The sequence below is a fragment of the Aedes albopictus genome, chromosome 3 (assembly GCF_035046485.1).
Source record: "Aedes albopictus strain Foshan chromosome 3, AalbF5, whole genome shotgun sequence".
Classification (NCBI taxonomy): domain Eukaryota; kingdom Metazoa; phylum Arthropoda; class Insecta; order Diptera; family Culicidae; genus Aedes; species Aedes albopictus.
Window position 1 is genome coordinate 9,428,563 of NC_085138.1, and position 576,716 is coordinate 10,005,278.

At 39.1% G+C, this 576,716-nt stretch overlaps 5 protein-coding genes across 13 annotated transcripts in view; 2 read left to right on the top strand and 3 right to left on the bottom strand.

Moving 5' to 3' along the window:
- Positions 1 to 32,201: 32,201 nt before the first annotated feature.
- LOC109425466 (uncharacterized) lies at positions 32,202 to 427,803 on the bottom strand. 8 transcript variants are annotated; one of them, XM_062860046.1, is made up of 8 exons: positions 417,459 to 422,379; positions 231,449 to 232,099; positions 134,267 to 134,398; positions 110,441 to 110,574; positions 71,584 to 71,805; positions 70,993 to 71,508; positions 70,773 to 70,928; positions 32,202 to 44,984 (listed from the first exon to the last, which is right to left on the bottom strand). In XM_062860046.1, exons 2-8 carry the CDS (start codon positions 231,498 to 231,500, stop codon positions 44,577 to 44,579), a joined length of 1,620 nt encoding a protein of 539 aa, XP_062716030.1. In that variant the 5' UTR covers positions 231,501 to 232,099; positions 417,459 to 422,379; the 3' UTR covers positions 32,202 to 44,576. The 8 variants fall into 8 exon arrangements, with proteins under 8 accessions (XP_062716030.1, XP_062716029.1, XP_062716028.1 ...); XM_062860045.1 differs by lacking the exon at positions 417,459 to 422,379 and adding an exon at positions 427,781 to 427,803 and having other exon boundaries at positions 70,993 to 71,805; positions 231,449 to 231,758; XM_062860044.1 differs by lacking the exon at positions 417,459 to 422,379 and adding an exon at positions 427,768 to 427,786 and having other exon boundaries at positions 70,993 to 71,805; positions 231,449 to 231,758.
- Positions 427,804 to 440,746: 12,943 nt separating this feature from the next.
- Positions 440,747 to 442,626, bottom strand: LOC109421741 (apyrase). Its single transcript, XM_019696272.3, has one exon. The coding sequence runs from the start codon at positions 442,496 to 442,498 to the stop codon at positions 440,846 to 440,848; it is 1,653 nt and encodes a 550-aa protein (XP_019551817.3). The 5' UTR covers positions 442,499 to 442,626; the 3' UTR covers positions 440,747 to 440,845.
- A 66,314-nt stretch (positions 442,627 to 508,940) lies between these two features.
- Positions 508,941 to 511,479, top strand: LOC115254427 (pickpocket protein 28). The gene is made up of 5 exons (XM_029851917.2): positions 508,941 to 509,039; positions 509,109 to 509,217; positions 509,269 to 510,426; positions 510,485 to 510,752; positions 510,813 to 511,479. Exons 1-5 carry the CDS (start codon positions 508,964 to 508,966, stop codon positions 511,041 to 511,043), a joined length of 1,842 nt encoding a protein of 613 aa, XP_029707777.2. The 5' UTR covers positions 508,941 to 508,963; the 3' UTR covers positions 511,044 to 511,479.
- Positions 511,480 to 519,844: 8,365 nt separating this feature from the next.
- LOC109421742 (mitochondrial fission process protein 1) lies at positions 519,845 to 521,310 on the bottom strand. The gene is made up of 3 exons (XM_019696273.3): positions 521,109 to 521,310; positions 520,687 to 520,924; positions 519,845 to 520,629 (listed from the first exon to the last, which is right to left on the bottom strand). The coding sequence occupies exons 1-3, from the start codon at positions 521,158 to 521,160 to the stop codon at positions 520,461 to 520,463; spliced, it is 459 nt and encodes a 152-aa protein (XP_019551818.3). The 5' UTR covers positions 521,161 to 521,310; the 3' UTR covers positions 519,845 to 520,460.
- Positions 521,311 to 528,890: 7,580 nt separating this feature from the next.
- Positions 528,891 to 576,716, top strand: part of LOC109421743 (myotubularin-related protein 4) — a 105,130-nt gene continuing 57,304 nt past the window's right edge. The window contains exons 1-2 of one of the 2 annotated variants that reach the window (XM_062860037.1): positions 528,891 to 529,122; positions 550,020 to 550,998. The gene's annotated coding sequence lies outside the window, so the exon portion shown is untranslated. The remainder of the gene's footprint in view (positions 529,123 to 550,019; positions 550,999 to 576,716) is intronic. The other variant, XM_062860038.1, reaches the window with a different exon arrangement.

The window sequence follows — 576,716 nt, forward strand, 5'->3', positions numbered from 1 at the left end:
AAATTATGATATAATTTTGTTATGACATGGGCTGTTTCTTACTTTTTCAAACTAAATTAAAATAAAATATATTATTATCTTTTGTAACTGATTTTGTTATAAATATATCAAAACGAATTCTGTCATAACTTTGTTATTTCAACAACTAAACGAAATGATCAGTTGAAAAAATAACATAAATATATCAGAATATGAAATAATTTTCATTTTTAATTATATTACAAAAAATAAGGAATTTGATTATGTATTCGTTTTTTTTTAATTGCTTGTAGGGAAAAAGGTCGATGGATAGAAGGTAAAAGAACAAAAGATTTAATGGAAAAAAAGGTCGAATAGACAACAAGCGTATTATCACAACTTCAAATGCTGGTTTAGCCACTTCATGTGGCGTGTCTCGCTTATAAGGAAACAGCTTTATTCTGTGTCATTGAAGAATTTAAGAAAAAACTTTCAAGCGCTGTTGAGGGACCGCAGTTTAGCATTTTTTTATTGGTTATGCGAACAGAACGTTGGGTCGCGTGGTATTGAAAAGACATGGTCTCTCGGAAAACATGTTCCGTAATGATTAATTTGAAGTCAATAGTTGAATGCCCATTAGGCTGGGCAGATATGCTATTGTAGCTGGTCTATGAAAAATTCATTTCATCATATTGTATATTGTATGAAACCACGCGTATGGCAATTCGGGATTTCCATAACCCACGATGACTAGATCGGTTCCGTCGGATTTGTTCTAGATGGAAAAATAAATCTGGATTAAAAGGATATTGTCAAAATTGGAGAAAATTTATCGCAGATATAACTGTATATATATATATATGTAGTTTACCTTCTTTAGTTTATTGACTGCTGCTTCATATTATTAAGTAAAACATAAAGGCATTGCACCTTCTAAAAATTTTATCAGACTCTTTCGTATTTTTTTATTTTATTCAATGCTTCAATTTGAGTTTTTGGGTAAATATAGTATCATAGCTGCTGATATGTTTAATCTAAGTATTTCCTTCATTTAATATCCCAGTCCCGTTACGGTGTAAATCCCTATCACTTAGGGAACGTCCATAAATTACGACACGCAAAAATCGAGCATTTTCAACCCCCCGTCCCCCCTATGTCACACTTTTTGTATGGGACTGTTAGAATAATATAATTATAGCAGGCGTTCAGACCGAACGCCAATCGTGGTAGCCTAGATTTAAATTTAAATAAAATTTTCAATTCTGTTTCTACCACTGCACAGAGTAGTTCGTTTTACTGCCAACCTACTCCAATAGGTTATTGGCCCAAGTATTTTTTTTTTTTCAAAAGAAGATTCCAGAAGCAGTTTAGAAAATGTCTCTCGGAGCTGGTGACCACCGGGCGGAACGGGTTCCGCAAGCCCCGCAACAGATTCAGAACCTTTCAAGCCTTCCCCCCATCGAGGGGCTGAGCGGCCGCGAAACGGTGGAAACGGTGGTTTGCGGTGGAAACGTATCTGGAGCTGGAGGAGCTGTGGGAAGCAGTCAAGCCGATTCCCGACGCGGATGGGACGCTACCGGCGGTCGACGAGAGGAAATGCAGAAGAGCACGTGCGAAGATTATTCTCCTGTTGGATCCCATCAACTACGTGCACGTGAAGGACGCGAAAACGGCCCGTGGGGTTTGGGCGAAGCTTGAGGCAGCGTTCGAAGACACCGGCCTGATGGCTAGTTTCCACCTCGTACGTACTGTGCAAAAAGATAGGACAAGTAATGGTCAAGTAATGATTCCGCTTTAAAATTACTTGAGCAGTTCGCAGATGGTAAGTAAGGAAAAAAGTGTAACACTCATAACGCCTTCCGTGCGAATCAAATGGAGCTGTCACTTTTCCGTGCGGAAAAATAGTCCGTGCTATTATTCCGTAAGGAAAAGTAACGTTTCTCCCCATACTGGATCAGTTGTCAATATTACTTGCGGAAAAAGGTGGAATTTTACTTGAGCGCTTTACGTGGCAACAGGAAACTTAGCTTGACGCGCCGGGTGGCGTTACTCAGGAAGCTCATCACGACGACGCTTTCGGCGTGCGGCAACGTGGACACGTATGTAACGGAAATCATTTCCACCGCTCATAACCTTCGAGGCGTTGGTTTCGAAATTTCCGAGGAGTGGATTGGTTCCTTTCTACTGGCTGGCCTTCCGGAGGAGTACAAGCCAATGATAATGGCGCTGGAAAATTCCGGCACCCCCATCACCGGCGACAGCATCAAGACGAAGCTGCTCCAGGAAGTGCAATTTTCGTCGGACAAGATGGCGTTCGTTGGAAGAAAGCCCTTTTCAGCGAAACCGAAGCAAGGCGTACCCGAAACCCGGTCAGCTGCGCAGTCGAAAGGTCCGAAGTGCAAACGTTGCCTCAAGTACGGGCACATTGCGAGGGAATGCCAGGTAAGAAGCGAGACGAGGAAAGGATCGGCATTTTGCACGGTGCTGAACACAACTGGTCTGCCGTGTGCAGCATAGTTGTCCCATGTTAATAGGGATTCCCATAGAACATGGGACAACTATGCTGCACACGGCAGTGGTTACCATAGCAACGACGGTTGGGTTTTCGATTCGGGCGCGTCGGACCACTTCACCATGAATCGCAGTATGCTGGTCGACCCAAGGAAAGCGAGCGGCGTTGTCATGGCAGGGATAAAGGTGTGATGGAGATTGCTGCGACCGGCACCGTCAAGCTTTTTCCAAAATGTTGCCCGGAAAATCCACCGATAGACGTGCACAACGTCAAGTTCATCCCAACGATGTCCAATAATGTGCTGTCGGTGAGCCAAATTGTGCGACGAGGTCACGTGGTGCAATTTTACAATCGTGGCATGAAGGTAATCGACCCCGCTGGTGACGTCATCGCAACCGGTACCCACGATGTGACGAATGGCCTATTTCGTTTCGAAGAGTCCGAGGAGCAAACCGCTCTGTCGCTCGCAGCTAATTTGGACGTCTGGCATCGGAGAATGGGACACCTCAACGTCCGAAGTCTGAAGCTTCTGAAGAACGGTTTTGCATCCGGGATCGAATTCAAGGAGTCAGTGATGGAAAACTGCACGGTGTGCGCCATGGGTAAGCAAACTCGACTCCCATTTTCAAGCGGCGGTCATCGAGCCACCGGCGTATTGGAGCTTGTCCACACGGACATTTGCGGACCAATGGAAGAAACCTCGTTAGGTGGAAGCCGGTACTACGTGTCGTTTGAGGACGATTGGACGCGGCGCATATTCGTCTACTTCCTGGAGACGAAATCCGAAGCTAAGGTGCTGCACGCTTCGACCAGTTTCGCGCCCTAGCGGAAAAGCAGACCGGAGCCAAGCTGAAGGTCATCAGGAGCGATAACGGTAAGGAATATTGTAACAAATCGTTTCAGAAGCGCCTTGCCGAGGCCGGAATCATCCATCAAAAATCAACCGAGTACACACCGGAGCAAAATGGGTTGGCCGAGCGTGTCAATCGAACCGTCGTCGAGCGTGCAAGGTGCATGCTATTCGAGGCGAAGCTACCGAAGTCCTTCTGGGCGGAAGCGGTGGCAGCTGCGACGTACGTGATCAATCGGTCCCCCTCCAAAGGTCACGAATTGACACCAGAGGAAGCCTGGAGCGGAAGGAAGCCCGATCTTTCCCATGTGAGAGTTTTCGGTTCAAAGACGATGGCACACGTTCCCAAGCAAAAGCGGAAGAAGTGGGATGCGAAATCGAAGGAGTGCATCCTGGTCGGTTTCGACGAGCTGACCAAAGCCTACCGCCTTTACGACCCAGTGAAGAAGGATGTCTTCAAGAGCCGTGACGTAGTGTTCATGGACGAACTGTCTCAATCCGGGACGCGGGCGCAACCAGTCGCCATTGAGAGCAAGCCAACTCGAGTGCGAACCCACCAGCTGAACCACCGCGGCCTACAGATGAAGAAGTTCCCGATGACGAAGCATCTGGATCCGATGAAGATTTCTATTCGCAAGCAGAATCAAGCGCAGGCGAATATTCAGATGGTGCTGAGGGTGACGTGACAATTACGGCGCTCCCACCGCGACAATCTTCATATCCACCGGAGTCACAGGTGTTGAGGCGCAGCGGTCGGGAGCGCGCAATTCCAGGCAAGTACCGTAAAACGGGGTATCTTTGATAATGCGGGTAACTTTGATAGTGCGGCAGGAATTGTGTAATTTATCTTATAACTATGATTCCTTCAACCAGTTAAGAAAAAGGTAAACGTAATTCAATTCTATACATATGAAAGTTCGTCTTAGATGTATTTTCATTAAAATCTAGTTTACATACAACTTTTTGGACAAAAAATAAAAATTGTTGATATTTTTGTCATTTATCAACCCCCTCAAACAATCTGCTATACGACTTCGTTACAACTATTTTTTCAATGAATGGACGCTTATTCTCGAAAGATTCATCATAGTAGATTCCAAATTCCAAAGTGTGTTTTAATGAAATGGAAGCAATTTTGTAAATTGGGATATTAATCTCCATACATTGATAAACGCCTAAAAGTATGCAATGCCCTTGTAATTTCATGTAGATAAATATGTGCTGTTGAAAATTTGTTAATAAAACATTAAAAAACTACCCAAAAAAAAGAAAACTTACCATGAATAACATGTAATCATATGTTGATGTACCGTTTAGGATTTATTATTACAAAGATAATGATTTTTGATAGCTAAATTTATTGTGTTTTGCACTCAATACTTCACATGAGTTTTATATGTAGAATTTAGTAAAAATCAATGTTTTGATATAAACATTCTATCTAATATATTCCACAAGCCTTCTCTCATCATGTTCATTCTCCTAAGATTTCAATGTGTGATTATTTTTTGAGATTTGATGTATTTTTAGGGCATTATCAAAGTTACCCCAAAATGAAAATCTGATTTTCGGTTATATGAAAAATTGAAAGTTATTCAAAATATTTCAGATTCGAATCTTTTAATTGCAATTGATAACTGATACCCCAGTACTTGTTTAAAAAATATAAAACTCGGGGAAATACTGTTACATGTAAAAATATTGAGAAAATTCGCAGAAAAACTGTCAAAGTTACCCCATTTTACGGTACCACGATTATGTACAGGGGATGGCCAAAATGTTTGGGATAGGCAACTTTTTTTCTCCCACAAAAAAATTCAACATGCTGTAACTTTTCATAGATTGCATCAAAAAATCTCAAATTTTGACTGTTTGTCAACCTATTATATGTGCATCATTGGTACAAATTTGGGCTCGATTGATTAATTTTTCGCAAAGTTAGAACCGTTCGGGTAAAACACTATTATTTAGACAACTAATTTTTGAACAGTCATATCTCGGAAACCAGTGAACCGAATTAAATGAATTTTTTAACGTTTATCAACAATATATTGATACTTAATACGACGTTATAAAATGTAATATTTTCTCACGACGAATTAAGTTATACTGGGTTGAAATTTTTATCCATATAGAGGAAAATAAGTCAAATTTACAATACCACACAAAAATTACTAAATGTGTTCTTTCTTCAATCTAAATAGGCTCTAACATATCTGATTAGAGATAACTTGAGAACACAAGTGGAAAATCTTTGGATATCAAAATCCAAAAAGTGTCAATCCATGATAACTTTTTTCAAAGTTTAAAAAGTACCTATGTTTTAATAGTTTGTGAAGCATTTACATATTGTTAGTGTACGTTCAAAATTTCATTCAATTCGGTTTACTGGTTTCCGAGATATGACAGCTCAAAAATGAGTTTCCTAAAAAATAGTGTTTTACCCGAACGGTTCTAACTTTGCGAAATATTAATTAATTCAAGCCCAAATTTGTACCAATGATGCACATATAGTAGGTTGACAAACAGTCAAAATTTGAGATTTTTTGATGCGCTCTATGAAAAGTTATAGCATGTTGAACTTTTTTGTGAGAGAAAAAAAAAGTTGCCTATCCCAAACATTTTGGCCATCCCCTGTATCTCAGGACTCTCACCACTTAGAAAGTTGGTGTCTTCGGCAATGTTATTCAGTTAGTCAAGGGCTTACAGTTAATGATCCACTTGTTTCGAAATTTTGTCACTAGGCGGCGCTAGTTTCACATTTGCAAAATCATTCAAATTATTGATTTTTTCGTGAAGCAATCAACAAGCTGTAAATTTGTTTTCTTTGAACGTGTCTAAGACCAAGCCCACTCATGGGCTCAATCAAGCGTTAAGTTGAGCCCCGAACAAAGAAACGAACCGCACCGGTCGCTGCTAAGTAGGGCTCGAAAGCGAAAAGTTTACGTACGGTTCGTAGCAGGGCTTAGAATATAGAGACACGCAAAGTACGGTCTCTATCCGTAGGCTCGTGCGCTCTCTCGCGTTTAGCTCTCTGGGTAGCGTAAAGAGGAGACGAAAGAACATGAATATGTATTTGTTGCCCGGTATATAGTAACTAGAGAATGATTTTTTTGTTTTGTATAGGTAGAAATTTATTTTAGTTTGCATCAAATATTCAAAATTTTTATTTTTACTTGCTTTGAAATTTTCACCCGAATAATATAATAGATCGTTACACGAATAATACAACAAATTGTCTGACATACAATTGTGATAGAGTGACAATACAAACGCAGAAAAATAATAGGTTTAAATTGACAAGCTTTGCTTAAGTATGTTTTGAATAAAGTTTTCCCTTCTTCGCCAATTTTAGGATCATGCATTCGATATGCATGATCCTAAAATTGGCGAAGAAGGGAAAACTTTATTCAAAACATACTTAAATGTATTGATTTTCTCTTAAAATAGTTACGATTGTTCATAATCGCACTTTTAGTTTTTGATTCGGCCGATCGTTTCGAAACTTATATTTGAAATGTATAGTGATTCAGTGAGTTTTGCTTTTTTAACACGTACATGCTTGAGCCGGGGTTTCTACGCTGCAAGTAAAGTTTGGTTCGCACATTTAGAAAAATGTCCAAATAAATAACTCGCGAAGTTCGTTCCGACAAGTTCCAAAATTATCGTCATCCGTCGCAGATTCCGGTAAGAAGATGTGCGTATTTTCTAACCCGAAAAGATACCATTTGACGGTAATAAGTGACCACAAGGTTTTCTTTCTCCACTTTCCGGGCTGAAATCCCCCGTTTTGAAAGAGCTATGCCTCGCGTTTCGTTTTGACGTGTATATTTCGAAAAAAGCAAAGGAGTTTTGGTTTGATTGCTTTTTTTTTTTTTAAAAAGTGGTCGTCAGTGGGTGGTTTATTAAATATAAATTTGAAAATATAAATTAAATAAACGAAACATTAGGAAGAAAGTGTGCGAAATGAGTAACTTCACCCTTGTAGAAACAATAGGGGAAAGCAGAAAAAAATCTGCGACAACCCCATGTGAATAACACCGATCATACAGAATAGGAGGTTCGACATTATTTAGATCTATAAAAACAACCCAACAATAGGGGAGATTTTTCCAATATTACACTTTTTTATTCATAGCTCTATTATACACATTCTCATATATTTAAAACATATTCATCAACATGTAATCTGTATCGTTTGGTATACGCATCCTTCCTCCCATGTGAATTCGAGAAGTACCTTGCCGAAAGAAAATATTCTGTACTCCAAGTATTTCGAAGAACACTTTGCGCGTAAATACAACGCAATAGACCTGGCCGCTTTGATGTATGTGTCCTGATATGCTGCAAGCATCAATATTGAAAGTAACACGATTGCTTTCCAGGGTGATTCCGCGTACTGGCTGCGTATGTATAAGATTAGATTTGAGTAGTTATGATTGATTTTTCAAAGATGCTTTGACTGTACCTAACTCAATTCAGATATCATAAAAACACTACAGTCATTTTTTTTGTAAAAACAAACTTTAATCATACCGATAAAAATCTAAAAAACTGAAGTCGAGCTGCCAAGTTTCATCAATTAAAATGGGCGGTGTGTAGGATATTGTAGGTTCCTCGTTATAGAAAAAGCAAGTGTTGGATGTTAAAATACAACAAATGTTGTATGAAGTGCCAAAAAAAGAGTGGGCTCATTATGTACTTTCACAAATACGCAGTCTATTTCAAGCGCATAGAATCTGCTTCCAACAAAATATTCATACACCAGTATATAAAATATCGCAATATATATTAAGATTTCCGATTGATGCTTTGTAACTAAAAGGTTGTGACTGAGTATAGAATTAGCTAATGTTAAAATACACGTTTATGAAAAAAGGTTGCGCAAACTTATCGCAGACTGTTAGAAGACAGCTTCTACTATGACCAGGATTCAAGAATTTTGACCTACGCGAAGTTGTAAAGGAGACAACTACGTAATAAATGTGTTGGGAATGCAAGGGATGTAATTATTCAATAAACCTAATTATTAAAAAAGATGCTCAAAATCTCAAATTCAGATAAATTTCTTGCGAGAAAGGCAACATGGATATCGAAGAGATGGATATTATTTTAGATAAAAATTCAACCAACTAGTCATACAGTAAGCAACAAACATATAATTTAAAAAAGATTGCTTGAATTCCGGGATTATATACAATCATACATTATTGAGAAAATTATATCTTGAAACGCACCAAAACTGGTACAAATCTCCAATGGAATTATTTATTTGAGTTCAATTTTTACTAACAGTTTTCAGTCTTATCCAAAACCCCTTCTTTCAAAATATGAGCACAGATTATTATACTGAATAAGACCATAGAAATTAACAAAATATTGCGATGATTTACGGAAGTGCAAAAAACCGATGGTACGGATAGAATAGAGACCACCGGTGCGGAAAGGCGACCGATCATTATTTTACTCACATGGAAACGAACGACCGGTGCGAAAATGGGTGGATAACGAAATTAAAAATCGTTAACGACGTGCTGTTGCGTGTGTAGTGTTAAGCCCACGAGTGGGCTTGGTCTAAGTCAAGTCAAAGGTTTTTCAAAGAGCTATGCAATAGTCATAAATGTGCGACATTCCATTTCATTCGGTTCACTTAATCCAGAGATATAGCAATTTTACGAAGAACACTCAAATATGAATTACTTTACTAGAGTCGCTCCAACTTCATGTAAAGTTATCCAATCGAGCCCAAATTGGTACCGTTTATAGCTAACTAGTTGTGCAACTGGCAGGTAAAATTTGAGAATATTTGGTGTACAATTAGAAAAAGTTACAGCTTGCTGAATATCCCTTTCGTGACGAATGCATGTGTTTTCATCTGTTTGGACTTTGTTTTAAGTGATGTAAACTTGTTTTCATAATTCAGCCATTACTTATACTTGTATGTGTGTAAACAAACTTTTGTTTACGTTGCTTGTAGGATTTTTCACAACAAGTTAAACAAAAAAGGGACAAAAACCGTAAAACATGGAAAAGTTTTATCTGTCGCATATTTTTTATTTCCACTTTATCTAGGCAGTCGAAGCTAGAAATCGAAGGTGCTTCGATTTTTTTTTTCGCTTTCGGATTTCTACATAGTGTGACAGCGAAACGAGAGATCCGGCGTTCTTCAGTGTGTGGTGGCTCAGCAGCTCGAGAGCCAGAATCGCGCGCGTTTCGCTTTCGGTGCTTCGATTTTTTCCGCCTTCGGATTTGTACATAATAGTCCTGTTCAACGACGTAGGTTGAACTTGCTCGAACTTGCTGCATCCTGCTCTTACCCGTTTGTTGACAAATGGGTAAGAGCAGGATGCAGCAACTTCGAGCAAGTTCAACCTGCGTCGTTGAACAGGACTAATGTGACAGCAAGAGTTCCGACGTTTTTCAGTGTGGTGTGGCCAGGGTTCGTAATTTTTGTTTCAGCGATGCGAAATAAGCTATTCTCACGGCGGCGGGAGGGCTTATTTTCATTATTTTGCTTGAGAAATACTTTACCCCTCCAGCACTTCTTTCGATAGTAGCGATTAATGATAACTGAAAATCGCTTCAACCTGCAGATAATTTCTTTTCGTTCTTTTAAATTTTCACTCATTAAATTCTCACGAAAATCTTTTCAGAGCAGATTATCAAAAATTGTTTCCGCAACGGGATTCGAACCTGGAACATTACTAAAAACAACCGCGTCACGCGCACTCTACTGCCCATATTCGCATAAGTGACGTAAGCGCCACTGTAGTTTTCAACACACTTTTGACATTGGCGTAACTAGGATTTTTTCCTGGAGGGGGCCCAGGGGGGGCCTGACTTGAGATGAATTTTAAGCGGGATGGGCGCCCGATATGTAAATATGCAAATGAGTATTGTAGTTTTAAGTAATCAAAATGACTGTTTCAGATTTGTTCATAGTTTTGTACACTATATGAGTACGAACAATTCCTCCAATATTTTTTTCCATAGCTTAATTCAGTGATTCCATCTTGGCTTCTTCCAGAAATTCAATCAAAAATTCATCTAGGGATTCCACTAGACATTTTTTCGGGGATTTGTCCTGGGATATCTTTAGATGTTCCTCCAGTATTTGTTTCAGTTCTTTTTTCGAAGTTTCCTTCAGGAATTTCTCCAGAGATCCTTTAAGGTATTTCTGCTGGTATTCAGAGATTTCTACAGGGATATCTCCATATATGCCTTCCAAAATTCCACTATAGATTGCTCCAATAATTACATCTGGAAAGATTCGAAGTATTTCTGCAGGAATGTATTCCAGAAATTCTTTTAGAAAATTTTATTTAGAGATTCTTAAAAAACACTAAAAGAATTGCTTGAAAAATTTGTACAAAAAACCTTTAGGGATCTTAGTTTTTTGTTTTTTTTTTATGTGTATTAACGAGATTTTTAGCCCTAGGCTAGTTGATCTCGGGACCCACGCTTTATTTCCCTTCCGAAGGAAGAACTCACATTTTGCGAGTTTGTCGGGAGTGGGATTCGATCCCAGGTCCTCGGCGTGATAGTCAAGTGTTCTAACCATCCCACCAGGTCCGCTCCACTAGGGATCCTAGTATTCCTTCAACAATTACTGCAGATATTGATTTCTTCATTTTTTTTATCCAGGAATATTCCTACAAAAATTCTTCCAGGTATTTGCTAAGAAAGCTCTCCTGTGATTCCATAAAGAGTTCCTAATGGGGCTTGCTTCCGGGATTCCTCTTCGAGTTTCTTCAGAAATTACTTCAAGAGTTCCTCCAGGGATTCACCGGAAATTTCTTCTATTATTCTTACAAAAACGAATTCCGAGATTATTTTAAACATTTCTAGAAGAACTCATATTGGGATTCCTTCAGAAACTCCCGCAGGAATTAATCTAGGATTTCAGGATTTCCTCAGGAATTTCAGCGGTTTCTTCAGTATTTTTCTTGAGAATTCTTCAGAAAATCCTCCTGAAATTCCCTCAGAAATCGAACTTTGTATTTCATCAGGAATGAATCTTGAGATTCCTCCAGGAACTCCTTCTGAAATTCCTCCCGGATTTTTTTTTTCAAGAAGTATTCCAGGTATTCCTCCTGGCATGCCTCTAAGATTTCATTCAGGCATTTCTCCAGAGACTTCTGCAAGAGTTCTACCAAGAATTTCTCCAGGTATTACCCCAGGTATTTCCTCAGGAATTACTCCAGGAATTTATTAAAGTTTGGATCCAGGAATTCCTCCGAAAATTCTTCCAGGAATTTCTTCTCTAGGGTTTCCTCTGCACATTCCTCCAGGATTTATTTCATGGATCCCTCCAGGAATTCCACCGATGATTCCTGCAGTAATTCCTTCAGAAAATCCTCCTGGAACTCCACCAGAAATTCCTTTCTGAATTCCTCTAAAAATTTCTCCAGGAATTCCTTCAGAAATTTCTCCATGGATTCCTTCCGGAATTCCTCTAGAGATTCTTCCAGGAATTGATTCAGGGATTCTCAAGATATTCATTTAGGGATTCCTCCTGCAGTTCTTCCATGAATAGTTCCACGGATTTTCCCCAAGATTTCCTATAGAGATTTGTCCAGGAATTCCTCCTGAGGTTCTCCCAGAAATTGTTTCAGGGATTCCCCCAGGTTTTTTTTTTGCAAGAATTCAACCAGGGATTCTTCCAAGTAATTCTCTAGAAATTCCTCGAAGGATGCCTCCAGGAATTTCTCAAGAGGTTACTTAAGTATAACCCCAAGAATCCCTTCGAAAAGTCTTCCTGCAGGAACTCCCATAAAAATTCCTTCAGAAATTACTACCGCAATTCCTTCAGGAATTCCTTCTGGAATTCCTCCAAAAATTCCTCTGGGAATTCCTCTAGAAATTTCTCTTGGATTTTCTTCAGAAATTTCTCTTAGAGTTTCTTCAGAAATTTCTCTTGGAATTTCTTCAGAAATTTCTTTTGGAATTTCTTCAGAAATTCCTCCATTACCTGCTTCCAGAATTTCTCTCGAGATTCGTGCAGGAATTCAGTCAAGAATTTTTCCAGGGATAATTCCAAGGAATTTCCACAAAAATTCCTTTAAAGATTAATCCAGGAATTCTTCCTTGGATTCCGCAAGGAGTTCATCCAGAACTTCCTGCAGGAATTTGTCCAGAACTTTCCAGGCATTCCTCCTGAGGTTTCTCCAGAAATTGCTTCAAGGATTCCTCCAGGGATTTTTCAAAGAATTTTCCCAGGGATTCTTCCAAGAATTTCTCTAGAAATTTCTCTAAGGATTCCTCTAGGAATTTTTCAAGAGGTTTCTTTAGAAATTTCTCCTGGGAGTTTCTCCATGGACTCATCCCGGGATTTCTCCAGCAATTCATCTAGAGATTGCTTCGGGAGTTCTTCTAAAAACTCCAAACTCCACTAGATTGCTCCCAGAATGCTTCTGAAAACTCCACCAGGAACTCATCTAGAAATGTATCCAGAGATTACTCCAGGCATTAGTCCAGGAATTTCTCCAGGGATTTTTTAAGGAAATTCCCCAGGGTATCCTCCAGGGATTTCTTAAGGAATTTCTCGAGATTCCTCCAGGAATTGATACAGGCATGTCTCCAGGAATTTATCCGGGGGTTACTCCAGGCATTCCTCCAGAAGTTCCTTCAGAAGTTCCTCCAGAGGTTTCTATAGGGATTCCTCCAGGCATTAATCCAGGATTCCTTCAGAAATTACTACCACAATTTCTCCAAGAATTTGTCTAGAAAATCCTCCAGGGATTCATTTAGAAATTACCCCAAGAATTCCTCCCGGAGTTTATCCAAGAAATATTTCAATAATTCTTCCTGGGATTCCTGAATGATTTCCTCCTGAGATATCTCTAGGAATTTCTTCAAATATTTTTTCAGGAATCCTCCAGGAAATCCTCAAAGGATTCTTTTAAAAAGTTTCCCCACAAATTCTTTCTGGAATTTATTCAAGATTTATTCCAGGTATTCCTCCTTGCATTCTTCCAGGATTTCATCCAGGCATTCCTCCAGGGACTCCTCCAGGAGTTCTACCATGAATTTCACCAAAAATTACCCCAGGTATTTTATCAGTAATACTATCGGTAATTTATTCAGGAATGGATCCAGGAATTCCTCCAGGAATTTCTTCGGAAATTCGTACAGCAATTCCTTCAGGAATTGTTCCAGGAATTCCTCCAGAAATCCTTCCAGGGTTTCTCCCAAGAATTAATCCAGGAATTTCTTCTCCGAGGTTTCCTCTACAAATTCCTCCAGGAATTATTTCATGGATTCCTCCAGAAATTCCTCCGATGATTTCTCCAGTAATTCTTCCAGAAATTCCTTCTGAAGTTGCTCCTGTAAGTCCTCCAGAAATTCCTCTGGAAATTTCTCCTGGAACTCCATTAGAAATTCCTCTCAGGATTCCTCTAGGAATTTCTCTAGGAATTTCTTTAGGAATTTCTCTATGAATATATTCAGAAATTTCTCCATGGATTTCTTCCAGAATTCCTCTAGAGATTCTTCCAGGAATTTATTGAAGGATTCCTCAAAGAATTGATTAAGGGATTCCTCCTGGAATTCATCCATGAATAGTGCCATGAAATTTCCCCAAGATTTCCTATAAAGATTTGTCCAGAAATTCCTCCTGAAATTCCACCTGAAACTTGTCCGGAAGTTCCTCCAGGAATTTGTTTCAGGGATTTCTCCAGGGTTCTTTCCAAGAATATCTACAGGGATTCTTTCAAGAATTTTTGTAGAAATTTCTCTAAGAAATTTTGCGGGAATTCCTTATGAGGTGTCTTCAGAAATACTCCAGGAATTACTTCAGAAAGTCCTTCAGGAATTCATATAGGAATTCCTTCAGGAATTTCTCTGAGAATTCCTCAGAAATTACTACCGCAGTGTCTCCAGGGGCTCCTCAAGAAATTCCACCAAGATTTACCGTAGGTATTTCTTTAGAAATTCCTACAGGAATTTCTTCAGAAATTGATCCAGGAATTTCTGCAGGATATCCTTTTTGCTTCCGATATTCTTTCAGGAGATTCTTCAGGAAATTCTATAGGAATTTTTCCTCCGGAAATTCTTTCAGGTTTCCTCTAGGAATAAATCCATGAATTTTAACTCCAGGGATTCCTCTAGAAATCCGTCCAGGAGTTATTTCACGGGTTCTTCTAGAAATTCCACCAGGAATTCCTCCAAGAATATATCAGAAATTCCTGCAGGGATTCCTCTAAGGATTCTTCCGTGAGATTCCTCCAAGAATTCCTCCTGGAATTCCTCCAGAAATTCCTCTGGGAATTCTTCAAGAAATTTATCTTGGAATTTCATCAGAAATTTCACTAATGCTCCAGGCATTACTCCAGGAGCTACTCCAGGGATGCCTCCTTCAGAAATTTATCCATTAACTTTGGAGCCAAGGGCTGAAAGTCTCTTTAAAAAAGACAAATCAATCAATCAATCCATTAACTTTTCCAGGGAATCCGCCAGGAATTTGTCCAAAAAATTTTCTGGGATTTCCTTCAGAAATCCATCTTGGAATTGCTGAGAAAATTTGCTTATGATTTCACAAAAAATGTGCCTATGATGCTTCGTTCTATGATTTTTCAAAGTAGGTGGTGTCTGTGGAAAATGTTTGATTTTCACTGGAGTTTTCCGGAAAATTAGGCGACCCTGATTTTTTTCAATTTAGTTTTTCAAATATATATGATCCCTACCTAATTTCATTAACCTTCAGAAACTTCATACCAATTTGTACGATAATAAAAAAATCCCCTAATGCTCCAGGCATTAGTGCAGGAACTTTTCCAGAGATTCCGCATGGAATTTTTCCAGAAGGTTCTCCTCCAGAAATACATCTAGGAACTCCTCCTGTGATTTCTTGAAGAATTCCTCTATGGATCCCTCCAGGAATGCATCCAGAAATTCCTCCAAAGATTCATCTAAAAAATTTTCTAGTAATTTATACAGGGATTTCTGATGCGGATTCTTCAGATTTTTTTTCCTGAAATTCCTAGCATAATTGCTTTTCGGATTCCTCCAGGAATTCATCCAGGGATTCCTCCAGGTATACTTTCACAAATTACTCCAGGGATTCCTGCAGGTATTGCTCCGAGAATTCTTGTAATGATTTCTTCCGAAATTTCTTTCGGGATTTTTTTAAAAAAAATTTCAGCGGTTAGTTAAAAAATTACAGTATTCCGTTCATAATGTTTTTCAGAGATTCACCCCAGGGTTTTTTTTAGGATTACTTGTAGATTTTTTGAATAATTTGAAGGATTTCTAGAGGAATTCCTCCAGCGATTTGTATTGAAATTCTTTTAGATAATTTTAGAGGGACATAGAAGTCAAAAAAATTCTCCAAGAAGTCATCCAGGAATTCTTTCACAATTATCTCATGAATACCAAGTCTTTTATTTATTTATATCACCGTCTTCGACATACATCGTACAGACTGAACTTATATACTAAAACAATTAACTTATCTTAAGATCTAAACAATTCTTCTAAGTCGGGCTTTAAAAACAGATTTTGACATATTAAAATCGAACACATCACAAACATCATTAAACAAGCGAATGCAAGAGTCAAGTGGATTATTGTAACCGTAGTTTGTTCGGTGATAGGGGACAGCCAAAAGAGAAGAATGCCGGAACCGACGAGGTGGAATGTTGAGCGGAATCTGCTCAAGAAGCGAGGAGCAGTCAATTGCTCCCGTGATTATGTCGAAGACAAATAAACGTTGCGTGTTCTCTCGCCTGGACGATAGTGTTTCCAAACCTATCAGTTTGCATCTTTCCGAATAAGGAGGGAGATTAATTGGATCGTTCCACGGAAGTAGCCGCAGTGCAAAACGGAGAAACTTCTTCTGCACGCGCTCTACGCTAGTGATATGGAGCACATAGTGTGGAGACCAAACCTGTGATGCGTACTCTAGTATGTTCCGCACTAACGAACAGTACAGTGTTTTAAGGACATACACGTCGGTGAATTCTGAAGCATGCCGACGTATAAAACCTAACACAGAATACGCTTTTGCTGTTACAATTCCTACATGTTCATTGAAGCTGAGCTTTTCATCCACGACGACTCCAAGGTCGCAGATTGACGTTACACGTTCCAATTGTTCTCCATCCATATTGTAACGGTAGTGACGGGGATTGTGGGAGCGAGTAAACGATATGATTTTGCATTTTTTGTTATTTACACGCATGCCGTTATCACTGCACCAAACTAACACTGTGTTGATGTCCTCTTGGAGGTCGGCAGAGTCGAGGGGTGAACACACCACACGAAAGAATTTAAGGTCGTCAGCAAACGAAAGTTTAAAGGACGAAAGCAACAAACACAAGTCGTTAACAAAAATGTTGAAGATCAGTGGTCCAAGAACACTTCCCTGTGGGACTCCAGACGTAATGCAAAACATGCGAGATTGTGCCGAGTTAACCACTACATGCGCGGTACGGTCTGATAGGTAAGACATAACCCACTCGGTTATCCAATTTGGAAAGCCGATATGTTTGAGTTTTTCGACTGTTAAGAAGTGAGGTACGGTATCGAATGCTTTGGCAAAATCGACATACACTGCATCGACTTGCCGCCTCATTTCAATGTTCCGGGACAGCAGAGAAACGTAGCACATGAGATTAGTTGCTGTCGAACGGTGTTTCATGAACCCATGCTGACAATCAGATACTAACGGCGATGCGACAGAGTATAAGACGTTATGCATAAGTTTTTCGAAAACCTTGGCCACACTACACAGTATGGAGACACCGCGGTAATTTGTTACCCGGTTAACGTTGCCAGATTTATGGATGGGAACAATGGATGCAACTTTCCATGCTAACGGAAACGTTCTATCACGAAGCGAGCGGTTGAACAATTTTGAAACCGGGGTCGCGAGTTCAGCGGCGCATTCTTTTAGGAGGAGTGAAGGTATGCCGTCCGTTCCTGATGCCTTCTTAGTGTCGAGGTCTCTCATTGCTTCCAAAACTTCTTCAGCAGAAAATTGGATGACAGGAAGATTGATATCGTGCGTAGGAATATGAGAGAAGCAATCACGACGTACTACAGGCGACACTTTACTATATACACCCTCGAAGAACCGCGCGAAAAGGTTAGCGGCTTCCTCGTTTGAACCGGCTTGGACGTTGTCGTAGCTGATGTTGGAAGGGATACGAGCCGACGATTTCCGCTTCTTCACGAAATCCCAGAAACGCGAGGGATTCTGTTTGATATTCTCTTGGACCATCAACAAGTAGTTCTCGTAGGTCGATAGCATGACTGTTTTGTAGGTTGACTCTAACTCACGTAGGCTGACTCTATCGCTTTCAGATTTAGAGAGGAAATAGCGGCCTCGTGCTTTTCTGAGTAGGTTCCGGAGATGTCGAAGCTCAGAAGTCCACCACGGCTTGTTGAAGAGTGAACTGGAAGTTCGTCGTCTACGAGGCACGAAATCGTTGCAAACAGCATGTAGTCTTCCGTAGAATGCTGAGACAGTTCCGTCCACTGTTGCGTTGCGCAGCACTACATCCCAATCAGTTGCGGCAAATGCTGCTCGCAATTCGTTGAAGTCACACCGGTTGAAGTCGTAGTTGATGTTGTCGAAACTTTCATCTAGCCGAGTGGAGTTGTCGCTACCTACTTCCAAAAGCAGAACTAAGGGAGGGTGATGATCGTCTATCGGTAGCAACGGAACGGGGGGTTCTACCAGATCCAAGTGTTCCGGTAGATTGACAAACACGAGATCCAGAAGCCTACCGTTACCGTTCAAGAAGCCATTCACTTGTCTCAACCCGATGCAGAGCATGTTTTCGATGAGGTTTTTTTCCTGATCGGACGAAATGTTCGAGGGAATGTAGCCGTTTATCTCGTCGTCCAAATGCCATTGTAGATTTCGGAGGTTGAAGTCACCCAATGACAAGATAACATCATCTTCGCCGGCTCGATTTGTTACGTGCTGCACAGCGTCTGTGTGAACCAAATAGAGATCCGCTTGCGTGCTGGGAGGAAGGTAAATGGCAATGATGTATAGCGAACGAGACTGTAGTTTCACTCGAACTGCGATTTGCTCCAGTCGTTCACAGTTCGGTAATGAAATCACCTCACAGCAAAGGTTACGTTTTACAGCTATCAAAACGCCTCCGCCACGAGAATGCTGGCTGGTCATTGCGTTGCGGTCGCAACGGAAAATTGAGAAATCTGATGATATTTCCTCGTTTGCGATGTCATCATACAACCATGTTTCCGTGAGTACCAGCACATCGTAGTCGCAGCTCGACAACATCAAACGGAGTGGAACGATCTTGGTGCGCAGTCCTCTTACGTTCTGGTAGTAAATCGACAGATTCGATGACCGCGTGCTGGACCTCGGGCTGCTGGAAGTAGCGGACTTTACTGGGAGTGAGCTGTTCGCACTGAAATCATACTTGCCTGCTAGAACGGTTTGGAAGACCCCCTCTCCATACTCATACACGGGACCGGGATGACTGTTGGTCGCTGGCAGGAGGGGCTCGACCGTGATGAGAGGATTAGGGGCTTCCATGAGGCTTACAGGCGTGCATCCCGGTGAGTTGCTTGCTGTGGATAGGTTGTTTGAAGGCGGCGAGTGGGTCCGAGGGGAACGACGGCACAATCCGGACGGGCTGCTGGAAACGGCTAACTTGATTGGAAGTGAGTTGCTCATATTGCATTCGTACTTGCCTGTTGGAGCGGTTTGGAAGACCCCCTCTCCATACTCATACACGGGACCGGGATGGCTGTTGGTCGCTGGCAGGAGGGGCTCGACCGTGACGAGAGGATTGGGGGCTTCCATAAGGCTTACAGGCGTGCATCCCGGTGAGTTGTTTGCTGTGGATAGGTTGATTGAAGGCGGCGAGTGAGTCCGAGGAGAACGACGGCACAATCCGGAATTAGGATCGCTTGACGACGGGCTGCTAGAAACGGCTAACTTTATTGGAAGTGAGTTGCTCATATTGCATTCGTACTTGCCTGCTAGAACGGTTTGGAAGACCCCCTCTCCATACTCACACACGGGACCGGGATGACTGTTGGTCGCTGGCAGGAGGGGCTCGACCGTGATGAGAGGATTAGGGGCTTCCATGAGGCTTACAGGCGTGCATCCCGGTGATAAGACGGATGCTGAGGGTCTGCAGTAGCATCCCCTTAACTCAGATCCATCACTGGTGTATTTGCAGATGTCGGTGTTATTGGGTGTAGTAACGAAGTCGTTTGAATATTCGTCGTCAATGGCTGGCGAAATTTTGAAGCTCCATAGTCCTCAAATTCACGGAACAGCAAACCTTCCGGCCATGTTTCGGGGTCAAGAGCTTTGCCCTTTAGCGCCAGATCCAGTCCGATTTTGAAAGAAACGAAGGAAAGAGTTTCTATTGCTTTTCCCTTCGGCACGAGTTTTACGATGACAGGATCGTCGTTGATGTTGAGGTTCGCTTTTGCCATTGCGCAAACTGCTTCAACAGTGACGTCCGGGCGTATTTTGGAGAGATACAGCCAGAACTTTTTTTCCATCACTTGATTGCAGATAGGAACCGTCATGATGTCGTCATGAGGTTTCTTGCTGCCAACACGGCAATTATCCTGAGCGCGAGCGTTTGGCTCTATAACACGAGGACGCTTCGTACCTCTGCGCTGCTCCAATACAGGCCAGCGGGGGGTTACAGGTGACGGGTTTGCGATGGGCTTAGAGTGAAGCTGTTTTATTTCTGTGCGCAGTTCAGTAATTGCCGATGTAAGCGATGAGAGAGGTGAATTCTCATCAGCTTGATTCGAAATTGTGCGAAAATGAGAATTTTCAAATAATTCAGCACATTTATCGCACATCCAATACAGATTTTTCTTGTGCGATGTGAAATAGTTTTGCAACGCTCTTGTTACGCCCGAACATGTGTTAATATGGAAAGAAGCTCGGCAGTAGCCACGGCAAACTACAGAGTCGATGCCGGTTATTGCTTCCGAACACTTTCCACAGTTTTTCGTCATCGTAAAGCGCCTACACGTAGACTTCCGAGAGTGCTAGATATCGAATCGTGCCGATTAAGCCGAAAAAGCACAAATGATGCAAAGCTTCGCAGAATAGCTTCCTCCGATTTACAGCAGATGTCAACTTAAGATTTCACGAGAAAAACGCACGAAATACACGACCGAAAAATACTTGCATACATACATCAAGCAGTGATGCCAGATGGCCCCCCTGGCCCCCCCTCTAGTTACGCCAATGACTTTTGACATTTAAACAATGAATAATGGAAACTTTAAGATTTTTTTTTTTCACTTTGACATCTAGCTAGTGATTGGATCTTGTGCTCTATTGAATAAAACTGGTCACAATTATGCACATTTGATAGATATAAGCTTGTGAATGCTGACATTGTCAATGGTGGTTACGTTGACTATGCGATCATGAGCAGTTTATCCACATGACCACGCCAACCACACAGATGAAGTAGAAACATTACTGCATAAAACCAATCATCTTTGGCGTTAAATATAGAAATCGAGGAAAGAAAACATGATCGACCGACGAATGGCAAACGAAATTCTCGCCGCTTTGGAAGTGAGTGAAAAAATATCTTCACTCTCCTCTTTATGCGGGAGATTTCTCAACCCAGATTTTCGCTGAAAACTGGCGTGAGGGAGAATTCTATTTTCGTGAGAATGAGCGAAAATTCCGAACGCTGGGCTCAGCAGCTCGAGAGCCAGAATCGCGCGCTTTTCGCTTTCGGTGCTTCGATTTTTTTTCCGCCTTCGGATTTGTACATAGTGTGGCAGCGAGACGAGAGATCCGGTGATCTTCAGTGGCTCAGCAGCTCGAGACCCAGTGGCACACACAGAAAACCAGTTGAATAGGATTATCCGGTGAGTTCGTTCTTTTTTAATTCCTTTTATGTTCATTCTGTTTTCATTATTGTATAACTTTAGTATTCTAGCACATGTGATAACTTGCATCTAGTTTTTTTTTTTCATGAGTGTATGTTTACTTTTGAATTAGTTTTCATAGAATTTGTATAGTTCGTCACCGTGAGTGTCGACTTATTTTATTTTGTTATTATTACAATTGAGGATTGCAGGATAGTATCTTACGCGTATACTCGTAGGTTCTTTGTTGTTTTTGATGAGTAATATAGCATTCACCTGACTCGGGTGATCGATTGTTTGCTTCCCGTGTGAAGCGATCAAGAGTTTGTCAGTTTTTATGTTGTGTCGGGTCTTAAGTAGCAACACTGAATGATTACCTGACGTGGGTGATCAGTTGTTTGCTTCCCGCATGAAGTGAACAATAGTGCGTCAGCTTGCATGCTCGGTCATGTCATTTGAAGTATAATATTTGGCGACTAACTGCCGCGGGTCGATTGTAGTAAATATTTAGTGACCACCTGACGTGGGTGATCGATTGTTTGCTTTCCGAGTGAAGCGAATAATAGCGTGTTAGATTGCATATTTAGTCGCGTCGTTTGCAGTAAATATTAAGCGACCACCTAATCGACCGATTGTTTGCTTTCCGCGTAAAGCAAACAATAGCGCGGCAACCAGCATGGCACGGAGGTCATATTACTTATCAAAGTGAATCCAGACCCAACGATACCTTTCCTATTAACAAAGACTCCTTCCTGCAGCCTTTGGTGGAGTCGCAGCGGTAAACGCGGTCCTTCACTTAACAAAGGTTGTTACTAATATTCCTTCCCTCTTCCAACCTGACTGCAAGGACGTGGCCGGCGCCGTTATTGTTCCATTAAAGAGAGTCTCTGAAGCATGCACAGTGAGAATGTTGACCACTCCCAGTCAATTATTCAGTTGATTCATTGTGCAACTGTCATTGGTTCGGGTCAATCACGGAGTAGCAACCATAGATATTGTTGTGATCAAAGATCCTATCGAATATATATAAACCGATAATGTAGGCAGTCACCCTAAAGCGATATCTAGAACTAAGAGAGCGAGAGAATAGAAACAGTTGTAAAAGCATAAATAAACTATATAGGCAGAAGTCTATAGACCGTGCACAGCACACAACTATAGATAGTAGAGTAAACATAGATCCGCGGACACCGCTGACTAAAATGTTTCAAGCGTGTAAGTAGTAATTTTCAAGAGTGCGACGGTTGAATATGACGTCATGCGCTTCATTGATGTTGTCCAAATCGTGACGTCATGCTCGTTTGGATACAGATTTTGACAGTTCGTTTGGATACAACGGATTCATCAGCACGGATCTATGTTTACTCTACTATCTATACACACAACGTCTTTCTTAATCCCTCCGAAACCGAAATGAGACGGGTTGTAATAGTGGCTTCGAGGATGAAATCGTTTTTTTTTGTGTCGCGTGTGTCAATTCGGTAGTTTTGCAATTGTTTTGTGTTTGGTGCGGCTCAACAAGATGCATTTTATGCCGCGTTTTAATTTGTGTAGGCCATCTATTGCAGACCATTTTGTGTCATGAATTTGCTCGCATTTGTATTTCTTAGGCGTGTTTCTGTGGACAACGGGATACTGAAATTACGTTTCTTTTCCCTGGTCCAGCAGATTTTTTCCGTCCCTGTTTTAAGAGCAATCGTTTTTTTTTTGTGTCTGCAATTTTTGATATATTTTTTAGCTTTTTGTACGGTATTGATTTTTGTGTTCATGGCCGCCTGTTTTGCATTTTGCATTTTTTGTCCATTAATTTGACTGTGATGAGTTGTCCCACGAAGAAGAGAAGTTCTCCGTTGCATGGAGAGTAACCTCTACAGTTCGTTGAGAGCATACAGGGTACTCAATGGAACGGCTCACCGTAAGCGCGATGAGATAAGGGGAGTGAGCAGATTGAAAAACAGTGAGAAGAGCAGCAGTGAGCAACGTGATTTGCAGTGTACCGCCGCCTGAATTGGAGCAAATGATATGCTGCAAATGAGATGTCTTGCTGTATGTGGTTCATGGAGTTTGTTTGTCTTCAGACGCGCCAATTTTAGTACCTTGTAGCAACAGAGGAACTTGAGCGAAACTTGAGTGCATAGCTTGTATTTTTCGTATGGCATTAGGTAAATGGTGTTTTTCTGCTGTTGTGAGAGTGACTGCCAATTCAACCGTACTATGAATTTTTGAGAGTATATATTTGTATTGACTAGGGTAGTTACTCCTATTTTACTGCACATTTTTTTTGTCGTGTTTTTTTATCGATTGAGGCATTTTATTTACTAGGAAGGATCGTTTGTTTTTACACAAAACTTTAGCAAATCTATTACATTATAGGATTTTATGGAAGTGGTAGCTTCGGGTTTCATAATTGTACATTCCATGTTTTTTTCTCGGAGGGGGAAATGAGATGAAGATTTGGAAATTCATATTAAAACCAATTACATAAAACAAGACAAGTAACTTTCAACATTCGTTTAAGAAATGTGTTCAGATTGTAGTAGTATAAAAGAGATATTCAATGAATGAAAAACTTAAGGGAAAAGGAGTTGTTGTGATCAAAGATCCTATCGAATATATATATATATACCGATAATGTAGGCAGTCACCCTAAAGCGATATCTAGAACTAAGAGAGCGAGAGAATAGAAACAGTTGTAAAAGCATAAATAAACTATATAGGCAGAAGTCTATAGACCGTGCACAGCACACAACGTCTTTCTTAATTCGCCCCCAAAACGACGATTCGACCGCTTGGGAGTGTTGTCGTCGTCGTGATGATGCTTCCTGAAAGCAATGTCAAATTCGTTCGGGGTTTCAAAACATTGGAATGAAATTGATTATTTTTACAGTCAGATTGAGATTTACGAGTAAATGAGTGTGATCCGAAGGTATAACTGTTTATTTTGAGCATAACAGTATTTTTTACGGCAGTGAAAACTAATTAGAAGTACGATATTTCTGGGTCTGAAAATCATTCAGGCGAAGTGGATAGCAAATCCAACCTAGAATATCCTACAATTCTAACCTCAACTCCTCACTTGCACAAGCCGGATCTCATTTTTCACGGAAATGGTGGAACAAAATGCAAAACTAATGGACGTTCAGCCGAGGGAATTGAAAGTTCTACCATTCCCACTCAAAAAAATTGTCGGATGTGGGTTGTAAGTAGGAAAAATAAAATAATTCCCCCAACAGATTATGTTGATAGGTAAGGACTGTTCATTAAAGAAAGTGGACACCTGTTTTTCAATAGAAAATATGTATTTTCGAACAAATTCAAAGGTTCATGTTTTATAAATGACAATCAACATACATGTGGCCGAATTCACGTGAGTTTGAACATTTGCTTCGCTTTTCGGAAGAACGCTCGGACTTTCCTCTTGATACCTCCCATTATATTCTGCACAACTTTCTCTGTAGTTTTTCGTTGTGCCGCAGACCAATTTTTTTTGAACCAATCAACAGAACTTGCTTCTCTTCCATCTTTCTTGAGATGCCGCTTAATTATTGTCCAGTATCTTTCCACAGGACGCTGTTCAGAGTAGTTTTGTGGATTTTGCCATTTTTCGACAAAATCGACTTTATCCGTCTTGAGCATCTCTAGTGTAGAAGAAGCGTAATAAGCGGATGACAGATCCGCCTAAAACAAAAGAGGATCCGTATGTTTTCGGTAGATGGGTAGAAGTCGTTTTTGATGCATTCCTTTCTGTTATTTTTACCGTTGATTGTTCCCGTTGTGAAATACGAAGAACTCTTTAAGCCACATGAACAATTGGCTTGCCACACCAAAAACTTTTTCCCAATTTTTTCAGTTCTGATGTACCCTACATCATCTGGCACATCTGTCCCCTGCTTAGCGTTAAAAAATTGCGGTCCCGGAAGTGTATTAGTAAGCTAATTCTCGAAACGACAACTTTTTGGAACACCATTTGTGCAGAATTAATCTGCTATTCGCAAAGCTAATACGACCTATCGCTCGAAATTTCTTACATTTTCCGTTTTCTTTGAGTGTGTTGCCAAAGTGAACAATGTTTTTACACACTGAGAAAGAATTCACAATTTTTTGTTTAGTTTTAACTCTAAACTATTGGTAAACAGATGTCCACTTTCTTTAATGAACAGTCCTTATGTAATAAAAAGGTAAGTGTGAGAATCTTTCTCTGTAATGATTATTCAACAACTGTATTCATTATTTGTATGCACTTTATTACCGATACTTCAATATTACATACAATGATTCACACTCCAGACAACAATAACAACATCTCCACATATGACAGATACTCAATGTAAACATACACGCTAAACGTAATAGAGTAATACAATAATTTATTATGTGCATACCACAAGGTACCACATCTCGTTTTTTCTCCAGATCCGCAGCAAGGTCACTCCACGTTGTTTTCGCTTATAGTCTCCTCAGTTTATGAACGTCTCGCTTCAGTCTCACATCAGAATTAGTAGTACTGTCATCCATTTGGTCATCCATCTCTGCTCGGCATTTTGGTAAATTACTTGGGCGTTAGTAATGGTTGTACCTAAAAAGAAATATTATTTTGACCCAAGTATTTTCCCAAATCCCAAAATATTTTTAATACTGAGTGTCAAGCTAAATATTACCTTTGCTGATGAATTAATTGAATTGCTTTCCTCTTTTCAAATGTTTTCAATGACAGCTAGCATGCAAACATTGTATACTGCCCACTGATTTTTTTTTGACATGTCCTTTCATAGAAGAATCTCATACAAAAGGTATGTATATTCAGATTAATATCCAGACATTTTTTTTAACTAATATGTCGGAACACTGCACGAATGTTACAGTGGAAAAATTATCAATATCCATTAACTCGTTTTCGATCCACACATACAAACACTATTTCATTTTATGTTTTTTTAGTGAACTTCGCTGGAATTCGTTTCTTGTTCAGAATATATTCAGAAGTTGGGCTTTACAGATTTTGTTTTCTAAATATCGAAGGGATTGATACTTTTTTTAAATCAAATCACGATTTCGAAAAACGTCACTTGTCCAAAGCAATATTTGTAATACTAGTTTTAGCTAAATAGTAATTTGAAAACTTGAAAACAACCAGTTTTTGAATTATATTTAATACATATTGTTCACAAAACTCGCACCCGCACTAGCTGTTTGAAAGCATAGTAGAATATTAATGTTCATTCTTTGTTTTGTTTTTCATGTTGTAATCCTACAATTATCTCAAATTCTTAATACATAAATCATCGTCGCAGTACCAAATCGAAGTCACGCATTTAAGCACATGCAAAGTTGCAGTTGTGACGTAAATTTGAACCGGTTGCTGGTATTGCGCATCATTAAGCTACTTAAGAGCTGAAATTAGCACTAATCTAAATCGAGTTGCTATGTTTAAAAGTAGGTTAAACATCAATTTTCGCACCGCTACTCACTTCGGCTTCCAACCGAAAACGTAATGATAGTAGTCAATTATTATACCGCATTTAGTTCACCACTGGACTGCGAACTGCGACTTCTATAGTGCGAAAACGTAAATAAAAGTGCGCGATTGCATCAAATCAGGTTGATGTCTTCGGCGCACTAATTCTTCAATCTATGGTGAACAAGTGCTCTGAAGACACCGAGTTGATTTGATGGAATCGCGCACTTTTATTAGCGTTTTCGCACTCGTGAAAACTAGTGCGATAGTCCAGTGGTGAACTAAATGCGCTATACATACAAAGCAATTTTCTCCAGATAACAAAATAAATCTATCATCTTATTGGAGCACTTTTTTAAGGTTCACATATATAGGTGTCCACGTTTTTATGAATCATGTTTCCGATAATTTCGGAATTCTCATGATTTACCATTTACCTTTCAAACTGAATAAGTTTATTTTTACGGTTTGGTCGTCCAATAGGTTAGCTTTCTATGATGCATATTTTCCCGCATTAACTGGTGATTCGTGCTCAATCAAACCTATTTTATCATTACAAAACCAAAAATTTGTTCCTTTGATGTCGCTCTTTTGGGTTCTGAACTGTAGGACTTATTTTAATGGTGTACCTCCAAAATATTGCAAAAGCCCCTCAACATGTTAGGTATCTAATGAAGCTATTTCAGCAAGCCTTTTCTAAATTATTCGCTTTCAATGTACCGTCAAAATTTAAAACTTTTTATCTTTAAGTAACTCTGATTTTCTACATATGCTCATCATATTGATAATATTCTCAGTTCGTTGGATCGGACTAGAATATTCTGCATTATTGCAAAGCCCAATCATCTGTCTATTATATCACTTATTTCACATCTTTTCGATGAAATACATCCTCATTTTTTTTTTGTTAACGCCTAGGGGCTAGTGACTTTTTTATTCAAATTTACAGTGAACTTATTAACACAAATATCACTTATTCATGTACACACATTTTTATTGGTAAAAATCCATGAATTTGATATATAAATTTTATTTGTACACACATACTCGTTTTCCACGCTGGGTCACACATAAAATCGATGGACCTTATATAAACTATGTGTATCTACACATGAAAAGGGTTATCTATGACAAATTGCAAAAATCTATGTGTGCGACACATACATACAATATTTGCAGTTTTTTCAGTGTATGAAATCTAAAAATTCAAACAAGGTAACATGTTAGTAAATGGTACCTGTTTGCATTAATAAGCTCGACTGAAAAACAAACTTCATAATCCAGCTTTCATTAGATATATCTATTCCTTAGTTACCGAAATGATTATATTTTATTATAACAATATCTTGTGCTTTTGATATACTGTACGTTATTCTCCTCAATAATAGTTTCAATACTCTTTTACTCTTTCTTGATCAAAATTGTCTGTTCCTGTAAGGAAATTATTGTGCAGAATTTGTTGTTGTTTGAGCGTACTGCTGTACCTTGTTCTCTAACTTGTTCCACAGTTCTTGGCAAGATGGCCCACTCATTAGCAAAAATGGCACTATATCCAGTGTTAGGCAATCATAAGTCAAAATGCTCCTCCTGACTACACCCGATACATTTTATATTCCAAGACTTTAGAAGTGATTACTCAAGAACTCACTGTACTTGAATCGCATAAACATTTAGTGGCATTCATTAGGTTATAAAGCGCTCTTTACTCAGGTTTTTACTCGAATTCCTGAGACTTCTAGTTAAGCCGAAAAGTTTCATTTTTTTATTGTTCGATTTTTTTAAATATCCAATTCATCTAGCCATTTGACTAGCATGATACTTAACAGGTTAGTGGTTAGCAACTGCTCTGAATATGTCGTCTAGCTTCAACGAATGCTTTAACTGTCGTTTTGACTTCCTATCTTGCAAACTACCAAGACAGTTTAATTATTCTCACACATTGATGTTAATTTTCTTGAAGTTACATTTTTAGTTTTGTAAGAGAGGACAAAGCATTAGTTAAATCATGTCTTCATGTTAATTTGGTTTCGAGAGCCAACCCTTTTTACGTCTCGTAGACTTATTATACTATACTGAGAAATGATAACTTCAATATATATCACCTGAGGTTGGTCCACAACAATCTCAGTATCTGCTCAGTTATATTCGTTCCTGTTTTCCTAGTCACGCTCAGCCTAAAGCTTAGTTTTGTCTTTCGCCTTCTCAGCTGCCACTTAATTGGTGTGAAATTTCATTTTTAATGGTTCAATTTAACTATAAAGCCCAGATTGGAGTTCAAGAGAAATAGCTCAAGAAACTTCTATAAAACGATTCCTGGCAGAAACTTTCTACGGTGACTGCCATTTCTTCGCAACTGCGTACTGCGATCGAAGAAAAAACGGTTTCTTGAGCGATTCAGCCAAGGAATTTCCCATGCATCAAGATAGGCCGAGAAATTCCTTCTGATCTGCAAACAGCCCTTAAATCTGCGTTGGCTGGTAATCTGTTTCTTACGAAATTTACGACACTGTTGCTTTTAATTTTTAATAACACAATTCGCCTTATACGGCTCTACAAGGAATCGACTATATCTGCCTTGCAGGTCTTACCGCCTTCAACGGCATTTCCACCTTCAACGGCTTTTTCCGCCTTCAACGGCTTTTCACTCTCCGACGGATCTTTCCGCCATCGACAGTTTTTCGCCTTAGTCGGCTATTCTGCCTACAACATTTTTCCTGCCTTCGAAAAGTCTTTCCGCCTTCAACGGCTTTTCTATCTGTAATCCTTTCCGCCTTTTACGGCTATTTCAAGAATGTCGCCTTCATTAGCTTTTATCGCCTTCACTGGCTATTAACAGCAACGGCAAAATTTGATTTCAAAATATTGTTTCACCTCTACGCCTGCCTCGGCCATCCGGTTAACAAATCAATACTTCATTCATCATTCAGCATTTAAGTCTAGATTTAGGACAACAACTCCATTCAACGAGTATCAATATCACAATCAACAAAACTTAGATTTTCTTCACAGTTCTTTATTTCTTTATCTGACAATAGTGATTGCCATCGATTTGAACTAAACAATACCGATCACCATCAAAATCTCTCACAGGTTGATCATTGTCATTAGTCGAAGGTACAAATAGATTGTTTGATTCATATTGAACAGTTAGTACACAATATTTACCTTTTTGATTCCAATGTTGAAATTCAATCACAAGTCTGACCACTCTGCATGCACCACACACACCACTTATCTCTTTCTTTTTCCAAAGACAACACTTCCCGAACCGAAATTAAACTAATTTCACATGCACTGTTCACCGTTCTCGTCGCCAATGTGAGAATCTTTCTCTGTAATGATTATTCAACAACTGTATTCATTATTTGTATGCACTTTATTACCGATACTTCAATATTACATACAATGATTCACACTCCAGACAACAATAACAACATCTCCACATATGACAGATACTCAATGTAAACATACACGCTAAACGTAATAGAGTAATACAATAATTTATTATGTGCATACCACAAGGTACCACAGTAAGCATCATCAGTTCGGTACTTGCGCTACCGAAACAAAGATGGGTAACAGTATGTTTTGTTTTGCCCTTGAAAGCCAATCCCTCCGAAACCGAAATGACGGGTTGTAATAGATATGTGCAGTCAGTCTAAGCTAAGCTAAGCAGTCGAAGCTAGAAATCGAAAGATAAAGAGTAGTTCTTTCAAATGAGGAAAAATAATTGTTGTTGTGCTAAGAAATATAAGAGTTCTGGTGAGCCAAAGTTGAGCGATTTGTATGGAGGTTTCACTTTTTTGTACTCCGTCTCGAAAGGGTTATATTTGAAATAATAAATAAAAGTTTGCAACTAGCGCCGCCTACTGGCAGAACCTTGAACCAATCAGTTAACCGACTGAGAGGCCTTAACCAACCTAACAACATCACCGAAGACAAAAACTTTCTAAATGATCAGAGTCCTGACATATATGGAATATAAGATTTGTTTGCTCACTAGCGCCGCCTAGTGGTGGAATTTCGAATCAAACGGCCCATCAATAGCGGGCATTTAAACTGATTTTGTTTATTTGTAGTAAATGGTAATCGTTTATTTGCCATAAATACTGTAAAAACCTATGGATTTGGATTATAAATTCAATTCACGATAACTTTTGATTTCGTAGATAAAATGTTCTCAAATTTTCAGTCGGAATGCTTCAATATCATACGTTTTGAATGTTGAATTCCAAATTTATGAAAGACAGGTTGATGGCCACGATCGTGATACAACCACGATTGAGTATTAATAGTTCAAAGAGAATTTCATTGAAAATCTCCCTAAAACTTAAAATCGCTCAAAATATCAATTCCCTCGATGAAACATTTCCAAAATTTCAGAGATGATACCTGGATACTATATCTTTCGAATGGTGGGTACCGCTTAGATGGGTATTTTATTTTGTTAATAACGGTTCTAGACACACCGTGTATGTATTCCAGAAATTATAAGATACGTCCGATAATGGCGTAATGTAACGCTGTAGCCTACGTGGTAAGAGGTGGGAACCCCAAAAGTAAGTTATTTTTACCCAACAGGTGCAGCAAGTGATGATAGCCTTTCCCTTATCAATGGTGGTCGAATGGTGCAATTGCAACAAAGTTGCAATTCTTAATGAATCGTATGACGTAATCAAATCGGAATGAAAGCCCCTAATTAAGAAATAGCCTCATGCATTGAGTCAACACAAATCGAGGTGCGATTTGATAATTCTAGAAAGCGATAAATGTGCATCATGAATGGACCCATGTTATCGCTTTACTCAATGAATATGACTTGCGCAAAATGCGCACACATCTTGCAACGAGTCCCAACCATTGCACAATATCCCATTCCGGGTGATATGACAGCTGCCAGTTGCTCTTTTTCGGGGGGTATCATGAGGTCAAACGACTTGTATTTTTAATCTCCCAATGATTATTCGTTTTTTTTTGCTTAATTCCGTCTATCAGCAAGCGCCCCGAAAACCTACATGAGGGATTCTTCTTTGAACGTAGGGTGTTGAGTTGGTCGTAACCGGTGGCCAAATGTGCCAATTGCTAGAAAGTGGAAATAGGTCGACTTTTCGGGCGCCTACCCTGCTTCAATTATTCAGTACATGACATAGTTTGAAATCCTGGAAAACCAAGCGAATAGCGGTATTGCTGCAATTATTTTGCTGAAGCACCGCCGCCGGTACTCTACACGGTAGTCAGAACGAATCGTACGACCGTGTCGTCGCGTTGGGGTGTTTTGAATGGAATTGTAAAACATGCAGTAGCAGTGCAAGATTGTTGTTTTGAGGGTTCGGCTTTTGATTAGAACCAGACTGGGACCGAGACAGGTGTTGGGAAGTTTCCTGTCGGTGTCGTAGGATTATCGCTCTAGAACGCGACTCTATAGACTGTAAATGTGTATTTGGCTTTCGAAGAGGCATCGCCCGGATTCAATGCTACAGACGGTTGTCGCACTTTGAACTATGACCAGCGAGGTGGCGCGTCGTTGTCGGTTTCCTCCGGGCGATAGGGGGAAAAAATAATAGAGATTCTCGAACTGTTTGTTTTTTTTGCAACTGTTTTGAGTTTGTTTTATTCCTTCTACAAGATTTTCGGGATGTTTAGATTTTCGCTTTCACTGGTTTGTTTTCTGATTTTCTGTCTACTCAACTACTAGTATCTGCTAGCATTGCACGATTTTTGATTTGGTGATGATTTTTGTTCGAGTGAAAACAATGAAATGCATCATGTTGCTAGCAGATTTTGATTTTTCTTGCATGATTTCTAACAAAAAATAATGAGCAAATTTTAGGTGTGCTTACGATTTCGCTAACAGGACATCGCTGGACTGGGCTTATCTGCGTCTCCTACATTTTTCTTCCACATGAATTACTAATTTTCCCTTAAAAACGAATAAGTCGCTGAACTTGGACCAGCTTCTATATACCCGAGAGTTTGATTCATTTGTGATACCTATTCAAATTACCTAATAAAGACCCAGACATCGCAACGAACCTATCGTACCCATACTACAGGAAATAAATATATACGTCAAACAATTGCGTTGGAATCGCGCAACAATCGGTATAACTCATCATATGACGGTCGTTCGTTTGTAAATACACATATATAACTATCAAGTAGATATAAAGTCTTTCTGAGCACGCGAAACCCCCACGTGGATGGGGGTTCCGTAGCTATCCACTAATCCGCTACTAAAACATAATATATAATAAATAATCTTATACCGAACCTAACAGGGAGTCATCCACCCGGCAGGGGGTGCCAGCCGCGTGGCGGTGACTCAGTACCATTTTTTTAATCGTAAGTAGTATTTTGGCAGTTTGTTGTGTGCTAAATTTGACACAGCTTGATTCGTTCGTTCTCGGCCCTCTGCTCTGCACGGTTGATAACAATCTTTTCAGAAGTGAACTTTTGTTTTTCTTTTTCGATGCTATGGGTCAGCTTGAAGTTCTGTGTGAGTTGTTGATTGCTAGTGAAATTTGGATGATAGGTGTGCGTTACGATTATGTTTGCTAATTAGTTTATAATAATCTCTTTTAGGTTTTGTTTGTTACGTTGGATAAGTCCGTTTCGGGTTGATTTTCGCAGGCTTGAGTGATGAGTGATCTTTGAGAAAATTTACAAGAGGTAGACAAATTAATTCTGAAATATGGCATCCCCATTACGAAATTCTGCAAACACGCCTTGCCAGTGGTTTTTGAATTGAACGAAAAACAATGCATGGCCTTACCAAATGAACTCACAGTTCTTGAGCAATTTTGACTACCGTGGACCGCCTAAACTAATATTAGTATACCCAAATCAGTTGGTAACCGAAACTGCAAAATAAATAAATTCGGCTCCGTAAAGCTAAAAACTCGATTGAGCCCATTTGCAATAAAAAATACAAAAATGCATATGGAATGCAAATATGCATCAAATTTAGCGGTTTCATCATAAAACTCGAGAAAATCATATTTATGACCGCCCTCATATGCGGCTGGAACCAGTGTGCAACGTCTCCCCAATGCGCTAGATAGGGTGCGTTAACCAACTTCGCCACAGAACAGGTAACGGCTCTGAGGAGCCGATAGCCAACCTGAATTAGTTGATCTCCTCACGTCACACTCTTCTTCGATACTCTGTTAAAAAATTCTTGCTCTCACTGCTGTTCGTAGGCTCTCTTAAAGAGTAATGAATGTAGACATTTAAGAACCGAAGGAGATGTACAGGGGATAGACAAAATGATCGGGACAGGCAAAATTTTCACTTTTCAAAAAATGTTCAACTAGCTGTAACTTTTTGAAAAGTGCATCAACTATTCTCAATTTTTTACTGTCAGTTCATAAACTAGTTATGTATCAGTGGTCCAAATTTGGAAAAGATCGGGCCATTCTCCACGAAGTTATAAAGATTCTTGAAAAAGGTAAAATTATCCGATAGCCAACTTTGAGCTGTTATATCTCCGGATTCAATGAACCGATTGCAATGAAATTTTGACCATTCATGACTTATATAATGAACTCTAAAAAACATTTGATTTTACTTGAAATTTTTAATAAGAGAAAAAGTTATTGTGATTTTATTTTTTTCACGATTTTTTAGTAAATTGGTATATTTTTAATATGCATTCCATTGCTTTTTCAATTTATTGGCGGCTATGTTGTTACCTTCCTTCAAAACACATTTATATATAAGTCAATTAGAGGGAATTTAAATGAACTATAATTGAGGGGGTTAGAAGCAGAGGGGTGTAAGTGACAAAAACCCACTTTCGAGTAAATGAGGTTTAAAGTTTTTCACCATTTTTTCATCCCATACAAAATGTATGAAGTTTCAAAATCAACCCAATTTTCTCTGATTTATTGTAATTTTTCCATTCATCGTAGAAACAATCTTAAAAAAGTTTCTGAAAGCTTCAAATCTGAAAAATTTTATGATATGCTCAGCTCAAAATCGACAAAATGGTCACTTACACCCCTTTGATTCTGGGCCCCTCAATTCGTATCTTGAATTTTGAAACGACGTTGATGTTTTGGATAATTTGATGTTTTATTAGAAAAATAATCGAATCGTTATAATTTTCTTCCGTGTTAAGAATTTTTAGTTAAGTCAATGGTTTTTCATAGGTCACTATATAAGTCATAAATGGTCAACATTTCATTGCACTCGGTTCACTGAATCTTGAGATATAACCAGAGTTGATGTACACGTGCTGTAGTCCCATGTGCGGGAGCCACATTGCAAGCAAGCTCCCAGGAGCACAGTACATTTTGAGATTGAAAGTTGTGCGCCTCATTTTTCTCAAGATGTGTCTCATGAGCTGCGTCCATGATCGCATAGTTGACGTAACCACAATGTCAGCATTCACAAGATAATATCTAAATGTGCATAATTGTGACCAGTTTTATTCAATAGAACACAAGATCTAATCACTAGCTAGATATCAACGTGAAGAAAAATCATAAACTTTTTATTAATCATTGTTAAAATTTCAAAGGTGTGTTGAAAACTACAGTGGTGCTTACGTCAACTATGCGATTATGGGCAGCGAAGGCGATGTAGAGTTTTGAAGAAGAAGGTGTGAGGTGTGGTGCACATTGAATTCAGGTTGGCTTCCGGCTCCACAGGACCATTACTTGTTCTGTGGTGAAGTTGGGTAACGCACCCTGTCAAGCGTATTGGAGAGACGTGGGTTCAAATCCCACCAGAACTACGTGTATTTTTTCCTTTGCGATTTCATTGAACAATCATCTAAAAGCAAAAATGTCATTGATTCTTAAGGAACTCCAGTGATGCACCACCATGCAAAAAGAAGCTTAAGCACCTTTTTAGATTAGGACCAGGAGTTCTCCAACATGGCCTTACGGATCATGCGATAGGGGTATCCCAAAGCAGGAATCGGAATCTATTGAGATCATCATGCAAAACTTCCTCTCTCCTGCTACTGAACTCCTGAAAGCTCAACATCAAATAAAAGATGTCCAACAAACTGTTGGCATTCCAGTCCAGGCTACTAGAATGAGTCGAACTCTTGTCAAATTATTCGAAAAATCCTTGCGATCAGTACACAACAAGATTGAATTAAGGATACGGTGGTCAAAAAATTACTGCTACAGTAGCTACACCCCTTTACGGTACTTTCCAGGACCGGTAGTGAAAACTGATAACCAAAATAGTTATTTTATGGAACAAGTTAATGAAAATAGTGAACTAAGGAAGACATAAGGGAGCGAGGGCGAATGGGCAAACTAGGTGGTTATAAGGGGGGGGGGGGTGGTCTTAGGGAGGATTTTAAATGGGTATCGGGGAATTTGAGAGTGTTTCAGAGGGGTTTCTGGCGCTCCTCAGTGCGTTTAATTTTTTGAGAACCTTTAGAGAGCACCTCTGGGACTTTATAGGGCGTTTAGGGGATTTTACGGGGTTTTCATTGGCATTTCAAGGCTTTTCAGAGATTCTTAATTGGATCTCATGGGGTCTCAGGGACGTTTCAGAGGTGTATCAAGGTCGTTTCAGTATGATTCAGAGGGGAATTTCAAGGGGCCTTTGGAAATTTCAGGGGGTTTCCAAACAGCGGCCTCTGGGGGTTTCAGAGGCGTTTGAGGGGCCCGAGGCCCCAAGGGGATTTTTTCAGTTGCACTTCAGGTGGTCACAGGTGATTTCTAGGAGTTTTCTGAGACGTTTCAAGGGGATTAGGGAATGTTTCAGGGTATTTCAAGGGGATTTTAGATGAATTTTAGGGAGGCACAGAGGTGTTTCATAGGGTGTCATGGACAGTTCAAGAGGCGTGGGAGATTTGAGGAAGTTTTCAGGTTTCAGCAGTCTCAGAGATTTCAGGAGCGTGATTGCATAGGGTCTCAGAGAGTTTCAGGGATGTTTGGAAAGCCCATAAAAGTCACCGTGAAATCTTCTGAATCGTCTTTGAACCCCCTTGAAACGGCCTTGAAATCCACAAAAATCTCTTGATACTTGATGAAGCCTCATGATGCGCCTTTGGAACCTCATGAATGTCACCTGAAATACCTTTGAAGTCCTCTGAAAAGCTCTCTAATTATTTTGAAACGCCCTTAAAAAGAATCCTGGAATGCCATGAAACGCCCCTGAAATACCTTGAAACATTCATGAAGCTCCTCGGCATCCCTTTGAAATGCCCCTGAAACCCCTTGGAATGCCCTTAAAATGTTACTAAAATCCCCTGAAACCATCTGAATTACCCCTGAAATGCCTTCAAACGTCCCGAATACTGCCGTAATCCCATTGAAACGCCCTTTGGAGTGCCTTTAAACTTTTAGAAGGGATCATATATGGCTTCGGCGATGAAACCGATCATCACAAACGTGTTCGTGGCCAGCGAGGTATAAGCGGCGAAACAATCCAGCCCCAAAAAGTTGGGAGGCTACTGAAACCCCCTGGAACTCTCCTGATGCCCTCATGATACGCCCCTGAAACTACCGAAACGCCCGTAAAATGTCTGAAAGCGGTCCTGAAATCCCTGTAATCCCTTTGAAACGCCCTTGGAATAAACTACTTGGAAAATTCTTAAAAAGCTCGTCAGACTCCTCTGAAAATGTCCTGAAACGCTCACAAAATCCCATGATATGCCTTTTGAACATCCTGAATATCACTCCTGAAAGACATATGAAATCCCCTGAAGGGCTCATGAAACGCCTTGAAACGCCATTAAAAGATCACTGGAAACTCTTGAAATGCCTTGAAACACCCACGAAACTCCCCTGAATCTACTTTGAAGTCTCTCGAAAGCCTTTTTCAAAGACACTACACCGTCTTCAACCTTTCAGACTGAACGATCACCGACAGGAGACAACGGACAACACACGAAACACCCAATGGTCCGTTTGACGAAAAGTTTTCACCGACCGGGAACGGGAATCGAACCCACACTTCGAGGCCTACGGAACGGCCAAACAACTATCGCCCCTAGCCGCACGGCCACGAAGCCCACAGCTTCTAAAACCTCCTTCTAAACGCCCCTCAAGCCCCTTGGAACCGTCTTCTTTTGGGATCTCTGGTCATTTCCAACACGTCCCTTTGGCTTCATCTTGAACCTTCAGGAGCAAAACCTGTCCTTGTGAAATAAAGCTTCCATTGCTGGGGAACATTGGTAGGATTTCGGCAGAAATATTTGACAAAGTTATCAGAAAAATAAATTATGCGGACGTTCTTGAATATCTCTTGACGAAATCCTGGATTATTTGCAGAATTTCTGATGAAAATCTTAGCTATATTTTCGTAGTACTTTGTGGAGTGGATTTCTAAACATTTTTCTCTTTGGCGTAACGTCCCGTGGACATCTGAATATTTTTAAATTTCAGGATAAATATATAAGAAGCATATTGTGGATATTTCTCGACGATTTTGTTGAAAATATTTCTGTGGAAAACACTTAGAGTTTTGTTCACGAATCGTCTCTGGAGTATCTGCAGATTAACGTATTGGAATACTTTTTGGTAAAATTCATGAAGAAAATTTTGCAAACAACTACACAAAAATTGTTGTTTTGGATAATAAGGAAGTTGTTTTTTTGGCGAGTGTTTAAACATCCTGTGTTATTCGCTTTTTACACTTTGGTCATTTGTTCAACATGGAATGAGTAATCAGTGCCACCGTTGCCTTGTGTGTTTGACATAACGGCGATGTCAAAGCACATATGCCTACGTTAACGCCTTTTATTTGGTGCGGTGAACGCCAGAAAAGTTTGATTTATTCCCAAAACCATGTCAGGTAAAATTCTCATAAACATTTCTCAAACATTTTATTCTTGGACAACTCCCTGCGTAATGTTCCTCATATTTTATGGTGAAAGTTCTGAAAATTTGACCTTATTTGTTGAGCATTCGTGAAATATATTCCGATGTATTTTCTTGACAAGCTAGCTGAAGAATTCAGTAGAGAATATTGTAAGAATATATTCCGATTTTTTTGCGAATATCATACAGCAGAAATTCTGAATTTGTTTTGCAAGAAATGTTTTTTTCGAAATTTTCAGTAGGGTTTTTAGACGAACTTCTTCAAATGTATGGGATTAATATCAGATAAATTTCAGACGCAATTAGCTATGTATTTTTAAACAGAATATCTTAAACATTTGCGAAGTAACGAGAGTTTTTCACTTCAAGGCTGGAAAAATATTCTACAAATTTTAAATGAAGCCTACTGAACGTTTTTTAGAAGAAACTCTAGAAAATGTTTGGCGTATCAATTATTTTCTTGAGATAATCTTGGAGAAATATTGTGGCTTTTGAAAAAAAAAATGTTTAAATAACGTTGTTCAAACCTTTGGTTCGAAAGTTTAACAGAATCTTAAATGATCCCACAAGATCATTTATAAAAATTGTCCAAAAAAACTGCAGGAATAATTTCAGGGTCTCGTATTTTTTTTAAATAATATTTGCGGAAATCCATGAGATAGTATCAGAAGTTTTTCAAAAAGTATCAGTTACATTTAATGTTTTTTTCAGAAAAAAAACTCGGATTAAAAAAAAAACAAAAAAAAAGAAATTCTACAAAAATATTCCGTTGAAACCCTGTACGAAATTCTCGGAAGTTTTTAGCTAGAGTTCGAAGTTTCTTAAAAAAGTTCGTCAAAATTTCCTCTAAAAATACATAGGAATCTCCAGTATAAAATACACTACAATTTCTTGTGCATACTCTTTTTAGGCACGTTTCCAAGGGTATGAGCGAATATAGTCATATTTTCTGAGCTTTCTTCATATACTACTACATGAATCCAGTACACGATTTGTTTTGGATTTTAATTAGTAAAACACACTAACAATATGATCATACACTTTTCCATGAGAACTGTCTCCAGAATTCTCCCAAAATTTATCAGATATTCGACTAGAAATTTTTCGAATAATTTCTCTAGAAATTTCTTTAAAAATATAAATAAAAATTTAGAGAAAAAACCGGCGAAAAGTCTTCGTCAGAAGCTGTCAATACTTTGGAAGTAAGAGCAAATAATCTGTCAGAGATATTAGGAATTTCGCCAGAAACTTAGCCCATTTGTAAGGTAATTGGCCACTGAGTATTTTATTCTTGTTATTACTGAAGCTAGTATTCCATCCACAGTTCATTATGATTCTAGCCTCGAGCATCTCATTTAAGATTTAGATTCCAGATTTAGGATTCAAGAAACTCCAGCAGAAGTTCAAAGAACAAGACTCTAGCATAAATTTGGATAAAAAACAGACAAAAACTGCAGAAGCCTTCAGTACTTTTTCAAATTCACCCTTTTATTGTTTTTACCAAGATATTCTCTCTCTCTTCTTGGTGTAATGTCCTCATTGGGACAAAGCCTGCTTCTCAGCTTCTATGTGTTCTATGAGCACTTCCACAGTTATTAACTGAGAGCTTCCTCTGCCAATGACCATTTTGCATGCGTATATCGTGTGGCAGGCACAAAGATACTCTATGCTCAAGGAAGTCAAGGAAATTTCCTTTACGAAAAGATCCTGGACCGACCGGGAATCGAACCCGTCACCCTCAGCATGGTCATGCTGAATACCCGTGCGTTTACCGCCTCGGCTATATGGGCCCTTACCAAGATATTATTGAAGCTTTATTGATCTCAATCTTTTTGAAAAATTTTGACGAAGATTGTCGAGATTTTCTTGAAAGAGAAATAGTTATAAAAAAAATGAGGAAGTTGCTCATTTTCATAACAAACTAGAACACATGAAATGTAAACAGAATTTTGATCTCAGTTTCCGAATGTACTCATTTAAAATTGCAAAACGATTTTTGGATGGTTTGTTTTTTGACTTAAATTTTTTTTCACCAATAATGTATCCATCTGCACATATTTACGTTGAGTGTTTTGAAAAAAAAAAAACAAAATTGATTTATTGACACATTCCAAGCGTTACGTTTTGCGCGAGAATTAAACTTTTGCTTCTAAAAACTGTTATGTTGTTAAATACATGGTAACCAGCATATCAAACGATCAGATTTGAATAGAAGATTCATTTTATGCTTTCTTATTGGGAATTGGACCTTTGTAGTTCGAAAGAAATCAAGAAATACAGCGTAACGGGACACCATCGCAAAAAAAAATGACGAATTTTGACCGAACGACAAGAAATTTGCTACTTAATAGAAGCAGTTTTCAAAGTTTCAGGTACTATTAGAAGAATATAAGTAATTGTCTTCATTTCGGAGCAAAAAGAATCAAAATCGACAGCAAGAGCTCGGAAATATCGTTCAATGAAGTTCAAAAACAGCGGTGTAGAAGTGCGTGGAATGTGTCTATTCCGTTTTCTAGTTTTATGCTTAAATTTATCGTTTCTATCTTGTGAGTCATTAGGAACTTGTCAATGCAGCCTTCAGATGAAATGTTCATGACATCAAAATACTTAACTTTTGAAAATATGCCAATGCCAAGACCAAATCCGAACTTTGCAAGGTGTTTGTATTAGGAAAATTCAATATTTATTAAATTTTTTCGGCTGTAATTCTCAAATGGTTTTTATTCATCACAAATCTTCACTGCATCAACTAGAGTCACTTTGCCAAAAAGTGCATTGTAATAAATTAGTTTAATTTTTTACTCTCTCATTTGCCGTTTTTAAAAAAATATTTTCGAGATATAGTACTTTTCTATTTTGATATTAACTCTGATGAACGGTAATTAGGACAATAACATATTATTTTGGGTTTATGCAATGTTCAGCAAAGTTGATCTTGTTTGCCGTGGATATTTATGTTGGGATTGGATGCATTCCTCATTTTTTGTTTTTTTTTTATATTTTAAATAAATAATCGAGCAATATTTTCAAAATCATATTCCATGCATATCTTTTTATTTTTTTCCTAGTGGAAAATGATCTTCAGTTTTACAAACACCATTTTGTACGAAATTTGGAATACAATTGTTTTTATAAAACTGATAAATTTTGAAAATATTGAATCGTAATTTAATAATAAAAAAAAACAAAAAAAAATCAGAAAATACATCCAGTTTTGCCCATGATTTTTTTTTTGAGGCTTCAAAATTATTTATTTTAATTCATTCTCCTCCAGCCTTTCAATTGATATAACCGCTTTTCCCATTTTTATTTATTTTGGATTCCCATTTTTTTTATTTTGTTTTTTTTTTATCAAATAATGGTGAAATATTTTCAAAATCGAATATCATACATATGCAGATGAAGGATCAACGTATCTCCTGGATTTCTCTCCTGGTGGAAAATGTTTTTCGCTTTAAACAAAATTGAACAAAATGTTTTTGCAAAAATGAAAGATATTTTCTACTAGGAAAAACATTTAGGGAATACCTAGACATCCCTTAACAAGTGCATGAATACTGATTTTGAAAATATTTCTCCGATATTTATCAAAAAAAAATCGATAATCGAAATATGAGGAAATGCTTCCAGTTTCGTCTTAAGGCTTAGTTCAAGACCCAATTTTAGCCTAACACTTGCAAGTGAAATAAATCAAAATTTCGAAGTAAACTAGCTAAACCCCAAAAGTATTTTGCAAGTTTTGATGAGTACTTTCGGACAATGAGCTCTATATTTTGTTTGCATTCCATGGCTCACAAATATTGCACAGTGTAATGTTTCTTCTTAATCTGTGATGGTTTTGAAAATCTTCATAAGTTCCAGAAGAAAAAAGTTCGTCAAACTGTTGCCCACTTTCACCCCAACTGACGACGCTGTTATTCTTGTAGCACTAAATGCATACCTCCCAGGGGTTTTCACCATCTCTATTCACCGAAACTAGATTCAGCAGCTCCCACGAGTCCCCCTGCGAATGTTTCCACAATATATGACCAAGCATCTCTCAGCGTGCTCAGGAAACCTCTCGAAACGGACGTTATCAACGTTACTTTTCTTGTTACTGCTCTATGTATGCGCTGGCTAGCTGACTGCGTTGTTGAGAGTAGCTCAGTGTTGTTATCATTTTCCCTCAGTAACCCTCCTTCCTATATTTTTTCCTTCCTTCTTAACTTATTACTTGAGCAAAATCGTTCGCAAAGGGAAGGAGTTACAACAGCAAGCTTGATTCTATACTCTAGGCCCTAAGACAAAGTACATTCCGGAGTATAACAGTACTGGACAAAATATAGTATTTGGATGCGAAAATTTCAAAGTTGTCGGAATCTAAACTTCAAATAGTTGTCTTTCACTCAACCAACGAAAACCAAATATTGACAACATTGAAAGGTAAGGTAAGGTTAGAAATCTGGCATTTGTTGGCTGGATGTACAGGGGATAGACAAAATGATCGGGACAGGCAAAATTTTCACTTTTCAAAAAATGTTCAACTAGTTGTAACTTTTCGAAAAGTGCATCAAATATTCTCTTATTTTGACTGTAAGTTCATTAACTAGTTGTGTATCAGTGGTCCAAATTTGGGAGAGATCAGGCCATTATCCACGAAATTATGAAGATTTTTTGAAAAGGTAAAATTATCCAATAGCCAACTTTGAGCTGTTATATCTCCGGATTGGATGAACCGAATGCAATGAAATTTTGACCATTTATGACTTATATAATGAGCAATGAAAAACCGTTGATATAACTTAAAATTCGTAACACGGAAAAAAATTATATCGATTAGATTATTTTTCTAATAAAACACCAAATTATCCGAAATTTCAACCTCCTTTCAATATTCAAGATGCAAATTATAGTTCATTTAATTTCTTTCTAATTGGCTTATATATAAATGTGTTTTGAAGGAAAGTAACAACATAGTCGCCAACAAATTGAAAAATCAATGGAAAACATATTAAGAATAGACCAATTTGCTAAAAAATAAAACCGCTATAACTTTTTCTCTTGTTGAAAATTTCAAGTTAAGTCAAATGTTTTCGAGAGTTCATTATATAAGTCATGTATGGTCAAAATTTCATTGCAATCGGTTCATTGAATCCGGAGATATAATGGCTCAAAGTTGGCAATCGGATAATTCTACCTTTTTCAAGAATCTTTATGACTGCGTGGAAAATGGCCTGATCTTTCCCAAATTTGGACCACTGATACATAACTAGTTGATGCACTTTACAGTAAAAATTTGAGAATATTCGATGCACTTTTCGAAAAGTTACAGCTAGTTGAAAATTTTTTGAGAAGTGAAAATTTTGCCTGTCCCGATCATTTTGTCTATCCCCTGTAGATACCAGGATTTTGAAGACCGATATTTTTGAACATTGATGCAGAAACTGATGGAGAAATCCAATAATAGTAACAACAGAAGACCGTAAGTTTGACTTGCTATGCTGTGGAGAACTTCTTTTGAAAAGATTTAGTTACTAATGAAATCATAGCTTGACTGCTGTTCAACGCATGCCTTCTGATAAACCAAAGAGTTTCAACCCAGATGTTTGATACATACTGTACTATGTCCATTACTGTTGTAGTGGCAGCTTCGCATTCCTCATTGCTCCCAATTGGGAAAAGATGGAAATGCTTGTGCTCGTTTCATCGGTGCTACTGCTACTGTTGCTGGTACTCCTCCATTGCTCTTCCTGACGTTTTCTGCCCTTTTAATCAGCGTTAAATTAGATTTAGCATTTACCCTTTTTGTTTTTAAAAGATATGACTTTTTCATGTTCGTCAACCCCCCTATGTCCCCCATTGCTGTCTTAGTCCTCTAAATGAAGTTATTTTTTTTTAGGTATAGAAATAAGGCAAAGAATGTCACTCGTTGGCTTCCATTTTGGCGCGAGGGAGAGAGAAGTGGTGAGGGAATGATTGTTTACTCGTTTTCCTCCAGCGGTCGTATTTAAAATAAATAAATAATTCTCCAAGGCGGAGTCACTCAGCCTTTCTCACCAGTTCCCACCTTGGAACCCCCCGTCAAGCCCACAACTCGAGAGTGCCGAACCGAAGAGGGGAAAAACTCCAAAACCATTCATTCTTCTTACTTCTGTGAAATAATGCTAAAAAGCCCTAAACTAAATTAGTCTACGCCTTGGTGGTTGCGTTGTTGGCAGACGATTGTACCGTCGAGGTGGATTTTCCGCTGATTTCCACGGCGGATGACTTCGATGACCGGCTGCCCGCAACCGTCGCCGGCAATGCTGTGCTATTGGTACTCTGTTGTCCGGAGACGCTGTTCTTCAGCGCTTCCACGTCGACGCCGTCCACGTTCTGGGGGTTTTTGTAGTTGGACGAGAAGAACGAAAGGGCCTTCATCAGTTGGTAGCTCTTGGAAACTGGAAGGTTCGAGTCGTATAGGCCCTTGCTGTTCTTGCAGTCGACGTAGAACCACCAGTTGCACTTGAGGATGGTTTGGTCGAAGAGGGTGCTCTCCGGGCAGAGGAACGACTTCATGATGAGGCCGTCGTCGGTCAGGGCGCACACGTGGAAGACCTGGGAATGGGATGGAAGAAAAGTCAGATGATTTATATGGGTGGATGTGCAATGATTGATTTAATGTTATCACATTTGTTGTATTAACTCAGTTTACACAGCGCATCATTTTTTTTGTCTCAAGAGCAAACTTATGTGTCTCCGAAGGATTTTGGGCCGCTGAATCCGAATCCGGGCTCAGATTTGCTCCAACACGTCACAATTTTGAGCTATACCTCAATTTATAGGGCAAAATATGCGATTTTGGGCTTTTTTGACTGCAGGCCATTAAGCTTGGAAATATTTTTTTTAAGCAATCAAAAGGTTAATTGGTCAATCAACATCTAAATTAACGACTCATGCAAAATATTTTGTTTAACCTAATCAAATTTGATAGATTTAAGCATTTTATGTTAGTATGAATACTTGCATGCAACTTTTGGAGGGTGACTTGTATGGGAAATATGGTACCTAACATAAATCGCTTAAAACTATCAAATTCGATTTGGCAAAACGAAATATTTTGCATGAGTCGTTAATTCAGATGTTAATTAACCAATTAAACTTTTGATTGCTTAAAAAAATATTTCTTTGCTTAATGGCTTGCAATCAAAAAAGGCCAAAATCGCATATTTTGCTCTATAAATTGAGGTACAGCTCAAAATTGTGACGTGTTAGAGCAAATCATAGCCCGGATTCGGATTCAGCGGCCCAAAAACCTTCGGAGACACATAAGTTTGCTCTTGAGACAGATCAAAAGTTAATTTTTGTTACGCTGTGTTATTTACTACATCGTAAAGTTTTGTGTTCACGGAGCAGTTTCACAGTTACTAAAGGTTGTTGACAAGCTATTTGCACTCTTTTTAACCAGTGGATATATTTTTATATTTTCTAATAAAAAATGTTCAATAAACTACCGTGTGCAGCAGGCCCGTGCACAGAATTGGCGCCAAAGGAAGGGGTTTTTCCCAATTTCGGCAAAAGGCGGAAGGGTGCCTAATGTATGAAGCGACAGTAATGGAGGGGTTTACCACTTAATCTTGGAACGTGAGAACTTTGAATGAACCCGCACGTGTTGGGCTCCTGGCTCGTGAACTGCGGAATGTCGGCGTTAATGTGGCCGCTATCCAGGAGATACGCTGGCCCAAAACTGGAGAACGCGAATTCCGAGCGGTGGATCCCATCGCCAACACTTCATTCAAGTACCACATCTACTACAGCGGCGGCGATAAGGTAGAACGCGGAGTTGGCTTTATAGTGATCGGGAAGCAGATGAAGCGAGTTATTCGGTGAAAGCCGATAAGCGACCGAATCTGTGTGTTGAGGATGAAGGGCAAGTTCTTCAACTACAGCCTGATCAGCATCTATGCGCCAACGAACGACAAACCCGATGACATGAAGGATGAGTTCTATGAGAGCCTTGATAAGGCCTACGGAGAGTGCCCAAAACAAGATGTCAAAATAGTCATCGGAGATGCAAATGCGCAGATCGGCAGAGAAAGTTTCTTTCGGCCTGTCATTGGAACGGAAAGCCTTCATTCTGTTACCAACGATAATGGTCTGCGCCTTGTGACATTCGCTGCTGCTAGAGGGATGGCAATCAGCAGTACCTACTTCGCACGTAAGAATATCCGAAAACACACCTGGCGACACCCGAGTGGTGACACTTGCTCCCAGATAGACCACGTGCTGGTCGACGGGCGACATTTCTCGGACGTCATCGATGTGAGGTCCTACAGAGGCCCGAACATCGACTCGGATCATTATCTTGTAGCCGCTAAAATTCGGGCGCGATTATCCAGCGTCACGAGTTCAAGAAACAACAGGACGATGCGTTTCAATATCCAGCGCTTGTCAGCCGAAGGGGTTGCTGCACAGTACCATCAGAAGCTAGACGAGAGGATAGGAGAGACCAACGGATCTGGAGATGTCAACAGCTTGTGGGGAAGTATCCACGAAGCAGTGACAACAACAGCGCAAGAGGTGATTGGTACCGCTCAGCGACGCCAACGTAATGGTTGGTTTGACGAGGACTGCCAACGAGCGACGAACGAAAAGAATGCCGCCAGAAGTCGAATGCTAGTGGCCGGTACCCGGCAGAACAGAGAGCGGTACAGGGTTGCAAGAGCAGAAGAGAAACGAATCCACCGCAGGAAAAAACGGCAACACGAAGAGAGTGTTATTGCTGAAGCGCAGGAAAGTATGGACAGGAACGATATGCGGAGATTTTATGCAACTGTCAATGGCGCGCGGCACAAGACTGCGCCAGTGCCCGCCATGTGCAATGACCGGGAAGGAAATTTGCTGACAGACATAACAATGGTGGCAGCCAGGTGGAAGGAGCACTTCGAAGATTTGTTGAATGGTAGCAGCGAAGGAGCACCCAGGAACAGGATTAACATAATGGATGACAGTCAAGCAGGGGAACCACCAACACTGGATGAGGTTAAAAAGGCCCTTAAGGAGCTGCTGGGAAGGACGAGATCCCGGTCGAACTTCTTAAGAACGGAAGCGAGCAGCTACATCACTCAATCCACCAGATTATTATAAAGATTTGGGAGGATGATAAATTTCCCACCAGCTGGTTGGATGGCCTCATATGCCCAATCTACAAGAAAGGGCACAGACTGGAGTGTGCCAATTACAGAGGGATTACCCTTTTAAATTCGGCGTATAAGATACTGCGCGTGGCCTGTTCAACAGACTGCGACATCTTGAGGAGTCCTTCGTCGGCGAATACCAGGCTGGTTTTCGTGTGGACCGATCAACGACGGATCAAATGTTTATCCTGCGGATTATCCTAGATAAATTTTGGGAATATAACTTGCAGACTCACCATCTGTTCGTTGATTTTAAAGCAGCGTACGATTCAATGAAAAGAAATGAGCTTTGGCAGATTATGTCAGAACATGGTTTTCCGGCGAAACTAATTAGGTTGATACGCGCAACGATGGATGTATCAAAATCAAGTATTCGGATCGCGGACGAAGTGTCTACGTCATTTGTGACATTGGATGGATTGAAGCAGGGGGATGCTCTTTCAAATTTTTGTTCAACATTGCACTCGAAGGAGCGATTAGGAGGTCAGGTGCGCAGAGGAATGGCTCTATCATCACACGGTCGCACATGCTCCTCGTTTTTGCGGACGATATTGACTTCATCGGCATCAATCGTAGGGCAGTGGAGGAAGCTTATGCTGCTCTGAAGAGAGAGACAGCGAGGATAGGCTTGACGATAGTGATAGGGATGTTTTTGAAGTTGTTGAAGATTTTGTTTATCTTGGAACACTTGTGACATGTGACAATGACGTTTCCCGTGAAGTGAAAAGGCGTATTGCAGCTGCGAATAGGGCCATTTACGGATTGCGTAGCCAGCTTAGGTCCCGTAACTTGCAAACGCAAACAAAATTCGCTCTGTATAAGACGCTGATTCTTCCGGCTGCCCTCTACGGTCACGAAGCGTGGCCGTTAAAGGAGGTAGACCGAAAAGCTTTTGGAGTTTTTGAGCGCAAAGTGCTGCCGGCAATTCTCGGTGGAAAACAAGAAGTCTGGTGTCTGGAGTCTGGTGTGAATCACGAGTTGTACCAAGTGTACGAAGATGCGAATATTGTGAAACGTATAAAATACGGCAGACTTCAGTGGGCTGGACACGTAGTGCGAATGTCGGTAAAAGAATAGCAAAAACAATATTCAACAGAGAGCCCGGTAGAGGTAGGTGACTTCGTGAGCGGCCGCGAACTCGCTGGCTGCACGCGGTTGAAGAAGATCTACGATCCCTACACGTTCGGGGAAACTGGAGGAACATCGCCCAAGACCGACGAAGATGGTGCTCTACTATACGCTCGGCGTTGGAGTAAAGTTACTTTGTAGCCAACAAGATACCAAGGTAGGTAGTCACCTTAGATCATAAAAGCTGATATGTATAATCGATAGAATCGCACATAATCGGAAAGAATCGTGAAGAAAGCATACATTCTTAGTGTCAAGCTGCAAGTTTGCTAGCATCGTATATATGATTTCTTTGAATCGTGGAAATCGTCGCTTCACATCGTATATGAATCTGCTAAATTGAGCTTGCTACCTATAGGGATGATCAAAATCGATGAAATCGTATACAACTATAACCATGTTGGATATAGATCGTTTGCGCCATACTTGCGTCGTATACGAATCAAACAAAATCAAAGAAATCGTATATTCATTTTTACAGTCGCATATGATTGATACTTCACTTTTAGTAGAAGAATCTTGATCTCTGAAATCGTAAAGGACTTTGTTTACATCTTTGTGTGATGGAGGATAGAAAAAAAAATTGTATTCATCACAAATTTGTTTATTTTTTACATTGTTGTGTAATGAGCACATTGACGTCGTCGCCAAATTCGAACCATCTCTCATCAAATCCAGCTACAGAGTACTCAGAGAAAAGCATGAAGCTATTACTTCTCTGTTAGCTGCGCCATCTAATGTTATGAAGAGAACAGACTCTCGGAAAAAAAGAGTGGTCAGTTTAAGATTACCTATCTGGTGAATCAGATATTGTATTGATTTTGATGGAAGTTTCCGGGCAGAGTTCAAGTACTGACGATCAAAATGTTATATTGGTTTGTTTGAGATAAGAGGTAAAAGTACTGAAAATAATAGCAAAAATTTGTTCTTGAACCATCTAACCAATAGCAAAATATGATATTTGAAGATCAATCAAATAGCTCACTGCTATTGGTTAGATCTAATCAAGAGCTAAATGTGCTATGATGATGATGTTCCAGGAGTAAAATTGAGATATTATTTTCAGTACTTTTACCTCTTATCTCAAACAAACAAATATCACTTTTTGTTCTCCATATCAAAATATGCTATTATTGAGTTTTTTCCCTCTGCTCGGGTTACAATTAGAATAAAAATAAAAGTTCGTGATGAATTCAACATTAAATGCACGTTGCAGTTGTGATATGCCAACTATGATGCCAATGTGTAGGTTTTAACACTATTCCTACACTCAAAATGACATTTGTAGAATTAAACAATGATGTGAAAGCTGAGCCTCTTCCACGTCACCACTGTTGGTGCCACTCAATGCGCAACTATAACGCTCCCACCACCATATCATGCTAAATTTAATTCGTTTCAGTCCATTCGCTTTGAACCCTCTACTTTCAACTTGGCATTGTAGCCAATAGAAATAACGCGCAGTTCTCAATCAGAGGACCTAGGTTCGATTCCCATTGAACACTAATTGTTTTTTTTTAATTCCAAAATCTTGAGTTGTATGTCGCTGCGCATAATAGTAATAAGATTATGCATTATCGTATATTTAAACGGAGAAAATCGACAAAATCGTATTTTTTTTTTTCGAGAAATCGTAAATCATGTTGCATGGAATCGCTGCAATCGGTTTTATGTTTCTATATGACCTCCACTTTAGTATGTATATATCTGTTTTGTGCATTGAATACGATTTTTTCAGTGCTATATACAGGGGGTGGCCAAAATATTTGGGATATGCAACTTTTTTCTCTCTCACAAAAAAGTTCAACATGCTGTAACTTTTCATAAAGCGCATCAAAAATTCTCAAATTTTGACTGTTTGTCAGTCTATTATATGTGCATTATTGGTACAAATTTGAGCTCGATGGGTTAATCTTTCGCGAAGCTACAACCGTGCTCGTAAAACACTATTTTTTAGACATTTATTTTTTGAGCTATAATATCTCAGAGACCAGTGAACCGAATTGAATGAAATTTCGAACGTTTATCAACAATATATTAATGCTTGAAAATAATTCGCAAATGGCTAATCCATTTACAATTTCAATATAGCAACCAAATTGCTGGCTGGGATATTTTTTTTTGTTTTTTGATTTGCACCAAAGAATTTGAGAGAAATCCTCTGGGGTTTCCGCCATTGATTTAGTTATAAAATTTATAAAATTCACATTTTATAATTTGCACCAGTGGCGCTTGAATTCTGAACAAGTAAACCCAGAAGATTCACCATGAATCTTGCAGCGTCGGTGAAAAAACACTACCACTACTGAGTATATATCTTTTAATAAATTACACCGTTTCCTGATTTTTCTTCTCAGATTCCTCCTAGAGTTCTTTCTGCGATTCATTCAGGGGATTCTTCTGGAATTCCTCCAGGAGTACCTTCACAGTTTGATCTTAGAGTTCTTTGTTAGATTTCTTTCCTACTTAAATTACTCCAATAGTTTTTGTTTTGTGTTCCTCCAGGAACTATTTCTAGAAATCCTCAGGAAATTTCTTCGTGGTTTCGTCGTTCCTTTCAGGATTTCATTCATTGAAAATTCCTCTAGCGGTTCCTTCTGGGAATTCTTCAAAAGTTTTACTGTGTTTTTCGTTTTCTTTTTGCAGTAAAGTCCCCTATGGGACAACGCTTGCTTTTGAGCTTAATGTTGTATATATCGTGTGGCACTCACGAATATACTCTTGCTCGAGGAAGTCAAGGAAATTTTCTTTACGAAAAGTACCTGGACTGACCGGGAATTGAACCCGTCACCCTCAGCATGATCATGTCGAATACCCTCGTCTTTACAGCTGTGGCTATAGGGGCTCATTCACTCTCTAAAATAAAAACTCTCATTTTTGAGTAGCGCCCATGCCGCACAGGGACTGTGTTGGAAACACACATTTTTTTAAATTGCTCGTACGCTCACATTTTTGCAAAATATCAATATTTTTCGGTATTTGAAGGTGGTTTATAAACCCAGTGAGGTTGCCATGTCGAAATTATTGCAAAATATATGCTCATGTGAGCGTACGAGCAATTTCAAAAAAATGTGTGTTTCCAACACAGTCATGTGCGGCATGGATGTTTACTAAAAATGTGCAGGCCGAACACATTTTTGAGCGTTGCCGTTTTTGCGTGCAGTAAAGATACCCAGAGTAAATCTTTACCATACTTTAATCAGACACAAAATTGAATAGTAGCCCTAATGAGTAAATCGCCCAAATTTGTTATTTTACTGTTCCAGAACGTGACTGCAGGATACGCAATTTTCCGGATTTCGTGGCTCTCTAAACAAACACCGCCAAAACAGCATTACACAAAGGCAACATGAAATCATGAAATCCTACATTCCGTCAGCATCAGCCTCCTGTGCGTCGTGAAAGGGAGTAACGATTTGTACAAGTTCCGTGAACCACGTTTCATCGTTATCCCGATCTGAGTGAAATGGATGCTTACGCGGCGCTGAGGCGGCGTCCGTCGCGTCCGCATTTCATCCAGTTTGGTAGCTGGAAAGCTGTAAACATCAAAACTCCGCCAAAACGAACCTAAACCACATCACATCGGATCGGACGGAACAGCTTTCCACGCGTTGTTGTGCTGGGTGGTTAGATGGGGGAGCCAGAGCCGAAAACGAAATTCAATTCTAATAAAGCCAGCCGGCCCCTTCCCCCGCACTATGGGCCAGAAATCAAAATTTCGCGACAAAATTCAAAAAAGTTGTTTTTTATTTTAAGATTAATCAATTTTCATATATGTATGATTGTTTGGGCTATGTTTGATTGTATACCAACTGTTTTTTTTTGATTTGTAACAAAATTGTATCGTTTTTTGTATGGAGAAACTTCTTATAAGCGAATATTCTTTAAATTACAATTTTACAATGTGTACTCAAATTGTACAGTTTATTTGCCTATTTGTTCAAAAAGTAGAAGTATTCGACCGTATTCGACATGCGACCGATCTAGGAAGCTAGTTGAGACTCTTTTTTTCGGATGCTACCGGACTTTTTTACGAGAATTTGCGGGAAACCGAGATAGAATGATTTAAGCGCATGCGTTAATTTCACAATGTTTTACGTTGTGCTTTCATAACTATCCACTCTTAGATAGACTTTTGGCATTATGACGCAATCTCTTCATAGCTTGCGAAACAATACACATAGCAACATACTACTATTATTGTGGAATATTTCGTTTCAGGTAAGACTGTAATTGTAGACGTTTAAATCAATACCACACACTTACTCAAAGTGCAAAGTTTCGGTACATCAATTCGTGTGGTCAATTATGCTTTTTAATAATCTCAATTTATGTATAGATGTCATGTATGTATAGTTTTTGGTGAAAACATTCGGTGCTCAGGTGTTTCAGATGTCCGGCATTTGGCAGAATGCCACTTGGCCGAATTATGTTCAAAATAATTCAGAGACCTCTTTTCACATTCTAGCTGCCAATTTAATCATCATTAATTTTTCCTTCTTCCTTCCTCCAATCATTGACTATTCTTTCTTATTTTATAATTCAGTGATTAGTTGGCGTTAAAACTGTCAATATTTTATCAGAGATTTTTTTCTCCTTTTAATCAAAGGGGATTATTTTGAGTTATACTGACGTGGTGAACAGTGACACGATCAGCCTTCAGCCAAACGGCATTCAGCCAAATGACGTTCGGCCAAATGGCATTCGGCCAAGCGGCAATCAGCCAAATGATACTCGGCCAAATGACTTGGAGTCGGTATTTGAACAATAAATTGTGTTCGCTCTTCGATCATATGTACACGTGAGATGGATATATTTGCGATTAGGGAAAAGATTTGATTTTCCTTATAATAGGGTGCCGAGCCACTTGGGCGCGGCTTCTATTTTGGAACTTTTCCGCTACAACTCAGTAAACTTCGAACCAATTAACTTGAATTTTAAACAGGGCTAGGTACTACAACTATCTCACCGCGTTCCAAAAATTGTGTCAATTGGTTCACAATTGGCTGAGTTGTAGCAGAAAGAGCCCAAAATAGAGATGACTGCCCAAGTGGCTCGGTTGCCTATTTAAAATGCTGTGTCATTGGTAGGCTCGGTAGCTAAGTCGGTAAAGCACTTGTGTAGCATATAAGGGTCGTGAGTTCAAATCTCACTTGAGCTGTGGATTTGTTCCTAATTTCACTAATAATGTATCCATCTGTACATATGTATGTACGTTGAGTTTATTTAAAATTCTAATTTTGTTTGATATACCGATACTTTGCACATTGAGTAAGTCTGTGGGCTTGATTTAAAAGCTTATAATCACATTTATATTTGAAACAAAACCTTCCAGAATGAAAGTTATTTGTTGCTTTGTATATTTTTTCGCAAGCCATAAAGTCATAGCGTCGTAATGGCAAGAGTGGATGATTATTGAAGCACAGCGTGAAATATTGTAAAATTTAAGGAAGCACTAAAATCACTCTAACTTAGCTTCCCGCAAATACCCGCAAAAAAGTCCGGTAGCATTCGAAAAAGCCGAGTCTAAACTAGCATCCTAGACCGGTTGCATGTCGAATACGGTCGAATACTTCTACTTTTTGAACACATGGGCATATTTAACCGTAAAATTTGAGTAAATATTGTAAAATTTATTTTTAAACCTAAAAGCATCGCAATTTGTGCATCAAATATGCAAAATATACTAAATTTACTTTTAGGAAATGTATGCGTTATATTTTTTAATCATATTTTTCATCACAAATCACATTTTTCTTAATATTGGTTAAAATCGAGAATTTTCGCTCATAAGAAGTTTCTCCATACAAAAAACGATACAATTTTGTTACAAATCGAAAAAATCAGTCGGTATATAATCAAACATAGCCCAAACAGTCATAAAAATATGAAAATTGATTGATCTTAGAAAAACAACTTATTTGACTTTTGTCGCGAAATTTTGATTTCTGGCCCATAGTGCCCCGGCGAGCCTTTGATACGGATTGATATTGACGACGACAGAGCCTCCTAACCTCGAAAGCGTGATGACGATGGTAGAAGCAAGGATAATGCAAACGGCTTTGTTGTTGTACAAACATGTTGCTAACAACCAACCACCGAACGAACAAGCGAACGGATCACGCAGCAAAATGCGGCGGCAGGATTGGAGAATATTGCAACTGTGTAGCTATATCGGTGTATAGGGAGATCGGATTTGCCTGAGCTCCGTGTGCTCCGTGCGCGGGAAATGGATGTCCATATCATAGTGGATGGCAATACCGGGAGCCCATTCAATAGAAAAGCCACTCAGTTGTGAAAACATTGCATCCTGGAGTAGAGTGGAATCGATTGATTAGCTAAGCTATAGCGAGGAAGAGCGCTTACTGCCATGCACTGATCCGTGAATATTGGTATCCAATGAAATTTGTCGTTTCGCGGGGTGATTGGGTTTATTCTGTACGCAAGTTGAGCACAATAATTGAACTTGCATTTCTCAATTTTATGTTGGACAAGAAAACGGCAGAGTGTGTGGAGGCAAAAACAAGACAGTTTTTGCAGGATTCGATCATACGACGCAATGCAATCGCAGAAGCTTTGGGAAATGATTCGGGTATTTCTGTCAACATTTCTTAAAAAATCTTTTTGGAATACTTTTAGCAATTTCTTTAAAAACTTTAATGACCTTTGCTTTGTTAATTTCTTCAGTATTGCCTTTGAAATTTGTTCATCGATTCCTTTGGGGGACCTTTTTTCGTGAATAGGGGTTGTGTGCTAGTAGTGGACCCTGCGCCTATAGTGGACCCCCTTCAGAAAAACTCAAATATAAATGCCCAAATCAACTGTTTCCAGGCAACTTCCACCGGGGGAACATCAATTACATTGCTACACAGCAGTTCCTGGCAAATAAATGACCCAGTGGTCGCAACAATCGGTTATTTTAACTATTTAATGAATGTAAACACTCAAAAGGGTCCACTATACGCACACTCAGGGAGGGTCCACTATAGGCACCGTCGGCGGCGTGACAGCTAACATGGAAATCAAATGGGGGGTCCACTATAGGCGCCAATATATTTGTAAATAATCCTATAATGGACCCCGGTGGTGTCCATTATAGGCAACATCGATGCGTATTTTGAAATGCGTATTTCACTGGAATAATTTAATAAAGTTGTATGTTTGACGGTCTTAACATAAAGAGGGGACGTGAAACTTGTTTAAAAAATCCACTTTGGAACAATCCACTGCCTTAACATAGCTAAAAAGCCGCAGAAGTAAATTTCGATGGCTTAGGGGGTCCACTACTAGTACCCAAACCCTATAAGTATTTTTTAAAGCAATTTTCATAAATTCATCAATTTCTTTAGTATTGCTAGAACATCATTGAGAATTGATTGGGCAAGTTTTTCAGAACTTTTTTGATAGTTCAGCAATTTTGCAATTCCTCTGAAATTCTCTCGGTAATTTCTTAAGAAATTTATTCGCTTGCCTCATTGGTCATGCCTACGGAAATTCCGTAGAAAATTTCGTTTTTTTTCGCCATTTTATAGAAGAAAATTTTCTTTACAGTAATTACAATTTAACATCATTTACAATGCTGAGCTGAATTGGTGTATAGTGTATAGTATAGGTCCTCTTCTCTCCTTGGCGTAACGTCCTCACTGGGACAAAGCCTGCTTCTCAGCTTAGTGTTCATTGAGCACTTCCACAGTTTTTAACTGAGAGCTTCCTCTGCCAATGACCATTTTGCATGTGTATATCGTGTGGCAGGCACGAAGATACTCTATGCCCAAGGAAGTCAAGGAAATTTCCTTTACGAAAAGATCCTGGACCGACCGGGAATCGAACTCGTCACCCTCAGCATGGTAATGCTGAATACCCGTGCGTTTACCGCCTCGGCTATATGGGCCCTTGTATAGTATAGGTCTCTTTCTTATTTACTAACTTTTTGATTATGCTTCTCTTCTAGTTTGTTGACGATGTTGTAAGTTGCGAAGGGGATCGCGATCGGGTGGCATTGTTCGAAGGAAAAAAAGAATTTTTTTATGTCTTTATTTATGAGATTTTCAGCCCGAGGCTGGTTCATCTTAGGGAAAAAAGAAAAGTGACGCGTGTTTGTGGCATTTGCAAAGAAAATCTCGGTCGCGTTGCATTGTTCAAAGGGAAAAAAAAATGAAAAGTGACACGTGTTTGAGGCAGGAACACATTGTCCTTCCTCGTAAAGTGATGAAAATGCATGCACACTTGGTAGCAAACAGTATTGCAGTAAATTGAAGGAGTTAATGAGTGGTTGCGGTCATCCGACGACATCGAATTGGGTTAGATCATTCCGAGTTTTTTTTTCTTTACATACTAGAAAAAGTTGAGATAATTTCGCCAATGCTTTTTCATTGGGACTCCTGGAGTATGTAATATCTGCAAATTAATTTTGTGTTCTGGTGCAGGCCTAATATTGAAGCGATAAAAATGTTAGAAGAAAGTAATTGCAGTTTACAACAATCATTGAGCAAATGAGCATGAGCATGAGCATGAGCATAGATGACCGTACTATTCGTAGTTGCTACTCCGTGATTGACCAGAACAATCGAAGTTGCACAAGGAACCAACAGACGGAGCTTGGGAGTAGCTTACCGTCCTCAATGTGCATCTTCGAGAATTCCAAACTTTATTAGGTCAATAACGGCGCCGGCCACGTCCTTACGGTCATCGAGGAAGGAAAGGAATGTTATTATGACGTGCGTTGCTTACTAAAGACCGAGATCACCTCTGCGTCTCCACGTCTGTCATGGGAAGGACTTTTTGTTAGTGGGGAGGGGAAAGGGCGCATGATATGAGTTCACTTTGGTAAGTGGAGTGATTCATGCAACCCTATTAATATCAAACCACTTATTTTCATTTGGACTAAAACAAAACACATGCCGACATCAAAGATGACGAACCATTCAGATAGTTTTCGAAGTGCGAAAATTAACGAAAGAGAAAATAAAGTGATTTGAACCAACGTGGCTTTGGAACTTGGGCCGACACTTGACGTGACGAACATTTCAATGTCTGTTGACTAAAATCGCAAAAAGTGTTGTTTGTTGCATTTATCGTATCATAAATCGCCCCGTACGAAGATGAGCAGTCAAATAGACGACGACGACGACCGAATGAAAACGCGGCCTGTACACTTTGCCTCCAAAAACTCACTCTCGCAAAAATCTAGCAAAGCGACCGCGCGAAACTTTGCTGCTGCCGAACTACCGCACACTACTGACTGCTTGGCGTCCCGTCGTCGGAGCCCCGCAGAGAGAAGGGGAAAGAAAATCGCAAAAATCTAGTAAAGCGAGCGCGCGAAACTTTGCTGCTGCCGAAATACCGCACACTACTGACCGCTTGGCGTCCCGTCGTCGGAGCCCCGCAGAGGGAAGAGGAAAAAGAAAAAAATCGCAATAATCTAGCAAAGCGAGCGCGCGAAACTTTGCTGCTGCCGAACTACCGCACACTACTGACTGCTTGGCATCCCGTCGTCGGAGCCCCGCAGAGGGAAGAGGAAAAAAATCGCAAAAATCTAGTAAAGCGAGCACGCGAAACTTTGCTGCTGCCGAACTACCGCACACTACTGACTGCTTGGCATCCCGTCGTCGGAGCCCCGCAGAGGGAAGAGGAAAAAAATCGCAAAAATCTAGTAAAGCGAGCACGCGAAACTTTGCTGCTGCCGAACTACCGCACACTACTGACTGCTTGGCGTCCCGTCGTCGGAGCCCCGCAGAGAGAAAGGGAAAGAAAATCGCAAAAATCTAGTAAAGCGAGCGCGCGAAACTTTGCTGCTGCCGAACTACCGCACACTACTGACTGCTTGGCATCCCGTCGTCGGAGCCCCGCAGAGGGAAGAGGAAAAAAATCGCAAAAATCTAGCAAAGCGAGCACGCGAAACTTTGCTGCTGCCGAACTACCGCACACTACTGACTGCTTGGCATCCCGTCGTCGGAGCCCCGCAGAGGGAAGAGGAAAAAAATCGCAAAAATCTAGCAAAGCGAGCACGCGAAACTTTGCTGCTGCCGAATTACCGCACACTACTGACTGCTTGGCGTCCCGTCGTCGGAGCCCCGCAGAGGGAAGAGGAAAAAGAAAAAAATCGCAATAATCTAGCAAAGCGAGCGCGCGAAACTTTGCTGCTGCCGAACTACCGCACACTACTGACTGCTTGGCGTCCCGTCGTCGGAGCCCCGCAGAGAGAAAGGGAAAGAAAATCGCAAAAATCTAGTAAAGCGAGCGCGCGAAACTTTGCTGCTGCCGAACTACCGCACCCTACTCTTTACAACAATCATTGAGCAAATTAATAATAATTGGCTTAATTACCTCAACAACTGTCGATCACAGGTAACACATGGGACTACTCTTAGTAAAATACATAATTCGAAAATCTAAGCTTGAAAGTATATTCTCCGTATACTCTAAGTTCAATACTGTGGGAAACGCGCGACTATTTCCGTGAGTCGGTCGGTTTTCTTGGTAGGGAGATGGGGACGCGAATGTTGAATACGAAATCAGAAGCGCGTGATAACTTTCGTGGGAGAGTCGGTTTTCACGGTTGTGTTAACAATCAATGCGGTGACGTGTTTAATATAGAACGATCGTTGACGTATGTGCATTACCCTTACTATCGCGACCAAATAAATCATAATCGGCATGAAGACCGTGTCGGGTATTTTCATATAACTAGTGGATCATATCACCTACCAAAGGCGGCTTCAAGATCCACACCTTACCCTACCGTACTAACAAATACTCCTTCCCGAGACAACTGTGGGGATGCTGTGGATTCCACGGTTTCCAACGGTTGTCTAACTAACATTCCTTGCCTTTTCCCGATGACCGTGAGGACGTGGTCGGCGCCGTTATTGAGTTTAAAATATTAAACTCTCGAATTGTGCACATTGAGAGTGTGTAGCTAGTCCCAAGCACCATTCATTGTATCTCTGTGCAACTTCGATTGTTCTGGCCAATCACGGAGTAACAACTACGATGTGTACGGTTATCTTTGCTTTGCTTAGATATAACGAAGAGCATGTTGTGTTGTATGCTTATCCGGAGTCCGTTGGTATCACCATGGTCGTCATTAAATTGTATGGTTTCGTTGGAGCTTATGCTCAGAGGAGGACCACTATCAATCGACGATTTTGTCGGCCTAACGAAAAGTTATTGATTTATTTTATTGTTATCTTTTCCGAAATTCTTTTGTCCATTTCTTTGTAAGTTCCTGAGGAATTCGCAAATAATATACCGAAAAGGCTGCCCAAAAACAATCAATACTTGAAAAGTTAAGGTGCTCAGCCCTGAAGACATATATATTTGCCATTTTTTTGTGAAACATTTCGATTTTCTAAAAATTCATCTACATGCAGATCCTTTTTTTAAATTGCCATTTATTTTATAAAAATTCTCGAAAAAATATTTTTTTATTATATTTTTTCAACTTCTGAATTTTTTAACATTTAGGTATTCTTAAGGTGCATTTTTTATATTTCCATTAAAATTTGTACCTTTTTATAACACTAGTTTACAGCATTTTTGAACTCGGTAAGCTGATGATCGTTTTTGGTGTAGAATCATGCCCTGAGTTCGAAAACGCGAAGGTGAAAAAAATACAGAAGAGCGGAAATTTTTTCGACTTTCCATACAAGGTTGATGATTTGAAATCGATTTTTGTTCTATTTTTAAGTAAAGTCGCTCACTTCACACATCTCATTCTCCGTAATCAATGCTCCGATTGAGCTGAATTTTTTACTGCAACTCGCCTACATATGATATGATATGATATGAGAAAGAATTTTTAAATTGTTTTTTTCTTATTGAAAAAAAAATACATTTCTTCATATATTTTTGGAAATTTTTCTAAAATTTTAGGAGATCGTCCCCAAAACTCGCCAATATCTTGAATTTCATCAGCCTGACGCAAAACCTGCATTCAGATGATCGAATTGTATTATATTCAGCTTTTAATTTATGGAAAAAGATTTAAATTTGGTTAAACAAAACGCAAGATTTTTGAATTTTATTAAATTCCATATTTTAAAAAGTTGTAAAACTCGATATTGAGCTAAAACTCAAAACTGTTCTACTTTAAATTTTTTGAAGCACGGTTTCGAAATCATCGCTAAATTCTGCTTCAAAAATTTTGGTCTTTGACGGAAGTTCACGACTTTCGTTTTATTTTGTAAACTAGTGTAATTAACCAATGAAAAATTATCTGATGGTACTATTTAAATGCAAAATTTCTATAAAAAAAGATTTGAAATGTCTTGCCTGGGAAGATTTTACGCTTTTAGAGAATGAACAACACTTTAAAAGTTTCAGGGGGTGCAAGTGGTTTCAGGGAGGTATAAGGAGATCTCAGGTGCGTTTCAAGAAGATTTATATCAAACCAACTTACATTTCAAGCTGGAATTGAGCCAGCAAAAACTCATTTTTTTCCATTTTCCATCCGGATATCAATTGAATGGTCTCTTATCATTCAATTGAAACATACCCACAACCGGTACAAATAATGTAATTAAGCCTCAGTAAGCATGCATCACTTGTGGTGTCACAGAGTTTGTTCGTCATTGATGACATATAACCCGACATAAACCTATCATTGACCTGTTTCTATCTTGGTCACCAAATCTTACATTGACCCAGCAGTTATCTAATGTAGGTCCAATCGTGGACAACATCCGGTAAAATTTGATCTAACATTGATACGACATCTGATCATATTTAGGCTGGCGAAATTTTTCAGGGTTTTTCGTATATCGTGCCCAACTAGTCATTTCAGGCCAAACATGTCTAAAGGACCTATCTGCAGAAGAGAGGCTCTCATTGGTTTCCCTCTCTTTCGTTAATATCTCAGCTGTTTATTTGTTTTATGATTGTCTCCTTGCATTGAACGATGGTCAAAACAATCGTCTTTTGATTTGACCTGCAAAAGTAGTTGAAAAATGTACCATTACACAGAAAGTGAACAAAGAGAGCCTCTCAAATGCAGATAGGACCTATTGAAATGTTTGGCCTGATTTGAAAAGAGCTCTTAGGCTGACACAAATTTCGATTTTCTCTAATGTCACCCCTCCCTCGGAATTAGTTTGTAGGATTTCGACATTTTGAGGGGGGATACAAATAAATTATTCAAGAAATTTAAAAAAAGTGAAATTAGAGTCGTCGAAAAAATTTCTTAACAAATCCGATGAGTTTAACGATTTTGCCTAATTGTTTGGGTAATTTTTCATCAAATACATTTATTATTTATTATCCCCCCCCTTGACGAGTCAATGACCAAAGTGACAAAAGAAGAAAATAAGATTTGTTCCGGCCTTATTGAGTAAAATCGTTTTGAACACGACTAAGTGGCTCCTGGGGTTTTCAGGAGATCCCGGGGATGTTTCAAGGAGGTTTCAGGAGGCACCGGGAAGTCTCAGGGTCTCCAGGAGATCTCAGGGGGTTTCAGGGGGTCTTAGAGCCGTTTTCGAGGGTCTCAGCAGTGTTTCAGTGGGTCGCAGGGGCTTTCAGGGGATGCCTGGAGGTGCCTGCGGCATTTGAGGTTATCTCCAGAGATGGAAAATGATGAAGATTGCAGCTGAGCAGACACAAATCAAAACAAACCTACTCGTGAACAACAGGGGCCCGAGAATACTCGCACTTCTTTACTCGTGAATAAACAAAGCTGGTAAGCACTCGCATGTGATTGGCGAGGCTTCGCTGAGTTTTTTACATTTTGACGAAAAACGCTTTTTTAGGAGTGGCAGTGCTGCTTTTCAGGAACAATAAAGCATAAAGCATTAGTTTATGATGGATAATCACTGGATTTGCTATTATAATAGCATTGGGCAAGTTTGGCTGAGACATCGATTTTTGTGAAGTGATTCGAATCGGACAATTAGAATCGATTCACCGATTTAATCGAATGCTTTAAATCAATGTTATCACATCGATTCGATATTATAAAATGTTGCAAATCCATAAACTGATCAGTTTGCAACATGAAGTACAATGGAGAATTTGTCTAAATAAATTCAATATCACAAATTAAGATTTTTCATCGAACCGTTTTAGGAGGAATTCCTGGATGAATGCGTGGAGGAAATCCTAAAGAAATTCCTGGAGGTATTCCAGGAGAATTTCTTAGGGTACTCCCTGGAAGAATTCTTGGATGAACGCTTAGAGCATGTTTTGGAAGAAATCTCGAAGGAATTCATGGATGAACTCCTGGGGATTCCCTAGAGGAAATCTGAGAGGAATCTCTGGAGAAGAAACATTTTGAGGAATTCCTGGCGGAATCCTTAGATAAATTTCTGGAGAAATTCTTGGATGAAATTCTGGAGGACTTTTTGGAAAAATCGCTGGAGGAATCCCTGAAGCAATTTCTGGAGAAACCTGAGGAGGAATGCCTGGAGGATCTTCTAGACAAATTCCCGGCGGAATCTCAAGCGCACTCCTGGAGAAATACTTTGAAGTATTCTTGAAGAAATCCCCGAATCCCTTGAGGAATCTCTGAAGGAATTCTGGGAGGAATCCCCAGAGAAACTTCAGAAGAAATTCTTAGAGGAATTCCCCGAGAACTATTTCTGAAGGAATTCTTGGAGGATCGTCGAAGAAATTTCTGGAGGAATGTCTGGAAGAATTCTAAGAGGAATCCCTGGAGAAATTTCTGAAGAAATTCTGAAGGAGTTCCCAGGGGAATTCCTCCAGGAGGAAACCCTGGAAGAAATCCCGGATGAATCGCTGGAGAAATTCCTAGAGGAATTCCTGAATTGCTTCTAGAAAGAATTTCTGAATTCTGAGGAATTACTCTAGGAATTTCTGGAGGAATTCCTGGATCAATTCGTGGGGGAATTCTTGGAGGACTTCCTGAAGAAATACCTGGGATAATCCCTGGAGAAATTCTTGATGGAATGCCCGGAAAAGTCCCTGGAGAAATCCTGGAGGAATGCCTGAAGGAATGCCTGGTAGAATACCTGGGATAATTCCTGGATGAATTCCAGGAGAAATTCCTGGGGGAATTTTTAAGGGAATCCCTGGAGGATTCCTCAAGAAATCTTTTAAGTAATTCCTTGAAGAATCTCAGAAGGAATTCATGCAGGAATCGCTGGAAACATTCTTGGGATAATTCGTGGATAAACTCCGTGAGGAATTCCGGGGGAAATTTCTGAAGGAATCCATGAGGATTTTTTGGAGAAATTTCTGAAGAAATTGCCGTAGGTATTGTGAAGGTATTCCTTAAGGAATTCCTGGAAGCTTAGAGCAATCCCAAGAGGAATTCCTGAAGGAGTGCCTTGAGGAACCCCTGGAGAAATTCTTGGAGACATGCTTGTAGGAGTTCCTGGAGGAATCCCAAGAGAAATCCCTTGAGAAATCCCTGATTAGGCCTTTCCATTTTTTCAAAAATGTTCTCTGATTCTCAAGTCCACCCCCATATTTTGATTGGAATCCTAAAATAAGTAACTGGTCAAAATTTCAGCCAAATCCATTGAAGTTAAAAGGTGCATCAAATCGATATAGTGTTTTTCGACTATTTTAGAACTTCAAAAATCATAACTACACTAAAACTTGTCAAAAATTAATTCTTTCAGCTCAAATTGAACACATTAGATTGGAGTTCCTCCTAAAAGTGCTCCAGTAGTTCATCAAGGAAATCCTTCAGGGATTCACCATGCAATGTATAGTATGGTGAAGCTTTCAGGAAGAAATCCTGGAGGAATCTCTAGAGAAATTGATAGAGGAATTCCCGGACGAATCCTAAGATCTTTTAGAGGAATTCTTGCAGGAATTCCCAGAGGAATCCTGGAAGAATTTCTGGAGGAATCTCTTGTGGAATTCTTGGAGGAAACTCTTGTGGAATTCTTGGAGGAATCCAAGGACCAATTTCTGAGGGAATCCTAGGAGGAGTTTCTGAAGAAATCCCAAAAGGAAGTACTGAAGAAATCGCTGAAAGTCCAGAGGAAATCCTGAAGAAATCCTAAAAAGAGTAAGCAGAGAAACTTTTGGAGCAATCCCAGAAGAAATTTCTGAAGAAACCCCATGAGGAAGCTTTAAAGCAATCCCAAGAGGAATTCTTTAGGGAATCTCTGAACAGTTCCCCTAGGAATTCTTAGATTAATTCCTGGAGAAGTTTCTGGAAGAATTCCAGGAGGGATTCCTGAAGGAATCCGAAGAAAAGCTCTCGGAGGCAGTTTCAATAAAATCCTGGAAGTTGTTCGCGAAAGAATCACAGTAGGAATTCCCAGGTAAATCCCTGAAGGAATTTGTGAAGAAACCCCATGATGAATCCCGGAAGCAATCACATGAGGAATTCCTTAAGGAATCTCACGAGCACTTTCCTAGCGAATTCCTGGAAGAATTGCTGTAGGAATCACAGGTTTCAAATTTGACGAAATCCATGTCTTCAGGTATTTCTGGACGAATACTCAGATGGATTCCTAATGGAATTTTAAAGAAGTTCCTGGATTATTTTTTGTATAATCTCTAGTAAAATTTTCTGAAAGAATTTTTTGTAGATATTACTGCAGAAATACTTCGAATAATTCCAAATGGAATAATCGGAGCGGAATTCTGGAAGGAATATATGTAGAAATCCTTGAAGAAATCTCTGAAGGAATACCTACAGAAAAACCTTAAAGGATTTCTGGAGAAATTCTTGAAAGAAACCTCGAAACAGCTCTTAAACTGGAGGAACCTTTAAAGGTAGTCCAGGTCAAAATCCCAAAGAAATATCTGGTCGAATCCCTAGATGAATTCTTAAAGGAATCTCTGGAGGAATTCAAGATGGAATCACTGCAGCAAGCTATGGAAAAATTACTGGAGGAATTGCTTATACTAATATGGTTTGCAATCTTTCATGAGCTCTGCGAAAATAATTAGATATATATTTGATGAAAGGATAGATTAAACCTGGATTGAATTTCATAGTATTTTACTGGAACTGTAACTTTTAAGCCAACCTGTATCTACCCTATGCCGACATGCAGTATTAATATCCTGTCCTCATTGAGCATGGTGAATCGAAGGGTACAACTTTTCCCACCTGCTGCAATAACCGATGCAATACTGCCTTACATCGGTATCATGTAGTTTATATGGATTTCCACAGAAAGGTTGACGGTGTGGTGTGGTCCAATCAAAAAGCAATGCCGCTAGTTATTGCTTCGCAGAAACTTCAAGTACTTGTAGATGCTGGATTAGTTGGAAAACAACAATGAACACAGAAAATAGGTGTAATTGTTTTCTATAGTTTTTGGCCACATTTCAAGCACCTCTTACTTAACTATAGGCAGGCAATTATATGAAAATTCCCATTTACGCATGTGTTGTTGGCCAGTTTTAAAATTGTCTTAGACACATTCTACGGGCCCCGTATCATCAATACTCATTTTTCAAAGTTGAAATTTGGCATATTTCACATTTTTAAAACATTCTACTCTTGTCGTCCAAAAATACACTCAATATGATATTAATGTAGCAATAAATATTTATTGAACGACGGTTAAGATTAACAATAAAATCGTGATTTAAATACATTTAGCCATACTATTCATCAAAGCTGTCGTGTTTTAAACACCAGCGCACTGATTTTTCAAAAGTCTTCCATGATTTACAGATACATGTATGAAGACTTTTTAGCATACAAAAAGTTTTAATTGTAGTACTTTACAACTCTGAGGTATGGCTGGTCCAAGTTAAGGTTTTTTAAGCGTTGTAACGTCACGGAAAAGCAACCTTTATGAAATTTATTCAAATTCGGAACAAGTTTCAAATATGAAATTTTGTCTGGTCTTTGTACTCCAGAATATCTTTCAAATGAGAGTAAAAAAAGTAAATCGGTTCGCTGACGCCTGAGTTTCACCTGGTTGAAGTTTGCGTTGTAACGTCAAAAGTTCTGTGGAAAAGAGCAAATTTCTCTGGCTTGGATGGCTCCTGTAGTGGACAAAGGTAGTTCGATATTCAAAACTATTTCTTTCTCATTGTGTATGAGCCCTTTTCAAGGTGTCATTCATAAATTGTGTACCATTAGGGCCCGTTCATAAACTAAGTAGACTCTTGAGGGACGGGGGAGGTGATGTTTGGCCAAAATCTACGCTCTATACAAATTCCAAAAAATGTGTAAATTGTAATTGTACTGCGATCTTGTTAAAAAAATAAATCGTTATCAAATGCCACTCAAACCGATAATTTCTATGATATCAGAGCCAAACAGACGAAACACGACAAAATTACCATCTCATATATCTCAGAGTATTGGTAACTTCGAGAGTTGCTGTTTTCAGCAAAGTTGTTAGGTTTGTCATGACACAAAATTTCTCAAATGGAGGAGAACGTGCTTCTGGAGTAGGTCCTACTGATAGGTTGGTCAAAGACTTACAGTTGATGGATAGTTTGGTTTAAAGTTCCATCAAAAAGCGGCGCTAGAGAACTTACAAATTTTAAGTTTCATATATCTCATGACCCCGATTACTTAGAAAGATGGAAATTGTTTGGTAAGTCAAGGACTTGCAGTGGATTTAGCATTAGATGCGTTAGTTTCGCTAGTCTCCATTTTGCATAACCTGACAAATTATTATAATTTCTCAAAAAGTATTCTACAAGCTGGAACTTTTTTTACTTGGTTCCAAGATTTAAGATTTAATAGAACGACAGTCAAAAAAGATGTATTCTACTTCAAGCACTCCATCTTCATGTAGAACTAATCAACCAAGTCTAAATTTGTAGCAATTACAGATAATGAGCTGAGAAACTATCAGTCAAAATTTGAGAATTTTTGATATTTTTTTACAGAATTACGGCTTGTTGAATGTTTTCAAGATAATTTATAAAATTGGTATGCTGTTAAAAATTTCCAACTTGCGCCACGGTGCGGCAGAATTTAAAACCAAACGGCTATTCAACAGAAAGTTCTTGATCTACCAGGATCCTGAGGTTAACGATACTAAAAATGTGTATGCCCTCTAGCGCCTCCTAGTGGAAGGATTTGAAATCATACGGCCCATCAATTAAAAGTTCTTGACCAGCCAAACAACTTTGTCGAGGACACCAACTGTTTTAATAATAAGGATCTTGAAATATACAGGGATGGAAATTATGTCAGTGTTACGTCTATCTTTGATATCACAATAATCACTGACTCATATATATCAGGACCCTAAATACTTAGAAATCTCTTTCACTTTCAAGGATCTTCAGTTTAAAAGTCGTTTGGTTTAAGGTTCTATTTGCCTAGTGGTATTTAAAATTTAGAAAAATCATGCACATTATATTTATTCAAAGAAGAAAAGTTGTAACTTTTTAAAAATGCCCATTTTTTTTGTAGGAAACTTTTTGATAAATTCTAATCATTTGCAAACTATTAGAAACGTTTAATTAGCATCGCGAAATCTCCCGTCCAATGGTAAGTCAGCTGTAAGTCTTTGACTTACCAAACAATTTTGCCAAAGACACCAACTCTCTAAGTAATTAAGATTTTTTTATCACTGTTAGGTCTATTTGTCTCTGAGATCACAGAAGTTGATCTTAGGGTCCTAAGTGGTATGCAGATCCTCTGGTATGCCTTTGATTCAATAAATTCTCGCACACATCTTAAAGCGTTTTTACTTGAATTGATGACATAGCATAGATTATTTAAGAAATGATTATCTTGACGGCGTGATGAGTTCTATGCTAAAAAATCTGAATATCTGGCGGTGCGAAGTAATGGATCTCAGCGGTCTAGTTTTTGGGATAAAATGAGAAGAATATGTGTGGCACTAAGCCGAAGATCGGTGCCGGTGTCAATAACTTCCATGAAGGAATATTCATACTGCTGATAGCAATAACTTGGCCCTCCGAGCCATTTATCACAAAACGGATTTTCAATAGAATAAAGTTCCCCTTGAAGCAGTGAAGATAATGCAATAACATATTCATAAATTTGGGCAAATATGGCTGATTATTCTGATTCTAAGATGATGTGCATTTTCGTGACGTTACAACGCGGACATAGCCCTGTTTGAAACTGAACGTGCGTTGTAACGTCACGAAATGTAAAAGTCGATTATCCAAAAACAAATCCGAAATTTATATGTTTTATTTCATTGAATTGAAGAACGAAGCAATAAATTTCAATGGTAGTAAAAAAACTCAGAATAACATAAAAATCCCAGCAGATTTTTCAAGATGTTGGTAGCGCGGTAGAGAGGGTCGGATTCTAGCGTGTTGTAACGTCACGCTACAAATACGCATTTAAAACACGTTTTTATAATGAAAACTAAATGTTCAATAGGTCAGGTATATCAGACATTTTACAAGGAATTCGAATATGAAAAAATATTTTGAAGTTAACAATCCTTTTCATGAGTTATAGTGGAAAATCTGACTACGAATGCGTCAAAACGTTGTAACGTCACGGTAGAATGTGTCCTAATTGTATGCTTCAAAAGCCAATATGAGGGGTCATGCACAAATTACGTCACGCTTTTAGGGGGGAGGGGGGGTTTTGCAGAACGTGACGACCCAAACAAAAATATTCATGTCCCATACAAAAAGTGTGACATAAGGACTGTTCATTTTATAAAGAGGACAACTTTGCAAGGCTATAAAAAGAAAACGCGCAGTTCAAATTTGAGCAGCCTTGGTTAGTTGTTCAGTACATTATATTAGCAGATAATAAACATAAATAAATTGGGTTAAAATTATTGAACTTCATAGAAATGTGGCAAAGCGTTTCTAGAGATCAATTTTTCAATTCCCAAAAACTAAAGATAAACACAAAATTTCTGTAAAACATCGGTGTATCGTTTTTAATTGCATAAAAGTGTTTGCCATGCTGCAGCAGTTTGAGTGATACATATTCTGGCAAAATATAAACCTAATCGGAATAATGGTTGTTGAGATATTAAAGTTACAAGTTGGACTCGATTTTCAGAATAAAATTTATTTGTTTAACAAAAATGTATACAAATATTAAATTTTGAATGTTTTCTATGGATCTCGTCGAAAGTACTAATAATGCAATTTCAAATGCAGAAAACCGCTTCTTGATAGCATTGTTGGCTTGGTTACTGTGCTTCATGGCAGTTATCGGAGATAAAACCGCTTCGTTCTCTGAAGGTTCTTCTAAATAACGATGTACTCTATTGCAAATACAACTTAACAATGATGTTGAAAATAAAAATTAACATGTAGTTATTTTCAAATAAGGTATATAATCACATAGGGTCAGACCTTGCTGAAAATAAATAATAATAAGCTTCTCTAGAATCAAAAACTTGCATTTATGGAGCAAAAAGTATGCAATTTTTCATTATGGCCATCATTAAGTATTAAATTTATGAAGAAGAATGTACTTTAAAGCATATTTTTCTTCGGTATCATTTAGAATGCGATTCTCTTCTATACTGGACAAATTTTGAACTGATTCCGTAGTGTTATTGCATCACTGGACTTAAATAAGTATTTTTTATCAATTTCATTGATAACAAGGCAACTCACTATATCAAGCTGTATAATGCTTGGTGCATTATTACTGACCAACTATTACACTCTACCTTTAGAAGAATAGTATTAGATCCCAACACATTGAAAAGTTCATGAAAATTTTAAAGTTATGTATGTGGAAAGTTGTGTAGAATTTTGAGAAATGGGGGTTTATTGAGTTTTAAAGAAAACCGCTTCAGTTCCATAACTAAGGACAATTTGTAAAATGTTATATTTTTCCTACACTGTAGAATAGCTATGGAAATTTATGCATAAAACCGATAATGATTTTATTGAAAAATAAAAAAGATATCACACAAATAAGGTGTCCTCTTTATAAAATGAACAGTCCTTAGGGGGGAAGGGGGGGTTTAAAAAGGTCGATTTTTGCGTGACATAATTTGTGTATCACCCCTGAGGCCAATTCAAAATAAAGGAATCTCTCGACTATAGAAGTATGGAAAAAACCGTGATGGTATCTTTAATGACAGGGTCAGTTGGACCCTTCATGTTCACATACTAAAAATTAAACATGGCGATGCCACACCTTGGTGGTTGCAGTTTACAACCGTTGACGAGGCATGAAACGATTAGAAAAATGCTGAAAAAAGTAAACACACTATCGAACACTCACCATACAGCCCAGGTCTTCGTCTCCGTACAGTCCGGGGAAGTGCTTCTGCTCGCCACAGTTGAACGTCGTGTACGGCAGGTCGACCTTGGAGGTGAAGTTGTCGTCGAAGTTCTTGTCGTATCCAACCGGATAGTACTCTTTGGGTGCGTTCATGACCTGCAACAGAGATCAGTCGTTGAGAAGCGGTGACGACTCTTCGTTCATCGAATTGTTAACAAACCTTGTGACCGTTGTGCGTCGGATATCGTCGTGGTCGTGGGGTGGTGGTGGTTGTCGTCGTAGTCGTCGTGGATGTTGCGTGTTTTGCCGCGAGGATCTGCGCTTGTACGATGGCGGCTTGTTGTTTCTGGTACTGCTGCTGGGCAAGTAGTTCCTGCTTGCGTACGCGGATAGCTTCCTTGATGACTTCAACGCTGACGTTCGCAGCAGCGGCCAGTTCCTCAACGGTGTGACCCATTAGGTCGACTCCTTCAACGACGGTGGTTCCCTTGGTGACGTCGCTGCGCGAAGGCACGGTCACGATGGAGTTCTTTATGGTGGGTTCGGACAGTTTGTTGTCGACCTGGATCACTGGACCGGTGGAGATACGGGATACGGATTCGGGCATGGCGTGGAAAGCGGGGACTTTCTGGACGTGAACGGTGTTGTCTTTGTAGACAATATGCTGGTTAGGAGCTGCAGAAGAGGTAATTCGGGACGGACGGTGGAAGGAGGAAGTTTGATTCATGAGTTGATTCTGGAAGGAAAGATCAGGTATTTGAGGGTTTTTGAGGGAAAAGTTGCGCTGTGCTGCGACCGGATCGTATCTCACCGATTCGGCGTCACTCTTCGGAAGGGGTTTGAAGGCAGGAACGCCCAGGGGGAGGAATGTGGCTTTGGTCATTTGGGTTGTGGCTGGGGATACGTAGAGGGGAGTTCCAGTCGTGGGTCTCTGGGAACCGATGAAGGTGCTGGTGGGCGATGCCAATTTGAGCACTGGACGACTGGTTACCGCCTTGGGGAGACTCTGCTGGAACACCGGAGAATAGGATCCCTGAAAAGACAAAGAAAATAATTGATACAATTAGATATTGATTATTTATTCATTGACGTTTTTTTTAACTCAATTACACATCAACACCCCCTACTACATTCGCCCCGATAAAACTGACTAATGTGCATTGAATTGCATTATACAAGATAAGGACTGTTCATTAAAGAAAGTGGACACCTGTTTTTCAATGGAAAATGTGTATTTTCGAACAAATTCATAATTTTATTTTTTATAAATGACAATCAACATACATTACTCTTTGGCGAGCGTTCGTGCGAGACAGTCGCAAGGTTTAGTTCGTCCGGTTTTTCTCCCGATACTTTCCAGTTCGGTGGCTATTTTCAAAGTGCTAGTGTTTCCCAGTGATCAAGTTATTAAGTGACTGTCCCTAGTGGGACGAGTGCGGTTGGCTAGGCCAGATTTTTTGCCGCAAAAGTTCGTTTGATTTGAGTAAAGTTCACGTTTTCATTATATCACGTGGCGCATTGACCGACTATCGAGCACAGAAGTGCAGCACCCCCCGCACACCGCGCCGCTCGCGCGGCCGTGATCGGCTTCTTCCAGTGAGTACCCAAGCTCATCGTCGTCGACAGCAGCAGCCCACCGAGAGAAGAGCAGAGAGCGTTCAACCGCCGCACACCACGACGGGCGCTCAGCAGCAGCTCGCTTCCTCCCAGAGCGGGCGATCCGATCGCTTGGACCTGTCGTCGTCGAGCCTGTGGCTAAACAGAGTGCACAAAGATAAGTAAATAAAGTTACCCCTCGTTGTTCCCCCCTCTCCACTGACTCTTTGATTAGATTTAATTTGGTACATAAGCAGTTTTTTCTCACTTGTCCTGTAGCGTTAATTTTGTCCCTTGTTTTTTTGATTATTTCTCGTCCCCGTGATAGTGTTAGTTTTTGAGTGCCCCGTGGTGGTAGTTAGCTACCACAATGGGCGATGATGACGATGTCGGGGGTACGTCGTACCGCATCAACGAAGCTTTGTTATTGGCATCGGATTGCTCGAGCCAACAAGGCGATATAAATGCTAACCCCTTTGTCTCCCTTCACCCTGGTGCTTCTCCAATGGACACCAACAGTAAAACTGTTTCGACGACCCCCCGCCTCAAGGCCTACCCTCCCGACTTTGGCGGGCCATATGTTGTTTTCTTCCGACCCAAAGGCAAACGTTTGAACACCGTTCAAATCAGCAAGGATCTGACTAAGCGGTATTCTTCCGTTGTCTCCATTGACATGGTCGGTACAGCTAAGCTTCGGGTGACAGTAGGCGACCGAAAACACGCTAATGAGATTGTGGCCTGCGAGTTGTTTACTCTTGAGTATTTCGTTTACCTTCCGAGCGCGTCGATAGAGATTTCGGGGAAGGTCGCCGACGCATCTTTGACCTGCGAAACGATCATGGAAGGCTGTGGTCGTTTCCATAACCCTTCTCTACCTCCTGTCCAGATACTGGATTGCCGGCAACTGCATTCGGTATCCCAGGAGGGCGAGAAGAAGGTTTACACACCATCTGATGAATTTTGTGTGACCTTCTCCGGATCTGCATTACCAGATCTGCTGGCGATTGGCAAACTTCGGCTACCTGTGAGGCTGTATGTACCGAAGGTAATGAATTGCATCAATTGCAAGCAGCTGGGTCACACCGCCCAGTACTGCAGCAATAAACCTCGCTGTGCAACATGCGGGGAGAGACATGTGGACGGTGCGTGTAAAATGCCGCCCAAGTGTGTTTATTGTGGCAGCGACCGTCCACATGATCTGATTGATTGCCCAAGGTACATACAGCAGAAAAAACATCAAAAACGATCGTTGCAGCAGCGATCACGGCGAAGCTACGCCGAAATGCTGAAAAAAGCTGCCCCGACCGTTGAATCCCGTAACATCTACTCGTCTTTATCTCTCGATGATCAGGGCTCTGACTCTGAGGTCGGGGACGGGGTTCCCTTTGTTTTCAAGGGTGAAACGAGGAAACGGATGAGGCTCCAGAGACCCACCAAAAAACCTCGGAATCTGCCTAGCAGCGACACCCAACCCACCATGATAAATTTGAAGAGTGGTAAGAAAGTCACAAAACGTTCCCCTCCAGGATTCAAAATCCAGGACGAACGAGACTTTCCATCACTCCCGGGAACATCTAAAATCCCAGATGTCCCACGTTTTTCGAATTCTCAACCAGAAAGACAGCATGCGGAGCACCAGGAGCAACCTCAGGGTGCGCCATTGTTTACGCTCTCTGGCATTGTAGACATCATCCTCAGCTTCTTCAATGCTTCAGATTCCGTGAAGAACATTGTAAAAGGACTTCTTCCTTGTGTGACCCCTCTTTTGAAGCAGTTGGCTTCTAAAATGCCCCTCCTTGCGACAATCGTATCTTTCGATGGCTAATTTAACCACCGAGGTCGAAGATACGATTTCGGTTCTACACTGGAACTGTCGTAGTATTACACCGAAATTAGACGTTTTTAAATTTTTAGTTTACAATTTACAATGCGATGTTTTTGCACTATCCGAAACATGGCTGACACCTGATGTAACCTTACCTTTTCCCGATTATAATATCATTCGCCTTGATCGATCCGACCCGTACGGAGGGGTGCTTCTAGGGATCAAGAAGCAGCACCCATTTTACAGAGTCGATTTTTATCCGATGACAGGGATTGAAGCCGTCGCATGTGAGGTGACTATCCGAGGTAAAACCCTCAGTGTTGCCTCCATATATCTTCCTCCGAGAACTGCGATATCTCGCAGGGATCTCGCTCACATCTGCTCGGTTATGCCCGAGCCTCGGCTGCTCATGGGAGATTTCAACTCCCATGGTACAGGCTGGGGGGAACTGTACGATGACAGCCGTTCAACGTTGATATATGACCTCTGCGACGACTTCAACATGACAATTTTGAATACCGGAGAAGTTACACGAGTGGCACCTCCAGCTCAAGATGGCAGCCCCAGAAACAGCCGATTAGACCTCTCAATCTGTTCGAGCTCACTATCGCTGGAGTGTACATGGAAGGTTATCCAGGATCCCCATGGTAGTGATCATCTGCCGATTGTTGTTTCTATTTCCAACGGGTCGCATCAGTCTCCATCGATCGATATCACCTACGATCTCACCAAGCACATTGACTGGGAGAAGTACGCGGAAGAAATTATCGACGGTGAGCAATCGGTAGAAGTTCTTCCACCGCGGGAAGAGTATCGGTTTCTGTCGGAGCTGATCATCAGTAGCGCGCTTCAGGCACAACGTCGACCAGTGCCAGGTCCGTCGGTTCGCAGGAAACCCCTCAATCCGTGGTGGGATAGTGAGTGTACAGAAATCTATCGCGAGAAATCCGCGGCGTTCAAAGAGTTTCGAAAACGCGGTTCGGCCGAAAACTTCAAGCGGTTCGCTTCCCTTGAAAGCAAGTTCATGAACTTGATCAAGGCGAAGAAAAGCGGTTACTGGCGTCGGTTCGTCGAGGGTTTGTCGCGCGAGACTTCGATGAGAACTCTTTGGAACGTCGGTAGAAGAATGCGTAACGCGTCGTCGGTCAACGAGGATCGAGAAAGCTCTCCTCGGTGGATTCTCAAGTTCGCAAAAAAAGTTTGTCCAGATTCCGTACCCGTCGAGCGAATAATTCGTGATGTTTCTGAAGATAGGGACGACATGGATAGGCCTTTTTCAATGGTTGAATTCTCACTTGCTCTTCTTTCATGTAACAATTCCGCTCCAGGAATGGATCGAATCAAGTTCAACTTGCTTAAAAACCTCCCCGACGTCGCTAAGAGGCGCTTGTTGAACTTGTTCAATCAGTTCCTGGATAACAACATCGTACCGGATGATTGGAGACAAGTGAGGGTGATAGCTGTTCAAAAACCCGGGAAACCCGCGTCGGATCATAATTCGTACCGTCCAATCGCGATGTTGTCTTGTCTACGGAAGCTGTTGGAGAAGATGATTCTCTTTCGACTGGACAAATGGGTTGAATCGAATGGCATGTTGTCAGATACACAGTTTGGTTTCCGCAGAGGCAAAGGTACGAACGACTGTCTTGCGTTGCTTTCTTCAGAAATTCAACTTGCCTTTGCTCAAAAGCAGCAAATGGGCTCAGTGTTTTTGGATATTAAGGGGGCTTTTGATTCAGTTTGTGTCGATGTTCTTTCCGACAAACTACACGACAGTGGCCTTTCACCAATTCTGAACAACTTTTTGTATAATTTGCTGTTTGAGAAGCAGATGAGTTTCGCTCATGGCGACTTGACAGTTTCACGAATTAGCTACATGGGCCTCCCCCAGGGTTCATGTCTAAGCCCCCTTCTTTACAACTTTTATGTTAGAGACATAGATGATTGTCTCGTGGAAAATTGCACGTTAAGACAGCTTGCGGATGACTGTGTTGTTTCTGTATCGGGATCAATAGCAGTTGATCTGCAAGGACCACTACAAGATACTTTGGACAATTTGTCTACTTGGGCTCTCAAGCTGGGTATCGAGTTCTCTCCGGAGAAAACTGAGATGGTTGTCTTTTCTAAAAAACACAAACCGGCTAAGAACGAGCGGAAAGCTCGTTCTGATGGGTAAGACAATCACTCATAGCATGTCTTCTCAATATCTCGGCGTCTGGTTCGACTCCAAATGCACCTGGGGGAAGCACATTGTGTATCTGATACAGAAATGCCAAAAACGAATCAACTTTATGCGAACTATTACCGGAACATGGTGGGGAGCACACCCGGAAGATCTGATCAGGCTGTACCAAACAACCATTCTATCGGTTTTAGAATACGGTAGCTTCTGTTTTCAATCCGCGGCGAAAACACACTTGCTGAAGCTTCAACGGGTTCAGTACCGTTGCCTTCGGATCGCGTTAGGTTGCATGAACTCGACTCACACAATGAGTTTAGAGGTACTTGCTGGTGTACAGCCTCTGACAGACCGCTTTGCGGAGTTGTCGTTCCGGTTCCTCATCCGATGCGAGGTTCTGAATCCGTTAGTCATAGAAAACTTCGAAAAGCTGCTCGAACAGAATCCCCAAACTCGTTTTATGAGTGTGTACTACTGGTACATGACGCTGGAGGTAAGCCCATCTCCGGTTAACACCAATCGTGACAACTTCTCAGACTTCGACAGCTCCTTTGTGGATTTTGATCTCTCTATGAGGGATGAGATCACCGGTGTACCGGAATCTTTTCGTTCCATAGGTATTCCACAAATTTTTGCAAGTAAGTTCGGGCATGTTAGCGGGGCCAGACAGTTCTTCACAGATGGTTCCAAAACCGATGATTCGACTGGATTCGGTGTCTACAACGAATTTCACAGCGCCACCTTTATGCTTCAAAAGCCATGTTCGGTATATATTGCTGAGCTAGCGGCTATATACTACACCTTAGAGTACATTCGCACTCTCCCACCTGAGCACTACTTCATTTTTACCGACAGTCTAAGCTCTCTGGAGGCTGTTCGGTCAATGAAACCGATGAAGCACTCAGCGTACTTCCTGAAAGGAATACGCCAAGTCTTGAGTGCTTTGTCCAAACGCTCATACATCATCACCATAGCTTGGGTCCCTTCACATTGCTCAATTCCGGGCAATGAGAAAGCGGACTCTCTGGCTAAGGTGAGCGCTAGCGAAGGCGATATTTACGAGCGTCAAATCGCCTTCGATGAATTTTTTGCATTGGCCCGTCAGGAGACCTTGATCAGCTGGCAACACAAATGGAGAGATGGAGAGATGGGTAGATGGTTGCACTCCATCATTCCACAGGTGTCGAAGAAGCCATGGTTCAAAGGGTTGGATTTGAGTCGCGATTTCATTCGTGTAATGTGTCGGTTGATGTCCAACCACTATTTGTTGAACGCACATACCTTCCGTGTTGGGCTCTCAGAAAGCAATCTCTGTGTCTGTGGCGTGGCTTACCAGGATATCGAACATGTCGTGTGGGGATGCAATGAGTATCGTGAGGTCAGATCTGAGCTGCATGAAATTCTCCGGGTCCGAGGAAAACAACAGAAACCCGTTAGAGAAGTGTTGGCAGGACTTGATTTGGAATACATGAACCTGATTTATCAGTTTTTGAAACGTGTTGATGTCAGAGTTTGATGTAGTACATTCCTTGTTTTCGTTGTCCGCCTTTTGGTTTTGTTGTTCGCCCCTGTCTGTCGTCACCCCCTTCCGTTTGTCCTCTTCTTGTCGTTGTCTACCGATAAAGTCCTTTCTTCCATTACAGATATGGACAATTGTCCCATCAATGTTTTAGTATAAGTTAGCAAATAATTTAGTTTTAAACCCATTAATCCCTCCTTCCCAATATTATTTTATTTTATTTTTTTTTTTTCAATCCTTAACCTCGAAACAGCCGCGAGTACTTCGGCTTCCCAAACTAACATAGTCTTAAGGCAGTAATAAATTGTAAAATGTAAAACCATTGTAAAAACAAAAGATTTCGGCTCAGTTATGCCCATGTGGCGCCCGAGCCTTCCAAATAAACGAACAAGTAAAAAAAAAAAAAAAAAAAAAAATCAACATACATGTGGCCAAATTCACGTGAGTTTGAACATTTACTTCGCTTTTCGGGAAGAACGCTCGGACTTTCCTCTTGACACCTCCCATTAGATTCTGCACAACTTTCTCCGTAACTTTTCGTTGTGCCGCAGGCCAAATTTTTCTGCACCAATCAACAGAGCTTGCTTCTCTTCCATCTTTCTTAAGATGCCGCTTTATTATTGTCCAGTATCTTTCCATAGGACGCTGTTCAGAGAAGATTTGTGGATTTTGCCATTTTTCGACAAAATCGACTTTTTCCGTATTGAGCATCTCTAGTGTAGAAGAAGCGTAATAAGCGGATGCCAGATCCACCTAAAACAAAAGAGGATCCGTATGTTTTCGGTAGATAAGTAGAAGTCGTTTTTTGATGCATTCCTTTCTGTTATTTTCACCGTTGATTGTTCCCGTTGTGAAATACGAAGAACTCTTTAAGCCACATGAACAATTGGCTTGTCACACTAAAAACTTTTTCCCAAATTTTTCAGTTCTGATGTACCCTACATCGTCCGGCACAACTGTCCCCTGCTTAGCGTTAAAAAATTGCGGTCCCGGAAGTGTATTAGTAAGCCAATTCTCGAAACGAGAACTTTTTGGAACACCATTTGTGCAGAATTAATCTGCTAGTCGCAAAGCTAATACGACCTATCGCTTGAAATTTCTTACTTTTTCCGCTTTCTTTGAGTGTGTTGCCGAAGTGAACAATGTTTCACTGAGCAAAAATTCACAATTTTTTGTTTAGTTTTAACTCTAAACTATTGGTAAACAGATGTCCACTTTCTTTAATGAACAGTCTTTAAGTACTTTTCTATCTGATATTTTCTATTTTGAATGTCTAGTTACACCTCTACCCACCTGGTCAGTAGTATGGTAAGTGGGGGCAGGATGGGTCACCTAAGAAATGGATCCCTATAACTTTCTGAATATAAATCGCATTTCTCTGTATTCTACCACGACTCTCAGATACACTAGTCAGCTATGATATAAGAGTATAAAAAGGTAATAAAGTTTGAAACCTGCGTCTTGACAAACAATTTTCAAAACATGACCCATCTTGCCCCACCTCATTTTAACGGGGACAAGATGGGTCAGCTATAAGAAAACTCGATTTTCCTCCAACAAAAAATACTATATCTTCTAGTTTTTCTCTATACATCTAAGCTTCATAGACGTACAGATTACATGAAGAAAGTGTTGAAACATATCGGTAGATTATTCTCAGAACTAGAAGATTTTTGTTCGGGTAGCCATAAACGGACTTTGAAAACCTATATTTTTTGAAGGAAAATTTAAAAAATATGTTCTCAAATTTTCAGTGCTCTCATCGCTTTGATAATGTAGGTCACAGAATAGCCTTTCCATGAAAAATAAAACATTTTCAGAAACTATGCAAACATACCGAACAATTAGGGTGACCCATCTTGCTCCGTCTACACAATACACGTAGTTATATGGAATGTATAGCATAAGGAGTATAACGAAAAAATATTTTATTTTTTTCTGTGCGAGGAACGTATAGAATTTTCAAAACAATATACCACTTTTTTGTGTATCCCCGTCGTTCATCTGGGAAAATTATTGAAAGATTCAAAACTTATATTGTGCGATTGAAAACGGTACTGACCTATCTTACCCCCTGACCCATCTTGCCCCCACATACCATATAACAAAACCATGAAGCTGCTCGTAAAATTCTGATCGTAAATAGTTACTGATCAAAGTTCGTCACACTTTTTGTGGGAGTCTTCTTGTGATTACCTCAATGTATTTGGCTAAAATCTTATAATTATATTATGCTTTTGGTCGAAATACGATGTGACCGAACGTGCGAAAATTGATTTTTAACCTACTTAGAAATGTCGCAACTTAATTTGGATTAGTGCATATTGTTGCTCTTAATTAGCTTAATGATGCGCAACAGAAAAAATAGATTCAAATTTACTTCGCAGCTGCAACTTCGCATGTGCTTCTAGCGACGACTTCGATTTGGTGGTGCGACGATAATATTGGTTTTGATAGAGTTGCGAAGTTATCAAACTTTTAATTTACGATATTTCAAAAAAAAAAACACAAGAAAATAAATTGCTGCAAGTGAAATAATTTGAAACTACCTTCGGACAAACGACGTCAGCAGTTGATACCAGTAGTGGTTGCGGAGGAGAAAGTTAAATCTTCTACATTGCAATGGCACACAGTAGAAACTGGGAGAACTAACCGAGAGAATACTTTTGTATGTATGTACACAGGCGGAAGAGCTGCATCATGTTTATTCAATTGTTTGTCTTTAATTCATTTCCACTTCGGAGGAAATCGGTGCTCGTATTGTTTTACCGGTATCTTTTCCTGGCTGTTTTATTTGTTGGTATTTCAGTGGCTTATTTGCACTGTGAGAAGATACTTTCCAAGAGGAGGTATTTTCTGTTGAATGTGCTGGAATTTGTTGTTGTTCTCATTTTAGAATATAATCATGTAAAAACCAAATATTTCAAAACGTAGATTACTATTCATCAATTGCTGTGGGATTTTAATAAAACAATTATTCGAATAGCTTTTATGGTAACCAGTATGGCAGTTTTCGATATCAATACGAAACGGCAGGATAAGCGAAACTTCTGATGTTATTGGAAAAAAAGGCAGATGAAATTTTAAAATGCTCAATGAAATTTATTCCCGGTATTTTCTGAAAGCAAATGAAATAGTCGCGTAGGCTGTTTGATCATGTGAGCAGAGGGATCTTTTTTGTATTTGATCCTTAGTAGAATTTATACAGTCGAGACTCAGATAATTGACACTTGTCGGGGCGCAATAGGAATCCGCTTAACCCTTTATAAGGCCGAGAAAACCATATAGACTACATAATAACACATGTGGTATAATGAACAGAAACATTTTTCATAAAATCAATGATTAATTTTGTACCGTAATCCGGGGTCAAACTGATCACTTTAAAACAACTTTTGCGGATAACATCAGTGCCTGTTCAAATATTGCCAAAAAAAATTCTCCAAAACCAGTACAAAGTGGATCTCCATGGAACCATGTGACAGAATTTTGTTCAACAAATTTAAACTTTAAGTTAAATAACTCCAAATATCAAAATATTGGAAATGCCACTTTGGGGCGAAATTTATCAGTATATAATTAAGCATCGGTTGGAAAGGAAAATTTCCTTCACCGCTTAATTTTGCTCTTCTAAAACCGAATTTAATACTTTAAATGCAAAATTAAATTTTGAAATTTCCCCTTAAACGCCTACAGGTAGGCAATTTCATTTGAAATAAGTGATTTATATCACAATAAATGACTATTTCTTCATAAAACGAACTTTTTATAACTATTTCATGTTCTGATTAGCTGCATAACACCCCAACCAAGGCTCCACAAAAATGTTAAAACAGAGAATTCATTGAAAGTCCTATTAGCAATTGATTGTTTAGTAGCAATGAATTCAGCTAAATGAGAAATACATTGCAAATTCCTTGAAAAAATAAGGCAAAACTAACTTTTTTCTAGAAAATTAAAAGTCTACACTCATCTCTAGACACCTACGAATCAGATGACGTAAAAAGTTTAAAATCATTACGACGCTTAAGAGTTCCTAGTATGTAATTACAATGTAGTACCCGAGTGATCAATTTGACCCCGGTTTACGGTACGAAAAAAAAATGGTAAGAAGTCTCAGCTTTTCCGTAAGGTGCTAAAAATATCAATTTTTGTATTACGTATTAAATGGGTACAGCCTTATCGAATCTCTTCGAGATTTTTTTCTGTGTTTTCTTCCGGCATTTTCCGGGATCCTTTCAACGATATTCCCGGAATCCCTTTGCTTCATTGATCTTCCCCGTGATTTCCATAAGGAATTTCTCCCAGGATTTCTTCACCAGGGTTCTTCCTGGGCTCTCCACTTCAGGGATTTCTTCAGGGTTCTCTTCTAAGTTCCTTCTGGAACTCCTCACAGGATTACTTAATCGATGTTTTCGTATTTCATTTAGAAAATCATCCCTGGAGATTTCTCCTGAAATTCCTTCCAACATTTTTTCATTGATTCCTCCCAAGATTCCTTTAGAGATTTCTCTCGGAATTATTTTCGGCATTCTTACAATTATTCCGAGATTCCGACTCATTTAGGAATGCCTTGGGGCTCCTGGATTTTTCATGGATTTCTACGGAGATTTTTCGGGATTACTGTATTGATTTCTCACGGGAGTCTTTTTTAGATTTTCCCTAGGCTCCCATTTGGGATTCTCCTGGATTCTGTCAAGCATTCAAGTATTTCTTCGTTAGAAATGATTGCTTCAGGGATGCCTTTAGCGAATCTTCCCGAAATTCATTAATGAATATTTATCGATATTCTATCGGGGATTCCTCCAGGATTCTTCTTAGGTTTTCCCTCAGGATTCCTTCTGGGACCTCTTTTAGGACCATTTCATAGAATTTCCATAATTATTAATTATGATTGAATGTCTTTTTCATTAATTCTTTCATTGATGCATACATTGATTCCTCCCGGGATTCCTTTAGAGACTTCTTGCGGGAGTTCTTCCGGCATTTTTGCAGGTATTTTTTAAGCTTCCTCCAGAGATTTCTCCTGGATTTTTTTTCAGGGATTCTATCAAAGGTTTCTCTTGCGAATCCTTTATTGATTCTTCATGGATTTCCTTAAGTAATTTCTGCCATGATTTTTTGGAGACTTCTCTCGAGATTCTTTCAATGACTTCTCCTACAATCCTGTCGAAATTTCTTCAGAGATACTTACATGGATATCCTTTGGAATTCCGTGCTGAATATCTACTGCGATTCCTTCAAGGATTAGGGTAATTCGCCTATTGTTGTACTGTTTTTTTTTTTGGTTTTCATTTTCCGTGCATAACTCTACGTGAGTAGGAAGATATCCGGTTAACGACTAGATACAGTCATTTCTTATACTTCTAATTGAATTCAAATTTCTTTAATTACCATTTCCTAAGAGCAAACAGAACATTTGTATCGGAAGTTTGCAACCCAAATGTTGGAAAGTGTCTTAGACTATAGTTCATCCTAATGTTGACTGATTCTCGCTAATTGTGACTACCGTTCAAGTCGAAATTTCCAAAGTTGGTTAGATTTTCATTTTCTAGTTTCATGAGAGTTTTAGAAGGCTTCCGGAGGGTTCTGGAGAGGTTTCCGAGGAACTCAGGGGAGATTCAGGGGGCTTTCAAGAAAGTTTATGATGATTTTCAGAGGGTTTCAGGTAATATCAGGGGAACGCTCCTGAAATCCCCTGGAACACCCATGAAATGCCTGAAACTCCATGAGATCTTCTGGAATACTCATAGAACGACCCGGCATCGCCTGATATCACTTGAAGTCTTATGGAGCGCTCCTGAAAGCCCCTAGAACATCCCTGGAACGCCCCTGGGACCCACTGAAAGCCCCTGAAGCCCATTGAAAACCTCTGGAACACTCCAGAAACCCACTGAAACACCTCTGGAATGCCTTTGAAACCCTCTGAAACCCATGGAAAGCTGTAAGATGCCCTGGAATGCCTTTGGGACCCTATGAAACCCCTTGCAACTCCTTGGAACGCCCCTGCACCCTAAAACTCCTTAGGACTCCATGGAATAATCATGAAACCCCCTGGAACATCCCTGGAACGCTTGAAATCCCTTGGGACCTCGTGAAATCCCCTGAGACTCCCCTGAGACCCTTGAAACGCCTTTAAAACTCCATGAAACCTTTTAGAGATCCATGGAATGCACATGAAACCTCCAGAATTCCCTGAAACGCCTCTGAAACTCCCTGAAACCCCATGAAATTCATGGCCCCTGAAACCTTCTGGCACTCCTTGAAATCTATGTTACGCAAGCCCCCTGGAAACCTTGAAACCCCATGAACACCTCTGAAACACCTTTGAAACCTCCTGAAATCCCATGGAACGCTCATAGTGCCTCCCTGAGATCCCCTGAAATGCCCCTGGGACCTCCTGAAAATCCCTGGTACCGCAGGAGAAATCCTGAAACCCAGTTAAATCCCTGAAACGCTCATGAATCCCATTGAATTTCCATGGGACGCACATGAAACTCCCTGGAACCCCTTTAAACGCTGTTGAAATGCACGTTTAGATAAATTGGATAAAAAAATCTGGCAACCATTATAACAATTTGGGTTATGCCAAAGATATCCAATGTTCAACAATTGTACTTATCGTGGATGGATAAAGAAAATGTGATTAAAAATATAGTTTTAAACAATACAAAAGTGTAAAGGACTCTCAGTTCTTGTAAGGCCGATGCAAATGTTTAATTTGTTTTATGTCACCCCCCCCCCCCCCCCCTTTAAAAATCTCAAAATATTGAAGGGGCGAAAAAAACCAAGCGGCCAATGACTCTAATTTCAATAGATTTTTTAACTGAAAAAATATTTTTTAGTAGTGGTTAAAATTCTTAATTTTTCAATAGTTTTTTTTTCTTTTTTTTGTTACTTATTTTGTTTTGTCCCCTCCCCCCTCGTATCCGATGAGAGGTCTCGGGCATAAAAGAAAAATAATATTTGCATCGACCTAACTAGGATGTGAATTTGATTTTTGTGGTTGGTTTGCCAGCGAAGCTTTTTTTGTTACAGTAATTTCTTAAAATTAATTAAAAATGGTGCAGTGTTAGTGTTATCAGCAATAAAAAAATTCAACCAATTTTTCAATGTGCCTTGGTTTGGTGAGTCGCATGCATGGGTTTGTTGCATTTTCATATCTGACCCCTTTCTGGGGTACCGGTGTGGAAATACCTAAATGGCCATAACTCCGGAATGGCTGGACCGATCCGAACCATTTTCAATAGGAAACAATGGGGCCAGATTCCGTGTCGAATTAAAATCAGTTGAGATTTTCTGCCAAAAAGTGACGTGAGTTTGTTTCTACACATACACACATACATAGATACATACATACATACATACATACATACACATATACACACAGACATCACCTCAATTCGATGACCTGAGTTGCTTGGTATATGTGACTCGACTATCCGGGCTTTCTATCAAAAAATCATATGTCCTTTCCAGTACACTTAGTGTACGAGAAAGGAAAATATATTCAAATTTCATCTCTTTTGAATTCACTGAATTGCCCTTAATTTTGCAAGAAGGGAAATGTTTGGCAGCGTTTATTTTGAATCCTTATCAGACTGGTAGGGGGTCTCAGGACACTACAGAGATGACTCTAATGTGAGACAAATACGCCGAATGCGTTGATACTAAAATTTACTACCATTGTGCAGATTTTTAAGGATATGACCACGGAAAAATGGAGAAAAAGTATAAAAAATAAAATCATATATTTTTCTTCATATTTTTCTATGAAAGTACAATAAATAATCTTTGTTTTGAGGGCTTATCCTTTCCTGTTTGTTATTCCATCTCTGAGATATAAGTGACTTTCTCCGTCCGGATTCGAAATGGACAATGCATAAGTCAAATTTTCAGCGCTTTTGATTTACCTATTACAACATTTTCGGCGAAAAAGTTGCTGTACACTGAAACCTCCATTTAGGTAAATTCTATTTAGGTCCCTCCATTTAGGTAACGTTACCTAAACAGAATTTGTTTGTGTACAGAGCAGTTGGAGTACTCAGGATTACAAATAAAGTTGGTTTACTGGAAAAAGGCAGAATTCAGAGTTAAGGGACGGCTACGGAGTGTTTAAGGGTTAAAAGTTTAAGAATATCCGAGATCTCCTTGGAGTTTAGGCCATCTGATCTATAAGCGTAATCAGTGATCTATTGGAGCATTATGAATGGAATTTATGTTTACACAGTCTCATGTTGCTATGTGTTGTTACTCACACAGCCCCAGGCATATATGTTCTATCAAGTGGTGGGTTCTATGATTGAATAGGAATATCCGAGAACTCCCTGGAGTTAAGGCCATCTGATCTAAAACCCTCCTAAAAGCTCCTGAGACGTCCTGAAACGCATTGAAAACCCTTGAAACGTTTTGAAACGCTTAGAAACGCTCTGAAACGCCTTAAACCCCTTTAAAACCTCAATGAAATTCACCTGAGAGCCTCTAAAGCCCCCTGAAGCCCCTGTGAAATCATCTGAAACGCCCTGAAACGCGTTGAAACGCCTTGAAACGCTTTGAAACCCCCATGATACTTCCGTGAAATTCACCTGCGAGCGTTTTAAGCCCCCTCAAATTCATCGGAAACCTTCTGAAATGCCCTGAAACGCCCTGAAACGCATTGAAACGCTTTGAAACGCCTCTGAAACCCCCATGAAATCTCTGTGAAATTTACCTGCTAGCCTCTGATGCCCCCTTAAGCCCCCCGTTTTGAAACGCTTAGAAATGCTCTGAAACGACTCTAAAATCCCTATAAAATCTCGGTAAAATTACACTGAGAGTCTCTGAAGCCCCCTAAAACCCATATGAAACCTTCTGAAACGCCCTGAAACGCCTAGAAACGGTTTGAAATGCTTTGAAACGCTATTATAACCCCTATTAAACCTCCGTCAAATTCACCTGCGACCCTCTGGAGGCACCCTTAAACCTCCTGAAATCTCCTGAAAGGCCATGAAACGCAATGCAACACCTTGAAACGCTATTAAATGCCTCTGAAACCCCCATGAAACCACCGTGAAGCTCACCTGAGAATTCCCGAAGCCCCACAAAATCTCTCTGAAACTTCCTGAAACGCCTTGAAACACCTCTGAAACAAAAAAGAAATCCATTTGGAAGGTACCTGAAAGCCTCTAAGGCCCCTAAAATACCTCTGAAACCTCCTGAAACGCCCAGAAACGCCTTGAAACGCTTTGGAATGCCTCTGAAACTCTCGTGAAGTTCACCTGAGAACATATGAAGCCCCTTAACGCCTGGAAACGCCTCTGACCCCCCCCCCCTAAAAACTCCCTTGAAATCCCTCTGACCATCTCCCCTTTACATCTGAAAGCCTTTACACCCACCCCTTTGCATCAGCAAGCCACTTGCCCTTTTCAAACTTCTTTGCAACCTAGAAATCCATTTAGGTAATGAACTGAATCCATAGCGTGTTTTGTGAAGTCCAGAGAATTGGTTTTGCTATTCTGGAAGAATTGTACTTTTTTTCCTTAACTTCATTGATAATGTAGATTTCTGGCTCAAAACTTACGACTCTTTTTTTGGAGACTTAAAAACACTAAACACTAAACCCACTATCACCGAGGCACTCAGCAATTATAGATCATGATACATAGACAAATCAAAAAACGTACTTTCAAGATTTGCGAATAAGTTATTTCATCGGAAATATTCAGAAATTCGGAAATTAGGCCCAAATATATTCCTTCGTCCCATAAGACCGATGTATACGATTACCAATTTTAAAGCTCCAGTTTTCGGTTTTCGATGATAATAACGAACCGCACCCTGTTTTTTTCCACTATAGGTACTGCAGTACAATAAAGCCTCTTCCATAAATTTTAAACCAGGTCGGATGCCTTCCTATCAGGATCTTAAATCGTGAGCTATCCATGTTGTTGATTGCCAACATTAACAAGAGGGGGCGAATCGGACGCTTGGGGCGTCAATGAATGCTGTATAGTGTGGCATAGAATGGCATTGGAATAAGAGGTAGGAATTCTTGTCGGTGTTTTCAACACCACCACACCATCCGCCATCGCATCGTTTGCTTTTTCTCATAGCCCAACTCAGCAGTTTTCCGATGAATTCCTTGTTGGACGAGGGGAAAGATGAGGCGTGCAAAGCCGCTGCTGTATGCTTGCAGCGTCGTCGAGAGAGAAATACGAAAAGAATTGTTTTATGCTTGTTCTGAGAATGGAAAAGTTTCCGAATCCACCGTTGTTGATGTAGTGTCAGGTGGTTTTTTGAAAAGGGGAGCATTTTCATCTCTTGACTTTTGGTTTCGGATGGGGGTGTGTATTTCAAGTTTTGAAGCCGTTTTCTTTTCAGGATCTGGTTAGTTGCTGCTGTCGGAAAGTTTCCAATGTGAATTTGATGGTTGATACGGTCGATTTGGATGAAACTCTGGGAATGTTAAAATATTTTGCGCACGTATTTATTCATCTCTTTGGTGTGATTGAACATAGCTGTTAAATTTTTGGTTGAACTCCACTTATAATTTTTGAGAACTTTTTGAAACTGTTGGACTTCTTGTCTTTTTTCTCATGTTCTCATGTTCTATTTTTGCTCTATTATCTTTGAACTTCATTTTTATATTTTTGATCTTATTTTCTATTTTTTTATCTTTTTAATTTTATATTCTTTTTTTCTTATTTATAATCTTCATGTTTTCTGCTCTTTTCACAGTACATCTTCAAAATGTTGTACAACATTTTTTCACCTTTCCCCGAAAATTCTTATTTCTTTTCCAACATCCGCGAGAAGGTGCACGTCGCCATCACCGTTGCTATTCTTATCATCAACCAACTCAATCGCACTTGGGAGCTTCTGCTTTTTCAGCATTCACCCCCAGCCACCGGTGATTTCCTTTCTCCACCTGACAATGTCTCCGAGCGAGCAATCATCTAACATGTTTTACCATCACCTTGTTTGTTACCATTCCTCGTCTCTACCAGTGACTTCACTCCAGGGGGGCTCTATCAGGACCAAGACATTGATGGGGCACGCCAAGTTTGAATGGTTGGGACGGGAGGAGGCTGCACCAGCGAAATGTGTCTTCACATAAAGCGACCGCTTAATTGAGGTGTCATTAGCAGCAGTCAGTCAGCATTCAGTGGTGGCGTCTTCGCCGTCGTCGTCGTGTCGCCGCCGTCACCATCGTTGTTAAGATGTGCTTTCTTGTTCAACCGTCCGGAGTGTCTCTGGCTGCCGAAGGCGAAATAGGCTTATAATCATTTTCTCGAGATGGCTTTGTGCGTGTTCTTTTAATATTGTCCCCTCGTGCGCTGTTCCGATTTGCGGTTGGTTGTTGTGCGCTCGGTAGCTGAAAAGCCACGGAAATGGCATGGCACATTATCGCGCTAGTATATGGGCACCTGATGGGTATTAGGTGTTCGTACACCTATAAAAAGCCAGTCAGTGCATGGAAAACGGCCGGTAAACAGCGAAATGTATGTACCACGTGCCAACAACTAAGCGGTTTCAGCTCTTCAGATGTTTTTAATTGTTAGCGGAATTGTGAAGCATACAAATGATAATAAATCAACCCCAGCAATATGCTGTGTTTAAGTTTAAGAAGGTTTTTCAAATTCATAACAAAACCTTAAATATATCGTCTTTAGGATTGCAAACATTTCAGGTTTTATCAGGATTTTATAGTAGTCTGATCCAGTCTAAAACTGTAATAAAACATACTGATTTTGGATTATGTTCTCTACTTCGATGGATTAATTCATCATTCACCCTCCTAAGATGTTAGGACTTTCTCACCACGATGGCGTAGTGCACGTTCAGCGTACCTGTCTGGGTCATATTGACCCCAACATCCTACTGGAGTTAAACATATGACAAGTTCCTTTCAAATTCGATTAAGAATTGAATTAATTAAAATATAGCCTAATAGGGCACGAAGAATAGCCAACAGAATAGATGTTTCACGTGTCAAGACGCGATCAATCCTACACAATTCATATTTTGGGTGATCAATTTCGAGACAGTGTGGTCCTAAACACCAAGATTGTTCAAAATTAAAAAAAAATGTTTTTAAATTTCATCCTTAAGAGTTATCGCCGGTTAAAATAAACCGGTATATATGTTTTCAAATGTATAGAAGGTATGTTTTGTGGGGTATGTATGCGAATACTCCTTCTTAATTCTGCGCCTTTATTTTGATATTATTCTAGAAACAGAGGATTTATCGGAATTCATAGCTAAAAATAAAAAAAAAGTCAAAAATACAGCTTAACTGTATGTTTGAAAACAGAAGCATTATGCTCAAGATAAGTGCAGTTCCTCTATTTCAATTTATTTTTAATAGATTTTCAACTCGTCTAATGCAAAACCTTATCCCGCGACTAACCACTTCCTAACAAATTTTGAAATGAATAGTTATCGGGCACCAAAACAAGAATGCATTCGGATTTTGGAAAAGTTTTCCATGCAGATTAGGAGAATTAAGCAGTTTATAACAACAGGAACTGTTTTTTTAGTTTACTCATTAAAAATCAACTTTGTTTGTAGTTGAGATATGATTTGTTTAAGACTACAAACAGGGATGCCACAACGGCCGACTTGAAGTTTTCAAGAACTTTAAATTTTGAATTCGTGCTCCTGATTTGAATGGATCAAGTAAGCAAAGCCTGGATAAACAAGTGAAGCATGATTCGATGTTTCGTTCTAAAAATGTATGCCTCCAAAATGTGTATGCAAAAATTAATATAGGATTTTTTGATATTTCACCTTAAAATAGAAAGTCATAATTTTCAATGCCAGCCGCTGTACATTTGATTACCGTCATGCGGGGCTTCTTTATACACTTTTTCGTGGTTTTTCAACTTTATGACATTATAACTCCCAGAGTAGTGGATGGATTTCCTCAATTTTTACACATAATAACCGTGAGTGTATATGTAGGGTGTATGCAAAATTTGAACTAAATCCATCAATAAACAAAAAAGTTGTTCATACACCAATCGGACACATCTCATATAGAACCGGATGGGGGCTACTTTGGACATTTGTACTGCCGTGAATCGCAAGTCAGTCCCATCTGCATTTTGGGCAAAATTGAGTTAATGGTAGTTTTCGATCTTTCTTCGGATGGTCTTTCAGCTGTGTGAATTAAATTATATAGTTTGTTCAGTAAAATCGAAAAACAACACCACGTCAGATTGTCCCATAATGAAAAGTAATCGCAAGTCAGTCCCATTACGAACTTATGTACCCTGCAGTACAAAATCGGACACTGTTTTAGCCAGTTTTATATTTTTTGCAGTTACGTTTTCACATTTGAAACAATTTGTGAAAGTTTCATGATGATCGCAGTAATATTCAATTAATGGAGATTTTTCGAAATTTCGCATAGAAATCAAATTTTAAAACTTCAGAGTCCATTTTCTCAATGCCTACTTTTTACATATGGGACTGACTTGCGATTCACGGCAGTGTATGTATAACAAAAACTGCACTTCAAATTCCAGGGTTATTAAGAAAACTACTTTGTACCAATGTTGTAGTATACTATGTCAGACATGATTTCAATAAACATATGCGTTTTAAGATGGTTCTGTGCTACTTTTGGTATTATAAGCAGCGTGATATTGCTATAAAGATTGCCTGAAAAAAGAGGCCATCAATCCTTTATTTAGGTGAAACGGTCATCTATAATGTAAAATGATACAAATATTCGATTGTATATGCTACGTTGATACATTTTGAATAAATTGATCAACCCTTGGAAATTTATGAACTGTAGAAACAATGCTTACAGACCAAATGTTCTGATACGTTATGTATATTTTATTGGTTTAATCGATGTTTTTTCGCGTCCTGACAAGCAATAAACGGTCTGTTTGAAAAATAATTTCAACCAAATGGAGGGAAAACTATTGCTTCATATTAGTCCCAAAGACATCATACAGATTTGAACCATATTTTGAATTCAAAAAATCCATATTCAAAAGTGTCCAAAGTAGCCCCGCATGTCAAAAGTAGCCCCGCACGACGGTATACCGTAAATGATTGTAAAAGTTTGTATTGCATTGCCTAATTAAGGGATCCTTTACGTGTTTTGAAATATAGATAGAATTCCGTACACTTGAAAAGCACTCGAACACTTTTAAAATACACCTTCTAGATTCAATAGAGTTTCAGAGGGTTTTCAAAGGGGGTCTCAGGGGAATTCAAAGGGGTTTTAGGTAGTTTCAGGAAGTAAAAAGAAAATCGCGTTAAGTACTGTTCCTTTGAATTCCACTAAGAATTTGCATCCTTTGACAGATACGTATTTCGACCTCAACTGTAAGGTCGTCTTCAGTGTCTTGTATTTGACTCGACAAGACACTGAAGACGACCTTACAGTTGAGGCCGAAATACGTATCTGTCAAAGGATGCAAATTCTTAGTGGAATTCAAAGGAACAGTACTTAACACGATTTTCTTTTTACTTACAGATATTCCCCTAACAAGCCCAGGTTAATCATCATCAGTTTCAGGAAGTTTTATCGGCGATTCAGGTGCATTCCATGGGACTATCAGGAGCGTTTCGAAAAGTTTGAAGGGAGGTTTCCGGGAATGCTAAGGACGTCCAGAGAAATTCGAATTTGTTTTAGGAGATTTCTAGAGGATATCAAGGGAATGAAAGGGCATTCCAGAAGGATTCACAGCTCTAGAGCCGAACCTGAAAATCTCCTGATGGTACTCAAATTCTCTGAAAAAATATTCAGAAACCCCTGAAACATTCTTAGACCCCCATGAAACTCTCTGAAGTACTTTGAATGTTTCTAAAATCCCCTTTAACTCGCTGAACTGCGTCTGACATTCCTTTGATATTGTTAAATCTCCTGAGACATCCTGAAACTCTCCTGAAACTCTCTGAAACGCCACTGAGACCTGGAATGTTCCGAGACCCCTCAAACCCCACTGAGCACCCCATGAGACTTCCTGGAACACCTCCAAGATCCTCTGAAACCCTCCGAATCGCCTATGAAACACCCATAGAACCGCCTTGAACACCCCTAAGACCTCCTGAAACTCTGAGACTCGCTGAGACCCCTCCCCCAAAACGTTTTGAAAGCCCTTTTGACCCCATGAAACCCTTTGTAACCCCTTAAGGTTCCAAACACCTCTGAAACTCTCCGTAATGCCGCTGAAAGCTGAAAGTTTCAATGATTTCACCTCCTGAATATCCACGAAACCCTTCGAAATCCTTCACTCATTAAAACCCCCCTGCTTCTCACTAAAATCCCCTCGAAACCCTTTAAAATCCTCTCTGCAATCCCCTTCCGCTCTCCCTTATGACATCTAATTAATTCATTCACCTCTCCTTTCCTTAGATCTAACACGTTAACTTTTCATTTTATTTTACTTAGGAAATTTCTTGAATTTAATTGAAGTTTTCAAAGAAGACAAATTAGAATACCAAAGACTCTACGAACATCTGATAAAACATCTGATAGTATCTCAGAAAACTCTGTTATGCATCTATGGGACGATGCTTTTATTTTTTTTTAGTAGATGAAGGAACCCCTTTGGAGTTGAGCAGTTTTTCCATGAAATTATTTCACCGAATTCCTCCTGTAAATTATGAATATTTTACTGATTTACTGAGTTCTTGTCTTATTTTCATCTGACAAAACGTTGATCATCAAAAACAGATAAGATTCCACAAAACCACTAGAAAACAGTTTAGGACCTGAAATTCTATGAAACCCTTCTGCGGTTCTAAATATTTAGCATGTCGTCCATAAAATAGTATTCAAAATTTTAAATTTAATCAAGAAATGCATCAAATGCATCAAACATGGGTACTTTTTAAACGTTGAAAAAGGTTGTGATAGATTGACACTTTTTGGATCTTTCTCGAAAAATCGTAAATTTTTTACATCAATGTGATTAGTTTTTAGTTTCAATATCTAAAGACTTTCTACTTCTGTTCTCAAGATTTCTATAATAAGATATGTTAGAGCCTATTTGGATTAAAGGAAGAACACATTTAGCAATTTTTGTATGATATTGTAAATTTGAGTTATTTTCCTCTATATGGATGAAAATGTCAAACCACTATAACTTTAATCATCGAGAGAAAATATTAAATTTTGTATCGTCGTAATAAGGCCCGAACAAATCTCATTTTCTTCTTTTGTCACTTTGATCGTTGACTCGTCGAGGGGGGGGGGGACGATAAATAATAAATGTATTTGATGAAAAATTACCCAAACAATTGGGCAAAATCATCAAACTCATCGGATTTGTTAAGAAATTTTCTCAACGACTCCAATTTCACTATGAAGTTTTTAAATTTCTTTAATAATTTATTTGTGTCCCCCCTCAAAATGTCGAATTTGGACAAAAAATTCCGAGGGTAGGGGGGGGGGGGGGGGTGACATAAGAGAAAATCGAAATTTGTGTCAGCCTAAGTATCAATATATTGTTGATAAACGTTTAAAATTTTATTCAATTCGGTGAACTGGTTCAAACATTACTTGTCTGAAAAATAGTGTTCTATGAGAACACTTCTAGCTTCGCGAAAGATTAACCAATCGAGCTCAAAATTCGACCAATGATGCACATATAATAGGTTGCCAAGCAGTTAAAATTTGAGAATTTTTGATGCCCTTTAGAAATTTCTCTAGGCATTCGTTTGGAGAATATATTGGAGATTTCTTTGAATTACCTATCAAAAATTTCTTCAGAAATTCTTCTGAAAAATCTTTTGGAAATATCTCCGAGAACTCGGCCAAAAATTCTCTCACGGATCTTTCAAAAAGTCTTCTATGGATTCAGTCGGAAATTTTCCTCGGGGATTAGTTTAGAAATTTCTCCTATTGTATACATTCCACAAATAATTCTTTCATAGCATCTTGCTTGATTTACTTCTGAAATTCCACCATTTTTTTTTTTTTCAAAATTCGTTCAGAGGTTCCTTCAGATTCATTTTCAAACCTTTTTTCTCCAGAGATTCTTTTAATAAAACTTTCAACGATGATTTCAGAAACTATTCCGTAGTTTTTCAGTAAACGTTTTTTCTAGATTTTTTTTTCCGAAACATCCTTTGGAAATTCCTTTAAGCATTCTCTCAAACGATTTTCTAAACGTGAAGCGGACCTGGTGTGATGGCTATAACACTTGACTATCACGCCGAGGACCTGGGGTAGAATCCCACTCCCGAAAAACTCACAAAACGTGAGTTCTTCCTTCGGAAGGGAAGTTAAGCGTTGGTATCGAGATGAACTAGCCTAGGGCTAAAAATCTCGTTAATCAGATAAAAAAAAGATCTTCTGACGTAGCATTTTTGGCCGATTTTCTACCCCCCTCCCCTTCTCACTCGTAGCATATTTTTATATACCTAATGCTCGTCAAACAATCCCCGACTCCTCCCTCCCCCTAAAAAGCTACGTCAATCTTTCTGAGATTTTTTTTGGAAATTCCTCCAGGATCTCTTCTAAAAATAATGAGATCCATTTGGGAATTTTCGGCAGGGATTTCTATAGGAACTGCCCCCACAATTTTTTCGGGGATTCTTTCAGAAAATCTCCCATTTCTTTAATTATAAATTCGACTAATCGTTTCGTAAGAAATATCTCCAGATTATCCTCCAGAGATTTTTTTTATAAATTTCCCCTTTGAAGTTTATAAGTTTCTTTATAAATTTTACTTTGAAAAAAAAAAAACAGATTTTTATATAATTCTTTCATATACCCTTGCTAAAATCCACCCTAGGATTCATTGAAAAAAAATCACGAGTTCCTGAAATAATCTCCCAGGGATTCTTAAAGAAATTCTTTCAGTGACTCCTAAACAAAATCAGTCAGAAATTCTTTCCCAAAATGTTCTAGTGGTTTCTTTAGACTTTCGAGTGTCCTCCAGAAATTTCTCCAAGAACTCCTCAACAAAGTCTTGCACGATTAGCTTCCAAAAAATATTTCATGGACCTTTTTTAGAAAATACTTCAAGAATATCTTTAAAAAACTTGCTAAGATTGTTCCAGAGATTCATCTACGAATTTCTTCAGATGTATTTGTCATAGAGATTCCACCAGAAAAATTTTCAAACCATTCATCTATAACCTCACATGAACTGTATAAAAAATGATTCGCGGATACATTGAAATCAGAAACTCAGAACTCTTCAAAATTTTCTCAAAAGACTTCCAAAGAATTTTCTCCACGGATTGCTTCAGAAATTTTTTAAGAGATTTTTGAGAAAATTCTCAAGACTTTTTCACATTCCTTTTAGATATTCTTTCCAGAAATTGCTCCAGGGGTTTCTTGAAAAAGTCTTAGAAAATTCTACAGTTTCTTTCAGTGATTCTTATCAGGATTTTTATGAAAAGGCTGGAAAACATTCTTGTAGAGATCCCTGCAGAAGATTTCATCAGAAATTCCACCGTGTATTTCTCTATGTAGTTTCTCACAAATTCCTCAGCGATTTCTTCCAAGCGTACCTCTAGAAATTTCTTTATGGATGTCTCCAGGAACTCATTAAAAAAATGTTTATGACTTTTACTAGGCCGTTACAAATATTTATTTCACTTTTTGTCCCACCACTCTTTGACTGGTCGAGGGGTGGGATAATAATAATCAAGCATTTTATCTGAAAAACATTAAAAACTCATCGGATTTGTTCAAGAATTTTTAGCTAGACCCGATATTTTGGAAATATTTTTTGCCTGCCCCCTCAAAATGCAAAATCCTGCCAAAATGTTTGAAGGGAAGGGGGGAGACAAAAAGTCCACATGAAATTTGTTTTCGACTTAGGGGTTTTCCCCAGTTTTTTTTTCAAAAAATATCTCAAGTGGTTTTGTTAGGTATTTCACCAGGGGTTTCTAGGAATATCCAGGTGTTTCTTCAGGCATTCCTTCTGCAATTTCTTCAGAAAATCCACCTTGGATTCTTTCTTTTTTTCAGAAATTTCATCTGGAATACATTTAGAATTTTCTTCAAATTTTTTTAAAATTCCTTCTGAAATTTCGCCAGTGATACTTTCGGAAATATCTTAAGAGACTACTTCAATACTCCTAGAATTACTACAGATATTTCAGCAGGGATTTATTCAAAAGTTGTCCCACGGATTCATTCAGAAGTTGTTCCTATAGATCCTTTAAGAATTGCTCAAGTGGTCTCTTCAGAGATTTCTCCAGGAGTTCATCCATCGGAACGTACCAGTGAAGGGTCACTGAAAACGGAGAACATTGATTAACTAGCTCTGATTTTATCATGACAGCCTGGATATATTTTATCACACATCTTGTCTGTAATCTGCCGAAGAATTACAATGACCTGTTAAGGAATTTGTTAGTTGAATTTGAGACTTGAATAAAGTTCCAATATCGAGTTTCTGCACAATTCTACGAAGGTTCTTTTGCTTCTTTATGACTCTACGTTCCCACTGGGACTTGGCCTGCCTTGCTTCAACTTAGTGTTCTTTGAGCACTTCCACAGTTATTAATTGAAGGGCTTTCTTTGCAGCCATTGCATGAATTTGTATATTGTGAGGCAAGCACAATGATACACTATGCGCAAGGAGTCGAGAAATTTCCCCGACCGGAACGAGAATCGAACCCGCCATCTCCGGTTTGGCGATCCGTAGCTTTAACCATTAGGCTTACTGGAGACCCAGAGACGAAGATTGTGTAAAAGTTAAGAGAAGAGACATCGTAAAAGCTATAATCCCGCCTCCAAATGTTGCGAGTCAATGAAACTCCTAGCCCACATTCGCTGACAAGACCCCATCAGCTCACAACGGTGACGTGAGCAAACTCGGAATCGATGGATTCATGCTACTATGCCATACGGCAAGCTTTCTGATTCGGAGGAATCCGATGGGTAAACACATAGACTAGATTAGGTTTCACTTTCTACGCGGTATTGTCGCATCTGATAGACGGTCGACGATGGTGATGATTTTTTCCGGTCATCGCATGTCGTTAGGACGGAACCAATTTTGCCGAAGAGTCGCGATCGTAAGCGACAAAAAAAAACCCAATCGAATTGAGCAATTACCAGCCTACCATCGCATAGTCTTCGTCGGTCACGGGGTGGATCCGGAGAGTTGAGAGTTTGTTTTTCGCTGATTTTGCTTTTGCGGTGATTCGTTCGTTCGCAAGTAGACAGTAAGCACGCAGCATCATCATCGCCCGACCGGCCGGGCCGGATGATTCAGCCTCCGATTATTAAAGACGGAGGTTATACATGCGAGAGTTGAAGATGCATGCGCGATTATGGTAATATGAAAGTGAAATTCTTCGGGTTATACCGGTTGACGCGACGCGACTTGGCTGACTGGTAACCGGAGCTATGATTGAGATCATTTGGATTTAACTGCGGTTGCGAAACTCTTATGGAACAATGCAGAAGCTCAGGTGGATGAGTTCATCGAACTAGATTTGAATTTTTAAATGAAATGTGGTCTTATTGTTTTGAAGTGAATGTTCAAATTAGAAGAGCATTGTTGATTTAGTAGATCTTTTTGTGGTACTCGTTCACCATTTCACAAACGATAATAAAAGAAAATACGAACCTAGGAAGATGAAAAAAATGATAGGAGTGATGGATCATTATTTCAATATAAGATAAAAAGATAGAATATGGGATGACAGGGAGAGGGAGATTGTAAAAAGATGTGACTATACAAAAATGAATAAAAATATAGGAAGAAAGGAAGATGGAAATATTGAATGATAGAAAGATAAGTGAAAAAATGGAAAGATAGAGAGAAAGAAAGGAAGATAGTAATATAAGAAGATACAAAAAAGAAACAAAGATCAGAAGACACAACACATCATTAGGCGATAGGACGGTTTGAAGCCAATACGATCAGAAAACACGATGATAATAAAAAAAATAGATAGGGTAGCGAACCACTTGGGCAGTGGCCGGTATTTTGGGCACTCTTCGCTTCAACTCAGTCAATTCCAAACCAATTGACTTGAAATTTTGTACACTGCTAGATACAAGATACTATACGTATCTCATCGCGTTCCAAAATTGTGTCAATTGGTTCAGAATTGGCTGAGTTATAGCAGAAAAGTGCCCAAAATAGGACCCCTGCTGAGATGGTTCCACTTCCCTATATAATATTAGAAAGGAAAACAGGTAAATGAATAACAAGCAGAAATATACAAAGAATCCCAAGCAACACACATGCCACAAAGAAGTGTCGACAGCGCAGGTTTTTGGTTGTACAGGAGCTACATTCATGTAATTCTAACTCAAAGGTAAAATAACTTAAAAATTACTCGTATCCAACCATGTGTGCTGCTTGGGATGTAGGATAGGATGAAAGGAAGACGGAAAGACAGAAATATAAAAAATATGGGAAGATAGAAAGGTAAGAAGATAAATAAGAAGATAGAGGAACAGAAAGATAGCAAGGAAGATCAACGTTACGTTAAGCACTGAGCTTTAAAGTTTCAGGATCCCCCTTCTTTGAATGAAGACTTTTACGATGTTTGAGTTCATTTAAGCATCTGAATCTTAGAACATAACTGTATTGTAAAGGGCGGTACGGTCAAAATTTAGTCAAACAATTTTTTTCATAACTTTGGACTGCGTACACCAAAATAGCTGATTTTTGGACCAGTAATGGTGCATTATATGTAGCTAATGCCAAAAATTTTCATCAAAATCGGTTTAGTTTTTGCGGAGATATTGCTGAATCCTGAGATATGCAATTTTTAAATTTTGTACAAAGAGGCTTCAAAAATAAGAACACATTTTTACTGTTTCATTTATAGAGCCAGAAATACTGAACCGAATTCAATGATTATTTTTCTGTATATGTCCAAATGTTGTGTAAAAATTTCATTCAATTTGATTTTGCCGTTTCAAAGTTATATTTGTTTAAGTGGCACTCTGTCAGTTTTTTTCATATGCAAACTGCCACAACTTTGGAAGTATTCATACATAATGGCTCAAAATTTTACTTAGATCATATTTGTATAATAGTATGTACTATGGAGCGCCTTTGTACAAAATTCATATATCAACCAATACTTAATGGATTTTGATGAAAATTTTATGGCATAAGTTACACATAATGTACCATTACTGGTTCAAAAATCAGCTGTTTTAGTGTACGCAGTCTGACGTTATGAAAAAAATTGTATGACCAAATTTCGACCATACCACCCTTTGAGCTGTCTCTATCATGATCACAGTCTTTGACACCTTTTCGTTGATATTCGGCTGTCTTTGTCTCCGACATTCGCAAACACAAGCAATCAAATTAAGCAGTAATTACTGTACGAAACAAATATGTCAAACGAATGCAATGTACTACGACAGCATTTTGCCCATATGTGTGTCGTATTCAACAAGCAAGAATTAACTAATTTTAACATTCATAGTCGCAATTGGCTGAAATCTGTGCGAAAAGCTAGAATTAGACAAATAAATATCATCGCGTCAGACGACAATGATTTGATCCTTTTTATGATTATTGATCTCCGTTCTTTCACTCGTGTGAAAAAAATAACGGTAGCGCACGAGTGTAACAAAGCAAGCTGACACCCGACCGCGGCAACGAAACGAAAATAGTGAAAAGTATCGAATGTTTACAAGACTGCTCCCAGCTCCAATACCATGTATTTACCCATCCAGGCCCAGGTAAGACTGGTAGAAACTTCGGCATTTTCCAAGAAACCTTTGATTTTCAGATCTCCAGATCTATGTATAAGCGTAATTGATCATCTGTCGGAAAATTATAAACACTGCATTTGTAATAGACAGACTCACAGAAAACTGTAATGAGCATTGAAGCCAATCGGTCTTCCGTTTCCTCCAGAAACTCCTTAATGTCAAGGACTTCAGATTGTTACCGAATTACAAAATTAAATAATTATGACACACCCGCCAGACTGTTAATTTTCAATAACATTAGGTACTTTCATTTATAATTAACCCCAAGACATTGTGAGACTATGCACGTAGTACCCAGAGGCAGCATTAGCATAGGGAAACTTTTTTTTTAGTTATTCTGCCTCACCCGTGTAAAACTAACTACACTTTGTGCCCGTATCAATCGGGCGAAATTTCCATGAGCAACACAACATCCGGAGGGGCGGTAAAAAGTAAAAAGGAGAGGAGATTGAGAAAAGGAAGGATGGAAGTTGAGATCGGGATCACGGAGCAAGTCTGACGTATCCAACTCAACAATTCGCGAGTGGAAAAGTTGAACAGATCTCGAGTGGGAGTTCTACGGGCCACGGAAAGCCCGCTACGCTTTGCGGGGCCGAAAATCTTTTTTGTACTTAATATTGTTGTAGTGTTTATCTTGGTAACGTCTTCTTCGTTCCTCTTTGAGCAGCTGTAAGCATGCGGACTAGGGTGGCCCACACTTATTTGAAAAACAAAGTTTTTGAAAAATACCAAGTCTTACCTCCTAAATCAGTTGTTTTGGACTCGCAGAAGCTACGTTCAAAATTTGAGCAAAATCGGTTGAGCCTAAGGGGGCGCTCAAAACGCTTGAAGTTTATATGGGAAAACTTGGCCAAATGTATGCAGAAATTTTAAGTTTTCGAATTTTGCCGCTAGGTGGCGCTGTAAGCGTTCAATAATCAAACCCTTTGGTATTATTGTAGGTGACTATATGCCAGAGAACTTTGTCGAAGACCGCGAAGTGATCCGACGGCTGTGAAAAAAGTTATACCCTAGGCAAAGTGAGGCAAAGTATTGAGATTTCATTATTGATATTATTCCTTTGCATGTATCGGAAAAATAGCAATAAAGTTTATCCTCACTTTTCCTAGGGTATAACTTTTTTCACAGACGTTGGATCACTTTGCGATCTTCGACAAAGTTGTTTGGCATATAGTCACCTACAATAATACCAAAGGGTTTGATTATTGAACGCTTACAGCGCCACCTAGCGGCAAAATTCGAAAACTTAAAATTTCTGCATACATTTGGCCAAGTTTTCCCATACAAACTTCAAGCGTTTTGAGCGCCCCCTTAGGCTCAACCGATTTCGCTCAAATTTTGAACGTAGCTTCTGGGAGTCCAAAACAACTGATTGAGGAGGTAAGACTTGGCATTTTTCGAAATTTTTGTTTTTCATATAAGTGTGGGCCACCTTAATACGGACCTTGGGAGATTATTCGTAATGCATTACGAAAGGTGAATTAGTTTAGGACGTTTGTAGATCTTGGAACTACCAGTGACGTCCACACTTCTGGGCAATGGACGTTCAAACGACTGCCCAGACGTGTGGCATCCATTGCCAATACAAGGTTTATACATAATGTATTGATTGTTCAACTCTATGAGCAAGCAAATTTTTTGAAGAACTACTCAAATTAAAGCTCTCTGATCAGCACATAACTGGTAATCTATCTGTAGTATTCTTATAATGAGTAATTCTCGCTGAGACCGGCCCACTATTCACACCTTGTCTTCAAAAACGTTTATAGTGGCGATTTTCTGAAAGTCCTGCCCAAAAAAGTAAGCAAAATGCATTTGGTTACTCAAATTGATGGACCCCCCGTTAGTTAGAGTCACAACAGTTCTTGCAGACCCTCGATTTCGGTCAAATGGTGGCTCATTTTAATCGTTATAATCGTTATAAAGGGTGATAGGGTCAAAATTTGGTCACACAATTTGTTTCATAACTTGAGACTGTGTATACCAAAACAGCTGATTTTTGGACCAGTAATGGTACATTAATGTAGCTTATACCATAAAATTTTCAACAAAATCGGCTTAGTATTTGCGGAGATATTGTGAATCCTGAAAACTGCAATTTTAAAATTTTGTACAAAGAGGATTAAAAAATTAGAACACATTTTTACTGTTTTATTTATAGAGCCAGAAATGCTGAACCAATTTCAATGAAAATTTTTTTGTATGTAAAGTATACATATCAAAATGTTGTGTAAAATTTCATTCAATTTGATCCAGCCGTTACAAAGTTATATTTGTTTAGGTGGTCAAATTTTGTCACATTTTGTCAAGTCAAGTCAAATTTTGGTCACACAATTTTTTTCATAACTTTAGACTGCGTACACCAAAACAGCTGATTTTTGGATCAGTAATGGTACATTATATGTAGCTTGTACCATAAAATTTTCATCAAAATCGGTCTAGTATTTGCGGAGATCTTGTTGAACCCTGAGATCTGCAATTTAAAAATTTTGTGCAAAGAGGATTCACAAATAAGAACACATTTTTACTGTTTTATTTATAGAGCCAGAGATACTTAACCGATTTCAATGAATTTTTTTTTGTATGCGAAGTATGCATATCAAAATGTTGTGTAAAAATTTCATTCAATTTGATCCAGCCGTTACAAAGTTATATTTGCTTAAGTGGCACCCGATCAGTTTTTTTTCATATTCAAAAGAAACGAACCAGCCAAGGGCTGAAAGTCTCTTTAATAAAGACAAATCAATCAATCAATTCATATTCAAACTGCTACAACTTTGAAAATATTCATACAAAATGGCTCAAAATTTTACTAAGAACATATTTTCATAATAGTATTATACTGTAAAATTTTGATAAAAATCGGAGCAGTATTGGTAGTTCTATAATCAAAACTGTGCTTTACTGACCTTAAATTTCCGAAAATTTACTATGGAGCGCCTTTGTACAAAATTTTAAAAAGGTAGGTCGATGGTTTTATCTATATATCAACCAATACTTAATCGATTTTGATGTAAATTTTACGGTATAAACTACATATAATGTAGCATTACTGGTCCAAAAATCAGCTGTTTTGGAGTACGCAGTCTAAAGTTATGAAAAAAATTGTCTGACCAAATTTTGACCGTATCACCCTTTAACTCAGCACTCTTAAGAGTGCCGAAAAGTAGTAATTTTCGGCACTTTTGTTTTAGTGAAGAAAAGTAGGCCTTTTTGTCATTGAAATCGCGAGTGAAAAGTAGAGGAAAATGCAACGCAATTACAAAAAAAGTTTTGGTATAAAAATCCAAGATGGCGGCCAAAATCAATATGGCCGACCCAACTTTTTATAATTGTAAAAAGTTGCTCTATTCTATCTGGAGAAACTTTGGAGTCATAACGGTTAAAATGAGCCACCATTTGACCAAAATTGAGGGATCTGCTAGAATTGTTGTGCACGCAGAGAAATAAATTGTAAACACAATTAAAATCTAGTTCAAATCAACCGATTTTTCAGTTTACTATAGCGACAAACGAATTCCAAGTTTAAACTGAACTGTTCCATTGTTTGATTATACAAATATTTTTATTTGTCAAAATTTTTGGCAGTTTGTTAGAACAAACAGAGATTTGGTAGATTAAAATAACGGTTTGTTTCAAACGACTGCACTTTTGCTATTACCAAAGCCGGATTGTGATTGTGTTGGTGACGGCAGCTCTTCTGCGGCAATCGGAAATCTATATTTAGACGCTTGGCAAGCGGATGGAAAGGAGATCGAATAAAAAGAGACAAAAAGGCGAAACCGACCAACTTTTTGCGAATGCTATCTTTAGTAGCTGCGCGTTATCCATCACGGCCAAAACTGCACTTGGAAGTTGCAGTGATGGATTTGCTACACCTTCCTCGTTGTGGCGAAGTTGGGGTAAATTTTTCAAAGATGTGTGAGTACTTCCAAGCCATGTGCACGCAGAAAAATGACGCTTGTTTGAAACAATAAAACGCTTGGTTGATTTTCAAACCGAGAATTTACTTTTACCCCCTTTTGTGGTTCCCATTTTGTAGAAACAAATGAAGTTTCTAACGTTGTATGAAATAATGGTGATTGGTTGTTTTAATCGATAAACTCTAAGTAAGAATAGAAAAATATAACTTTGGTATAAGTAAATTCTCGGTTTGAAAATCAACCAAGCGTTTTATTGTTTCAAACAAGCGTTATTTTTCTGCGTGTGGCTCTAACTAACGGGGGGTTCATCAATTTGAGTAACCAAATACATTTTCCTTATTTTTTTGGGCAGGATTTTCAGAAAATTGCCATTTTAAACGTTTTTGAATACAAGGTGTAAATAGTGGGCCGGTCTCAGCGAGAATTTCTCTAATATAATTATTATCAACGTGAACTTCACCCTGGGTCTAATTCTTCCCTTAAATAAGAATGCAAGATGCCATACCGAATCATAGGCCAAGAATTTTTTGTGTGTTAAGGACAAGGTATTTGGAGTACATTGCTCAAAAATTCTAGAGCACCGTTTTTTAGCACCGTTGAACGGATTTGGATTAAAATGCATCACGCTGTTGACAACCACTGAACATTTAGCGTGATGCATTTTAATCCAAATCCGTTCAACGGTTCTAAAAAACGGTGCTCTAGAAATTTTGAGCTATGTACTCCAAATACCTTGTCCTTAAGCTTTACTTGTTTTTAGGATCTATAAACGTCATGGGCACATACTGTTATCATAACATATTGAGCGATAATTTGTCATGCCTGTTGAACAGCAGAAATTTTTTGGACGTCTCAACTCAATTGAGCTTCAAAAATCTATACGTTATACGTACTTTCATACGGTTAAGATACATCGCATAAGCTTCAGCAAAAGTACCTCATGCGTACCAAATTGGAGGCGATATACGGGCATTTGCGGGATAATCATAACGCTATGACTTGAAGCGTTATTTTAAGCGATTCAAGGTGCGATGCATAGCATCTTATGCAGCTTCAAGCTCTACTTTTGAAATAGAGAGATCACCTCAGTGGTTCACACCCTAAGAACTTGCTCGGGGATTGTATGTCCTGCTCCTACCCGTTTGTTGACAAATGAATAAGGGTATCATGCGGAAATCTCGAGCAACTTAAGCCAACTTCATCAAGACAACATTATTATGAATACATCTCTTCCCACGTTCGATATAGCCTTACTTTCTACAGTCTTACTCATAGTTTGGGTTATTTAATAACGCTGGGAAAGGAATTGCCAGATTTTTTTTCTTCTCATTTCAGAGAGCGAGTAATGGCGCTTAAGCCTAGGCTTTCGAGTCAGGACATGAGGCTGAAATTCCTATGTCCCATCCCAGGACGAAGAACTTCAATGGAGTGATATTAACTTTCTTAGCAACATCACTCCCAACGATTTTGTTTTACATCCAGAACACATACTATAATACGGAGTGGCTGACGAGATGTCGCCGTTCTCTGCTTCAATTGTATTCAATGACACTGCACAGTAGGCCTGGCCGCTTCAATACTTGTAATGCATCTTTGATACTTTGCAAGTATTGATAATGACAAGAAAAATGATAAAAGTAGTCGATTTTATCATTTTCCAGGATTCTTCTAAAAGATGGCTGTGTAAGTGTAGACTAGACTAGACTAGACTAGAGAGATCACCTCAGTGTTTGTTGAAATGCGCTTGGTTTACCTATACTGTGCGTTTTGGGAAGACTATCTGGAGTTAAAATCGACGTAGCATGATGATTTGTAAAATTATCACTGCCACTGTATGGCCAGCTCCACCAACTATATCAATGGGGCACGTTCGGTGTAGTACTAGATTTGTAGTAATGAGCTGAATTTTAGTATGGTGAGAAGGTCAGTTCTCTGTTTCTGCAATGAAATGGTACGAAAAGCGTGGGTATCATGATTCGCTGCCTAATTTGATGCTGTTTGAGCAAAACTTTGGATAACTATGTTGTTTATGTTGCAAGAAATGGAGAAAACAACAACACTGTTACCCAAAGTTTGGCTCAAACAGCATCAAATTAGGCAAGGAATCATAATACCCACGCTTTTTGCACTATTTCAGTGCAGAAACGAATAATTGACCTTCTCACCATACTAAAATTCAGCTCATTACTACAAATCTAGTACTTCACCGATCTGTTCCCAAGAAACATTCTTGATTCTATTTGGTTCTATTGGTTTTTATGATAGTTTTATCAAAGCATTTCATAGTCTAATAATTGATCTCATAATAGCTTCTACTGAACACAACTATTCCTCATCAATCTGTGATTTTAAAAACATCGCCAAGAATACTTGAGATTCAGTGCATTAGCTTGAGCTTGAGCTTGATTGACCGCCCGTGGATGCTACTCCAGTATCGCCAGACCAGCTACACTCACACAAGGATCAATGAGAATAACTGCCGGGGACTAGCAGGCATCTTCAGTGTGTGAGCGTTGGTGATCTTCTATTTTTAGGCGACAATGGCGCCTGCCACGTCAGGTTGCAGGTCAATGTGGGGAAGGGGTAAGGAAGTGATGATTGCAATCGTTTGTATCCACATCTGGCCGAATAAACCTCTGCGCCAGCACAAATTCATGCGGATGTTGGAGTGTTGGTGGGAATTGGTTGGCAGAAGTTCACACATTGGTGTGTGGATACCAGGGTAAGGTGATAGAATTGTGTGTTTTCATTATTTTGAAGAGTGCGGCACAGTTCGCTTGATTGCATAACTTGTAGGCGTTTTCTAATAGGATTGTGGCACTATGCTGTGAAAGTTTGGAAGGAAGGGAAACGGCTTTTTCAACCCGTTTCTGTTCTAGCGACGGCTATGAACATGTTTATATACATGAGTTGTATATGTAGAGAGCAGAGAGAAAGTATATAGAAAGATACAAAGTAGAAGGAAAGGGACGGGCCAGGGATTGAACCCAGGACCTTCTGCATATAAATCAGAAGCGGTAGCCACTAGACCACCAAGCCCGTCAGAATACTTGAGATTCAGTGCATTAAACCACAAATACAACAAGAATTATTGACCTTATCGTCAGTTTTAAAGGCCTCTCGTAGTTATCTTCAATTAACCATTCTTGAGCAAGAGTAACTGTTTTTTAAATAAGAACAGTTTGGTAGATGAAAACTAAAAAAAAAAGTCCACAAGTATCAAATTCCGGGTGTCGAGCCGTTATCGGAACCAGGAACACTCGTCCCGTCAACTGATCCTGACGCAGCGCAGTGCCAAACTCCTCTGATTTCAACATCCGAATTGACCGTAGCATTTCCCCAAGTGCCCTAGAATGCTAGTTGACCCTTGGTTTTCCTAGGCTACTTCATCAGCTACAACTTTGTTGAAGACCACATTCAAATCGGACGCCTCATTAATTTGTTATTGTATCCAGAATGAAAATCTTTGATCATGATGATTACACTATTCAATGCCCATCGATAACTGCAAATGCAATTTGCCTTGAACCATAGTAAGCCATGATTTATGTGTGCTATCTTTAGCGTCATGTGCAGCAAAGTTGCCTGCTGGGAAGCTGAACGATCACTGTTAAAGTTTCTGTTGTTGAATAAAGATTGATAACTAATTAATGAGGCGTCCGATTTGAATATGGTCTTCGGCAAAGTTGTAGCTGATAGAGAAGCCTAGAAGAACCAAGGGTCAACTACCACTCTAGGACACATGGGGAAGTGCAACGGTCAATTGAATGAAAAACGTCCTTTTCTCATAGTAATTGCCATACAAACTTTGAAGAGCTTATGTGCACTCTCAATTTTTATCAAATAAGCTCATTTTATGGGAGAAGGCTTAGAATCTGGTTATGAATCGAATAAGCGGTGTGGAGCAAAAACGATTTTTTTAACCACGCAAATACAACACTGTTGAACATATATTGAAAAGGCAGGTTCAATGCCAAAGCAAGCGGTATGTCAAGATTAAGGTTATGCTCTAAAACATAAGAAAACTGCTTCAAAAGTGAGAGTTGTTTGTGAAGAAATCCCTGGAGATGGAAATGTCTATAGCCAGAGCGATCCTCTCGTAATGGTGTAATGGTTAACAAAATCCAGCTGATCCACAGAAAAAAGAAAAGCTATCCATGGAAAATATGAAAGCGATTAATGAAATGTAAAAAACGATCCATAAAAAATAGAAAATAGAGATTATTTCGTAGCAGCACTTCGATAACATTAATGTTAAGAGTTGTGCAGTTTTCATTTCATCAGTGGTCAAAATTCACGGACAAATTTGAGGTGAAATGTTTAGAAAACCATCAATATTTTTGAACATAGTGTCGGAGCACGATTTGCGATTTAAGAAGCTTTAGAAGAGATTCTTAGATGACTTGGATAAGAACTTTGAAATAAATTATAAAAGTACAACAGAAATGTTAGAATATTAAAATCATCTGGTCGATAGTGAGAGATATAAAGACTGGAAGACAGGAAAAATTAAAGAAAAAAAAAAACAAAAAATTGAATGATAGATATGATGATAAGAATTTCAAAACGAAGGTAAGAAAATGGAAAGACAGCAAGCTACAAAGATCGCAAGAATGGAAGTTGGGAAGACAGGTAAATAAGAAAATAGGGAGGTAAAAAGATAGAAAGATTGAAAGGCAAGATAATTTGAAAAAAAAAATGGAATTCAAAAAGACAAGACAAGAAAGATAAAAATATAACATGAATAAGTAATTCATGAATTGAAGAAAATAGGAATAAAGGAAGTTTTGGAGATAAAAATACAGGAAGATAGTTCTATCAAATGGTTGAAAGATAAGAGATTAGGCGGATAGGAATTGTATTACCTCAAAGAACATAATTTGGACACCTTCACCATCATATTCCTCATTATTTAGAATGCACTAAACAACCCTCATTTTCGCTCTTCTGATTATTCTCCACCCAAGCCTTCACCGACCATAAATTTCACGAGTGAAGTGTTTACGGAAATCAGCATTAATCTACAGCCCCATAAATTTAACCAGCACGTCAAGAACATTTTTCATTCCGGCTCATGGTCTGGGGCTCTCCAGTATCATTCATTTTCCAACTCACTCTGAACCCCATCATCACCAGAGCAGCAACAACGGCATCGCCACCATCCATGATCATCAACAGCAGCCAGGCCGAGAAAAAAAAATATTAACCAACCTCCCCCCCTCCTTCGCGTTAAATAACTCAATGAAAGTGAAAGTCCTTCATTCGCACATTCTCGCGCATCCTCTTGCTGCTACCCCTCCTCCTCCTCCTCGTTTATGAATGCTGTAATGTGTGTTTGGTATAGCTATCAGCTTCAGCACAACCTCGTACCGGTTTTTGTTTTTTTTTTTGCTCTGCTCTATTTGGAGCTTGTTGCCTTCCACCCCCAAGAGATCACCATCGCTGGTCGCGACCACACTAGACCATGTATAGAAGAGCTTTTAAATCGTGGGATGTCCAATATTATCCATAGAATACAACGAGTGTATGATTTATATTGGTGAGTTCATTTCATATCGTATTTTTGTTTATATTGGTAATTTTATATGTCTTTATTATTTAGAGGGAATGAATATAATTTGTCAGAAATTACCATAATATCAATCAAGTCCAGTTTAACGTACCGTTTTTGCAAAAGTTTTGACGCTTTTTGATATTATAGCATAAGTCCCTTAACTGTTTAACAAAAAAGGGGTTTCGTGAGCTTGTTGAATTTATTCAATAAAAAAAACTACTCAGGATTTTACCTAGACATTTGTCTACGAAAGCATGGAAAAATGCTGATCAAAAGAAGAAAGAGGGACAAAACGAGGAAATGATGCAGCAAACCGCCCTTACCAACTGTCTCAAAAACCTTTTCTCCCCATTAAAATCTCTTTCTTTTCCGTCCCCTTTCTCACTCCCCACACATAGGAGGTACTCACCGGCTGTTTGGACGCGGGCAGCACCCCGATGTTGTTGACACCGGCGCCGGTCCGGACGTTCAGCGCCCGCCGTTTGTTGGCCTCGACATTGCCGAGCGATTCGGCCAAGCCCAGCTCATCGCCGACGCTGAAGCCTGCAATGGAACGTGTGGATAGAAAAGAAGGGGGAAAACAGTCATATACAGATCGTTAAGAATGGTATGCAAACGAAGGCGGATTGGTAGCTGGGTGGGTGGTTCTGGGAGGTTTTTTTTCGGGGATTTTTTTTTCTTCATTTTCGGTGTAAGGAAGGATGTTTGTAAATTAATGGGGAGAAAGATGAAAGGTTGCTCTTATCGCACAAGAGTAGTCACATTCCAAAAATAAGAGGGTTTATGCTGAATGGAGAGTAAGTTGATTAATGGAGACATTTTATGGCGCATTGTTGAAGCAGAGTTCTGCTATGGAATTCTGGTTTTTAAGTTTTCCCGGAATTTTTACCCATTTTTTATTAGTTTACATTCATCAGTGAAGATAACCGAGAGAAATCTAAAAAGATAACTTAAATATTAAGAAGACTACGAAGAATCCTAGAAGAAGTTTTTAGAAAAAATCAGAAAGCATGAAAAGACTCCTGCAAAGATTTCGAAATGAAGAGAGGATACTTAAGAGATTCCTTAGAGGATTCTGAAGAGAATCCTGAGAGGGCTCTGAAGAGAATCCTGAGAGGGCTCTGAAGAGAATCCAGAGAGGATTCTGAAGAGAATCCTGAGAGGATTCTGCAGAGAATCCTGAAAGGATTCTGAAGAGAATCCTGAGAGAATTCTGAAGAGAATCCGTAGAGGATTCTGAAGAGAATCCGTAGAGGATTCTGAAGAGAATCCTGAGAGGATTCTGCAGAGAATCCTGAGAGGATTCTGAAGGATTCTGACAGGAATCTGAAGAGAATCCTGAGAGGATTCTACAGAGAATCCTGAGAGGATTCTGCAGAGAATCCTGAGAGAATTCTGCAGAGAATCCTGAGAGGATTCTGCAGAGAATCCTGAGAGGATTCTGCAGAGAATCCTGAGAGGATTCTGCAGAGAATCCTGAGAGGATTCTGCAGAGAATCCTGAGAGGATTCTGCAATGAATCCTGAGAGGATTCTGCAGAGAATCCTGAGAGGATTCTGCAGAGAATCCTGAGAGGATTCTGCAGAGAATCCTGAGAGGATTCTGCAGAGAATCCTGAGAGGATTCTGCAGAGAATCCTGAGAGGATCCTGCAGATAATCCTGAGAGGATTCTGCAGAGAATCCTGAGAGGATTCTGCAGAGAATCCTGAGAGGATCCTGCAGAGAATCCTGAGAGGATCCTGCAGAGAATCCTGAGAGGATCCTGCAGAGAATCCTGAGAGGATCCTGCAGAGAATCCTGAGAGGATCCTGCAGAGAATCCTGAGAGGATCCTGCAGAGAATCCTGAGAGGATCCTGCAGAGAATCCTGAGAGGATCCTGCAGAGAATCCTGAGAGGATCCTGCAGAGAATCCTGAGAGGATCCTGCAGAGAATCCTGAGAGGATTCTGCAGAGAATTCTGAGAGGATTCTGCAGAGAATTCTGAGAGGATTCTGCAGAGAATCCTGAGAGGATTCTGCAGAGAATCCTGAGAGGATTCTGCAGAGAATCCTGAGAGGATTCTGCAGAGAATCCTGAGAGGATTCTGCAGAGAATCCTGAGAGGATTCTGCAGAGAATCCTGAGAGGATTCTGCAGAGAATCCTGAGAGGATTCTGCAGAGAATCCTGAGAGGATTCTGCAGAGAATCCTGAGAGGATTCTGCAGAGAATCCTGAGAGGATTCTGCAGAGAATCCTGAGAGGATTCTGCAGAGAATCCTGAGAGGATTCTGCAGAGAATCCTGAGAGGATTCTGCAGAGAATCCTGAGAGGATTCTGCAGAGAATCCTGAGAGGATTCTGCAGAGAATCCTGAGAGGATTCTGCAGAGAATCCTGAGAGGATTCTGCAGAGAATCCTGAGAGGATTCTGCAGAGAATCCTGAGAGGATTCTGCAGAGAATCCTGAGAGGATTCTGCAGAGAATCCTGAGAGGATTCTGCAGAGAATTCTGAGAGGATTCTGCAGAGAATTCTGAGAGGATTCTGCAGAGAATCCTGAGAGGATTCTGCAGAGAATCCTGAGAGGATTCTGCAGAGAATCCTGAGAGGATTCTGCAGAGAATCCTGAGAGGATTCTGCAGAGAATCCTGAGAGGATTCTGCAGAGAATCCTGAGAGGATTCTGCAGAGAATCCTGAGAGGATTCTGCAGAGAATCCTGAGAGGATTCTGCAGAGAATCCTGAGAGGATTCTGCAGAGAATCCTGAGAGGATTCTGCAGAGAATCCTGAGAGGATTCTGCAGAGAATTCTGAGAGGATTCTGCAGAGAATCCTGAGAGGATTCTGCAGAGAATCCTGAGAGGATTCTGCAGAGAATCCTGAGAGGATTCTGCAGAGAATCCTGAGAGGATTCTGCAGAGAATCCTGAGAGGATTCTGCAGAGAATCCTGAGAGGATTCTGCAGAGAATCCTGAGAGGATTCTGCAGAGAATCCTGAGAGGATTCTGCAGAGAATCCTGAGAGGATTCTGCAGAGAATCCTGAGAGGATTCTGCAGAGAATCCTGAGAGGATTCTGCAGAGAATCCTGAGAGGATTCTGCAGAGAATCCTGAGAGGATTCTGCAGAGAATCCTGAGAGGATTCTGCAGAGAATCCTGAGAGGATTCTGCAGAGAATCCTGAGAGGATTCTGCAGAGAATCCTGAGAGGATTCTGCAGAGAATCCTGAGAGGATTCTGCAGAGAATCCTGAGAGGATTCTGCAGAGAATCCTGAGAGGATTCTACAGAGAATCCTGAGAGGATTCTGAAGAGAATCCTGAGAGGATTCTGCAGAGAATCCTGAAAGGATTCTGAAGAGAATCCTGAGAGAATTCTGAAGAGAATCCGTAGAGGATTCTGAAGAGAATCCGTAGAGGATTCTGAAGAGAATCCTGAGAGGATTCTGCAGAGAATCCTGAGAGGATTCTGCAGAGAATCCTGAGAGGATTCTGAAGGATTCTGACAGGAATCTGAAGAGAATCCTGAGAGGATTCTACAGAGAATCCTGAGAGGATTCTGCAGAGAATCCTGAGAGAATTCTGCAGAGAATCCTGAGAGAATTCTGCAGAGAATCCTGAGAGGATTCTGCAGAGAATCCTGAGAGGATTCTGCAGAGAATCCTGAGAGGATTCTGCAGAGAATTCTGAGAGGATTCTGCAGAGAATCCTGAGAGGATTCTGCAGAGAATCCTGAGAGGATTCTGCAGAGAATCCTGAGAGGATTCTGCAGAGAATCCTGAGAGGATTCTGCAGAGAATCCTGAGAGGATTCGGCAGAGAATCCTGAGAGGATTCTGCAGAGAATCCTGAGAGGATTCTGCAGAGAATCCTGAGAGGATTCTGCAGAGAATCCTGAGAGGATTCTGCAGAGAATCCTGAGAGGATTCTGCAGAGAATCCTGAGAGGATTCTGCAGAGAATCCTGAGAGGATTCTGCAGAGAATCCTGAGAGGATTCTGCAGAGAATCCTGAGAGGATTCTGCAGAGAATCCTGAGAGGATTCTGCAGAGAATCCTGAGAGGATTCTGCAGAGAATCCTGAGAGGATTCTGCAGAGAATCTTGAGAGGATTCTGAAGAGAATCCTGAGAGGATTCTGCAGAGAATCCTGAAAGGATTCTGAAGAGAATCCTGAGAGGATTCTGAAGAGAATCCTGAAAGGATTCTGAAGAGAATCCTGAGAGAATTCTGAAGAGAATCCGTAGATGATGCTGAAGAGAATCCGTAGAGGATTCTGAAGAGAATCCTGAGAGGATTCTGCAGAGAATCCTGAGAGGATTCTGAAGGATTCTGACAGGAATCTGAAGAGAATCCTGAGAGGATTCTACAGAGAATCCTGAGAGGATTCTGCAGAGAATCCTGAGAGAATTCTGCAGAGAATTCTGAGAGGATTCTGCAGAGAATCCTGAGAGGATTCTGCAGAGAATCCTGAGAGGATTCTGCAGAGAATCCTGAGAGGATTCTGCAGAGAATCCTGAGAGGATTCTGCAGAGAATCCTGAGAGGATTCTGCAATGAATCCTGAGAGGATTCTGCAATGAATCCTGAGAGGATTCTGCAATGAATCCTGAGAGGATTCTGCAGAGAATCCTGAGAGGATTCTGCAGAGAATCCTGAGAGGATTCTGCAGAGAATCCTGAGAGGATTCTGCAGAGAATCCTGAGAGGATTCTGCAGAGAATCCTGAGAGGATTCTGCAGAGAATCCTGAGAGGATTCTGCAGAGAATCCTGAGAGGATTCTGCAGAGAATCCTGAGAGGATTCTGCAGAGAATCCTGAGAGGATTCTGCAGAGAATCCTGAGAGGATTCTGCAGAGAATCCTGAGAGGATTCTGCAGAGAATCCTGAGAGGATTCTGCAGAGAATCCTGAGAGGATCCTGCAGATAATCCTGAGAGGATTCTGCAGAGAATCCTGAGAGGATTCTACAGAGAATCCTGAGAGGATCCTGCAGAGAATCCTGAGAGGATCCTGCAGAGAATCCTGAGAGGATCCTGCAGAGAATCCTGAGAGGATCCTGCAGAGAATCCTGAGAGGATCCTGCAGAGAATCCTGAGAGGATCCTGCAGAGAATCCTGAGAGGATCCTGCAGAGAATCCTGAGAGGATCCTGCAGAGAATCCTGAGAGGATCCTGCAGAGAATCCTGAGAGGATCCTGCAGAGAATCCTGAGAGGATCCTGCAGAGAATCCTGAGAGGATCCTGCAGAGAATCCTGAGAGGATTCTGCAGAGAATCCTGAGAGGATTCTGCAGAGAATCCTGAGAGGATTCTGCAGAGAATCCTGAGAGGATTCTGCAGAGAATCCTGAGAGGATTCTGCAGAGAATCCTGAGAGGATTCTGCAGAGAATCCTGAGAGGATTCTGCAGAGAATCCTGAGAGGATTCTGCAGAGAATCCTGAGAGGATTCTGCAGAGAATCCTGAGAGGATTCTGCAGAGAATCCTGAGAGGATTCTGCAGAGAATCCTGAGAGGATTCTGCAGAGAATCCTGAGAGGATTCTGCAGAGAATCCTGAGAGGATTCTGCAGAGAATCCTGAGAGGATTCTGCAGAGAATCCTGAGAGGATTCTGCAGAGAATCCTGAGAGGATTCTGCAGAGAATTCTGAGAGGATTCTGCAGAGAATCCTGAGAGGATTCTGCAGAGAATCCTGAGAGGATTCTGCAGAGAATCCTGAGAGGATTCTGCAGAGAATCCTGAGAGGATTCTGCAGAGAATCCTGAGAGGATTCTGCAGAGAATCCTGAGAGGATTCTGCAGAGAATCCTGAGAGGATTCTGCAGAGAATCCTGAGAGGATTCTGCAGAGAATCCTGAGAGGATTCTGCAGAGAATCCTGAGAGGATTCTGCAGAGAATCCTGAGAGGATTCTGCAGAGAATCCTGAGAGGATTCTGCAGAGAATCCTGAGAGGATTCTGCAGAGAATCCTGAGAGGATTCTGCAGAGAATCCTGAGAGGATTCTGCAGAGAATCCTGAGAGGATTCTGCAGAGAATCCTGAGAGGATTCTGAAGAGAATCCTGAGAGGATTCTGAAGAGAATCCTGAGAGGATTCAGCAGAGAATCCTGAGAGGATTCTGCAGAGAATCCTGAGAGGATTCTGCAGAGAATCCTGAGAGGATTCTGCAGAGAATCCTGAGAGGATTCTGCAGAGAATCCTGAGAGGATTCTGATGAGAATCCTGAGAGGATTCTGATGAGAATCCTGAGAGGATTCTGGAGAGAATCCTGAGAGGATTCTGGAGAGAATCCTGAGAGGATTCTAAAGAGAATCCTGAGAGGATTCTGGAGAGAATCCTGAGAGGATTCTGGAGAGAATCCTGAGAGGATTCTGATGAGAATCCTGAGAGGATTCTGATGAGAATCCTGAGAGGATTCTGGAGAGAATCCTGAGAGGATTCTGGAGAGAATCCTGAGAGGATTCTAAAGAGAATCCTGAGAGGATTCTGGAGAGAATCCTGAGAGGATTCTGGAGAGAATCCTGAGAGGATTCTGGAGAGAATCCTGAGAGGATTCTGGAGAGAATCCTGAGAGGATTCTGGAGAGAATCCTGAGAGGATTCTGGAGAGAATCCTGAGAGGATTCTGGAGAGAATCCTGAGAGGATTCTGGAGAGAATCCTGAGAGGATTCTGGAGAGAATCCTGAGAGGATTCTGGAGAGAATCCTGAGAGGATTCTAAAGAGAATCCTGAGAGGATTCTAAAGAGAATCCTGAGAGGATTCTAAAGAGAATCCTGAGAGGATTCTGAAGAGAATCCCGAGAGGATTCTGAAGAGAATCCTGAGAGGATTCTGAAGAGAATCCCGAGAGGATTCTGAAGAGAATCCTGAGAGGATTCTGAAGAGAATCCTGAGAGGATTCTGAAGAGAATCCTGAGAGGATTCTGAAGAGAATCCTGAGAGGATTCTGAAGAGAATCCTGAGAGGATTCTGAAGAGAATCCTGAGAGGATTCTGAAGAGAATCCTGAGAGGATTCTGAAGAGAATCCTGAGAGGATTCTGAAGAGAATCCTGAGAGGATTCTGAAGAGAATCCTGAGAGGATTCTGAAGAGAATCCTGAGAGGATTCTGAAGAGAATCCTGAGAGGATTCTGAAGAGAATCCTGAGAGGATTCTGAAGAGAATCCTGAGAGGATTCTGAAGAGAATCCTGAGAGGATTCTGAAGAGAATCCTGAGAGGATTCTGAAGAGAATCCTGAGAGGATTCTGGAGAGAATCCTGAGAGGATTCTAAAGAGAATCCTGAGAGGATTCTAAAGAGAATCCTGAGAGGATTCTAAAGAGAATCCAGAGAGGATTCTGAAGAGAATCCTGAGAGGATTCTGAAGAGAATCTAGAGAGGATTCTGAAGAGAATCCTGAGAGGATACTGAAGAGATTAGAAGGTCGAATTAGCGGTCTCTATAATTATGATTTAGCCTTTCTATATTTAAAAGTTATGAGACGACACTTCATAAGATAATTATCTGAGCAACCTTCAATACAGGAGAGAATGTGGACTTCAAGTGATCGGTGTTGACATCTCAGGAAATGTAACGCATGTTGTATTTGCTTTCATTTGAAGTTCTCATGATTCAAGCTGAAGGCCACAACATTGAAAAAATAATTAAAGAGACATCGTGATTTCACGGTCAACATAATTAGTGATGTTTCTAATGGCATCTCAGTGCTGTTGGGCATCGAACAACGTCATTGCCCTGCTCTTCTGTGTGTTTTGTAGTCGTCCAGAGAGGTAATCAATGCAATTTCCAATCATCATCGAAAGTTAATCAACTTTTGAAATGGCTTTAATTGCTGGCATCGAATTTGATCCCTCGTTGGCAGTCTTTATGAAAAAATCCTGGCTACACCAGTGCACAATGGTCCACGAAACAGATTTACGAGGAAAGATGCATTCAGCGCCTTCAAATGAATTTCTAGATTAATATGGTCTGCTATGAAGTTGTTCCTAAAAATAAGGCCCTCTATTCAATATACATGAAAATTAGGGTGGTCCATATTTTCAAAGAAATTGGGAACCAAACTTTTTTATTTGCAAGAATAACTATATACATTCTTGGGGAAAGTTGTAGATCTATCACATTTTTTTTGTAGCTTTAAAATTGACCGATCTAGAGGTATTTTTTTTGTACAAGAAAAACCGGTTTTCTGGCGTTAACTTTTTCAGTTTCGATTTTTCATCAAAGTCGCCCAAGACACACTTGTAGAGCATTTGAAGACGCGTTTCGTGCCCTGAGATGGTCGTTACATACATACATACATTTATTTGTTCAACATCATTAAGACAAGACATAATCAACAATAGTACGCCACAATACTCGGTTTGTGGCTGCCGCTCTCCATCCTCGGTCGCGCCCAATGCTCGCCAAGTCACGCTCCACCTGGTCCGCCCATCGTGCTCTCTGCGCTCCACGCCTTCTTGTGCCAACCCGATCCGTTGCAAACATCAGCTTTGCAGGGTTGTTGTCCGGCATTCTTGCAACATGCCCTGCCAAACGTATCCTTCCGGCTTTGGCCACCTTCTGGATGCTGGGTTCGCCGTAGTGCAGCGAGGTTCATCCTTCTCCGCCACACACCGTTCTCCTGCACACCGCCGAAGATCGTTCTTAGCACGCGTCGCTAGAAAACTCCGAGTGCTTGTAGGTCCTCCTCGAGCATGGTCCATGTCTCGTGCCCGTAGAGGATCACCGGTCTTATTAGCGTTTTGTACATGGTGCATTTGATGCGTGGGTGAATCTTTTTCGACCGCAGTTTCTTCTGGAGCCCGTAGTAGGCCCGACTTCCGCTGATGATGCGGGCAAAAGATATTTTTTTATGTTTGCCCCAACCCGTCAAAACACTTTTTTAAAAAACTATGATTTTTTAAGAAAAATGCCTGTAACTTTTGAACCAAAAGAGATAACGACCATCTCAGCGCATGGTCGACGCGTCTTCAAATGCTCTACAAGTGTTTCTTGGGCGGCTTTGATGAAAAATCGAAACTGAAAAAGTTAACGCCAGAAAACCGGTTGTTCTTGAACCACCCTAAGCTTATTCAGAAAAATACCTCTAGATCGGTCAATTTTAAAGCTACATAAAAAATGTCTTCAGCAAACTTGCTCAAAATTGATAGATCTACAACTTTCCCCAAGAATGTATACAGTTATTCTTGCAAATAAAAAAGTTTGGGTTCCAATTTCTTTGAAAATATGGACCACCCTAATTTTCATGCACATTATAAAGAGAACCTTTTCATTAGGGACAACTTTGAAGAAGACCATATTTGCCTAAAAACTCATTTGAAGGCGTTGAATGCATCTTTCCTCGTAAATCTGGTTCGTGGACCACTATGCAGTGTACATTTGAGGATCTTTTGCTTCATTATCTTAACGAATATTTATTACTGGTTGTTATGCTCTGAGCACCACGTCTAATTTGCCATTTAATACCCGAAATTCAAGCTCATTTCTGCACCAACAAATCCAACTATATTCCGTAATGAGCACGTTCTATCCCAAATAGAGCCGCGATGATTGATGGCAAATATTAGCTTTTATTTATACCACACCACTTGATACTGGCTTAACCCAATTGTTTCAAATCACAGAGTGCTCATGGCCGCCACTAGCATCACCGCACAAAGTGCGTCAAATTATCCGCTTTATTAAAGTACGGTGTGACCACCGATGACGTGTTGCTAAAGCTCTTTCAATTGAATTTTCTAATTCCCGTCCGTCACACACATACTCATACTCCCTGGGACTGAGCCTCATAAAGCGCATTAAATGCTGGTCAGTTTTCCGGATAATTTCCAATTGCAACATCCGACCTTACTTACTCATGGCGGTTGGTTGGTAGCAATGCACCGTAAATTTTGCACATACATATTTGATCTAATTAGCCGGAGCTTTGGGTCTATGATTGTGCCAGGGTGTGCGCATTATTGGTCACACTCGCATGCGAATGTGTTCAAAATCGTTTGAGCCCCTTCTTGGATGACCGTTGCGGTCCGGTATGTGTGTATATCGTCATCATTATCCATATTGCACCACATGCACCGGTTGATGTATATTGAAACAGCTATTTTACCCGAGTTGGTCAACTCGGTTGGGAAGTAATCGAGTTCTGATTGAGTTAGCAGTGAACCTAATCGAATTGAGAAACACTACGAGGGGACGATTGGAAGCACCAGTGGGAATTTGCATGTTCAATTCGATGCCAGCAATTAAAGCCATTTCAAAAGTTGATTAACTTTCTATGAACATTGGAAATTGCATTGATTACCTCTCTGGGCCACTACAAATGACACAGAAAAGACAGCAGGTAATGACGTTGTATGATGCCCAACAGCACTGAGATGCCATTAGGAACATCACTAATTACGTTGACCATGAAATCACGATGTCTCTTTAATTTTTTTTCAATGTTGTGGTCTTCAGCTTGAATCATGAGAACTTCAAATGAAAGAAAATACAACATGCGTTACATTTCCTGAGATGTCAACACCGATCACTTGAAGTCCGCATTCTTTCCTTTATTGAGGGTTTCTCAGATAATTATCTAATGAAATGTCGTCTCATAACTTATAAATATGGAAAGGCCAAACCATTATTGAGATCGCCAATTCGGCTGTGATATCTTATGCAATAAACACATGTAGCCTTGCATATGATGTTGTAGAGTCAAAAAGGTCTTAAAAAAGCCGATTGCTAATGAAGCTCCAAATAATGTCTATTGAGATCTGCTGTTTGGATTCTCGTTAGAACTCTCTCAGGATTATTCTCAGAGCTTTCATCGACATATTTTTCTTTGTTGTACTCTACAAATTCTTCGTTTTGCTCTTTTTTGTTTTTTTTTCTTTTTATTTCTTTTCCTTAATTTCTTCCTCTTAATCTTCTTTGGCTTGAACAATTTTTATTATTTTCCTATAGTTTTACGTGTATCGTGTGGTGGGTACGGATCCAGGTTATCCGAGGGAATCAAGGAAATTTCCATTACGAGAGGTTCCTGGACCGACCGCGAACGAACTCGTCACCCTCAGTATGGTCTTATCCAATTCTCTGAATTCTATCAAGTTTGTCCTCATTCTGAATTATTTTTCTCTGAAGAATCCCCAAAATCCTCTCAGGATTTCGTCAGAATTCTCTCAGGGTTCTTTTCAGGATTATCTCAGAATTCTCTTTAGGAATCTCTTAAAAATCCTCTTTTCAGGTATTCGCAGGATTCTCTCCAGAATTATCTAAGAACTCTCTTCAGAATCTTCTCAGGATTTTCTTCAGGATCTTTTCAGGATTCTGTTCAGAATCCTCTCAGGATTCTCTCAGAATCCTCTCTTTAGGTACTCGCAGGATTCTTTTCAGAATATTCTCAGGATTCTATTAAGAGTTCTTCCGAAATTCTCTTCAGCATTCTCTTCAGATTCATCTAAGGATTCTTTTCAGAATCCTCTAAGGATACTCTTCAGGTTCCTCTAAGAATTCTCTAAGGATTTTCTTTAGAATCCTCTAAGGATTCCCTTTAGAATCCTCTAAGGATTCCCTTTAGAATCCTCTAAGGATTCCCTTTAGAATCCTCCAAGGATTCTCTTCAGAATCCTCTAAGGATTCTCTTCAGAATCCTCTAAGGATTCTCTTCAGAATCCTCTAAGGATTCTCTTCAGAATCCTCTAAGGATTCTCTTCAGAATCCTCTAAGGATTCTCTTCAGAATCCTCTAAGGATTCTCTTCAGAATCCTCTAAGGATTCTCTTCAGAATCCTCTAAGGATTCTCTTCAGAATCCTCTAAGGATTCTCTTCAGAATCCTCTAAGGATTCTCTTCAGAATCCTCTAAGGATTCTCTTCAGAATCCTCTAAGGATTCTCTTCAGAATCCTCTAAGGATTCTCTTCAGAATCCTCTAAGGATTCTCTTCAGAATCCTCTAAGGATTCTCTTCAGAATCCTCTAAGGATTCTCTTCAGAATCCTCTAAGGATTCTCTTCAGAATCCTCTAAGGATTCTCTTCAGAATCCTCTAAGGATTCTCTTCAGAATCCTCTAAGGATTCTCTTCAGAATCCTCTAAGGATTCTCTTCAGAATCCTCTAAGGATTCTCTTCAGAATCCTCTAAGGATTCTCTTCAGAATCCTCTAAGGATTCTCTTCAGAATCCTCTAAGGATTCTCTTCAGAATCCTCTAAGGATTCTCTTCAGAATCCTCTAAGGATTCTCTTCAGAATCCTCTAAGGATTCCCTTCAGAATCCTCTAAGGATTCTCTTCCGAATCCTCTAAGGATTCTCTTCAGAATCCTCTAAGAATTCTCTTTAGAATCCTCTAAGGATTCTCTTTAGAATCCTCTAAGGATTCTCTTTAGAATCCTCTAAGGATTCTCTTCAGAATCCTCTAAGGATTCTCTTCAGAATCCTCTCAGGATTCCCTTCAGAATCCTCTCAGGATTCTCTTCAGAATCCTCTAAGGATTCTCTTCAGAATCCTCTAAGGATTCTCTTTAGAATTCTCTAAGGATTCTCTTTAGAATCCTCTAAGGATTCTCTTTAGAATTCTCTAAGGATTCTCTTCAGAATCCTCTAAGGATTCTCTTCAGAATCCTCTAAGGATTCTCTTCAGAATCCTCTAAGGATTCTCTTAAGAATCCTCTAAGGATTCTCTTAAGAATCCTCTAAGGATTCTCTTCAGAATCCTCTAAGGATTCTCTTCAGAATCCTCTAAGGATTCTCTTCAGAATCCTCTAAGGATTCTCTTCAGAATCCTCTAAGGATTCTCTTCAGAATCCTCTAAGGATTCTCTTCAGAATCCTCTAAGGATTCTCTTCAGAATCCTCTAAGGATTCTCTTCAGAATCCTCTAAGGATTCTCTTCAGAATCCTCTAAGGATTCTCTTCAGAATCCTCTAAGGATTCTCTTCAGAATCCTCTAAGGATTCTCTTCAGAATCCTCTAAGGATTCTCTTCAGAATCCTCTAAGGATTCTCTTCAGAATCCTCTAAGGATTCTCTTCAGAATCCTCTAAGGATTCTCTTCAGAATCCTCTAAGGATTCTCTTCAGAATCCTCTAAGGATTCTCTTCAGAATCCTCTAAGGATTCTCTTCAGAATCCTCAATAGATTCTCTTCAGAATCCTCTAAGGATTCTCTTCAGAATCCTCTAAGGATTCTCTTCAGAATCCTCTAAAGATTCTCTTCAGAATCCTCTAAGGATTCTCTTCAGAATCCTCTAAGGATTCTCTTCAGAATCCTCTCAGGATTCTCTTCAGAATCCTCTCAGGATTCTCTTCAGAATCCTCTCAGGATTCTCTTCAGAATCCTCTAAGGATTCTCTTCAGAATCCTCTAAGGATTCTCTTCAGAATCCTCTAAGGATTCTCTTCAGAATCCTCTAAGGATTCTCTTCAGAATCCTCTAAGGATTCTCTTCAGAATCCTCTATGGATTCTTTTCAGAATCCTCTAATGATTCTCTTTAGAATCCTCTAAGGATTCTCTTTAGAATTCTCTAAGGATTCTCTTCAGAATCCTCTAAGGATTCTCTTCAGAATCCTCTAAGGATTCTCTTCAGAATCCTCTAAGGATTCTCTTCAGAATCCTCTAAGGATTCTCTTCAGAATCCTCTAAGGATTCTCTTCAGAATCCTGTCAGGATTCTCTTCAGAATCCTCTAAGGATTCTCTTTAGAATCCCCTAAGGATTCTATTCAGAATCCTCTCAGGATTTTTTGCAGAATCCTCTCAGGATTCTCTTTAGAATCCTTTCAGGACTCTCTGCAGATTCCTCTCAGGATTCTCTGCAGATTCCTCTCAGGATTCTCTTCAGAATCCTCTCAGGATTCTCTTCAGAATCCTCTCAGGATTCTCCTCAGAATCCTCTCAGGATTTTCTTCAGAATCCTCTCAGGATTCTCTTCAGAATCCTTTCAGGATTCTCTTCAGAATCCTCTCAGGATTCTCTTCAGAATCCTCTCAGGATTCTCTTCAGAATCCTCTCAGGATTCTCTTCAGAATCCTCTCAGGATTCTCCTCAGAATCCTCTCAGGATTCTCTTCAGAATCCTTTCAGGATTCTCTTCAGAATCCTCTCAGGATTCTCTTCAGAATCCTCTCAGGATTCTCTTCAGAATCCTCTCAGGATTCTCTTCAGAATCCTCTCAGGATTCTCTTCAGAATCCTCGCAGGATTCTCTTCAGAATCCTCGCAGGATTCTCTTCAGAATCATCTCAGGATTCTCTTCAGAATCATCTCAGGATTCTCTTCAGAATCCTCTCAGGATTCTCTTCAGAATCCTCTCAGGATTCTCTTCAGAATCCTCTCAGGATTCTCTTCAGAATCCTCTCAGGATTCTCTTCAGAATCCTCTCAGGATTCTCTTCAGAATCCTCTCAGGATTCTCTTCAGAATCCTCTCAGGATTCTCTTCAGAATCCTCTCAGGATTCTCTTCAGAATCCTCTCAGGATTCTCTTCAGAATCCTCTCAGGATTCTCTTCAGAATCCTCTCAGGATTCTCTTCAGAATCCTCTCAGGATTCTCTTCAGAATCCTCTCAGGATTCTCTTCAGAATCCTCTCAGGATTCTCTTCAGAATCCTCTCAGGATTCTCTTCAGAATCCTCTCAGGATTCTCTTCAGAATCCTCTCAGGATTCTCTTCAGAATCCTCTCAGGATTCTCTTCAGAATCCTCTCAGGATTCTCTTCAGAATCCTCTCAGGATTCTCTTCAGAATCCACTCAGGATTCTCTTCAGAATCCTCTCAGGATTCTCTTCAGAATCCTCTCAGGATTCTCTTCAGAATCCTCTCAGGATTCTCTTCAGAATCCTCTCAGGATTCTCTTCAGAATCCTCTCAGGATTCTCTTCAGAATCCTCTCAGGATTCTCTTCAGAATCCTCTCAGGATTCTCTTCAGAATCCTCTCAGGATTCTCTTCAGAATCCTCTCAGGATTCTCTTCAGAATCCTCTCAGGATTCTCTTCAGAATCCTCTCAGGATTCTCTTCAGAATCCTCTCAGGATTCTCTTCAGAATCCTCTCAGGATTCTCTTCAAAATCCTCTCAGGATTCTCTTCAGAATCCTCTCAGGATTCTCTTCAGAATCCTCTCAGGATTCTCTTCAGAATCCTCTCAGGATTCTCTTCAGAATCCTCTCAGGATTCTCTTCAGAATCCTCTCAGGATTCTCTTCAGAATCCTCTCAGGATTCTCTTCAGAATCCTCTCAGGATTCTCTTCAGAATCCTCTCAGGATTCTCTTCAGAATCCTCTCAGGATTCTCTTCAGAATCCTCTCAGGATTCTCTTCAGAATCCTCTCAGGATTCTCTTCAGAATCCTCTCAGGATTCTCTTCAGAATCCTCTCAGGATTCTCTTCAGAATCCTCTCAGGATTCTCTTCAGAATCCTCTCAGGATTCTCTTCAGAATCCTCTCAGGATTCTCTTCAGAATCCTCTCAGGATTCTCTTCAGAATCCTCTCAGGGTTCTCTTCAGAATCCTCTCAGGATTCTTTTCAGAATCCTCTCAGGATTCTCTTCAGGATCTTATGAGGACTCTGTTCAGGATTCTCTCAGGATTATCTTCAGAATCCTCGAAGGATGCTCTTCAGCATCTGCTAAGAATGTTTTTCAGAATTCTCTCAGGATTCACTTTTGGATTCTCTTGCAGGCTTGTCCGCACTCAGCGCATGAAAATTCTGCTCTTTTGATTTACATCCCCTAAACCATCGTATTTATTCAATCTTTCTATCTTACCTGATAGAAGGATGTTGAAATATCCTAAATGTCATTTCGAACTGTCAAAAAATCGCACCGCAGTGCCACACTGTGCGCGCAAAGAGAATTTCACCCGGGTGAATTCACCCCAGTGAATTTCTCTTTGCACGCTCAGTGCGGCACTGCGGTGCGATTTTTTGACAGTTCGAAATGACATTTAGGATATTCAAACATCCTTCTATCAGGTAAAATAGGAAGATTGAATAAATACGATGGTTTTGATGGTGTAAATCAAAAGAGCAGAATTTTCATGCGTTCAGTGCGGACAAGCCTGCTCTTCAGAATCCTCTATGGATTTTTTTCAAAATCTTCTCAGGTTTCTCTTCAGAATCCTCTCAGGATTTTCTTTAGAATTTTCTCAGAAATCTCTTCAGGATTCTCATCAGAATCCTGTATCTTTACAAAATTCTCTCATGATTCGCTTCAGGGTTTTAATCAGAATATTGTCTGGATTCTCTTCAGAGTCCTCTCAGAATTCTCCTCATAATCCTCTCAGGGTTTTGTACAGAGTCCTGTAAAAATTCTCTGCAGAATTTTCTGAGAATACTCCACAGAATACTAGCAAGTACTTTCAAAATCATCTCATGATTATCTTTAGAATCCTCTAAGGATTCTCTTCAGAGTCCCCTAGGGATTCGCCAAATTCTCTTCAGAATCCTGTCAGGATTCTCCAAAAATTCTTTATTTTGAGAGTCCTTGCAGGATTCTCTTCTTAATCTCCTGATTCTAATTCTCCTCAAAAGTCTTTCAGGAATATCCTCAAAATCTCCTATTGTTCATTCCTGTAGGGCCTCTATTTTGGACACTTTTTTACTGTTTCGCTGTCAATAGTTAGTATTCCAATTAATCACTTTACCCAAGTTTTATGGTGTTTGGAAGTATAATCGAGACTTTGTTTCTCAGTGAAAATTATCAGTGACAGAAAAATGAGTGAATAAGTGAAAAAAAAACATTCATCAAATTTGATCCCCCAGTTTGGAATTTTCAAAATTCACGTTGAATGTACACATTGAAAATAAAAATCTTAATTCTGATTGAGAATATATATAACTCAGCTGTCTTTGGTAAAATGTTGCATTTTAGACGCACTAAAACTCCCCACAACAAAGTTTTTGCAGGTAATCAATGTATAAACAATTATCGAAATAAGACCTTTTTTAGCTGTCGCCATTATTTTCTAATAAAAACAATATCGCTGAAACTATAAGAGATAATAATAGCTATTAATAAGGTTTGTCAGGCAAAATTGTTCAGAATTAAGTTGGTTTCACTTTGTAAGACATTTTATTGCTCTATATGGAAATAATACAAAGTTTACATTTTGATCTTGAGAACCATTTGGTCCACTGTAATTTCACATTACATATTTCGTCACCATAATGAGTGAAACTGTCACCAGTAAAAAGAACTTGGCTCCATGAATCATAACTACCATTACCATAGTAAGAATAAATATGGTATTTGTACTTCTCATGAAATGTTTAAGGATGAAAAAGCTTCTGAGGAAAATTTAAAAGCTAATCTGAATGAAATTGGCAAGCTTGTTAAGACAGCAAAAACCTTCTAAAACGTTTCTTGTTAAAGGTTCTTCTTTGTCCTGGTGCCGAATAAAAAACGTTCCAATATAAATTCCAAAGTTTATCCCCCAAGTTTTATTGCCCTTAAAAGTCGTCCCTTGAAAAGTCGTAAATATAATTTACGGTTACACAACCGCCGGCCGTTATCTGTAGGCATCGCACTAAGCTAAAACTGTGGTGTTGTAGTCACTTTTATCGCAAGTGGATATCCTGTCATCGCAGTACATAGCCGCACAGCCCTACATTAAAAGTCATCGCTTTCCATTAACGTGACCTTCTTCATAAACCAAATTAATCCCATAGAACGATAAGGAGCAAAGATAGGAGGTATCCTTCCCGTTATTCCGGCTGAAAGGAATGAGCCCGGTGACATTTAATTCCAGTAATTAGATCTGGTATGCTTAAATTTTCCACGGGCGGATTTCTGAAACCGATGCGACGTTATTGAAATTGATGTTCGCCGAAGTCGAATCCGCGCGTCGAATCTCTCAGCACAGCATAGAGTTCAAAACGTAAGGTGCATGCAATTGACTGTTTCATGGACGTTTTGACACATTTCGATAAATTTACTGCGCTGAGCCACCAACCAGCATCAGTATCCTGTCAAAGTGCTTCGTGCTTTTGTATGACAAGCTATTATTAGCAAACTTCGAATGGTAATATGCGACAGCATTGAACCGACGGTCGATCCGCTAAGTCGTTGCCAGACTCGCTAATGCTGACACTTGATTAGGTGCATTATTATTGAGGATTGATGGCATTTGCCTTTGGTTTATGAGTGAGCCTTAACCATTAGGGTAGGAGCTCTAATGTTTAACCACATATTATGTTGAGGGTTGAATGCCAACAGGCTTTTTCGTCATTTCAGCTTCCAGCTAGACTATGCTTGCATAGCCTTCAAAAAGATTCGATGGAAGCTGTCTCTGCTGATGAATCTGTTCTGAATTTTGAATTTCTTGTGACATGCGCGAAGATATTCTATGCCCGACAAAGTCAAGAAAATTCTATTTTGGACCAAACGAGGAATCAAATCCAAAAGCTCTCAGCAAAGTCTTGCTGAATTTCAGCGCGTATTTACCATACCCAAAGGTACTTCATATCTAAACGGTCAAAGGGTCAACGATTGACACAACTACCCTAACTCTAGGTTAGCAGATTTCCCTAAAGGGTTCGCAATCGTTGCGGTTGAATGCGCAATGTTCGCAGATGATATATGGTAATTGGAAAACGATGGCCCGGTGCTTTCACCACGTTCTTGTGTGCCCTGATTGTTGGACAAATGTATTCATTCACTGTGAGCAGGCTGAAATACATATCTATAATGTAAGCAGCTCGGTCAAGTATGGATGACAATTACCACTGTAAATCATGACATGTGTCCCAGATCATGAATCCACGGAGAGCTGCCAGGGGCTTGCATACAGGAAATCACCTCTCTGCGAGGGAAATGTTTAGTTCACTGTTTATGTCCACCAGGTGTCGTTGAGAAAACCAAAACATAGTTGTGGATTCCTTTAGATAATATTTAAAAAAAATCCTCTCATAAAATCTTCTACGGTTTCTTTTTGAAAGTTTTTTAGAATATCTGTCTTGAATTGCTTCAGTAGATTCTTAAGAATTTTCTTTAGAATTACCTCTAGAGGATCCTATAAACTTTTCTTCAAGAAGTTTTCTAGAAAAATCTCTCAAGAAACCATCCTCAGATTTTTTCAGAAATGCTTTCAGCGATTTCTTCATAAAATCCAAATTTTAGAATTCCTTCAGAAATTTTTCCACGGATTTCTTTAGAAAATCCTTCACAGACTTCTTGAGGAATTCTTCCGAAGTTTTCTACGAAAATCCTCCCATGAATTCCTTAAGAAATTTCCCTGGAGATTTCTTCAGAAATTCTTTATGAGATACCTTCTTAAATTTGTCCAAAAATTACATTAAGAAATCTTCTATGGATTGCTTTCAATATTGCTCCATGGTTTTTTTTTTAAGAAGGTTTCCTGCAGAAATTCCCCTAAGAATTCTTCCAGAAATTTATCCAGGAATTCTTTTATTTCCATGAGTTCCTTTTGCAGCTCTGTCAGGGATCACTTAAGAAATTCTTCTAGGAATTCACGGGATTTGTTAATGAAACACTTCGAAGATTCCTCTTGAGAAACCTTTACAAATTTCTGTTCAGGGATTCATTCAGAAAATCCTGCAGGAATTTTCCTTTAGGATTTACTAGATCTTTCTCTATGTATTTCACCTGAAATATCTCCATTATTTCCTTTTAGGATAATTTTAAGAATTTTTCCGGGAATTCTTTCTGGAATCTATTCAGAAACGTTTCTTATGAATTTCTACAGGAATTTCTTTAGAAATATCTCAAGAGTATTTTCAAGGGATCTTTACAGAAGCTTATCTGAGAATTATGTTTTTTAAGTATTCCTATAGGAATTCTCTAACAAATATATCTACAAATTCCTTCCTATTCCTTCAGAAAATCAAAAGTTCAGAATTCTCCCAGAAATTGCTTCATGGATTTCTTTAGAGAATCTTCCACATACTCCTTTAGGAATTTTATTAAAGAATTTTACCGGAGATTTCTTCAAAAATTCCTTCAGAAATTCTTTCAGAAATTCCCGCTTGGATTTCTTCTGACACTCTATTATGATTTTTTTTTTCAAAATTATCTTCTTCTTCAGAGTTTAAGGAATTTCTTCAAGAAATTCAGTGCGGCATTTATTGAACAGTTCTTTCATAGAATTTACAGGAATTCATTAAAAATTTTCTTTGAAAAATCCTACAGAGATGCTTTTGGAAATTGTTCTGAGCGTTCCTCCAAGAATTCCATGATAAATCCCTTTTGGGATTCCTGCAGAAATTCCTAAAAGATTTTTTTTAGAAATTTCTCCTGGGGTTCCTTCAAAGATTCACGTAAGAATTGTTTCAAATATTCCTCTCAGGTTTTTTTTTCGGAAAATCTTACAGAAATTGCTCAAAATTTCCTGCAAGAGTTCTTGAAAGAATATCTGAAGGAATCCCAAGATGATTTTCTGAAGGAATTCCTTCTTTAAAAAACTTTTTGATATGGGGTCTGGGACCATTTCGACAGGAGCACTTATTTTCTACCAATTGACTTGATTTTTGGAATACGGTAAGATACGCGCAGTATCTAGTCATGATTTATAGCAGCAAGTGCACGAAATAGGTGCTCCTGCCCAAAGGGTTCCAGACCCTATATTGGGAGATTTCGAGAAGAAATTCATCAATTCAAAAAAAAAACCAGGAAAAGTATCAGAAGAAGCTTCTTTAGATACCTAATTAATTCCTAAAAAACCATGTGAATATTCTTGAGGAATTATGAAAATATTTTTTATATTAATTGATAAAGTTTGGCTTAAAAAGAAAAGTGTTCTATTCAATAAGATCGAAAAAGCTAATAGGAAGAACACGCCGCGATATAGGCATACCCCTATGAGCGGAGTGCGAATTCCGAAAAAGCTACCGATCGATAGAATTTGTGATGAAAACAGAACAATACATAGGCAGTCGGGTGCCTGAAACTTTTGCCAGTCTTGGTAAGATGGTATGAACTACCAACCAAGCCGATCTGTTTAAAAGCACAGGTCGCACGGCAGAAGTTTCACGCATTCGATGTATTCGTTCAATACATGGCCTACTTGCCTAATTTCACCTTCTATAAAAAAAAATTCACACTTGTTCGCTACCTAGCGAATTCTATCATATCTATCATTTCATTATCCACTTTGATCTCTACTCCCTTATACTATGAGTAGAAAGAGACCGATATAGCCACAAAATCATCAAGTAATTAATTGATAATGATATTTCTGGATGGATTTCTGCAAAAATCCGTAGATAAATTTCTGAAGGAATGTCTTAAAAATGTCTACCAAAATTCCTGCAGAAATTGCAGGCAAAGGTACTGGCGGATTTTTTGTATGAACCCGTTATTAAAATTCTCTGGGATCCCTGGAGGGATTTTTGATAAAATACTCAGAGGAACTGTGGATATCTCTGGAGGAATCCGTAGAAGATTTTTTTAAACAATTTCTTCAGGGATAATTACAAAAAATCTTCGAAGAAAAAATCCTGAAATGGAAATTTTCGAAGGAAATCATAAACAAAAAAAAACACCTTGGAATGTTTTTAGAGAACTTCTGAATAAATTTCTGAAAAAAATAGATTATTTTGAAAGAATGTTTGTAAGAATTCCTGAAAGAACAGCCTTTCTCCAGGGGTTTACTCCAGAAGTACTTACAGAAATTTCACAAAAAATGCCTGGATGAATTCTTGGAAGAATCTCTGAAGGAAATTCTAAAGAACACCCTGGATGATTGTCTGAAGGAACCACTTCTTTAAAAAAACTTCTTGATACAACTTGGGAGATTTCTAGAAGCTTTGATTGCAGAATTCATCAAAAACATCCACCGATCTTAAAATACCAACTTAATTCCTAAAAAAATCCATGACAAACTTGTTGAGAAACTCTAAAGCAATTATAATGATAAATTGCTTAAGATATTGCTGGAAGGATTCCTGCAGAAATTCGTAGAGAAATTGCCAGAGAAATCTTTAAAAAAATGTCCCCCAAAATTCCTGCAGGAAATGCAGACAAAGGTGCTGATGGATTTTTTTTTAATAAACTCGTCCATACATTTCTGTGGGATCCCTGGAGGAATTTCTGATGGAATACTATAGAAATTCATAGAAGAAATTTTATGCAACTCTTTTAGAAATAATTACATTAAAATCCCTGAAAAAAAATCCTCGAAGAGAAATTTTTGAGGAAATCGAAAACATAAAACACCCTGATTTTTTTTCTAAAGCACTTTTGTATGAACTTCTAAAAAAAAGATGTTTTTTTAAAAGAGTGTGTGTAAGAATACCTGAAAGAACAGGAGAACCTTCTGCAAGTATTCATAGAAGAATTTTTTGATAAATTATGGAGAAACTTTTTTGATACATTCTGGAGGAACTTTCATAATTGAGATTTTTTTTGGAGAAAATACCTGAGGCAATCTCTAAATATATCAAATAAGACCTGGAGGAAACTCTGCAAAAATTCCAGCAATAATTCCTGAAAAAATATGTATTTCTAAATAAAATCCCTAGAGAAATTTTTGAATGAATCTTTGAAATATTCTCCGGAATTCTGTCAAAATTCTCTAAGAAATATTTGGAGGAACTCCTTGAGAAATCCTTGGAGAAATTTCTAGAATGTTTGAGAAAATTCTATAAGAGTTCTGATGGTATTCCTGGGGGAAATTCTTATAGAAATGTTTGAAGAACACACTTGAAGGAATACATGCACGAACCTCCATAGGAATCCCAGAGGAAATTTCTGAACAAATTTCTGAAGAAACTCGTTGACTATTGTTAAGATGAATCTTTTGCGATTTTTTTGCGAAACTTCTGAAGAAGTAGGAATTTCGGAAACAATCTCTCTGAAGGGAAACCTAGGGAAATTATCAAAGAAATGCATGGGCAGGAGTGGTAAAAGAATGTTTAGGTTTAAATATCAAAGCTTGCAAGAATACATGCAATTGACCCAAAAGAACTCTGAGAAAATTCTAAGAATATTTTTGTTTTAATTTCATACGAGTTGTGTCAAAAAAATTCTTGGAAGAATTCGACAATTTGGTGAAATTTCTTAAATAACATTAAGGCGCATTTTCACTCAAAATTGTTTCTTAATTTTTGAGGATATTTGTGTACAGTTTTTGAAAAATAAAAAAGCTTTATGGCTAAATTTTAGGATTTTTTTATATAAAAAAACTGTACAGAAAAACTTTTAAAAGTTATGAAAGGTTTTTTTTAAGGAAAATGCGCAAGATTGATGATGCAAAGCATTCCACGAAATCGTTGAACTGAAATTGAAATTATAGCTTTCAAAAACCTGAAAAACTCAGGGGTTTTTATTTTGTCTTATGAGTAGGTACTTTGTAATTGTTAATAAAATGTCTTGTTTGAAATTGAAAAAAATGAGATGTATTTTAACCCTCCAAAACCCATATTTTTGATTTCGATTTAAATATCATTTTTCGTCGTCTAAAATCAATTTAAATATATTTTGGAAGGTAATTCTTTTCAATTCGCGATTTTATGAATTTCGGTTTTTGATTTTTCTAATTTTTTTTTTTGAACATCCCTACACTTTTATATTTTTCCTGGAAGCCTATTTAGGATACCGATTTTTCAAAATATTTTGAGTTTTTTTTTAAATATTATTGAATTTTTTTTTAAATTTTTTTCATGGAAAATTTTATTTTTGATCTGAAAGGTGGCCGAACATCAATTTTTAATTATCTTTGAAAAAAAGGTAAATACTCTTTATTAGACACCAAACACCATTTGGAGATATACAGAACACTCCCTAAAATTAGCCAAACATATTAAAGTTATGATTACCCAGGAGAGAAACAAATACAATAATGCTCAAACTATATCCCGGGTGTTGGGTATTAGAGGGTTGATTAATCTACAGAGTCCTTGATAAAGATCCGATCCGTATCGAAACGTCGGAGTAAGAGAACACAAATTCAGAAAAAAACAAACGAGTGTTGAGCGTATGGATGCTCTAGCGAAATACAAAACAATATTTTCTTCAGAACCATTCAACTCCATTTCATGTGTATGTCTTCCTCGGTCGATCGGACTGTGCGTTGTCGGAATTCTTCGAAGCATTTGAGCTGAACAGAATGACTGCTGTTGATGGTGGTGGCTGTGGAGGATGTTGGTGGTTGGCATAAATCCTACGTTCATGAAATTCTGAGTACATCATCAGAGCTATTGCTGTAACTCTAATTGATTCCGCTGAAATAGGTATTACCTGCCTTCCAATATATTTGAGCAAGAGAAACTTCTGACAAATCCATAACCAAACAAAAGAAGCAAAAGAAAAAAATCCCAAACCCCAAAGTAGAAGTCAAAGTTGTTCTTTACCTAACCCGAAGTGAGCTTTAACGCCCCCGAGGTTCCGCACTCGAAACAGGCCGGACTTTTTGAACGCACAGTTTAGTATGAAACCAAAGTCGGAATCTAACACACAGGTACTTTCTAACGGCCTGATTGTGCCTAGAGGGTGGGGGAAGAAAGAAACAGAGAAAACAATAAGAAAACAAAATCGGGATAAAATGAGGATCACAATGCGGTGGGGGGGTTGGATGGCTGTATGGCAAACAGGTTGTGTGTTTGCCATCGGAACAATTCACTTTGCTGTCTGTAGGCTGGGATGGCTTTAGGTGCTTGTGTGTATGTTGCCCATTACCATTGGTATTGATTCGTGTTGGTGTCGCAAGTTAGCTCGGTGATGATGGAGATGGGTGAATGTTAGGAGCAGTGCAATGTTTCGCCATAATTCTATTTCCAATTCCAAACCATTTTACCTTTAGCCTGCTGTATCAGGTTGGCTTCTATGCAATGTGAGAAATGTGCATTCAAAACGAGAGATTGTTCTCCACAACGAAAATTCTAACGATGGGACTAATCCAATTTTACTTATTTCTACCGACAGAAAAGTTCCAACCATTGAAGACACTCCTAGTTTTGTGATTGCAAGTGATTTTTAAACGTTCCATGTTGAATTTCAGCTATTCTATAGAAAATATATATAGTGTATCTCCGAATGTCATGATGAGTTTGTAGTTAATCGAAAATAATTAGACGCGTATTTTTTTTTATTTCGTCATTAGGATGACCAATTTTAAAATAGTATCTGGTTTTTCAATACTATTTTTTCATGAAGGCATAACTTTAAACCAGTTGGTCGAATTTCAATTTCTTTTCTTTTTTGTTTGAAAGATATTCTCAACTAACAAGCGCAAGCCACAAACAAGCATGCATGCTGAATTGTTGCTTTATAATAGTAATGAGAGCTGAACTAAAATTATGCTGTACACATTACTGTACAAATGCTTATTTAATTGAAATAGTAGCCAATGTTCAACTTTTCGTATCGATATCAACAATGATATTTTAATACACTTTTCAAGCGTTTAATGAGATTTTTATTCGACTTGCAGTAATTCCTTTACGAAATAGTTTAACAAGACCTTTTCCTGCTTCTTGATAAATTCATGTAAAAATTAGCACATGGATCTGTATAATGTGTTTTTCACAAGTCAAATAATCGCTTTCGTTTCACCATACTTCGACTCAGTGTACAGGGTGAAAAACACGTGTTTTTTTTACTGAACAGCAGCAGAATTAATATGTTGGTCAATTGTTAACCATAAATAGAATATTGTTTACCACTGCTGAATAGGAGTCGAAGTCTGATCATTATTAAACCACGGGAAGATTATGTTTTGATTTGAGCGCTTCGATTCATCATTTCTAGGATGGCACAGATAGGAAGGCATGCGGATGGCAATCGACGGGTCACGAGTTCGAATCTTGATTTAGGAAATTTATATGTAGTTATTGTTTCACAATAGTTGTTCACAGCACAAGTGTCAATCATAAAATCTCGTGGATATTGAAAAATTTTGTATTTTTCATACTTTTAATAATTTTTGCTAAAGTTGAATAACAGCTTTACTATATAATTGTAAAACTGATTAACAACAAATAGTTTAGTTGGTACACAACACTATGCTTTATAGTTTCTCCAAATTTGTGTGAACAAAACCCAAACAAAGGTTGTGCCTGAAAATTGTCCAAATGTTATTCAGCATCATGCTGAATTATTTCATCGTAAAGGTGCTTGTAAAACGAGTGATTGTTAGTTGGGTTGATAGTAGTTTTCAGAAAAATACGCTGAAAGGGTCAAATTGTGTTTTTGTGAAACCAATATGCAATAATATTAGTTTTTTTTTATCCTTTTTCAAGGTCACGATACCAAAGAGACCCTGTTTTTATACTCAGAACTTTATTGCAAGGAGTTTTTTTTTTAATTTAATTAAAAACAAGCCTTAACTTCAGCATCCTATTAAAATTTAAGATGGTAATTTTAGTTTTCTTAAACTACCTTGAATTGACTTAAATTTGAACAACAGTAACGAAACAGCGGGAAAGAAATTGATAAAACAATAAGATTCATCCCATTCAGAGTGCAATGTTTCGGTAATGCCAATCCGCGTGGTCAATAGTCCATTTTACGAGACGATTTTATGAATGAGAATTTGGCAAGAGCTGGCGTCCTAACATGTTAATAACAATATCATCATCAACACGTTGTCGTTTCATAAAATGGCTCAGTATGATTTTCAAATAACTCATTCAAATAACACATGTGTGCAAATGGGTAAATTCTGGGTTAAATTAAACAATCCACAGCTCATGTGAGATTTGAACTCACGACCCTTATACGCCAGACTCGGTTTCTAGTAAACCGATTTGGCTGAAATTTTGACAGCCGACAGGAATTACGGGAATTTTGATTTGTGTTGAATTGACTCACTACTTCCAAAGTGCGACAAAACTTGAACACCAGATTTCTATAATGGTTATTTTTAATCAATTCAATGCTAATGTCGTCAAGTTTGGATGGCATCGTTTGATAATGGCAATCTGAAAATGGTCCTATTATTTTGACGTTTCGTATATCTGTAATTTTAGATATAGCGAACAGGGTTTGTATTCATCAAAATTACAAAATTTACAAACTCCATGACAACTGTCAACATTTCAGCTAAATTGGTTTACTAGAAACCGAGCATCACATCTTCAAACTTATATTTTTTATGCTAATTCTGATTCCTGAATGAGGATGAAAATATATCCGTAATATTTGGTGGATTTGAAGTAAATCTAAACTTAAAATTTATTCATTTCTTTCGTCATAAGTGTGACAAATTTTAGATTGGGTGGGCAAAAAAATTAACCCTCTAATACCCAAATTTTTGATTTTGATCTAAATGTCATTTTTCGTCATCTAAAATCGATTCAAACATGTTTTGGAAGATGATTCTTTTTAATTCTCGATTTCGTGAATTTCTGTTTTTGATTTTTCTAATTTTTATTTTTGAACATCCCCACACTTTTATATTTTTCCTGGAAGCCAATTTGGGGAACGGATTTTTTGAGATGAAAACATTTTGAGATTTTATGATTATTGTTGAAATATTATTATTTTAATTTTTTTTCACAGAAAATTTTATTTTCCGTGTAATTTTACGGAAAATAATTTTAGAGTGTATTCGATTTGCTTAAACTGTTAAACAAGGATAGAATGATTTGGGAAAAATTAAAAATATGTCAATTGTAGCGATTCAATACAAAATAAACAATGACTTCTAACAGGTGACTAAAACATCAATTTTTCAATGATTTTTTAAAAATGTAAATACGCTTTAAAATACACTAAAAACCATTTTGAGATATACAGAACAATCCTAAATATCAGCCAAAAATATAAAAAAAAAATATTTTCGACGAACCAAAAATTACAAAAATGCTCAAACTATACCCCGTCTAAAGGCGGGATTGGGTATTAGAGGGTTAAAAATTTTCGAAAATAAAAATAAATAAACAACAAAAAATATAACTTTTTAAGCTAGTCGACCGATTTTCAACATCTTTTTCTTTAGAATAACGAATAAAACGTATTAAAAATACGTTGAAGGGGCCAAACTGTGCTTTGGTGCAATACATATGTTAATATGTCTGTTAGGTTTTTTACGTTTTCATGGTCTCGAGACCAAAAGAATTTTAGAAATTTTTACTAACATATAAAAAATCAGGGATACATGTTTTTTAGTTTTTGAGCTATGATTTTTTGAAAATAAGGAGTCATTTTAATACAAGCTACTCTAAAATTGTCTGTAACACACATTGAGGACGTTCCCCTTTCATATATAGCTAGAGCAATTCCATTTCCAAAGTTATTCGAGGGTTGTTTCATGAATTCCTCCATAGGTTACTTCGAAAATTCTTCTTCAATAAATATCTTCATGGATTCACTCCAGAAATTCTCCAGTAGTTCTTTCATGATATTGTTCAGTGATCCAGAGCATCCCTAGATTATCCATAGATTTCTGCAGAAATTCATATAAAGATTTCTTCATGAGTTTCCCGGGTATTCCTTCATGTATTTCATCAAATTCCTCCTGAATTTCTTCTAAGGATATCAAGGAATTTTAACTCGGATTTTTTTTTCAAGAAATTCAATAACTTGTTCCGAAACAATTTTTAGAAAGTTTTTCATAAATTCCTATGGAAATATATTTTTTTTTCTGTTTTTATTTATGTGTATTTTAACATAACGCTAATTCTACATTAATGGAAATTTCTCATGAGATATGTCTAGAAATCTTTGCAGAAGTTTTAGAATTCATCCAGATATTTTCTCAGGGATTTTTTTTAAATTCGATCACGAATTCTTTCAGAAAATCGACCATGAATTTTAATAAGTGTTTCTCTAGACATTTTTCAAAACATTTATTAATAAATCCTTATAGGAATTCCACCAAGGGATTTTGAAAGAGAATCAGTTTTATCAACCGTTTCTGAAATTCCTTATCCCTCTGGAGTTCTTACTCATAATCCTCCAGGGACTCATTCAAGAATATTTCCAGGCATTCTGCAGGAATTATATAAAAACAAATATTCCAAAATTCCTCCAAGGATTCTTTCAGAATTACCTCCATCAATTTCATCTAAAACTTACTCAGGAATTCTTTCAGTAATATCACTAAAGACTCCTTCAGTTGTTCTTCATGAAACTTTTGGAGGAATTTAAGGAAAAATTTGGACAAGTTTCTGAGAAACTCCCTAAAGGGATTTGTAAAGCACATCCTTGAGAAATTAAATGTGGAAGCAGTTTTTGAAGGAAGTTTCTGAAAATAAATCTTCGAAAATTCGTGCAAAAATCTGCATTGGAATTCTTGAATAAATAAATACATTTCTGGAGGAATTCCTAGAGAATGAAGACCTCATGAGGATCAGGGATGGGAACACTCAATTGCGAAGAGTTACACGCACTCGATGTTTTCACAGCTCAGAAGCGTGCAGTCAAGGGACGAGGTATGGACGATTTTTGTATAGTGGTTCTGCCTAAAAGTTTGCCTAATAAAGTAGGGTTGCACACGCATATCATAGCCGTGACAGAACTCTGAAAGCAACTCTGCACGAGATGAGCGTTATTTACATTCACCTCGTGGAAAGTTGTCTTCGCAGCTCCCTCACGACTTCATGATTGCACACTTTTGAGTTGTGAAAACATCGAGTGAGAGTAACACTTTGCAAGTGTTTATTCCCATCCTTGCCGGAGATAGTTTTGGAGGAGGTCTTGAAATAATTTCGTGCAAAATGTCTGCAAGGTAATAAGTTGATGAAAATCTTTGGAGCAATTTTCTGAGCAAATTTGAATCATATGGCAGAATTTTTGAAGGAAACACCTGCAATATTTTCTTTAAAAACAAGTTTTTGTGGCTGGAAAACTGAACTATGCTTTGCTGTAATTCCAAGAAAAAGTTGTTGGGATATTCCTGGAGAAACGCCAAGAAAAAAAATGAGGGAAGTGATTTCGGAAAGAGCTCCTGAAACAATCTGTGAAGGAACCCTGGAAAGGACGCAATTCCATGGGGTTTCAGTAGCGTTTCAGAGGGGCTCCATTAGGGAATTTTAAGTGTGTTAATTGGGTATATCTGAAAGGTTTTATGGGATGTTGAGGCGTTTCAAAGATACAGGAAGGTTACGGGGAGTTTCAGGGGTGTCAGAGGGGTTTCAGATTTATTTTATGGTGAAGAAGATATGACAAATCCACACCACTAATTTTCAAGAGCACAAATCTGAAGATCAGATGTGCGGTTTGCGCTGAAAAGTTGAACGATTCCCAAGTAACATTTTGATGACCAATCAGCCTTGTAGAGGTTTTAAAAACCGTTATTAAACCTTATACCTTTTATTTTGGTTATACATATGATGGTTCTAAGAACCTCTTCTAGTCTATTCAGTGGTGACCTATCGATCAACTTTTCAGTACATACTAATATCTGGTTCTTCAGATTTGTGCTCCTGAAAACCCAAGGTTCGGCTTCGCCAAATCCTCACCTTTGGGAGTTGAAGCCTTTTTAGTGGTATAGGAGAAGCTTAGAGAGATGTAGGGAGCTCTCCTAAAACGCCCATAAAACGTCCCTCAAAAGGCTCTTGAATCTCTGAGTTCTCTTGAGAGCTTCTGAAATGCTCCTTTGTTCCCATTGGCCCTTTAAAACACTTCTGGAACGCCCTTGGAAACTACCTAAACCCTTTATGAACCCTGAATCTCCCCTGAATCCTCCTAAGATCCCTTGGAACGCCTCTGAAACCCCTTGTGAGTCCGTAAAACGTGCCTGGAGACCTTCTGAAACCCTGTTAGAGTCCCTGAAACGCCCCTAAAGCACTCCTGAAACACATCGGGAACCCCTGGTTCTCTGAGTAACCCTATAAAACGCCCTTAAAACCCCCTCTGAAATCATTCTGGAACCAACAATTTCTACAAAACCTGGGACACTCCTGAAACCATCTGAAACCCACTTGAAACATCCATGGAGTTCCTTCAGTCTTCTGGAATGCCTCTGAAACCTCTTAGTAGGGTCTTGTACCATTTGGGCAGGTGTACCTATTTTGGGCACTTGCCACTGTACCTATTTTGGGCACTTGCCACTATAACTAAGTCAATTTCAAACCGATTGATTTGAAATTTTGTATAGAGTTAGGCACGTACAGTATCTAACTCTGTACAAAAATTCAAATCAATCGGTTTGAAACTGACTTAGTTATAGCGGCAAGTGCCCAAAATAGGTACACCTGCCCAAATGGTACAATATCCTATGTTCCGTTCAGTTTGAAATCCTTGCGAAACCTCCTGGAATCGCTCCGGAAACCATTGGAGCCCTTAAGGTGAAGGTTGCTCGAAATCATAATAATAAGCTTGGCTCCCGCTCTAATAACCCTCTCAACCACCCACTCAAAACAAACAAATCAGACGGCGCACAGTGTAGTGTGGCTTGGTCAAATAGACTAACAAAAATGTTCCAAAATTAGCTGTATTAAAATAGCAGTTGTACCTTTGAATTTTGGCACACATTTGATTTATTGCATATGCCCACCAACACAATTTGTTCTTATACAGCATTTTTAAATTTATTTAAATTCCTACTTTGCCCAATATTTTCTCCAATTATCCCATTGTGCACCACTTTATTGACATTTTTGTTGACAACTCTCTCCTCTCTTCTCTCGTACTTTTTCTCTCTGGTCGTAGAAAACTACCGTGTTATGGGGTGACATTAATTGATGTGATTTCAACTCATAAACAGCTAACAATTGCTCTGTTATCTATTGAAATCACATTAGCAGTATAATATTTAAAATAGTTAAAAAGATTAACAAAATAACAGCCTTGTGTTGTGATAAACATGAACTGCGGTTTAATCAATTTCACCGTACGTTGAACAATACCACTCAGTTTAACGGTACGCTTTCCGTTTTAGCGAACCGCGATGTAAATTGATTCGGGTTTTCGACCACAAAAGTGGAAAACGCGTTAGTTTTTCGAGATAAACGGTAGGTCAGGTAAAAGTGAGGACAATTTCACATAATCGATCAACTTATTACAGTGCTGTGTTGTTTGGAAGACAGCTAAAAAGTGATTTGAAAAAGGTGGGACGCACTTTTTAAAGAAAAAAAAGTGCAGTATGTGCTACATTTTGGCACGAAATCGTGGAAAGATTGTGAAAAATGCAAAGCAGTACTTCCCGACGGACGAAAAATATAGTTGTCTACCACCAGTAGCAACCTAAGTACATTTTGAGCAGGTTAGCACGTTTAATTTTGAGAATTTGTTTGCTTTCTTCCGCGCTACTCGATTACTAGGGTGAGGGGAGGGAAATATAAGAGAGAGAGTGGCGGCCATACTCGCTGCCATTTTGTAACCCCAGCAACTATGTCCTTAAGAGACCTTGTGTCGCTCTCCTCCTGAGACCACTTACTTCTCCCATTTGGCCATTTCTTTCCTGAAACCTCTTTTTGCTCTCCCCCTTAAGGTGCAGCCGCCTTTCGAGTTTTCAAGAACACAAATCTGAAGATCCAAATGACGGTTTGAGCTGAAAAATGGACCATAGGACATAAAAACAAGGTGCATAAATTAAAACTACGATTAAAAGTGTATGGAACTCAAAACGAGGTTTAAGTTTCTTCAAAGAGAAGATATTGTACAAACAGCTACAAGCTCATGTGAGTATATGGTGAAAGTATTAGAATCCCAATTCAACATTGCACCAGAACCTCAGATGCACAAATCTCAAGAAGTAAACTTCTAACGCTGGTGTAATTGTTATTTTGTTCTTGCTCATTTGTCATAAGCATAAAATTGGACGTTGCTGCTCGCTTCAAAACCATTAATTCTTGAAATATGAAGTTTTGATCCTAGCTACGCGGTAGCTAAGAACACATCCAAGAATGATTGCTTTTGAACGAATATCTTCCCTAGAGCGTGTAGGCAGAACATTAACAGAAGCATCCCTAATCAATTAATTTTATTTGTCAAATGCACCGCTCTCTGCTTGTTGTGCAATTTACGGTTACAAAATGTAACACTTCCAATCAATAATCTCATTTGCACTACAAAACACTGTTAGCCTAATTCCGCTATCCATTCGGGATGCAATTATGTGTGATTTGTAATCTAGTGCCCCTAACTTGCCCACTACCTGCCCATTGTAATCAACTGATGCAATCGTGCCGAAAATCCTGATTGAAACCCAAAATTTCGTTTAAATCCCGTTTTAATGACACACACGCAACAAACACTCAAACCACCATCATCATCAACACCACCAAAAATACCAACAACAAAAACAACAATAACAAATTTCCCGCTTTCCCATTGACAATGAGCTTTTGTGGGAAGCGCCGCGATTTTGCCACCATGCACCACCAGCCGCCAACCAACAACATCCAACATCCATCCATCAGCTCGCCAATCCCATTTGTAAACGACTATTAGTGCGCGCTCCTCCAAACTCCAACTCCTCTTTTTCCGCGGTTCGGTTCCTCCACATCCTCCATCTGTTCCATCCCACAATCGACCATGGGGTAGGAATGCGTGGTAAGTGCGCAGACAAATACAAACCTATTGTGTCAAAACAAGCAAACAACAAATCACTCACTTAACAACTACAACATACTATATAATTACCAAAATTACCCGGGCCACGCCGAATAGATAGTTCGGAAACGCGCGCGAATCCGGGGAGAAATGGAAAGAGCATGTGAGCAGACAACGCGTTGGCGGTATTGTAGTTAATAGACAGTATCGTTTTTAAAGTGGTAGAGCTTAGAGAGTAAGAAGAGTTGAAGGAAGCCGGAGAATCAGAGGTGGTGAGGAGGAGAACGCACCGATTGGAAGAGTACTCTGAAGAGAGGTAAAGAGAAAAAGCCGAAAATTCCCACCCAATTTTCTTCGGAAGTTTTTATCGCACCTTCCCTTACGCGCATCTTCTACATACTTATCTACACCATCTACCCATGACCAAAGTAGGTATCTATTCACAGTCAAGTAATCAGACATGCTACGCGTTATGGTTAAATATATGTACAAATCGTGTTAACTAATAGATGAGAGTAGAAAATGCGACCATTGGCAATCGCCACAACAGATAAACTGTTGTTGTTACAATACCGAAATGCTATGAAATTGGTTTACACAACAGAAACGCACGTTTGATGAACGTACAATTTGAGATATAGATTATGAAAGGAAATCCACGTGCTCCGGCAGGAATCGAACCCACGACTCCCAATTCGCTAGATTCTCAATTGATAAAGCCGGAATAGTTTTCTTCGACAACATATTTTGCAACATTTCAATATGAACTGCAAGACTTGGTATACACATACCTAAAAGTTTCTTTTGACGTCTTTACGCGTGTTGGTTGCACTGTTCACATTACAATTTATTACCACAATTTGTTGACTCCACATTTCCTCCTACTTTGTATTCTTCTATCTCTTTTTTCCTACATATACAACTTATATATATGTTCACAATTTCACAGCCAGAATCGAAAGGGGTTGAAAAAGCTGATTCCCGTCTTTCTAACTTTCATAGCACAGAGTCAATCTATAATATAGCGCCTTCAAGTTATAAAACCAAGCGAACTTCGCCGCTTCTCCTACACACAATCTTTTGACTAAATAGGGTATGTGTTCCATTATTAATCTCACGCTCCCATTTTCATTCTATTCGAAAACAAGCGATTACGGCATCGTGCTCACTTCCAACAAAAAATACAAAAATAAGAAACAAAACAAACAGCGCTTCAATTCTTTGTTTTTCGTAGGATGAAAATGGGAGCCACATGCTTAAGAAGGGAACCAATACCCTATATCCCCTATCCACGGATCACATCATCGACTAATGGTTACTCCCAGATCTTACACCCTCTTCTACTAACACATACCCCACCCGTGCTGGTTGTGGGAATGCAGAGTGCTACTACCATCACACTCTAACATTTCTTTCTCATCCCCACTGACTGTAAGGACTTAGCAGACGCCAGAATTGATCCAAAATGTATGAGCTACCTAAATTTATGGAGTGTCCTAGCCCCTTAATCAATTGGATCTTACTGACATTCATAACCATCACAGATCAATCCATGCAATGAGCAACCATTGACAGTCAGTTTAAGTGAAGTGAACTCAAAGAAGTTACTTCTGGAATTTATATATGTCTTCTTGTAACATTATGGTTATCTTTTGAAGTTCTATGAGATTTTTTCGAGCAAAGAGTAACTGACCCTAGAGATTTCTTTAGCAGTTCTTTCTCGAATTAACCCAACCCGGGTAGTGGCTAAGTACTGAAGATCAAAACGTTGTATTGGTTTTATTGATAAGATCTGGAAATAATATCTGACAAATGTTCCTGGAACATCTGCACTGCACAATATCAAAATCTGATATTTCAAGATCAAACGAATAGCTCACTGCTGTTGGTTTGATCTTACAAGATAAATATGATCTGATAATGATATTCCAGGAGTAAATTTATGATTTATTTTTAGATCTTTTATCTCTTAAACCAATCAAACCAATATCACATTTTGATCTTAATATCAAAATGTGGAGCGGATCTGGTGTGATGGTTAGAACACTTGACTATCACGCTGAGGACCAGGGATCGAATCCCACTCCTGACAAACTCACAAAATGTGAGTTCTTCCTTCGGAAGGGAAGTAAAGCGCGGGTCCCGAGATGAACTAGCCTATGGCTAAAAATCTCGTTAATACAGATAAAAAAAAATATCAAAATATGTTATTATTGCGCTCTTTTCCTCTACCCGGGAGATGTCCCTTTCCAAATTTCTTCGAAGATTCTTTCAGGAATTCCACCAAGGATTGGAATTCATTAAGAAAACCTTTTCGGGGCTTAACGAAAACATCCTCTTGAAGTTTTGCTTGAGTTCAAAAGCAACTTCGCCAATATTTTCCATCCGAAGCTTCTACGGGAGCTCCTCCGTATCTTCAGAATTTCCGGGAATACTTTCAGGATTATTTTCTGAAACCCCTCCGAAAATTCTTCATAGTATTTATCCAGGAGTTCTTCTTGCGTTTTCTCCAGAATTTCTCTCTGGGTTTACTGCAAACATTTTTCTAGAATTTCATTACAAGTTCTTTTTGGAATTCTACACAAATTTTCTTCTGGCATTTTTCCAATAAATCCTTCTATGACTCGTAAAAAAATATTCTGTTGGAGGCTCGCCTCTGAAGTTTCAACTTTCTCTTAGAAACGACTAGACTGCGTAGTAATAATTACGCAATGTTTATTAACTGTCCAATGTTTCGACACAGGGTTAGTATTTTCTTCAGGGGGTTATTATTGAAAGACTGCGTAGCCATTTCTAAGAGAAAGTTAAATAATTTCCTTGTGTTTTTTTTTATCTGTAGGATTCTATAGAAGTTCGGTTTGGTATTAGTGCCCTGCAGAAGTTCCTTGTGGAACTATGGTTTTGAATACTTCCAAAGAGATTCCATCTTCCGGCTTCGGAATTTCTCCAGGATTTCTTACTGTGTTACCTCCAAAAGTTCCTTCTAGGAATCCTCCAGAAGTGTATTCTAGGAATCCTCCAGGACTTCCCTCTGCAAATCCTCCAAAAGTTTCTTCTGGGAGCCCTTCTGATAATATTCGTGAAGTTATTTCTTGGATTCTTCCAGAAGTTCCTTCTGAAAGTCCACAAGCAGCCAAGGGCTGAAAGTCTCTTCAATAAAGACAAATCAATCAAATCAATCAAAGTCCACAAGAAATTCCTTAGGGGAATCCTGCAGAAGTTCAATAAAAAAAGCCTTTCAGGAGCACCTTGTGGGAAACCTTAAGAATTGATTCCTTTGGCTAGGATTCCTTTAGGAATTCTGGGGACCCTTCAGGAGTTTTTAGAGAAATCCACATATCAAATTCCTGGAGTGTAGACAAATCTTCTATTCCTTAAAGAATGGAATTCCTAACAGCCTGGACTCCTAAGTAAATCCCTTAAGGGAATTTTTGAAGTATTTCTTGAGAAAATAGAGGCGTTTTTCCAGTTTTGTTTTTATCTGTTTTTATTCAATGGAAATAGTTACAGGCCCGGCAAAACAGCATATAGTTAGGGGAAGATAATGATATGAGTAGGAACTCCTGGGCAAATCTCTGGTGGATTTTCGGGAGAAATTTGTAGTGAAAGTTTTGAGAAATTGCAAAACAAGTGTCTGGATGAAACCTCGGAAAAATTTGTATAGGATACCTGAGAAAATGTCTGGCGGAGTTACTGCTGCAGTTCCTGAAGAAATTCACGAAGAAATCTGGTAAATTTTGGAAACCATGGCAAAATTCCTGAAGTAATTCTTGGATAAACCTCTGGAAGAATACATTGAGGAATTTCTGCATAAGTGCATAAAAATCCTCCTGGAATTCCTTCTGGAATTCCTCCTGGAATTCCTTCTGGAATTCCTCCTGGAATTCCTTCTGGAATTCCTCCTGGAATTCCTTCTGGAATTCCTCCTGGAATACCTTCTGGAATTTCTCCTGGAATTCCTTCTGGAATTCCTCCTGGAATTCCTTCTGGAATTCCTCCTGGAATTCCTTCTGGAATTCCTCCTGGAATTCCTTCTGGAATTCCTCCTGGAATTCCTTCTGGAATTCCTCCTGGAATTCCTTCTGGAATTCCTCCTGGAATTCCTTCTGGAATTCCTCCTGGAATTCCTTCTGGAATTCCTCCTGGAATTCCTTCTGGAATTCCTCCTGGAATTCCTTCTGGAATTCCTCCTGGAATTCCTTCTGGAATTCCTCCTGGAATTCCTTCTGGAATTCCTCCTGGAATTCCTTCTGGAATTCCTCCTGGAATTCCTTTTGGAATTGCTCCTGGAATTCCTTCTGGAATTCCTCCTGGAATTCCTTCTGGAATTCCTCCTGGAATTCCTTCTGGAACTCCTCTTGGAATTCCTTCTGGTATTCCTCCTGGAGTTCCTTCTGGAATTCCTCCTGGAATTCCTTCTGGAATTCCTCCTGGAATTCCTTCTGGAATTTCTCCTGGAATTCCTTCTGGAATTCCTCCTGGAATTCCTTCTGGAATTCCTCCTGGAATTCCTTCTGGAATTCCTCCTGGAATTCCTTCTGGAATTCCTCCTGGAATTCCTTCTGGAATTCCTCCTGGAATTCCTTCTGGGATTCCTCCTGGAATTCCTCCTGGAATTCCTCCTGGAATTCCTCCTGGAATTCCTTCTGGAATTCCTCCTGGAATTCCTCCTGGAATTCCTTCTGGAATTCCTCCTGGAATTCCTTCTGGAATTCCTCCTGGAATTCCTCCTGGAATTCCTTCTGGAATTCCTCCTGGAATTCCTTCTGGAATTCCTCCTGGAATTCCTTCTGGAATTCCTCCTGGAATTCCTTCTGGAATTCCTCCTGGAATTCCTTCTGGAATTCCTCCTGGAATTCCTTCTGGAATTCCTCCTGGAATTCCTTCTGGAATTCCTCCTGGAATTCCTTCTGGAATTCCTCCTGGAATTCCTTCTGGAATTCCTCCTGGAATTCCTTCTGGAATTCTTCCTGGAATTCCTTCTGGAATTCCTCCTGGAATTCCTTCTAGAATTCCTCCTGGAATTCCTTCTGGAATTCCTCCTGGAATTTCTTCTGGAATTCCTCCTGGAATTCCTTCTGGAATTCCTCCTGGAATTCCTTCTGGAATTCCTCCTGGAATTCCTTCTGGAATTCCTCCTGGAATTCCTTCTGGAATTCCTCCTGGAATTCCTTCTGGAATTCCTCCTGGAATTCCTTCTGGAATTCCTCCTAGAATTCCTTCTGGAATTCCTCCTGGAATTCCTCCTGGAATTCCTCCTGGAATTCCTCCTGGAATTCCTCCTGGAATTTCTTCTGGAATTCCTCCTGGAATTTCTTCTGGAATTCATCCTGGAATTCCTTCTGGAATTCCTCCTGGAATTCCTTCTGGAATTCCTCCTGGAATTCCTTCTGGAATTCCTCCTGGAATTCCTTCTGGAATTCCTCCTGGAATTCCTTCTGGAATTCCTCCTGGAATTCCTTCTGGAATTCCTCCTGGAATTCCTTCTGGAATTCCTCCTGGAATTCCTCCTGGAGTTCCTTCTGGAGTTCCTTCTGGAATTCCTCCTGGAATTTCTTCTGGAATTCCTCCTGGAATTCCTTCTGGAATTCCTCCTGGAATTCCTTCTGGAATTCCTCTTGGAATTCCTTCTGGAATTCCTCCTGGAATTCCTTCTGGAATTCCTCCTGGAATTCCTTCTGGAATTCCTCCTGGAATTCCTTCTGGAATTCCTCCTGGAATTCCTTCTGGAATTCCTCCTGGAATTCCTTCTGGAATTCCTCCTGGAATTCCTTCTGGAATTCCTCCTGGAATTCCTTCTGGAATTCCTCCTGAAATTCCTCCTGAAATTCCTCCTGGAATTCCTTCTGGAATTCCTCGTGGAACTCCTTCTGGAATTCATCCTGGAATTCCTTCTGGAATTCATCCTGGAATTCCTTCTGGAATTCATCCTGGAATTCCTTCTGGAATTCATCCTGGCATTCCTTATGTAATTCATCCTGGAATTCCTTCTGTAATTTCTCCTGGAATTCCTTCTTTAATTCCTCCTGGAATTCCTTCTGGAATCCCTCCTTGAATTCCTTCTGGAATCCCTCCTGAAATTCCTTCTGGAATCCCTCCTGGAGATCCTTCTGGAATTCCTCCTGGAATTCCTCCTGGAATTCCTTCTGGAATTCCTCCTGGAATTCCTTCTGGAATTCCTCCTGGAATTCCTTCTGGAATTCCTCCTGGAATTCCTTCTGGAATTCCTCCTGGAATTCCTTCTGGAATTCCTCCTGGAATTCCTTCTGGAATTCCTCCTGGAATTCCTTCTGGAATTCCTCCTGGAATTCCTTCTGGAATTCCTCCTGGAATTCCTTCTGGAATTCCTCCTGGAATTCCTTCTGGAATTCCTCCTGGAATTCCTTCTGGAATTCCTCCTGGAATTCCTTCTGGAATTCCTCCTGGAATTTCTTCTGGAGTTCCTTCTGGAATTCCTTCTGGAATTCCTCCTGGAATTCCTTCTGGAATTCCTCCTGGAATTCCTTCTGGAATTCCTCCTGGAATTCCTTCTGGAATTCCTTCTGGAATTCCTCCTGGATTTCCTTCTGTAATTCCTCCTGGAATTAACTCGTGGATTGTTCTTCAAAACCTTTCGGGGGATCCTTTTGAAATTTTTGTGGGGATTCCTCCTGGTATTCTTTCGGGGGTTCATCCAGAGATTTCTTTGTGGAATACCACCTTGACTTCCTTCAGGGATTCCTCTTGGACTTCCTTCGGTAATTTCTCCAAGAAATCCTTTGGGGATTTCTTATGGAATTTCTTCGAGGATGCCTCCTGGAATTCCTCCTGGAGTTCTTTCGGGGATTCCTCCTGTGGTTCCGTCGGCGAATCTTCCTGGGATTCCTTCTAAAATTCCTCTAAAATTCCTCTAAAATTTCAACCAAGAATTTCTGCAGAAAAGATAATCTTGAACCATCAGGGAACCCTGCAGACGCTCCTTCTGTTTAGGCATTTTGCTTCTGTTTTGGACATTTTTCCGCTATGTAGAGCTTCGATATTTCAGGATATTTATAATACGGTAACACCGCGAATTTTAGTATTCCACACTTCTCAGTTTATTGACACAACACTATCTATCCTTTCGTTGTCGCTCAGCCAGACTGACTTTCACTCCTGCCCCATGCCTGCTATGTGTGTTCGATTCTACAATGCCCCTAAGCTTTCATTGTGTGTGAGAAGGATGTATTCTTCAAATTTTACTAGTACCGATGCTACCAGCTTACACTTATCCCATTGACTTAATACTTTGTACGCCATGAGATACGCACAGTATCTGACTGTGTACAAAAGTTAAAGTAAGTTTGTTTGAAATTTACTGAGATATAGCGGAAAAGCGATCAAAATAGCAGCTGTTGCCCAAGTGGTTCGGTACACTATCTACATCTTTACTATCTGCCTGAATCTACGTTTCATAAGTTAATTGTTATGCGAGGGGTTATCGGGCTCTGAAACGACCAAAAATCGGTCCAAGTGATTTATGAACAATCCCATGTTGCGTCTCTATGTCTACTAAAGTGAGGGTAGTTTACGTTGTCCAAACAAGCATATTCGAATCTCCACATTACTTCACGTCTAACCTCCTGTTGCCCGGCATGAGCTTGTTTGATTCAAATCTTTAATCTTTCATCTCCAAATCGCGGCAAACATGAAACGAGTTGTTGATACACTAGAAGCGTATTACAATCCGATGTACAGCGATTACTACACATGTAAATACATTGACAATTACGTGCTCTTCAGGACCAGACCCGAGGTCGAGCCGAGGAACGCCTCGGACGTCTCAAGTACGCGGCATAGGCCCATTCATGGTGGCTAAGGTCGATCCGTCCGTCGATTGGACCGCAAACCAACAACAATTCACCATCATCATCGTCGGGGCGTAAACAGACAATTGACAATCGCTCGCAAAATTGAAAGTAATCACCAGGAGAGGCGTGTGTTGTTTTTCTTCTTTTTCTCGCGCGTACGCGGGGCGTAAAGTTGTTGTAAATGCGATTTGGTGGAAAAAAGGAGGCCATGAAATTTTGCGCCGCGACAAGATCTTCACTTAATCTTGTACTGGAAGGTAGGTGAATGGGGGGTCTTTCCTTTCACGGATTTTTTGTTCGGTGGATTCACTTTCGAAAATTTTCGCTCCACAAAATCCAACAAACAAGCAATTTTCGGTCAACCGTCTCGATCGGGAGAGTGTGTTTGGCCTCGGTAGATGTAACATTCGCTCGACCATCGCGTCCATTATTGGAGAGGAAGAGGTAGTGATTTATCTTGAAATTATCCTCGCTTCGACGGTCGAAGCCTTGGCGCTCTCCTAGTTGGCTCTGGAAACTGGATCACTTTTGTTTGCGGTGGTTTATTTTTTGGCCTACTAGGATACTTCAACAGCTGAGCTGTGCCTTTCCTAGATAGGTTACGATAAATGTTATTGGCGTTCGGGTGAGCGAGATCCAATTGCACGGGAAAAAGGAATGCGTAAACACGAATCAAATTTATTTTTCCATCGTGAGAAATTTTCATGGATTCCAATCACAAAATCAATTTATTTCTCGAAATTGAACTGATTTATGCTTTTTTTTATTCTTGCCATCCATCAATCACCCCAGTTCGGGAAGAGAGAAACATGGGCAAAGGGTGTTTAATGGTAATGAAATCTGAAGCCGCTGTGTTTGCTATGCCAATGGCCATCCACGTCCTGCCGGACAACTGATATGGGTTCAGGTTCAGAGTGGCAAAAAAGGGAGATTCCAATATAAATTACAATTTTTGGTGAGGGAGGAATATTCATCGGTATGAATTTGCATATTTCCTCACGGTCTGCGGAACAAAAGATCAAATCTGAAAAAATGCCGACGGCGGCCAGTTTTCACTCATTCATCTGCTTACTATACGTTTTGAAATTTCTCCGATGATTCGCATTTGTTTTTTTGGTGCATCAGCCATACTAGGTAGAATATTTATCTGGCCTTGAATCGCTTAGCTAGATTTTGGGTACACCTTTTGGGATTTCTATAATAGCTGGCGTGGAGTTTGTACGTCCAATGTACTTGACAGCTTGACTAATAATAGCCTTCCCGTACACATCGCCTACTCAGCAATATGCTAAACTACCACATCTCCTTTTCTTCAACGGAAAATGTGTAGTTAGTATTTTTTTTCAACATTGGTAGCCATGTTTTCATTATCTTAAATCCACTATTTAGATCATCTACGATCTTCTAAAAGATTCAATGTATTACCGTTAAAGAGGGATACTTAGAAATGCAATACCTGCGTCTACGATTTATTCTAACTTCTTCATGGCATAACTCATGGTTAATTCCAAATCTCAGACAACTTTTATTTCAGAGTTCCCAGTTCACGGGCTTCGACGTTACCTTAACGCGCCTTCTAAGGCGACCATTGAGCTTCCCCCGGACCTAGCAGATCGAATCTGCTGTAACGGCTACTCTCTTCAATCTTTGTGTCTGGCCCGATCAGATACTATCCGTCGGGTTCAAACAAAAAGGTGAACATGCTTTCGCTGAACGCAACGGATCGAATCCGTCGCTCCAGCAGCTCCCTTTGATGGCGAGCTTTTTGCAACTACCGGACCCGGCAGTTCGAAACTGCCGCTTCGGTTGCTCCCATCTATGGTGAGCAGACAGCCTGACCCGGCGAATCGTATTCGTCGCTAAGGCAAGCCCCCTTCTAAGGCGGACTTTTTCAAACAGCCTGACCCGATGGATCGAATCCATCGCTAAGGCAACTTCCCATCTAAGGCGAAGTTGTTTTTGTAACTGAACAGCCTGACCCAACAGATCGAATCTGTTGCTAAGGCAGTCCCCTTTCAAGGTGGACTTTTCGAACAGCCTGACCCGGTGGATCGAATTCACCGCTAAGGCGACAACCTGACCCGACGGATCGTATCCGCCGCTAAGGTAGCTCCCTCTTAGGTGAGCGTTTATTTAGCCGAGCCTAACGGATCGATTCAGTAGTTTCGGCAGGTTTCGGCGGTTTTGATGGACATTTCAATAGACCATCCGTTCAATTTGCACCGTAGAGCTTGCTTCTTCACAACGGCAGTCTTGCTAGGAGAGTTCCCTCAGTGGTTTTTCGACTTCTGGCTCAGCGTGTACGATTACTTCCGTTTTGCGGCAATGATTTGGTTCAGCTGCAGCTCTTCGCAGAAACGATATTTTTGAAGTATTTTTTTTCACAATTGCCAGTGACGGCGGAGGTACTTCTTCATGTTGGTGGGGGCGATGTTTTCACCCGCCGCCACTGTCAACAGTCATCATCAATGATCCCTGAGCACGAGGTGATGCTCCGTTAGATGAGTATTTTTTACCTTTTTTTTTATTAACCGACCATCTTCCATTATCAATACACCTTGTAAATGTAGTGTCCCGGTTTATGTGCATTTATTCAGAGTTTCCCGTGTCTTCCCGGTCTTGACCCTGGTCCGCCGCATAGCCTGCCCGTCGGATGTTCCAACACTTCAGAGGACCAGGCTGTGTTGCCGAGCTTCAATGATGATGCCTTTTTTATTGCACGCTGGTTCTTTCGTCGCCAATGTGGAGTTTGTACGTCCATTAGAATAACTAGCCACAGAAGTCCAATGTCGCGACTGTTCGTGTGACTAACATCTAGCTTGCCACGCCCTTACAGCGTCAGTAGCGGTCCTAGAAGTGTCAAATAAATTTTGTTTACCAAAACAAAAGATCCTCTACAAGATGGACACTTATAAACAATCAATTGTTACATTTAAAGTTATAAATGGATTTAATTAGGAAAAGTGACTACAGCGCCATTGGAGTTCTAGTGTATTTCTATTGTACGTCCAATGTACTTGACAGCTTGACTAATAATAGCCTTCCCGTACACATCGCCTACTCAGCAATATGCTAAACTACCACAGCTGGTCTGGGAGTTCTTGCAGCTATTTTTCTAGGAGTTCCAGAAGTTTCCTGGTAAGAAATTTTCGGAGAATTATCGGAAGGAGTTTACTGCCGTGAATCGCATATCTGTTCCATTTGCATAGGAAATCCAGCAAAGATGGGACTGGTATGCGATTCACGGCAGTTTAGGTGAAATCTAGTGAGAAACTCTGCAAAGACCTATGGACAAATCTCGGAAGAAATTTTGGCGGAAATCCTGATTTCAAGGGAGTAATCCCAGAGAAAAAAGATAGGGAAATTCAAGAGATATTCCGGGAGAAAATCCAAGAGAAACCCCGGAAAACTCTCTGAAAGAAATCTCGCGAGATACTCCTGCAGGGGTCCTGTGTAGAATATCTGCAGAAATATTTGGAGGAACTCTGGTACAAATCCCAGGAAATACTCTTCCCAAGCAGCACACATGCCACAGAAGAGTCACGGCAGCGAAGGTTTCAGTTGCACAGAAGTCATTGTGACTTTTATAGTCATATGTATTGCTTGGGTTAGTAATCCCGCATATATACGTGAGCTTCTGGAGAAATCCCTGGAGGAATCTTAGAAGTAATCCCTGGAAATATTCTTGGAGGAATCCCTGAAGGATTCTTTGTTTTAATTCCTGAAGGAATTTGTGAGGACAACTTTGGAGGAAACCTTCTAAGAGTCCCTGGAGGAATCCACGGAGAAATTTCTATCGTATTGATGTATTGATAGAAGCTCCTCGACTTCACTGGTTTCGACACGAGACGTAGTAACTTGTGCAAGCGACTGATGTAGGGAAACAATTTGCTCCTTTAGCACAGCTAATTCACCATCGATGCGGGCAATATCAGCACATTTCGTGGTCGTTGGTTCAGCAGTAGGCATTTTTTCGTTGAAAATCAGGCGAATATTCCTGTATTTTCGCATCGGACCGATACATTGATCACACAACCACCAAAAATTCAAAGATTGTCGGTAGGTAATTATGTCTTCGCTCTTCAATTTTACACAATCAGCGTGGAAAACATTCCTGCAAAAGCCTTCACAAACAATACAATCAACACCATATGCGATAACCACTGAGCACTGTTTGCATGTGGACAAATTACCTACTTGAGTCTATATTAGAATGCATCTTCCGCTTGGACATCTAATACCAGCCGATTTAAGTTGCAGATTATAAATTTATTATACGTTTTATTTGATAGACCGAATAGATTTCGAGCAAGGAGCAATTTAACTAACGTTCGATTGCGATTATTTAGGCCGATTTGCAGTTTATAAAGACGATAAACGGTGGACTAATAATGAAGGTGATACACGAGTGCAAGAAACACACACTACGTGTCACTAAAAGATTCATTACAAGTGCATGTTAAAAATCTACTTTTTTTCAGAAAAAATAGCACAAACCTTTGAAAAATCACATATTTTTGTATTGTTTTTATGAAATATTATTTCTAGTGCTATTGCAATTGCTAGTGCAAACATATTACCAATAGCAAACTCATAATAGTTATAGTTTAAAAGAAAAAGTTCATAAATTCAAGAGAAAAAAATAACGGGTTAATTTAGATCTAAGTTATGGAGAACAGAAACAATACAAGGTTAAACAAATGTAAGGATACGGACAACATTGGTGCTTTTAAATCGTATATCTCAAAATGCGGGTAAGTTGAGTCATATTGACGAAAATATTGATATACTTTAGAACATTATTATAACCATATGGGGGTTTAAAAGGGAGGGTATCAAACTAACAACAAGCTGAATGAGGTGGGAGTCGTGGAAACCAGGCCCAATTCACGGAGGTATTCGCTGCTATGGTTAAAATTCGAGGATCTTGACCATAGTTGATGAAGTCTTCTAGCAGTCTGTTATAAGTTTGACGCACCCTATAGATTAACGAATTTGTCACAAACCACCAGACGGAAATCTTAATAAGCATTGCAAGTTGCTGAGGAGTAAGTCTGATCTTATATTGGATGGCGATTCACTGCTTATAGTGAATTGTATACAGATCTATTGGTTACTTAGAGGTTCACTTTCTAAAATCAACGGTTGGAAAATATTGTATTACTCAGCATCTTGACCTTGCTATTAAGAGGAACTGTACGACATGGCAAGTCCTGCACTGGTGGTGGCTTCATATCATATCATCATATCAATATTATTTCTAGTGCTATTAATTCATGAGTTATGGTCAAAATTGTCAAGGCGGCTTGCAAATTAGGCCAAGGAATGGTACATATACCCTATTATCACTTTCACTTATAAATCACAAACAACTATCACGTCTTTTAATAGCTCCCTATATATTCTAGACTTCATTCTAGTTGAAATAATATGCATTGGACGCCTCACATTTTGAGCAATGGCACCCAAAATATTCGAATTTTTCTAGCATGAACTAGGGTCTGACACCGTTTGAGCAGAAGGCCTATTTTGGGCACTTGTTGCTATAACTCAGTGGATTTGAAATCAATTGACATGAGTTTTTGTACACGATTAGATACTGTGAGTTTCTTGAAGTATTCCAAAAAATCAGGTCGATTGGTTCAAAATTGACTGAGTTATAACAGTAAGTGTCCAAAATAGGTGCCCCTGCACAAATGATCCTAGACCCTACTTGTTTTGTTATTGCGACGTTCTTTTCAAATAAGCCTTTTTGTTTTAAAGTTAACAGACTTCAAAAATTGCGACTCTTCTTGCAGTTTTTTTTTTCATTTTGCAGTTGTTTGATTCATTAAATAATGCTAGTTTTTGTAGAGATTGAGAGGGAGTAAAGAGAAAGTGAGAAACAGGGCATATAGCATTGGCAGCGGTAAAGCGCTGCCAGGAAAACAAAGCAATCGGTGAAAACGAAATTTTGCTTAAGTCTTGTAAAGTAAATTGAACGAGAGAGTTGTGCAGCTCTTGGCTTAAGTTTCGGTTCTGCTGTGCGCAGGTAGCATTTTTTTTGTCTGTATTAACAAGATTTTTAGCCCAAGGCTAGTTCATCTCGGGACCCATGCTTTACTTCCCTTCCGAAGGAAGAACTCACATTTTGTGAGTTTGTCGGGAGTGGGATTCCATCCCAGGTCCTCGACTTGATAGTCAAGTGTTCTATCCATCCCACCTGGTTTCACAATAAAATAAATGCATGGAACGAGCTCACCAATTTATATACGGAGCACAAAACATGCGAAAATCGAAAGATTATAACCATAATGTATTTTGGTGGAAATGTCTTTGAGTTGTTAAAACAAAACAAAAATACACTTTCGGAATATAAAGATATCCATTAAAATGTTAATAATTTCCGCTAGGGAGCGCTGTCAGCTTCTAACAGTCTCTAAGCCTGTGGAATTAAAACAAGATGTCATGCTCAATATACGTTGAAGATTAGAAAACATTTCGAATTGATCCATCGCAATTATTGATATTTTACTGAAGTGATATTTGACAACAGCCTAAACTCTTGAGAAATTCCAAGTTTTTTTTTTTAAATCTACGATTATTTTTTTTATTATGATGAAATTGATAGTGCAATGTCTTGTAGAAATTTCTTCTGAGCTTAAGATTTATTGTGAACTGATTTATTGTGAAAAACTAGCATAAGTTAAAATTCACGAAAATAAAAAGATTCCTCAAAATTCTCCAGGAATTTTTAAATGAATATTTCCAGAAAGTAAATCCTTCGAGAAAATGAAAGCAATCCGGGAGAAATATATGTATTATGAAAATCAGAGTTGAAAATACAAAATCAATATCTCAAAAGCTCTTGTTGTGTATTTCAAATGAATTTCTTGTCCAATTCCAAAAAGGTTTGGAATGCCTGAATAAATTTGTTATTGTGTTGATTCAATCATATAGCTACCAGCATTACTTAGGAAATACAAAGTAAGAATTCAATCAGTTACAAACTCTGAAGCATTGTAAGATAATGTTTGACACTGTTCTTAATATATATTGAACACTGTTTAGAAGTTTTAGAAAAATTAGTGTGAATGATATTTATTCCGGTTCATGAAAAAAAAACATTAATTTTATTTTATCTCTGAAGTTAATTTTAACGTACGCTTGCTGTGGAGCGGACGTGTTGTGATGATTAAAACCCGTGACTATCACGCCGAGGACCTGGGGACGTTGCCCCTCCCGAAGTATTGAACAAAAATTTGAGTTCTTCCTTCGGAAGGGAAATAAGGTCGTGGGTCCGGAGATGAGCTAGTCCTAATAATCTCGTTAATACAGATAAAAACGTACGCTTGCTCTTCACTTAGGAAAATAAAGAAATGTAGTTGATATTGGAAGAAATAATCAAGTAATTGAAATGGCTGGTATTGTAAACAGAAAACTTATCATAACCTTTCATAAAAAACGGGGGGAGCGTAAATTAAGGGAGCGTAACTTGGGGGGAGCGCTATTTGGGAATTAGTGTGTAAATCGGGGGAGTGTTTTTTTTCATTTTTATAATTCTACCCTAACCTTCTACCCTACCCACAACCCTACCCTCCACCCTATTCCTCAACCCTATTCTCCATCCTACCCTCTACCCAACCCTCTACCCTAACCCTCAACCCTACCCTCTACCCTACCTTTTACCCTACCTTCTACCCTACCCTGTAACATAACCCTCTACCCTAACCATCTACCCTACCCTCTATGTACCATATGTATCACGTGTATCACGTGTTACTTGTTCCCGAATACCTAAAACCCCAATTTACGCCTAAGGAGCGTAAATGGGGGGGAGCGTTGTTTGGGAATTAGTGTGTAAATCGTGGGGCGCAAATTGAGTTTGGCGCAAAAAAAGTGAGCGTAAATTGGGGTTTTAGTGTATTCAAAAATAAATCAGTCTCACTTTTGAGTCACAGTTCTTCATTTCAATGCTCGATGGCATTCTAATTAAAGTTTGTCAAATGACCCGGAACCAATGCATTAGGCTCATATAAGCCAGTACTAAAACTGTTTATGCTCATCTAAAAGCATTTCAAGTTCAAGTCCATTTCTAGAGTACTCATTTACGGCCCTGTTCCAAACATAAACCTAGATGAACTCCCAACTATCGTACTCCTCGTAGATATTAGCAGTTTTTTTTTTGATCACATGAGATTATCAATGGATCCCTTGAGCAACTTTTTACTACGACCCATGAAGAGTAAATTATCTCCTCGTTTAGCATGTAAACTTGACGACGTAGCCAAATAATTTTGCAAGTCATACAAAAAAAAACAACCAAAAAAGCAGGTCCATTACCGCGATCCATCACTTAAGTTGGCGCGTCGCGTTCCTCTTATGGACGACTCAATCACCTGTTGTGCAGTGACCCCGACCTGTCAGGTCGCCCAGTGTGGTAGTGTCAAAGGCAAGGATGCGTTTTTGCACGTTTCCAAGAAAAGTGAGATCAGCAGGACCATAATGTTCCTGTGTTTATCGTTATGTCGTGATTTGAAGTGAAAACGACGTCACCTCGCTGGTATGATATACAGTATGCGGCAGGAAAAAATGCGAAAGTGTTTTTCAACTTCAAACCTCGTTTTCGTCCATTTGACGTTAACCAATCTATGTTTCAACGTTCCATGATCTCTGACAGGCTAGTTTTCTGAAAAGATTATTAAAAATTTTCACATTTTGGTTACTAACCTTTACAGGGCGGCGTCTGAAGCTGAAGACAATCAGAATTATCAAACCGCAGAAAAGCACACAGGTCGCTAAATTTCGTATCTAATAAAACAAAATTTTCCATTTTCTCAACAAATATATGTACTTATTTCATCTAGTATGTGAAACTACATGGCTCTGGATCAGTGTGGTCTGGTTATTCATCAAATTTAAGCTAATTTTGTTACTGTTATAGTCATTTTATTTGATGACCATTGGGCGCGCAGTTTATTGATACCCGTTTATTAGGCTTACATTATCACATGTTAAATATCAAATACGTTCATTGTTATTTTGCAGTGCTAGAATATAGACATTGACTTATACACTGTCATGAAAAAATAGTCATATACATCCCATATTGGCAGCCAATTAATCGTCCCATAATAAATTAAAAAGTTTCCATAAATAATTCGAAAATTACCAATAAATAATAAGGGGTGGAAGCAATAATAAACTAGAAAAGTTCCATAAACAATTCAAAAAGCGCATAAATAAATCGAAACTTCCCATAAATAATTGATTTTCTAGCAATAAAAAATGTAAGAATGTCCACAAATAAATCAACAATTGCAATAAAAAACTATATTTTTTCCAACAAAAATTTTCGAACATACTACATTATAGAACTATGATAGAAAGACTGAAACTATTGTGCAATTTAACAGACAATCGCTTGCTGTCCGAACTCGCTAACGCTCGTCGGACTTAAAAAAGGGATAACATCTCTGTTCGCATTATACCGGACAAATTCTTGGATCTGTGGATTGCCTAGAACCGAATCGACGCAGTTACGGCGCATCGGATTTCGGAAACATCGGCGGCCTTCTGCCGCCTCAGTTCTTCAATCCTCTTTGCGGCTTCGCCGCATGGCTCAGCCGGTACTTTTACCTTGCTCATCAGTTCCTATTTATTGCTAAATTTTCAATTGCTTTTTTGATGTTTTTCAATTGGGAATTTGTAAATTTTTTATGGAAAAATCAGATTTATTTATGGAATATTTTAACTGTTTTGGTGGAAAAAATGTAGTTATTTATTGCAATTATTGAATTATTCGTGGAAATTCCGACGTTTTTTATTGCTCGAAAATCAATTATTTATGGGAAATTTTGATTTATTTATGCACTTTTTGATTTGTTTATGGAAATTTTATAGTTTATTATTGCTCTCACCCCTACTTCTTTATTGGCAATTTCTGATTTTGTTACGGAAAATGATCACTTTTTTATGAGTCGTTTATATTTTAGCCTCCCATATTTAACGTGTAATAGTGCCTTGAACTTTTCGCATTTTTTCCTGCCGCACCCTGTACGTCCTGTGCTCTTCTTCTTCTTGGCGTCCCTTTGGGACAAAGCTTGCTTCTCAGCTTAGTGTTCTATGAACACTTCCACACTTACTAACTGAGAGCTTCCTCTGCCAATGATCGTTTTGCATGTCTAATAGACATTGTCTATATCGTGTGGCAGGTACGAAGGTACTCTTATGTCCAAGGAAATCAACGAAATATCTTTACAAAAAGTTTCTGGACCAACCGGGAATCGAACCCGTCATCTTCAGCATAGTCATGCTGAATACCCACGCCTTCACAGCTGTAGGGGCCCTTGTGCTCAATAGAGTAGCTTTGCCACACCGTGAACTTTTAGGGAGGAAAAATATAGAACTAGATCCTGATAGCTATGAATATTTCAAAGGTGACTACATTCATTGTTTCAAATTTACTACCATATATCGAGCAAATGTTACATTTTTCCATCTGACTTGTTAATCCAATTTAAATGCATGATTTGCATAATTCATTGAATATCCCCATCATATCACTTTTCAAACTGTTTATTGAATTACATAACAGCAAATACATTCAACCAACTGATTTTGATCAGTAGTCGGTGCAGTTAGCTTGGCACAGATCCCCATGCATACCAACTGAACACCATAAACAACTAATACAGCGGCCATCAGAGGAACGGCTTTTTGCGAAGTGATTGGCGGCGAATGTTTGTGTTTGCTGCAAAGTATGGTGAGGTTGTAGCAAAAACAGTTGAACTGGACGTCCTTGCCGGCGATTCCGGGGACCGCCACACACATAGTCACGACGACCACAGAGCGGTTATTTTTATTTTTTTTTTCGGGTACCACTCTCTGACTCGAATGAAGAGTTGAAGCAGGACTTGCACTCGTCGTCCGGTGGTTGGTGGGTCAGTGTGACAACCCGTCAGCAAAGCGGGAACGTCCGGATACGAACGCGGATGATTGTTTGCGAGCAAGTCCAATTCCATTAGGAACGAAAAAATCGCAGTTTGACAAGTTCGAAATATAGGGGAGAAAATTTATTTACGAATTTTTAAATTGACGGACGTTGTAAAAAAACATTGATCCACTTTCCGAGTGAGCTGGGCGAGTGTGTGTGTTCTACGCGATGTAAATCCAGAGTGCCAATAGCAGATATCGGGCATCGTGCGGCAATCGATGGTTGGCCGAATAACCTGGAACAGTGGTTCCCACTCTAGTTGAGTACGTACATGTCCCAATGCATTTTTTTAATTAGATTTCGTTCATCATTTATCATTCACATCTCTTCAGAAGTTCCTTCAGAGATTCATCCAGGGGGATTCAGGAATGCCTCTAAGAGTTTCATCATGGATTTGTTTTTTTTTTTTCAGAAGATCTCTCAGAAATTCAAACAGAAGTACTTTAAGAGATAACTCCAGTAGATCCTCCAGAATTTCTTTCAGGGGGATTCAGGGAAGCTTCCTAGCTATCCATTCATGCCTAGTGATTCATCCAGAACATTCTTCAGGGATTCCTATAAGAGGTCCTTTAATGATTAGTTCAGGAGTACCTTCAAGGATTCCTTCTGAAGTTCCTTGAGTAATTTCTACAAGAGTTCCTTCAGAGATTCATCTCTGGAATTCAAATCAGGGATCTCAAGGAGATTCTTCAGGGATCTTTCCAGGAGTTCCATCACGGGTTCCCACAGGAATTTCTTCTGGAATACCGCCTGGAATATCTTCTATGATCCCTCCTGAAATTCCTTCGGAATGCATCATGGATTCTTTTCAGGAGTTATTTGAAGGACTAATCCAGGAGTACCTTTGAAGATTCCTGCAGTTCAGTAGTTCTTTCAGGGATTGTTCCAGAATTCCTGCAGGAATCTTCAGGAATTCCTTCGGAGATTTCCTAGTAGTTCCAGGAGGATTCAGGGATGCCACCAGGTGTTTCATCAGGGATTCCTTCAGAAGTTCTCGCAGCTATTCCAACAGGAGTTTGCTCAGATATTCTCTCAGAAATCCATTCAGAGAATCTTCCAGGAGTATTCAGGTAAGCCATCTGGATATCCATAAGAAACCCCTTCAGAAATACCTTCAGTAATTCCTACAGGAGGTCTTTAGCTGGTATCAGGTATCAGGTATTAGAAGGCTGGCTCCAGAGGCACGTTATCCTCCATTTGTGTCATCACCATACATATAAGCCTATAGGTCTTTAGTTGACCTAGTGGTTGCGGCTATGGATCGTTAATCCGGAGACGGCGGGTTCGATTCCCGTTCAGGTCATTTCCTTTCTCGACTTCCTGAGCATAGTGTATCATTGTGCTTGTCTCTCAACATACAAATTCATGCAATGGCAGACAAAGAAAGCCCTGCAATCAGTAACTGTGGACTTGCTCAAAGAACACTAAGTTGAAGAGAGGCAGGCTAAGTTCCAATAGAGACGTAGATCCATAATGAAGAATAAGAAGTCTTTAGAAACTATTCTATGAATTCCTGCAAGAATTGATTTAGGAGATCCTCTAGAGATTCTTCCAGAATTTTCAGGGATATATGCAGGTGTTTCTACAGAGATTCCTCCAGAATACTTTAAGGGATTCCTCCAGTATTCGCTTCTGAGAAACCTCTCTATGAGTTCCTTTAGAGATCTCTCCTGGATTTGCTACAGGATTCAAGAATTCCTCCAGGAGAATTCAGAGATTCTCTTAAAGTTTTTTCAGGGATTCCAACAGACATTCATTGAACGATTAGCCCAAGAGTTCCTTCTACGATTCCTACAGGAACTTCTTAGGGTATTCCTCGAGAAGTTCCGTTAGGTATTCTTCCAGGTGTTCTTCCAGAGATCGCTCCTGGGTTTCTTTCGGAGATTTTGCCAGGAGGATTTACGGATGCCTCCAGGAGTTACCAGGGGAGTTACATCAGAAATTTCTCCAGATGCTCATTCAGGAATTCCAACATGATTTCCTTCAAGAATTTCCTTAGGACTGTTATCAGATATGTCTCCAGGATTCCTCGAAGTTTCTACACGAATTCCTTCAGGATTTTCTTCTGGAATTCCTCCAGGCTTTTTTTTGGGCTTTTTTTTCGAAAACTACAAAAGTGCTACCGCACCGAAGAATCCCTGAATCTATTAACAAATTTATAGATCGTTGGAAAATTTTCTCAAGATTCCGAATATTGATATTCCTTCAGTAATTGTGGAGAAATACATTTGAAAATTCCCAGAGAAAGCTAATGAGGAATTTAAGAGCGAGCTTTTGGAAGATATTTTTAAGTACTTTTAAAGCAATCTTTCAGGGTTTCCTAAAGAAATCACTTCACAAATTTCTGAAGAAATAATTAGTGGTATTTTGGAAGGTTATTTCCGGTTTTTACAATTTGTATAAATATAAGATGTAATTCGTAAAAAAGCATAGGCGAATTCTTTGTATGTGGGAATAGTTTTTATTATCATGTAAGGCATTTTCTTTCTATGAATGGAGGCTGTTCTTCTTCTTCTTGGCGTTACGTCCTCATTGGGACAAAGCCTGCTTCTCAGCTTAGTGTTCTATGAGCACTTCCACAGTTATTAACTGAGAGCTTCCTCTGCCAATGACCATTTTGCATGTATATATCATCGTGTGGCAGGCACGAAGATACTCTATGCCCAAGGAAGTCAAGGAAATTACGAAAAGATCCTGGACCGACCGGGAATCGAACCCGTCACCCTCAGCATGGTCATGCTGAATACCCGTGCGTTTACCGCCTCGGCTATATGGGCTCTTGCAAATGGGGAATGGAGGCTGTTAAAAACGGTATTATTCACAAGGCAAATTATTCATATGTTTCTTGATAGAAGATTACCCGAATAAAAAATACAGTAGAAAAACCGAACGTTGTATTGTAACAGTACTATTTAAAACCATATTTTTACAATAGAAACCACTGTAAAAATAAAAATACAAAAACAATAAAATGTAATGTAGAACACCATACAGTAAATTGTAAATAAGATTTTTACAATATACTATACGGGTTGTTAAGTATCGTAACAATATAAAAAAATATTTTTCTCCATATATATTTTTTTGCAAAACCATACATTATATTGTAAATGAATTGTTATAAATACTAATACGTGGGTTTTAATAAACCGTACATTGTATGGTACGCGTATGGTTTCAAACAACAAAATGTACCGTAAATATATTGTTTTTAATTGTAGTTTCACCACTGGTCCTTTCCTTTGCATTTAATTAAATGGTTTTGGAATGGTTCTCTTTTGTTATGTTGTATTGGTTTACATTACATAAACCATGTAATGTTATATTATCTTGTCATTTTCCTCCTGTTGATGTCATCTTAGGCTTACTAGCATTATGAGAATGCGCTTTGGGAATTCTCCAGAGCGTTTTGGATAACCCTTCATATATTGGATCGCCCACGTCTAAGTCTGAGTCGAGGTCTGAGTAGTCTCTGATTGAATTAACAGTTGAAGCTTAGGCTCCCATGCCCCACCAGCCAGATAACCGGGTTTCGCAAACTAAGCATTATTTGTGGCAACACTTTGATTGGCATGATGGAACTATGCCGAGCGCGCTAAGCATTATTAGACCACTAATGTAGTTGCATGAAGTGGGTGACGAGGTACATAAGTATCATTACAGCGTGCTTAACCGTTATTGCAATATTGAGGCTCCAGTTTGACTAAAGTTTGAAATACACGTATGTATTTAACAACTCATTAGAAAACTGTCAAGTTCGATTCAAGTATAAGTTAGGTTAAGAAGCAAACCCACAGACGAACCTATATATATATTAGAATTTCTTTCAGTATTCAGCCCAGTCCATATGTTAAAGATGGCTCTACGTCAAAGATAAAGTTCGTCAATCGTATTCCTCTCATCGCACTCTACATACCTAGCCCGCCATATCTCTTGGATCTGCGATTCTTAAGACATCTGGTTTACTACTTATTTAAACACTTTATTGACTTTAAATTGATGTTTCAACTTATTCACTTTTTTCTTTCCTTTCCTTTGCATCATAAAAGTCACAAAGATCAACAAAACAAAGCACGGAAAAAATCTAAAACTGAATAAATAATTAAAAATGCACGAAAAAATAATGTTTCGGAAAAGTGAATGGTTCAAACGTAAGAAAAACAGTATAATATAGTGTTACATAAAAATCGAATGTAAATGTATAGTAGCCCCAATGTGCGAAGCTTTTAGTGAACCATTTCATTACAATATACATTATTGTAGCTGGTACACTGTATGGTGCAGGAATGGTTTTCACCAAACACCCTATGGTTAGTTTTTATCCGGGTAGAGAAATCATATGGGCAATTTTATAATATCCAGGAGGGTGAAATGAAAATTTCCCCAATTGAAAAGAAGACACTGAATTAAAAATGATCATACGATTTTTTTTATCCGTAAGAGTGGAAGAAAAAAAAACAACGGTAATTACGGGAGAGCGGATGATATAAAAGTCTCAGACATTTTTTGCATATTTGCAGGAGGGCAAAGAAATCGATATCGAAAATATCTACAGGGGGTAGCCAAAATGTTTGGAATAGGCAACATTTTTTTTTCCTCTCACAAAAAAGACGAACAAGCTGCAACTTTTCGTAGGATGCATTAAAAATTCTCAATTTTTAACTCTTTATCAACCTAATATATGTGCATCATTGGTACAAAAATTGAGCTTGATCGATCGCGAACCTAGAACCTATGCTAGAACCGTTATCATAAAATACAATTTTTTAAACAACTAATTTTTGAACTGTCATATCTCCGAAACCAGTGAATCGAATTAAATGAAATTTCGAGCATTCATTAACAATATGTTGATTCTTAATACGGCGAAATAATATGTAATATTTTCTCACGACGAATCCAAATAGTCTCTTATATATCGGATTATAGCTATCTTGAGAAGCAGAAAATCTTCGCATATCAAAACTAAAATGTAATGACACGGATGTATGAAATGACAATTTATTTCAGGAAAGATTCGAAAAAAGTCAATCCTTCATAACTTTTTTCAACGTTCAAAAAATACCGAATTTTTAAAGACTTTTGAAGCATTTATATATTGTTGATAAACGTTCGAAATTTCATTCGATTCGGTTCACTGGTTTCCGAGATATGATTGATTGTTTAAAAAATAGAGCTTTACGAGAACGGTTCTAGCTTCGTAATTCAATTGATTAATGAGCTTAAGTTTGTACCATTGATACTCATATAACAGGTAGACAAACAGTCAAAATTTGTGAATTTATGATGCACGCTATGAGAAGTTACAGCTTGTTGAACTTTTTTTGTGAGAGAAAAAAAAAGTTGCCTATCCCAAACATTTCGGCCACCCCCTGTGTGAGCGTTTTGCCTTTCTCGTACATCAAAGTGTACTGAAAGGCTATACAGGGGATAGACAAAATGATCAAGACAGGCAAAATTTTCCTTTCTCAAAAAATTTTCAAACAGCTGTAATTTTTCGAACAGTGCATCAAATATTCTCAAATTTTTACTGTGAGTTGATCAACTAGTTGTGTATCAGTGGACAAAATTTGAAGAAGATTAGACTATTCTGCACGAAGTTATAAAGATTCTTGAAAAAGGTAAAATTATGCGATACCCAACTTTGAGCTGTTATATCTTCGGATTCAATAAACCGAATGCAATGAAATTCTGACCATTTATGACTTATATAATGAGCTTTGAAAAACTTTTGATTCGACTTAAAATTAATAACACGTAAGAAAATTATAACGATTTGATTATTTTTCTGATAAAACAGCAAATTTTCTTAAATTTCAACATCGTTTCAAAATTCAAGATGCTATTCATAGTTCATTTAAATCCCCTCTAATTGCCTTGAATACAAATACGTTTTGAAAGAAAGTAACAACATAGCCGGCAATTCATTGAAAAAATAATGAGATGCATATTAAAAATAGACCTATTTACTAAAACATCATAAAATTAATGAAACCGCTATAACTTTTTCACTTGTTAATAATTTCAAGTTGAGTCAAACGTTTTTCAAAGCTTATAATGTAAGTCATAAATGGTCAAAATTTCATTGCATTTGGTCCATTGAATCCGGAGATATAACAGCTCGAAGTTGGCTATCGAATAATTCTACCTTTTTCCTAAATATTTATAACTTCGTGCAGAATAGCCCGATCTTTTTCAAATTTTGTCCACTGATACACAACTAGTTGATCAACTTACAGTGAAAATTTGAGAATATTTGATGCACTTTTAGAAAAGTTACAGCTAATTGGACATTTTTTGAAAAGTGAAAATTTTGCCTGTCCCGATCATTTTGTCTATCCCCTGTATGTTCACTCAAAAAATGAATTTTCGATAGAAGGCTCGGAGGGTCACATATACCAATCAACTCAGTTCGACGAATTAAGATGATGTCTGTATGTGAGTATGTATGTATGTATGTATGTATGTATGTCTGTGCGCAAAACAAGTTCACTCACTTTTAAGGCACTTCCTTTTGGCGGATTTTTTTCGGATTATAGCTCGAATTGAACAAGAATTTTACCGCATTGTTTGTTATTGAAAATGGTCCGGATCGGTCAAGGCGTTCCGGAGTTACAGCCATTTCAGTGATCTGGACCAGCACCGGTAGAACTGGTCGTATATGAAACTGAACCAAGCCCCATCAAGCGACACATTAAACTGCGGCGATTTTTGTGGCCTTTAGCATGGCTGACAAATTTTGTGCGGAAATCAACACTGAAGACCAAAAACTTCACGATGTTGGTCCAAAATTGAGGATGGCTGCCTAATATTCAAAATGGCGGCTGTTCATTGATGTTGTATTTAGGCCCTAAAACCATGCATTATGGGTATATATGGTATGTTGAAGATGTTCTAAGTCTAAAAATGGCGACCAAAATATCTAAGATGGTGGGCTAAAGTCCAAGATGGCGGCTCGAAATTAAAGATGGCGGTTGCTTAAAGGTGGTTTAGGCTCTAAAACCATGTCTGGAGTTCAGAAATGACAACCAACATATCAAAGATGGCGATCTTAAATCCAAGACGGCTTCGCCAAATTGAAGATGGGGGCTGTTTAATTGAGTTGTAGGCCCGTAAACCTTGCAATATGGGTATATGGTGTGGTGTGTCCAAAGTCCATCAGAATATCCAAGATGGATGACTCAAATCCAAGATAACGGCTCAAAATTCAATATGGTGGCTGTTCAATTGAGTTTTAGGCTCAAAAACCATACAATATGAGTATATTTGGTACAGGGAAGATGTCCGGAGTCCAAAAAAGGTGACCAGAATATCCAATATGGCTACTCCAAATTCAAAATAGCGGTTGTTTAACGGTGCTTAGGTTCTTAAGCCATGCAATATGGGTATATTTGGTATGGGAAAGATGTCTGGAGTCCAAATATGCCGACCAATACAGTGCCGATTCGTTCGTTGAGAGCTCGTTAGATGGGCTGTCTCGATGGTTGGATGTTCACTGGTTGGGGCAACACCCAACTAAAAAGCACTGTCAATGTCAAAATCGATGTCAAAACGAGTTTGACGAATGACCTATATACAGAACGTTTGTGCAAGTATGTGAGTGATTCGTGACGTATTTCTCGTCACTTGCGTGTGTCCTGAGCATTTTGATCAGTTGTCAGTTGACCCAACGAACGAACACGGTTCGCTAATCGGGGAGTAGTCGTGACCCAACCAGCGAATCCAGGCTGTATATCCAAGATGGCGGACTAAAATCCAAGATAGCCGCTCAAAATTTAAAATGGCGGATATTACATGGCCACTTGAGTGTAATTAACTATCACCAATTTATGATCGATTGAGGGCGACTTCAAAAAAATCGGATGAAAATTGACGAAATGTCAGCATTTTGAAAATGAGATGTCGGGGGTCGGGTACGTGAAGGTTAAGGTGAAACGGGACGCCGTGTTATTTTTCCTATCTTGCCTCTCTTTCTAACAATTTGCCTCGCGATTTTGATGATGGTAATCTCGAGTTCTATTGCACTGAAGATGATGAAAAACAATCAGCATGTGCAGTGCAAGTGAGCATACACAATGATAGGTTTTTGTTGCAAAATATGAAGTAGAATCTGAGATTACCATCTTAGTAGCAACAGAGCAATGGCGGATATTTACCCGACCGTCCCGTCCGCCCTTAACGAAGAGTTTTCTCAAGAAATTGTCCACCGATGGAAATTGATCGACCCCGTCACACTCAGCATGATCTTGATGAATAACCGCGCATTCACCGCTTTGGCTATTTGGGTCCTAAAATCATCGAAAAGTTTCTGTCTACCACTATTTGGAAACCACTGCTCCACATCGTGTGTATGTAAATTAGCGAGGCGCAAATATGAATAAAATGAATATAAATAACAATTTGACACTTTCGCCCATCGCCTGCTTCGGACAGGAACGCGCGACCATCGCATAACCTAGGCCGACATACCAACAGCGCAAGGTGCGGGAGAAAGTAGTGCGCATATGTAGGTACCTACCTATGACAAAGCGGGCAAAAAATATTTAACACAAAACAATGATTTATTTGCACTGACACGTACAGAGAAGCCTCTGGCTTCCGATTGGTTTTTATCACCGTTTTTTATGCACCAACGCAATAACGACTACGACAACAACGCGACACTGAAGTTCAGTTCATTTTGGGAAGCACATCCGACAGCTATGTGACAAGCAATTGAATGAACTTGACAGGTTCTTTTGCCGTAATCGACATCATTTGACTAATGGGGAATGTCAGTTTTGAATAAAGGAATTTATTTGAACAAATTGCGATTCTCCAACTTCGTGACATGGTTTTGGTCCAATAAAGGGGTTTCAAAATGTTCATATTAATTTGCATTAATAAAATGGGAATAAATATTAAGTTTTATTTCGTCAAAATTACCATGTTGGGTGTTTTTGGAGGTAGTGGTGGTTTTGTTGATGCAGAATCTAGAAACCGTATATTCTTCCATTTTATGCCGAAAAATTATAATAATAATAATTATATGCATTTGAAATAAGTCTGTGTCAAGTTATTTGTTGGGAGAATAACGCCCGTCTAGCAAATTAAGAGTCGTGGGTTCTATTTACCTCGGAGAACATAGATTTCTTTGCATAATCTCAATTCAATCTATACATAATGATTTTTTACTAAGTTTCTAATTCCAAAACTTGTTGATGAAATTTTGTTTGCGTGACTTTTTTTTTCGATTCTGTTGAACAATGTAATCGCATGTAATCACCTCAAATCACAGAAAAAAAAACACATTTCCTCGAAAACATCCGCATCATCCGCTTTCGAAGGCTCCCCACTGAGATTTCCTTTAATTTTATCGGTCGCCTTTATAATCTGTGTCGCTCGATTTGACCTCATCGTGCAACGCGAACGCGGCGGTGCGCTTGATTGCCTTGGCCGCCACCAATTTGAAAAGGAACTTCCTGAAGTTCACGACATTCGTGTCTCCTCTCGAGGCTCAAGCATCAAATCGAGCAAACTATCCATCCATCCAAGTAACCCCAGCAGAGGTCAACGGGCAAAACAAAAGCAAAGTGAGAAACTTTTCGTCGAAGCCTACTTCGGTCGGTGGTGTTTGGCATCCGCATCGCTTCGCTTCGACTGCAACCTCTGCGCTTGGTGGCTTTCGATCTGCACACAGCAGGCGTGGAAAATGTGCAGTGGTCGACTGGTCGGTGCACATTGCAGGAGGCGTTTCTGCGTTGAACCGCACGATTTTCGAATTCCGCATCGAACGCCGCGCCGCCATCGGCCAGTCACCGTACCGATCAGTTGCGGCAACTAGACCCCAACGACGACGGGACGTTCGTTGAATCGAGTCGATGAAACTGAAAGTTGTTTTGTTTACATCAAATTAGCCTGTTATTACTTTTTGGACTCTTTTGATCACAGTTTCGGTCCACCGTAGGTAAAGACAGGTTTTTTGCGGACCCCAAAGCAGCAGCAGTCATGGATACTGAACTCAAACAATATTCGAACAAGTTCGACCAGGAGGTTGTCGTGGAGCGCAAACAGAAAACCTCAATGAATGGAATCTTTCGGTGTGCACAGTGAAGTTGCTCTTGAAGAGGTTGAATGCTGCTCAGATGTATACTCTGTCTGACCGAGATGATGGTCTTGGGTTGGAAGAGATACACGTCTCAAGTTACAGCTGTGACGACGATGAATGGATTCGATTAAACGGAACGGCGCAAGGTCGTGTATATGTAGGTAGGTATAACGAAAGCACAATTGGTCCAATTTAGAGTAGGAAGGTAATTAACGGAAGATGTGAAGGGGGCTGCTCACCTTAATGGCTAAGTGCAATAATTGTGGACGATTAATTCTGAACGTCAGACCAATCTGTCGTGTTCTTCTTCTTTGAATGTATGTATAGAATATAGAGTGTCAGAACCTATCATAGCCTTAATATCGTTTCGGACAAATATTTGGTTGTAATAAAACTACTCCGAAAACAATCACTCAGCATCAAAGTACGGTACCGAAGCCTGGATAAAGCCCAATTTCGTGTTCGAAAGGAATCGCTCAAGAAACTTCTTGACCGATTCCTGGCAGAAACTTTCTGTGAATATTACGCAACTCATTAAAACAATCCGTTTCCGACATTCTTAGCAAACTGCAGTAGAATCACTTGGCATTGGCATGATACGAGACTTCGCTATGCAGGCGACTGGCTCTGCCAAAGCTCCACTCCTCAATGAGACAGCAACACACTCGCTGTCTCGTCATGATAATTGCTGTCACTGATGCTTACTAGGGGAAGGACACGCAAGGGGAATATCACTAATCATTAAACACATCCCACACTTTCTACGGTGACTTCCATTTGAACTGTCATTTCTTCGCAGCTGCGTACTGCAATCGAAGAAAAATCAGTTCCTAAAGCGATTCAGGCAAGGAATTTCCCATGCATCAAGATAGACTGAGAAATTTCTTCTGAACTGCAAACAGCCCTTAAGGATAAACTTTTTTTTCCTTCTGTCAACAGACACCAGAACAAAACTTTTTGCTCAACAGACATCAGAACAGAAAGGTCCAGGTATTTTGGAATTAGGGCCGTCTTCTACAACAAAAGTAAAAGCCAGGACTACTCCCTCCTCGACCTGTGTTTAGTAACATTTCTATGGTCGCCAAATCCTTCGTCTCTCCGGAACCACCAAGAAAGCATTGCTTCAGAAAGGGCTAGTGCACATCACACCCTCATGGTTGGCTGCGTAGCCTGCAGCGACGAACATCGATGACTCGCTTTGGAGAGTCCATAACGATAGCATGATGGCACTTAGCCTGTTTCCCATCACTCCCTTTGTCCTCGGACGGCGGGCAGGGCCACTTCCACACCCGCGTCCAACTGTTTTGCAGACATCAGGAACTGATGGCTACGTGCAACCAGATCTGACCTGCTGAAGGCAATGGTATCACTAAGGTACACCGGGGCAAGTTGAAACGGGTGGGGCAAGATGAAACAGCGGGTTAACATGATGTTTTCTGATGATAATAAACAGTTTGATAGCCATTACACATAGTTTTTGATTCAAGCCATCTTTTAACGAAGGATAAATTTCCAAATTGTATTGAAATCTATTTCAAAACTTCGTGTTTCATCTTGCCCCACCCGTTTCAACTTGCCCCGGTGTACCTTACTTTTAAGTCCCTATCAGATGCACCAGAAGGTTGTTGACAGTAGGGTCTCCATCCACCTGCTCCGGCCCTTACCGGGAACCCCTTTCTAACCACGGGCTCGGATTCAACCCAATAGATCGACACCACGACAGCAACGCTACCAGGACTTCCTCTCCGCGGCCACTTAATCGCTGTAAGGGTCGATTTCGACCACAGGGCACCGGTATGACCTACAAAGACGACTCTGAACCCCTGGACCACCTCTTGGACCGTATCTGAACTAGCCATTCTCCGAGTCCACGCGCCACCTCCTCCTGTAGGTCCAAGACGATGTGGGAAATAGCCGTTGAAACGGCATTCCAGCCAAACTCATCTCTACACATCCTCTGGACAAGATTGTCCGGAGTTGTGTCCTTCCCGCATGCGGCAAGCATGCGGTCACGTATTGTGCGAAAACGCAGGCACACGAACAAACGCCTGGGATTCCCACGCAAGTTCTGCAGGAAATCTTGAGAGCTTCCAATAGACCTACTGACCAGAAGACGAATTTCGATATAATTTTGAGGAAAACTCGATGGGAATACAATTCACCTCCTGAAAAGTTCTGCCAGGGATTCTTCCTATTTTTTTTCAGAAACTCTTCAGGCATCCCTCCAGGAGTTCCTTCTGAGATTCCTCCGTCAACTCCATCTAGTTTTCATATAGAAGTTTCTTTTGAGATTCCTTCCGGAATTTTGTTCAAGATTTCCTCAGGAGTTCCTTCTGAAATTTCTCCAGGAGTGTCTTCTATTATTTCTACGAGAGTTTATTTTGAAATTCCTCAAAGAGTTCCCTTTGAAATTCATCAATGAGTTCCTTTTAAGGTCTTTTTGGGGTTTCTTCTGGGATTCATTTCAGGATTCTCTTAAGGAATTAATAGCACGATTCCGACAGGAAGTCCTTCTGCGATTCTTCCAAAAATCCAAACCAAAATCCCTCCAGGACTTTTTTCGGAATTACTTCAGAAATTCCATCTAAGATTCATCCCTTGAATCCATCTGGGAGTTCTCCAAGAGTTCCTTCAGTGATTCCTCAGAAAATTCTTTCTTCCTCTATGAACTCCTCCTATAAAAATTTTCTGGGATTATTGCAAGAGTTCTTCCAGAATTCTTTCAGGAGTTCTTACTGGGATTCCTCCACGTGTTTTTTTTATCTGTATCAACGATAGCTTTAGCCCGGGACTACTTCATCTTGGGACCCACGGCCTTACTTCCCTTCCGAAGGTAGAACTCACGTTTTTGTGAATATGTCGGGAGTGGGATTCGATGGCTCTACCCCATTTGGCATAACGTTATTTGCCATAAAACGAAGAACAACCTTCTTGGTAATCCTTGTTATGCCAAATGGTCGTTATGCTATATGGCTTCATGCCAAACGATTGGCATTATGACAAATAGGGTAGATACGGATTCGATCCTCCCATGTCCTCGGCGTGATAATCACGTGTTTTAACTACTATCAGACCAGGTCCGTTGCAATTTCCTGTTCGAGTTCTTTTCAGGATTCTTCCAGGAGCTCTTTTCGAGATTCTTTCTTTGGGAGTTCCTTCTGGAACTCTTGCTGATCATTCTGGAGTTTCTCAAAAAGTGCATTCGGTAGTTCCTTAGTTTCACTCCTTCCAGGAGTTTATAAAGGAATTCGTTGTTTTTTATGGAATACCTTATACTCTAAGACCGCGCTTCGCAAACTCTGTTTTCGCGGCGCACCAGCCTCTTGCATGCTCGCTTAAGCGAGTAGAAAAAGCGAGCCTGCGACACGCCGCGAAAACCGAGTTTGGGAAGTTTCAAATGAAATTCTTTCATAGGTTCCTTAAAAAACTCCTACAGCATGTTTTTTTCTGGGATTTTTTTTTCCTATATAGAATAAACTTCTGAAGTCATTTAAAAAAGAAATGGAGAATCTTGGAAGAATCTCTTAAAGGAATCCGGAAGAAACTTCTAAAGGAATCTCATAAGGAACTCCTGTATGGATCTCAGAAAGTACATCTTAAGGACAAGGTATTTGGAGTACATAGCTTGAAATTTCAAGAGCACTGTTTTTTAGAACCGTTGAACGGATTTGGATGAAAATGCATCACGCTAATTGTTCAGTGGTTGTCAACAGCGTGATGCGTTTTAATCCAAATCCGTTCAACGGTTCTAAAAACGGTGCTCCAGAAATTTTGAGCAATGTAATCCAAATACCTTGTCCATAAGAAATCTTGAATACCGGAAGGATTCCCGGAACTCTTGGATCAATCCCGGTAGAAGATCCTAGAGAAATCCAGAAAGAAATCACTTTAGGAGTACCGTAAAGTTCTTTGAGGACTACCGAAAAGAACGCATGAAGAAATCTCAGATGGAACTGCTTCAGAAAACTTAAAACACAAACTCCTGAAAAATCCCAGTGGAACTAGGATCTGGGTGAAGGAATCCTGAACAAAAGCCTTGGGGAAAAACAAAAGGAGCTCCCTGAAGATTTTCAGAACGTACTCCTGGAGGAATCTTTTGTAGGAATCTTTGATTGACTTCCTGGAGGAATCTCTGAACTCCTGGAGGAGTTCCAGAAGGAATATATTAGTCCTGGAAATTACTCTTGGAAGAATTTCAAACTCTAGCAACACACATGTCATATAAAAGTTATGGCAGCGCATGTTTTGGTTGTATAGAAGTTAATTTGACGTAATTTTAACATTGTGTTTGAATTACGTCAAATTTACTTCTATACAACCAAAATTTGCGCTGCCATAACTCTTATATGACATGTGTGTTGCTTGGGAAGGAAACTTCTGGAGAAATCCAAAATAATCTTCATGAATATTCTCGTCAGGAGCTAGGATAGGATGCGTCACGTAGTCAGCCGATATGACACCATTTTGCTGTCAAACGGAGACCAGTCACTGATTGGTCGAAATTGATTCCCGTTTGCTGCGATCAGATTGCTTTGTTATTAGTTTGGCCGTGTTGCTAGTTTGTAGGTTTAGCATGTGATACCAATATTCAAATTCATTATATTTTTCTATTCAAGTTTTATCAACTTGAAAATGTCTGCATTCAAATGTAAAACATCCAAAAGTGGTTCCTTTGTCTGAAAATTGATAAATACAATTGATTTGGGGCAAAATCAATTGAACTTTTTATAAATTTCACTATAAATGAGGAAACCCTTCGTTAGAAATCAATTTTACTTGCAAGTTATGTTATACCGGATGCAATTAATAATTTACGGTGCGAAATATGCATCCAAATCCCAATCGTTAAATTTAAATCGTTTGAAAGATTTGGATTAAAGAAAAGTGGCAGCACTAGATTTCCATCATTTACAAAATTGATCGAAAAATAACAAAGAAGTCGAATTTCTGTTGTCACATCCTATCCTAGGTCAGGAGCTTAGGAAATTTCTTAAAGAATGCTGGTATGCAAGGTGAGTTATTTAAAAATCATAATTGATCACACGGATTGGTATACTAAAAAATTAAACTTTGAAAGAGACTACGTCCCTATTTAGGTTATGCCTGTAGTGTTCAACAAATCGGTCGTGAATGCATTTTGGAAGAATAATAGAAATATAATTCAACAAAATAATAAAGAAAAGTAATTTCGAGGAATGCTTCCTTACGTCGTCGTTTCAATTGTAGCTAAAGTTAAAAAGATAATTGGCATAGTGCATCTCCTCAAGGGCCCATATAGCCGAGGCGGTAAACGCACGGGTATTCAGCATGACCATGCTGAGGGTGACGGGTTCGATTCCCGGTCGGTCCAGGATCTTTTCGTAAAGGAAATTTCCTTGACTTCCTTGGGCATAGAGTATCTTCGTGCCTGCCACACGATATACGCATGCAAAATGGTCATTGGCAGAGGAAGCTCTCAGTTAATAACTGTGGAAGTGCTCATAGAACACTAAGCTGAGAAGCAGGCTTTGTCCCAATGAGGACGTTACGCCAAGAAGAGAGAGAGAGATCTCCTCAAGTAGAAAGTAGCGCCGATCAAAAGTTTGTCCTGTCAAATTACACCGATGCAAGGGCATAGCGAAGAAGCTAGAGAATCAAACATCGCTCTTTACTGGTGATTCGATAACCAGCTCTGGAAATGCTACCGAAACACTACTGACAACACATGTTTTCTTTCGCTTTACTGGCGAACTCATTCATTAGCCTCAATTATCCTGTTCTCTTCTTCCATCAGTGCTCCGACTTTTTCCATCTGATCTTACAGTGTACTCCAACTAAACATCTCGCTATTTTCCGACTTATTTTTTTCCCCCTTTCGAATGCACCTAGTGTGCCATACCGATTGCTCTGCTTTGCTGGAAGTAAAAGTGCAATCAAATGTGTCATCACTGATTATCGTGTGCGCTTTCGTCCTAGCTATTGGACCTGATGGCTGAACCAAAGAAGTTGGGTTACTTCCACCATATCATGGTCCACCTACTATGGCTTACTGACAGCTCTATTTCATTGACCGACCGGTGCAAATCGTCCATCGCATCGCTTCCCGGTGCGGTGTGGTCCCTCATCCATTAGGTGACCAGCAGAAAATTTTGTTTTGCAGTTTCGCGTTGCCTTTTCAACTGGGATGTCCATCACCATGACACTGCCGGAATGGTGGAAGGTGCTAAATAATATCTTGCTGGGATGTAAACAAAAAGTGAAAGTAATGCTTTTGCGGATATCTAACATCTTTGGAAGAATGTTTGTGCCTTGTTCCGCTCGGAGTAAAAGTTATTTTTTAGCAGAAAAAAAAATCCTACAATCTTATAATCAAACCAGGATTTATTTTTTGTTTGTAAAAAAAAACAATAAATTTATGAAATCTCTTCTTTTTAAACAAGTTTAAAATTTATGGAATGTTGCTGACTTAAACTTCTTTTACGTTTTTGTTTCGGTCCATGTCTGTCGCAAAAACGAGCAAGAGACTCTAAACTCTCTTGATTTGATCATTACTGTGTTTTAATTAATAAATTAATATATAAATTTTATTGAAGTCATTTTATTATAAATATTTTACCATTATAGAAATTTTCAGCCCCAGGTTTGTTCATTTCTTTCTGGGTATACATTGGCCTCTATGTTAATATTCTGAAGTAGTTTTCTCGTTCAAAACGGAAATGCTTGCATTGAAAAAGTATTCACTGAACTCCATTCTTCGCCCGCAACACATTTTCGAATTTTCAATGATTAAACTTCTGCAACCTTAAATGGATATTTGAGGGGGTTGGGGAAATTAAGCCACTTCGTCCAATAGGCTGAACTTTTATGGCATAAATAGTTTCTGGTCACCTAACCTTAAGAAAAAATTTGAAGTTCGATCCAATTTTTCCCGCAGTTTCAAAATTTTGCTGTCATCTTGACAGTCCTATAACAGGTTCCGCCATAAGCACCAGCCTTACCCGAGCAGGAGAAAATAGCTGAAGAATAACTAACTCAGGTATGGAAAACCGAATACCTACAACCTGAATGAGGTATTAAGTAGCCCTGCATAAGAGGTAAAATACCTAAAATAATAACTGGTGTGTATTCTGTGCATAACGCATGAATAATGACATCAGGTATGGCAATACCTGAATAATAATCAGAGATTTTTCCATACAAATAGCGACTTTTCCATAATTGAATAATACCTCAAGCAGTCCTCAACACCAATCCAATAACTCGTTTAGGTATTTCAACAATACCTACAAAATACCAAAATAAGTTATTTTCAATACCTGGATATCCAACCAATACCTTGTCTTGGTATGATACCTGACTTTGGTATGCTCCAGTTATGTGGCAGTTATTCATTCCTGCTCGGGTAGAGGGGCGCCGAGAAGGTAAGGCTTTATGGGACATCTTGATGATTAAATATTTCAGCATACTGACTTCACTTGGGGGGGTTTTCGGCCTTGCAGTCTCCGGTGCAATCAAAACGATATATATTTTCGATGCCCGACGTTTCGATGGACTATGCCATCTTTTTCAAGGGTTCTATTTAAACAAATTGGACGTAGTACATATTAAAGACAAACAGAAAAACTACAAAGGTGAACACAACTTACAGAAATATCGTTCTTCGTCTGGTGGTATGAATTGCACATGAATTTTAGTCAAATTTTGGACGGACTTCATCAATTTCCTACAATTTTACAAACAATGATAGAAATAAACAATTTTACATAACATTTAAGACATTACTAAATTTGACTAAAATTCATGTGCAATTCATACCACCAGACGAAGAACGATATTTCTGTAAGTTGTGTTCACCTTTGTAGTTTTTCTGTTTGTCTTTAATATGTACTACGTCCAATTTGTTTAAATAGAACCCTTGAAAAAGATGGCATAGTCCATCGAAACGTCGGGCATCGAAAATATATATCGTTTTGATTGCACCGGAGACTGCAAGGCCGAAAACCCCCCCAAGTACAAAATTACCAGTCGATAGCATCCACAAGACATACTGACTTCGTAGAAATTTTTCAGAACCTCCATACTTCGTTCATGGTGAACAATAAACTCCACTATTAACTCACAGCAGATGGAGACGTTGCTGCAAAGATTGCAGGGATTCTTTCAGAATATTGACAGGGATTCCTCCCGGAATATCTATGAGATTCCTTTACTGGTTGCTCCCGGAATAACTTTTTTATGCTTCCCGAGAATCATTTGAGGATTTCTCTCGGGATTCCTCGCGGATCCTTTCCTGGATTATTCCCGAACTTCCAGCAGGGAATCCTCCAGGATTCTTCTTGAATTTTCTCACAAGATTACCACAGAGATATTTTCCAGGATTTTTTTTTGGATTTCTTCCAAGATCATACAAGGATTCTTTCAAATATTCTTCCGGGGATGGCTTTGGAAATTGCATTGATTTCTTCCAGAACTTTTTTCAGCATCCTTTCAGGCATTCCCTACTTGCTTAAGGATATTTTCATGGATTCTCTCAGAGATTCACCAAAGATTCTTCCAGGGACTTCATCCCTGGCTCCTTTCTAGATTCCTCCAGGAATACTTGCATTGATTTCTCCCAAAATCCTTTTATAGATTTCTTTTGGCATTTTTTTTTTTGCGAGATTCCTTCAGTGAATTTTCCCTGTGATTCTTTCTGGGATTCATTCATTGATCCTTCCCGGGTTTTCTCAAGGGATTTCTCCAAGATTCTGTCAAAGATTATTCCATTCTATCTGAAGTTCCGTTAGCAATTGCTTCCGGAATACCTCCATTGATTCCTCCCGGGATTCCTTTAGGGATTGCTTGCGAAATTCCTTCTAGGATTTTTTTAAAGGATTATTTCGGAGACTGCATCAAGGATTTTTCAGGATTTTTCCTGGGGTTTTAATTGGGACTTCTTCAGGTGATTTTCCCGGGTTTGCTTCAGAAATTGCATATGGAATTCACAGAGCTCCATCAGGAACATCTCCCGGGATTCTGTCATTGATTCCTCCTGGGATTGCTCCACCGATTTCTACAAGGTTTCCTTCAGAGATTCCTCCCGGGATTCATTACGAGATTATTTCAAGGATTTTCCCGGGATTCTTTTTGGGATTTATTCCGTTTTTTTTTCTAAAGATTTCTTCATTAACTTTTCCTGTGATTTCTTCTGGCATTCAGTCAGGTATTCCTAAAAAAATATATTTTGGTATTCCTCCTGGGTATATGGACAAAACGTCTTAATCGTTGCTCAAATATCGTTGCTTAGACAATTCGTTTTCGACGGTTTGTCCCTTTCGACGTTTTGGCATTCGACGTTTTGTCACCCATCCTCCTCCTGAATCCTCCAGGGATTCATTCAGAAATTTTTCCCATGTGTCCTTCATTAATTCTTCCCGGAATTGCTCTAGGAATTTATCCAAGTATCCTTCCGGGATTCCTCCCCAGATTCTTCAATTAATTCCATAAGGGAACCTTTCAGAGATCTTTTAAGGGATTCTTCCCGGGATATCTTTATGAATTTCTCAATGAATTTGTTTGGAGACTTCTATCGAAATTCTTCTTTCTTGCGATCCCTTCCGGTATTTCTGCTGGGTTCCCCCCAATCATTTCTTCAGCGATTCTTTCCTGGATTTCTCCAAGGATTCCTACTCTAATTTTTCTTGGGATTCATCCAGGAATTCTTTCAATGATTCGTTCGGGCATTTATCCTGAGATTCCTTCAAGGAATTCATTAAGAGATCTCTCCCGGGAGTCTCTCAGGGCGACTCCCAAGCTTCTTCCCGGGATTCCTTTAGCGATTTCTTCTGTGGTTCTTAATTGATTTTTTCCTGGGATTCCTGTAGGAATTTCTCACTGGATTCCTTTCGGCATTCTTTCAGGTGATCCTCCTGACATTCCTTCAGGGAATTTATATCACGGTTTCTTCTTGAAAATCCGTGATGAAGATTTTCTTCAGAGTTTTTACCTAGGATTCTAGCAGGGATTTTTCCCGAGATTCTTTTAGGGGATTCTCCTGAGATTCTTTTAATAGTTTTTTCAGACGTAATAAAAAAGAGATATTTTTGTAGTGAGTCGTAATGTAATCTGACAGTTGTTCCTACTGTTTTTGAGTAGGTATTATCTCTTGCTCGTTTAGAGTTGTCTTATATCTATACGGATCAGAACGCAACAATAGTTTATTGTTGTACTGAAATTGAACTTGAAAAAAATATAAGAAAACGGATAATTCGAGATTTTTTTTTTGGAAATAGGTAAGCAGTGTGTTTAAAAGTAATTAAAAACGTTCTATCTCGGCGCTGAGTTTGAGTTGACATTTTTGTGTCGGTTCTTCTATCAAATTATCACAATATATTGAAGTTTAGAATAACTTTAGAATGTTTGAGGCCGATGCAAATATTTATTTTGATTTAGGTCAACCACACACCCACCCCCCCCCCCCCCGCCCCCCAAAGTTAAAACATACATATGTTTCCGGCGCAGTATCATAACGTCCGAGGCCATAAAGTCCCAGGACTTTATGGCGCATTTTTTTGGGGCATAACGTCCGAACTTGCAGATACGCCACGAAGTCCAAGGAAAGAAGGCACATAGGATATTATGACGCATCCAAACTTTTGGACGCTATTTCGCAAAAAAACGCGACTTGATGTCCGGGACTGTATGGCCTCGGACGTTGTGATCCGGCCCCTATGTTTCCAATAGCTGGTATGATTTTATTTTTTTTTTTCTTTTTTTATTTGTTTCTTATTTATCACTCACCCCTTCTTCCCTCTTGTACCACACGAAATAAAAATCTACACAAAATGCAATTTTGAAAATGTTATTTTTGGGTTTTAATAACTTGTATCAAATAAAATTTGTATGAAAATAAATCTGATAAAAAAGTGACTCTTGTTAGCATTTATGTTCTCATACTATAACATCCAACATCGAAATAATTTGGAAAAACGGTCTGCTTAAAAACAGCTCCAATTTTTGGTCGAATTTTGACGTTTTCAATATCTCTAAAAAGTTTTTCAATACCGTTCTTTGTTCAAACTACTTCTTCAATACATTCCAACGCAAATTTTCAAATTTTTGTGTTTTTATTTTGAATAGACGTGATTTTAAAAAGTGTCAAAAAAATGGTACCTGGAAAAAAAAAATCTTTAAAAAAAAAAACAATATAGATCATGAGTAGTGTAGCGAATTTTCGAACATTGTCGCACATTTTTCGCAATTTTATATTTTTAGAGGTGTGCGGAAATTTAAGAAAATGTTTTCATTTGTCGAGATAAAAGTCTCGATGAAAGAATTATATTAAGAAAACCAGTAATGCCATTACCATTTATAAGGATATATATGTGAATGTTGTTAATTGCTTTTCGAAACAGTCCTTACATCACACACTTCCATTTATTTTTGTGAAATCATGTTTATTTCCTGAATGACTTCTGCAACTTTTTCTTATCTACGTTCTTTTTATGATGGATGATGGGTGTAGATACAAAATTATTTTAAATATTTTTTTATCTCTGATTCCTCCCTATCCTTCAAGAAAACCTCAAAATTTTGATTTTTTTTTTCAAATGTGATGATTCTAGTGGAAAGAATACAATAATTTATCTGTATTTTTTCTAATATTTTTTATAACTATTTGATTCCTTGTTAAACACTTGAAGTAAAACTTGTCTAAAAATTATTGAACTAATGACAAAAATTATCGTTGAAGACTTTTTAAACGACTCCCGGATGATTAAGAAAACAGAACTCAGGTTAGAAAAACAAGTGGATGAGTGTTTGGGAAGTTTTAAAAAAATCTCAAGTTAAAAATATAAATTGTTTATAAATTTCCGAAACTTCCAAAAGAAATTTTTATGGATATTTTTAAAAGAAAAATTGACGAGCCCCTACACCTAGAGAAATTAACAGAGCAAAAAATAATAAACTCTTCAAAAAACTTTTGTCACAGAAAAAATACGGAGGGATTATACCAAAAAAAAAATTCAAAAGAAACTTTTGAAAAAAAAAATTCAATGAGTGCTTGCCAAAGGCGCAATGAAATAAAGCTACGGCTCTGTGTCTTGACACATCTGGGAACCTAAACTGATCGACCTGGTCACGAGTCGAACATATTAAGAGCCAAAGCTATTAGTTTGAAATATATAGGATGTCACCAGGGTTCGGTTTGCAAGATCTAATTCTGCAAGAAAATCACGAGACATAGACTTATTTGAATGTTTTGTCCATGACGTAAAATCTAAAGTATATCGAAAGACGATGATCATCATCACATTACAAAATCAAGAGGAAGAGTCCGCTTCCAAAATTTCAAAACATAATTGATTTTCACGGCGTGTGTTTGGCTTTTGACTGGGGAACTTGTCGCCCTGTGGGGTTTGCATTTGCGTTTTTCTTGCCTTCGTATATTTAGCTTTAGAAAACCTTGCTGTAGGTTAGCAATTGAACCCATTATTGATTTCACAGTTGATTCACAGTGGTAAGTTAACACTCTTAGTGGTTACGATATTGACACGGTAAAACATTTGAGTGTGTATTGGTAAATATTTTGTGAAAAGATTTGATTCAATCACTAAAAGATCCGGCTGATCTGGATCATATCAAAAAAAAAATTTTTTTTAGTTTGAATTTAAGAAAAATCCACAGTTTCTCAGCAAACGATTCCTTCGCGCAGTGTAAAAGTATAATATACCATTTCTGTGCAAATTTTGACTAAAACGGAAATCTTCTCCTAATTTCTGGAATCTGAGGAATTTTTGACTGCATATAGACTGTTCCAGAAATTATAAGCATAACGTGAAAATAACGATTTTTCGGTTTTCCAGAATCCTTTATATCAAAATTTTGTTCAAAAATGGTTTTTGTAAAACTGAAAAATATTTTCCACAACGAAAATATCAGGAAAACCATTGAACCTCCTCCTTTGTGTATGAAAACCAATTTTTAAAATGTGACTTCGTTAATTAATAAAAACAAAAAATATCAGAAAAAACAATGGTGTATTTCTGCTTCTCGCGTTCCTCCTAAGCAAATTTCTCATTATTCATGGAATCTCTGACCAGTAACAGGCAGAGCAGACTTTCCTCTATCTGATAACAGGATAAGATCTCAAAATTATATTAAAATACGTCTAGGATTAACGGACAAGCTGAGGCATGCAATGGTTGTTCCAGCATTTTTACATGTTTGTCTACGAATGAGTGTAATCAGTATATGTACCTTTTAATTTCGCTCTGTTTTTTATTTTTTTATTTTGTCTTTATTTAAGAGGATTTCAGCTTGAGAGCTGGTTCGCCTCATATACCTGCTCTATGTTGCTTATCCTTTGACAGATACGCGTATTTCGACTACCACTCAGGAAGATTACAAGTGGGTATTCTACTTAGAGGGTCCGTAATGTCGGTACAAGATGTTTGTCTAGATTTTGTCCTAATTTGGAAGTATCCAACCCTCTGTGCAACGTCCAGAGACCCACAATTATGATCTCCAAGACGAACTCTTGGGGTGCGAACGGACAAATGCAGTGTAAAAGTGATTCAGTCGATTATTGGATCAATTTCGCCACCAACCAAGCAGTAAGCCGTCAACAGTATGTTTTAGGTCGTAGATTAGTGCCGAGCGAACAGCGCCAGCGCGGCACACGAATCCATTATTGGCAAACGACGGTCGAGCTTGAAGTTGATCTTTGCCTCGGATCACATTCGGCCCTAGCCACAGGTCGTGATCAAGGTTGATCAAGATTTTTTTTTCTGTGGTCTCCGTTCACACACAAACGTTTAAGAGTACACCTCGACAGCCATTCATGTTTGAGGTTATAATTTTGTAGCCGTTGCGATGGAATGCGAGGCATGTCTCGGTTTCCGTTAGGATAGGCTTTGAGGCTTAGATGCCAGCTCCTGTGGAGTTGAACAAATTGCTAGAAAAAGGAGATCTTATCTTCGCATCATCGGAGGAAAAGTAATTCAATTATTTTGGATCAGCAGCTGTCAAAATCGACACCCCATACTTTCGGGGTTGTAAGCAATTATCCGTCGATCGATGGGTGTCGGTGATTATTGCCCCCCGTGGCTAGTGGAATTGGATTTGTTCAGATTATTGGGTTTCACTTCGATAGATTTATCACGATTGGGATTTATCTTGGGCGCGATATCATTTAATTGCGCCACTCGGCGTTTGTTCAAATGTGTGGTCCATTAACCCTTGCAACAGAATAAGATTTTCTATGATACTATCATTATGTTCGATTCAATAACATATTGCATATTGATTCATAAAACTGCCAGTTCCTATGTACCATGAAAATCTTGGGTAAAACATCTTTTTTCCGGCTGGGTGAACGCATTGCAGCATCCGAGTAACTAACCTGACCCTCTTACTACCAGTAATGAGCTTATACTTGGTGACAACCAGCGATGGTTGTGAGCTTTGCAAATTGGTTGCATCTCTTCTGTGATCATGACAATGTACCTCGTAGGCACAGTGGTTCCCAACTGGCTGAACTACGGCGATTACATGGCCTACATGCATAACGCGCCAGAATGACATACGCAAGGTATCTAGGATCGATTCCCACTTCAGATTTTTGTTTCGTTCTATTTTACAATGAACCTCAATCTGGCAGATTTGGGAACCACCAAGGAACAAGTTCCTCACACTACTGAATGAAAAGATTGCATTAGACCAATCTTGCGCGCTCGTCGATCTGCTAAAGCTTAACTGTGCCGCCTGCCTGGGTTTACCCGTGAAAGAACAGGTTGAACCGACTACAAGACCCACGGCGTCTTGTCCTGCTCAGAGTCGACGACGACGACGACGACGGGTGCATAGTCATCACCGAGGCATAGTTGCAATTGGCCTTAGATCTTTACGCAATTAGTTTGGATAGTCAGTAGTGCGCCTTTGCCATGTCATATCGTCGTCGGAGAAGCGTGGAGAGGTTGTTGATTGGGCAAGCTCAAAAGAGCTTGTATGCTGTCAGAGAGCACAGCACACACCCATCGGGACCCATTTGACGGGCAAATGGTTGGTTAACCCTCTAATACCCAAATTTTTGATTTTGATCTAAATATCATTTTTCGTCATCTAAAATCGATTTAAACATGTTTTGGAAGATGATTCTTTTCAATTCTCGATTTCGTGAATTTCAGTTTTTGATTTTTCTAATTTTTAATTTTGTACATCCAAACACTTTTATATTTTTCCTGGAAGCCTTTTTGGGGTACGGATTTTTTGAGATGAAAACATTTTGAGATTTCATGATTATTGCTGAAACATTTTTATTTTTATATTTTTTCATAGAAAATTTTATTTTCCTTGTAATTTTAAGGAAAATAATTTTAGAGTGTATTCGATTCCCTTAAACTATTAAACTAGGATACAATGATTTAGGAAAAATTTAAAATATGTTAATTGTAGCGATTCAATACAAAATAAACAATGACTTCTAAAAAGTGATTAAAACATCAATTTTTCAATGATTTAAAGAAACTGTCAATACGCTTTAAAATACACCAAAAATCATTTTGTGATATACAAAACAGTCCTAAATATCAGCCAAAAATATAAAAAAAAAATGATTTTCCACGAAACAAAAATTACAAAAATGCCCAAACTATACCCCGTCTAAAGGCGGGGTTGGGTATTAGAGGGTTAAGGGGAGGGAAAGCTTTGAGTGTGCAGATAAAACGGTGAAAGAGCGAGGAAAATGACCCTAATTGACGACGGAGGGGTTCGAAAATAAATTATGATTATCAACAATAGTGGTGGACGTGCGAATAGAGGAGGGTCCGCTGCCAAGGGTCAAGAGAAATCTGCTCGAGGCGTGAAGTTCTTCAATCCAGGCATACATTATGGTTATGCAATTATCACCGCAGTTTATCGTTTGACAACCCCGTGAGAAGAGATGAAAGCCAGATGCGAACAACTGGTTCCATTAAATTGGACGGACACGACAAATCTTCACTAGAGGACGAGATGTGGGACACCGAAGCTCGCTAGTTTGCTTCTTTGCCGCACCCATTCGTACGTTTACGAGACGTATTTCGAATCTAAATGGTTAGTTTTATTATCGTGAAATTATATCAACTGCTTGGTGACAACTACAGCTAGTTGATGAAACATTATGGGGTGTAACTTCAAGCTGTATATGAAAGGTTCATTAGACTGAATTCGTTGGATAATTATGCCACAAGGATTGACCAAAATAGAGCATTATGTGATGGCTTAAAACATCATGAAACTTCTTACTCATATAACAACATATTTTAGGCAATAAATCATAATCAATTTGGGTTTACACTGTTTTAAATCTCTTTCGAGACAGTGAATATTTGGGGGGCTAATGGTGGTGAGCTTGCAATCGCTCCTGTCTTGCATGCAGATGTTCTGTTTTCAATATCTGGCCTGTCCCTTTTATTTTACTTTGTGTCTTCGTATTTGCTTTCTCCCTCTTCTCTACTAATGCAAAACCCGTCACAAGAACAAGAAATGGGTCGAAAAAAGCCATTTTCTTTCTTACCAACTTCACAACACAGTATAATCACATCCTTTTACGCCTACACAATTTATCGCCTTACGTCATCCTTACGGCAACCGCACACCGATGCGAACCTCTGTCAATCACCTATTTCAAAACATTTTCCAAAACAGCCTCATGAAAATGCACATACGCATTGGAATGTAAGGTCTGCCGTGGGCAAGCGATTGCATAATCAGTTCCATATAGTCGAAGCAGTCAGCACTAAGGCAGCCGAGTGTACTGTTAGGTTCGTGGAAAGGAGTAGATTATACGATTGGCAGATTTTGCCCGGCGACAGGGTGGATTTGTGTGACCGAAATTTGACCATGAAGTCAACATTGGAGAAGCAAAGAAGTTGTCAGTAGAAAATACACTCTAGAATTTGTAGTCTGAGATTTTTTCAGACCAATGACATAAATTACGTTTGAATGCCCATTTTACTAGTATCTCCGAAAGGATTCCGTAAGGAACCTTGAAGGAACTGTAGTAGGAATCCCTGAAGAAACATCTGAAGGAATCTCTGAAAGAACTCTTGGAAGAATCCCTGAAGGAACTGCTGTATGAAATACTGAAGAAACTTCTGCACGAATCCCTGGTGGACCAAGAATCTCTTTTAGAGAGATCCATGCAGAAACCCAGGAAGAATCCCCAATGGAATTCATGGAGGAATCTCCGAAGGATTTCTAAGAGGAATCCCTGAAGCTATTCCAGAAAGAATCCCCTAAAGAAATCCAAGAGAAATCCTCGAAAGAATTCCATCAGAAAACCTTGAATGAATTCCAGTAAGAAACCCCAAAGGAATTGATGGAGGAATTTCCGAAGAATTTTCGGGAGGAATCGTCAAAGCAATTATAGGTGATATTCCCAAAGGAATTCCAGCAGGAATCCCTAAAGGAATTTGAGGAGAAATGCTTGCAGGAATCCCAGAAGAAATCGTCGAAAGATATCAGCAGTAATCTCCGAAGAAATTTAAGGAGGAATACATGCAGGATTTCCAAGAGGAATCCCCAAAAGAATTCGAAGAGAAATCCTCGATTGAATTCCAGGAGAAATTATCGAAGGATGTCCAGCAGGAATCTTCAAAGGATTTACAAGAGATATCTCTGAAGGATTTCCAGGAGGAACTCCCGAAGAATTCCCAGGTGAAATTCTGGAAGGATTTCCAGGAGGAATCCCCGAACGGATTTCTGGAGGATTTCCAGAATGTCAGACAGAAATCCTAGAGCAATTCTTGTAGGAACTCCATGAGATATCCTTAACCCTAGTCGTGCATTAGGGACCTTATGACCCCAAAACGTGCACTACGTCAGCGAGGTGAGCGTCAGCAAATGCACGAAGAAGGTTAAAGACTAAAGATATGCTTGATTATAGTTCTAAAGAAATCCTTGAAGGAACTCTTGTAGGAATACCTGAATGAACTACTGAAGGAATCGCTGATGTAACTCATGGGAGCATCTCTGAATATTCCTGAAAAAAAAATCCGAAAAAAAAAACTGCTGGAGAAATCTCTACAGGAACTCCTGTAGAAACCCCAAAAGCAATTCCAGGTGGACACTCTGGAGAAACATCTGCACCAATCTCTGAAACTCCTGGGGAAATTTCTGAAGGAACTCGTGGACCACTACGGACCACCTGTTCCGGGGGTTAAAGTGCACCAAACAGGTACCCCAATCCAAGGTGTCAGGCGACCCGTGCTGTTGGTTGGTAAACATTGGTAAAAGTGATAGGCTCGGTTCGGTTCTCGCCGAGATGGATTTTGAAATAAAGAAAATGGGATAGAATTCCTAATCTTTTATTTGGCGTTCACTGGTATCATTTCTGGATCTTTCGTTAAGGAGGCCGATTTTCACTGAAAAAGGAGCGTGTTAAAAACGAAACCTATCAATCAGAATCTTTCCTTGCGACTAAGTTGAAAATGACTACTGTAATAAAACCGAATACTTTATAACTTCTCAATAGTGATAAAGTAATACGACATGCACTATACGGAGGTCACGGGATATACCAAAATAGATCAAATATTGGTCGCAGTGGTTATGCCCCGAACAGAGAAAAAACCCTGAAGGAACATCTGCAGGAATTCTTGAAGGAACTTCAGAAGGAATACCTGGAGGAACTCCTACTTAGACTGATCTCTGAAAGACCTTCCATAAGAATTCCTGACGGAACGTCTAGATCCATCCCTGAATCCTCCAGGTACTACTGGGGAGATCCCTGAAGAAACTTCTGGAGCAATCCCCGCAAGAACTACTATACTGCAGGATTCCTCGAAGGAACTTCTGGATTAAACATTGGCAGAACTTCTGTATCAATACCTGAATGAACTTCTAGAGAAATACCTAATTGAACTTCTGGAAAAATCAATGATAATCTCCAGGAGGCATTTCGATGGAATTCTAAGAGGCATCTCCGAAAGAATTGCAGGAGGATCCCACAAGGAATTACAGGAATAATTTACGAAAGAGTTCTTGAAGGAATCCTTGAAAGAGCTCCTGCCGAAATTACTGAGTGAAATACTGTGGTAATCCCAAAAGGGATTTCAGGAGGGACCTTTAAACAAATTTCAAGAGGGGTTCCAGAAAGAACTCCTATAGAAATCCTTGATTGAACTCCTGGAGGCATCCCAGAATTCTCCTGGAAGAATATTTGAAGGAATTCATGGAGATATCCCTGAAGAAACTCCTGGAGCGATACTGAAGCAACACTAGGACAAATCCCTTATTGGAGTTCTAGATGAATTCCTTAAGGAAATCCTAGACTATTCTCTGTAGTACCTCGTATTGGATGCTCTGGAGGAACTTCTGGATGGATCCTTTCCCAAGTAACTTTTTAATGGCCAATTAGTTCCGTAACGGTTTTCAGAACTGTCATAATTTTAATGGTTCTATAAACCTCTTCTACTCTATTTGGTTAAAAAATGTTACTTGGGATATGACTCTCCAGGAGACATCTTTGAATCCTCCTGGAACAATCTCTGAAGAAGCTCCTGTCAGAATATCTAACAAATCTTCTGAGAGAATCCCTGATGAAATTCTTAGAGGCATCCCTGAATCATCCTGAATGAAACTCTGAGGGGATGACTAAAGACGTTTTTGAAGGAACTCTCAAAAAGATCTTCAAAAAAGATTTTGGAGACCCCCCTGATTGGAATTTTAGAAGAATCTTTGAAGAAATTTTAGAAGGAATCTCCTGTAGAAATCTCCGAAGATACTCCTGTAGGAATCCCTGAATATTTTTTTGGAGGAATCACTGATGGATCTTCTTGGAGGCATGACTGAATCCTTCTGGAAGAATCTCTAGAGAAACTTCTGGAGAGATGCAAATGTCGAACAGAATCACATGGAAAATAAAAAAAAAGATCCACGAGTTTTGTATATCAATAAATGAAACTTGATTTTGTTCGTGAACTGGTCATCAGCACTTGCTTCACTAACATTTATGCAATAAAGTTACGTCGCATAAGATGCAACAAAAGAGCCTTAAAGTGAAGGCGATATAGGTGCATTAGCGGGACAGTAATAACACTACCAATATGATTTGAATCGCCATCTTATGCGATGTACTGTGTGCACTGTTATGTTGCGTCTTATGCGACTTAATCAGGTATAAAATAGCAATTTTGGCGTATTAGTGTCACCTAATGACCTTTGGATTAGAGAACCACACTTTACACTTAGCACACACAGAACAGACGTTTATCTTTGCTTTTTGCCTTGTGTAAAACTTTGTAACGGTCATATCAGAGTAAGTGTCGTTATGTTCCCGTTGCGTGGCGCTAGCATCGCTTCACTTAAATTGTCATGTTGTCATTTTTGTTTCATAGCTTTGCCGTTTTCGGCATTTGAGCTCTCGTGTCGCTTTGTGGGCTATGTGTTTTTACAATGTACACCGCCATCGTGTGGTCAAATCGAGCTTATATGTCGGACACTCTCCGTTGGTGGCGTTGGGGTACACTTAAATCCTTTACACACGTTTTCAACGTATTTTTGTTCGAGCTCAAATACCTGTTCTCTGTACTTAGCACCAAACAACTTCAATGAAAAAGACTATTAATGTTCATGACATTGTAACTCACCACAGTGTTTGTTGAAATGCGTTTGGTTTATCTGCGGTGTCCAAGTTTGGCAAACAATCTGGGTCTTAACTGGGTTTAAAAACAACGGAGCACCATTTACGGCACAGTTTCCACTTCCACGTCATTGCAAGCGCACTTCATTGTGATTATCAGGGCCACGAAAACAAAAATGATGACTTTGTAACCATAATAATGATCTTCAATTTTCTCGCAACTATATTGCACTATGCGACTTCTTCTATACAGCATTGTGAGTTAAATTGACATAATGGAATGAAGTAAGTGCATATAGTACGAATTCATGTAAGATCGCAGTAAGTAATAATTTGTTTGACATATTATGAGTTAGCTTGCACGCTTATGCGGATAAATAGCACATTAGAATGCCGTTTCTTGCGATATTGTTATGTCTTTTATCAGTTGATTTGTACCCTTATACGACTTTACCAGATACATCGCATTAACTTAAACAAATAACATCATACGCGATGAAAAATGTCCATCCCCCGTATATTTATACGATAGTCACTTAAATAGTACTTAATACGGTGTAATGCGTACACCGTTCTGTGACTACTGGCTGGTCTGGGTAGGCAGAACAAGGGCTAATTCACTGGTATAAAAGACCCCGTTGGGATGATTAGCCTCTTTAACTATTATTCTCGTGGCACCAATCGGGCTACGAGCAACCTTAGGGAAGATGGGGTAACCAACTCCGGTGGAAACTTTGGTCGTAAACGTCAGTTCTCCATGCTAGGGGCGGTTGATCAGAAGTACACTAAGCTCAACTGTGCACCATGGACTTTCAGAAGATTAGGAAGTGGACGTCCGGCCCTGATCCAGCTGTAAAATCAACTAACAATGAAAAGGAAACAAGCCAAGACTACGTAATAGATCAAATGCAATGGCATCGGCCCTTGTGACAGAAAAGTACTTGTGATTGATTGGAACATCGGTACGTGGAATAGCCTATTCCTCAACTCTATCCGGAACACCCACATACTCTACATTCTGCTGAAGTACCACGGGTTCAGCATCGTAGCGTTGCAGGAAGTGTGTTGGACAGGATAAAAGAAATACACTGGAACTCCAATGGCGCTGTAGTCACATTTCTTCTTTAATTATTTTAATAACTTTGATTGCAATAATTTACTATTTCAAAGTGTCCATCTGGTAGAGGACCTTTTGTTATTGTAAACAAAATTAACTTGACACTTCTAGTACCGCTGCTGACGCTGTAAGGGCGTGACAAACTGGATGTTAGTCATACGAACAGTCGCGACATTGGACTTCTATGGCTAGTTATTCTACTGACAGGATCTATGGTGCGAACGTTTAGAAGTAATCATACCAGCAAGAGCCGATTCTTCAACGTCACCATAAGCAACGTGCACAGTCTACATTCCCGAAGCACGTTGCTCGAACGCAAGTATGACCGCTACCCAAGCCACGATGTCAAGATAATCATGGGAGATCTAAACGCTCAAGTAGGCTAGAAAGAGGCCTTACGAACGGAAACAGCCTACCACTTATCGATTTTGCCGCCTCCTAAAACATGGCCATTCCTAGCACATATTTTCAATTTATATCCTCCGTTATCGTTATACTTGGCGATCACCACAACAGACGGAATCGCAAATCGACCATGTTCTGGTTAACGGACGATACTTGTCGGACGTTATCAACACCCGGACCTATCTTGGCACTTACATCGACTCTGAACATTACCTGGCGATGGCCAAACTGCGCCAAAAATTCTCCGTCATAAACAATGTACGGTACCGGCGTCCGTCCCGGTACGATCTAGAGCAATTAATACAACTGGAAGTCGTCTCAGCATATCCAGAGAATCTTCAGGCAGTGCTGCCGGATGAGAGTGAGCTCCATGAGATCTCTCTAGAGAACGGTTGGAGTGCAGTGCCAACAGTCATCTACGACGCTGACGAAAGCATCGTAGGGTACATGAAACGGTGTCGAAGGAACGGATCGATGAGAAGTGTTGAGAAAATTTGAAGGAGAATAACGCTGCACAGATCATGCTGCAGCATGGGATCCGGCAGAACATGGTAAGTTGTAAACGGACGCGCAAGCAACGGGTCCGTCTGTTTTGGGAGAAGAAAAGTCACCTGGAAGAAGGTACAAGGAAATAGAACTGCTATGCCGCATCTCGCATCGGATTCATCTGCAGAAATGAAGATGGTAGCCTCCTGACGGACAGAAATGAGGGGATTGAAAATTGAAAGCTGTACTCTGATGAGCACTTAAATGATGTGGAGAATGTAGGCTCGAGAGACGAAGTCAACGAACCAAGTTAAGGATGTCACGATGTCACTCATCAACTCAAAACCAACAAAGCAGCTGGTAAGGATGGTATCTCATTAAGAATGGCTTAGAAAAGTCACAATCTGGAAAAGCAAAGGCCACATGAAAGACGACGATTTGGAATGAGCGATCACCATTTTAAATGCTGCGTACAAAGTACGCGTACTATCCCAGATCTTCTTCCGTCGTCTGTCGTCTGTGGGAAGTTATCAAACCGGCTTCATCGGCGGCCGGTCGACAATCGACCAGATCTTCACCGAAGGTACGGCAATTTTTTTTCAAAATGCTGTGGATACCAGGTCCAAACACATCACCTTTAAGACGGCATACATCGACCAGACAAAGCTATAGAAAATCATGGAAAACGGCATTCCTGGGTACACGAACAAGGCTGATCAATGCGATGGATGATGTTCTTCTTCTTCTGCATGGCTATAAGTTCCCCACTAAAACTTGGCCTGCCATTCTTCAACTTAGTGTTCTTTGAGCACTTCCACAGTTATTGATTGAAAGGCTTTCTTTGTCTGCCACTGCATGAATTTGTTCATTTTGAGGCAAGTATAATGATACACTTGGGGAGCGTACCTGGTGTGATGGTTGAAACACATGACTATCACGCCGAGGACCTGGGATCGAATCCCACTCCCGACAAAATAAGAGTTCTTCCTTGAGAAAGAAAGTAAAGCGTGGGTCCCGAGATGAAGTTGAACAAATTCTTGACGCGGATTTTACTCATTGAAATGCATTACTTTTAAACTATAAATGTAAAAAAAATGTTGCTGGACCCAACATTGTGCAACTTCCTTGCGGTTCCTAATCTAATCCAATCTATCTTGCAGCTTGTTCTGCTTCATTAAATATTACACCTCGAACGGGTCTTTCATACATCATAGCTTCGCAGTCCGTTAGCGCAAGCAAGTACCTACATAGTAAGTAATCACGGGTAGATCTCAGCAGAAATGGTTGTGGTGGACCAGTAATCGCAAAGCAATTACCAACAACCACCTGGCGCTTGTTGGTGGCGCCTCTTGGTCCCTCTGACAGACCTACTACATATAGTGAGTCTAGATGTAGAATGCCCAGCTATGCTTTCTTTGCTCCAGGGGAAAATACTTTCACCGACCTTGTCACAGTAGAGTGTTTGATTTGCTAGTTGACTTCTTATAGAGCATAATTGTAATTTCTCCGTTTGACTAAGAATAGTCCAGTTAATCCACACAGCGGTGCGAGTCATACATAAAAGTTGGCAGAGTGCCACTTGAAGGTACTGTTAGAAACACCCAATAACTGACTTCACACTACTGCTTGGAAATTGCTATGTTTATCACAAACATTTAAATAGAAAACAACCAGCGGGATACAGCCCCTTGGGTCATACCTTTCTCCCTCTCTCTCTATGTGTCTTTAAATAAGTGTCGAACCGGTACCCGCGCAATCGGTGAAGATTAGGTAATTGCTATCTTGCATCAATTACGTCTGCGTGGCTAGGAGCAAGTCTTCAACCACCACCGCCGGCCGCCACCTCAACCGGCTTATCTCATTTAACGGTAAACCCCCGCCCCGCCTAGGTTAGGGTGGTGGTATGCAAAAAACGTGACTGGGACCTGCGTTGGCTGTTGCAGTTCGGAATCCACTCTGGTACGAACGGTTCAATGAACCAAGTCACATCGCATCGAACGGAAGGCAAACGACGATGGTGGAAAACTGACTGGTGTCGAGTCGGCAAAAGAGACATCATCGTTTTGCGCAACACTTGCATTAGGTAGGCTATAGCTACTTGCACGGATGGATCGGTACGTGGTATGTCGATTGGATTCGGATGCACTTGAAAGTCTCAATGTGGTGCGGTTTTCGGTTGCTTGCATGTCAGGGCGGATGAACGAGCGATTTAAGTGTACCGCAAAGGTTAGGAGGGTATGGGTGATGAGGGTTTATGATATGCATGCACTTGTGATTTATTTTCGTTGCGAATGTCAGGAAGTGACAATCGGTTGTTCAGATTTACTGATCGATAGTTATGGATTATTATCAAAAAGCAAAAGAAATGTACGTTCATTAGCAAGGAACTAATTCTCTCATGTTATATGAGAATCTCATATAACATGGGACAATTATGCGTAGAACGGTAGTATTAGAACGAATATTGTGCATAAGAAAATGTAATCAAGGGGTCCTAGGAGGTTTCAAAGGAGTACTTGGAACCCTCAGAGGCGTATCAGAGTGTTCCGGGAGGCTCCAAGGGGAGTACTACGAGGTCTCAGGGGCGTTTCTGAGGGTTTCAGGAGGGTGTCAGAAGCATCAGGGGGTGTCAGAAGCATTCCAGAGGCCTCGGGGATTTAAAGGGTCTCAGAGAAGATTTAAAGGGTTTCAGGGGGACCCAGAGAGTATCAGGAGCGTTTCCAAGGGTCCCGGGGTGTGTTAGGAGATCCCAGAGAGTCTCAGGGGGTTAAGGGCGCTTAAAACACGTTAGAAGGTTACAGGCGAGCAGCTACATAATTCAATCCACCAGGTTATTGTAAAGATTTGGAAGGATGAAGAACTGCCTACCAGCTGGCTGGATGACCTCACATGCCCAATCTACAAGAAAGGGCACAGGTTAGAGTGTGCCAATTGCAGAGGGATTACCATTTTAAATTCAGCATATAAGATACTGTCGTGTGTCCTGTTCAACAGACTGAGACCTCTTGAGGTGTCCTTCGTTGTCGAATACCAAACTGGTTTTCGTGTGGGCCCGTCAACGACGGATCAAATGTTTCATCTGCGAATGATCCTAGATTAATTTCGGGAATATAGCTTGCAGACTCACCATTTTAACTCTTTGAAGCCGGAAATTTTCCAAGCGTTATTATGGAACTTTTTCTACGTTTTTTGTTGTTTTGGTGCCCTATAGCATAAAAAGGGTAGAATAACATGCAGAATAATTTTTCTGGATATTCTAGCTCATCCAAACTATTCTTGAGTTTAGATCCTACACTCTACAAAGCTACAATTTGCCATCTATCATGTCCAGTTAGTCTTGTGAGAGTTCAATAGACATTATCAAATCATTGGGTTATCTTAGGTCATCCAAACTATTCTTGAGTTTAGATCCCGAAGTCTACGGGTGTAACGGTAGCTTCCTTCATTATACAAAGCTACGATTTGTAATCTATCATGTCCAATAAATCATCTGAATGTTCAGTGGACATCATAAGAACAGCTGGGGCCATCCAAACTATTATGATGTTTAATATCTAGCATCTACAGCAATTGAAGCTTTAAAGGCTATAAAGAGTTATGTTGCATAATCTATTATACTTACTGGAACTCACAGAATACAAGAGATTACGACATAGCTAATTTATCAAAAAATCATTTTATAACATTACTATCTGGAACGAAATCGCCTCATGTCGCAGTGGTTGTTTTTAACAACTAAGCTTCATAACAGTAAGGAAGCTCATAATATCCTAAAAATATATAACAACGCTTATTGTTCCTCTAACTACTTTGGTAAGTACAGTGGATTATGTAACACTACCTAAAGTAATGGCAAAAGCTATAATCAAAAGTGTAGATCTGAAGCTATAGTCTTAGAATTATTGTTGTTGATCTGGAATATCTCGAAACTATCTTAAAATGGCTATCATGCCAGGGGAATTACAGATTACAGTTTAAAGTTCATTGTGAAAATAACTACTGTTACTATCAAGAGCTAAATTTCAGGATAGTTTGAACAACCCTCAAAATCTCAAAGGTTCATAATAATATATAGTAGACTTCAGGTTGATTTAGTCACTGCGATTGATATTGAAACGTTACTCAGTATGTCAGATATAGCTGATGTTACGAGTAAAGACCTGATGTTCTGAACTCCAAGATAGTTTGGCTGACCTGGAACATTCCCATAGTGTTGTTAAATGACATTTGAGATTTCAAGAGCTTCACAGATCTCAGCAGGTTATGCTATGCTATTATTTATGGTAAAAACACATAGTTTTTCTTGTAGATTTGAAGGACTTCATAATAGAACAGTTTGGACGAACCCGAATGTCCCACTGGTTTACAATAAACAAGTAGACTTTGGATTGGTCCAGTAACCACGGATAAAAATATGCATCGTTACTCAGTATAACAGATACGACTGTTGTTACGAGTGTAGACCTGAAGTCCTAAACTCCAAGGTAGTTTGGCTGATCAGGAATATCCCTGTAGTGTCTCTAAATGACATTTCAGATTTCAAGAGGGGCCGTTTTTAAACCACGTAGCCTTTTTGGGGGGGAGGAGGGGTCTGGCCAAATTCTACGCTCCATACAAATTTCAAAATTTTTCGCTTTATGTATTATTATTATTCATGGCGAAAACACATAAAGTTATTCTTGTAGATTTGGAGAACTTCATTATAAAACAGTTTTGACGATCCTAAATGTCGCAAAGGTTTGTAATAAGGCAGTAGACTTCAGATTGCTCCAGTAACTGCGGTTGAATGTGTAATGTTACTCAGTATAACAGATATGGCTCTTGTTACGACTGTAGATCTGAAGTCCTGAATTCCGAGGTAGTTTGGATGACCTGGAACATCCCTGTAGTGTCTCTTAATAACATTTGAGATTTCAAGAGCTTCGCGGATCCCAGCAGATTTTGCAATATTATTATTTATGACGAAAACACATAAAGTTGTTCTTGTAGATTTGAAGGACTTCATTATAGAACAGTTTGGACGCACCTGAATGTCCCAAAGGTTTGTAATAAGCTAATTGACTTTAGATCACTCCAGTAATTGTGATTGATTATGCAACGTTACTCAGTATAACATATATGGCTCTTGTTACGAGTATAGACCTGAAGTTCTGAACTCCAAGGTAGTTTGGCTTACCTGGTATATCCCCACAGTGTCTATAAATGACATTGTAGATGTCAAGAGCTTCCGGATCCCATTAGGTTATGTAATGCTATTATTTGTGGCGAAAATACATATTATTATTCTTGTAGATTTGAAGGACATCACTATAGGACAGTTTGGAACACCTTTAGAACATCCCAGAATATAAAACACCTTTTGATATTCTTGGCAAAAGTTGAATGAGTACATATAAACGTAACCCACATCCAAGTTCAGCTTTTAGATCAACTGGTAGGTCAATTATTTCGTTTATCCAAATTTCATGGCGTTCAGGATGTTCTAGGTTGTCAATGAAGCCCCAAATACTAATATGCTCATTTTTCCCTCATACAGGACTCAATTTGCAACAACTTTGCCGAAGACAGTACTCTGTTTGATCGAATGAGTGAATTTATACAGCCGTTTCTATGTTAAGGTCATATATGACCCCTCCGGCTCCAAAGGAGTAATGCTCAACCCTAGTAAGATATTGGGGTCAATATGACTCAGAAAGCCACACGTGTACTACGCCAGCGTGGTGCGCCTCTTAGGAGGGTCAATTGTGTGGCCACGTGGTCGTGCAGCCTGTGTTTCCAAGCGCTAAGTTACATCGTACTAGGTAGTGTGAGATCGATCCCCCCCGCTGCGGTGTTCAGGTAAAAGTGTTTGACTGTGGTGAGTCGATAACCTGAAAGGAGTGTGACGATGTAGGTAGCTCGACCCCTGTAAGGCAGAATGCTGAAATTTCCATTTGCCACGAAAAATGGAGAAAAAAGATAAAGCGAACGACACTTTCGGCAACGAACCCGGTAAAAAAATAAGGACTACAATTGGGAACTCGGTTCAGGGCTTTAAATGAGCCCGGAAGAGTGAGCCTTTTGGTTCGAGAACTTAAGACGGTTGGAGTGAGCGTAGCTGAGATTCAGGAGGTGCAGTGACCACCTAGATCTGGAGAACGTGAGTTCAGGGCAGTAGTTCGCATTACCAACACTTCCTTCAAATACAATATCTCCCATAGCGGCAGCGATAAGGAAGAACATTAAGTCGGTTACAAAGTGATCGGGAAGCAGATAAAGCGAGGTTTTAAGACCTTCCACCTAAAGACACGACATAGAAAATCTGTGCATTGATTGAACATGCAAGTCAAATTCTTCAACTACAGCCTGATCAACATCATTATGCGCCGACAAACGATAAACCCAATGCCATGGAGGACGCGTTTTACGAATATCTCGATAAAACCTATTGAGAGTGCTCAAAGCATGACGTGAAAATGATCAGGGACGCCAACGTCAGGTCGATGGAGATGACTTTAAACACACGGACACATTTAATGCTTCCAGTGAGCTATTTGCTCTTTGAAGGAAGCACGACACTAGACAACAGACTAGCATGCAACGCCCAGTGGCACAGCCGAAAACTTTTTCCTGACAGCTGCGGCGGGAATCGAACCCGCGCTCCTCAGCACGATGCGACTGAAGGCTTGGTGACCTTAGCCGCACGACCACGGAGCCACACTTATTCCGTCTGATGATTAGATGATTAGTAAAGGGAGCCTTCACTACAGTCTGATACTAGCGACTTTCGCTGCAGCTAGAGAAGTGACCATCAGCACCACCTACTTTACACGCAAAGATAGCCGTAAACACACCTGGAAGCTCACAAATAGTTAACCAACATGTCCTGGTGGACGGCCGAAACTTCTCGGATGTCACTAATGTGAGGACCTTTAGAGGGCCAAAGTACGAATCGTCGGAAGACAAACCGTCGAATGCCAAAACATCGAAAGGGACAAAACGTTAAAATTTACGCAAATAGTAGGTTCTTTATTCACTTGAATATATGACAAAGCCACAACTCGAATTTTCAAGAGCACAAATCTGAAAAACCGAATGTCGGTTTGCGTTGAAAAGTTGATCGATTGGTCACCACCAGCGGGTAACCAATCGATCAACTTTTCAGTTCAAACTGACATTCTGTTCTTCAGATTTGTGCTCTCGAAAATTTGAGGTGTGGCTTCGTTATATATTCACCTTAAAGGAAACCCATTTTTTCAGCTTTAGACGTTTTGCCCTTTCAATGTTTTGGCATTCGTTGGTTCGAAGAGAAATGTAAGAAGGTAACGGTGACGGATGACGCTTCCACCGATGGACGCTAGGTGACGACATTGATTTACATTAACATTTACGTTGGTGTATACATTCATGGTCCTAGAAAATATACCAGACTCATAAGCGATGCGCACCAGAAACCATGATTTGAAATCCCAATAACATGATTTAGCTTCATAGTCCTATAAAATCCATCAGATTCATAAGCAATGCGCACCCGAAACCATTATTCAAAATCTCAAATATATGATTTAACTTTATGATTTCAGAAAAAAAAGTAACGCATTGGTAGCGTTACGAGACAATGGCTCATACTAGCATGATCATAAATCATGCTGTATTTTTATAAAACGAAAATGTACTAGGCTCATGAAATCATGAGTGGTTTTTGTTATTTTTGGAAGCAGAATTTTACCCGTGACATTTAGTACAAAGCTCGCACTCGTTAGTTTTGGTGCATTGCTTTATGACGCTGTTTTATGGTTTTATGACTCAGCGGCATGGTTCTATGACTCAGCGTCATAAAGAAGTATAAAGATTAACAAAAAAGGTTTGTTGTAACGTCTTTGGCAACTTGTAGTCATGTTATCATAAAGCGACATATTTTATGATTTTATAACTTTTTCGTCATGTTTTGGTTTCCAGATTTTTACCCGTGTACGGTACGTATTCTACAATTTTTTCACCGGTAAATATGGAAAATTAAAGACAATACCGATTTGTAAACCGTAAACTTACTAACTGCGACTCTCACTTTCCACTGCAAACGAAATAATGAAGCATTATGATCGTTTTCACTCTCAATTTACCACCCGAGTCAAGCACTGCCATATTATAGCTATTCTGTATGATTGATTGTTTACAAACCGGTATGCAAAACAATCGCGATCCAAGCCAGACGGTTCAAATTGACTCGAACCGAACTTCGCCGGCCGCCCGAAGAAAAACAATCGACACGAAATCGGGGCTTCAATTTCATTCAATGCACGATGAGCTTGAGTCTCCATCATAAATGCAGGTTTGCCTATCCACCCCTCACGCCTACCTAACTATGCACGCGCACATTTCTATCGGTACCCAAAGCACTTTGAGAGACCTTGGGTTGAACTTTCATTACCACCCCACTGTTTGCTGGCTTGGCTGTTGGATCGCATGTCGCTCTCATAATGGTGCGTTTTTTCCCACATCACAGTCAGTGAATCAGACGCCGGTTGCTACCAATAACACACCCGATGATCGTTTTGATGACGATGCGGCGATGATGCAATATCATTGGGAAAGGCGGCGGGGTGAAACGCGCCTCTAAGCGAAAGCTTGATTTTATCCCAAGAACTAGAGTAATGTCAAGTGGAAACCGTGTTCTGAATCTGCGTTAAATGAGCGTTGAGAAGGAACCCAATTTTACGGAGCTGAAGAGCGTGTTCGTCTTATAGGACAAAGTACAGCCCGATGTCAAATTGTGTTCTCAAAAGTTCGACCAACGGACCTCGCTTAGTTCTATGACCTCAGGCTTTATCTTCCTTATTGGTAAGTTGTGCCAGTTTATCCAGATGAGATTGGGGTTTTTTGTCGATTGTTTAATTTTGACTATTATTGGATTGATTATCCTTGAATTAAAGTAACCTTTGTGGCAAGGTCATTGCCGTTGAATCACCAGTTCGTAATCTGCCAGATCTCGCTCGCTTACATGGAAGATAATCACAAGCTCACATTTTCTGTAGCATATTTCACCTCCAATCAAGTGGAATGAAAATACGAAAACCAACCACAAATGCACTCAACAGCAATCATAAGCACTAATTTACATCTTTTGCATAATATATGTATGCACCATGAGAAAACAGTTTCTGGTTCGTTAAACCTTGCAAACGCTCTCTGGAAATCGCTCCTATATACACACCTTGCCCCTCCCCCTACATAGGCACATAGGTGGAAATCTCATCACGGAGTGAGAAATGGTTTTCTGCGGTTGACCCTGGCTGCCTGCCTGCGTGAACCCTCTCATCAAAAAGGTCGAGTGTGTGGTGTGAACTATTTGAATGGCAACAGTCAGTAGCAACCTATGCTGCTTATGATTGATGTTTCATTCATTCATCTCGGGTGGAGGAGGCTTTTCCTTCGTGTTTTATAACAGTTAGTTACTGACGGGAAATTGATCCCAGATGAAACCGTCCGTCGTAAGTGATGAGATAAGAACTAACCTAGCGCGAAGAGATGCTGATGTACAGGAGAAGTTCTTGAGTTTCGATGAATGCACTGAACTGTACAGTGCTACTTTGGATCTGAAGCTCCATTCCAATCAGATAAAATTGGAACATTGTTACTGTCTGTCCATGGAAAGTTCATCGTGAATTCGAAACCATCGCACACAGCCCACATTAGATATTATGACATAGGATCCTTCTGCCCATTGATTGTAATGGTTGCATAGTCCCCAGATCTGCTTAGTAAGTTTCGGACCGCGCAGTGACTATGCAAAAGCATGCTGCAGGTCAAAGCGAACCTAAAGAGCATCTACGCCACACTACAACAACCGGCAGGCAGGCAGACAGGCAGGCAGCAGTTGATTGATGAAGTAGAATGTAAAATGTTGGTAACGCTACACTCGTACGAGTAGGTTAGGTACTGCTGCTGCTGCTGCTGCTGCTTGACTGGCACATCTAATGTGTACACTCAATTAATTTTGCCATTAATTTCGAGAGATTGCACCGAAGCGACGCTGCACATGAGGAGGGCACTATACCCGGCACAGCTTCTCGATAAGAGGGAAATGCAGTGCAGTTTGGTAAATATGTGCATTGTGCTACTCCCGCTTGAAGTACCATCACCTATAGGGGTATCAGAAGCTTTGGATAAACACATTGTAACATAGCAAATGTTGGATTATGATGGCGGCGATGGTACCAACGACCCAACAAAGGTGAAAGGGTTGAAGCAGGTTATAATTTATGACACTCGAAGCCGGGCTTTCGCCCGTTTGAACTCGTGAATTCACTTGCTCTCTACCTTCTTTCGGAAACAGTTGCTCTTTCTCTGTGGAGTGGAGAAGCTTCGGGATCAAGTTATCTTCTCGCTGTTTAACTTTCGACACTGCTGCACTCGATTAGTAGTGCTACTATTCAGCATGGACGACAAGCATCAGCCTATCCATATGGGAAGAACGCCCATTATTGTGCGTCCTCTCAGGCCTAGGTGTCACGGGAATTTTGAATTCGGGAAAGTTGAGTCTAAAGGATACGTTTGGTAAACGTTAAGGCACCACATCGTTGTACAAAAACAGCATCACCAAATTATACGACATCTAGTACTTTCGAGACGAAATTGTTGACTTCCATTTGCGTGTCCCGGACATCCAGCAGCAACATCACCAAAAACTGCAGGCGAATCACGCGAAAATGAAGACGAATTTCGGCGCCCCGATAGGAATAAGACAAAGTCTTATAACAATCAAGAGTTATCCGGAGGTCACACTTACAAGCACTTTCCGGAGGCAATCATGGGCAAAAATGGGCCCAGAAAAGTTGGCCACCTGTTTGCACCAGCTGATAGTCAGGATCTGGGAAACCGAACAGCTACCGGAGGAGTGGAAGGAAGGGGTAATCTGCCCCATTCACAAGAAAGGCGACCATTTGGAATGTGAGAACTTCAGGGCGATCACTATTTTGAATGCTGCCTACAAAGTGCTATCCCAGATCATCTTCCGTCGTCTGACACCTAAAACAAATGAGTTCGTGGGAAGTTATCAAGCCGGCTTCATCAACGGCCGGTCGACAACGGACCAGATCTTTACCGTACGGCAAATCCTCCAGAAATGCCGTGAATACCAGGTCTCAACGCATCACCTGTTCATCGACTTCAAAGCGGCATACGACAGTATCGACCGCGCAGAGCTATGGAGAATCATGGACGAAAACGGCTTTCCTGGGAAGCTGACTAGACTGATTAAAGCAACGATGGACGGTGTGTAAAACTGCGTAAGGGTTACAGGTGAACTATCCATGATCGGATCCGTCTGGGTTGTAATGTTACGATAGATGGGGATAATTTCAAGGTGGTGGAGGAATTCGCCTACCTCGGATCCTTACTTACGGTTGACAACAACGTGAGCCGTGAAATTCAGAAGTGCATCATCAGCGGAAGTTGGGCCTACTACGGACTCCAGAAGAAACTGCGGTCACTTGGAGTTTTCGAGCGACGCGTGCTAAGGACGATCTTCGGCGGTGTGCAGGAGAACGGTGTGTGGCGGAGAAGGATGGACCACGAGCTCGCTGCACTCTACAGCGAACCCAGCATCCAGAAGGTGGCTAAAGCCGGAAGGATACGGTGGGCAGGGCATGTCGGCAAGAATGCCGGACAACAACCCTGCAAAGCTGGTGTTTGCAACTGATCCGGTTGGCACAAGAAGGCGTGGAGCGCAGAGAGCACGATGGGCGGACCAGGTGGAGCGTGACCTGGCGAGCATTGGGCGCGATCGAGGATGGAGAGCGGCAGCCACAAACCGAGTATTGTGGCGTACTATTGTTGATTGTGTATTGTCTTAAATGTGATGTTGAACAAATAAATGTATGTATGTATGTATGTACTTACAAGCACTTTCCGAGGCAATACTCGCAACTTTAGCTGTTTCTCAATTCGGCCGGCTATGATCGAAGCACACGGAGCAAGGAAAACGCGTGATAGTTTCGAGAATGCAGCCGCTCGCGCGCATAGCCTGCTACGATCCAGTTTGCCGGGGACAGCTAGTATATAAATATTAATACACAGTGGAATACGTGGGGGACTGCGCATAACTCGCAAACGGAACGTCCGATTAGCATCATCTTTGTTTTGTTAGTTTTCACCAAAAGGAAGAGTTATGACCAGAAATTTACATTTTATTGAAAATCGGTAATATTGCGAACGGGGACTTAGATTTAGAGCGAAAAAAACACAATAGTTAAGAAAAAGTGTCGGGAAGAGCTATTTCTCATGTTTTTTTGTTTTGCAATATTCAGTAAAAAAAAATTGTGGGACCAATCGAGGAAATTCGTATCGTAACCTACCGGTGGAATCTTTTCTGTCGAACAGTCAATCGGCCCCAGCGGAGCGTCTTGCTGATCATCGAAATTCCGCCGATCAAAAAATGATCGACATCAACGTTGACATCTTTGCCGCAGGTAAGGATACCTAGGAAGAGATTTGCCATCACCAAGATCAGCGGTTCCAGGTCAACAATGAGGCCAACCAAGGGTCATCATCACCGGTCATCGGGACGATCGGTACCATCGAAGCCTTCTGCTGATCAAGGACAAGCCAGTTGCTATTTGATAATACTTCATGGATCATCAGCATATTTTCCCAGTCTTGGGTCTCTCCTAGAATCTGACAGCCGTGATGAAACCTGCTCCGAACCGGAAACGATTTTTTACTGCGCTGGATATCGGGACGTACTGCCAGCTTCAGGCTTCCTTCTTCCCGATGTGCGTTGTAGACATGCATCGGCTAGCGGCTGAAACTAATACTACCAGGTATCTGGCACCAGTATGTCGGCTTCAGAGGCACGTAATCCTCCATTTGGGATATCTGCCAGTCAGCCATTAAAACGAGTATTGAAAACGAAACATCGAGTCCAGAAATCCTGCTGGTAAACAAAAGACGGTATCCCACCGCCAAGACGCTCAAAGAACAATCCCACCGATTAACGAGGAGATCGATCCTAACGAGTCATTTACAGCTCAACGAGGGATCAATGCAAGTAAAACCCATTCCCGTAGAGGAACCCCTGCCGATCAACTAGGCCACAGTAAAACCGTTCGCCTGGTCCACAAGTTATTCAACCGAGGATTCCCGCCGGTCAGCGTAGATCAGTACCGTTAGTTATATCTCGCGAGAACATCTAAGAGAGGGCTGGACGATCAACCACCGGTCGCCGAAATATGCTGTACCCGATACGGATATGAGATCCGGAACACCACAGTTTAAGGAACCCGTTAACTTCGTGAACAGGTCACATCGAAGATCAGGTTCATCATCGGAATCATCCTGGTGGAGGGGAACCACAAATCCTTCGCGGGTAAGATCATCGATTCTGCGTGCGTACGAGAAGAAGTAAGTTCTGTACTACCAAGAGTAAGAAAATCTTCACCGGGAGATTTTGGACTGCATCCCGGCATCAGAGTTCGAAGAGCAGATTGAGCTGCAGATGATCTTCGATCGGCTGCACAACGAAGCGCCTCTAAGAATAGAGCTACTGTCCTTGAGCTTGGCTAGTAAGTACCAACTCAATTAGAGTGAACGCCTTGTTTTGAAAAGTTTTCAAAACAGGCAGCATGTGGAGTTCATCATTACTTTTTTTGACCAAACGGCATTCGGCCAAATAGCTTTCGTCACCCCGGAACCGCTCAGAAAGAGCCCTCAGACAAATCCAACGTGAAATCGCTACATCATGTTGTGATAACTGGCAAAAGCGTGGAGTCCGCTCTGGAAGAGTACTTTAGTCCATCTTGTGGGTCGTCAATAAAATATAGTAGCTACTCAGTCACCAGTCAAGTCACAACTGGAAGAAAGAGTACCGAAATTATGGAAGCTTCCATAATCTGCATCTGGTGAAGTCCATCCCAGAGGAATGTTTAGAGACGTCCAGACAGTACCTGCTGATAACTTATGCCTAGGCTTTTGAACCAGGACATTAGGCAAAAAACCCCAATTCCCTTCCCAGGACAAAGAGCTTCCATGGAGTGACATTAACTTTCTTAGAAACGTCACTTCCTACGTTTTTGATTGACATTTACAATACATGTTATACGGAACAGTTGACGAGATGCCACCGTTCTATGGTTGCTTAATTGTATTAACGCTGCCCAGTAGGGCACTGCATTGTTTTGATTTTGTATGTGATTTTGACGTTTTGTGGCCTTGTTGTTTACAAAATTTCCGGTTGTTTACAAAATTTCCGTAAGAGTGAAAGAGAATGAGAGAACTTCATGCAGTGCCCTGTAGGCCTGGCCGCCTCAATACTTGTAATGCATCTCCGATGCACTGCAAACATTGATACTAATAAAATAATAGGGTACTTCCAAGTGATGGCTGTGTAAGTGTAGATTAGACTAGACTAGATCCAGTCTAGAGCTGCCGATAAGCACTGTAACGTTCAATGATCAACTGGAATGGACCCAAGAGAAGAATGCTAGCTTATCCTGTCAACATGACCTAGTGCTCATGGCATGATCTTTTCAATCATGCAGAGAAGATCTCCTACGTGCGGAATGGAAGTCCAGTTGGACAGGGTTGTAGCTTGTGACCAGGCCGCGAGAGTGCGGGTACGCTGGAGGTAGTACGCAGATTGCAGGACATTTCTTGGCCTATCTCGATGCGTTGCGAATTCAGGGAAGAAATCGCCCTAGAAATGAGCAGCAACCACTGAACGGAAATTCCTTGAGTGATTCTATTTGAGGTGCATATCTAGCAAGAACCGAAGCAGATATAAAGTTGTAAAATGCGGACCCTGTTAGAGTAGCGCTTCGAATCGACTTTTTTCCGCAGAGTCGTATGTAACTTGTTCTGTGGCTTAGTTGAATAAAAAGAGCCGGACTAGCGATACGGAGTCGTGGATCGAGCCCCACCAAAATCAGTGGTATTTTTTTCACAAATGTATGCCCCAACTTGTCGGTTAAACAAACTTTGCAGCAAGGAGTGTCTTCAGGCGGAACTCGGATTCACCACCAATCAAAATGGGTTCGCAAAGAGCCCTCCAACGCACAGTGGTCCACGAACCAGATTTACGAGGAAAGATGCATTCAGCGCCTTCAAATGAGTTTTTAGGCAAATATGGTCTTCTACAAAGTTGTCCTCATTAATAAGGCCCTCTTTCCAATATGCATGAAAATTAGGGTGGTCCATATTTTCAAAGAAATTGGTAACCAAACTTATTTATTTGCTAGAATAACTATATACATTATTCGGGAAAGTTGTAGATCTATTAATTTTGAGCAAGTTTGCTGAAGACACTTTTTATGTAGCTTTAAAATTGATCGATCTAGATATATTTTTCTGAATAAGCTTAGGGTGGTTCAAGAAAAAGCGGTTTTCTGGCGTTGACTTTTTCTGTTTCGATTTTTCATCAAAGTCGCCCAAAAAATACTTGTAGGGCATTTGAAGATGCGTCATTTCGTGCGCTGAGATGGTCGTTATCTTTTTTGGTTCAAAAGGTACAGGCGTTTTTTTCCTAAAAAATATAGTTTTTTAAAAAGGTATTATGACGGGTTGGGGCAAACATAAAAAATATCTTTTGCCCGCATTCAAAAGAAAAAATGTTGTTATAAAACATATCAAAAAAATAGAGGGGTGTTGTTTGTTTCAAATTTCTCATCAAAGTTGTCTAAGAACCATTTTTAGAGCTTTAAAAAACGCACATGTTTGCGCGCTGAGAATGTTGCTACGTCATTCCGTTTAAAAGATGTTGATGATTTACTAGAAAAATTAGGCACTTTTCAAGTATTTTTCACTTGAGTTACAAAAATATCACCCCTCTAATTTTTTGATATGTTTTATAACAACATTTCTTCTTTTGATTGCGGGCAAAAGATATTTGTTATGTTTGCCCCAACCCGTCATAACATCTATTAAAAAAACTGTTTTTTTTTTTTAGAAAAACACCTGTAACTTTTGAACCAAAAGAGATAACGACCATCTCAGCGCACAAAACGACGCGTCTTCAAATGCTCTACAAGTGTTTCTTGTGCGACTTTGATGAAAAATCGAAACTGAATAAGTTAACGCCAGAAAACCGGTTTTTCTTGAACCACCCTAAGCTTATTCAGAAAAATACCTCTAGATCGGTCAATTTTAAAGCTACATAAAAAGTGTCTGCAGCAAACTTGCTCAAAATTGATAGATCTACAACTATCCCGAAGAATGTATGTAGTTATTCTTGCCAATAAAAAAGTTTGGTTCCCAATTTTCTAAAAATATGGACCACCCTAATTTTCATGTATATTGAAAAGAGGGCCTTATTTTTAGGAACAACTTTGTAGAATACCCTATTAATCTAGAAAATCATTTGAAGGCGCTGAATGCATCTTTCCTCGTAAATCTGTTTCGTGAACCATTGTGCAATGGTGACAACAATTGGATAGCTAATGATCGCCAATCTGAACTCGAACCACATTAAATAAATTTTGACTAGGTCACTAAACTATGAAAAATGCAATTAAAAAAAAAACAACAATCAACGGAATCCCATCAATGCAACGTTCTCGTTTTGACTTCCTAGCTGCGAAAAACCTTGACAACGAATCGCTCGGGCAAATTGGATCATTTGGATCATAAATCTCGAATCCATCGGAGCAAAAAGTAACCCTCAATTCCGCTTTAGATTGACTTCCATTCTACCACCACCACCATCACGATCGTTTGACTGTCGACGCCTTCAAAATCTGCAAAATTGAATTATGTGCTGTGAGAGAGAACGAATGATCGAAAACCTCAGCCCGCCTGCCTAATAGGTGATTGAACGACTCAACTGCTGGGGCGCAGCGCAGTGCGGTCGGAGAAACTCACCATTCCAAGGTTCGTGTCGACTACCGGCGTTGGAATCTCGTCGATTAACTGCGAGCGAGGTGAAACTGGATCGTCCGGCCCGACAGAACTGCTGCGTCAGCAGCCTTAGCTCTTGATTGAATCACCAGTTAACGATCGTGTGACACTGGTTTCGTGAGACAGATCATCTACATCCGATCATGATGGTGATACTTTTACTTTTGACTTTGAGAGACGCAATGACAACTCATCGATTGAAGTCGTAAAAGTTTGGCAACTACCGACCGGTGTTCATTAATTGGGATTTAACCTTTTCGGGTACCTAATAGTCACTTACGACGACGATTGTCCCAATCGAATCAAAGCACATCGTGTGACTTTGAAGGATCGTCCGTCCACTGCACTGTGATGATGTGTCATTTAAACGTCAGCTAAGCAGCGCACGGTCAATCAATCTTCCCTGAGACACAGACGTTTTTTTTTTCGGGTTCCAATTAAAGCCGAAATAGTGTCATAAAACAAACAGCCAACCATCGCGCGCAACTGCATTGGAGTCCGCGTGGTTTGAGAAAAATGTCCAAAGCGGAAAATGTACCAATGAAAACTGAACGGCTCGGTTCGCTCGCTTTTGGACGTCCGGCCACGGTCGGCGAAGTTTTTGAAGACGCGACAAATTCGCCTCCGGGCGGCAGTGGCAGTTGCACCCAAGGTGATCCTCTCACCCGCGGCTGCTAGTAATTTGTTTGATCTGTCTACTAAATGAATTGTCTTTCCGTACTGGGCTAGCTGTAGAGAAGGTTATTTGACGGGGACAACTGCGTATTGCAGCAGCTGCTGGGTGCAAGATTGATGAGCATCATTAGTAGTTTGGTGTGGAATTGGAGATTGTTTTTTTTTTGTGTAACTGGAAACAAATTGTAAAATGCTCGACTAATTGTTCGTTTTAAATTCAAGGGAAGTGAAGTAGCTGATCATCTTGACGGTGAAATCTGTTCAACTTAATGAAATGGACGTCATTTATACTGTCGCATGACCCGTTGATCAGATGAATAAATCAGAAAAGTCAAAGAGTTCAATGAGGCATGTGACGCATTTAACTTATCCCATTCGTTGTCTTGCATAATTCTACTTTGAATACCTAGTCCTCAGGAAATTTCTTCTGGAGATAAATCCAGGAGTTCGATCAACGGATTTCTTTAGGTCCAGAGGACCAACTGGATGAACTCCAGGAGGATTCCTAGCAAAAACTTTTGGATGAATCTCAGTAGGATATCCTGGACAAAAGACGACTCTGAAGAAATCCAGCAGAAGTCATGGTTGAGTTCCAGAAGGAGCTCTTACAGGAATCTCAAAAAGAACTGTTGCTAAAATTTCAAAAGATTCTCCTGCTGGAGTACCATTTGGTATTCTTTCAGAAACTTCTGGACGAATTCCAATATGAATTCCTGAAAGATTGCCAGAAGAAACTCTTCGGAGAGTTCTAGAAGTAACTTCTGAGGGGATCCCAAAAAAGATTTTGAAAGAATACCTGGAATAATTTTAGAAGGATCTCCTAGGAAAAAATTATAAGAAATTTCGAAAAAAAAATGCTGGAAGAGCTCCCGTAGGAACTTCTGAAAAACAAAACAGAGAAATTCCTAGAAGAGGTTCAGAAGAAACATCTTGGTGTATCTCAGAAGGAACTCCCAAAAGAATTTCAAGAGAATATCTGTGATAAAACCCAGAGTTATTTCTTAAGGAATTCCAAATCCTTGAGAAACTTTCGAGTGAATCCTTGTAGATAGTCTTAGGCTAGGAAATTAAAAAGGGACATCTGGATTACTCGCAGAAAAATCTCCTGTAGAAAGCTCGAAGGAACTCCTGGAAATCACAGGGGTCAGGAACCCAAAGATCCAAACAAGGACTTCTAGTCGAATTCCGGTCGAAGTCGGTGGAATCATACGAAATAACGTGAATAACTCCCAGAAACATTATTGGAAGAATCCGTGAACGATTTCCCTGGGAAAAACTAGAAGCAGATTAGAAGGAATTTCTAAAGATTACATAAAAAAAATCCCATGAAATTTTCTAAAGGTATTCCGGCAAACTTCTTTAATATACTTAAGGACGCGTAGTGCGTCATCAGCATCATTGAAATCTCGCTCGAAATTTCAAAGTGATAAAACTCAGTTACCAAAGCGCACATTTGTATGAAAATGTATCATCCCATATGCTCACTCGTGGTGAGTGTGATGATACTTTTTCTGCTGCCTGGCTGCAGAATTGCCCGTTTTTTATCACTTCAAAAACGCGAGGCAAACAGTCATTGAAAATTGAAATGTCAATGATTCCTATGAAAATTCTGTGATGCACCAAGTCACCTTAAACAATCGAAAAATGGCCATTTCTAGCGGAGATTCCGAGGTTCCCAGAACATGTTCCGTGGTCACCGAGTGGCCAGAACTGCTCAAAATCATTCTTCTTGGTTCTACTGGATTACGCACGGATTTGTGCGTAATATGAGGTGTCACATAATGAGTTTTTTTAGAATCAAAAATGGCCGTTTCTTTCAAAAATTCCAAGGTTCCCAGAATTTGTTCCGTGGCCACCGTATGGCCAGAATCGATAAAAGTCAATTTTTCTTAATTCTACTGGATTACTCACGAAATTGTGAGAAATTTGAGGTGTTACATGATGAGTTTTTCTTTAGAATTGAAAAATGGCCATTTCTACCGGAGACTCCAAGGTCCTCAGAACCTGTTCCGTGGTCTACTAGAATACTCATGGTATTGTGTGAAATTGCTCATTTTTACCGGAGATTACAAGTTTCCCAGAACATATCCCATGGCCACCTGGTTGCCAAAATCGATGGAGTAGGGCACGATCGGTAAAGTACTATTGTAAAGGAACAACTGGGCAGTCAAGGCATGGTGAGTTCCGTATCACCCGTGCCTGTCAATGCGGATGACATACGATCTGACGGCTTGGGTCTGCCAAAGAGGAATGAACGATGACATTTTCGGTGGGGGATGCTAGAGAAAAAGTGCACCGTAATTAGAAAATTATTGAGTTCTTTTCGCTACGAAGATTTTAATTTCTCTGTATTTCACATCTTCTGTGGGCTGAATTATCGAGGAGAAATTGGAATAAGTTGTACGTGAATTGTGTACCCTAAAATTTATACCCAATTGCTAAATGAAATTCTATTAATTTGTAGATTCTAAGGCTAAGTAGTACGAAGTCGTCAAACGTGCACTTTCTTTGTTTACTTTGTGAAATCATTTGTAAGTAGTACTTGGATTCAGTTGAGTACAATTATATATATTATAACTTATAAACAAAACTTTTGAAACTTAGATAAGATTCATGCAGTTTCATGCGATACGGAGTTCGAAGTGTTTCGGATTGATTTAAGAAGGACATGAAATGTAAGTCACTTACTTTGTATAATAGAACTGACTTCAACCTAACACAAATACAATTACAGCTTGAAGCTGCTTTGCTGCTGGAAAGACGTGATTTTACACCTTTAACACCTATCCGAAACAACTAGAAATGAAGTAATGAGCTGAATTTTTGTATGGTGAGAAAGTAAATTCTCCGTGTCTGCAAGAAAATTGTACAAAAAGCGTGAATATTATGATTCCTTGTCTAATTTGATGCTGTTTGAGCAAAACATTACAAAACTGTTCTGTTGAAGCGACAAGAAATGAAGAAAATATTTTTGGTTTGTTAAAATGCACTCTTGGCCTTGATGACGCTTCCTATGGAATGACATTTGGTGTCCTAGTTTCGGAGAATGAGCCATTTGAAACCATAAAGTATCGTACCGGGTGGTTAAGGGTTAATTAAGGGATCTCTGAAGAATCTTATGAAGTAATTCCTGGTGAAATTTCTGATGGAAATCCCAAGGAACTACTGCAGAATAACCGAAGCGACTCCTTTGTTGTTTTTTTCGAAGGAACTGCAGAAAAGATTTCAAACCCTCCAGAATAAACTTCCCCAGGTATCCTAAAACATTTTCAAAAGAAATTCCTAGAAATTACCTGAAACAATTCTAGAAATAACGTACAAAATCCTTAAGGATTATCTAAAAAGATCTGAGAAGAAACTATTCCAAGAATCAAAAAAGCATTGCTAGAGTAATCTCAGAAGAAACTCATGGAGCTGGATTAGGCTCCTGATTGAATTCCCGCAATAACTACTACAAACATTTCAAAGAAATATGCTGGTGAATTAATAATAACAGAAAAAAAAACTCCATCAACACACTGTAAGAAAAAACAAGTGGAATCGTACAGGATTGCTAAAAGATTCCCAGTAACATTCATGAAGGAATTCAAGATGGTTGCTAGAAGAAATCTTATAGGTTACCTAGAGGAACTCCAAGAATTCCATGAGCTAATGCAGAAGACACTCTTATAGGAATCCCAGTAAAAATTGTCAAAGAAATTCCTGGGAAACTGCGGAAGCAACTTAAGGGGGCAATTGCTAGGGTGAAGTTCTGAAAAAAAAAATGGTTTGAAACTCTCACACAATGTGGCACCGCTGTTCAAGGAACTAAAAGCTTGATATAGTCCTTGTATGTCTCGTGTTCTGAATGCTTTCGTAGAATACTATTTCCGGAAAAGTTGTTCAGTAGAATTAAAGTTTTCAAATAAAAGGAACATGAAAATTCTTGCAGCGAATTCCTTCGGTAATTAGTCTGAGAATTTCCGTTGGAAGTACCTTCAGCAACTTCCTTCTGAATTAATTCAGTATTATTTTAAAAAAATCTAAGGTATTTTTTTTTTTTGAAAATTGATTTTGCAGTTCTTTAGGTAAAACTATTCAAGATTTCTTTTAGAAATTCCCGTACATTTTTTTTCTTTTTTGATATTTTCTCCGTCTATTGATTTGGTAAATTTTCAATCTTGCATTTTGCCTTTGGAACAGTGCAGAAAATTTCATTTCGTCAAATCTAAATTCAACCAGCTACAGCTCATTTTAGAAGCTGAACCCGAGAATATGGTATATGAAAAGCTTGTGCGGCTAGACCAGTTCTGCAAGAAAGTCACGGAAAAACTGCTAGTTTTCGAATATTTCAGATAAATTTCACGGACTACCTTCGAAAAATGCCAATGATATTGACGGTGAATATCATTTGGCATTTTTCAAAGGAAATCCGTGACATTTACCTTAAATATTCCAAAAATAACGGTTTTTCGTTACTTTCTTGCAGAACTGGTCTAGCCGCACAAGTTTTTCATATAGCATACTCTCAGGTTCAGCTTCTAAAATGAGCTGTAGCTGGTTGAATTTAGATAACACGAAATGAAGTTTTCAGCACTGCTTTGGAAGTTTCTTCAGATTTTTTTTCTAGAATTTCTACGGTAATTTCTTTCTGATTTCCTTTCCTTTGAAAAATCATTTGGGAATTACTTCAACAGTTTTTTGGAAAAATCTGCGCCAATTCCTTTAGAAATTGATTGTGCAATTTATTCGGCTTTTCCGTTGCATATTGATTCTGCGAATTCTCTTAGAATTTCTGGTAATGTTTTTGGAATTGCCTTTAGCGCAATCTTTTCGACAGTTCCTTAGATTTTTTTTTCCAATAATTTCAATAGGATTTGATTCAACAGTTTTTTGAGGTTTTCTTGGGCGAGTTTTTGTAAACTAATTCGATAACTCCTTTGGAAATATGATTTTGGAATCTTTTTCGACAATTATTTTGAGAATTGATTAAGGTTATTGTTTTTTGAAGATACCTATGACTAGTCCTTTGGAAATTCTTAAGGTAATTATTTTGAAAGTTTATCAGGCAATTCCTACGCGATTTCCCTAGTTGTTTCCTTATTGGGGAATTTTGCTGACAATCCCTTTGGCAATTAGTTTTTTGGAAAGTTCCTTTCGAAATCCATTCGGCAAGTTCTTTGAAAATTCTATCGTCAATTTGTTCGTACATTTTTGGAAATTTCTCCAGCAACATCTCTGGAAATTCATTTGGCAATTTCTTTCGAAATTCCGTCTGTTATTTCCTTAGAAATTCCATTTGAAAAGAATAGCGAATTTTAATAATTTCCAAGAATTTGCCAAAAAATGGTCCCAAAATACATTTACAAAGGTAATTCCCAAAGAATTTGGCGAACATATAAACAAATATACTTCCAAACAATTTTGCATAGAAATAGCTGAAGGCATCTCAAAGAAATTGCCGTTGAAATTTCCAAATAAATTACTACATAAATTGTCGAAGGGAATCCCCATGAGTCATGGTGGTAGCGATAAACTGAGCTACGCGCGGGCAACTTTTTTATTCTTCAATCACTTAACCAAATTGACAGCTCTATTGTGCACTAGGACACTGCGTGAGCGATTCCAGTTGGAAGTTGTACTTCTATTTTGTACAGCGCCTAAATGTATTCTATTCTAATTGTATTGTATCGAACTTATTGCCGTTGCGCTGCTATGTTGCGTGGCTGTTGGTTGTTCCTATTTCCAGTCCGATTGGGGGTCCATTATGGGTTGCCGTTCGACGATGTGCAAGTATCCGGGTCCATTTGAGCCATGGGCTCAGAAGAGGGTCAGTGCCAGCTGCGCTCAGAGGGAAAGAGCAACTGACGAAAGTGCAGGGGCTGGGAATGAACCTATGACCATCTGCTTATGAAGCAAACGTGTGACCAATTGCGCCACGGGCCCCGGCAATCGTGGGCAACTTTGACAGCGCACTAGGTATATAGAAATAGATTATAGAGTGTTTTGGTACTTCTCAATAAGTTTACGCCATGGGCTAAATGTTGTGTATTGCATGTTTTAAGACCACAATGTTTGCCTTGTACGCTGGACTTCCTTCTCGATTACCGAAGACAATGGTATGTTACATCCTAATGTGAAATTGTCAAAAAGCTAATTACCCCAACCTCCAGATCAAGTTCAGCTACACAATGTGACATGTCACGCAAGTGCTACCATCCAACCATTAGCGTAGAGTTCACCAGCCCACCAAGTAGAACCGGGTAATTTTACCACGTATGCGTCCGTAACTGGCCGGTCGGTCGACCCACCATCACCGCCAGGGTCAAGTTCATTTCGGTATATCTTTCCCTATCTCATTCCATACAAACATTGCGCAATGGTCGTGTATAATTATATCGGCCGGGCAGCACCTACACTAGGTACGTGAACTAAGAGGGAAAAAAAGCTCACATTCCACGGTTACGCTGCCTCATATAGGCGCACGGTCACCCGGTCCAGGGGCCCCCGATTAAGATACGCATATTAACTACCTACCTATCTTACCGTAATTACCACCACGCTCCATACCGGTCGGCTCGGTACACATCTAGTAATAATCAGAGAAAACAAACTAACGAACGAGACTCGGCGAAACTTTTCGCCTCTGCTGAACTCCGCGCTGGAGCTGCGGCTGAGGCTGAGACTGCTCGCTGAGGTCACCTCTCGAAGTTTCACACACTCGCATCGAAGCAGCCGTCGTCGAGCTTGTTCCGGACGTGGTTCAAGAGTGTCCCCAAGATCGCAGCAACCCAATTATCTGCGAATCGCACATACACAAAAAAAAGTGAGGCAACTTATTTTTTACCAACCTACTGAGACGTGTCGGTAAACATCGTCGTCATCGCATCGGTTGAGCCAGATTGACCCCTCTTGACATGGCGTAGGTTACATGTGTCGTCGCTAATGGCACGTGCTTTTGCGTTCGTCAGGTTCTGGGGTACGACATAGGTACTGGGATCGAAACATAATGCCCTAGAGCCTAATGGTAAGAAGAGTGAGAGAGCTACAAATTTGCAAACGTTTTTCAAGTTCAAGTGCTGTGATTTACGTGCACTTTTTTGCGACGATTTGGATCTGCTAAACATTAGCTACATTATACCATGAACAATTTGTGCGGTTTATGCTCGAGGCTGTACGAAGGTATATTGCGTACACTTAATAAGCGACACCGTATCCTCGAATCCTCGAAGCGCGAAATGGTTCAATTGAAAACCATGGATATGTCTCACATAGACATACCGACATGATTCTGGCAGTGAACTCTTTGTTTTCCACTTCGTACTTTGTGAAGTTAGTTCCTGTAACTTGCATTTTGATGAAAACGGTCGAGCATTAGGTTCAACACATTCGACATCTGTTTGTCTGTGCGCACGCTAGTTACGCTCATCTGGTCACGGTTGATTGGATCACAGACAAGACTAACTGCGAACCGCGGGTCTGTAGGTACTAGTTCGCCCGCCCCGCGTGTTAGTTGAGAGTTGGGAAATCGCACATTTGGTTGTCTGACAACGAGCAAGGTAGCAGAGAGAAGAAAAAAAAAAACAACACAGAACTTCGACTTAGTTGCACCGTCTGTCCGCGTCCTTGTTCGACGGATGGTCTAGATCGTCGGTTGTTTCGCTTTGGTTGGAATGCCCAAGACAAGACATAACTCTGATGCAATTAAGAAGCTTGGTGAAGAATTTGTTGCGTAACAATAAGCTAAATAAATTGGTTTTTGTTTCAAGATTTTTAAAATGTGTTTTTTTTTTTGCTTTTTTTGGGTAGTAATGAGGTTAACCCAAGTTACTAACTAAATAAACGTCCGAACTATAACTGACTAAAAGCTCTGAACTGGAAAAATTCCAAGTGCACGAAGTTATAGAAATCGAATCTAAAAAAATATGTTAAACAAGTGCGGAGTAGTCTTTTTGAAGTTTATGAAGGAAATCCTGGAGAAGTAATAGCAGAGATCTTATTGTTTTTTTTTTTGCCTCCCTTGTTGGGGAAATTAAGCCACTGCGTCCAATAAGCTGAACTTTTTTGGTATATCTTAAATTGTTTTTTAGGAACAATTTCTGAAGTAATCATGAAAGAACATCTTTACGAATCCTTTCGAAGGAAGAACTCACATCTCGTGAGTTTGTTGGGAGTGGGATTCGATCCCAGGTCCTTTGCGTGACAGTCACTTGCTTTAACCATCACACCAGGTCCGCTCCACAGTAATCTTCGGGAAATTTATGTAGAAACTTCTGGGGTTCACCTGGAAGAACTCCTTGAGATGGCTCTGGAGGATTTCTTAGGAGAATTCTATGAGAAAAGAAAACCTGAAGTTATCTTTGAAGAAGTATCTGGAAGAACCTCTTGAGAAAACTTCATAGGAGAATTTTATTCGAAACTTTTGGAAGAATTCAAGGTAAAAATCCTGGAGAAGTCTCTTGAAAAATTGTTTTCTGATTGACACTATTGACACTATTTCTGAAGAAATATCTGAAGTAAGCCACGCCTGGATGAATCCTTGAAATAATTTCTGCAGATATCCTAACACTGAAAACTGCAGACGAAGAGATTGGAAGAGTTCTTGAATAAATCTATATACATTTCTGAAATGATTCCTGGAGAGTCACAATGGTTTATTTTCCAATTTTCACGCTCATAATTAATAGCTCGTAGGATTGAGGAAATCGAGCAATGGTGTCTTCGGTACAGTTGACGGGAATGACCAGCGCCATATTTTGACAGCTAGAGTTTTCGGATCAATCCCCCTAAAAGTGAGATACATTTTTTTTGATTGTCGTGATAAAGGGTTGACGTCTTCGGCAAAGTTGTAGCATTTTTGATTCCAAACAACTTTTCTGTAGACATCAATGTTGTAATTTTCAGATATAGAGGCCTGTGTTTGAAAGTTAACCCCAAAAACACGGTTTTAAGTGGTACGGTCAGAATTTGGTCAAACAATTTTTTTCATAACTTTGGACTGCGTACACCAAAATAGCTGATTTATGTAGCTAATGCCATAAAATTTTCATCAAAATCGGTTTAGTTTTTGCGGAGATATTGTTGAATCATGAGATCTGAAATTTTAAAATTTTGTACAAAGAGGCTTCAAAAATAAGAACACATTTTTAATGTTTTATTTATAGAGCCAGAAATACTGAACCGAATTCAATGATTTTTTTTTCTGTATATAAAGAATGCATGTACAAATGTATTTTTTAGTATCAGATGCAGACAGAGAACAAAACCAGTGACAACCATAGACAACCAGACACAGCATTCGATGAAAAAGTCACAGACAACAGACGTTGAAAATTTTGATTTTTTTTTTTTAATATTTGACTCTTTAAAATGTTTTTTACTGTCAGATGCAGAAAACAAAACCAGTGACAACCTTAGACAACCAGACACAGCATTTGATGGAAAAAATCACAGACAACAGACGTTGAAATTTTTGATTTTTTTTAAATTTGCCATTTTAATGCTTATTTACTGTCAGATGCAGAAAACAAAACCAGTGACAACCATAGACAACCAGACACAGCATTTGATGAAAATTTTTTTTGGAAATTTTGATTTTTTAAATATTTGACTCTTCCTGTCAGATGCAGAAAATAAAACCAGGACAACCATAGACAACCAGACACAACATATGATGAAAACAAAACAAAACAAACAAAACCAGTGACAACCATAGACAACCAGACACAGCATTTGATGAAAAAACCACAGACAACAGACGTTGAAATTTTTGATTTATTTTTAAATTTGACATTTTAATGCTTATTTACTGTCAGATGCAGAAAACAAAACCAGTGACAACCATAGACAACCAGACACAGCATTTGATGAAAAAACCACAGACAACAGACGTTGAAATTTTTGATTTTTTTTAAATTTGACATTTTAATGCTTATTTACTGTCAGATGCAGAAAACAAAACCAGTGACAACCATAGACAACCAGACACAGCATTTAATGAAATTTTTTTTTGGAAATTTCGATTTTTTAAATATTTGACTCTTCCTGTCAGATGCAGAAAATAAAACCAGGACAACCATAGACAACCAGACACAACATTTGATGAAAAAATCACTGACAACAGACGTTGAAAATTTTGTTTTTTTTTTAATTTGACACTTTGGGGCTGTCCATAAACCACGTGGTCATTTTTTTGGGACTTTTAAACCCCACCCCCCCCCCCGCGTGGTCATTTTTCCATACAAATTTTTTTATATGTCCATACAAAATAATCATTGGCCAAACCCCCCCCCCCCCCCCCCCCCCACTCATGACCACGTGGTTTATGGACAGCCCCTTTAATGCTTTTTTACTGCAAGATGCAGAAAACAAAACCAGTGACAACCATAGACAACTAGACACAGCATTTGATGGAAAAAATCACAAGCAACAGACGTTGAATATTTCTTTTTTTCAATATTTGACACTTTAATGCTTTTTACTGTCAGATGCAGAAAACAAAACCAGTGATAATCGTAGATAACCAGACACAGCATTTGATGGAAAAATCACATACAACAGACGTTGGAAATTTTGATTTTGTTAAATATTGGACACTAATTATTTTTTACTATCAGATGAAGAAAACAAAACCAGCGACAACCATAGACAAGCAGACATAGCATTCGATGAAAAAAAATCACAGACAGCAGACGTTGAAAAGTTAGATTTTTTTCAATATTTGACACTTCAATTCTTTTTTACTGTCAAACGCAGAAAACAAAACCAGTGACAACCATAGATAACCAGACACAGCATTCGATGAAAAAATAAAATCACAGACAGCAGACGTGGAAAATTTTGATTTTTTTTTAAATATTTGACACTTTAATTCTTTTTTACTGTCAGACGCAGGAAACAAAACCAGTGACAGCCATAGACAACCAGACACAGCATTTGATGCAAAAAATCACAAACAATAGACGTTGGAAATTTTGATTTTTTTAAATATTTGACACTTTAATGCTTTTTTACTATCAGATGCAGAAAGCGAAACCAGTGACAACCTGTCTAAGGTTGTCTAAACCAGACACAGCATTTTATAAAAAAAAACACAGACAACAGACGTTGAAAATTTTGATTTTTTTAATGCAGAAAAGAATCTGTCACTCTTAGACAAACGAATGCAACAGTTGCTGGAAATAACACAGATAGCCCAGTTTGTCTGTCCGGTGACTTCAACGAAGTATTTTCAGATGTAAATATAAGCTGCATTGAATTCACAAAAAAAACTCCAAAACGTAGAAAAATATAATGCTTTTCTTATTTAATATCTATAGCCGTGAATAACACATGAACCGTTTATGTTGAAAAAAAAACTTGCCACGGGCGCTACTGCGTCCACAAATAAACTAGTTCATACATAATGGCTCAAAATTTTACTTAGATCATATTTGTATAACAGTATTATACTGTAAAATTTTCATATAAATCGGAGCAGTATTAGTTATTTTATAACCAAAAGTGTGCTCTACTGATCTTAAATTGTCAAAGATTTACTATGGAGGGCCTTTGCACAAAATTCTAAAAAGGTCGTTGGTTTTATCTTTATATCAACCAATACTTAATGGATTTTGATGAAAATTTTATGGCATAAGCTACACATAATGTGGCATTACTGGTCCAAAACTCAGCTGTTTTAGTGTACGCAGTCTGACGTTATGAAAAAAAAATGTATGACCAAATTTTGACCGTACCACCCTTTAAAACATACATTTGTTGATTTTTTACAATACAATGTTCTGCAAAGTTGTATATATCAAAAAAATATGCAACTTTGCCGAACACATCAAAGCTGTAAGAATTAAATGAGACGAGTTATAGATAATTTTTTTTATTTTTTCCATAGACTTTTAGGGATAAATATATTTTTTATGAGCAAAACGGTACAGCTACCCTTATCAGAAAGTACATCTAAAGAGCTTTCAAATAAGGGTTAGTTTGTCCATCCACGATCGTCTACTGAGAAGATATGACCATATTAAAAATGTCCTTACTACGATTTAATTGCATTCAAATCTACATTGACAGAAAAAAATCATGGCTACTATGATGAAATATTAGCTAAACCCACTTTCGTCTTATCTAAAAGTTTATTGTGTTGACTTTCTTCATAGAAAATTTCAAAACGCTTTCCAGAATAACTTATGAGTTGTTTGGCTCTGTGAGAGCGTATGAAACCCCCATAAATCTTAATATTTTATTCAATGAATGGGATTTGTACCAAATAGTAGAAATCTTATAAAATGGCAGTGGAAAACGTTTTTAGAACATAATTGCCATTTAAAACAATCAGGACTGTTGCGCAAATTAGCTTAAAGAAGGCTATATATTATTTGGTCATAGTAGCCATGAATTTTACTGTCAAAGTAGATTTGAATGCAGTTAAATCGTATGGACATTTTTTTTATTATGGTCATATCTCCTCAGTAGATGATCGTGGACGAACAAACTAACCCTCATTTGAAAGCTTTTTAGATGTACTCTCTGATAAGGGTATCTTCAGCTGCACCTGTTTGTCCCCAAGAAAGATATTTATCCCTAAAAGGGAATGAAAAAAATCATTAATTTATCTATAACTCGTCGCGTTCAATTCTTACAGCTTTGATGTCCTCGGCAATGTTGCGTATTTTATTGATTCATACAACTTTGCAGAACATTGTATGGATCTAAAATTCAACAAACGTATGTTTTACCTGAAAATCGTGTTTTTGGGGTAAACTTTCAAACACAGGCCTCTATCTCCATTGATGTAAAAATTACAACATTGACGTCTTCAGGAAAGTTGTTTGGAATCAAAAATGCTACAACTTTGCCGAAAACGTCTACCCTCTACCTCAACAATTAAAAAAAAAAACAATTTTGTATCTCACTTTTAGGGGGATTGATCCGAAAACACTAGCTGTCAAAATATGGCGCTGGTCATTCCCGTCAACTTTGCCGAAGACACCATTGCCCTATTTCCTTAATCCTACGAGCTATGATTTAAGAGCGTGAAAATGAGAAAATAAACCATTGTAGAGTGTTCCAAAACAGGAAGAACTGCTTGAGATACTTCTGGAGGAGTTCTTAAAAATATTTCTTGTAAAATGTCTCAGTGGAAAAGATCTGGTGGACGAAAAACCCTATCACATTGTTTTAAATAGTCGCTAGAGGAACTTTCGGAGGAAGCCCAGCAGAAACTTGTCACAAATCTTGAAGAATTCTTGAAAGAATCACTAAACTATGCTTCTGAAGAAATTAAGCTTTTCGAAGGAATCTACAAAGGAATTCCAGCCACCATTGCCAGGATATTGAAGTTTCCTGATTAATCGGTGAGATCGTTTCAAGCTGTGTTTTTTTCTATCCTATCTTTTGTGATGCTGTTCACATCCCGCTTCCTTCTTCAAGAAAAACGTATTTTGTTTCATTTACGAGAGCAAGTAAAGGCGCTTAAGCCTAGGCGTAAGGGCCAAGACACAGAGTAAATACCTGTGTTCCATCCCAGTAATCCGAAGACTACGGAGTGACGTTAACTTTCTTAGCTACGTCACTCCCACCGACTTTTCACTTTATTCTGAGGAGTTGAAAAATTCCGTTCCCACTTTTTTGAGGCATGACATCTACATAACTATTCTGAACAATTTTAAGGCTAATGGTATCCGCATTTATATTTAATCAAATGCGTGAAAATTTCGCGCTTCAAAATTACTCTAAAATCTTTTGTTGAGCACTGCATCAAAATCCGCGGGTAGAGAACGATTATTTAATCCGGGTGAAGAAATAGGTTCAACTGCTTCAATTTTATCTTCTAATTCTTTACTTGCGATTACTTGGCGTAGCGCCAAAAGCAGAATCAATTTTTCATCAGCCGATTACAGAATAAATGCTCGAAATGCGAGCCCGCTGGACCGCTGTTAAACACGACCGGACGCAGTTACGGCTTGCTGCGATCTCTGCATTCTTTCTATGTTCAGCTTGTGATTGAAAACTAAAATGCCTTGAAAATCACTGAAGATTTTGCACACTAATTCAAATTGGACAGACTTACATAATTCATTGTTAGCGTGTCAATTTTGACGTCGCGAATTTCCCTTTTGCTGCTATGGACCGTGGAAACTATGCCGAGGCTTTATACACTGATTTTACCAAAGCTTTCGATAGGGTTGACATCAAACTACAGCGCGCGGGATTTTCAAGTGAACTTCTGACATGGATTGAATCATATTTGTCAAACAGGATACAGTCAGTTCAGTTTAAAGGAAAGATATCTAATCACGTCAATGCTACATCTGGTGTTCCACATAGCTCACATTTAGGGCCTCTACTTTTCATTTTATTTGTTATTGATGTAACTCTCATATTAAAACGACTAAGAGTTCTGATTTATGCTGACGATATGAAATTATATATGGAAATATTGAACAAGGCAGATTTAATAGAATTTCAACGAGAGATTGATGTTTTCCATAATTGGTGTCTAAAAAGTCTGCTTGATATAAATGTTAAAAAGTGTTACATAATATCCTTCACAAGGAAGCGCGAGCCATCCAATTTCAACTGCGTGCTGGGCAATGAACAAGTGGTAAGACAAACCAAAGTAAGAGATTTAGGAGTTGTTACGTACAGAATAGTTTAGATATAGGTAGTCCGATATATGACTCACCAGTCGAACAGAAACAGAATGAGCATGAATATCGCCCATAAAAATTTCTCTAGTTTGCGCACCGCAGACCGATAGCAGTGTAAGTCGTGCAGGTAGTCCCCGATCCTCGGCTTTTGAGTGCCACCTATCGCGCTGTTGAACAGCAACACAGATTGCTTAATTTAGTTATCTCCCGTACGTCGGCCGCGTCGGCAACAAGTAAATACAGTCCGCTACAGTAACGTTTTTTTGTATCGTGTTTTATTGCAATCAATAAACTACCGGTTAAGTGCAAAGTCGACGTTTTAGAATCAAGTCCGAAATACTATTCGGCGAATGATCCGTGGGTGTGATTATCCGGCCAGTGAAGAGTTTGTTTTATACGTAACAGGAGTATTACTGGACTCTAAGCTTTCTTTTGTTGATCATTACAACTCAATTATTCATAAATATCAAAGTATGCTTGGCTTTATTAAAAGATTCAGCTATCATTTCAAAGATCCTTACACAATAAAGACTCTATATGTGTCATATGTGAGATCAATACTAGAATATTGTAGCGTTGTTTGGTCTCCATATCAAGGTGTTCATTCAAATTGTATTGAATCTGTACAAAAACAATTGTTACTCTTTGCTCTAAGAAAACTAGGATGGGCATCCTATCCTCTTCCGGCGTATGAGTCCCGGTGCTTGCTTATCAATTTTAGAAACTCTTAAGAAAAGAAGGGAAATTGCATGTATAGCTTTTATAAACGATCTTATCTTACAACGCACTCAATCGGAAGATTTATTAGCGAGCTTAAATTTTTATGCTCCATTTCGCTCTTTAAGATCACGTAACATATTTCAGCTCAAATCGCTACGAACCTCATATGCTATAAACGAGCTCACACATAACATGTTATATAAGTATCAATATCTGTAAATTTATACATTAAGCTTGTAGTCTACAAAGATTGACGAAATAAATAAAAAAATAAATAAATTTTGAGATAGAAAAAATCAAAAATTATTAAGACATATATTAAAAATATATATACGCTGGAGCAGATCAACTACGGTGGAGAAGCACTGGTGATTACCAAGATTTGGAAGGAGGAAGTATTACCGGAGGAATGGATGGAAGGTATCGTGTGTCCCATCTACAAAAAGGGCGACAAGATACTCTCTCAAATTTTATGCCACCGTCTATCACCGATTGCAAGAGAGTTCGTGGGGCAATATCAGGCTGGATTTATGGGTGAACGCGCTACAACGGACCAGATGTTCGCCAACCGCCAGGTGTTGCAGAAATGCCGCGAATACAACGTGCCCACACATCACTTGTTCATCGATTTCAAATCGGCGTATGATACAATCGATCGAGAACAGCTATGGCAGATTATGCACGAATACGGATTCCCGGATAAACTGATACGGTTGATCAAGGCGACGATGGATCGAGTGATGTGCGTAATTCGAGTATCACGGACACTCTCGACTCCCTTCGAATCTCGCAAAGGGTTACGACAAGGTGATAGTCCCCAAGCAACACACATGTTATATACGAGTTACGACAGCGCAAGTTTTGGTTGTATAGAAGTTATTTCGACGTTATTTCAACATTATGTTAGAATTACGTCAAATAAACTTCTATACAATCAAAACTTGTGCTGCCGTTACTGTTATATAACATGTGTGTTGCTTGGGTCTTTCGTGCTTGCTGTTCAACATTGCTTTAGAATGTGTAATAAGGAGAGCGGGGATAAACACGAGTGGAACGATTTTCACGAAGTTCGTTCAGCTGCTTGGTTTCGCTGATGATTTGATATTATTGCTCGTAAATTTGAGACGATGGCGGAAACGTTCATCCGACTAAAGAGAGAAGCCAGGCAAATCAGACTAGTCATTAATGTGTCGAAGACAAAGTACATGATGGCAAAGGGCTCCAGGGAGGAATCACCGTGCCCGCCAACCCGAATTTCTATCGACGGTGATGAAATCGAGGCGGTTGAAGAATTCGTGTACTTGGGCTCACTGGTTACCGCCGACAACGACAGGAAATCGTGCTTACTTTGGACTCCGCAGAACTCTACGATCGAATAAAGTTCGCCGTAACACGAAGTTAACCATCTACCAAACGTTGATTAGACCGGTCGTCCTCTATGGGCACGAAACATGGACCCTACGTGCAGAGGACCAACGCGCCCTTGGAGTTTTCGAACGGAAGGTGTTGCGTACCATCTACGGCGGAGTGCAGATGGAAGAGGGACTTGGAGAAGGCGAATGAACCACGAGCTGCATCAGCTGCTAAGAGAACCAACCATCCACTAAAATAGGGAGGCTACGGTGGGTGGATCACGTCATCAGGATATCGGATAGCAACCCGACTAAAATGGTTCTCGAGAGTCATCCGACCGGTACAAGACGACGTGGAGCGCAGCGTGCTAGGTGGATCGACCAAGTGGAGGACGATCTGCGCACCCTACACAGAGCAGAGTGTGGAACTGGAGACAGACAGCCATGGATCGAGTGGAATGGAGACGGCTACTATGTACAGCAGAGGCCACCCCGGCCTTAGCATGATCGGTAAGGTAAGGTATATTAAAATATCATAACTTCTGCACCAGTTGACCGATTTTACATATTTCAATTCGATTAAAAGGGATTGAATTTTACTTATGAAATTGAGCGATTCAACATCAGCAGAAGAATCCAAAATAAAATATTTCAGAGGTGGTTGGTATTATTTCCAAGAATGCATTTTATCTTATCTCAGTCGATTTTTACTGTTCACAGGGTGCCCTAATGTAAATGAAGTTACTTAGTAGTTGGACGTGGAGCGATCCTGGTGTGATGGTTAAAACACCTGACTGTCACGCCGAGGACCTGGGATCGAATCCCACTCCCGACAAACTCACAAATTGTGAGTTTTTCCTTTGGAAGGGAAGTAAAGCGTGGGTCCCGAGATGAACTAGCCAAGGGCTAAAAATCTCGTTAATACAGATAAAAAAAGTAGTTGGATTTCATATGATATTGGAGTTGTATTTTATCTTATGATAATAAACTAGTTTTGAAAACTTAGCATGCTTAAATTGTAAGGGTGGTTAGATGCTACGGGATCTATTGCATTAGTTAAATTAACCTTCCTTTTGCATTACGTTGGCAGCAGCTCGCTGACGTAGTGTACGTTTGGGTCAAAAATGACCCCAATGCCAAAGGAGGGTTAATATAGATACAGAAGTTAACATCAATTTTCTATCAGTGATTTTTTCCATGAAGTCATTAAAAAGCAGTAAAAACCGAAAATGCAAATTTTTCGTCATATTGAATTACACTACATGCAATACTAACCAACTAACGACCATAACTCTTCTATCGATTAAAAACGTCGATACCACCTAATTTGTTTCAACAAGCAATCAGATTTAAAAGTTAGGTTGTTAACTTTAAAAAGCAAATAGATAAATAAACATGCAAATAATAATGGAAAGCGAGCGCATATCACACCAAATAGCGCATGTAAACCAAACAAAATGATAGTTGTGCATATCTCTTGATTAGCACTCTCTATTTACAGCCGAGCCCTGCCATTGACTGTATGTTTTCCGAAGTTTGCAAAGCTACCCTCAAATCAAGCATATCAATGGTGAAAAAAATATGCATGCACTTTGTAGTTAGTTAGTGACCTGTGCAAAACGACGACGACCCAGCCAGTCGGATAGCAGCGCAGTCAGTAGCATTCATATTCATTAGAAATTTATTCATCCATAAAGTGCATAAAAGCAAATAAAGAGCGGCAGCTTGAAGGGTAAAGCATGGGAAACTAGTTTTAATAATCTACTATCACTACGCAGCAGCAACGGCAGCCAGTGGTGGCGTTTGTCAGTGTTATGGCTTTTTCCGATTTCGATTACCGCACTGACTAGCTGTGCAATGCAATGTGGTTGACTGGTTGGTTAGGGGCTGTTCATAAACCACGTAGACCAAAATTTGGCCATTTCAGACCCCCCCCCCCCTCCCCCCTCGTAGACTTTTGTCCATACAAAAATTTTGAAATTTGTATGGAGCGTAGACTTTGGCCAGACCCCCCCTCCCCCCAAAAAGTCTACGTGGTTTATGAACGGCCCCTTAGCTGCTCCGAGGCAGAAGCGTGCAGATTACGCGCGATGGCAATGACTGATGAAGCGTGTGGGTGGGTGTGCTGTAGTATAGGTACTGTGCATGCATCTTTCGGAAGGTGGGTGGAATGGATAAATAGTGAATACGAAAGTGAATGGAACTGTTAGTAGACGTCCGGTAGACAGCTCGAAGCAAATGTAAGATATGAATGGAAAATACGTTGGAGACGATGAAAAATACATAGGAAAGCAAAGGAAATGAAAAAGAGCTAACAAACAGCAAAGTAGGAAAACGTCACAATTGGATTGATATGATAAGGCGGACTTACATAAAAAGCAGAATGCAAACAGCATAAAGTTGAACACTCGGAGTCGATTCATGGTTGGAATTCTTCTCGAACTGTTGGTGTTGTTTTCACTTTCTGGTACGGTTCCACCGATGGCGAGGGTGATACCGATGGATGATGATACTCGACGTCTGTTATTTTCACTTTCTTTGATCAGGCGTTGCAAAGACGGAAAAATGCAAACATTCAATTTGAATATTCAAATCATTCACTCGTTTCTTCTCGTCGGGATTGTGCTTCTTCCTCAATCTTCTCTTCACTGATCACACACTGACTGGAAGCGGCTTCCAATCTGAAATTTCAAACATGCAACAACACTTCGAGATCAAACACACATTATTTTCGGAAAAACTCAACACTCGAATCGAGCCGGACCCGCCAGACCGGAGCAGCTCTCGACGCGGATTAGGCTTGAACACGCGAACGACACGGCGAACAATGTGTACACTACTGGACCGGAGCACCTTCCTGCTGCCACGGACAGGTGCTCGCACCGAGAAAAGGAACGAACGAACGAACGACGACGACGAATCACACACTCTTCTACCAGAAAACCGAATTTGCATCGGTCCATCAATCGGATCGGCGATGTTGTTTGGCCATCACATACGATTATTGCCTGTAAGGAGATTTCTGGGGAGAGAGAAAGAAATAAAGAAAGGTTAGGAGAATGGCATTTTTGTGAATCGAATACGCGAGTGAATAAGTAATGTGATGAGAGGGGGATTGGTGTGAAATGCGTCAGATCACCTTGAGTTTTAGTTATCCCTTGAGGTAAAGGGACATTGAATGACGAATCTGTTGAAATTTATAGAAGGTATCCCCACATTTTAGGGGCCCCCATAAAAACCTTTTTGCTTGGTAAACATTAACAAAAACAAAGAAAAGCTTATTTGCTCATGGCATTTTTACCTCCGAGGGGCCTCCACATCCCCCTCCACATATGGCCCCGGGCCCCCACAATCCTTAATCCGGGCCTGGGGGCATTTTAGGTGGGTTTCAGAGGCTTTCAAGGGGGTCTTCGGTGGTTTCAGGGGCGTTCAAGAGGCGAGAGGGTCTTAGGACGTTCCCAGGGAGTTTCAGAAGGTCTCAAGAGCACTTCAGGGAGTTTCAAGGGTTCCCAGTGATCTCAGGGGTGTTTCAAGGAGATCTCAAGGGCGTTTCTGGTGGCCCGAGCGGGTTTCTGAGGGAGGTCTCAGAAGCGTTTAAGCGGCTTTCAAAGGCGTTCAAGGGAGTCTGATCAGGTTTCAAGAGGGTACAAGGAGATCTCAGGGGAGTTTCATGGAGGCCCAAGGGGTTTTAGGGACATACCAGGAAATATCAGGAGCATTTCAAAAGGGTACTATGAGGTATCAGGATCTACGGGTACCATCTGAAACCCTTTTGGAGCGTCTCAAAGGCTCCCTGGAACCTCCTCCCTGAGACTCCCCGAAACGCCCCTGTAACCCCCTGAAACAATCCAGATACCTCATGGTGCTTCCTGAAACCCTCATGGACCCCTTGAAACGCCCCTTGAAAATCACCTAGCAGTCCCTGCAACTCCCCGAAACGCCCTATGAGTTCCTCAGGAACACCACTGGATATCCCTAAGATCATTTAAAGCGTCCCTGAGGGCCCCTGGAATCCCCCTCAACCCTTATGTGGTCGGCAGGGGGTACCGGGTACCTTTTTCGATTTCAAATCTCGATATTTTAATGATTATTGCTCGGATTTTTGAAAGTAGGAAGTTCAAACTCTGCTAGATCTAAGAACTTGTGAATATACACTGGGTGTTAGGTTCCTGAGTGCAAACTTTTTAAAGGGTGATAGAGGACCATAAATGATGAAAAAAATTGTTCATATATTCAAATATATTCAAATCTCAACCGTTGCGTAGTTATTGAACTTTCCATGTTTTTGAGTATTATTGCCTTAACTGGCTATAACTCGAAAATGGTCGAACTTATCGCAGTTTTTTTACCCTTACTCGAAAAACTATTAAATTTTCTATCAAATGGCATCTTTGAATCGATTGGCTTAGTTTTCTAGAGCAAATAGCTCAAAAGTAGTGTGTTTCAATTTGTTTTTGTCGATTATCTTTGAAAAATGCGAAATAACTTAAAATTCTTCCTTTGGCAAAGTTGTGACCTCTGTTTTACTCTACAATTCGTTCTTTGACATCAAACTTCTATCTCTTAACGTTTTCTTGGAATTTTGATTTAAACATCGCATTTAAGCTCATACATTTGCAACTGTCAAGGTAAGCACATTTTTGCGTACTCTGCCACACATTTCAATCAAAATTGCAAGAAAATAATAAGAGCTGGAAATTAGGAAACAAATTGTAGAGTAGAACAGGGGCTACAACTTTGCCTAAGAAATAATTTTATTTTATTACGCGTTTTCAAAGATAATTGACAAAAACAATATAAAACAAACTACTTTTGAGCTATTTTGCTCTAGAAAACTTAGTTGATTAACTAAACCAACCGATTGAAAGATGCTATTTGATAGATAATTCAATAATCTTTCGAATAAGGGTAAAAAACTTCGGTAACTCAGACCATTTTTAAGTCATAGCCAGTTAAGACAATAATAGTCAAAAACATGGAAAGTTCAATAACTACGTAAGGGGCTGTCCATAAACCACGTGGTCATAGGGGGGGGGGGGGGGGGGGGTCAATGACCATTTTGTATGGACAAATTAAAAATTTTGTATGGACTAATGACCACGCGCACCCCCCCCCCCCCCCCCGCGGGGGTTTGAAAAGTCCCAAAAAAATTACCACGTGGTTTATGGACAGCCCCTAAGGGTTGAGACTTTCCGGGTGAGATCTACCGCCACCCACGGTGGTCACATCAAATATTATCTCGATAGATGAAGAGTTTGTGAGTTGAATGTGCCGAAAAATTTGAGATCGGTGGAAAATTGACAATGATATGATCATTGATCATTTCAGTTTCATGGGTACCCTGCCGGCATTCTACGGGTGTTTTTTCTGCTAGCCACACTACGGTTAAGACCCAGGTTAAGACTCCTTGGAGCATCCCTTAGACCTCCTGATTAAACTCCTTGAAAGGCTCATGAGACCCTCTGAAACTCTCCTGGAATCACCTGAGACGCCTCTGGCATATCCTGCAACTCTTCCTGAAACCACCAGAAGTGTTCCAGAGGCCCCTGTAACCCCCTGAAATACCCAGAAGCACTTTTGAGACCTGCTGGTACCCTTGAAACCCCTTGAGACCCCGTTGACACTCTCCTGAAATGTCCAGGGACCCTACGTCCTGGTACCCCCTGAAAGCCCCTGAAACTGCCCTGAGAACCTGTGGAATTTCCATGGAACCTCCTGAGACTCTTTGAAGCGTCCCTGAGCTCCCTGGAAACTCCTCAAGACCCGCTAAGGTCCACTGAGACCCCCATCTACCATGGAGCACCATGGAACCTCTTAAAATCCCACTAGACTATCCTGACACCATTTATACATCTTTGAGACCACATGGTGCCCCTTGGAACCTCATGGAACTCCTTGAAACGCCATCGAAATCTCCTCGTACCCCATGACCCTGTGAAACTTTTACGGCACCCCCATTTAAACGCACCTAAGATTCTCTGGAACATCCCTTGCACCTCCTGTTTAACATTCCTGAGGCCTCCTCGCAGCCTCTTGAGACCCCCTGAAGCGCCATTGGGACCCTATGACACCTTTTTGAAACGACCTTGAGATCTCTTAGTACCCCATCGAGTTTCCTTGAAAGCCTCTGAAAGTAAGTTTTTTTTTTCGTTCAACTGAAAGTTCGAACAGGCTTGATTAACTCAAATTGAGAACCTCAATTTTCAGTTAACGCCCTCGAGCTGCAAAAGTTAGCTGTTTCGCTCTTCACTCTGACAACATTAGAAATAGCGCAAGAAAAGGGAGATGAAAAAGAACTCAAAATTAAGTTCAAATATGAAAGAATCCTTATATTGGATGATGGCCATATGGATTGATGACCATAAGTCTATCAACCTTGTTTTAGTTTAAACTGGATGCATTTCCTCATTCTTTTTTTATTTTTATTTTTTTTTCTTTGAATAACGAAGCAATATTTTCAAAACCTGTTATCGTACACATGTAGAGTATGGATCAAGGCATCTCCTGATTTTTTTGCTGGTAGTAAATGTTTTTAGTTTTTGCAGAAACCAATGTGTACGAAACCCGATTTTGAATATATTGCTCCGACCAAAAACTAAAAAAAAATAGAAAATGGGTCCAGTAAACTCAATGTGTGAATCCTGGAGGTATCCTTTAAGAAGTTCCTACAGGAATTCCTGGAGAAACACCCAGAGGAATCAGATTGATCATTGAAAAAATATTCCTGAAGTAGTTAGAGAAATTTCTATAAGAATCCCCAATCTGAAATAGTTTTGTCATGCTCATTCTACAATTGTTGTTCACACACATACACACAGCCTCGATGGCTGGGAGCTAGAAACTTGTTTCAACGATACGATAGCAAACCAAGAGGGTTTGCCTTCGTGCCGTTAAAATCATGGTAGGCCTCCTAGTACGTTCAAAACTCGCCATCTTAGCTGGTGGCGGGAAGGCTCAATTGAAGATAACACTAGTTTACAGCATTTTTGAACTTGGTAAGCTGATGATCATTTTTAGTGTAGAATCATGCCCTGAGTTCGAAAACGTGAAAGAAAAAAATTACAGTAGAGCGGAAAAATTTTCGACTTTCCATACAAGGCTGTCGATTTGAAATCGATTTTTGCTCTATTTCTAAGCAAAGTTGCTCCCTTCATACATCTCTATTTCTGTAACCAATGCTCCGATTGAGCTGATTTTTTTGCTGTAACTGGCTAACATCTAATGACTCAAATGTACGTTGAGGAAGGTTTTTTCAATTGTGTTTTTGTAATTGAAAAAAAATACCAATCTTCATTATTTTTTGAAAATTTCGTCAAAATTTAAGGAGATCGTCCCATACACCCACCAATATCTCGACTTCCATTAAACTGACACCAAAAAAGTGTTCATATGATCGGAACATATTATAATCAGCTTTTTATTAACGCAAAAAGATTGAAAATTGGTCGACTGTATCGCAAAATATTTGAATTTTAGTAAATTCCATATTTTTAAAACCTGTAGAAGTCGATTTTAAGTTAAAACTCAAAAACTGTTCTACTTAAAATTTTTTGAAGCACGATTTCGAAATAAGCACGTAATTATGCATCATAAACTTCGGTCGTTGATAGAAGTTCACGACTTTCGTTTTATTTTGTAAACTTGTGTAACTGACAAGCGTCTACCAGCTCTGATTACGGTATCCCATGAAGAACCATGATGGCCTCCCTGCACAACAGATATCCATGAAATCAATTGACGAATGCTTGCGTCAAGTGAAGATAGTAGCTTGTACGGGGGAACTCTCAAAGCATGGCAGAAGACGCAAACTACATCAACGGTAAAGAAACAGTCTGACGACGGCAATCCACAACTAAAAGATGCAACTTCAGCAGCTGGAGCAACAGAAGATGGAATAATGACTGCACGAACAGCAGAAGCAAGAGAAGAAGCAGAGTGACCAGCAGCTACGCGAGCAAGAGCTCAGTGAGAAGTAAAATCAACGGCAGTTGCAAAGCATATGCAAAAGAAGTCGAAGGTGGAAGCTGCGAAAACTATAGCGGACGAGCTCGGTGAGCTCGTTGGAAAGAGGCATAAGGTGCATAAGAACATCAGCTCGAACAAGACCATGTAGCAAGCAAATAATATATAGGTTGGAAGTCGCTAAAATTGAGTTGGCGGCGATTGAAATCGTCACCAAGGGTGCGACAGTCGGAATCCGAAACAGCTCCCGGTTGAGGTACCATGGCGAAGGGAAGCTCGACGACTATTAGAAGAGAGGAATTCCACGGAGTCATGTCAGTCGATCCTGAGCGACCATTTCAAAAATATCTGAAACTTTGCACAGTTTTTCAATTTCATCTAAATCGCCATTTTTTGATATTAAACCTTCATATTCACTCACGACTAACTTTTCAAAAGGGTGTATGCGAAAATAGTTCTAAAATATTCTAAAAGCTGTACAGCAAAAACGGATTGTTCGATTGTTATAAATTTTTCAGCAAAGTTAGATAACTAAATGATGATTCCTTAGAAAATATACACTGTAAAAAATTTCTTTTTCTACTTTGAAAAAATATGATATTTGTCACAAAAACTCAAATATCTCAAAACCCTATCTTTTTACCAACTTCAATTTTTTAGGGGAAATGGCCCATTATATCAGCTATCTACCATAAAATTTTGGTGATGGTAAACTGATAAACAAAAAAGTTATGACATTTCAAACATTTCACAATTTTTACATTTAGTAACAAAAAAAATTTTTTTTCTGTGTAAATTATTTCGAGAATTATATTTTGATGCTGATTTTATTGTAAAGGCTACCGCCTGAATTAAACAAGTTGTTTTCATGATACTTTAGTTTGATTATTCGTAATTACTATAGTATCTATTTGAAACTTAGACGCGATCCAGTGTTGTGATCAAAAATATTGAGATTGTCATACTTTTTATTGTACGTGACTGGTGAAAAAATCCCTTGATAGTGTTGAAAAGCTGTTGATTATAAGAAAAATGGAATTGAATTTATTTTTAAGACAAAAGCTGTATAATAAAAGTTTTTTATACGCGTATACGTCTAGTTTATCCGCAAAAAAAATCCCTCTTACACACTTATTTCTGAATTGCCTGTTCGGTACTTTTTTGACGAGATTATAACAGCAGTACGATCTCGGTAGTTTCGGTAATCGATTTTACTGAGGCTCAGTAAAACAACTGTCAAAATCGTATGGAAAAGGTAAACAATGCATTTTTGCTGAACGAGTTCGGTGCTCAGCAGTTTTAATCTCGTCAAAAAATTACCGAACTCGGTAATCAAAATTAAGTGTGTAGAGAACAGACTTTATGATCGGAAGAATGCGAGTAACTTCAACAACAACAAATGCATAAGAGGTACATACCACAGACAAACAGACGAAACGCCTAGAACAATTTTAGTGAAAATTCATCGCCCAGTTCACACTATCACCACCTGGTGGAAATGTTTCACGAAACACTGCGTTGTGCAATATCGTCATCAGAAGGCGCTAGTGTGAAACGTCAAACGCAAAGAAAAACGATGGGCGCTCTTCTTGTTATGAAAGCCACAACCAAGATTCAAAATGATCGTTGAAGGCGTGGTCAATGAAAATTTCGCCAGTGTTACGTTTGTTTGTCTGTATACATACCTGACAATGCTCACGAAAAAAACAAAAAAATACTACCGCTATGAATATTAAAAATTGTATAGTATTTTTTTTTCTTCAGCCACCAACACCAAACAAGTAAGTTAAAATTAATAAGTGATTTTGTTTATTATAATCTAACGAACAAGATGAACAGTCGCTTTCTCAAAGGTCTTCAACTCAACGCTCTCTTGTAGACCGTTTGATGAAAAAAAATGTTCAAAAGAGTTACGAAATCTCACCGAAAGCACCATAGATAAACTGAAAGAGACTGGTTATGCCCAAATGTCCACATTGTGTACAAAATTACGCATTTGCACGTCCTGCCGTCTAGAATTGGACAAACGAGCCATCCGTATATCATCGGTAAAGCAGGGCGCAGGAAGTTCGAAAACGACAACAACTGAGAAATTGCCATCAGCGACATCTGTTTAAACAATTTAATTACGCCCCTTTTCAAAAATGCCCTGTAATATTCTTCAACATCTATACCCATTTCAATATTTTTAACGTTGCAAAACACGCTTTCAACATTCATCTTGAAGAAGAGGGAAAACACTTGTCCTCAAATGTAACAGCAAATTAATGAATAAACGACTAATGCGCGGAGGGCGTGATAAAATCGGAACATTACGGTACATAGTATATTATATGTATATATAATATATAATAAAAACAACTTGTTTTACTCACGCAAGGCCATTAACAATAAAATCAGCATCAAACTTCAATTTCCGGCCGAAATAATTTACACCAAAAAAAATTATTACTAAATGTGAAAATTGTGAAATGTTTGAATTGTCACAATTTTTTTGTTTATTTTCATGGTAGATTGCTAATACAATGGACCGTTTTCTCTAAAAAATTACGTTGGTAAAAAGATAGGGTTTTGAGATATTTGAGTTTTTGTGACAAAAATGATATTTTTTAATGTTAAAAAAGATTTTTTTCACAGTGTATATTTTCTTAGGAATCGCCATTTAGTAATCTAACTTTGCTGAACAATAAAATCAGCATCAAATCGCGATTCCCGGCCGAAATAATTTACACAGAAAAATTTTTTTTACTAAATGTAAAAATTGTGAAATTTTTGAAATGTTATAACTTTTTTGTTTATTAGTTTACCATCACCAAATTTTTATGGTAGATTGCTAATACAATGGACCGTTTTCCCTAAAAAATTCAAGTTGGTAAAAAGATAGGGTTTTGAGATATTTGAGTTTTTGTGACAAAAATGATGTTTTTCAATGATAAAATAGATTTTTTTTCACAGTGTATATTTTCTTAGAAATCACCATTTAGCTATCTAACTTTGCTGAAAAATTCATAACAATCGAACAATCCGTTTTTGCTGTGCATATTTTTGAATATTTTTGAACCATTTTCACATACACCCTTTTGAAAAGTTAGTCGTGGCTCTAAATAAAAATTTGATATCGAAAAATGGCGATTTAGATGGAACTGAAAAACTGTGCAAAGTTTCAGTTCAATAGAAAATCATGAATTAAAAATTTTCCTTAATTTTGATGCTGTTGCTTGGAATCGCTCAAGATCAGAAAGTATTTAGTGAGGAGGTGCAGGGGAAAGCCATGTGTACCGAAGTCATGCAACTGCAAAAGAATCAACACAAGCAGGCTGTGTAGACGGTGTGGTAAAAAAAGGTCATAACAAAGATCGCAATAGACACGCGTTGGAAGGCTCTAGATTTCCGGTCTTAAGGTCTTAAAATTGAATGCCTCACCAACCCGAAAGGACGTATTCTAAAAGCACTTGCTAAGCTCGACGTAGACTTGGCTAACAAAGAATCTACTGAACAAGTGGTCGAGAATCGTTTATCTACAACACCTTCTGCAGTCCTTTGTTAGCGTGAAGCGTAGACTGGAGAGCATGTGACGAATACACTCATAGCGACCACCAGTAGGTCCGGTACAGTATTGCAGAACAGTCACAGAGGAAGGCGACCTCATGAGCGCATGTGTAAGACGTACAAAGAGCTTTTTCGTTGAAGCCCTCAGAAGAGAAGATCTTGCGTCAAATTTGAGGCTGGAGGACCTAACTATGCTCCAATAAAAGTTCAGGATAGAAGAATGATCCGATAAGTGTGGACGTCCCACGTCATCCTAGGTCCGACATTGTGGAACGCAATGAACAAGGGGGTGGGGGATATCACGTTGCAGGTAGTTTGAAAATCCTAAGAAGCAGCAGTGATATCTGCTACGGAAGCGCTAGACGCGGTTGAGAACTGGATGCAGGGAGAGAAATTGTCCTTTGTCACCAAACGGAGCTGGTCCTGATCAGTAACTGCAAAGTGGTCCAGCAGGTTGCAATCATAGTCGGGGAACATGTCATAGCCTCAAATTGGGACTCGAAGGATCTCGGCGTAATGATCGATGACCGATTGAATTTCAAAAAAGCCAATAACCAATTCTAAGCACGAATGTTCATTGCAGGTTCGGCTTGGCCGACGGCATTGAAAGCAAAGAGGAATCGAGTTCAACTTTGCTGTACGGACAGGCTGATGCGAATGCCATGCGGATAGTGAGCGGCTATTGTACAATAGGATGAATGTGGGAGAAAATGACTAACGATTTTTGTTCTATTTTATTGTAGACCAAGCTTGTAGAAAAATATAGACAAACCTTCTATAAAAATATCAATTTTTCGAACGAATTTCCGGTGGAATTTTTGAAGCATCACGAGGTTCACAATATGGTTAGAATAGATGATATGGCTACGATAATTGCAGAGAGTAGGGTAGTGTTTACTGTAGAGGCTAGAGGTTAGGATAAATGGTAGAGTGGAGCATTGGATAGGAGTTAGGTAAGATTCTAGAGTAGAGGTTGGGGATGAGTTTTGGATTGATAAAAGGTATGCAAAAGAGGTATGGGGCTGTTCATAAACCACGTAGACCAAAATTTGGTCATCTCAGACCCCCCCCCCTCCCCCACCACCTTCGTAGACTATTGTTCATACATAAATTTGAAAATTTGTATGGAGCGTACACTTTGGCCAAACCCCCCCCCCGTCCCCCCAAAAGGTCTACGTGGTTTATGAACAGCCCCTATGGTAATCAGTGGGATAGAATGTAGTATATCGATAGGGTAGGATAGGTATAGGGTAGGATAGAAGATATAGTTAGGATACAGTTTAGTATAAAGGAAGAAAAGGAAAAGCAAGAACATTTACACTGAAAAAATGTTTTGTTGCATTGTACGAAATCGCTCGTCCGGTTTACGAATGCCATTCGTTGTTTTCTGCAACGAAACGATTCGTAGTGTGCCTGAGTTCGTTTCGTAAAAAAGATCACTCCGACACAATAACACAAATTTTTTCTGTCTCTTTTTATGTCGGACCGACATAAATCATGTTAAAAACAAAAAATAGCACGCGTATATCAGCACAGGCTCCGAACACGTATCTTCTGATTGATACCTACCAGTGCTAGACATCCATCTGTAGGCGCTTGTTGAAACCGTTCGGAAAAAACCAGAACGCTTTCTACTCTGATTCAATTTATAAATAACTTTACTTCCAACTGAGAGCATGCTCCCTTTCCTCTTCTCGCACACGCACCGTCATATGAACATGAAAACAGGTTGCTTTGTTGTCTCTGCGCTCCACTCAAACATCAGTGATGACTGCAAAGCTTTGTTGCATTCTACGAAGCAAAATTTTCTTTCTACGCATGGTTAGTAAAAAACATTTGACATTTGTTTGTTTTGTTTCATTTTACAAAGCGGGAGCTAAAATCTACGAATGAGCAAGCGTGGCGTCTGTCGGATTCGTGATTTCGTACATGATACAACTCCATTTGTACTGTTTCAGCGTGGTGGTACGAATGGACCGTACATTTTACGCAAATTGCTTTCAATTTACGAAAACTGGTTTTACGAAGCATATTCGTTGAGCGTTTACGAAAGTATTTTATCAGTGTAGCAATGTTAATGCCGAATTTTCCATCAGGAAACATTTCTCGGATACTTTTTCAAAACGACGTATAATACACGCAAATCCTATGTTGATACGTCGTTTTGAATAAGTATCCGAGATTTATGCATGGTAATTCATGGAAGCTCATGCTTTTTCCTCAACGAGTGTTATCGAATGCTGACCAGAAATGTGTTTCTAAGGAAACTTCAGAGAAATGCTACTGTAAGTGCTACAAAAAAAAAAAACCTGCGGAAACTATGCTGGCCTGATGAGCATATCTGTCCCATGTTGTTTTCATGCAAGCCGTATTTTTCTCAATTACAGAGTCATCCAATGTTTGTGTGTTACTTTGGCATCTGTTCTCACAAATCAATATGTCACGATAACGTGAAGCATCTTTCTGACATTCCACAGTGGTCCAGGACCCAGATTTACGAGTAAAGATAAAAAAAATGGAAATACACTTTTTTATTTGCAGGAAGAACTGTGAACATTTTTCTGCAAAGTTGTAGATCTATCAGTTTTGAGCAAGTTTGCTGAATGCAGATTTTATGTAACATTAAAATTGACCGATCTAGAGCATTTTTTTCCTAATTTACTTAGGATGGTTTGATAAACATTAGTTTTTTGACTGTGGCTTGTTCAGTTTCGATTTTTTATTAAAGTCACCCCAGAAACACTTATGAAGCATTTAAAAACTTGACGTTTCGTGCGCAGAGATAACCGTTATCACTTTTGGTTCAAGAGTTACAGACATTTTCCTTCAAAAATCATATTTTATTCAAATGGTGACATTTAGATTGTTAGAGATATGCTTTATATTTAAAAACAAATAGAGAAGTTTTTTTATCTGTTTTAACGAGATTTTTAGCCCTAGGCTAGTTCCCATCCGAAGGAAGAACTCACATTTTGCGAGTTTATCGGGAGTGGAATTCGATCCCAGGTCCTCAGCGTGGCAGTCAAGTGTTCTCATTATCACACCAGGTCCGCTCCAAATAGAGAAGTGTTATTTTTGTAAAACAAGAAAAAATAGTTGAAAAGTGCCAAATTAAAAGAACTCATCAAACATAACATGTGCACACGAGAAACAAGACCAACAATTGAAAGCGCCGCATCATCATTGCGTAAATAAACACGTTTCTGTCGCCTTGAATGTGAAGAAAAAACATTTGAGAAAGAAAATAACTTTCTTCAAGAAATTTGTGAATAAATAACTGTTTCTTCGATTCATAAAGGATAATATTTTGCTGAAAAACTATTTCTTTTGTAGTAATCAAAGAAGCACAAGTGTTTAAAAGAAAAATATCATAAATCTAACAAATACAATAAAAAGTATAGTCAGAAGTTATTTTACCCTGACCACATCTCAAACTAAGGTATGATAAAAAACTAAAGCTTACCTACTCTCAAAATCGGTTCAAAGATTGTTTCATAAATTCAACCAAACATCCTTCTTCTTAGTTGGAAAAGGTCACCTAACCGTTGCTTTCAGCTATTCATCTCTCGGCTCGTCGAGTGAGTAAGTACCTACACGTGAGCTGCAAACTGTAGTTCAAACCGAGCAGCAGCTGACGTCCACCCAGAGGTACCAACCCAGTACCGTATATGCAAGTTAACGCCTTCGTAAAAGCATCAGCAGCCAAAGATTACGTCAATGGAAATTTGCTATGGTTTGACCGACAATCGGATTATCTGTTCCCACCACACTACAGGTAGGTAGGTAGAGAGAGAGAGAGAGTGAAGCGATTGGGCAGGTGTTACCACAGATGATGATGGCCGATCGACAGCCAACGATTTGGAGCGGATTGATATAATTGGTGATAAGCAGATAAAAACAATCTGATTACGGTTCCAATTGAAATGGGTGCACTTAGGGTAGAATAAAAAAAACTGTGTGTGTTTTTCTTAAATTGAAGAAAACTTAATTTTTATTGCATTATGAGGGAGATTCTCGCTTTGTCTTTTGCATCTGGGTCAATCAATTTAGTCAATCAACATTGGAGTGCTCTATTGCTCTCATTCAGTTAATGTTTCCGTTTTAATAATCCAAATGTTCAAACACTGATTTGATCAACTTTGCAGTTCAAATAACATACTTTTTTAGGAGTTCAACACTTGGATTTTTAGGCTATGATTGATCGTTCACCTCACGAATGTTTAATAATCCGTTGTATTACGAGTTTTACAAGTGCCTTCCATATAGCCAGAGCATTGAAAGCGAGGGTATTCAGCAAGACCTGTTGAGAAGCAGGCTTTGTCCCAGTTGAAACGTTACGTCAAGAAAAAGAAGAAGACTACAAGGATTTGTTAACGCTTCTTCACAACAGAACGAGTGATTGCTCGGTGTGGTGCGTATGTTAATCTAGTGATGAAAAGCGATGATTTGATTTTTATTTGATAACTTGGTGAGCTCGTTCCATTTTGCTTCCTGACTTAGGATCAAACAAAAAATAAAAACAAAAATATTTTAGTTTCGGTTTATAAATGTTTATACATATTATTCCTATGCTGGTCCGTAATTGATATGAAAACTTGTTTTTATATAGCTCGTTTGTATGTATAGATTCTCTACTAGAGAATCAAAGTCAGAACTAGATATCCCAACAAACATTCTACCATCTATATTCAATATCGCGTATTTTTAATTTTATTTTTTTTTCAGAGTTTTCTCCAATCCATTCTGTCCGATTTTGCTTACTCTTTACCTAAGAACTCTACGTGACAAGATCCAGGACCATATCAGGAATCAAACCCATATATCATCAATCAACTATAAAAATGGTAAAGGTGCACTGACTAAGCAAAGTAATATTGTTCACCATTATCTACCCATGTTCACACCACATTATTAAACCGAATCGTACAATTAGGTAGGTATACCTCAGTCCAACGTTCAGAGCGATGTGAACGTAGCACAATCTGCGCGCCAACGATATATCTTTACCAGCAGAGCCGCAAACTTTCTTTTCGATAGCGATCATCTCCTTCTCCTACCTGACGATGAGATGGCTGCTTTTGTTGTGGCGCGAGATTTCCTCCATGGATGGGTACTGATTGTGCGCGGACCTACGGGCAAACACGTGTTCGATGAAAGGTAATTTTTCAATAACATTTCGAAAACAAGTGAATTATCCAGATCCGGCACAGATGATTCGAGCGGTTGGTACATTTGTTGCCGTTGTTAAAGATGTAGCACTACAAGCTCCGATTGAGGCTAATTAGTCAGATGGTCACGGGTGCCTTGCCGGCTGGACTTGAGGTGCTTGAGATTTGGTTTTGATAGATCAGTCCTTTCTCTTGAAACTTTCAAAGTTTCTTCCAAGAAGAATTTTGAGAGAGCAACTCCCACTAAAACCACTAAATGGCTTAGGAATGATCCATTTTTTACTTTTTACGATAACATCCAGTAGCCATATTTCACCTCTCACTTCAGCGAACAAAGATCCCCGCTGGGCTGTAAATCATATTTATTGGCTACTGACGACAAGTTTTACTCTGATCCACGCAATGGGAACAAGAGAAACACACACAAAAAAAATCTAGAGTCAAGTTACCATCGAGATGGTTTCGAAGATGATCACATCTTGATAAGTGGCGGCAGCCGTACAAATTTGGGGCAGATTTTTTTTTCGGTGAAGTGGAAACCACCGTTTGCACGGTGGGACGAGACGAGAAGTATAAGACAGTGGATTAATCCAAATTACTTCTGAAGCTACCACCGCGGCACGAAGGTTGCCTTCAGCTTGTAAATGCTCGCGTCTCACGATGGGAGATTGATAAACGAGCAACCAGCCAGTAGTGGGTAAAAAGGGCCATTGAAATGGTGATGCTGATGCTGCTTGGCGTGAGTAGTTCTCATTTTGCATAATTGTCATTTCGCTTTTCGGCTGTTACTACTGCTCGAGAGTATCATGTGAAACCAGGAAGAGTGCAGATGAGACAACATTATTTATGTAGCAATGAAACTTTCGATTGTGTTTTACGATCGCGTTTTATGTCATTGGGTGTGATGTAACTTTTATGGGTCGAGAATACGGTTCTCTTGAAACGAGTGGGATCTTCACAAGCCTTGTCGTAATGGGTGTTGTACGTACCACATCAATCTGTTGTCTTCTGTCCAGTGAATCAATGACCCATTTTACGAAACGTTTCGGATCAGCTGATCGCTCATTTTATGAATGAAAATTCGACAAGAGGTCGCGTCCAAGCCCGTGAGCGTGAATATCAATATCAACACTGTTGTCGTTTCGTAAAAAAAACTATTTTCAAGCATCGTGCAACAGTAATGCCAATGTCACAATCTGAATTTGTTGTAATACACTCGCACCGCTACACGGGTTACACGTGTTACACGTTACACGGATGTAGTAAAAATCGCGCAACACGTGTATAAAATTTCAATGTTGAATTTTTTTCGAAACTGATTTGGAACTGGATCTGTGGAAAATTTGTAAAAATAAAACAAAAATCAAACTAATTTTAGTACAAGCGAGTCAGAATAGGGTTGCAACTGTGATTTGATCTATTTCCAACCCAGGTTAGAACTAAATCAGATACCGTCTACCCCCGTTGGTTTGACCTCATCTAAACTGAACATTTTTTAATTTGACCCCCGCTTATCTGCACATCGTTCAAACTAAAAATGGTTCAAACATCATTCTGCTCATGGAGGGTGAAACGGAACGCAGAATCACAACAAAACAGCAAAAAGGGTAATCATCAGTTTTTCGATGCCCACAGGGTTACTAGAAACTTCGAGCTTGTAAATATCCACTGTAAAGAACAATTATTAGATCTGATTTTGAGCTTGAAATGTTCGAACCTTTTGTTTTGTTATTAACAAAACAAAAACGCTAAGTCAGAAAAACCTCCCGAATCAGTTGTTTTGGACTCACAAAAGCTACGTTCAAAATTTGAGCAAAATCCATTAAGTCAAAGGCGACGCTCAACGAGCCTGAAGTTTGATTGGGAAAACTTGGCCAAATGTATGCAGAAATCCTAAGTTTTCGAATTTTGGCGCTAGGTTGCGCTGAAAGCACACAGAAAGAAATCATGAAAATTAAACAACACGTAAGTTAAGCATCGACTGAATATTATAGCAGAAGCTACAAAATTACAGCCATTTACCGTGAGATGATACTGTCCGCTCAGTAATCAGCCAATCATGCGTACTGTTTACAGAATTTGAGGCATATTCGATTGAAATTTACATGCAGTAACGTAAACGAGGACAGCTACGCTCAGTCGTCTGCTTCGCTGCGGGGACTGCTCTCTCTCGCTCTCTGTGGCCGAAGCGGTACAACATTTTGTTCCTTTAAGCTTAGTTTCTTGTTGCCAAGTAGAGCGCTCAAGTAAAATTCCACCTTTTTCCGCAAGTAATTTTGACAACTGATCCAGTATGGGGAGAAACGTCACTTTTCCTTACGGAATAATAGCGCGGACTATTTTTCCGCAAGGAAAAGTGACAGTTCCATTTGATTCGCACGGGAGGCGTTACGAGTGTTACACTTTTTTCCTTACTTGCCATCTGCGAACTGCACAAGTAATTTTGAAGCGGAATCATTACTTAACCATTACTTGTCCTATCTTTTTGCACAGTACGTACGAGGTGGAAACTAGCCATTATGGTGGAACATGTTTATCTTTGATTGCCTTCTCTTCAGCTTGGTGAGACAGCCTGGAAAGGTTAGGTGTGAACTCTCACTCGGATGATCTGAGTTCGATTCTCGTATAAAGTTTTTTAAGTTTCTCCGAAAAGTCCGTGCTATAATTAACACTTTTCTCTCAGCAATCAGCAGTGTAATTTCAAGATCACATATAAATTCCTATCGAACACGATGGAGGTCAATTTGTTACATTCAGTTCGTCATAAATTTACAGATTTTGTTCGTACTGTGCATTGAATAATTAAAACCTTTGATATTCTTATTTTATGTGCCAAACAGCTTTGTCGAAAACCGCAAGGTGACGCTTGTAAAAAAGTTGTGCCCGAGACAAAGTGAGGCGAAGCATTGGGATTTTATTATTGATGTTATTCCTTTCCTTGTATTGGAAAAACAACAGTAATGTTTCACCTCATTTTACCCGCTGTATAACTTTTTTAACAATGACGGATTTTTCAACATTGTCGGATCACTTTGCGGTCTTCCTTCGACGAAGTTATTTTTGGCGGTCATATGTTGCCTGTGGTTCCTATGCAGATACGACCTATTTAAATCGAACGCAAGATTTTGCATAGAATTACCAACAAGAACAAGGTTTAAATCATTGAGCGTTTACAGCATCACCTAGCGACAAAATTCGAAAACTTAAGATTTCTGCATACAGTTGAGAAGTATTCCCATACGAACTTGAAGTTTGTTGAGCAATCCCTTAACTGAATGGATTTCTGTCAAAGTTTGAACGTAGTTTCTGGGAGCCCAAAACAACTAATTCAGAAGATAATATGTGCATTTTACGATTTTTTCACGTAAGTAATAAGAACACTGGACCAAATGGATATAAGCCAAAAGGCATAACCGATGGGACAACACTATTAAAAGAAAAGGAAAACCCCAGATAAAAGATCAACCAAACTCACCAAACCAAACAACCAATTTGTAAAGAACTAGTATAAGTTAATATTCCAGAAAATAAAAAGATTAAAAAAAGAACAGTTTAAATTCGCCACCTAGCGGATGTATTTCAAACTAAAATCAATTAGCTCTTCACCTGCTGATCAGTTTTGCTTAAGACTGCATTCTTGTGACTGTTCAGGTTTTCGATGTACAGGAGTTCACACGTTTTTGACAATAAGTGCCATCTAGCGGACGAACTTAAAAACTAAAATCTATATTGATTCTGTTCAATAAGTTTGACGAAGGCGCTATCCTTCTAGCTAGGGTTTGTGCGTAATTCACGTCTATCTACGCACCGAAAAATGATAGAATCCTTGCACCTTGCCTAATGTCTCAAAGTATCAATTACTAATTTATAAATTAGCTTGCAAATCGTGTGATAAAAACATTGTAAAAAAAAAGAACAACCCAAGTAACAATCAGCATGCCTTGAAGGTTTATTCATGTTTTATCCTGGTTTTATACGAGCATGTCAAAAAGCTAGTTGTTCTAAATAAGTTTTATGTGGTAGTTTTTACTTTGAACCTTTGGCGTTCCATAAAACTATCATATAACTTCTGCTAGAAACATCTTCAGTTAAAGACTTGCAAGTAGACATGAATTGGTTTTATCACTTATTATATACCATTTCAATAAAACTTGCATTTGCGGTTGTTGTCGGAGAGATTTTTTTGTAAACAAATACACAAAACTGTGAGACAATGCATAAAACCAACAAAAGATTTCGTGGCCGTAACATAAACCAAAAAAATGCTGTGATAAAACCGCTAGTTCTATCATGAGCTCAGTTATGACTACCTCAGGAGGGTTAGCCCTATTGGAGGAATCATCAGGAACACAGAGTTTTATCAGAAAAATATGTCACCTAGCCGGGATAATTCATGTAAATACAGAAAAAAAATATTACTCAATTTTATGATTTCACCTACAGCTTAAGATCAAATTAAACCATACAACACGTTTCCGTCATTTTATTTTGTCAGAAAAATTACATAATGTCTTTGAAACTCTGTTGTGTAGAAAAAAACGTTTTTGCACCCAATTCCACCGAGTAAATAAAATGCATTTAACTTCCAAATTATGCATAGTTTGTGTGGCGCACTTGGTTTTTGTCATTATCACAGTCACATTCACCACAAATTTTCCGTGGCATGTCTCCTGACACGTATTAAATAGGAAAACAAATCTGAATTCCATATCTGCATCTTTCCAATTGATGGCTGGATAAACAACCAAGCATAATTTATTCTGACGATCGAACATTGAGAGTGAAAAATAATCAAAACAATTATTTGACAAGGATGGTTTTATTTAGAAAATTGATAAAACTATGATACAACCCGAGATCCTGAGCCAACTAGCCAAGCAAAATTCATCGTATATATGCTACAAGATACTCCCAAAAATTGACTTCCATTATAATGCACTAATAAAATATTTAAAAATATTATTCCTGGTCATGCGAACATTGTTCATTTTTTTGTATTTACGAGATGTTTAGCCTTAGGCTAGTTCATCTCGGGACCCACACTTTACTTCCCTTCCGAAGGAAGAGAACTCACATTTTGCGAGTTTGTCGGGAGTGGGATTCGATCCCAGGTCCTCGGCGTAATAGTCAAATGTTCTAACCATCACACCAGGTCCGCTCCACGACATTGTTCATGAGTTTTCTCAACATGACTTCCATTGAAATCTAGGCCGGTGGTCGGTCCATTATCGATGGTTTTAATCAACATCACCTTAAGATCGTCTTAAACTTCTTTCGACTCATGCCAGAGCTAAAAGCATAACTCAAGAATACTAGGATTTATAACGTTCTCAATGCAGCCTGGTTGGCCTCCATCAAGAACGTCTTAAATTTATTTCATCTTAAGCAAGGGTAAGAAGTATTTCTCAAGAGTACTCAGGTTTATAACGTTCTTGATGTAGGTTTATGCAAACTCCGCCTAGAACGTAATAAATCATGTACGCCTAATTGTAAACAAACAATAAACTGTCGCACCGCGGTGGATTTTGTGAATCTCGTCCGGTTAATTTTATCATCAGCCCGGTACCGTTGCCAACCAGGCAGACCTTTTTCGATAACCGACCTTGATGCGGTACAGTGCCTCATTCCTCCGGTCAGCATTTCCAACAGGTAAGTAGTTGTTGATTTTATAGACCGATGATTGGAACCCGAATTGCACGGGAATCGACGTCCTGGATGACCAAACCCACCTCATTTCGGGTACTGCAACCGAAGGAACTTGGCACTGCACCGCACCGCGTCGCGGTTGGGTTTCTGGGTAGGTTTTCTTGATTGGCAGCAATAATAGAACGATGAGAATCAAAATCTGATGCTTGAGTTTTTTATTGTTTTTTTGTACCAAACTGTTCTTATGCGAGAACAGTTGCTCTTGATCAAGAACGGATGATTGAAGTTATAAGACTGAAAACAAGCTCAACAGTTCTGGTTGTGTTTATGGTTTTATGAACTGAACCTCAAGTATTCTTGGAGGTGTTTATAAAACCACATATTGACGAACAATAAGTGCGCTCAGCTGAAACTCCAATAAGATCAACTAGAATATACAATGTTCCGATAAAACTATCATAAAAACAAATAACACCAAATAGAATCAATATTGATACTTGGGATATCACGCCATCATAGTGCATCGAAGATATCTTTCACTATTGTTGGGAAATAAGATGTTTCGTATGTAGAAAATCCATGCACACATATACTTGCATCCTCCCTAGGCGTAGATAACCGCAAACAAACATTTTACTGACGGAAATAAGCAATTGATTTGACGCAGGGCTTTTGTGAATTGAAAGTTTGTTTAACAAGTGAACCTGGCGAAGTGATAATTGAACGGTGAAGAAGAACAGTTTGGCTGGCTGCTGCTTTAGCCCGGTTGCCATCGTCGTGCGCAAAACAAGAAAAAAAATTCAACTCGTTAGAGGAGAGAAATTGAAACGTGAAATTTCGCAATTCCAAACCAAGGCCTTTCGTATCAGTTATTTATTAATATCACTGAACATATTTTGCTGAAGACGGTAGGCTTCTAGCTATTCAAGTTTTTGGCCCCTATTACCAGCTAGTCCTTTAATAACTTTTCTGAAGACACCCGTCTGCCAACTAGTCGGAATCGAATGGCATAAGACCCATTGTAGGGGTCTCCAGGTTAAGGCTTTGGATCGCCAATCCGGAGACGGCGGGTTCGATTCCCGTTCCGGTCGGGAAAATTTTCTCGACTCCCTGGGCATAGAGTATCATTGTACTTGCCTCACAATATACAAATTCATGCAATGGCAGACAAAGAAAGCCCTTCAATTAATAACTGTGGAAGTGCTCAAAGAACACTAAGTTGAAGCGAGGCAGGCCAAGTCCCAGTTGAAACGTAGAGCTATAAAGTAGAAGAAGAAAAAGACCCATTTTTAGTACCCCAACATAATCCAGAATAACCTGACCAATATGATGACAAGAACAAAGCTGCAGAAGCCTTTCAGTAGCTTCTGCAATAGCTAAATTCTACCGACACACACTGGGGCAGAACGCAGTTATGGACAGACAAAACCTCTAGTGCTCTGGATATGCATCCTAGAGATTTCGTGTCTTTAGAGAAGTGTCTTGTAGGAGTTTTGACTAAAATCTGGTCACTCAATAATTGATCTAGCCCCGAGTTACTCCACTTTTCTTTCCCCACTGTATCGATGCTAGTGGTATTGACATGTTTTGGCCAAAAAATTAGCTGCCTCCTCCTGCTGCTTCATGAGTTATCAATTAAATTTTAAATCACCTTTTTTTGTTATTTTAATAAGAGAACCCTCCAATTTTCGTGATTATATAAGTTTTTGTTATGGAATAATCTTTTTCATATATTTTTTTTGCTAACCTAACGTTTGAATTTTTTTTCTGATTTTTTTACTTCAAAATATTGATCAAAATCGATTTTTTTCGACTATTTCAGTAAAGTAGCCCACTGTGCCTTTTGCGTGCATTATAGAGTATAAGTGTCTTCGGAATAAATGTTAAAAATATCAGAATGAATAACTTTGCAGAAGAAAGTTTTCTTCTATGATGCTTCTATAAAAAGCTAAAACTGATCTAGATCAGTTGCGACTTATCTAGATCAATTATTGAGTTACCAGATTTTAGTCAAAACTCTTACAAGACACTTCTCTAAAGACACCAAACCTCTAGGATGAATATCCAGAGCACTAGAGGTTTCGTCTGTCCATAACTGCGTTCTGCCCCAGTGTGCGACATGCGAAAATGGACGTCGAATTCTGTCCAAATGGTCTCCGGATGGACCAACATCTCGACGAATAGTTCTATCAGACATTGCTTGGCTCTACGATCTTATTACACCTTATAAGATTAGATTGAACGATTGGCCCGTAGTAGGTACTCGCAAAATTCTTTGCTCGAACCGCTCTTCCACGAACTGCACAGCAAAAACACTATTGTGATATCACAACATTTTCGCTGCGCATCAGTCCAGTCGCGTCGTAAAAGTGATGTACAAATTACTTTCTTTCCACGCAGAAAATTTGCAGCCGCAGCTTGAAAGTGGATCCAGCAATCGCTAGAACCAGATCAATAGATGAATCATATATAAGTAGAACATTTGCATGGACTCGTACACGGGTCCGTTGATTGTGAGGCATATCCTCTACCTCACGACTATTTCACCGAGTTAGAAGGTGGATGATGCATATGATAAAGCTTCTAGGTTTCTGCTGGAATGGGTTTGTTGACACTTTCCGGCGCCAACTAGGGTGTACACGGTGAGCGTGATAATTGTTAAAAAACGATGTAACCGATTGAAATTACGTTCAAAATTGGTTACATCACTAGAAATTACGCGCCTGAATAATACAAAATTGTTTGCTGTGTGAGTGTTTGACCCACCAGATCTACCCGAACAACAACCCTAGTAGACGATACCTGCCTTCATTCTCGTAGGTATTAATCGATTTGGATGACTCTGGGAAAGCATTCACAACCTGCCTGTATTTGAGTAAATATCGTTTCGACTGACGAAACGATCGCCGTACGCCTGCTATATCCGCCAGGTCCAAGGTTACCTCGACTCGAAGTCATAGAAACGCACATGCTTACCCAGATATCAACTCTCGTCTGCACTTCTGTTAAGTCATTTCTATCATAAGGTCCAAAGAAGTAGTATTTTGGTGCATATTATTCTTGCGGTATGCATTCAGCGCAGCTGAAAGCAATCGTGGAATTGTTCACTATGAGTATGCCAACCGTCAAGGGTTTGGCCACCCTTATCTTCGCAACTCCGTCAGCAAGCTAATCAACCGCTCTAATATGCAGAACAAGGTTCCTCATTATCTGGGAGCTGACGGAAGCTACCGACAACCTAGTTCGACTAACATCAGACAATTTTTTTCCACAGACATAGCAACTGCAATCAAACACGATCAGGTAGATTTAAAACTCTACATACTCTCGCTCCAATTCTCGCCGAGGAATGCGATCAGGTCCTAACAACGTCTATCGTATTGAACTACCATCTCAATAATTAACACGCTGAACCTCATCTACTACCTAAGCCACACACATAGGTACAGTACACATAAGAGATACAGTAGTGCAAGTTTTAGTTGTAAAGAAGTCACTGTGACTTACTTCTAGCCTTTTTGTGTTAAGAAAAAGTCACAGCCACAGGGGTAAGGCGTCTCAGGCCATGTTAAGAACCTTCCATGTCCCAAAAAATCCAAGCATGCAATTTTTCACGCCAATCGGTCCAGCTGTTTCCGAATCCATAAGGTTAAGACAGACAGACGGACAGACATCCGGGGGAAGTTCTGGCCAACTTGCTTGCCAAGTTGAGTGAGAAGCAGGGATGCCAGATGATTTTGAAAAAATCTTTATAACACTTTTGGAAAACCTATACCCTATTCAAAAAATAACTCATTCTGCTTTTCCAAAAATCTATATTTCAATCTGTACAAGTGCTCGAGTGTAGACAAACGGAAGGCGTTACGGGTGTTACTTTTCCCTTTTGCCATTTTTGCCATCTGCGATCTGCTCAAGTAACTTTGAAGCGAAATCATTACTTGACCATGACTTGTCCTATCTTTTTGTACAGTTTTCTCGAAGTGGAAAATAGACCAAAAGGGGAAAGACCAACAATTTCTACATAGCTTTAATAAAGAGCAGCTCCTGAGGATTCGCCGAAACCCTTTGAAAAAGTCTTGTAAATTCAATGTAGGAAATCTCGAAGAATCCTTGGTGAAATTTACTGAAAAAGTATATTGAAGCTGTTGATTGGAATATTACTTTATTATTATATTTAAGACAAGTCTAAAAATCCAGAAATTTCAATGAAATTTAGGCGAAATTGCTGACAACCTCTAGCAAATAGGCTACATCACCCATTGTTGCACAGCCTAAAAGCTCGCCAGTTGTAGCAAACTCTATGCTTTTCTTACGAGTTGTGTAACAATTGGCAAGTTTTTGGCCGTGCAACGATAAGCGATCGGAGTAGCAATCATAGATATGAGCAGTAAGTCTAAGTGTTCTATTAACCTTTCAGGACGCGCGCCATCAAGCAACTAAAACTGCACCACGCTCGCGTTGTATACGATGAGCGAGGTTTTTTTTGGTAGTATTGTACTTTTTACAACGACGCGCGTCCTAAACGGTTAAAATTTCAGATAAAGTTCAAAAAAAATGCGGAGGAAATTATTGAATTAATTTCCGGATGTATACATAAAAAATTGAAAACTTTCTGGTGAATTTGTAATAAATTTCAACATAGTTTTTACGGAAGTTTCTTGAAGTTATAGGTTATGTACCGGAGTTACAGGAAAACTGAAACTACCTGCACATTTTTTTTGAGAACGTTCTTGCTAAATCGAAACACTTTTGCAATAAGAGCTTTGTAAAATTTCTCGAAAGTTTTCCACCAGACAAGTCGTTCAGTTAAATCAACGAAAAATTCCTCTTACTCAAATATTAAATGTCAGGTTGTGCGAATTTATGACACAGAGTTCCTAAAGAAATATCAAGAAGAATTTCAGCTATAACGATCGGGAGGATTCTTGTAAAATAGCGCAATCACCGGGGTCGTTTTTACGAGAGCTCCATAAGAAAACATCTAGCGAGTACAATTATTACAGGAAAAACATTCGTTTTACTTACTTTCTTGCAGGCGTATTCAAATACAGAGGAACTCTTTCAATTTCGCTTTAATCAAACCATTTCTGTTTATCTTTGGTCATCCGGACTCCATTTGACCGCACCGAATTCCCTGGCGAAGTAAAAGCAACTTGAACGGACTTCCACTATAATAGTAGCAGCAATAGGGTGATCCTTTCACGGATAGTCGGTATGCAAATGTTCAATCGCATACTGCAACGAAGCCTGCTCTAATAGTTTGTCGTACGATAGTTTCTTTGGATGGTATAACTTTGAAGGTACTATTATAAAACAACTGCTGTTTTGGGCAAGACTATGTTGAGAAATTCTTAGTTAGATTTTCAATATTGTCTAGTTGCTTTGCAAAATTGATATTTCCTTGGATTTCCATGGATATAAGTATTTTCGGCCTTGCCACACAAACTACAAATGTAAAGATGATAATATGTCAAACAGGATGGAAGTGTCCATACAGAATACTTAGCTGAGAAGCTTCCTAGTGAAGATGTCTTACCAGAAAGACTAAAAATATTTTTAAAAATATCTTCGTAACTGTTGAGAATAGTTTAATCAATGTTTAGATGTAATACAACTATTATTACTAGATAAATGTTTGGCTTCTGTTCAGATTACACTAGTTTACAGCATTGTTGAACTCGGTAAGCTGATGATCGTTTTCGGTGAAGGATCATGTTCTGACTTCGAAAACGCGAAGGAAAAAAATTACAGTAGAGCGATTTTTTTCGATTTTCCATACAAGGTTGATGATTTGAAATCGATTTTTGTTCTATTTTTAAGCAAAGTCACTAGCTTCACACATGCCCACATCTCATTCTCCGTAATGAATGCTCCGATTTAGCTGAATTTTTTTACTGTAACTCGCCTACATATGATCTGTCAAATAAACGTTGAGAAAGATTTTTTCAATTGTTTTTTTCTTATTGAAAAAAAAAAATGCATTTCTTCATATATTTTTAGAAGTTTTGCTAAACTTTAGGGACATCGTCTCCAAAATTCACCAATATCTTGAATTTCATCAATCTAACGCAAAACCTGCATTCAGATGATCGAATGGTATTATATTCAGCTTTTAATTTATGGAAAAAGATTTAAAATTGGATGAACAAAACGCAAGATATTTGAATTTTATTAAATTCCATATAAAAAGTTGAAGCTGAAGAAGAAGAAACATATTCATTTTTAAGCGACTACTAGTAGGAAACTGGACGAAACACGTTAATTAAACAGCCGAAGACGTAACTAAAGAAAGCTTCCTACTCAAGAAATTTGCGAAACTTCGAGAAAGCCACAAAAGAGTCCACCCCAATACGGAAGCACCATTTTAACAATGCTAGAAAATGTGCCAGCCACTAGACTGCAGGCCAGCCGTACAAAAGAATCGCCATTCGGTTGGTCGGAGACTGCTTCTTCCGGGCTTCCTCTCCCCGGTGTGGGTTGTGGTGGGTGGGTAGAAACTAATTTGCATAAGATAATCATTTGAGTGCTTGCTGTCGTCCGTGCGGTTTAAGCACACTTCAAACAGCTAGCTCCTCTCGGTGGTGGTGGTGGTGGTGGCCTGGCAGGGTGCTTCCTGTGCAGTATGGCGGACCACACCGTAGTGGTAGATTCTTTGTCACATTAGCGATTCAGGAAAAATGGCTGGACATCCTGTGAATCAGTTGGAATGGGAGGCTGTAACTTACAGTACCCGAATAATAAGCTAGGGTACTCTCGATCATCCAAACTGTCTTTGATGTACAACCTACCAGTAACAACCTACGCCTACCACTCAATGATCCACGCATCAACGTGAACCTCTACCACGAAGAATCCACATAAACTTGGGCAGAACCAGTGTGCTAGTGGTTGCATAATCACTTATCCATTTTCCACGTTTTCAAGCACTCTAAGGGGCGAAGCGATTGAGGTTATGAACACGTACATCTGTCAATGTTAATGTTGCATGTGGGCATTTTTTTTATTATCGTACAAATTGGGCCGAGGGGTCTCACATTTTCATGAAACTTTTTTTTTTTTTTGTCTGTATTAACGAGATTTTTAGCCCTAGGCTAGTTCATCTCGGGACCCACGCTTTACTTCCCTTCCGAAGGAAGAACCCACATTTTGTGAGTATGTCGGGAGTGGGATTCGATCCCAGGTCCTCGGCGTGATAGTCTTGTGTTCTAACCACCACACCAGGTCCGCTCCACCTTCATGAAACTTTTTCCACAGGATATATGAACAAAAAAAATGAAGAAAATTCAGGGTCGCCTATTTTCCCGGAAAACTCAGGTGGAATTTTTTTGTTTTCCCCTGAGACTACTTACTTTGAAAAATCATAAATCAAGAACGAAGCATCGTAGAAACGCAGATTTTTTTTAGAAAATGAAAGCAAATTTTCTCAGAAATCAAAAAAAAAATATGAACTGGAAAAAGTTTCCCACAAAATTTTCCACAGTTGAGAAAATTCTCAAAGAAAAGCCAGAAAAAGTATGCCCGAACTCGCAGAAAATTTTTGAAAAAATATTTTTAAGAAGGTTATTTCATTAGCTTTAGTCACTGAAATTTTTGGAATGCACATGTTTTCGTTTTTGAGTTATGGCCAATTTTGTTGAAAAATGTCCAAATGTGCCATAAAAGCCTTGTTTTTTTTTTTGAAAAATCATAACTCAAGAACGAAGCATTGTAAAAACAAAGTTTTTTTTTAATGAAAATGAAAGCAAATTTTCTCAGGAATAAAAAAAAATATGAAGTGGAAAAAGTTTTCCACAAAATTTTCCACCGTTGAGAAAATTTATAAAGAAAAGCCGGAAAAACTATGTCCGAACTCGTGGAAAATTTTCAAAAAAATATCTTTGGGAATGTAATTTTATAAGCTTTGATCGCTGAAATTTTTGGAATGTACTTTTTTCTCGTTACTGAGTTATGGTCAATTATGTGAAAATGACCATGTAAGCCTATATTATATGGTCATTTTTCACAAAATTTCCCATAATTCAGGAACGAAAATTAAGTGCATTCCAAAAATTTCAGCGGTCAAAAACACTGTGGCATTGATTTTTTTTTCTTCTGCTCTCCCAGATATATAAAAAGTGCCTGATTTTTCGATTGTTGCTTCCCTTATAAAAGTTACCTTCGTGGATTTCCGACAAATTTCTGCGAGTGGCTTCTTCCGGGGATTTCTTTAGAACTTTTTCCAAACAAAATAGGAATTGGAAGTTTCTCCAGGGATTCCTTTGAAAATCCCACCCAAGATTCATTCAGAAACTCTCACAGAGTTTCCCTTAGAAATTCCTCTAGATATTGCTTCAAAAAATTTCCCATGTTTTTTGAGATATTTTTTACAAAATGAGTTTTATATTTTTTTTTCCGAAAAGTCCTTTAGGAAATCTTTCAAAGGTTCACAAATTTTTCAGAAGTTTCCCAGAAAATCTTACAATTTGAGAAATTCCCTATCCTTAGGTTTCTCCAAGGACACTTTCAAAAATTCTCCAGGAAATTCCATCAGGGATTCTTTAAAAAAAAAAAATACAATCAGTATTCATTGAGAAACTTTCTTCGAAAATTCCATCAAAAATTCCCCTATGGTTTCCTCCGCAAATTATGCGGAGAACTCTCCCAGAAAATTTAAAAAAAAACATCCAGTGTTTCTTTCACAAATTCGAAATGTTGTTTTATGAATTTCTCAAGGGATTTCTTTAAAACAGCGATCGAAGGTTTTTCCAGAAATTCTTGCAGTTTTTTTAGAAAATCAACCAAAAAATACATCGACAAATGCAATCGTCAATGATTCCTCCAGATTTTTTTTTTTCAGAAATTCCGTCCTTTTTAAAATACGTTTTCCAAGGATTGATTTCGAAATTTCCTTCACACTTGTTTTAGGTTTGTTTAGGGATTGGTCCAGAATTTTTAAAATTGGTTCCTCCAGAAATGTGTCATAAAATTGTTTTAGTGAATCAGACATATGTCACTTCAGAAATCCAGAGATTAAACGAGTGATTTTTTCAAAAAAAAAGAAAATCTTGCGTAGATTGCTTCAGAATAATCTGCATGCTTCTATACGGATATTCGTCCAGTGATTCCACTTGGGTTCCTTTAGAAACTTCACAAAAAATTATTTAAAAGAACTCGCATAGATTGCTCAACAAATTTCTCCATGAATTCGAAAAAAAATCTTTCAGTGAAACCCTTCTTCAATTTCTTCATGGGCTCCTTCAACAAATTCTCGAGGTATTCCTTCGTGGATTCCTTCAAAAAGTCAAGTTCCACAGAGTTTTTTTTTTCTGGTAAATCCTTTAGAAAATCATTTAGATATCCCTCATAACAAAAGTTGCCGTATAAGAGCTTATGGAACCAACGCATTCGAAAGAAAACTCGATAAAGCTCTTATCCAGCATTTCAAAAATTCTTCAAGGGTAAATTTAGGAAATCCAACAAAAAAAAATTCAGAACTTCCTCGGGGGGATCCTTCCGAAATTTCTAGATATTTCCCGCAAATTTCTAAAAGAATTGCTTTTTAAAAACGTTCAGAAGATTGATTTAGAAAATTCTTCCGCGAGGCTTTCAGGATTTTTTTTCTTGCATTTCTTCTGAAATTATTCTTATAAAATTTCTTAAAGTCTTCAATTGAAACCCTTCATTTCATTTAAAATGGGATTCTCTCAGGAAATCTTTGTATTCCTACAAGAATTGCTTCAGTCATTTTTCCCAAAGATTCAATAAAGAAGGCATTCTTACCACGAATTCCTTCTAAAATTGCTTCATGGATCCCTTCAGAAATTACTACAGGAATTTCTTCATAAAAACATCCAAGAATTTATCAAACATTTCTAAAACGATTCCATTAGACGTTCTTCTAATGATTCTTTAAGATTTTTCTCAGAGATTCCTTCATGTACGCCTTTAGGGTTTATTAAAAAAAAACCTTTACTGGCTCCGTTAGACAGTCTTTTATTGATTCCTGCAGAAGCTCCAGCAGAAAATCTTTTAGGGGCTCCTGTGGAATATCATCCAGTTATTATTTAACAAATTTCTTAAGCATTCTCTCAGAAAATTTTTCAAGTTTCCTTCGAAAATTTTTCCAGGGATTACTTAAGAGATTTTTCTAAGGATTGTTTCGGAAATTTCACCAAAGCTGTTTCTTTTAAAATTCTTCCAAGACTTCATTGTCTCAATTTCTGAACGGTGTCTCCGGTATTTTTTTTTTCAGAGATTTCTGCCGATATTACTGCATGATTACTTTAGTGGTTCCAGCAATAATTTCATAAATATTTTAGGAGACTATGTCAGGAATTTCACAAGGTTTTTCAGACAATCCTCCAGGAATTGCTTCTGAAAATCCTCCTATTCAGATATTTCATAAGGGATTCTTTCAACAATCCTTTCTTCCAAGATATTTTTACAGAAATGCGACTTGAGATTTTTTGATACATACTTTCAGGAATTCATTTACAAACATTCTCAGAAATCTATTGAGGAAGCTCTCCTTTTGAAATTTCTACACATACTCCTTCAGTATTCGAAAAATTTCTTCGGGAATTTTTAAAAAAGAAATTCAGCAGAGTTTCTCCAAAGATTTTCCCTGGTATCCTTTATAATGCATTCCTATCTATGTATTTTTTTTTCGAATTTTTTTTCAGGAATTCCTCTTTTAATTCCTTGGAATGAGTTCGCGGGTTTCTTCAGAATTCTTTCAGAAATTTCTCCTGAAATTCTATTAGGAAATTCTTTCAAGGATTACTACACTAGTTCGTAAATGTTTTTCTTCAAACATTTTTTGAAAAATTCCTCCAGAAAAAATATTAAAAGTATTTTTTAAGATTTCTTCAGAAATTCTTCAAGAAATTTTCCAAGAAATTCTTCCAGAAATTACTTCAAGAATTTCTCCAGAAATTCCTACAAAAATTTCTTATTATTAATAATTATTTATTTTTACCTATGCTCATCTAGGGCTTTCCTTACAAAATTCAGGTATTTTTTTCAATTACTCTTTCTGAAATTTTTGTAGAAATTTCTCCAGAGATTCCGGCATGTGAACTCCATGTATTCAGTGATTCTGTCAGACTTTTTTTTAGAAATCATTCTAAAAAAATCTCAATGCTAAGCAAATCTCCGAAATTGATGAGCTGGCTGCTAATCACGTCAGCATCCGGAACACGCTGTCACTGTCAGTTTATATTTTCCCATCTGAACTGAACTGACTGTGAGATCACTGAGAGGCCATTTTTTTAAAATTTGGTTAAAAATCAAAATAAAGACATATCAGAGTGATATTTGAATATATAAGTGCAAAATAACAAGTATTGTTACCGCCAAAACTTCACACCAGATGCAATAAAAGCAATCTGGAGGGCCGCTCAATTTCGAGTAGTTGCCAGTCATTATCATCTTGACATTGACTGTGACGACGGTGCAACATCAAATGACATGACTGATATTATGCAGCTCTTCTTAGAATATGTGCCCTGCTTATAATACATTCAGAATTTTCTTCTGGATTTGTTTCAGGATTTTTTCTGGTGATGCTTAAGAAATTTCTTCAAATTTCTTCAAATTTTGAAGAAAATTTGCTATGGATACCTGTAGAGAGTTCTCCAGTTCGGCCGGGTATGCTTTCAAAAATACATTGTTTTTAGAATTTTTTTTTTCAGTGATTTTCCAAAGTTTTCCTCAAGGATTGTTTGCTCTTGCAGAATGTTCTTCAGACCATTCCCCAGTACTTTAATGTTTTTTATGTTCTAATATTTTCAGAAATTGTGTAAGATATTTTTTTTAAGAATTCCTCCAGAAGAAAATTCCACAGGAATCCCTCAAAATTTTACTGAGGGATTGCTTCAGAATCTTTATTTGTTATTTCTGCAGTGATGTCTGCAGACACTTTCATAGAATATTCCTCCAGAAATCTCTCTACGAATTTCTCCACGAATCCCTCAAGAAATTTCTCAGGCAATTTTTCTCCAGAATTACTTTCCAGAGTTCCTCCACAAACCTCTCATAATATTTTTAAAGGAATTGAGAAGGTAGCTAAAGGAATTTCTTCTCATATTTTTTTCAGGTATTCAAGTATTCCTCCAGAGATAACGTTATAAATTGCTTCAGGAGTTTTTGTCAGGTAGTTCCTCCACAAAATTTTCAAGAATTTCTTCAAAGAAAACCAAAGGTAACACTTGGAGTTTTAAAGAGATTCTTTCAAACAATCGTCCTCAAAAATAGCTGAGTGGCGCCACCGCGCCTCATAGCTAATGATAACCCGGAACCACGACAGCCTGCACATGGCAACTTTCCAGGAGCGTCGGATCTATCTACTACCGAGAGCTACCGAGAGATTAGGTGAGGATGTTTCATTTTTATTTTCCCTTTATGTCTTTGAAAATAATTGTTCAATTCGTAAGAGTTAAAGAAGATGGGTGCAAAAAATTTTTCGTTTCACAGAACGAGCAATGGCACTTAAGCCTAAACTTTTGAGCCAGGACATTAGGCGGAAATTCCCATCCCATTGTCCCATCCCAGGAAGAAGAGCATCAATGGAGTGACATTAATTTTCATAGCAACGTCACTCCCAACGCTCTTGCTTCCCATCTATATCATATATTATACGGAGCGGCTGACGAGAGGTTGCCGTTCTATGATTTTGTTCATTCGTTTTCAAAGACTCTGCCTGCACATAGGTCTGGCCACTTCAAAATTTGTAATGCATCTCTGATATCTTGCAATTATTGTAAAAGACAAGAAAAATGATAAAATTAGTCAAATCAATCATTTTCCAGGAATTTCTCAAAAGATGGCTATGTATCTGTAGACTAGACTAGATTAGATTTCTTTCAAAATCTTCAATGAATTCCTTCAAGAATTCTTCCAGTATTTTTTGTGCAATTTCTGAGAAAACTCCAGAAAACAATCCTTGCACAAATCTCTGAAAGAATTCCGAGAGATATTTCTGACGGAACCGTAGGAGAATTTTCTAAAAAGAATTCTTGTAGGAATTCCTGAAGAAATTTTTCAATGATTTTTTTTTCAGGGAAGAAAGAATATATTTTCCCGTTCAGGGCGATATCAGCCAGTTAATATGCGAAAGCGATAGCCTCCTCCGACCGAAACGGTAGATAATGCCAAACCGGTCCGTAATGAGGCCTCTCCATCCTCTGAATTGTGACGAAGATTGCCGTTTCATAAGCTGATTTGAATATTCAAAACACGGACAGAGGACCGGGACCTGACCGGATCTGAATTTTCTGTATTTTTTTCGATCTCAAATATTTTTCGCTCAGCTTCCTTCCAGTAGTGACCGGGATGGGTCACTTCCTTCCAACCAAAGCGCTCGCCTTCTAGGAAAGGTCAGATCGCATCGCTAGGGAACCCCCCGGGCCCCCGGGGGCGAATGGTTGTTGTGAATGATGAGTTTTCGTTTCTTCCGGTTGACCGTTTCTTAATTCAATAGAACCAGTGCAGAGAAGACCACCGCCCGGTGAATTCAAATGAAAAGGTTCACTCCTCGAAAGAATGATGTGAGGAGTCTTCCACCACCGTAAGCTGATTTGTAAGGGACGACGGACGGGTCTTGACAGCGAAACCAGCAGCCCGCTCTGGCCGAGTCTTTTATTATTGTTGCAGTTCGACGATGTTCGTTAGTGGCCGCATCCGCCCGCCACCACCGTAATCGAATAGAAATAGGATGCAGGCAGAGGAACCGAGATAAAAAAGCTTCCAAAGGAACCAACGAGCCATAAAAACTGAACGAACCCTTTTCTCTCGGGGGTCCAGCAGAGACTTTTTTCGCTTTCTTTTTCCGGGAACTACATTTCCGTACAAATAGACTATGGCCCGCAGGCAGATAGAGAACATCATCCACGGGAAAGACGGCAGCAGCAGCAGCAGTAGTAGAACTATAGTAGCGGTGTTTGAAGTGGAAACGTACCCATAGAGTGGGCGTAAAATAAACATTCCACCATTAGGAAATTCGCCGAATGATGGAGGCAGGAAAAAATCTCTCGTTCAGTGTTGTAGTAAGGAGAATTAAGCTTCTACAATTATTGCTGAAGGATCATTCTGGAAAAATTTCCAGAGCTACCCGAGCAGGAACGTATAACTGACACATAACTAAAGCATACCAAAGTCAGGTATCATACCAAGACAAGGTATTGGTCAATTCCCCAGGTATTCAAAATAACTTACTTTGGTATTTTGTAGGTATTGATAAAATACCTCAACGAGTTATTGGTTTGATGTTGAGGACTAAATAAATAAATGAATAAATACCTGATGTCATTATTCACTAGTTATGCACAGAATATACTCCAGTTATTATTTGAGGCATTTTACCTCTTATGCATGGCTAATTAATAACTCATTCAGGTTGTAGGTATTGGGTTTTCATACCTAAGTTTGTTATTCTTCAGCTATTTTCTCCTACTCGGGTAGTGTCAAAATATATGACTCTCTATATTCAAAAATCATATCTCAAAAACTAAAAAATATCCCTGATTTTTTGATATGTTACGCCATATTCCCTGAATTTTCTAACATTAATATAAAATCAGGGTCCCTTTTTGGTTCCGAGACCATAAAACGTAAAAAACATATACCTTTGCAATGTTTCTGCACCTAAACACATTTTTTTCCGTCTCAGCGTTTTTTTTTTCTTAAAACTTCAATTCAATAGTTTACAAAACAAAAAAGAAGACTGAAATAGGTCAACTGGTTCAAAATCTATATTTTTTTTGAAAATTTTAAGTTTTGAAAAACTTTCATTTTTTGGACCATTCTATCTGAAAATTGATCAATCTAATGACGAAATAAAACATATAGTTCTGATTATTTTCGATGAACTACAAACCCACCAAGTTTCATGACAATCGGAATAGCACTGTATTGATTTTCTATGGAATTGCTGAAAGATTATTTGAAAGGAATAACAAAAAAAGACAATTGCCACAGGAATGCCTAAGAATATTGTAGAAGGGATTACCAAAAAAAACATGAAATACCATAAAACATGAAATACAAGGGATAGACAAAATTATCGGGACAGGCAAAATTTTCACTTTTCAAAAAATGGTCAGCTAGTAACAATTCGAAAAGTGCATTAAAAAACGCTCAAAATTACTCATTACATTCGGTCCATTGAATCCGGAGATAGAACAGTTCAAAGTTGGCTATCGGATAATTATGACTTTGACCAGAATCTTTCTTACTTCATGTAGTCAGATCTTTCCCAAATTTGGACCATTGATAGACAACGAAAAATTACAACTATGTTTGTTGAAAAGTGAAAATTTTGCCTGTCCCGATCATGTTGTCTATCCCCTGTATAACAATTGAAAGCGAATAAAGTTTAAAATTATACCAGGAAGTTTACTCCTTATCCTTCTTTAGTGATTGTTGGCATGACTGTCAAAAAATTTCAGGATATTATATCTCTGTTGTTTCCGAAATTTGATTTTTTAGAGATTCATGCATCAGTTCCTTTTAAGATTCTTCAAGGAATGCCTCCTGGAATTTCTCCTGCAGGTATTTCTACGATTTTTCAGGAATTGCTTCTCAGATCCCTCCTGAAAATTTTTTCGTGATTTTTTCAAAAAATCTGTCAGAGATTTTTTCTGAGATTTCTCCTAGACTTACTTTAGGTCCTTCGTCCTTCAGTTTATGCTAAGGCTTCTTTTTAGAAGCTCGTTCTGGGGTTCCTCCAGCAACTTGTCATGGTATTTCTCCAAAAGCTCGTTCTGAGAACCGTCAAGAAGCACTCTCCCCGATTTCTCTTGGACTTTTTATTTCTGGCATTTCTTCTGGAGATCCTATTGATTCCTCCAGATATTTTTCGTGGGATTGCTCTAGAAGTTTCCTTTCAGTTTCGCCAAGAAGATTCTTCTAGCATCTTTCAAAGAGTTCCTTCTGGGATTGCTCATAGAGTTCCTACAGGGATTTTCTCTGGAAATGTTTCCAGTTTTTAAGGAATTTCTTGTTACGGTCATTTTCTTTGGGAATCTTCCAAAAGGTTCTTTCGCGATTTTTTCAAGGAATAACATTTGGTATTTCTCCTGTCCTTTTTGTGAATTGAATATTCAAGAATTTCTTTTGTAAAACCTCCAAATATTTCTTCTGGAACTCTCTGGAATTTCCTCTGAATTTTTTCCTGGTATAACTCTTGAAGATTTGTTTTAATAGTTTCTCCTGAGATGTTTCCTGATTTTGTTTTGTGGGATTCCATCAGAAATTCATTTTAAGATCCATCACGGAGTACTTTCTTAAATTTCTCATGTTTTGCCTTTCTCGTACACCACCAAAGTGTAATGGAAGGTTATATGTTCACTCAAAAAAATAAATTTTCGATAGAGGGCTCGGAGGGTCAAGTCACATATACCAATCAACTCAGTTCGACGAATTGAGATGATGTCTGTATGTGTGTATGTATGTGTGTGTGTGTATGTATGTATGTGCGCAAAATAAGTTCACTCACTTTTAAAGCCCTTCCTATTGGCCATTTTTTCGGATTATAGCTCGAATCGAACCGGAATTTTACCGCATTGTTTGCTATAGAAAATGGTCCGGATCGGTCAAGCCGTTCCGGAGTAGTGGCCATTTCAGTGATCAGGGCCAACACCGGTAGAGCCGGTTTGGTTCTTGATTTTTTATTAAATAACGAAGCAATATTTTCAAAATCAGTTTTCGTGCACATGTAGAGTATGGATCAGGGTATCTTCTGAATTTTTTACGCGGTAGAAAATGTTTTTCGTTTTTGCAGAAACCATTTTTGAACAAAATTTCACTAAAAAATGGTTTCTGCAAAAACGAAAAACATTTTCTACCGCGTAAAAAAATCAGAAGATACCCTGATCCATACTCTACATGTGCACGAAAACCGATTTTGAAAACATTGCGTCGTTATTTAATAAAAAATCAAAAAGCAAAAAAATGAGGAAATGCTTCCAGTTTTGCCTTAAGATGGCAGGCTAATATTCAAGATGGCGGCCGTTTAAGCTCTAAAACCAGACAATATGGAGTATATTTGGTATGAGGAAGATGTCGGGAGTTCAAAAATGACGACCAGAATATCCAAGATGGCGGTCTAAAATCCAATATGGCGGCTCCAAATTCAAGATGGCGGCTGTTCATTGGTGTTTTAGGCCATAAAACCATGCAATATGGATATATTTGGGATCAAAAAGATGTCTGGAGCACAGATATGGCGATTAAAATATCCAAGATGGCAATCTAGAATCCAAAATGGCTACTTCAAATTGAAGATGGTGACTGAATATCCAAGATGGTGGTCTAAAATTCAAGATGGCTGCTCCAACTTCAAGATGGCGGCTGTTGAACGGTGGTTAGGCCCTTAAACCAAGCTATATGGGTATATTGACATGGGAAATATGTCTGATGTCCAAAAATAACGACAAGAATATCAAAGGTGGCGGTCTAAAATCCAAGATTACGGCTTAAGATTCAAGTTGGTGGCTGTTTAATGTAGTTTTAGGCACTAAAACCATGCAATATGTGTATGTTTGGAATGGGGAAGATGCCTGGAGTCCAGAAATGACGACCAAAGATCGCCACCATCAAAGATTTGGGTCTTAAATTCAAGATGGCTTCTCCAAATTGAAGATGGAAGCCGTTTAATTTGTAGGTTAAAGTTGTAGGCCCCAAAACCTTGCAATATGGATATATTTGGTTTAGCGAAGATGTCTAGAGTCCAAAAATGCCGAACAACATGTCCAAGATGGCGGTCTAAAATCCAAGATGGCCGCTCAAAATAAAAAAAAATGGCGGAGTTTAAGGCTCTAGAACCTTTCAATATAGGTATATCTGGTATGGGGAAGAAGTCTGGAGTCCAAAATGGCAACCATACTATCCAAGATGGCGGACTTAAATACAAAAAGGTGGCTGAAAATTCAAGATTGCGGCTTTTTTAAAGTTTCAAGCTCAAACATCAAAAGCCAGATAAATGATATAATTTCTGGTATCATGAAATGGATTTTTATGAAACGTATGATAGTGCGATATTCATCAACTTGAGTTTTGTCAAAAATGAGGTTTCGAAGGCACGAGAAAAGCGTCATCACCGCTAGCTGTCATTTTTCAAGAAGGTTTATCCGAGGCTCCACATTTTTTTTCCAGTGATTTCTTCTGGAGTTGCTTCGGGCATCTTTCAGGGAATTCCATGAAGATTCCTTTAGAGGACGTCTAGAGGTTCCTTCTGAGATTCCAGAAAGGACTTCAGGCGAAATACCAAAAGGAAATACAGCCGTAATTCCGGATGAAATTTTACCTTGAGAACTCTAAAAAGAAAGTTCGGGAGGAATCCTAAAAAACAATTTCGAGGGAGCGGATCTGATGTGATGGTTAAAATACCTGACTATCACGCCGAGTAGCTGGGATCGAATCCCACTTCCAACAAACTCACAAAATGTGAGTTCTTCCTTCGGAAGGGAAGTAAAGCGTGGGTTCCGAGATGAACTAGCCTAGCGTTAAAAATCTCGTAATACAGATAAAAAAACAATTTCGAAAAAAATCTGTAAAGGAACTGCTAGAATCTTGAAAGATTCTAGAAGAAACTAATTGAAGACAGGTAGAAAAAACATTGGTTTTATGTGTAATATAGATGTATCGGGCCAAAGAGACGAATGTGCAAATATAAGGTTGCTCAGACAGGTAAGTCAGACCGGACCATCTGTTTTTCAATGATTGCGAGAAAATGTTTTTGAGTGTAGAATTAGCATTTAAGTTAAAACACACATAAATAAAAATTAAAAAAAAAAACAAGAAAATGTTTTGCAAGCACTTGAAATTTCAAATCTTTGGCATTATTTTCAAAAATACTATTATTCTTTTATGTAATGACACATCTGCATCAAAATAACGTCGAAAAGTTCAGGTTTAACGAATTTCCTCAGCTATCCTCAGTTATCCGGTTGGTCTCCTGGCGGTTCAAGATTTGAATAGCACCAACTCAGAACTTCCAGAATAAGCGGCTGCAAGAGGAGCTGCTGCGGGTGCGAGTATAAGCGCAATATCTAACAGTTTTGCATTTACAGTGTACATCGCTGTGACATTTGAACACTTTTTAACTCGACGTGTGTCCAATAAGCGGGGTACGAATTGAAAAGTGCCGTATTAAAACGTGTCGAACCAGTGGGGTAAGACGGTACTCAAAAAGAACATTTGTGTCACATGAGCATTTCAAATAATTTAAAGAAGCTCAAATGTGGAAAACCTGCTCTTGTTTGAGAAATATAAGAGAATTTAGCCCAATAACACCGACAAATTGGCAACATGTTGACCATGAGGACTCATATCAATATTAATAATATATTCAAGAATTTGGAAAACAAAATCACATTGAATTATTCTGAGAAGTTAGGGAAATAATCAGAAAACTACTAATATTATCTAATATAAGAGAACTGGGGCAAAATTAGGCTACTTACAGAACTTGCTCGAACATATTTGTATATGGTAACGGATTTTTTTTTGAATAAACAACTCAAACAATTCCAGAAAGATTGACTAATGATGTGGAAACTACAAAATTTTTATGAAACATAAGGGAATTTGAGCTAAATGAGACATATGTGTTTAGAAGCCATACTGAAATATAACAATATCCGGAAATTGGGGCAAAATAGCTCCAGTAATATGTCAGAATGCTCTTCATGGGAGCTCATTAATATGAACATTATATCTGAACATTTTAAAATCAAAATCACATGAAATTATGCTGAGCAGCTAGAAGACTACCATAATATTATACTAATATAAGGGAATCGGGGAAAAATGGGTTACTTGAACAAACTTACGACAAATAATTATGCTTAAATCTCTTTGTATAACCACTCACGACATTTTGTCATGATAGACAAATAAATACCATCAACAGAAACCAGTCTCAATCAATTCTCCAGGCTTTTTTCCATTTGGAAATGATCTAATTCGGTGTTCAACGTCACTTGGAACAAAAAATATAGAATTCTTTGTCGGTTTTGTCGGTCTTCGCTCACTGTGAATGCATTGCAATGGTGGCAGCCCGGTGGAAATAGCACTTCGAACAGGAACAGGATTTCCATAATGGATGACGGTCAAGCAGTGGAACCACCAACACTGAATGATATTAAGAAGGTCCTTAAGTTGAACTTCTTAAGCATGGAAGCGAGCAGCTACATCAATAAATTTACCTGATTATTGGATTATTGGTTGGCCACATATGCCCAATCTACAAGAAAGGGCACAGACTAGAGTGTGCCAATTACAGAGGGGTTACCCTTTTTTAAATCGGCGTATAATATACTGTAGCGTGCCCTGTTCAACAGACTGAGACCTCGTGAGGAGTCCTTCGTTAATGAATACCAGATTGGTTTTCGTAAGGGCCGATCAATCACGGATCAAATGTGTAGCCTGCGGATGATCCGAGATAAATTTCTGGAATTTAACTTGCAGACTCACCATCTGTTCATTGATTTCAAAGCAGCATATGATTCAGTGAAAAGAAATAAGCGTGGCAGATAATGTCAGAACATGTTTTTTCGGCGAAACTAATTTGGCCGATACGCGCAACGCTGGATGGATCTAAATCAAGTATTCGTTTGTGACCTTGAATGGATTAAGCAGTAGCGTGGCTCAAAATACAACATGTCAGAAAGTTTGGACCCCCTTCTGATTTCGTTCTATATGACGCCACGATGCTCTGGTCAAATTTTCAGCTAAATCCGTTAACATTTGGGCGGTGCTAAACTCGTTTGAAGTTTGTATGGGAGTTTATATGGGAAAACATCGTTTTTTGGCATTTTTCTCGTAAGGGCCACTATTTTTCCTTAAATCACATAACCAAATATATAGAACTGTAGTCTTATATGTACTGAAAAACTTTGTCGAAGACCGCAAAGTCATCCGAAGCTTGTAAGAAAAAATATTACATGCTTAATATTTAACATGTGAAGGAATAACAATACATAGCAATAAAATCTCATTGAATGGGTACGTACTGTCTAGTCTAGGCTATAGCTTTTTTCGCAAGTGTCTGATCACGTTGCGGTCTTGACAAAGTTTTTCGGCATTTCTCAGGCTATATTTTTATAGAATCGATTACGTGGTTTAAGAACAATTAGAACCCTTCAAGAGAAAAATGCTAAAAACGATGTTTTCCCATATAAACTCCCATACAAACTTCAAACAAGTTTAGCACCTCCCAAATGTTAACGTAATGAGTTGACAATTTGACCAGAGCATCGTCGCGTCATATAGAACGGAACGAGATGGGGGCCCATCGTACTTTTAGACATGTGGTTTTTCCATACAAGTTTGAGCCACCCTATTAAGCAGGGTGTTTCTCTTTCATATTTACTATTCAACATTGCACTCGAAGGAGCGATCAGGAGGTCTGACGTGCAGAGGAATGACACCATCATCACACGGTCGCCCATGCCCCTCGGCTTTGCGGACGATATTGATCTCATCGGCATCGATCGTAGGGCAGTTGAGAATGCTTATGCTCCTTTGAAGAAAGAGACAGCGAGGACAGGCTTGACGATTAACTCTGCCAAGACGAAGTACATGATAGCGGATAGAAACAGAGGCAGGCCTAGTGGTGTTAGTGCTGAAATAGTGATTTATGAGGATGTGTTTTAAGTTATTGAAGAATTTGTTTATCTTGGAACACTTGTGACATGTGGATGTGACAATGACGTTTCCCGTGAAGTGAAAAGGCGTATTGCAGCTGCGAATAGGTCCTTTTACGAAAAACGTAACCAGCCATTGGCGTAGCTAGGGGGGGTTCCAGGGGTGCCTGGCACCCCCTAGAACAAATTCGGCACCCCCTAGAATTTTTTCCTTGACAGTCACCTAAAAGTTAAAACTTCACACAATAATTCCAATATTTAGGAATCGCACATTTGAACAAAACTTAAGCACACACGGAATTACTTATATCAGTTGTACGTTTTGGCGTTTTGGATATTGGTAGGAACAATCAACAGACTTATTCATGCATTGCTCCAGAAATAACTCTATCCATTTATACAGTGATTTCTCTAAGTTTCCTTTATGGATTCCTCCCGATATTTCTTCAATAAACTCCCCTTAGCTTTCTCTAGGCAGTCCTGATGGGATTGTACATACTAGAAATTTCTGCAGAGATTGATCCAGTAATTTCTCCTAGGATTTCTTTGGAAATTTTTACTATGATACTACTCGGAAATATCCTAGGGATTCCTCTAAAAATTTCTATTGGGATTCCTTCATCTTTCATCTTCCTGGGATCCTTCCAGAAGTTCCTCCGGTGATTCTTCCAGGAATTCCTATGGAGATTTTATTCAGAGATTCTTCCAGAAATTCCTAATGGAATTCTTCCAAGAGCTTATATTGGCCTTCCTCCGGAAATTGGCTTTTTATGGGTGTTGATATAATTCCATATTCTGAATCTACACGCCAAACTGAGCCGAAATACAAATTTTCATGAATTTTGTAGCCCGGGGACCTATTCAAAAATTCAATTGAAGTTTTTATGGAGGCGATTTGTCGAATCACCCGTCGTTCCATTTTGTACTGGGCGGAGCTGTCAAGCTGTTGCCCAGCTGTCAAAATGTGATATAAAAAATCTCTTTGAAATTGATCAAAGGTGTCAAAATGAAGTTTAAACAGAAAAAATCATAGTGGCCCAGAAAAAGGTGCTCTTTCGTAAAAATTAAAAAAATCGATACATTTTAAAAAAATTGAAAACCCAATTGTGGCTAGGATTCCTCAAGCAACTTCTACTGCGTTTCATCCAGCAATTTCTCTTAGAACTCCTTCAAAAACTCTCACTATGGTACCTTCAGGAATTCTACTAGGGAATTTCTTCCGAAAAATCTCTCTGGGATTTTTCTGAAAATCCCTTCGGTGATTACTCCTGAGATTTCTCCAAGGATTTATCCAGGACTTCTCCCAGAGGTTCTTCCAGAAATTCCATAGGGGATTTCTCCAAGAACTTTTATTGACCTTCCTCTATGAATTCCAGCTGGAATTCTCCAAGCAATATCCAATAGGACTCCTTTAGAAATACTTCTAGACATTTTTCCTGGCATACTAACTAGCTGCAACACTTTCGAGAAGTCTTCCTGAGATTCCTGCAAAGATTGCTCCAGTGTACTTCCACCGATTCTTTCAAGGAGAACTGTAGCTATTCCTCCAGGCATTTGTTAGAGGAACTTCTCTTGGGATACCCCCGGCATTCCTCCTGAATCTAGGATTTCTTTAGAAATTACTTCTATGATATCTCCCGGAATTCTTCTTCCTGAAATTCCAAGTGTGGTACTTCAAAAATTATGCTACGGATTCTTCTGGTTCCTCCTTTCCCTTGGCTTCTTTGCTGGTATTTTTTTCAGGAAAGCTTCCTGGAGCTCTTGCAGAGATTCCTTCGGTTGTGCAACCAGGGATTTCTCCAAAGATTCCTTCAGAAATTCCTCATGGAGTTCCTGCAGAAAATCCTTTTGGCCTTTCTCAAAGAATACCTTAAACAACTCCTCCTGTGGTTCTTCCAGCATTTCCTCCAGAAATTCGTACTATGATACGTACAGAAATTCTTCTAGTGATTCCTATACGAATTTATCCTAGCATTATGGATGGAATTCTTCCGGAAAATCTTCCTAAGATTCCGTCAGAAATTCCTCTTGCTGTTCCTTCAGGACCTTCTCTATAGATTCTTCCAGAATACCTCTACCGATTCTTGCAGGAACTTCTGTAGATATTCCAAGGATTATTTTTTTTGAATTCCCCCCGGCATTCCTGGTGGGGTTTCTCTAAAAATTCCTGTATAAGAAATTTCTTCAAGCAACTCCTTCTAGGATTTCTGCTGATATTTCTACAATGATACATCCCAGAATGCCTCTAAGAATACCTCCTGATATTTTTCCTGTGATTTTTTCAGAAGTTCTCCGATAATTCCTCCAGGAATTTTTATCCAAGACATTTTATCCAAGGATTCTCTCATAAATTTCTCATGGGATTCCTCCAGGAACTCCTCTTGGCGTTTCTCCAGGACTTTCAGCTGAATTTCTCAAGCTATTTCTGCTGTGGTTCTTCCAGAAATTTCTCCCAGGAATCCTCCAAAAATTCGTACTTCCCGGAATTTTCTAGGGATTCTTCTCAGAATTTCTCCAGGGATTCCTTCAAAAACCAGCTGGGATTATTCAGGGCCATCTCCCTAGGAGCCTTGCAGAAGTACCTTCGGTATTTCCTCCTTAAAGGATTTTTTTCCTGGGATTTCTTCAAAAATTTCTCATTTGATTTCTCCAGGAACTCCTCTTGACTTCCATCCAGGAATTCCTCCTGCGATTCCATAAGCAATTCCTGCTGCTTCTAATGTTTCAGGAATGCATCCTAGGCCTCCTCCAGAAATTTTTACTGTGATACTTGCAGCAATCCCTCTAGGGCTTTCTCCTGGCATTCTTGCTAGGATTCTTCTAGGCAGTTTTCCTCGGATACTTCCAGAAATGTCTTTAATTCTCCTCTTCAAGTCCTCTTGAGTTTTTATTCATGGATTACTCTAGAAATTAATCATGGTATTACTCCTGGACAGTGGTGGGCACGCTTGCCGTTAACCGTTAACGCATAAGGGACGAGCATTTGCCTCAATTTTCGCCAAGGTCACTTAAAAGTTCACTTTAAATGTTCTCCAATCTGCAAGTAAGGTATATCTTTTTACTGAGGTGAAAAAAGATTAATTTGAACTTGAAGTTTTCGAGTTATTGAGTGGCAAACGCAATTTAACGGTTAACTGATAGCTGTCATTAACTGTCAACCGTTGAATTGCGTTCGTGTCTTAATAACTCGAAAACTAAAAGTTCAAATTGATTTTTTTCCACATCAATCGAAAGGTACACATCACTTGCAGATTGGAGAACATTGATAGTGAACTTTTATGTGACCTTTGCGAAAATTGAGGCAAATGTTCTTCCGAACTGTGTTAACGGTTAACGGCAAGCGTACCCACCTCTGCTCTTGGAACACCTCTTGGCCTTCCTCGAGGAATTCCAGCTGAAGGAATCCCAAAAGAAATCTTTAGAGAAATCCCTAAACAAGTTTCGGAAATAGTTGAAATTTCCAGAGAAATCCCAGGAGGTGCTACTAGAGAAATCTCCAGTGCAATCCTATAGGAATGTGAGGGAGAAACTAGTAAATTGAGAAATGAATTTGTGAAAAAAAAATCGCGTTCTAATGGGATTCGAACGACTTTGAACTCGCCAGACCGCAGTATGGCCATAACTATGGGCGTTCGTTCGGCATGATTGTTTTGTTTTTGAAAATTTCTACGGTAGTTTCATTGGCATTTAATCTACAATTTTTTGGATTTTTTTCTATTAAGGGCTAATATATGGCTATTCCTAAATTTTTCAGCATTTTTTTTCAGTTGTTTTGCAATTTTTTTCAGGTAATTTTATCGTGATCATATTTTTATTCCTCAATGATTTCATTGTATTTATATTATTTGCTTCCAAAAATTGCTGAATTGGAAATTCATGAATTCTCAACTGGGTTTGCTCAAAGAAAATCATATAAAATTCACGAAAAGCTTACCAGAAGAAATTACCGAAAAAATCCATCAAAATTACCTTAGAACTTTCAAAGTAGTTGTCAAAAGAATTCATATAAAAATTACCAAAGAAACACGTGAAGAAAATATAAGGGCTTTTTAAAGAATTTTTCGAAATCATCAGAGGAATTTCTGAAAAAAAAAATAAGAAAGAATTCCAAAAGTAATTGCCGTAGAATCATCGTGCAAGAATTTTAAAGAAACGCCAAAGATTTTTTTTTTTTCAAATAAGTTCCCGAGGGAAATCTTGAAGAAATTTGCCGGATCAATTTCCAAAGAAATTACCAAAGAAATATCCAAAGTAATAATCGAAGATTCCAAAATTTGCAAAGGAATTGCTGATGGAATTCCCAAATAAATCTTCAATGCAAGTAACATCGGAACTGCCGAAGGTATTCCGAAACCATCTGGTGCAAGAATTCCTTTCACAATTACTGAAGAAATGTAGAAGAAATTGTCTAAAGAATTTTCATTAAAATTATGGAAACGATGTTTAAAATATCTTCTAATGGAACTGTCGATGAAAAATCAGAGGATGCGTGAAGGTGTTTAGTATCAAATAAATTCTTAAATAAATTGCCGAAAGAGAACCAAAGATATTACCGAAGAAATTTGCCAAATCCAAAGGAATTACTGAGAGATTTACAAAAGAAATCTTAAATGAAATAAATTGCAAAACAATTGCCAGAAATATTCCCTTAGGAATTACCAAAAGAATGTTTTGCCAAAAGCACAAAATTCTTGTGTATTCGAAATTAAAGAAGCAGAAATTTTTACTGATTACTACAATGTTGGCTTTACGTAAGTCAAAATTTCAGCTTTATACAGCATTTCGTTCACCAGATATACGAAGATAGTCGAAATCGGAATTTGGTGCGAGCATCAGAATCCCGAAAAGAAAAATCGAAGTTCGCTCGTACCAAATTTCGGGTTTCAACTAAATTGATAATATGTTCGTGAAGCTTCAGAACGGAACTCAGGATAATCGAGTTTAAATTTTGTAGTTTTAAGAATCATACTCACAATTTCTCTGTAAAAGTATTTTCATGTCCATGTGGTAGTGTCCGAAAGCCACTGAAACTGGCACCCCCTAGGCACCCCCTAGGAAAAAATCCTAGATACGCCAATGTAACCAGCTTAGATGCCGTAACTTGCAAATGCAAACAAAAGTCGCTCTGTGTAAGACGAGAACTCTTCCGGTTGCACTCTACGTACACGAGGCGTGAACGTTAAAGGATGTAGCCCGAAAAACTTTCGGAGTTTTTGAGCGGGGACAATTCTCGAAGGAAAACAAGAACATGGAGTGTCCCGGGTAGAGGCTAATGGCAAACAAAGGACAAAATACTAACTGGTTTTGACATCATATCTCGTTTTGCCATTCTTCTGTTATTATGAAAAACTTAAAATGGCAAATCAATAGCAAAATATACAATCATAGCAAATCTTGTCATTGATATGTTATTCATGAATACCTAATGCTAAATAACACATCAATAACAAAAATTACTATCATGGTAAAACTTGCAATTTAGCACCTTTTATAATGAATTGTATAAAATATCAAAGCAATAACATAATTTACATTCCTAGCTAAATTTGCCATTATTTTGATATTGTGAGAAATTATTTATAAACATTAGGTACCATAACATATTTTACTCTTAATATACCATTAACTATTATATTGTATATATCAAGCTTAACTTTTCAATTCGACGTATCTCGCAAAAGTAAACAAATCCGGATTCTTTCGTTTTGAGTTTTCAATTTCCATAAAATAAAACTGTTTTTACATTGATTGATGAACTTAAATTTTATTGAAGAAAAAAAAATAAATAGCTCATTTTACCTTTCTTCTGCTACACACTTTGAAATTCTGAATTTTGCATGAAACGGAATCATCAAAGAATGTAAACGTTTTCAAGACGGAATCACAAATTGAACTCAATTTTACGCGCATCACGTAAGTGCTGGTTGGTTGCGTTAGATATCAACAAATTCGTTTCACCAGAAACGTAGAATCAGTATCACTTTTATCAGCCACCTTCTAACTCGGTGAAATAGCCAAGAGGTAAGAGATGTGACTCACGATCAGCAGATCCGGTGTTGGAATCCAAGCATGGGATTATTTTACTTTTCTATGATTTATCTGTCAAATCGGTTCTAGCGATTGCTAGAGGCTAAGAAAAATAAGTTTTATTTTGGGGTGTCTTGAAAGACGTAAATTTACATGTTTCAACCTCTAAATTTGTGTTTTTGAAGATGCTCGTATATGTCAGGTTCAGGACACTTTACATGATATTTTCTAGGTGTGTATTTTGAAATAATAACTGAATCTACCATTATTTTAAAATTGAATTTGAACAACTAAACCTACCATTATTTTGATCGCCACATAAACAGCTAAATTTGTTCTTATTATGTTAACAATAACTCAAGAATGTCATATTTTGTTATTCACCGATAACAGTTAATTTGGGTCTTATTTTGTTATCAATATCTCAATAATAGGGGTACTCACTAAACAGATCAAATTGCTGCGTAAGCCATGATTTTCTGCTTATTTGAAATGTTTCATGATTTTGCGAATGAAATAATCGAAGATTGCCTTGGTGATCGCGACGTTTAATCAATTTAATCAGTTTACGCTGTTAAGTGAATCCCCCTAATAACTTATTTTGTTCTTCAATTTAACCCGCATGCTTTACCATTACTTTGTTATTACAATGGCAAAATAAGTTATTTTTAAGTTTTTCTGCTACCAAAATTTTGTTATTATTTTTGTTATTTTAACTCTTATTTCTAACAAACAAATTGCACATTTTGCTATTCAAACATTCTGTTTTAATGGTAAAATTTGCCATTCCTTTGCCATTAAGCTCTACCCGGGGTGGCGCGTACGAATGAATCACGAGTTGTAACAAGTGCGAATATTGTGAAGCATATAAAATACGGCCGACTTCAGTGGGCTAGACACGTGATGCGAATGTCGGCAGAAAAAATAGCGAAAACAATATTCAGCATGGAACTGGGTAGATGTCGGCGAATTCGTGGGCTGCACACGGTTGAAGAAGATCTACGATCCCTACACGTTCGGGGAAACTGAAAGAACATTCGCCCACCCAAGACCGACGAAAATGGTGTTCTACTATGCGCTCGGCGTTGGAGTAAAGTTACTTTGTAGCCAACAAGGTAAATATCAAGGTAGGTAGGTAAGTATTGTACTTACAAGTTCAGATATTCTAAAGAAGTACTGCAATGTACAATACCAATTATCAAAGCCCACCCCTACCTACACTTTGGTCACCAGAGCAATAAATGCACAACGAAACACTACACTCAGGCCATGATCACGACCAACGGAAATCCCTTTGCTCGTCGACTTGCTTTTCTTTCATTCGGGCACGATTCTACTGACTGTGACTGGGCCACTTGTTTCCTCCACCTCAGTCACTATTGTAAGGACTCTGGCACTCTGTATGCTCCGAACTTCCTTCAAAAGCAGCAGCAGCAGCAGCAACAAGATTCCAGCCGAGCCAGGTTCATAATAATCATTTGCTCTTTCCGCTTTACTACGCTTTATGTACCTCTTCCAACGACGACGACGACGACGACGAAGTTGAGACTCTAGTGTGGGGGTGGAGCTGATGGTCGGTTCGGCCGGATTGCTCCGGAAGGCATTGCACAAATGCTATTCGGATGTTAGTGCTTCCATAATAATTGTTGCCATTCGAAGGAAATAAAAATTGACAAGGATCACCCCCTGGAGAGAGGGGGGAGTCAAAGGAAAGGACTGCTGAAGGGGTGGGGAATCCCTGTCTGACCGTTATCAGTGGGCCATAGCACGTACCCTTTTGTGGCTTTCTTCGGAACCGCAGTGTGTCGTCGTCTGAGTCTGGGTCTGGTGGATTGTGTGATTGTGTGTTTGCTTTTCTTTTCAACTGACGGTGCCTGCATGGTTTCCGTGCTGCTGCTGCTTTCCGGAGTAAAAAGCCTGGCGGGAAGGTTTTGTGATTTTTCTCCTTTTGCAGTGATCCCGCTTTTTGTCGGAAAATGTTTTCTATTCGTCCTGCTGAGTGTGGAGTGCGTTGTCCGCAGGATGTGTGCACAGTAAAACGGGAAACGAATTGAATGTGTGCTTTCTTTGCGCATTTAATATTTATTTATGCATTTGAGTTGGCTATACTTAGACTTCACGACACTTTTTTTCTGTCATCCGAAAAAAAAGAAGGCAAACGAACTTCTGCTGAGGACTGACTCAGTTCCTTGAAATTCAATTTTATTTTGATCAATATTTTTCTTCAATTTTGATCTTAGTTATTCTTTTCTCCTACGGATTGCAAAATGGTGAGTCGACATCCTGGAGCGTTCAATATAATTCCTACCTCATGCTTCCACAGGTCAATCAATGACATAGACCGCTAGCTAAGAATTGAGTGCTTAGCTGGTAGTGCAGCCTGGGCACTTGAGTTAGATTCAGGAGGTGCATGCCGAGCATCTATCCATCAAGGAAGTGCGACCTAAACAGCGTCTGTTTCTGGCATCCAGCAGCTGAGTATGAAATGCTTTATCGCGTCAGCTGTACCCAAGGTTGCAGCCCTACCAACGCGATGTAGGCAGCGACAAAGTTTCATACCAACCAGATAACATACTGTTTGATGTTCGTCTGGCTAACATGCCTATTCATGTGAACTCACATGCCTCCCAATTTGGGATGTCCACAGCGGCTCTTTTACACAAAGTTGTATACGTTTTCAAGAAAGCACTCGCTCAAACGTAGTTTTTGCTTGGGTGATTTCTTGAATATTGAGGATGCTTTCGACGACGTGCCTTTCAATGTCATATTGAAAGACGTATGACGTCACAAGCTACCTCCATATAGGCTCTATTTACGCTTATGCGTTTTACAGTGTCCTTTTCAGGGCACTGATTAAACCCGTTGTGGTTTGGGCTATGAGCTCTCGTTGCGCTTATGCGTTAATTCCCTCTTCTAGGGTACCCCTTCCTATTTCATCATCTGCTACTTTCCTAATTCCCATCCCTCAGGTAAATGATGAAATAGGCTTATATGTATGGCGATTGCACAAATGTCGCAAATGGAGGATGACGTGCCTCTGGAACCGGCCTTCTGATATGTGAAGTGCGGTGCAGTTTCGGTTGCTTGATGGCGCGCGTTCTGAAAGGTTAAGAATGTTATGGTGAAATTCTCGACAGTATTTCTTTTGAAATTCAAGCTGAACATCCTATCTGTTTCTTGACTTTTATAGTCTTTTCATGTTTAGAGTAATTCTAAGAGAAATCACTAGAGCAATCCAGAAAAATAATTAGAAAAAAATTGAAAGCGTGGAAAAATTCGTAAAAGAAAGCCAAAAGGAAAATTCTGAAAAAAAAAATCCGATAAATTTTCGGAAAATTTTTCGGTAATTTAGTTAGACTAAATTGACTTCCGCAATTTATTTGGAAATAATTTTGAGATTTGATTCAGCCGAATATTTGGAACTCCTTTTGGAAATTTTGATTTTAGAAATTCTTTTGTCACTTCCTTCGGCAATTTCGATTGAAATTCAGTTGGAATTGACATCGGATTTTTTTTTTTTTGTAATTTGATTCGCCTAAGAAAATATTTCTTCGGCCCCTTATGGTAGTTTGTTTGGCAATTTTGTTACGCATTAAGTTAAAGTTTACTTCTGTTGGAGACGAACATAGTAGCCAACCATCGATCAATTGATGTCCAAGCAATCGCCGCTCATACCTTGGCAACCGTGACAACCACCAATCAACCTAACAACTTGACACTATATAAGTAGCGATACCTGTGAAATCAATTCATTCTGTACCTACCACTCGACCAATAAAGACTAGAAGTAAAGTACAACAAGTTCGGTACTTAACCCAAAAATGATACATGGGGTCCATTGGACCCCAGGCGCCTTTCAGAGCTCGTCTATGATGGAACACACTCAGCGAGGTGACGAAACTGAGGCCATGAAGGTATGCCTTTTAGGGTTAATTATGAAATTCCATTGGATTTTTTTCAACATTCGGTTACTTATTTTTTATAACAAGTTGAACAACAACAAGTGAAAAGAAATTCGAGTTAAGTACTGTTCCTTTTATTTCCACCAAAAATTTCCCAACATCCAAAAGAAATTTCTGACATTGAAGTCATTTCCAAAAAAAAATCTGGAAGTTGGCATTTAAAATAAATTTCCGAAGCGTTTTCTTAAACATATTTCAAAGTATATCTAATGAAATTGTCGAAAAAGTACGAAGGAATTTTTATAAGAGTGTGCGTAAAAAAGTAAAAGAAGGATTTCCGAAACAAAAAACATAAGTATATTTCACAGAAATTCCAAAATGAAAATGGGAATTGCTGTTAAAGTTCACAAAAAAAAATTCAAAAGGATTTCTGCAGAAATGACCATCAAGATTATTTATGGAATTTTCGGAAACTACTAGAAAAATTTCTGAACAAATTTTTATCTGATTTGCCACATAATTTTCCAAAGAGATTTCAGATGGAATGTCTGAAGAAATATATTTGGTAACATTTAAGGAATTGCCATTGAAAATAAAAAAAGGTTTTCACAGGAAATATTGAAGAAATTCTGGTCAAATAAATTCGAGATTTTCTTAGATTTTGTTCTCTAATTTTTTTGGTGATTTCTTCGGCAAAAACCTTGAGAATTCAGTTGATGTTGACTTCAGCAATTTATTTGAGAATTCGTCAGAAATTTTCTTCAGCAAATTGTAAATATTTAAGATTTTTTGATCGCTTTTGTGGTAATTTGTTCGAAAAATTCGTTAAGAATTCAGATAAAAAATCTTCAGCGATTCCATTTGATATTTTCTCTCGAATTCTTTCGATTTTATGTCCATTTGCTTTGGCAAGCTCTTCGCCAATAGCCTTGAACTTTTTTCCAGAATTTCTTCAGCAATTCCTGTGAAAACCTAAGATTTATTTGAAATTTCAGCGGTAATTCCTTAAATATAACCAAATATAATCAATAACAAGAATTATCTAGTCAATTTCTTCAAAAACTCTTTCTGAAATCTCTTTGTAAAATTATGTGGGAAATCCAATAAAAATTTTCTCAGAAATGTTTCTAGCAGTTGCCGAAAATTCTTAAAAAAATCCTGCAGGGCATTTAAGCAGAAATCCTGTAAGAAATTTGTTTGTGAACTTTTACAGCAATTCACTTCGAAATTTCGCAAATGCTTGCGGAATTCTATTGGGAAATTCTCCAGCATTTCGATTGGAAATGCTCCATTGGGAATATCTTCGGAAATACCTTCAGATTTTTCGTTGGCCTTTTCTATGAAAACCCTTTTATTCTCATTTCGTAGTTTCTGTGAAATACACTTTTGTTTTTTGTTTCGGAAATCCCTCCTTAATTTTTTAACCTACACTCTAATAAAATTTTCTCCGGACTTTTTGGTCAATTTCTTTGGGTTTATTTTGAAATCTATTTAAAAAAAACGCTTGGGAAATTTATTTTGAAATGCCAGCTTTTAGATTTCTTTTCGGCAATGACTTCAATGTCAAAAATTTCTACTGGACATTTTATAGTTTTTTTTTAATATTTTATTTTTAATAAATTTTATCCAATTCGCTAGTTTTCAGATTTTTTTAGAAAAGTCTTCTAAATACGTATTCATCCATTTATTTCAAAATTGCTTCAGAAATACCTTCCACACTATCGATTTGGGATTTTTATAATGCAATTGTTCATTCCTTGAGCAGAATTCGTTCGAGAATTCGTTAAGAAGCAATATCTTCGAAATATTTTTAGTAATTGCTTTGGACACTCTTCCAGCAATTTTTTGATAATTTCAACGGTATTTTTTTAAACTGCTTTTTGGAAATTTCTTCGAGAACTCTTTCCGTTAATAATGGAAAACAATTTTTTAGTACGTTTGGTAATTTATTTTGCATTTTCTATGAAAACTCCTTATGAAACCTCGTCTGCAGTTTCGATGAAAATTTCACCTGAAATACTTATTGGAAATTCTCATAATAAAAACAGTGAATGAAGAATAAAGGAAACACATATGCAATTGCCACAGAAATAATTCTGATATTTTCTACAGAAATTTCTCCGACATTTGCTTTGAGAGTACCTATTAGAATTTCTTCGCAAATTTTTGAATTACTTTGGGCATTTCTTCGATAGTTTCATTCAGGAACTCCATCGACAATTTGACAATTTCATTGCTTTGGGATTTTTTTTTATTTTTATTATTGTGTATTTTAACTTTAGTCAATTCTACACTTTGCTTCGGGAATTCTTTTGGTTACAAATTTGGGAATTTGTTTAGTAAGTTTGTCGGAAGTTTTTAAAATCTTAAATCACTTCAAGAACTCCATTGGAAGTTTATATGACATTTCCTTTGAAATATCGTTCTGAATTCACCTTGCGATTTTTTTTACAGTTCGTTCAGCAACTCGTTTGGAAATTCTTTCGCCTGTAGCATATCCTTGTGGAACTTCTTTGGGGGATTCTAATCACCTGTTTTGAAAATAACTGGCAATGTTTCCCAGTGAAATTTCGGAAGCTATTTAAAAGAAATACCAAAGGAATCTCCAATTGAATTACTGAAAGAATGCCCAAAAGATTCTCTTAGCTATTGCCATCATAGTTTGTGAAGCTACATGAAGAATTATTCATTTGATTGTAATATAATTTAGAAACCCGCCAGTTTTTGAAAAACATATAAGTGATTTTGGAAAATTCGAAAATAATTTTTAAATGAATACATTTTATCGCTCTCATTGTGACATAAGTTTATCCAGGTCAAAAAATTTCAATTAAAAATTGTAATCACCTAATCAGCTACGTTACACTTATTCTCGACTTGAGATGCTGCAAAGTTTCACCTCATAAGTGCTCATCAAAATTAACAAATTGTAATTGCTTGTGATTGAACTGTGCACTGCTATCTAAAAACAAACAAGCATAATGTAACTCGTAAACGATTTTGTACACATTTGATAGTGCTGCCACTCGCGCGCCCGGACAGTCGAACTACACCGAATGGGTTGGTTGTAGAGGCTACAGCGCGAATGCTCGACACGCACACAGATGCAACATTCGCATATACCGACCATAAGCTCATCGACATCATCGAAAGCGATGGTAAGAAAGGATTTGCCAGAAGGCAACTGCTCAACGACGAAAAGAAATAACCAACAAGGCTGATCAGCATCGAGTCTGTTCGTATACAATTCGTACGGGAGATTGGTTAGGCAAAACGAATGGTGGTTTGATTTGGTGAATGTAAATCGTGAATGTTTTCATTGAATAGCAAGCTTGTTCTCGAGAACTTCGAAGTATTTTTTTTTAAATATTACATCGTTTGTTTTCGTTTTCTGAAAAAATAAAATAAAATAAAATAAGCTTAAAATGCAGAAGCCATCAGTCTTAGCATACTCTTTGTCTCAAGAATTTGCGATCAGTTAGTATATTATTAATACAAATTGAACCATTTCAATTTCATACAATGCTGCAAAACTGCGTGGATATTAGAGATTCTATCAAACATTTTACGTTAAAAAAGAACATAAAAAGTCTAAAAAATCTAATAATTCAAAATCAAAAATTTCCTTCAAAATGATGGCGAATAAACATCAAGTATCGCTCTTGAAATTCTTCTCAGGATTTTGGGAGGATTTATCTTGGAACTCTGGAACATTTTGGGAGAATCACAAGGAGAAGCTTCTCTTAGGATTTTTAGACAATCTATTACATGATTCTGGAAAAATTTGTATGATTCCCATAATATTGTAAACATATATAACTGTGGCGAATGTATCACTCATATGTTGCTTATTCGACGTCAATGTTAATATTATCTCATATTTCAGATTTTCAACCTAAAAGTTAAGAAATTCAAATAAATGCCATTAAGATGATGAGGAAGCCAGGATGTATTGGGCAGATAACTAATTCGGAGCAGTCTATTAATGGTGTGCCTGAACGTTGACCAACCGTATCCTCTGGAGTATCCTTCCACTAACAACACCCATATCGCCTTGACATCTAGGCCTGAGAGGTCGAAGAACTTTCTACATATTTCTAAAGTGAATTTTGTGCGACTTGCTTAATACTAATGTTTACTTTTTCAGTGGTAACCAGGTAAATGATAAAAGTAAATATGACAATTTCTCATATGCTTTTTAGCAAAGGAAAGCATTCCATTAAACCCCATCCAATTTCCAACTCCAGATATCTATGAAGTGGGCCAAGTTCTTGGACATATTCTGAGTAGATATCTAATCAACATTTCCTCCCCATCCCCGCTGATCGTAAGGACCTGGCCAGGTGTCGAGAGTTCGTTAAATGAAAGGTTTGTCAAGTCCCAGGCAACTTTTCTGGCGCATTAAACTTCTCTATCGACAGCCACCCCCGGATGTGTACGGTCGGCTATGCTATGCTATCTATCACATGATTCTGGAAGAATTCTTCTCGGGACTCTAGACAATCCGTCTTATAGATATGGAGTAATCTCTCTCAGAAATCTAGGAAATCTAGGAAGAATTTAGAGAGAATTCTTACTAAGATACCGGAAGAGTCTGTCTTTCCTTTCTTTTTTGTTATTTCTTTACTTGCAACCAAGGGCTGAAAGTCTCTTTAATAAAGACAAATCAAATTTCTTTCTTTTGTAGATAATGTCGCTCAGGATTCTGGTGTAATCATTTTCAGCATCTTCAGAATCTCTCTCATAATTCTATAGGAACTTATTTCAGAATTCTGGAGGTGTCTCTTTAAAGATTTCGGGGGAATTTCTCTCAGTACTATATGGGAATACTTCTCAGAGTTCTGGGGAATATCAGGATCTCAGGATTTTTCCTTCGATTCAAAAACATTAAATTTCATTTTTATTTTTAGCAGAGTACACTGTTTCAACGTTATATCCATTTTCGAATCAAAGTCGCGAAATGTTCGATATGCAATCTCAAATTTTGATATTGAATTTATTTAGATAAGTAAAACATACCATGAACTCAACCCAGCCAACCAGAGATCGTATAACTTGTTGCATAAGATGTTAAACTGGAGGTGATATGCGTACATTTTACATGCGCCTAAATGAAGGCATGTACGCATATGGCCTCCACATTATCATCTTATGCAGCATATTATACGATTACTGGTTGACTGGGAAACTACATGCAGCAAACGAATCATTTTATAGATTTGTAATATTTTATAATATCGAATCGATGTGAAAAGATCGATTCAAAGCATTCGATTAAATCGGTGAATCGATTCTGCTGATCCGATTCAAATAGATTCATAAAAAATCGATGTCTATGCCAGATTTTCCCAATGCTACTCGATACTCGGTGTAAACTGGAAGCCGGCATCTGGCGGCGTCACGTGAATCACGGCAGGTTGCGGTGGGCTGGATACGTAGCTCGTATGCCGGAGGAACGACAAGCTTAAACCATATTCAGCAGAGAACCAGGAATGCCAAACCGTACCGGAAAAACAACCCAGATGCCCTCAAACATTGTCTTTCGGAATAGTTGTTGAAACACTTTCAAAGTTATTCATACCACTTGAAGTTCGTGCCATATGGCAAACCATTAGCACAGGCTGCAATATGGGTTTTACCATTCGCAAGCTGATTATTCCTTATGTTGCTGTTGCTGCGGATGTCCGTTCAAGTTGCTTTTACTTACCCCAGATAATTTGATTCGATCGAATGAAGCCTGGATATACTTAACAAGCCTGATTTGATTGAAGCGAAATTTAAGAGTAGGGTAATTTGCCAATTGTTGCACGGCTAAAAACTCGCCTATTGTTGCACACTCCATGTTTTTCTTATGGGATGTGCAACAATTGGCAAATTTTTAACCGTGACACAATTGGCGATTTACCCTACTCTGTATTTGAATACATCTGCAAGGAAGTAAGTAAAAACGAACGTATTTTCTGCAATTCTACATTCTCTATTGCCAGATTTTTTACGATTCTTTCAAACAATGAACAACTTTCAATCAAACATTCAAACATTCATTACCCACAATTATAAATGTCTGCTATGGATTCATTCATAAGCGTTTTTCATCCCTCTAGCCATTTTTTTTTTTTCAGATGCTCACAACTTTTCATCGCCCGAAAAATTTACCGCAAAACTTGAGCGGGGGAAAGCCGGTCTTCCATTCTCATTTTCATGTGGTGCCAGGAGGAAGGCAAAACGAACCCGGTGTTATCCTCGTGCTCGTGCTGCTGCTGCTGCTGCTCCAAAAATAAACGCCCACCTTTAACGGAGCAGAACCAATTTCATCTGCCATTGCCTCGGTAACGAGCGCGTCCAACGAGTACCGCAGAAAAAGTACGTTAGGTATATGCCGACCCCGCTGATTTTCTGGGAATCACAGGATGGGTGAGTAAAAGTTCTACGGAAAGTGGTTGATAAGCTGCTGAATGTTTTGCTTCTCCGTAATGCGTAAGGATCGTACATTAGAACCTACATTTTGGTAGAATCCATCGAAGTAAATTCTATAAACATACATAACTCAATTAAAGTAACATTACTTTGAGGGAATTTCATTGTATTAAGAGTCTAGGTAGAGAAATTCCTTTTACCACATCCTGTGTTTTTCAAAAAGACAAAAAAGCCCTAATCTTAAAGTGCTACTCTGTCGCACTGGGTGTACGCTGCAGAAAACCCCGCCACCTTCTCCAACTTGAATCCAATGAAGATGAACGACATTTCACTCCCCCACAACCCCCCTCAAATGCATGAAAAATGTGCGTATTGTCCTCCTCGATTTTCATTTCGTTCCTCGTTCGTTAGCCAACGAAACCGTTTCCGCGATTTATCTTTACCAGGGTGCGGTAACAATATTGAAATTCTTGCTTATTTTCCCGCCGCCACGCCGAGTTTTGCCTGTTTTCCCAGCGAAGCTCCACCAGGAAGAATACACGTGTCCTGCTGGCATAATTTGGGATTTGTTCTCCCTCCTGAAGGCGCAGTAGCGTCCCGATCGCTATTTCTGTCCGACAGCCCGCAAAAAGGCCTCCTGGGGTCGGGTGGCAAGCTGCTAAGAGGGTCCAATCCAATTCGATATAACCAAAATGATGAAACGAAGAAGAGGATGCTGAGATGGCGAAGGGATAAGACAAGGCAGAGGACACAAGAAGACAGCCAAGATAAATAGCTCATTGTAATTCAGAAATTCAAATCCGAAAATTGATGGTTTATTTTACTGGTGGAGGATTTGCGGCTTCTTTGGAGTTTTGGTCATGAGACAGAGAGGGAAATGGCGAAAGGAAGCTTAGCACCACCGCACCGGGGTAGAAAGTTTGACGTCAATCTAAAGGTGGGAACTTGTCAAATTTAGGGGGGTCTATCCGCACAGATAAGCTGCGGTCATTTACCTTCTTGTGAACCAAACTGATCTGAGAAACGTTGATGTTAATGAAATTGGAACTCTCATTTGTATTCAGCGTTGTGGAAGACGTGGCCTAAGTTTTCGAATATTAGTTGATTCTTAAGCTAGGCTATTCGTTAAAATGCACAACAAATCAACTAGAAAATCGGCTCGAGGTAACGAATACTACATAGCAAAATATAAAGAAATCGATAAAGTGAATTAAAGAAATTGAGAATGTGTTATAAGATTGTATATGCTTGAAGGAATTCTTTCTTGATATTTTGCTTTACCATAGATCAAGTCAAAGTTCCTTCAATGTTTGCCAATGAGTAAGTATTGAAGTAAAAACATAAAAGTCATATGAAACGAGCTCACCAATTTTCCGTTTGACACACGTGTTGTTCTTTTTCTTTCAGGGATATATCGGGTGAAGCTACATGTTATTCGACAAGCGAAATGCACATATTCATTGGTATAGTTGCAGTGATCATCTTCAATTACCAAGTCATGAAAAAAATCAATAGAAGCGTACCTGTAAAGAAAGAGAAAAAAATAAACTATGAGTGATGTCCATACATTACAATTTGGAAGTGAGAACATAAATTATATCATATATATCTTCTATCTTCTATCTTCTATCTTCTATCTTCTATCTTCTATCTTCTATCTTCTATCTTCTATCTTCTATCTTCTATCTTCTATCTTCTATCTTCTATCTTCTATCTTCTATCTTCTATCTTCTATCTTCTATCTTCTATCTTCTATCTTCTATCTTCTATCTTCTATCTTCTATCTTCTATCTTCTATCTTCTATCTTCTATCTTCTATCTTCTATCTTCTATCTTCTATCTTCTATCTTCTATCTTCTATCTTCTATCTTCTATCTTCTATCTTCTATCTTCTATCTTCTATCTTCTATCTTCTATCTTCTATCTTCTATCTTCTATCTTCCATCTTAGGAGTTTTTAATCGCTACAAAACTTCGATAAAAACAAAACTGTTACTTTATGAGTCATGTTCTCGTTGAAAGTCGTGTGTAGATTGTATGATTTTACTTCTCGCGGTTCGCACTGATGAGCATGCTGTTAAGATTGTAGAGATTCCCTCCGGAATCTCATGAAGATTCCCCCTTGGAACCTCATGGAGATACCCCCTTGGAATCTCATGGAGATTCCCTCCGGAATCTCGAGAAGATTCCCTCCGGAATCTCGAGGAGATTTCCTCCGGAATCTCGAGGAGATTCCCTCCGGAATCTCGAGGAGATTCCTTCCGGAATCTCGAGGAGATTCCCTCCGGAATCTTGGGGAGATTCCCTCCGGAATCTCGGGGAGATTCCCTCCGGAATCTCGTGGAGATTCCCTCCGGAATCTCGTGGAGATTCCCTCCGGAATCTCTTGGAGATTCCCTCCGGAATCTCTTGGAGATTCCATCCGGAATCTCTTGGAGATTCCCTCCGGAATCTCTTGGAGATTCCCTCCGGAATCTCTTGGAGATTCCCTCCGGAATCTCTTGGAGATTCCCTCCGGAATCTCTTGGAGATTCCCTCCGGAATCTCGTGGAGATTTTCTCTGCAATCTCGTGGAGATTTCCCCTGGAATCTCGTGTAGATTCCCTCCGGAATCTCGTGGAGATTCCCTCCGGAATCTCGTGGAGATTCCCTCCGGAATCTCGTGGAGATTCCCTCCGGAATCTCTTGGAGATTCCCTCCGGAATCTCGTGGAGATTTTCTCTGCAATCTCGTGGAGATTTCCCCTGGAATCTCGTGAAGATTCCCTCCGGAATCTCGTGGAGATTTCCCCTGGAATCTCGTGGAGATTTCCTCTGGAATCTCGTGGAGAATTCCCCTGGAATCTCGTGGAGATTTCCCCTGGAATCTCGTGGAGATTTCCCCTGGAATCTCGTGGAGATTTCCCTGGAATCTCGTGGTGATTTCCCCTGGAATCTCGTGGAGATTTCCCCTGGAATCTCGTGGAGATTTCCCCTGGAATCTCGTGGAGATTTCCCTGGAATCTCGTGGTGATTTCCCTGGAATCTCGTGGTGATTTCCCCTGGAATCTCGTGGAGATTTCCCCTGGAATCTCGTGGAGATTTCCCCTGGAATCTCGTGGAGATTTCCCCTGGAATCTCGTGGTGATTTCCCCTGGAATCTCGTGGAGATTTCCCTGGAATCTCGTGGTGATTTCCCCTGGAATCTCGTGGAGATTTCCCCTGGAATCTCGTGGAGATTTCCTCCGGAATCTCGTGGAGATTTCCCCTGGAATCTCGTGGAGATTTCCCCTGGAATCTCGTGGAGATTTCCCTGGAATCTCGTGGTGATTTCCCCTGGAATCTCGTGGAGATTTCCCCTGGAATGTCGTGGAGATTTCCCCTGGAATCTCTCGGAGATTTCCCCTGGAATCTCGTGGAGACTTCCCCTGGAATCTCGTGAAGATTTCCCCTGGAATCTCGTGGAGATTCTTCCTGGAATCACGTGGAGATTTTCCCTGGAATCTCGTGGAGACTTCCCCTGGAATCTTGTGGAGATTTCCCCTGGAATCTCGTGGAGATTTCCCCTGGAATCTCATGGAGATTTCCCCTGGAATCTCGAGGAGATTCCCTCCGGAATCTCGAGGAGATTCCCTCCGGAATCTCGAGGAGATTCCCTCCGGAATCTCGAGGAGATTCCCTCCGGAATCTCGAGAAGATTCCCTCCAGAATCTCGAGGAGATCCCCTCCGGAATCTCGAGGAGATTCCCTCCGGAATCTCGAGGAGATTCCCTCCGGAATCTCGTGGAGATTCTCTCCGGAATCTCGTGGTGATTCCTCCCGGAATCTGGGGGTGATTCCCTCCGGAATCTCGTGGAGATTCTAAACGTAACGTGTTCTGTCAGTTCGGCTGACAATCAGCCAATTTGATTGTTCGGTTTTTTAAAGTTGTTTTTTGACAAAAATCGTCTTTAGGCACCAATCTTTGGATCGGAGGATGTTTTAAATTGGTTTTTGTTTAAATAAATGTCAGGGGGAGCGACACTAGTTTGGCCGAGCCGAAACCCCCCCCAAAAAGTAAAAAAAGGCTAAAAAACACGGTAAACCCGCAAAACTTTTGCGGGTTTTACTAACTTTTAACTTTTTTGGCCTTTTTTCGGCTTTTTTTGAGGTTTTTTGGCTTGGCAAAACTATAGTGTCGCTCCCCCTGATAAATATGGTATATAATTACGTTACAACAAACCACCAGCTCAGCAACATCCACATAGCAACAGGCTAACTAGAACGATAGAACGGGCGCGTCAGCAATTCGCACCGATCGACGAACGCATGGACCCTTGCACCAGCCGGAGGTACCAGCTCAGCAGTTTTAGGTATTAAGTATAGGACCCGATCAATGTCGCGGTAGTTAGTATTCGGTACTCGGGAGTGAAACGTGTCTTTATCAGTGACATAGAATAATCATAAATGTTAAATAAGTTAAGAAATGAGTAAATAAATCTTTTTTTTTATATCAACTCATTCGGTCCGACTGTTTTTGGCGCAGCCTTACGGCGTCAAGTGAAGTGAAGTTGGGAAAACAGTGCAATTGGAATCTAATAAATTTCATCAAGTGTGATCCGGAGGAGCAGCCACTACAAGATAGAGCAGCCGCATCCATCTCTTCGCGACTACCAAAGTGAAGACGACTTGAGGTCACCGCCGCTAACTAGCTGGATCTTGACGACCGAACCTAAAGGTAAGTAGAACTTTTTCCTTTTATTAAAAAGTGCAAAAGTGATACCCCTATTCTGGAGAGACACTACAAGATAGATCTCCCAGAAAGTGCGATAACTGATCAGATTCATACTACAAGATAGGTGATTCTAGGAAAGCTAAAGTGCAACCTAAAAGCTACATACTACAAGATAGGTGTAACTTTTACCCTTGCCTGGGAAAACTACAAGATAGAGCCCACGGCCCCCCTAACAAACTTGAATGCCTAAAGCAAACAAAAATAAATCTGCCCTTCAAAAAGCGAGGCAATTATTCATTCAATCGAAACCAGATTCAGAAGCAGAAGACGATACTCAATCGGACTGCTCCGAAGAATATTCACACGTCCCATTAAAGACGGAAATACCACTTTTAAGCTATTTATCAATTTGCGATTCTAACATGGACAACCTAGTTAAAGATATCGCCACAGAGCTTAGCGCTCTAACTCAAATGCTACATGCAATCAAGCAAACACAAAACGAGCAGCAGCATACTTTGAATGCGCTGACCCAGCAAGCCACTATGGAACATTCAACTGAGGGCGATAATGAAACGGTAAACTCGATACACCCAAACGAAACACGTCAATCATTTGATGCGTTATTCAGGATTCCTGACCCCATTAAATCTATTCAGACTTTTGATGGGAACAGGCGGCAACTTTCAAATTGGTTGCAAACTACAGAAAAAACACTTAATGCATTTAGACCTTTAGTTTCAGATCAACAATTTGAAATGTACACTATGGCAATTATTAACAAAATTGAAGGTAGAGCTAAGGATATCGTGTGTCTCGCCGGTAATCCACAAACATTCACAGAAATTAAAGACATCTTGCTGGTTGCCCTAGGTGATAGGCAAGAATTATCCACATACAAATGCCAATTATGGCAGAACAAAATGAGCGACGGAATCTCTATGCAACGTTATTATCAGAAAACTAAAGAAACAGTTCAAAACATCAAAATTCTGGCAAAACAAAATGCGAAATATAAAAATAGTTGGGAGGCTATAAGTGATTTTATTGATGCCGACGCTTTAGCCGCTTTTATCGCCGGTTTAAAGGAGCCTTATTTTGGTTATGCACAGGCAGCGCGTCCGAAAGATCTGGAAGACGCGTACGCTTTTCTTTGTAAATTCCGCTCACAAGAAATCACTGCACATAGCATGTCAGATAAGAACTATCAAAAAAGTTCTAAAACTGTTAACAACGCTACGTATAAAAACGAGAAATCTTTCCCACCAAAACAACCATCTCAACAACCGTCGCCTAACTCAAATAACGAACAGGATAAAACTAAACATCAAAACCAATCTTTTCAAAGATATTCTCAGCCAATGGACACAGCCTCAACAAACAGTAAACTGACCTTGAATAAAAGGCAGATCAACAATAATGAAATTGAAGATCTTCCACCAGAAGATGAAATACTTGAAAACTCAGAGGATGAAACAGATCTCTCTATAAATTTTTGGCAAACTACGCCTCAAAAAATAATAATATGAACTTTTTACCATACATAATATGCAGAAACATAAAAACAAACGAACAGCTTAATCTACTGCTGGATACAGGGGCAAATAAAAATGTATTACGACCTGGTATACTTCAAAAAACCCAACAAACCAACAAAACTACTATCAAAAATATTTCGGGTTCGTATGTGATCAATAGGAAAGGGGAGATTAACTTATTGGGACATAATTTACCCAAGCAAACTTTTTACGAAATAAAATTCCACGATTTTTTCGATGGAATAATCGGTTCTGAATTTTTAGCCAAAACTAAAGCATTAATAGATTATGAAACCTGTACTATTACAATGAATGGGTTAAAACTTAATTTCCAAAAATTCTTCCCCGCCGCGAAGCTTTTTCATCATACCATTACTATAGATACAACAATAGATGGAGACTGGATTGTTCCAACACTACAAAAATTGAACAACAAAATTATTGTTAAACCAGGGTTATACAGTGCTCAAAACAATAAATCTACTATTCATGTCTTAACTCCTCTTAAAGAAATTAAAAGTAAAATTCCAAAAATTGCATTAAACGTCAACAATTTTGAAACGATAACGCCAATACCCCTTAATTCTGAAGAAGATCTAGACCTAAACATGATTGAGAAATTAATACGAACAGAACATCTCTCGAAATTAGAAAAACAGGAGCTTTTGTTGACAATATTACAACATCAACATGTTCTATTGAAAGAAGATGAGAAACTGACTGCGACTATGGCTATCAAACACCAGATTATTACTAAAGATGATGAACCCATCTACACAAAATCGTATAGATATCCTCATCACTTTAAAAAGGATGTTGAAGACCAAATCAGAGACATGTTAGATAATGGGATTATTCAACATTCCACCAGCCCCTACTCTTCACCAATTTGGGTTGTACCCAAGAAGAGTGATGCCTCCGGTAAACGCAAAATAAGAGTTGTCATTGATTACCGTAAATTGAATGAGAAAACGGTAAATGACAAATTTCCAATCCCACAAATAGAAGAAATTCTTGATAGTTTAGGCAAGTCTGAATACTTTACCACATTAGACTTGAAATCTGGATTCCATCAAATTCAAATGGATCCGAAACATCAAGCAAAGACAGCTTTTTCAACGGCTCAAGGTCACTTCGAATTTGTTCGAATGCCTTTCGGCCTCAAGAACGCACCAGCAACTTTTCAACGTGCGATGAACTACATCTTGGCAGATTATATCGGGACAATTTGTTATGTCTATCTTGACGACATAATAATAATCGGTTATAATCTTAAAAACCATCTGGAAAATATTACAAAAGTTTTAAAACGTCTCTCCGATTTTAATTTAAAAATTCAGCTAGACAAGTGTGAATTTTTGAAAAAAGAGACAGAATTTCTAGGACATGTCATCACCCCGCTTGGAATAAAACCCGATCCATCAAAAATTAATAAGATTCTCGACTGGAAACTCCCTACTTCTCAGAAGGAAATAAAACAATTTCTTGGTCTTACAGGTTACTACAGACGGTTTATTAAGGATTACGCGAAACTTGCTAAACCCTTATCAAAATATCTGAAAAAGGACATTGTTATTGACTTAAATGATAAAGAATATAAGTCAGGTTTTGAAAAACTTAAACTCATCTTAACGTCTGACCAAATATTGTCGTACCCCGATTTCGACCTTCCGTTTATTTTAACCACAGACGCAAGCAATTTCGCATTGGGAGCGGTCCTTTCTCAAATTCAAGATAATATAGAAAAACCAATAGCTTTTGGAAGTAGAACCCTAAACAAGGCAGAAGAAAATTATTCCACGACAGAAAAAGAAGCGTTAGCAATCATTTGGGCAGTGGAAAAATATCGTCCTTATTTATTCGGCAATAAATTTACTCTGATAACCGATCACAAACCACTGACTTTCATAAAGTCATCTGTAAAAAATCAAAAAATTTTAAGGTGGCGGCTCGAACTGGAAAGCTTTGATTACGATGTACAATACAAAGAGGGTAAGACAAATGTTGTAGCAGATGCTCTCAGTCGGAAAATAGAGCATGAAACAACCCCCATAATAAATAATTCTGAAACCTCTGAAGATAACGACAATTTCTCGCAACAAAACAACCCACCATCAGAAATGCAAGACGAAGAAAATGACACAACGGACTCTGATACCGTACACTCAGCAAACACTTCAGACGACCACTACATTCATTGTACGGAACGACCAATCAATTACTATCATAACCATATAATTTTTAGAGTTTGCAATTTCGAATCTGAAATGACAGAAACCCCATTTCCAAATTATCATAGAGCCACCATTTGTAAGATAAATTATGACGAAGAGGCAATCCTAAGCGTCCTCAAAAGATTTCATAATAATAAACAATCAGCCATCATGGCACCCGAAAGCTTAATGGGTTTGATACAGGAAGTTTACAAAAAACATTTTGATGAAACCGGACATTTTGTACTAACACAAAATCGAGTTGCAGACATAAACATCGAGGCTTTTCAAAATGCACTGATTTCAAAAGAACACGAACGTGCTCATAGAGGAATTACTGAAAATGAGAACCAACTCAAACGAAGTTATTTCTTCCCAGGGATGCATGCTAAAATTAAAAAATTCGTTAATACCTGCACTATTTGTAACGCCCATAAATACGACAGACGACCTTACAACATTAAAATTTCGCCCAGACCAAGAACTGAAAGACCGATGGATAGAATCCACATGGATATCTTTTCAATAGACAGACATAATTTTCTATCGCTTGTAGATGCTTTTTCAAAACACGCACAGCTTATACCAATGGATACTAAAAACTTAATAGATGTTAAGAACGCTTTAACCCAATATTTTGCTATATTTGGAAGTCCAAGAGAGATAATAACAGATCACGAGACTACTTTCAGATCGATTCAATTGAGGAATTTCCTGGACAGCGTAGGAACCTGCCTGAAATACGCATCTTCGTCCGAGAGCAACGGACAAGTCGAAAAAACACATTCAACACTCATCGAAACACTCAACGCAAACAAACATAAATTCCCAAATTCCGATATCGTCCAGCTAATTCAACTAACAGTGTCTTTTTACAATTCTAGTGTACACTCTTCAACCGGCTTTACTCCAAACGAGGTTCTGTTTAACCAGGAAAATAACGTCATTCGACAGGACATAGACGAAACGGCCCGAGTAATCTTCACGAAGGTAAAGGCAAACCTAGACAAGGCAGCTGCCAGGCAGTTGAACCAAAACAAGCATAAAGAAGAACCACCTGAACTTCAGGAAAACCAGCAGGTTTTCATTAAACCTAATATAAGAAAAAAACTAGAAGCTAGAGCAAAACAAAACATAGCAAAACAAGTCACTGAAAGGACGTTTCAGAATAACAAAAACGTTAAGAGGCATAAGAATAAGATCAAAAGACTTAAAGCAACTTAAAATCAAACATGTTATTTTTTCTTAAACTCATATTTTTTTCAATGGCAATGGTAGATTCAAAACTTTTAGAAATAAGAAACTTAAATTCTGACCCTGTGCTTTTATTGAAACTTAAAGATTGTAGAATTCAAACAGGGGTTACAAAAATAATCCATCCCATTAATTTAACAAACATTGAAACTAACATTTTTCTTTTTAGTGAAATAGCAAGACGTACCAATACCGATTTGCCAATGTCTAACTTAATTTTACAAAAGAGTAGAACATTAATAAATAACTTTTATCAGCTTAAACCAATAAAGAGCAGACGTCATAAACGCTGGGACAAGTTAGGTCAAGCATGGAAATGGATTGCTGGCAGCCCCGACGCCGACGACCTGAGACTAATCAACAACACTATAAACGAGTTAATTAATCAGAATAACAAACAAGTAAAAGTCAACGACGTCATTAACAATAGGATCCAAGAAATGACGTATACAATCAACACTTTAATCAAACAACAGTCACTTAACAATAAACTAATCCTGGAAGAAATTGATGCTTTAACATTGATACTTTACATGGATACCATCAACGATCTTCTCGAAGAGATACAGGAAACAGTCATAAGGGCAAAGATCTCACTACCAAGCAGCAAACTACTGACACTCAAGGAAATCATCTTTATGGACTCACTCTTGCAAGATCAAGGAGTTGGATTACAATTTCCCGAAGAGGCGCTCAATTTCGCTACACCCAAAATTGTTGTCAAGCCCGATGTACTATTATACATTTTGGAAATTCCCGAGTTAGAAAAGAAGACATCCGAGACAATCGAAATCATTCCTCTGACAGTAAATGGAAAAATAATAGTTGACGTCCCGAGATACATAATCAAGTCAACTGATCGAATATTCACGACGGTCAGTCCGGAAAAGGCTATCCAGCGATACACTGACATAAAACTATTGGATGATAACTGCACATACTCAATAGTCATGGGATTGCTAAGTCATTGTAAAGCTCAAACATTTTTGGAAACGGCAGTACTCCTCGTATCAGAAAACAAACTGTTGATTAGACTGTCCCAAAAAAAATCGATGTTCGAAAAGTCAAGGTGCTCAACCCTTAAATGAAAGATATGCATATTTGAAGCATTTTTGTAGAACATTTCGATTTTCTAAAAAATCGTTTAGAGGTTCCGCCAGGGCGATTTTTGAAAAATGACCCTTTTTCGTGAAAATTCTCAAAAAAATATTTTTTTCGTAATATTTTTTCAACTTCTGAATTTTTTTAATATTTTTATATTTTTCTATGGACCTATAGGCATTCTTTATGGGTATTAGTTTTTGAAATAATGTGCTTATATTGACGGCAGAACCTTTTTTGTACTGATAAAAAGTCTATTTTTCAAGCATTTTTCTTCAAAATTTGCTAAAAAAATTCATGTACTATTTTTTATTTTAAACTCTGGAAATTTCATCTGATAGTACTATTCATATGCGTCATTTCTCTAAAAAAAGATTTAAAATATCTTGTCTAGAAGCTGAGATATTACGCTTTTAGTGAATGGACATTTTTTCAAATATTTGCAAAACTTTGTATGTTGGTCTTTGTGCCACCCTAATGTATGTATAATAATAAAGGTTAGGCTTAAAATAAAAGCTTTACTTGTTGAATGGTTCTAACATGGATTGTTTTATATTCTGGGATAGTTGGCAGTAGATTCATGGAAGGCTTTTATGTGAAAAACTACAACATTGACGTGATTACTGATAGCGACGTATTAAGTTCAAGATTATTTCATGGAAACCCCGACTACTGCGCCTTTTTTGTTAAGTAGGAATAACCATTCAATTCAGAGATTACGTAACGGTGATGAAATCATTAAAAAACCTAATAAAGTCAAGATAGATTCTGAATAAACTTTTTTTATATAATAGACCAAATTTAGTTTTCGTGGAAATAAGTGAATTTTTCATCTTAAACATTGCAGGTAGAATCAACTCTTTTTTTTTTTTTTAATTTCAACACAAATTTAGAATGCAAACAGTATGGGAGGAGTATGTATGCAATCAAATTACAAAAAAAAATGTGTAAATTGTGAAAAATGCTGTTTCTCTGTTAAATTTTACACTAGGTCTTGTAATCACATTCAAATCACGTCTTAGGAAGTTCAGAACTTTCCACAGTTTTGTAAATCCAATTCTTAAGCTCTATTAAAAAGCAAAACTTCAGACAAATCAATGCATCAGTAAGTATCAAGGTAAAGGCACAATTTTCAAATTGAACGATTTCATATGAAATTCGGCATTGTGGTGCTTAGTTGATTGGAAAACGCCGTTTGCCATACAAAATTGCAAACTTTGAGATGCTATAACTATATTTTCTTCAATGAAATGAGTTCAAATGTTGACACAAAATTACAAATAATGCTGAATTTCGCGTATGAGAAATACAAAACGTTTCTAATCACATATCTTGGCGCTGCATGGCAACTAAAATGTACAAAACTGATCGGACAGTAACACACGTGTAAATCAAAGTGCTGCGTTGTCCGATCACTTATTCATATTTTGATTGCCTTGTCACGCCCAAACTTGTGATCAGAAATTATTTATATTTTGTATACACAAAATTCAGCATATTTGGAGTTTCACGTGAAAACTTGAGGAATCAATGTTTGAACATCAGAAAACTAAGTACTTCCACAAAAGCTAAATATTGTGTTTAATATTATAAATTTATTTAGAATCAATTTCTTAATAAGGTTTTTTATATTGATTTCGCCGGCATTATGTAACCACTGAATGGAATGATTATTCCTACTTAACAAAACAAGACGCAGTAGTCGGGGATTCCATGAAATAATCTTGAACTTAATACGTCGCTACCAGTAATCACGACACCCGTCAATGTTGTAGATATTCACATAAAAGCCTTTCATGGATCTACTGCCAACCTTCCCAGAATATAAAACAATCCATGTTATAACCATTTAACAAGTAAAGCTTTTATTTTAAGGCTAACCTTTATTAATATACATACATTAGGGTAGCACAAAGATCAACTAACAAAGTTTTGCAAATATTTGAAAAATTGTCCATTCATTAAAAGCGTAATATCTCAGCTTCTAGACAAGATATTTTGAATCTTTTTTTAGAGAAATGACGCATATGAATAGTACTATCAGATGAAATTTCCAGAGTTTAATATAATAAATAGTACATGAATTTTTTTAGCAAATTTTGAAGAAAAATGCTTGAAAAATAGACTTTTTATCAGCACAAAAAAGGTTCTGCCGTCAATATAAGCACATTATTTCAAAAACTAATACCCATAAAGAATGCCTATAGGTCCATAGAAAAATATAAAAATATTAAAAAAATTCAGAAGTTGAAAAAATATTACGAAAAAAATATTTTTTTGAGAATTTTCATGAAAAAGGGTCATTTTTCAAAAATCGCCCTGGCGGAACCTCTAAACGATTTTTTAGAAAATCGAAATGTTCTACAAAAATACTTCAAATATGCATATCTTTCATTTAAGGGTTGAGCACCTTGACTTTTCGAACATCGATTTTTTTTGGGACAGTCTACTGTTGATACATAACGCAGATAACATCAAATTGTCATCAAATTGTGGACCAGACGACAGGAATCTGTCAGGAAACATTCTCGTCACCTTTCATAACTGCAGCATCAATTTATCCAACCAAACCTTCAGCGCTACAGAAGTTCTCAGTTCAACCAAGGAACTACAAGGAGCATTTCCAAATCTCAAAATTCACTGGAATATCGAAACGATACATAACATCTCTACACTTACAAATCATACTTTCATCAACAGAGAACACATCGAGAATATCAAACTCAAGCAGTTTTCGCATCAAACCTGGATTTTTAGCCTTATAGGAGGATTGTCAACCACCACGGTAATTATCATCGGTATAATGATCTTTGTTTGTCTCCACAGGAAGAAGATAGTTGTTAAAATCAGAAGCCCCCGCCTTAAAGAGACCATAGAACAAATTGGTATCCCCAAGCATCTAGAGCACCCTGCGAAAGATGAGAATAAGGACGAGGACGTCCTTTCTTTACCCCCCCCGGAGGAATTACGTTACAACAAACCACCAGCTCAGCAACATCCACATAGCAACAGGCTAACTAGAACGATAGAACGGGCGCGTCAGCAATTCGCACCGATCGACGAACGCATGGACCCTTGCACCAGCCGGAGGTACCAGCTCAGCAGTTTTAGGTATTAAGTATAGGACCCGATCAATGTCGCGGTAGTTAGTATTCGGTACTCGGGAGTGAAACGTGTCTTTATCAGTGACATAGAATAATCATAAATGTTAAATAAGTTAAGAAATGAGTAAATAAATCTTTTTTTTTATATCAACTCATTCGGTCCGACTGTTTTTATATATTAGTTCTTGTAGTTTTTAGGTTCGTGTATTCAGTTAATTTTAACTTTGATTTTTGTATAAGCCCGATGACCAACCGGCTCGGTTGATCGTTGGTTCGGAACTGGGTTCGAATGTTGATATTAAAGTTCGACTGACACATACTTCGTCACTGACCATCTGATCGGTGACGAAGCATGTGTCAGTCGAGCTTTGATATCAACATTCTAAAAACAAAACGCTCACATTTGTTGTTCGCAGGCCAAGAGAGTGCGGGATATTGACATCCAAGAACCGAAGGAGAGATAAAGTTGTGAAAGACGGACCCGCTTAGGGCTGTGCTTCGAATCTAGTTTAATTTTCTATTCCGCAGAGTCGTAACTTGTTCTGTGGCTTAATTGGTTGAAGCGCCGGACTAGCGATATGGAGTCGTGGGTTCGAGTCCCACCAAAACAAGTGGTAATTTTTTCACAAATGTATCCTTCAATTTGTCAATTAAATGCACTTTGCCTTCAAATACTTCCAGTTTTTACGTCTATTTCAGACATACAGCTGACTGGTATAGCCGGACAAAGGCAATAAAATCATTGTCATTCAGTTTCAAGCTTTCAGTTTTCATTTTCTAGCTTCTAGATATTTCTAACTTTAATTCAAAATTTCAAACTACTGCTTTAAGCTTCTAGTTTGAAACATCTATCTTCTAGCTTCTATTTTCAAGCATTCAGCTTCCTTTTTTACCTTTTAACCTCTAACTTCTAGTATCTAGCTTCCAGCTTTCAGTTTCTAGTTTCTAGTTTCTAGTTTCTAGAAAGCATGACCCTGTATACTCTCTCCTCTAGTATCGATAACACTTTCAATTTGAAAACTACTATTCTACTAAAATGAAAATTTAATCCGTTTCCACATCAGATCGTTGACTGGGCACAAGTGCTACTCTTCTTGATTTTTGAACGCGTGCCTTTCTGGCACACGTTCCTACCGTAGTAAGTCAGCTTCGATGATGCTTCGTGAGCACCAACAGCTCTTCTATTTAAGGACCAGTAAGCAGGCACCAAGCTTCCTCAATACTGCTTCTATTCCCCCAAGCACTGTTAATCGCACGCTTCAAAATTTCCCGCTTTTCAACGTTTTTGCCTGGCAGTTTTTCGTTCGTTGGCAAACATCCGAAATTTCCACCATGATATCGCTTAGCCGAGGCAAAATGTGGGTTGACAGGCGGAGTAGTGCTGACAGCTTACCGACGACGATGAACAGGTCCAGATAAGGGCGCCACCACTGCGCTACTGGCTGGCTGACTAGGGCACGATCCGCTCCAGATCTCGATGTAATTTTACCAGATTCGAACACATCATCGAATCGAATTGATTGGAAATTTACGACGCCAAACTAGCGTGTAGTGGAAGAATTTATCCTTTTGACCCAAATTCGGGAGAAATATGCTTCGAGGATGGGCAGTGACGTATCCAGAAAGCGAATCTTGGGGGCTGACCATTTATTACGTAAGTGTATTTTCGCGGTGTTTCGACACCCCCACCCCCTTGTAAGGATTTTTACATGGAGACCTAAATAATTTTGTATATGGTTCGTAAGATGGTTCTAGTATAACGACCACATTTTTTGGTAAACTTGAAGATAATAAAAAAATGTTCAAATGGCAAATGTCAAATGGAGTTTGTTCTCTAAGAAAATCAACGATTTGGAAATCTGGAAACTTTGTCGCGATCCGCCAGTGTTGCCAAATATCAGTACTAAATCAACGCATTCCAAATTATAATAATATCGTTTTTTTTTTTGCTTTTTTTTCAGATATGAAGTACACTAACCCATTGATGACCCTTGATGACTCTTGAGCAAATAATGACCCTTCAGACCTGTGCGCCGCCGCGCCACGCCGCCGCCGCCGACACTTCTTGTCCCACGACGACGCTGTTTGTCACGCCGCCGATTTTCATATTTCGCGCCGGTAATCAGTGCACGAACAAAATTAAGTTTACATAAAGTTGAGATAAAAAAATCTCACGGACACTACCATAAGACTTTGACTGCAATACTCCAATGCACGGTGACGTCATCAAGAAATTGCTCTCTTTCTCTCCTACGGGGAATTAGAAAACAACAGGACCAACACCTGTCAAATTGCCCTTATGCCCTTATGATATAAAAATTGAAAGCAGTACGTTCTAACAATTTGAAGTCTGATCATTGGAACTTTGGTTTGACTTTTTTTTCTTCCTATTGTTTTAGACTCTGGAGAACTCTGGAGAAGACTCCTTCTTATTAAAAACTTCTGGAGAAATTCAAATGAAATTTCAGGGTGTCCATTTAAATACCAAACTCTTAGAACTTATTTTTTTCATTTTTCATTAAATTTCATTAGTTGTTCATCATTCACATCTCTCTTCAGAGATTCTTCCAGAACGATTCCTTCTGAAGATCCGTCAGGAATTCCCACGGGAGTTTCTTAAGGAACTAGTCCAGGATTTTCCTCTGAGATTTCTCCAGAAGATCTTTCAGAAATTCCTCTAGAATTCCAACAAGAGGTTCATCAAGTTTCATCAAGGGTTCCTGCAGGAATCCTTCTAGCATCCCTTCTGGAATTTCTTTAAGAATCCCTTGTGGAATTCCTCTAGGGATCCTTCTTGGAACTACTTCGGGATGCCTAATGACAATTTTTCAGAGATTCTTTCAGGAGTTCTTTCATGGGTTGCTCCAGAAGTTCCTTCAGTGATCTCTTCAGGAGTTCGTTCTCTAATAGCTCCAGGAGGATTTAGGGATGCCTCCAGGTGTTCAATTTGAATTCTTTCAGAGCTATTTCAACAGAAGTTTGCTCAGGTATCCTTCCAGAAGTCCCTTCAGATATTTGTCGTAATGAAAGATTATGTTGGAAATCACATCTACGACAATATTCTTTCAGGAGGATTCATAAATGCCGCCTGGAGACCCATCAAAAATTCCGTAAGGGGTCGCACACTGGGGCAGAACTGAAAATACATGGAAAAAACCTCTAGCTCGTCGAGATGTCGAGATACACATTTGGTGTCTTCAGAGAAAATATTTCTATGGAGATGGTCGATATTCTGAGCGGTAGTCAATTTTTCTTACGTTATTCGCATAAAAGTCCTATAAGTTATTTTGGCCAAATTACATTTTAGCGATATGGTGTCTTCGGCAAAGTTGTTCGGCTATTTATGCTGAAAATGTTTGCTGAAGACCTCAAATTTCCAAAGCCTACTATTCTTGAGATATTCACCGATTTATAAAATACCTACCTAAAATCAAAATTTTTCATTAAAATACGTTTTTAAACATATTTAATGTCCGTTTTCGAGTTATAATAATGAAAAATACTAAAATAAAACATATATCGAGAAAGTTAGTTGAAAAAAATAAAATATGCATTGATTTTATATAGGAAGTTCCCGAAAATCACGCAAAATGTATATAGGACGTTCTTGCAGTCGGGCAAGTTCGGGCAAGTGTTTTCATCGGCAATCACCTAAAAAGTACATTAGCTGCCATGTCAAAAATTTTCACAGACATGATTTTTTATGATTTTTTTTTCTAAATTGGGCTCAAAGTTTACTGTTTTGGGTAAATTAGTACAAAATTTGTGCTAATAAATTACTACGTTTAAAGATGTCAAGTGAACCATAAAAAGTATAGATACAATCTAGTCACAGATTTAGTTGTTTCTAATCTCCAAAGAAATTGTAAAACACAAAAATGTCCCAAATGCTGCCAATAAAAGCATGCCATGGTTTTATCATTCGGTCATGATTTATTCACACGTAATTTGCAGGAGGCATCCCTACCGGAAAAATTGCCTTTGAGAGATTCCGCTGAAAACCCTTCGAGGATTCCGCTTGGAAATTCCTCGGATATTCCAGGGTTTTCTCCTAGATTCTCTTCAAGGATTCTTCCCGCAATTCTTTCGAGGATTCATTCTAGAATTCCTTCGTGGATTCTTCCTGAAATTATTTCGGGGATTTCCTGGGAATTTCTCTTGGAATCACTTCGGGGTTTACTCTTGAAAATCCTTCGAGTATTTCGCTTGGAAATCCTATGGAGATTCCTCACAGAATTCCTTCGAGGGTTTCCCCTGGGATTCAGGGATTTCTACTGTAATTTCTTCGGATATTTATCCTGAAATTCTTCAGGAATTCATCCTGGAATTCCTTCGAGGATTCCTCCTAGAGTTCCTTTGGGGATTTTTCCTTATTTTCCTTCGGGGTTACCTCCTGGAATTTCTTTGGGGATTACTTCTGGACTTCTTTCGAGGATTCCTCCTGAAAATTCTTCGGGGATTCCTCCCTATATTCCGTTAGGGATTTCTCCTACAGGTATTCCTCTTGGAATATCTTCGGAGATTCCTCCTGGATTTCCTCTTGGAACTCCTTTGGTGATTCCTCTACGAATTTCTTCAGAGATTCCTCCTGGAATTCTTTCGGGATTCATCTTAGAATTTCTTCGGTGATTCCTCCTAGAATCCCCTCAGGAATTTCTCCTAGAGCTCCTTCAGAGATTCCTTCTGGATATTTTTCGTTGATTCCTCAACTTTGGGGATTTTTTCTCGATTCCCACTGGAATTCTTCTGGGGATTCCTGCTGGAATCTCTTTGGGATTCGTGCTGCAATTCTTTCGGAATTTCCTCTTGGAATTTCTACTGGGATTCCTCCATGAATTATTTCAGGGATTCCTCGTGCAATTCCTACAAGGGTTCGTTCAAATATTACGTAACGCAAAGGGGGGAGGGTGGGGGTCTAGCACTGTGTTACGCTTCATACAAAATTTCAAATTTTCCCATACAAAAGTTGTTACGTGGGGGAGGGAGGGGGTTCAAAATTGACAAATTTTGCGTTACGTAATATTTGAAAGAACCCCAAGGGTTCCTCCAAAAATTCATTCGGGGATTCCTCCTAAAATTTCTCCGGGGACTCCTCCTGAAATTCTTTCAGGGATTCCTCTTGAAATTTATTCAGGGGTTCCTCATGGAATTCCCTCAAGGATTCCTCCTGGATATTTTCTCCTAGAATTCCTTTGGAGATTCCTTCTCGAATTGCTTTGAAAATACTTTTTGGAATTCCTTTGGAGATTCCTCCTACACGGTGTCAGGCCATTCGGCCGAAGGTCATTAGGCCGAAGGCCATTCGGCCGAAGGTCATTAGGCCGAATGGTCATTAGGCCGAATGGTCATTAGGCCGAATGGTCATTAGGCCGAATGGTCATTAGGCCGAATGGTCATCAGGCCGAATGGTCATTGGGTCTTCTTCTTGCCGTTACGTCCCCACTGAGACAAAGCCTGCTTCTCAGCTTATTAACTGAGAGCTTCCTCTGCAAATGACCATTTTGCATGTGTGTATCGTGTGACAGGCACGAAGATACTTTATTGATGCTGAATCTACTGATATTTTACCCATGAATTTTTCCTTCTTTTAAATATAGGCTGTTCTTTCTAGTATCATTGCTGAAATAGTTTTTGGCGCTGAAACTGCTGATGTTCAATTCATAAATTTTTCCTTCTTTAAAACATAGGCTATTCTTTCTAGTTCTATTGTTAAACTAGTTTTTGTCAAAAATTGTTGGAAAAGGTAAAAACAACGGCTAACTTTCAATTCGTCCTGATGACCATTCGACCTAATGACCATTCGGCCTAATGACCATTCGGCCTAATGACCTTCGGCCTAATGGCCTTCGGCCTAATGACCTTCGGCCTAATGACCCAGCATCATTTTTAGTGAATCTCGGTAAAAGTTTTACCGAGGTATTCCCCCGTAACGTGGGTAGATCACCTTAGAATGGTGCGTTGCGGTGTAAGATCTACCAAATCAAATTTTGATCTTGATATTTACCGTATTTTCAAATATTCCAAGATCAAAGTTTGATGCTCTTTTTTTGTGTTTTGTAGTATTTGTGTTTCAATGTACTGCTAATTAACATTTTATTTCAGAAGGATCCAGGTAAATGTATCGTACGATATAAATAATATTTTTAAAATATGTAACTGTGGCGAGCGTATCACTAATTTGTAGCTTATTTGACGTACGATGTTAATATTATTTTATATTTCAGATTATCAACCGAAGAATCTAGTATTTCGACCAAATGCCAACAAGATGACGAGGATGAATTGGGCAGACAACTGATTCGAAGCAGTCTAACAATGGTGTGCCTGAACGTTAACCAAGCGTATCCTATGGAGTTTACCCTTCCACCAACAACACCCAAATTCCCGTGACACCTAGGCCTGAGAGATCGTAGAGTTGTCTACATTTTTCATAGGTGTCCAAAACTAACCATCCTTTCCCATTCCTCAGCAGTCGCAAGGACGTGGCCAGGACAGTGCTCGACCATTGGAGGATTGCGTCAGTCTTGTCCAAGAGTCAGAGATTAGTCCCAAATCTTTGTGCTTTGGTTCAGACGGGAAGGAGGCAACCCTCATAACAGCGGTCTAGGACTGTACCACCTACGAATTTGTGTGACTCGCTTAATGCTAATGCTAATGCTAATGCTAATGCTAATCTCGGTAAAAGTTTTACCGAGATGTCGTTAAAACTTTGCCGAGATCTCGGTAATCCAACTTTTTACCGAGATCTCGGCAAAGTTCACCGAGACTCGGTAATGGTTTACCGAAATCTCGGTAAACATTTTACCGAGAATCAGTAAATATTTTACCGAGATATCAGCTGTTGGATTCTCGGTAAACCGTTTACAGAGATCAATTTATGAATTTAAGTGTGTAGACTTTCTTCATGGATTCCTCCTGAAATTCTTTAGGAGATTCCTCTTGACATTCAGTCGGGGTTTCCTCCTGGAATTCCTTTAGTGATTTCTCTAAGAATTTCTTCGGAGATTCCTTCTGAAATGCCTTCAAAAATTCCTCATGGTATTCCTCCTGGAATTTGTTCGGGATTTCCTTCTTGAATTTCTTCGGTGATTTCTCCTAGAATTCCTTCGGAAATTCCTCTTTGAATTCGATTACACTCATTCGAACAGATTTTAGTTGCATCGTACATTTCCTTCCGCGTATTCCTTCAGCTGCCTATGACAGACGTCCTTCTCAGCAATTTCTCCGCTTTCGTTCCAGCTGCGAACAATTTTTATGAGGCCCCATCTGTTTGCTTATCTATACACACGGATCGCCATATATAGATATAGCTAGTCCTAGTTGCAGCCTAGCCAGTCGTCGCCAAGTTTCCTTCCTTTCCGTACAAAAGCGCATTCAAGTGGCAACTTTCCAAGGGGCGAGCAAATGCAATTTTCCCTCATTGCATAAATAAACAGCGTAAAACTCATAAATTCTCCAAGTCCTACACTTGGTCCCGCCCCTCTACCACCTGATCCAGCCAACGCTTTCCAACGGCCAGCTGTTTATCCATTCATGAGATGCACCAAAGTTTGCGCCCGTTTTTCACGCTTTTCACAGCTTTTTTTGCGAGGCTGTTTCCTTCGTCCTACCAGGCGGGCGGCATGGCACTCGGTGGTGGTACCTAGCTATTATGTATCACAGTTTGTCGCAAATGTGTGTTGCCTTAAGTTGCGCGCTTCCTCCCTGAAGCAACCCTTAAGTGCGATATTTTATATCCACTTTTACCTGTCAACATCATCGCTGCTGGCTGTCGCCATCATCGCTTGTAGTATGTAGTATCGTAGTAGTCGAGCTGGAGAAGTGCCCATCTAGCAACGGAAGCACACCGCTGGATGGCTGGCACTTGACATTCCGGAACCAAGTAGGCGATTAAAGCGTCGACGTAAATATGCTGCTCGCTCATTCTGCCGTTGAGTACCTACCTGGCTCTTCTGAGTTGCTTCCATTCCCGGGTGATAATGAAGAAAGTTAACTGAATTTGTTCACCTTATTGATGGCCATTTGATGAAGTGTGTAACTTTTATCGAAAGGGCTGAACGCAATGAGGAAGAAAAAAAGCACGAAGAGAAAGTTATGTGGGCGGTTGTTGATGGCTTGAAGAGACGTCTAAATGATTTGATGGCTCATGAATCTGAAGCAGCAAACGCGCGGATATTCATTAAGGGTGTCTGGGTTCGATTCTCGGAAGAAACCTTTCGCAATTTACCTGGACATTTTTGGTCAAAGAGAATCACGTGATATTTGGATGCAAAAATGATCAATTGGTAATAAGCGATCTCAGATGAAAACTGTGATGATGTTGAATGAACAAGAGCAGGCTTTTTTGTCAAATATTTGAGTTCGTATGATGTTTATCATCAATATTAACTGGAGATTTTTAGTGGCTACGCAGTCTTTATTAATGAAGTCTCCAGTTAAGAATACAGACGATCCTTACAAGCAATCAATATTTTTTTCTCGTTCAGCCGAGAGAGCTATGTAGTGCCGATAGCAATTGCCTTATTGGCTAAGAATATCAATATGGACCATCTGATCCGGTGTGGTAGGGGTCTTCTAAACAGGTAATTCCTAATCCATAGTGTTTTTGCGACTAAATGTTTGGCATATCTAAAAATATATGATTATAGGAGGATCTGATTAGACCGTAGCTGTTAGCTCATCCCGTGAAGTACCAAACACCGAGTGTCATGCCTCGAGCATGTGTACTTGTTTGGTTGGTGAATCGTTGCTACACTCGTCTCTGAATTATCAATCTGATCTGATGTATGTGCTATCACATTTTATGTATCTGCTGGAAACATCAACAAGAAATACGTCCATTTTTCGTTTTAATTATGACATGATGGACCTTCCCCCAGGGATGCTTTCAAACAAATTATCGTGTAGTAAGGTATGCACACAGCAAAATCTAGCCACCGCATTTTGGATAGAAATTTCTCTATTTTCAACGAATCGTGGCAATCTCTGGCGCAAATGAAAGCTTATTGTGTAAGGAATCGAAAAATATTTACTTCGGGATATATTTTGACGTTGTGTTTAAAATAGAGTCAAGGGAACAAGAAGTCCTCGAAAAGTTTTTGCACAAACGTGCTGAAAATCTGACAATGTACATTAAAGCGACCGTCCCCGCAGACCTAAGTTAGCTTTCAAGTATTCGGTGCTATACATCATTACAACCTGGAAAGGTTGCAGATCAACTTAAGGACAAGGTATTTGGAGTACATAGCTCAAAATTTCTAGAGCACCGTTTTTTAGAACCGTTGAACGGATTTGGATAAAAATGCATCACGCTAATTGTTCAGTGGTTGTCAACGGCGTGATGCATTTTAATCTAAATCCGTTCAACATTTCTTAAAAACGGTGCTCTAGAAATTTTGAGCAATGTACTCCAAATACCTTGTCCTTAAGAGCAAGAAAAAATCGAAGTTTGGCAAGAAATACATAGTTTGGTCAACAATATGAATTTGTGGTTTGAAAAACCGAACTTTTAGAAATATATGTACAGCAAATCATCTTTTTCACTACGGGAAATGTCGGGAAAAATGGCTGGCACCCCTTATTCAAAAGCTTAGATATTGTGTATTGATTTGAATTGATTTTTGTCCCCTGTTTTTGGCGGAGAATGCTTGCGTTTGTATGCAGAAAACTATGTAGAAATTGTACTGCATTTTTCCAAAAAACGTAAAATCTCATACACTTCAAAACTCAACCCAATTGAAAAATATTGAGTAACCGTGAATTGGAACCTTCAAAAAATGTCAAAAACGACAGCTTTCATCGAAAAATAAGATTGATTTTGACACAAAGGTGGTAAAAATTTCTTGGCATGCGGTCGAAGGTACTGTGCAAAACTTTACGGAAGGACTCAAGCTCAAAACTCGAGATGACGGATATAACAAGTCAAATCAGCAATGTCTTGATGTTGATTTAAAGTAAATTAATGCTTTTTTACGATGAATTGCTTTTGGTTTGGAAACAAGTTGGAATGAATTATTACTGCTTGATTTTCTTTGGCCAGATTTTGCTGTGCGCATACCTTACACATCAAAACTCCTTTCGCTACTAATTGTTGGCAGTGATGCCAATGCAGCTCATGATGGTGCAGCTCAGACAGTAACTCGAAAAACTCCAGAGGTTTTTCTGGGAAATCTCTATGAGAAACTCCTAGGACTTCCTTCTTGTATTCCACTAAAATTCTTTCTGGTTTACCGCCAGAAATTTGACGGTATTCCTCCAGAAGTTCCTGCGAGAAATCTGTTTGGGATTCTAGGAGGTATGTAAACAGTATTTCTTTTGGAATTCCTCCTGGAATACCTGAAGCAGTGTCATCCGCTATTCATCTTTGAATTTCTTCCGAGCTTGGTCCAATAATTATACCACCTTCTTCTTCCCTCTCTAAGATTCCTTGTGGGATACTCTCGGGTATTCCTTCCAAGATTAATCAAGGAGTTCCTCCCAGGGATTCCACTAGGAGTTTCTTTCGAGACTCCCCCAGGCATTCCTTGGTTGTATACCATTTCGCGGATTTTTTTTTCGCGGTGTAACATTTCGCGGAATGCATCATTTCGCCGAATACCATTTCGCGGAACTACTTTTCGCGGAATGTACTGTTTCGCGGAATTTAATACTATACAAATAATAATGGAATAACACATTATTTTCTCTGCTAAACTTTACAAGCCTTATCACCGATTCATGCGCAATCATAAACACCTCAGCTCTACGATTGTACTATTAATTGATGTTAAATCTGTCACTTTTCTGAACAAAACTTTACCTTCTTTGATTCGTAGGCTGTTCTTGAGAGTTCTGAACGTCAGGCCGAATGTCTTTAGGTCGAATGGAAATGAGGCCAAACCCAAGTAGCACCTGCAACTAAAATGGAAATGATCATCGTTGCAAACATGTTGCAACTGAGTTTTCATGAAACAAACAAAATTAAAACCTATTAAAATCCTGTTGTTAATGCCAAACTGAGGTGTAACAGTTTTATAACAACTAGCAAAATGAAAACAAACATCACCATTAGTCGAAACTTGCGAAACCAATTTGTGACTGATGTATAATCTGATTGTTTCAACGAATCTTAGTTACAACCGTTTACAAACCAAATCAACCAAAACATTGATTCTGGTTGTTATAAACATGTTGCACCTGGAACTTATTTAGAACATAACGAACAATATGACAGGAGAGATAGAAGTTCCAAAATGTGTGGCAAAATGTTTTTCAGTTCACAAAAAATATAAAATGCACTATAAAAAACCAAAATGTTTTAAAAATAACGAAATCATGTACAAATAAAATATAACCTTTTCTTCATATATTTATCGACATATTCCAAATTTTATAAAATTAAAGTGGTAAAATAGAAAAAAAATCTGATTTGAAGTATAATATTGACCCAATGAAAAAAAAATCTGCTTCATTTTCGCAGTACTGAATGACTGGTACTTAGCACTCACTGGGAAGATTTTAATATATGGGGTTTTGAAAAATCTAACGTAACCTACAAAAATATTAGGAGTTTCCCACGAAAAAATTTACAATGGGTTTACATTTTTTACAAAAAAACGTGAAATTTTCGGTACGTAAAAAATGGACAGCCTCTTGCCGACGTAAATGGGAAGTGTCTGTGTGTCTAAGTCCCCAAGTGTCTTCTTTTTTGGTTATTTATGTCCTACACGGAAAATTCAAACTTCCTTATTTTGGGTCGATTTTACCCTAAAATGAGTTTATCAAATTGATTAGTTACCCAAAATTAGGTTGTTTTTCCTCTCTCTCCCCCACAGATGTTGTCGTAAATAAACAGAGATGCGTCTATCCAAAGGGGGTCCTTGAGGCCAATAAGCCAATTTTGGGTAAATGTAGATTTCCCCAAATTTAGGTTGAATGAAGGGGGCCTTGGGTTGAACTTACCTACTCTTGAGTATATTTTTAGTTGGAGGTAAAGGCAATTTACCTTGCGTGTGTTTAATCGATTCACTCAAATGTTGACTTATTGGGCCGAACTATAGGATTGCGTCAAAAGAATACAATTTTTGGTAGTTTGGCGGTTCTGTGTACCACGTTAATACGGATTCCCATAGACATGATTCAGCAAATAGTATCTTTCTAAATTCTAAAATTAATTTTCAACATTTTATGGGTGCATTAAATAAACTGCTGAAATGCACTCCGTCAAAGCAATATGGCGAGTTAATTTTTACCACAAATGCCTAAATTTTCACTCGCAAAATGATAGGTAGACTGAGGCGCGTTGAGAATACGGAGCTAAAATGCGTAACTTACCGATAAATCTGGAACGGCACACAAATTGACGTTCTCGGTCAGCCTTATTGGCTGTATATTTATGCACACAATTTATTAATCACATGAACGAAACTGTTGATGCATAATAACTGGCAGTGACGAATGTGGTGACTAGCTGACTAGTTGTCGAATCGGTCACCATATTTTAAGTCGACTATAAGTTGTATCTTGGTTATAATTCGATTGCGTATTAAAACCGTTTGTCTCACGAATGGATGTTTTATATTGGCTCCACCTCTTGCGCTTTTTTGGTTGCAATTTAGTCGTTAATAAGATGATTGGTTCAAATGGCATAACTTTCAATGTAGTTGCATATAAATTACAGGAACTTATTAATGTCCAAGTGTGTTGCTTGGGAATAGACATTAGGCAAAATCAGAGATTTTGATTTCCTTAAAATAAGTCTATTCTTCCCAATAACATTGTTGTTTGGAGACTGAATTGTTAAAATGTTCATCATTTACCTTCTTTTCTTCAAAGGCTGTTCATGTGGTGTGTAGTTTTTAATGATCAAATTGATAACTCTATAGGAGATTTGACCTTCTTTTGATAATAGGCTGTTCTTTCAAGCTTACTGTTAAAAATATTGACTAGAGACCAAACTGAAACTGCTAACTTATCTGAGATTTTTCATTCTGTCAAAAATGGGCTGTTCTTTAGAGTAACACTGTTGGTGAGGTTTTTGGTGGCCAGGCTGCCGACGTTAGAGGTTTATCCTTCTTTGAAACAAGGGCTGTTCATTCAAGTTGCACTGGAGTTATCTATTGGCAGTCTTATTGCTAACTTTGAGGGAGATATGTTCTTTTGATCTTTCTTTTATCTTATTGATCTAACATCTATTCAGCCCAATGATTGTTTGGCCCAACGTCCATTCAGTGTACCGTCTACCCCCGTTGGCTTGAACGACACCTCATGCAAACCAACGGGGTTTATTTTTGATTTGAACTTCTAGTAACCCTGTGGGCATCGAAAAACACATTGATAGTAACCCTTTTTGCTGTTTTGTTTTGATTCTGCGTTCCGTTTCACCCCGTTTTATGTGCAGAATGACGTTTGAACCATTTTTAGTTTGAATGATATGCAGATTAGCGGGGGTCAAATTAAAAAGTGTTCAGATTAGATGGGGTCAAACCAACGGGGGTAGACGGTAATCTCTTTCGGCCTAATGACCCATAATCATAATTCAGGAACTGAATCTGCTTATCAGCTTCCACACTTTCATCTTTATCGATTGAAAGCATTGTAATTATGTAAAATGATGCTATTTGTATACAGTGCGACCGCGTAGCCCTTAAGCCAAGTAACATTCCTTAGTGATAACTTTACCAGATTTCTCTTCTATTTTTATTTTTTGTATGTTCTAACTCACTCAAACTGTTGTAATAGATATTAGAAAAAATCTCCTTTTTTGTATAATAAGTTTTGCCATCTTTCAAACAAACACTGTTTTTAACAGATATCACAGAATTTCCCTTCTTTCATACATAGGCTGTTCTTTCAAAGTATACTGCTACAAAAATGAATTTTTGATATGAAGTATTCCATTTTTCATGTGCTGATTTGAATTTTGAATCACATCATGATGTTGTCTCTCGATAAGTTAAATTGTTTGCTCTTATTAACGATTTTCCGCGAAACGATACATTCTGCCAAATGGTTTCGGCGAAACGGTGCATTCCGCGAAATGGTTCATTCCGCCAAATGTCATTCCGCGAAATGTCATTCCGCGAAATGTTACACCGCAAAAAGGAATTCCGCGAAATGGTTTTCGGCGAAATGTTATACAATCGCATTCCTTCCATGATTCCTACCTACAGAAACTCCACACATGATTCCTCAAGAAATTCCTCCATGAGTTCCTTGCGAGATTCAACTCAAAACTCCTTCAGGGGTGCCTACCAAAACTCCCAGATTCCTCCAGAAGTACCTACTGGGATTTCTCCATGAGCTCCTTTCGAGATTCATGCAGGGGTTCTATCCGGGATTCCTTCAGAAGTGCCTCCCATGATTCCTCCAGGGATCCCCTCTGGGATTTCTCAAGGAGTTCCTTCTGGAATCCCAGAAATTCCTTCAACGATTTTATTAGGAGTTCCTTCCGGGAGTTTTTTCTGAGATTTGTTCAGGAGTTCCTTCCGAGATCCTTCCGGGAGTCTCTTCCGGAATTCCTCCGGAATTCCTCCAGAACTTCCTTCCGAGATTCCTCCTGAAATTCCTACTGAGAATTATCCTTGAGTTACTTCCGGAAGTGCCCCACGAGTTCCTTTCGAGATTCATCTAAGAGTTCTTCTGGGATTCCTCCAGAAGTTCCTTCCAGATATTCCTTCAAGACAGCTTCTCAAACATAGTTTTGCGACCTCCCAACCGCATGCGAGCACGCTTCGTTTGTTCTCCGGAATGCGAGATAATGTCAAACTAAGGGGTCACGAGTCTCAAGCTTGGGAACCGATGCTTCAGGAGTTTCTTTCAAGGCTCCCCTCTATTATTCCTTGAAGAATTTTTCACACGATTTCTCCAAGAAGGTCCTTCCGAGATTTCTGCAGAAGTTTTTTTTGAGACTTCTCCCGGAGTACCTTCCGAGATTCATCCAAGAATTCCTTCTAGGTTTCTTCAAGAAACTCCTTCCGAAATTCATCAAGGAGTTCCTTCCGGAATCCCTCCAGGAGATTTTTTCTAGGATTCCAGCAAAAGTTCCTCTCGTAATTCTTCAGGAATTCTTCTAAAAAAAATCCAGGAATTCCTCTACAAATTTCTCCCTGACTTCCTCTAGGAACTTCTCCAGGAAATTCTCTACGAATTCCTCCAACAGATCTTTCGGCGATTCCTCCAAAAAGTGATCAAAGAATGCTATGTATTTTATTACGAAAAAAACAATGAAGCACTACAAATGCATATTAAAATATCACATATTGGATTTTCGATCTTGTACAAACTCAAACAAAAAACTCCAAATCGATCAGAAAAATTCCATCATTGGATTATCGATCTAGGATTACCTAAATAAACTAAACACAAAAGAAATGAAATCTTGCTTCACAACGTAGTTGTGCAGAACAGGCAAGCTTTCTATTACCATCAGCCGTCACGATCGCGACGCAAAGTTCTCTATAACTAAACATTAACCTAGCCTTATACTACTGCTGTACATATTTATACTATTTACAATGCCCGCTTGGGATTTGTGGTTGGGCGTCATCTTACGAAAAAACAATGAAGCACTACAAATGCATATTAGAAAGATGACATCTATAGTGGAGCACTACAAATGCGTAACAAAATTACGACATCACAAAAGGACAGACACAACACAGAACATGTATTTTGCCCTGTTATCCTAGTGGGCAACAGTTTCCGATGACAGGATGAAGAGGTTTCATTAACGTTGTTGGTCCATCAGTCAATCCTGTAATCGTATTTTCTCTGGCAGGTGGCCTTTTGTTCGCAGCATTAGTTGCTTTCATAGCATGAGTTTTGTCTAGGAATTCCTAATCCTAAGGGGGCATGCTGAATCTACACTTTGATGTCTCTATTAGGGAAGTCTTCTAGTTAATTTCAGAGCACGAAATGACCTGAATGTAGGCCATCAATAAGAGACAGATGATATCTTAAAATGCCCTATTACTCCAGAGCACTATAAATGTGCATTTCTCTTAGGGAAATATTAACAGGTTGAAATAGAACACGAAACACAAAAACTTCTCTATGAATTTCTCCAAAAGTTGTTTCCGAGATTCCTTCAGGAGTTCCTTCCGGGATTCCTCCAAAAGGTGATCGAAGAATTCCAAGAAATTCTTCAGGAATTTCTCCATGAATTTGTCCAGGAGATGGTTCCGAGATTCCTCCAGGAGTTCCTTCCGGGATTCCTCCAAGAATTCCTTCCAGGATTTCCTCCAGGAAATTATCTACGAATATCTCTAGGAGTACCTTCTGTGATTCCTCCAAAAGGTTATCAAGGAATTCTTTGAATTTCACCAGGAGTTGCTTTCGAGATTCCTTCAGGAGTTCTTTCCGGGATTTCTCCAGGAACTCCCCTTGGAATTTCTCCAAGGAATTCTCCTCAAGGAATTTCTCTTGGAATTTCTAAAGGATTTTTTCTGCAATTTTTTCAGGAGTCCCTCTTGAAATTTCTCCAGGAATTCCTTCCAGGATTCCTCTAAGAGTTGCTTCCAGGAATTTCTTTCAGGAATTTCTCCAGGAATTCCTCTTGGGATTTCTCCAGGAGTTTCTTTCAGGAATTTCTCCTGGACTTCCTCAAGGAATTTCTCCAGGAAATTCTCTACGAATTCCTCCAGCAAATTCTCAACGAATTCCTCCAGGAGTTCCTTCTGCAATTCCTCCAAAAAGTTATCAAAGAATTTCTCCAGGAATTTTTCTAGGAATTTATCCGGGAATTTCTCCAGGAGTTTCTCCAGGAATTTCTTTAGGAATTTCTCCAGGAATTGGTCTGAAAATTTCTCCACGAGTTCCTTCTGGGCTTCCTCCAAAAGTTCCTCTAGGGATTGCTCCAGGAATTCCTTTAGAAATTCCTCCAAGAGATGCTTCCGAGATTCCTCCAGAAGTTTCTACCGGGATTCCTACAAATGTTCCTCTAGGAATTCCTCCAGAAATTCCTCTAGAAATTTCTTTAAAAATTTCTCTTGGAATTTACCCAAAAATTCCTCCAGGAGTTCCTCCAAGAATTCCTCTAGGAATTTCTCCAGAATTTCCTCTAGAAATTTTTCCAAGAATTATTCTAAAAGCTAAGAGATGAACCAGCCTGGGACTAAAAATCTCTATAATAAAATAATAATAATAACTCTGGAAATTTCTCCAAGAATTCCTCTAGAAGTTCTTCCAGTATTTCCTTTAGAAATACCTCCAGGAATTCTTTTATGAATTTCTCCAGGAATTTCTCTAAATTTCTCCTGGAGTTGCTTCCGAGATTCCTCCAGGAGTTCCTTCCGAGATTCCTCCAGGAGTTCCTTCCAGGAATTCCTCTAGGAATTTCTCCGGGAGTTTCTCCAGCGATTCCTCCAGGAATTCCTCCAGAAATTTCTCAAGAAATTGCTCAAGAAATTCCTCTAGAATTTCCTCCAGGAACTCCACTACAATTTTTTCCTGGAATTTCTCTTAGAATTCTTCCAAGCATTTCTCTAAGAATTTCCCCGGGAATTTATCTAGGAATTCCTCAGGGAATTCAACTAAAAAATCCTTCAGGAATTTCTCAAGAAATTCCTCTTGGAATTTCTCCAAGCATTTCTCTAAGAATTTCTCCGGGAATTCCTCTAGGAATTTCTCTAGTAATTCCTTAGGGAATTCCTCTAGGAATTCCACAAAGAATTCCTCTAGGAATTCCACAGGGAATTCCTCTAGGAATTCCACAGGGAATTCATCTAAAAATTCCTTCAGGAATTTATCTAGAAGTTCCACTAGAATTTCCTCCAGGAATAACTCGAGAAATTCCTCAAGTAAGTCCTCTAGAAATTTCTCCTGGAATTCCTCTAGAAATCCCTCAAGAAATTCGTCTAGAAAATCCTTATGGAATTCCTCTATGAATTTTTCAAGGACTTTTTTCAGGAATTTCTCCAGGAATTCCTTTTGGAATTTCTCCAAGCATTTCTCTAAGAATTTCTCCGGAAATTCCTCCAGGAATTTCTCCAGGAATTCCTCTTTGAATTTCTCCAGGAATTCCTCTAGGAATTCCATTCAGGAATTCGTCTAGGAGTTCCTTCAGGAATTTGTCCGGGAATTCCTCCGGGAATTTCACTCGTGATTCCTCTAAAAATACCTTCCAATATTCCTCCAGAAGTCTCTTTCTTGATTCCGACAGAAACTTTTCCGGGATTTCATCAGGAATTCCTTTCGGGACTCCTCTACGAATTTCTTTCGGGTATTCCCCAGAAATTCTTGAAAAAACTTCGGAAGATATGTTTCAAGTAATCTTAGAAGGAGCTTCGGAGAGTATCCTGGAGAGAAATTTATGCCAAAAGCACTTTTCAGAGAAATCCGGTAATGAATTTCTACAGGAATAGCGGAAAGAATTTTAGGAGAAATTCTTGAAGGAGCTCTTGAAGGAATCCCGCAAAGAATATTTGGAAGAATCCCAGCAGAATTTACTGAAGGAATCCCGGAAAAAAAAATCAGGAAATCCCGGACGAATCCCGAAAGAAATTCCTGAAGGAATCATGGAAGGAATTCCTGAAGGAATCACGGAAGGAATTCCTGAAGGAATCTCGGAAGGAAATCCTGAGGAAATTCCGGATGTTATTCCTGAAGGAATCCCGGAAGGAATTTCTGAAAGAATCCTGGAATGAATTCTTGAAGATATTCCGGAATGAATACCAGGAGGAATCCCGTAATTAATCCCGGAAGGAATCCTGGAAGGAATTTCTGAAGCAATCCTGAAAGAAAAAAATCCGGAATTCCCGGACGAATCCCGAAAAGAATACCTGAAGGAATCCCGGAAGGGGTTCCTGGAGGAATCCCGGAAGAAAGTTCTGGAGGAATCCCGGAAGAAAGTTCTGGAGGAATCCCGGAATGAATTCCTCGATAAATCGCTGGTGCAATCCCGGAAGGAATTCCTGTAGAAATCCCGGAATGAATTCCTCGATAAATCTCTGGTGCAATCCCGGAAGGAATTCCTGGAGAAGTTATTGAGGAATCTCGTGAGGTATTTCTTGAGGAATCTTTGTATGAATTTTTGGAGGAATCTTGGTAGGAATTACTGGAGGAACTCGTGGATGAATCCCGGGAAGAATTCCTGGAAGAGCTTCCCGGTATAAATTCGTGAAGGAAATGTCTTGGAAGAATTATCTGGAGGATTTTTTTCATGAAACCCGTAAAGATGTTTTTGTTTTTCACTGGAGAATCCCGGATTTTTTTTTTTTAATTTTTCCTAAAGAATACTTTGGTACTATGACGTTTGAAGTACTTTCTGGATGAAATATATGCGTAGAAATCCTGTAAGATTGATTATACAGAATTTTACCAAAAACTTCGATCATCCAACTGGCGTAAACATATTGCAGTAATCATGAAATACAGCAAAAAGAAGAAGCCATGTTTTTGGTTCGTTTTGCCGTTCTTGCCGTTCTGCATTTTTCTAGATTTTTGGAAAGAAAAGTGCGTTTTAGTACACTTCCATTGTCACCGTTGTGCACTCATTATGAGCAACTGCGGTGTCCGACCATTTGGCCGAATGCCATTTGGCCGAAAGGGTCGTTTGGCCGAATGCCGTTTGGCCGAATTATTATCAAAAGGATTTGGAGGCGTGGGCAAAATTCTAGCTGCCAATATGATTATCAGAAATATTTCCTTCTTTCAGTCATAGGCTATTCTTTCAAGTTTTACCATCAAGAGATTAGTTGGCGTTGAAACTGGGAATATTTTTGTCAGAGATTTTTCCTTCTTTGAATCAAAGGCTGTTCTTTCGAACTATAATGATACAGGCAACAGCGGTAAGAGCACTTAAGTTCATCATCCTTTTTCGGCCAAACGGCATTCGGCCAAACGGCGTTCGGCCAAATGACATTTTCGGCCAAATGGCGTTCGGCCAAATGACATTTTCGGCCAAATGGCGTTCGGCCAAATGACCCGGAACCAGCAACTGCAACGAGCCCCATACATTGGAAATTTGCCGTTCCGTTACAGATATTCGGGAGCGTAAGTGGAGATCGTTCAATTCGGCCCTCTGCACCATCATGGATGCTCAGTCAAGTATTTAAGTATGGACCATGAATACTGGGCAACGTTCATGCAAAAATGCATGAAATTAAGTTGGTCGTAAAAGAGCATGATTCTAATTAGTTTGTAAGGATTTCATACTTATTTTCTGCAACTTTTAAAGAATCTCTTAGAAATGCTTTCACATAGGGTACTTAACATTTTTTATAAGTTGTGCATTGTTTTATAGAAAGCCCCTATTATGAAATAATGAAGCATGGGCTGCAATTATAAAGAATTAGGGTTTCACTGATGAGTGATGATGGTACTGTGTAAAATTGTGCATCTATCCAATAGCCGAACACCAAACCATTACAGCTTGTTGTTTCTTTCCGTTTCTGCTGCGATCGATCGCAAGTTCAATGAGCTTCGCTTATGAAAATTTCAATTTCATTGAACTTGCCTGTGTTCGCTTTTGATTTCCTACCACAACAAATGCGCGCATCCAATTGACCACACGGTGGCGATCCGAACCCCCATAATCCATTCACCGATTCCACCACCACCAAAATCGAGAAGCCGAATCTGCAGTCTGCAGGCACCCTTCCTCATCAGCTGTTGTGTGGAGAGTCGGCGTGAACAGCGACGAATCGCCACCTTCATTCGACGGGTCCGAAATTTGAGAGAAACGGTCCGGACGAGGTCTCTTCAATATCCACTTATCCAATTAGCCGCCTCCAAGCGAGGACCGCAGCCCCGGAAAGGGGAAGTTTGTGTTGGCATGTGCCGCGTGTTTTTGGTCTGATAGATACCACTACTGCCGCCACCTACGTCCGAATTGCACAGGCAAACAACAATAACTTTGTTTCGTTTTTGTTTTATTCTTTTCTCCCGAGATGAGTCACGCTCGATTTCATTGGATTAGGCTCCCGCGATACTCAATGAGTCGTCCAACCAAAGTTTCCAACTTTCCATTTAGCGTAGATAGCCCTGCTGTTTTTTTCGGTGGTAATGCTGTTCCTTGATTAGATCTGACGACGTCTACACTGTGATAGATTGTTTCCCGGGCGATAACGGATGACTGCAAAATTGGGGTGAAAAATGCCCGCCAGACAGTATAGATAGTCGTGAAACACGATCAAAGGAAGAGCGGACAGCCTGCAGTAAATTCATCGTGACCGAAATGGATGGGAATCAGGGGGTCCATAAATTCGGGAAAGTTGATTAGCCACCCATTCAACGCGGTAATTGCATCTTCCACAGGCCTTAAGCTGTTTTCAAATTATTGGACAGCCGTAATTGCTGCAATACAGCAGCCGCCCCTCCATCACCTAATTGTGCGGTGGCTAACGTGATCAAAGACACGGCCAAATTGCAGATAAGACATGTAGCTTTCTCCGTACAAGCAATAAAAGTTCTACGTGATATTCATGCTTTTGCTCCTGATCCTCCTACTTCAGCCGGAGCAACGGCAATGCTCATATATTTGCCGTTGTCAGTTCTCTTTGGGTACCGTCGATGAGGGTGATTTGATTACGTTGAAACATTATTGTACAGAAATGCTCATTTCATTTGTCGAAGCACTATTGAGTTTGATCAAAATATACAAAACTTCGATAATAAAACTTATGAAGTACCGAAAGTTCTTCTTTGAAGTAAAATCTTGATTTGAAACTCCTCAAACTTCCTTGATAACAAAAATTAATCCAGAATAATCAAATTCCCCTCGGTCCACGGTACTTGGTAGGGTAGCTATGCGCCTATACATCCTTTTCTGTTCGTTTCCGTTCCGAGAATAAACCCCCTCAGAGCTTGGATATCAACTCCATCCTTCTCCGTCGTCAGAACCAAAGAAACGAAATAAAAAGAGAGAAAAAAAACACGGGGGGAACAAGCAGTTCTTGTTGGATTCGCTCTACTAATCGAATTAGGTAGATAGGTTGGTACGAACGTCGGCAATAATTTAATGAAACACCTGGCTGCCTGCCTGCCTGCGGTGGTATATCTTTTTGAATAAATAGAAATCAGCCTCCGCAAGGCGGAACCGGATGCTTCCGGTAGCTACTGACTGGTGGTGGCGCTAGCAATTGGGTGTGTTAGCGAACCGGATTAGTGCTGTTCGAGTTCGAATCAATTAATGTTGTAGGTAAGGTTTATGGTCTTTGTCAGGCACCCAGAAGGCAATGAAAAACGTGCCTTATCTTTTGATGTTATACGCTTGCGTTAGATTGAGCAAAATTTTCAATTTTGCTAGAAACATTGTCTTGTTGACTGTAAAGGACCACCGGTTTTATTAGTGTTTTATACATGGTGCATTTGCGGAAGTAAATTTTTCCTGACTACAGTTTCTCCAAAAACCTATAGACACATCGAATTTAAATTTCACGACTCACATTATTGTTAGCTGTTCAGGTCCGAGAATGTAAGGAACCGAGATGGGCTTATATCTGCACCACCTTTTTGTTAAAATACTGTCGCGTTCAGTTTCATTCCCGTACTTTGTTGCACCGACGTAGCATTTTCCACCTTTACCTTGGGGCTCTACCCCATTTGGCATAATACCATTTGGCAAGACGCCGTTTGACATAATGCAGAAGAACAGCCTTCTTTGCAAGAATGTTCATAATCCTTGTTATGCCAAATGGCCATTACGCCAAATCGCCATTATGCCAAATGGTCATTATGCCAATTGGCCATTATGCCAAATGGCTTTTATGCGAAATGACATTATGCCAAAAGACATTATGCCAAATGACATTATGCCAAATGGGGAAGAGCCTTACTTTGGTTCCCATTGCCTACTCTCCAAATGTTCAGAAGTGTTACTTCCACCTTTCAATCACTTCACGTCCATCCATCAGGTGTGGCTTCGTGGGCTAGTGTTTTAGTCCACGATAAAAAAAAAACATAACAGACCAGCTATGGATCTGGCCACTTTCGGATATTGTTGAATCGTTTCCGATAGGTACCTGCAAAGAACACTTTCAGAATTTCTCTCAACTTCACTGTTCGACGACTCAGATTTCATGATTTTTAATCCATTAATCCAGATGTCCATAGGCACCGTGCTGATGACCAAAATAAGAACGGGATTATACGAATTATTTGGAATAGAAATTTTTCACCATTTTGATAGACTTAATCGATAGTTTCGTTACGTATCACTACTGTAATCTGTAGAACGTCTCCTTAAATCTTTCTCTTAAATTATGAAAAGTTCATGCAATGCTACAGAAAGTAATGCTACTTATTAAATCTTCGAAAACTATTCAATTAGAACCACAAAAATATTTGGAGCAAGAAGAGGATATGGTGTAGAAAAATGCAATTTACAGATAGTTGTTCAATGCCTCGATCAGAATTTCGTTCTGTTGAACACTTTTAGATGTATCGCATGCGTTTGGTGCACTTTTATATTTGACCAATTTCGGTGGGACACCCGGAACTGGTTCCGAAACACTACCGGTTGTCCCAAATATGGTCTGAGACTATTTTCTCACTAATCGTTCATTAGGTTTTCCAAAAAGCTGCTATTTGATGTGTCGCATGCATGATTTTTGTTTACTTTTACATTTGGACACTTTCGGCGGGGCACCCAGAACCGGTTCCGGAACACTAGCCGTTCAATATGGTCGGAGGCTATTTTCTCGCGTTCCGTTCATCGGGATAGCGAAAAAGCCGCACTAAAATCGGTTGAGGTTTACTGTCAAAAAGTGACGTGAGTTTTTTTGTGCACACACATACACACATACACACACACAGACATCACCTCAATTCGTCGAGCTGAGTTGATTGGTATATGTGACTCGACCCTCCAGGCCTTCTATCAAAAAGTCCATTTTTGAAGTGAACATATAGCCTTTCCAGTACACTTAGTGTACGAGCAAGGCAAAAAGAAAAAAAACCAGTGGCCCAGTGGAGAATTTCCCGTGTGGCGAAAAATTTTCACCGATTGGTGCGGGAATTGAACCCACACTCCGAGGCATTATGAAACGCCTAGACGACTGATGCCGCTAACCGCATGGCCACGAAGGTGAGACGTTTCCAGCTACTTGCCCTACCTTCCTTTTGGTTTCCATCATAAAAAAGTAATACATTTGGCATTAAGGGGTCAAAAATGGCCAATAACTTTTACACACTCCAAAAAAATCAATTTTTGATCTCGTTTTCATTCTTTTTGGCTTAAAAAAACATATAAGCTCCAAGAATCGGACCGTGATTTAATCAAAGTTATTCCGGAACATGGGCACCTGTAACCAGTTCCAGAAGATGCCCAGCAATTCCTCCAACGGTTCATCCAGAAATTTCTTCAAGGTTTCCTCCAAGATTTTCTTTGGAAATTTCTTCGTGGATTTCTTCGTGGATTTCTTCAAGAATTCATCCGGGAATTTCTTTAGGAATTTCTCCAAGGGTTTCTCCAAGATTGTTTCTAGAGATTCCTCCAGGAAGCTTTCCTTTAGGAAATTCCTTAATTGATTCCTCCAGAAATTGTTCCAGGGATTCCTCCAAGGATTCTTCCAAGGGTTCCTCCAGGAATTCCTCTGAGATCTCTCCATGAATTCTTCTGAAAATACTCTAAGATTTTCTCCAGGGATTTCTTTCTGTGGGGTTTTCAGGGCCCTTCCAGAAAATGCTCCATGGATTACTTCAAGGATTCCTCCAGGAATCACAACGAGAATTCCTCCACGGATTCCTTGACAGGTTCCAAGAGTTTCTTCTTTTCCTTTCAGAAATCTCTCCAAAAACACCTCAGGGATTCTTTCAAAAGCTGCTCGAGAGATTCTACCAGGAACTGCTCCAGAAATTCCTCCAGTGCTTTCTCCAAAAATTCCTCTAGGCATTTCTCCAAGAGATCTCTTAGAAATTCATCCACAGATTCCTCCAAAGGTATATCTAGGGGCTATTTCTGGAGAAATCCCCGAAGGAATTCAAGGAGAAGATTTTCAGACATTTCTGGGAAAATTTTGGTAGAAATCCTGGATCTTTGGAGACATTTCAAAAGAATTTCATAGAAACACCTGGAGATATTTCGAATGAGTTTATGGAGGAATCTCAGAGCAATCCATCGAGAAATCCTGAAGGTATTCTTGAAAGCATCCCCGGAAGAATCCACGGAGGAATTTCTGGATTAATCCCTGAAAAAGTATCGTAGGAATTCCTTGAGAAATTTCAAAAGAAATTCCTGAAAAATATCAGATGAATTCCTGGAGAAACCCTTGGAGAATTTCTAAGAGGAATCCCAGGAAGTTTTATCATTTAAATAATTTATTTATTTATTCTATTATACACCATCCGACACTACCCAAGCAACACACATGTTATAATAAAGTTACGACAGCGCAAGTTTTGGTTATATAGAAGTTTATTTTACGTAATTCTAACATTGTGTTGGAATAACGTAAAATAAACTTCTATACAACCAAAACTTGCGCTGTCGTAACTTTTGTATAACATGTGTGTTGCTTGGGTATGTCTTAATGATAGTTCATGAAAGTCGTAGTCTCTCCAGCGATGCAGCAGCCGTAGAAAGTCGTGATTACGAAGTGATTAACCAGGAATGTTTACATCAACCAACTGCAGGAGATTGAGAGCATCTATGTCTCAATATAACAATCTGCTGATGAACAGGGCATTAAGCGTCTATCTTCTGTGTTTTAATGTTTCGACTGATAAGGATCAACAGCAACAACAGCATAAGCTCTTCATTCTATCGTCTACAAACTAAAAAAAACAGCTATCAGGGCCAAAAGTAGGTAAAATGATCCCACTCACGTAAAGATCATGTGAACAAAAAAAACTGTAAAATAAGTAATAAGTAAGCAAAATTAACAAACTAATGCTCATAGAACACTAAGCTAAAAACTAGGCTCTGACCAAAATAATGCATTACACCAAGGAGAAGAGAAAGAAGAAGTAACAAGGATCACTTTGATAATCTCTGCCCTATAATTTTCATTTGTGAAAATTTATCATATCTTAATCTTTGCTACAGCTTCCTTGAGCTTGAGCTTGATTGACCACCCGATGCTACTCCAGTATCGCCAAACCAGCTATAATCACACAAGGAACCAATGAGATATCTGCCGGGGACCAGTAGGGATCTTCAGTGTGTGAGTGTTGGCGATCATCTATTTTTAGGCGACAATGGCGCCTGCCACGTCAGGTTGAAGGTCAATGTGGGGAAAGGGAAGGAAATGATAATTGCAATCATTCGTATGCACAGCAGACCAAATATACCTCTGCGTCTGCACAAATTCATGCGGATGTCGGAGTGTTGGTAGGATATGGTTGGCAGAGAGTTCACACATTGGTGCATGGATGCCAGGCATAAGGTGATAGATTAGTGTCATGATATGAAGCTAATGCGGCACAGTTCGACAGTGAACCTAGGACTTTCTGCATACGAATCAAAAGCGGTAGCCACTAGACCACCAAGCCCGTCTTTAATCATATCTTAATCTCATCATATAATGTTCATCTCTTAATCTTTACTACAGAACAAAAAAAACATCGTTTCTCATTCCCTTTCATTGCGATGTCACAACCGTTCATTGTTCCATCTACCATGAACGACAGTAAAACTCCAGTTCCATCAGTCATCCGTCCAGTAGGCAACAACGTTTGCCTACCGATAGATAGGTTTCGCGCGCTCCAAACCAACATTCTTCATGGTTGCTTCACCGATTTGTCATCATAAATCACGCAAAATTTCTCGGCATCGGCTTTGCCCGTCTACGAAGACGACAACGACGACAACGACAACGAACCAACTTTCACTTCAACAACCTTTCCACAAAACGGACGGCTCGCTTGTGCCGCTGCCACCGTTGCGTTGCCTCGGTCTTTCATTCATTTGCAACCATACACAACCGTATGACATATGGGGAGCCACCGACAGCAGTGCGTGGATCACCGTGATCTTCATTCATACCGTAGCTCTGGCAGCATGTTCGAAGCTGGTGGACTAACAGACAGACAGACAGGGCGCTTCCGAAAACTTTGGGTCAAGAGCGACTCGCCTTCACAGCCAGCAGGCCAACCGTTTCGTTTCAATTTGCACTCCCCCTCCCCACCATCCTCGGAGTTCGAATCGGATAACGCACACTGAAAATTTCGATTTCATTTCGTTGCACGATGATTTGTTTGTCTGTTTGTTTGAACTTTTCGAACTGCCTTTGGACGAACGACGATGCGCATCAACCATCCATCCATCCGACCACCGGCTATCACCCCCCACCCGGGGAGAGGGAGATTTTCTCACATATGGACCGTTTAGCACGTCCGTCGTCTTCATCGTCGTCATCACAAAGTTGGAGATGTTTGATTAGGCAAGTTTCACTATCGATAAACAACTAAGATGGTAATTTGCCCACTCGTTTGCAATCTATCTATACCCAGTAGGGGGCTCCAACACTTTACACGCATTGGGTGGAAAGTTCACATCAGACTTTGTCATCATCGGCGAGCTGGACTCTCATCATCGAGTGTGGTCTGCTGTGCTGCAGTCATGTTTGTTGAGATTTAAATGGTGGTTTTAAGGACAGACTTGTTAGAATCCCAAAATGGCCGCCACAATGGCCGACTTTGGCACCTACTCACGATTTTGAAAGCACAAATCTCTCCATAAACAAAATCAGTGCACCTGAGATTCTTATTTTAAGCTTATTACAAGTGAGCAAGAGCAGAATAATAAAATTCACTGTTGTTTGAAGCTTTCTTCTTGAGATTTGTGCGTCCGAAGTTCTGATGCACTGTTGAAGCGGGATTTCAAGACGTTTGTCCTTAAAGCGTTGCACTTATGCAACTTACGCGTTGGCTATTGATGCTGCTAATCACATGTAATGGTTTTAGATGGATATATTCAAGGACGTCAAGCTGTTCAATGAAATTTGTCAAATAATTGAAGCTAACTAATCTGAGCATAAACAGATTGGGATATTAAACAAATGGAAATGTTGATTCCAAGTGAGTACTTTGAAATTGGTCATGAAATTAAATTTTTTGATTTTTGGGGTTCGTTGCTTGTGAAATTTCCGACAAAGTGTTCAAGTCTACAAGACAAGTTTTATAAACAAAAGGAGGGGGAGGGGTATCTTGTGAGTTTTTAGGCGATTCAAGATATTTCGAAAAGTTTCAGAAGGCTTCAAAGGAATTTGGTAGAATGTAACCTTCTTCGTGCATTAGCTGACGTTCATCCCGCTGACGTAGTGCAAGTTTAGGGGTCATAATGACCCCAATGCACGACTAGGGTTAAAGGAAGTCGGTCTCTCGGTAGTTTTTGAACGGTTTCAAGGCATTTTAGTGGTTTTAGGGGGCTTCAGTTTAGTTTAAGGATATTCCATTTCAAAGCACCTAAAGTGGATTAGGAGGTTTCCTGGCTAGACGCCTTAAACGTAATGAATACACAGTTACTGTGTACAGCTGTTGTTAGAAGGCGCAGTATCATAACGTCGGAGGCCATAATATCCCTGGACTTTATGGCGCATTTTTCCATGGCATAACGTCCGACCATGAAGATACACCAGAATGTCCAAATTTCGCAAAAAAAAATGTGACTTAACGACCAAGACAGTACCCGAGCAGATGAGAATAGCAAGTTAATAACTACGAAATCACATAACCTGTTTTTATATCTTGTTTTGTTATTTTTAAATTATCAAGGCATAGCTTTACCATAATAAATTTTGTTGGACAATCTCATTTTGTTATAATCAAGCTATTGATATTCATCAACTAAATTACATTAGAATAACATGTTTTGTTGAAGTACAAGTTTAGTTATTGTTGTACTATTGATCAACTTATCAGCAATAGCACCACAGTATCAAGTTTTGAAATCACACAGCAGCAATGTGACAATTATTTCCTGTCCCTTTGTGTTGTTCCATTTTTGGATTCAATTAAGAAGGAAATTTCTGAACGACTCCTTTTAAGAATTCCCTAAATAATTTTCGGATAAGCACTTGGAAGTTCTGGAGGAACCTTTCGATAAATCCCTGGAGAAGTCTTCAAGAGAACTCCTGGCGCAATTTTCTTAGAAATTCCGAAGGTAATTCTTCTGAGCAATTTTAGTGATCCATTAAAACAAAGTTTTCAGAAAAGTTGTAATAATCTGTACAATATTTCCAATATCTCAAAAAATTTCTGTAAAACTGTTGAGCATTCTAAGATTTCTTTAGTTTCTTTGCTAAAAAAACAAAACAAAAGTCACAAATTGCTATCGACGATCAAACTTTTTCAAGTACACGTGTTGATTTCAAAACCGTGCTCCGAAAACAATTAAAGTAAAACAGTTTATAAATAACAGGTAAAAATCAAAGCTCGTCGTATTTGATAGTATAGAAATTACTAGGTATAATTCGATTATCTTGCGACTTCAAATATCTTAGAATGAATTAAAAGCTGAATATAGTATTTTTCGAACATTTTGAAAATATTTCTTACGTCAGAGTGATGAACCTCATGTTATTGGCGGGTTTGTGAGACAAAGCGTATAACTTTACAATGGCGTATCTAGGAATTTGGAGGCCCGGTGCGAAACAAAATTCGTGGGCCCCCATGAAAATTACTGATCGCACTGTACAAAACGATGAAAAAACCAATGAAATCCATCAATGAACGTAAGATTTTTTCTAAGAATTGTGTCGAATTTTTTTAACAAATTTTTTGAGAATTGTACCAAGTAATCTTTAAGGAATTCCTTCAAAGATTGCCTTACCGTTTTCTTTGAAAAAAAAAATCTTTCTTGAAGAATAATTTGTTTTCAAGAATCTTTCAAGTCGTTAATGCAAGGATGTCATTCAGTATTTCTATAAGCACTCCTTCAGGAGTTCTTACAGTGTTGTCTCCGAGGATGTTTTCAAAAATACTTCAGAGTACTTCAATAGATTCTTGCAAAGGCTTCATCGAGTATTTCTCGAAACATTTGTTCAGGAAGTCCACCAGGGTTTCTATCAATAATATCTCTGAGGATTAATTTAGAAGATTCCAGAAAAAAAAAACTACAAAAAATCTCCAAAGATTTTTTTTGGAACCACATATTCTTCCGAAAAAATAAAATCGGAACCGGGTTCTGTTGGGGTATCCCGATTATTTCATAATCGGAATCTCCATCTAAAAAATAGTCGAAATCCAAAATTTCATCATTTTTGGTGCCCGGGAACTATTTTTAAAATCCATTTAAAGTTTGTATGTGGATTTTTTTTGTTCGGGGTGAACTGTAATTTTATCGATTGAATTGTCATTCTACCCACGGAAATTAAAACTGTTTAGTTAATTTAACCGGGAACACAAACACAACACAAAGGAATTGAAACGCAATAAAATCACGTTATGCTCACAAGGATTCCAAGGATTTCTTCAGAAATTCCTCCAATGATTCCTTAAAGAACGCTTGTTTCGATAAAAATCTGCAAAAGTTCTTCAAGTCCCAAAGAATCCGTTGGATAATATTTTTTTAAATCTCCAAAATCGCGCGTCCTGAAGGGTTAAACTGATGTCCCCAAGTATTTCACAAATTATTTTTTTCATATCATATCTTTCGGGCATTCTTTCATGCAAGGATTTCTTCATGTATTCATATAATTACTTCAGCAAGATTTTTTCGAAGATTTTTAAGAAATTCCTCCAACAATTTATTCAAGGATTCAAGAACTCCTCATTAGAAATTAAAAAAAAACTTAAGTTTTTTTTTCAAGAAATAAAATTAAAAAATTTTTTTTTCAGAAATTGCTTTGTGATTTTGTTAGGAAATTGTTTGTAAACTTCTCTGGTTATTTTTTTTTTGGAAATTCCTTAGGTAATTCCATGCGATTTTCTTCGACCGTTCCGTTTTAAATTCTTGGATATTGTTTTTTAATTCGCAAGAGTGTATCTCATAGAACTGCAAAACCAGACAAAAACCAGCTGCATAACAGACGTAATTCCGTAAAGAATTATGAAAAAAAAACCAGGGGAATTACCAAAGGAATTTTCTGAGGAATTACCGGAGTCAGTCAAACGAATTGACTAAGGAATTTTCAAAGTACCTGTCGAATGAATTTCTGAAGGAACTATAGAAATAAAAACAAACGTAAATTTCAGGCATATTAGCAAAGGGACTGCCGGTGAAACTTTCAATGAAATTGCTGAAATCTCGCAGGAGTTTCCTGATAAATTTCCAAAGCAATTACCAAAAGAATATTAAAACTTCAAAAAACATAACTAAAATCAATTTCGTATATAATTGCCAAAAAATTATCAAAAGAAGTACCAAAACAAATTCCAAAGGAATTGCCGAAAAAAATTCCAAATGAATTAACCAATCAATTTCCATATGAATTGGCGAAGAAGTTTCCAAAAGAGTGTTAAAGTTATTCCCAAAGTAAATATCAGATAATTTTTCAAATGAATAGTTAAAACACAGCAAAAGGTTGCAGACAAAATTTTTGAAGAAATTTCCGTAGAAATAAGAATCTGAAGTTCGTAAAGTCATTGCTGAAGCATTGCCGAGAGTACATTAAAGAAGTTTTCAAAGGAATTGCCTAACAATTTCTCAATAGATTTGCCGCAGAAATTTTCAATGATACTTCTAACAGAGATCCTAAAAAAAAGCTTGAGAATTTCTACCAAAGGGATAGCGCACTCAATTTTCGACACAATAGCTGAAACAGTTTCCAAAATAATAGCCACAGAAATTTTCTAGAAATAATGCAGAATGAAATCAGAAAAAAAATCCTTAGGGAATTCCCAAAGGAATTTCCGAAGAAAATTTTTAGAGTATTTGCTGAAGAGATTAAGATATTCCGTAACGAATTGCTGCACGGATTTTCAAAGTAATTGGTGAAAAAAAAAATCCAAAAGAAATTTCCGAAGAAATGCATCAGAAATTGTAATAAAAAAAATTTCCTTCCAGAATTCTCACAGAAATTCCTCCAGAAAATTCTACTGTGATTCTTTCAATGAATCCTTCAGGTATTCTTACAAGGTTTCCATCAGGAACACCAGTTTCGTCCAGATTCACTTCACAAAACTTCTAAAAATGTGGAATTCTTAAAAAACTTTTTATAGAATTCATGGGAATACATTTAATTGAAGAACATTTTTTTAGGATCTCTGGTAGAAGTATCATTGAAAATTTCTGTGGCAAATCTATTGAGAAATTGTTAGGCAATTCCTTTGAAAACTTCTTTAATGTACTCTCGGCAATGCTTCAGCAATGACTTTACGAACTTCAGATTCTTATTTCTACGGAAATTTCTTCAAAAATTTTGTCTGCAACCTTTTGCTGTGTTTTTACTATTCATTTGAAAAATTATCTGATAATTCTTTTGGGGATACCTCACATAATCACTTCAGCAATTTTGGAGAAGAATCCGTTAGGAATTCTTTTTTTTTTAAGAAATTTCTCCAAGAATTTCTTTTTGCAATGCCTCAAATAGTTTTTCTTGAAGTCCTTCAAAGGATTTCTAAAGAATTTGTTCAAGCATTTCTTTAGTTCTACCTGCAGGGATTTCGTAAGAATTCCTCCAATAACACTAGTTTACATCATTTTTGAACTCGGTAAGTTGATGATCGTTTTTGGTGTAGAATCATGCCCTGAGCTCGAAAACGCGAAGGAAAAAAATTACAGTAGAGCGGAAATTTTTTCGACTTTCCATACAAGGTTGATGATTTGAAATCGTTTTTTGTTCTATTTTTAAGCAATGTCGCTCACTTCACACATCTCATTCTCAGTAATCAATACTCCAATTGAGCTGAATTTTGTACTGTAACTCGCTTACATATGATATGTCAAATAAACGTTGAAAAAGAATTTTTAAATTGTTTTTTCTTATTGGAAAAAATACATTTCTTCAAATATTTTTGAAAATTTTGCTAAAATTTAAGGAGATCGTCTCCAAAACTCATCAATATCTTGAATTTCATCAATCTGACGCAAAACCTGCATTCAGAAGATCGATAGGTATTATATTCAGCTTTTCATTTATGGAAAAAGATTTAAAATTAGTTGAACAAAACGCAAGATATTTGAATTTTATTAAATTTCATATTTTCAAAAGTTGTAAAACTCTATATTGAGCTTAAACTCAAAAACTGTTCTACTTTAAATTTTTTGAAGCACGGTTTCGAAATCAGCGCTAAATTATGCTTCAAAAACTTTGGTCGTTGACAGAAGTTCACAACTTTCGTTTTATTTTGTAAACTAGTGGAATTGCTGTAGAAAATCGACCAAAGATTCCTTATGCGAATTTTTCAAGTCCTTCAATAATCTTTTATGGAAGTTCAGTGAAGATTTAATCTTTTTCTTCATGGATTTTTTTTTTCAAGCTACAATACAAAGATTCGTTCAAGGATTTTTTAAAGTTTTCCTTCAGATAATCCTACAAGTATGAACACATTCATCCCCAAAGGATTTATACAGAATTTCCCCCAAGGCCTCTTGCATAAATCCCTCCAAATATACAGGATCTCTTTTATTTTTCGATTTGCTCCAAAGAATTTGAGAGGAATTCATTGAGGTTTCCGCCATTGATTTCTTTGAGAAATAATAGTCATGTCATCATTAGTTCTTCCAAAAATCTCTTTGCCTTCAAAATTTCTTCAGGAATTCTTTACCTAAATCCTCAAGCTACTCCTTGTACTGTAGTAATCCTTCAAGAATGTCATCAAAGATACCTGCAAAATCAACCCAATGATTTTTTCCGAATACGTCTTGGAATTCATCAAGACAAAGATTCTATTAGAAATTCCTCCAAAAATTCATGCAAACATTTCTACAAGAATTCCTTCGGGAATACCTCCACAATTTCTTTAGAAAATCTTCCAAGGATTCATTCAGGTATGGCTCCAAACGTGATCTCCGAAATTCATGAAAAATATCTTCCATGAGGAACTCCTACAAGATTATTTCTTAAGGCTCATCTGAGGGATTCCTTGAAGTAAGGTATGCACACAGCAAAATCTAGCCACCGCATTTTGGATAGAAATTTCTCTATTTTCAACGAATCGTGGCAATCTCTGGCGCAAACGAAAGCTTATTGTGTAAGGAATCGAAAAATATTTACTTCGGGGTATATTTTGACATTGTGTTTAAAATAGAGTCAAGGAAACAAGAAGTCCTCGAAAAGTTTTTGCACAAACGTGCTGAAAATCTGACAATATACATTAAAGCGACCGTCCCCGCAGACCTAAGTTAGCTTTCAAGTATTCGGTTCTATACATCATTACAACCTGGAAAGGTTGCAGATCAACTTAAGAGCAAGAAAAAATCGAAGTTTGGCAAGAAATACATAGTTTGGTCAACAATATGAATTTGTGGTTTGAAAAACCGAACTTTTAGAAATACATGTACAGCAAGTCATATTTTTCACTACGGGAAATGTCGGGAAAAATGGCAGGCACCCCTTATTCAAAAGCTTAGATATTGTGTATTGATTTGAATTGATTTTTGTCCCCTGTTTTTGGCGGAGAATGCTTGCGTTTGTATGCAGAAAACTATGTAGAAATTGTACTGCATTTTTCCAAAAAACGTAAAATCTCATACACTTCAAAACTCAACCCAATTGAAAAATATTGAGTAACCGTGAATTGGAACCTTCAAAAAATGTCAAGAACGACAGCTTTCATCGAAAAATAAGATTGATTTTGACACAAAGGTGGTAAAAATTTCTTGGCATGCGGTCGAAGGTACTGTGCAAAACTTTACGGAAGGACTCAAGCTCAAAACTCGAGATGACGGATATAACAAGTCAAATCAGCAATGTCTTGATGTTGATTTAAAGTAAATTAATGCTTTTTTACGATGAATTGCTTTTGGTTTGGGAACAAGTTGGAATTATTTATTACTGCTTGATTTTCTTTGGCCAGATTTTGCTGTGCGCATACCTTACTTCATGACATAATCCTTGTAGGATTTTATGAAGGAATTCGAAGAGGTATTCCTGAACGAATGTTTGAAGAAATTCCTGAAAAAATCCTTGAAAGAATTCCTGAAGGATTTCTTTAGAAATTCATGTAGAAATGCTTGGAGAAGTTCCTGAAGGAATGCATCATTGTAAGCTTTCCTTAATCAATGCTTAGAGGAATTTCTGAAGTAATCCCTGAAAAAAGTTATGAAGTTAATCTAAGATGAATTTTTGTAGAACTCCTGATGTAACTCCTAATAAATCGTAAAAGATATCCCCAGAGACAAGGACCTTAACTGAAGGAATTCCCTCAGAAACCCTTCAAGGAATATGTAGAAAGAAATACTTGATGAAATAGTTGGAATAAGTTGATTGCATTTTTTATACGAGAGTAAAACTTATCCACAAACTTTTGTTATTACAGTTTTGATGTGACATATGTTCAGATCTTAACTTTAATAAATAAGACCTCTGAATTTCAACTGCTATCCTAAGCTAAGTAAACAGTTATGTTTCGTCCTGTGGTTGGGATAAGTATCAGGGACATTTTCATTATGCTCATGAATTTTACTTCCATATCGGTACTAAATTTCGTAAAATTATATTTTGATTTCTAGCACATTTTTTCTTGTATTTTGGGACCCCTGTAGGTACAAAGAGCAATCATCGAAAAAAAGGACTTCAAATAAGTCATCTGTGTGCCCATTTCAAAATCTCACGAAGGGGCCCCTACAAACCCTTCAGCAGATCTGCAAGTATTGAACTTATAATTGTAGCCAACTTTCGCTATTTGAAAAACTTTATTCAAACTAGTGTAAGAAACCTTCACTGATTTGGAGGCCCCTTGAATTCCTGGGCCCGGTGCGGACCGCACCTCCGCACCCCCCTTGCTACGCCGCTGTAACTTTATATAATAAATATTATTATATCAATTTGATATCATAGCAAATTCTGCTCTCCGATTATTATCAATACCATATTAATATCAAACTTTGTTATTGAAATATTTTCCGAATTCACTGTTATAAAGTTGCTATTGAAACTAACAAAACAAGTTATTGAAATGGTTTTCCAGGAACATTTTTTTGTTATGGAATTTGTTATTTTGCCGCTTATGACAGACAAGTTTATAACACAATATGTTATGGTAATAACTTAAAAATAATCGGTTTTATTATTCAGTTATTTTGCCCAAATAACACAGCTCCTTATGATGTTTTTATTCCCTTCTGCTCGGGTATGGTTTCGGACGTTGTGATCCGGCCCTTTACTAGAACTGAAGTTGATACACTGAATCCTCTTTTTATACCATAAGCTAGGGCTGCGTAGAATAAGAAGACCATAAAAAGAGGGAAGTTGGGGTCAAAGGCGTTTCGAGGAAGCTCCCATAGTTCTCATAGGGGAAATTCCAAGGGGCTTCAGGAGTGTTCCAGGGGATTTCAGCAACTTTTAAGGACGTTCCGACAGAGACCGACCTCCTGAAGCACTCCTGGGACAAGCCCTGAGACCTTCTGGTGCACCCCCAAATCCTCTGAAACACCCCTGAGACCTCATAATACCCTCTGAATCCCCCTGGGACCCACTGAAACGGCCTTAAGACCTCCAGGTACCCCTCTGAAACCCCTTGGGAGCCGCTGTGACCCTCTGAAGTGCCCTAGAGTTCTCCTAGAATGCCCCTTATAACTGGTACATATCATTCCATTGAGCCCCAGCTAGCAAGCATAAATTGTGGTGTTACATCTAATAGATTCAGGGGCGATTCCACAATGGGGCGGCTCCATACAAAGTGGTGGCCAAAAATATTTTTTCGGTTTTTCCGTGTTTTTTTATAGTATTCTAGTAAGAGTAGCAGAACATTAGTAAAATTTATGTATTTTGATCACAGCTGGAAGGTGTAACTAGTATTTAACACAGTTTGGAGCTACTTATTCGTGAACAATAAACTTAAACGTGTTTGTTTTTATTTTTTGGGACAGTTCAAATGCAAATCAAAACTAGAATAAGATTGCCATGCATAAGATAAAATTGGAGAGGTGGAGGTGGAAGCACCCCCCCCCCCCCTTCTAGGCAAAATCTGACCCCCCCCCCCCATTTTTACAATGTTATATAAGAGTATTGTTTTACCAATCAGGTATTTTGGTAAAGAATTGTTTATCTACCAAGACCCCCCCCCCTTCCAACTTATGTGCACTCCAACCCCCCTCCCCCCAACTGTAATATTTTTTCGAACTTGTTGAAAGGATAATTTATTAATATGCTTCTATTATTTTACTGAACACATATAAAGATCATTAACTAAGTTAATGATTTGTGTCCATTTTTTATACTGCAGGAAATAATATACTACTAAATAAAACATCATTTTTACTGATAAATTCCCATCATCAATTTTATTAATTAACTGTCTCTTGAAACTTAATCAAATTCACAAGCAATTTCTAATCATTTTTCTGTTCAGGTAACATCATTCCATATAAATTTTTGGGTATTGTAAACATTTAAGATTCACTTTCACGATTTTTGAAAACATGGCCAATCAAATTCACCATTTTTGAATCGTAATGTTCATATGCAATTTTTCTCGTGACTAAAAAAGCCTTTCTATAGTGTCCACATTACCGCCAAACATAACATAGTTTTCAAGTTCCAAATAAGCGTCGCGCCAATCGTTGTTGTATTTTTCAAAGCATTTTTGCGTGAGCCTTTTGCTATGCATTGTAAAAAAAATGTGTTACGTACTTCATCTTTCGAAGTAGTCGTCCTTCTTTAGCAAGATCAAAATTATATGTTGTCTTCATATATTCAAATGCTTTTGTTGCATTGACTATTTAGGACTTTTTTTAGATCTAAAGTAACACCACAGACAAACAGACATCTCATTCTACTCAGATCCCATCGTTTCACTTTTTAACGGATTATTAAAATATTCCGTTGTTCGCAAATCACCCGCTCATAGCACTCGCATCGTTTTTGCTCCTGTTTGACGTTTGCTCGCTACCGCCATCTACTCAGTCGGTTTGCGAATCACAGCGTAATTATCATTGGGCGATTATGTTTCCGTGACGATGATTTAAATCGCATTTTGTTCCAAGTGATACGTCTGTTTGTCTGTGGTAACACGATGCTCTTATGTTCCATATTACCACAAACATTTTTTTTTTCAGATTTGTTTTCGTTTAATTAACCCTTTGTGCGATATTCACATTGCTAGCGTTTGGGTTGAAAACAAACTTATGATTTGAAAATACTGTCCTCGTCTTCTAAATACAAGTAGGTAGTTTTTAGTAAAATAAATATATAAGATGTGGTGTTTGCTTCCCCGTTGGTAAATATGCATTGAATATATAAACAAGATTTTCGAGAACAAAAGAAGCATTTCAGTCCAGATGGGTTGATACAGTTTCTGTATGAAACTATAATTGTCGGTCAGTTTTTCCCCATTTTCAACACAAAAATAATTAAGTATGTAACCTTTTACCCTTCTTACACCCATAAGAAGGGTATAAATACCGCTTGGAAAACCGACTTTCGATCCGAGGCCCGCAGGGCCGAGTCACATATACCAATCAACTCAGCTCGACGAATTGAGCAAATGTCTGTATGTGCGTGTGTGTGTATGTGTGTGTATGTGTGTGTGTGTGTATGTATGTTACAAAAAAATGTCACTCACGGTTCTCAGCCATCTGTTGACCGATTTGAGTTCTCTTGGAAGCAAATGAAAGCTACTACATCCTAGTAGAACGCTATTGAATTTTATTTTGATTGGACGTTCGGTTACCGAGATATCTTTCAAAGAGTGCTAGGGAGTAGTACAACTTAATTATTACCCTTCTTACACCCATAAGAAGGGTATAAATACCGCTTGGAAAACCGACTTTCGATCCGAGGCCCGCAGGGCCGAGTCACATATACCAATCAATTCAGCTCGACGAATTGAGCAAATGTCTGTATGTGCGTGTGTGTGTATGTGTGTGTGTGTATGTGTGTGTGTGTGTGTATGTATGTTACAAAAAAATGTCACTCACGGTTCTCAGCCATCTGTTGACTGATTTGAGTTCTCTTGGAAGCAAATGAAAGCTACTACATCCTAGTAGAACGCTATTGAATTTTATTTTGATTGGACGTTCGGTTACCGAGATATCTTTCAAAGAGTGCTAGGGAGTAGTACAACTTAATTATTTTAGATATTTTTGACAAAGTGTATCACCATAAATTTCTCAGCCGTCTATCAACCGATTCGGGTTCTTAAGGCCCGAAACGAAAGCTACTGCACCCTAGAAGAACGCTTTTGAATTTCATTCCGATTGGACATTTTGTAACCGAGATATCTTTCGGGGAGTACTTTGGAGTAATACAACTTAACTTTTTAAGAGGTCTTTGACAAAATGCTTCATAATAAATGAATCAGCCGTGTGCAATCGATTTGAGTTCTCTCAGCATCAAATGAAAGCTACAGCATCCAAGTAGTATGCTATTAAATTTCATGCCGTTTGGACATTTTGTTTCCGAGATATCTTTCCACGAGTACTAAGGAGTAATGAAATTTACGCTTTTGAGAGATTTTTGATAAAATGTATCATAATACATTTCTCAGCCGTTTGTCAACAGATTTTTTATGATCATATTTGGTTACACAAGTTAGTTATACATGAAAATGCAATTGCATCAAATACATAAAAGCTACTATCTCTTTGTAATATTTGAGCTTAATAAACAGTAGCAAAAATATCACGGAATGTATGTAGGAAAAGCCTTTTTTACCCTTCTTACACCCATAAGAAGGGTACAAATATCGCTCGAAAAACCGACTTTGGATCCGAGGGCCGAGTCTCATATACCAATGAACTCAGCTCGACGAACTGAGCAAATGTCTGTATGTGTGTGTGTGTGTGTGTGTGTGTGTGTATGTGTGTGTGTGTATGTGCGTTACAAAAAAAAGTCACGCACGTTTCTCAGCCGTCTGTCAACCGATTTGAGTTCTCTTGGAAGCAAATGAAAGCTACTACATCCTAGTAGAACGCTATTGAATTTTTTTTCGATTGGACGTTTGGTTACCGAGATATCTCTCGAAGAGTACTTATGACCCGACTAGAAAAATATATCAACTTTATAATACATTGTGTTATGATGTTATGAAATTTTTCTATAACTTATTATGTTATAAATTAGATGCAGGATGATGTTAAAATAACTTAAATTGTAACAAAAAGTACATCGGTCTAATCAAAGTGATAACCTATTTTGTTATAATCAGATCAAAATTATAACACAATATGATATAAATTTTAGCTTAAAGAAAACTAGTTTCTATCATATTTTGATATAATTGTGTAAAATGATGTTTTGAATGTCAAAGAATCAAAACTAAATTATTTCACAATGAGTTATTGATGAACTTTATAACATAATATGATACAATTGAGTTATAATATTGTTAAACACCAAATATGTTAAACATGATTATATCACAATGAGTTATATATATCATGGTTTGTTAAAATTATGTTATATTTTTGTTAGAATCTTCTAGTCGGGGAGTCATACTTCTAAACTTTTAAGATTTTTGACCAAGTGTATCATAATAAATATTTCGACCGTTTGTCAATCGATTTGGGTTCTCTTGGCACCAAATGAAAGCTACATCACCCTAGTAGATCGCCCGGAAATTTTATTTCGATTGCACATTTGGTTACAGAGATATCTTTCGAAGAGTACTTCGGATTTATACAACTAAACCTTTTGAGATTTTTGACCAAAAGTATCATAATAAATATCTTAGCCGTCTGTCAACCGATTTCGGTTATCCTGGCACCAAATTAAAGCAACAACATTCTAGTAGAGCCCTATACAATTTCATTAGGATTGGACATTTGGTTACCGAGATATCTTTCAAAGAGTACTTGGGAGTAATACAGGTTAACTCTTTGAGAGATTTTTGGCCAAGGGTACCATAATAAATATCTCAGCCGTCTGTCAACCGTTTTGGGTTTTCTAAGCCCCAAATGAAAGCTACAATATGCTTGTATAAGGCCCTGCAATTTTATTTCGATTCGGCATTTGATTACTGATATATCTTACGAAGAGTATTTCAATAAATTCTTTTTTTTTATTATATTCACTTGTTATCTTGCATTTGTTTTTGACCAGTCTATTTTTAAATAAATGATGCTGACCTCATACAAAGTGTATACTAGCAGGTTATTGTTTTCAACAAAATTATAAATAACAAATTACAAATACACAGGAATTTTATGGAAACTAACAATATGTTAAATGAAAGCTTTGAAGAACCAGACAGCCAAAATAACTAGCTAATGCCAAAACTGATTAACTTAGTAGATATATCATTTTTGTCGTTTTTACACCATAACCATGAATACCAAGTACTTCGGAGCTAATTTAATTGACTGATTAAGATATATTGTATCTCGCTGATTTTCTTACCCATTTGTTAATCGATTCAAGATCTCTTGGCAGTTAATAAAAGATACAAAATTCCAGAATATGTAAGCTATTTTTTAAACATTCCATACAAGACTCTAGGAAGTGTCTGGCATTTCTGGTAGTTTAGTCCATGGTCCATGATGCTATTTTGGAAACCAATCCACTAGATGCCAAATCCACAATATTTTCTAGAACTTTTGGTAAATTACACAAAACAAATATGTTAAATACAAATAATACAACAATAATTTTAATAAGTGTAAGAAGGGTTCTGTTCACCATAGGTGGATTATATCGGGTTTTTAATACTTAATTTGACAATTAACAGTTCCACCTTTGAAGCACTGTTTAATTAGTACGTTTTTTGTATGTGTTCGCATAATCAATCATCGTAATTAACAAAAAAAATCCATTTTTCGGTCTTTTGTCAAAATGACGCTCATCCGCAGCTATCCGCAGCTGGATTCGCGTTCGGCAGATAGTATAGACTCCAAACTAAACTGTGGTGGCGGTCTCTTGAGACTGCTCGACCCTGCTTGTTAGATATAGACCAACTTAGGCAAAAATGTTGTTTTTGTCAATAACACTAGTTTACAAAATAAAACGAAAGTCGTGAACTTCTGTCAACGACCAAAATTTTTGAAGCACAATTTAGCACTGATTTCGAAACCGTGCTTCAAAAATTTTTAAGTAGAGCAGTTTTTAAGTTTTACCTTAATATTGAGTTTTACAATTTTTAAAAATATGGAATTTACTAAAATTCAAATATCTTGCGTTTTGTTCAACCAATTTCAAATCTTTTTCCATAAATTAAAAGCTGAATACAATACCATTCGATCATCTGAATGCAGGTTTTGCATCAGATTGATGAAATTCAAGATATTGGCGAGTTTTAGGGTCGATCTCCTTAAATTTTAGCCAAATTTCCAAAAATATATGAAGAAATCTATTTTTTTTCAATAAGAAAAAACGATTTAAAAATTCTTTCTCAACGTTTATTTGACATATCATATGTAGGCGAGTTACAGTAAAAAATTCAGCTCAATCGGATCATTGATTACGGAGAATGAGGTGTGTGAAGTGAGCAACGTTGCTTAAAAATAGAACAAAAATTGATTTCAAATCATCAACCTTGTATGGAAAGTCGAAAAAATTTCCGCTCTACTGTAATTTTTTTCCTTCGCGTTTTCGAACTCAAGGCATGATTCTACACCAAAAACGATCATCAGCTTACCGAGTTCAAAAATGCTGTAAACTAGTGTAATTACCCATTTTTTACTAATTTCAATTAACCGTGTAACCCCAACAACACACCCATTTTAAAGTTCAGACAATAACATTTCCAACGGTGGATTAAATTCCAAAATTAAACCGGTGTTTTCACTAAGAAAATGGCATTTATTTAAAATGCATTTTTTCTACAATTTTCACTATTTTTCTGTTTGTCTATTTGTCTGTTATCTGTGGCGCAATGAATTTCCATCACAGAGGGCTGAAATTCTGGGGTTCTAGGTTTGAACTATCTGGCTATCAAATGGTATATATGACACGTCATTCAAAGCAAGTAAATTTTTCGGCCACCACTTTCCCATAGTGATAGAGGTTCCAACGAAAATTTCTCTAGGACTAAGGAGATCCATCGGAAATTCTTCCCGAACATCATTCGATTCTGAAGTATCGTCAGAAGTTCATCCCGGAGTTCCACTTGAATTTCTCTAAGAATTTCATCGTGAATTACTCCAGTGTTCAGGCGTTTCAGGAGGAATTCTTGTAGGGTTTCCGGTAATTTTTATAGGAGTTCCATTAGGAATTCTCTTACGAATTTATTTAGGAAGTATTCTAGGAGTCTCAAGAAGAACTTGTATATGAGTTCCACTGGGAATGCTTTCAGAAGTTCTATCAAGAACTGCAAGGGTTTCGCTGTTTTTTTTATTTTGCCAAGTGTCTCGCCCGGGCGAATTCCTCTAGGAGCTCTGCTGGATCCTCTTCCAGGAGCTCCTCTTGTAATTCCACTGATAGCTAATTTGGTAGTTTCACCGGAAATTTCTCCTGAAGTTTCATCAGGAAACCAGGAGTTTGGCTGGAAATTCTTTCAAGAATTCCAACGAGTAGTTTGAGCAAGAGGTGTACTGAAGATTTTTCTAGTATTTCTACTGTTAATTCCCATAGGAGTTTCTCTTGGAATTTCTTCAAGATATTCCTTGTCAGGAGTTGGCTTGAAAATTCCATCAGGAGTTTTTCTGGGAATTTGTCCATGACCTTGTTTAAGATTTCTACAGATTTTTCTTCAAGAATTGTCCAGATTGTTTTTAAATATATTTTTTATGAATTTTAACATAATTGTTAGTTATTCACAAAATTTGTCTAGAAATACCTCTACGAACTAGTCCAAGCATTTAAATTACTCAAGGATTGTTGATTTGTTACTTCTAGAGATATTCCGAGAATTTCTCCAGGGATTACCTAAGAAATTCTTTCAGAAGTTTCTCCCAAAATTTCTTTCAGCAGTTTCTTTTTTTTCAGGAATTACTTATAAGTTCCTCTGGTATTTGTTACTCTCCGGACTTCCTTCAGTAATTTGGATATGCGTTATTTCAGAAATTCCTTCGGGGTTTTGGGGATTTTACGAGGAGTTCCTTCATACATTCGTTTAAAACTTCGTATGAAAATTCCATCTACCCTTAGGAGTTACACTGAAAATCCTTCCAGGAGTTTCTGTTGGACTTTCTCTAGATGTTCATCTGGAAGCTTTTCCAGAAATTCTGCCGGTAATTCATTTATTTCATATCTAAATTTTCTCAAGAAGACTTCCAAGGTAAATATTATCTCTCATACCGTTTTTTTTTCGAAGATTTCTTTTGAAATACTCCTCTACGATTGGCTTTTCACTTTTATATAAACGGGGTGATTATATTTCATCCGACGATTCGGCCCTTGGTTTGGGTCTTCATCAGGGAGGTCCAAAATAAGAGAGTTTTATTATAAAATTCTCATTTAAAAAACAAATCTTACCATAGAATCTGGCATAGATACATCACTACTTGTTTGCTGCTGGTTGCTTGGCCATGGGTTGTCGGGTTTCGTGAATTTAGATTGGAAGGTGATCATCGGTAGATGTGTGGGGATTGTTAATACTTAGCAGCGTGTATTTTCCTTGTGTTGGCTATTTGTGAGTAGATGGTGTAGTTTTTAATATTTTGTTTTGCCACTGCGCCACACACTATGTAATATGGCGTCCAGAAACTTTCTTTTGATTTCTGAAACACCTACACGGTGTCTGTGAGAAAAAAATATTATCGAAAAAAGATCAGTATCACCAAGTTACCCACCAAATGCAAACTAAAGGTCTCCTATTTCTATTGGGTTCTTTAGGGGTATCCAGATTATTCCATAATTGGAATCTCCGTCCAAAAATTAGTTGAAATCCGCAATTTCATCAGTTTTCATGTCCGGGAAATATTTTTAAAATGCATTTGAATTTGTATGGGGATTTTTTTTATCGGGATGAACTGTCATTTTATCGATTGAACTGTCATTCTATCCGTGCTATTCGTGCTAAGAGGAAAATATTTTACCGGGGGGCTAGAGCATTTTTTTGTTCGTGATTTAAAGAACAAATTTCCGTGAAATAAAATTGAACCACCACTAAGCTAACTGGAGAAGATTTCTGTAATCCAAAATGGCAACCAGAATAACCAATATGGCGCCTCAAAATTAAAAATGACAACTGTTTTCAGAGCTTTAGGTTCTAAAACCATACAAAAGGCGTATATGTGGTATGGAGAAGTTATCTGGAGTCCAAAAATGACGACCAGAATATCCAATATGACGGCTCTAAATTCAAGAAAATAGTAAAATTTTGCCATTCTGTACGTCTTTTCATACAGACCACTTTTAGGTAACTGGTGTGATGTTAAAGAATATCAAACAAAACAGAAGCCAGTGAATCGATTGCTTATTGCATGAAAACGGATTTTTGTTTAACGGATAATATTGCGATATCTATCAACATATCATCAGAATTCGCCAGAGCCCTGCATTAATGCGTTAAGGGACAAATTATTGTGAGGTTGTCCAGTAGGGTGGCTCACACAATAATTTTGAAAATGACCAAGTCTTAGCTCTGAAACAGTTGTTTTGGACTCCCAAAGCTACGTTCAAAATTTAAACAGAATCGGTCAAGCCTAAGAGGGCGCTCAACAAGCTTAAAATTTGTATTGGAAAATATGGTCAAATGTATGCAGAAATATTAGATTTTCGATTTTTGCCGCTAGATGGCACTGTAAGCGTTCAACAATTGAACCCTTTAAGATTATTGTAGGTGACTATATGCCACACAACTTTGTCGAAGTCCGTAAAGTGATCCAACGCCTGGTTATAAAGTTATACCTTAGGAAATGTAAGGCGAAACTTTATTGTTGTTTTTCCAGTGCATGTGAAGAAATAATATCAATAATGATATCTCAATACTGCGCCTTACTTTGCCTAGGGTATAACTTTTTTCACAGCCGTCGGATCACTTTGCGGTTTTCGGTGAAGTTGTGTGGCATATACTTATCTACAAGAATACCATTAAACGCTTACAGCGCCACCTAGCGGCAAAAATCGAAAACTTAAAATTTCTGCATACATTTGGCCAAGTTTTCCCATACAAACTTCAAGCTTGTCGAGTGCCCCCTTAGGCTTGACCGATTTTGTTCAAATTTTGAACGTAGCTTCTGGGAGTCCGAAACAGATGAATCCGGTGGTAAGACTTGGTATTTTTCAAAATTTTAGTTTTCTTGTAGGAGTGGGCCACCCTCAAACCAAAGTACCCCACAGGCTCCGTTAAAGATCGAGTATCTTTTTCACCCCTCTACCCACAGCACGGGTCGCTTAACACCTTGAAATATGGTTACCCCGTTTGGTGGAATCTTATCACTGTAACAGGTCATTCGAAGTTCTATTCCTAGCCTGGCACCTACACGGCTGACTCGCATAAGGGGTTGTTCGTCAAGCCCCAGGACTCCTGCCCCATCTGCTCAATGTCTACACTTTATGTAAATTTTCAAAAAAGCACTAACTTGATAAATGGCCTAGTTCCAGCGACAAGAATAAATCAAGAAAACTCGAATAAAATCCTCCTAAAGTCCATTATCAAGTTTCGAACTTGGTTTCAAGCCTATCCAAGCCCATCACACACATCGTTTCCATCCATTGGCCATCAACTGATTCTGATTCACTGCCTGAAGCTATATGTAGCTCCAGTCTGGGTTATAAAGTATCAGCCAAAGACCAAACTAAAGCTCAACCCATTTCGACTTCGACCGACGACCCACAGAAAGTGGCAACGGCCCATATGTATCCATCCGAAATGGGTGATAACCGAGATCCCAACACAAATCCTTGTCAACGATCCGGCCGTCATCGTCCTTGTCTTGTTGGTTTTGTCAGTGAGGAATGTTTTTTTTTCGGGCCTTCTCTCCTTGGGTGCTACAATTCCGGATGTATGTTCCGGTATTTAGTGACTGTGATAGGTTCAAATGGGTCCTCTTTTAAGGGGGGCTTGGCGCCACCACGTGGCGGGGTGGATGATGGAGAAAAGGACCTCTTCACCGAGCCCGGTTCGCTGGCTTCCAACGCAGCAAGCAGCCCAACCAAAGGCAGTATTCGGAAGACTTGCTCCAAATGGGAGAAGAGCTTTTGTGCAAATTCTGCATAAATTATTTACGACAGCCTGTGGCAGACCAGCTGCTCCCGACGTTGGAATTTCTGCAGCCAAATTGCATTGGGTCAGAGGGAGAGTTGGTACAATGTGATGCATTTGCCTATTAGTTTATCTTTTTGAACAAATCTATGGAATCGAAGCATGGAAAATCGTAGATTGGATAGGAAGTCCTGCATTCAATCCCTGGGCGTCCGTTTCTTCCTATTTTGCATCTTTTTATCTACCTTCTTTCTCCAATCTACATAATACAAATCATGTACATATATTCAGTTCACAGCCATCGCTAGTACCAGAATCGGGTTGAAAAGACCTTACATTCCAACTTCGCAATACTGTATAATCAATCCATCTATCTGTCTATTGCGCCTGCAAATCGGCAATCTCAATGCACAATACATCGCTTCACGCCTAGGGGCTGTCCATAAACCACGTGGTCATGAGGGGGGGGTGGGGGGTTCGGCCAATGACCATTTTGTATGGACGAAAACAAATTTTTGTATGGTCTAATGACCACGCGGGGGGGGGGGGGGGGGGTTTAGAAGTCCCAAAAAAATGACCACGTGGTTTATGGACAGCCCCCTACTAATCGGCTATACACGTATGAACTTGCGCAGACGCATTGGTATATCCGTTCTGTCGTACACAAGCGATTACATCATTCCCTTCTTTACATTAACTTGCATTCTGACGTAGCAGGCGCCAGTCTCGACTAAATATAGAAGATAATCAGCACTCACACACTGACGATCCCTGTTAGTCTCTAGCAGTTACCTCATTGGTTTCTTGTGTGGGTGTAGCTGATCTGGTAATACTGGAGCAGTAACTACAGCATTAATCAAGCTCAAGAACTAGGAAATAAATACTCAAGTGACGCATTTCACCCCCACCCTCCCACACTTCACACATTTAGTTGGCTGGGAGGTACACGTGTGTGCACTTTGGCGCAAGGTTTACTTTTGGGGAAGCTGAAACGTGCCACTACTGGAGAGATAGCCAGAACCAACAAAGCCGGGCTAGAAAAGCATTTGCTGCTTCCATAATAGCTATCCATTTCATGAGAGACTTTTAAGTATGTATGACACATTATACTTGATCCTGCTGGCTGGAAACGATGTGTGATGGTTCTGAAAACACACTCAACTAGAGAGCAAGTGAGTAGGTCACAGCTAACACAAGAGCAATAAACGAAAATGCTTGTCAGTGGCAGTGGAGAGAATCAACCGAGTGCACTAGAAATCAAATTGCCCATTTTTCTAACATTATTGATCCTTTCTCCTCTCGGGCGAATGTTGAACCAATTTACGTCGAGTTAGCCAACTTTATAGTCATGCGTCGTCTATCAGCCCACGGTTGTTTCCTCAACGCTGTAGACGGTTTTAGTGCACTTGGAGAAAGAAGGGTCCAACTGCAACGGCGAGGATACCATGCTCTAACTTTCCAGTGGCTGCGGTCGAGTGGATGGATATGCTACAGTAACTGGTCATCCTGCAACTAGTGTGTGACTAGTGGAGGTACGTGGAATAGAACAGTTGTTCTCAATCTTTTAAATAAAAATGTATGATTCGGTTCACTTTTGAAATACAAAAAAAAAAGAAAAAATACTTTGATGTGCTCTTCTCAACTTCCAGTGTATTTTCTTGTATATTCATGACTGATTAAGCCATTAGAAGTCATAACTTTTGTCAAAATTTACAAAACAGTACCTATTTTTAAAGATTCCGCAAAAAATTCAAAAAGTATATCAAGAAATGATTTTGCAAAAAAAAAACTGTGGTCATTTGTGTCAAACTTTAACGGAAAATAAATTCTCATGGCACTCCTTACTTCCCTTACATAGTGGTCAAATTTTAATAAATAACAAATATAACATACTAAATTTTAAAAGTTCACTAGGTTTGGACTAAAATAGTTTTTTTCTTAGATATGATTTAGCACTGAATACAATATTCATGACATAATAATCAACTGTGATAAATTTCAAAATAAATTGTGTCAAAAAAATCAGGTTAAAATCATCGAGAAAAAAAAAACAAATAAATAGGACAACTTTTAGATGCATTGTTTTGAATTTATGTTAATAATTTTAATAACATTTGTTCTGCAAGCTAGGATTGAAAATTTAAATAAAATATAATGTTTTATTGATTTTCTGAAAGACCGTTTTTTGAAGCGCCATGTACTTTTTCACAATGTTTGTACTTTATGTCAAGACTTGAAAACTATTTTAAGAGATTTTTCGAATTTAATTTTTTGACAGCTATCAGCTGGCTTAAAACAATAGATCACGTTACAAAAGTTATGAAAACTTGGGGTTTGTCGGAATTTTGAATAACCTTACAGAATTTCTAAGAAAATTTCATGGGGAATATCTGTTGAAACTTTTTGTAGGTTTTTCAGCATTTTGTTTTTTTTTTTTTTTCAAAAAAAACATTACGATTACGCCACGAGGCACCCATCGCAAGTACCTATATAATGGTTATAATTTGTAAATATTTAGCAAAAACTATCACAAAACTTAGTCAATGTTTATGTGCATGTATCTTTGCAAAAGTAACGCATTATTACATTCAAAAGTTTTACCGTAAGCCTTCTATTTTTTATAAGGTTCCCAACAAACATTAGGCGGATACAAATTTATTTTTGACTTTTTGTCTCCCCCCCCTTCAAAATTTTTTGGCAAGATTTAGCATTTTGAGGGGGCAGATAAAAAATATTTATCAAAATATCGGGTCTTGCTAGAAATTCTTTAACAAATCCGATGAGTTTTTAATATTTTTCCGATTAAATGCTTTATTATTTTTATCCCCCCCCCTCGACCAGCCAAAGTGTGGAGGGACAAAAAGTTAAATAAATATTTGTAACGGCCTTATTGCTGTATAATTGATGAATAAACCGCTCAATTTTTAAATTTTTTGCTTAATAAGCTTTTATTCAGCTACTAGCTGTCCCGGCAAACTTTGTCTTGCCGTCTTGTGGTGGTTTGACAACTGTTAATCTCAAAATAGCACCGCACTCTAGATTGGTTTCAATTCGATCGTGCTAATTTCCTTCCCAGGTCATAAAAATCAGCATTTTGTATATTTTCTTACATTTTTAAATCATTTTCCTAACTTTTTTTACATATAAACACAGCCACCATGAATACGAATCTAACCATGCAAGATTCATTCTGATCGGTTCAGCCGTTCGTGACTTTTGTTGCCTCAAAGGTAAGTCAAACTCGTTTTTATATATATAGATAGATTATTCTTACATGGATTATTTAAAATTTTTACTTAGGTTATTTCAAATTTTTCAAGATTGTTTTCAAAATCTGTTATATGAAATTTGAAAATTCTTAAATAATTTGGATTTAATTGCAAGATTTTTGAATTTTTCAAAACAATTTTTTTTTGTTTATTTTATTGTGTATGAGTACCATTTTTATTCATTTTCATAATTTCACTAAGCCCAACAATTGAAGCACAATCATATTTAGTGTAGCTTTTGTGCTGGAATATACATAAATAAAACCAAGAAAAAGCATAAGTATATTTCATACTATTTAAAATGAACTATTTTCATTTCAGTACTGAAAAAGCTTTTCCAGCATGTTTCTAAAAGTGTTGTCCGACGGATTATTCTTAAATTTTCATGAAAAGAGGGTCTTGTTTCACGAACTAAAAAAACGGAAAGCAAGACATTATTTGTCAAATCCCGCAATTTCCCGGGATTCCGAACAAAATAACAAAGTTTTTAAAAATCGTTAAAAAAACGTGTTTTTTTTTTGTCTGTATTAACGTGATTTTTAATCCTAGGCTAGTCCATCTCGGGACCCACGCTTTACTTCCCTTCCGAAGGAAGCACCCACATTTTGTGAGTATGTCGGGAGTGGGATTCGATCCCAGGTCCTCGGCGTGATAGTCTTGTGTTCTAACCATCACACCAGGTCCGCTCCATAAAAAAAAGGGGGGTTTAATCTAATTCTATCAACGATCAAATACGTTCAATTCACGATAACATTATCAAACAGCCCCAGTTTAAAAAAATGGCAAAAAATTTTCTCATGCGAAACTGGAAGGATTTCCTCATTTTTTTTTTTGGTTTTTTATTTTTTTTATAAAATAACAAAGCAATATTTTCAAAATCGGTTTTCGTACACATGTAGAGAATGGATCAAGGTATCTCCTGATTTTTTTGTGGTGGAAAATGTTCTCCATTTTTGCACAAACCATTTTTTTGTGTTATTTTGTTTAAAAATGGTTTCTGCAAAAACGAAAAACATTTTCCACCAGGAAAAAATTCAGGAGATACCTTGATCCATACTCTACATGTGCACGAAAACCGATTTTGAAAATATTGCTTCGTTATTTTATAAAAAATCAAAAACCAAAAAGTGAGGAAATGGACCCAGTTTCGCCTTAAGTCCTAGTGTCCATAGAGTTGAATGGGACACATATATCAGATATATGAGTATGTAGCCATATTGTCGATTCTAGATAAAATAACATATCTCAAAGACATTTGGTTGCGTAGGGACAATTGAAAGCCTTCAAGGATTAAAGAAAACTTTCCAATAATTCCTGCATCTTCTTCCGGAATGAGTTATCTTGGAAAATTAAGCTACATTGTCTCGGTTGAGCTTTTTGTTTGAATTCGTATGGAGATTACTGATAAAATGAATGAAATAAGAACATAATAACATATCTTGAGATATTTTGGGCTTATAAACACAAAAAAAGTACTAGATGGAGTTCCTAGAGAAGCTTTCGTCCTATTGTTAAATTTATTTTCAACTATGTTAACATTCATACAGAAATTAATAAATGAAGGCTAAACAGAATTTCCGGAAAAAAATATTTCATGAATCTACAAGGTTTCTTCACACATTATTTTTGGAAGCATATTTTTGCTTTGGTTGGGCTGGGAAGGTAATGTTTGGAATTGTGATTTGAAAGTTGAAAGTAGCAACTTTCAAAAGCTTTCGTCAGCACCCCATTTTTTAAGATTTTTTTTTATTTAACCCGGGAGCGGTCGCGTCGTGTACTGAGTACACGCACCATGAAAAATGCACGCTTGTGATACACAGCGTGAACGTAGTGCCGTTGCAGGTAGTCGAAGACGTAACTGCTCGAGGGTTAATCGAAATCTGTTCGGATTGACAAGCGAGAAATCTAAGTACTTATTAGAGTAACCGTAGCCAATAGTTAGAAGAAATAATTATATGTATATTGATCTCATCTTTCATGATCTCTTTTGCGATTTGAGCAAGATATACGATGAAAGATAAGGAGCTGCGAGAGGTAAAAATATCGTGCAAGTCAAAGATTGCACCCAAGAAAAGCATAAAATAAAAGGAAGATTGACAGAAACTTGTAAAATTTCGAATATTTACCCCAAAATAAAAACCCAGGAAAAAAAATAAAAAAATAAGAAAAATGAAAAAAAAGTATTGCATAAAACCATTATTTGAATCATTTTCATGAACGTTCATGAACAGTCGTTACTGCCAAATACACAGCGTAACAAAAATTAATTTTTTGTCTGTCTCAAGAGCAAACTTGTGTGTCTCCGAAGGATTTTGGGCCGCTGAATCTGAATCCGGGCTCAGATTTGCTCTAACACGTCACAATTTTGAGCTATACCTCAATTTATAGGGCAAAATATGCGATTTTGGGCTTTTTTGACTGCAAGCCATTAAGCAAGGAAACATTTTTTTTTAAGCAATCAAAAGGTTAATTGGTCAATTAACAACTAAATTAACGACTCATTCAAAATATTTCGTTTTACCAAATCAAATTTGATAGTTTTAAACGATTTATGTTAGGTACGACATTTCCCATACAAGTCACCCTCCAAAAGTTGCATGCAAGTTTTCATACTAACATGAAATGCTTAAATCTATCAAATTTGATTAGGTAAAACGAAATATTTTGCATGAGTCGTTAATTTAGATGTTAATTGACCAACTAACCTTTTGATTGCTTAAAAAAATATTTCCAAGCTTAATGGCTTGCAGTCAAAAAAGCCCAAAATCGCATATTTTGCCCTATAAATTGAGGTATAGCTCAAAATTGTGACGTGTTAGAGCAAATCTGAGCCCGGATTCGGATTCAGCGGCCCAAAATCCTTCGGAGACACATAAGTTTGCTCTTGAGACAAAAAAATGTTGCGCTGTGATATCTTTATGAACCAATTTATGAATTAAATTCTAAAACTTTTCTTAGATCATTGCCTAGCAAGAACGCTCAAGAATTACTTCAGGAAAAAATAGTCGGAACACAAAATATTTCGAGAAAGACGAAAAATGCTTTCAATAGCTTTTTGACTATTTTTAAAATTTTCATTTATTCAGGGAATTGAAAAACACACCAATAATACATAAAAGATTAATGTTGGTCACTACAGCAAATAGTAAAAGACTGATAACATGCAAATGTATAATAGAAACATTCTGCACTCTTCTAGTCACAGGTCTTTGCAGCGGCCTTCAAGGCTTGATGATGTCTAATTTGCGAGTTTTTTCAACGTGTGAACCATTTAAGTATTTCATCATAATTTTTGTTAGAAGACACTTCCGTAAAATGCTTTATTTATTTCAATTCTACGATTGAGAATTGGAAAAAAATTGAGAAAAATTCAGGGTCGCCTATTTTCCCGGAAAACTCAGGTGGAATTTTTTGTTTTCCCCTGACACTACTTACTCTGAAAAATCATAACTCAAGAACGAAGCATCATAGAAACAAAGTTTTTTTAGAACATGTGAAGCAAATTTTCTCAGAAATCAAAAAAAAAATGAACTGGAAAAAGTTTTTCACAAAATTTTCCACAGGTGAGAAAGTTCGTCAAGAAAAGCCGGAAGAAACAATGCCCGAACTCGTGGAAAATTTTCATAAAAATATTTTTGTGAAGGTTTTTTCACAAGTTTTCAGCGATTAAATTTTTGGAATGCTCTTTTTTTTTCATTTTTAAGCTACAGCCAATTTAGTCAAAAATGTCAAAATGTATCATATAAGCCTTTTAATGAAAATGAAAGCAAATTTTCTCAGGAATCCAAATAAAATATGAAGTGGAAAAAGTTTTCCACAAAATTTTCCATCGTTGAGAAACTTCATAAAGAAAAACTGGAAAAACTATGCCTGAACTCGCGAAAATTTTCGAAAAAAATATTATAAAGAAGGTAATTTCAGAAGCTTTTAACGCTGATATTTTTGGAATGCACATTTTTTTTCTTGAGTTATGGTCTATTTTGTGAAAAATGACCATGAACGCATATATTATATGGTCATTTTTCACATAATTGGCCATTACTCAGAAACGAAAAAAAGTGCATTCCAAAAATTTCAGCGATCAAAACTTACGAAATAACCTTCTCAAAAATATTCTTTGAAAATTTTTCACAAGTTCGAGCATTGTTTTTCTGGCTTTTCTTGACGAATTTTCTCACCTGTGGAAAATTTTGTGGAAATTTTTTTCCAGTTCTATTTTTTATGGATTTCTGAGAAAATTTGCTTCCATTTTCTAAAACAAACAACTTTGTTTCGATGATGCTTCGTTCTTGAGTTATGATTTTTCAAAGTGTTAGGGGAAAACAAAAAATTACACCTGCGTTTTCCGGGAAAATAGGCGACCCTTATTTTTTTTTTTCAATTTTTTTTTGTTCATATATCGATGAACCCTGCTTGTGGAAAAAGCTTCATGAAAATCTAAGACCCTTCGGCCCAAACCCGTACGGTAATGAAAAATGCCTTAAAGTTGCACAAAAAAAGTTAAAAATATGCAAATTAAAATATCTGCACAAAATCTTCGGCAAATTTTATCTATTTTTTATCAATTGACTAATTCATCGTGTATCATTCGTTTTTCTAATTTTTTATCCTTCACACTGTCATATGTTCATGATTTTGCATGCATATATCCGAATCTAAAAAATGCATAATTACCAAGTTTCGTTTCCAACAAGTTGTGTAATTCTGTGTTCCTACAAGGGATGTGTAAATTACCTGAAATGGAAAATAAATGAAAAATATAAGTTATGCATCTGAATAATTGATTATAATTGGTTGTGAAGAACCAGCAATTGAGATGAGATTCATGAATGAAAAAATATTATAAATATTGTGGGAATGTTGTATCAGCTTCAAGCTCCAATTTTCGGAACCAACCTTTTCGATGAACAATTTGACAGACAACGATCGTTTTTACGGTCACCTTACATGTTGCAGCGCGAAGGAAAGAAACATCATGTGAACAAGTTTGTAAGTTATCAAGTTCCGACACAGACTAATAGTTGAAACATGTTTAAAGATTTCCAGATTTAACTTTAGTTTGGACAAGAGCAATGTGAGTAAATAATTTATGCCACAATAAGTTTAAACATAATTCACAGCACATATTGAGTCTCAGTGTCGTCGATCGAGGGCGCAAATACGGTAAAAGAAACTAGGTAAATATTTTTGAAATATAAAAGATTGTCTTTGAAAATAATCTTCATAGAATTTCTGGTGTGATTCCAGAAAGATAGCATGGGGTAAAACCTTGAGATTATTAATAAAAAAAATCTTAATTAGAAACCGTGCAAATACCTGGAGAAATTTCCGGACAAATTCATGAAGAAAGTACGGAATTTTAGAAATTCTCATTCTGAAGTTATACTTACAGAAATCCCTTGAAGAGCCCTCAAAAAAATCTTGGAGAAATTCCTGAAAAAATTCCAAGAAAAAAATGGAAATCTATGGTGAAGCTTCAAAAAAAATCTTAAATGTAGTTCCTCCAACATCTGATAGTTTTCTCAAGTACTATTTCACCACAACTTTTACACTATCCTTACATTCTGACTCGTTAAGATACAAGCAACTCAAAATGAATAAAAGAGAGGACTATGGACATAGTAAAAAAAAATAATAAAAAAAAACTATCAGATTTCATGACAGCCTACTATAAAAATGTCTATATACCCAAATCTCTCTTATTTTGCTCTTAATATTTTTTTTTAATTCAAACGGTTCTATTCAGAAAGCTCATCCCGAACGTATCTGAGTTCAATTCTCGGTCAGTTCAGGTTTTCTCGGACAAAATTTTTAGAGGAATTCATATTTGGATTTATGGAGAACATTCTCGAGGAATGTTGAAAAAAAAAGACCCGAATAAATTCCTGGAGAATTCTTGGAGAAATACTTGGCTAAATTCCCAGAGAAATTCCTGAAAGAACTGAAGAATTTTCGAAGATTCTTAATCTAGAGTTATTTCTGAAATTCCTTAAAAAGCCCTCAAAAAATTATTTGGAAAATTCCTGGAGAATTTCATGAATACTTGCAGGAATTTTTAAAGGCAGTTTTGAAAAGATTTTTGAGTGCCTACTTGGTGAAGTTCTAGGAAAAATACTTGTGGGATTTCTGAAGAAAATGAAAAAAAAATCTTGGGTTAATTGCTAGAGAACTTGCCAGACAAATCTACGAAGATTTCCATTAAAAATTGTTTGGAAGAATGCTTGGAAAAATAACTACAGTAATTACTGAAAGAATCCCTGGAAGCATAGCCTAAGGAACCCCTCGAATAAATCATGGAGGAATTGGGGGAAAAAATGGTGAAAAAATTCCTCAACCTGGACTAATTTCTAGAAAAAATAACAATAAAGCTGATCTTTTTCGATTCCCAGTAAAATTTCTCAATCAATTCTTAAACCAAACCCGTTACTGGTTACCGTGTCAAATTAATATAAGGACATTTTTTAACTATAACAAAACTGCATTTAAAATACCAGGTTTATTTAATTGTACATACAATAATATTCAATTGTTTATGCTTGTTGATACATCTTCAATGAATTGATCAACCCAACTGCAGAAACAATGCTCACAGAAAAAATGTAAATTGTTTAGGTTTGTTCGATGTTTTTTCGAGTTTTGACGAACATTTAACGGTCTGTTTGAAAAACAATTTCAACCAAATGACGGGCAACATATTGCCTCATAATATCATCTGATCGATGATGAATTCTTTTAATTTAAAAAAAATCCTAATTCAAAAGTTACTTTTGACAGGCCCCGCATTTCATAAGTAGCCCCATTCAACGGTAGACGAATTTTTAGAGGAGTACTATTTCCTGGATTAGCTCCTAGAAAAATACCTATGATTATTGCTGCAGAAATCACTGCGAATGCACAATTTGTTTTATTTTTCTTCTGTGATTTCTTGAGGCTTCGATCGAGAAGTATCTGATTGACATGGTCCATGCAAATAAGTTTGGGAGCCACTGCATACTAAAATATTTGCGAGTAGTATCAGGTACCGTGTCCCTATCCAAAACCGAGTCGAGAAAAGTAGCTCATCCCTGTCAAGCGCAAGCAAGCAGCGAGCAACGGAGTGCTCTGGTATGTCCTTATATTCACCAGACTAGGTACCACCAGCCCAGCAGCCCAAGACTACTGCTGCTGCCATGGAATGGAATGTTGTTTATTCGAATATGTCGGGACGAACGCTACAAATGGTTTGTCATGTCTGCGAAACCGAAAGCCCTACAGACAGGAACACCAACCAACCAACCAACCGCTCAGCTCAGCTCAGCTTTGGCTCAGGATGTCACTGGGGTTCTGGATTCCTACTGCCGGATTCCGTTTATGAAGGTTGTTTGTGGGTTTCTCGGTCCTCCTAGGGCAACCGAAAGAGGTACACTACAGACACTCGTGTATGTAATAAAGGCAGGGGTTTTTTGTCGCACAGCTGGAGAATTTTTGTGGATTTCAGTTTATGTGGATGTCGAGGTTCTAATAGGATTCGGTGGTTGTGCTATTGCCATTCAGAAACAACAGGATGGTTTTGGATTAGAGAGTGGAAGCAGAGCACCGAAAATGTTGACACATGATAAGCTTTCATCAACATCAATGAGAAGTGGATCTAATTGAGATTAAATGTTTTCATGCTAACCTTTTTGAGAACGGTGTAAAAAAAATATGGGAATTGACTCTAGAATTCGCATTGGGAATTATATTCAACATGAACACCAAGGTAACAGTTGTGGTTTTATAAAAGTTTTAAAGTATTTTAGTGATGAATTTCTGTCTATAACAGCAATGATAAAACCAAGCTATAACAATGACTGGGACAAACAAATTTGTGCTAATCGATTTTGCTGTATTCTTGCAAATATGATATACCAAAGTAATATTTGAAGTTTTATTAAGGTTTTAAAGTATTTTACTGACTATTTATTGTCCATAACAACAAAGATAAAACCAAGCGTGGCATAATGACAGGCGTAAATGTTGCAAATAAACTTCGATGTGCTCCTGAGAATAACAAAATCAAAATCATTATGTATTTTGCCCTATTTTGATTAGTTTTGTAGAGGTTTTATAAGTGGTTTATAGTAAGTTTGCAAAAAATGATAACCAATGTTCCTCTGAGAAGCTAAATTATATGAGAACATAGTGAACACGGTAAACTTGCTTTGTATTTATGAGTATTGACAGAGCTTGACAGATAGTTTACAATGCAGCAACAATTTATGGCAGTTTAATAAATCTAATATAGCTCTAATAAAACCAAAGGATTGACAATTGTAATCGAATATACCAAGATTTTTCTATGTAATGGATAATCGCAAACGTTTCGCCGCGGAAGTTTTCCACGACGCTCAAGTAAGCTAGTTCCTGCACAAACAAATTGGTCCAATTTGTCTAACTCCAAACTCAATGTCAATCCCAGGATCCCCGGAAAAAAGATCAAAGCATATCCGCTCTTTAATCGAGTCCGTATAACAAGACAACTTCAAACGGTCGCATCCAATCGGAACCAAAAACAGCATCGTCTCTTCCTCCACTGACTGCCGGCCGCTGCCGCCAAGAGACGAGCAGCATGGCTTCTTTTTTTTTCGTGCGCCTTCCAGTTTTTCGCAGCCGGCACAAATTGAGTTTCGGAATCAAATAGCAAACAATTTGCCGTGAATTTGTGACGCTTTCATGACATTCAATACTTGCTTGCTTGGCTTGATGCGAGGACGTTCCGTCGTCGCCACACCACCATCGTCGTCGCCACGCCACGATGATACGAATATGGGCGGACATAGACGCGCGCGGTGTATGGTTCAATCCGTTTCACTTCCTTCCGTTTGGGGAGTTGACTTCGCTTCTCCAATGATGGTTGTTGTAGTTCGTGAGGATTACATTGAACGGGGAATCGGGAGAAAGTTGCTGTTTGGATAAAACGATTCACATTAACATTATCATAGGAAATTTAGATTTAATTCCTGGAGTAATTCCTAGAGGAATTCCTGGAGAAACTCTTCTAGAAATTCCTCCAGGAAGTATTCCAGGAAATCCTCAAGGAATTTCTCTAAAAATTCTTCCAGGAAATTTTCTAGGAATTCCTCCAGGAATTTCTCTAGGAATTCCTCCAGGAATTATTCCGTGAATTCCCCATGGAATTTTTTAAGAATTCTTCCAGAAATTTCTTTAGGAATTCCTCCAGGAATTCTGGGAAATCCTCAGGAAATTTCTCTAAGAAATCCTCTTGGAATTTCTCTGAGAATTACTCAAGAAAATTCTCTAGGAATTCTCTAGGAATTCTCTAGGAATTCCTCCAAAAATTCCTCTAGGAATTCAATCAACAATTCCTCTAAGAAATCGATCAGGACTTCCTCTTGAAATTCCACCAGGAATTCCTCCAGGAATTCCGCCAATAATTACTCCATGTATTTCTCCAGGGAATCCGTCAGGAATTCCTCCAGGGATTCCGCCAGGATTTCCTCCAGGGATTCCGCCAAGAATTCCTCGAGAAATTCGTTTAGGAATTTCTCCAGGAATTCGTTTAGAGATTCATTTGGGAATTCTTTCAGGAATTCCTCCAGGGATTCATTTAGAAATTCTTTCAGGAATTCCTCCAGGAATTCCTCAAGGAATTCTTACAGAAATTTCTCTGGGAATTCGTCCAATAATTCTTTTAAAAATTCCTCCAGAAAGTCAACCAGGTATTTCTATAGGATTTCCTTTAGGAAGCCCTCCGGGAGTTTCTTTACGCATTCTCTAGGTATTCTTCTAGGAATTCGTCTAGAAATATCTCTAGGAATTCTCTAAAAATTCTTCCAGAAATAACTTCAGGAATTTCTCTAGGAACTCTCGAGGAATTCGTCTAGGAATTCCACCAGGAATTCATATAGGAATTCTTTTAAAAAAAAAACCACCAGGAACTCCTCCAGAAATTCCGAAAGGAATTCCTCTAGAAGCTCCTCCGGGAATTCCTTCAGAATTTTCTCCAGGAAATCCTCCAAGAATTCAACTTTGATTTCCTCCAAGAATTCCGCTACAAATTTCTCCAGAAGTTCTTCCAGAACACTCCAGGAATTCCCCCCAGAATTATTTTAGAAATTCTTTCAGGAATTCCTTCAGAGATTCCTAAAGAAAATCTCCAGGAATTCCGCCAAAAAATCCTCTAGGGATTCCGCCAGGAATCTCTCCATGGATTCCGCCAGAAATTCCGCTAGGAACTCCTGCAGGAATTCCTTCAGAAATTCCGCTAGGAATTCCTCTAAGAAATCCGCTACGAATTTCTATAGAAATTTTTCCAGGAATTCCTCCAATAAATCTTTCTCCAGAAAGTCCTCCAGGTATTTCTCCAGAAAATCCTCAAGGATTTCCTCTAGGAAGTCCTCTAAAAGTTTCTTAACGAATTCTCAAGGTATTCTTCTAAGAACTCTTCTAGGAATTCGTCTGGAAATATCTCTAGGAATTCTCTAGGAATTCCCCCACGAAATTTTCTACGAATTGCTTCAGAAATTTCTCTAGGAATTCTTCCAGGAATTCCTCTAGGAATTCGATCGGAACTTCATTTTGGAATTCCTCTATGAAATCCTGAAGGAATTGCTAGTGGAATTCCTGGAGTAATTCCTAGAGGTATTCCTGGAGAAACTCTTCCGGAAATTTCTCCAGGAATTCCTCTAGGAAATCCTCTAGGAATTCCTCAGGAATTCCTCTAGGAATTCCTCTAGGAATTCCTCTAAGAATTCTTTCAAGAATTCCTTTAGAAATTCCTTTAGGAATTCCTCTAGGAACTCCTCCAAGAATTCCCCTAGGAATTCCTCCAGGAATTTCTCTTGGAATACCTCCAGGAATTCCTTGGAGAATTGCTCTATGAATTCTTCCAGGAATTTCTCTGAGAATTACTCAAGGAATTTCTCTAGGAATTCTCTAGAAATTCCTCCAGGAATTCGAAAAGGAATTCCTCTAGGAATTCGATCAAGAATTCCTCTAAGAATTCGATCAGGACTTGCTCTTGAAATTCCACCAGGAATTCTTCCAGGGTTTCCGCCAGGATTACCTCCAGGAATTGCTCCAGGAATTTCTCCAGGGTTTACTCCAGGGAATCCATCAGGAATTCCTCCAGGGATTCCACCAGGAACTGCTCCAGTGAATTCGCCAGGAGTTCCTCGTGGAATTCGTTTAGGAATTCCTCCAAGAATTCATTTAGGAATTCATTTGGGAATTCTTTCATGAATTCCTCCAGGGATTCCGCCAGAAATACCTCTAGGAATACCTCCTAGAATTCCGCTAGAATTCCTCCTGAAATTCATCCAGACATTCCCCCAGAAATTACTCCAGGAATTCCTCGAGGAATTCGTCTAGGAATTCCACCAGGAATTCATTTAGGAATTCTTTCAGGAATTCCGCCAGGAACTCCTCCAGAGATTCCGCCAGGAATTCCTCTAGGAGCTCCTCCGGGAAACCCTCCAGAAATTCCTTCAAGAATTCCTCCAAGAATTCCATTTGGATTTCCCACAAGAATCCCGCTACAAATTTCTCCAGAAATTCTTCCAGAATACTCCAGGAATTCCTCCAGGAATTCTTTTAGAAACTCTTTCAGGAATTTCTCTAGGAATTCCTTCAGGGATTCCTACAGAAAATCCTACAGTAATTCCGCCAGGAATTTCTCCAGGGATTGCGCCTGGGAATCCTCTAGGAACTCCTCCAGGAATTCCACCAGGAATTCCTGCAAGAATTCCGGTAGGAATACCTCCAAGAATTCCGCTAGAAATTCCTCCAAGAACTCCGCTAGAAATTCCTTCAATAATTTCAGTAGAAATTCCTACAGTAAATCTTCCAGAAATACCTCCAGGAATTTCTCTAGGAATTCCTCGAGCAGTTCGTCTAGGAATTCTTTCAAGAATTCCTCCAGGAATTGCTCCAGTAATTCCAAGAATGCAGCTAAGAATTCCTCCAAGGATTCCGCTATAAATTTCTCTCAAGAATTCTGCCAGGAATTCCTCCAGGGATTCCGCAAGGAATTCCTCTAGGAACTACTCCGGGAATTCCTCCAGAAATTCTTCTAGGAATTCATCCAAGAATTCCTCCAAGAATTCCTCTAGCAATTCCTCCAGGAATTCATTGAGAACTATTTTAAGGAATTTCGCCAGGAAATCCACCAGGAATTCCTCTAGGAACTCCTCCGGGAATTTCTCCAGAAATTTCTCAAGGAAATGCTCCAAGAATTCCACTAGGAATTCCTTTAAGAATTGGCTTCTTTAGCGATGTTGAGATAATCCCATATTCTGAATCTGCATGCCAAACTGAGCCGAAATCCAAATTTTCGTGGATTTTGGTGCCCGGGAACCTATTTAAAAATCAATTTGAAGTTTGTATGGGAACGATTCGTCGAATCACCCCTCGTCGCATTTTGTACTGGGCGCAGCTGTCAAGCAGTTGCCCAGCTGTTAAAAGGTGATTTCAAAAAATCTCTTTGAAATTGGTTTTAGGTACTAAATTAAAGTTCTAAAAATCTGAAAAAAATCATAGTGGCTTAGAAAAAGGTGCTTTTTTGTATAAAAACATAATATCGATACATTTTTCAAAATTTAAAAACCCGATTCCGCTAAAAACTCCACCAGAAATTCCTTCAGGGATTCCGCCAGAAATTCTTCCAGGGATTCCGCCAGGATTTCACCTGGAATTCCTCCAGGGATTCCGCAAGGAATTCCTCCAGGGACTCCGCAAGGAATCCCTCCAGGAATTCCGCAAGGAATCCCTCCAGGAATTACGCAAGGAATTCCTCCAGGGATTGCGCCAGGAAATCCTCCAGAGACTCCGCTAGGAAATTCTCCTGGAATTCTGCCAGAATTTCCTCTAGGAAATCTTCTGGGAATTCTTAACTCCTCCGGGATTCCTCCAGTAATTCCTCCAAGAATTCCGCTAGAATTCCTCAAGGAATTCTTCCAGAATACCTCTAGGAATTCTTCGAGTGATTCGTCTAGGAATTCCTCCAGGATTTATTTTGAGAATTCTTTCTGGAATTCCTCTAGGATTTTTTCCAGAAATCCCGCTAGGATTACCTCTAAGAATTCCTCCAGGAATTCTCCTAGCAATTCTTCCAGGAATTCCTTCTCTAGGAATACCTCCAGGAATTTCTTAACAACTTTTTCCAGAAATTCCTTCTGGAATTTCTCTAGGAGTTTCTTTAAGAATCCTTTAGGATTTTTTCTAGAAATTCTTCTAAAAATACCTCCAGGAAGTCTTCTATGAATTTTCAGGATTGTTTTAGGAATTCCTGCTTAAATTCCTTTGGGAGGTATTTCTCTAAGAATTTCTCCGATAATTCCTTCAGAAATTTCTTTAGGAATTCCTCCAGGAATTTCTCCAGGAATAACTCAAGGAATTTCCCCACGAATTTCTCTAGAAATTTCTCAAGGTATTCTTTTTTGAATTTCTGAGAGAATTGCTAGAGGAGTTCCTGAAGGAATGCCATCAGGAATACCTTTAAGAATTCCAGAGGAATTCCTAAAGGTATAATGCCAAGAGATGTTTCAAGATAAATTATTGCAGAAATTCCAGGTTGAGTTCTTGGCGGAATTTTACAAGCAATTCAAGAAGATATTCCTGAAACTACTCAAGGAGGATTGTATAAAAAAAAACAAGAAGTAATAAGATTAAGAAATCTTGAAGTCAATTCACAGGGAATTCATAAAGGTAGTCCTGAAGGAATTTCTGGAGATATCCTCGGAGGATTCCTTCATTTCTGGCTAGAATATTTTAGTTCTATATTTCTACAAATGTGTTTGATACACATGGCAGAAGTATTCCATAAATTTGTCTTCTGTTCAACATAACAGAACGCAGTTTTCATATGCTATTGATTTTACAGAAATTTATTCTGAGAAGTTTGTAGAAATTCAAGAATAAGGATTTCCAGGAATACTAGACCACGTACATATACTGAACCAGCATGGGAAATTGGGACGAAAAGTGAATATCTGTAATATCAATTGTCCAGAAAATATATTGAACCCAATTTAAACGTTTTTATATGGAAATTTTCGGCTTTCATTCTTCCGGAAACTTCATGTAAAATCTTTTTGAAATTTTCAAAATAATATGCAAAATTTCTTTTAGTGATACTTTCAAAAACTATTTCAACATTGCTTTGACTGGAATATTTAAAGTGCAACTAAGAATCTTATCAGGCACTACATAACTTTCTTAAATTTAAATAAAGATAAATCAAATTGAATGAAAATTTGAAAAATTATTCAAAATATGTGTCCATAATACTTCAGGAATTAATTCTTTTTTATTTTTTTTATATCTGTATTAACGAGATTTTTAGCCCTAGGCTAGTTCATCTCGGGACCCACGCTTTACTTCCCTTCCGAAAGAAGAACTCACATTTTGCGAGTTTTGTCGGGAGTGGGATTCGATCCCAGGTCCTCGGCGTGATAGTCAAGTGTTCTAACCATCACACCAGGTCCGCTCGAATTAATTCGCAAAATTATTGATTTTTTTTTTTGAATAAAATTTGTGAAATGGTGATCTAATTTATAATTTCTAAAATTTCCACAAAAGTTCAGCTTATTGGACGCAGTGGCTCAATTTCCCCAACAGCGGGGAGAAAAAAATCTAAAATCCAAAAGCTAAATAACGTTAACGTATTGAACCGGGACTGATTTTTTAAAATTTTATTTATCTTTTTAAACATTTCTCAATAACTTTAATATTTACTGCAAATATCTTTGTAGTAAAAACCTTCTGGGTTTTACCGAATGTGACTGCAAAATATCTATCGAGGAACAAAACTTTTTTTTCAAAAACTTTCCAGCAGTCAATCCATAATCATTTAGTTTGTATAGTTAAAAAGAATTATAACTAATCCTGAATATTTTTATTACCTAAACTCTGTTGTTATTGTGAACTTTCCATAGTTAGGGTTTATTTTGTGTTGTAAATTTTGGAAAAATTAAAATTTAAACTCAAAACAAGTTTTTATGTATTTTTTTATTGGCAAAAGGTTATTGCAACCATAACAAATTGCAAATGCTCCATAGAAAACTAAAAAGTATTCCATAAAGAATGAACAAATGTTTCATGAAAATGTGCAATGTTACCCATAAACAATTGGAAACGTTACATACTTTATAGAAAATGTACCGGTAAAACATAAAATTTTCCCACTAAAAGTGCAATTTTGTACCAATAAAAAGTACTTAAATGCTCCATAATAAAATACAAATGCTCCATAATAAAATGCAAGTGCTCCGTAAAAAATGAAATTGTAAATACCCATAGTAAGTTTAATATTGCTCCTTAAAAAAAATAAAATTGCAACATAAAAAATTGAAATTGCACCACAGAAAGTTGATAAATGCTCCATAAGTATGATAACTGCACCATATAAATTTGCTCCATAAAACAATAAAAATTCTCCACAACTTTAAACATCTGCACCACTAAAGTAGTCTAATGTAAAGCAATTCAGCACTGCCGAATTTAAATTATGACATCTATGGAGAATTTTCAATTTTTCATGGAACAATTCATATTTTATATGGGGCATTCATTTATTTTCTATGGTGCAATTTCAATTTTTTATGGTGCAATTTAATTTTTCTATGGAGCAATATTCAATTTACTATGGGAACAATTTCAATTTTTATGGAGTATTTGCGTTTTATTATGGAGCGTTTGTATTGTCATGCCTCTAGAGCCGACCTACTGATACCTGATTGTCATATGGAGCATTTAACTATTCTTTATTGGTACAAAATTGCACTTTTAATTAGAAAATTTTATGATCTACCGGTACATTTTCTATAAAGTTTGGAACGTTTTCAAATATTTATGGGAAACATTGCACATTTTCATGGAAAATATGTTTGTTCTTTATGGAGTGCTCTTTGATTTTCTATGGAGCGTTTATAGTTGTTTATGGGTGCAATAAATAGGCTGCATTTTTTTATTATTATTATAGAAATAACGTATTTTCAGCAATTTTGTTCTCTTCGTCATAAGCAGTTTTTTATCTATTGAACTCAGAATTGGCCTCAAATTCTTCCCAACCAACCTGATTTGTATGGCCAAGTTTTAGGCAATTTGGCCAACAAAAACCCCCCATGACGAAGAGAACAAACCTATCGATAATACCCAAAGTCACCGTAAAATTTAAAAAAATGTATTTTCTACTGCATCACCCCGAGTAACTATACCGAACATTCTAATAATCTACAACTAGATTTATCTTCCGTTTTTTTTTTTCAAAAATATAACAGTTTGATTTTTGAAAACTATCCGAGTATTTTGGTGTCATTATAATTTTGTCTGAAGAGTCTATTGAAGAGTCCCTAATAATTGAAAAGATAAATTTATTACTGCACAGAGAAATTAATTAAAATTTCGAAATTTACAAGCAAAATCTTTAAAGTTCTTTACAATGTTTGATAGGTACTTTCAGAAACTGATGTCGAAGTTTTGTTTACATGCCATAACCTCGGGAACATTGCACAGTGCAGTGATCATTACCAAATATTAATAGAGACGAACCAGCCAAGGGCTGAAAGTCTCTTTAATAAAGACAAATCAATCAAATCAATTACCAAATATTAAGGAAAGTGTTGCAATATTCCTCACAAGATGATTTTCTTTTTTTTTTTCAGACGCATAAACTTTTAAAAAAATAATATATAATAGTATTTTTATATAATATATATAATATATATAATATATATATAATATATATATATAATAGTATTTTTTTCAATTTTATTTTCGCTCGTTTCCGTGTATTGTTGTGTATGACATTTGTTAACATTGAAATTCATTATTTTAAGACGTGTTACTATTTCCCTGAAGGTTCAAATTGATGATGAAATTGCTTTGACAAAAATAAAATTGTCATTTAAAAATGTATACTATACTTCATTTTGCTACAGTACAATTAATTATTCATTATTTTAAGTCGATATTTCATTGATTTATTCACATACTTCATTAATGATTTTCCATATTTATTTATACCAGAGTTTATTGAATATACCAAATTATACATATATCATCATATTATATTATAATGTAAACTACATAATTATATGCTGTTGGGAGTGTACATCAGGACATTATTGGATAAACATCCGGACAATGAAGTGGATTGCCCACCAGAGTAAGAAGGAAAAACACTATTACATCCTTGTAGGTAGATTCTTCAACTCTCGATTACAAATCATCCTGTAGAAATCTGCAGCAGATTTTACTATTCGCCCTGTTGGATCTTTAATATGGAAGGAAATGATTTTCATTCCAAAGGTATATTTACAGGCACCTTTACTTACGTTCAGCGATAGTCTGAAGGCTATTTTCATTATGAATAATTATTACCTTTTTATACCATTTACTATATTTTATTACAATAATTTCCATTATTGATTATATATCAGCTGTCGCGTTTTCATTATATAACTTTGATAATTCTCTATCCGTCTCTACTTTACCATCTAGGTAATAAAAATGCTCGCCAGCGATTAATATTTTTCAAATTATCTACAAATTGATATCTGATTTCAGTTCGCTACATTAAATTTCTTTACACTATATGTCACCATTTGATTATATTGAACATACCCTATTTCATTACAACAAATTATACTATGGACTATATACCAAACTATATGGGGTTGGGAGGGTGCATCAGAGCATCATTGGAATTGTAACTGTACGACGGAGGGGTTGCCAACCGGAGTGTAGTGAGAAGTATCTGTAATATCCTTGTAGATGGGTTCTTCTATCGCAACAGTAGCAATGCGATTTGACGCGCCCATCTTGTGACAAACCATTCCGTAGAAAGCTTGACAAGTGATGTGAAAATCGTTATTCACCCTGTTGGATCATACTGTTGGAAGGAGATTCTTATAAACCCGCGGTTTTCGCGTAAGTGTATCTACTAACGGGTCCGCCCCCCTTTTGGCCCTCATACAGTGATTGATTATATGTCATCTATCGTGTTGTCATTTTGTTACTATAATAATGTTCTACCCTACCATCTAGGACGTAAAATTCCTCGTCACCGAGAAATATTCATTTACTTCATCTACAATTCATATTCTTTTTTTCGCTACATTACATTACATTTAATTATTATATTTTTAAATTATACCATATTTCAAGATTATATTTCATCTTAAATATCCTTTAAATATTATATTTAAATCATTGTATAACCATATAACTATATGGGGTTGGGAGGGTGCATCAGGGCATCATTGAAGTTGAAACTGTACGACGGAGTGGATTGCCAGCCGGAGTGTGGTGAGAAGTAACTATAACATCCTTGTAGATGGGTTCTTCTATCCCAACAGTTGCAATGGATTTGACGCGCCCTTCTTGTGACAAACCATCCCGTAGAAAGCTTGACAAGTAATGTAAATTTCATTATTCATTCTGTTGGATCATACTGTTGGAAGGAGATTCTCTTAAACCCGCGGATGTCGCGTAAGTGTCTCTACTTACGGGTCCGCCACACCCCCTTGTGGCCCTTCATACAGCGGTATGTTGAAGTCAGGGTGGTAATGAAATTGAACTTTACTGTTAAGTGGAACTGCATGCAGAGCAAGACTCAAGCTAGGATGGTGGCTACCTACATACATACATACATACATAAACTTTTAAAAAAATAATATTAATAATCTTTTCAAAATCGTTTTGTTGTCGTTGTCCTGAAAAAAGTTCTGTATGCTCTGCCAATAATCTTTGAACAGTTCAATGAATAAAATGTAGTAAAAATTTCAGGAAAACAATTAAAGAAATTGCTAGACAAAATCTTGCACATGTTTCTCAAGAAGTTTATTAGAACTTATGGAGCCTTGCACAGAATCCATGAAAATTTCCAGAATAATTATTCCCAAAATCTTAAGGAGTTGCACTTTGCCCAATCTTTCTACCCTACAGTATTATTACAAAAAAAAGGATTCTCACATCAAAGAATCGTGATGCTTTCGCTCACTTCGGTTGGGGCGGTATACTTTGTGTACTGCATGTTGCTGAAGCACACAATCGAGATAAAGAGGGCCCTTTTGGAAGAGGCAAGAAGGCACCAAATAACATCCAGCATTATAGATATCGAAGCCACACCGCCGCCGCCACTACCATCATCATGTAGAAAAGTCTGTCTACGATTACTCGCTCTGATTGATTTCGATAGCGCCCCATGTACGCACCCGATCATCATGGTGGGTACCTAGTATATTTCCTCGGCACTTGCCCGTTTGTGCCGATTTGTCTACGGGCTTTCGCATATGTACGTATACTGTACATATGCTGCCGACGCTCTGAGGCTGAGGAGCCATCGAGCGTGAAATTTATGCCGATAATAAAATATCGTTTTTGTGATTGAATTTTGATCCGCAATTCTTGGAAGATGGTGTTTGTGCGTGAAGTAGCATTTGCTGGTGGTGGGTAGTAGACTGATGGTATTTATATTAGCGTGTAAGACGGATGGGATTGAATTGGCAGCCGACTGAGCAATGACGTCAGAATTTCCATTTGGAGAGAGCTGGTTCGATGCCCGATAAAAATCATGTCTACTGCTGATATAAATATAAGATCTCTCTATTGAAAATCCAGCTCAAGCTTTATCAAAAACTAAAATTAACACACAAGAAACGGTGTCAAGCAAGGCAACATATTCCCACTGGACCAATTACGACTTTGTCACCTTGACGCAATCAAACCCGTTGCCACCCCTCAAAGTTGGGGAAAACGATCCCAAATTGTTTATGGTAGATGATCTTTTAACAACTCCACTGGGGGAAAATCCCACCAAAGAGTGAGCAGCAACCGTTCGGTTCGTTGCGTGCAACCCTTTTTTCCCTAGCGATTCACATCCCTCGGCTACGGACCTCCATCCAACCCATCGACGACCTGGAGGCAAGCAAACCACCTTTGGAGGACCGTATTGCACCCAACCGACGACGACGACGGCGACGTATAAAAGTTTTTAATTAATGTAAATTAACTGTCAAAAAGTTTGCCTGTGCCGATGTTGCGCTCTGTTGGCGTCGGCGACGGCGGTGACTGCTGCTGCAAATTACGCCCAGTTCGGGGGAGGTGGTGGGCACCTTTTTCCAGGTGCCGCCGGATTTTAACCCATTTTGCAGCGGAAGCAGTCAGCGCTTGTAGTCCCCGGCCGAAGGTGTTTTCTCGCCTGGCGGTGGTACCTACCGTGTGCCATGATATGGTGTGCAGTGATGGAAAACAGTGAGGAATGCAGCTGAGTATACTCTATAGACACAAACGTAAAGCTATCCTACTCGTGAACAACAGAAGCCAGAATATATTCGCACTTCCTTCACTCGCGAGCTAACGAAGCTGGTCGCACTCGTGATTGATTCGCGAAGCAGCTCTGAATATTTTTCAATTTTGTGAAAAAACGAATTTACACGGTCGACAGATTAACTTTTCAGAAACAATAAAGCACAAAACACTACTATCTGATGGATAATTACTTGTTTTGCTATTTAAATCGCACTAAAATGCAATTCCCGCATCTCCACTTGTTCTTCGCGAATAAAAATTCATGAGTGTTTTTGTTTTTGTTTTGCTTCATACTCGTGAAGCAAGCGGGTGCGAATAAACACACACATTGCTTACTCTCGGCACCGTGAGTAAACCGTTTGTTGCTTTTACACTCGCGAGTTGATTCACGATGAGAGTGTTTCCATCTCTGATGGTGTGCGCAGTGTATGGTTTACAATCTTTTCATGCAACGTGGTTGCGATTACAGAGGAAGTTTGCGTAACCAAAGGACAATTTGAATTTAGAAATAAACTAGAGAAGTCGATCGTGCTATCGAAAACTCCTCAATGAAGTAAGCAAATAGGAGATAGAAAAACAGATAAAAAAAATAAAATAGAAAGTACATATAGGTAATAGATAGGATGATTAAAAAACAAAGATAGCCTAACTAAGTCTCATGCAAATTCATGCATGCGCCCAAAAACTCCTTTTAGTATAGGTAATCTACTAATCTACCAGCGCAACTAGTGCTATCTCGCAGAATTATGAAAAACATCCCCAAAACTCTTTAAAATCTCCTGAAACTCCCTGAAGCACCCCGAAAATCTCATAAAGCTTTCATGAAACACACTGAACCTTTTTGAACGTCCCAAAATCCACTGTTGGGTTGGGGACATCTCTTTGCCATGGAAAACGAAAAAGAAAAAAAAATGTTGACGGCGTAGAACTCTATCCCACTTGCGCTCACGAGTGAGAAGAGATTTTCTTACCGTTCCGCAACTTACGCGTGACCAGTCAATAGCAGTGGTATATGTTGTTGATGTTTACATGGAAGTAATGAATACAGCAGATACGTTTCAATGCAATTAAAAATAGAGAAAGTGAAGAAGTTGGTAATTGCAGGAAATTTGTTAGATTTTAAATGTGTGATACTTAGAGAGTGCTGCTATTCTGTGAGAACCGTAAGTTACCGTAATAGGAACATGTTTTATGGTGAAATAGTCATCGGAATCATTCAATATAGTTCGACGTAAATGATGGTCGGGAAGTAAGGCTTGGCAAATCGCCATAGGGTGGACCAGTTTTACCAGACTGTGAGTAGAAAGTAGTAGAAATAATTGAAAATAATTTCGAAATCTAAATACGTTTTCTAGTATCAGAATCAAAACAGATTGACCGAATATTGTAATCGTTGCGCGAGGTTGGAAAAAAACTATTTCTTGTAAGTGAATTATTGATAATTTGAAATCCTACTGTATACTGAATTACAAATTATATTTCTAGTTTGAGCTGCGCGTAAATGTCTGCTACAAAAAAAATAGTTATTTCCGATTCCGAACATCCACCATGAAACACCTTAAAACCGTTCTGGAATCCTAAGTCCCTAAAACTTTCGGAAACTTCTGTGGAACCCCTGTAAACTCCCTGAAATTCCCAGAAGCCTCTCTAATGCATTCGGACACCTGGGTGATGAACTATCATTAAGTTAGAATCCACAGGAAAAAAACTTTGGACACTCCCTTGAAATCCCCCTGAAACCACTTAAAGCTTCCTGATGCCTCTGAAGCGTTATGAAACTCTCCTGAAGCTCCCATGAATCCCCTTGAAATCCCTAGAGCACTTCTGATACCCTCTGAAGCCCCTGAATAACCACTGACACGTTACGGAACATCCTAAAATCCCCGTGTTTCCTGTTATACACCCCTCAAAGCCGCAATTACCTCGCTTAAAACACCTGAAACAACATTAAATTCACTGATTTTTTTCAAATTTTCCTTATAGAATATGTTTACTAATCAATCATATACACTAAATCCTCTTTTCATGCATGTTATTTTTATGCACTTTCAATTTATGTGCCTTTTTATGCCCTGCATAAAAGGGAGAAAGCTACTCAGAACCAATATTGTATTTAATAATGACGAGTTTTATGGGTTCCCAACCAGTCGTCCGTGATTGATTGATCGTCAAAAATCACTCCCACAGTAAATTTCTGACTATGCCACTGTACCCAAATAACTCGGTTTCGTTTATTTAATTCGTAATATTTCTAAAAACTTTCATTGGGCCCCACATATTTTGACAATTTTTAACGGGGGTCGCCATCTCAAAAAGGCTGGGAACCCCTGGTAACGGCGACCAGGGGGTGTTACAGGGGGTCCCAAGGGGTTTCAGCGGGGTACCAGGAGATCTCAGGGGGTTTCGGGAGTCTGAGGGGGTTTCCGAAAGCAATGCAGGTTCGCGTTTGCAGTTCGCGTTACATGGCGTCTCAGGTTACATGAGGTCAGAAGGGGTTTTAGGGGGATCTTTGAGGTATTTTGGGAAGATTCATAGCATTTTCAATGGAATTCAGAGGCGTTACGCATGCGTTTTCGGGGATTTCAGAGGGTCTCGGGTGTCAGGGATTTCGGAGTCATTTCAGGAAGTTTCAGTGGATATTCAGAGACCCCATCACAATATCTTTTGAAACGCCCCTAAAATTCACTATGATTTAAGGGTGTTTTTGAGACCCCCTGACACGACCCTGATCTGAAATACCTCGAAACGACCCTGAAACATCCGTAATCCCATTGAAACGCCCTTCAAATCATCATAATCAAAATGTAATGCCTCCTAAAACTCCTTTGGGCGTCTTTAATAGGCCCCTGAAAACCCCTTAAAACGTCCCTAAAACCTCTGGGAACGCCGTTAGAATGTTCCTTAAACCCCTTGAAACACCTATCAAACCCCCTAAAACGCCCATTAGGCGCTGTTCATAAACCACGTAGACTTTTTGGGGGGAGGGGGGTGGGGTCTGACCAAAGTCTACGCTCCATACAAATTTCAAATTTTTTGAATGGACAAAAGTCTTCGAGGGAGGAGGGTGGGGTCTGAGATGGCCAAATTTTGGTCTACGTGGTTTATGAACAGCCCCTTGAAGGCTCCTGAGACCCCCTGAATTGGCCTTAAATCCCATTGAAACGTCCCTGAAACCTCCTAAAATATGAAGGAACAAAACAAAGGAAAATGACAAGATATGAAAACAAAAGATACAAGGATTTAGATAAAATTATTCAAGATAGATGAAAATGATGAAGACTTATACAACATGCAGTCGTTTGATATTTTTTGCGTGCAAGTCGTCATAGGCAGCTGTGTCATTCTTTATTGTCTAGATACCCGTTCAATTGTGTGAGTGATTGTGCGTTGAAATTCTCTCAGCATTTTTCGAAAATTGCTCCGGTACTTTGTATGGAAGTTTTATAATCATTGCCATTAAAAATTCATTCGGTATTTTTTTAGCGGAGTCTTTCAGCAACTCCTGTGAGCAATTGTTTTGTGAATTCCTAAAGATGATTCTTTAGGAATTCTTCAACAACATTTCTTCATGTAGTTTTCTGTGATAAATTCTATTCTGTCTTGGTTTGTTTTAATGTCTTCGATAACTCATTTGGAACTTAATTAGTAAACTTCCTTAAGAAGTTTAAGATCAATTCCTTTGTACATTTCTCGTTTTTTTTAAATTTCATCCGCAATTCTTTTCTCAATTCTTTAGGAAAATCCTTTGGGAGTTTTTGTTTATTTCTTTCAAAAATTCTTTCAGAAATTTTTATTGTAATGACTCCGTAAATTCCTTCGGAAATTTCTTTAAGAATTTCTCTGCCACAGTCTCAGAAACATCGTTCAGTAACTCCATTGGCATTACTACTAAAAATTTAATTAAGAACTTTTTCCGAATTTCATTTGGCATATTTTTTTTTATTTTTTTTTTCGAAAACTCTTTGTAAATTCTTGCGGAAATTTCTAGGGAAATTGTGCGACACCTTTTTTGGAATCTTGTTCGTTGAAATTTTGAACTTTTGTGGGCTCTTTAGGATTTACTTATAATTTTATATTATTTATATCTATCTATACTATATTGGAAATTCTTAGGACAATTACTTTGAAAGCTAATCTGACAACTCATTTGAATATTTCTCTTGGGTAAATTTTATGGAAATTCTTTCTGTGCTCCCTGTTTCTAAATTTCTCAAGAAGTTTTTGGAACTTTCTTTGGCAATTCCTTTCTCATATCATTCCATTAGTTTTTATGGAAATCGTACTTCCTTTTGAAATGCTTACTGTAATTCCTTCAACAATTTCAAAAGGAGGTTCCTGAATTGCCTGAATGGCTAAGGGAATATGCAAAAAGTTGCTAACATATAACCTAAGAATATGTAGATGAAATTGTGGAAGGAGTATCTAAAATAATTCACAGAAGAATAAAAAATAAAAAAAATCAAAGAATTTGTGGAATTGATAAACAAGTTTTATAAGAATTGGCGAAGTAATTCTCACAGTCGAGGCCCGTGGCGCAGTGGTCGACACGTTCGTTTCATAAGTGGATGGTCATGGGTTCAAACCCAGCCCCAGCACTTGCAATTTTTCGTCAGTTGCTCTTCCCCCGAGAGCAGCTAACACCTGACCCTCTTCGGAGCATATATATAGCTCTAACGGACCCGGAATTTGGATATCGGCGAACCGCAACTCATAATGGACTCCCAATCGGACTGGTAAAGGAACAGCAGCCACACATCAGCATCATTGAAAGAAGCACAAAGGCAACCAGTTCAATATAGAAGAATAAAATAGAATACATTTAGGTGCTGTACAACGTGGAAGTGCAGCGTCCAATTGGAATCGCTCACGTAGTACCCTAGTGGACAGAAGATCTGTAAATTAGGTTAAGTGATTAAGAATAAAAAAAAGAAATTCTCACAGTGATTGTCGCAGGAATTCTCAATGAAATTTCTGAAAATATTTCGAAAGCAACCCGACTAGAAAATTGTAACAAAAATATAACATAATCTTAACAAATCATGATATTTATAACTCATTGTGATATAATCATGTTCAACATCCTTGGTGTTTTCAAAATACTATAACTTAATTATATCCCATTATGTTATAAATGTTATTTCATAACTCATTGTATTATAATTTAGTTTTTAATCTTCGACATTTGGGAAATAGTGTAACAAAATTATATCAAATTATGATAGAAACCAACAATCCTGAGGCTAAAATTCATATCACATTTTGTTATAATTTTGATATGATTATAACAAAATAGGTTATAATCTTGATAAGGCCAGTGTACTTTTTGTAACAATTTTAGTTATTTTAACATCATCCTGCAGTTAGTTTATAACATAACAAGTTAGAGAAAAATATTATAACATCATAATACAATATGATACAAACTTGATATAATTTTCTAGTCGGGAAATGTCGAAGAAGTTACCAGAGGAATAATAATAAATGCAATAAAATATAATGGAATTGCACATGGGCAGTTTTTCATACAAAATGCTCATGTTTGGGAGGTTGAACCTCAGTTTCTAATGCGCCCATTGATCTTAAATTTTGTCTGGATATTTAAACACACTTAATTCAGATTGTCGAGATATCAGAATTTTTCCATTGTTCCGCCGAGATTTGCATAGCCGAGCCAAACAACTATTTTGCCGAGCTCTCCACAATTTTGACAGTTCATTGTCGAGATTCAGCAAAGGCTTTATGCTGAGAGTCAGCCAACAAACGTCACTTTTTGCTGGGATATCAGTTAATGGTTTCACTGAGCACACGGGTGTGCGCTTTTTTGCCGAGCCAACAGATCTGTTTTGAGTGTGTAGTGAATTGAAATTTGAGCTGTGAAAAAAGAAAATATTTCCGAACACAACTTTCATTTCAAGAAAAATAGGTTAATTGCGATTTTTTCATTATTTTGTAAACTAAATGTTTTAGGTTAACGGTTTGTCAAGAAAAGTAGTGTGTTTTGTTAGGCTGGCCAACTTTGAAGAAAAGCATATTTGTCTAAATATTGGAATTTCGGAATTATTCCTTACTCACTTTTTCTTCGATTTTTCTCAAAATAAGAGATTGCGATAACTTTTGAAATCTTGCATGGAATAGTCTAATGTCTTAATAAGCTAAATTTCCTGTGTGAATATCAAAATCAATCAATCGATCTGGCTAAGGCCGGGGTGGCCTCTGCTGTACATAGTAGCCGTCTCCATTCCACTCGGTCCATGGCTGTTTGTCTCCAGTTCCGCACTCTGCGTAGGGTCCCCAGATCGTCCTCCACTTGGTCGACCCACCTAGCTAGCTGCGCACCACGTCTCCATGTACCGGTCGGATGACTCTCGAGAACCATTTTAGTCGAGTAATGTGTGAATATCAATCAATGCGTATTTTATTCTGCCCAGTACTGTATATGGTTACCCCTGAGGAAGACACAAACCCCGACCCCGACGAAACGTTGGACAAAGAAGTTAATTCTCAAAATAATTACAAAAAAAATCTTACAGAAATTGGAGAAAAAATGCCTAAAAAATTTCAGAAGAACTGCTGTTGAAATTTTCAAAAACATTCCCAAAAGAATTGTTAAACAAATTCCAATGGAACTTCCGGAAAAAATCTCAAAAAACGTACCGGAAGAATTGCTGAACAAATGCCGAAGCAATATCCAAAAAATAAATTATTAAGAAGTTACCAAATTGACAAAGAGTTTCCGACTGCCGAAAAAAAAAATCTAAATGTATTGCCGAAGAAATACCCAAAGAAATTGACAACAAATTTCGAAGGCATTTCTGGAAAAGTACACAAAATTAATTTCAAATATTTTTTTAATTGCCGAAACAATTCCCAAAGCAATTTCCATAGGAATAACTGTAAATATTTGCAAACATATTGCACATTAAATTTCAAAATGCATTTCTGAAAGAATTCCCCACAAAAGGGATAATCAAAGTAATTGCTAAATGAAATGCAAGAAAATTTCCAAAAAAAAATCGCAGTGGTCGAAATAATAGCTCAGCAAAATGCTGAGTTTGATCCGAAAATCAAAAATTTAATGTGAACGTCATCATGAAGTGCATCAAAAATTCTCACATTTTGTGTGTTTGTCAACCTATTACCAACCTAAATTTGAGAATTTTTGATGAACTCTACGAAAAGTTACAGTTTGTTGATTTTTTTTTTTTTTTGAGAGAAACAAATAGTATTTCTTTTTTTTTTCATCTGTATTAACGAGATTTTTAGCCCTAGGCTAGTTCAATCTCGGGACCGCGCTTTACTTCCGTACCGAAGGAAGAACCCACATTTTGCGAGTTTGTCGGGAGTGGGATTCGATCCCAGGTCCTCGGCATGAGAGTCACGTGTTTTAAGCATCACACCAGGTCCGCTGCAACAGCATTTCTTTGTTTTTCTTAAGTTTTCGACAATTTTTTGTAAATTTCACAGGCATATTTTTTTTTTAGAAATTTATTCAGCAATGATTTGTCAATTGATGGGGTAATTCTTTCGGCAAATTCAATTAGATTTTTTTGTGTGTTTGCTTTAAATATCCTTGCAGAATTCCTCCGGTAAATCGGTCAGTATTTTTTTTTTTTTGGGAATTCACTGACGCAATTCCTTTGAGAATTTATCTGACATTGTCTTCGGTAGGTCGTTCAGTTATTTCATTGTATTGGAATCAATTCCTTAAACAATTCGTTTGGAAATTTCTTTCAAAATTATTTCGGCATACTCTTTGCAAGTTTTTCAGAAGCTTCAAAGCAAATTCTTGCGGAATTTTCTATAGGAATTCCTAAAACAACTCCTTTAGAATCTCTTTCGGATTTTTTTTTCTTTGAGAATACATTCGCAATTTCTTTAGGAATTCCTTGGGCAATTTCTTCGGCAACTCCTTTGGAAATATCTTAAATGATAATTTCTTTGGAATATTGGGGAATCTCTGAAGCAGGAAATTTGTTTGGCTTTGTAAATTGATTTAGCAATTTCATTTTCGAATTGTTTCGTCTGTTCTTTTGGAATGGCACTTCCCTTCGAAATTCCTTTTGTAATTCCAATTGAGAACTTTTAAATTTCCGAGGGAATTGTCTTAGAAATTTCCAAAAAAATATCCAAAGGAATCTACAAAAAAATGCAGAAGAAATTCCCAAACTATATTCCGAAGGAATTGCTGGAGGAATTTTAAAAACACTTGCTTGGGAAATTTCCGAATGATTGACCGAAGAAATACCCAGTTGAAGTGCTACAAAACCATCCTGTGAATTTTTCGACGAAAATAAAATTATATACCGGAAGATTTTTCAAAGAAATTTCCACAGGATATTAAGAAAACAAAATGGTTGAGGTACTATCCAAGTTTCAAAAGAATTACCAAAGTATTTCTCAAAGTAATTGCCACGGCAAATTGAAAGAAAATGTGTGAAAAATTTATCAAATTGCTAAAACCAAATCCAAAAAAATGCCGAAGAAATCCCTGAAAGTATTGCCGAAGAAGATTCCGGAGAAATAAATATAAAATACAAAGGAATTACCAAAGGCATCTCAATGGAATGACCGAATAACTCAAGAGCATTACAAAACTAATTCCAGTAAATTTCTGCAGGAATTTGCAGTGCAAATACCGAGGATATTACCAAAGAAAGTGTCAAAGATATTTCAAAGAGATTCCTGTTGAAATTTTCGAAGAAATTCCTAAAATAATTGTTGAACAAATTACAATGGAACTTACCGAAGAAAGTCTTAAAAAAAACTTACAGAAAAATGCTCGAAGAAATTGCCAGAGCAATAGGAGAAAACTGAAGTGCGAATTTAAATATTCAAGGAGGCTCCGTAGTGTAATTTGAATGTTTTCTAGAGGAGGCTTATTAACTTCCAGGGGAGTGGAAGACCCCCCCCCCCTCCCTTATTTACGCCAATGCTCAGATTTTCAAAAATATTATCAAAAAATAGAGGGTTCCACCATAATTACTCCCTCCAAAAAAAAACACCGTTCTCAATGAAAATGCTTAGGGTTTTTGGGATTGTGGCTAAAATTGGCCTTGAGACATTTTCTTTACCTTTCCTAAATAGAAGATGACCCACCTGGACTGAAAATTTTGTTTAAAAACTTAATAACAATAAAAGTAGTTTTTTTTTTCAAAAATCTTCAAGAATTCCACAAAAAAATCCTTATAACCTTCGGAAATATAATGAAAATTTCGCCCATATTTCCTCATAATGGTAACAGGAATTATGCCAAAGACAAGATTTAAAAGCAATAAGCTGGACCTTGAGACATGATGAAAGCGGTATTAGCCCTAAATTGTTACAAAACAGTTACTTTCCTCGAATCGGATTAAGAGCCAACTCATGCGTAACAACAAACGAGCAGACGGCAAGGGCGTAGCCAGAGGGGGGCAGGGGGGGGCCGTGGCCCCCCCCTGACCGAGCAACTATATTTTAACTTAACCGAAAAACTTTGATGATCAGAGCTGTTTTTGACTAGTAAAAATAAAATGCTCCTGCATCCTCGTATTTTTTTTAATGTATGCAGGAATTCCTTCGGAAATTCTTGGAGGAATATCTTCGAAAATTCCTGAGGGTATTCCTTCGGAAATACCTGGAGGAATTCCTTTGGAAATTCCTGAAGGAATTCCATCCAAAATTTCTGGAGGAATCGCTTCGCAAATTCCTGGAAGAATTCCATCAGAAATTCCTGAAGGAATTCCTTCGGAAATTCCTGAAGAAATTCCTGAAGGATTCCTTCGGAAATTCCTGGAGCAATTCCTTCGGAAATTCCTTGGGCATTTCTTTGGAAAAATCTTGGATGAGTACCTTCGGAGATTCCTGGAGGAATTCTTTCAGAAATCCATAGAGAAATTCGTGAGGAAATCCTTAGGTGAATTCCTTACGAAATTCCTGGACAAAATAATTCCAAACTTCCTGGAGGAATGCTTTTGGAAATTCCTGGAGAAATTCCTTCGGAAATTGCTGGACGAATGTCATTGAAAACTCCTGGAGGAAATCCTTCGGAAATTCCAGGAGGAATTCCTTAGGAAATTCCTGGAGGAATTCTTTCGGAAATTTCGGGAGGAATACCTTCGGAAATTGCTGGACGAATTCCTTTGAAATTCCAGGAGGAATTCCTTTAGGAATTCCTGGAGGAATTCTTTCGGAAATTCCGGGAGGAATTCCTTCGGAAATTGCTGGACGAATTTCATTGGAAATTCTAGGAGGAATTCCTTCGGAAATTCCTGCAATAATTTCTTCGGCAATTACTGGAGGAATTCCTTCGGAAATTGCTGGACGAATTCCTTTGGAGCTTCCCGGAGGAATTCATTCGGAAATTCCAGGAGAAATTCCTTTAGGAATTCCTGGAGGAATTCTTTCGGAAATTCCTGAAGGAATTCCATCGGAAATTGCTCTACGAATTCCATTGGAAAATCCTGGAGGAATTCCTTCCAAAATTCTTGGAGGAATCCCTTCGCAAAATCCTAGAAGAATTCCTTCGGAAATTTCTGGAGAAATTCCTGAAGGACTTCGTTCGGGAATTACTGGAGGAATTCCATTGAAAATTCCTTGGCGAGGTCCTTCGAAAAATCTTGGATGAATGCTTTCGGAAATTTCTGGAGGAATTCTTTCAGAAATTCCGGGAGGAATTCCTTCGGAAATTGCTGGACGAATTCTTTTGGAGATTCCTGGAGGAATTCATTCGGAAATTTCGGGAGGAATACCTTCGGAAATTGCTGGACGAATTCCTTTGAAATTCCAGGAGGAATTCCTTTAGGAATTCCTGGAGGAATTCTTTCGGAAATTCCGGGAGGAATTCCTTCGGAAATTGCTGGACGAATTCTTTTGGAGATTCCTGGAGGAATTCATTCGGAAATTCCAGAAGGAATTTCTTTAGGAATTCCTCTAGGAATTCTTTCGGAAATTCCGGGAGGAATTGCTTCGGAAATTCCTGAAGCAATTCCTTTAAAAAATCTCAATCAAAAATTCCTGGAGGATTTCTTTCGGAAATTCCAGGAGGAATTCCTTCGGAAATTGCTGGACGAATTCGTTTGAAGATTCATGGAGGAATTCCTTTGGAAATTCCTGCAGGAGTTCTTTCGGAAATTCTTAGCGGAATTTCTTTGGAAATTCCTGGATTTCCAAAGGAATTTCTCCATGAATTTCCGATGTAATTCCACCAGGAATTTTGCGAAGGAATTCCTTTAGGATTTTCCGAATGATTTCCTCAATGTATTTCCGAGATAATTCCTCCAGGAATTTCCGTGGCAATTCCCCCAGAAATTTCCGAGGTAAATCCTCCAGGAACTTGCGGAGAAATTCCTCCAGGAAATTTCGGAAAAAATCCTCACAAATCCTCCAGGAATTTCCGAAGGAATTCTTCCAGGAATTTTCAAGGGAATTCCTCTTGCAATTTTCAAAGGATTTCCTCCTGGAATTTCCGAAGGAATTCCTTCATGAATGTCCGAAGAAATCCCTCCATGAATTTTCGAAGGAATTCCTCCATGAATTGCCTAACAAGTTCCTCCAGGAATTCTGCCAAGGAATTTCTAAAGGATTTTCCGAAAGAATGCCTCCATGAATTTCCGAAGGAATTCTTCCAGAAATTTTCCGACGGAATTCCTCTACAAATTTCCGAAGAAATTCCTCGAGAAATTTCCGGAGGAATTCCACCAAGAATTTCCGAAGAAATTCTTCTAGGAATTTTCAAAGGCATTCCTCCTGGAATTTTTAAAGGATGTCCTCCTGGAATTTCCGAAGGAATTCCTCCATGAATGTCCGAAGGAATTCCTCCATGAATTGCCGAATGAATTCCTCCAGGAATTTTGCGAAGGAATTTATAAAGAATTTTCCGAAGGAATTCCTACATGAATTTCCAAAGGAATTCCTCCAGAAATTTTCCGACGGAATACCTCCACGAATTTCCGAAGAAATTCCTCGAGGAATTTCTGGAGGAATTCCTCCAGGAAATACCGAAGGAGTTCCTCCATGAATTTCCGAAGGAATTGCTCCAGAAATTTTCCGAAAGAATTCATTCGCGAATTTCTGAAGAAATTCCTCCACGAATTTTCAAAGGAATTCCTCAAGGAATTTCCTGAGAAATTCCTCCACGATTTTTTTTAAAGACACGGACACGTTTAATGCTTCCAGTGAGCTTTTCGCTCTTTGAAGGAAGCACGACATTAGACAACGGACTAGCATGCAACGCCCAGTGGCACAGCCGAAAACTTTTCCTGACAGCTGCGGCGGGAATCGAACCCGCGCTCCTCAGCACGATGCGACTAAGAGCTTGGTGACCCTAACCGCACGACCACGGAGCCGCACAAAAGGAATTTCCGAAAGAATTCCTTTATAAATTTCCGAAGGAATTCCTTCAGGAATTTCCGAAGGAAATCATCCAGCAATTTCAGAAGGAATTCCTCCTAGAATTTTTTAGGGAATTCCTGCAGTAATTTCCGGTGGAATTCCTCCAGGGATTTTCAAAGGAATTTCACCTGGAATTTTCAAAGGATTTCCTGCCGGAATTTCCGAAGAAATTCTTTCATGAATGTCCGAAGGAATTCCACCACGAATTTCCGAAAGAATTTCTCCAGGATCGAATTTCCGAAGGAGTTCCTCCATAAATTTCAGAAGGAATTCCTCCAGGACTTTTGCGAAGGAATCGCTCAACGATTTTCTGAAGGAATTCCTCCATGAATTTCCGAAGGAATTCCTCCAGAAATTTCAGAAAAGAATTTCTCCAGGTATTTCCGAAGAAATTCCTCCAGGAATTCCAGAAGAAAATCCTCCACGAGTTCTCGAAGGAATTCCTCCAAGAATTTCCGAGGGAATTCCTCCAGGATTTTCCGGAAGAATTCCTTCATGAGTTTCCGGAGGAGTTTGTCCAGGAATTTCCGTAGGAATTCCTCCAGGAATTTTCGAAGGAATTTCTCCTGGGATTTTCAAAGGATTTTCTCCTGAATTTCCAAAGGAATTCCTCTTCGAATTTCCAAACAAATCCCTTCCGGAATTTCCAAAGAAATTTCTTATGAATTTGCCTTGAAATACCTCCAAAAATTTTTGACGGTTGTCCTCAAAAAATTTCCTTAGGATTTTCTCACATTATCCCCAAACGTGTTTCTGAAGGAATGTTTGAAGAAGTTTGTCGAGTTTTCGTAGGAGTTCCGCAATACATTTTTGAAGGAATTTCCGAAGAAACTTCTCAAGGATCTTTCGCTGGAATTCCTTGAGGAATTTCGTAAAGATTTATAAAAAAACGGATAAATTCCTCAACGAACTTATCAAACAATTTCTCACGAAATTTCCGAAGGTATTCCATAAGACATTTCAGACATATGTCAAAAAAAAATTCCAAACGAACTCCTTTAACAATTTCCGAATTTTCCTTATCAAGGCATTTTTAAAGGAATTCTTCAAAGAATTTCCGAATGAGTTCCTCTAGGAAATAAAAAAAAATCACAAAAAGCATTTCTTCAGGAATTTCCGAAATATTTTTTCAAGGAAGTTTTGAAAGATTTTTAAAGAAATTCCTTATGGAATTTCAGAAGGGATATCTCATGAGGCTTTTAGTGGATTTTTTTTTCAATTTTTTCGAAAGAACTGCTTCAGGAATTTGGGAAGGAATTGTCACAGAAATTTCCGGATGAATTCCTTCAAGAATTTTTGAAGGTATTCCTCAATGAATTTTCGGAAGAATTCCTCACGAAAACTCCGAAGGAGTTCCTCAAGGAATATTCTAAATCTATTTCAAAGAAATTCCTCAAGGAATTCCAGAAGAATCTGCTAAAGGAAATCGTAGAAGAACTCTCGATGGAATGTCTTATGGAATTTCTCAAGGAGCTTTAGAAATGAAGGAATTCCTCAAGAAATTTCTGAAGAATTTGTCAAGGAATTTCCGGTGGAATTCCTTAAGGATTTTCGAAATAAAATCCTGAAATTATTTTTTAATTGATTCCTTTAAAAATTTTCGAAAGCATTTCTCTAGCAACTTCCAAAGATATTCCTCCAGGAATTTCCGAAGGAATTCCTTTAGAAATTTTCAAAGATTTTTTTCCGGTTATTCCGAAGGAATTCATCAAAGGATTTTTCGAAGAAATTTCTCCAAAAATTTCTTAGGGTATTCCTCAAGGAAATGAATCTTAGTTTGATTGGAATTTTTGAAAGAATTCCCGGAGAAATTCTTAAAGTATTTTCTGGAGCTTCTCAAACGGATTTCTGGTGGAATTAAGAATGATATTTGTAAAGAATTACTAGGGAAATTCTCAAAAGAATGCATGGTGAAATTCGTAATAAAACTTCTGGAGGAATTATTGAAGAAATTTCTGAAGGTATTCCCAACGGAATTACTGCAAGTTTTCCGAAGGTAATTTCGGCTGGAATATCTACATTAAAAAAACCTGGAAAAATATCAAAGAAATTTCTGGAGAAACTGCTGGATAAATTCAAATTTATGATGGCATTTGTTAAGAAATTCCTGGAGCAATATCTTGAGGAATTCCTCAGGATTATACTGCCCATAATCGCATAGCAGTAACATTCGACAGAAGTAAGCATTGAAGAAAATGGGACCCAAAGTTGCAAATTTTAATAGTATGGGAATGAACCGAAATTGTAAACATTTTTTATTTATTCGTAATCAATTGTTTAGCAATAAGATCTTCTACAGCACTTCTTGTATGCTGGACCTATTGTCAGAAAATAAAGCGGACTTAAGTATGATTGATGACACGCATTAAAACCAGTCTATTTTTCCAGTGTGACTGTTATGCGGTCACATCGGTTAATGATGGTCAATGAGACAAAACGACTTGATGTTTATTTCACAAATCCTAGAACAAACATGAAAATTTTATTCAGGTAGTCGAAAGTACTTGTAATTTGATGATGATCCCCGATATTAAGTCAATAACAGCAAAATATGCAAATGTTACAATTATGCGATCATAGGCAGTATAATCATATATGATTCTTCCATTGTACCATTCCTGTTAATCACCCATATTTCATACTTCACTTTTATTTTTTTTAAATGATGAAGTATTTGAACTCCTTGTTACTGCAAAGTGGTTTTCAGTGTAAGGGTGCTGGCCCCCCTCTGGCCGAAAAGCTGGCTACGCCCTTGGCAGACGGTTGCATTTGTGATGGGTGGCTGGCTTCTGGCTTATTCTATTGGGATGTGCAGCATTGTTTGAAGAACTTTCTTCGCGAATTCACATTTTCTCCTGGGGTTGGCAGGGGGTTAGGGTTGGAGTTGGACCACATTACCGTTCCCACATAGTAGTACAATTTCGGGATATCTATTTTTGCTCGTACTCTGCAAAAGGGAACGAACGGAATGTGCAACACAAAAGGAAGATCCGAATGTGGATTCGGATTTGGATGCATCAGAGGCAGCTAGTGGATTCGATTTGTTCTGGCTCGGAAGATAATTCAATGAGTTCCGACAGCACACCACCGGTGCGCCAACGAATAGGGCGGACGTGATCCGAGCTAAATTTGGTACACAGATGCGGAATACCACTACTGACTGCAAGGGGTGGAGCTCCAAATTGAAAAAGTTTGATAATGTGTTTGGTTCACAATCGGTGCCATTTATTTTAGAAGCCGAATACGAATCGACAGCATCCTTTCGAGAATCGGTTTTTTTCTGATTGTTAAACGATAGGCCATTTAGACACTAGTCGGAATTGAAAAAGTTGAACTTTTTCCATTTAGTTCTGCTAGAGAACTTTCGTAAGCTCTAAGTTAGTGATCCTATTTTTGGAAGTTTTAACGATTACCATTTCAGTCATGATAAAGGATATTTTTACAGAACATTTTCATTCTAGAAACCACTTTCATTTGTTTAACTTCTAAAGGAATTAATTCAATTACAAGAGACGTGCAACATCTAATTATTTCAAAAGCACGCTTCGTTACAGCATCACACTGTCCAGATGTGATACTCTCAAAGCTCAAAATGAATTGCATCGTTTGTTGTTCCATTTTGCACCTGAGTCACGGATGTCCCTCGTTCTTTGTCCTGCAGTAGCTCACCAGCCCGGAAAGCATGAATGAATAAATCCCGCAGTAGTGAGTTGAAGGGCCTTCCGGAAATTGCCACTTTCGCTTCAGCCCTCCCCCGTGGGGGAGGAAGCATTATACCTACAAAATCCTTTTTTCAATTAGCTTGATCCTATTTGAGCCCGCGAATGGTGCTACCCGGAGGCTATCATCAGAACTACTCCCACCCGCGCATTTCCGCCGTCACCGTGTTTACTACGCTCAATGAGCAGCATCCGTCGACGCCATCTCGTCTCGTCGGCCCCAATCAGTGTATTTTACCTATAGTAATATCGCTGACCTGCCTGCCTTCCACCCATCGCCGCGCCGCCACCGTCGTCGCCCTCAGGGGTGGCCGGAGGCCAGGTTGCGCTTTGATTTGTTTTACCATTTTTTCCCGCCATGATGCGAACCCCAAGCTATTTATTCGCTTAATGTTTCTCATCAGTATTTCGGCATATCGCGTGCTCGCGTCGACCCGGCCCGGTTGGGTTGGCTTGGCGTTGGACGGATAGACCTGTTCCCCGCAAATCCCTAGCGAAGTCATTAATCATCGCACAGGTTGCAATTTACGTACCTATGTACACCTGGGAAGCGGACGGCGTGAGGATACTATAGCAAGCGACCTCTGCATGTCGTTAGGCCACAGTAGGACCGTTCGTCCTTGTCCGTGTGTCATCGAGGATTAGCACCTGATCTCTGCTTTGGTCGGCTAAAGAGCAAAAGAGCGCGACAAGCAGGCCTGACGGGCGGGCGGTGTTGGGTCGTAATGGTATTAGTATGAATTTTCATCGCTTCGTATAGTACCGGTTAGCGGGGTTAGTTTGAACCTGGGTTCAAATCCAGGAGGTCTTAGGGGCATCTCAGAGAGTTTCAGGGGGTTTCAGGGATGTTTAAGAATCTGGTGGCCTCAGGGGGTTCTATGAGAGTTCCAGAGGGACTCAGAGGCCCTATAGAGGATCTCAGGGGCGTTTCAGGGGAACCCATGGGTTTTCAGGAGGGAAGCTCCGAGGCATGTCAAAGGAGTCCCATGAGAGGCTTTCAGGCAGTACCAGAAGGTCTTAGAGAAGTGTCCGGGGATCTCAGGGGCGTGTTTTTACTCCTCAAAGGCGTATTTAGGTATCTAAGGGGATTCCAGGGAGCTTCATGCGCTTCAAAGGGTCTCAGGGGGTTCCAGGGAAGTTCCAAAGGGTCTCATGAATATTTCAGTGGATCTCATGGGCCTTTTAGGAAACCCCAGGACGCTTCAAGATATCTCAAGGGCATACCTGGGGGTCTCAGTGGCGTTTTAGGGGGTCTCTGTATGTTTCGGTGGGATAGCTTGAAGTATCTGAGGTGTTCCAGGGGATCTCTGGGGGTTTCAGGGAGTTTCAAAGGGCCTCGGGCGGATTCCAGGAGGTTTCTAAGGGTCTTAGGGGCATTAAAGGGGATCTAAAGGGCATTTTAGGGGATTTCAGAAGGCACTACGAAGTCTCAGAGACATTTCAGGTGGCTTTAGGACATTACCCTGAATTCCATAACTCCGAATGGCATTACCCCGAATTCCATTACCTCGCCCCGAATGAGCCAATCTGGAGACCCGCTCAGGGTAATTGACAGTGTACCAAGTGGAGGACCACATTTTTAACAAAGATTTTCCTTCTTTGTTGTTCTTTCTGGCCTAGTATAGTAAAATAGTTATTACTACTGCAAAACTTTTTGGCATTCTTATTGCTAAAGTGATCATCAGACATGCATCTTTCTTCCAAACATAGGCTCTCCTTACTAGTTGTTCTTTTAAGGAATTTGTTGGCGTTGCAACTGATAATATTTTATCAGAGATATTTCCTTCATTTAATCTAGGCTGTTATTCAAATAAAACTGCTAAATAACAATACTTCAATAGAGATTTTTCCATTATTTTGGCAATTGGCAGTTCCTTTCAAACTAGATGAAAATTTTCACAAAAGGTTCCTTGGAACTTGATATACTTAGAACTTAGATAATCTCACAGTAAAAAATAGCGTTGAAAATTCATCAATCAAGCTTGGTCATTCCTGGACGGTGTCAGGCCATTCGGCCGAATGGTCATTAGGCCGAATTGCAATTTATCAGTTATCTGAAAACGAATCTGTTGTTGTAATCTTTTTCGACTAAAAAAACTAATTTAACAATGAAGCTAGAAAGAATAGCCTGTTTTAAAGAAGGAAAAAATCATACACATGAAAAATGGTCATTGGCAAAGGAAGCTCTCAGTTAATAACATAGTGGATGTGCTCATAGATCAAAACTGAGAAGCAAACTTTGTCTCAGTTGGGACGTAACGGCAAAAAAAAGACCCAATGGCCATTCGGCCGTTGATCATTCGGCCTAATGATCATTCGGCCAAATAACCATTCGGCCTAATGACCTGACACCGGCCTAATGATCTTCGGCCTAATGACCCAGCATCTTCTTGGACGAACGGTTTGACTTTCCTTCATTTAGGTAAATAGAAAATTTATCTTGAAACATTGTATCCGGGGTAATGGATCGTTCGGGGTAATGATATTCGGGAAAATATCATAGAGTCGTTTTAGGTAGTGCCAGTGGGTTTCGGAAGGGCTCTGAGGGATCTCAAAAGCGTTTTAGGGAGTCCCAGATGGATTCCTAAATATCTCAGGGGAGTTTCAGAGGGTCTTCAGGTCTAAAAGGCGTTTCAGGGAGTCTCAGGTGGTTTCAAGGGGTCTCAAAAGTGTTCCAGGGGTCTACGAGGTCTCAAGGGTATTTCAGAGGGTTCCAGGGGTCTCAGGGGCGGCTTAATTTATGCACTTAATTCCCTTTTCTATGCCCTTTTTAAAGCACACATTTTTAATTTATACACTCCTAGCCTATGGCTTAAAAAGAGGTTGTAGTGTACATAATTTTCAAAACAAGTCGTTTTCATGCATTGCTGAGTATTCTATTCAATTTTTCAGTAAAATTGTGAGAAGTATAAATCTTAGAACTTCAAATTTTCACTAAAATAAGACAAGTGCTATTTAAGCAGCTCAGTTACTTTAAAAGATGTTTCAAACCCAATTCAATGAAAAATTTCCTAAGTTTTTCCTGACTGTTCCAGAAATTTACGAAAAAAGACTTTAAAGTGAAAGCTCCTTTCAAGGAGAAGTTCCCCAAGAAATTCGATGGACAATTTTTTACTAAATCGCATGATGGAATACTCTATAAAATTTATGTAATAATTCCCTAAGAAAACCCTTCAAAGTTTCCTAAAAAAAATCCACAAGAGATTTCACGATATCAAACCTTGATGAATTGCTGAAGAAATCCCGAGATTCCCGAAGAAATACTGGGCTTTCGACAGTATCCCTTATGGAATTGCTAGGGGGATGTATTTATAAATCCCGTAAACATCCTGACTTTAATTCTCAAACGAATCCTGATTTCAAATGAATATTGAAAATAGGTGAAACATTCTTTGAAGGAAGCGCTGTAGGAATTCTTGAAGGAATTCCCAAAGCAATCCAACCATAATTTACCCGATCTCGGCGCACAAACCCCCTGAATCAGTGCCTATGCGAGTTTGTATGTACATTTGAACGAGTTTATTTTCACTTTTATGCGATTTAGTTTGTACACCAATGAGAGTTAAACTAACATCTTTAGAAAAGCACCAAGCGAAGTCGTATAATCATCGCAGTACGCAATTTTGCGAATTCAATTGACACTTTGCGAGTTCACTCGAACGCTTTTGCGAATAAGCAAAGTTCGTCGCAACAAAACATCGGAATATCGTCTACTACGATGTAAATTACATCATGTAATCATACATTTTAAAAGTTAATTTGCACTCTTGTATGATTTTACCAGATGTATCGCAGTAAGTTCAAAAAATAACATCATATGCGATGAAAATTGTCCCTCAGTCGTACATATATGCGATAGTGACTTGAAATAGTACTTTATACGATGTACAGTGTGCATCCTTATGCGATTCCTGGTTGTCTGGGTGGCGCAGTGTTGTGCCGCGTACTATTGACAGTTGCATAAAGCCTTCGCACATCGCATCGTTACGCGCCATGCTTTCCTGCGCTTCAGTAATCACTCTCTTTTCGTGCTCTTTTTGCTGTCTCTTCTGCTCTTGCTATCCTGTACCACTACTGCTCTCTGATCAGCCACGTACCGACCCGAGCAAAATCTTATAGCAAATTGAAAACTAATTTTGATATTGTGATATTGAAAATTTTGATAACTCAGATTGTTGTCGTTTTGGTCGTTTTAACGGCTAAGCCATCAAAAATAAGAGCAAAAAATGTTCCTGTGGCAGCAAGTTGAAAGCAATTCCTGCTATCGATGATAGCAAATTGATAACATAACTGTTTTTGTTATCAACGCAAGAAAAATGAAAAATCGGTAAATATAGAGTTTTTTGGTTGATATCAAATCATAAATGCAATAACATAATTGCTCTAATGATATATCCCTAGAACTATTTTACATGGTTTACTAAGAGATTTAAAACTATTCTAACATTAAATATTCACAATTCACATTACACAGTTAAAAAATGTTACAGCATATCACCTGTAACAAAAGGACCCCGTCATATCGCACACATTTTTCCATCTGTTTATAAATTTACAGCTTGCTCTCAGTATGAAGCTTGTATTCAACATTCCATACAAGAAATTATTTTATGTAAAATTCAGTGGAATAAAATAGAAATTTATATGCAATTTATTTTACGTCAGGTTTAATTTTCAGAAATTTTTGCTGTGTAATTTTAAGTGACAGAAAACCAAAAAGAAAATTTGAAATCAAATTAAGTAAAGATAAACTAATATCAAAATGTGATATCAATTTGTTGCTGTATACCCAAGTAACCACGGTGCTGAAGCCTTATTGCATGCAGATTCACGGTGTATTTAGAGCAATCATTACTTTACATGCAAACTTGAGGTTGATTTAAAGTGGAAATGGGCAATTATAGAATCAACTTAAGTGTAGAATTAGCATTTAAGTTAAAATACACGTTAATATATAAAAAAAAGAAAGAGAGAATAACATTTGGATAATTTTCATGCCCGACCTTTGTTCGGGTTTTGTTCACATAAATTTGGAGAAACTATAAAGCATGGTGTTGTGTACCAACTGACCAACTGTTTGTTGTTAAATCGTTATACAACTATATAGTAAAGCTGTTATTCAGCTTTGACAAAAATGGTTAAAAATAAATAAAATGCTAAATTTTTCAATTTCCGTAAGAGTTTATGATTGAACTTATGCTGTGAATAACTATTGTGGAATAATAACTACACATAAATTTACATAATCCAAGATTCGAACTCGAGACCCGTCGATTGCCAGCCGCATGCTTTCTATCTGTGCCATCCTAGAGATAAGGAATTGCAGCTCTCAAATCAAAACATAATCTTTCCGTGGTTTAATAATGATCAGACTTCGACTCCTATTCAGCAGTGGTGAATTAGCACAGAACATTATGGTTAACAACTGAACAACAAATTAACTCAGCTGTTGTTCAGTAAAAAACACGTGATTTTCATCATGTACTCTGAGTCGAAGTATGATGAAGCGAAAGCGCTTATTTGACTTGTGAAAAACGCATTATACAGATACATGTGCTAATTTCTACATGAACTTAATAAGAACCAGAAAAAGGTCTTGTTAAACTATGTTGTAAAGAAATTACTGCAAGTCGAATAAAAATCTTATCAAACGCTAGAAAAGTGTTTTAAATTATCATTGTTGAACATTGGCTACTTTTTCAATTGAAAAGCATTTGTACAGTAATGTGTGCAGCATAATTTTAGTTCATCAATAATTACTATTATAAAGCAACAATTCAGCATGCATGCTTGTTTGCAGCTTGCGATTGTTAGTTGGGTTGCTCTAAATACATCGTATATCTGCATGCAATAAGGTTTCAGCACCATGGTTACTTGGGTACAAATCACTTTTTCAATTTTCTGTAATTTTGGTGTTGGGCTTTGCTCGGGGACCTCTAGTATTCGACTTGCGGCGGCATACTCCTTGAGTTGATTGATAACATGTATGATTTTTGTTCATAAATCCATATCTGGTCAGTGAAATCACGTTTTCTGCTATTGCAAGACAAATGGTCGCTGCTAGTTTCATTGTTATGTACGATTGGCCATCCATCCTAGCTCTTACATCGCCTATGAGCGTAATTCGCAATTGAGTTAGATTGCCAATCCACCCCACAACGACTATCCTTCAGAGCAAGAAGAATGTACCCCATTATACCATCTCTGCCCAACCAGAGAGATCCCTGCTTTACGAGGTTCAACCTGAGTGCGTGAAATATTGCACGCATTAATCCACACCATCCCTGCGCATTTAGCCCCGACCAACAACAGCACGTGGTGATGAAATAGTGACTGACCGTGCCTACCGCTTCGGGCTACTTTCGGACCATTTCGGGAGATTAACCCGCAAAGTTATAATTCAATAATTACGCGTTTACCCACCAGCTACCAGCCACAGCCACAGCTTGCCGAATGTGTTAAAATAAATCGGATGCATTAGGGAGGCTGAGCCCCGGTTTCCTCTTGATCACCTCACTGATTTCACATTATAGGTAGTCAGCCTCATCAACGAACGCCGAACGGCGGCGGTCGGTGATCAAACCGAGAGTTTTATTGAACGCTTGAAGTTGTTCAATGCCCATGCACTTGCGCTCACACGACGGATAGGTGATAGTTGCCCTCCGGCGAAACTGTACACAGACAGACTCTCAAACTCTCGCGTTTACTCGGTAAACTTGTTGAAGCTGCGTTGATATTGGTTCACGCTGTCCGGATTTCCCCCCGCAAAAAGTCTTAACAAGCTCGGCCGTCTCATGTGGACTGAGTAGGGAAATATGCATGTGCCTCTAATAAATTTCAAATGAAACCCCATAGCCGTTCGTAGCACATTATTGGCAAGGTTGTTGAGGCTGTTGAGCCCCCGCGTATCGTGGCTGGCTAGGTTGCAATGGCTGCCTGCCACCGTTCGTGAATCGATTGATCCACTGATCTACTGTGTAGTGTAGATGTAGTACTTCCAACGAACACATATTAGAACCTGCACATACAGAAACCGGCTGACCAACCCTAAGCGTGCATGGTCTGTGAATAAACACCAGATTTCCGTCGGTCACTGTGAGGTGGTGTGAAGTTGGTTTTAGAAATTAAATTGTGATTTGAGCATTCTGAATATAAGAAAAATCAAAGGGTTTCAAAAGGAACTTCGGGGTATCAGGGGGCTTCAGAGGCTGCCAAGAGGGCTAAGAGGGGTTTCAGAGAGATGTTAGTGTATTTCAGGGGATTTTAGGACTTTCTGGAGGGTTTCAATGTGTTTTAAGACGTTAAAGGGGACTTCATGAGAGCTTCAGAAACTTTGCAGAAAGATTTCAATGGATTTCAGGGGACTTCAGGGGGTTTCATGGTGCAACAGTGGAGTTTAGAGAAATACTTCATTGGTCGCGGGTAGGTTTTCAATGGGTTTTCAATGAGTCTCACGGTGTGTCGAGTGATCTCAGGGAAAAAAGGGAATTCCGTAGAGTTTAGGGAAGTACACGGTCTTAGGGAAGCATTTCGAGAAATATTAAGGCGTTTCAGTGGATTTCAGAGGGTTTCAGAGGGCTTCAACAGAGGAAGTCAACAGAGGTCTCCGGCGGGTTTTATAAGCGTTTTAAGGTGTTCCAAAGCGTTTCAGTGAAATTCAGGGGGTGAATTGAAACCTCATTTGTAGTAGAGTAAGAAATCACTAGCTACGCTTGGATATTCAATGGCCTACTCACGGGAGCTCCTGAAACCACTGAACAGTTATTGAACCCAATACGTGGAGCCTCGTGGCCGTGCGGTTAGCGTCTCCAAGCGTATAAGCTTACCGTGCTATGGGATGAGGGTTTTATTCCCACCCCGAATGATGAAACTTTTCACAAGAAATGTTTCTTCCTCGCATCTACTGGTGCTCGTAATATGTGTCGTGTCCGTCGTCTAGTGTTAAGTTTCGTTCAGTCTGTACAGCCTCTGGCTGAAGACGGTGTCTGTGTCTTTCTTTTTATACTGTTTGGACAAATACAGTCCTTCAGGTATCAGGTATCAGTAGGTCGGCTCCAGAGGTACGTTCTCCTCCATTTGGGAAATTTGTGCCATCGCCATGAATACGAGTCTATTCATCATTTACCTGACGGAGAAGGGCAGCCTGGCTATCTGAACAGAAGTATATTACTTTGTCCATTACGTGCTGCTGAAGTGTTGATTGCACTCCGCACATAAGAACAAAGATTTCGGCCTGAAAAACGCTGCAGTGTCTACCAAGTGAGTAAGACTGATACAGCTTTAGCTCACGAGAATAAACACCAACACATGCTCGACCTTCGAGAAGGGAGCCATCAGTGTAACATACGATGCCGTCTGAAATACTTCTCTCCAGATAACTAGATGTCCACTCTTCCCGGGAAGGGAATTTCGTGGAAAATGTCCTATATGGGACATTACAAGCAATTGTAAGATCACTTGGAGCAAGGACAATTTTGTCCCAATTCACCAAAAGTGGAAACAACGAGGTGTGTGTTGAACTGTGGTTCACAGGAGTTTCTTCTAGTAAACCGAGTACCCATAGGCGGTAAGTGCAAGAAAGTACTTCTTGTTTGAGATGAATGTGTAGTGGGGAAACGTCAAAGAGAACTTCGAGCGCTGCCGTAGGAGTTGAAGAGAACGCTCCAGACATCGCCATTAAGCACATCCTTTGGAATGGCCTAATTTTGATTGGACCGTTCTCACTTCACCCTTTTGTCACCACACAAGACATCCATAGGCCAATATTGGCCGACCAACAGTTGTGTAAATCCATTTGATATACTTGGGATTTAGCCCCCAAGTTGTACCAAAGGTTTGCCGGCATTGCCCAAAGGCCATACTAGCTTTCTTAATTCTGAACTCAACATGAGGTGTCCAGGAAAGCTTGGAATCAAGAATAACTCAAACGTACTTCACCTGTTCAATCACATTGATTTCAGAATCAAAGAGACGTAAAGTTCGACCACCATAACGGTTTTGCTTATCCGTGAAAAGAACAATAGATGTTTTACTCGGATTAACCGAAAGGCCATGTTGGCGACATCAACCCTCAACTACCTGAAGGGCGCTTTGCATCAGGTCGAAAATTGTGGTGATACACATACCAACTAACAATGCTAGGTAGTCGTCGGCAAAACCATAAGTAGGAAAACCGCTATTATTGAGTTGCCTCAATAGCGTATTTGCTACGAGATTCCACAAAAAACGGTGACAAGACTCCCCCTTGGGGGCATCCACAATCACTCAATTTCCTAATCGCCACTTGACGCAATGTCGAGAAGAGATGTCGGTTTTTGAGCATTTGGTGAACCCAATTGGAAATCATTGGAGATATACCATGACCCCGTGCGGCACCCTCGATATCAAAGAAAACACAGAAACAAGATTGCTTTTGAGCGAATGCTTTCTCGATATCGTAAACAAACTTGTGTAAAAGAGTCACAATGGACTAACCTGATTGGTAGGCATGTTGGTTCACATGAAGAGGCACGTTGGCCAGATGAACATCACGGATGTAATGATCCACAATGCGTTCTAAGCATTTCAGAAGAAAAGAGGTCAAACTGATAGGTCTGAAACTCTTTGCTTCTTCATACGACGCACGACCCACTTTCGGAATAAACTTTACAGTAATATCCCGCCAGGATTTGGGAATATACCCTGTAGCAAAACTGCAAACAAGTATTTTTTTCAAAACATGTTTGAAATGATCAAATCCCTTCTGAAGCAAAATAGGATAAATCCCATCTGCCCCAGGAGATTTGAAAGGAGCAAAGCTATTCAGTGCCCACTCAACCGATTCTATAGTTAAGATACTCCGAGCCGAAGCCAGGAAATCGTAACTACAACTCTAAGCATGGTATTGCTGAATACCCACGTGTTTATCACTTTGTCTATGTGGTCCTTACTTGATCAATACCAAATTCAAATCGTTGCTTAAAGTAATTTGAGCTTGCAACAGGATAGAGCGATAGTTGGCAAAAAATAATATGTACCCAACATAACAAGAACACAAGTTAATGTACTTACGTCTTGTACCATTTAGGCAGGTGTACCTATTTTGGGCACTTGCTGCTATAACTAAGTCAATTTCAAACCGATTGATTTGAAATTTTGTATAGAATTAGGCACGTACAGTATCCAACTCTGTACAAAAATTTAAATCAATCGGTTTGAAATAGACTTAGTTATGGCGGCAAGTGCCCAAAATAGGTACACCTGCCCAAATGGTACAAGACCCTATACGTAGAGTTATTTCGAAAAAGCTGAAACCATCTCGTTTGATCATTCTGGTAATCAAACATAATCAAATTATATAAATTACTAAAACTCGTCTTAACTTATCATGACGTTCTCTCCTGCTAACGAAGATCCAAGATTGAAGTAAAAATGGGTTGAAAGAACCCTGTCGTCACCCACCCGATTCATACTAATCTCTCTCTCCGTTCATAATAAACGACTTTCCGATTGCTGAGAGATTACTGTCATCTTCTCTATCCCTTTTTTTGGGATCCCCTTTGTCATCACACCATGAAGCCACTTCTCTCGTTCTCGGACGACGACCGACGATATGGTCAACGAAAAACCCAAAAAGTGAAACCCATTTTACTTATACGAGTACATATGTGTTTCACAAAGTTAGCGACCGATTCCAGTCAGTCAGGGAATCAGAACCAAGAATCATAGGCGCCAACTTAGGGGGGGCAAGCATAGGTTTGCCCCCCCAATATTTGAAGATTTTTCAATTTTCTCATACAAAATATCAGAAAAAACATGCTTTGCCCCCCCAATAATTTGACCAAGTTGGCGCGTCTGCCAAGAATGGAATTGAAAATCCCATTTCGGAGAGTTATTTTTCCTTCCCTTTCCCACTCGAACTCCACGATTCGTATTCATATAGGGGAAAAGCGGGTAACACCGTCAGGGTGGGTAAGCCCGTCACCCCAATGATTTTACCAGAAAACAGTTATTTAGTAGCTTTTTGGCCACACGCTTTATTTGTTTTTACCATGTTTACTCTTTCGAGACAAATGATACAAAAATTGACCTGTCAAACACGAAGAAAATAAACAAAACAAACGCACGCGTCATAGTACCAACGGCGGATGTAATATTTCGTCGGTAGAATTTAGCATCTGGAATACAAAAGAAGTGCAAAAAATAACTTTCATCAATCATGTATTCTCTTCTGTACTATTCTTTAGTGCCAAGATTCATTGAATGGTCAGTTTCAACAATTATTCAGAAATTAAGGTGTAATTTAAGAAAAGTGGCCTTTTCGGGTAAGCCCGTCACACATCGGCGGGGGTAACACCGTCATGCTCTTCGGATCACCAGATGTTTGTTGAACTGGCTAGGCATTTCTATTAGATGCCACGCAACTACAAACTGATGATCAACCAGGGAAATTTCTATAGGGGTCGCCCATAAATGACGTAGCATCGTATTGGGGGGGTGAGGCGGAGTTGGAATCTCGAATTATGCTACTAGCTATGTATTACGTATTGGAAAATAGACTACAAGGGGTGGAAGGGGGTGTCAAAAATCGTCAAAAAATGCTACGTCATTTATGGACGACCCCATATGGGTTTCTCCTGGGATTCCTGCGGGTTTTTTTTTCTAAAGCTTCTTTCAGTATTTCCTACGGTTTATCCAACAAAATCTACTAGGATTTCTCCAGCAGTTCCTGCTTGGACTCTTCCTGTTCCTTCTGGACCATAATTTGTGGATTGTTTTTTCAGCGATTGCAAATTCACTAGCGCCGCCTAGTGGCAGAATTCCGAAACACTTGTCCCGTTTTATGTAAGTCTATGTCATACTGATCAACTTTGCCGAAGACACCAAACCATTGGTTTCTGAGATATGAGGTTTGGAAAATTTACATGCTTACCCGATCAGAAAGGCATAACAAAATTATAACCGATTGAGTTATTTATTTCAAAGATTTTTCATAACAAAATGAGTTATAAAATTCGCCGGTTAGGTGTTAAAATAACAAAAAATATAACTAAACTTGCTCTAGCCATAACATAATTATAACAGGTGTTGATACAATTTTAACAAATTTATAACATCGTGAGTTATAATAAATATTGGAATGATCAAAAAATTATAACACATTTTGTTATAAATCAGATATAAATATATTGGGTAAAAATTGAGTTGGGTAAATTCTAACTCATTTTTTGGGTAATTTTTATTTAGAGTGTTATTTATTTTTAGCGAAAAGTTTTTTGTATAAAAAACTTGCCCCACGTAGTATATAAAAAACCCTCACCCAGACGGGAATTGAACCAAGGACGCCACCCTCCATCTGAAATCCGGCGCCTTTATCAATGAGGATATTTCATCACTTGAAGTGCCGGGTGGTATATGATCAAGTGGTTCTTCGTTTTGGCGGCTGGTTTATAAATAGACTCATTTGTCCAACGTACATGGGAGAGAAAATATGACGTCACATAAAAGTGTTCTTGATACAATTGATCGCAATGACGTCATCTTAGGATATTATAACAAAAGTGGATATAATTTAGTTATAATTGTAACTAAAGAATTTGCTCAGCATTTTGGCTTTATCTCATGATTCAGACAAGAAACAGGTGTCGTATCTTAATCAAAGTTGTAGAAATAGTTAATGGCTCTTAAACAGTGAAAATTGTGGTATTTCACCTTCTGCTGGTGCAAGCGAGTAATTAAATTAGAACATAGTTTCCCAAACTGTGGGACGCGACCCTCCAGGGGGGTCGCCAGCCTTCATCCAGGGGGTCGCGAGGGACAGTTGAATATTTTACTGTAACAGACAACAAATGAGGGAATTATTATGGTGGGTTACGAAAAGTACGTCTGCTGGCGAAAGGGGGTCGCGCATCCGAAAAGTTTGGGAACCTATGAATTAGAACATTTTGACATGTGTTATTAAATAATTATCTAATGTTCCTCACCAACAAGGAAGTTCCTGATGCCTATGGCAACGTTATGCAGTAGTCTTGTGATTGGAAATGTCACCGCTTCGTTGCGTTAGTGTGCATTTCTGGAGATTGTCAGATTTGTAAAATAAAAAATAAGTGTTTAAAGCACATATTTAACCTTACATACATGATACCCCATACACGAATGCCACATAAGTGGTAAAGTGTCTTTAATAAATATTAATAATAATAATACATGATACAACACAAAAATTAACATACTAAAGCAATTCTTCGTTCGCTTTGCCTCGTGATCTAAAATAATGTTTTTATTTTCAGCAGTTAAACAAGCAATTCCCCCACTAGTCGAAAGCACCTATTCGGTATCTGCTTCGAAATTTGCTCAAAATGCATGACGATGTCCATCAACATTTTGGTAAAAAAATAGCCTTCTGCTATTGATTGGTTTTTGAAAAGCTTTAACAGAGTTTCTCATTTTGAACTACTGCACAGATTATCACACTTATTTGATTTCAGTTGAGATTCTGTTTCATTGAGTAAATCCTATTTGAATAACCGCTTTCAAATTGTGGAAGTTAAAGGAAATCATTGAAGTCCGATTGGTATTCCATCGCGAGTGCTACAAGGATTGGTTTCAGGACCAGTCAATTTTTGACCGATTCTCATGTAATTCTGTACACGGATAGTCATATTGGTGTCTACATGTGTACAAAATTTCATGAGTATCGGTTAAAAAATGAGTTATACCAAAAACCAGACCCGTGCAAAAAAAGAATCGGGTGTATCCACATGTTTGCAGATGATAAGAAGTTGTATTTCTACGGAATTATTATGAACGAATTGCATGGTAATGAAACGTGACTAACGACATGATGTGACGAAATTGAATATAAATTTCAAAGCTCCACAAATAATTTGTTCTCAATCAATTCTTCAAAAACTAAGGTGTTTTTAATTTTCTAATTGATCCAGTTGTATCATGTTAATTCAATAACAATGATAAAACTTCTAATTTCAGAATAATTTATTAAAAATAATCTTGAATGGGACTACAAACTGCAAAACCTATGGAGGATTGTGAAACTTAAAACTTACTTCAGGAATGTTAACAGTTTCAATGAAAGTCATCCTTTTCATATCCATTTTGTTGCCTCACTTATCATAGCTTCATATGACCGTTTGAGAGTTGCATCAACCCTAGTAGGATTTTGAGGTCAATATGAACGTTCACTGCGCCATCGTGGTTTGAAAAATCTAACATCTTAAGTGGGTTAAATCACGGCATACGTTGGGCATTCAATTTGACTAGATTCTCTAGTGTGGCTCAGGCTCACCTACAATGACAACTGTTGGGATACTTATTTCTTTTTTAGTTTTTAGTTTTAGTTTTAGTGTCGAACTGTCAAATTTAAGTCAAAATTAATCTTAATTCGCGATTTGGAACAGACCCTTAAAGGTCTGGATCATGATTCAAACTTGTTAAAACTACTGTATTTTACAAGCACAGTAGCACCGCACAGCGGCGTAACTGCGTACCAAACACCACCTGTAAAATGTTCATTTGACATAAACTGCATTTTTAAAACTATAACTGAGTTTGTTATAATGTTCATATAAAGATGATCCAAATAAATTTATTTGTATTATAACTAACCTTGTTATAATTCTGATATAATTAAATCAGGGTTTCAAATCATTTTTGTCAAATATATCTAAATATAACAAACGGTGATATATCTATCAACCGTTGATATAATTTTGTTACATTTTTGTTATGCCTTTCTGATCGGGTACACACACGGCGCGCCCAGTGGAGGAATTTCGAACTTTGTAACTCATCATCTGTAAGTTATTAGCGTATCCAATATTTTTTCCGAAGACACTATTTCTAATTATCAGGGTCTTGAGCTGTCGCATATCGTAACGTTTGCTTGACAACCTAATGTGGTTCCTGTAGTGCAATTTGGCATCACACTGTTGGTGGCGCCTCTGACGGCCAAGTTACCAACTAATCATATGAACCAAATGATAGATCTTTTCAAACCCTAAAACTTTGCCGAGGAAAGTATTGCGCTATCTCTTAACACACCCGGGATAATTGGCCACACCCCCAAAAAGCCCAAATCCCATAAGCTTAGTCTCCTATTAGGCGGATTCCAATGGCGCCCCCGACCAGTGATTTAACAAGAGTATCGACTGTAGAATGGTTGGTAAACCATCACTGCACTTCAAAAATGCATTGAAAATATTTTAAAATTGAAATCTTCAAAAATATCAATATCAAAATATATATGACGGACTTACCCCATAGGGGTGACGGTCTTACCCGCACTGAATTAAAAACATCAATATTTAATATGGTTGTGTTATGTGCATTATGTGCCAGAATTAACATAATTTGACAATTCCAATGCACAAGTCTTATAAAAAACTAATGAATCGAATATTCTGCGTACTTAAAATATCAATTTTCGTCTTACATTTATTTTGAAAAATCCAAATGCTTAAGGTGACGGGGTTACCCCTTCCTCCCCTACATGAATCAAGGAAAGCACATTTCCCGCCATGCTTGTAGTCGCCGTCGCCGTCGACTTTGTTCGCTTCAGCAGTAGATAACAACAGTAAAAAGCGAAACGAAAAGAAGCGACAATCATCTCAAATACTTTATCTCGCTCAAGTGGATGAAACCGTTATGTGTGTTCGATGGGGCAGTTTTTCATCCGGTCCAAGCTTCACGATGCTCCCGGTTTTGCTCTAAGCAGAATACTGCTCTGGAGCAGCGAGTGGTGAGTTGTAGCGGAGTTCTCTGTTGTTGGGGAAAGTTTTTTGCGACGGTTTTAGGCCAAAAAAGTCCAGAAATCGAAGAGAGTGTGATTACTTAAGCGCCGAAAAGACATGGATCGGAACAATATGCGGAAGTTTTATGCAACTGTCAATGGTGTGTGGCACAAGTGTGCTTCAGATCAGACCCAGATTGGAAAACGAGAACCATACTTGTTAAAAATGACTGATTAGGCCTGATCATAAATTATTATAGATACTTCAGTTGATTAAGACTAATTCTGTGTATTTTATGAGCGCCTAACACGGACTGTCTCGTCTCTGTTTACCGCCTGGTCCGGTCCAGCGGGGGGACGGTGAACCGGCCAATATATTTACGGGAACGAGTGTCGCCTAAAACCACGATGACATGTTACCAACATCCTCGTAGCCGTCGCCACCGACCATCCTACCATCAGGGGACGATGAACGACGACGAACCGGAAAAGTTCTGAATGGAAAAATGGTTGTTTTTATGACTTTGGTTGGGGAGGATTCTTCACGTCGTTCGTCGTTTTGATGTACGATTTTTCGCTTTCTAGCACCACAGCGTTCGCTACCGTCTCTCATCCGGAGGAATCCATGGTAACCCCTCCAACAGCCGTCGTCAACCGTTTGGCAGTGAGCTTGGCCAGCTCGCATTGCCGATCAGCGAATCGATGGCACGAAGTTACGAAGTCGAAGAAGGGTGGTCATCCGACCGCAGAAGCACCTACGCCCGGCAGAGACTACCACCCAGGTTTACACTCTACGGAGAATCCTCAGGCGCCGTTCTTGCCTGGGTAGGAAACCACCAACCAAATCATCACCATACGCACCACCACTACGAAGTACCGCAAGCAGCAAGGAAGGAAGCCAGCCATCAACCGATGGAGTGGCGCAAGGTCGTGCCAGACGATGACCCCGACCGATCCAAAACGAAGCACCGTGAAGCCCATTGAAGTCAATCCGAAGTCCCCGAATCAAGTCAAGCTACTGTAGAAGAAGAAGTCATTCCCGCTGTGCACCCGGCACGGCATCCCTGGAGATAGCCCCACACTAGGAAGCGCACGTGAGCCCGAAGTCAACGTGTATCGGCGCCGGAGGCGCATAGACGTAGCAGTCCATCAGCAGTTCCCCTCCGCACGCACCCGCGTGGCGATGTCCCGTCGGCAAGGGTCGGCGAAGTTCATCCGTAGCAGCAACAGAAACAAAGTGAATTCCAAAACATGTGCCAATATTGTTAGATGTAAGCAAGTGAAGATCAGTAGAAGTAGAAATTCGAATGAAATTTGTAATAAGCTCTTGTTTGAAACCCGTCTGGTTTCAAGGCGGCCGGCATGTTCGGTCCGAGATTGTGAACCACTGGTTCTGATCTCTTTAGATCAGTTTCCCCATCTAAGCCACTCATGAGAAGAGCACTAACTCTCGCTTCTCGAGAGAGCGATCCCGAAGTCGGGCAAGATACGTTGTACGAAACCCCAAATAAACTAGTTAGCTCCAAATCGTTGCACAAAGCACCCGGTTTTTCGTATTCGGTCCGGTTAATAAATAGTGTACCATAAAGTGCCAGTGTCGTTTTTACGCGTTGAAGAAGGTCACTGAACGAAGGCCGAGGTCAAGGACCTCCTAAGAAGACCCGCGTCTGGACGGACAGAGATTGATTACAGTCCACTCGTCCACTAATTAGTCCGTGCCAGAACACCAATCTTCCCAGTCGTTAACGCTGCTCGGGCATTAGGATGTAGAGAGCGGTGGGCCTCGCCTTAACAAGATGTTTTCCGGGAAAACAGCATCATCCAGGCTTTGGGAGCGTCTTTATGGATCATGTTATTCTCGATGCGTTTTATGACTTTGTTTGTGTCCATGGTAGGACTTCGGCAAAAATTGAAAGGACTAGCAAATAAAATGATTGTGAGCTCAGCATTTCAGATATGTCGGTAGTCGTAAAATGTGAATTACTCTTTCAAGCAGTGAAGCTCAATAGATACTTACGCCCGGTTTGTTCAGCATCATTTCGTCATAGGTATTTTCTGGCTTTCACTAGGCATGGAGTATTTTCGTCGATCATTTCCCATTTCCCTCCCCATCCCCACATTGACCAGCAATCTGACGTAGCAGACACCATTGTCGCCTAGGAATATAATAAAATCATCAATATTCAAACACTAAAGATGAACTGTAGCATTACATGACCGCCGAAATAACAGTTTGATAACCAAATAGCCTTGTAAAGATTTTGAAAACCATAATAAAACCTTATACCGTTTATTTTTGTTGTATGATGGTTCTAAGAACCTCTTCTGGTCAATTTCACTAAAAATGTTACTTGGAAGGCCTCCTTGGAAACCTTCGAAAGTTACCCCAGAGATTTCTTCGTAGTATTCCTCCAAAAAATCCATCTTGAGATTACATTAGAAATACATCTGGGTATTCCTGCATGATTTTTTATGGAAATTTCAAGAGATATTTCTTCAGGAAGTCCTTATGAGGAATTTTCCAGACACTCCTTCCAGGGGATTTCTCTAGAATGCCTTCTATGATTCCTTTATGGATACCTGGAGATAGCTATCGACTGAGGGATCTGGAAACCTGGGACGATTTTTGGCTTGGCAGTCGCAATTGCAATCAAACGATCAGATATTCTCCTTCATCGGACGTTTCGATGTTTATTACATCTTATTCAGGGAATTAGAAGTGTTAATCGCTTTCGATCTGAAAAGCTTTGTGAAATCATAATCCGTCTAGAACAATATTTTTAAAAACGTTGGGATTCACTTCTAGAACACTAATAATATCCGCAGAATTCGGTTCGCACTTCTAACAACACTCCTTGAGGATTCACAGACGAAACTCCAGAAATATTCCTAGAAGAAAACTCAGAGAAAGTTCTCTTCATACTCAGTAGGAATTTCTAGAAGGATTCTCAGAAGATTTCTAGAAGGAATCCTTGGATAATTCCTAAAACAGAATTCCTGGAAGATTCTCAATAGAAACTTCTGAAGAATTCCGACAAGGAACACGTGGAGAATTTTCAGAAGAAACTTTTGGAATATTCCTAGAAAGAACACTGATAGATCTCCAAAAAGAATTTTTAAAGGTTTTTGAGGAGCAACTTTTGAAAAAATGCCAGTAGGACACCCTGAGGAACATGTCTGGGTACTTGGGAAACGTCCATAAATTACATCACTCAAAAATTGGCCATTTTCGACCCCTCCCCTCTTATGCCACACTTTTTGTATGGGACCTCTGGGATTTTACTATGGGTTGTCACACTTTACTGAACCCCCCCTCCTCCCTCAAAGCGTGACGTAATTTATGGACGTTCCCTTGTCCAGGAATTCGAACTAAGTATTTCTCGAGGACCTCCTGGAGGATTCACAGAAGAAACTCCCGGAAGATTTCCAGAAGAAACTCAGGGACGATTCGCAGCAAGAACTTGAGGATTTCCAGAAGGAATACTTGGAAAATTCCCAAAAAAAAAGAACTCCTGGAAATTTACCACTACGAACTCTTGAAGGATTCTCACAAGAAAGGAAGAAATTTCTGACAGATTTTCAGAAGGAATTCCAGTGCCTGCCTGGGTACTTGTCCAGGAATTTAATCTAAGAATTTCTCCACAAACTCCTGGAGGATTCACAGGAAAAAAATCCTGGAATATTCCTAGAAGAAACTAAAGGAGAGTTCACAGCAGGAACTTGAGGCTTTCCAGAAGAAGTCCTTGGAGAATCCCTAAACAGAACTCCTGGAGGATTCCCACAAGAAACGATATTCAAAAGAAACTTTTTTAAGATTCTCAGAAAAAAAAAAAACGCTGGTAGATTTCCAGAAGCAATTTCAGAAGGAGCACTTGTAGATATTCCAGTAGAAAACCTTGAAGAAATTCCAATGACTATTCTGGAGAGAATCCGTCAGAAGCATCCAAGAACAATACCATGGATGAATCCCAAAAGAAACTTCAGCAGGAATTCCAGAAATAACTCCTAGGAGAAATGCAATGCCTGCAAGAAATCCGAAAAACTATTTTTTCGGATAAAGAAAAGTGCAAAAGAATTCCTCTAGGAATTTCAGAACGAGTATCTGGATGAATATCGGAAAAAAAAAGTCTTGGAGAGATGATCTCTTGGGTAGAACCCAGAATTAATCCAGTTCTTGGTGAAATTCCTAATGCAATCCCAGTAGAAATTCCAAAAGGAATCTGAAAAAGGAGAAACCCTGAAGGAACTCCTGCAGAAATCCCATGGGTCAAGGTATCCAAATGAAAACTCATTGGATTCAAAGAAGATTTCTTCAGGATTTTTTCAAAATTCCCGTAGAAACATCTAAATAAAACCCCGAAAGACCTCTTCGAGGAATTTCAGAACTAATATCTCGGTAAATATTGGAAGGAAGTCCTAGAGGGATTACAAGAGAAAAAAACAGAATTAATTCAATATAAAAAGGCCCAGTTTTAGGTGGAACTCCTGAGCAATCTCAGTAGTAATTCTAAGAGGATTTTAAAAAGGAACGTCTGAGGTAATTTGATGAAATTCTGACACAATGTTAGAATTACAGCCAAAACTTGCGCTGTCGTAACTCTTATGTAACATGTTTGTTGCTTGGGTAGGAATTTATCCAGTAACTTCTGAAGAATTCGCTGAAGACACTCCAGAAAGATTCCTTGAGGAACCTCTGAATAAAACCCCCAAAGAACTTCTTGGAGAATTTCAGAACAAATATCTCGGTAAATATCGATTGGAAGTCTTGAAGGGATTTCAAGAGGACCTCTTGAGTAAAACCCAGAATTAAACAAGTTCCAGTTTTTGGTGGAACTTTTGAAACAGTCTCAGAATAAATTCCCAGAGGAATTTAAAAGGGACATCTGAGATAAATCCAGAAGAAATTCTGGTAGAAATCCCAGGGGTCCAAGATATCCATAAAGCCTGTATCCGCAATAATCGGGACACAGAAATACAGCTGTAACTTTGCCACAGAAACATTACAATTGCTCAAATTTGACCTAATAACGTCTTCTAATGTGGTCATTTCACCAACAAAATTTCATGTGAATCGGTGCAGTACTTTTTGTTGTATCAATGAAAGAGTAGAATGTACACCATTGAATTTTGTACAGCCCTTAGTTTGGCTTGTCAGCGTTGTATCTTTTGAATTTGGTAAAGGAAATGGCTGAAATTTTGCACACAAACTTCTCTATCTACATTTGTTGCATAGGCAAAATTTCAAAAAAAAAATCGATGCACTATTAACAATTTTATAGTCGTAACGTGTATTGGGACTGAACGTGATTTTAGCACCTCGAACAGCAATTAGTCAGCACCCTTTTTTGTTTTGATTGTACTATTGAAAGTACTATACCAATGTTCATCAAATTTTGCAGGCATAATATAAACATAATCATCTACCTTCTGTGAAAATTTAATGAAAATTGGCAGAGGAATTCAAAAGTTATGAATAGGCAAACATCGCACATGGAAAACACGAAAAACTTTCACTAACACTCACTCCTATCAACACCAGTAGCTTTCAAACCAATTGATCAAAGTTGATGAAATTTTGCAAGAAAATGTCTCTATAAGTATCATAACTGCCAACGAAATTCCATAATTATAGTCACAGAACTTTGAACTGTAGCGTGAAAGAACCATCTTTTATGCGAATGAAAATTGTCATGATTGTACAAAATGCTTAAAACCACGTCTGTTTGTTTTTAATCCACAGTTAAAAGTAATGCATCGATTTTTACGAAATTTTGCACAAATAATAAACATACATCAAAAAGCTCTCAGTCAATTATTGGGCCAATTTCACCGATTCATTACAGAGCTACAGCCATGCTTCTGTGTCCCGATTATTGCGGATACAGGCTTTACATAAACTTCTCATTGAATTTCAAAAATTAACTAAGCGCAATCCTCACTAATCGGGAATACCTAGAGGCATCCATTCAACATTCTTGAAGGAATCTTAAAAGAAGGGAAAAGCTAAAATTAGTTCTGACGGAATTGACAGATAATAGAAAAATTCTCAGAAATTTGTCAAAAAATATCTGAGAAGAAATTCCTCAAAAGCACGTATATATATTCCCAGAAAAATCTCACAAGAAACTTTCGGAGAAGGCACAACTTCTAATGGAAATTATAAAAAGCATTTTGGAATTTTGGAATTCCGGAAGAAACTTCGGTGAAACCCGAAGAAAAAAAAACTGCTTAAGTAATGTCGAATGATTCGATGAGACCTCCAGAAACATATCCTCGAAGGTTTAAAAAAGCAAAAAATTGCTTGGAAAAACGAAAGAATCGGAGGAATCTAGGAGAGCACTCAAGGATTCCTAATAGCTTGTGGAGGAATTCTTAGAGTTTACATAGAGAAATCCCTAAAAATTTTCTAAAGGAGTCTTAGAAAAATCTCAAACTTCGGAACTGCGTAGAAAATGCTAGATGGAACTCCGTAGAAAATGCTAAATGAATTTGAAAAGATTCATGCGAATCGTGAATCCATTGCCGGTGGGTTCAATTCTCGTCTCGGTCGAGATATTGCCTCGACATTCTCCCAACTAACATTTCATATATCAGAGGAAGGGTTTGTTACAGGTATCCTGACTAGAAAATTATATCAAGTTTATATCATATTATGTTATGATTTAATAATATTTTTCTATAACTAATTATGTTATAAACTAGATGCAATAACTAAAATTGTAACAAAAAGTACACTAGTCTAAACAAGATTATAACCTATTGTGTTATAGTCATATCAAAATTATAACAAAATGAGTTATGAATTTTAGCCTCAGGATTACTAGTTTCTATCAGAATTTGATACAACTTTGGAACACAACATTTCAAATGTCGAAAACTTAAAACTCAATTATAATATTGCTGTGTGCATTCGAAATGCAAATATCAAATGCGGGAGCACCAAATGCGGTAAGATTTTCTAACAAGTAACCCGATGTCAGTGGGAGCTTTTGAATCATAGGTTGGCGATGGTTTTGACTATGGTTGCTATGTTGCCTTGGATAACACTGTGTTACCGCGTTTGGAGCGCATTTGGGCACCGTTTGCATCTTGAACGCACACAGCAATACAATGAGTTATAAAACAATATTTGTAACATAATGTGATATAATTGAGTAATGGTATTTTGAAAACACCAAGGATGTTGAACATGATTATATCACTATGAGTTATAAATATCATAGTTTGTTAGGATTATGTTTGATTTTTGTTACAATTTACTAGTCGGGATAGAGCCTACAATATCTTGAACTTTCGAATGATTTGGATGACCGACCACCAAAGCCACCCAGGGTCATTATTTATTGAGGTATTGATATGAATTTGATAAACTTTTCTAAATTTGAAGAAAGCATATTAAGGCGAAACTGGAAGCATTTCCTCACTTTTTGGTTTTTGATTTTTCATTAAATAACGAAGCAATATTTTCAAAATCGGTTTTCGTGCACATGTAGAGTATGGATCAAGGTATCTTCTGAATTTTTTTCTAGTGGAAAATGTTTTTCGTTTTTGCAGAAACCATTTTTGAGTAAAATTTCATAAAAAAATGGTTTCTGCAAAAATGGAAAACATTTTCCACCTCAAAAAAAAACCAGAAGATACCTTGATCCATACTCTACATGTGCACGAAAACCGATTTTGAAAACATTGCTTCGTTATTTAATAAAAAATCAGAAACCGAAAAAATGAGAAAATGCTTCCAGTTTCGCCTTAAAGAGCAGCTTTACACAACAACAAGTAACTTTAAAACAGTGTATAGATACCAAGATGTCTATTGAAAAAAAGTTATGTATTTCCTTTTTTCGGAGACTTCAGGGCAGCCTCGGAAGAGTCTTAAGTGTTTCCGGGGATTATCGAAGGGATCCAAGGGCTTCCATGACCGCTCCAGAAGGTTCCGGAGGGACTTCAAGGCATATCATGGCGATTCAGAGGGTTTCAGAGCATCTTAGGGGGCTTCAAGGGCTTTCAGTAGAGCTTAAGTGAGGTTTCAAGATGTTCAAGAGGGTTTCCGGAACATTATCGGGGTTTTTGGGGTGCTTTAGTAGAGTTCAGAGAGCTTCAGCGGAGTTGCAAAGGGGTTTCAATGCGTTTTAGTGGATTTCAAGGGGAAGCTTTAGTAAAGTATAAGGGAAACCTGTGGGGTTTTACATTTTGTTTACAAACAAAATTGTAAAATTCAGTGTTTTTGGGAGTTTCTAGGAGTTTCAGTAGTTTTCGAGAAGTTTCAGGGTGTTTCAGGAGGTTTCAGTAGAGTTTAATGGTAGTCTACGGAGATCTCAGGAAGCTTTCTCATGGGTTTCAAGGCCTTCAAGACGCACAATGGTCCAATTTTGAGAAAAGCTGGCAGAAACTAAATTTTTGAACATCTCTTAAATGAGTTTCAGTATATCGATCATGCATCTACAATATCAGAAGCGTTGAATGTCTTTTGAGTAAATTTGAAATCATGAGTTTGTATCTTTTCACAGCGCTAAATAGCTGCTAATGGAAAACTTGCTGATTTTTTGATAAAGAACACAATTAAGTTCAACCACTACAAATGTCTAATTGTATAAGTAATTCAATGGCTTCCAGAAGTTTATTCGTAAGTTATGATGTATATTAGGTACATGCAATGGAAAAAGAGATCAAAATAACACTTTTGGCCTCAAAATTAACATCACAAAATGTTGAAGTACGAGAAATTCTTATACTTTAACTTCAAAGTGTCTTACAAATCGCTCCCAGCTACTCCCCGCGGAGATATTCGGTGCAAACGCTCGTCTAAGTATGCAGAATTGAATAAGGAAAATTGCAGCTGCCAAGAGCTGCCAAAACAATAGCGTCAAGTCGAGACAAGTACAAGACACCGAAGACGACCTTACAGTTGAGGTCGAAATACGTATCTGTCAAAGGAAGCAAATTCTTAATGGAATTCAAAGGAACAGTACTCAACCCGATTTTCTTTTTATTTAATAGCGCCATAATGATATGTGTGTACATAGAAAAATTGTATGAAAAACAGCAATTTTGTTGGGAATTCGAGAAGTAATCGACAAATAATAAAAAGGCCATTATTAATATGAAATTGAGAGCTCAATAATGTTTCAGTATATGCATTTAGGCTAAAATTAGCAGACTACTATGATTTGGCAATTTTTGCCACGTATTTTCAAATCTGGACCACTGTGCGATGTTTCGATAAACTAAAAGCAAAGACGGCTAATAACAAGACAGACAGCTCCCACCTTATCGCAGGCGACAAGGTTGAAACGCCCTCAACGATTCACAGGAACATTAAACATGATTGTGTACGTGTACATGCAAATACGTACACGGAAGCTGTAGCATCTCACGCACACTTATTCATAATGTTGTTCCCGGGAGTCGTGTGCTTGAAGTTCTCAGAGTATATGGAGCAAGAGAATAGATGTCTGTCTTGTTATTATCCGTCTTCGCTAAAAGGGAATTCAGAGGGTTGCAGGATGATTCAGTGTAGTTGAAGTGATGTTGATGGAGGTCGTCTAGGGAGCTTCAAGACGGTTCAGTAGATTTCAATGGATTTCATGATGTTCCATGGGGGATACAGGGGAGTTACCGGGGATGGCAATAGCAATTCAAATGAGTTGTAAGAGGTTTCATGGGGATTCTGAGAAGTTTCGGGGTTAAAGTTATTGAACATATATCTATGAGCCTATATGAGCTATTTCGTAATGCAGCGAGAGATCATTAGTTACGCTTGTAGTTCCAATGACCTGTAATGAAGGGAGTACTTGGATTTTCAGGGAATCTTGGGGGCTTAAGGTATTTTCAGTAGAACTTTAGTGGGATTTACGTAAAATGTACGCATATCGCCTCCACTTTATCATCTTATGCAACATATTATACGATCACTGGTTGACTGGATTGCAAAGTTCAAATTCAAGGAGCTGCAGAGTTTTCATTGTGTTACAATGGATTTCAGGGGGATTTAGTAAAGTTTAAGAGATGTATACGGTGTTGTAGAAGAGCTTTTTGCTGGGTTTCTTGGCGGGGATTCATTAGATTTTAGGGTACAGTAACTGTTAAGAATAAGATTACGAGAGTTTCCGGAAGTTTCTTGAAAAATTCTAGGGCGTTTCAAGACGCTTCAAAAAGTTTGGATAGGATCCAAGAGGATCCAGGGGACTTCAACAGAACTTAAGGGAAGTCTACGATGATCTTATGAAGTTTCTATTGGGGTTTCAAGGCGTTTCGAGAATTTCAGAGGATTTATTATTATTTATCTGTATTAACGAGATTTTTAACCCTAGGCTAGTTCATCTCGGGACCCACGCTTTACTTTCCTTCCGAAGGAAGAACTCACATTTGTGAGTTTGTCGGGAGTGGGATTCGATCCCAGGTCCTCAGCGTGATAGTCAAGTGTTCTAACCACTACACCAGGTAGGCTCCAATTTCAGAGGATTTTTTGGGGCTTCAATAGAGTGTAAGTGAAGATCTACGGGGTCTCAGAAAGGTTTATGAGGGATTCTAATGTGTTTCAAAGCATTTCAGTGAGTTTCATGGCGTTCTGGGATGATTCAGAGCGTTTTAGGGGTCTTCAGTAGAGCTTAAGGACATATGCGAGTCAGCTCTCATCATTCACACAATATAAAGGGCTGAAAATACTACTCATCGCTTGCTCACTTTTTATTAACTTTGAGTTGCATTTTCAGATTTATGCGTTTTGTGGATACCAAGATCCGTATCTTTGAAAATGCGAGACAAAAATGCCCTGGGCATGCTCCCATTTCACCCTGAGGAAAATCTAAAGGCTTTTTCTGTGTGGTTTCAAGGCATTCTCAGAGGTTTCAAGAGATTTCAGTGGGTTTCTAAGACCTACAGTGCCTTACACTGTAGTAAAAAGTCCACGGGAGTCTCAGGGTTTTTTTTTTCTGAGGGGTTTCAAGGCCTTTCAGTGGGTTTCAGGGGTTTCCAGGAAATTTCAGAGGATTCTGAGGGATATTCAGAATTGTTTAAGGATAGTTACGCACGGCTATCAATGCGTTTCAGGACGCTTCAGGCGGTTCCAGTTAGCTACAGTTGATGTTTCATGAATTTTCATGGTGTTTACTCAAAAGAGTTTCAAAACAGGAAAAAAATTAGGACCAATTTACCTTTAAGCGATTCTTAGAACCGTCATAAAACCAATAGAAATGTATTTTGGTTTTCATTCAAAATAAAACTTTCTATCTTTTTGCGGCACCGGAACTATTAAATTGCAATAAATTCGCTGTACAATAGGGTAAGGTTAAGGCAGATATGTAGGAATTTTGAATATTTCTTGTTTAATTTGTTTTATTACTTTTCCGTCATTCTTGCAGCTTACTGTACATTTATTTATTGGGATTGCATTATTGACCTGTTGTACTGATTATTCTTTGAGCAAGTTTCTTCTCATAGTAGTCCATAAGAGCTACTAATCATGGGTATGGCATTGCTTCTAACGAATCCCACATAAATTTAAATCATGCATGTGCATGAACTCTTTCCGGGAACTCATTCCGGAAATATACGAACGCAACGTTCCGAATGGGTTAGGATTTGCATAGCCAAGCCAACCCTGATACTGATATTCGAAGAACCCGTCCATATTACTAAACCCAAGGCATACTTCCTTTCTAATTGAATTCAAAGCACCATCAGGGTTCAAACGGCACAAACCCCCCTTCCATCCGAGAAGTAACCACAGGAAAAGCAGCCAGCAATTTCCACTCACTTCCCGGGAAATTCCCTATGAAAGCGCCGAGTGAGATGATTCCATTCCATCCAAGATCCAATAACTTACCAGTCTTTTGATTAGAAGCCGGGCGCCAACCTGCCAACAACCTGCTACACACCGGACCGTACGGAAGCAGTCCAGCCTAGCCCAGCACCGACCGGCACCGATGAGGCTCGTCTCGTCTGATTCACTGAAATTTTAATCACCGAAGGCAAAATTGGATTTGGAATCAATTGTACCTAGTCGTCTTCTTCTTCTGGTCTTCTGGCTTTTTCTTCTTCTTCGAATCAGGATGGTTCGTTTCTTCTTGTTGTGTGAGATCCGGTCCGGTGTCACATCGAATTGGCTTGCTTCCGATCGACTTCGGACCAACGACCGGCTGACCCGGAGAGGACGCAGGGCAAGGTAAGGCGACTTGAAAGCAAATTTAAAATCAAACTTCGTTAGATCGTCCAACCGTCCACCACCATCACCACCACCAGCAACAACACTGGGTTTTGATTGGATTTCGATAGCAATTTATTTAATTGCTTCGAAATTCAATCACCGTCGTCGGGTTCGACTCCCCAAATGGTCGGTGGATGTGTGTGATGGTCAGGATCGGAAGAGGACCAAGAACAAATCTGGATTTGAAATGTGCTTGACGACCTACAAAAGCCCAATGTGCACCATACCTAATTGAAAGCGCTTTGCATAAAAGAATATAATAAGAACGTCACAAAAGAAAGGTAGGTAATTGCTTCATGTAAATAAGAGGACTTATTCAATTTCAATAATTGTCAAAATTCGCATGGCAAATGTTTTTTAATATTTATTTTCGAATTGCCTTTCGATAAATACAAAGTGTGAAAAAATCCCTAAAGGGATTCTCTAGCATATCTCCATCACATATACAGGACTAATAACAGGACACTGTCTTACCAATTATCACAAGAAAATAATGAGAAAAGTTGAAGATGATACTTGTCGATTTTGCGATGAGGAATCTGAAACCTCTGCACATTTATTATGTGACTGTGTTACACTCTTTACTACAAGAGTAAGATATTTTGATAAGGGATTCCTACAGCCCTCTGAAATATGGTACTTACAGCCTTGTAAAGTAATTAATTTTATACGACACATTCTTCCCTGCGGGGAAACATCCGACGATCATGCGCTGAGGGTCTCTGCTCATAGTGACCTATCGCCTTGATATGTGGTTACATAGATTAAAGCGGGTGGTGTATCACAAAAGATCAGAAAATTGGTCGCAGTGATAAGTTACCCTACAAAAAAAAAAAAAAAAAAAAATCTCCATCATAATTTCTTACAATTATAACATAATTCCAAGAACTCCACACACAATTTCCAAGATTTTCTCCAGATATTGTAAAAACGTTTTGGAAAGGCATTTTCAAGAATAAAAGCATGAGAATTTCCAAAAAGAAAAGATTTTATAACAGGTCTCAGAACCTCCTCAAAAACCCATTAAATGTCAACATTCCTGTACTTCTCAATTTAGTCGTTGAGATATTCTAGCCCAGAGCAATTGTAAACCAAACAGAATTCCAAAAGTTATTTTGAAAAAAAAAATAAAAAAAAAGAGAATATTCAATTCTCAGAAAAACAAATTGAGTGTTTTTTTTTTTTTTTTTGAGAATTGTATATTCTTGGAAGTTTCGAAATTTATTTTAAATCTTTTGGAATTCCGGTCGTGTCATAAATTTAGCTTCTCTACTAACGTAAACGTAGAATCCTAGAAAAAATGTTCTCATATACATATGTTGGAATATGATTTTTCATAAAAGCTATTTATCGAATTGAGGAGGTCAATAAAACAGTCATAAACCCAAAATGAAATAATGTAGGTTTTATGATAGCTCTCAGAGCCTCCTTAAAAACTAATTAGGCATGCAATTGTCTCTTTGGCTATGGCAGAATTTCATGTGGTAAATTCGAAGTCATGCCTGTAAATGCTCACAGAAAAATTTCAAATCCAAAAAAAAACTATTCATAAAAAATAACCTTAAGGAAATTATAGAAGAAATTCAACAATGATGGTATCGACTATATGAAGAAATCATCTAAGCGGACGAATTCCAACACCTCTGAAAAATGTCTTGGGAATCTGAGAATGTGAGCAGGAACTTCGGACGAATTTTGAAAAACTTCTTATGAAGTTTCTAGAAGATCTCTTCAGAGACACTGCACTGGAGTTTAAAAAACTGCCGACAGACGTAGGTGCTATTTCTTGTTACAACAAAAACAGCAAAAATAATTCTAGGAACTCTATACGGGCTCCTAAAAGATTTCCTGTACTCAAAGAAATAGTTTTCAACAACGGTTTAGTGAAATTTTTGATTTATTTTCAAAAATTTTATTTATTTTATTTATTTTTTTTTTATTCTTGATTATATTAAATTTTTTTGTTATGAATAATATCCTAAATCACTAGAGCCATGGTGGAAAAAGCTTCGTTTCATTCTGAAAAAAATGTCATGAGAACCTCAGAATGTGAGCAGAAACCTGGATCGAATCTTGAGAAGCTTCTAATGAAGTTTTCAGAATACCTCCTCAGAGTTGTCAAAGAAATTGTCCTTCTTTCGGCATGAGATATAATTTCGTCTCAACAATAAAAACAGCGCAAATAATTCTAGAAATTTCACAAAATCTACAGAAGGATTTCTTGTACTACAATAGAAAAGTTCTAAACACGATAAGAGTGGAATTTTTGAAAATAAATACTTAACTTTTTCATAGACGATATTTTGATACCGCCAGAGTAATTCTAGAGGAAATTTTGTTTTATCTGATTCTTGGGCAAATTCCGGGTCAAATCCATTCTGAAAAAATATCAAATTATTTAGAAAAAAAATCGACATGGCAAATTCTCGAACAAGGTAAAAAACTAAAATAAAAATAAGTTATTTGGTTTATTTTAGTATTTCGAATTAGTTTATGCCAAGTATTTCGAAAAACCATATTTTGCAGATATGTATAACTATTCTACCTACTCAAATCCTTTAAAACTTTAATTAAGGATTCCATCATGAGTTTTTTCTAGAACTCCGGAAAAAAAAGAAGAATTCTTACACGGAATGCGAAAGAAAACTTCCAAAACAATTCTCCTCCAGAAATTTCCGAAAGTGCATTTTTTAAAGTTCCAACTGACGATATTTCCTGGAATTCCATAAAATCGGATTCCAGTTTCATCAACATTTCTACAACAGTTTGTGGGGTTTTTTCACCGAAAAAAATCAACAAATCTCGAAACATTTCTACAACAGTTCATGCAGGGTTTGATTTTTCAAAATTTTCATGGCTTATTCCAATATTTTCACAATTACAAATTACTTCCATCAGAAATTACTATAATTTTTGTGTAACTCTGAAAACTCATTTAAAACAGTACTCTAAAAATTCTTCATGGTATTACTCAGTACTTCAGCCTCAGCCGAGGCATTCTCGAGTGCCGTAAATCTTTCTCAGGTGCGTCGCAGGTTCCTGAGCCATAAAAAAAAAACAAACTCTCTAAGTACAAAACACGGAATACTGCCATCTTGAGACCAACAATTGAAAGGCCCGCATCAATATTTTGTGAACAAATTAGCGTTGGGCAATTTTGAATCGATGTTCGCAACACCGATGTTTTTGTTCCGATTAATCGATTTTTTGAATTGATGTTGAAGCTTCACAAAATCGACCGAATCGATTTTTTGCATTCGAATTTTTCTTTCGATTCAAAAATATTAAATTTCTTTTTTTTTCAGAATACCATTAAAAATGTAAAATACGTAAATATAAATCGAGGTAAAATGTACATAAAATCAAAGTACATAAAATCGAGGGTCTATATAATCTAGGATTCACTTAAATAATCAAGGTATACCTGTATGTCTCAGGTTTTTTTGGGAAATCCCTCCCATTGGTCTAAGTGAATCTTTCTCAGGATTCTGGAGGAATCCTTCTTATGGTCTAGAGAGTCCTTTTCAGGGTCTTAGCGCATCCTTCTCAGGATTCTAGGTCAGACCATCTCTGGGTTTCGATTTTTTTTTAATTTTTTTTTTTGAGAATCCCTCTCAGGGTCCCTCTCAGGGTTCTGGGGAAACTGCTTTCAGGATTCTAATGGGATGTCTGTCAATACTGTAGAAGAATTTCTCTCAGGATTCTGGATGAATCCACTAGAGAGTTCTGGGGATATTCGTCTAAGTATTCTGGGAGAATCCCGAGGAAATACTTCTCGTCGGATTCTGAGACAATCCATCACATGATTCAAGGAGAATCCATCTTGGGAATCTGAGGAAATCCCTCAGGATTCTGAAAGAATTCCTCTAAAGATTCTGAGCATGATTCTGAGAGAATCCATCTTAGAAAACTGGAGTTATCTCTCCCAGGATTCTAGGGAAATTTTTAACAGAATGCAGGGAGAATTCCTATTGGGAGAGTCTTTCTCTCTTTACTGGGATAAGGTCTGTGAGGATGATCATTTTCAGCATTTTGAAGGAATCTGTCACAGAATTTTAGAGGAATCCTCAGCATTATGGAAGAGTCCCTTTAAAAATTCTGGAGGATTTTTTTCTCAGCAGTATTATATTATCAGAATTCCATCTATCCATCTATCAGAATTCCAGGGAATCTCTGGATTCTAAGGGAATTCATTTCACGATTTCGGGATATATCCTACCAGAGCTCCCTACCAAGGGTGAATCCATTTCAGGATTCTAAGAAATTTCTGGATGATCTGGGTTGTTTTCTCTAAGGATTCTGGAAGACTCTTACTTAGGATCCCACTCGGAATTCTGAGGAAAATTTTGTCAGCATTCTTAGGAACTTCTCTTAGACTCCTTGGAGAAGTATACTAAACATTATCAGAATTGTGGCAAAATTCCTCTCAGAATTCTGGGGGGATCCCATACAGGATTCTAGTGGCATCCTTCTCAGGATTCTGCGTAAGACCCTTTTAAGATTCTGAGGAAATATTACTAAGACCGTTCGCAATGCTGTTTTATTTTGTATGGCGAGTTTTAAAATTTTTAAAACTCGCCATACAAAATAAAACAGCATTGCGAACGGCCTAAGTATTCTACGGATACACTTCCCAAGATTCTCTGAAACTTTGGTTTTCTGGGGAGATCTCTGTCAGGATTTTGAGAAAATTTCTCTCAAGATTCTGGAGAATTTGTCTCATGATTCTGGAGAAATTCTTGGGATTCTAGGGCTGCATTTTCCAAGATTCTTCTAGGTCACTCTATTCCCTAATTACTTATTATTGAAGAATCTCTCACGAGAATTCTAGATAAATTTGGATTTTGAAGAATCCCTCACTTAGATTTTATGATTCCTCTTAGGGTTCAGAAGAAATCCTCCTCAGCATTCTGTTTTCTGTATTCTGGAGCAGTTTCTCCCATAAATTCCTTTCAGGATTCCCCGGGTAGACGAGAATATCTGAATCACATCTCAAATCGAACAACTTTTACTGTCATAGTTCGATATAATTTTGATGTGTTATTCAAAAATTCAATGAATATCGCACGAATAGCTCAAAGTGATATGATATCAATTTTTGTTCTTGTCGAAATAACTGAAAATTTCTACATAAGAACAAATGTAGCTCTTCTGCACGAAATGGAACTCATATACCCATAAAGATAGCTCAATGTTAGTGGCATGCCATGTGCTTCTTTCTGAGCTGTGAAAACGAAGAACGTCATGCTCCCATGTTATTCACAACAGTAAGCCACAGTTGAGTGGTAAGCATCGGCGCCTGTGAATCTTAAGGACGTAGGTTCGATGCTGGATGTTGGCATTTTTTTTATTTTTTCAAGAAAAAGGTCGACAAATCTTTTCTGCTACTGGTTTGATTTTGTAATATCTTAACGAGCTATTATTGAGCAATTCATCATACTAGATTTTGCTATTATTTCTTATATCAATCATCTCAATATCAGTTTTTGTTCTTCAGTAATTCAGTTAGTAATAACTGAATATGCTATTCATTAGATTTTTTATCCTACTCGGGGGAAAAATCCCTCTAGTAATCAGGGAAAATCCTTGACATGATTATGGGAAGATTCTCTTGAGAATCTGGTGTAATAATTTAAAGTATTCTAGAGGAATCACTCTCGGAGTTCTAGGAAAATTCCATTCAGGAGTTAAGGGGAGTCCTTTCAAAGATTCTGGGGGAGTGTTTTTCAGGAATCTGAGGTAGTTGTTCTGTTTTGTTTGGGAAAACCTCTCAGAATTCCTGACACACCTTCTCAGGGTGCAGGGGAAGTTCATTCTAGAAGTTTTCGTAATCTCTACCACGGAGAATCCCCATCAATTTTTGGAGAAATACCTCTTAGGTTTCTAGATATATTTTCTTCAATAATCTGGAAAAATTCCTCTTATGAAGCCTCTCACGATTCTGGGGGATTCGCTCGCAGAATTCTGAGGGATACCTTTTGGGATTCTGGCTGAGTTATTGTTAGCATTCTAAATGAATCCACCCAGGATTTTAGGGAAATTCTGGGAGAATACTTAAAAGGATTCTGGAGGAATTCTTCTCAGGATTCCGGGGAATCCTGACTCCCAGAATTCTGTGAGAGTATATCTCAGATTTCTTTGGCAATCCTGACCAGTATTTTTAGGGAACTGGAGTATTCCTTCTAAGGATTCTAAGCTACCCTTTTCAGGATTCTGGGTAATTGCTTTTAAGTTTCTTGGGGATTTCAGCTTAGACTTTTTTTTGTGAGAATCTCTCTCAGTATTTTAGATGAATTAATTTCAAGAATGTGGAAGATCCGCCCTTGGATTTCCGCTAAGGATTCTGGGATAATCCCTCTTAAGATTGTGGAACATTTTGAGAGAATCCCAAGGGTAAGCTTTTGTCAGGATTATGGGACAATCTATCACAAGATTCTGGGAGAATTCCTCTCGGGACTCTGAGACAACTCATCTCATAGATATAGAGAAATCACTCTCAGAAAAATCAGAGAGAATTCCTACCAAGATACCAGAAGAGTCTTGTTTTTTTTTTTCGCTTAGGGTTCTAGTGTTATCATTTTCAGCATTCAGAATTCTGGAGGAGTATCTTTAAAGATCCTGGGGGAGTTTCTCTCAGCAGTCTGCGGGAATTTATCTCAGTACTATATTGGTATACTTCTCAGAATTCTGGGGAATCTCAGGATCTCAAGATTTTTCTTTCGATTCAAAAATATTCATTTTCATTTGTTTTGCAGAATGCACTGTCTCAACGTTTTTTTTTTTTTTTTTTTCATTTTCGAATCAGAGTCGCGAAATGTTCGATGTAGAAACTCAAATTTAGATATTGAATTTATTAAGACTAATAAAACTTACGATGAACTTGAACTACATGCAGTAAACAAATTATTTCTTAGTTTTGTAATATTTTATAATATCGAATCGATGTGAAAACATCGATTCAAAACATTTGATTAAATCGGTAAATCGATTCTGCTAATCCGATTCGAATCGATTCACAAAAACCGATGTTTCAGCCAGATTGGCCCAATGCTAGAACAAATACGTTTCTGTTTATTTAGGGCCTTCTACGATCGACCCATGCATCTCAATATCATTAACACAGAGCAGGTAGGCTACGCTTTCTGTTTAACGTATTGAGATTCTTTGATGGATCACAGAAGGCCTTGAATCGACAGAATTGTGTTTGTTTACAAAATGTTGAGGTGGCCATTTCCATTATTGGTATTTTTTTTTGTATTTTTTTCTTGGTCAAACTAGTATTGCTTCATTTTCGTTTTAATAATGGGAAAGTTAAAATTAGTATTAGTATCGGTAAGCTTTCCACCAGTTTTTTATAATTTGAGTTATGATTCTGATATTATTTTATTAAGGTATCAGAAGGTCAGCTCCAGAGGCTTATGGCTCTTCTTACGCTGTCATGCTGTCTCATATTTTTCAGAACTATTTTTTTCTTTGGCAATCCTGCCCAGTATTTTTAGGGAACTCGAAATCCTCGTTTTGGACACAAAACCTCTATGTATTCTTGTATTACTCCCTGAAATATTGTTGGAGTCTTGAAATACTACAATCCCAACATTCGTATTAAAATTCGCCGTAAACTCAAAACTTTTCAAATTTTGCGTAACTTTTTTACTGAGTCAAAACTCTCAAAATTTGCAACAGTTTTTTTCGGAAAAAAAAATATTGAGAAACTTTAAAATTATAACTGTATCTAACAAGTCTGTGTTGAATTTATGTAGTTTCCACGATCTAGTCAATATAATTTTAAAAATCTTAAGATCATTTTTGGAATGCTTTGACAGTTTGTTTTGGAACTAATATTTTGGAAACCGAAATTTTCAGATTCTAAATTATGTATAATTCTGAATGTTTTCCACCTTTCTGTATTTCAATCTGTTGAGTAAAAATCTAGACCAACATTTGAAAAGGCCGGAACAACCATTGCAAATTCTCACTTGTTTCGTCCCTCCTGGGCGTATTTCAACATTTTTATGCAAACTTTTCCCGTTAACAGATAGAGGGGAGTCAGATCTATCTGTTACTGGTAAAAGATTTCATGAATAATGGGGGGTACGCCTAGGAGCAGCAGGAGAAGCAGAAATTCGCAATGGCTGTTACGCCCTTTTCATATGTTGGTCTAGAAATGTTTGCAATTTAATTGGACTAGTTTGCCAATTTGCTGTCAATAACGAGCACACACTTGAATAAGTTGAAGTCCAGATTTGCTTCAATTATGTTGGTAAAAGGTGTTGCTGCACCGAAAAATTTCTAAAAACTTCAAAAGAATGCAAAAAGTTTGGGAACCGCTGATATTACCCATAAAAGTAAGCATAAAAGTGTTTGTGAACTTTCTTCAAAAATATCAAATAGTGGTGATTATCTACCCGTGAAAACAATTTGAAGGATTATCATAAAAACTTAGGAAAAAACTGTAGAATGTATTCATTTGCATCCAGTCAAGGAAACTTGATTCAGAAAGAGTTTACTTTCCAGAAACTTCTCCTGGAAGTGACTCTCTGAGTCTTGATGGCATATCTGGTTCTATTTTCAACTATTCTCTCAGGCAGAATTCTCCAGAAAATCCTACTAAGAAATTCCAAAAATTCTTCTACACGAAAGTCGTCACGACTTTCGTGTAGAAGAAATGTTTTCCAAAAATGTCCAATTAAACTTAGAACTCTTTAGGGTTACCTGTCGATCGCTGACGTCCCATCAGTGTAGTTTGCATTCCAATTAAAGAATATCTTCACTCTCTTTGATGTAACATCCCAGCTGAGACAAAGCCTGCTTTTTTGCTAAGTGTTCTAAGAACACTTCCACAGTTATTAACAAAGAGCTTCCTTTTTAAAGATGGAGATGAACCGGCCAGCGGCTGAAAGTTTCGATAATAAAGATATTCATTCATGAGAGCTTCCTCTGCCAATGACCTTTCCGCATATGTAATGTATATCATGTAGCAGGTAAATATGTACGAAAATACTCTATGCCCAAGCAAGTCGATGGAATTTCCATTACTGAAAGTTCCTGGACCAACCGCGAACTGAAGCCGTCATTCTCATGATGGTCATGTTGAATACTCGCGTTTTATCGCTTAAACTACACGTACATTTACCTAAAGCACTTTCAAACTTGTATGGTGCACATTGCGTACTTTTTTGCAGATACTTAACAAGCTGCCCAATTTGCTCCAATCCGGCTTCTGGTAGAAGTGTGCTCTTCAAGAGGCTAACTTCCTCCCACGGTTCGTTCGTTATTCCTTTTCGTCGTGCTTCACATGTGCCAAACCGAAATCTTCACGAAGAACCTTCCCCAAAACTTCCCGTTATAGTTTAACACAAACAAAACACACATCTCATCGTCGTCGTTTGCTGCTGGTTTCAAAATGTGGGCCATCCATGTCTACCGGACGCATGTGGTTCTTCTTCACCTTTCACTTCACCCGACCGAACCACCCAAAAGCCCGAACCAACAGAAGAAAAAAATCCGGCGCCCAACTTGCCAATATTCTCAAATTTCTCCAAACCGTTTTGCTTCATTCACATATGGGATACGCGACGAACACTCTCGTCTCGACAGCAGCGTGGAATGCAACAACTGAACAATCTCTTCCACACACCGACCGTGTCCGCACGATACAGCACACTACAGCGAGGTGTCCGATCCGCGCGAACACGTCACACACCAGAAACCAGGGAAGTGAAACTCCTTTGGCGCGGCGGCACGCGCTGATCAACAGCTGAACTGGTTTTCTTCTGCACCACAACTTACACGACACACACGACTCCGATGCTTTCGCAGCATCAATTGAACACTAACTACGTACAGATAGATCGGCAGCAACGGAAATCGCGCAAAACACGAGTCGCGAGTGGTAAGTAATCCGAGGGCGGCGCCAATTGGGACCTACACAATGTACACACCTGTCACGGACAGCGGACGATGGCTAACTGACTCGGCGAGGAGTGCTATTGGGACCATCAACCGCCAGCCAGCCAGCAGTAGCAGCAGCAGCTCCAGCACGGTCAGTGAATATGACGGGGGAGGTGGAGGTTCGTTGGGTGGTCCTCCGCGGTGAAACCAGGCAAGCTTCAGCTTCAGCTCAGCAAACAGAAGAAGCACATGCTTTGTGAGAGATGGAGCTTTGATTTTTGGTAACCGTCGTCGGGTGCGTGAGCGTGAGAGAGCGAGAGAAGAGTTTGGACATTTGTTGAGAAGGAGTCACGGAATGAAGAGAATCGAGAATTTGGTAACCCAGGGAGTAATGAAAGCTGTGCTTTAGTAATGCCTTATTGAAGATGATTCCAAATCTAATATTACACGCTATGTCCAAAGGGAAGTATTATGAAAATCGAATGTACCTCAAATGTTATTCCCTAGGATCGTAGCTTTGGACCTCTAGTTTCAGGATCTGTGCGGTTTAAAATATTTTCTCTTGGGTTTTTTGTTATTTTTGATTTTTTTCCTATTTTCCCATACAAATATCGAAAAAAGTCATTTTAAGGTCAATTTCGTCCCATATAAAAATGTAGGGGGATTAGGGGCATAATGGACACCCTAAGCAAATGAGTACGTTAGGCCTGTTTAACAGCATAAAACTTATCAGTTATCTTACAACCTAAGCTTGTTTCCTGAGTCCTTCAATCGTTTACAGCAGGTAGTATGTCTTAATTGTGAAGAAATAATGAATTATAAACCGTGTGTTTTTCAGGGCTGGCAGCAAAGGTACGGGGTGAAATGGACACCCATCGGGGCATAATGGACACCCCTGCATATTTTATGCTAATTCTTTGATTATATCGACCAGTTAAGTAAATTGCCTACAGAGATCAATACCACAGATATAATACTCCATCTTAGACAAGTTTACATAACATCAAAGTTAATTAAATAAACTTTAGACTAAAACAATCGGATTAATTATTTCCAAACTATCTAAAACGCCTAACAGTATGCAATGCGTGTACATCCATTCGTAATTGCCAGTGTTCATTTCGCCCCGAATCGACTACAACATTAAAATTGCTCTTTTAAGTAAATTCTGATCAAAAATATAACACTTTATTCATTGCTAAATCTTCGTATACATGTAGATAAGGTAACAATTCACTTGTTTTAATGGTGGACACACTTAAACACTCGTAATACCTTATTTGATGCTGCTTCAAAATTATAAGAATTACACCATATGAAAAACATATTTCAATTTACATGATATTTTGGTTATTTTGGAGCAAAATAAATGGTACTTTCGAAAAATAGAACCATGTCTTGTTCCTTTACACTTATGCATCAAAAGTTTGACATAAAACTGAACAGTTTCGGCAAAAACAGGGGTGTCCATTTCGCCCCGGGTGTCCATTATGCCCCTAATCCCCCTATGGGAAAAAAACCCAAGATGAATTATTTTAAACCACACATTTTCTGAATCTAGAGGTCCAAAAATATGGTTCTAGCGAATAAATTTTGAGGTGCATTCACTTTTCATAATACTTCCCTTTGGACATAGCGTGTATTAGTTTGATTTCAATCACTATGAATACCTACTTCACGATTCGGTATCCTATGCTACTTTTATCCGATCTTCCCCAGGGTTGTTCGTAGCCCACCCTGTTTCATTTGGAAGTAGGAATAGTACAATACATCAATATTTGAGATACTTACAAAAGTCCTGTTTAACTACGCAGGTTGAACTTGCTCGAAGCTCGACGAGCTTGGTGGTGTAGCGGCTACCGCTTCTGATTCATATGCAGAAGGTCCTGGGTTCAATCCCTGGCTCGTCCCTTTCCTCCTATTTTGTATCTTTCTATCTACTTTCTCTCTCACTCTCCTCTCCTACATATACATCTCATGTATATTCGTATGTTCGTAGCGATCGCTAGAACCAGAAACGGATTGAAAAAAGCCGTTTCCCTTCCTTCCAACTTTCATCATAGCACAGTGTCAATCTATCATATAACGCCTACAAGTTATGCAACCAAGCGGACTCTTCCGCTTCACAGTAATCTTCACACAATCTATCGTTATACGCCTGGCACCCTTGCACCAATGCATGATCCACGTGCCAAAAATAAACATTTTCCACCAACACACCAACATCCGCATGACCTTGTGCAGGCGCAGAGGATTCAACGGCCTGATGTGGACAAGCGATTGCAATCTTCACTTCCCTCCCCTTCCCCATTGACCTGCAACCTGACGCAGCAGGCGCCATTGTCGCCTAAAAATACAAGACCACCAACGCTCACACACTGAAGATGCCTGTTAGTCCCAAGCAGCTACCCAACTAACAATTGCAAGTCACAAACAAGCAAGCTTGCTGAATTGTTGCTTAATAATGGTAATGATGGCTGAACTAAAATTATGATCAACACATTACTGTTTAAATGATTTTTCAATTGAGAAAGTAGTCAATGTTCGACTTTCCTCATCGGTATCAACAATGATAAATTAAAACACTTTTCAAAAGTTTAACAAGAAATTTATTCGACAAGCATTGATTCTTTAACAAAAGAGTTTAACGAAACATTTATCTGCATCTTATTTAGCTGATGTATCGATTAACATATGCCCTGAACAATGTGCTTTTCACCTGTCAAATAAACGCCTTCAGTCCGTCATAGTTTGACTCCGAACTTTGTTCGGATTATGGGATAAATCATGGCTAAAACTGTTTAGACAACCAAGTTATTAAAAAAAAACAATATTTTAAACGTATCACATACAATAAATCAGAATAGAATTATGTAGTTTAACATTGAGTGCCAAGAGACGTAATCAACGAAAAATGAGGCATTTATTTATTATTATTAAATAGTCTGTAACAAGATATCTTGTACCTTGATTATTATATTTTTATCTTCCGCAGCAGTTCGATTGTACGAGACGCTTGGATCGATGCATTTGACATTTCAGTGCTGTCATGTTTACTGAATATTGTTCCCACAGTCACCTAGATAACCAAACAGCATTCATAAATCGACACATTTCAAGTATCCTTAAACATCCCTATGCACTATTTATTGAACATAATATCAAGATTCCATTACAAAAGCATTAATAAAAAAATGCTTAACGGATCTTCGACTTAGCATGAGTAGATTACCTGAACAGATGCTGTGAATGCACCATGTCCAAGACCATACCGCACCACATATTGTCAAAGATTTTTAAAGATCGATACTTAATAACATAAATAAAAACATATTCATATCGCAATTAGTACGTCTGGAAACAATATCTTCAAAAAGTACCAACACTTTTTGGCCGCATTCAATACAAGTTTTCTCACCGTACGATAAAAATACTGACAGGGTAATCAGAATGGAAAACACGTGTTTTGGGCTGAACAGCTGTTGAAGTATACGGAGTTGTTCAGTTGATTACCACGTGCTGTGCTAATTCACCACTGCTGAACACAAGTTCAGGAGTGATCATTCTTGAGTCATGGGAAGATTATGTTTTGCTTTGGGTGCTGCATCTCACCATCTCTAGAATGGCGCAGATAGTAAGGCATGCGGCTGACAATCGACAGGTCTCGAGTTCTAATCCGGATTTAGGTAATTTTATATGTAATTATAGTTTCATAATAGGTGTTCTCAGCATGAGAGTAAATAATTACTCTCGTGAGTGTTCAACATGTTTGCATTTTATTTATTTTCAATCATTATTGCCAAAGCTTAATAACAACATTCTTGTACATTTGTAAAACGCTTTGAACAACCAAAAATTAAGTTGGTGCACAACATGATGCTTTATAACTTCTCCAAATTTGTGTGAACAAAACCCGAACATAGGTTGTACGAGAAAATAATTCAAATGTTATTCAACATTATGCTGAATTAATTCGTCATAATGGTGTCTAATAAATGAGTGATTGTTAGTTGGGTTTAATCAATGCTCTTCCGACAGCTAGGTTTGCGCACCTGTACAATACCGTTAACACCTCTTTATATCAAGAATCTATAGCAGAGCAGCGATACGGTAGCAGGTTATCACACAGGAGGAACCGGCTTAAATCTTCAAAGGCGTGTGTTATGTAAAGTAAGTTTGATCATGTTTAACGCAATAAATGCAATACAACAGGAGGCTGAGGTGAATCTGAAAAGTCCATTTTCGTTTTTACATTGCTTTTCCACAGTTCTGCAGTTCCTAAATTACCTAAAAATGGAGCTGCTTAGAAGGCCAATGTGCTACTTTGAGCAGGCTCTTTGGCTCCAAACTTTTGATTATTTGGATTGCTGAAAGAGATCGAGTATACCTCTGCGATTCCACAGTTCGCGCGGAAAGGAGAATGTGAACATCTAAATCCAGTCATTACTTTTACTTCCTATTGAATTTGATTTCCCTTAAATTCAATTTTCTGAGCAAAAATATAATATTTATATTGAATGACTGCGAACCCCGGGAGTTGAACGCATCCTTAATCTTTGACCGAAAACTAATCTTCAGAGCACAAATTGAAAAAACGAGAACAAAATTCCAAATTCTCATGAAAAATTATATCCATTGATAATAAGGAACTCACGATTGTCATAAATTAACATAATTAATCTACGGTATACAAACAAATAGTTTAACCAGTAATACTTTATGGCTCTCCAATTTGGGACAGTGCCAAACATTAAGAATGATACACAACCTGTCGAGATATACGAGAGCAACTACAATTCACGAAATAGCATAAATTAGAACAATAAAAGAAAAATTTGTAGAAATTAAACGAAAACTCATGGAAAACAAATTTCAGAACATGAAATAATTCGTGAATTGTTTCCACACTAGGTTAAGAATAAGTTAGTTTAGGTTTAGTACTCAAATAAGAAACGGTAATGCAAAAGCATTCAAAATGTAAAACAAAACAATAATGTAAATAAAAACAAACTAAGAAGTAGAAGAACACTAAATCTGTAAGCGAAAGCGAATCAATTAATATGTAAAACGAACAGTTATTGTTAAGAGAAGTTAAAATAAAATGGTTTTAAATTAAAAAAAAAAACCTTTGGAGTCGGATAATTTTGCCACTACTGGCGCAACCACGCTGGAATCGAATACGTTTGTTATGCTCGGTTCCATCTCTCATATTGACCTCTTCGGCTCCAAAGGGTTGACCGATTCTCGCTAACTGTTAGTCGGCTCACTGCAGTAGTCAAACTTGAAAAAAATTGTTAGAAATTTAAGTGTAAAATTAGCAATAGTTAAAATACACAAAAATAAAAATTTAAAAAAAATGTTACAAAATCATCGGATTTTCATTTTTAAGTACCAAAAGCGTTTTGGAGGACTTCCCGGGAGTTTTAGAATGTTTCCGGAGGAGTTTCCGGGAAATTACTAGAAGCCCCACGAACCACCTCTGAAACTCCACGGAACATTTCTTGAAATCTTCCTCCGAAACTCTCAGGAACCCCCTGGAACACCTTGAAACTCCCTGGAAGCTCCTGAAGCTCCCGGAAAACTGCTAAACACCCTGGAATTTCCACAGCACCCCACATCAACATCCTCGTGCTCATCATTCTATCATGATAGGGTAGAAAGTGAAACCAGTTTGATATAGTAGAATTAGAATAGAATACATTTACGCTGTACAAAGTGAAAGTACAGCTTCGCACTGCCCTAGGTGACGAAAGAGCTGTAAATTAGGTTAAGTGATTGAAGAATAAAAAAAATCCCTGGAACACTTCTAAACGCTTCTGAAACCATCTGAAACCCGCTGGAACACCCTGGAACCTCCCTGAAACCCTATGAAGAGCCCCTTAAGTCTCCAACCCCCTGGAATACCCCTGTAACTCCCAGAAATCCCCTGGAGTACCCGGCAACGCCCTTGAAATTCCCTGAAGTCTAATGGAACACATTTGGAACGCTTTTAAATCTCGTGAAACCTTATGGAACGCTCCTAAAAACCCCAGTAATATCCCTGAAACCACTTGAAAACTTCTGGAACGCCCCTGGAACATCCATAAAACCCTCTGTAAGTTCCTGAAACACCCTGCAGATATGCTTTCCAATGATGTATAAGCCATTCTTCTTCTTTGTGGCTCTACGTTCTCACTGGAACTTGGCCTGCCTCTCTTCAACTTAGTGTTCTTTGAACACTTCCACATTTATTAATTGAAGGGCTTTCTTTGCCTGCGATTGCATGAATTTGTATATTGTGAGGCAAGTACAATGATACACTATGCCCAGGAAATGGAGAAAATTTTCCCACCCGAAACGGGAATCGAACCTGCCGTCTCCGGATTGGCGATCCATAGCCTTAACCACTAGGCTAACTGGAGACCTATAAAATGGAACGCCTATTAAAATGAAACGTTAATGAGTTTTCTTTTAGATTCCTGGAACGCTGATCAAACGCCCTGAAACACTCCTGGGACTCTTTAAAATTTCCTGAAACACCCCCGCAGCGCCCCTGAAACCACACAGCTCTCTAAAACCCACTAAGGCTCTGTAGAACCCCATTGAACGAGCCTGAAATGCCTGTAGGACCTCCTGAAATCTCATAGAGCATCCCTGGGGCGCCCCTGTATGGGGGCCGGATCACAACGTCCGAGGCCATTGTGTCGCGTGTTTTTGCGAAATAGCATCCAAAAGCTTGGATGCGTCATAATATCCTATGTGCTTTCTTTCCTTGGACTTTATGGAGTACCTGTATGTTCGAACGTTATGCCACGGAAAATGCGCAATAAATTCCTGAGACATTATGGCTTCGGACGTTATGAAGCTGCGCCCCTGTATGATTGAAGTTGAAAACACATCGTAATAGCAATTTCTGGAAATAAATTTCAAAAATTGAGCAGTTTTTGTGTTATTAGCAATACAAAATTGCCAATCAATCTTCCTTAAGGGGAAATATATATAATTTTTGACTATATTGGTGCAATTTCGCATCAACATTAGTCATAATATTCTTCTTCTTATTCTTCTTCTTATTCTTCTTCTTCTTCTTCTTCTTCTTCTTCTTCTTTATGGCTCTACGTCCCCACTGGGACTTGGCCTGCCTCACTTTAATTTCGTGTTCTTTGATCACTTCCATAGTTGTTATTTGAAGGGCTTTCTTTGCCTGCCATTGCATGAATTTGTATATTGTGAGGCAAGCACAATGATACACTATGCCCACGGAGTCGAGAAAATTTTCCCGACTGGAACGGGAATCGAACCCGCCGTCTCCAGATTGGCGAACCATAGCCTTAACCACTAGGCTAACGGGAGACCCCTAGTCATAATATTATGCGAGAAATGCTTAATACGATTTTCAGAAACGGTTCCACATTTGGATGGTGTTCAAAAATGGGGCACGTTCGATAAAGAACTAGATTTCTACTAATGGCCTGATTTTTTGAATGGTGAGAAGATAAATTATCCGTTTCTGAAATGAGATGGTGCAAAAAGCGTGGGTATTATGTTCCCTTGCCTAATTTAATGCTGTTTAAGCAAAACTTTAGGTAACTGAGTTGTTTAAGTATCAGAAAGCAACAACACAGTTACCCAAAAGTTTTTCTCAAACAGCATCATATTAGGCAGAAAATCATAACACCCGCGCTTTTTGTACCAATTTACTGAAAAAAAGGAGAATTACCATACCGTTACCATACAAAAAATCAGCTCATTAATACAAATCGAGTATTAATGTACTCGTGTACTCATGATGCTCTATTGGAAAATCACCCTATACCATGAGAGAGATGCAATCAGTTTTCTAAATCCAGAAAGTCAACGATATCCTTTGGAAGCCAGTCAAAACGCCGTTTCGTTACCGGGCGAAATATGTGTTTCTTCCAGCCTTTTCATATTTGAATTCAAAGATTTTTCAGGTGAAATTTAAATGAAATTTTTCTGTTCATTTTATTTCTAAAAATGTTATTAGAATAAGAATTATTATATTAGAAGTAAAACGTTACTTGAAACGTTCCTGGTCTGAATACATACTACTCTGTAAGAACTTCAATTTTAACAATAATTATGCAGTTTTACTTTTTATTCGAATCAATATATAACACTACTCGACAAAATTTGGTGTTATGGGATGAGAAAAAAAATAACAGGGATTTGGGACCCTAGAAGTGTCATAGTGAAAGAATTTTTGAAAAATATTGAACCGGGCCTTCACAGTTAAAAACCGAAGTGTGTATGGAGAACTTGGGGTGTTCAATTGATATGTGCATTGGAACGTGCCATGCATATTTTTAGGAGTTTTCGGTATTTGGGTTACCAAATGGAGGAGAACGTGCCTTTGGAGCCGAGCTACTAAAGACTCTGCTGATACCCCAAGCCATTCAATAAAACATTGAGCTTGATTGACCGCCCGTAGATGGTACTCCAGTATCGCCAAATTAGCTACACTCACACAAGGAACCAATGAGATTATCTGCCGGGGACTAGTATTTTCAGTGTGTGTTGGTGGTTTTCTATTTTTAGGCGACCATGGCGCCTGCCACGTCAGGTTGCAGGTCAATGTGGGGAAGGGGAAGGAAGTGATGATTGCAATCGTTTGTATCCACATCAGACCGAATATACCTATGCGTCTGCACAAACTTATGCGGATGTCGGAGTGTTGGTGCGATATGGTTGGCAGAGGGTTTACACATTGGTGCGTGGATGCCAGGCGTAAGGAGATAGATTAGTGCGATTATTACTATGAAGCTAAAGCAGCACAGTTCGCTTCGATAGCATAACTTATAGGCGTAAGAAATTTCTTAAGAAATTCATAACAGCGATCTTATGAAAAATCTCATAAGAAGGCTCTTATGAAAATCATCAGATATCTTCTGAAACCGTAACTCCGAAAAACCAAACTTATTATTGCGCTCCAACCATTTCAACTTTCGAAGCGTCGATGGGCGCGTGAGTAAAGCATGCGTTCTCCAATCTCGACGTCCCTGGTTCGATTCCAGGTTGCGATTTTGTTTTTATTGCGCAAAATATTTCATAAGACGTCTTATGAAATGATATCATAAAAAATCTTATGGAAACCAATTTTTTTTCTTATGTGGAACTTTCAAAAGACAAACTTATGACCTTCTTAAGATCAGTTATCTCAGTTTATAGATTGGCACTGTGCTGTGAAAGTTGAAAGGAAGGGCAACGGCTTTTCAACCGTTGCTGGTTCTAGCGATGACTATGAACATATGAATATACATACATGAGTTGTATATGTAGAGAGGAGAGGCCTTTTGCAAGGCCTTCTTTGCAACTTCCAAAGTTTTATTTTAGTCTTCAGTAAATCGGCTCCAGGAGCACGTTCTTCTCCATTTGGAAAATTTGTGCCATGTTATTTTAGTTATTTCAGTCTTAAGCTAAAATAAAAGATTTCACTGAAAGTTGGACAGTATTGAGCGTAACAAACGAATTACAGATCATTTTTTTCGTTAAGCAAATCTCTTCCAACATAATTTAAAAGCTCATCCCAGTGCAACGACAGGTTGCCTACTATTCCTACATCATCACCAACGGTCAACCGCACGTGCTTTGTTCACAGTTACGTCTCTCCCACTGCACTGGATCTCCATGTCTCCATCCAAGTTAGGAGTGGCTCCGCATATCCAATAGCTAATAGAAATCGAATAACCATCAAAATAGAAAGCCATTCTCTCTATTTTGTATCTTTCGCACGTGAGTTTACTCGCCCATATCATACAAATTGAAGAGAAAGCTTTGAGAGAAAGAAGAGGAGCTCTCTTGTTGTGAGATATCGCATTGTTTACAACACGCTTGGGAAAATTGACACAAATTTGAACTTGGATCGCACAGTGTTCTCCAATGAAATGGACGTTTTATTCAATTTGCATGCAAATAACAAATCGAAACAGCTTCATGTAAATGAGGTGCATGGCCATTTTCAATTGTGAATCTTCCTTCACAGGGGTTCCTCATCTGCACGGATCCATTCCCTCTTGCAACCTCCTCATTTCCGTGAAGGAAACTCATCTACTCAACGTGAATTTCCATTCTGTTATCATCACACCCAACAAGTCCCAAGACGTGTCCTGATTGTAGGTGGACTTATGCTGGCTGAAAAAGCTGTGCGACGTGTGTGGCACGTGGTTCGAAGTCGTCGACATTATTATTTTTTATCTTCCATCTTCCACCGACACTTCTGAGATTTCAGGGTTTTCACTGGGACGACGCCACCGCACCGGTCCGCATTGTACGTTTTCTATAATGCCATGTCGTACCTACCGACGTATCACAGACGGCAATCCGGCTTTCGGTTCACTTGATCCCAACCGGGCATCTGCTCTCTGAGCTATGGTCCGTGGGTGACTGTGGGTGTGTGTTCCGACGAGATGGAATGGGAAAACAAAAGAAAATTTCTATCCGTTGCACGAATGGGAAGACTAGGAACGTGTGTTTGGTATAAGCACGTCCCAGGTGCATCCTCGGTGAGGAGTATTTTCAGTGCAGTTGCAGGGACACAGATATGCGGACGGTGAAGTGGATTTCGAGTTTGAATTGAATCTGGATTGGATTTGGATTGGATTTGGATTGGATTTGGATTGGATTTGGATTGGATTTGGATTGGATTTGGATTGGATTTGGATTGGATTTGGATTGGATTTGGATTGGATTTGGATTGAATTTGGATTGGATTTGGATTGGATTTGGATTGGATTTGGATTGGATTTGGATTGGATTTGGATTGGATTTGGATTGGATTTGGATTGGATTTGGATTGGATTTGGATTGGATTTGGATTGGATTTGGATTGGATTTGGATTGGATTTGGATTGGATTTGGATTGGATTTGGATTGGATTTGGATTGGATTTGGATTGGATTTGGATTGGATTTGGATTGGATTTGGATTGGATTTGGATTGGATTTGGATTGGATTTGGATTGGATTTGGATTGGATTTGGATTGGATTTGGATTGGATTTGGATTGGATTTGGATTGGATTTGGATTGTATTTGGATTGGATTTGGATTGGATTTGGATTGGATTTGGATTGGATTTGGATTGGATTTGGATTGGATTTGGATTGGATTTGGATTGGATTTGGATTGGATTTGGATTGGATTTGGATTGGATTTGGATTGGATTTGGATTGGATTTGGATTGGATTTGGATTGGATTTGGATTGGATTTGGATTGGATTTGGATTGGATTTGGATTTGATTTGGATTTGATTTGGATTGGATTTGGATTGGATTTGGATTGGATTTGGATTGGTTTTGGATTGGATTTGGATTGGATTTGGATTGGATTTAGATTGGATTTGGATTGGATTTGGATTGGATTTGGATTGGATTTGGATTGGATTTGGATTGGATTTGGATTGGATTTGGATTGGATTTGGATTGGATTTGGATTGGATTTGGATTGGATTTGGATTGGATTGGATTTGGATTGGATTTGGATTGGATTTGGATTGGATTTGGATTGGATTTGGATTGGATTTGGATTGGATTTGGATTGGATTTGGATTGGATTTGGATTGGATTTGGATTGGATTTGGATTGGATTTGGATTGGATTTGGATTGGATTTGGATTGGATTTGGATTGGATTTGGATTGGATTTGGATTGGATTTGGATTGGATTTGGATTGGATTTGGATTGGATTTGGATTGGATTTGGATTGGATTTGGATTGGATTTGGATTGGATTTGGATTGGATTTGGATTGGATTTGGATTGGATTTGGATTGGATTTGGATTGGATTTGGATTGGATTTGGATTGGATTTGGATTGGATTTGGATTGGATTTGGATTGGATTTGGATTGGATTTGGATTGGATTTGGATTGGATTTGGATTGGATTTGGATTGGATTTGGATTGGATTTGGATTGGATTTGGATTGGATTTGGATTGGATTTGGATTGGATTTGGATTGGATTTGGATTGGATTTGGATTGGATTTGGATTGGATTTGGATTGGATTTGGATTGGATTTGGATTGGATTTGGATTGGATTTGGATTGGATTTGGATTGGATTTGGATTGGGTTTGGATTGGATTTGGATTGGATTTGGATTGGATTTGGATTGGATTTGGATTGGATTTGGATTGGATTTGGATTGGATTTGGATTGGATTTGGATTGGATTTGGATTGGATTTGGATTGGATTTGGATTGGATTTGGATTGGATTTGGATTGGATTTGGATTGGATTTGGATTGGATTTGGATTGGATTTGGATTGGATTTGGATTGAATCTGATTTGGATTTGGATTGGATTTAAATTGGCTTGCGCTTGTTGTGACTGTCATTTAGCCTTAAAACAGCTTTAAAGTCTTCTTAAATGAGAATTGGATCCTGTGAGAAGTTGAACCCCCATAAACCTGATTTCCAGCTAATTTTCTCGGTTCAATACAAAGCTTCATCGCATTGCCATCATTCTCACACCGGTTCATTAGGCATACAAGTAACACACGGCTACGCTAATTAATTTCGACGTTAATCTAATTAATCGTGTGACGGCAAAACGTCGCCTACTTCCTGGAACGGGGAAGCGAAAATCAAAGAACCACCCACTGAAGCGTATCGCGTGAGTAAGCAAGCTGAGAGTCGCAGCAACCCACGAAAACCGGTGACATTCGCTTCGTCCTACAACTTTTGGCGAGCATGGAAAATCAATTAGATTATTACAATCTTCAGGTGGCGAACGACAGCAACAACAAAGCAACGAAACGATCGAAGGTTGATTGAACTTTAATTGGCTGCACCTAGGTAGATGATGGCAATTTGATGGATTCATTGATCTGCAAATTTCCGGCATTTGCCAGCCTTCCGTTGCCACGTTGACGACGACGACGACGATGGCAGGCAACAGAGAAGCCCTTTTTATCGCAGCAAGCGGGCAAGATAAGCTTCACAACCGTCGAAGTAGGCGCGCAGGGAAAACTTTCTTTCTGACCTCCTTGGGTTACCAAGGGAGAAAAACAAGATGAAAACTTTCTTCGCTTCTCGCCGTTTGTTTCTATGACCACTTTACTCAGGTTGGAAACTGAACACCTAGGAATACACTGAAAGCCAGGGTAATAAGTTTAAGTGTTATGTTATGACACGGATCCGCCCGTCCGTCCCCTGCATTATCGGGCTCATCTTGGCAACGTACTGCTCCAGTACAACAATGTCCAGGGGTCCAACGCGTGGATTGGTGCGATGCTCGCCGAACATGGTGTACCCGTTGCCACCGTTACCGATCCAAGCAGCTATTGCGACACGGTAGTACTTGTTCAGATCGAGCGGTTCGTATCGGGGAACTTTGCACTCACGACACCGAATATCTGCGGAAACAACCCGATTACCGGCTGGCTTGGTAACATTGTAGGTCACTCGGATACCGGAGATTTGCAAGACGTCGGCTGAATTGAACCGGCTCGCACTGTATTCTAGAGCTTCCAAGAGATATTGTCCTCGGATGTCAAATGTGTCAACGGTGTTTTCGTATGGAACTGCTGTTACGATATCATCGTAAGTCAAGGATCCCCTCTTCAAAGAAGTCCGCATTCCTCCATCGTTTGTGATTCCGATTGCGGCGTACGTCCACTCATTTGAACTCTCTGGTCGCTGTGTGTAGTAGTCTACGAAGCCATCAGCCACGAAGTTTCCAAAATTGCATTCTCCTGTTCGACACTCTGCTTTCGACAGAACAACTAGAGATGAGCCCACATGTCTGTAGGCTAGCACGTCAACTTCTTCTCTCCAAGGAATCATTTCTTGCAATATCTGAGGATCCAGTGGAACTTGTTCATCCAAGTAGACAGGATTTCCTTCCCATTCCATAAGATTACCAGCATCATCGAAGTACGCCGTCAATCGCCCGATGAACTTCGTGAAACAGGATGCTTGCACCACCAACACTTTCCGTCCACTCGTCTGCTGTACAACCACCGGGTACGTATCCACAGCATCGTCCGGAAACCCCACGGTTGAACCATTATACAGGAACGTATGTGAATGACCGCCTACTACGATATCAACATCAGCACACTGCGCGGCAATCTTCTTATCAATAGTGATCCCGCAATGGGACAAAACTACTATAATATGCACTCCACTCGCTTTCAACCGTTCCGCCTCAGCGTTTATCGCTTCAACCTCGTCCAGAAAACGTAGCCGCTCCGTCATACTCAGCGTATCCGTCAAATGATGTATCACTCCGATTATACCAATCTGCCTTTCACCGCGCTTGATCACCACCGACTTGCTATACTTCCCCTGCATCGTCGGTTCCTCCCGATCGTCAATGTTCGCCACCACGATCGGCGACTTCAGCGACTCCATAAACGGCACCACACCAGCGATCCCATGATCGAACTCATGATTCCCCAACGTCACCGCATCCGCCGGCAGCAAATTCAAGAAATAACTCGTCACATTCCACCTCAACAGCGTATACCAGAACGTTCCCTGAAAATTATCCCCCGCGTTCAAAAACACCGGATTCTGCTCCTTGTAGCTCTCGGTCAGACTCTTCACCGCCGACACCACCCTGGCATAACCGCCGATACACTTCTCTCCCGCCTGAACGTCACACCTCGTAGACAGCACGTTAGTCTCTTCAAACCGCGCGTGGAAGTCGTTCCAGTGGATCAGCGTCAACGGAAACAACGCATCCCGCTTACCAACCAAGAAACCGGCGTCAAGTCCATGGCACAAGGCCAACAGAAGCACCACCAACGCCGTAGTAGGCCGTGCCATCGCGTCGACCGAACCGAACTGAACCGAACCGAACGCGCTGCCGTACTGTGTTCTGAGCGGCCTACTGCGGTTGACCTAATCAAATCACCAGCAGGCAGTGCCAGTGGTAAGTGCGACGAACGCTGATAAGCGCACTCTCCGTCTGCCTGTATTCGGATGATGTGAACCCCGTGCGAGTAAAACAGCTGCACGTAGTCCGAAAACCGGAGCTGTTTACAAGGGTAGCTTATTAATTTCGATGATTGGTGATAGCAGTGATAGGGTACCGAATGCGGCTCAACCGGTTAAACCGAGTTACACACGCCTATAAACTACTACTCCATTTTTGAGTCACCTTTCAGAGATGTTTTCCCCCTTTTTTCTCCTGAAACTACGTTGATCCATAATCATTTTTGCACAATTTGCTATTTCACTCAGTATCTTTTAGTAGAAGTAGCTAAGCGTGTGTCCGAAGAACAAACAGCTACGACAATGTATTCAGCAGGTACTGAATGAAGCTTCCCTACCTAAATGACGTACTGTCTCAAAGTTTCGAGGAAAAGGTTATGCCGTTGCCGATGATAAAGCGAAGTGAACGGACCATGCATGCTGAAGCTGTTTCTCAGCTGATAACAATGATCGCAAATCGTCTAGCACGGTTTAAGATTACATTGCATTGCATCAGGTTCGAACCACGATTGGACTATCAAATTAAAGTCCAGAGATTTGTGATGAAAGAAATAAATCAACTTTGGGCAGATTAAACAAATCAGTGGTAACATTGTTGGTTGATTGAGCGATGAAATAGGTGCATATAACATCCGTATACAAAATATAATTTTCACGAAACCCTGCCAATTTGTCTACTCCGCGGACGACATGGACATGATTGCCAGCACAGTTGGCATGGTGGCAGAGCTGTGCGTCTGAAGTTTGTCAAATCCGGAAGACTACGGTAGGCAGAGCATGTAACGAGAATGCCGGATAACAATTCTACATAGCTGGTATCTGATTGGTACATACCTTTTGTGGAAAGCTTGGTGGAACGTGATCAGATGAACTTCGAACATAACCGATGCAGGAATATTCCTCGACCAAAAGTCAATACTCCTGATGGTTGTCTTATTATAAACAGTTAGGATATCGTTAGAGTTACTTTTAAGTATCAATTTTTGCTGTCATAGCTAAATTTATACAGGGAGTAGGACCAGAAGAAAAAGAAATTTACCATGGCAAGAAACGGTAACATAAAAAGAGTGTGATTGCTGGGCGCAAAGATGTTTGGACCGTAACCATATGCGGAGATTTTATGCAACTGTCAATAGTGCGCGATGCTAGATTGCGCCAATGCCCGCTGTATGCAATGGCCGGGGAGGAAAATTTGCTAAAAAGCAAAAGAAAATGATGGCAGCCAAGTGGAGAGGTCACTTTGAAAATTTGTAGAATGATAACAATAACCCATATGAATAAAAAATAAGTAGTATTCCACACTTTGCTACAATTGTGTAGTAAATAATTCAGTTATTGGTATGAATAGAAGTAAATAGAGCAATAAATAGAGAATTTACTACACTACAAGTTTTGAACTTACTGCTTTGAGCAACACGTTAAACTCTCAGTATGCATCAAAGTAGTATTTTCATGCAATAGAGTTCTTGGAGATCAAATTGACAGCAAATAGTTGCATGAGATTGTGAAAGCATAATTATTATGCATAATGCTCCCATCTATCACTGATTACGCTTGTAGTCCGATGACCTACATCTGGATTCACCTGGGAGTTCTCGGATATTCCTATACAATCATAGAACTTAAGATTTGATAGGACAGGGCAGCAGGGACGGTAGTCCAGGGACTTGATAACCCCCCATCCCCCTTCTGCGAATCAGCCGTGTAGTTGCCGGCTAAGAATAGGACTACTAACCGGGGTAAAAAGATGCTCGATCGTTAACTGAGCCTGTGGGGTACCTGGGCACCTCCGTCAGTATTTTGCTGCTCCTTACCGCGTTGATGCAGGGCTCTGACATGGCATGCCCCTATTTCCCTTGCTACTCGTGGGGTTTAATGACCACATATACAAAAGAAAAGCAAACTAGCGACGTAGGTAGCGAGAGTGAAGATGGTAAACTCTTTGCAAGAAGTGGTCTAGCTAGGTCTCTTTTAAGAAGAGCAGAGGGAGGAGTAGGAAGCTGCGCAAGTAGTGCCAGCGTGGGCAACCCTATTTCATTACTGGCTAGCGCATGGTTTCCCAAACTGTGGGTCGCGACCCTCCAGGGGGGTCGCCGGCGTTCATCCAGGGGGTCGCGAGGGACAGTAAAATATTTTACTGTAACAGACAACAAATGAGGGAATTTCTATGGGGGGTCTCGAAAACTATATCAGCTGGCAAAAGGGGGTCGCGTGACCTGAAAGTTTGGGAACCTATGGGCTAGCGTGTAGGGTGAGTTAATGGATAGAGCGTACGCGTACGTACGTACCACGTGGTTGTTGAGGGCCATTAACCTTCACATCCCGACCCCCAACATCTCATTTCCAAATTGCTCTCATTTGGTCAATTTTCATCAAACTTTTTTGAAGTCGCCCTCAATCGATCATAAACTGGTGCAAGTTTATTACAACCAAGTGGCCATGCAATATCCGGAACCATTCCGGAGATATTCCGGATTGTACTGGGGTCAGGGAGGGTGCCGACATGACTAAAAATGATTATTTCGTGCGTTATTGTGTTGGAATCATCGATTTTCAGCGGAATTTTCAATGCGAACAATAAAACACAACTGGGATAAGCAGATTTGAATAAGTTGACCCATCCGGATCACCGTGACAGGTTCCGCGGGGGCCACATTGGGGTCACTTCTGGTTTTCATCCAAAACATGTTATGCGACATATCAAACTTCATGATTTCGAATGACTGAGTCAGAAACGATACCCTGAAGTCTGTATCAACTAATATGGGCACCCCGGAACATCTAGCATAGGTTCCATGGGAGTGACATCGGGGATATTTCTAGTTTGCAACTAAAACATGCCGTGCGACTTATCAAACTTCATGATTTCAAAAGAATGCACAGTGTACAAATTCGAGCAAAAAAACGAACGCAATTCAGTTCCGGCCGCTAAGCAAACGACAAATACCTATTCTTAAGCAAAAAATCCAAGGAATCGAATGGTGCCCACCCCTTTCCTGAAAAACATCGGCAAGTGTCTCATTTTGGCCATTTTCCCCTAAATATGCCAAAAATACTTAAATGTATCAAGTCTTAAACCAAAAAAGATAAGGAATAACCTGAATATTTCAAAACACTTCATGTAGAAATGTCAGACAACTTAGTTTAGCAAATGTTTCGCACTTCTGATCACAATAAGTGTCTCATTTTGTCCAATATCCCCTATAAATTGAGAATATTTGATAATTTCGGATGAATTTCAACAAAAAAAACATGCAAAGCCGTTCAAAAGTCCTGCTCCTTAATGGTGAAACCCTAAACGGATCGTTTCTTGTCCATCACATTCAGGGGTGATGTCTCATTTTGCCCAATATCCCCTATAATTAAGAATATTTGTGGATTTCGGATATATTTGCTCAAAAAACCACGCAAAGTCGTTCAAAAGTCTTGCTACTTAATGGTAAACTCCCAAACGAATCATTTCTAGTCCGTCACATTTGGAGATGATGTTTCATTTTGTCCAATATCCCCTATAAATTGAGAATATTTGAAAATTTCGGATTAATTTCGACAACAAATCATGCAAAGTCGTTCAAAAGTCCTGCTATTTAATGTGAAACCCCAAACGGATCGTTTCTTGTCTATCACATTCAGGGATGATGTCTCATTTTGTCCAATATCCCCTATAAATTCATTCAACTCACTCTTATACATCTGATTCTTTTTTGCACGGACCTGTTTTTTTTTTCTAAAGACACTATATGCAAAGACACGAAATGTTCCAATTGGAATTCCAAATTTGCTGTCAATGTTATTCCAATCGAGCAGGAGACCTATCAAACGCGCTTTAAAAGCATTGCTCGACAGCATCATCGTCATGACGCGACAATCATCATCAACAGCAATAATCATCAGATTTCGTGTCTTTAGCATACAGTGTCTTTAGTCTGTACACATGTAGGCACGATTAGTACTATCAGCGTACAAAATTTCATGAGAATCGGTCCAGACCCGTGCAAAAAAAAATCGGGTGTTATTGCAAATACATACATTTTTAAGTGAAAACTCATGTAGCTTCTCACTTTCGTTGTTTTCATCTGTTTCACTTGACTAATGTAACAGTTACATGAGATTCTGATCTGCACAGCATTTTCTGTTTGAGGTACATGAATTCCCGTATGAAAAAATCCGTAAGTGAATGGGCCATATGATGAGCAACAGGCGTCAGGTGAAATTTGGCGTCACGAAAATAATTTACCATTTATGATTGTTTTTTTTTTTGCTTTTTATTAACGTTAAATGATAAATTCAAAGTTATCTTACAATTATGGATATATTTTAGAATAACGTTCATTCAACCCAGTTGTTCTTTCACCTTTCATTGCATTAGATCTCTGTCATCTTCTGCTACTTTTACCAGAAAGTAACTCGCGATTTGTCTGTCAAAAGCCTCGTATACTGCTTCTTCGGACTTGTGCACGAATCTTAAATCTTGGTCAGCAAATTTTGGATCTGACCAAGTAAGAGAAAGTCGCATTAAATCGATCAGATTATCCTCAGCAGATGTCTTTCTTGACAGATGTGTTCGGCCGTACTTAGATCGCTTATGGCATCTTTCTCCGGCTTGCTCATCGGCGAAACTCAATGGATAAGGCTGTATTAATTGCAAAAAAAATATGTTTACGTACTTGCTACATTCTGTATCATCAACCATACTTACCAACTGATCGATGTACTCTGGCAAATGGCTGTATTTGTGTACTGATGGTGGTAGTTTCCTCACAAATGGAAACTGGGTTTGTAATTGCTCTTCTATTTCGGAGTAAAGCTTTCTTACTTTATCCGAATCTAGGTTTTTGGAAGATAAAGCCAGGCAACTAATCAACCACAAATTCTCTACTAGATCTTTGCTGATTCCTAGAATCAGGCCTGCGGGCCATGTTTCCATTATTTGAGGAACCGCTTCCTCCGATTTTTGGCCGATTAATTTGCATTTTGAAATGCTTCTCCAGTTCGCCAGCAATAATTCTTCCCTTGGCCTTCACATTAGGGTTTGCTTGAAGTGGGTTTCCAGGAGTTTGTAGTTGGGACGCTACTCGGATCAACCATTCAACCGTATTTAATCGGCAATGGAAAAAGGTCAGGCCAACGCGGACATCTGCTTCAGCAACGCACTGAGGACACGCATGTGTGCTACGATTGCCTACAATAGCAGTCGCCGCCTTTCCATCCACCATTGAAAAAAATGCCGAAACGGAAATTCCTAGGCTTTTTCCTTGCTAAATTGAACAAAATAAAGTTAGAATAAGAAAACAAAAATATATATATAATGCATACTCCATCATCTACAAGTACGGGTTCTTCCGCGATTTGATCAACTTCATCGAAAAATTTCTTTTGTTACCGAATCAGTTTCTTTTTGCCAGCTCATAGATTTTGCACGGCAAAATTTATCTGGACTGAGGCTTCGGGTTGATCCAAAGTTTTCGGCCCGATTTGGTTTCCAGCATCAACGGCAAAACACATTCCGTTAGGAGAGAGTTGTCCTTCATCAATATGTTTTCTTGGTTATACTGGCTGAAACCAGTAGCAGAGTCTACACCTGCCGAGATTAGCAATGTACAATCCATGTCACCACTGTCAGTTATCAAGGAAATTTCACGTTTAACTTCGTCCAGGCACAATAGTCTCGTAATTATATTTTGGACCATGTTTCGGAGTGTTACCCGACAGCTCAAAACTCCGTTTTCCCAAACTGGAGGAGCAATAGGCGGGATTATTGAATCTCGATATCGCATTGCCTCCACCCATGGAGCCAACACATTTTCTCTGCAAGAGGACTTCACGTGTTTCCGGACACCAACGTATTTTTTATATGTTAAGCCTAACCGAGTCTTCACGTATAATGATTTTTCTGCTGTGGGTTTGACCTTTTTCTCTTGGTTCGCCTCCTGTTTGAGAGTTCTGCATGCCCATTCCTCACCGTTTTCTCTCAACAGCTTCAAGACCTTCGCCATACACGGTGACAAGTCATGACTGCATTTTTTCTCGGCGGCCCACAACAGTTTCTCCAGCGGCTCTGTATCGGAAAGGATCTTACTTTGCTTGCTTTTCAAGCTGTCAGAGAGGTCTTGAAATGTTTTGATTTTTGGACCACGTTTTCCAGCCCGGTTTGATATTGGAGAAACCTATAAAATATCAAACCATTAACATGTTAACATCATATGAACTTACAAATAGACATTCAATATCAACTGTTTTAATGTGATAGAGAGCCAACTGTAGTTGTATTTCAGTAAATTTGATGGACAATAAAATGATATGAATATTACCGTAAAAACTTCGTCGATATTTCGTTTCACGCGTAAATAGATTTCTACAACTTCCTCGTTCTTCATTTCACAAAACTTGAGATGTTTTAAGTTTGTTCGTAAACGCTTGCGAACTGCTCAGAACTCTTCCACAAAAACGAATACAGGTTCATGATCTATTTCACTTGTTACCTTGGTGGTCATGGAAACGATTCCATTTTTCGTAAACACTTCCAAACAGAACCTTCAATGGATCTTTGAACGAATTTACTAATTTGACATTTTAGCGTTGCCGTGTTTACAGAAAATGTAGTTGTTTCCATGACTACCTAGATAACATGGCACCATCTATGAATGTGATGGACAGGAGACGATCCGTTTGGGGTTTCATCATTAAATAGCACGACTTTTCAACGACTCTACATGGCTTTTGTTCAAATTTGCCTAAAATTCTCAAATATTCTCCATTTATAGGGGATATTGGATAAAACGAGACATCATCCCTGAATGTAATAGAAAAGAAATGATCCGTTTGGGGTTTCACATTAAATAGCAGGACTTTTGAACGACTTTGCATGATTTGTTGTCGAAATTAATCCGAAATTTTCAAATATTCTCAATTTATAGGGGATATTGGACAAAATGAAACATCATCTCCAAATGTGACGGACTAGAAATGATTCGTTTGGGAGTTTACCATTAAGTAGCAAGACTTTTGAACGACTTTGCGTGGTTTTTTGAGCAAATATATCCGAAATCCACAAATATTCTTAATTATAGGGGATATTGGACAGAATGAGACACTTATTGTGATCAGAAGTGGGAAACATTTGCTAAACTAAGTATTTTTGGCATATTTAGGGGAAAATGGCCAAAATGAGACACTTGCCGATGTTTTTCAGGAAAGGGGTGGGCACCATTCGATTCCTTGGGTTTTTTTGCTTAAGAATAGGTATTTGTCGTTTGCTTAGGGGCCGGGACTGAAATGCATTCGTTTTTTTGCTCGAATTTGTACACTGTGGAATGGGGCTGAAAAAATTGATTGAAGTATGAAGCAACTGATATGGTCGCTCCGGAACACCTGAAACAGGTTCCGCGAGGGCCTCTCAAACGGGTAACTTAGTTAGTTGAAGAGAACAATCTTTCATTATGCACATTAGATATCTGTTTATCAATTTATAATCTAAACTGTAACAACAAAAAAGATGTATGTCTTACGTTACAAGGTATTCAATAAATAAATAAATAAATAAATAAATAAACACAATAACACACGAAATAATCACTTTTGGTCATTTCGCAAAACAGGCAACCCCTCCATCCCCTGACCCCAGTACAATCCAGAATATCTCCGGAATGATTCCAGATATTACATGCCTCCTTGAGTGTAATAAACTTGCACCAATTTAAGATCGATTAAGGGCGACTTAAAAAAAATCGGATGAAAATTGACGAAATTCCAGAATTTTCAAAATGAGTTGACGGGGGTCGGGTATGTGAAGGTTAACAAAAAAAAAAAAAAAAAGAGATGGGCTCTGCGATGGGGGTGGCTTCGCAGCAGCTTGACTCCATATTTGACTTTGAGTCCACGATCACGTCCAAGATCAGCAAGGGCCTCAAGCAGGCCCGGCTAAGACTTCGAAATTCAATTACGGAAGCCAAGCAAGACCATGAGAAACTCGTGGCAGCGGTAGAACCCGTGAAGTCTAAGGTTCTGAAGTCTAGCCGGACGGATGCCTTCGCTTTCGCGGGTAGCTCCAAAAGTGTGGCGGATACGATTGATTAGGACAAGCAATCGCAGAAGCATGTAAGGCAGCCGTTGGGTGAGGAGCTACCAGGCGGTGCCCTCAAGACTAGGCGTTGTTGATTCCGAAAGTCGGCAACAATGCCGGTAAGTGAGACTCCAGCCAGACGTCCTGGAAAGCTAAAAAAGGTGGCCCTGAAAAGGCTGGCCCGTCCCGGATTGAAGGGAACACAGCGTTGGGCCCATTGATAGGTCCTCAGCAACTACTAGTTAGGCCCTGTTAGGTCAGGCCAGTGAAAGGACTCCCCCTGGGCCATTGCAGAGTGCAAGAAGAGAATGAAGAAGACAAAGGATGAGCAGGAGCGTAGGGAAAACAACCCCAAGAGATGAAGGACCAAGCGCGTGAAAGGCGACGCCCTCGTCATCAAGACCGAACAATCTAAGTACTCGAACGTCTCTGGGATCCGACGTGCGCAGTATTAGACGTGTACCGTACGGGTGAAATGATCCTAGAGCTCAAGCGCGACAAGGAATGCAAGGGAGCCGCCTACTGAAGTCTAGCGGGAGAGCTCATCACTGTGTGAATCCAGATATTCTCCAAACAAGAATCACCCAGAACGCAGTGGCACTGAAACTGTTCCTGCTCCTTGACAGGAGCAAAATTTGTCGGCGATGTGGCGGTAAAGATCACAAGGCACAAGGCTGCACGAGTCTACCCAAGTTTTTGAAATGTTCCGGCCGAAGGTGCCCTGCCTTCAAGAAAGCGGCAGTGAACAAATCACAGTGCAAATAACGCAGCTGAACATGCACCACTGACTGTGACGCAGCTCAGACACTGGCTTTGTCAGGCAGTTTCTGAATGGAAACGGATATCGCCATCATAGCGGACCCATACCGAGTACCCGCCGGTAACGGCAATATGGTCACGGAAGGGTCCGGAAAAATGACGACGATATGGACGACGAGTAAATACCCCGTCTAGGAGCTGATGTATACTACATACGAGGGCTTCGTGGTCGCAAAATAAAACAGAGTCTTCTTCTTCTGTAGCTATTATGTGGCCCCGCAGTGGTCGATCAAGCAGTTTACGCAGATGCTGGAATCAACGCTAGGAATGGAAGCCTACCGGTGTGCTGGTGGACTTGAGCGATTGTGAATCTGTTTCGCGCCTGCCAGCGACCAAGACAGTGAATGCAGCGATCCCGAGCTCGTATTGATGAGAAGTGGAATGAGCGACGGGTGTTGTTCGCGGCTGCCAAGGTCCCGCTCAAGATCGAGATAAGGACAAGTAAAAAGACCTGCTTTGAGGGTCTCTGTCAGAGTACCAATACGAAAACGTTGGATGATGCCTACGAGATCGTAGACACGAGATGTAATCCACTGTTCACTGTCTCCAGAGATGCTGGAGAAATTCATAAGGGGCTGTTCCCAGGTCATGATCTGAGTCCTTAAGCTCCTTTCTTAGGACCGCTGGGAACTGGGGCGCCCAAGGAGGGGAGGATCAACTATGAGGTAAGGCCCCAGGTCCGGAGTTCCGAACTTGGCCTTAGAAGTAGCCATTGCAGAGGCTCCCAAGATGTTTTCCGCCAACTGCGGGGAAACCGCCCGGTGACCCGTCATCATATAGACCAATATGATTGTTTTGATACTTAGGGTAAGGTGCTCGAGAGGATCATCCTCAACAGATAATCGAGGTACACCTTGGGTGTTGATGCCCTCTCGAGTAACCAGTTCTACTTCCGCAATGAAAACTCGACCGTTAGTGCTATTTTTTGTGCCTCCACAGATTCGTTAAGAAATTTTACGATGGATTCTTTTGAAAAATCTTCCATGGCCATGCATGGGTTGCTTTAGAAGACCCTCCAAGAAGTTCTAAGTTCGGAGTTTTCTTCAATATTCCTCTATAGATTTCTCCAAGAATTGCTTTAGAAAACCATCTAAAAATTTTCTCAGTCATTCCTCCACGGATCACTTTGAAAATTTCACCAGAGAGTTGTTCAAAAAATATTCCAGTGGTTGTAAAATATGTAAATTCTTCTTGGGACTTCTTCAGAAATTCCTCTTAGAAGTCCTTAAGAAATTCTCTCAGGTTTTTTGATCTTCCTACATTAATTGACAAATTTCTCCACATTTACTTTTATGAAATGCTTTGAAACATTCTTTAAGAAGGGAGTCCTTAAGACGCTCATTTGAAGATTCCTCCAAAAATGTCTGCTTGATCTCCATTAGAAAATATTCCATGAATTGCTTAAAAATGGCTATATGGGTTCCTTTAGAAAACTCTTTACGGATCCCTTTCAGAATTTGTTTTTTTAGTAACTTTTCCTATTCATGAATTTTACCTTAAATACTTGTTCTGCACGCCATCCAGAGAATCTGCCACGGATTCCGTTGAAAAAATGTTCAGGCATTCTTTAAGAAAATGTTGCATAGATTGCTTCAAACATTCTGTCAGAGTTTGCTTCATACATATAATCCTTCTAGAGATTCCTTCAGAAATTCCTCCAAGGATTCCTTTAGAAAGCCTTCCGCAGACTTATCCAGAAATTCCTCCGTAGATTATACCAGAAATCCCGCCGAAAATTATTTCAGAAAAAAAATCCATCAATTCCTTCAGATTTTTCCCCATCAGTTTTTTTTAATAAAAATATTTGAATTCATACAGAAGTTTTTCTAAAGTTTGTTTCAAAAAATCTTCCAGGAATTTCTTTAGGAATTCCTCTAGCGATTTTTCCACGGATTCTTTTAGAAAATCTTCCATGAATTTCTTCAAAATTGGTTCATGAGTGCTGTTAGCGCGGCGAATGCAGCTGGCTACCCTATACATATTTATTGATAAGAAAGGTATTGAGATGAAAGGAGAATCAGAAGATTGCGAGTTAGCTAGTCGAGCGTACAGCAAAAGTGCTTGAAGCGTTTACATTAGGCTTTGAAATTTATTATAAAAGGTTGGAAACCAATTGTGTAGTGCGGATGAATCACTGAAGATTCTAAGTATTAATACTATTGTAAAATTATGAATTCTATTAAATAAAGTATTTCTAGTTTAAGCTGATCACCACAAACAAGTCTTTGGTCTGCTCTAAAAATCAGTGTCAGCACCGCAACAAGTGCTTTTAGAAGTTCTTCCAAATTCTACCAGCGATTCCATCCAAAATTATTCAAGAGAGTTTACAAGAAATTCCTCCAAAGATTACTTCAGATAATCTTCTAGGGTTTCTATTAGAAAATTATCCAGAAACTTAAATTTTATTCAATTACTTCAGAACATTTGTACAAAGTTATTCCTTTCAGAATACCATCAGAAGTTTCTCCAAGGATTTTTTTCATAAATTCCTTTCGCAATGGCTCCATGGATCTCTTCAGAAATTTCTCCAGGAGTCGCCCACGGTTTCCTTCGAAAATTTCTCCAGGAGTTCCTGCATAAAATCTTAGCGATTCAGAAATTCTTCCAAGTTTTTCGGAAATTTCCCTAGAGAATCTTCACTATTTTTAACAGGTTCATCAGGAATTTCAGAAATTCTTGCATATTTTTTCACGTGATCCTCACATTTCCTTCTGCTGTTTCTCAGAAATTTCTTAGGAATTTCTAGAGGAGTTCCTTTAGAATTTTCTTAAGAGATTTTTCTAGCAATACATAGTGACCCGATTTTGTCAGCCCCTTTTCGGAACACATGTTTTGCACTCTGCACAACAGTTTTTCAAAGTTTTTATCCCTGTATGTTCTGCATTTCAGTTGTAGGTTGATGATAAACAATAACAAATTAATGAAAATTTGACTGTAAGGTAAGGTAATGAGAGCAAAAACTTTGTCGCAGAATGGGGCTGACAAAATCGAGTCCTTACTACTTTTAAATTTCTGCAGATATTGCTCTGGGGTTTCTTTAGAAATACGTCCACGGATTCCTCCGGCAAATCCTGCAGAAATTTCTTCATGAATTTTTTAGAAAAAAAAAAAAACTGGCGGTTCCTTCAGAAGTATCATCGGAAATTTTTTAAGGGATTCCTCTGGTTCTTCTCTATTTCTGCTTTTGCTTCTGCTTCTGCTTCTGCTTCTGCTTCTGCTTCTGCTTCTGCTCTTCATCTTCTTTGCATCTGCTCTACTTCTGCTCTGCTTCTGCTTTTGCATCTGCTTTTGCTTCTGCTTCTGCTTCTGCTTCTGCTTCTGCTTCTGCTTCTGCTTCTGCTTCTGCTTCTGCTTCTGCTTCTGCTTCTGCTTCTGCTTCTGATTCTGCTTTTGCTTTTGCTTCTGCTTCTGCTTCTGCTTCTGCTTCTGCTTCTGCTTCTGCTTCTGCTTCTGCTTCTGCTTCTGCTTCTGCTTCTGCTTCTGCTTCTGCTTCTGCTTCTGCTTCTGCTTCTGCTTCTGCTTCTGCTTCTGCTTCTGCTTCTGCTTCTGCTTCTGCTTCTGCTTCTGCTTCTGCTTCTGCTTCTGCTTCTGCTTCTGCTTCTGCTTCTGCTTCTGCTTCTGCTTCTGCTTCTGCTTCTGCTTCTGCTTCTGCTTCTGCTTCTGCTTCTGCTTCTGCTTCTGCTTCTGCTTCTGCTTCTGCTTCTGCTTCTGCTTCTGCTTCTGCTTCTGCTTCTGCTTCTGCTTCTGCTTCTGCTTCTGCTTCTGCTTCTGCTTCTGCTTCTGCTTCTGCTTCTGCTTCTGCTTCTGCTTCTGCTTCTGCTTCTGCTTCTGCTTCTGCTTCTGCTTCTGCTTCTGCTTCTGCTTCTGCTTCTGCTTCTGCTTCTGCTTCTGCTTCTGCTTCCGCTCTGCTACTGCTCGGATTACCGTCGGATAATCCTAGACACACTTTGAGAGTACAACCGGCATATCCATTAACTGCTCAATCATTTTCAAGAAGCGTGCGATTCAGTGACAAGAGAAGAACTGGTTTTCCGACAAAACTAATTACGCTTAATTGGGCAATGCTGGATGGATACATATCAAGTACGATTAAAGCAGGGTGATGCACTTTCAAATTCACTGTCCAACACAGTACTTGAATAAGCCATTTAAAGATCAAGCGTGAAAAGGGATGATCATCACACGGTCACACATGGTCCTCGGTTTTTGCAGATAATGTTGATATCATTGGCATCGAACGTAAGGCAGTGTAGGAAGGATTTGCTCCTCTGAAGAAGAAACATACCGCAAGAATAGGCTTGAAAATAACCTTGGCCAAGACGAAGTACATAGTTGCGGTTAGAGACAGGCTTAGTAGTGCTAATACTAAGGTAGTGATTAATGAGGATGTGTCTGAATTTGTTGATGAATTTGTGCATCTGCAACATACAATAATTACGTTTCCCGTAAAGTGAAACAAATATCATTGGAAGATAATTAATCTTCCTTCATCAACCCTCGCATCCTGTTCTTTAGTGATCAGTAAATTAGTTTAAGTAAGTTAGTACAAGCAACCAGACTCGCGGGCTCTGCTCGACCATTCTGGCGGAGTCTTGTGCCACATATTGAGCGATAATTTTTCATTGCGCTAGGCATCCTTCCTCCATCTCCATACGTTATAGTTTGCATCCGAGCGAGAATGATTGCTACCGTCGGTTATAGCGCCATTTGAGTTTCAGTATCTATCACTACAGACCAGAACCACTACCCTGGTGCTTCCTGAAGCCTCACATAACTACATCAATGTTCATCTACGAAGGGATATTAAGTTAGGGTAAATCATTGCATAACGTGGTTTCCTAGCTTGGTGGAAAGGTATGGTGCTTGCCATCATAACTCAACTGTTCAGATAGGAAGCTCATCATGGTTCACACGTCATTTATATTACTTCCATGATTTTCAATTTTCCTGTCAAAGTTCTTATTCATTAACCTGCTTTTCTGTATTATAGTTTATGTGAAAATATATTACTATGTGGCATCCAAATTGGGAATTAGCAGGCACCCAAGGATTAATCTGGTTTTCTAAAATGCGTATTGAATGTAACAGAGACGAAAATTAGTCTTGCAGGTATACGACAATATTGGACGATTTATCCAATTTGTATAAACTCAAGGGAAAGTCCATGCCAACAGCCAATTGTCGGCAACACCCATCGACTATCAATCACTCGAGCAAACGCACAAAAAGTAATCAACTTATCCATCAAGTTAGTATAAACACAAAAAGCGCATTACCTACACCTGTCTCGGCGCCCATCGATTACCCATGTCATTGATATTAAGCAAAAAGGCCCCATCGTCGGTCTCTCGGAATCGAGACCATCAGCTACTTGTTGCAACTTCACTCATATAATCAATTACCAACCGACAATCATCGCCCATCAGACCCCCTAACAACAACAACAACAACAACGGTGCCGAACTGAAGAGGATGTTTTGTCGTCGTTTTGTATGCGGCCTGCATATGTCCTCATACAGCAGTCAGCAGCATAATAACAATAATCGTCGATTATGATCACCATCATCAACATCAACATCACAATCACCATTAGGTCCCCGGCTGCCGCCGCCACCGGTCCGATCGGACCGTTTGATGATGAGTGGTGGTGATATAGAAAGAGAGCCTCCTAGATAGACCGCCCTCAAAATTGCATTCGGCTGCTCCATAGGGTCCACTCCACAATCCACTCACTCGGGGATGCAATCCGTGCTTGTACTGGCTGCTGAAGCCGTTTTTCAATTGTCGAACGAACCACTCGCACTGGAAAAGCTGCCCCACATTTCAAAGAGGGGGATTTGGGTGGTTAGTTCTCGCTTATAAGAAACTAATTGAAATACGTCAAATTATTTTATATAGTTTCTTTCATATCACTCCAAAAATACGAAAAATTAGTTCATATCGCTTACATAATAACGAAATACGATCCTGACTGAATAACGGCATGTAAATTGAGCTTCCCCAAAGGCGCATTTTCCCCCCGGTTACCCCGACGAGAGTCCTTAAGCGCCAATAACGAGGGCGCTGAACGCGACAGCGATAGAATCATCAAACAGGATGATTTAGATGGAAGGCAAAAAGGTCACCCACTAGCTATACTTAACAACTGATGGCACTGCTATGCTGCACACGCAATAATGGACTCTCCAGTCCAGCCCACTTGGCAAGCAGCAACAGCAAACGAGAAGAGTGACGCCAATTTAGGGCCATCGTTGAACACAGTACTACTAGTAGTGCAGTGCTGCTATGTTGTATAGCGTATCAATAATGGTTTCAGTTTAGATTTAAAGCACTTCGTTTCTTGTGTCCTTGAGTTATTTTTTTATAGGATGAGGAAATCTACAATCACAGACACACAACACACTGTAGCTAAGTTGTCCTCCCTTCCCCTAGATGGTTGAGTCCGTGTGCGATATGCATTGGTCACCCTTAGACACATCAACTTGCAGGTAATTTTTAAACGGTCCACGTTTCAATTGACTATCACACTCAACCACGCAGCGGGGCCATATCGTAGTATGGAAATCGCTACTGTCGCAAGCAACTTACGCTTGTTCGAGACTATCGCCGCCGAGCTGTTTGAGAGCGCATCTTCGACAATGCCATAATAGCCATACTTGTCATTCTGCAGGAATGGCCTATCCCACGTGGCTACCAGAATCCCAGAGCATCCCAGAATATAAAACACCTTTTGATATTCTTGAAGATGGTTAAATGAAACGTAAACCACATCCAAGTTCAGCTTTTAGATCAACTAGTATGTCAATTATTTTGCTTTTCCAAATTTCATGGTGTTCAGAATGTTCTAGGTTGCCAAAGAAAACCCAAATACAAATATGCCCATTTTTCACTAATAGAGGACTTAATTTGCAGCAACTTTGCCGAAGAGAGTATTCTGTGTTATCGAATGGGTGAATTTTTACAGCCGTTTCTATGCTGGGGTCATATATGACCCCTCCGGCTCCAAAGGGTTAATCCATGTAAGGTCACAAACGAGGTAGGCACCTCGTCTGCGAACCGAACACTTGATATGGATCTATCTACGGCTTATACGTGCAGCCTGATTAGTTTCGTTGCTAGTTAGACTAGCAACGAAACCAATTAGTTAAACTCAGTTAAATATATAATCCGCGTTGCCGTTGATCGGCCCTCACGAAAATCAGTTTGGTATTCGTTGGTCCAGATCCAGACAAAAAGGGCATTTAATAAAATTAATAAATAAATGCCGGATGGAATCGCTGCAGGATGAATTCCAGAAGAAATTTCTAGATAAATTTCAGAAAAAAATACTACAAAAACTCAGATTAATCACCTAGTGGTCCAAAAGTTTCTGAATCCTGAGAATACTTTATTTAGAAAAGCAAAAATTTTATCAAAGTCATCATCGAAGCGAGAAACTTATTGACGGCACTTATTCTGAAGCTATGTTCAACGTATAGGCAGAGCTGAAAATATCAAACCTCTCAGTTGACTGCTTGACCACCTTCACTATCACTGGGGTCATAAGCAATATCAGGGCGACAATTACAAGCTAGGATACAACTTTTTCACAGATCACATTGCAGCCTTCAACAAAGTTTTTTCCGCACACTTCAAGTTATACAAGATTCATGTAAAATTCATGTAAAATTTGTTAAAAAAAATGCACGTAATTTAAATTGCCTATACTAAATCCCAATCAAATTTGCCCTCCAGTCGCATCAAAACTTTGCGCAGAATTTTTAGACACAAAAGAAAATTTAATTTACTGTATATTTACACCTCAGGAAACTAAAATGGTGTGATTTGATGAGATCGCTTTAGTTTTTTCAGGTTTTTGTTCCCTTACACATATCAATCGCTTGCATTGATTTTGTTCACTTTCGTAATTCCGTCGAAGTATCAAACGCTGCTTCTGCAACACCACCGGTAGTCTGCGCCTATTTTTGCTAACAGTGCATCAAGTTATCAAAATGATACAATTTGATGTGTCCCATGCATAGGTTTGTTTTATTTTATATTTGGCCACTTTCGACGGGACACCTGGAAACGATTCCGAAACACTACCGGTAGTTTTAAATGTGGTCTGAGCCTATGATCATGCCCACTGTTCATCAGGTTACCTAAAAAGCTGCGATTTGATTTATCGAATGTACCGGAAGTGTTCTCTTTTACATTTGACCACTTCTGGCGGGACACCCGGAACTAGTAACACGACCGGTAGTAATGTATGTAGACTGTGTCTATTTTCTTATTATTCGTCAATCAGATTACTGACAAAAAAAAGTGTTTAGGTGTACCACAAGCATGGGTTTGGTTCCCTTCTACATTTGACCACTACCGGAGGGACACCCGGAATCGATTCCGGGACCCTACTAGTTTTCCCAAATGTTGCGACGGTATCGCGTGTATTTGGGGTGAAACTGGCAACTGTATTGTTCAATAGGAATTAATTAATTAGAATATTTAGTGTTAAGTTGTGCGTCGAGTGAGACAGTTCGTTAGAGATTAAGAAACTATCATGTAAGTTATTTATAGGAAAAATGAAGTGTAAAATACTAAAAATGAATTCTATTAAATATTGCATTGGAAGCTGCCGTAAAAAACGCTGCTTTCAGTATGTGTTTCGTTAATCCGAAAGAAACTCGCGCCAACACCAAATGTGATGTGAGATTTTTTTGCTAGTTAAGCGTTCATCAGGTTACCTAAAAGCCATTTGATGTGTCGCGAATATAGGAGCACAACCGGTTGGCCCAAATATGGTCTGACACTATTCATTACCAACCGTTATCAGGTTATCTAAAGAACCGCGATTTGATGTGTCGCATGCATGGTTTTGGTTCACTTTTATAATTGGACACTTTCAGTGGGACACCTGGAACCAATTCCGGAACACTACCGGTAGGGGAACGTCCATAAATTACGTCACGCTTTTAGGGGGGAGGGGGGGTTCAGTAAAGTGTGACAATCCATACAAAAATTTCAGTGCTCTCATACAAAAAGTGTGACATAGGGGGGAGGGGGGGTTGAAAATGGGCAATTTTTGCGTGACGTAATTTATGGACGCTCCCTAGTTTTAAATGAGGTCTGAGCCTATTTTCTTGCTAATCGTTCATAAGGTTTTCGAAAAGGCTACGATTTGATGTGTCGCATGCATGAGTTTAGTTCACTTTTATTTTTAGCCATTTCCTGCAGGACAACTTTTGTATTTGGCCACTTAAGGTGAAACTGGATCCATTTCCTCACTTTTTGGTTTTTGATTTTTTATAAAATAACAAAATCGGTTTTCGTGCACATGTAGAGTATGGTATCTCTGATTTTTTCCAGATGGAAAATGTTTTTAGTTTTTGCAGAAACCATTTTTAAACAAAATTTCACAATGATTGGCCTCTTATTCTCGGTAGATCCATAATTGTAGATTCCAAATCTACCCTTGAATCTCTTAACGAAGTGTGTTTTTACAAACTGGAATCAATATTGTAAATTGGGACGTAAATCTCCATACACCAATAAACGCCTAAAAGTATGCAATGCGCTTGTAATGTCATGTAATTTATTCAGTTGTGTTCAAAATTTGTTTATAAAACATTTAGAAACAACCCAAAAAAAGAGAATTTACCATAAATACACGGTGTGTCTGGTAGAACAAAATTATTTAAAAAAAATCGGTATCGCTAAAACACCCACCAAACGAAAGCTGAAGGTCCCCTCTATCATTTGAGACTAAAAGGAGAAAGTTCTATCGGCGGGTCTAGAACATTTTTTTTTTCAAATATTATTATCATTGAGGCTTCTGTTTTTTTTTCTTTTTTCAACCTTGAGTGTAGCCAAATGGGCTTGTATGAGGTCGCCCATTAGTAACGTGTCCTTTTAAAAGAGTAAACGGGTCAAATCAAAAATTAAAATTTTTCCTTACAAAATATTGCTTAAACATAAAGTGCAAAAAAAAATATTTAAGGCAGTTGAAAAGAATTTCAGCAGTATCTGGGCATATATACAAATAAACTTCACCTTTTATACATGTGGAAGTAGTTATTGCGGCTGCAATTTTCTTATTTTTTATTGACAGTGCCTTATGATTTAACAGTTTTACGATCAAAGTAGGCCGAGTAATGCCAACAAAAATAGAACATACATCAAAGTAGCTCGGATAACGGGGCACAACATTTGGAAGGTAATCCATTTCGGAAAACTTAAAGTTTTTTGATGATGCAATTTAAATCGTTCAAAAGCATGAATAAAGCGATCTAGAACTCCACACCAATTTTATCAATGTGATGGTCTGTCTTATATCCTTGTATGCCGTGGCTCGGATAGAATTATCACATGCCGGTATTTGTTAAATTTGTGCACCTTTATGGTACCTAAGACTTTTTTTTAGTTAATTTAGACTATTGCAGTTAGGTATAGCTCCTTACTTTTAAAGAAACAACTACGACAAGAACCCCCTAAGTGACGAGGAAAACCAAACCAAAGAGTACGTTTTGTGTCTGAAGAAGTGCTTTTCTGCCACAATTATCATCGAAAGCAGTTAATATTTACTGTTTTAGATTTGTTTAGTAAAATTGTCTAATAACGGGTAATTATACCTAAAAATATTAGTAACAGTATATCTTTGTGAACAGGTAGCCTTAGTCAACTGACAAAAACAGAAAAATTAATGCTACATGCCTAACGGTATATGTAGTAAGAACAATGTGCTAATCTGTCGGTTATCAATAGTTTGATTTTTTGCTATTTTTTTTAATCTGTATTAACGAGATTTTTAGCCCTTGGCTAGTTCATCTCGGGACCCACGCTTCACTTCCCTTCCGAAGGAAGAACTCACATTTTGCGAGTTTGTCGGGAGTGGGACTCGATCCCAGGTCCTCGGCGTGATAGTGTTCTAACCATCACACCAGGTCCGCTCCACATCTTTTGCTAGCATCATGGCATAATAGACGAGTTAGCAACTTTTCATTCAATTCTACAGCTTTATTGACATATACACATGTTTTACATTAAAGTACATATGTCTGAGCACATACATATTAATCAGAACGGATTGAAAATGTCATAACTTGTTCTTGTTTCTACTTGCAGGTTGTTGATATTATGAAAACTTTTTTCTGAAAGATATCAGAGATAGCAGTTAGTACTACCCCACAAAAAAGTTCGGACTTGCTCATTTAAATTTATCCCATTCAATGGTGGCGAATATACCCATTAGATTTACTCTCTATGAGCTTACATATTATTTGAAACCTTCTACATGAAGTTGCGGCCCTTGTTTGTGAAATATGTAGTTCTGCAAGAACTACAACTTCTCATAAAGGGCAAACGTGGCAGATCTAGCGTTACTACCGATGACGCAGAAAGAAATTGCTCATTGCAGTTGTGTTCTAGATGCTACAGGAAGATGATCATAGGCAAGCAGCTTGTTTGCACTAAAGCTGAAGTACATTGAAACTTGTTGAACATCATTCAGACTTCTCATAAAGTTGCTGAGGTTGCTGAATATTTGCGGGCAAAACCCAGAGATCAGGCTGATCAGATGAATCTCTCAAATATTCATGAACTACCATCCAGATGGAAACCGGCGTCAACGAGTGACCAGAACAGTAAACCGATTTTGTTCACCGATGATTTGTTTTTGATAACGAAAAGTACTTATAAAGCCACAGCCGCAAAGGCGTGAGTACCCAGCACAACCATGCTGAGAATGACGGGTTCGATTCCCGGCCAGTCCAGGACCATTTCGTGAAGGAAATTTCCTCGACTTAAATGAGCATGTAGTATTTTCGTGGAAGTCACACGCTATACACATGCAAAATAGTAATTGGCAAAAGAAGTTTTTAGTTAAAAACTGTGAAAGTGCTTGTAGGAGATAAAATAAGAAAATTTTAAACAAATCAAACAATTTCATTTATTCTTATTACATCTCCTACAGTGCTCATAGAACAAGCTAAGAAGCATGCTTTGTCCCTGTAGGGCCGTTTCGCCAAGAAGAAAAAGAAGAAGAAGACGAAAGAAAACATGTGTCTTGAGTACCAGACGCGCATTGAAGTTGAGAAGCTGTTTTATGAGAATATATGATGAAGTCACACCCCGAAATTTCAAGACCACAAATCTGAAGAACCAAATGACGGTATATGCTGTAAAGGTGGTCGATTAGTGACCTGCTGGTGCCAGTCAAATACGAGACCCTAAAGACGTATACGCATCTGTCATAGGATGCAAACACATTATTGGAATCTAGATTGGAATTCAAAGGAACAGCATATAACTCGATTTTATACTCAATGTTCTAGTACTTTCACCACACTGGCCATAAACACAAAACTGTCATCTGCTGGATTTCCCATTCACATGGTACTATTGTGCTTATATGTGAAGAATAATAAACATAATATAAAAAATATATCGTCGGAAAATCATGCTTGCAATGGAAAAACAGTGTTTTGTCATAAATGTGTTCTTCGAAAAAAATGAAAAAATATCATATTTTTTCAAAAAAAAAAAAACAAAATGTTCTAGACCCGCCGATAGAACTTTCTCCTTTAAGTCTCAAATGAAAGGGGGAACCCTTAGCTTTCGTTTGGTGGGTGTCTTAGCGATACCGATTTTTTTAAATTAATGTTGTCCACCAGACACACCGTGAATAGCATGTAATCATATGTTGATGTACCGTTAAAAATATATTTTTCAATGATAATGATTTTTAATAGCTAAACTCACTTGCTTTTCAGTCAGTACTCAACAAACTCATTTTTATATGCAGAATTTTGTAAAAAAATCCATATTTTGCTTTAAAACTTAAATCTAATATATTCCACAAGGCTTCTCTCATCATATTAATATTCCTAAAATTTCAAGCTGTGATGATTTTTTAGAATTTGATGTGTTTTTCAGGGCACTATCAAAGACACCCCAAAATGAAAATATGATTTTCGCACAAATGAAAAATTAAAGGTCACCCAATATATTGAAATTTTTTAGAACTTTCAATTGCAATTGATAACTGATACTCCAGTACTTGTTTTAAAAATATGAAACTAGAGGAAATACTGTTACATGGAAAAATATTAAGAAAATTTGCTGAAAAACTATCAAAGTTACCCCGTTTATGGTACCTCCATTCAAACGCATTGAAACGCCTCGTAAACCCCCTGAAACCCTCGTGCAACTTACCTGAGAGACTGCGAGTCCCTTGAAATCCCCCTTAAGGCCCCTCTGTCAACCTCCTGCAGTGCATGCATTAAAGTGTCATTAAAAGCTTGAAACGCCTCTTATTGCCCTTCCCCCTTAAACCTCCCGAGAAACTCACTTGATAGCTTATGCAGCCCACTAAACTCCTGCAACCTCCTATTTTGAAACGCATTGCATCGCTTTTAAATGCTTCTGAAACCCCCGCCCGTGAAACCTGAAAGCATGCGATTTCCCCCTGAACCCTCTGAAACCCCTGAAACGCATTGAAAAGCATCGAATCGCCATGAAACGCCTCTGAACCCCCCATAAAACTCCCTTAAAACTCATTTGTGAGAGAGCCTACGAATCCCATTAAAACTCCTCTGAAACCTTCTGAAACGCCCCTTAACCCCCTAAAACGTCCATGAAATCCGCGGGGCACTCACCTGAGAGCCAACGAAGGCTTGCAAAATCCTCTGAAACCTTGCCAAACGACCTCAAAAGCAGTAAAATGCCTAGAAACGCTTTGAAATAAATATGAAACCCTTCCTGAATCCCCCGTGGAACTTCCCTGAGAGCCTGCGAAGTCCTTAAGATTATCAAAAATCTCCTCAAATGCCCTGAACCGCATTGAAACTCGTTGAAATACTTTGAAACTCCTCAAAAATGCACGTGAAACTTACCTGAGAATCAACAGAGCCCCTTAAAACTCCTATGAAACCTTCTGAAATGCCCTGAAATGCATTGAAACGCTTCAAAACGCTTTCAAACGCTCCTCAAACTCCCTGAAATCACCTTGAACCTCACTTGAGAGTCAATGAAGGCCCCCTAAAATTCCTCTGAAACTTCCTGAGACGCCCTTGAAGCACTTTGAAACGCCTCTGAAATTCCCCATGAAATCCCTGTGTAACTCACCTGAGAGTCTGCAAATTTCTTCAAAACCCCTCGTGGAACCTTGAAAAACGCCCTGAAATTCTTTGAAATGCCTGTGAAAAACCCACTGAAACCTCGCTGAATCGCTTTGAAATCCTTCAGCAACTTCCGTGGTCACCTAGGAGTCTGCGAAGCCCTTTAAAATGCCGCTGAAGCCCACATAAAATGCCTTGGTTACGAACTGAATCCGTTTAGGCCAAAATTCTATTTAGGTTCCCGAAGCATTATCTAAATAGAGGAATTTCCAGAAGAGTTTAAAAAAATCCTGGGAAAAATGCCAGAAGCAGTACCAGTAAGGGAACACTAAGATACTTGATACTTGATGGGCTATAACTCATAACGGATGGGTCAGCAAGTTGTACTTTCGAAATTTATCGAGAATCTGCCGAGATCGGCCCTCACGAGAACTCAACTCAACTCAATCGAGCTCAGCATATTAAACGGAGTTCCGTACAAAATCTTGCACGCTGGATTGAGAAACGTTATGCTACTGTGTAGTTCGCACACAATGAAAACATTCTTCCTCTTCCCATATTTTAAATATTTTTTTTTATGTTTTATTCTTAATCACTTAACCTAATTTACAGCTCTATTGTCCACTTGGGCACTACGTGAGCGATAACAATTGACAGCTGCACTTAGACTGTGTACAGCGCCTAGATGTACTCTATTCTATTCTTCTATATTGAACTGGTTGCCTGCGTGCTTCTTTCACTGTTCTACTTTATTAATGGTAGAATGAAGAGCACGTGGATGTGGATGGGTGGCTGTTGTTCCTTTTCCAGTCCGATTGGGGGTCCATTATGAGTTGCAGTTCGCCGATGTCCAGGTATCCGGGTTCGTTTGAGCCGTAGGCTCAGAAGAGGGTCAATGTCAGCCGCTCTCGGGGGAAGAGCAACTGACGAAAAATTGCAAGTGCCGGGGCTGGGAATCAAACCCATGACCATCCGCATATGAAGCGAACGTGTGACCAACTACGCCACGGGCCCCGGCCCATATTTTAAATATTATACGGTGTAAGAGTTGATACGGCTGCTCATTACCGATCTTGAGAAGCACGGCCGGGAGTTCATCCTCCTCAGGTATCAGAAGGCCGGCTCCAGAGGCACGTTATCCTCCATTTAGGACATTTGTGCCATCGCCAAAATAACAGCCTATTTCATCATCTACCTGAGGGAAAAGGAAGGAAAAGGGATTTGGATGGGGATAGGGACAGGTAGGGAAATAGGAAAAATACCCTGGAAGAGGGTACTAACGCACAAGCGTACCACAATGGGTTCAAACAGCGCCCTGAAAAGGGCACTGTAATAACGCATAAAGCGAAAGAGAGCCTATAGCTCTTTACCACAGCGGGTTAAGAACAACAGAATATCCTGAAGATTCAGGTTTCTGAAGTCAGTTTCACTTAATAAGTGTTTACCGAATACTCGGAAACGCAGTAGCGCGAAAACTGGACAGTAACATATCAAATGATACGAAGTTCCATAATCGGATTCACAGCTATCACAGGCAAATGAATCAGCTTGCTGAATATTCGCCATGTGATAGCTGAGTCGGCAGTGGCCAGTCAATGCTTTGACCAGCATGCTGCAATTCTGCTTAGACAGATTAGTTAGATACTTCGCCACCCGTAGAGATGGCTCAGCACTATACAATTTGGTTTGACGACATGACTCCAAACTATTCCAATATTGTCTGTGTTGAGTGACAGCCCAGGTGTGAATCTGAAGCTTAATCCAACACTTCGATATCGGAATAGCTGGCTCAGGGCCAATGAAGTCATGTGATGCTCCAGAGCGAGCTAACTCATCAGCCAATTCATTTCCAGCGATGGAAGAATGACCAGGTACCCACAGAAGGTGAACAGCGTTTGCTGAATTCAGCTCCTCGATTTGAGTTCGACAAGCGATAACTATCTTCGACCTGGAGTTGGCCGAAGCAAGTGCTTTAATAGCAGCCTGGCTATCTGAACAGAAGTATATTACTTTGCCCATTATGTGCTGCTGAAGTGCTGATTGCACTCCGCACATAAGAGCAAAGATTTCGGCCTGAAAAACGGTGCAGTGTCTACCAAGTGAGCAAGACTGATACAGCCTTAGCTCACGAGAATAAACACCAGCACCTGCTCGACCTTCGAGAAGGGAGCCATCAGTGTAACATACGATGCCGTCTGAAATACTTCTTTCCAGATAACCAGATGTCCACTCTTCCCGGGAAGGGAATTTCGTGGAAAATGTCCTATATGGAAAATTACAAGCAATTGTAAGATCACTTGGAGCAAGGACAATTTTGTCCCAATTCACTAAAAGTGGAAACAACGAGGTGTGTGTTGATGTGCGGTTCACAGGAGTTTCCTCTAGTAGACCGAGTACCCGTAACCGGTAAGTGCAAGAAAGGGCTTCTTGTTTGAGATGAATGTGTAGTGGGGCAACGTCAAAGAGAACTTCTAGCGCTGCCGTAGGAGTTGAAGAGAACGCTCCAGACATCGCCATTAAGCACATCCTTTGGAGATGGCCTAATTTTGATTGGACCGTTCTCACTTCACCCTTTTGCCACCACACAAGACATCCATAAGCCAATATTGGCCGAACCACAGTTGTGTAAATCCATTTGATATACTTGGGTTTTAGACCCCAAGTTGTACCAAAAGTACGCCGGCATTGCCCGAAGGCCATACAAGCTTTCTTGATTCTGAACTCAATGTGAGGTGTCCAAGAAAGCTTGGAATCAAGAATAACTCCAACGTACTTCACCTGTTCAGTCACATCGATTTCAGAATCAAAGAGACGCAAAGGTCAAACGCCATTATGGTTTCGCCTTTCCGTGAAAAGAACAATAGATGTTTTACTCGGATTAACCGAAAGGCCATATTGGCGACACCAACCCTCAACTACCTGAAGGGCGTTTTGCATCAGGTCGAAAAGGGTGCTGATGCACATACCAACTAACAATGTTAGGTAGTCGTCGGCAAACCCATAAGTAGGAAAACCGCTATTATTGAGTTGCCTCAATAGCGTATCTGCTACGAGATTCCACAAAAGCGGTGATAAGACTCCCCCTTGGGGGCATCCACAAACACTCAATTTCCTAATCCCTGCTAGACGCAATGTCGAGAAGAGATATCGGTTTATGAGCATTTGGTGAATCCAATTGGAAATCATTGGAGATATACCATGACTCCGTGCGGCTTCCAATATGGCATCGAAAGGCACGTTGTCAAAGGCACCCTCGATATCAAAGAAAACACCCAAACAAGATTCCTTTTGAGCGAATGCTTTCTCGATATCGTAAACAACCTTGTGTAAAAGAGTCACAGTGGACTTACCAGATTGGTAGGCATGTTGGTTCACATGAAGAGGCACGTTGGCCAGATGAACATCACGGATGTGATGATCCACAATGCGTTCTAAGCATTTCAGAAGAAAAGAGGTCAAACTGATAGGTCTGAAACTCTTTGCTTCTTCATACGACGCACGACCCACTTTCGGAATAAACTTTACAGTAATATCCCTCCAGGATTTGGGAATATACCCTGTAGCAAAACTGCAAACAAGTAGTTTTTTCAAAACATGTTTGAAATAATCAAATCCCTTCTGAAGCAAAATAGGATAAATCCCATCTGCCCCAGGAGATTTGAAAGGAGCAAAGCTATTAAGAGCCCACTCAATCGATTCTATAGTTACAATACTCCGAGCCGAAGCTAAAGAATCATAACTACAAGAAAAGACATCAGGATCATCCGAAGATGTAATATCCACACATCCAGGGAAGTGTGTGCTGAATAAGCATTCCAGAACTTCCTCATCAGAGGAAATCAGATCGCCATTTGGCAAACGAAGTTCGTTCACCCGGAAATCCTTAGATTTCGCAAGGATTTTGTTTAACCGACTGACTTCACTCAAGCTGGAAGCATTTGTACAAAGGTTTTTCCAGCAGACCGGAGAGCTTTCCTGTAGGCCTTGCGAGCCGACCTGAAAGCCTCCGAACCAACCGAACGTCGTCTGTTCCAACTCTTTCTACATTGTTTCCTGAGTTTCGCCAGATCAGAGTTCCACCAAGGGGTTCCTCTTGTGATCTTCACAGACCGTAGAGGGCATGCTTCTTCAAAAGCTTCCATGATGAAGGTCGTTGTAGTATCAACGGCATCATCTAAATCACTTGGAGTGTCAATGGATGGTGAATATCCATGAAATTTGGCTGCAACCAAATCAGTATAAAGATCCCAGTTTGTTGACCGAGGATTCCTGAAACGCAATGTTTGCGAAGTAACATTTAAATGTTCAAAAAAGATGTAGCGATGGTCAGATAAAGATTCTTCATCTGACACATGCCAATTGGTCAGCTCGTGACTAATTCTGCTAGAGCAAAGCGTTATATCTAACACTTCCTCTCTAGCAGATACCATGAAGGTTGGGCGGTTGCCTATGTTAAGTAATCCAAGATCTGTACTACTTAAGTACTCCATCAAACTGGAGCCTCTCAAGTTAATGTCTGAGCTGCCCCAGATGATATGGTGAGCATTAGCATCACTGCCAACAATTAGCGGAAGGCCTTTTGAAGTGCAGTATGCGATGACTTGTTTGAAAGCATCCGTAGGGGATGGTTCATCATGTGGTAAATACACAGAACAATAGACGTATTTCCTGTTGAGGTTTCCAACAGATACATCAATTATGATAGCACATACATCTCTGGTGGTTAGTTCAGAGATGAGTGTAGCAACTATTGCGTTGTTGACAAGCACACAGGCTCGAGGCATGACACGCGAGTTTGCCATTTCATGTTTACTGAAAGTGGCAAACACCGGGTTCACAAGGTTTCCTAGATAGAAATTTCCCTTACGAAAGTAAGGTTCTTGTACCAAGGCCACTTGGGCTGTACCATTTTGCAGAAGTCTGCAAAGATTGATCGTTGCTGTTCTTTTATGCTGAAGATTGATCTGAGCTATCTTAACCGTAGCCACTACCCAAACTAGGTAAGATTAAACTCTTCGCAACAACAGCACAACAAAGAACAGCAACAATAAAACCAAATCGGTATCGATTGGAAAACGCCAAAGGCGAGGTTACACAGAATACACTGTGTAAATCGCATAATGCGAAACCATATAGGTGAAAATTTAAACTAATTAACAACATCTTCATAATCCCGCCCTTATTTAGCCTCAAGTGAGACAAAAGAAGGGCAGCTGATTGTCTCGGAGAAACACAAGGTCCACTGCACCATTGCTCCGGTTAGCGCAGTAAGGGCTACATACTGTGGAGGGCGCCCTGGTACTCCACAGGCTCCGTTAGCGGTTAGGTTTTTATTAGACCCCCCTAGCCATTCATTCCTAGGCACGGTAAGCATAAAGCCGCATCACACCATGAATAAGGGGTCACCTGTTGGTGGATTCTTACCACCGGAACAGGCGATCCGTAGTGTTATTCTTAGCCAATTGAGACAATCGCTACCGACACTACACAGCTATCTAGGCTGATCGAGAAAAGAAGTTAATATTGATGATCAACTTCATACGGACTCGAACAGCCGAAGAGCTACGCCGAAGTCAATCAGGCTTATTCTGCGCGGCGTGTGAGGTGAGACGAGTCGAATGAGGTGACAAAAGTCGACTCGCCCCATTGGATTTACATTAGTCGTCTCACGTCACGTGAGACGAAACCGTCCGTCTCACCTCACACGCCGCGCAGAATAAGCCTGAATGTCAGCCGCTCTCGGGGGAAGAGCAACTGACGAAGAATTGCAAGTGCCGGGGTTGGGAATCAAACCCATGACCATCCGCATATGAAGCGAACGTGTGACCAACTACGCCACGGGCCCCGGCCCATATTTTAAATATTATACGGTGTAAGAGTTGATACGGCTGCTCATTACCGATCTTGAGAAGCACGGCCGGGAGTTCTTCCTCCTCAGCAGTCATGTTATTTTTCGGTCCTCTAATAATTGTCTTGACTTCGTCTTGCGTCAGAAGATCCACAGCCTGTCCGTTTTCGCTGATTCGAATACTGTCAGTGACTCTTCATTCCCATATAAAAAAAAAGTTCTCGAAGTACTCTCTCCTCTTGGGAGCCACCATTGTTTTAACTGTCAGCAAGTTTCCATCACGGTCGTCGCACATGACGGGAGAAGGCGATATTTTTCACCGCACGCCATTAACAGTTTCGTAAAACCTCCGCATATTATTCTGTTCCATACTCTGTTGCACCTGAACAACCACAATTTCCTCATGTTCTCTTTTGTTTTTTTTTTTGTAGTGGATTCGTTTTCCGGTTACTCTTGCTTCCCTTGTAAATCGCTTCCTACTCTGCCACAATTCTTCTCGTTCGTTATCCTCGTTCGACACTCCTCGTCGAATCACCCACTCCTAGGCCGTCTTTGAGCAGCGCCTATCACCTACCGCGCTTCGTGGATAGACTGTTACATAGTGTTGTGATTATCGCTCTCGTTAATCTCACTTACTAAGTTAAAGCTTCAATTCTCATATCAAAGCCTTTCAAAATTTATCTTACTCAAGCTAGTAAAGTTGTCAGTTGAATTTACCTGCATTACATATATATCTATATATTACATCAAAGTTCTTATGGAAGAGACCCTGCTGGCTGTAGCCTCATTAGTTATTGAGCTCCATCTATGAAGTAGTGAGTACCATATGGTTTCCTCAAAGCAAAATTAAGGTGCAGTGATTTCCCTAACATAATATTCCTCTAGAAATGAACTTTGGTGTATATGTTGGCTCGAGAAGCACTCGAGTCAATGTAGCTTGAAAGTCAATCTGCGCTTCCGCCAGCAGTAGTGTCCCCTCGTTTCAGAATGCAACGAGGAGAAGGACGGATGTCTCGCGTGATGAAAAATGATCGTTTGATAAATAACCAACGTGAAGCGCAGGAGTTTGTCCATTCCATATTGACCAGCAGCGACAAACAGTGACCGGAAGTTGAACAAACATTGACTGCGACCGTGAAGGATTCTGCTGTTTGTTGAGTGTAATGCAGTAGGTGGGAAATTGAGTTTCCAGATGGGATGTGTGCGATATATTTCTGCCTTTGAGTCGGAATTTTGTGTCAATAATGGAAATAACGTTTTTTTTTACTTATTTGCTTCAATCCACATTATGTTGAATACATACATTGAATTCAAACTCAGATAGCATTCTTGAAGAAATTCGTTAATATTCCTCCAATACTACTTGTAAACTACTTATAAATTTGACCTAAACTAAATATCCAAACTCCCTTGACCATATGTTTCAAGAGTAAAGTTATTCACCTCTTCTAAATCTGAAAATATGTCATTCACATGCAACTAGCTTTGCTTATTCGCAGAACGAGTCGTAGCTCAATTTCCCATGATGTGAATAAAAATGGAATAATAGAAACATCCAATAAAATAGCCGCAAGTCATAACTCCGTTTTAAATAGCCCTTTCATTCCCCATTTTATTCCTCACTGATTCTCTTTACATGCCAAACAAACGACGTTAATTGCAATTTCATTCCTCCGCGGTGCAAGCGCATCTCCCCATTCATCAAAATCCGCGCCGTACGCTCTTTTTTTGCCATCCCCATCATAGAATGTACTGTATGTAAAAATGAGCTCACCAAAAGATAAACTGTTCTCTCCCTCCAGTCCAGCCCACCCTCAATCGTAGCGCCATCGTTTCTATTACTGCTGAAAACGAGCCGAAGAACGATAAAAACTACCCAGTGAGCCAAGAATCCCAGCCGGTCTATTGCATGGCGGCCATAACCATACACTTCATACATTTCAGTAAATTTAATTCAACAAAATGCAAAAATAAACGAGAATTACCACATAGACACGTTCTTCTTCTCGTCCGTTGTTCGAAGCTCCGTGCTCAGTAGGGTGGTCCATGTATGAGAAAGAACTGAAAAGCCAGGAAATCTTTAGTGTTGTTCAAGTCCTGGACTGACGCGCCATTCAGAACAACTTTCCAGATTTATCGGGATTTTACTTTTTTTTTTTTTTTTTGAGGTCGCATTTTACAAAATTCTGGAAGTTCCAGATATTTGTTTTCCGGAATTTGTTAGATTTCTTCAGGAATTTGTAAGGTTTTTCACGCGATTCCTACTTTTCCAGACAAAACCTCCCAAATCATCCAGACCTGCGTTTCAGTCGTGATTGGAACCTTACAACAGCATGCAACAGTGTGATTCCTGTCTGGCGCAGGGATGCCAGATGTGAAGACATGTCTTCAATGTGAAGACATTTGAACTTCTGTGAAGACTTTTATTTTTGTGAAGACATATTGAAGACATTTCAAATTATGTGAAGATTTTTGAAGCTTTAAAATAGTATTTATATTTTTGATTCAACCCAATAATTAAAATCTTGGAACAATTTCAGCTGAAATGCGTTTCAATTTTTGTTGATAAAAACTTACAGATTCCTACAGATTCTTGAGAATTTCTTCCTGGAATTTGCCGAGAATTTCATCACAAGGTCCTTGGGAACTCCTCTAGTAGTTCCCAGGAAATTCCTTCATGTATTCCTCGGAAGGAGGAGGAGAAGTTCCTCCTGGAGTTCCTCGGGAATTGCTCCAGAAGTTCTTCGGGAATTCCATCAGGAGTACCTCAGGAGTTCCTTGTAAATCCCTTCATGAACTTCTTGCGAATACCTCTAGGAGCTCCTCACAAATTCCTCCATGAATTCTTCTGGAATTCCTCCAGGAGTTCACCGAGAACTTCTTCAGGCGTTCCTAGGGATAGCTCCATGTATTCCGCGGAATTCCTCCAGAAGCGAGCGAGAAGAAGCGAGTTCTTCGGGAACCTCTTCAAGAGATTCTCGGCTATACCTGGGGAATTCCTCCTGGAGTGCCTCTAAAATTCCTTCTGGAGTTCCTCGGGGATTCCTCTAGGAATTCTTCAGGAATTCCTTAGGGAGATCCACAGGAACCACTTCAGAAGTTCGTCGAAAATTCCTTTAGGCGTTCCTCAAGAATTCCTCTAGGGGTTCATCGAAATTCTTCCAGGAGTTCCTCGGGAATTTCTCCATAAATTTCCCAAAAAATCCTGCAGGAGTTACTCAGGAATTGCTTCAGGAGTTTGCCAAGAATTTCTTCAGAAGTTTTTCGGGAATTCCTTCAGAGATTACCTGGGAATTTATACAGTGATTACCGGGGAATTCCGCTAAGATCTCGTTTATGAGATACTCGGGAATTCCTCCAGGAGTACATAGCAAATTCTTCCAGGAGTTTTACGGAAAATCCTCCACGAGTTCCTCGCGATTTCTTCCAGGAGTTCCTCGGGAATCTCTCCAAGAGATTCACGGGTAGACCTCCAGGAGTTTCTCTAGAATTCCTAAAGACGATTCTTGGGAATTTCCCCAAGAGCTCTTTGGGAATTCCTCCAGGAGTTCCTTGGGAATTTCTCCAGGAGATCCTCGAGTATCCCTTTAACATTTTCTCGGGAAAACTTCCACGGAGGAGGACTTTCAGAAGTTTATCAGAAGTTCAACTGGATGGTCCTATGGGTACCTCCAGGAACTCCTGACGAAATTTCTGAGGAACTCCTGGAGAAGTTTTTGGAAACTTATGTGGGAATTCCCGAGGAACTCTTGGTGGAGTTCCCGAGGAATTTCAGGAGGAATTTCTGAGGACCTCCTGGAGGAACTCCTGACGATTTGCAGGAGGAATCATTAAGGATCTTCTGGAGAATTACCCGAAGAACTTCTTGAAGGATTACCTGAAGATCTTCTTGTATAATTCTCGAGGAACACCTGAAGGAATTGCCGAGGACCTCATGGAGGAATTCTTGAATAACTCCTGGAGGAATCCCCGATGAACTCCAGGACGATTTCCCGAGGATCTTCTGGAGGTATTTCCGAGAATATACTGGAGGAATTTCCGAGAGATTCCGGGTGGAATACCCGTGGAACTCTTTTCAGAGAAATACCCGTGGAACTTTTCAGATTTTTGTAGAATTCGTGGAAACAAATACGAGAAACTTCTTTAGGAATTTTCGAGAAAAGCCATGAAAAGTACTAGGGAACACCTGGAGAGAACCATGCATTATTGCTGGAGGAGTTCTTGGTGAACTTCTGAAGTAAATTTCATGGAAATTCTGGTGGGAATTCCTTGGGAAATTCCTGGAAAAATTCTCGGGGACTCTTGGAGAAATTTCCATGAAACTCCTGAAGGAATGTCATGGTAGCTTCAAGATTTACTCTCGGGGACTTCTGTAGAAATTGGCTGGAAAATCCTGTGGAAATTTCTGAAGAACTGATGAAGGAATTTCTTGGGATCTTCGAGAGGAATTCCCATGAATCGCCAGGAGGAATCTCCGATGATCTCCAGAAGGAATTCCCGTGGATTTCCTGGAGAAATTTTCTCCTGGAACTCCTGGAGGAAAATCCGAGGAACTTCTGGAGGAATACCTGAGGAGCTTTTGGAGGAATTCCCGAAGAACTCCTAGAGGAAATCCCGAGATACTTCTGGAAGAGCTCCCGTAAAACTCCTGGAAGAATTCAAGAAGAACTTGTGGAAGAATTCCAGGAAATTTCATGAAGAATTCCCGAGATACATCTGGAGGAAATCCCGAGGGACTGCTGGAGGAATTCCCGAGGAACTTCTAAAGGAATTTCCGAGAACCTACTGTAGAAATTCCCAATTATCTTCTGGAGGAATTCCCGAAGAAATCTTTCAGGAATTCCTTATGAGCTCAAGGGTGAAATCCCGAGGATCTTCTGGAAGAATTTCCGGCTTTTTTATTGAGAAACTCTCATAAATAAATCCGAGGAACCATGCATTATTGCTGAAGGAGTTTTCAGAAGACTTCTGAAGTTAATTTCGTGGAAGTTGTAGATAGAATTTCCGGATAATTTGTGTAGTTAATTTAAAAAAAAAAAACGTCGAGAAATTCCCTGGGATTCTACCACAATTACTGCAGCATGAAACTCATAAAGGAACTTGCTTGGAGCTCCAAGATACACTACACTCTCTGGGACGTTTGTAGAAATTGCCTGGAAATTTTTGCAGGAATTTCTAAAGAACTGATGGTGGAATTTCCAAGGAAATCTTGGAGAAATTTCCAAGGGATTCCTGGATGAATTTGCGAGGATCTTCTGAAGGAATTTTTGTAGAAATAAATCCGAGGAACTTCGAGGTAATACACAAATTATGTCACGCAAAAATCGACCTTTTCCAACCCTTCCTCCCCGCTTTGTCACACTTTTTGAATAGGACTTCAATATTTTTTGTATGGGTCGTCACGTTCTGCAATACCCCCCTCCACCCTAAAAGCGTGAGGTAATTTGTGCACGACCCCTTCTTGAGGAATTTTGGAAAAAAAAACGTAAAATATACGAAAGAAATCCTGAGGAAACCATGCATTATTGCTGGAGGACTTCTTGGGGAACGCTAAGTAAATTTTATGGAACTTCAGGAGCACGCTAACGCCACTAGGTTTACTAATGGCCTTGGAAAACAAAAAAAATATCGACATTTCGCATCTAGACGAGTGTACGAGCTGTTTTTGAGAATGTGTAACTGTAACACATTTTTGTGTGGTCTGGAAATAATGCACTTATGAGTAGGGCTAACACATTTTAGTGCTGAGCGGTTTTACTGTGAGGGAATTTTCGAATAATTTATGTAATTATTTTCAGTAAAATCATGGAGAAATTCCCTGGGTAATCCTGGCGGAATTCTACCTAAAATGCTGCATTCTTCGGAAGCTTCTTAAGGAATTTGCATGGTATTCTTGGGGCAGCCATGGACGAATTCCTTGGTAATTTCTGAAAGACTCCTGTAGAAGTTTATCTGGAAACTTGGAAAGTAATCCCCGTGTACTTCTGTAGGAATGTCTGAAGAGACTTCCCGGTCAGGAATCACAAAAAAAACTGGAGGAATCTCATAAGAAACTATTGAAGGGATTTCATACTCTTGGAGGAATTACAATGCCTTTCTTGTTATAGTTTATTGCATTGTTAACTGGACTGCGACAGAGTGTGGAATCTAAAATAAAAGTGCGATATTGCATCAAATCGTTCCGCTGTCTTCACCGCACTTATTCATCATGAGCTAATGAATAATCGGTGAAGACACCGAAACGATCTGACACCAAATCGCACTTTTATTTGAGATTCCGCACTTCTTCGTCGAACTTTTAACTGCGCAATGCGCAATATAAGATGTCATCATTAAGGTCATCACACATTATTACTTAATATAGAGTGCAGTAAAACAAAGCATAAATTTTGATTTTTAACAATAGTTTTATACAAAAGCCACAATATGGTGTGTGAAGACATGTGAAGAAATTTAAGCGCGCATGCGAAGACATTCGAAAATTTCACCTGGCATCCCTGGTCTGGCGTCTGGCCAAGTTAAACGTGTATCTAACTCCCATAGCCGCACAACTATGATCAGCTTTGACAGATCCAGCCCCATCTCAAACTTAAAACAGAAACTGTTGTAGGGTTCCATTCCCATCATTCAGGTTGTTAACACTACTGAGGAGCTCTTACGATCACCAGAACAATTTTCGAAAAATCTAGATGAATTTGGGAAGGTTTGTCTGGAAATGTCGGGATCGTTTGGAAAACCTTACTAATTCCAAGAAAAAACCTTACAAATGTCGGGAAAACCTAACAAATTTCGGAAAACAAATGTCAAAAATTTACAATGTCGAATGAAATGCTCTATTTACAGTCCCACTTATCGTTACAAATGTAAATTGTTGAGACTTCATAGCTTTTGATCCACTCTATCACACAGCCTTGTAACCCATCGTACACCCACCGGAAAGGATAAACTTCATATGGTCCCTGCTTGTCCGTCCCCACCCGCACCGTCCCCTCCTGCTTATGATGATCGTGGGACACCAACAAGCTCCTCCGCCGCAGAAGGGCACCCATCCAAACTGTTTGACCGTTTTGCATGTGATGCAACGAAGAGATAACCGGAACGAACACTTTTTCCACGCTCAATTCACACCATGCACCACCGTATAGCACAGAACAGGACATGCACTTCAGGACACACAGATGCAGCCAGGCAGCCAGGCAGGCCCATAAAATAAAAGAGGAACATCGTTTGCCGAATTGGTGCAGTTTCTAACCGGATCAGCCATCGAGCGGAACGGAAGGAAGTGAGCGTGGTTCGTGGACACAAAAAAAAACGGAACGGAACGGAATCACAAGCGAGAGAAAAAGCAATCCGTGCGGATCAACGGGATATTATATTCCGGTGTGTATGTGGATCCTGATTGGGTCCCAGCAGTAGTGGAAAGTGAGTTGCTGGTGGATAAAAAAAAAACAGCGGAAGTAGGCAAGTGTGTGGACTTAACGATAATCGGTGAGGCATTTCTAGGCGGTTTTTTCTATTGTGATCTATAATGGAATGGCGTTGTGGATATCATATCAAAATAAAAATTAGGATTTTGATGATAGTTTCTATGTTTCCTCTCTAGACGTGAGCTTTTCCATCAGAATTTATAGTACTAGCTTAACTGTTCGATGCGATCGCATTGTAGATGCGAGCCATGACTAACACAATAATAGCGGGTAGAAATCTACGTCGCCATATGCGCTAATTCCCGTCATATCAGAAGGAAACTTAATCATTGAAATTAAGAAATTAATAGCATCGGAAATCGAATAATTGAGCAAAATGTCACGTTTCAAGTTCACTCCACTTACAATTCGACCATTTTTCTCGTTATGCGTACGACGAATGCAACCGCACCAAAGCAGCAACTAGCCGAATTGTTCTCCATCACTTTTAAATTTTCACTTCGCCAGATTCACTTGTTGAACCAATCTTCAATTCACACCCCACGAAAGCTCTGTGGCAAATCAAAGTTGGATTTGAATTGCTGCAAAATGCATCAAAAGTTGTTCTTATAATGATATCAATCATTTTTCCCGTCAGTAAAATGTAAACAACAAGTTGTCTTCATGTAAGGAAAATGCAATCAATTGTGTGCGTGTTCCTGCATACGAAACACCGTATTTCACAACCACAGAGAAAGGTTTCTTCGTTGCACTGTGATGGCGTATTATGATCTGGGGGGCAAAAATATTAATTGAAATATTTTGGTCGTTATTCTAAAGCTACATACATCCATCACAATTCGAAAGCTTTCTGCTAAATCGTACTGTGAACACATGACTTGATTTGGATTGCGAAGAATTTGATCGACTTTTCGAATAAACACTCCCCTACGGTCAAATCATAATTTGTGACCATTCTATGTACCATAGTGACACGTAGAAGGTGTGCCGAAAATTGAATTCAAGTTGAGTCCGAAATAGACACGGACGGAAACAGAATTCGAATTTCAAGGAAATCACAGTTTTTTCACATTTTTTTTTTCATACAGAATGGAAGCTAATTTTTAAACTAGTATTTGATACCAAATTGGCTATTAGGCATTAGGCAAAAATATATTCGATCATTATTGGTCAGTGCTTAGGTAGATGGGAATTAGATAAAATCCCTATTTATCCAAACTTTCGAGCATATAAAAGCATTTTGACATTTGCACGAATCACCCAACTAACAATCGCAGGCCGCAATTAAGCATGCATGCTGAATTGCAGCTTTATAATAGTAATGATAGCTGAACTAAAATTATGCTGTACACATTACTGTACAAATGCTTTTTCAATTGAGAACGTAGCCAATGTTCAACATGTATTGGTATTAGCAATGATAATTCAAAACATTTTGCAAGTGTTAAATAACATTTTTATTCGACTTGCAGTAATTTCTATACAAAATAGTTAAAAAAAAAAAGACACTACACCGTCTTCAGCCAGAGGCTGCATAGACTGAACATTACACTAACACGAGACAACGGACAACATAACACCCAGTGGCCCAATGGAGAATTTTCCGTTTTGACGAAAAGTTTTCCCCGACTGGAGCGGGAATCGAACCCGCACTCCTAGGCTTACGAAACGCCTAGACGACTGACGCCGCTAACCGCACGGCCACGAAGCCCACGACACTACCTTTTTCTGCTTCTTGTAAAGTTTATGTACATATTAGCACATGTGTCTGTATAATGTGTTTTTCACAAGTCGAAAAAAACGCTTTCGTTTCATCATGCTTCGACTCAGAGTACAGGATGAAAAACACGTGTTTTTTACTGAACAGCAGCTACATTAATATATTGTTCAGTTGTTAACCATAATGTTCTGGTTGTGGGTTAAAGTGGTGAATTAGCACACCACTTCTGAATAGGAATCAGAGTGTGATCATTATTAAACCACAGGAAGTTTATGTTTTGATTTGAGCGCTTCAATTCTTCATCTCTAGGATGGCGCAGATAGGAAGGCATGCGATTAGCAATCGACCGGTCTCGAGTTCGAATCTTGATTTAGGTAAATTTATGTGTGGTTATTATTTCACAATAGTTGTTCGCAACATTAAGTTCCAATCATTAACTCTCGTGAAGATTGAAAAAAATGCATTTTATTGTGCCTGAAAATTATCCAAATGTTATTCAGCATCATGCTGAATTATTTCATCATAAAGGTGTTTTCAAAATGAATGATTGTTAGTTGGGCACCTGAATAAATGTTGATAGTTGGTTCTAGAAATTATGAAATAAGTATTGCGTATCCCACCAAGCATTTTTCAATGAGTTTCACGCAGAATTCCTCTAGAAATACCATCGAAAATTCCTCCGGGAGTTTCAACAGGAATTCCACGGTGGGATCCCAGGAAATTCGCCGGTAATTGCTGTAGTTAGTTCACTAGGAAACACTACAGGAGCTTCTATTGAAGTTCTACTGATACTTCTTTCAATAGCTTCACCAGCAGCTCCCCGAGAACTTCTCTAGGAGTTTATGTTTAACCGGAAATTCTTGCAGAAGTTTCACTACAGGAAACTCCTCTCAAATTTCCGCTGGGAGTTTGTTAGGAATTGTATCGCATATTGTTTTAGGAAGTTAATAGGAAACTCCTCATGGAGTTCCGCCAGAGAATCCTATAGGAGTTGTACTGATCTTTACTGGTATATAAGAGTACCACCGCAAATTTCCGCAAAATTTCCAGGAATCATGTAGAAGTTCCACAGTGCATACCTCAAAAGTACCATCAAATATCCACCCAGAATTTCCGCCATGAATTTCTCTAGGAGTTTCATCAGGAATTACCGTAGGAGTTCCATCAGGAATACCTCTTCGTGATCCACCTTGAATTCATATAGAGTCTAGGAATATCACCGGGAATTCGGGAATTCTAGTAGAAATTCTTCTGAGAACTTTCATTGAATTTCCACAAGAGATCTTCGAGAATTCTTCAAGGTATACCACCGGTAATTCCTCTAGGAGTTTAATGAAGAATTCCAATAGGGGATTCACCGCAAGTCACCACAGAAGTTTCACCAAGACTTCCTGCAGTTGTTGTACTGGGAATTTCCACTAAAGTTTCGCTTAGAGTTTTACCAATTATTCCTCTAAGAATTCCACTGCGGAATCTTCTATGAGTCGGAATTTCGACTCATCAAAACCACTTGTTTGGTTTTCACTGAGAGTTTCTCAACAAGTTCCACCAGTAATTGTCTATAGAAAATCCATCGAGAACTTCTCAATGAATTTCGACTGAAATTCCCGCATGAGCTAGACAAGAAGATCCTATGGCAAATCCACCACATATTCTCAAAAAAGTTTCGCCGAACTTTTATGTAGCTGTTCCACTGGAACTCCATTTCTTCCGGAACTCCTCCAGCACCTCAAAGACCCCACCAGCAATTCTTCAAGTAGTCTCAGCAGTCTTGCAAGGATTTTCACCGGGAAATCCTGTAGAAATACCAACGCAAATAACCGCAAGAGTCCCTCTGGGAATTAATTGTTCTTGAAGTTGCTCTGCGAATTCTTGCAGGAGCTCCACCAGTAATTCCTCTGGAGGAGCTCCAACGAGAGTTGCTCTAGGAGTTCCACTGAAAAATTCTCAAGTTGTTATAAGCGTTCCAAAGGGGAATTCCCGCAGGAGTTTTTCTATTCACTAAGAGTCCCTCTAGGAGATCTACCGGAGATTTTTCTAGGCACCGGAAATTTCTCTAGAGTTTTACCAAGAATTTCTCTTGGAGTTCCACCCGAAATAGTTTTGGAAATTGCACCGCAAGTGCTCGTAGAAGTGCCATCGAGAATTCCTTTAAGTGTTCCACCAAGAACTTCTCTAGGAGTTTCACTTTGATTATCTTCAGGGATTTCACAACGAATTTCCGCAAAAAATCTTCTAGAACTTCTTTCGATAATTCCTCTGGAAGTTCCATCCTCTAGCAGCTCCACCCTAAATTCCCGCAGAAGTTCCACCCAGAGCGTTAATGATTAATCATAAATTTAATCATGATAAATGATTAATGATTAAGATTAATCAAAATCATTAATCATAATCACAAAAAAAACTCATTTAATCATTAATCATTAATCTTAATCACACTGTTTTTGCAATCTAATCATTAATCAGTAATCATAATCATAAGAAAAAATATTAATCAATCATTAATCATTCATCACCCAAAATGATTCATCATATAAAATATATGATCCACTTTAAATTGGTTCAAATGCTGTTCTAAATAATATAATTTATGATTCTTTTTTTTTCAAAAATCTCCCGGACAGAGTTACCTTTTATTCTTCAAAACTTCTTCTTCAAAAACATGTTAAACAATAAATATATTATAATCATTTCCTTTTTTGTGATTGATTAATCATGATTAATCATGATTTTTAATCAATGAGCCATTTTTAATCATTAATCATAATCAATAATCACAGATAAAACCAATTTTAATCATTAATCATAATCTTTAATCATCCTGAAAATCAAATTAATCATTAATCATAATCAATAATCACCAAAATTGAAATTTTAATCATCAATGATTAATCATGATTAAAATTTTTGTTAATCATGAACGCTCTGGTTCCACCAGCAATTCCTTAAGGGGTTCCATCAAAAACATCTCTTGGAATTTCACTGGTGAAAGCAATCAAATGTTATGCTGGGAGTTCCAAATCGAGATTCCGCACGTTAAACTTTCCACCAGCAATTACTCTAAGAGTTCAAACGAGTATACCTCTAATTCCAACGGTAATTTCTCTGAGAGTTCCATCGGAAATTCCTTTTGGAGATCCACCCGAGGCTAGGTCATCTCGGGTCCACACTCTGCTTCCCTTCAAAGAAAGAACCAACTTTTTTTGTAAGTTTGTCGGGAGTGGGATTCGATACCAGGTCCTCAGCGTGATAGTTACGATCCCTTCCATCACACCAAGAATTCCTCCAGGGATTCGCAGGACATTTTTCTGGGATTGTTTCAGAAACTCCAGGGATTATTTTAAAAAATCAGAGATTTTTTATAAAATTCCTTCAAAAACTGCAACTGAGATTCCTCCAAAAGTTCCCCCACGAACTCCTCTTAGGATTTCTTCAGGATTTTACCAAAAATTCCTTCTGTGATTTCTTCAGTACTTCCTCCTGAAATTTGCTCAGAAAATCCTTCTGGGGTTCCTTCAGGAATTCCTCATGGGATTCCTCCAGCAATTCTAGGGATTCATCCAGAAATTGCTCGAGGAATTCCTGAAGGGATTCTTCTGGGAAGTCCTGCAGGGATTTCATCAAAAATTTCTCCAGAAATTCCTACGGAAATTCCTCCAGGACATCCTCTAGGTATTCCTCCAGGTTTCCTTCAGGACTTTATCCAGAAGTTCCCCCAGGGGCTACTCCAGGATTTCCTCCAAGAAGTTCTCGAAGCGTTCGTCTAAGAATTCCTCTAGGAGTTACCCCAGGAATTTCTTTAAAAATTCCTACAACAATTTCTTCAGCAATTCCTCCAGGAATTCGTCCAGGATTTCTTCCAGGAACTTCTCCAGGAATTCTTCCATTATTTCCACGAAGAATTCCTCCAGGGATTTTTCCAAGAATTCCTCTAAAAATGCTTATGGAGTTCCTCCAGGGATGCCTTCAGAAATATCACTATAAATTCCTCCAGAAATTCATCCGTCATGCCTCCAAAAAAATTTCTTTAGAGATTTCTATAGAGATTCTTTCAGGGATTTCTCCAGAAACTCATTCAATAATTTCTCCTCCAGGGATTCCTCCAGAAATTCCAAGAATTCCTCCAGCATGGAGTTTTTTCAGGAGTTCCTACAGCAATTCCTCCAGGATTTTCCCGAGGAACTCCACCAGAGATGCCTTCAGAAATTCCTCCAGGAATTCCTAGAAAGTTTTGCTCCAGGAACTCCTCCAGGGGTTTTCCAGGAATTCCTCCAAGGATTGCTCCGGATTTCTTCCAGCGAAAAGTTATTCAGGGATTCGTGCAGAAATTACAAAAATCCTTCCAGCATCTTTTTCAGGAATGCGCCAATGATTTCTCCAGTGATGCTTCCAGGAATACCTGAAGACATTTTTGAATTACTTCAAGGATTTCTAGAGAAATTTCTGCAGCGATTTGTTCTGGAATTCTTTAAGATATATTTAGAGGGATGCATACACAGAAGCCAGAATTTTCTAAGAAGCCATCCAGGAATTCTATCACAATTTTTTCCAGGAATTCCTTTAGGAGTTCATCAACGGATTAATTGAGGAATCTTTTCTTGAATTGCAGAATACCATCTGCAGCTATTGCAAAGAAATTCCTTGAGAAATTCGTACTGCGATTCTTCTAGGAATATAACCTGAGATTATTTTTCTTCTCCAAGAAATTCTTCAAGAAGTTATCCATGGTTTTCTGCAGGAACTTCTCCAGAGATTCCTTTTGGAGTTTTTTCAGGGATGTTTTTGAGTTCTTCTTTAGAAAATCTTTCAGGGTTTCTTGCAAAAGTTTGTCAAGGGATCCCTTCAAGCATTTCCCCTCCCTGGAATGCCTCAAGGGTTTCTTCCAACGATTGTTTTAGGACTCATTCTAGGACTTCATCTGATATTTCAACTGGGATCTTCTTCCGAATTATACGTGTAAGGATTTCTTCAGAAATTTCTCTTGCAATTTCTCCAAGAAGGTGCCTAAAATTTTCCAGGGATTCTTTCGGGAATCCCTCCATAAATTTCTTAAGGAGTTTACTCAGGGATTCTATTGGAAATTCTTACAACAATTCTTCCACAGAAATTTTACAGACATTTCTCTAGGGGATCCTTCATAAATTCACCCAGATATTCTTCCCCGAATTTCTTTTACGAATGCATACGGAAATCTTTCATTATTTCCTCCGCACATTTCATTCTGAATAGTGATTTGTCCAGGTAGGCCTTCAGGCAACTCAAGAATTTTTCCAAGGATACCATTATTTTATAGTTCTCCGAAAATACCTCCAGGAAATTTTTCAAAAATTTCTCTAGGGATTCCGTTCAGCAATTCTTACTGGGATATCTCGAAGGTTTCATCCAAAGATACAGGACGTGACCAAAATGTTTGGGATAGGCAACTTTTTTTTCTCTCGCAAAAAAGTACAACAAGCTGTAACTTTTCATAGAGTGCATAAAAAAATCCCAAATTTTGACTGCTTGTCATCCTATTATATGTGCATCATTGGTAAAAATTTGAGCTCGATTGGTTAATCTTTCGCAAAGCTAGAACCTTTCTCGTAAAACACTATTTTTAGACCATTAATTTTTGAACCGTTATATCTCCGAAACTAGTGTACCGAATTGATTTAAATTTTGAACGTTTATCAACTATGTATTAATGCTTCACAGGTTGTTTAAACATATGTACTTTTTGAGCTTTAAAAAAAGTTATGTGTGTATATGTTTTTTACATTAATGTCATTAAATTTTAGTTTTCATATTCAAAGATTTTCTTCTTTCTGTTCTCAAGATATCTCTATTCAGATATTTTAGATCAAATTTGGATTGAAGGAAGAACACATTTAGTAATAATTGTGTGGTATTGTAAATTTTACATATTTTCCTCTATATGGGTGAAAATGTAAAACCGGTATAACTTTTCTCGTCGTGCGAAAATAAAACATTTGATAACGTTGTATTAAGTATCAATATATTGTTGATAAACGTTAAAAATTTCATTTAAATCGGCTGACTGGTTTCCGAGATATGATCATTCGAAAATTAGTTGTCAAAAAAATAGTGTTTTACCAGAATGGTTCTAGCTTCGCGAAAGATTAACCAATCGAGCTTAAATTTGTACCAATGATGCACAAATAGTCAAAATTTGCGATTTTTTGATACACTCAATGAAAAGTTACAGCTTGTTGAACTTTTTTGTGAGAAAAAAAAGCTGCCTATCCCAAACATTTAGGCCACCCCCTGTAGTTCTAAGGCTTTTACGAGAATACCTTAAAGAATTCATCCATGAATCCTTCTGGGAATACCTCAACTGACATTTGAGTAGGATTATTCTCTGCGATGAGTACATGCAGTATACGAGTATAAACTAGCTTTACAGCCATTCCATAGAAAAACGATATAATGCATCTCCGATTGTCGTGAAACTTGATGGGCTTGTAGTTCTTCGGAAATAATTAGACTCGTATTTTTTTATTTCGTCATTAGGGTGACCAATTTTCATATAGGGTGGTCCAAAAAATCAAGGTTTTTCAAAACTAAAAATTTTCAAAAAATCGTTACTTTTGAACCATTTGACCGATTTTGAACTTCTTTTTTTTTTGTTGGAAAGCTATTGAATTGTAGTTTTCAGGAAACATACGTTAAAGGGGCTAAAACGTAAAGAGTACTAAAAAATATGCAAATATATTAGTTTTTTCACGTTTTCATGGTCTCGGGACCAAAGAGGTACCCTGGTTTTATATTTTTATCAGAAAATTCAGGAAATTTGACGTAACATATCAAAAAATCAGAAATGTATGTTGTTCTGTTTTTGAGATATGATTTTTTGAATATAGAGAGTCATATACCTTAGTACTAGCTACTCTAAAATTGCTTGAAATTGCAAATTCTTATAAAACTATGCATAGTATTGCTTTTCAAAGTGATTCCTGGTGGTTTTGGTATCCATAATATTATAAGGAATCAAAATATAATCAAATTTTAAAAAGTGTCTTGTATGGGAAAATTTGACCTTTTATTTTCAAAAAATCATATCTCAAAAACTAAAAAACATACATATCTGATTTTTTGATATGTTACGCCAAATTTCCTGAATTTACTGATAAAAATATAAAACCAGGGTACCTCTTTGGTCCCGAGACCATGAAAACGTGAAAAAACTAATATATTTGCATATTTTATAGTACTCTTTACATTTTAGCCCCTTTAACGTATTTTTCCTGAAAACTACAATTCAATAGCTTTCAAACAAAAAAAAAGTTTAAAATCTGTCAACTGATTCAAAAGTTACGATTTTTTGAAAATTTTTAGTTTTCAAAAACCTTAATTTTTTGGACCACCGTATATGAAAATTGGTCACCCTAATGACGAAATAAAAAATACGGGTCTATTTATTTCCGAAGAACTACAAGCCCACCAAGTTTCACGACAATCGGAGATGCATTATATCGTTTTTCTATGGAATGGCTGTTTAAGGAAATTCCGGCAAGGATGCTTTCGGCACTATACCATTGAAGGTTTATTCTTAGAGAAGTACAGATCCAGGACATTTCAAGATTGCTAATAAGCATAGACAAACTGGATGGTAAATTACTGGAGGAACTACAATGAGTCATTGAAGACATTGTGGAGACATTTTAAAAAAATGTTCGGACGTGTTTGTTGGAGAATAATTATTATTTATTATTTTTCTACCCACCCTCCTACGCTTTAATCTTTACTATAAATTACCCATATCAAGATTCAGGGTGTCCATTCAAATTCAGTTTTCCGATTCCCGGATTTTTCCCGGGTATAGACAAACTTTCTGGTATGAATAATCGTAAATTATTGTTCTAGTAGGACACAACTCAGTGCATTTTTAAACATAGTTTTAACTTGGTGTATAACTCGATACAAATTTAAAAAAAATCAAATCAAATTTCAAATATTTTGATTAAAAAAAATAACTAACTTTACAATCACTCACGTCAGTTTTCCTTCCTCACATGAAATTTAAGATGGAAGTCTTTTGAAAAGGTCATTTGCATAACAAGAAAATGGAATCTATGTATATGAGAATATTTTTGAAATTGATGTAACTGTGCCTGATTTTTTTGTGAAATTTTTAATCAATATCATAGAAAATTCGGTAGAAAAAATATCGATACATTTTTTTTGTAAACTACCTGGTCTTCAAAGAAAATCATGTATCAATTATTCGCTACATTTTGTGAAAATCTCCATGTACATTTTTGTTCTACTTCCATAGTGTTTTTAAACAATTTACTTTATTTATTATATTTCATCAACAGGCCATATCAGGCCCCAATGATGCTTAACTTAAAATATAATGATGAAAATAGCAATCAAAATTTAACAGACATTTGAAACAACATAACAATTAATGAACATTTTGAATAATCACACACTTCGCTTAAAATCTAACAATCCAATCAACAAAAACATTACATTTAAGGTCCACCACTACATTGTTATCATTCAAATACAAACAATTGCCTTCATCAATTTTCTAATAACAAACTTATACCATTGAATACATCTTAACGATTGGGATTCCATGCATGTGATCTGCGACAGTATTCTCTATACTTTACACCAACGGGCCATGTTGATGCATGCAAAGCTAACTCTTTCCACTTCTCTTTTAACACGATTTTATAAGAAATGTAATCAAAATTTCTCACATTTTCCCATTTTGATACTAATCTCACAATGTTATTGCATTCGTCTAGCGGGGCTCCAAGACATCGAGAAACCATTCGTTTCACAACGTTTTCGGGAACAGTCGGGTCGATGTTTGACAAATATAACGAAAATTCCATTGGCGCATCGCTGTTTTTATCTTGTTGTGAGCCGGAGTTCACCGAACCGCAATCAGCATCCTGGTTCGTTCCATCAAAAACACTACTTGTACTAGTGGAGGTAGAGAATGGTTTCATTGATGATTCCGAAGGTGGTGTTAGAGATGAAAGTGAGTCGAAAATTGCTACGACTTTGGACTTCAGTTCAGATAACGTCTGGTTCATCTCGGTTGGTTGTGGCGTTCGTATCGGCGAAGATTTCGTTTTCCACTCATGGAACGCAGGTAGGCATTCCTCACATAGCCAAAATACACTGTTGGATAAGGACAGCAACTGATTGCCGTTCAAACCGGCACAAATCGAATGGAAGGAATTGCCGCACGGTCCTCTGCATTTTGTTTGTATTGTTTCTATCTCGAGCGAACACTTCTTACACATCATGGTTTAAGCGACGGTAGTACAGAGTTTCGCCTTAATTGAGATAGTATCGCGGCTACACTATTTAGCTCTATGTGCAAATAAATTGAGGCCTTAGTATCCTGTGCTTCAACGTACAACAACGTTTTTACTGGCAATTAGCAATTAATTAGAGGCAAAATTTCAGGAGCCTTATCGCGTTATCACTACACAGATCGCCATACACACACACACTTGCTACTTGCTAAATCCAAAATCTTTTGACACAGTTTTTTTAGATTTTTTTAGAAAAGCTTTTAAGTTTTGCATTCTCTAATAATATCTCAAGGACATCCAACATTTCTTCCTTCGGGAAGTACTCCGTGGGTGCTGCCAAAAAATCTTCTAAAACTTACACCTAAAACTTCTTTTTTAAAAAGCTATGTTTGCATTATATTGCCGTAAAAATATCAGGGATTCTTTAGGATACTCTTTCGGGGATTCCAATAATGCTTCCAGAAAGTCACATTTTCTAGGTAAACTTTTAATTTTCAAACATTGCTTCACAAATTCCGTTGAAGATTCTTCTGTGGATTCTGCTACTGAACTCAGGAAAACTGTTAGAAATTTCTTAAGGGATTCCATCAGAAAAAGTATTTCAAGAGTAGCTTTTTTTTTGGAAATTCGTTATAATTTCCTGTGTTATACTCTCTCTTCAGATTTTTATTTGAATTTTTTTTTTTTGAGAACTCAAAACTCTGTTCAGAAGCAAATAGGTACAATTTTGCTGTAAATCCTGACAGGCATTTTTCAAGAATTTTCTCCTTGACTTTTGGCCAAAGGGTTCAAATTTAAGGAATCTGACATAAATTATATAGAATTCCATTAAGAATGTCACCAGAATTCCTCCAGGAACTGACATTTTTTTTCGTACGTAAAAATTTCTGTGCCGGAAGTAACGTCTGCAGGTTTACCGAGTTTTTCAGGGATTCTAAGAGGGCTTTCATACTTCTTCGGTATTTTCGATAGAATCCTGCTGTCAAAATTTTCTTAGCAAGACTTGTCCTTCCAAAAATCTTGAAATTAAGCCTAAGTAGTATTCAGATTTCATTTACATGAATTAATCAAGACCCAACAGAAATTACTAAAATCCCTGAGAGGCTGCCTGTTTAAAAAAAATAGTCAGCCGGCAACTCTGTTAATGTTCGTATCATCCCATTCAAGACTTTGTTGTCATCAATACAGTACAGACAGACATCATAAAGATTTTTCCCGGTGCCTTATATAATTTCCCGTATTTTTCCCGGTGATTTCTAATTCCCGGGTTTCTCCCGGTTTTCCCGTATTTCCCGGATGGATGGACACCCTAGACAATTTTATCAAGGAAGGCTTCATAAGGAGTATTTTTCTTATTTTTCCTATACTAAAAGTATACATATATCCAGTGATTTTCCCCATCAGCAAAATTGACAAAAACCGCACGTGCACATTTTCCGCCAAAGAATCATAATCCCCGTCTTGTTTCATGGAATTAAGCTCATGTGGCCACACATGCAGATTCACCGTTTATTGCATCACCGAGTGCTCACTGCCTTTTTTCGCTGGAAGTGAGAAATGTGAAATTGAAAATTCCTTGGCTCGTGACAAAAATGTACCTGATGCTGAATTTATAATTCGACAATGCGTCGTTCTTGTTTTTTTTTTTTCGCAAGCTCGGTTAATCCACTGTCACCGTTATAGCCGCACAGATGCACACAACTTGAACTCACCACGTGTGGGAAATTATATGGCATATGGTTAGATAGGCGCAATGCGACTGTTTCAATTCAAATAAAAAAGCGAAAATTCCAAATTGATGGTATTTTTTCGCGTAAAAATTGTACAATTGTTCACTCCGAAACAACATGATTCTTTATAAGGCGCACCAAGTGCTAACAATAGGGGTTGGCAAATAGCCTAGTGGGCAAAAGGGCCCACTAGCAATGAGGAGATGTTGGGTTCGATCCTTATCTAGTCAATTATCTTTTTGTAGAAAGTTTAAAAATTGTGCTGTATGTGTTTTTTAATAAAAGCCATATAATAAAATAAAATAAAATAAGAAAAACAGATACTTCCTTCAAACTGTGGAATAGGACAAATTTGCGAATTTCTTTCGAGTACTTGGGTGGAGTGTTCTCACTCAATTAAAGGCAGATCCAGTTCCAGTGAAATCGTATAATCCGAAGAAGCATCAGTAGTATGACAATGCTGGAAAACACCGACACAGCACATTTGATGAAAAAATTTAATCAACCAACTCCAATAGCAGCTTCTCGCCGTGGTGGGTAACTGTGGAAAACCAAACTGACATTTTTTATTTAATTGTCGAATGTTAATTGAAAATACACTTTAATGAGCATCGGTGATGCGACACCACAGCAGCGATGGTCTACCGAGGGCAATCCAGGGATTGGGGAAGCAACGCGATAAGAAGGTTGGAGTTAATTAATCTGTGTACTGAAAATGATTTAATTTAAATTAATGGGGGAACGATACAGTGCGTTGGTTATCGATTTTGAATGGTCAATTTTTAAAACGCAAAAAGAACAAATCTGGCGATCTATTAACAATGCTTTCATCATCAGCCGTGTTCAATTCATCAGCTTCGATTTTAACCCTGGGCATTTTTTTCAAGCGATATTATAGAGTTTTTCCACGTATTTCCATGGTTTTCGCGCTCAACAGCATAAAAAGGTTAGAATATTATACAGAATATCTTTTCTGGCTATCCTAGGTCATCCAAACTGTTCCTGAGTTTTGATACAAAAGTCTATGGGTGGGGTGTAACGGTAACTTTTTTTTTATTATGCAAAGCTACGATTTGTAATCTATCATGTCCAGTAAGTCTTCTGAATGATCAACAGACAGTATCAGATCAGTCGGGATATCCTAGGTCATCCAAACTGTTCTTGAGTTTAGATCCTAAAGTCCATGGATGTAACGGTAACTTTTTTTATTATGCAAAGGTACGATTTGTAATCTATCATGTCCAGTAAGTCTTTTGAAAGTGCAATAGACAGTATCAGATCAGTTGGGATATCCTAAGTCATCCAAATTGTTCTTGAGTATAGATCCTGAAGTCTGCGGGTATAACGGTGAGTTTTTTCGTTATAGAAAGCTTCAATTTGTAATCTGTCATGTCCAGTAAGTCTTGATAATATTTAATAGACAGTATTAGATAAGTCGGGATATCTTAGGTCATCCAGACTGTTCTTGAGTTTAGATTCTAAAGTCTACAGGTGTAACGGTAACTTCTTTCATTATACAATGCAACGATTTATGTTCAATCATGTCCAGTAAATCTTTGGAAAGTTTTATAGACAATATCAGATCCGTCGGAATATCCCAGGTCATCCAAACTGTTCTTGAGTTTAGATCCTAAAGTCTACGAGTTTAACTTCTTTAACTATACAAAGCTACGATTTGTAATTTGTTTGGTTACAAATCTGCTTACTCGACATTTAAGCTGAATTGATTGTGTGCAGATAGCACCATCCACCCATATTCGCGTCTACATCATCTAAACTTAATCTAGAAGAGAGAGAGAAAGAGTAACCTACATCGATATCGGCTTCAGTATCTATAACAACAATAACCACAGCTCAGTGTCGACTCAGCTATGACCGGGGCATCACGCAGCTCATATTACTCCATCATCGGTTTCACTATATATACATGTTGTCTTATCATCGTCGTTCGTAGTTTTTTGTACCTTACCTTTAAGTGAAATAAAACCTAAGCTAAGTGAAAGTTTTAAATAAAAGTTTGTGTGCATGCTAACGTGACCAAGTATTAAAATTAAATAAACTCAGAAAGAACACTGATCGAACAGAGGGTGCTGTTCAAACATAATCTATCATGTCCAGTAAGTCTTCTGAATGATCAACAGACAGTATCAGATCAGTCGGGATATCCTAGGTCATCCAAACTGTTCCTGAGTTTAGATCCTAAAGTCCATGGATGTAACGGTAACTTTTTTTATTATGCAAAGGTACGATTTGTAATCTATCATGTCCAGTAAGTCTTTTGAAAGTGCAATAGACGGTATCAGATCAGTTGGGATATCCTAAGTCATCCAAACTGTTCTTGAGTTTAGATCCTGAAGTCTGCGTGTAAAACGGTGAGTTCTTTCGTTATAGAAAGCATCAATTTGTAATCTATCCCAGTAAATCTTTTTGATATTCTATAGACAGTATTAGATAAGTCGGGATACCTTAGGTCATCCAAACTGTTCTTGAGTTTAGATCCTAAAGTCTACGAATGTAACGGTAACTTCTTTAATTATACAAAGCTACGATATGTAATCTATCATGTCCAATAAGATCTGAAAATTCAATAGACAGTATCGGATCAGTCGGTATATCCTAGGTCATCCAAACTGTTCTTGAGTTTAGATCCTAAAGTCTATGGGTGTAACGGTAACTTTTTCATCATACAAAGCTACGACATTTAATCTATCTTGTCCAGTAAGTTTTCTGAATATTCAGTGAACATCATCAGATCGGCTGGGGTCATCCAAACTATTATGAGGTTTAAAATCTAACATCTACAGCAATTGAATTTTCTGTTTTGGCTAGATAAAGTAATGTTTAATCTATTATACTTTCTGGAGCGCACAGGATACAGTCAGAGACTATGACATACCTTCGGGATATTCAGAATCTTGTTTTATGTTTTTATCAACTTAGCCTCATAACAGTAAGGATGACCCATAATATCCTAAAAATATATAACAACGCTTATTGTTCCTCGAACTACTTTGGTAAATACAGTCGATTATGTAACACTACACTCTTAATTTTGAATGCCGTGTTCGGTAAATTTTTAACGAAATTTGAACAGCTGGATACAGCTATAATGGATTGTTTACCTTTTGCACCCGTTTTTGACAGTTGGTGTACTGAGCAGAGCCGTAGGGCGGCCCTATAGCGCCCTTAGCAAGCATCCAGAATGGCGCCCCACAACAATTGAACATTGTTGATTTGCAAAATTTTGCAGTAATTCATTTTTGGATTTTGGTGTTTCGAAGAAACAAATCCCCCTCCATTTTTTTTTATTTTCTTAGAGTGTTTTTCATACGTGTATTTCTTTAAGAATTTCAACGGGAGCCACCCAAAATTTTCTCAAATTTGTTTTTCTTATACAAAAATAAGTTCGAACACATTTTGCCTTTCAAAAATCTAACAGTTTTTTTTTTCTTTTCTGGATTTTTTGTTCAATTGATTTTTGTTTTCAAAAAGCACTTGATTAAGTTTCAGTGGTCCTCAAACGATCCATTTTATCAATTTTCAGCGATTAGTTCAATTGGTTTAAACATACTTTTCAAATGACTTTACCAAAGGTTTCTTTTAAGTTTAATCAAAATATTTCCTAGGAGATCTGTAAGAAAATTTTCCGTTATCATTGGACGAACCATAGACATGGGGGAATACCAGGAAGAATTCCTGAAGAAACCTCTACATGATTTTTTGTTGGAATCTGTGGAAGAATTCGTGCTGGAATCACTGAATGAAATTATGCAGGAATATCTGGAGGAATACCTGATGAAAATCCGGGAGACATTTCAGCAAGAATTTCCAATGCAATCATAGAGTAATTCTTGCAGGAATACCTGGAGCAGTTCATGAATAAATGCCCGTAAGAATTTGTGGAGAACCAATGAAATGATTTTCTAAAAAAAATCTCTGAAAGGGAAGGTTACGATGGTGTCCCCCGGGGATTTCAACCGGACTATTGTTGTAGTATTCTACATGTGGAAATGTGATTAAAATCAAAGTCTTCCGGGTGATGTGCCAGTGGTGTAGTCAGGAGGGGCCCTCAAAGAGCAAATTCGGCCAAATATAACATTTTTGAAAAAGCTCAAACGTCATCAATATGCAAATTTCAAAATATAGTATAGTACTTTTATAAAAATATCATCAACTGGTTTTTACCCTGGCAACGCCTAAGGTAAATTAAATTTGTTACTAAGTAATGAAGTAATGAAGCAATGAAAGTAATGAATCCCTGGAATATTTAATTTATTTTGAGCAAATACAAATAAGAAATCACTGGTAGTTCATTGGGTGAATACAACTTGAACGGTTTGGCCTTTTCGGTGCCTTTCTGAGCCTAGCGCCCTTGGCGGGGGCCAACCGCACGCTACGGCTCTGATACTGATCCTCAGTAAAATGGATTATCGAAACTACCGAAATCGTACTGCTGTTATAATTTCGTGAAAAAAGTACCGAACAGGCAATTCAGGGTTGAGTGTGTAATTAAAGAGGTGGAAAAAGCTATTATCACAAGCTATGGTCTCCGGAGTAGTTTGGTTGATGTTGAATATCTCAAAAGTATCTTAGAATAACTTATGAAATGCCAGGGGGATTTCCGATTACAGTTGAATGTGTAACGTTACAGTGCATTGTGAGAATAACTACTGTTACTGTCAAGAGCTGTTACTGTCAGGACAGTTTGGAGGACCCTAAATGTCTAAAAAGTTCATAATAATATCTTGTAGACTTCAGGTTGACCCAGTAACCGCAATTGATTATGCAACGTTACTCAGTGTATTAGATGCTGTTACGAGTGTAGAGCTGAATTTCTGAACTCCAAGGTAGTTTGGCTAATCTGGGATATCCCTATAGTGTCTCTAAATGACATTTGAGATTTCAAGAGCTTCGCGTATCCCATCAGAATATGCACTGCTGTTATTAATGGCGAAAACACATGCAATTATTCTTGTTTGATTGTTTGGTTTGATGGACTTCATTATCGGACAGTTTGAACGACCCTAAATGTCCCAAAGGTTTATATTAATATCTAATAGCCTTCAGAGTGGTCCAGTAGCCACGGTTGATTATGCAACGTAACTCAGTATAACAGATATGGTTACTGTTACGAGTGTAGTCCTGAAGTTCTGAACTCCAAGGTAGTTTGGCTAATCTGGGATATTCCTATAGTGTCTCTAATTGACAGTTTAGATTTCAAGAGTTTTACGTATCCCATCAGAATAAGCAATGCTATAACGGCAAAAACACATAAAATTATTCTTGTAGATTTGATTGACTTCATTATTGGATAGTTTGGACGACCCTGAATGTCGCAAAGGTTTAAAATAATATCTAGTAGACTTCAGGTTGGTCCAGTAACCGCAATTGGTTATGCAACGTTACTCAGTGTATTAGATATGATTGCTGTTACGAGTGTAGACCTGAAGTTCTGAGCTCCAAGGTAGTTTGGCTGACCTGGAATATCCCTAAAGTGTCTATAAATGACATATTTTTTTTTTAAAGACACTACATTATAAATTTAAATAGCTTCACGGATCCCAGTGGATTATGCAATGCTATTATTTATGGCGAACACATAAAATGATTCTTGTAGATTTGAAGGACTTCAGTGTAGGACAGTTTGTAACACCTCTACAACATCCCAGAATATAAAACAGCATTTGATTCTTGAATTTGTCAAAATTCAACTTTTTGAACAACTGGTATGTCAATTATTTCATTTCTGCAAACTTTATGGTGTTCAGGAGGTTCTAGGTTGCCAATAAAGTATCAAATACAAATATTCCCTTAATAAAGGACTCAATTTGCGACAACTTTGTCGAAGCCAGAATTCTGTTTTATTAAATGTGTGAATTTATACAGCCGTTTCTATGTTGGGGTCATATATGACCTCTCCAGCTCCAAAGGGTTAATGGGGAAACGATATAGTGTGTTGGTTGTCGATTTTGAATGGTAAATTTTAAAAACGCAAAATAAAAAAAAAATCCGGTGATCTATCGTGTTTAATCATCAGCTTCCGGCATTGTACGGCCCTCTGTTTAATAACAAAATTGAAGCCCGTTCGAAATTCCGATCCAAATCGTTCAATTTCCTATCCATTTCCAGTTCAATCTGGTTCCAATCAAGCGAAAGCACATGCCGAAGCAAAATCCGAAATGCCAAACCGTGTGCAATAAAAAAAAATGCGTTGGTGGGAGAAGTGGAGGTAGACTGAACATTATATCCAGGAGTATTTGTAGTAATATATTTGCAAAAAACTTTATTTTTTTTTATAAAAAATTCATAAGTTCAGTTTATCAAGAATTATTAGAAATTTGTCCATAATTTTCTCCAGAAATTACTTTAACGACTACTTCAGAACATTTTTATAAACAATTTGACTCATTGACGTGATTTATCGCTCTACTTGAAAAGAAACGTAAAAAAAATACTAAAAAGTTCCTTTCAAGAAACTATATCTTATCTGTGCATGTCGAGCTGTCTCAACAGTCAAACGACTTCCAATGAAATTACTTTCCAATCCATTACGTGACGCGGAACTTCGTCCTCTCGCCTTTAGGCACCACCTATTGCATTCAGTTCCAATTTCAATTTCACCGTCATCCCCGGGCCTCGTCGCCTATCGTTCTAGCTAAAACTGACATATCGTCGCAATCGCAACCAAAGGTACACAAAACGAAAAGCTGCGAATCCCATTCGATTGTAGATTTACATTTCAACATCAGGCCACCAGCCACCATCTCTAGTCTCTCTAAGTAGATATTCTCCAAGTGCTTCCACATTCGAGACCTCTCACACTTCAAGGATCCTCCTCGCTCCTCACGTCGCGTCGTCGCATCTCCCATAGTAGGGTAAGGATGAGGACATATGGCCCCAGAGTGCAAATGGAAAATTAAATTTTAATCACTTTTCGCGCGCGCGTTCGATGCCGTCTGGCCTCCGTTTCGGATTGGAACGCAAACGAGTACCGAAATCGCTTTTATCTTCTGTCTGAAAGACGACGGCCTTCCAACAAGGGCGTAGAAAAGCGTCGGTGGAGACGGGTGGTAATTTTTACGAATGGAGGTAGAACCGACAGACGAGAACATTTGCTATCAAGAAACCGTTTCGGCGATATAACAGATAGCTTCTGATGTTGACTACTAGGTACCTACCTAGAATGGATCGTGAAGACAGGAAGCGGGGAACCCCTCTGGCAATGCCATCGTTCCGTCGCATGACTGATTGTGTCGATATGCGTATCGCTTTTGGGGAAAGCTTGGGTAAGTTCGCCACCTTTGTTGGTCGAGCGCTTACATGCTAAAAGAGCATGCATATTATATTTTTGTCAATGAATGAAGCCCAAGTGAAAACAGTGGTAAGTAACACGTGTTCGTTGTTAGTCTGCTGTAGATTGCTAGACGCTTGATATTTCGAGTGCTTGCATGTCCTCCTCGAGAAAAGGCCACGTCTCGTGCCCGTAGAGAACCATCGGTCTTATCAAACGATGCATCGTTTTGTCATGGTACATTTGGAGCGAGGGAAAATCTTTTTCGACCACAGCTTCTTGTAGGCTCGACTGCCACTTCGACTGCCTTCGTCTTTCACGGCCAACGCTGTTGTCTGCCGTTAATAAATAAGGATCTGAGGTAGACGAAGTCCTCCACCACCTCGTAGTGCTGCTGGGCTTGTCCTGTCGTTCGCGGTTCCTCAATGCCAGCTTGTACTTCGTTTTTGACGCGTTCACAATCAGTCCGACCTTTGCTGCTTCACCTCCGAGTACGCCGTCATCAGCATCGGCAGCCATGTTGGATTTGCGGCTCAAAATTTCAAAGTGATAAATCTCAGCCACCAAAGCGAATATTCGCATGAAAAAGTATCAAACTGTATGCTCACACACAGTGAGTATGATGATACTTTTTCAGCTGCGTGGGTGCAGAATTACTCGTTTTTTATCACTTCAAAAACGCGAGGCACACAATCATTGAAAATCAAAAAGTCAATGATTCGTATGAAATCTCAGTGATCCACCATATCACCTTAAGGCGGGTGTACAGTTCTGCCACCGTTCCAAATGTTCTAGCATACATACATACATACATACATTTATTTATTCAACATCACATTTAAGACAAGACATAATCAACAATAGTACGCCACAATACTCGGTTTGTGGCTGCCGCTCTCCATCCTCGGTCGCGCCCAATGTTCGCCAGGTCACGCTCCACCTGGTCCGCCCATCGTGCTCTCTGCGCTCCACGCCTTCTTGTGCCAACCGGATCAGTTGCAAACACCAGCTTTGCAGGGTTGTTGTTCGGCATTCTTGCAACATGCCCTGCCCACCGTATCCTTCCGGCATTGGCCACCTTCTGGATGCTGGGTTCGCCGTAAAGTGCAGCGAGCTCGTGGTTCATCCTTCTCCGCCACACACCGTTCTCCTGCACACCGCCGAAGATCGTTCTTAGCACGCGTCGCTCGAAAACTCCGAGTGCTTGTAGGTCCTCCTCGAGCATGGTCCATGTCTCGTGCCCGTAGAGGATCACCGGTCTTATTAGCGTTTTGTACATGGTGCATTTGGTGCGTGGGTGAATCTTTTTCGACCGCAGTTTCTTCTGGAGCCCGTTGTAGGCCCGACTTCCGCTGATGATGCGCCTCCGAATTTCACGGCTCACGTTGTTGTCAGCCGTCAGAAAGGATCCGAGGTAGACGAATTCCTCCACCACCTCGAACGTATCCCGTCTATCGTAACATTACTACCCAGACGGATCCGGTCGTGTTCGGTTCCGCCTACCAGCATGTACTTTGTTTTTGAGGCATTCACCACCAGTCCGACCTTTGCTGCTTCGCGTTTCAGGCGGGTGTACAGCTCTGCCACCGTTCCAAATGTTCTAGCGATAATGTCCATGTCGTCCGCAAAGCACACAAATTGACCGGATTTTGTGAAAATCGTTCCCCGGCTGTTGAGCCCGGCTCGTCGCATCACACCTTCCAGCGCGATGTTGAAGAGTAGACATGAGAGTCCGTCACCTTGTCGCAGTCCTCGGCGAGATACGAATGAACTGGATAGTTCACCCGAAACCCTTACGCAGTTTTGCACACCGTCCATCGTTGCTTTAATCAGTCTAGTCAGCTTCCCAGGAAAGCCGTTTTCGTCCATGATTCTCCAAAGCTCTGCGCGGTCGATACTGTCGTATGCCGCTTTGAAGTCGATGAACAGGTGATGCGTTGGGGCCTGGTATTCACGGCATTTCTGGAGACGACGGAAGATGAACTGGGATAGCACTTTGTAGGCAGCATTCAAAATAGTGATCGCCCTGAAGTTCTCACATTCCAAATGGTCTCCTTTCTTGTGAATGGGGCAGATTACCCCTTCCTTCCACTCCTCCGGTAGCTGATCGGTTTCCCAGATCCTGACTATAAGCCGATGCAAACAAGTGGCCAACTTTTCTGGGCCCATCTTGATGAGTTCAGCTGCGATACCATCCTTACCAGCTGCTTTGTTGGTTTTGAGCTGGTGAATGGCATCTTTAACTTCCCTCAGCGTGGGAGTTGGTTCGTTTCCGTCCTCCGCTGCACTGGCGTCGTCGTTTCCTCCGCTGCCGTGGGCTCTCGTGCCTACGTTCTCTACGCCGTTCAGGTGCTGATCGAAGTGCTGCTTCCACCTTTCGATCACCTCACGTCCGTCCGTCAAGAGGCCTCCGTCTTTATCCCTGCATATGTCGGGTCGCGGCACGAAGCCGCTGCGGGATGCGTTGAGCTTCTGATAGAACTTCCGTGTTTCTTGGGAACGGCGCAGCAGTTCCATTTCTTCACACTCCGCTTCTTCCAGGCGGCGCTTTTTCTCCCGAAAGAGGCGGGTCTGCTGTTTCCGCTTCTGTTTATAACGTTCCACGTTCTGTCGAGTCCCTTGCTGCAGGATTACCGCCCTAGCTGCGTTCTTCTCCTCCAAAACCGTTCTGCACTCTTTGTCGAACCATTCGTTCCGTCGATTTCGTTCCACGTACCCGATGGTGCTCTCGGCTGCGTCGTTGATGGCTGCTTTCACTGTACTCCAGCAGTCCTCTAGAGGGGCCTCATCGAGCTCGCCCTAGTCTGGCAACGCGGCCTCGAGATTCTGCGCGTATGCTGAGGCGACATCCGGTTGCTTCAGTCGCTCTACGTTGTACCGTGACGGTCGCCGGTACCGTACATTGTTGATGACGGGGAGTTTTGGGCGCAGTTTGACCATCACCAGATAGTGGTCGGAGTCGATGTTGGCGCCACGATAGGTCCTGACGTCGATAATGTCGGAGAAGTGCCGTCCGTCAAACAGAACGTGGTCGATTTGAGATTCCGTCTACTGTGGTGATCTCCAGGTGTAACGATAAGGGAGGCTGTGTTGGAGAAAGGTGCTACGTATGGCCATATTTTTGGAGGCGGCGAAATCAATGAGTCGTAGGCCGTTTTCGTTCGTCTACTGGTGGGCGCTGAACTTACCAATCGTCGGTCTGAATTCCTCCTCCTGGCCTACCTGAGCGTTTAAATCTCCTATGATGATCTTGACGTCGTGGCTTGGGCAGCGATCGTACTCGCGTTCGAGCTGCGCGTAAAATGCGTCCTTGTCATCATCAGTGCTTCCGGAGTGTGGGCTGTGCACGTTTATTATGCTGAAGTTGAAGAATCGGCCCTTGATCCTCAACCTGCACATTCTTTCGTCGATCGCCCACCAACCAATCACGCGCCTCTGCATATCGCTCATCACGATGAAAGCTGTTCCCAGCTCGCGTGTGTTGCCGCAGCTCTGGTAGATGGAAACTAAACGTTCGCACAATAAATCCTGTCAAACACACCTCCTGCAGCGCTACGATGCCGAACCCGCGGTCTTTCAGTAGATCGGCGAGTATGCAGGTGCTCCCAATGAAGTTGAGAGATCGGCAGTTCCACGTACCGAGTTTCTAATCGCAAGTCCTTTTTGTTCGCTGGGGTCGTTGCCGTTGGTCTCGGTTCGTATTATTCTGTTGCTGATTTTCCGTTACAATGGTTTTTTTACGGCTGGCTCGTAGGGCCTGACACCAACCCCCTACTTTCCGGAGGACCATAGTGCACAGTTGAGCTTAGAGTCCTTCCCTGGCACTCGGACGTAGATCAGCCGCCCCGAACATGGGGATCAGACGCTGTTGTGAGCCGCTCCTCCTGGAGAACAGACGCTCAGGTTTGCCGAAGCAAATCCCCCCTTCCCTGTCAGCCTACGACCAAAGTTCCCACCATTGGTTACCTGATCTTTCCTAAGGTTGCTCATAGTTTCCGGCCGGTACCGCGAGCAGGTAGGGATAGGAGTTGCTGGGCAGAGGCTAGTGGATCACAATGGGATCTGAATTGCGCAGCATACCCAGCCTTTACCGTGCCTTTAATGTTCTAGCAATAATATCCAAGTCACCTGCAAAGCAGACAAAATGGCGGCGTTTATAATTAGCGTCTATAACTCAATTCAAAAGCTTGTTACTATAATGTGATGTTCGGCAAACTTGTGAGGTAGAGTTTTACCTACAATTATCACCAAGGACGCCATATTATAACTTTTATATTTACGGAGTGAAAGTGTTGGTACCACCTACTGTTACTAAACGATTGAATTTTTTTGATCATATAGTATGAATAGGTAATACTAGCATTCTCACGCCGTAGATATGGGAGTTAGAACATGGTGTCCTTGGTGATAATTATGTTGGAAAAACACTACCCTACACAAGTTCTCCGAACATCAGATTGTAGTAACAAGCTTCTGAACTAAGTTACAGACAAATGAATTTAATGATTGCCAGGTGAGTGAAAGCATCCTTGCTAACAACATGTTTTCAAATTCTGTTTTGTACTATCTCATCACATATATTTTAATCAGCGTAGCCCCAAAATATACAAAATCCTGTGTTATGGACCAATAATCGTTCCTGATACGCTCTTCATCAAGTGTTCGGGAGCGATAACATCATACAAAATGGCATCGAATCTGTCGAAAGTCATCCAGGTTCTATAAGATGCTGAGCATTTCTTTCAAAAATAGAAAACCTGGTCAAATATATTTAAAACTTGCAAAATTTCAGCCGATTTCCACCTGATTCATGAATTGTCCCATACCCGTTTTTTCTCCACAATTTATGAATCAGGTGTTTTGCACAATTTGTATGTGAAGTCGCCATTCTACAGCACTTTGCCTTCATAAACATGCTGATTCAACATGTTATTGATTGATTGGTTGATTTGTCTTTATTCAAGAGACTTTCAGCCCTTGGCTGCCAAAATGTTACAGTAGGTTACTGCTCGATTTTTCCTCAAAAAGCTGTACAGAAACGTCTAAATTGTCATTTTTTTATTTTATTCTTCAATCACTTAACACCTAATTTACAGCTCTTTTGTCCTCTAGGGCACTGCGTGAGCGATTCCAATTGGAAGCTGTACTTACACAGGGAAAATTTTCAACTCAGAGGCTGAGTTGGCCTTACTCAGAAATCGAAAAATCCTTTGTTTTTTTACTCAGTTTCCGTTAAAAGTGGGACAACCCATTGCCAATGGGTTGTCCCACTTTTAGCCGAAACTGAGTAAGAAAACAAAGGATTTTTCGATTTCTGAGTAAGGCCAACTCAGTCATTGAGTAGAAATTTTTCTCGGTGTACGCTTTGAACAGCGCCTCAATGTATTCTATTCTAAGTCTACTATATCGAACTGGTCGCTGTTGCGCTGCTTTCACTTTCTACCCTAACATGGTAGAATGATGAGCACGAGGATGTTTATGTGTGGCTGTAGGTTGTTCCTTTTTCCAGTCCGATTATGAGTTGCCGTTCGCCGATGTCCAAGTATCCGGGTCCATTTTAGCCATGAGCTCAGAAGAGGGTCAGTGTCAGCTGCTCTCTGGGGGGAAAGAGCAACTGACGAAAGTGCCGGGGCTGGGATCGAACCCATGACCATCTGCTTATGAAGCAAGCGTGTGACCAATTGCGCCACGGGCCCCGGCGAAAAAAGAAGGATATGTCTACTTCTTTCTAACAGGCAGTGCTCCATGAGCATCTTTTGGGGTTTCTCCAGGTATTCCTTCTGGAATTTATGTAGGTCCTTCTTCTTCATCACGTCAAGTCCCAACTAGGATAAAACCTACCACTAAGCTTAGTGCTCTATTAGCGTGGAATCTATTAGTGGAATTCCACGGATATTAACAGAGAACTTCCTCTACCAATGACCATTTTGCTTGTGTATATCGTGTAATAAACACAAAGATATACCCAAGGAAGTCAAGGAAACTTTCTATGCGAAAAGATTTTGGACCAATCAGAAATCGAACCCGTCACCCTCAGCATGACCATGCTGAATATCCATGCGCTTACCGCACCGGATATATGAGCCCACTTTCTCTAGGTTATCTTGTACCATTCCGCTTGTTCATCTCTTAGAATTGGATGGGAACTTTTCGAAGAAAGGGTTTCTTACCTCTGAGACCTTTCCTTTCCTTTTTTCTTTTCTCGGATTAACTCAGATGTCCCTCATCAAATTCCTTTTTGAGTTTCTACAAGGATTCTTTCAAGAGTTTCACCAGTAATAACAATTCATTACGAAAATCAATCTGGGTTTAACTCAAAACATACTTTTAAAATTCCCACAAGCCACAAGAGTAGTAGAGTGTTTTGAGTTTCAACAAGATGTTACTTACTTCCGTAATTTCTACAGGAGTTTCTCCGATTCTTCAGCATTGGCTACTAGAATACTTTCAAGAATAGTTTTCTGAAATTCTTTGTAATATTCTTCGAGAACTTCCTTCTGAGGTTCACCCAGAATTTCTTTCTGGGATTCCCTCGAAGGTTTCCTTCTAAGGTTATTCAAATAGTTTCTTCTGGTATTATTTCCAAGAAATCTGGGATTTTTCCAAAAAATTCTCCTAGAGTTCTTTGTAAGATTCCTGCAGTTCTTATTGGTATTCGTGCAGCAAGAGTATCTTCTGGAGCTTCGATTTTGAATATTTGCTTCCAAGAGATTTTGCTAGATTCTCTTCACATTCGTTTTTAGGAATTCTTCAGAAGAGTTTCTTCTGGATATCTTCCGGGAGTATCATCGAGGAATCATCCAGGAGTTGCTTCTAGGAATCCTTTTGGAAGTTACTTTTAGAAATCCTCTACGAGTTCCTGCTGCAAATCACAGTTTCTTCTGAATATCTTCCAAAAGTTCCTTCTGGGAACCCTCCTGGTGTTTCTTTTTTAAAAAAAATCCAGTAGTTATTTCTGGGAATTCGCCCGAAACTCCCCCTGAAAATTTTCAAAGAGTTCCTTTATTCCTCGTATGAACCCCGCAAGAGTTCACTCAAGCAATATTTCAAAAGTACCTTGTCAAAAGCCTTCAGGATTGATAGGATCTCTATAGGAGTTCTTGGAGAAATACCTAAATCGAATTCCTAAATCCCAGATCAAACAACTGTTCCCTAAAGGAACTAACTCCTAAAAGATTAAGCTCTCAAATTTCCTAAATGAATTTCTGAAGGATTTCTTACAGAAACTCTCAGAAGAAATCCATAAAGGAATCTGTAGGACCTCACAAAAGACAAACGTAGATTCTCTAGCAGAAGTTACTGAAGATGGCATTTTTGGAGTAATAGAAATGCTAAATTCCTGGGTGGAAATCCTACATCTGTACGAAAATGTGCTGTAAGTTGTGGTGTAAGTGTGGCACATACGTCTTCTGTGTCAACATAAGTGATCTTCTAATTTGTTCATGGATGCATTGCCCCAAGATTCATATTAAGCTATAAATAACGAATGAGCATTGATATAACTTTGAGTGTCGACAAGAACAGAATACTATGTTGACGAAATCGGATAGTGACAAAAACCGAACATTAAACAAGTATGTCCTGCCAGGACTCCTCCAGGAACGCATATTAGGATTCCTTGAGAAATTTCTCCTGGAACTCCTCGAGGAATTCATCCAGGGATTCCTCCAGGAAGTGATAAGAAATTCCCATAGTTAATCCTCTTGGGATTGCACCCGGGATTCCTCCTGAGGTTTCTTAAAGAACTCCTCCAGGGATTCCTTCAGGGATTCCTACGGAAATTCCTGCACTGTTTCCTCCGGGATTTTGACAGAAATTCCTCCGGGTATTGCTGCAGAGATTCCTCCAGGAATATTCTTGCAGAGATTCCTCCAGGAATTTCTCCAATGATAGCTCCAGGGATTCCTGCAGATATTCCGACGGGAATTCCTGTAGTGTTTCCTCCAGGAGTTCCTGTAGTGATTCCTCCAGAAATTCCTACAGAGATTCCTCCGGGAATTTTTGCAGCGATTCCTCCATGAATTCCCCCTGAGATTCCTGAAGATTTGTCCAGGAATTCCTCAAGATATTCCTCAAAGAATTCCTCTAGAGATTCTTTCAGGAATGTCTCTTAAGATTCCTCCAGGAATACTTCCAGAAGGTCCTCCAGGGAGTTCCTCCCGAAATTTCTCTCAGAGTTCCTCTAGGAATCCCTCTAGGGATTCATCCAGGTATCCATCCAGAAATTCTTCAAGGCATTCCACCAGGACTTCCTCCAGGCATTCATCAAGGGATTCCTTCAGACATGCTCTCAGAGATCCTCATCAGAAATTTGTCTAGGGGTTCCTCTAGGGATTTATCCAGGAATTCCATCAGGAACACATCCAGGAATTCCACAAGAAATTCTTGCAGGGATTCCTCCAGGAATTCGTCCAGGGATTTCTCCAGAGATTCTGCCACGAACTCCTCCAGGAATTCCATCAGGAATACATCCAGAAATTCCTTCAGGGATTGTTCCAAAAATTCCTCTGTGGATTCATCCGAAAATTCGTCCAGGGATTCTTTCAGGTATTCCTCCAGGCATTCCTCTAGCGTTCCCCCAGGAATTCCTCCAGGCATTCCTCTGGGAATTCTTCCATGCATTCCTCCAGGGATTCTTCCAGGAATGCCTGCAGGGATTTCTCCAGGTACTCATCTAGGAAGCCATCCAGGAATTCCTCAAGAAGTTGCTCCAGGGTTTTCTCCAGGAATTCCCTTTTGTGATTCCTTCAGAAGATGCTCTCTACGATTGAGCCCCAAATAAATGAACTAGTTAAAAAAAAAGAATTTCCTCTCGGGATCTCTTCAAAAATTTATGCAGGGGTTCCTTCAGAAATACCAGAAATACTTCCATCAACTTTTCCAGAGATGCACCCAAGAGTTTCTCCAGGGATGCCTCCAGAAATACCTGCAGATTTTCTTGAAATACTTCAAGCATTTCTAGAGGAATCCCTCCAGCGAATTTTATTGTTATTCTTCAAGATAATTTTACAGAGATTCACGCAGAAGTCAGGAAATTCTCCAAGAAGTTATCCAGGAATTCGTTCTCCATTTTCTCCAAGAACTCATCCGCGGATTAGTTCAGGAATTCATTTCTCCAAGAATACCCCCTGAAGCTTAAGCAAATTCGTCCTTCTTTTAGGAATATATCCTAAGATTTTTTTTTTCTCCGAGAAATCATTCAATCCATGAATTTATTCTAGAACTCCATAAAAAGTTGATCCAGGGATGTTTTGAGGGTGTTCCTTTAGAAAGTCCTTCAGGGATTCATCCAAAAATTCTTCAAGAAATTTCTTCAGAAATTCCCCCGGAAATGCTTCGAGGATTTCCTTCAACGATTGTATTAGAACTTATCCTAGGATTTGCTCAGCAGTTCCACCAGGGATTTCCTTCCCAAATTTGTGTAGGGATTTCACCAGAAATTTCTCTTGGCATTTCTCCAAGAAGTTTCATAAAAATTTTCCAGGAATTTCTTCGGGAATCCCTTCAGCAGTCTTCATGAGTTTACTCAGGAATTCTTACAAAAATTCTCCCTGGAGACAGTGTAGATCTTTCGGGAAGAATCTTTCAGAATTCGCCCAGGATTTCTCTAGGGAATGTACCAGAAATTACTCTAGAAATTCCTCCAAAATTTTATTTTTGAATATATTCCAGCGATTCGTCCAGAAATTCCTTCAGATGAATTCAAGGAATTTTCCATTAATTGTAATAATTGGAAGTTCCCCGGGAATACCTCCATTGATTTTTTCCAAAAAAAAATCTCCAGGGAGTGATGTGGGCTCGGGTTCAGTTTGGCTTTCTATTCCGCAGAATCATTACCTGTTCTGTGACTTAGTTGGTCGAAGCGCCGGTCTAGCGAATATGGAGTCGCGGGTTCGAATCCCACCAGAACGCGATTTTTTCGCACATTCATCTCTCAATTTGTCAACTAGCAACATTCTATACCTTCTAATTACAAGTTTTTCTGTATATTCCATAGTCTCTATAGAGTCACACACAACATACCTAATGAGACCTTCGAACGAACGACTATTTCGCCGGCCAATTCACGGACCATCATCTAAGTTGCTACAATTTGACGAAAGTAATTTAGCGTTATTGAATTTTTACCTGAATCTTATGTTTTTACAAATAATCATTATCTTTGTTATAGAAAAATCGCCAAAAGTTACATTCGCGGAAAATTTCCGAGAGTATTGTTTGAACACGACTCTTCATGGATTGAAGTATATTGGAACAGTCAGCCTCACCACAGTGGAAAGGTTTGTACTACTAACATACCATAAAAACATTGATAAACCCTTATTTTGCAGGTGTTTCTTCTTCGTCTCCTTCATCTTAGTGTCGATCCTTTCGATCTACTTCATCACCAACGTCTATCAAAAATGGCAGTCAACACCGATCATTATCGGCCTTAGCCCAAAGGCAACCCACATCCGGGACATCCCCTTTCCGGCGGTTACCATTTGCAACATGAATCAGGCCACGCGAACTGCAGCCGAAGCCATAAAGCCGGGTACTCTGGAGAAAGCGATTCTGAACAGTATCTGCTCGTTGGATGGCGAGTTCAATATGACCAATTATGAGGGCAAGTGGTCAACAGTGCGGAAGATGCTACTCTCCGCTACTCAACCATGCCACAGCATGGTGGAAGCTTGTCGGTATGCACAGACCACCTACAACTGCCAGCATATCTTCCGACCTGTGCTGACCGATGAGGGACTTTGCTGTACGTTCAACAGTGTTGACTCATCGTTTCTATTGTGGAATAGGACCAATGGTGGAAATCGTACCGAATTGCCGGACAATCCTTTCGTACCGATCGAGTGGACACCAGAAACGGGGTTCGTTGGAGAAGCAAACAACTCGACCTTCCCGAGGTACATCGCCGGAACCGGGGCCAATATGGGACTTACGGTTGTTCTGGACGCCAACGTCAAGGACTACTACTGTTCGTCAACTAGTTCGTACGGGTTCAAATTGATCCTACACAATCCGACGGAAACTCCCAAGATGGCCGAGTATGCTCACTATATACAGGTGGGGACGGAGAACAGGATCGTCGTAACTCCAAGAATCAGCGATGCGTCCTATCTGATCCGTAAGACCTCGCAAGCCACAAGACAGTGCGTGTTTGCCAGTGAAGCGAACCTGTCGTATTTTCGAACTTACTCCCGCAACAACTGCGAAATGGAGTGCGAGGCTCGGTTGATTCAGGACAACTGCGGCTGCGTTCTGTACTACATGCCGAAACTTCAGGAGGACAACAAGATCTGCAGTAAGGTCGATGCCGGATGCTACGAGAAGATCCGCTCATCGATAGCTCAAACGGCGAGCAACACGCTGTCCTGTAGCTGCCTACCCGGATGCTTCGAGATCAGCTACTCGATCGATCGATCGTCGGCTGATCTTTGCGTTGGGAAGTTCATGGTTCGAGAAAATCTGCTACATGTTAACGATTCGTATGCAAGGTATGTATTTCTTGTCAACAGGAGAAACGCGAGAATACACCCATTTTCCTATTTCCAGGGATAACATCGCTCTAGTGTACATCTTCTTCTCGGAGACGTACTTCAGGAGCTTCTCCAAGGGGGAGCTGATCGGGTTCACCGAATTCCTATCGAACGTTGGCGGTTTGCTCGGTTTGTTCATGGGCTTTTCGTTGATCTCTCTGGCCGAAGTGATATACTTCATGACCCTGCGACCGCTGTTTGCCAAACGAAAGGAGAAAGCGGATCGTACCAATCAAGAAACCGTCGTTCGCGATCGACACTTCAACACCGTCTACAACAATATGGTATGAACCGTTAACTTAGGCTTAGGTATTGCTCTCATTTCGTAACTGTTTGGTTTTCAGTACCCCATCCAACAGAAAGCCGGAGCTCATCAACGCCACGTGCACTTTGCTGGCGTCACCCGTCAGAACGAACAGGAGGTAAACTCGATGCAGAATTGGCCAAAGCAGATCAAGTTACTGATCAGTTCTCGAGTTCAGCAGATTGCGGGATGGATGGACGGAGCGTTTCGGCTACGCAGGACCAAGATCAACCGTCCGAAGCAAATTTCAACGTTGCCGTTTTACGAGTAGAGGCTTTTGTTTATGGGGAAAAGCTTGATCTGCACCGTTGTTGAGTGTTCCGTAGCGTGGAAATGTGGCGCTTCAATGCACTGATGAATCGTTTTGATTGCACATAGGTATAACAAACTGACATTCTCTGTTGTAATAACTATCAACGATATTCTGCTTGGCTAAATAAAGCGTGGCAAAGGTAAAGTTTTCCAACGAAAGCTGCAAGTTCGAAAGAGCATCACCCTGCTTCAGTTCGTCTAAGGTTACGAATCATGACGAAATTTCATCCGCAACCCGTACACTTGCTTTTGATCCGTCAAACGTCGAACGAATCACAGATGATGGGTCTGCAAGTTGTACTCCCGAAATGTATCGATAATCTACGGCACCGTCGTTGATCGGCATACACGAAAACCAGCCTGATATTCGCCGACGAAGGACTCCTCAATCAGCCTGTTCTGTGAAGGTCTCTAGTTCGTAGTCTAGGAGTTCCTCGGCATTTTTTCCCAAAATTCCCCAGGAATTTCTGCAGGATTTCCTCGGGAATTTCTCCAGGAGTTCTTTAGGAGGTCCTTTAGGAGTTCTTCCAGAAATTCCTCTGCAATTCCACCAGGAGTTCCTCAAGAAATCCTGCAGAGGTTCCTCGGGAATTGTTCCAGCAGTAACTCGGAAATTTCTCCAGGGGTTCCTCAGGTATAGCTTCAGGACACACGAGTTTCTCGGAAATTCCTCCAGGAGTTTCTTGAGAATTCCACCAGGAGTTCCCAAGGAACTCACGAGGGAGTTGATCCATACGTTCCCGGGAATATCTTCAGGATTTCCTCGCAAACCCCTCTGGGAGTTCCTCGGGAATTCCCGAGTCCCATAAGTCCCTTGGAAATTCTTCAAGGAATTCCATGGGAATCCCTCAACGAGTTGCTCGGAAATTTCACCAGGAGTCCCTCTGAAGTTACTTCAGAAATTTCATAGGAATTTCTGCAGAAGTCCCTTGGGAATTTGTAGAGGAGTTCCTCGGAAATTCCGCCAGCAGTTCCCCGGGAATTTCAACAGGAGTTACTTGGGCAATTCCACTGAAATTTCTCGGATATTCTTCCAGGAGTTTCTCGTGAATTCCCCTTGGACTTCCTCCAGAAGCTGTTTTTCCTAGTGTTGCACGGGAATACCTCCAGGAGTTCCTCGAAAATTCTTTCAGAACTTCCTCGGGAATTCCTTGAGGAGTTCCCCGGCAATTTTTCCAGGAGTTTCCCGAGAATTTCTGCAGAAGTTTCCCGGGAGTTGTTTTAAGAGTTCCTTGGGAATACCTCTAGGAGTTCTTTGGAAATTCGTCGAGTTTTTTTTGGGAATACCTCCAAGAGTTCCTTCGAAATTCCTTTAGAGCTTTCTTAGGAATTCCGTCAGGAGTTCTTCAGAAATTTTCCCAGGAGATCCCCAACAATTGTTCCAGCAGTTCCCGGGAATTTCTGCAGGAATTCCATTTTGGAAGTTCCTCCAGGAGTTGCTTAGAAATTCCTTCAGAAGTTCCTCAGGAATTCTACCTGGATTTCGTCGGAAATTTATTCAGGAACTTCCCGGAAATTGCGCCAGGAGATCCCCGGAAATATTACCAGAAGTTTCTAGGAAATTCATTCAGGAATTCCCTGGGCATTTCTGCAGGAATTCCCCGGAAACTTCGCAAGGAGTTTTTCGGGAATACTTGCACAAGTTGCTCGGGAAGTCTTCCCTAGAATTCCCTAGAATTCCTGCAGGTATTCCCCGAGAATTCCTACAGGAATTCCCCGGAAATTCCTCCAGGATGTGCTATATGAGTTTCTTAGGAATTCTACTACCTGTAGGTGGACACTATATTCGTAGGGATACTACAAGCTGTAGGTGGACACAACAGCATGAGCTTTAGAATAGCTTTGTGTGGCTTTAGGAATTTTGTAATTCAGGGATAATAAGAGTTAGTTACATATCAAAACACACAAACACTAGTGCCGTGAATCGTCGTTTGTTGCTTTGTTTTCTACCATGGTCCTAAGGAAGATTTCAGAGGATATTTTGGGGTGTTAAGTACTATTTAGACGAACGAAGCGAAGGATTAAGAAGACTGTCAACCAGGGTGGCCACACAAAATCAAAATTGAAATTCCCGCATTTTTCCAGACTTTTTCCCGCATGGATTTTGAATTTTCCCGACTTTTTTTTATATACCTGTGGAGCATGTAAAACATCCAAGAATCCAAACTTTTAAGTGGATCTGTAAAACTTACCAAAATATTTACGGTGTCATAGTGATACTAAGACAGTTTTACAATATTTTAAAACGTTAACCCTGTACTTCTAGAGGTTGTTCTAGAGCACCATCGATTTTCGACAAACTCGTGACAAACGGAATTAGATGAATATGATGCAATAGTTAGTAGAATATGATTATAATCACATTAGGTAAACCCAACTGCCAACTACTTGTTTCAATAGTGGAACTATTTATAAACAATCAAAAAACTATTGATTTACAGCAAACATTTTTTTCTTTGATTTCGTAAAATTTGGCCAATTTGCAATAACTTTTGTTCAAGCACTTTTTTTTCGGAAACGTTTTCTTGGCATACAAATAGTCGTTCAAAGTTGTGGGAAGTAAAGGGTTAAACGCATATTAAAACAGATTTACATGTAACATATGCTTGAAATTTGCTTCTTAAATATTTTGGATATCTTTTAACGTTAACCCATACTTGAAAATATTTGTATCGTAATTCCTAAAAGATATTTTGTGAACTCCTTAAGAAATGCTAGATGAAGTTCCAATAAAAAATCTAGTCAGTTAACTGAAACACTGTTAGGTGAATTCCTTTTAGGTGTTTTTACGCTATCCTTGAAATTCTGAAAGTGTGAAGGGCGGCATTTTTCATGTAATTCTGTTATAATTCCTATAGGCACAATTATTGGAGTGTTTTCTGATGAAAGCCGAAGAATACCTCAACAAATTTTCTGGACAGAAGTTTATCGCGAAAATACATCTGTGAAATATTTTTCACATACTCTGCTGGTAACAAATCAGGAAATTTATTCAATAATTGTGTTTACAAATAATTATTTAGAAAATTAAATTCCGTTATATTAACAGGTTCATATACAAATCACCCAATTAAAAATTATACAAAATCCATTATAAAATATGTATAATTATTTCAATATAGTTTATACATATAAGGTTTTTACAAGGACTTGCTGGTGATTTATGTCAAAATACTTGGAAAATTTCAAAGGAAACTGGCCTCTGAAGATACGTATAGAAAAAAATCCAGAATTCAGATAAACTTCTGTTGGAGCTTTGCAAAAATGGAAAAGTGAGAATTGATGATTTAAAAAAAATATATGAGTTTTACTATGAGAGCACTAGCGATGAATTGCTCAAAAATTTTGAAAAAATATGGCGAAATTCAGCTAGAAATTGTTTATGAAATATTCATATTCATAAACAATTTCTAGCTGAATTTTAGCTTAATTTCTAATCGAATTGTTGAAGAACTTACTTGGAACTCGCGGAAACTTTGATGGAAACTTATGCGTAGAGTATAAATCTTTCCAAACAAAACAAATTTGTCCATTTTTTGTCGAATTTCTCTAGAAACTTAAAACGAATCTAGTACAGCCGATTTTGAGCAGCATTCAGACCATAAGAATAACCCAGAATAACGCAAAAAAAAACATCAGATATGGGCTTAAAATTCTTTCAGTACAAAGCAATGCTTGAAAAATAAAGCGTTTTCCCCAAACGAAGCAAAATGTACTCCTCTTTATCCAGCACTTTTCAACCCAGAGCGGTAGCTATACCTCTTCATTGACTAATAAGCTTCAGAAACACGTGGGAGAAGGAGCAATCAAATTTATCACTGAGAGTAAGAAACGATGGTTCAGCAGCGAGGTGGCTCTCTGAACCTTTCTTTTCGCCGGCGTTTACTGCAATAAATATAGGGTCTGAGACCGTTTGGGCAGGAGCACCTGTTTTGGGCACTTACTGCTATAACTCAGTCAATTTTTAACCGATTGATTTGATTTTTGATACACGATGAGATACGCGCAGTCTCTAACCATGGTTAAAAAAATCAAGTCAATCGGTTTGAAGTTGACTGAGTTATAGCAGCAAGTGCCCAAAACAGGTGCTCCTGCCCAAATGGCCCCAGACCCTACAAGGTTTTCATCTCGTTATCACCAGCAGTTGGTTCGGGTTTTCTTTACTCCCATTGCGTGTTTTTTCGTAGTGGTTGCTACGCTGATAACTGGTCGTATTTTCCATATTTACTCAAATTCAAGCACTGGTACAACAGGTGTTTTCTGTCTTTTGACATTCAAGGTTTCATGACTATGATGGCTTTGGTGATTGCTTGGAGCTTTTCTTAGAACTCATTCTGAAATTTCTAGGAATACCGTTAAGAACTTGTACAAATCCATAGTTCCAGGAAGTACTCCACTGTCGAGTTAAGTTGTTATTTCAAAAAGTTTCGATGAAAACATAAATAGAAACTTGTCCCAAAGCTCAGCAAGATATTTTGGCAAAAAATAACTATGTCATTAATTTCTCCATGATCTCAGTCAGAAAATCTTTTTCAAAGTTTGTCAAAACACAAAATCCCATCGACAAGAACTCCATGATTACCACTAGAATTCCAGAGCTTTCAGCTAAAATAAATTTACTTAGTTTTTCCAGGTAGTAGATAGTCGACATTGTACGCGATTTCTCGATTATACTTGAATTGAATTTCTCGTCAAAAAGAATTGTGAGATATTCAGCGGAAACTCATTGAAAGAATTTCCTGCGAAAATAATATGCTCTTTTAACCAGAAATCAACAAAATCATTCGCTAAAAAACAATAGGGGTATTCACTAAACAGATTAAATAACTGCGTAAGCCGTGATTATCTGATTATTGAAATGTTTCATGATATTGCGAATGAAATAATCCAAGATTACCTTGGTGATTGTGACGTTTAAACAGTTTAATCAGTTTACGCTGTTTAGTGAACCCCCTAAATTATTTTAAAGTTTTTTGCGAATGATTTTGATGATTTCTGGTTAACTTTATTATTAAGCTATGATTAAGCAGGTATCAGTAGGTTTGCTTCAGAGGCACGTTTTCATACATTTAGGAAATGTGTACCAAGCTAAAAAATTTCTGAAAGTATGTTGGGGAAGTATTTTTTTTTGGGTATTTCTGATAGAATCTACTTTTAAATTTATCTACTAAAATTGTTCTGGCCGTGGCCAATCTGCGTTGTTTCGCTGGGCGATACGTCTACCAGTAGACTTGTATCTGCCCTATGCTAAACCGATTAGCATATCAAGTCCTTTCCACTGATGAGTAGGCTCGAATGTCCCGCCCCTCCCTATAACCCATAGGGGGAAATAAAGAGTTTCCAGTTTCAAGTATTGTATTGATTATGACACCAACTCTTTCTATTGCTTGGGAAAAAAATCACTATACTTGGATTATCAGACTACTATTAATAATGAACATAATTAAGATACAAGTTTACATACATACACAATTGTTAAAGCAGTGTTAGATACTTTAAAGTGAATTGAAAAATGTGAATAAGATAAATTGTAAACTATTTCGCGGCGACACGAATGCTTCAATAGTGTCATAAATAAAGGCGCAAACAAACAAATAATTGATATTGAAGTATGCATATTGAAGTATTTATCTATTAGCAAAGTAGTAGAAAGAGTTGGGTGCCTGATTATAAAATTGTTGTACTTATCTTGTGTGTTTCGGACAAGTCCCGTTTGTGTTGGCCATTAGGACACTTCTTGCTTCAAAACGGTCGTTTCCGGAATGGAAAGAGAATAATTGGCCGCACAACTCCGCAAATGGGCGGCCCGCACATATTAGTATAATGTTGCAATGATTGAAAATAATAGAGTATAATTGTTAATCTATATGAATACTGCTACTAGTTCAGGTTTCTCACCCTCCACGATTCTCTAGATACTGTTATAGCGTGTTTGTTGTAAATTTGTTAATAAGTGAAGCCTCCAAAACAGTTACGTGAAGTTGTATCAAAATTCTACAGATGGCGAGATGGACCGTGAACGGTCTTAGCCGTCTAAAATAGACACCACAAAGAAAAAAAAAAAAAAAAAATCTACAGAGTGTTGGGGAAGGAGAGGGGAAATAAACATACTTCTTCCTACACCTAGCAGTTCGGATCTTCTGTTCACACTGTCATTCCAACCTTCTTTCAGTGTGAAACGTTTCTGGATCTGGAACGGGTGGTATCACTTTACGCTACTCTTCTATCATGAACATAGATAACTACTTTTAAAAATAAAAGTTTTGTCCTACTACCTATTTTATACCTGAAAGATGTTAATTGGTCAAATGTTTCGTTCAGCAAGTCTTTGTCCATATTGATGATACAACCTTTTATTAATGAGTAATAATGTTGCTCACAGTTGTGAGGCAATATAACATTCAACTCGTTGAGGGCAAGTTATGAACCTACAGAAAATTTCTTATTAGGCTGTTACCTCTAAAACTACTTAACACATATTGAAACGTGAAATTGTATTGTAATAATTGATCCTAATCTTAACCCTATCACTGGAACGCGTTTGAAGCAAATTGATATTGCTAATGATTTGGTTGGGCATTAAACGTTTTTTTGGTTTCGACAATAGTCACATACTATGCCCTACGACATTGACGATTCTATTGTCTATGGCTCACCTATTTCGTGCCACCCAGCAGGGACTTGGTCTGGTACCCAATTCAGTATATCCGCTCCACGTAATATACCGCACCTCTTTTGATTTGTGATATATTACGCGGAACATTACTCTCTTCATTCGGATAGCGGCTATGTAACCCATTGGATTAAAAGCCTCCATCAAACATGAAGCGATTAATCGGAGACTGAAGACTCTATACCAAATTTGGCTCAGAGACAGGTAATCAGTGAAGTCAGTTTTTCTCGTTTGTCAGAGACGATTGATACGTATTAAGACAAACTTTCCACTGCATCTGCCAGCAATAATCGGTGATCGATCAACATTCCGAGTACCCCAATTTACACAAGAATGCCAAGGATCACCGCTCATGCTTTACAATACAGTTGGAAAAACTAGAACAACACCTGGCCACAATGATGCATAAAGCACTAAAGCGGACCGGAAGTGTTGGTGAGCCAGCCCCCACCACCTAAAATCAATTTCAAAGAGATTTTACAATATCACCTTTTGACAGCTGGGCAACTGTTTGACAGCTCCGCCCAGTACAAACTGCGACGAGGGGTGATTCGACTAATCGCTCCCATACAAACTTCAAATTGATTTTTAAATAAGTTCCCGGGCTCCAAAATTCATGAAAATTTGGATTCCGGCTCAGTTTGACATGCAGATTCAGAATATCAAAATATCTCAACACCGTTAAAGAAGCCAATTGGCTGGTCAGCTCGTGACTAATTTTACTAGAGCAAAGCATTATGTCTAACACTTCCTCTCTAACAGATACCATGAAGGTTGGGCGGTTGCCTATGTTAAGTAATGCATGATCTGTACTACTTAAGTACTCCATCAAACTGGAGCCTCTCAAGTTAATGTCCGAGCTGCCCCAGATGATGTGGTGAACATTAGCATCACTGCCAACAATTAGCGGAAGGCCTTTTGAAGTACAGTATGCGATGACTTGTTTGAAAGCATCCGTAGGGGATGGTTCATCATGCGGTAAATAAACCGAACAATAGACGTAGGTTGCCAACAGATACATCAATTGTGATATCACATACATCTCTGGTGGTTAGTTCAGAGATGAGTGTTGCAACTATTGCGTTGTTGACAAGCACACATGCTCGAGACATGACACGTAAGTTTGCAATTTCATGTTTACTGAAAATAGCAAACACCAGGTTCACAATGTTTCCTAGATAGAAATTCCCCTTACGGAAGTAGGGTTCTTGGACCAAGGCCACTTGGGCTGAACCATTTTGCATAAGTCTGCAAAGATTGATTGTTGCTGTTCTTTCATGCTGAAGATTGATCTGAGCTATTCTAACCGTAGCCACTACCCAAACTAGGCAAGATTAAACTCTTCGCAACAACAGCACAACAAAGAACAGCAGCAATAAAACCAGATCGATATCGATTGGAAAACGCCAAAGGCGAGGATACACAGAATACACTGTGTAAATTGTATAATGCGAAGCCATATAGGTGAAAATTTAAACTAATTAACAACATCTTCATAATCCCGCCCTCATTTAGCCTCAAGTGAGACTAAAGAAGGGCAGCTGATTGTCTCGGAGAAACACAAGGTCCACTGCACCATTGCTCCGGTTAGCGCAGTAAGGGCTACATACTGTGGAGGGCGCCCTGGTACTCCACAGGCTCCGTTAGCGGTTAGGTTTTTATTAGACCCCCCTAGCCATTCATTCCTAGGCACGGTAAGCATGAAGCTGCATTACAACATGAATTAGGGGTCACCTGTTGGTGGATTCTTACCACCGGAACAGGCAGTCCGAGGTGTTATTCTTAGCCAATTGAGACAATTACTACCGACACTGCACAGCTATCTAGGCTGATCGAAAAAGGATATTGATGATCAATTTCCAAACCTGCGATCCTTTAGTTTTTAGTAAATCAGTAAGTATGCGGGCGCTCTCTGAGCGATCTGCAGTTCCATGTACCGAGTTTCCAATCGCAAATTCTGTTTTGCCGCTGTTGTCGTTGCCGTGGATCTAAGTTCGTATTATTCTGTTGCTGATGTGGATATGTTACTTAATTAGGGTAAACTTTATGAGTTTGGCTTTCGAAGCAATCGAGCTGTATGTCTTGAGTGAATAGGTATCCCGATAGATTTTATTGTTCCGTTTTTATTTTCGAGTATTTTGAGCACCAAGTTTAACCCGTTTTCCTAAGAAAAAACTGTCTTCTGCAACCGGCTGCATTTATTGCAATAACAATAAAAGTTTACCATAGATAAACCTTACCTTACAGCTATTATTTGCTACGACGCGTTGTGTCTTTTCTGCGATAATCGAGATACATACAATAGCTATTAACATTCAAAAACACGTTTAAAGTCAGCGAGAAAAGTATTTAATACATGACTACGATCAGTGTCATTTAGCTCGAGACCAAGGATAAATCATGGGACAAGGACGCCAAGCAAGACATGTATGTAGTTCTTCACAGGAATTATCTGTAACGATCTTCAACTGCTTCTTGAAGTTGATCTACAAGAATATCAAATGATCATGAAAAGTAAATAAATTAAAATTTCATGGCGAAATGGCATCTTTAACTAAAATAAGACCGCCAAGCTTCCAAGCCCCAGATGTAATTGTAAAGCAATGAAATTGAAATAAATCCCATTCAACAGCTAACTAACCTATTTAACGGTCCATTATTTGGCATACGTCCGTAACCGTACGTGGCGGAACCTGGTTCCGGTTATTTCACGTACTTCCGGTAGGTTTGGTCCATCACCAGATCCACCCCGTGATCAATGGGGTGGATGATGAATGGAATCGCTAGCAAACCCAGCGCCGTAGGAGCCCATTTCCCTAGCGGACCCTTTACCTTGTTCATCGAGAGGACCTTCTTGGAGAGCCAGCAAATTCTACAAAAGAATTAGAATGTTAGATTATGAAGATAATTCCCAGCACAAGTATAAAACCTATTAATCGTAAATCCCGGAATGATGACCGAAGCGAACATCTGCCACAGCAACGTATCTCCGGAGGCTATCGCCGCTCCCCGAGCACCCCCACCGAGGATTTCCGGTTTCGCATACTGCTTCCGGGACTTGTCCGTTGTGTCGGCCAGAACATACCCAACGGCAACCACATAGCTGGCGTGGACGAACACCTTCCGGATCACCGGTCGGAACGCTTCGCCGATTTCGTTTGCGTAACCTAGACAAGCAGAACAACAATTTCATGATTTATTCAGCCCATTTTGTTCAATCAATTGCAATTACCATTGCAATAATTGCAATCGTTCCCGATGATGGATGATGTAACGCATGGTCAATGGGGGTGGGGGATTTTTGGCGCCATTTATCTTCGCACAGGCGAGCTCAAGCAGCAGTAAACTTACCCAGATACCGCACGGGAGTGTCCCGATAGAGATCCTTTTCCGTAATTGACATGGTGTCTGTTGGTGGGATCGGATAGGAGGGAACTGCTGGTAGATTTCTTTCGATGCTACCACTCAGTGGCCCCAACGAATGCCGTGCGAATCAAAATTCTAATGAATTGAATCAATGCGACGAGATGCGAGAGAACGGGCGGCGACTGACTGACTGACCGATGGATTGTTTTTGTTTACTTGCGAGCCTCGAACGACGAAAGCGAGCTGTCACGTGCGTTGCAGTGCTGCCAAGAACCGCAAAACATTGAATGCACGGGAAAAAAAATCATACTAATTATTACCCATTATTTTTGCATAATATTTTAGGAGTTCGCTTTCTCGTTCGCTTTGAATACGTCGTTGTGGCATCCGAGCAAAATCCAAGATATTTTTGTTCTCTTCGCGCTCCACTGCTGTAAATACATTATTTATTTATAAAAATATTCACTATTTTGAACCGTTTAATTCCTGAATCTGTTTCGAGATATTTTTGATAACAAACGTCCTCCTATTTTAAAATAATAATAAGAACGTTTTACGTGAAATACCCTTATTTATTACTTTTCTTCAGACATTGACATTCCAGGACATTCCCGAAGGAATTCTGGATGAATTCCTGAAGGAATTCTGGATGAATTCATGAAGGAATTCTGGATGAATTCCTGACGGAATTCTGGATGAATTCCTGAAGGAATTCTGGATAAATTCCTGAAGGAATTCTGGATGAATTCCTGGAGGAATTCTGGATGAATTCCTGAAGGAATTCTGGATGAATTCCTGAAGGAATTCTGGATAAATTCCTGAAGGAATTCTGGATGAATTCCTGAAGGAATTCTGGATGAATTCCTGAAGGAATTCTGGATGAATTCCTGAAGGAATTCTGGATGAATTCCTGAAGGAATTCTGGATGAATTCCTGAAGGAATTCTGGATGAATTCCTGAAGGAATTCTGGATGAATTCCTGAAGGAATTCTGGATGAATTCCTGAAGGAATTCTGGATGAATTCCTGAAGGAATTCTGGATGAATTCCTGAAGGAATTCTGGATGAATTCCTGAAGGAATTCTGGATGAATTCCTGAAGGAATTCTGGATGAATTCCTGAAGGAATTCTGGATGAATTCCTGAAGGAATTCTGGATGAATTCCTGAAGGAATTCTGGATGAATTCCTGAAGGAATTCTGGATGAATTCCTGAAGGAATTCTGGATGAATTCCTGAAGGAATTCTGGATGAATTCCTGAAGGAATTCTGGATGAATTCCTGAAGGAATTCTGGATGAATTCCTGAAGGAATTCTGGATGAATTCCTGAAGGAATTCTGGATGAATTCCTGAAGGAATTCTGGATGAATTCCTGAAGGAATTCTGGATGAATTCCTGAAGGAATTCTGGATGAATTCCTGAAGGAATTCTGGATGAATTCCTGAAGGAATTCTGGATGAATTCCTGAAGGAATTCTGGATGAATTCCTGAAGGAATTCTGGATGAATTCCTGAAGGAATTCTGGATGAATTCCTGAAGGAATTCTGGATGAATTCCTGAAGGAATTCTGGATGAATTCCTGAAGGAATTCTGGATGAATTCCTGCAGGAATTCTGGATGAATTCCTGAAGGAATTCTGGATGAATTTCTGAAGGAATTCCGGATGAATTCCTGAAGGAATTCTGGATGAATTCCTGAAGGAATTCTGGATGAATTCCTGAAGGAATTCTGGATGAATTCCTGAAGGAATTCTGGATGAATTCCTGAAGGAATTCTGGATGAATTCCTGAAGGAATTCTGGATGAATTCCTGAAGGAATTCTGGATGAATTCCTGAAGGAATTCTGGATGAATTCCTGAAGGAATTCTGGATGAATTCCTGAAGGAATTCTGGATGAATTCCTGAAGGAATTCTGGAAGAATTCCTGAAGGAATTCTGGAAGAATTCTGGATGAATTCCTGAAGGAATTCTGGATGAATTCCTGAAGGAATTCTGGATGAATTCCTGAAGGAATTCTGGATGAATTCCTGAAGGAATTCTGGATGAATTCCTGAAGGAATTCTGGATGAATTCCTGAAGGAATTCTGGATGAATTCCTGAAGGAATTCTGGATGAATTCCTGAAGGAATTCTGGATGAATTCCTGAAGGAATTCTGGATGAATTCCTGAAGGAATTCTGGATGAATTCCTGAAGGAATTCTGGATGAATTCCTGAAGGAATTCTGGATGAATTCCTGAAGGAATTCTGGATGAATTCCTGAAGGAATTCTGGATGAATTCCTGAAGGAATTCTGGATGAATTCCTGAAGGAATTCTGGATGAATTCCTGAAGGAATTCTGGATGAATTCCTGAAGGAATTCTGGATGAATTCCTGAAGGAATTCTGGATGAATTCCTGAAGGAATTCTGGATGAATTCCTGAAGGAATTCTGGATGAATTCCTGAAGGAATTCTGGATGAATTCCTGAAGGAATTCTGGATGAATTCCTGCAGGAATTCTGGATGAATTCCTGAAGGAATTCTGGATGAATTCCTGAAGGAATTCTGGATGAATTTCTGAAGGAATTCCGGATGAATTCCTGAAGGAATTCTGGATGAATTCCTGAAGGAATTCTGGATGAATTCCTGAAGGAATTCTGGATGAATTCCTGAAGGAATTCTGGATGAATTCCTGAAGGAATTCTGGATGAATTCCTGAAGGAATTCTGGATGAATTCCTGAAGGAATTCTGGATGAATTCCTGAAGGAATTCTGGATGAATTCCTGAAGGAATTCTGGATGAATTCCTGAAGGAATTCTGGATGAATTCCTGAAGGAATTCTGGAAGAATTCCTGAAGGAATTCTGGAAGAATTCCTGAAGGAATTCTGGATGAATTCCTGGAGGAATTCTGGATGAATTCCTGAAGGAATTCTGGATGAATTCCTGAAGGAATTCTGGATGAATTCCTGAAGGAATTCTGGATGAATTCCTGAAGGAATTCTGGATGAATTCCTGAAGGAATTCTGGATGAATTCCTGAAGGAATTCTGGATGAATTCCTGAAGGAATTCTGGATGAATTCCTGAAGGAATTCTGGATGAATTCCTGAAGGAATTCTGGATGAATTCCTGAAGGAATTCTGGATGAATTCCTGAAGGAATTCTGGATGAATTCCTGAAGGAATTCTGGATGAATTCCTGAAGGAATTCTGGATGAATTCCTAAAGGAATTCTGGATGAATTCCTGAAGGAATTCTGGATGAATTCCTGAAGGAATTCTGGATGAATTCCTGAAGGAATTCTGGATGAATTCCTGAAGGAATTCTGGATGAATTCCTGAAGGAATTCTGGATGAATTCCTGAAGGAATTCTGGATGAATTCCTGAAGGAATTCTGGATGAATTCCTGGAGGAATTCTGGATGAATTCCTGGAGGAATTCTGGATGAATTCCTGGAGGAATTCTGGATGAATTCCTGGAGGAATTCTGGATGAATTCCTGAAGGAATTCTGGATGAATTCCTGAAGGAATTCTGGAGGAATTCTGGATGAATTCCTGGAGGAATTCTGGATGAATTCCTGGAGGAATTCTGGATGAATTCCTGGAGGAATTCTGGATGAATTCCTGGAGGAATTCTGGATGAATTCCTGGAGGAATTCTGGATGAATTCCTGGAGGAATTCTGGATGAATTCCTGGAGGAATTCTGGATGAATTCCTGGAGGAATTCTGGATGAATTCCTGGAGGAATTCTGGATGAATTCCTGGAGGAATTCTGGATGAATTCCTGGAGGAATTCTGGATGAATTCCTGGAGGAATTCTGGATGAATTCCTGGAGGAATTCTGGATGAATTCCTGGAGGAATTCTGGATGAATTCCTGGAGAAATTCTGGATGAATTCCTGGAGGAATTCTGGATGAATTCCTGGAGGAATTCTGGATGAATTCCTGGAGGAATTCTGGATGAATTCCTGGAGGAATTCTGGATGAATTCCTGGAGGAATTCTGGATGAATTCCTGGAGGAATTTTGGATGAATTCCTGGAGGAATTCTGGATGAATTCCTGGAGGAATTCTGGATGAATTCCTGGAGGAATTCTGGATGAATTCCTGGAGGAATTCTGGATGAATTCCTGGAGGAATTCTGGATGAATTCCTGGAGGAATTCTGGATGAATTCCTGGAGGAATTCTGGATGAATTCCTGGAGGAATTCTGGATGAATTCCTGGAGGAATTCTGGATGAATTCCTGGAGGAATTCTGGATGAATTCCTGGAGGAATTCTGGATGAATTCCTGGAGGAATTCTGGATGAATTCCTGGAGGAATTCTGGATGAATTCCTGGAGGAATTCTGGATGAATTCCTGGAGGAATTCTGGATGAATTCCTGGAGGAATTCTGGATGAATTCCTGGAGGAATTCTGGATGAATTCCTGGAGGAATTCTGGATGAATTCCTGGAGGAATTCTGGATGAATTCCTGGAGGAATTCTGGATGAATTCCTGGAGGAATTCTGGATGAATTCCTGGAGGAATTCTGGATGAATTCCTGGAGGAATTCTGGATGAATTCCTGGAGGAATTCTGGATGAATTCCTGGAGGAATTCTGGATGAATTCCTGGAGGAATTCTGGATGAATTCCTGGAGGAATTCTGGATGAATTCCTGGAGGAATTCTGGATGAATTCCTGGAGGAATTCTGGATGAATTCCTGGAGGAATTCTGGATGAATTCCTGGAGGAATTCTGGATGAATTCCTGGAGGAATTCTGGATGAGTTCCTGGAGGAATTCTGGATGAATTCCTGGAGGAATTCTGGATGAATTCCTGGAGGAATTCTGGATGAATTCCTGGAGGAATTCTGGATGAATTCCTGGAGGAATTCTGGATGAATTCCTGAAGGAATTCTGGATGAATTCCTGGAGGAATTCTGGATGAATTCCTGGAGGAATTCTGGATGAATTCCTGGAGGAATTCTGGATGAATTCCTGGAGGAATTCTGGATGAATTCCTGGAGGAATTCTGGATGAATTCCTGGAGGAATTCTGGATGAATTCCTGGAGGAATTCTGGATGAATTCCTGGAGGAATTCTGGATGAATTCCTGGAGGAATTCTGGATGAATTCTTGGAGGAATTCTGGATGAATTCCTGGAGGAATTCTGGATGAATTCCTGGAGGAATTCTAGATGAATTCCTGGAGGAATTGTGGATGAATTCCTGGAGGAATTCTGGATGTTCCTGGAGGAATTCTGAATGAATTCCTGGAGGAATTCTGGTTGAATTCTTGGAGGAATTCTGGATGAATTCCTGGAGGAATTCTGGATGAATTCCTGGAGGAATTCTGGATGAATTCCTGGAGGAATTCTGGATGAATTCCTGGAGGAATTCTGGATGAATTCCTGGAGGAATTCTGGATGAATTCCTGGAGGAATTCTGGATGAATTCCTGGAGGAATTCTGGATGAATTCCTGGAGGAATTCTGGATGAATTCCTGGAGGAATTCTGGATGAATTCCTGGAGGAATTCTGGATGAATTCCTGGAGGAATTCTGGATGAATTCCTGGAGGAATTCTGGATGAATTCCTGGAGGAATTCTGGATGAATTCCTGGAGGAATTCTGGATGAATTCCTGGAGGAATTCTGGATGAATTCCTGGAGGAATTCTGGATGAATTCCTGGAGGAATTCTGGATGAATTCCTGGAGGAATTCTGGATGAATTCCTGGAGGAATTCTGGATGAATTCCTGGAGGAATTCTGGATGAATTCCTGGAGGAATTCTGGATGAATTCCTGGAGGAATTCTGGATGAATTCCTGGAGGAATTCTGGATGAATTCCTGGAGGAATTCTGGATGAATTCCTGGAGGAATTCTGGATGAATTCCTGGAGGAATTCTGGATGAATTCCTGGAGGAATTCTGGATGAATTCCTGGAGGAATTCTGGATGAATTCCTGGAGGAATTCTGGATGAATTCCTGGAGGAATTCTGGATGAATTCCTGGAGGAATTTCGGATGAATTCCTGGAGGAATTCTGGATGAATTCAAGGAGGAATTCTGGATGAATTCCTGGAGGAATTCTGGATGAATTCCTGGAGGAATTCTGGATGAATTCCTGGAGGAATTCTGGATGAATTCCTGGAGGAATTCTGGATGAATTCCTGGAGGAATTCTGGATGAATTCCTGGAGGAATTCTGGATGAATTCCTGGAGGAATTCTGGATGAATTCCTGGAGGAATTCTGGATGAATTCCTGGAGGAATTCTGGATGAATTCCTGGAGGAATTCTGGATGAATTCCTGGAGGAATTCTGGATGAATTCCTGGAGGAATTCTGGATGAATTCCTGGAGGAATTCTGGATGAATTCCTGGAGGAATTCTGGAGGAATTCTGGATGAATTCCTGGAGGAATTCTGGATGAATTCCTGGAGGAATTCTGGATGAATTCCTGGAGGAATTCTGGATGAATTCCTGGAGGAATTCTGGATGAATTCCTGGAGGAATTCTGGATGAATTCCTGGAGGAATTCTGGATGAATTCCTGGAGGAATTCTGGATGAATTCCTGGAGGAATTCTGGATGAATTCCTGGAGGAATTCTGGATGAATTCCTGGAGGAATTCTGGATGAATTCCTGGAGGAATTCTGGATGAATTCCTGGAGGAATTCTGGATGAATTCCTGGAGGAATTCTGGATGAATTCCTGGAGGAATTCTGGATGAATTCCTGGAGGAATTCTAGATGAATTCCTGGAGGAATTCTGGATGAATTCCTGTATGAATTGTGGATGAATTCCTGGAGGAATTCTGGTTGTTCCTGGAGGAATTCTGAATGAATTCCTGGAGGAATTCTGGTTGAATTCTTGGAGGAATTCTGGATGAATTCCTGGAGGAATTCTGGATGAATTCCTGGAGGAATTCTGGATGAATTCCTGGAGGAATTCTGGATGAATTCCTGGAGGAATTCTGGATGAATTCCTGGAGGAATTCTGGATGAATTCCTGGAGGAATTCTGGATGAATTCCTGGAGGAATTCTGGATGAATTCCTGGAGGAATTCTGGATGAATTCCTGGAGGAATTCTGGATGAATTCCTGGAGGAATTCTGGATGAATTCCTGGAGGAATTCTGGATGAATTCCTGGAGGAATTCTGGATGAATTCCTGGAGGTATTCTGGATGAATTCCTGGAGGAATTCTGGATGAATTCCTGGAGGAATAGACGAGTGCACCGATGAACTGAATTCATCGCGGTCCGAGAATTTTGACACTACAGCGGGGTCGCTTCCAATCAGAAGTGAAAGATTTCCAATCAGAATTGAACAATTCTAATTGGGAACGACCCCGCTGTAGTGTCAAAATTCTCGAACCGCGATGAATTCAGTTCATCGGTGCACTCGTCTATTCTGGATGAATTCCTGGAGGAATTCTGGATGAAACCTTTCCTGATGACAACAAATCCTATTCCGCCTGCATGTTTGAAAGAGAAAGGAGAATGAACGTCAGCAAGCTCTATTACTACAAAGGAAAATAGGCTCTTTTCACATGTCACGCTATAATTTCCACTTTGTTGATTTTTTTTCGCTCCTTGTGCAAGTGTGTGTGCCGTTCTAAGCAAAACCAAAACACGACACCCACACCGCCAACGATTTGTTTTCATCCCAGCAGCTGCTTGCGTTGCATTTTGTGCAACCTCATTCAAGTACTGATGTCCGATGTCCACGACTGTGGTGGTGGTTGTAGTTCGGGAACGTTCGGTTGTGTGCGAATTACGCGTTTGCCACACTAGTTCAGTGTCGTCGCGTCGCATCACTGTGTTCGTTCGTTCGTAGTTGGCTGGTTGATTGAACGAAAGAGGATTATTTTTCGCTGGATCGCAAGTCGGGTTCGTCGCGTTCCGTTTTCAATGGTGAAGAAAATTGTAAATTAAACGTGAAAAACCGTGTTTTTCGTGATCTAATCGTGCGGAAAAGTGTTCGTCCGAGTGTAAAGTGTAATTTGGTGGTGTTTTCCGGATGGAGTGGATGTGCTAATTAGGTATTTATTGCGTTTGAAAATTCTGATTTGTGTTTCCTTGTTCCTCCTCTTCCATCTTTAATTCGATCATGGCTACTTTGATTCGGAAGATTTTTCTTTTGTGCTTTGACGTTTGCTAATCAAAACAATAGATTTTTAGTGGTGTTCTTTATTTACAAGTTTTTCCTGTTGGTCTCCAGTGTAACAAAAAGGTGAAATTGAATAAAAAATTCCTTGCATTTTTCCGTGCTCTCCATTTTCTACCTTGCAAATATTTCTCCTTCAAACATCGGAAGAATGTTGGTTGAGGTAAAAAGCGAAACTGAAAAATAGTGCACTATGAAGCGCATTAGTGCTGTGTCTGGCTTCTGCCTCGGGGCTGCAAACATTTTTCCTGACGTGCAAAATCGAAAAAATTAACAGTGCGTGAAGAACATTGAGGGGCAAAGGCATCATCAGCCAGCTGCAGGGCAGTCAAGTAGGTAGCTACCCGCAGCACTAGCTCGTCGTATAGTGAAAACTCCAGCCAACCGACGATCGAACCACATTTTTATCAAGCAAGTATTCACCTGGCCTCCTGGCGCTGCATGCATGCATGCAGCCATCAAAAGCACGAAACGAGTGCAAAAAATGAAGAAGCAAATAAAAATGGATTCAAGATTGCCTGAAGTGAAACAAAAACAACACTCATCGAAATCGCATTTACAATTACCTACCTATACACATACCGCGCGAGACTCTGCTAGCTACTGCTCGCTCAGCCCATACAAAAGTTGATTGAGTATGGTTGAGAAAGAACAACCCAAAAGCGAGAAGGAAGAATTTATACTATAAACATTCGACCTTACGAAAACTGCGCTCTGATGCGGTACGAACACACGGGAATACTATCTCGGTGGAGTATCAGGGGTTTCCAAGTTGCGAGTTGGAAGCCTATGATGTAGATCTATTTTGTTACACTTTGTCAAAAAACTCGAAAAGTTTGTATTGCGAAAAGCACTACAAATGCATATTTAAAAAAACATGTAGTGGTACACTAGAAATGCGTAATAAATTAGGACATTACATTTGGACATATACAACACAGAATATAACTTTTGCCCTGTTACCCTAGTGGATAACAATTTTCGAACCCAGGATGACGACCTTTCATAATAGTCGTTGGTCCATCAGTCAATCCTGTAATCGTATTTTGTCTGGCTGATTGCCTTTTTGTTCGCAGCGTTAATCGCTTTCATAGCTTGAGTTATGTCTAGGAGGAGTTTCTAATCCTAAGGGTCTGTGTCAATTGGCGAATTAAAATTAATTTTTACTTAAATTTGACAGTTCAACACTTAAACTTGACAAATTTCCAAAGGAAATAATTATCGAACTGTCAAGTTTAAGTGAAAATTAATTTTAATACGCCAATTGACACAGACCCTAAGGGGGCATTTCGATTTAGGTTTTAATACAAGACGTTTACATTTTGATGTTGCTGATAGGGAACAATTCATGTATCTGATAATTGATTTTTGCACGAAATAACCTGAAAGTAGGCCATCAAAAATGAGATTGCTGAGAACTCATGGCGCTCTTTTATTCCAGAGCACTCTTTATAAGAACATGTTTGCAAATAAAAAATAGTACATTTAACACAATAATAAAACTTGTACAGGTATGTTCCGTTCTTATCAACACGGTCCGCGATTTTCAGTTGACAAAAACGGAATAGTGATAATAACAGAATAATTTTCTTTGACAAAATATTTTGCAACATTTTAATATGAATAGGAAGTTTTACTGTAGAACACATTCCAAAAGTAAAAATATGCAGTTTACTATGAAATTTAATTGTTTTTTTGATGTCTTTTAGCACATCTTGGTTGTACAGTTCAAATGACATTTTTTGACTGTGACGCCGACAAAAGGTTTTCATTACATTTGTGACCACATTTATGTAAATTTAATTTCGCTGAACGCAAGAATGACACATATTACAGTGCCTGTACCTGGATCGACGTTTTAAAATATGACATACTTCCAGGAATGATAATTCTCCAAGAACGTAATATCGATATCCTAACAAAAAGGATTTGTTTACTTCTTTCCGGAAGGCATTTCTCCATGAGTATCATCTTCACAGTTTCCTATAAATGCTTCGTCTAGGATACTTTTAGGAAAGCAGCAGGAATTTTTCTAAGCAAACACTTGTAACTTCTCCAGAATATTGGATTTCCCAAGAAGTTTCTCCAGAGTTCTTCTAGGTTACCTTGTACCATGCCGATTGTTTATCTTTTGGAATTCGATAAGAATTTTTAGAGAAAAGAGGTTCTGCCCCTTATGATTTCTTCAGAAATTTCTCCTAGGATCAACCTAGATCTCTCTTTTTAAATTTCTCCTGGAGTTTCTTTGGGAATTTCTTCAAATATTCAACCAGGAATTGGAATTTATTACCCTTCCTTGTGCAGTCGGGTTTTGGCGCTTCTCAAAAATATATCTCGCAAACGGTATGCTGAAATATTGACTGATTATTACTTATCGATGTAGGCTTTTAGAGCGATGTAGCTTTTTAGAGCCTTCCGTTCCCCAGTTATGTGTTTGAAAAGCATTAAATCCCGACTCCGGATAATCGAGTCCGACCTGTATAGGAGTTTCTTAATTTCTTCAGAATTTCCTAAGGGAATTCTTTCAAGATTAATTTCTGAAATCCCTCCAGAAAATTTTTCTGATATTTCTCCAGGGTTTTCTTTCTGGGGTTCCTTCAGAATTATTTCTGGGATGCCTTCAACAGTTTTTCTAGAATTTCAACAGAAGTTCTCCCCTGGATTCTTTAAAGAGCTTCTTATGATATTTTTCCTGGAATGTCCATCCAAACATTTCTTCAAAGGATTCCTATAGTACATTGTTTTGGTATTTATGCGCAATAGAAACACCTACACCTACTGGAACTTTTATTAGGAATACTTCCAAGAGATTTTCCAAGTGGATTCCATCTTTCATTTTTGTTATTTCCTCATAACTACTATATGAATCAGTCTTGGGCTGAAAATCTCGTTAATAAAGATAATATTATCATAATTCTCCCTGATTCCTTACTACGTTTACTGGGAATCTCCCAGAAATTTAGTCTAGTAATCTTCCAGGAATTCTTTCCTCAAATCCTCCAGAAGTTTCTTCAGGGAGTCCTCCTGATGTTCTGTATAGAAATCTCCAGGGAGTTATTCCTGAGAATCCTCCAGAAGTTACTTGTGGGAATCCTTGAGAAATTCCATCTAGGAATCCTACACAAGCTCTTTCCAGAAATTATTTAATTGTTCCTCGAGGGATACCTTCAGAACTGATGGGATTTCTTTAGGATTTTTTGGGAATCCTTAGTTTCTTCTGGGAACCCTTCAGGAGTTGCTGGAAAAATCCCCTGATTGTTTTCCAAAATCCTAGATTCCTCTTTCCTAGAGAAACTTATTTCTGAAAGACTAATTCACCTAAAGGAACTTCTGAATTATTTCCTAGCGATTTCTCAGAAGAAATCCATTAAGGAATCTAGAGGAATACAAGGTAGAATCGCTAGTAGGAATTACTGAAGAAAACCAAGGATAACAAGAGAGACCTCTGGTAGAAATTTAAGCCCCGTCGGGAAGAAATTGCGACCAGGGGAAAATAATTTAGCACACCGCGTAATTTCAAGAAAATCGTGTAAAAAATCGCGTGAAATTTATTTTACTTAACCCTTTATAAGGCCGAGAAAACTAGAAGAGTTGTCAACGCATACTATCATGGAAATGATTATATACATGATTACATGTACAAAACAATTTTTGTTTGAAAGAAACTCTCAAAAATCTAGGTGGCAATATAGTTGCCACTGCCCGTTTAGCCCAAAAATGCTGGTGGCAATATAGTTGCCACTGCCCGTTAACCCCAAAAACGAGCTTTTGAGGTGGCAATATAGTTGCCCCTGCCCGTTTAGGCCACCAGCGCTGGTGGCAATATTCTTGCCACTGCCCGTTTAGGGTACATTTCTTCTTTTGACTTCGACAAAAAGCCGGAAAAGAGATTTTAGAGTGGATTAGGGCTTAACCCATAATATAAACTGTGTTGTTCATCTCATGTCAACCCATAATTTGATTATTTCTTAAAATATTTACCAAATCTAAAATTTGTCAATAAGTTTGAGCTTATTTTCTTCACGCAGTCAAATTTAGTAATTTTTTGAGAATACAAATGGCTCCCAAATTGTTGTTAAAGCTTTGTTTAGCACCAAAAAATACCAGGCGTTGTTTGTAATCCCAATTTTGCTTAAACCAAAAAAAAAAAGTTCGAAAGAAATTGTTACAACACAGATAAAAATACCAACGGTATGTAACGAATTTTAATCAATCGTAGAATTGACACGAATCGATTTCCGACCAGCTCAAAACAAAAGCGGATCAAAAGCCCAAAACACAAAACCACAAATACTAAACATTGTCTGGCATATATTTTCTCCTACGTACATATTATTCTAGCCTGTTTTACCTACTGCGCCTCCTATACATTGGAACCTTACGAATGCTCATTTTATTTTCCGTATCGGGCCCCACGTTTGGGAACTAGATACGAAAAATAAAATGGAACATTACAAATGCACAAAACACAAACATGCAACACATAACATAAATTGTGCCTAATTATCCAAATAGATAACGTAGTCCAATCCCAGGATGACGAGGTTTCATTTTTGTTCTTGGTCCATCAGTCAATCCTGTAATCGTATTTTTTCTGGCAGTTCGCCTTTTAGCTCGCAGCATGTGTTGCGGCATTCATAGCTTGTTTTGGTCTAGGAATTTCTAATCCTAAGGGGGCATCCTGATTTGGGCAACAACACAAAACCCTCTACAATTTGATGTCCGTTTTAGGGGACGGCTTGTGCGTTTTGTACTGGTTCGCTCCTGAAATGTTTGGAGCGTTACAAATGCATATTAAATTTCAGGGACAAATGTACAAACCTTAGTAGAACATACAAAATAAACAGGCAAAATGTTCACAACAATTTACAAACGTAACAAGTATGTGGCAATATAGTTGCCACTGCCTTATAAAGGGTTAAACAGTCTTTTAACAAAGATTATAGTGTAAAAATTCAGGCAATGACAGGCAGAGAAAGTCTTAAACTGGTAAATTTCTCGAATAACACTTGAAGAGGCAGGCCAATTTCCGGTTGGTACGTCGATCCGTAAAGATGAAGAAGAAGAAAGGAGAAGAAGGATCTTCAGAAGGAAGTTCTTGGAGGAATACCCAGATGGACATCCGAGAGCAATCCCCGGAAGGGACACCAATTAAGGTGCCCTAACACAATAAGCTAATGAAATAAAAAAAAAAGTTCGATTATCCTAGGTGATTTTTTCCTATTGCCGGATAACCGAGTCCGTCCTTTGATAGTTTTATAAGCACACCCCATCTATTACACAGCGTAACAAAAATTAACTTTTGGTCTGTCTCAAGAGCAAACTTATGTGTCTCTGACAGATTTTGGGCCGCTGAATCCGAATCCGGGCTCAGATTTGCTCCAACACGTCACAATTTTAAGCTATACCTCAATTTATAGGGCAAAATATGCGATTTTGGGCTTTTTTGACTGCAAATTATTAAGCATGAAAATATTTTTTTTAATCAATCAAAAGGTTAATTGGTCAATTAACATCTAAATTAACGACTCATGCAAAATATTTCGTTTTACCAAATCGAACTTGATAGTTTTAAGCGATTTATGTTAGGTACGATATTTCCCATACAAGTGAGTTTAAAATCAAAACATAATAGGAAAATTGGACAACCAAATCGCCGGAAGTTCCCGCTGCTGAAGTAATCATTGGAGTTTTTACGTCTGCGCAGCTGCAAGTTGAAGGAGGAAGCTTGAACATAGTTTTGGATGGTGCCGTTCACCTACTCAAGGCTAGCAAACAGTCTGGTTCCGTCGACTAGGACCATTTCAATATCCACCGATAGTGAGCATGAGCATAGATGACCGCCATTTCAATATCCACCGATAGTCCACATTAAGCAGAAAAAGCAGGAGAAGGAAGATCCGAATGCCAGGTTTGTCGGGAGTTACATCTGAAGAAGATACGGCTCAAGGAGAAAGGATTGAATGAGGATTTATTTTGGAGCATCCTGATGGAAAATCAAGTGCACTCGGAAAACTCTGGCTCATCATGATGTTGCCGATAGAATGTTGGGGATCAGGATTGACGCCGTTGCAGCATTCTCTAGACGATCATCAGAAAAAACCGGTGAGACCTTTCTGATTTGTTTTAAGGTACACACTTGTGAGTGTAATTGATAATGCATTTTTTTGGTCAACACGTGTACCATGCCTGATGGAAACGTCTCGCTGGCTGTACACAGATGTGGTATGATGCTACTAAACGACCACGCAACAGCCTTTGGGTTGATTTCTGCGATTTTTAAACTTTTCCGTTGAGGTTGCTTATTTTACTTTTATGTTTCTTATAATACGGAGTTTTTATACTCCATTTCAATATAATCAATTCTCTGATGATGATGATATTTTCAAATGACTTCAGTTCCTGAGTACTGGATCGAATTTTGAGGGTATTCCCAACACTATCATCCCTTCGTCATGAAGTGTCTTCAATTTTTTCTAATAGAATGGCATATTTGTAGCAAATTAGAATCAACATGCTGAGATCTTTCAGATTTGTTTTTCTTTTATTTGAACCTGTATCAATAGCATCCAAAAATAACGGGGAAATATTTATTTGGGGAGGAATGTATACCATAACTTTTGATCTCGTTTCAGAGAGCGAGTAAAGGCGCTTAAGCCTAGGCTTGAGAGCCAGGGCATACGGGGGAAATACCGTTGCCCCATCCCAGGATTCCAGAGGACATGGAGTGACATTAACATTCTTAGCAAAGTCACTCCCAACGAAGCGATATATTATTCTCCCTTTTCACAGAACGGTTGGTACGAGATGTCCCCGTTTGCTGATTACAAAAAAAACAATAAAAACGCTGCACAGTAGGCCTGGCCGCTTTAATGCTTGCAATGCATCTCTGATGCACTGCAACTATTAATAATGACAAGAAAAATGATAGGAGTAGTCGATCCTATCATTTTCCAGGATTCTTTCAATGAATGGCTGTGTATGTGTAGACTAGACTAGACTAGACTAGGTACGATATTTCCCATACAAGTCACCCTCCAAAGTTGCATGCAAGTTTTCATACTAACATAAAATGCTTAAATCTATCAAATTTGATTAGGTAAAACGAAATATTTTGCATGAGTCGTTAATTTAGATGTTAATTGACCAATTAACCTTTTGATTGCTTAAAAAAAATATTACGATGCTTAATGGCTTGCAGTCAAAAAAGCCCAAAATCGCATATTTTGCCCTATAAATTGAGGTTTAGCTCAAAATTGTGACGTGTTGGAGCAAATCTGAGCATGGATTCGGATTCAGCAGCCCAAAATCCTTCGGAGACACATAAGTTTGCTCTTGAGACAAAAAAATGTTGCGCTGTGTTATTGATCTATAATGATTAGCTACTTATGTTACACTTGGAAAATGATTGAGCCATTTTACAAAACGACAAAATTGTTGATGATGATATTGATATTCACCTATTACCTCCTGTCAGATTTTCATTAATAAAATTGGCTCGGTTTAACTTTTCTATTGGACTATTGGTTTAATTTTTCTCATAAGAAGAAAAAATATGCGTGAGAGAAAGCGTGAATTAACACTATTTACAGCTGAATTTAAAATGTGTGGAAAGCTATTGTGGCGTATGCGTCTTCTTTGTCACCTTTGGTGGATGCTTCAAATTCATTCCTTGATACATTGCCCCGAGATTGACTCGTGTTCGAGGAAACAAATTTGACAACAAATTTAGTGTTGACAAAAACGGAATGAAATGTTGGCGAAATCGGATAGTGACAAAAACGGAACATACCTGTAATAGCTTTTAAGTATATACTCTTCGAATGATATCTTGGTAACAAAATGTCCAATCGAAAAGAAATTCAAGAGCGCAGATTCCTCGTGCTTTTCACGCCATTTGTATTCGTTTTCCTTTTTAAATTCCTCTCGGAGATTACTCCAGGTTACCATCAAAAATTTAATGATGATTAACCTGGGCTTGCTAGGAGAATATCTGTAAGTACAAAGAAAATCGTGTTAAGTACTTTTCCTTTGAATTCCACTTTGAATTTGCATCCTTTGACAGATACGTATTTCGACCTCAACTGTAAGGTCGTCTTCAGTGTCTTGTACTTAACTCGACTCGAGTCGAGTCAAAATTCCACGAGTAAAATCAAGAGAAATGTTAACGAACTCTAGAAGGAATTTTTCAAAGAGCTTCTGCAGAAATCTCTAAAATCCCGAAAGAAATTGTGGGAAAGCTATCTCGGAAAACCACTTGGACAAATTTCTTAAGGAACTTTGCATAAATTGTGGAAGGTTCTCCGGGAGGAATACAGCCTGAAACTGTGGAAGTGTATTGGGAAAATCTCTTATTGACATCCCGAGAGATACTTCAGCAGAGACCCCGTGAAAACCCCTAGGAACAGCTTTCAGAAATCCCGAAAGAACACCGAACTATTTATCGGAAGGAACGTTTTATGGGAGAATATACGTAAAAACCCTCTTGAAAGTTGCAAGAACTGGAGAATGTCAGCAAAAAACTCTAGCAAACCTTTAGAAACAAAAAAAAATGGATAAATTCAAGCAAGAACTCGCAAAGAACAGACATCCATGTTAAGTTCAAAACTGTGTAGGGAATTTACTACCGTTCTACGCCCAATTGGGTTGTTTAGTGAATAAAATATTGGTATTTTCTATAGCCTAATCGAAAGAGTTCATTTTTCTGAGTATAACGTGATTTTATTGGAATTCAATTCCTTTGTTTTGATGGTTAAATAAACAAAACAATTTTAATTTTCGGACATACAATGACAGTTCAATCGATAAAGTGACAGTTCGACCCGAACAAAAAAATTTCCCCATACAAACTTTAAATGCAATTTAAAAACAGTTCCCGGACTCCAAAAATTATGGAATTTTGGATTTCGACTAATTCTTGGGCGGAGAATCCGATTATGAATTAATCCGGATACCCCTAAAGAACCCAATTGTCCCATGTTATATGGGAATCCCATATAACATTGAACAATTAAACGTAGAACGACAGTTAAAAGTCATAATCTGTGGGGTTACTTATTGAACTCCTGATTTTTTTTTTCCTGATTTTTCAGAGTGTAAAAAAGTTGTTGGTCGAAATGAAAAAGCATTTCTTGCAATTGACTAAAAAAAACTCCTTGCAGGATTCCTTAACGTACGGTTTCCTGCATTCACCTAGGAGTTCCTTAGGAAATTACTTCTAGAAATCTCTCTTGTATTCCTCGAAAAATTTCTTTTGAAATTTCTCAGGAAGTTCCTATCCGAATTCTTTCAGTAATTGCTTCAGTGATTACCCAGGAATTCCATCCGATATGTGTCCAGGAGTTCCTTTCTTGATTTATCCAGAAAATCTTTCCCATATTGCTTAAAACAATCATCCAGGATTGATCCACGAGCTTTAAGGCTTTACGGGGCGTCATCAGAATCATCAATCATTGCTCTCAAACTTTGAAGATGCAAATATTGAGTTCTACTGCATGGAATGGGCTAGAAAATTGTTTGTTTTTATGTGTTACATGTGATGAACAAGAATATCAATTTAACACTTACAGCGGCCTAGTGGCAAAACTCGAAAACTCAAGATAACTGCATACATTTGGCCATGTTTTCCCATACAAACTTCAAGCTCGTTGAGCGCCCCCTTCAACTGGGAACTGGTGAAACTGGATTTCCTCACTTTTTTGTTTTTGATTTTTTTATTAAATAACGAAGCAATATTTTCAAAATCGGTTTTCGTGCACATGTAGAGTATCAATCAAGGTATTGCTTCGTTATTTAATAAAAAATCAAAAACCGAAAAAAATGAGAAAATGCTTCCAGTTTTACCTTAATCGATTTAGATCAAATTTTGAACGCAGCTTCTGGTAGTAAAACTAGCATTTTTCGATTATTTTTTTTTACATACAAGTGTGGGCCACCTTAATGAGGGTATTAGCACAGACAAACAGACGTAACACTTCCGAAATTCTCATCGACCAGTTCTTAACGATCATTTTAAATTTTCATAGTTGTGGCTTTCACAACCAGAGGCGCGCGCATCGTTTTTCTATGCGTTTGACATTTCACACTAGCGCCTTCTGTTGACGATATTGCACAACACACTGATTCGTGCAACTTTTCCACTAGGTGATGGTAGTGTGAACTGGGCGATGGATTTCCATGAAAATCGTTCAAGGTGTTACGCCTGTTTGTCTGTGGTATTAGACTAACTTTTTTGGAACTTGAGCGATCACACTCCCATGGTCACATTACGCTAATTTATTGAAAGTGCTCCGTCAATCTAGAAGGTTAAAAACCTCCATCCATCCCACATGCGCGCACCATTGAAAACTGTGTGTACGAAAGCAACTACACGACACAACACTAGCAAACTAGATAGAACCTCACGGTGACGGCTCCACCACCTCCTGACCCAGTACCTATGTGTAGTGCATTGGTGGGTGCATGGGGCAGATGGAGGCGTTTCGATTTCAAAGTCGCGCGGCTGACGCGCTGAGAATCGACCATGTCATGTCCGTCCGTTTGATGATCGTCGTTCCCCGTGGTATTTGTTTTGTTGTGAGCTAGGTAACTGCTTACCATGCATGGCTGTAGGTAATTCAGGAAAAACATTTCAATAGGTCCTATCTGCATTTGAGAGGCTCTCTTTGTTCGCTTTCTCTTTCAATTATTGCAATGTAATGGTACACTTTTCAACTACTTTCGTTCTATGCAAGGAGACAATCATAATTCAAATAAACAGCTGAGATATTAACGAAAGAGAGAGAAATCAAAGAGAGCCTCTCTTCTGCAGATAGGACCTTTAGATATGTTTGGCCTGAATTGTACAACGTCGAATACTGTTCTCGACGATTTGAAGAAGTTGGTGCAGGTTTTGTGAGTTATTGGACGCATTTGAACCCCTCTTCGCTTTGTTTGGGTGTGTGCATGGAAAGTCAATCGCGCCATCGATGAGATTGATGATTCTTTTGTTTAATTATGGGGACTCTTGCGTATCGTATGTTGTGATTCCATCAAATGTATAAGTTAACATGTAGTACTAAAAACATGTCTTTACCCAACAATATCTTGCCGTATTATTTTTTTTTTGTCGGTTGGAAAGTGGAACCATTTCGGCAGGGCTCCTATTTTGGGCGCTTTTCTGCTATAACTCGGCCAATTTCAAACCAATTGACACATTTTTTGGAACGCGGTGAGATACGTGTAGTATCTAGCCTAGCCGTGTACAAAAGTTCAAGTCAATTGGTTTGGAATTGACTGAGTTATAGCGAATAGTGCCCAAAATACCGGCCACTGTCCAAGTGGCTCGCTACCCTATCAGTTGTTATGAAACTAATCACACACGGTTCAAACTCACGATTCTTTTATTCTAGATGAGTGTATCCCCTCTCTTGACAACATTTGTTGTATAGTGTTTGCCTCCTTTTTTCCCTTAAGGGCGAACGGGACGGTCGGGGAAATATCCGCCATTGCTCTGTTGCTACTAAGATGGTAATCTCAGATTCTACTTCATATTTTGCAACAAAAACCTATCACTGTGTATGCTCACTTGCAGTGCATATGCTGATTGTTTTTCAGCATCTTCAGTGCGATAGAACTTGAGATTACCATCTTTAAAATCGCGAGGCAAATTGTTAGAAAGAGAGGCAAGATAGGAAAAATAACACGGCGTCCCGTTTCACCTTAATGGTAAAATTTATGGCTGCATGACCTGCATTTATGGAAACAATTTCTACAATGATGATGATCCTGGGCGTGTTAGTGTATTACCTGTTTGTAAAAGAAAATCGGGGTAATTCCTTTTAATTCCTTTAAGTATTTGCATGCTTTGACAGATGCGTGTTTCGACCTTAACTGTTAGATCGACCTTACAGTTTAGGTCGAAACACGTATCTGTCAAAGGATGCACAATTCTTAGTGGAATTGAAATGAACAGTACAGGTATTACACTAACACGCCATAATGAAAAGATGCGTTCGTTACTGTTCACATGAACGTGTGAAGAATTAGCAATAAGTTAAAATTCACAAATACAAAGAAATTAAAAAAAAAAAATGTTCACATGAACGAGATGAATTTTTGTAATACTCTTCCAAGTGATTCAGAGCGGATTTAGGGGGATTTCAAAGAAATTTTAGGAAAATTTAGGGAATTTTCAGAAGGGTTTCAAGCTGTTTCAGGGTTTCAGGTGATATCAGGGATACATCCCTGGAACGCCACTGAAGCCCCTAGGGATGTCATTAAAAGGCCTTTGAAATATCATGAAACACTCCTGAAATCTCCTGACCCTTGAAAACTCTTAGAATGCTTCTGTAACCCCCTGAAACATGTTGGAGCGTCTTTAAAAGTGTCTGGAATCCTAAGCCTTGTGGAAAGCCTCTGAAAACCCTTGAAAACCCCTAGATTGCTCCTGAAACCCCTTGAAATGCACGATTAGGTTAAATGAAAAACAAAATGTGGCAGCCAACTGCTCAACAATTGGATATTGCATAATGAAAAAGTTATATTTTTTTAATAAACTAACATACATTATTGCTGCACAACAGATAAGTAAGCCGCTCTTAAGCTTGATTTTAAAATTTTTGGCTAAATAAGCTGTTGATCAGTTGTCATTGTTACTTGGGAAATAACAATAAAATTGTTATTTTAAACAATGTAGAAGTGTGAATGACATCCTTCCAGCTCTTGTTACTATAATGTTACTTTTATACTTGTGGTCGGTTTTCCAGTCTACTTCTTGGAAAATCATGGAAAACCAGGAATTTTCAGGAAATTTTATTCAATAGGAAAAAAACCTGGAACAATCAAAATGAAAATATTCAGAAGAAACATTAGACTGATACAAATTTAGTGTTGAGTTTTTGTCCCCCCCCCCCCCCCCCCCCCCCCTTCAAAAATTCTTGGCAGGATTTCGCATTCTGAGGGGGCAGATGAAAAAATATTTATCAAAATGTCGGGTCTTGCTGAAACTTTCTTAACAAATACGATGAATTTTTAATATTTTTCAGAATAAATACTTTATTATTTTTATCCCAAAGTGATTAGGATTTCAACCAGATCCATGACATTCTGGAATTTCTCCAAATGTTCATAATGTGTATTCCTCTTGAAGTTCCTTCTGGGTTTTTGTTCCCGAATTCGTACTGCGATCTATACAAAATTTTCTCTTGTGATTCCTTCAGAAAGTTTTCCTGAAATTCCTTCTTGGAGATCCCTAAAGCATTTTTTATTCAATGTTTACGCCTGGAGATCCTTCCGTAATTCTTCTATTTAGTGCTATCAGTTGCTTTGTTTTGAGCACCTTCTTTATTTTTTCAGGCTTTCTTATTGGAATTACACCTAATATTTTTTCTTGGATACTTCCAGAAATCCCATCTAAGAAATTCTTTCAAAGATTTGTCCTGCACTTTTTCTTTATATTATTCCTGGAGCTTCTCCTATAAGTTCTTTTTTGGGTTTCCACTGGATTTTCTCCTATAATTTCTCTTAGGTATTCTACTATGCTTTATTTCGGGAAATCCGTTGGATTCTTCCAGATTTTTCTTCAGGAATTTCATCAGGTGGCCCTTCGGATATTTCTCAAGAAGTTATTTTTGGGATTTCTTCTGAACTTTCTTCTAGAATTCCTCCAGTTGATCGCTCGTGTGTTCTTCTTGTCGGTTATTTTAAGATTGCCAAGAAACCTCTATCAGAAATGCCAGGCCCACTCAATCGATTCTATAGTTACAATACTCCGAGCGGAAGCTAAAGAATCATAACTACAAGAAAAGACATCAGGTTCATCCGAAGATGTAATATCCACACATCCAGGGAAGTGTGTGCTGAATAAGCATCCGAGAACTTCCTCATCAGAGGAAGTCAGATCGCCATTTGGCAAACGAAGTTCGTTCACCCGGAAATTTTTAGATTTCACAAGGATTTTGTTTAGCCGACTGACTTCACTCAAGCTGGAAACATTTGTACAAAGGTTTTTTCCAGCCGGATCTTTCCGCAGACCGGAGAGCTTTCCTGTAGGCCTTGCGAGCCGACCTGAAAGCCTCCGAACCAGCCGAACGTCGTCTGTTCCAACTCTTTCTACATTGTTTCCTGAGTTTCCCTAGATCAGAGTTCCACCAAGGGGTTCCTCTTGTGATCTTCACAGACCGTAGAGGGCATGCTTCTTCAAAAGCTTCCATGATGAAGGTCGTTGTAGTATCAACGGCATCATCTAAATCACTTGGAGTGTCAATGGATGGTGAGTATCCATGAAATTTGACCGCAACCAAATCAGTAAAATTATCCCAGTTTGTTGACCGAGGATTCCTGAAACGCAATGTTTGCGAAGTAACATTTAAATGTTCAAAAAAGATATAGCGATGGTCAGATAAAGATTCTTCATATGACACATGCCAATTGGTCAGCTCGTGACTAATTCTGCTAGAGTAAAGCGTTATATTTAACACTTCCTCTCTAGCAGATACCATGAAGGTTGGGCGGTTGCCTATGTTAAGTAATGCAAGATCTGTACTACTTAAGCACTCCATCAAACTGGAGCCTCTCAAGTTAATGTCTGAGCTGCCCCAGATGATATGGTGAGCATTAGCATCACTGCCAACAATTAGCGGAAGGCCTTTTGAAGTGCAGTATGCGATGACTTGTTTGAAAGCATCCGTAGGGGATGGTTCATCATGCGGTAAATACACCGAACAATAGACGTATTTCCTGTTGAGGTTTCCAACAGATACATCAATTGTGATAGCACATACATTTCTGGTGGTTAGTTCAGAGATGAGTGTAGCAACTATTGCGTTGTTGACAAGCACACAGGCTCGAGGCATGACACGCGAGTTTGCCATTTCATGTTTACTGAAAGTGGCAAACACCGGGTTCACATGGTTTCCTAGATAGAAATTTTCCTTACGAAAGTAAGGTTCATGTACCAAGGCCACATGGGCTGTACCATTTTGCATAAGTCTGCAAAGATTGATCGTTGCTGTTCTTTTATGCTGAAGATTGATCTGAGCTATCCTAACCGTAGCCACTACCCAAACTAGGTAAGATTAAACTCTTCGCAACAACAGCAACAATAAAACCAAATCGGTATCGATTGGAGAACGCCAAAGGCGAGGATACACAGAATACACTGTGTAAATCGCATAATGCGAAACCATATAGGTGAAAATTTAAACTAATTAACAACATCTTCATATTCATTTATTTAGTTAACATCAAATTCATGATAATACTGAATCAACAATTTGCCGCCATAATACTCGATTTGCAGCTGCAGCTCTCCAACGTCGGTCACGCCCAACACTCGCCAGATCACGCTCCACCTGGTCCGCCCATCGTGCTCTCTGCGCTCCACGCCTTCTTGTACCAACCGGATGGTTAGCAAACACCAACTTTGCAGGGTTGTTGTCCGGCATTCTTGCAACATGCCCTGCCCACCGTATCCTTCCGGCTTTGGCTACCTTCTGGATGCTGGGTTCGCCATAAAGTGCAGCGAGCTCGTGGTTCATCCTTCTCCGCCACACACCGTTCTCCTGCACGCCGCCGAAGATCGTCCTTAGCACCCGTCGCTCGAAAACTCCGAGTGCTTGCATGTCCTCCTCGAGCATCGTCCACGTCTCGTGCCCGTAGAGAACCACCGGTCTTATTAACGTCTTGTACATGGTACATTTGGTGCGGGGGTGAATCTTTTTTGACCGCAGTTTCTTCTGGAGCCCATAATAGGCACGACTTCCACTGATGATGCGCCTTCGTATTTCACGGCTCACGTTATTGTCAGCCGTTAGCAAGGAACCGAGGTAGACGAATTCTTCTACCACCTCGAAAGTATCCCCGTCTATCGTAACATTGCTGCCAAGGCTTGTCCTGTCTCGCTCAGTCCCACCTACCAGCATGTACTTTGTCTTAGCCGCATTCACCACCAGTCCGACCTTTGCTGCTTCACGTTTCAGGCGGGTGTACTGTTCTGCCACCGTTCCAAATGTCCTAGCAATAATATCCATGTCATCCGCAAAACATACAAATTGGCTGGATTTCGTGAAGATCGTACCCCGGCTGTTGAGCCCGGCTCGTCGCATAACACCTTCCAGGGCGATGTTGAATAGTAGGCAGGAAAGTCCATCACCTTGTCGTAGTCCCCGTCGAGATTGAAATGAACTGGATAGTTCACCCGAAATCCTTACGCTGTTCTGCACACCGTCCATCGTTGCTCTTATCAGTCTAGTCAGCTTCCCGGGAAAGTTGTTCTCGTCCATAATTTTCCATAGCTCTGTGCGGTCGATACTGTCGTATGCCGCTTTGAAGTCGATGAACAGGTGATGCGTTGGGATCTGGTATTCACGGCATTTCTGGAGGATTTGCCGTACGGTGAAGATCTGGTCCGTTGTCGACCGGCCGTCGATGAAACCGGCTTGGTAACTTCCCACGAACTCATTTACTTTAGGTGAAAGACGACGGAAGATGATCTGGGATAGCACTTTGTAGGCGGCATTCAAAATGGTGATCGCTCGAAACTTGTCGCCTTTCTTGTGGATGGGACAGATTATCCCTTCCTTCCACTCCTCCGGTAGCTGTTCGGTTTCCCAGATCTTGACTACTAACTGGTGCAGACAGGTGGCCAACTTTTCCGAGCCCATCTTGATGAGTTCCGCTGCGATACCGTCCTTACCAGCCGCTTTGTTGTTTTTGAGCTGGTGGATGGCATCCTTAACTTCCCTCAGCGTGGGAGTTGGTTCGTTCCCGTCCTCTGCTGCACCAACAGTCATTTCCTCCGCTGCCTTGGTCCTCCGTGCCTACATTCTCTTCGCCATTCAGGTGCTCGTCGAAGTGCTGCTTCCACCTTTCGATCACCTCACGTTTGTCCGTCAGGAGGCTCCCGTCCTTATCCCTGCAGATTTCGGCTTGCGGCACGTAGCCTTTGCGGGATGCGTTGAGCTTCTGGTAGAACTTGCGTGTTTCCTGTGAACGGCATAGCAATTCCATATCCTCGCACTCCGCTTCTTCCAGGCGGCGCTTTTTCTCCCGGAAGAGACGGGTCTGCTGCTTCCGCTTCTGTCTGTATCGCTCCACATTCTGTCGGGTTCCATGCTGCAGCATTACCGCCCGCGCTGCATCCTTCTCCTCCAGAACCGCTCTGCACTCCTCGTCGAACCAATCGTTTTGTCGACTCCGTTCTACGTACCCGATAGTGCTCTCAGCTGCGTTGTTGATGGCTGCTTTGATTGTACTCCAGCAGTCCTCTAGAGGGGCCACATCGAGCACACCCTCGTCCGGCAACGCTGCCTCGAGATTCTGCGCGTATGCGGTGGCGACATTCGGTTGCTTCAGTCGCTCTAGATCGTACCGGGGCGGCCGCCGGTAATGTACGTTGTTAATAACGGAGAGTTTTGGGCGTAGTTTAACCATCACCAGGTAGTGATCGGAGTCGATATTAGCGCCACGATAGGTCCTGACGTCGATAATGTCGGAGAAGTGCCGTCCATCAATCAGAACGTGGTCGATTTGCGATTCCGTTTGTTGTGGTGATCTCCAGGTGTAACGATACGGGAGGCTGTGCTGGAAGAAGGTGCTACGAATGGCCATGTTCTTGGAGGCGGCGAAATCGATGAGGCGTAGGCCATTTTCGTTCGTCAGCTGGTGGGCGCTGAACTTTCCAATCGTCGGTCTGAATTCCTCCTCCTGGCCTACCTGAGCGTTTAGATCCCCTATGATGATCTTGACGTCGTGGTTTGGGCAGCGGTCGTACTCGCGTTCGAGCTGCGCGTAAAATGCGTCTTTGTCACCATCAGTGCTTCCGGAGTGAGGGCTGTGCACGTTTATTATGCTAATGTTGAAGAATCGGCCCTTGATCCTCAACCTGCACATTCTTTCGTCGATCGGCCACCAACCGATCACGCGCCTCTGCATGTCGCCCATCACTATAAAAGCTGTTCCCAGCTCACGTGTGTTGCCGCAACTCTGGTAGATGGTATGATTACCTCTAAACGTTCGCACCATAGATCCTGTCCAACACACCTCCTGCAGCGCTACGATTCCGAACCCGCGGTCCTTCAGTATATCGGCGAGTATGCGGGTGCTCCCGATGAAGTTGAGAGATCTGCAGTTCCACGTACCGAGCTTCCAATCGCAAGTCCCTTTTCGTCGCTGTGGTCGTCGCCATTGGTATCGGTTCGCATTCTTCTCTTGTTGATTTTCCGGTGCTAGTCTTTTTTACGGCTGGCTCGCAGGGCCTGACACCAACCCACTAACCTAGGGAGCTGGGCTTACCTTCCCGGAAGCTACGGGTTCTGCATTGGCATTTCCTCCAACTACAGTGCTAAATAGCTAGGCTCGAGCGCCAGTCTTCGCCGGGGGTGGTGTTTTTAATGGGCGCCCAGGAGATAATATTTTACCTGAGCTTCCACCCCCAACATCTTCATAATCCCGCCCTTATTTAGCCTCAAGTGAGACTAAAGAAGGGCAGCTGATTGTCTCGGAGAAACACAAGGTCCACTGCACCATTGCTCCGGTTAGCGCAGTAAGGGCTACATACTGTGGAGGGCGCTCGGTACTCCACAGGCTTCGTTAGCGGTTAGGTTTTTATTAGACCCTCCTAGCCATTCATTCCTAGGCACAGTAAGCATAAAGCCGCATCACACGATGAATTAGGGGTCACCTGTTGGTGGATTCTTACCAGCGGAACAGGCGGTCCGTAGTGTTATTCTTAGCCAATTGAGACAATCGCTACCGACACTACACAGCTATCTAGGCTGATCGAGAAAAGAAGTTAATATTGATGATCAACTTCATACGGACTCGAAGAGCCGAAATCATTATATTTTCAAAGCATCCTGCCAGACTGCTTGCAGCACAAGACTTGTAAAACTTGTAATACTTAGTATTATTTCCGTAGAAATCCATCAGTCTTATTAGCGTTTTGTAGATGAATCTGTTTTTCACGACTCACAATATCACTGTCAGTAAGGATCCGAAGTAGACGAATTTATACACTATCACGAAAGTATCCCCGTCTATCGTAGCGTTACTTCCTGTCGTGCTAACTTTAGACGCTATCACCACCAGTACGAACTTACGTTTCAGGCGGGCGCACAGTTTTATCACCGTTCCAAATATTCAGGCTGTAATGTTCACGTCATTCGCAAAGCAAACAAATTGGCCGGACTTCGTGGAAATCATTAGACCGTAGTGTGAGTTTTTCCTGCTCTATATTCGTTCAACAGAATACAGGGAAACGGGACTTATCTATGACTATTTTGACAAGCTGACGCATTCTTGAGAGAATTGAGCATGGGAATTGATTATTAATTGGATTTCTACTTAACCCTCCTAGGATGTTAGGTTTTTCGCACCACGATGTCGTTATGTATGTTCGTAGACTGGGTCAACAAAGTCGATTTTTTGGAACAAAGCTTTTTCGATTCATTGTAGCGTCCAAAGCAAGTGTGCAAAATTTGGGAGCGATTGGTTGCTTCCCCGTATTCCGCATTGCGATTGAAATTTGTATGGAATTTAGTATGGGAAAACTTGCTTTTTTGCATTTTTCTCATAAATTGAAATTTTTGGTCTAAAACTATCTAACTAATATCGTTAAAGTATAGCCTATAATATGCCGAAAAACTTTGCCGAAGACCGCAAAGTGATCCGACACTTGTGAAAAAAGTTATAATGTACAGATTGCCTGGTGGTGCTTAACATTTAACATGTAAAGGAATAATATCAATAACAAAATCTCAATTTTTGACCTAAGTTACCAGGCGAATAACTTTTCTCACAAGCATCGGATCACTTTGCGATCTTCGGCAAAGTTTTTCGGCATATCCTAGGCTATAATTTAACGTCATTAGATAGATGGTTTTAGACGAAAAATTTCAATTTATGAGAAAAATGCAAAAAATCACGTTTTCCCATACTAAATCTCATACAAATTTCAATTGCAATGCGGAATACGGGGACGCAACCAATCGCTCCCACATTTTGCACAGTTGTTTTGGACGCTAACATAGATAGAAAAAGCTTTGTTCCGGGTAGATACGATCAAATTCAAAGTTTCTCCATACAACGTTGACCCACTATTGTTCAGTGTGCCTGTTAGGGTTATATAGACCCCAACACCTTACTAGGGTTAAGAGTTACGAAGTCCTCTACATTTCGTTCAAATAATCACGGAAAGTTGGATAATGTTTGTGAAAAGTGCACTTGTTTCGTTCTCATTTTTTTTGAAAAGCTTCACCCTCAATGGTGGCGCTCAGCTGATTCAGCATCGCACTTGTCTGGCTATGTACACACCTGCGACACCATCGACATCGCACAGTTACCCACATTCGTCCCTGTTAGTATGGGTGGGTAACTAACTATATTCGCTACTGTCGTCGTCGTCGTCGTCGTCTCGTCTCCTAGTCCTGTCATCTGACATGAACGCAACGACCTCCACAGCCGCCGACCGACAACGGCGAACGACAATGACACAAGGGTCCTTGAGGCGACTTGATTATCGTCCGATTATCATTTAGTAGTGAAGCTCGGAATCGTCGTCGGGTGAAAACCAATGGAATTTGTTTGGGATTCTTCTGTTTATCCTATTTGTTTCTATGAATCGAAAAACACTAAGCCTGACCCGATTTTCACTCGAAGCAAATTAAAACGTAGTAAATTTTCCACACCCCCCTAATTTCCCATTTTTCAGTCCCCACTGCAGCATGATTTTCCATTTCCCAGCCCAACTCGATGTGCCTTGTATTCACACGACTTTCTTTCTTTCTTCCCCAGTGCAGAAGCAGCAGTGTCATCTCGGGTTGTTGTTGTTCTACGTGTGCTTTATGTGTGTCTACTAGAGAGGCGAGAAGAAAGTAACCGCGCGCAGTGTGAGAAACAAAAGGGAAAAACCGAAATGGTGTTACACAATCCCATCAGGAGCAGCATCCTTTTTGTGGTGAAGTTTTTCCAATCGTTGTGGATTTCTGTGGTCTGATGAAAGTAAACCAACCAATCATGAAGAGAATCAAATAAAGACTATAATCGAAAACGTCGCCACGATATCGTCATCCGTCATATCTAAGGGGAATCAATACAGAAGAGAAAAAAACTCATCTCCCAAAAGAAACATCCCCTCAAACCAAAGTGTGGCAGTGAGTCAGTCATTCCGAGTATCGATTTTGGCCAGCCGCCGGCGCCGTCGTCGAGAAGAAAGCCAGCCAGTCGCAGTGTTGGTGTGCTGTGTTGTGTTGGGGTGGTAAAAGGTCCCCCGAAAATCCCGTGTCGCACCCAGAAGGGTGGTAGAATACACGAAAGGCTCTTGAGAGTCGTTTTTTTTTCGGGGGTAGTGTGGCTCCCGTCTCAGTCTGGCGTAATTCGAAACGACGGATAACACAAAACGGTGTGTCTTCGCTGGGAGAGTCGAGGGCTTGCGTGGTTTGCGTGGTAGCCGAAAAAGGAAGGGAAGGAGGATAAAATACGAAGGATACTGGGGCTTACCGTCGTGGGTACACGTGATTTGTGTGAAATTAGGTGAAACCGGACCAGGGAGTAGCTGGGGACTAAGTGTCACGCCATCGACCGTATCCTGTGGCTCCGTTTCGATGCTTGAGTGTTTGGGAAATATGGGCTGGTTTCGTTGATTGCCGAGAGTTTTCGTTGCCCATTATAGTGTTTGTTTAGTGATATAATAGAAAGAAATTGCTGAAAAGCCGCCGTCTACGGCGACATTACTTGGATCAGTAACTGCGGACGAAAAACGGATATACTAGAGGTAAGTTCTACGATTTTAATACTTTAGGAGAGTAAAGATACCAGTTTGAAATGGTGGTAAAGATTGAATCATAACGGCTTTGTAAAACGGGTCTGCGTTATTTGGAATAAGACCTTTTGGCATAAGGTCATCTGGTATGAACAAAAGGCTGCATTTTGGATATGTCAAATGTATATTATGCTGTTGTAGGGAGAAACAAAAAAAAAACATGTGCAACTAGACTGGGTCAACCAGGTCGATTTTTTTTTTGGAACAAATCTTTTTCGATCCTTTTTAGTTTTCAAAACTAAATTTGGGAGCTATTGCATCCTCATATTCCGCATTGCGATTTGATTTATATGAGATTTATCATGGAAAGATGTACTTTTTTGCACTTTTTTCATCATTTCAAAAATTTAATCAGAAACAGTGTTGCTTATGATGTTGAAATATAGCCTAGAATATGCCGAATAGGTTTGTCAAAGACCGCAAAGTGATCCAACGCTTGCGAAAGAAATTATACCCCTGGTAATTCAGGCCAAAACTTGAGATTTTTTCGAGATGCGACCGCGCTAGAATCCGTTTTTTTTTTCTTTACCGACGAATATATGTTCAAAAGCATAAAACGTTTTCCGATCGACTTCCTGTAACATCTATGTCTTGTTGCCATACAGAGCATCCGGTGGGATATACAGCTCGAATGGTGTATCCATCTGCAAATTGTGGGTTTACAGCTGGTTACAGAAGCCGTAAAAAACCCAATTCGTAGCTGTACGACTTCGCGTCACACTTCGTAACACAACACTTCGCTACCAACTCCATTATTGGATTGAACCTATACTGTCTATCCGCGATCATGTATTACTAAACGTGCAGCCCTTAGACTGTATTGCAAACGCCAAATGCTGTTTCTCCGTGGTCATTTTCAGGGTGAACAACGAATATCAAAACACCAGCCGTCGCTGTTTTAGAAGATATCAGCTAAACAGTCAACGAAATCCGGGCCCGATAGAATTCCATCATCTTTCTAAAGACGCATCCGGTTGGTGTTCTTTGTCCCTAACAAGCCGATTTTTTTCGCCAGTCTGAAAACAAGCTAGCGTGTTTCCTGTTCACAGAAAAGGCGATCGAAAAGATGTCAGTAATTGCCGAGGAATATCAACTCTCTGCGCCATCCCGAAACTATTCAAGCCTAATGTTATGAAACTGCTGATGTCTCATTGCAAGCCTTACATCAGTGAAAATCAACATTGTGCCATTTCCGGAAGATTCACTATCACCAATCCCTTGAGCCTTACATTTCACATTTCCGACAGCATGGCAGAACAAGCCCAAACCGATGTGATCTACGCGAATTTGACTGCTGTATTTGATAACGACCGCTAAATTTGAGAAACTTAGGAGTGGCGACTCTTCGCTGGCTCTACTCCTACCTCACAGAACGCTGTCTAACGGTTGGAATTGATGGTCATTTCTCGGAAACATTCAAAGCTACATCTGGAATTCCTCAAGGAAGTCACCTGGGTCCCCTAATTTCCCTGCTGTATTTCAACGACGTCAACTACGTTATCAAAGATCCACGATTAAGCTTCACAGATGCTTTGAAAATGTTCCGACGCATCCGTTCTATCTATAATACTAATTTGAATGCCTTCGAGAACTGCTGCAGTTTAAATCGTATGCTATTTAACCCTCGAAACGCTACAAACACGCAGACATGTCAATAGGACAATGATAATAGCAGATTTGCTGCAAAGTAGAATAGATTGTCCTATTCTTGCACCGATCGACATTAGTGCTCACAGCAGAAGATTACGAGCTAATGCCATGTTACGCTTGCCGCTCCGACGAACACTTTTTGGACAAAACGGTGCAGTGGTGTGCAACGTTGTTTTAATAGAGTATCGTAAGGTTTTGACTTTCTCCAGAGTAGTGTAATTCATAGTATTGTAGTTGTTTTGTTTTGTTAGCTTTATTGTTATTTTTAAGTACAAAACATCATTGGGACAATAAGTCTGTTGATGTAATCTAATAAAGAAAAACCTAGAAGTATGTGCGACGGCGTAACCGCTTCTTTGTACGCCTGTTTCAATCCATCTAAGGTTACGAATAACGTTGAAATCTCATCAGCAACACGTACACTTGATTGAATAACTCCATACGTTGCAAGAATCGGCCTAATCGGTTTCGTCGGAAAACCGTACTCTATACAGTACTGGACAAAATAAAGTACGCATTGGTAGATTTTCATACAAAATGCTCAAGTTTGGGGCTCTGAATATCAACACAAATTGAGTTCAAATTTTAACTCTTAATAGCTTGAAATTTAACTTGTTAAGAAATTAGACTATTCTATGCAAAATTTTAAAAATTATCGCAAATTTCTAGAAAAATTAAAAAAAACAATGTGATTTTGGAAAAAAAATTTCAATATTTAGACAAATATGTTCTTCTGCAAAGTCTTACGAAACACACAACCTTTCTAAACAAACCGTTTACTCAAAACATTTCGTTAACAAAATAATTCAAAATCGCATTTTAGCATTTTTTTTTTTGAAATTGGAGATTTGTGATATTGCAAAAGGTTTTACTTAGAGATATTTTCGTTTTTCACATTAAATTTCAAGTTACTATGAATGTCAAGACAATATTTGTGATCAATCGGTACATTAGAAGTTGAGATTCAATTCCCCAAACATGAGCGTTTTGTATGAAAAACAGCCCATGCGTACTTCATTCTGTCCAGTACTGTATATCTGGCATAACTCTTTTGTTTTCTCTGAATCGTACGCCGCTTTTGATCATAAACAGATGGTATAGGTCTGCAAGTTGTATTCCCAGATTTTTTCTAGGATTTGCCGCAGAGTAAACATTTTATCCGTCGTTGATCGACCCTCACAAAAACCAGCCTGGTATTCGCCTCCAATGGTCTCAATCTGTTCAACAGAATACGTGACAATATTTTGTACGCCGAGTTGTGAAATGTTATTTTTCGGTAATTGGCGTAATGAGCAGTCTGTGTCTCTTCTTGTAAAGAGAACAAAAGAGGATATTTAGCCAACTAGCAAGTAGTTCTTATTCTTCCCAAATACTTTCAACAGAGTAGAGTTAAGTGCTTCGTGCAGCTGGTTCCTGATAGCCATTTTTACCTCATCCAGCGTCGGGGACTCCAGAGCTTGTCCATCGTCTTTGATGCTTAATCTGTTCATCGATACGGTAACGTTATCATTATTCAACAAATCCTCGTAGTGCTCTCTTGGACAGCTACCATAGTTTTAGCTGTCAGGAAGTATCTTCATGTTGAACACGATGGGAGAAACCGCAGTTTCGTAAAAAATCCGCATATCATTTTGTTCCATACTGTTTTGCGTCTCAGTAATGACACTCTTCTAATACGGCTTCTTCTTTCTGCGGAGAATTCTTTTCTCAGCTGCTCTCACTATCTTGTGCGGCTCTCTATTCTGCTGGCACTAACTGCACACTAACACCAGCTTCTAGTAACGTTCTGCTCATCCGTAACCTCCTGGCACTTGTCATCGAACCAACCGCTTCTGAGTCGTTTTTGAACAGTACCTCATTCACTTGTACTCATATAACCTGAGCACCCCTGAGGAGGATACATAAGGCCAACGTAAAAGATCTCCATCCTGAGCAGCTGCTCACTTCAGCCTTGATCTGGGTCCAGGTCAAATTTCTTGTTCTTGTTCGACTTCCTTGATTTTCTTGTTGATGCTTCATCGCCATGAGTCCATGGGTCTGCCTCGGCTACGATGTCCTGCCGGATTCCAATCCAGCGCTTGCTAGCAGATTTTGCCTCCGCCCTTTCGTGGTCTGTGGCCATTTACATTCTCGATTTTTTTGTTGATATCGGCTTCTAACGGCATCGTCGATGGAGCTCAGTATTAGAAATCCAGTTGTGAGGCCACCAGGCCCGAATTGTAAACCGCAGACATCGGTTGGTAAAAGCCTGTAGCTTCTGTGTGGTTACTGCTACTGCTGACATGCACCACGTTTTCGCTGGCGTATAACAGCACAGATTTCACGTCGGAATTAAAAAAAATAGAATTTTGGTACGTTGGCTTATCTGATAGGATCTCCCTATGTTCCGTAAACTCGTAAAAGCAGCCCTAGCCTTCTTGATACGTGATCCTATGTAGATCTTGGTGCCGCCATCTGATGCGATCTGACTGACAAGATATTGAACCTTTTTGACCTTCTCTACTGCTATTGTAAAGTTCGAGGAGTTGTCCGTGTTGACATCCAACGATTTGGTCTTGCTGACGTTGATGGTTAGACCTGCCATATAGGGACGTTCGGTCAGGCCGTTGAGCTTACTCTGCATGTCAGAGCATCGTTGGGCTAGTGGCGCAACATCATTGGCCGAATCGAAGTCGTTCGGATGCCCCATAATGATTGGCTGCCAAAGTATCCCACAGTTCGATGCACGGTCAATCGCCCTCACCATGATCTTGCCGTTTACGATGAGAACCGGTGGCGGCGATAGAACAAATTCTTACCTGACAACAGCGACTACCCGGATAAGATCGGACAAAGCTCCGTTATGAAGGAGCATGTAAAAAGCATGTAAAAACTTCGTACTGCGTTTCGATTTTCGTGGCTCAGACGATTTCGTCTACATTGATTCCTCTTATCCGCTCATTCTGTGCAAGTCATCTGTAACTGTAACACCTTCTGCTGAGAAGCGCTGGATTTTCAAACTCAACTGCAGAATTCATTCTTGAGTTTGCATCCATTGGTAACCGTGCTCAAATAAAAAAAAAAAAAAAAAAAAAAAAAAAAAAAAAAAAAAAAAAAAAAAAAAAAAAATGTTCGCGTCAATTTGTTTCGCGAAAAGTGAAAACTTCATTTTATAAAAATACACTTGTACGGCTAGAAACGAGAAGTTTGGTGTTTTGTGTTTAGTAAATTAGTTAACAGAAAAAAAGCCACATGGATTGAACGTTTCGCGGGTTTATCTGAAACTGCAGATTTTTCGTAACATAGCCCATCATTTCGCGTGTGAGTGGAAAGGGGAAAAGCTGTGCCACTGCAGTGCGTTTCTTGTGTGGAGATGTCGGGGAATGACGCGGCTAGTCCCGATTTCATATTGTTCTGTTCGTCGATGCTCCTTCCCGCTGGTGTTCGGTCTGGAGGAAAAAACACTTCCGCTTTCGAGTTGTTGTTCTGCTGCGGTGCTCGTAGTCGTAGAAGCAGTTGAACTGGTTGGTCTTCCATCGCCGTCTAAAACGAAGCCGCGTTCGTCAACAGTGGAAGCAGTTTGGATTTAGGGGATAAATGAGAAGTTCCCAACAGATTCGCAGAAATAATGGAGGAATTCCGGTCTAAACCGTTGAACTTCGTCGTACAACGGGAGATGATGAAAAGAAACACTGAAGGCATTTTCTATTTTTCACGGTGAGTCCGTTCCTGTTTATATTATTGCGCTTGTAATTTTTGTAAAAATTGTGAATCCTGTATATATTTAATGTTTCCATCCGTTATAAACTTGAACTTGTAAAAGAAGGGGGTAAGGGGTACTTTTCTTTTCGTTTCAGAGAGCGAGTATAGGCGCTTAAGCCTTAGGCATTAGGGCCAGGGCATTCGATGTAAATATCACTGCCCCATCCCAGGAAATTGCGCTGATATGGAGTGTGCCTTAACTTTCTTAGCCACGCCACTCCCACCGATTCAACGTACAAAACTCATTCCCCTAATAATGAAACGGTTGGTACGGTTGTCCCCGTTTCTTCAACTATCAAATTCAAAAACATACATCAATCATATTATTCATAAGTGGATAGCCTGATTGCCGTAAATTTTTGAATTGTCTTCAAACCCATTAGTCTGCACAGTGGGCCTGGCCGTTTTAATATTTGTGTCATCTCGCTGATATGCCACAAATATTAATGATGACAAGAAAATATCAGAAGAAATTCCGGTATTTCCAGGATGCTTTTCAACACTGGCTGTGCAAGCACTAGAATAGAACAGAATAGAATAGAATTGGTAACCGTGCTCAAATCTTACTGACAACGAGATAGTGATCAGAGTCGATGTTTGGTCCTCTGAAGGTCCTCACATCAACGATATCCTAGAAATGCCGGCCGTCCACCAGAACATAGTCTATTTGGAGGCAAATTTCTCCACTTGGGTGCATCCAGGTGTCCTTACGAATGTCTTTGCGCACAAAGTAGGTGCTGATGGCCATCCCTTCAGTTGCAGGAAAATCACTAGTCTACGATCGTTGTCATTGGTAGCAGAGTTAAGGCACTGCTTACCAACTATCGGACAGAAAAGTGCTCTCTACCGACCTGAGCGTTAGCGTTCACGGGCAACAGTGCCCAGGCTGCACTTCCAGCTAAACACCCAACTCTTAATTAGCGGTATTTCTCATCGATTGACCCCGTGGAATCATTAGTTAGGAACTTGTGAGGACCAGACGCTTCTTCTGTCGACTATTTTTATTTATCGATGTACACTACCCGTCATAAGTATAGACTCACAAAAAGCGTTGCAACAATATTGCATCACATTGACTCACGCTCCAAAATTTGAGGATTTACAATGATGATGTCTTTAGCAAAGTTATTCAGAAGCCCAAAAGCAACAACTTTTTTGAAGACAGCATTTTTGTAGGTGTTCTGGTTTTAAAGATATTGAGGTGAGTCAAAGTGATGCAATATTGTTTGTTGCAGTACTTTTTATGAGTCTATACTAAGTGGCGATTCCCTAAATTCAAATCTACCTGTTCAACAAGTATGAATTCTTGAATTTCATGAACAAATTAACTTAAAATTAGAAGAAAATGACAAGAATAGTTGTTTTTACTCATTTCCATTTTGCTTTCGATCGTAAATTCTTAAAAATTGCAAGTTTCAGTGTCGTTGAACAGGTAAAAAGTGAGGCTACGAGACGCCACTGTGTATATTTATGAAGAATAGTATTAGCTAGACTTATTCATAACTAACGATACCATCCGTACACCTACTAAGTATTCCACCTTCAGTTTATGGAAGTATCGTAATTCCTGCTTCATATTAATCAGATGTAGACATTTATCATTCAGGTCCATCAACCCTGATCAGCCAGACGAGGCCAAGTCGTTTCCTCGATATCCATATATCGCGTTCACAGGGCAGCCATTGTTTTCCGTTTTCCAAACAAACTGATGACAACATTGCTCCCTCCATCAGTAATTAGACGGGGGTACTGTGTGAGTGTGGGGGCGAAGGGGAGACATCACATTTCAATGCACACACGATCCACACGTGCAAAACACCGTTTCCAATGCACGCTGTTTGCCTACTCGAACAGAACAGAGATCAACCTGAACAGACAAAAAATGACAGCGACATATTCTGTTTCGAGCCCCGCGGACTACACAAGTGCAAACAAAGCTTTGCTGTTGCTAATATGGGGAGACTCCGCGCTGTACTCGCTCATATAGGCAGGCAGTTTTTAGCAAACCGGTACAAACTCGGTCGTCGCCATCATCGTTGTCTTGTCCATTAGCCCCATAAAGTCAACAGAGCTTGTTCTTTTTTTTTTTTCGTGCCTTACATCAACCTATACGAGAATCGTTGTGTTGTGGTCAAGTACGCTGAAAAAAAACAGATTGTAAATTAAAATCAACTTTCCCGAGTAGTGGTGGTTGAGATGTATGCACAATGTATAGTACGATGCTCTGTATCCGTAGTAGTAATCGTACGATTCGAACGAATACTAAACAGAAGATACTGGACAGTGGGATTTGCTTCTGTCAAAACAATGTTCATCGTATATCGCTGCTGGTACCTTTAATAATATTATAATAATATTAGGGTAAAAGCTCCCTTAGTGGAGGTAGTACCAATAGTGGTGGTAGTGCCAATTTTGCACTATTTCGACCAAAAAGCTTGCAAATGACATTTTTGATAGATGCATCATAACTAATTAATAACATTAACCTTCACGTACCCGACCCCCGACAACTCATTTTCGAAATGCTCGCATTTCGTCAATTTTCATTCGATTTTTTTGAACTCGCCCTCATTCGATCATAAATTGGTGCTGGTTTATTATACTCAAGTGGCCATGTAATACCCGGAACCATTCCGGAGATATACCGGATTGTACTGGGGTCAGGGGGTGGGGGAGGCGTCTGCTTTGCCGAATGGCTAAAAGTGATGATTTTGTGTGCTATTCTGTTTGAGAAGCCCCCGCGGAACCTGTTCCAAGTGTTCCGGAACGGCCACATCAGTTGATGCATACTTAAGTCATTTTTTTCTGCCCCATTCTCTCGGAATTATGAAGATTGATACTTCGTAAGGTATGTTTTGGTTGCAAATCAGAAATGTCCCCGATGACACCCCCGTGGAACTTATGCTAAATGTTCCGGAGTGGCCCTATTAGTTAATACCAGGCTTGACAGAAACTCCCTCGCGAGAAAATGAGGAAGCGATTTTGGCTATTTTCTGAGGAGTGAAAATAAAACTCAGAAATCACAACGCAAATCCTCAACAGCACCGAGCGCGAGCTTGCCGCGCAGCGAGGAGTTCGTCCAACACTCATAATTGCTTGTTGTGTTTCTCACGTCCACTCACACTCAAAAAGCTCTCACGATTTCCATTCCCATACAAATAAAGACTCTCGAGGTGAAAATCGCACTCAAAAACCCGAAATAATCATCGGCTCTTTTTTCGTTCCACTCTTCCTCGCTCAGTTTTTGTTGCCTCTCTGCTTGGGGTTCGTTCGCTCCCTCGCGACGAGGCAAAAGCAAAACACCGCTCTAGAGCATATTGGAAAACTTTTTTGATTTCGAGGAGGATTATCAAGCCTGGTTAATACAGACTTCAGTCTATCGTTTCTGACTCAGTCATTCCAAATCATGAAGATTGATATGTCGCACGGCATGTTTAGGTTGAAAACCAGTAGTGTCCCCAATGAGGCCCCGCGGAACCTGTCACGGGTATCCGGATGGGTCAACTTATTCAAATCTGGTTATAGCAGTTGTGTTTCACTGTTCGCCACAAAAATTACGCTGAAAATCGATGGTTCAAACACAACAACACACGAAATAATCACTGTTAGCCATTTTGTCAACCCCCTGACCCCAGCACAATCCGGAATATCGCCGGAATGGTTCCAGATATTGCATGGCCTCTTAAGTATAATAAACTAGCACCAGTTTATGATTGATTGACGGCGACTTAAAAAAATCGGATGAAAATTGACGAAATGCCAGCATTTTTAAAATGAATTGTCGGGGGTCGGGTACGTGAAGGTTAATTCAGTTTTGTGTTCAGGATTTGCCGAAAACCCTATTTTAAGGTGAATATATAACGAAGCCACACCTCGATTCTTCAAGAGCACAAATCTGAAGAACCGAATGTCGGTTTGAGCTGAAAAGTTGATCGATTGGTTGCCCGCTGGTGCTGACCAATCGATCAACTTTTCAGTGCAAACCGTCATTCGGTTTTTCAGATTTGTGCTCTTGAAAATTCGAGGTGTGGCTTCGTCATATCTTCACCTTAAACAATTATTTTCCTTAATTTTTTTGCTCCTTTGCACCTATAATGGTGGTAGTGTTCCTATAGTGGTGGGTCCCATAAGAATTCAATGGGATGCGCCACTATAGGAACCAATGTTAAATTTTACCTCCATAATAGGAACCGTGTACCTATAGTTGGTGCAAGTGATTTATTAGCAAAAATTGAAATAAACAATGGTTTTTACATTTTTCCTAGTAAAATTAAGTGAAAAACTACCGATTAACGTTTTCAGACTTTTTATTTTGTGGTATATTCAATTATTTTACTACAAGGAGCTACTAATAGCACATTTACCCTATGATGAGAATAAGAAAAGTATAGAAAGTAGGTATTTTTCGGATATCTGACGAGATTCCTAATGTTTTTTTTTTAAAGAAACCAAAGTGATTTCATCGTCCAAATATCTTCTTGTTCATTTATTTATTTATTTATTTATTTTAACTAAAATTTAGGAGAGGGAAAAGCTCCCTTGTGGTGATTTCCATTTGAAATCTTCCTCAATGAGGCACAAAACCTCTTTGTCTTTTCTCAAAAAACGTTATAATAAAAGAAATATATCTTCTTGTTTGACAGATCAGTAGCGAAGTTACTTCGATAAACGAGATATTTAAGAATTCATAGAATTTATAGAAGGTTCTTGCACAAATTGATGGTCGACTATTCTAGACATCACTTGCAATTATTGTACTTTGATGTTGTTGTTTGATTCTTTGATAGATGCTTAATTGGACTTCTGGCTAATCCTCTGATGGATTTAGGAACATTTTTACTAGTTTTTAAAAAGTTACCATTTTTCGAAAATATCTGATAGCTTGTTACTTGAACATTGAACGAAAAAAAGCACCGACTACATATTTCAAAAATTGAGTCTTTTCAATAAATATATAAAACTTAAAGCCGGTCAACACTAGAATATGAATCGTAACATTTTTTTCTCCCATGTTGGGGAAATCAAGCCACTGCGTCCAATAAGCTGAACTTTTGTGGCATGTCTCGTTTTGATATTCGCATCTAATTAGCTCATTATCATGGGTAAAGTACTCAGCTTCTACCACGACGCGTCGTCTCCCAGTCAGGAGGTGCAATGGAATTTATAAACCTTAGACTGTCCTAGATTCTGCAGACAAGATTTCACTGGATTGCAAGCAACCACTATTAAGAAATCTTTGCCTGCGCGTGTATAAAGCATCACAACTGCAATGTAGATGTTCCAAGGATTCACTTTCCGTATTACAGAAACGAAAAATATCACTCTGAATCTGGCCAATATGTTTCAAGTGATACCTGCTCGGGCAGTGTCCAGTTAATAGGCCAGTGTATGTACATTACATAGACCTCTCTTGTTCAGCTCTGAGAGCTTTTTGGTTCTTTAAGCATTTGGTGTTATACATCGTTTTGACTGACAGCAATTTTTGACATCCATCCAATTTGTTATCACCATCTACTCAGCCTAGCATTTCAGGTCCATTTTTATTGTACAGTTTGATAGTTTGAAGAATGGTTCTGGGACAGCAAACTGTAAATTGGAACCACTTTTAGCAAACTCGTCTGCCATTTCGTTCCCTTCAATGCCACAGTAACCTGGAACCCAGTATAAGTTTACTGAGTTTCCTTGGCTCAACCTTCGCAGCGAAAGAATGCATTCCCAGACAAGCTTTGAACTCATTTGTAAGGGCGAAATGCTTTAAGTGCAGCTTGACTATCTGAGAAAATATGAATATATGCATATCTGTATTTTCTCTAAAGGCAGATATTTACGCATTTCAGAATAGCAAGAATCTCTGCTTGAAACGCCGTAGGATAGCAGATTCCTGCTCCCGTTTTTATTTCAACTTTTGGGCCATCTGTATAGAATTTAATTGTTCCTTGACCAACAGTGGGACCTCTGCGCGAGTTGTTTCGTGCAACTTGTAGGGAACATCATGGTTTCCAACAGGTTTCATCCAGTCTTTGATCATTTTCATTACTGACCTAATTTGGAAGTATTGTGAAATGCTCAGGTGACCATCAAGATCACGTGACATAAATTTTTCATCTCGTTTGATCGTAACTTATTCTGTGGCTTAGTTGATTAAGGTGCTGGTTTAGCTATACGTAGTCCTGGGTACGAATCACGCCAAAGAAGTGGTATTTTTTTTTTTTTTCAAAAATGTATTTCTTAATTTGTCAATCAAGCACGCACTGTGTCTTCTAATGTTGAGCCTTTTCGCCTATTTCAGACATACTAACCGTCTGGTATAGCCGGTAAAGGCAATAAGTAGCTGCCTATTAGAGTTGCATTCTCAATAACGCAGTCGTTCTTTTTAGCATGCAACGGCGTCCAACACATAGTGGAGTGATCTAATCTCATCGCATAAACAATACTCACATGCTTAATTAGGGTGGCGCTTCAAACTCATTTTGTATTATTTCTCAATGTGTTATGTGTTATGTGGCTTAGTTGGTTACTACACCGGAAAAGCCATATGGAGTCGTGGGTTCGAATCTCACAAAAACAAGTATTGTTTCAGAAATTTATCTCTCATATTGTCAATTTAACTTTTGTTTTTCTGGAAGGCATTCCTCCAGATATTCATTCACAGATTCCTGTAAAAATTTCTTATGGGATACTTTTAGGAATTCTCAATCCAAAGAATTTCACTAGGAGTTCTTTCTGGGCTTCTTCAAATCGTTTCTTCTGGTATTTTTCCAGGAAAAAATCTAAGACTCATCCGCATATTTCCTCACAAGTTTCTTGTAGGATTCCTCCAAGGAGTTCTTTTAGATATTTGTACAGCAGTATTTCGAATACTTTCAAAAGATTTTGCTGGATTTTATCTTTTTTGATCATTGGAATTTCTCCATGGTTTCTTACTGCGTTTCCTCCAAGAGTTGCTTCTGGGAGTCCTCTAGGAGTTGATGGGAATTATTATAGGAATTCTTCAGCAAAAGGGATTGTGCAGGAGTCCAATCATCCGAGATTTCCTGCTGAAATCTCTAAACACTTAATTTCGATTGCCGAGTTTCAGCATTTTTTTTAATTCTTTTGCCGATACTTGCACAGCCGAGTCATCAGCAAACAACTATTTTGCCGAGATGTCAGCAAATTTTGACAGTTTCTTGCTGAGATTCAGCAAAGCTTTTACTGAGAGTCAGCTAACAAACGCCACTTTTTTCTGGGGTACCGTAAACCGGGGTCAAATTGATCTCCGGGTCGAAATTGATCAGACGCTTTTCAGTTAGATACATCACATTTTAAATATTTTCCTATCAAGTATCGTGCTATTAGAATCAGATACTAAACGATACTTGAAAGGAAAATATTTAAAATGTGCTGTATCTAACTGAAAAACGTTTGATCAATTTCGACCCGGAGATCAATTTGACCCCGGTTTACGGTACTAGTTTTACTGAGCACACGACTGTGCGCGTTTTTGTCAAGTCATCAAATCTATTTTGAGTGTGTAGATATAATTTCTAGATTCCATAATTCACTCCTGTTCCCTGAAGGAAATAATTTCTGACGGAATAAACTCCTACTAGGGTGACTTTGGGTATTATTGGCAGGTTTGGTCTCTTCGTCTTGGGGGATTTTTGTTAGCCGAATTGCCTGAAACATGGTCATATAATTCAGCTTGGTTGGGAATGATTTGAGTCCAAGTCTTAGTTCAGAAGGTTTCAAAAAACCCCCCAAGACGAAAAGAATACTCAGGTAACCAGTAAGCACTGTATTTAGCATTAATTCAGCACTATATGCGCCTTTACAGCTGGTCATTTAATGCCACTTAGCCGTATATGCGCCTTTAATGCTACTTAAATGCAGGTTTTGGCCCAATATACGGCTGCTTAAATGCTAGACCTTCAAGAACTTCATAAAGAACTGTCAAAATAGTAACACCAGACTGTAACGCCTCATATGAGACAAACCAAAATAGTAAATTCACCCCTCTTACTTCCGCTCCTCCACTCGTTCGGTCATTCTACACTCTCGTTCTTTGCGGCATATTTTCTGGTAGGTGTTTTTTTGCTGATTTCTACTCTGACTGCGACTCGATCTCAATACCCTGCGATTGATCATTTGTTTGAAAGGAGCTGCTGCGCGCTACAGGATAGGCTGAAAATGAAACTGTGAAGTGCGCTGATTTTTTGTTCTATTTTAAGTTATTTAGTGATTGGGTTTCATACCTGACCAGGTGGCATTACTTCGCTTCGGATTTTTGTTTGATGTTGCACGAGGAAGTTGGGAATGGATGCAGAATCATGTAAAATCATCTTTTTCCTATGCCATGTTTAGGTTTGCATGAGCAATTGTTTTAAAGTAACCTCACCAGACGTCGATAATGGTTTACATTGACGCAACAATGAGACACAAATAGCATGAACGAAATGAATTGTTCAAACATAGCAGCAACACATAACTTTTCTGGCAATTTTGTAGCTTTAAAATGGCACTTGGGATGCTTAAAAACCAAAACATATTGTGCATTTGAAATGCTACATAACAGCTAAAGTTTTTTGAACTGCATTTTGTATGCTACTTAAAGGCGTCTAAGCTGTCAAACTGCTATGCTAGGGCAGCAAGCAGATGAAAAGCAAATATAAGACTAATGTACTGCTTATTCGAATGCTTATTTGTTACCTGGGTAAAACTGCCCAAAATACGTAAGTTCCCTTATTTCCTGGAGAAATTCTTAGAAGAAACCCATTAAGAAATCCGGAGGAATTCACAGAATGCATACAAGGTGGAATTTCTAGCAGAAGTTTCTGAAAGAATCTAAGATTACATTAATTTCTGCCCTTTCAACTCATCCCATTGGTGACGCTAACTCCACGGCCACGAGGCTCCACAAAAAGGGTCAATAATCGATTGGCAAAACGTTCATTCGGCTAAACTTCCGTGTGCTAAACGTGCTGCCCCCTATAGGGACTATTCATAAACTACGTAGACTTTTTGGGGGGAGGTGGGGTGGTTTCTGGCCAAAATCTACGCTCCACACAAATTTCAAAATTTTCGTATGGACGAAAGTCTACGATGGGGAGAGGGGTTTGAGATGGCCAAAATTTGGTCTACGTGGTTTATGAACAGGTCTACAGTGGGCGAGTGAATGCATCATCAATTCCTCCCTATTTGTGTCTTAATAAAGAAGATCACCAGCGCTTTCACGTTATATGCAAACCTATTAATCCCAAGCAGATTCGGTTGATTACTTTTGTAGGGCAATGTGCTTCAAAATGGCAGTTTTCAAACTTTCTTCATTTCAGTTATTTAAGGGCTATTCAAAGTGCTAATAGTAACTCTACACACTTAACTAAAAGCCTTTGTTTGGCTTTTGAAATTCTGGTCTGGTTAAATTAAGCATAACCTAAATTCACCATAATTTTACCAAATTTCAGTCAAATTTATCATACAAACTTGAGAGACACAAATTTGAAGAACGAAACATCGAACTAAGCCGTACTTGTTCATTCTGGCTTTGCTCACCACTTGCAAAAAAGATGTAGCTTTTCCAAATCGAGCGCATTTGTTTACGAATTTTTAAGATTGGTGCTCTTGAAAACGTGAGTAGGGATCCAAGTCGGCCATTGTGGCAGCCATATTTGTATTCCCTGATGTTTCTCCTTAACAAAACGTGCGATAAGTTCTTAGCAAAGTTTTTTTTTTTTACGTTTCGTAATTTGAACTTTTACCGAAATTAATGAAACAGCTTTATTTATAGTGTGTATAAAATATACGTTAGATTACCTTGTTCACCGACTGTTAGAATTGCACCAAATTGTACACGGAAAAATATTACAACCCAAAGAATAAGTTTTAAAAACTCAAATTTGGCTAAACTGCTTAAAGTTTTAACTCAAAGTTGGGTTGTTTTCTCCCTCGCCCCACCGCAATGTTGTCGAAAACAAAGAGAGAAGCACCGACGCATCCGCTGCTCTTCCGTGGAAGAAGCCAAATTTGGGTTTTCTTGAATTAACCCAAATTTGCGTCATTTGAAGCCTCCGTTGGGTGAAAATAACTTACCACTGGGTTAATTTTTGTGCCACTCTCAAACGAGAACTACTCACTCACCACTTTCGCTGTTTAACGCAAATTTGAGTTATTCCACGGATGACCGGGATTGCGTCAAAACAACTTAAATTTGGGTTGATTTGTAGTTCAGTGTAGATATAATTTCCTGCTGTGCCATATGTCTTACAACTACTAAGTCATGTTAACTCAGTATATCAACACACAGTAGTTGAAGAGTCGACTAATACACTCCGTTCGAACGTTTGTTATTATTTTTGTTTTTGTTCGCGATAGTGGTGGCGGTCTCACAATCACCAACAGAATCGAAAACACGCAAACGGCACGCATTCGCAGCGGCGGACGAACGCACACATTCCACGGTTGTTTTTCCTCGTCGGAATAGGCTTTGCTAGAGAGCAACCAACAACAACGACCTTGCAGCGAACGTGATTATGTTTTCTAATAAAATATTTTACAGCCACTTCCACTTCTGGCCATAAACACACGGTTCGTCGGTTGGTCGGTCGCTCGATGGACACTGTGCTGAATCAATAAACCACACTGGTAGATATCCGTTTTGATGAAAACACACGTTCCAGGCTTTAGCCTTTGGTTGGGTGCTTGGAATTTTGTTTTGGAAGTAAGGCAGGTACCCCTCGCGCGGACAAGTGGGACGACGACCGACGTGAATAAAATGTCCAAACTTGGTCCGACTGGTCGAGTGCGGTTTTCTCCAGCGCAGACACCGCGCGCCGTTGTTGCACTTGAAGCCATCTACGGACTGATGACAAGTCCTCCGGTCCGGTGCAGCCAAGAGTGCATTGTGGAAGAAATCTTAATTACCACCTGTTATATAAATGAGACACCTCTTTAGCGAAGACTCTGCGCGCTATGAAAACAAAATTACTGAAATGCCATGTGAACAGTTTTTGTTGAGCTCAGGCACGTACCCACTCACCTTCTTCAATTAGTTCATCTAAATTTGAACCGGACCAATCTAGTTCCTGTGTGTTCCCTTGTGTTTTTATCGTAGACGAAGACGGCGCTTGCTATACGTTGTATAACGGCAATTCAATTCCCGTATCTCCACCTATATGCAAATATATGCAAATATATGCAAATATTATACAAACAGGCACTAAGAGAAACTAGTAGCTGTCGTGTAGCATTCTGGCAGCGGAACAAGTGAAAGGAAAATTTTCTTGCTGTACAGTAAATGGTTAGAGTGGGCAAAGAATTAAGTTGCTTGCTATGTAAGGCTTGATGTTTATGCAAATATGTGTGACACAGTTTTCCTTCATAGGCATGCTCCAAGAATTTCTCCATTTCCCGTAGGTTTCCACTCCGCAACCGAGAATTCTGCTAGACTACCTATCTTAGATCTACTGTTGATATACATTTGCTCAGTATATGTAGCTATGACTACGTGTTTGCAAGTGGTACCTATGCCTCTGCTATATCAAAGTGAAAAGTAAAACACGAAGAACTACGACTGCACTTGTTTACATTCTACGGGCAATGCCTAACATTGCTGAACTAACAAACTTGAGTGTGCTACTACATGAACGATTTAAGATTATCACGCAAATGGTTGAACTTTAAGAATGGCTATATCTTCTGCGACGTTTAACATTAAAAATGTATCCGTAATGTTCATTAACATTAAAAAGCTGAGCAAAATTATGCTTACACAAAATGTCAATGAGCAATACAAATGACAAATTTTAAGTTAAACATATTTGAAATTGACAAACTTGTCTGAATCGGAATAAATAACCAGGAAATAAAAGCCGATAGCCGAATAAAGGTAGAATCTAATCGAGCCTGAACCTCTAGTGGGATCTCAGCAGAGACTCCGTAAAATTTCAACGGAATCTTGAAAAAGCAGTTTTTTTTTGTAAAATCTCGGTGTTATATCTAGCGGAATTTCAGAGAAAATTCACTCACTCTCTCAAAAAAGTATTCCAGAGAGATTTGTGGAAGATCCTTCGAATGACTACAGAAGAAAACCCTCACCGCAGATTGCTAAAGTTTGCATTTTCTGCACGGAATCATCGAAAGATTCCTGGAAACTTTTTTGATTATATACTGGATTCCCTAATCGAAATACTGTTGTAATGCCTTGAGTGACTCCCAGAGAAGTACCTGGACAAAATCTTGTAGTAGTTCCCGAAGGGATATATAGAGGAATTTTGAGATAAACTTCTTGAGAATTTACTTGAAGAATACTCAAAACATGTACTGTATGAATTACTGAAGGAATCATCGAAGGAATTCATAGTTACTGGGTAAATATTCAGAGGAATATTTTAGTTGCTCTAGTCTGTTATTCCTCTGATAATTTCTCCCGAACTTCTATCCACGATTGTTTCTTGTATTCTTTCCGAGATTCCTCTGCTTCAAATTCTAACGCATTTTGTAAAGAATTCCTTCCGTCATTAGTTCTTTCTTTCTTGAATTTAGCTAAAGATGTTTTACCGAAGCTTTATCGATTTTTTTCTGAATTTCTTCAGGAGCTTCTCCCAACATCCAATCTTGACGGGCTTGGTGGTCTAGTGGCTACCGCTTCTGATTCGTATGCAGAAGGTCATGGGTTCAATCCCTGGCCCGTCCTTTTCATCCTACTTTGTATCTTTCTATCCACTTTCTCTCACTCTCTCTTCTCTACATATACAACTCATGTATATTCATATGTTCATAGCCATCGCTAGAACCAGAAACGAATTGAAAAAAGTCGTTTCCCTCCCTTCCAACTTCTACTCACAGCACAGTGTATATATATCGCCTATAAGTTATGCAACCAAAGCGTGCTGTGCCGCTTGACCTTATTCACCTTATTCACCACACAATCTATCACGAACACTATAAATATAACCCTATCCATGGATCGCATCACCGACCCAACGGTGACTCCCAGATCTCCCATCCTTTCCGTCTAACAAATACCCCAGTCCGTGCGGGTTGTGGGACGCAGAGTGCTCTCGGTCTCTAGTAGCAACAACCAGTACACTCTAACATTCCTTTCCCTTCCCAGCTGACTATAAGGACTTGGCCGGCGCCGTTATTGATCAAATATGCATGAGCTGCTAAAATTGCACTTTGAGAATAAGTGGAATGTCCCAGCCCCTTATTCAGTTGGATCACAGTGCAACTGCTACCAGTTCAGATCAATCACGGAGGAGCAACCATTGACATGTATAGTCAGAATTGATCGTTTGATCGTGATCGTTTTTGAGGAGCTTCTCCCAACATCCAATCAAGAGCTTTTTCCTGATTTTCTTTTACAGTTCCTCCCGGAATTTCGCGAAGTTCGCGAAGAATTTTTGAGAGTCGTTCCTGGAATTTGTACCAGAGTTCCAGCTTTCCATTCGTTTATTACTAGACTGCTGCAGTAGTTTTTTTTTTTCAGAGATTTCCGCGATTTCTCTTGTAGTTTTAGGCTGAAAATCCCTGTAATTTATCCAAGAATATTGATGGCATTTAAAAAAAGTTTTAGTTAAGAAAATCTCTGTAGTTTATTAAATAATATGAATGGCAACATTAGGCACCATCAGGCATTATATTTGGAATGAACGAGAATGAACTTCCTATTCCAGATAAAAATGCAATAAATTATCTAAGTTTTTTTTTCAGGGTGCATCCCCGAATCTGAATCTCCCTCAAATGATCTTCTGATATTATTAGAGATCCTTGAGAATTGATCACAATCTATTTTATGGAATCTAAAATTGAGCTCTGAAATTTTTACTATGAAAATTTGTGTGGAAACATTAAAAGAAATTGCAAAACAAACATCTCAATTTTTTTACAACAAAATAGAAATTTTAGTTGAACTGGAGGAAATTTTTTCAAAATATTTCTCTCAGCAATTCTGCAATAATTCCCCTAATATTTCCATGATGCATATGATGTATGGAATTCCACACATCAGACGCTGTTTAAGGAGTTTCGACAATTATCTATCCGAACTACCGGTGGAATATCCAGAGTGATTCGTTTTACATTTCTATAGGCAGTTCTCTAGAAATTCCTAGATAATTTCCGTAAAATCCCGGGAAACATTAAAAAAAATAAAAAATAATTGCTAGGGAAAACTTGGGGAAAAAATCCTAGGGAATCTTAGCAGGCAGTATTGGATAAAATACTGTAGGATGCATTTCGGAAAAAAAACCTTTAAAAATCCAGGAAAAATCCTGAAGGAATTTCTGAGGAGAGTCTTGAATGGGTTCCAGCAAATAAATCTAGATAAATTTCAAAATTGTCCTTCGAGAATTTCCAAGAGATTACTTAGGTATGTTTTCTGTTTTTTTACTCCACGTATCCCTGGAAGTATAGAATTCCTTCAGAGTATATGACTCATATGTATGTTCATTTAACATATTCTTCTACAAATCTAGACGAACATTTGAAATAGGCCTATCTGCTTTTTGTAAACAAACATATTTCTGTCTCTGTAGGACCCATCTGCATCCACCCACGTACATCAACACCCTTAACAGATGGCTTGAAAAACGCTCTTTCTGGTAAGGGTGTTGATGTGCATGGGTGAATACAGAAGTGCCCTACAGAGACTGAAGCATGTTTGTTTATAACAAGCAGATAGGCCTTTTTCAAATGTTCGTCTAGAAATGTTGCTTCAAGTACCGTGATTTCGGATGAAATTAATCACTGTTTGCATTTTTTGACTAATTTTCAAATATTTATCTCAATGCTTTGAAACAAGTACGGCAAGTACCCACGTTGGGCGCCAATAAAGCAAACAAATACTTTGGAACCCTATAAATGCACAACGCCCCACATTGGGCGCCAAACTAACAAAAAAAATAATGCAGAGCCCTACAAATACATTAGGCCCCACGTAAGGCGACTTGCAACGAACTAAAAACAGAATCCTATGAATGCTCGATTTTAAATTTCCGTATCGGACTCCACATGCGCCATGCTAATAAAATAAAATAGAACACTACAAATGCCACAAAACACAACATTACAAAACAAACTAATCTAACATGCAAAATCTAAAGCATAAATTGTGCACTGTTACCCAAATAGGTCCAATCCCAGGATGACAAGGTTTCATTCGTATTATTGGTTACAATCAAGTGATCGTTTTTTTTCTGGCAGGTTTTTTTTTAGTTTGCAGCGTTTGTTGCTTACATAGCCTGTGTTTGATCTAGGAATTTCAAATCCTAAGGGAGCATCTTGATTCGAGCAAAAGCACAAGACCGTCTACATTTTGTTGTCCGTGCTAGGGAACGCTGTATTGCACTCGATCGCTGCCCGAGATAACCTAAACACTATAAATTCTTATCAAAGTTTTGGGATAGATGTGCGAATCACAGTATACCATACAAAACAAACTGACAAAATGTTCACAACAAAATACAAATGTAGCACTCTAGTAACAGCGATACCTCAGGAAAAAATCCTGTGAAAACCTCCTGGCGAAATCAGTCGGAATTCAGGACTCCTGGAAAATTCTCGAGGAGAAATCCCGGAAAATCACAGAGAGAATCTGTGAGAAATTCTGGAAGGAATTTCGAGAGGTATCTCTCAAAGAGTTTCAGAAAGAATCCCAGCTGGATTTTCTAGAGAAATGCTACTGAAGGGATTTAGGGATAAATTTTAACTCCCAGATTCATCTGCGCTCACCCATAATATGCAGCATTTTATCGGAATTGTCGATTTGCCGGAAGTATCTGCTTGATTTAGAAGCCTCCTTGTTCCTATAGCATAGAAATCTGCAACTTCTGTTAGGAACCACAAGCTTTTAGTAAGATTATTCGAAAACTTCTTTATTCTTGCCAACACCCTGTGGACTTTACTCAACCCGTATCGGCCTGAATCAGCGCAAACGGACTAAAACTCGCCATTCAGCGAATACTCAACGGATTTGAATTATTTTTTTACAACTCGTACCTTGCAGAAACCTCTGATGCAATCCCATTTAGACTTTTGAGGAATCCCATCAGGCACTTGTGGAGGAATTCTAGAAGAATTTCTACAAAGATTTCTTCAGAATTGCCTCCAGAAATGCATGATGAGATTCTCTAGACTAAAAAGGTCTGCTGGGATTGCTGAAGAAACACTTTCAAGGATTCCCCCAACGAATTTTTGCTAGAATTTACTCAAAAATTCTTAAGGCATTACCACCAGAAGCTCTTGCTGGGATTCCTGCAGTAATTTAGGAACTACTGCTGGAATTTCTCCAGGACTGCTACTGGGATTCCTCTAGACATTACTGGAAGGAATCCTCCATGATTTTTTTCTGTGTTTCCCATACATGTAGGGAACCCTCCAGGAATATGTTCCTGTTGGGAATCCTCGAGAAATCTCAGAAAGAATTCATTGTGAAATTACAGTAGGATTTTCTAAAAAAAAACCTTGCAGTAATTATTGGATTACAAAGACCCGAGGAATTGCAAGAAAAATGATTGAAGAAATCTTTTGAAAAATCCTATCGAAATGATTCCTGGAATGTCTGATGGGATTCTGTCAGAAATTTCTGCTGAGATTTCTCCATGGATTTCTTCAAAGATTTATGAGTAAATTGCTCTGATGATTCCTTTAGGGATTTCTTCAAGGATTCCTCTAGAAATCCCTCTTGGAATACCTCCATAAATTCTTGCTGGGATTCCTTCATGAACTCCTGTCAGGATATCTCCAAGCATTCTTGCTGAGATTTCTCAAGCATTTCCTGATGGTATTTCTGCAGTTATTGCTCTAGGAGTCCTCCAGGATCTTCTGTAGGATTTCCAGCATGAATTGCTTGATAAATCCTAGTAAGACTTCTTGGAGGATTCACACCACGAATGCCTGAAGAAATCCCAGCAGCATTTCAAGCAAAAGTTTAAACAGAAATTCTCAATAAAATCTGAAGAGGATTTCCAGTAAGAACGCGAAGAGAGATTCCTAGGCGGATATTTTGAGAATTTCAATTTCTGAAAAAAAAACTTCAGGTGAACTTTATCGAAGGGGGGTTTGGCATTAGGGTCATTTTTTACCCAAACCGTACACTACACCAGCGAGCTGTTGTCTACGTGATGCAAAAGCAAGGTTAAGTGATATCTTTAGAGAAGCTACAGCAGGGGTTGTATGAATCCCATCAAATATAATTGGATGAATCGTAGCAAGAATTCCTAGAAAGGTAATCCCAAAAGAAATATTGAATAAATTCCAAGACGAATTCCTGGAGGAACCCTTGGGAAAATCTATGGAGGATTTAAAAAAAACCAGCATGCATTGTTGGGGTATTTCTAAGCGGAATTCGTGCAGGAAACTTTTGAAAAATGTCTGTAGAAATTGTAGAAGAATCTTCTGCAGCCTGCAGGAATCCCAGTAGGCATTCCTAGAGGAATTGGGTTCTTTAGGGGTATCCAGATTATTCCATAATCAGAATCTCCGTCCGAAAATTAGTCGAAATCCAAAATTTCGTCATTTTTGGTGCCCGGGAACTATTTTTAAAATGCATTTAAAGTTTGTATGGGGAAATTTTTTTGTTCGAGATGAACTGTCACTTTATCGATTGAACTGTCATTCTATCCACAAAAATAAAAACTGTTTTGATTATTTAATTATCAAAATAATGGTATTGCAACGCAATAAAATCACGTTATACTCAGAAAAATGAGCGCTTTCTATTAGGATACAGAGAATAGCAAAAAAAAATTCACTAAACAACCCAATTGCTGAAGGAACTCTTGGAGAAATGCCAAGAAAAACTCCTGCCAGGTTTCCTTCAGATATTTCTACTAGTTTTTATCAAGCAATCTTGCCTGGATTTCTCAAACCTTTATAGCTGGGATTCCTTCAGTAATTGCTCTTAGCAGTCCTTTCAAGTATTTCTGGAAGATTCCAAAAAGGAATTTTTCTGAGGAATCCCTGCTAGTTTTCCTGGTGCATTCCACCAGAAATTCCTCAAGAATCGTTCCTGAAGCTATCCCCGCAAGAAATCCTGAAAATTATTAAGTGAATTATCAGTTAGTATTGCTGAATAAATTAAACAAAAACCTGGAGGAATTCTTGTAGAAATCCCTGATGAAAACACAGCCGGATATTTTGAAGAAATATCCTGAAGAATAACATCAGGATGTTTTGTAGGAATTACAGCTGTATTTGTACGAGGAATTCAGCAACAATTTCTGGAGGAGTTTTCTTTTTATATTTATGTGTATTTTAGCATATGCTAATTCTACACTCATACTCATTCTGGAGGAGCCTTAAGGACAGACTTGTTAGAATCCCAAAATGGCCGCCACAATGGCCGACTTTGGCACCTACTCACGATTTCGAGGGCACAATTCTCTTTGTATGTAAACAAAATTAGCGCACCTGAGCTTTTTATTTTAAGCTAATTAAAAGTGAGTAAGAACAGAATAATAGAATACATTGTTGTTTGATGCTTGCTTCTTGAGATTTGTGCGTCTGAAGATGACTTAACGGGGGGCGTCCCTATAGAGCTGTATGTCAAAAAACACAGTAGCCAGGCAGTACGACGTTTGCCGGGACAGCTAGTTTATGATAAAAAAATAATTTCTATCGCTATTTTAGGTGGATTAGTCACAAAGTTGATTGATTGATTGATTTATCTTTATTATAGAGACTTTCAGCCCTTGGCAGGGGTCACAAAGTTGAAAATTCCAAAATAAAGAGTTTTATTATATGGAACAATTTTTTTGTTGTCTGTATTAACGAGATTTTTAACCCTAGGCTAGTTCATCTCGGGACCCACGTTTTACTTCCCTTCCGAAGGAAGAACCCACATTTTGTGAGTATGTCGGGAGTGGGATGAACAAAGTATTCTAGGACACCATACCGTTAAAGTCAATGATTGATGCTGCAAAACATAAATTAATGATGTGAACCCCAGTATACAATATGTAGCAGGTTCCTCCGGAGTTTATGGCCGGTGGTCACTTCCGGTAGTTCCTCAACGGTCCAAAACTCTTGATAAACAATGTTTGATGGTGGAGGGGTAAATTTTAATGGTAATGGAGTGAATTTAATTGCGAATCATAATGGAAAACACACTGTGTACACACACATTCGTACATTTCTTAACTAATGTGACGTTATCACCTTTTTAAAGCTTGTTTATCTCGAGGTTATCATTAAAACAACTCTTTACGAAAAATATTCGCGTTTTGTTTTGATCACTTTTCCTTATCAAGTGAAAACGATGCATGTTTGCAATTATGACTCAATCTGCACCAAAACACTCGTCAGAAATTAAAATTCAAAACTCGAGCAAACTGCTGAAATGCACCATCCCAAAAGGTGCTGCTGCGCTATCTATCGACAACAATCTTACTTTCTCCAGTCACCACAATCCGCACACAGGGCAAAAGCCTTTAGGTGGTTGTCCCCATCCTCACGATTCAAATTTGGAGTATCTCTAGTGCTACCTTCTGCTGGCAGCACCTGGGCAACTCGTTCGTTTGGTTGTTGCAAGGAAGGCGTCACAGCGCAAAATCATGATTTATGATTATCTTTAATCGATCAACAACAACCGTGTGCCGCCGGCTTGCCAAAACCTCAACTCTCGTCGCGTACCTACCTGGTAGACTTGTGGTGTCGGTCGATCGTGAGGAAAATCCGCGGCCTTTGCGTTTGCCATTCACTGGTGGCGGTGGCGTTGTACCACCTACTCCTACTCACTTTTCCTTTTACCGAGGGGTGAGAGGGGTGAATCTCGGGAGGACGAAATGTCGTATGAAGCAAGTGAGTGTGTGTTGGGGCTGTTGGTTTTTTGCAAACCTCAAAACCCTACAAGGCATGTTCGGAATGTTAAACAACTCTTTTCGATTGGGCGCTAGAGATATACGGCGAGATGGCCTGGAAAAAAAACGTGGGTCGTATAATTTATTAGCGCTTTTGCCCCTCGTTACTAGGTTAGATGGCGTTGTGGTAGCGCGGGGGTAAACTTTGTCGGCGTCTGGAGGCGCAACTGCAACACAACTTACGGTGGCGTAGTGAGGGGTTCAGTTTGCGGATCACATTGAGCGGGGAACCGCACTAAAGCTGCCACTTGAAATGGAAAGTGCGACTTTCGTGGAGAATGGTTTAACGTTACCGTTAGCGTGAGAGTAAATGGCCGACACGCTCAAATTGGATTTAGCAATTAGAGATCTTGTTTGCAACATGCTAAAATTGGGTTGAACCGCTTTATTCATTTCAGTGTTTTCTAATAACCGGCGAATCGGCGAATTCAATGTGCACTGCCA

Coding starts and splice junctions, on each gene's coding strand:
- LOC109425466 (XM_062860045.1), bottom strand. CDS start 231,500: ATGAATCGACTCCGAGTGTTCAACTTTATGCTGTTTGCATTCTGCTTT. Junction 134,399..231,448: donor GTTTGCATTCTGCTTTTTAT/GTAAGTCCGCCT, acceptor CCCACCCTCTAG/GCACAATCAGGCCGTTAGAA. Junction 70,929..70,992: donor CGACGCACAACGGTCACAAG/GTTTGTTAACAA, acceptor TCTCTGTTGCAG/GTCATGAACGCACCCAAAGA.
- LOC109421741 (XM_019696272.3), bottom strand. CDS start 442,498: ATGGCACGGCCTACTACGGCGTTGGTGGTGCTTCTGTTGGCCTTGTGC.
- LOC109421742 (XM_019696273.3), bottom strand. CDS start 521,160: ATGTCAATTACGGAAAAGGATCTCTATCGGGACACTCCCGTGCGGTAT. Junction 520,925..521,108: donor CACTCCCGTGCGGTATCTGG/GTAAGTTTACTG, acceptor CTGCTTGTCTAG/GTTACGCAAACGAAATCGGC. Junction 520,630..520,686: donor CCGGGATTTACGATTAATAG/GTTTTATACTTG, acceptor ATTCTTTTGTAG/AATTTGCTGGCTCTCCAAGA.
- LOC115254427 (XM_029851917.2), top strand. CDS start 508,964: ATGAGACCTTCGAACGAACGACTATTTCGCCGGCCAATTCACGGACCA. Junction 509,040..509,108: donor GTTGCTACAATTTGACGAAA/GTAATTTAGCGT, acceptor TCTTTGTTATAG/AAAAATCGCCAAAAGTTACA. Junction 510,753..510,812: donor ACACCGTCTACAACAATATG/GTATGAACCGTT, acceptor TTTGGTTTTCAG/TACCCCATCCAACAGAAAGC.